The sequence below is a fragment of the Myiozetetes cayanensis genome, unplaced genomic scaffold (assembly GCF_022539395.1).
Source record: "Myiozetetes cayanensis isolate MyiCay16 unplaced genomic scaffold, myiCay2020 scf15, whole genome shotgun sequence".
NCBI classification, from domain to species: Eukaryota; Metazoa; Chordata; class Aves; order Passeriformes; family Tyrannidae; genus Myiozetetes; species Myiozetetes cayanensis.
The window spans coordinates 7,244,340-7,694,066 of NW_026087159.1; the positions used below are offsets into that span (position 1 = coordinate 7,244,340).

Sequence of the window (449,727 nt, forward strand, 5' to 3'; positions counted from 1 at the left end):
GTATGGGAAAGGCAAGGGGAAGCTCATTTAGGCATTGAGCAACAGTGTCCTCTTCCAACATTAACTCATGAATAAGTCTGTGTCTTTTCCTGTAGATCCTTGCCAGTCCTATCTAAACATTCTCTATCTTTGTATATTAATAACCTGCATATAACTTCCAGTCAGGTTTCACTTATGCCTGTAGCACCATGCTCAGCCTGGAAACGAGCAGCACGGCTCTCATGAGGGTCTGTCAGCTTCTCGCTGCACTTCACAGCATTTTGGGCAAAGCACTGAGTAGGTGCACTCGCCTTGATGTTGCTGCCTCACAGTGCAGCTGTCAGCTGAGATTGTAAACATTTTAAAAATTAAATTTGACAAGTTGTCTAGTGGTTTGGGAAGAATGGGAAGGCTCTGTACATCTGCCAGTCATTCACTGATATTCAGTTTTGTGGGCAAGAAATGTGTTTGCACAGGTTTGAGACCGAATGTATTCACTGTTTTTATTGATAACTCGGAAACAACTACTAAATAATCACTGCATAGTTAGCAGAGGGCATAAAGAGTGGAAAGTGTCACAGGGCTACACTATAAAACACACACAGCTCAGTAACTTAAACCCATTTAAACAACATTCACCTTAGCAGCAGCTCATGCTGGGTTATGTGCACACCCAGCCTGCACACAGCAGGGTGAAGGGCTGTGGCACAGACCCTGCTTCCCACAGCCTGGACACTGCCCAGAGCACTCACAAACTATGTCAAACAGAGCAAATCTGTGAGAACATCTTGGTGCAATACTGTGGCCCATGGGCTGATGGGATCCATGGCTGGATAAGCAAAGAAATACAAGGGAAAGGACTTTCCCTCCCATACTGCTTTGCTGAGGTGGATGCTGGGGCAGCAGCTCCAGCATACTCCTAGTAATGCACAGAGCAGAAACGAAAACTTGGATTCAGTGCAAGGAGGTGGTACAAAAATTACTACTTTGAATAGCTAAAATAGCCCACTTTGAATAGCTAAAGATCTAACCTTATTAAAAAGAGAAGTGACTTTGTATTTTCTCCTGAAGAGAAAATAGTGGGCATTTTAATCACAGGAGACATAATGAGAGCCAGTACTGAAGCAGAAACCAAACAGTAAAATGCCCCCTGAAACTAAAAACCAACAAAGTAGAAACAAAGGCACCACATGTTAACAGACCTGCTGGTTTCTATTTCTCGTGAGTCTGTCACTTTCTGGTTCCTAGCATAAGTGAAAGAGTGCCCAGACCTCCCTAAATTACAGCTGGTGTCAGGAGCCTCACTGCTTCACTAGTCCAAAGTTACTGGTTAGCAAGATGTCCTGACCATAGCAGCTTCTGTGTCACACAGAAAACCTGACCCCCACAGAGGGCTGCCTGCCTGCTGTGCAGGAGCCAACTTGCAGCCAAGCCCAGAACTGCCACCCTATAGCACACTCAGGCTTTGCCTTCCAGCAGGGAGATTTCAGGATTTGAACCAGCTTCCCTTTTCACAGCAGCTTAACTTCTTTAAGGAGTTTAGTTCCATAAACCAATTAAGCATCTTTAAATCCTTGAGCTCTCATACCTCCCCCAGTTTGCATGCTTACATTGCTTTACAGGGTGAAAGCTGTTTTCATCTAGCTGAGATCTGAGCATGTTAGGAGGTCACAGGGCGAGCAATCCCAGGCAGAGTTGGCGAGTCTGGAATCCTCTGCAGACCAGACTTGGAGTGCTGCACTCCATGGCCTCAATTCTGAGACCAAATCCATACAGGTTTGGAAAAGGCCAACCCACCTTTATTCCTCTGCTTTCCAGAAGCCCCAGTTCGAGGTTAGAAAGTAATAGATGGCCCCCAAGCTCATAAACTTGATATGCTAAAAGTAGGAGTAAACCAGTTATTATCTCATTTACACATCCTGTGGTAGTGCAGGCAGACATAACTGGTGTCAGCCCCGTGGGTCTCATCCCAATGCCTTATCTGTCCTTCCTGTCTTTTTCCTTCAGATTAGTTAACACTATGAGAAGGAGAACAGTAATACAGTCATTTGATATTTGAATATGAAAGCTTACAACCAAGTCTCTGAAGTACTCTTTTGGGCTTTTTTTGTTAGGGTTTCTTTTGTTTGTTTTTAAGCAGACAAATCAGCAATATCTTGAAAGCCAGAAAACCACATCATAAAATTTTATGTGAAGCTATCACCAGCCTCCTTTGCTTCCTGTAGGACATATCCTGCATAGCTAGATATATTTCTGTATAAACTATATAGATTTGCATTATATATACATAAAAAAAATCACTGCATATCTTCTATATGTTCTTTTAAAGTCAGTTAATAACCGTATATCATGTTCTGATAGAATACAGTTTTAACTCCTGCACAGAAAAAACAAAATGCTGCAGTAATAACATGATTCTGTAAACAGTTGTGGATTAACATTCAGTGACCACTGAATCTTCTCTGTGATTAAAAATCCGCACCAGCTGCCCAATCTGCTTTTGTCAGTGAACTTGCCATCATTTAATAGCAATAAATATACAGCTTGCCCACATACTTGAGGTCAGTCATGTGCTTGTGCCTGAAAAGGAGCATTAACATGAGTGTTATATGAAGGGCAGACCTGCTCCACTGCTGTGGAGCTGCTGCTGCTGTTGCTCACTTACAAGGTCACCATCTCCTTTTCTTCCAGACTAGTGACAAATCATCCCAGAAAAGGCCCCATCCATCAGCTCTGCCTGCTCAACACCCAGGTTCAACCCTCTGCATCAGGTTCACCTGAGGAGGATGTGGCATCGAGGCACAGCCCCTGGACCCTGAAGCAGACTGGAGGGTGCTGGATCATTCCAAGATGAGCCCTGTCCCAGTAAGGCACTTTGTGCAGTTTATTACATGAACCCAATTCATCAACAAATCCAGTTGTTGCTCTAACCAAGAAACTTTCCAGCCTAACCCCCCCAGTCAGCAGGTACCTCAACAGCTCCTCACATCCTGCAAACACCAGCATTTGCTGCAAACAGATTGTACTTCAAAAACTTACCCCAATTTGATGCAAAATTCCCCAAAGCCACACTCCTACTAATGCACTTCCAGCATAACTGTACTTATCAGCTCAGTGTACCTCTCATCCCACAGCCAGCACCATCCTCCCAGCACCTTGAACTCCCGGGGTGGGAACATACAACCCCCTCCCATAGCTGAGCTCCCTCATCAGGCAAGGATGGCTGCCAGCTATCAGGGCTGATGGAAACTGTGAACACAAGTGTAGCTGTTTAACCTGATTTTATATTCTGCCTCTTTGACACAACTTTTACATGTGCCCTTTTCTGCAGGGACAAAGTGTGGGTGCCTTTGTACGACCTGGGGAGCTGCAGCTATCGCTTGCATTTTGCACTGCACCCAGTCTGCTGAAGCAAACAGGAGTCATGGCCATGCACAGAGATGCTCTCCACCGTGCTCCATCGTTCTTGCCCCAGAGCTTTCTACCCTGGCTGTGACTCAGTGGTTGTTGGGTGGGTTTAGCCAGCCCAGCACTGTTCCCCTTGGCCCTGGCTGTGCTGAGCCATTTGGGATGCTGTGAGGGTTGGCTCAGCAGCCTGGCTGTGCTGGACTTCCCCTGGCATGGATTAACACCTGTGTGCTGGGTGTCTCTTCTGTAATCTGTTCTCTCAATCCAGAGGTGGTGGGTGGCTGTGAACAGACATGCTCACACTGTGGGTGCTCCCACACCTCCTGTGAGCTGCATGCTTTGTACCATCTCTCACTTTGAAGCAGCAGTAGCACTTCCATTCTTTTTTCTAGGTGTTTATTTCTTTGATTAATATAAAATAAATAAATTTTAAAACCAACCAACCAAAGACAAACAAACAAACAAAAAAACCCAGAAAAACTTTCATTTTAACTCTGCAATATTTTAACCCTTTTGCTCTTTTTGATGGATTTAGGTTACCCCACAGAGATTGATTGTTTTCTTTCTAGTCCAGACATGTCCTCCTGCTCAGGCTGATAACAATTTGCTTTACTTGTGTGTGGCTGCATGGGTTTGGGCTTTCCCTTGACATTTCTGTGAAGAGTGTAGCAAAGGTCGGTAGTGTGTATCCTCATTCTCTTTCTCCTTTTGGCTTATTTTGATGATTCTCTCATGCCAATGTTGGCTGTTTCTCTGGTCATATTTAATCCCCTTCATGGTCACCTCCACGTTTCCAATGCATACACTGGCATTAAATTTCCTGTTATCCTGTCCTAATTACCATGTTACAACTGCTGGGAGGCTAATAAAAATTTATCTTTTTTTTTTTTTTCCCTCTTTGCCATGTCCCTTGTATTGTTTATTCTTCATCTAGACTGGGAGGGCCTGTAAGTCCTTTCATGACTATTATTTTTTCCACATGTCCAAGCTCAAACTGAGAATTAGAAAGCTTCCAGGGCTGATCCTTCCTTGGCCAGCATTTCTATTGCATTTTTCTTTTTAACCTTTTGAGAGCATTTTCTCTCAAGCAGTTTTGCCTTTCCAGCTATTGATAGGAACCCGGGAGTGGCAGGGAGGATTCACAGGGGGCCAGCCCTGGGCTGACTCTGCAGTTGAGATGTGCTGAGGCTCTTTGCAGAGGCACAGGCAAGGAGAAAGGTAACTGAAACCTGGTTGCCCTTTAGGTCAGGAGGCACAATTCCAGCCTCTGCGACTTTTGAGGTCTTTTACAGCACAGCTGTCTCTGGGAAAGTTTGGTTGGTTTGAGTGGGGAACTCCCTTCTTAAAATTTGGTGCAGTAGTGATGCCTTATCCATGTAAAACGGGGGGAGTGGGGTGAGCATGGTTTTGTACTGCAGCTGGCAAACTGAAAACACTTCTGGTAACTTCCCTCTGTTAGAGGGAATCACAAGTTCTGCCAAGCCACATCACATTAACTAGCCTAGTTACAAAAACACAGACCCTGTAACTCACAGGTATTTTTTTTTTTTTTGTCCTCGATAAAAGCCATTGGACCAACTGAAGCCCAATGCTCAGCATTATTACAGTTTTCCTTTTAAGCCACCCAGATTAATGGAACAAATTCTCATTCAGAGAAATCAGGTACAGATCCCTAGTGACTACAATGATTTGACTCTGGGTTTTGAGCAGTACAAATTACAGCAGAATATCATTATTAATTTCAGCTGTCCCCTGTTCTGGCAAATTAACATTCATCTCCCCAAATGGATATCTCAGCTGGAGACCTTTATTTTATCGTCTTAGTGGAAAAAATCTTCACTGTTTCCTCCCCCAAATTAGCAGTCTATGATTTCCCTGGGGAAGTCTGTCTTAGGTGTAGTGCTGACTAGTACTTGACTAACAGGCACCAGCACATTTTTTACCTTCCAACACATACCTGAAATCTCTCACCAGGTCCATGACTGCCTCCTCAGGAGTTAGTCACTTCCTTCACAGCATATAGGGAAGACAGCAAAGTTAAAGAAATGCTCTGTTCTAACAAAGCTTATTGTTGGTGGCTCACTGCTCACACGTACACTGAATTCATCTCACTCCATATGAGGCTGAGCCGGGGCTGATAGCACCATCATTAAAGCCTGTTTTTTTGCTCTTGCCTGGTAAGCTTCTGAATCAACCAAGTACCATAAAATGTAATTTCTAAGTGTTACAGTAAGCCTCACTGCCCAAGTCCTGCATTTCAAGTAGCCCATGAGGAACTTCTCCCATTCCACAGCCAAGGAATTGCTTGTGTGGCTCAGTGCAAAGTACTAGTTTAAACATGAAATTGTCAGGAAAATGGTGTGGTGTCTGTGAGGGGTGGCTGGTTGGTCAGCAGGGATACCCCAGCACACGGCAAACCTGGGGAAAAGCAGAGTGGACTGGGACAGGGGAGGTCAGCCCAGGGGAAAGTCTCATTCCCAGTGGTGCCAAGCAAAGCCATATGAACACACTGAGGCTGATGATTATCTGAGGTTGTTCTGCTTCAGCTGCCTTGTAAAAAACACAGCTTCCACATTACAATCTTTCAGTACTATTTAAGAAGGCAATAATTTGCTGCAAGTTAAACTGGCCCTGATTAGGTTACCCGGTCTTCAGTCTCACTCTCACATTTTAGCTTTGCCACCAATGCTATCCCCTGGTTTTTCTGCAGGTTTAGGGGAAGTAAATATTAGAATTCAGACACTTTGGTGAGGTTTCGGTGCCAGAAAGGCCTGGTGGACATATATACTACAATGCTGCTGCTTCTGCTTCCGAGGAAGGGACAAGGACAGTGCTTGAAGCTCTGCGCCCTGGATCTGGCCCCACACAGGTGTCCCTGTGCCACCCTTGCACACTGTACCCCTGATGGACAATAATTCAGTTTTTGGGCTTGCTCCAGCCTCTTTGCTGAGTGAAGGGGAAAGGCTGCCAAAGGAGAGGTCCAAGCCTGGCCACTAGACACGGCCCCAAGATTAGCAGCAGTGGCACAGAGAAATGACTGTGGGGTGGCAGTAGCCTGTGGCAGGGTGGTGGGCGCTGCATTTCCCCATGCAAGGATTCTCCTGGCTCTGTCCCTGCACAGCATCACCTGAGATGGGTGTCAGCCGTGGCACATGGACACACTGGCTTCTGCCTTTCTGCCCATTCCCACCTCAACTTCTGTCACTGCCCTGCACAAACCACCACACTTCCCTTGGCTCTCCTGGGGAGAGTTTGTTCTTTACAGTCTAACTGTAAAATAACAAGAATCAGGCTTCTAAAATCAGGAAGTTTCTCTAAGAGGCTTCTGCGCTTTTGCTATAATCGCTCCACATGCTCCTCTGACAATTTCCATGACCTTATTTCTGGAAAAGAAAAAAAAAGAAAAAAAGAGAAGAAAAGACAACTCCCATCATCCCTCAAGTCTCAGAAGAGCTCTCCACACAGTAAAGGAGAAGCAGAGGCTGCCAGCTCTCTATCTGGAGCTCTTCTTACACATGTTTGTTAACCCTCAGGGTACAATGGATGCTGAGAATTACTCTTTCGTAACATTTGTTTGGCTGCCAAAAAGGAAAAATGATTAGCAGCTCAAAGGTTACATTGCTGTATTTTGCAAGAGGAGCCCTTGTCATGGGCTGCCTCTATTTTGCTGACTGTGGACAGGGTGCTGTGATGCCCACAGGGTGCTGGGTTACTCTGCCCATGGGGCTGTGCTGCTCCAGCTCTCTGTCCTGTCCCAGTGCTCGTGGTGCAGTGTGGGACATCATTGCTGCCCAGCAGATGCCTGTCCTCTCATCCTCCTGTGGGAAGCAGCACCCAGATGTTGCAAGTGGCCATCTAATGCCACATCTCCCACTTAATCTGTGTGACCATGACCAGCTTTATAAGGTGCATAGAACACTCCCTGCTCCATGCAATGCTATTTCCATATCCGCTCCATGGACTTCAATATGTTAAAGGCAAGTAAGATGACAAGTTTTTAAGATATAGTTAATTATTTAAGAAAGGGATTTAAAACAGATTGCTGAATTAATGACTACTGTTATTGTTTCCTTTATTAGCCTCTTATTAGCCTGTTTCCTTGGGGCAGAGCTGTTTGGATAGGATTTACCTCTCTTTGGACACTGGGGAACTCAGAAATTGGGTATAAATAGCTTTGGAAACCTTTTTGAGGGTTTTAGAGCAGGCTGTTGTGATCATGAGATGCTGCTGCCATTGTGTCCAAGCAGAGCCCATGCCCTACACATCTCCACCAGCTGCTGGCATAGGCAGGTCTCTAGGCAGTGGTGGTGAGCTCCTTCCCCTCATGCTCTCAGCTCCTGCCCCTCTCTACCCTGAATCCCCGCTCTGTAGCACCTCTGGGATACATTCATCCAGCTTGACTGTCTCTGCCACGTCACTTGTGTTGCAGGACACTCAGGCTTGTATTTCACAGCTGGGGAATCTGCCAAGGACATGCCAGGTTGATCAAGTTCAAGAACATCCTCCTTTATTTTGCTGTCTCAAACTGCTCTCTTTTTTCCACCATGAAGGGGCTGCTTTGAATTGTCTGTACCCTAACATATACCTACACCTGCATTAGTCTGGGCACTTTGTTCAGAGAATAGCTGAAAACTTCCAGCCCTGGATTGAAGCCTACCTCGCAGATTGGCACTGTCACATCACAGATGCTTCTTCTGTTCATTATGTTGATGGGTGAAAGCAATGAAGTTTGAACTTTGTTCAGATTTTTCCTGAGTTTGGCAGCATAACAGCCAGACCTCTGATCCGGGTTCAGGCTGGTTGTTAGGTACAAATTATGTGTCAGTTCAATGTTTTCCCCCGCTGTCTCCTTTTGCCAATAATTTGCTACAGCACACAGATTTTCTGTCATCTCGTCAGTCTGCGTCCTTCCAAAGGCGTCCTTCCTTCACTGCACTACTGATGATTAGCTTGTCTTTTCCCATTTCTGCAATGAGCTGCTGATCCCACAGGGAAGCATCACGGCTCTCTCTGGGACAGCTCTGCCATACCCCCAAAACAGCCCCAGTGTGACCCACTCAGGGGACACTCAGAGGTTGTTCACATAGGCTGGAACAAGTTTTTTTTTGGTTGAGACATGCAGCCACAGAGCCAGGATGAGGCAATCCAGTTACCAGTCCAGTCCAGGGAATATTATCTACTGGTCAGAAGTCCAAATTGGGGCACTGTGGGCACAGCCCTAGCTCTGCCTTTGGGTTTTGGTGGGATCTTGGGTAAAATGGATCTTAACCATATTTTTCATTTGCTAAAGGGTGGATGAATGTATTTCCCCAGAGGAGTTAGGTGTTAGATTGATTGTTTCATGATCATAAAGCCTTTGATATCCTTTAATCAAAGAGCTGTTAAGGGTTTTAAAGGTTGTTATAATCTGTGGAAGAGATGCTAATTCACAGAACATGGAGTCTCTAATGTTATTTGGGGACTAAGTTTTAAATGCTCCCTTTTAAATGCTGACAGAAGTTACCTTTAAGCCTTATACACGAGCTGATCAGAGCTTATTGTGCTTTGAAAGCTTCTTCACATCTCATTAGACCCTCTCTTCTTGAGTCATCTCATAAGAGGCTAATTTACATGAAGTCTAGCCCATGTTAGGGTCTGGATTTCTCATGAAAATATGCCTTGGTAGTAAAAGCAAAGCCCCTTGTGCTTTCTGCATGAGAATCACTAATTCCCTCCTCCACATCATAAATCCCAGGGCATGCTCTGAATCCCAAATAATTTGGATTTAGAAAGAAATGAGGTGCACAATTCTTCCTTTGACAATTTTCGTTCCCACCATGGCTTACCTGTATTTCTCCATTAAAAGAGGGCACCAGAGTTTTGCAAATCCCACTATCCAGTATGAGCACAGTCTGCACTTGTGCTCTGTTCTCTAGGTATTGCCCAGCCAAGTATTTGGGCCCACCCAGTGATGCTGAGCACACTGGGAACCCCACTGCCCTTGAATGTAGCCCTGTTGGTTTACCAGCTCTGCTGGGCTCAGCAGTAGCTGTTGGAGCTCTCACTCCGACAAACCCCTTTGAATACCCTAAATGGATACTTGCAGCCAGGCAAACATTAACCACCCACTGCTGTGTATGAAGGGATTATTTTAGAGTCTTAGAAATGTGCAAAACTCATCTAATATAAAGTACATTGTTTTGTCTTTGTGCTTGTCCTGAAGAGAAGAAAGCTCTTAAAACCTTGTAAAGCCAATTACACTCTATCAAAATGAATTAGAGGAGTTGTTTATAGAATACCTACCGTGAGAATCTGGCTCAGCTTGACAAACTGTATTTTTATTATTATTATTTATTTGCTTTACTGCTTGGTCTGTAGCTTTACAATAGTATTGCAAAGAAGAGAAAATGCTGACAGGTCATCTTATCCTTCTACTGGCAGTGCTGATGTTTTATATTTATATGACAAATATCCTGGCAAAGCTTGGTAACTTTTACTTTGTGTTTCCTTTTTTTGAGACATTGTTTTATACCTCTTTGGAGCAGCCTTATTAACCTCTGAATTTCTCCAGTGGCATTGAACTTATCAAATGGCTTCCAGTGGTAAGCATTGCAAAGTTGTCCCTCCCTCAACATCACAAATGTTGCAGGTCCTTTCTTTGGGGAAGCAAATTACTTTTCAGAATGCTGTTGTGTTTGCAGGAACATGATGTGCCATTACTTTCCATTTTCAAATTCTGCTTTCTTCCTGTAACAAATTATTCCAAAATGCCATATTTTTAACATTTGCTGGGTTAACTAGTGCCAAAATGGAACTGTTTTAATCACTGTTATTTATGAAATTTCAAAAGCTTAAATGCTTCCAAGACCACGGGGAAGGTATTTTTCTGTAGTTTTCATTATTTTATAAACAATCAGGCCAATATCGATTATTTTAAATGAATATTACTTACCGGTCAGGTACCCATTTTCCTTCAGATCCATTGGCTCTCGGCCACCTTGGTGTGGGTCTTCCAGCTCCGCTGCTCACAGCAGCCATCACTTCTCACAGTCCTAACTAACCAATGTTGGTATTACAAAAACTGAGGATCAGGACTAATTCCTGTGGACTTTTGATAAGATCTGGCTCCTGTGTGGCTTAATTGCTTTGGACAACCAGGCTCTGGCTGTGATTGCACTGCCAGACCCCCGGGGACAGCAAACTGATACAGCACCCAGCAATGATGTGTTACAAGAGCTGCAAAACTGCTGTTGAGACAGCCCTGAACAGTGATGTTTGGAACCCACTTTGCTCTGGACAGTGCTTGTTGGAGTGTGCATCTGGTAGAATGGGGCAGTGGCAAAAGCGAGCAATTCAGTTTGCTGGAATGGCAGTGCCAGAGGCTGAACTCTGCAGTGATGGGATCCACTGCACAGCAGAAACCATCACCTCGCCCGCCCCACCAGAGTGATGTGGAAACACTACTGGCATTACGTGCAAGTTTAAAACCCATGGGACTGCAGAAAGTGTGTGTTATTACTCTGTGGGGAATTTTCCCACACGTAAAGAAGCAGGGGTTTTTTTTGTTGGTGTTTTTTGTTTTTTTTTCCTCTGGATGAAACAAAGAAAGTTTTCCATCCAATAGAAGACTGAAAATTTAATTTTAAAATTACCAAGACAAGGGGTCTGAAGCAAGTGAGCTGGCAAGAAATGACATTTTTCTGGGGAACTTTGCGCAGCATCCACTGAATACTGGACAAACATGATGCATTCATGCAAGAGCTGCCATTGTCCTGTAGTCAATCAGTGTTTCTGCCTGGAAAAGCCTTGGACTCTATCTCTTCTTGCTCTCTCTTCTTCACACTGCCCACTTATTTCTTAGTATCCCAGTAACTTTGCAGCCCTAGCATGAGCCTTAAAGGGTGCACAAGAGGGGATGGACAAAATGCTGCACGGAGGCAGAGGTCTCTCGCAGACAATATTTCTAACCAAGCCCTCCCATGGGATAAACTCGCAGTTGCCCAACTGGGAGACAACACAAAACCCCCGCTGATCTCCCATCTATGACACAGTTCCCAGGGCAGTGTCACTGCCAGGGCTAACATGCATTGGAGACTTCCTCTCCTGTGACCAGGACTGTGAGACCTGACAGCTGCCCTGCCAGAAAGCTCAGCTCTCAGTGTCCGTTCAGAGATGGACACTGGGAATGCTCGGAGCATTCCATAAGGGCACAGTTCTAAAGGCTGCTGCATGCTGTGATTTCTGGCACTGAAGTGCCCTTCCAGCCCCTGCTCAGCAAAGTATTTCTCACTGAATTAAGGGGAATTTAAGTATGTGCTTATGCATTTGGATGAACAGAGAAAGCTTGTTGAATCAAAGGAACTACTGAGAGCAGAAGCCCTTAAAAATAATGATTTTTTTTTTCCCTGCAAAAGTATCTGTTATTTATTCCCAAGTCCTTATCTTGTTTATAACAAAGAATGAATAAAATTCCTTTCCCAAGGCTGGATGGTCCTGGAGCATATCCACACCAAACAGGGACAAAAATAAGCTTGATTTCAGACAGAATAAATAAGCAAATGCTCCTTAATCTCTTGACTTCTTTCTCTTCCTTTTGTCTTTTGTATTCCTCTGCACACAGTAAACATAAAATTTATAGCCTTATCCAAAGTCTGCTGAATTTGATGGAACTCTTTCTGTTGGCTTGAATGGGTTTTGAAGCAGACCTGGTGGCAGAGTACGGCAATATCTTTATATATCTTTCTCATCCACTGTCTAGAGAAAGGAATGTTATTAAAATACCAGCCAACCACACAGCCCCCAAGAACTGTCAATATTCACTGTATTCTGTTAGTTAATTTAAAATTACCCTGTTTTCTTGCTGAACTTACTTTAGGAACATAGAATCTGCAGCAGCTGAATAGGTTTCCAATTTCTAGCTCTTTTTATAGACAACCTTTAAATCACAATTGCCTCTGAAGTACATCACACACAAAGGTAAGTATACAAAGAGTAGCTTCCAAACATTATAATAAATCATCTTTAAAATGAACGTGACAGAAATCAGAAGTCCTGTGGTTGCAATAAGGATGTTTGCTGCTGGTGATTTTGTCACTGGGGAAGGCACAGCCTGACAAAGTTGGGGGTGGCGGGGCTGCAGAGTCACCCAAGCGAGATGCAGCCCCAAGCACAGTCAGGGTAGTGCCCTGGCCTCTTCCCTGATAAATCCACCTGATAAAGCCACCATGGCTTTGGTGAGACACAGGAATGCAAAATGCCCATATGCCCTTCTATTTCAGCTGATGAGGTTCACATTTTTGCCCCAAAGGCCCTGATCCAGCTGTCACTCCTGCCATGAGGGATCCTGCTGGAGGGCTGCTACGGTGGTGGTTTTCACAGTGGGACAAGTTCCTGTGCCACCCAAATCCCAATGATAGATGCATTTTACCATCTGACTGCATTTTTCCAGACCCTTAAGTGCTACCTATGGAAATATGTGGCCTCTTGCATGTCATAGATGTGCTGGAACATGTCCAGAGAAGAGCAAGAGAAGGGTCTGGAGCACAAGTGTGATGAGGAGAGGCTGAGGGAGCTGGGGGTGTCAGGCTGGAAAAAAGGAGCTTCAGGGCTGACCTTCTTGCTCTCTACAACTACCTGAAAGGAGGTTGTAGCCAGGTGGGGGTTGGTCTCTTCTCCTAAGTAACAAGTGACAGGACAAGAGGAAACGGCCCCAAGTTGTGCCAGGGGAGGTTTAGATTGGATTAGAAAAAATTTACTCACTGAAAGGGTTGTCAAGCACTGGAAGAGGCTACCCAGGGCAGTGGTGGAGTCCCCATCGCTGGAGGTGTACAAAAGACATGTAGATGTGGCACTCAGGGACATGGTTTAGTGATGGGCTTGGCAGTGCTGGGTTAATGGTTAGACCTGATCATCCTAGAGGTCTTTTCCAACCTAAACAATTCCATGATTCCATACTGGTATTACACAAAACTGAGTCCACCAGAGGCCTCCCAAGCTCTGCTCCCCATCCCCACACTAGAAGCAGAGGGGTACAGGCGGTTCCAATTCATGTATATATTGTCATAGTACTCAATACACACTCAGAAATCTTAAAGCAGATTGTGACTTGGCATCTATAACTAAAAAATATCAATACACAGACACTCGATGTGCTTTTGCAAAATGACAGAAAAACTGTTCTTTTCATGTTTCCTCAATCAAACATGACTGCATTTTGCTTTGGAATAACTACTGCTCTAGGAGACATATTATCATTGGGTGAATGAATTTGTTACCCATATTTAGTCCTTGTAAATAAAAGAATCAGACCAACCTGCATATGTTTTTACTTTTCTTGGTTTTTTTGGAGTTTGCATGCTTAATACAGAACTAGCGGGTTTAAAATCTCACCGAACATTCTATGTGAATTAACCAGTTTCTAGAGTAATGTGGGAAGGAAAATAATGAAAAGTACAGCTTTTCATTTAAACATATGCAGTTCTTTTCATGCAGGATTTGCTTTTAGGAATTTTTTTCCTTTTTTTTTTTTTAAATTACACTTTGCATTAAAGAACATAGCCAGTGTAAACACAGTCTGTAACACTTATAAAACAGTGCAAATTTTGTAAATTTTTGGGAGGAGGTTGAAATACATATATTTATAATGGAGGTAAAATCGCTTTCTTTCTCAGTAGAAAAATACGTCTATTAAACACCTATATGTTTGGAACTTAACCTCACAAAAGAGCAAGTTATAGCTTCTATATTGTGTAATAAATTAATATATTTTTCTAGATTTCCATTTTCAGTGTTAGTGTCAAATGCATAATAATGCTAGAAAAAACAAGAGAAACATGTATTATTTAGAACCTAATGAAAATCTTACAGACAATAACTGGTGTAGGAGGGCACAGAATAAAGAACTGGGGAAAGAAGCAATGGAAAAATACTGACCTCTATGAATTATTGCACATTTGAGATCATTCTCATGGCCTTTGGGCCAATTCTTTGACTTTTAAGTCTTAGGTCAGTGTTTGTTTCCATTTGACTGTAGGGTACAATTTAGGAACCACTGCAAAATGTCAAGGATTTACTGAACTTGTTTGCTGATGAAACCACAGGCAGCTGAGTGCAGAGTGCTAACTTTTATTCATGCAATCAAAGAGAACAATGCTAAAGACAGACTGAAACACAGGCAAGGCTGCCTGCCATAAAAATATTTTTGGGAATTTGCTCCAGCAGATCTCATTGAGACAAAACTCTCATGTCTACTGTGTTTTCATTAGGGTTATGCCAAAAACTGCAAAACTGGCTTCTGCCTTCATTATTTAGGGCTTTTTTCCTTAAATACTCCACTCTGCAACTCTTAATCAACTGAGTATGGAAATCTCACTGGTACTCACTGAGCAGCAATGCCTGATGCAGAGTACCTGTGCAACACTTCTCATCCCTCAGCAGCAGGAATGCCTTACATGAAAGATAAATGACGGTATCCTATTTGACTGATAGGATCACTCATATAAGTGAGAAATGCAAGACCTTAACAGCTGCTTGAAAATATCACTTTTCACTAGTTGCACAGACAGCAGAAATATTCCTGCTTCTGCCATATTTAAAAGGTACATAAATTGACAGGTAGATGGTCAAGAGAGAAAATTGTCTCAGGTGATTATCACTGCAATTGAAGTCAGATTTACCAGTAAACCTGAATAATTTAGCACTTCATCTCTGAATATTGCTGTATTAATTATTTTCTATTGCTGTTGTTCTCACAAAAAGGTTAATTTCAAATTGTAACTACTGATTTTGGAAAGAAAATCCTATGTAAAATTACATTGCCTTTTCTACAAATCTTAATAGGGCTCAAGAGATCTTAAGAAACTTCAAATTAATGGTTAGACCAATAGACAGATAAATTTATACTTAAATTGTTTGGAAAAAGTCATTATAAATTTGCAAAAAGTTATGAAATAATCTATAATTGACAGAAAAAGAATGTTTAAAATCCTCCTAAGCACCTTCCGATATTCTAGTAAGTTGTTTAGTAAAACCACATTGCTAACCATTGACTAGGAATACAACATGCCTGAATAATAAAATGAAGAGATGCTGACGGGAGCAGGTGATTTATCCTGCAGTAACTGTTACTATGCACTTTACTGATAAAGCTTCATCTGCATTGTTTCAGCTGGTCATCTTCTAAAGAGTATTTGTGAGACAACGTTACCGGCAAGGTTTCCTCCTCCTTCCTTTTCAGGATGATTCACCCCTTGGGGTCTGTGCAGGAGATAATAATTTTTGTAGCATGATTAGAATTTCAAACTGTACTGTAGTCTATATGAAAAACCCAACAACTTCTGTGTAATTCAAATACTGTTACTTAAATATGTATGGATGTTGGAGACCATATACAGTGACCTTTTACCCATCCCAGATTGTAAACCTACTGTAAAATGATGGGGTGCGTTTTTTTTCTCTCCCCCTCCTTTTTAAAGAAGCAATAAAACTGTACATTAAAAGACAGGAAGGACATCACTGAGTTACAAAAAGAATGCCCCCTTTGTCAATAATTTGTAAATGTAAACAAAGAAGTTCAAGTAGAAAAGCAAACAAGTGTGCTGCTGCTTGGAATATGTTTTCTCACCCCATGGGGTTAGGGCAAAGTTCTTTAAAAAGGTGTCTTCATGGCGGTCATGAAGCATCTCGAAAGAGTCCTGATGTTCACTACCAGATATCACTGGTGAAGCTAAGCTCCTTGGCTGATAAAGGTAGCAGTGGGTTGTTCCTGTGAAACTCCTGGGGGTCCTTCACGGTGTTGTTGAGAGGTAGCTGTCCGTTCAGGAGTGTCAGAGGAATGTTACAGTACGTGTGGTGGTTGCTTATGGAAGCGATTGGCAGTGTCGCTGCTGACACGTCGTACTCGTATCCTCTGCAGTAATGTCTCATGTGCACAGAGTCTGCTTGATGGTAATCAGTCACATCAGCCCGTGACTCCACCAGCGTGGCAGAAGTGCCCGTGACAGCAATAGAGGGGACAGTCTGGAGGTCTCCAAAAAGGCCCTGCTCTGCAGAATCCAGGACCTGATGCCGAGACACCACCTCCTTTTTCTTCCCTGGCATTTCAAAGACTAGGCGCTTCCAAAACTTAGAATTCAGTTTGCTGCTTTTTGGTCCTTTCCACTTGACCACTGAGAGAAGTTTGATGGTGTGCTTTAAAGATTCCACTTCATGATAATTCACTTTCCCTTTTAATTCAGTACACTCAATCAAAATAACTTTGATTTCGCCACTGACTAGCATGTTATGGAGTCTGTTTTCCATCTCAAAAATACTCCATCCTCTCCTGAGAACATAGTCTGGAGTTAACACGATAATGAGTCTTCTGCTTTGCTCAACACATCTTGTGAGATCTTCAATGTAGGCTACAAATCATAGAAAGAGAGAAAGAGTAAAGAATAAAGAAGTCTATTGTATCAAAACATTAGGCTTGCAATCAAGTATAACAAAATTCTACAGCTTACTGATCTACACTGTTTAAGACAATGGGCATTTCAATAGTCTCCAACAAAAATAGGATTGTGTATCACAACGTATTTCTATTTATGGACTACACATAGAAAACTCCTTAATAGTACCCTCCACCCTTTGCTATTTTCCCCTGTTCATTGCAGCAGAGCAACATTTACAAAACATCCTCACTGTGCAGATGCCATTAGTGACTAAAAACATACAGTTCACTCAGTGAAAGGAATATAGGTCAAGATCAATGTAATGTTTGTGTAAATTTTAACATTAACATTGGTTACGATCAACACTGTGTTGAGGGAAGCACACTCTGGGAAGCAGTTCCTGTGTTTCAGATGCAAGGACATGAGGGTGCTGCAGGGTGTATGAACTGTAACTTGCAAGAGCTCAAAAAGAAATGAACCCTCATCACATGCAGAACTTGTGCTTATTGCATAGAAGCATCATGGTAGCTCTTTCTTCTTTAGGTATTGACCACAAAGCCCAAGAACATTCTTTGTGGCCCAGTGGTCTGTTTTAATAATCAGGAACCTGTGCTTCTATGTACCCCAAGGTATTAACAGAAAATTCACAAGTGACAGGAACAAATGGAAAATTTAAACATATTAGAGGTATTTATTTGTTGAGACATCAGTGACAAAGAAAATAGTAGAATTCTTTTATTCATGCATGCCAAGTAGTTGCAATTGATCAGTGTAAGCAGAAATGCCAGCCCATCATCAGCTCCATGATGCCAGCTTATGGAATTACAAAATATTCTTGAAGTTGGACTTGGCTCCCTAAGTTTTGCTTATCCCAGGGATGGTAGGGAAGAGAAGCCAATTATGCTGGTCTGACAAGGAACAGGATGGGAAAGAGATCTACTTACAGACCTGATCCAAAACCCATTCCAATGAACAGACTTCAGCAAATTTCAATGGGTTTTGGGTCACAACCAGAAAAATGAAATCACTTAAAAAACCCAATCAGTTAAAACACTAAGGGCGGAAGAGTGTTCACAGGTTGCACAGCACTCGAGACAGGATATCTTTTTGTGTTTTTAAACTGCATAAACCTGCATTGACCATGCTGCTGGGGATGTGCCGCCTGACAACAGAGGAAAGCACGTGTTATAAATGAAGACTTGGACACAAGAGCTGCACAGAACAGATCTTTACTCAGCACAGGGCAGGGCCTCTCTTACACACCTGCCCTCTAGCAGGAACAATAATTACAAATAACATCATTAATCAACATCTGTTACTGCAAGACTCATTTTTATAGTCCCAGGCACCACACCACAGCATGCTTATTCACACCACTTCCAGTAAAGTAAATAGCTACAAAATAGGCCAACAGTAACATTCTAAAATAGCTTATTTTCATGAGACTGAAGGCGTAGTTAGCATCAAATCTGCCTTTACCAATGTTTTATTTCACCACTTAGCAGCAAGAAGAATTTCTTTCACAAATGGAAAAAAGAGGCAATTGCAAACATCCCACAGACACACAAAAATTTAAGACATACACATACATTACAAATGTCTATGCAACAATCCTGACTTTTAGTTAATGGTTTATGACTCTTTAATCATGCAGCATTTACAGTTTGTTTCTTTTTCCTTGAAATATTTTATGAGGAAAACCCCCACATTTTTCTGTGTAAAATAGTTACTCACTAATGAAAAAAATTCAACATAAAAATCCATGGGAGAGGCAGCAGAGAGGGGAGAGAATCAGCAACAATGAGAAAATGATAAGCAGAACTGGTGAAACAAAACTTAAGGAAAGGTAGAAATGTTCAATACAATGGAAAGAGATTATCCCAATGTATCAACAGCTCAGACTCTTCATTTTCTTCCTTTCTTTCTGCTCCCAAAAAGAAAGAATTTAGGTGGGAAGCTTCATCATTAGAGGTTGAATCTGCAAGATACAGTAAAACAACAAACTATCATGCTTCTTTCCCGAGACATATTCACCCCTCCTTCAAACAACTCAGACACTGCTATGCACAAGACAATTCTCTGCAGGACACAATACTGGGCAATACCCCGTGTCCAGGTTAGTGCCAAGCACGGCCACGCATATCCAGTATGCATCCAACAAACACAAACCAACAAAACAAACAAAAATCAGTCCACTTTCATCTCTTCAAATATCCAGTGGCAATCATTTCAGTAGCAATAATCCATTATACCATCACAATCAAAAGCTCATCAGACTTTGCTTTAGTCAACCAGGGAATGAGGTGGGAAGACAACAGGAAAAATTCCCTATTTTCTCAGATGGACATTTCTCCCCTTGGTGCCTCTCCCACATTTTGGCATGCCCACCTTTCTTACTGAGTATTGCAACAGGTTAGAGCTCTGTCCTCAGCTGACTAACAGACACCTTCCCAAATGACCATGAGGTGATGCCTCAAATTCCACATCTGAAGCTGTTATAGCTCCACAGACATGGCCAGTGAACAGGGGACCTGTTGGTGCACTGAGGATAAATTACACTGAACAGGAAACTGGAAAGCCACATTTCCAGCCATCTGGTCCAGAAGTACTCAGTCCTCCCAATAACTTCAGTTTGGGATTACTACTGAAGGTTGGTGACAACTTTCCTGGAGTACGTGGTTCCATTGGGTGCACTCTTTACAATATGTCCAATGTGCACAAGTTGAACATTTCTGTGAAGAAAAGCACAGGAAGACAGATTCCTGTCTGTGGAAATTCCAGCTTTGTATTTTCCAGTGGTACCAGTCTGACTGCACAAACCTATGAGTTGCTAAATCATCCGCTCTCACTTCACTTCAGAATTTGAGACCTCCCAAAACACAGCGGTTTCAGTTGTCTGTCTCAAGTGTTGAGTCCATGAGAAGGTATCAAATTCAAGCAGTCTATATTGCAGTGTGGTATAGAGAAAGGGTTGCTTTCACCCCTTCAGGGAGCTAAGCAGTAATTGTCAGGCAATGGTTCTGTTTCACTTACAGAAAAAAACCAAAAAACCTGAGCAGGGACTTCAGGAATGAGATCACCAACTAGCATCAATTGTAAGATTCCAGGGCAACATATTTCCATCTGATAAATATAACTTTGCTGTAACTTCACTTTTGCTGAGAAGGTGTCAACTTCAATGGCATTTCATTGTGAGGGGAGAAAAAGTTGTCTTGACAAAATCAGTATGAGATTATTCGCTTTTAATTCCCAAAGACTGTGTTTTTATTATAAACTAGAACGTAAAAATAAAATGTCAGCATAAGAATTAACCCACTTGGATTTCATTGAAAAAGAACATTTTAAATTTTGGCCCTTTTTCCCCCTTCTTTAAACACCATTTTGCAATATGGCACAAAACTGCTCTCGAAATGTTAGCAGATCCCATAGGTCAAAAACCTGAAATTGTGAGCGACTGTATCAGTAACTTACTTGCATCACGTTCAATGCAACGCCCAAGGAGGCACGGACAGCAAGAAATGTTATACCCCAAATAAACATCTTTTTTGCATGGTTGTCCACAAGTAATGAAGACAGATCACCTGACAGCAAACACGTGCTCACCAAACACCATCAACATGTAGTAATGCAGAACTGTAGTCTGAAGCACTGACGAAGAGAATTCCAAGCGATGCATCCCATTTGCAATTGAATCATGCATAACTGCCTATGGAATCTTGAATGAGCTACATTAACCACAAGCTGGAAGGAAATGTAATATGCAAGCAGACTAACAGCACAGAAGTTAATGAACACCATGGATACGGAGTTGCTTACACAAAGAAACGACTGACTAACCAGATTTAGATGATTTGCAGAAGTAGTTGAGGGAGAAAGAAAAAACACTAGAAATCATATAAAGTCCTATGGATATTTTTGGGAAACACCAGCACCACAAGAAACAAAGAGTATCTACCATCAACCCCCTGCTGGCTCGTTCCTGGCAGTCTGAAAATAACCAGCCTTTCTCTGTTTGGCAACGTGACCATAACTTGAGGAAGTTATTTATAGAAGAGCAATTCAGTTCTGGCTTCCTAACTGAATAGTTCCCAAACTCTAAATCTGACCACTTTATTATAACACAAATAAATGCATGTATTGCTTTCCTACTTATTAAATATGTTTTGCTTCTATTAGCTCAGACCAGAACAGTGATGAAACTGGAACTGCTGAAACACAGAGCAAAGCAATGGCCCCTCCTGAGAGAGAGCCCAATCCCAGCACAAGCTGAGGGACAGCTGATGAGTTCAACATAAACAAACAAATACTGCAGAGCAGTGTGACACATTGCCCTCTCAGCATATTCCTCCCCTTGCCATCATCAGACTTTCTGTATTTGACATGGTAAAGGAAGGAGGAATTAAGGAGAAGGAAAACATAAAATATGAAAGTTCTGGGAATGTCTCCTTGCAGGTTGAATTGTCTGAAGTGGGCAATGTTGGTAAAATTGTCTTGGCAATAGATGGCTGAAACAAAATTCTGGATATTTATAATCAAAGATTCATAGACTGATGCAGGTTAGAAGGGGACCCTGGAGGTCTCCAGCTCAAAATCCTGCCTGAAGGGTATTGCTCAGGACTTTGTCCAGTATGTTTTGAAGAGCTCCAAGATTGGAGGTTTCTCAGTGTCTCTGGGGTGTTTCAGTTTCTGACCACCTCCATGGTGAGTAAAACTTTCCAGACGTTTAAATGGAATTTTCACTGTTGTACCCAATACCTATGACCTCTTGTTCAACAACTGTGCACCTCTGGGAAGAGGCTGCCTTCACCTTTGTGATGTCCACTGGAAAAATAACAATCAGGTCCCTCCTTAGCTTTATCTTTGTTGGCCTTTTCTTTTGGGCTCTCCTCTCATACTGTGTGGTCCAACTCCCTGACCACCTTGGTGGCCTTCAGTGGGCTGTTACAGGATAGCCAGCCCTTCTGGCTTTTGCTCACATTTCTCCCTTTTTCAGCTGTTATCCCTCTCTATCCCTGCTACCCTCGCCCATGCCTGGCATGAAGTGTAAGACTCATACAGAGCAGACAACCAGGGACTTCAGAAAGGAGTTGTTCCTTTTCTGAAGAAATGGCATCCCATACCTAATTAAGGCTCCTTGGGAACTCCAGACATATGGTCCTGCTGGGTTTTCTTCTTCCAGGAGCCCAGGAAGCTGGAATTCACCGGGCAAACCCCACACAGATGGGCAGACAAAACTACAAAATGCCAGAACTGCAATACTGACTGTTGGGTGCTTTTTATCATGTCTGAGGCACTCTTCTGTTTTGCTGAGAGTTATTTTTCAGGTAAAAAGCAAAGATTATCACTGTAGTTCTTTTCACTGCCTGATCGGTTTACCCTGGCCTGAGCTGGGGTGAATTGTTTGTATTTTTTTCAGTCCTGTCAAGGCCAAATGTACATATGCTTACAGAGCAACTAGATGATGCTCTAATAGATTTGTATTGCTGGGATTAAAAATCAAACTTGACAATTTTGACCTCTTCACTTTCAGGGTTTCAAATAATTTGCAGAAAACATGGAGAAAAATATCTTCTCCTGAGTAGTCCCAATTTTAGAAGAGTGAAGGGCAAATGATGTTTTTCTCTGCAGACACATCATTCTTAGCAAGACAGAAAATGACTCAGGTGAAAACATAACTACTGCTGTTATACACCCCCCCCCCCACTATTCAGTCTCCTCAAGTCTCGTAACACTGAATTAGAAAACTCACAGGGCTTGAGAGTATTTGCTGTGGGAAAGGGTTTGTTTAAAAAGCCCTGAAAACTAATAGGGTGAAAATAATGAGAACTGCTAAGAAACTTTAGTAACAACTGCAAGTGCATCTCGGGGATCACAGTCTCCTTACACAGGTTAACATAGCCAATTATGCCTAAATTGCCTCGGCAGAAAGGTGTATGTGCTGTCAGCTTCAACAGAATGCAGAACACTCACTTTGATAAGACCAAAGAATATTCTTTGTGAAAAAATAGCTGCTATAGAACTTCCCGTAACATGCAACTCAATTCCTGGGTTACAAACTTGGTGTCGCTGCTTACACAGCACGCTGCATGTCACACCTCCCTGCTGGGTCACCCCTTTCGCCTCCCAGCCAGCATGGCTGGGTGGGATTCTGCAGGAGCCAGAGCAGAGGAGCAGTGGCTGCTTTAGCCCCTTTTCCACCTCACCAGTCCAGGGAGCCGGGTCCAGCCCTGCTGCTCTCAGGCAGCACCAAGAGTCACCTCAAAGGTTCTTGCTGGCCATGGTGTGATGGGCACCACTGAGGCCCTTGGCATCCTTCATGGTGTTCTCCCTCCCACTAGGACAAAAAGCTCCACTGGGATAAGATTTGTATCAGAAACCAACACCTACTGCAAAACATGATTCAGCCCCATTTGAGCTGAACCCTGGATGCCAGGGATCTGCTTCCCAGTGGTGAAGAGTGGCCTCAGTCCCTACAGCCATCACCTCTCTCTTCCCAGGGACAGCAGCAGTTGCTCCATGGACATCCCTGAAACAGAGGGTTCTCAGCACAGAGGTGCCATGCAGGGCTGACATGCACTGTGAAGGAGGTGGCTGCTGGGAGCGTCCCAGCTAAAGCACATCTGGCTGTAATCTCCCCCTCGGCTGCACAGGGACAAGCAGAGCCCATCACAGCTTTCCCCCAGAGGTTAGCAATGAGCCAGCTGGACAAAAACATAATCAAACTTGTCCCTGAATTTTTCTGGAGTCAGCTTTTTAGGTCGTTCAGAGAACTGTGCAAGAAAATTAATGAAATACTATTTAACAAATCTATTTTTTGCTCGCTCTCAAATCCGAGGAGCAGCTGTCGGTACTGCTGCATGCCAGGAAGGAAGAGCAATGGTTCACACCCTCCTGTGGCAGCACCTCACAACTGCAGAGACTGTAGGAACAGTCCTGCAGAACACAGTTCCTGTGCTGCACTAGTGGAGTGGCACACGCTGAAGCACTCAGGATATAGAATGAAACACACCAGAACAAAGTAGGAAAGTATTACATTGATTGAAAATAATTTGCACTGAAAGATGAGGAAATGCAGCATATGTTAGAAGAGATATTTCCTAAAATAAAAAAGATAACTGTGATCAACCCCCCATTTTTCTATAGAAATCTACCCCGGAGAGTTACATATTTTGCCATATCTGCCAATTTTTGAGACAGTCACTCTTAGATATGCTATGTTTGCCTCTGAAGTTTCTAGCAGGCCCATTCTACATCACATTGCCTTCACTAAGCACTGCAAGTCCTTGTGAGACTGGTGAGCATGAGGCAGAACACAGCCACATTCCACTTCTCCAGCGCACACAGAGAGCTTACAAGTACAAGAGGCCGAGTCTTCCTTCCTTCCCCATCCCCTCTCCCTCCCTCTAGCCCCACTTAAAATAAAGTGCCTTCTCTCATATCTTTTTCAAAGCTAAAGCATGCAAATCACACTCATTTCAGTGGCACATTTTATTCTGCATTGTCATTATGTCTGATTAAGCGTTCTTGAAGCTCCATGTGTTAGAATCAGGCCTTTTCATAATACTGAAGAAGTGAGTTTGAGAGGAAAAAAGAGGGATTAAATCTGTGAATGTTCATAAATGAGAACTGACATTTTCAGGTACCCTACATTTTCAGGAGAGGTTTAATGAATACCCAAAGTGATGACAAGTATTTGCTGAGTGCCTGACTGACAAAAATAGACAAAATAAAATACCATGCTGGCTGGTACAACAATTGGGAAAAAGAATCTCATTTTGGATTAATTTGTGCTTCAGTATAGTTATCATTGAAGGGTTAACTTTAAATTCTTTAATTCATTTGCATAATTGCTATGTATATCTCTGCTATATTGCTGGATATGAAACAATTACAACAATTCTGTGAAAAAGGTGAATATATCTAAAAATTTGGTATGACTTACTTGTACTGTCAGAAATAAGAAGGCTGTAAGCCAAGTCCCCTTTCTGGAACTTCTCACTAAGGGAGAAAAAACTCACACCTTGCAGGGGCAAAAAGAAAAAGGGAACCAGCTCTAAACTAGGAACTGCAAATGCACACGATTGATTCAAGCCACTACACAGGACTTTGCATGATCCCTGGCTGGGCTCCGACTCCTCTTTCCCAGTGGTACAGGATTCAGAGCTCTGCTTCCAGCTCTCTCAAATGTCAAAGAAGAAACAGGCCTTAACTTCTGGGGCAGGCAGTGGTGTTTGGCAGCAGCAAGGTGGCAGTTTCAGGTTTTTGGCAGGCAGGTTGCTAACACAGCTATGTTCGAGCTGTTTCATGTTTGGGGACATCTGCTCCAGTACAGCCATTGCTTTGTTCTCTTGTTCATATTTCCTATACAGTAGCACATACAGAGAGAAGTTCATTTTCTCTTCTACTATTCTACTATATTTTATGTAAGGGATTTGGAAATGGAATTTGTAGTAAAAAATGCTGATTTTTTTTCACAAGGGTAGCATTTCAAATAAATGGGGTATTGCAGTAAACATACCGTGCGCTCAAAATTCATCAACATCATGCATATGATTTGTGGTCTTTTTGATGTGCTCAAAAATGAACCTAGTAGAAAACACTCCATAACTACCACTAGGAAAGCATTAACTGTTGGTACAGACATCCGAAGGTGCTGCTGCATCTTCAGCCACGGCAGCAAAACTGATTTGAAGTGCACAACTGCATTTCATTGTCAACATGGAAAATAGGGTTGGCTCATGGGGCTGTACATAGCCCTCTGAATAATTAGTATTATTTACACAAGATCAGTGACTTACACAATGCTCACACTGGTCAGAAATTCAACACTTAGTCAAAACTCTAATTGTACCCTTACCATTAACTGGGAAACTATTATAGCTCTTTATGAGACTTCCAAGTTAGGGAAAAACCCAGAAAGATAAGGGAAAGGATTACTTTTACTTGCAAAGCTGCTGTAGACAAACAAATATCCACTGAAAAAAAAATAATAATCCTATTTTCAACTCTATACCAGAGACTACAAAATCTTTTTAGGAAGTTTCCTGCTTAGTTACCTGTGTCTGATGTAGACATTTTGGACTCAGTATTGCTTGCAGAGGTGCAGCCTTTCCTGTAGGAAGGTGCAGCTCCTTCCTCCACCACTGAAATCAGTGGCACTTCCATTGATTCCAGCAATGCAAAAACAAGCTCTAATACAGAGCTCGAATTTGCAGTGCTGAGGAAACTTTTCCAATCCTTGCAACCACTTCCCAAAGAGAGGTTTTCCTCTAGTACCTCAAATACAATCCAGGCCTTTGTGACACATCAGAGAGAAATAAAACAGAAAGGTCAGAAATACTTACTTCCACTAGGGATCAGGTCCCTATCTGGAATGAAGAGCTTGTATCCATAGTGCTTTTCCAGAACATCTGGCAGAATTTCAAGTGCAAACTGCTCCTCTTCATTATTGTCACGATCTAACGCATCAGGATCCACTTTGGTGTATGAAAGATATGCATCATATTCCTTGTTGTCTGTAAGAAAACAAATTCATTTTCAGCCTTCTGTTTGCAAGAGCACCAAAAAGAATATAGGGAAGTACTAGAAAATTGTATTATTCATTGAAATAACCAGGTATTTCCCACCCAAATTGGGACTTTTCACAGGAACATATAATCTGGCTTCCAGAGAGAAATTTTACTGATCCAGACAAAGGATATCCTTTCAGTTTTCTTCTGCATGTGGAGCAGTAACTCTGCTCAATGTGGTCAGACCCATGTCACAGCTGAAAAGGTCATGGGCAAAATTTTGATACAAAATACTAAAGCTGGAAGTTTTAATTTTAATCCTTTACATATTACTAATGGAAATCTTTCAGTTCCTGTGCCTCAAGAGTGCTAGGATTATTTGAAAGTTTTTAACTTGGAAAAGTTTGTGTGCCTGGAAAGTTTTGAGCAAGGAGAACTTCCTCTCACAAGTAATTGTGAGAATAGACATGGCTTAACCTAAATGAATACTGACTATGCAAAAAAACCCAATGCCAGATACAAACAGTTCAAAGCATTTTTTTCCCCCAGAAAATCCTGTAGTTTTAAAAATCAGTATAATAATTTTAGAGGTCACTTGATCCAGGACACTTGAAATACTTGGGGCTCACATATGAGAGAGAAGAATAACTCCCAGAGCAATGGGGTGCAGGGGCAGACTTGCCCCTCCATTCTGCCTGCAGCTCAGGAGTGGAGGCAAAAGCTCATCCAAAGGTGGATAGAAAGGGCAATACACCTCGTCCTCTTCCTCCCGCACAGCACTGGGGCTCGTCTCCAGCTCTGCTTCTGAAACATGGAGCTAAGAGCTGGTGACCATGCCAGGAACAGAAGTGATGCCACTACTGAGCTCAGGTTCCATGCTGGCATCAGACTGTGTAAGTGACATTTCTCTTTCCTATTCCTCTGCAGTAATGGAAAACTGTGTATTGGAAAAGTCAACCTTCAGCAATTCAGTCTCCAGGGAAGAGCACAGCTGCCATTATTTACAGAAAATGAAAAATCAAACAGTTGTGAGAACAAAACTGCATGAATGGAGGGTTTCTGGGTACCAATTATCTGTAAAGAATAGTGCACATGAAAGATAATTAAAGCAGTTAAAAATCATCAATATATTCTGATAAAAAGAAAAAAAAGCCCTAATTGTAATACAATATATTCCTTGATGACCTTGAAATGATGGTTACTTATAATTCCTGACACAAAGCCAGACCCACGAGGGTCAGAGCTACGGTCAAAGCATGTGAATAATTATATATTTGTAAAAGGCAATTTGCCTAGTGTCACCGTAGCTGTAGGGGAGGATGGAAGATATCCACCTGGCTGGCTGATATTCCTCTGAAATCAACAGGCCAGTCAGCTCTGGAGGCCTGTCCAAAACCTGCTCCCCTGTCCATAACAAAGCCTGCCAAAACCTTTTAAGAGATGCCAGCCACCAAGTGATCCTAGAGGCAACTGTCCCTGCAAACGTTTGCGAGCTCTGCAGAGGCAGCAGAGCCCTGACGTGCGTGCGTGGCCGTGGAGCAGCGTGAAAGCCGCACCCCCATGTGCCTTCAGTCCCGGAGCTTCCAACCCTTCCAGCTGCCCTGGCACAGCTGGAAGCGCAGCTTCCCTCTCCAGTCACCTCTGCTCACAACACAAGTGAGCAAGATGCAGACAGAACCAGTTCCCCCGGGCTCCTGAGACTCGTACGCTTGTGTTACATCTCCATGGTCTCAACTCCTTCTTCACATGCTTCACACACCAGGACAGAGCAGGAGGACCTGTCCATGCTTGCCTGCCACTTGCTCTGGGTGCTCTGGAAGCAGCACTGTTTGGAGCCATTTTCTAAATGGATCCTTTAATCCTCAGTGTCATTTTCTCTAAGAGCAATGCAACACACAACACAGGAAGTGAATGCATCCAGCATTGCTTACATAAGGTATTTTTAGAAATAGAAATAAAGCAAATCTGTTGAGTTCCCAAATCTTCATTTTAAAAGAAATACATGTATAAATGGAAAATGACCCTGCAATTGCACCAATACAGCTGACTGCTCATGGGAGCTCTGTATACGCCCACTACAGCCTGCATTAGCAGAAACATCCCCACACTTCAGTAACATTCTTCTTCCATCTTTTATTCTGCAGGATCAGAATGTGACACAAAGCTCCAGTAGGTCTATAATCATGCACTGGAAAAATAAAACATTGTTTTCAGAATTAACACGCACATAAAATACCCTATGTACTCATGGGGTTTCCTCTAAACAACCAGAAAACAATACTGTTTCATAAATTAAAAAGCGATCAAACCCAAAAAGTTGCATGAATAAAAATGCAGCAGCTTCACGCTGAAAACACAAGATAAATGATTCAAAGAAGGCTAGAGGAAGTTACCACTTTTTGTTGGTGTGGACCAGGGAAGTCATGCTGCTGTAATCCTAAAGTGTTAGAGGTAAAGTACTTCCCAAATAATCCCACCCTTTACTTTCTCCTAGGTACCAGCATAAATACTGTGCAGGATCGTATAGCATGAAAAAACCATCATTTCAGGTTTTGCCACTCACACACGAAGATTGCGAAAGAGCCGCTTTCCTGACCTCTATTCCTGCTATTTATCGTTCCTTGTTCTAAAATCCCCTAGATGTCATTCCGTCCATTCCCCAAAACGCCCACGGATTTCATTGTAGTGGAACATTTTCACACCACATCTACCCAGTGTGAAACATTTATTACTGTGATAACAGTAACACTAACTGCAGAAAGGAACATGGCTATGCAACTACACATTGTTTTGGCAGCACGGAAAATGTGTTCCCTGCTCTTTTTTTCAAAGACATTATAGTTTCTAGATGTAGCATTCCAGAGTGCCTCTGTGGCTCGTTAAGTGTTGCAGTGGACTATGGCAAATGCCTGTATTCAACACTGTACTTCAGATCTTTAGCAGATACTACTTAGATGCATATTAATAACATATTAATTATAAGTGTTAAGAACATAATAATAGGATTTAATTGGAAATATTTGGATTCAGTTTACAGGGCTTACTCCAGCTTCACAGGAGCAGCAATGTTCTATATTCAGAATAGAATTCAGAGAATTAAATTAATTCAGAGAATTAAAGCTGCAATTTAAAAATACAACTTTAGCTTTAGGCCCCAAACAGAATATAGGTTAGCGAGAGGGAAGGTGAGGGAATAAAAATGGAAAACAGCCTAGTTTATTCCCAAACATACTCCCCAGGGAAGCCTTACATTTCCACTAAGTTGTTTACAAGCTCCCAATTAACTGAGGTAACTAGTTAGCCTTGATAACAATCACCTCTCACTAGTCAGAGCAGGTCATTGGCAGCCTGATGGGAATTCAATGAAAATGTTTAATGAAGAATACCTGGTCAAAGGGCTGCCCATCTACAGCACAGACCTCAGGACAGGGCATATATGGCACTGGACACATGAATACAAAGAGTTCCCTTGAGGAATGACTTCACAAATGACGCTGAATTTTCTATAACAGACTCATGAACAATTCTTCAGACTCCCACTTGCTTAGAGCATGGCCCAGTGATATTTCTGTGAAAAGTTTCATTGATTTCAGGGGGCTTTGGGAGAAAGTCTTAGGGCTTTACACCATTGGATGATTAGTAGTTTGAACTTAAACTAAAAGCAGGTATCTCTTGCAATCCATTTCAATCTGGAAGCTTTGCCACTTTGGGTCTCTGAAATATTTCCACTGCATATATTGAGTTTCCTGTGCAACTGCTTACCATCAGCTGCTTCATCTCCTCCAAAGTTCTGTCTGTAGAACAGCATTAACTCTATGTTGTAGCACTTATAGATGGTCACGAGCAAAATAAGCAGAAGAAGGATGGCTCCCAGTCCTCCAGCAAGCTCTATTTTGTAGATCAAATCTAAAATTAGCAAGGAAAGACAACAAGGTTATAATCTTTCTTAGCTTTATTTTCTCTAATCCATTGTACAATTCCATATAAAATTGTGCAGCTTCCAGTTATAACCACTGTAACATTAGGAATGCCTAATGTTTTTGTTCATTACCTATTACTTAACTTTACTCATTTACTCCATCTACCACCCACCTGAAATCATCATCTGAAATCCAGAATGCATTCAAGGCTATATATGTAATTCTCCTATATGGGAATTATGTAGTGCTTTTACACAGAGGATTAATCAACTTTTAATGAGCTGGTGGAGTTTGAAACTTCTAAATTGGCAGAGTGCATCAAATGCTGTATGCAGCATGGGAGAATAGACACATTCTATATATATGGAATATAGAACCAGACATACTGTACCTCACTGGGGAGGCTCTAGTCCCCCATTCCCAAATGAAACAACTTTGGTTTTATATTTGTGAAGCCTGTGGATAAGATGATGGGAGCTGCCAAGTCGAGGCTTCAGTTGGATCACTGGAAAATGAATGGAGCATCCAGAAAGCCCAAGATAACATGAGAAGCCAGGAGCACACATCAGGCTGCTAAGAGCCTCTTGGTTTGAATTGTGATGGCTGCTAACAAAGTTCTCACATGCTTGTAGAGTACACATTCTACTTTAATGGGAACTAGTGCTAGTTCAAATTTCCTACTGGGATGCTTTTATTAGGGAGCATCACAAGCAATAATTCACAGATTCATCCAAACACAGTGATCCAACTTTTATAGCTGGGGAAACAGAGGCACAGAAAAGAGAAGCAACATGTTCAAGGTCACTCAGCAAACCAATGACAGAATGGGATAAAACCCCCTTGATTACCAGTTCAGAGCTCCATTTGATGCAAGACATTAACTTGAACAGCATTGCTTTTTAGCCTGAAATGTCCTCTGAATGTAATATCGCTCCTAACACTGCCTGGCATATTATTTAGACATAAAAGACAGAGGATGACAATTTGACTGGAGCATTCTATATTAGTTCAGATAAGACGTCACGAAGATGTTTGCTGCTGTGATAAATACAATGAGAAGTTGCAAAACTAATACAGGCGAGACAAAGTTTTTGTGATCTTCACGCTTCTAAAACTTAGGTCAGAAAAAATTACTCCTATGTCATTTGTGTCATTTTCGAGATAAAAAGCAAATTAGTTGTGTATCTTTTGGGGTTATTCTTGCCTCACCAAGCCTTGTATTTCAATAATTAACATCAGATGTCAAGCTATTCCCAGTTTACAGTATCTCTGATGTCTGGCTGGCAAGAAGTCATGGACTAATAGATGGAAAAAGTCTATTATAATAGCTATTTAATCTCTGTGAGAACACAGGGAATTCATGGGACTTTTATTACACTGCATGATAAAGCTTAGCATATGCTCTGGGGATAAATCTGGGCAAATGGAGAACAGAGTTGGTTAAAGTCACTTTTTGGGGAAAAAATATTTTTTTGTTGCACTGAATCTTCTTTGCTAGGAAACTGAGATGATGGCAAAGCTGCCAGCTTGGAAGGAGAGGAAATGCTGAGCCTTACAGCCCACACAAGAGCTCAGACTTGTGTCCACTTTTGGGGGGGAACAGCAGGGTATTAAGCAAAACCACAGAATCCAGCTCAAAAGGCAAAACTGATCTGCTTTCGCACATCCTGCAGTTGTCCTTCTGCCCCATAAACTCTCTTAGAATCGAGACATAAGGAGGCAGAAAACAAGGTTTTTGAGCTCCTTAATTCCATTCCAAGGTGGAGACAAAGAGAAAACCCAGAACGTGCAGTTTTCTTGCCTACTGTAGCTTAGTCTCAGCCTCTGATTAATTCTTTCCTCCTCAAATGGTCCTCACTGAGGTCAGTAAGGAAGGCTGCATTTCCAACATTAGGAAAGGAGGTGAATCTGACCTTTGTGCTATAACAGTGACTGTAAAAAATAGCAAATAATAATATTCTGGACAATAATGTAGAAGGATCTTCCCACAACATATTACAGAGGATTATGGTCTTGAAAATAGTAGAAGTCTCCTAAACACCCAATAAATGAGAGACAAATATATTTTAGAAGTTCCTCATAATTTACTATTACATCAGTATCAAAAAACCCCCAAAATTAGTTCCCTGTATGTCTTGATTAAAGGCAGGCTCCTTGAAATAAATCTTGAACAAAAGTCATAATATTTACTTTTATCTCAATTCACTGCTTCTTTCCACTAAAAGCATGGCTTGATTTTATTCTGGAGTTCCTGACAAACTTTTCATCTTCCAGGACAGTTATATTATAGACTATACAGACTTCAACCACTAAAATACTGGACTGTTTTATAATTCTTTTGAAGGGAATCCTGAACTATTCCCACAACTAAAGGATAAGTGGGTGTATATTGCGTTTCCATGTAATTTGAGCACCAAATATGCTAGGACAGCATAGAGAAAAAGAAAAAACAAACAAACCCAAACCCGGGATTGCTCAGAACTTATTTCTGAACTACTAGAAAGAAGTAACAATGCAGTCCTGAATTAAGTCAGTAATCAAGAATGTGACAGCAGACAGTGGTATTTGGGTCTCAGAAGCATGACTGATTCTGTCTGTGCATTGGTAACTTCGGCTGTTTATAACTGGATTTGGTTCTTTTTCAATCAAAAAAGCCCAATGACAATAATCATAAATGATGAAAGGTGCTCTGGGGCTATTGGTACGCTGGTGCTGTGCAGACAGCACTCCTGTATTCTCCTGAAGATTCGTGAGGACCATACCACTAATGCAGCAAAAGACTTCAATATATTTTACCTTAAATACCTGAACAGTAAATGTTTCTTTTTTGAAGCAAAGTATGTGTTAAAAATAACCATCTGATGACAAAACAAGAACTATAGAAACTCCTATACTAATCTACAACTTGGATTTGGGGTTTATTCCTGTTTTTTTAAAAAAGCCTTCCTAGTTTAGCAGGACTCACAATAAATGCCACCTTTTGTAGACCTGACATGCTGCAATCACACTTTTGAGGAGAGGGCAGGTTTAACCCACACCACTGTGTCAGCCTGGAGACAAAACAGAGCTAAAATGCCTCTTGTCAAACACAGATAATGCAGCTCTTAACAGGTAAGACTTTGGAGGGAGGGGGATTTCTCTGGCTGAGAGATCTGTGCTGCTGCTGCTTTGCCTCAGCACCTGGAAAGCTGCAGCACATTGCAATAGAAATCCATGGTCCTTTCTTTGATATACAGAAGGAGTGTTGGTCAACAGCTTTCTACCAGTCCTGCCCTAAATCTTGTCCCAGGTCAGTAAGTACAGTAGTATTTCCTGGCTCATGAATACAGTCAAATCCAAGTTGGAGAAAGCTAGGATAAGAAGTAATTAAATCAAGTTTCAGAAAGGAAAAGTTTGGTCAAGTATTTGTAAGAACTTAATAAATAAGAAACAGGACAATGGGACAGGCAGTCAAAGGACACAGTAAAATACAGTGGTTATTTTAAATGACACTTTAATAGCTTGAAAATCAACTATTGAGAATGCCTGAGGGGAATATAAGTTTTTTACAGCCACAGTGCAGAGTGAAATGAAATAGTAGCTGCAAAGTGATCCTTTCCACCTCCAAATTCTGTATTCAGCAGTGCTTCTTCCATAATTTCAGCAGAGCTCTGAAATATCTGCATTTTTTTGTTATAAATAAACCTAGCTTGTTATTCTAATATATGCACACAGCAGAACATTTAACAGTGCCAACATAGATACACTTACTATCAGTTGTATATTTATGAGGTTCAGTAGAAGGAAAGGTAGAATACTTTTTGCACTAAAGAGGCTAATCCTTCATCATGATGACCAGATTCCTTAAATAAAGTTGTGACAACCTGTCACTTTAGATCATAGAATCATAGAATCGTTTTAGTTGGAAAAGACCTCTAAGATGATTGAGTCCAGCTGTTAGCCCAGCACTGCCAAGCCCACCACTAAACCATGTCCCTGAGTGCCACATCTACATGACTTTGAAATCCCTTCAGGGATGGCAGCTCCTGCTCTCCCAGGTCCTTTTTCCCCAGGCAGCTTTCCAGTTACTCTGCCCCAGCCTGCAGCGCTGCAGGGAGGTTGTTGTGACCCAAGGGCAACTTTGCCTTGTTGAACCTCATATAATTGCCCTCATCCCACTGATCCAGCCTGTCCAGATCCCTCTGCAGAGCCTTCCTACCCTCTTGTATGTATGTATGTGTGTAGTAGAGATCAAAATGATCTGCTTGATCAACATTCTTGCCCAACTTGGTTTCATCTGCAAACTAATATACTGTATCTTAGAGAGATCACTGTCAAATTTAAATACCACCCTACTTATGGATAGGGGAGGTGCTTGAACAAACAGCATAAGAACTGTAATGAGGAACTCTTAAACTCCTTATGATAATGACTTCTACAAACAGCAGCACACAGTAGCACTTTTTAATTTGGCACATTCAAATCCATCTTGTCTGCAGTGGTCTTCCCAATTCAGGAGCAGTATCAAGCAAGACAACCACGATGGGGTAATTCTCCATCAATTTGTAGCTCCCATTGCCATGTTTTCATTCTCAATGCAGTTAGAAATCTAAATGCATGGCGACACTTTGAAGTTTTCAATTTAAAACACAAAGCCAGGAAGTGGAGAAATATGAGAACATCTGACCTCACTGCCAAGGTACCTGTTCTAAGAAATCCACATTTTAACTCCATCACAAAATTAACTCTGGCCTAGTCAGTCAACTCTGGGTCAAATTCAAAGGTTGTTTACACCAAAATACTTCCACTGATCATGTTGGTGTTTTGTGGGTGACTGTATTCCAAGCAAGTGCATCACCTGCAAGGCTGAATTGCCAGACACTAAAGAACAATTAATGATTTTTTTTTCCCCACAAATGGTAAACTGAAGCTGTACACAAGCCTGCTTCAGCTCCAAGCAGGCACACAGGAGTCCAGCCTGGCTCAGAGAGGTCAGCAGGACCTCTGGCTGACCTGTTGCTGCTGCGAAAGGCAAGAGCACAGACAGTGAAATGCAGAGAATTACCTTTCTTGCGCAGAAGGACACTGGCGTGTTTCCGTCCATTTCTGTTTTCCACGTGACAGGTGTAATTAGCCAGGTCTGCCTCCTCTACAGCATCAAAGATCAACATCAACTCCACTTCTTTTTCTCCCAGGTGTTCTCTGAGGAGTCTGAAAGGAAGGATACAGGCTTTGCTATAGCTGGAAGGATACAGGCTTTGCTATAGGGTGGAAGACTCCCAAAAGAACCATGATTTCTCAGCACAAGATAGATAGTGTCCCTTGGCCTCCTTCACTCTGGGAGAAGGATTTAGAAGGAGACTCATGTTGCCTGAAAGACTTCTCAGAAGCATCTTTCATGATCACCAAAAGCCTTTTTCTCCTTCCATGTCTAGTGAGGAGCTAAACCAAGTGAAGGAAGAGTGGCCATGAGTGCAATGGTTGCATGTGGCTTGTTTACATTGGCTTCATCAGAATTAAATGCTAAAAACAATGCTTCTTTTTAAAGAAGCAGTAAATATCCATTTTCCAGAAGCAAATATGTGCTACTAAGCCATCACTGAACAAATTACAAGGCAGTATTTTAAAGGCTGGGTATTGTAATACATTTTAATGCAGTCTGGAAACCAAACAAAAGGAGCTGTGCTACTCTCTGGAACTTTCCTCCGTTTTCAGAGGCTAGATCCTGACTTTAAAAGGGAGCAGTGTCAAGAACAAGAGCTCTCTGCTCCTTCGAGAGGACAGAGGAGACATGCAAAATCACTACAAAGGGAATAGAAACTTCTAGCAGACTTTCAGGCCAGAGGTACAGTCTTTTCATCTCATTGTTCTCATGTGAACATTAAAAAGAATGCAAAGTAAATTCAAGTGTTTTCTGCTGCTGACATTAAGTCTAAAAATACAATACCCTATTCTCTCAAAAGGCTTATCACTTGTTCAAGGAAAAGTTGCTGCTCCTTTGATAAAGGAAATGTAACATCAAGTAAAATCTACCAGGTTCATTTGATCCTGTTTGGGTACTGCTGCCTAATGTGAAGGGGGTAAACATAAAATGTGGGGTGCCCTCGCAGACACCGATGAATTCACCACTGCACATTGCACTTCAGTGAGTCTTTTCTCTGAAAAGACTGTTTATAGCACTGTGAGGTAAAGGTACAAATAAAATCCCGGTTCCCCAAACATGAAATATTTTCTCCAGGGACCAAAGGGAGGCAACTGGGCAGGAAGTAACTAATGGGAGCGCTGCCTGCTAAGGACAGAAACTGCGGCTGGAGACCTTAACATTTGTCAATAAACAGCAACCCCCAAACTTCTCTATTATAACCCAAAGTTGTTTTGGAGTTTCCAATGCGCACACACATTTTCTTACGTATGTGATTTCACATAACACTCCAAATTTGAAAATAAATCAGAAGAGAAGTATGAGAGCATTGCACTAGACAATGAAAAATGCAATCCTGACTGCTGTAAACCACATCTTTACAGTAAGATTTTATACAGCACTTAGCCACTAAAGGCATGTGGGATCTGACAGGACTCAGAAGATGTACCAGAGCATCCACAACGATTCAGCCTCTTTCACTGTGGCTGTGTAACTTGGAAAAAAGCAAGGGGAAAATCATTAGTTTAAAAACAGGTGTGTGTGTGTGTTGCATTTGGAAACTTAGATTTCATCTTTTTTTTGCAAATTAACTCTAATTTATTATGTTTGTTTGTTTTTGGGTTTTGTGGTTTTGTTTGGTTTTGTTTGTTTGTTTTTAAATTTCTGGTCCAGAGTCTAAGTGGTGAAATAATGGAAGAAAGGTTGCATTTGCATCATTTCTGGTCAGAAAAGAAACCTCCTCAGAAAGCCTGGTCTGTTCACAGTCTCAGCCTAAATCATTGAGAGTCAGATAAATCAATTCTCATCTACCTATTAATCTGCTATCTATATAAAGACTCAGGAAAGTCTTTCTTCTCTGCTGGTAAACAATATGCCTGGTAAACAAATTTTGGCCTACAAATCCTGCTGCAAGGAACAATATAATCCTTAACAGAGATGATATCTGGGACACTAATCTGGAGCACTCTGTCAGTGTTCTGATTGTCTTGTGTTTATCCTATAATCAGGGTATTTTACACTGCGAACAGATTACAATTAAAGTAAAAGAAACTATTATTTTGAATTATATCTAAATTATATTTATTTAAAATAACTGACCCTTACCCTAAATTTAAATAATACATGATCAGTTAAAAAGGAGCTTTCACAAAAAAAAAAAAAAATGCATTTGGACTGAGAATTTATCTTACTTCTAACTGCAATCTTTAGAACAGGATCTCTCTAGAACAGGATCTATCATGAAAATGCTGACAAACATTTAAGCTTTATGCTGGCAGCAAAGCGTAGAATGCTCTTGGTGGTGTTAAACCTTTCATTCCTGCTTTTTTGTTTTTCTTCTCTTTTCTTTTAATCAGTACTCTACAGCTAATAATTCATTATTGCCCAGAAATACACAGTTGGTCATCTACATTTTTTCAATATATGTACAGCCTCTAATTAATTGCATTTTGTAGTTGGTTCAGAGAACACTGAGCACAACATTTTTGGCTGACAAAAGGAATACAGTATCAAGTAAGACCTTAGAGGTGCAACAGCATTTTCTGCACACCCAGAAGATGAAGCTCTATACCTATCTGAGATGGGGGAAACTTCACCCAAGCAACACTGTCAACACATACCAGCTCTCACAAGCTGAGAAAATAATAGCTCACTTTTTCTGGTTTGCTGAACAAACTGTAAGAGTAATTACATCATTTAATACATTGCTAAATCAATGGTGCTTGACAACTCACAACAAACAGGATGGAAAGAGAGAAAGAAAAGGTGGGTGAAGTAAAAACAACACTCAGTGCCTTCTTTTTCTTCAAGCTGAAGCATTTTATTTGATCTGAAACACAACATTTTGTCTAGTGAATATTTTTCAGTTAAGAATATGAATCTAAAAAAAAAAAAAGAAGTTTAATTTCAGAATATAAATGTTTTCTTTGAAAATTATCCAGCAGTTTGGATTTTTCAAATCTTTTGTCATACTTTTTCCAATGCCTGTGTGCACTAAGTTGAATCTGAAGTTAAAATACTTCTCCTTTGAGACCATATTTCCCTAAAATTTTTTAGGCTTTGTATGATCGAGGACGGGAAGGCCCTAAGAAAGCCTCACCTGGATCTCTGTGCAAGACCAAGGCATTATTTCCAAACCTTTACTAACCTGCACGTGAGATGGGACTTAGCAGAAAGATTATTTTCATTCCTTATATAGCTGAGGATCTGGACAATGAACAGGGTTATGAGCTCTACTGCCTTCCATCTGCTCCTTAACAATAGGCTCTAGATGAAAGGACAGACCCCTGAGTACATAAGTACCTCTCCAAAGCAAAGTAGTTCAACTGACCACAGGGCACAGTGATCTTTCCTCTCACTTTCCTGCATCATGTTTCTTATTCTTTGCCCAGAAACTGTCTACTTGAGTAGTGTAAGCTTTTCAGGAGAGGGCTGTCATTTCCATTCTTCTCTGCCAAGTAACCCCCACACTGGCCAGGCAGTGGTGGGAATTCTGTCTCCTGCCCTCAGCACCCCCTCCAAAGAGAATGCCACATAACCTCTTCCTGTCTGAGCATTTCATAACCATCAGTTGACTTCTGTGGGTGATAAATTAATCTGAAGAAATAAAGCTGCCATTCAAAATGTCTTCATTCACCTCTTTTCATGCCTCTAGAAGGAGTTAAACTATTACTACTTTAAAAATGGACAAGACAGAAAAAACAAGGACAAACATACTTTACAAGATGAGCATTATAAGGCAACTGCAAACTGTTTGGCAGTGTTGCCTGAAGAAGAAAAAAAAGCAACTCATAGGTGGCTGAGAGAGTAAGATTTATGCCTGAAAATACTTTGCCAGAGCAGAGATGGTGTCGAAATTTGCTGTGGGCTCCTTTGATAATTAGGTACAACTGACAGCTCTGAAGACAGGCTTAAAGACTCTGATTCCTTCTTTAATAGCCCTCGTTCAATTTACATGACATTTTTATTACCGCTGTGAAAAACCCACCTGGCAAGCAAAGCCTCTTTCTCCTTTCCCCCCACGCATGTCTAACACCTGGGGATCTTAATTCAAGGGAAGACAAGGAAGCAGCTTGGAGAGGGGGTCATTGCCTCTGAGTCCTGCAATGCTGATTAGTGGCTTTTTATTATGAGGCTTTGGAACAAGGTCTAATAAATAATAAGAAGCCCAGAACTACACAAATATTACTCACCGTGAACCGTGGTTAGAAAAAAACCTCCAGTTCCATGGGTTTGATTTGAACTGGAATGCTCAAGTTAAGTGCAACCTTGTTTCAGTGCTTTCATAACAGCAGTGGCTGCTAACCATGCACACTGGAGGATGCAAACCGGGGATAGGGGGTTTGTGCTCCCACACTTCATTGATTTGCAAACCTGAACTCTCATCATACACAGAAAATTCAGCAACACAACAGATGGGCACAGGCCAGGGTAACGACAGCACCAAAAATTCAAAGTGCTACTGAGTTTGTGAACTGATTTAAAATGGGGGATGCAGAGTTAAAATGTTAGAAGCTTTCCAAAGGAAAGCTGGAGTATCTTGGTCCGGTTGTAACAATTCCCTACTACTTTTAATTTCTCAACACGAACAGAAACGTGCTGGTAACAACACCACAGAGAAGCAAACTGATGGAAAAGGCATTTAACCAGCAAGATCAACGTGGCTCATCAAATTTGAAACATACATGACAATTTTTTTTTAAATACAACAATAAATATGACTGGGTGGGAGACGTGGGCTGGCTCAGAGCACTGTCAGAGTCATTAGTGCTGCTTAGTTTCCCTGAAGCAGCAGACCTGTAATGGGACACGTAAACAAGAGCTCTTAACTGCGAAAGAATCATCTGCAAAAAGTTACCACTTCAGTTGCCATAGCTACTTCTAAATGAAAAAAGGGATGGACTGTGGCACTGCTGGTAATGATGCAGTAGGTTTTGGTAAATGCTGTTTTTAATGCTGGCTGTGATCACAGGGGATTAGGTGCATGATAAGTAGATTTGCTGAGGAGAAGATTCACCGAATTGTGCAGGGTCTATAAACTGAGTTAAAGCATTTTAATGGAATGAGAAGAGGGAGTTGTCACATATTAATTTGCAACATGAATGTGTAATGAGATGGCACAATGAAGGACAAATAACAGCTTTTTCAAACTCAGTTGCACTAACAAGCGCACAAAAAGAAAAAGTTTTGAACTGTGCTTACGCTGGAATGCTCTTTAAATACAAAACTCAAATTGTCCTTCTGATGCAGAGGAAGAACATGACCAAAATCACTCTGTTCATATATATACCCACACCAGAGAGGACACAATGTCATTAAGTGCTGATTACTTACAATAGCAGAAGTTTGCAATAATTGCTTTTTGTGGTCAGAAGCCCAAAAGAGGATTGTACACTGGCAATGTAAGATAAATTTCATCTGTGTGCAATTAAGGTGCAATGTTAGGTCAGTTATTTTAGTATATCTTAATAACCAGTGGCTAAATGGCTGAACTTCAAATTATTGATCAAGTAATAAAGCCAAGGAACCTCTCTCTGCCTGCTCTCCAAAATTACCTTTACAAGAAACAAACAGCTCAGATATGAGACCAAAAAAAATGTGCAGTGGAAGGTGAAAAGACCTAGGCTTTCTTTATAATCTATATTCATCATGTCTATAGGAGCTGGGATCCCCTTGTCCATAGTTTAACCACAGCTTAGTCTTTGCTCATAGAGCAATTATCAGGTAATTGTTAAAGAAGAAAAGATGATGCTGTTAAGTGCTAATTCCATGGAAGTCCATGGGGATACAAGTGAGTGTTTTCTTTACAACTGGTACAGTAAATGATAACCAGCATCAGGAACAAGCCAAGCACAAGTTGGATATGGGGCACAGCCACTTCTTTTCCTTCCTTTAAGTGTTAAGCCTTGAGGAACAAATGCTGCTCTTTGAAAGTCCTGGTTAAGGCACACCGAGAGCTGCATCACAGACAGACAACTCATGCAGTAGAAGAGAAAAAGTGTGGTGGCTTTGACAGGAGACCATTCATCTTCAAGATTAACACTGATGCTGAAATGAATGTCATCTTGCCAAGGACTGCCACGTGGGACAGCTGCACTGGGCAGCACCATTTCCATGCAGGGCTAAAATCAACCCCTGGAACACTCAAGAGACACTTCAGCTACCACCCACCAGGGGAATTTGATAACAGATTTTCAGGCACTTGGATAGCTACTGTGTCTTCAGAGTTTAGAAAGGGGAGGAAGCAGCTCACACAGCCCTGGCTCCAAGTCATTAATCACTCCTTAGACAGAAAACAATTTTCACTTTCAATTAAAAATCTGTTAAGAAAACTCAACAGGCTTTTGGGACATACAATAAGTTTAATAGTAAATAATCTAAAAGGTACCTGACTTCGCCTTCTCTAATGTGACCTTCTAACTCTTCTATGAATTTCTCCCCTTTCATCCAGTAGATCATAGGGCCTGATTCTCCACTGAATCCAAAGAAAGCTTTGCAGGCCACAGTCAGTGGATTTCCTGAGGACAAAAAGAAGAGAGAAGGTTAGAGACTATGTCATAGCTACTGGTGAAAGAATTATTATACCTCAGATAAACCTCCTCATTTAAAATTGGAAGGAAAAAAAAAAGAAGGAATAACTATAAAATAGGAAAAAGAGTGATGTTGATTTCCATCTACAGGAAATAGCTGTGAAATGAAACCCTAAGGTTATCTATCATTTATTTTTTTCCCAGAAAGATACTTTGTGAACAATGAGAAGGTATGGAAGTGGTGGCAACATAAGGTGATGATTTAAGCAACAGACTAAAGAACTCTTCCTTTCAGCTCTGCAAAAATACTTCCAAAAGAAAGAAATTAAAACTTGGAAACTAATCAGATTTCTTTTCTCTTTGAGAGTTCAGCATTTAGATGGGATTTAGTTTGGCTACAGCTCTAACTGTGTTAGTTAGTCCAGGACTGTGCTTACACTGCCAGGACAGATGGTCGTCTGCCTGCAGAAGACAAAAAAAACCTAACAAAAAACCCCAGCAAAAACTCAAACAAGACAGGAAATTCATGAAACAATGCCCATTCCCTTGGTATGCAAATAGAACTCCTGCACCCACTTTTCTCTGCCTATTTTACCCCACACAGGGGGTCGAGGTTACAGAGCAGCTGTAGAATCAGCAACTTAGATGGGAGGACAGGCCACATTTAATGTCAGTGGAGACTCCTTCTAGGACTTGGATCAAGAATGGAAAGCCCAAATGAATTTTATTGTATTTGAAAGAAAGGTTTTATTATGTCAGCCATCCTCAGTGTCAGCAGGAGACTCTCTTGATGCTGAAATATAACAGGCCTACAATTTTCACAGGGGTTAAGCATTTGGAGCACATCACTTGGTTGAGCATCGGGCTAATGATTGACTTACTGTGCCTTAATCAGGTACCTCTTGTCTGCTCAGGAGTGTTAACTTGCTGTGTGCACACTCAGAGCGTATCAGAGCTGTGTGTTAAAGTGTCTTTGCCTAAACCCCCTCAGAGCTGTCCCTAAGTCAACTGCTTGCTCTTGTCTATCCAGTATTTCAGTGCCCAATTTAAGATATGTCTAAAGAGCCTGATTAGTCAGGAAGCACAGCACTCCCAGCCATGGAAAATCAGCCGCCTTTAAATTGTTTCCAAGTCAAGATCCAAAATTACAAGTCCTTTTGAAACATTAGGATACAGCAAGAACAGATTTAAAGGCTGCACTTGAGTCTCTGTTTCTCAAATAGCAAAAGACAAAAATGGAAAGTGTTTATCCTGAAAATGTTTTCCAGACTCTTTAATTATCTCCACATTCATGATGAACTCTGGCACCACAGCTGGCCACTGAACACGTGCTGATGCTGACAGATTATACAACCAGAGCAAACATACAAGAGGGAAGAAGGGGTGGATATTCACAGTTATCTGCACATCCCACCACACTGGCCACCATCGGAAAAAAATCCAAACTTCTACCTAACGAAGACTCAGAAGCACTTCTAGGTAGACTTTTAATTCCACTACAAGCTCACCCAGCCCTCCACAGGTGGAGTGGAGAATTGGAGCCCCTGGATACATTCACCTCACTTTCTCCAAACGTGCTGAACGCCTGTGTGGTGCGAGGTCTTTGGTGCCACTTGCCTCAGAGTGACAATACCCATCTTTTTAAATACCATTTGGTGAATCCTAGCATGTGGCTGCTCAGTCCATGTTTGATTTTAATGGAAAAAGACATTGTAGCAATGTGTAAAAGGAAAAGGATAGACGTGGCCTATCAGCATTGACAATATTTGCCCTTTTTCTGGCTCACCACGCTGGGCCCTGAGTGTTACAGGCAAAATATATTACAGAGCGTGCTTTTTCTCAAACTAGCAGATTTTTACTTAAAAACAAGCCCTGAGAAATGAGAATATTCCAAGGTTGGCCTAAGATTTCTATACATGCAGAGTAAATATCCTGAGGTAATATGCCTGGTCTGAAGAAATAAAAAATTTTCTACACAAATAGGAAAATCTAAAAAACCCAGCTGTTGGTACACAGCTTCTGTAATAAACAAACCCAATATAAAGCATCAGGAGTCTTTACTGTGACAGCCTGCATGATCTGAACATGCCTGGGCAGATCTATTCCCTAGCTTTGCCACCAGGGAAACCAGCAGAATGAACTAGTACCATCAACAGCAAAATCTGGAGTGAATTTGTATTTTCAGCTCAAAGTCTTGGATTGGCCACACCTGAAAAAACCCATAGTTAATCTCATCTGCAAACCCATCACTGACTAGAGGGTGGCATAAGCAAGTATTTCTCACGGAATAACTAATATCTCAGTAGCAGAATGATGTGCACCTGGGTTGAGCTGATCTGTTCTGGGGTGGAAAGAGTTTGGGGCTTAATGACACTTTGAAGTCCCATCCAAGCTCAAACTCTCACTTCTCAAGCTGGTAAGGACAGCTCGCTCTTCTGCACCTCTCTGAAGCAGCTTCTGGTTTATAACTCTCATCACTCCTTTGTGACTCTGGCAGCAGGACACAGTCAGAAATGTAACACTGGCTCTTTCTTGCGCTTTACCTCCCCAGATGAGACTCCATAAGGAAAGTAAAGGAGGTTTCCCCTCTCCTGCTATGTTAAGACAGCCACAGCAGCAACTTGTTGCTAGTGGTTTTCAGGGAACATCCATAAAAGAACACAGTATGTCTCACTGCATTTCCCCCCAATTACTGGGATCCTAAAAATGAGGCTGATTCCCCTGATTCCTAAATGTACCCTTGAATACGTGGAGAAACAGGCACTGAGCATGGAAAGTGCCCTTTTGCAGGTCCTGGTTTTGGGGCTGGCTTCAGTATCACACTGAGTCACAGCTCCAGGCAGAAGGAACTAGCAGGCAATTTGTCACTCCAACAATCCATCTTGTGTAAGGCCCAAACTTTTGCACCTTGTTACTGCTATTCTGCACGACCCTGAGTAGTTCTACCACTAAGTGTTCTTATTAAGAAATATTCCTCTTGCATCACTCAATTAACAACATCAGAGCTCCTAGAATGAAGGGTATCCTATTATTTTTTCATTTATAGATGGATTCTGTTTAAATCAGACATTTCAGATGCATTTTTACTTAATAAAATAATTTGCTGAGAAACAGAGAAAATATTAGTGAGATTTCTAATGAATCAACAGTTAGAAAAGTGTTTGAAAAAACAAGGGAATAAAGCAGAAAAGCTTGTTTATAGACACCACTGAGTCTTCTGCTTTGCTGGGGTCACCTTGTTACACTAAAGCTGCAGGTTCCAGCAGAAGTCTCTGCTTTAGCTTTTCTCCCTGCCCTGTCAATCAGGCAGGCTTGTTGCAAACTCCCAGCTGATAAGACACAACCGCTGGCAATAAGAATGACTTTTATTACTAAATCTTACTGTACAATTTTCACCTGCCCATTCTAACAATAAATCTGTGTGAACTCTACCACACGTCTCAACAACTTGTTTTTCTGACAAGGAGAATTCCACAGAAATGTAATTACTCAAGCCAAAGAGCTGCCTGATGGTTGTAGAAGTACTGGCTAAGGATGGAAAAAGGGTCTGCAAAATAATTTAGCCAGGAATGATTCTGAATGTGCTTACTGCAGGGCCAACATGCTTTGAAAAAGAATCACAAATCCTACAGTACAGTCTCTCTTAAATGAGATGTGCTCCAATCATCGAGTAAATGAAGCTCAAAATACCTGAAAGTTTTTCTGTCCTTTAAAAACTCGAAAGATTTTTAAAAACTTAAATGCCAAGGCTACATGACTGACCAGCGTGGAAGACAAAGGCTCTTCACAGATCATAACATCTGCCTTATGCCAAGGTATTTTTCAGGACTTATTTTTTAAAATGCAGATTGGTTGTTTGTTCTTTTTCACTTGTTTTGCACAAACAGGTGTATTTTGTGGCTTTGATGCCCACATCAGAGAATATGGACTGATGCTCTATGCTTCCAGCAAATCAGGCTTTCACTCATGGAGCAAATCATCTCAGAGCAACCCTATAAAGGAGCCAAAGTCATCTGTGAATCCTTGGGTGCTCTTTTTTCCCTATGGCTTGAAAGACATTAGTTGTTTTTCCAATTCTTTCACATTTTTTTGCCAGATACAACACTGATCTCAGCAAGCCTGAATTGAAGAAGATGACCCTTCCCAACTGGTGGCAGAACTGACTGAAAGTGCAAAAGGCTTCCTATTGTACTAAGCAACATCAAAAGTCAATCCTGCACACGTTGCTGGCTGGATTTACACCTTCTGTTCCACCTGGGTGCTAATACCATTTACTGCAATATCACTGCTTTCATCTGCTCCAGGGCTGGATGCTGTGTGCACATAGAAGACAAGTGCACTCCTGCCACCCAAAAGTCATTTCGTCACTCCAAGTCCCTCTTATTGATGCATATGCATCACGTAGCTCCTCTCTGATAATGCTGCTTGTGTCTCTTTCCCTGTAAGACTGACAGAGAGGAGTGTTGGCAAAGGAGCAGCTTCCCACTCGACACATGCAGATGTTATGCAGGCACTTCATGGGCTTTGTTTCCTCTGTTTGCTGAGGCAGAGGACAAGAAAGGCAGGTTACTTACCACATCTCAATAAGTGCATTCTACAAGCTGTCTGCAAAACTGAAGCTGACTTTCCAGGCTGTGAGGTTTGCAAGGCAAATCACCGTGTCACTGACAAGAACATTATTGTTCTAATGTGCTTTACAAGTGCTAGAAAGCGGCCAAAGAGCAGCAGAGTGATTTAAATTCCCCTGGCAAGGCAGGCTGGATTGTATACAACCCTGAAGTAAAGAACACATTTCCTTTTCTTTCAGAAGGACATCCTGGATAAGAAGATATGGGAGACAGAGCTTATGCCTGCAATTTATCCACAAAACAAATGCCGGGGGTAACACAGACCTTGACTCATGAAAAACAATCTGTGTGTGTGGTAGTTTCTCTCTAGTTAGCAGAGAATGTCAATTCTCTCCAAGTCCCTTGCAAGGACATCTTCTGAGCTGCTCTCCTACGCTCGGCAGCAACAGCAGAGCCAAGCAGCACACCACTACTGAATTTACACAAAGCTACAAACACCCCACAAAAAACACAGATACATTATCCTTTATTTATCCCTGGCCATTTCCCGGCATCGCTTGATCAGAGGTTCCATGGTTTGTTTAGTTCAAAAAGACTAATAAAGACAGTGCTAATTACTAGACCTGGGCTTCTTTTCCCTTCTCTGTTACTTGGCTGTTCTACAGAATACAGGCCTATCTGTGTGCTGAACCATGTTCAATGAGTAGTTTGAGCCTTAGTGAATCCAGTGAAAATAAAACATATTCAAATCAAATTATTTTCCCTCACAAAAAAAGAGCCATAATTAGAAAAAATGCTATAATATTTCAAAACTCTATTCCAGTAGCCAGTAGATTCATGATTGGATATGAGCCTTCCAAACATTTGCATAATTAAAGCTCAGCCAGGAATTAATGAACTGAAAGCATTTTAAAGAAAATTAAGAAACCTGCTTTGGGTGGTGATAATAATTGCCCTAATAAGATAAATTTATAGTGAATCAAACCTAACTAGCCTCCAGACATTAATTTCAAAACAGTTAAAGAACATTTGAAAGCACACCCATATATATATATAATTAGATTGTTTTAGTCTCCAAGTGCCTAAAAGAAACAGCCTAAAGGAGGTGCTCTTCCCCTAAGTACAACCCTGTGCTATGAACAGCACATGCAGCCACTACAGTGGTATCCTGGCAGCTGTACTGATGTACAGGAAAAATAAATGGTGGCAGTACATAACTTACAGTAAGTTGGCTCTTCACTCACACAAGAACTTTTTGACTAAGGCAAGTCTTTGGCAATAAAAAAAGAGACCAGTAAAAACTTTGACAAGAAAAATACAAGAGATCTTTAGGTCTTGTTTTGTCCTCTGTAGTTTATGATCTTAATTTTAACTTTCTTTCCTGCTCTGCTCTTATTTCTTATGCCCTGAGACATCACAAAACACACAGCCATGAGATATTTGTGCTTTTCTGTCTCACTCAAGTAAGCAAATAGCATATATAAAAAGTAGGATAAAAATAACAACTAACAACCAGCAGCAAAACTCCAAACATGAAACAAAGCAACTAAGCCTCTAGACAGTTTGTTGCCAAGAACACAAGTAAATGCATTTGCTGTCACTCCATACAGCCCCAGCCGTTGCTAATTTAAACAACACAATCATGACCCAGTGCAAGGGCTGCTTGTAGGCTTGGCTATTGACTGTAGCTCCCACAAAGAGAGAAAAACAAAACTAAAAATCACACACAAGGCTGAAATGTTGCTGATAAAGATTTATCAGATGTTCCAAAAATGAATCAATCAAGGCAAAATCACCTAGAGCAACTTTCTTCCAAAAAAATAACACCCAGAAAAACATCCCAACCGCTGCCTCCCTCCACTGCCAAAAAAAAAAAAAAAAAAAGTTAACCTCACCTAAATCCTATAAAATCCTTTATCCCATTTTCAGAACTGCCTGGGGGTCATATTTAAAATCTTAGTCATTGAGAGCTCAGGTGTAACTGAAAGTCAAGGATTTTAGCTTTTCAATTAGTCACCTCCAATGAAGACAGATGCTTAGTGGGATTTCCAGAAGCAGCTTGACAGCTGCCCTGTGCTGACTTTAACTTGTGCTCAATGCTGAGGTCCTTCTAAAAATCTCACTTTTGTGCATTTTGAGGCTTGGAAACATTATTTAAGAAGAGAAGTGCCCTGCAGGTACTTGGAAAACATCCCCTCGGTGGTAAGGTTGCAAGGGCTGGGGCAGTCCAATGACATCCAGAATAAGGTGAATTAAGCAGAGAGTGCCATGGAACAAATCATCTCGATGTGGCCAAGGCATGGACATGTCCCCATGCTGCCACAGCAATCATTCCTCTCACTGCTCTGAAAGAAGAGCAGGAAGGGAAAAATTATTCAGAGGGACACTTGCTTCCTTAAACTACTGTCCCATGGTGAGAAGGGGAAACAGTCAACTATTTGTTTGAGCTACAAAGAGATGCTCCTATATTGTCACAATAACCTGGTGGCTCAAGGGGAAGGAAGGGTCCTATCCCACACAGTGCTGCTCTGAACATACTGTGACATCAATTTTTTACAAATATGTCAATAAAAAACCTAATTCTCCCTGAACAGCTCACTAATACCTCTGTAGTGCCTTCAGCAGGCATGTAGAGCCAGAAAAGTTAGTGTGTTAACAACGTCCAGAATATCACCTTGATGCACATATTTCGATGTTAAGTAAGTCCTTTCCTCCCTCTGCTTCCATGCTCCTGACACAGCACAGGAGAAAGGGATGGGAGGGCTAAGAAAAACAGCCAGACACAAGAGGCAGGAACTGCAGCAACCTTCTGATTTCTCCAGCTGTCCCAGCCTTCCTAACATAAATCAAATTCAGTGCTGGGTCCTGGTCAGGAGGATGAAGAGACAGATGTCAATCACCTCTGACAATGATTGTAACCACAACTGTCACCTCACTTGGCCTCAGTTTTGTAGGTGGCCTCTCATCCACGGGGGACAGGACCTGCTATGGCTTGTGATGACACAAATTCCCACTTCCCCTGCACAATGGGACCAACAGGGACACAGCTATGAGATCAGCTTGTACCCAAACGAGAATCTACAACTGACTGATGTGCTAAAAACTCAGCAAATGCTCAAACATTTTGCTGAATAGGAAAAGGGTTCCCTGTTCATTAAATTTAAGCTCATATTTAAGCGCCATGCTGAGTAAGGGCAACAGTGAGTTCTAAATAAAAATCTATTTACAAAAAAGATTTAAAAGAAAAACACCAACAGCCACAGAGCAATGTTTTCTCCAAGCTAACTGCAGTAAATATTTCCCATTTATTATTTACTAAATTAGAGATAGCATTCAGGTTGAGTAGGACAGTAAAACACAGTTCAATAAATACAACCTGTATTTTGCTTGTTCCGTGAATCAATATTGTTCACCAGTTGTCCAATAAAGAACTTACATGGAAGATCAACCTCTTATAATTTGTAAAAATTAAAGGGCACATTTTTATTTGTCCTTCTTATTGTTAAAAAAATAATCATGATAATCAACCCAATCACAATAAAAACCCAAATAAACTAGGGAAGATAGTATTTTAAAAAATATCAATCACACAGAAAACTCACAGTTTACATAATGTTCTTTTGTTTGTTTAGTTGGGTTTGGGTGTTTGTTTTTTCCAAAAACCTCAGGTTAAGAATTTTTTAACCAAGACACAATACCTGCAAAAGAGACTTAAGGATGCAACAGTCATATAAAATTTCGTTAATTCAGACAACTTCTCAGAATTAAAACTACCTATTCCTAAAGAGATATAGTGACATCTCCTTGTGCTCAGTAATTTGAGCCATCATCTAGCAGTTCAGCCAAGTGCCATGTTGAAAGTGACCTTGTTATTTTTTCTGTGACAGATGTGATTTACAGAAGTCAATGGACTAATTGCCCTAAACCTATTAGGACTCAGACTTACCCTAAGCCTTTTGCCTTGCATTCAGTTGAGGGTATTCACATTAACCACACATTAAATGTAATTTTAGTTGCACAGGAATCTAATAGTCTCACTTTTCCCTAGGTGAGTGCCAAACCACGACATCTGTAACTCAGAACTCCTAAATTCTGTCCCATCACTCTTTTTTTCCCCCTGGATCTTTACACACAGTGAAGGCACAACTCGTGGTTTCAACCTCCCCAAATCTACATAATTCACCCCATTTTCAACACTGATGATTGACAATGATTCAGAACATTTCAAAATTAAAAACCACTTCCCTGGCCCAAGCAGAAACTCCCACAAATGGGAACTCTCCTCTTCCATAAATAAAGAAGTAAAAGACCTTCATCACCCACATCCCCCTCCCCCAGCTCCTGGGGAGTGGGATTCGTGTCTTCACTAGACTTACAAGAAAATGTTATGAGTTTGAATCTGAAATCTATTGAGAATAGGGAAGCTATTATGCTCTGCTGTGGAGAAATCAGCATGGATATCCATTTGGGAGAGCCATGTTACGAGCATGTTTATGCAGAACAACCTCCTGAGAATTTAATGTAAACCCATGTGTTGATCTTAAAAAGACCATCTGCTATTCAAAAACGAAGAGGAATCAGGAAATGGGGACCCTGTCTTTGTCAGCCATGTTATGCACAACAGGCAAGGCATCAGTGAGCTCCTGTCTGGCCCAGCCTGCTCTTTACTCCAGCACACTGGGATCAGCTGTGCAAGAGCACTCGGCATACAAAGCTGGCTCCCACTGAAAGCAGCTTTGATTTTATACACTCCTGCAGCCTCAGAATACCCCCCCTGCCATGTCATGCCCACAGTGGTGTTTGGATATAAGGCTGTATCTTAGGGGCTCAGAGCAGCATCTTAAAAAAACCCTCCTGAGAGAAAAGCTTTGCTCTTCTTTATTGCTTATCTCTTTCCTTAGCTGTGCTAGTGCCGAGAAGGAAATTAAGCTGCTCCCTGCAAGATGTATTGTGAAACCTTGGCTACTTTCAGTGTCAAGATTGTTATTTGAGTTTTTCTTCAAGTGCCAGAAACCTTTACATGGCCTGCACCTCTGAATTAACCAGAGAAGGATACAGGCTTACTCTTCCCTCCCTTGAGAAAGCTCCTGCCACCATCCAAAAGGACCCAGGTAATAGTGATCATCTGGAAATGTGATGGTCTAATTACACACAGATGGGCAGGAGCGAGAGCAAAGGACTGGCCTTTAGAGATGTGCATCTGCTACCTCTCAGAGCACTCAATAAAGCTGTGCCTGCAGCTGGCAACAGGCAGAGGCAAACGCCTGCCCCAAAGTTTTGACAATGTTTCTTTTAAGGATTTCTACAGGGATGCTGTGTATGTTCTCAAAAGCTCATGTAGCAATACAAAATAGAGACAAATACAACAGAAAAAAACCTCCTGTAGTCCAGAATGGATTTTCAAAATTGGGAAAGACAGTATTGCTCCAGCACAGGGGGACATGAACATGGCAGTGCTTTGCTGTTATTTCCCACTCCAACACCCAGAGGAATACTGGCAGAGGGCTACCAGAGCTAGGTGATACCTGTGAAGAGCTGATAGCTGCCCTGAGGGGCCTGCTGCACTTTGAAGTCAGAGGTTTTTCTCAAGGTCTTCTTCTCCTGACTCTGCTGAGTATCAGAGAAAGAAAAGGCTGGGTAAAATTTTCCCTCTGTTTGGATAATTATCTTCTGTGCTACCTTGTTGAGAACCAATGTGTCTGATCAAATTTCTTTTATTTCTCTGTCAAAAACATAATTATTTCCTTAGCTGACTCATTCTTCCTTGGGCTAGGGCTCAGAAAAAGACAATAACTTACATTTGTCAGGAACCATCCTGACTGAAGTCTCTGCCCCTTAGCTCCCTCCTACAGCCTGAATCTCCACTACTGCACCTGTGCTAACTCAGGGGTTGACAGACAGCTTCTTTTCTTGGGTGTGGTTTATGTACAGGTATGGTTCACTCTGGGATTTCACTGAAGGCTTCTTAATATTTGCCTTATATGCTACTGCTGCTGCATTTCAGCCTAGTATTTCTTAGCAACATTTCTCTCTGCTGAGTTGTGCAGATATTGGGCAAGAATCACTTCTTAGCTCTGCCATCCCCACCTGAAAGCCTGGCTTGAGGAAGACAGGGCTGGTTGCAGCATATGAAAAATCCTTCCCATGTTGCAGAAATCCAGCTGTGGACAGTGCTGCCTAATGAGCAGGGGAGTAGGGGCAGTGAGGAAAGAGCCTGAATCTTCACAGGTAAAGGAAGGATTCTGCTGGCTCTGGTCATGGGAAACAGGGCTGACTCAAGGCATGTTGAGGAGCCTCTGAAAGCAGTGAAGCAGTGCTCCTTTGGGAAGGGTAGGATAGATTTGTGCTCTGTGCTACCTATACCTGTGCCATTTCTCGTTTCCCACTAAGGATAAGTTCACAGTCCAGCCCAGAGAATGAGCACAGACCTCTGCAGAACACTGTACTTCGTGCCTTGGAGTGAGCTGAAAACCAGGATCCCTTGGGTAGCTATCAGCCAAACAGACCATGTAACAGTGCCTATTCCCAAGTGCCAAACAAATTAGCTACACAGACGCTCCCACCCAATTTCAATCCCGTTAATGAAACCCTCTTCAAAAATCAGCTCCACACAGAAACACAGCTCTGTGAACAAGTTGGGGTTTTCCTTTCTTTTCCAGTGAGTTGTTGAATGTTTCTCATTTTCCCAACAGACAGAAAATACATTAATTACTTGTTATATTGACTCCTGTAGCACTAGTTTTTCAGCCTTATTAGATTTACTGATCCCTACAAATTTTCTGTCAGAGCTGGTGACCTTATCTGCTCCCACACACAGAGAGGTAGAGCCCCAGCAGCCTTTCATAGCCCTGAGGAGGGATCAGATCCCAGTTACCATTACACAGTGCTGCATTTGCTGGGATCACAGAGCACATGCAGCAGCTTTCTGGGAAGGCAAGGAGCAAAAGCCCTTTCAGAGAACTGCTTCAGAGAGACGGCTTCAGATGGGAGAGTAGTCCAAGGGCATTTCAGTGAAAGGAGATACTAAAGCCCAGATAGGACAATGTTTCCCTTGTGTCTGGTACAGATACACACCTAGACAGGGAACGAGCCTTTTGGGCAGTGAAACACCCAACTGTTAGAATAGAAGTTGACAGGCTGTGGCCTCCTTAAAGCTCAGGAGGGCTCCTTGCAGGGCCACTCTAGCACTAGGCCTGCCCTGCCCGAACAGCAGCATGGATGTTCCCAAGGTGTAGGGCTGCCTTAATGGAGGTCCCTGCCTGTGATTCACCAAAATAGTCTCAAGTTCAGTTTCAGCAGCTCAAGGGGTAATATTAATAAAGGCCAGGCTTCCCCACAGACTCTGGCAGGGGAGGGTTGCTCTTCAGCTGCTGTCACCTTTGACAGCAAGGCATGGTTTCATAGGAGAAAAAGAGAAGTAACATCTGCCCCACATGCCAGTGGAACAGCAAACCCATGACTGGCAGTAAATTCACTGTGAGCTGGGCTTGCAAGGGAAGTTACAGCAAGGGGAACCCCAGTGTTGCTGCCTGGCAGGATTAGCCATGCAATGGCAGCAGCCTTCCTGTCCCCACAGGGCTGGCACCATGGGCCCTGCTGCCCACAAGAGTGGAGCAGCCTGGGGTGGTGGCGGTCCTTGATTCAGTCACCATCTCCTGTCTCCCGTCTTCACAGCAAGCACTGCCCAGCCCATGGACCCTGGGCCACCTGTGCTGCCACCACACTCAGCAGGCACTTGAGCTAACGTGGCTTTTCTGATGGGGTTAAAGAAACTTCAGCTCCTCTGTGCACAACCACTGCTAAAGTGGGCCTGCCCCACCAAGAGAAGGGATCTGCAGGGCCCATGAGGTCCCAAGCAGCTTCACCCCCTGATACTGCCTACCCTACCTTTTTTGGTTGGCTTTTGATGCAAAGGAGACGCCGATGTTACAGGCAGTTTGTGGGAGACACTGATTGCTGGCACACTGCACTTTGCTTTTGTCATGTCGAGTCATCTGCAAGCTGCTCAGAGCCTCTGTGATGATGCTTTTTGCTCGCTCAAATGGAAATGAAGTGCTGGGGTGACATGCACTACTGTGCAGAAAAACTAAAGCAGAGCCAGAGTAGCACTTCCACCAAATCCGAGGCCACGAGCCTCACCAGTGCCTGGGGAAAGTCTGTCTCAGAAAGAAATTTCACTCGGACTACATGAAGACAAGGTTTATGTAACCTCAAACTCAAAAGCAATCAGAGGTGGGTGAATGGTCCAACAGAGTCCTGCTGCTGCCCTGCTTTTGACTGTGTTTTTCCTTCTTCAGTCCTGGCCACTCTGAAGCACTTCACAGGGGCTGTTCATTACATGGAGTAACACAGTCACCACTCTGACAGTCACCTGCCTTTAGCGTGAGTGGAAATATTTTAATTTTCAATATGATAATTTCTGGAAAAGTCTTGTTTTTCAGTGATGGCAAAGTATCCACTTAATAAAATGAAGAATATATGTTTACTCCCAAGCAGCAAAATACACCGTTTGCACTTTGGGACCACAGCTGAACAGAAAGGAAGGGAAGCCTTAGGAGGACAGTTGAGGCAACAAAGCTTTTTTGTTGCAAACAGACTTTGAATGGCATGATCTCAAAAGCACGATCAGTGAATTCAGTTTCACATCAAAACCTGAGCAGTGAGACCTGCTGTGATCACAGGTGACAGACGGAACTGCCGTGAGTCATGTCAGGAGCTCACTTCCCATGCGCAGACACATAGATGCAGTCAGCAGTTGATATTGGGTCCCTCCCAAATGAAAATATGCTCAGATGTCTCCAACTTGAAAAAGAGAATAATAAAAATCTCCCAAATAGACTTATTTAAAACAGAAATGATTCCATTTTCTTGTGTTTTACACCAGATGTGCCCCAGACATGACAACTTGGTCTCTAAAGATTTTCCTTCCTACTACAGTCTCCTCTCCTAAACTATTCATCAAAGCACACTGGGTAAAAATTTCCTTCCTTGAAATCACTAGTCACCAATGCTACCTTGTCATTTCAATTTCTCACACCTCTTCTTTTCCCCTGCCCTGTATCTCTGCAAAGTCTCATCTGTACAGCTTATTGCCATTGGCTACTAATGTTGAACAAAGCACTCCCAATTTCAAACATAATGAAAAAGAAATCTGTAACAGAAAAAGAGAAAATTAACCATGGAAACCACTCTCCCAGGGTTGGTCAGGTTCTTTAGGTTCAACACCTGACTATGCTGCTTTGCAGAAGCACAGACTCGCCTGCTGCTGCTGTTCTTCATTTCCTCTGGAGTTTGTTCCACCAAGCAATCTGCTCCCAAAGAGAGAGGAAGAGAATTGGAGCAGGTGCCAACCTGAGCAGCCCCGCACCATCCTGCACAGCACAAAAGCATGGGTCAAACCCCAAGATCTTCCTCAGGTATACCCACAGGCACACCTCCACAGCCTCGCCGCCCCAGCAGCCTAAGATCTCTTTTACAACAAGCAGTGATTAGGAGACATGAATTGTCTCCTCAAGTTTTTCTCTATTACATGCACACGACATGCACCTCTTTTCTCTGTTCCTGTTGGAACTCCAGCAAGCTGTTCTCATTCCAGATTTTCACTTTAGAAAGTAATTTTTCAGTACAGCTGATGCTTAAATTTTAAAAGGTAGTGACTTGTGCTGGGATTTGGAATCTCAGTCCTGACTCAGGCAGACCAAATCAGGCCGCTGCCTTTCTGAATTGAGGGTTGGTAGCCAAAACTCCATTTTGTGCTGATTGCTAGTACTTAAAAATTGTGTGTGTTAAAATGGCATCTCAGGATGTCAGTCTACAGACACAGGCTGTGTTTGAGGGCACTTATGAAAGCACCAAAGCACACAACATCTGGTTCATGCCTACAGCCATTTGGCTATGGGACAGAGAAGGAAGACAAAAGCAAGCAGGCTTCCCGGTGGGACACTGTCTCTACTTTACCCGATGTTTTTGTACAGCCAGAAGACTGTTCCTTAGCCCTCATCCATGCAGGAGAGCAAAGAAGGGGAAAGCTTTGGGCTCTGCTTCAAAGAGAGAAGCAGTTGCCTAATTCCACTGGACCACAGACTGCTTCCAACAGCTGCTTTAAAAGGCAATGAGGAAAAGCACGTTCGTCTGCACTGTGGGATGTTTTGCAACTACTATCCTTCCAAAGGAGCATCCACCCACTCTGTGAAATGTACTCTCTCCTTAAAGCATGAGGTCCAGCCTCAGAGGACCTGGCCTTGTACTTTTGTCCTAATCTTGCAGAACAATGCACCATCCCTTACTTCTTGTCCCAAGTAAACTCATGCATTTATCCCAGTACTCATTTAATAGATTTAGCTAGCAAATCCCTTAATCCTTTAAATAATGCCTTGCAGAATTTTATTTAAAAAAAAAAAAGATAAAATTATATGAGAAAAGTCTCACTCCTGCTAATACTCACAAAGTAGATGCTTCAGAAGATTTGAAGATTACCTTCAAAGACATGCATTTGCCAGATAAGGGTGCTAGGCACTATACTGCCTTACGATTTTGAAAAAATGTAGCAATTTATTTATTTAATCTCTTCGTATTTTGCAATGAAACACAAATTTGACCTTTATTTGTGTGAATATCGGGCTATTCTGCACATTCCCCATGTCAGCAGTGCGAGGACACTCACTGATGTTGCACGTTGCCTTGCTTATTTCCTTAAACAACTGCAGATAGGGCAACCCTATTACTGCTGCGCTTTGTAAGACACTGACCTGAATTTTCCACACATTGTGGTGTAAAATAGGAATAGCAGCAACAGTCTGTGAAATCACACAATGGATAGAGAACAAGAACTGAACATGCTGATGCTCAGGTTGATTCAAGAAAAGAGGTCTCAGAAAGCTGCAGGAGTCTACCACATAGTATGCTGCCTCTATAAGCCAAGATGATTCAAGCTGAAAACTGACTCTCTCTCCTGCTATTTAATCTGTGTGGTTCTACTAACAACCAGCAGTTCACTTGCCTAGTGCTGGTTTGCTCCTCTGTTAACCACACTGGGCTTTCTGCAGGCGTCGCAGATTTTTAAGGCTAGAACAGGTCATCAAGACCATCTCTCCCCATCCCTGCTCATAATGGTGTTCTCACTGATCCTTACCCTGTGCCCATTAACTTGTAGTTTGGGGAGAGTGCATTTGGAAAGTATCTCTGTGTCTGGGAACGGGAAATGCTCTGTGATCTCTGATCCATTGCTGTGGTGTAAAACTGAAAAGCTGTGGTGTGAAACTGAAGACACAAAAGGAGCAGAGTGTGCCCTCAGCAGCCCTCCATCCTCCTCCTCTGTGGGCTGGTTGATAGCCTTGTGCACCCCTTGGCACCACAACAGAGATCAGCACCTGTTTTCAGCCCTATGACACATTGTTTTAAGAAGCTTGCAAGTTACCCTTCCGTACCACCCTCTCCAGGGCTTGCAGATTTTTCAAGTTCTGGCTATGTATTCATGGAATTTTTTTAAAAAGGAAAGAGAACAACAGATTAATAAGGCAAGCAAATGTAAACCTTCTAGCCTACTTTATCTGCTCCTCAAGAAAACACTTCTGTGACAAAGTATTTTTAAAGTAGCCATTAGGAAGGTATAAGCTATCTGCAGTCCCTGTGTTTGATAGTAAATGTATTTTCGAAGACAGGTACAGCTACATACTCAGACATCTAATATCAAAAGACCCTGTCCAGTCCCCAGGAGAGATCTGTAAATCTGGCAAATCTCAGCACAGCTGGAAGGCTTTGCTCAAGAGAGAACGTCGTAGTGACAGGAAGGCTTCTGTCAGGATCAATTTACTTTGGCAAAATGTATTTAAGAAGCCTTGCAGAAAATATTATCCAGTTATAGATAGCTCTGGCTATGCCAGACAGTCTCTTGCATATACTTCCCCCAAGGCAAGAAGGGTTTATGGCTTCTTTGTCCTCAGTAAAATAAAAATTGTACTCAACACTCTTCTCTCCTTTAGCATCTCCCCCTTCTGTTTGCTGTCCCTAACCCACCTTAAAATAAAACTTTGGCAGAGTCATCTATTACTATGAATATAAGGGCAGATATTTCATGAAACTTAATAAAAGTAATACCTATATTCTTTGCCCAAACATAAAACATGATAGATATGGATTGGTTGCCATTTTTTTATGAACCTGCTTAGAGCCCCAGTGGATATAAATTATGGTAAAGGGCAAACTACAAGTTCTACATGACTTGGCTTGTAGTAATGAGAAACCAATCCTGCACACAGCACGTCACCAGATGACATACTATTTCTTGTAGTTATCATTAGTATCCATTAACTTCTTGTTGAGGGAATTCTGCATGCACTTAGCTTTTCCTGTTTGTCAAAGCCCTTGTTAACAATTCGAGCAGTTATGCCTGTTCAGTCAAACTGACAGCCAGTGACCGGTTATAATGATCCTTGTTTTTTGTAGCTTAATTTGCTTTTAAGGAAGGAAGAAAAGGATCTTATTGCTTTTGCAGTACGTCTAATTCCTGTCACTCTAGCATTTCCCAGAGGTAGGTCTTCAAGTCCAAGAAATTAGCTTTGCCTTTCTTGATGCATCCGCGCCTCCTATTAGGTATGGCAGCAATGCTTCTCTCTTAATGAGGAGTGAGAATGCCAGGCTCTGATTCGGTACCATGTGCTGATGTGGGATGTGCAGAAACCTAATAGACCCTTATCTAAAACTTAGAAAAGTAAGCAGAAAAAAACCATTCTCATTTTAAAGAGAACATGGCCTACATGCCAATCACCACCACTTTGAGAGTTCTTCCTCTTTGCATGAGATTGAGGAAAAGAAGCTATTGCAATTTTTTCACCCACTATAGTCTTACCTCCCTATCATGAGCATGGTTCACAACTTCAGGGAGTTAGCACAGAGCCAGAGCATTGCTGCCACCTTCTTTCTAGCTGGTGCAAAATTTTCACAGAGACTTTTCTCAACAGGGACCTCCAACCTGGTGGTAGGTTCATTTCACATGTGGAGGCTAAAATAACCTCTATACTCTGGGACTCATTTTGGACACAAAGGTCCACTATGCTGACCCCAAGAAAACAAGTGCAAGTAGTACTCTGAGGTCAGCTTGATGTGATTCAAGTCTGTCGGCTTCAGCAAGGTTATCCAAATGACGGAAGGGATTAAAAGGGATAGCAGCAGGCAGTGGTAGTGAAGTGCAGGCTGCTGCTAAGGTTACTTTGTGACTTCAGGGAGCAGGAGCTGCTCAGCAAGCAACTGCCTATTGCTTATCTTATATGGTATCAGCCAAAACCCACACTGGCTTTTGATGTTTACTGCAAGAAAGGACACCAGACAGAAGAACTTCAAAGGGGACTGAAAAAACCCAAGTGGAGACCAAGAGCCATGATCCTGTCCTGGGTGCACCCCAAAGCCTCCCTCTCAAACCAGAACAGCTCTATGCAACAACAGCATCTGATTGAGTTTATTGTACAGTTTGAGATTAGCAAGAGCACACATGGCAGGCTGGAGTTATTTTTCCATTTGCAAATCTTACTGAGCTTCTCCCATCAGTTGAAAAACAAACCCTTGTGTCTAAAGCAAAGAACAAGGCAAAGAGGCAGGCTGGGACAACTTCATGCCTTGATCTTCCCTTATGCTCCTGGGCACCTCAGACATGCAGCCTATCCTTCATCCACTGTACCAACCCAGACAGAGCTGAAATGCAGAAACAATTTTGCTTTAAATCATATTCTCTGCTGAGCAGCCAATGATGTTGAAGCTTCAGAAGATGGAAAAGTGCCAATGCCCTCTCCTGGGATTGCACTGTGGGACCCTGCTGCATAAGGTTTTGCACAGACTGGTGCTCTAATGCTGGGCCTCCTCGGGGCACGGATCTAGAGGAGAATGCTAGGCTTTATCCTGTTGGTTATAGAGAAAACTGAAGTTCAGTGATCTAATTCAAGTATGATGAAGTGTCCAACGATGCCCCAAGACCATTCTGGCATTTAGATATATATTAAAACTATCTCACGCAGTTTTGGAGCCTGCCTTCTGTTTTCTTTTAACTCTTTGGGTTGTCAGTAGTAGAAAAGAATAACATGGATTTCAGCTCCCTTCAAGGAAGTACAATTGGCAGAGAGTCAGATCAGGTGCTCTCAGCTTGGGGTACGGGAATGAATCTAAGGCAGGAATCATGATTGATCTCTCTTCACTGCTGAACTGGATGGCTGAGGAAGTCCTGGAAGGACTTATGCAAAGACAGTGCTGGTTGAAAAGATTACCACAAACTACCCACACTGAAGTGTAATGCCATTTATCATCTAATTCAAACTGGAATGTGTGGTTTTTTTGAACATACTTCATTACAATGCCCATCAAGACTCTGTTTTCCAACAAGATTGTAATTCTTAAATACAGGTGTTGTATTTCTTACAGGCTCAAAGAAAAACAACAACTCTGCAGGGACCAGATAGGGACACGAGAGGGTCAGAGAAAGAAAAGTGGGCCCTTCTTTCTGTGCTTTCAAAAAAAGCTCCTGCAGTGTATATTGCTTCTGTGAGACATGCAGCTGCTTCCAAGAGGTATCACTAAAGCACTATTTGGGAATGTATTGATCAGTGGACATTTACAATGTTGCTGGTCCCAGACAAGACGACCCAAGATCAATTATTATATCGGGTACTGCTTATGCATGTCAGAGGCATTACTCAGGAAATTGATCTTGACTTTATGCAATTTAAAGATCAATAGAAACCAGCAAACAATTAGCAGGCTATTAGTAAGGATGCACTAATACTCTTATGGACAGTTCTCTGGGAATTTATGTACTCACAGATACACATACTGTGTTTACATACCTAACATCTATGGGCTATCTATGCCCTCAACAGATGCATGATGCTTGCACTGACTTACACAGCTGCTCCAGAGTCTCATCCCTTCATTACTATTGTTATCTCAGTACCATCATAATCTTATACATGTTCTCCTTGGGATACACAGGGATGCACCAGCAGCACTCAGCACCTGCCTCTCTTAACAAGTGCTTCAGGAGACAATTTATTAAGAAAATTGAGCAAGTCAGTCAACAAGGGGACAAAATACAAAGAGAATTCTGGATTGCTGTTTTTCCAAAATACAAAATAATACCAAATATATTTGTGTTAGTGTCCTGAACTAATTCTTCTGGAGTACAAAGAAGTCTAGGAAAGCACAGTATTTCTCATTCAATTGTGTTTGTGTCTTCAGAACTGACCTTTGCAATCAGAACTCTGCCACCACCAATAAGAAGAAAAATGGGGTTTCTGTTACATAAGTTACAGATGTCATTTAAACCCCTGTTGCCCCCCTGGCAGGAAGAGTGGAAGCATGAAGCTGTCCATGAGGTTATCTGTGTTTTCTTCCAAACTGGCTACCTGATAGATTGTAACTGCTTTTCTCTTTCTAAACTGCTAAACTGATTTCAAAAATCCTTTTTGAAAAGGATTTAACAATGCAGAAAATGTAGCTTGATTTCCTTTTCTTCTCTTAAAAAAAAAGAGACTCATTAGCTAGCTAAGCTGCCAGTGTTTTGAAAGCAGATAATGACTGTCCAGTTGCAGGTGAACAGAAACCTGATACACAAACCTCTCAGCTGTGTTTAGAACACCCTGCCTTCATTTTGGTTGTTAAAACTCTGCAGGTCCCAGGAGTGAGGATCAAGATGAAAGGTCTCCTATGATTAATTATAGTTGTGTAAGTCACAGCTGCTCAGTCACCTCATTCCCTCCCCATCTTCTTCCGTGTAAGCACTTGAGTTTTAGTCTGAATAGCCTGGAGGAGGTTTGCAGGATAGTGAATGCCCATGGACACTGAAGGTCATCAGAAAAGTCTGCCTGGACTTTAATTGCAAGTGCTCTGCACTGCTAGTTTAAGAGTGGCTTGAAGTCACAGAGATAAGAGGGGATTTAGAAAATCTTCTTTATTGCCTTCAGATTCAAAGCAGAGTCACAGAAAAGGAACTCCTTCATTAGGCCCGTTCTCTCTTTCAGGGTGATGCTTTAGAAGTATCAAAGAAAGCAAGAAGAAATACAGGTATGAAGCTCTACTTGGAGTCAAAAGAGGCTAAGGGGAGGAGCAGGGGTGCTTTTTTTGGACGGAGTTTCTGAGAAAGAAATGTCAAATCAAGTGACTGAAGCAAAAATACCACTATTGCCTTACAGGCTATAGAGTCTTCCCATTTCCTTGCTGATTTGTCAGAAAAGCATTAATGTTGAAGAACAGATGATTGTCTTCTAATCTACATAACCTGAATACAAAAAGTCATTTGGGGGGGTCTTCAGATGGGGGAAAACTCTGTATTTCTTGGGGTAGAACAGAGAGATGAAGACTCCACAAGGACTTTGACTTTCTCACTTCCAACTCACTTTTGCAAAGTAACAGACTGTTATTCTCTTTCCTTGTCAATGACATTGCAACTGTCAAATGAATAAATAGTGATGTTTCAAAGGAACATCACACATTGGGAAGAGGGCATCAAGGAAATTAGAACGCTGAGCAGGAGCCTGTCACAGGAGGCACGTCAAGAAATGACTTTGTGAGTCTGCCTGTGAGTGCAGCTGTGCGGTCAGTAAATACTGGCACAGCCTTTTCATTGCATTTTATTCCTGGTGGCACAGCTGCCAAAGGAAGAGCTGCTCATTTAACAGATTCCTGCCAAGTACAGTAAGGGGAATAGCCTCATTTGTGGCATCTGAGGATTTCGTTACATGGCACCATGTTTTAAAGCCCCCAAAGATCTGTCTAATAATGAAGCCTACACACTCAGATGTTGGTATTGGCAAGTTCTTTAAGTGCACTTGTCCCTTTGTTGAGCTACAGTAAACAAACTGTGCTTTTGCATTTTTGATGTGTGTGTAAAAGCAACGTGATACGACATCAAAGCAGCTCCCACAGCGCTGCCCACAATCTCTCTTGCAAGGAGAGCAGAAGGCATTAGCAGCACCTGGGAATAAATAAGAAAGAATCCTGCTGATGTGATCCATCTACCCTGTGCCGAAAAAGTTAACTTTCCTAGAGATTAAGCACTCAATGATGTGACTCAGTGATTACATTTCAGCAAGTTGTGTGCAATTTCTTTGTATGCCAAATGTGGACTGGCTGACTGCAGCAAATTTAACTAAACTACTTGGCAGCATCCAGTGCTGAACAACACTTCTCTTTACGCCTGTGCAAAGGCACAGTCCAGCTCCCAACCTATCTGATAGGAATTCACAGTCAATGCTATTTTACCTGCTTAGCCAAGTCCTCAATTTACCATCTTTGGTCAAGATTCTGTGAAAATTTCCTTAATTATGAAGCTAGTTCTGTTAGAGGAACTGTCCTGAGATGTTGGACTTGGCATCACCTGAGAAAGGCAAGCACCCTAGGAGGGACAGGGAGAGGCCTTTAAGGAAGAATTCAAGGACCAGTATGTTCAGTCTGTCAATAAGAGGACTGGAAAGCTGGAAAGTGCCTACATTACAATGTGCAAGGATTTTGCTGGGAAGAAAAGCAAGGTAGTGCAAGATTTCTTAACACAGCAGAAAAGGCATTTCAAGAACTGAAAGAGAAACCCAGGAGAGTTTTAATTGCAAACAAAATATGAGTTTGAAACTGTGAATCTAAACAGCAATCAGAAGAGATGACTCTGGGAAACAGTGAATTCTTCAGCTCTCCACACTGTGAGAGCAAGGCAAATTGCCTTCCTGAACTATATGATCTTCTTAAAATACCCTGTGTTGTGCTCTGCACAGGGGGTGACTGAAAATTTAATTGTCCATAATGCACACAAGATGAAATCAGGTGAACTAATGAACTGTCTCTTGAAGGTCTGTGAGTCTATGGACTAATGTTGGTGGGATTACCTGCATGAAAAATTCCCAAATAAATGAGACCTTGCATGACCAGTGAAAACTGCTCCTAACAGATATCATCTATGTGACATACTCCATCTCAACGAAGCAAGATGACCCACATCTTAATTTAGAGGGAAACACTAAAACCCAGGGGACTTATGAAGACTTTTAGCAAAAAGTTTGCAACAGTTTTTTTCCTCCCAAAGAACTTCTTAGTTGCTCAGATTTGTTTTGTGTCCTGCAGACTTGACTACTGAAGTGCTGTTGTCCAAATCTAATCTCAGCACATTTTTCATCTTTGGAATTTCACACATCTAATGAAATCTTCTTTCTCGCACATTGTTTGATTTTTCCCCCCTGTTTTACAGATAGGAACAAAACATATTACTCCTTAAATGTAGGAATCACTAATAGGATTTAGGGAAAGGTCATTTTAGCAATTTATCTGCAGAAGAAAAGTTATTCAAAATACAAAACATGAAATTCCTTAAATTAGTTTTAGGTTAAGAGGAGAAGCAAACAAATAGAAAAGCAGTCCCCAGGCTGGACTAAAAACCTGCTTATCTGTAAATGGGCCCTTTTTCTGAGTTCTCTTGGCAGTTTTGGCCTGAGGGAAGGTCTAGATGATATGGCTGCTTTCTTAGTAGAGCAATAAGATTAATGGGACAGATTCCTACTCGCTGTAGAGAGACAATTCTCTGGGATTTACACTCTCTGAGAGTCTAGCCCAGTATAATTTCACAAACCTGGATTTCACATTGATGAAACTATTCTTAAAGGGGAAGGTTACATTTTGAAAAGGCTGTGAAAGCACTGAAGCATCATTTTAGCCAGTAATGTTAGAAATGGACATTTCCCCATCCTCCTAGAAGCAGAAGGAAGTGGACACTTGGTGATTCATTTCTAATCCTGCAGTTCATCTGAGTCTGCTGTACTGAGAATGTCAGCCCAACTTACACTGGCAATTATTCTGAACCAAGAGGACATCTTTAACGAGCCAGGACTCTATTGCTGACCTGTTTCCAACTCATTAAGGCTTTTAAAGTCTTTACCATCTTTCACTTCTACATCAGCTTCTTTGCAGATGTACATACTGGTACACGTGGCACTTTGCTAACAAATGATACTGGCACACAGCTCTCAACCTGGAGAGATCTTACTCCAAAATTAAAGCCACACTTTAAAAGTGGATCTGGAATGACCATAAACTCCATCAAGACTTGACAGCTTATTAAATCAGCAACACCTCAGTCAAAACCTGTGCAGTTGTCCCAGTCTATTACCATTTCTCAGTGATGCCATGCTATTTTAAAGACTTTCTTCTTTGCTCTTGAGTAATTATACAATATCCTTACAACATACAAACAGCCATACTGGGTCAGCCAGAAGTTCATTTATCCTCCTAACTTTTCTTTGACAGTGGCTGGGATGAACGCCAAACGAAAACAACAACCCTTCTCCTGAAACACACTTCATTCCTTTCAGCAATCAGCATTGTAAGGACTTCCTGAGCTGCAAGTTGAATTGCATTTCACAGCTGCTGATGGCCATACCTTCCCAGTGTCTGTCCCAACCCTTCTGACATGCTGAGCCTCTCTGTAGTAGTGTCTAGAGGCAGAACGGTCACAATTTCCAATGACAAAATTAATCAGTTGCACAGAAATGCCAATATGCTATCACTCAAAAACTAGTTTGGATGACGACCATTCTCCCTGCTTATATAATAGATGCATAATAATTATCAAAATATTTCTGGTCTTATCATGCACAAAAGTCAACTTGTGACAAGACAGAAATAAACTTTCCCTGGTGCTTTGAAGTTTATTTACACACTAATCTCCCTTTTTATCATCTATTTAACTGTGCTAAAATTTATTAGACTGCAATTCTTCGGACAGAGACTAAGGGACATGCTTTCTCCAGAGCTGAAATCCAGGTATCTTTGATATGTGTTTTGCTGCCTGAAAGAATACCGTGTTTTGTTTCACACTTCTCCTGTATTCTGTAAAATGGTTATCTTAAGCCTTCTGCAGGACAGGCACTCCTGGAGCTGTGGGCTATTACACAGCTAATCACTCCTGGACTGAATAAATGGGGATACACCAGCGGCTCTGTTACACTGATGGGCTGCTGAATTCCCGCAGTGCTGAGCAGGAGCTGCCTGAGCTCTGGCTCGGTGTGAACCCGGGGGCTAGGTAAAAATTGCTGAGGCCTTATCCTCTGTAAATGTAGCTTTAAAGCCAAGGGTTGTGTCCTGCCTGGACAGATAGCTGTGTTCTAGAAAAAACACATCTCTGAAGGAATAGTTGGGATGGACACAGTGTCCCTAGCTGGGAGCTGTCACACAAAGTACCTGCTCAGAGACTGTCCATGCACTGGAGATGAATGGAACATCTCAGGCAGCCTCAAAAGGGAAAGAACTTGTTGAGGGCAAAACCCTGGGATGAAGTGGGGTTAGGTTATCCTGTGTGGGTCCTATCATTCCTCTAAGTCATCCCTTGAATCTAGGACACCTTTCCTAACAAGCCAAGGACAAAGGGAGTGAGTGCTGCTCCCCCTTGCCTCTGCTCCTGCATGTTTGCTCTGAGGAGGGCGAGAGACAAGAGGGACACATGCGAGAGAGGAGGGAAGGAAAAGCAGTTCTTCCCTATGGCCTGAACACATTATATGTAATCAGGGTGCTAAAGCTGTCACAAAGCAAATGTGCTGCATTGGTTAAGATGCAAATTGCCTGCGTAGAGTTACTTACAAATACAATAACAATAACTCACCAAGTGGGCGGGTGCAGTTGAAGGTGGAAGCACCATGAAAGCACCAAAGCCTGCCTGTCTCTTGGAGCTTTTACTGCCTGGATTTTGGTAATATTCCTAACACTGACATGGCTGAGGCTCTACAATAGAGACGTGCTCTGTGAGATGATAAATGGCATATTTATCCAAGAAGCGTCCTGGTAGCTGTCAGTGCAAGCCTCTCATTCATCATGCTGTCCCCTGTCCTAAGGGGAAGTTCACCTATCCCACTATACATTCCAATAACCTACTGGTACTTTAAGAGTACACTCCATCTATTGGAAATAACCAGTGGAAGAAGTTTGCTGCCTCTTGCCTCCATCACCAGGATTGTTTGCATTCAAGTTAATCTGCAGGTCGTTTTCAGTACTCGGAGCCCAAGCGGCCAAGGACAGAGCGGTTCCTGCAGCGAAACACGCTCCTGCTGCTCTCTCTGCAGGCTGACAGCTGCTGTGTGCTCAGCTCCACAGTCCTGACACAGGACACACTGCTGGGCTAAAGTGGCATCTGCGGAGAGCCCATGCAGTCCCAGGTGCTGCTCCTCATTTTCTTCCTTGAAATGCAGGCAATTTATTATGTGTGCACTAAGAACCAAAATTCTTAAACGATGTAGTGTCCAAAAACAAAGCCTTCTCAGCATCAGACAGCAAGCACAGCACCTGCTTTGCAAGAGGTCAAAGTGCTATTCAGACTAAGAGCTTAAACACTCTGCTGCAGACTTTTCCAGGTCCAAACACACACACACACACAAAAAGAAATGCCTTGAAATTTGCAAATACTTTTACTGATACCTTCTCTTCAGGGTTTCACATGATCTCTGTTCCATACCAAAACAGCTTCTGCTCAAGTCCCTGCTCACCAGAGTGCTTGACAGTGTATAAATTTAAGTTCCAACTTCAATTCACTACTTGCATGCTTAAAAGTCCTTCTAAGCAGAGACCTTAGGCCACATTTCACTGCAAAAACAGGTCTCTACATTGCCACTCCTGTGTCAGCTGCTTCAGGATAAATGCTGCTGGGTGATATGGTAGAGGAATACTTTACACTACTGCAATGAGCTGAAGTCACCTTATTTCCAGACATGGGCTTCACTGCAACTATCTGGACTGAGGTAAAATACAGAACCATCTCTGGTGTGGTTTTGCCTGGACACTCCCACAACAGCACAGCTCCCAGCTGCAGCAGGGTTGCAGCATATTGTTATTTCTTTTTGTGGTGAGAATGTTCCTCACGGGAGAAAGCAGACTGAGCAGCTAAAAATGTCTGTCACTGATTTAACAAGGGAAGGAATGTGCCACAATCAAAAGCCTGTCAAAAAGCTTCTCCTCCAGAAATAAAAAATGAGAAATGACATCAGTAGGGAATTTTACGGTTCTTCTCTGTATCACAATAGGATAACAGAAAGGTATAAAGTAAAATAGCAGTGAGAAGGAGAGAAATCAGGGTAAGAAAGTTGAGAGCTCCTCCTTTAAAATCAGAATGAAAATCTTCCCCTGCACTGTAGGTAAAGATGGATAAATTTTCCCCATGAGAAAAATAAAGCTGAAACTACACAAAAAAATCTACCTAAATTTACCAGCTAGTCACCACTTGAAAGCTAAATAAAACACACTTTATTTTTATTGGAATTCTGTAGGAGAAGATAAAGTCTTTTAACCAAGCAGCAAGGAATGCACCTGAGGAGGAACCACACCATTCAGCCTGGAAATCAGTGTGGGAGAGAGCCACGGATGCTCCCAGAGGTCTCTGCTGCCTTTATGAACACATGAACCTGAAGCTGCACACATCCATACTGGCTGCTTCAACAACCAGGCTGTGCCTGCACTCCCACATCCTCCTGACAGTTTTCTCTGTGGTGCTTTTTCCTTCCCTGTGTACAAACACCTCAGTGACCAAAATGAGACCTGTCATTTAGGCTTTAATACGGCTGTGAAACAAAGCTTTCTGAGCATTTCCTTTTCCCCTTCTCTGTGAACCCCCAAAAATACAGACACTGAATCAGAGATTCCCTTCATCTTTTGCTTTGACTACTAACCTTAAAAAACCCCACAACTATTTGGTCAATTCTTGTGATCAGCATCTCCTTATGTATTTGGACAATACCTTTTGTAATTGGATCTCAATTCATTACGGACGAGTTTCGAGGTGGCTCCCACAACACATCCTAAACAGAAAGCATCCCCAAAAAACAAAGGGAGTGAAGCCAAGTGCTTGAAAGCTGGAAATATCTGCAACCTTAATACAGTCTCCTTGTGCAAGTGCAGCACCAGACAGTCCAGATACACATACACAATGTGTTTTTTCCACAGAGCCACTGCCTCATACCTTGTACAGGAGGAATGCTGTCCATGTAAAGAGAAGCTATTCAATATTTTGTTTTCTCTCCTTTGTTCGTTGCATGGTCTCATGCTTTATTTACTTCACATCACTCAAACACTACACTGATGACAGAATTCGTAATTTCCTCCTCATCTTTTCTTTGGGTTAATCCCTCTAGTTCCTATGGCTTCATAAACAATAACAAATCTAATTTTCACAGCAACTCTGAGAAGCAGAGTGTGTGCACTGAATCTGGTCCACACAAAATTACCACACATTATGCAGAAGATCACTGCATTTTGAATTGCAAACTGCCTTGGGCAGTGACTTTGCCTTTTCATGCTCAAGTGCCACGTGTATCAATAAATCCACACAGAGCAGCTGTAACATCACAAGATGCCTTTCTGAACATTACTGAACACCATGTCACAAAACCCTGCCTTAATGCCATTTAAAAGACACTTCCTAGAAAGAAGAAAATATTTCCTTACATGTTACTTACATGGGTGAAGCAAAGCTGATGGAGAGAGACTAGGTAGGAATGTACAGCCAAGAAGGGCCAGAGCCAGATCCATATTCCACTGAAGTGCAAGGAATGACAACTCACTGGAGGACTGACTGATCAGGCCCTAAAAGCTAATGGTACAGTGTTTGTTGAAAACAGGCAAATGGTTTTTCAAAAGTGTTTTTTCCACCAGTGGAGACATCTAAAGCCTTTTTTATGCAGGACAGCCTGGTGTTCTCTGTTTTAAAATCATTTGTTCAAGTCAGGTAGAAATAATGCTATAGATTGCCAGGGTTTATAAATATTAGTGGTGTCAGCACAGTTTTAATCATAGGATAAATGTGGTGCAAAATAGGATTTTTAGGTACCAGTCTCTATTCTAGATGAATGTTACAGACAAAGTTCTCAGCAGGATGATTTTGTAACCTCTTTGCAAAAACCATTTACAGTGTTTGATATATTTATATATGGTACCTCAGAGAACATTTTTTAGTGTCAGAGGAGAAAATCTTTTGCAGAGAGCTTCAGATACTGGTCAAACCTTGTTAATTAGTCAGGCTGTCAGCTTGTCAGATGAATTATATGGATTTGCAGGTAATAGCTCATTAACAAGAAATAGCTACTGCTAATTATAACAAGGTCATGAAAGCAATATCATCCCAAATTTATGAAGGAATTAAAAATAATAAGGGGACTGTCTTTTCATCTGAATGCAGATTAAATGAGTAGTAAATGTCTTTTCTCAGGATAAAGTAGTTGGTTCTGGTAGTTGAAGTTATAGTTAGGTATCTTTTTTACTAGAAAATAAGATTAAATTAGAGAGGCGCCACCACTTTAACTTCACTTGTTATTTAACCATGCATGTTGACTCACAACAAGTACTATTCCTCTTAATATTTTCTATACCAAGACCTTTGCAATTACAGAATTTTGCTTTCCAGCTTTGCTAGTAAATGGGTTTAACTGCCACAAAATATCACGTTTGTAATAAATTACTCTCCTCTGCAATTTGATTTAGCCTAAGGTAACAACAAATGGAACTTCTTTGGAACAAGCAATTTACAGTTTGCACAAAGGCAAATGTTTGTATATTTGAATGCTCCTGGAAGTTTCTGTCTGACATTCTGAAACTCTCAAAGTTGATGTAGCACATAAAGGATGAAGCACTACTATGAGGACACTGCTTTTTGGGGGGTGGAAAAAAAGTGATTCCAGTCCCCTTTTCCTCCTGCACAACACACTACTTGTGAATATTGTTGAAGTCCACTGCTTAATCAGGCAATTTTCCACAACAAAATTCTGGATCACGTTGAATGCCACAGGAATTGATTGCAGGAGGGCACAAAATTATCATTGCATAAACATATTTAATATCTTTCTGTGGCCAGAATCATAGATGTCCTTCTAAAATCCACAACTCACGGGCAGTTTAGGAGGTTACACTCCCTAAATGTTAGCCTGGCCATCAGGCAGATGGTACTACCTTGGTAAAAGGGATGGCAGAGTAGGTGGCAAGTCTGTGAATCTCCATCCCATTTTACACCCTGGGATGTAACTTTCACTTGCCACCAGCTCCCCTGTACTTCAGCATTAAAGGCTGTGAACTGCAAAGGCTGTTCTGTCCCATCTTGTGGGACATCCTGTCTTCAGCACTGCTGAGCCTTCATCATCCAGCATCAACAGCTAAACCTGCCCATGCTCTAATTCTCACTCATGAGCTAAGAAGCAAGCCATGCCCTGAACCAGGCCTGCTGGCAGCAGTAGGGCAGTAAATTAGAAAGACTGGTACATACTATAGAAAATATTGGTCTCAGAAACCACCAGCATTTTTCCTACCAGACACTAGCTATGGGTAATGGTTTCTTCCTGCTAGTATGGGCAGAGAGGGAGTTGATAAAGCATTCTTAAGTTTGTAATAACGTCTCAATGATGAATTCCAGCAGAATTACAGCTGTTTATATGTATTTTTGCTACCGAACTTAATGCAACATGAAGCAGCAAATTGGGACCTTCATCTTGAGGAAATTTCACTACAATCTCCTGTACGTGAAGGTCTTCCACTATATTGCCAAACCCCAAAGTCAACATATTTCCTCTATGAAATGTAAACATAAAGTACTTCAAAATCTGGCCTGAAGTTGCAATTTTTAATATTTTTACCTATCTCTACTGAACACAGAATGGTTTCCCTGCCAAGGAACTCTGCAGGGCAACAACACAAAAGAATAGCTTGTTTTGTAGAAAAATGGTAATGTTTTCAGAATATGGAACCCTACTGGATAGCTTTCCATGAGGATTAAAATGTCTGTTTAGAACATACAAGCATCTGTAAAATATTTCTCCCAGTAGCTAGATAATTATCCATTTCTGTTGCTTTTGTGGGAAGCATTCCTGTTGAATTGAGTCTTAAATGCTAGAACAAAGAAAGCTCATAAGCACAATAGAAAAGCAATGCTTGGATTTCAAAAACAAACCCAAAACTCACGTTACCTCTTAGGAAGAGCTTTGTAGAAATGTGCTTAATAAAAGTTGGAAAGAAGTAAAAACTATGCCAGCATTAGCAGCCAAGAAAGCCTCATTCCTTCAAGATTAGAAGGCAGAGCCAATTTCAAATAATGCTTGTTGCCATATAACATATACAAGAAATAAAGGAAAAGTAAGGGATTGAAGTAATCCCTGGATACCACACATTGGTGCACATTTCCAAAGTGGTTTGGTGTGTACAATAAAATATTCTCCTTTAATCTAGTTGCATTTCAGTGGCCTGAAAGGCTACCTGGCTTTGTAAGCTACTAAAATGGACAATAAGCAATGATGTCATCTCCCAGTGATGATGATCTCCAGTACAACCAAGCTCCCATATCAAATTGGGAAGTTACTGTTTCTCCTGGTTATGCATCACATTTCTTAGAGAAATTCAGTGCTTTACTTGCAAAACTTTCTGGTATATTTGAAGAATTATTCTCTGGGTAACTTTTTTCATCTCTACCTACCAAAAGAAGTTGAGTAACCTGAAGCAATATCAATATGAAAATACATGCTTTCCCTTTGCACCACAGACCTACCATCTTTGTGAAGTTGCACAAACTCCACAAGCCTTAACACTTATTCTGCTTCTGGATCTGTCTTCATAAGATCAGACCACCACTGGGGTCTAAATGTTCTCCAGGGCCAACCTGCCTTTTTTTTGTAAGTATCTCAAAGCTGAGAAACTTACTTAAATGAATTAACAGTGTGGTTTGGGTTGTGCAACCAACAGGTAAAAGGTAAAAAAGAGAGAGGGAAAAACTTCTTTCAACATAAATATTTGAGGCTTTTCCATTGAGTACCACCTTCCTGGGAGCTTACCCCTTCTGCCAACCACAAGTTCACAAGTGCCCTCCTGCATCCCCACAATGCCCTGCCCCTGCCTGGGAGGATCTTGCAATTTGCCTGTAAAAGCAAAGCTCTGTTCCCAGCCAGAATCCCCCAAAAAGAGGCTTAAAGGACAGAGGATTTCTATATTGGAAGTCAGATTAGGACAATGCTCTAGGTTTTTATCTAGTCAGTTTTACAGTATAAATAGTAATGTATTTATCACTGCTTTTATCACAATCTGTCAAACTACCCTGTACCTACTAAAAACTGCTGTAGCACTATGAAGTGGAACGAGCAGAAATAATTCTAGGTTTGTTACTGAAGTGAGGGGTTTGTTTTCACTTAAAGACTCAGTCTCAATTTCATTACAGTCAGAAGCCTGAAGCCATCACACATGGCAATTAAACATCGTTGGGAAAGAAAGCAAATTTAAAATCAGAGATCGAGGGAGACCTTTGTAGAAAACGTGGTGAGTTCCTAGGGATTTCTATTTGCTCCGGAATTTTTCATCTCAGCAGGACTATAAGCACCAAAAGTTTTAGTGAACATTAACAAACTATAATTAATGTCTCCATTTCATCTGCACAGCCCTACTTCACACGAGATTTTGGCAACCGAGTCCCAGTCTTGGCACCAATCTATCGCGTGCTCTCTGCTCCGTGTGCTGCTCACCATCTGGCCAAGCAGCGGCCGGAAAAGCTCCCGTCACAGCCCTGTGGAGCTCTGAATTATACATGGAGCTCAAAGCTGCCCCCGACACGCTGGGACGAGGCCAGCAAGGGCCAGCACTGACCTGAACCAAACAGTTGGCTGATCCATCTCGCACATTTCCTCCAAGAGAGTGGCTGGACCAAACCACTGCTGCGTTATTGCTGGGAAGCCATGACATTTAATTAATGGCTGGTTACCTAAAACATTAAATGTGATAGAAGGAGGGAAGTGGGACATGCAACTTTCAAAGAAGTTATAATGAATATTCCCAGGACCATCTTGCCAGTTTTAAGAAATACCCTCTTTAAGCATTTACTTCACTGCATTTATTTTCCCAGAAAATGCAGCTCCAGTAAAGAGTTGATGTTTCCTTTAATTTATAACTTTATTTTGTACAGATACTACATTGAGCCGATGTATCTACATAAATAGATGTACAATAGATCATGTAGATACACATGTGGTACTCAAGGGGCAGAGGGAAGGAGGGGAAACTCAATCATGAGAGTTACAACCAATTGCCAAAAGGACCACCGAGGTGGAATTGTGGTCTAAATTAGTGGAAAGGATTTATCTCAAATGGCTCTGCCTATGAAAGGTAATAATAAATAATACAAACACCTAAATATGAGTGTGTGTGCATGTATGTTTTATCTGGGAAGTTTACAATCCACTAATAGTGGTGATGATTTTTTCCACTTAAGAGAGGACACAAGCAAAGCACAGGAGGATGATCAATGTGTTTCATGGCCTAGTGGATAAAAGAAAGAAACAGTGATGGAAATCTGGGGTTTACTCCTAGCTCTGCCACCAGCCTGCTGTGTGTCCTTGGACAAGTCTGTGGCTGCCAGTTTCCCCATCTGTGGAGCGTGGAATTGCTTGGTGACAAGCTTTGAGCTGGAGACACTGGAGCAGCTTTGCCCTGAGACAACCTATCTCTAGCACAGCTGGTGTTCAGCTGAAACTATAACATCCATATGGATTTTTCTTGCCCTTCCAGAATTGCCTCACTATCCCTGTGCCCTGCTCTGCAAGGCTCCCAGCAGAAAGTACTTTGTGGGCTGAGCAATGCAGAATTGCAGGACCAGCTTGAATCTGGTGCTGCTCCCAAGCTAGAAAGCTCTTCTGAAGCCTGGATGGTTGGGGAGCAGACACATACCCAGATGGGCTTTATTAGCTCTAACTCTGTATGGACCATCCCAAAATCTGCGCTGCCTCCGGCAGGAGCATTCAGTGTGTCCACCCTAGACTTCTCCAGGCTCTTCACTGAGGCACTGACACACCCCAGTGCCCCAGGCTGACTCACCAGATGCCTCAGCTCTGTGCTGCACAAAAGCAGGAGCCTGCACTCCGCCCAGGAAATGGTCTGCTCCACTCCCCTGCTCCCTGCCACACAGACAAATAGCACTGAACGTGTTATTATTTACCTTCTCCTCCTGAGCCCTACAAGCGCCATCAGAGAGAAGATGTATAGGTTTGAATTATTACATCGGAGGAAGAAACCTCTTTTCAGTGTCTCAGAACCCAAGTTCCTGCATGCTACCTCTCCATGCCCTGTCACAGCCCTCTTGCTCATTCATACCAACAACCCCATAGAAATCCATAAGGTAAAAACGAAACCCGGCCTGTTGTTACTGAGCTGGAAGAAGAGAGAATGTAATTTTCAAGAACTATATTCACTGACTACAGTAAATTAGTCTCCAGTGAACCTGTGTACATTTGGGTATTTTGCTTTACTGATGGCTTCAGAAGTTGTTAAACATCTGGCTCTTGCTATCTAAAAAGATTTAAAACAGAGTATTTATGGAGAAAAATAAATGATCACATGGATGAGTGGGGTCTTTGTGTGCTAAGTAAGTTTGAGCACTTACAGAACTTAGCTGCAAACTTCCTGCTAACTTCAGGGCTTAAATCTGCAGGGACACAGCACAGAAACCCAGCATAATCTTATCAATGAAGTTTTTAATCTCTCCATTTCTTCCTGCCTGCATAGTTCTCTTGACCAATTTTTCAGCTTATATTTTGTATGTGCAGAGTTCCCACTCCAATTCTTAATGAATATCCCTAACAAAAAGGATTATATACCAATAAAAAATGGAGATTTTAAAGGAAAGCATAATATTTTTCTCTTACACAATTGATTTCTAACTGACTTTTTTTTGGTTTGCATTTAGGAGGATTCTCAGAACACATATAGAATAGCTAACCCTCCCTTTAAACCACCATGATTTAGCACCACTTTTCTCAGATGCTTTGAAAGTCACGCTTAATTCTTCATTTTAAATATTCAATAACATGTCTCTAGGAACATTTTTCACTTGGTTATATTAACATGCTCTGACAAGTGAATGTAATAGTGAGATTAACAGCCCAGCTGTGAAACAAAACTTAAATCCTGTAACTTCTGCCAGATGAGCAGTTATGTTTTGGCAGGTCTGGTGAGCTGCTTTGGCTTATCTGTCATCCACTCATTCTCCTGCAAGAGGTATATGAGAGCTCTTCAAAAACCATGAGATATGTCTACCTACTCATGCCACTGTGAAGAACCTCTGTCCCAAACACGAGTCTGAAGATCCAAACTTTTACTATTTCCTCTCTTTCGCTAAAATGCAAAAGCCGAGAGAAAAACTGAATATGAAAGAACTCTTTAACGGTTTACAACATGTAGACAGAGGTGTACAAATCACAGGGAAGGGAATGTCAACTATGGGAATGAAATATGTGTCAGCCAGGACTGAGCCTTAGGGGTAGATGCTCCACATGAGGGATTGCAAAGAGGAATACTTGTGTTAATGGTTTCATCAATGGCCTGCAAGCAAACACAACATCTGCTGACAGATTTGCAGGTGACAAGTTGTGGCTCAGTGACCCATCATGAGGAGGCTGAGCCAGTGAAAATGATGGGGATCATTGACAAATTAAGTCAAATTAATGAAATTTTAATTTAGCCAAGTGCAAGGACTTTGGAAATAAGAAACTCAAATCTACTTGCAGGAAGGTGAATGCCTCTGTGATATCAGAAAGGATCTGAATTACATTACACGCATATCTATACATACCCACCAGCTCCTAGTATTATCTTAGTTGTATGAAAATGGTAACTTATTCCTTTAACTTTGAATACCAAAGGGTAACAAGAAGCAGGGAAGTGTATGCAGTATTTGTGAAACCTTGCGTTAGCGCACAGCATGTTCCTGTCTTAGAAAAAACATGAAGAACACAGAAAATAGCCCCAAAACCTTGACTACAGGGATGATATGAAAAAATCCATATAGTGAAAGACTACAGAAGTCTCAATACATTTAGTTTATAAAAGAGAAGATTGACAAGTGACTGGTTTATACAGTGTAAGCACTTTCCCGGGGAGAAAACAAACACTGGGTACTTAGAGTCTCACTTGTCCAGCAGGGAAATTACACTAGAAGAACTGATGGCTGGGAACTGAAGCCAGACAAATTCATTTGGGAAACAAGGCATTGCTTTTGAACGCTGAGCCAAGCAATATATTGAGTTCCCTATTTCTTTACTCTTCAGCTGGAGGATGCCTTTGGAGAATAAGTATTGCACAGGCACAAGTTCCTGGGCTCAGTCTGAGAGTGCCAGGATAAGCTCCGATACAGAAGATCAACATACAATGATATTCCCTTTTTTCTTACCTTAGAGCAAATAGATTTATCCATGTACATGGACGTTTTGCAAATGTCAAACAGATGTAATTATTTCTTTTAATCATCAAACACTGCAGTGCAATAATGGGGACCCACTAGCACTAGTGACACATGTGCTACTAACAGGTAGCCACACCATTCACAATGCCCAGACGTGAAAACGGTCTGCCATCACTACTACTGAAAGGACAGGTTATATTAGTAAACTTTTAATTTTATGCTCTGAAGTAGAGCTCATTTAGTATTATCAGGTCCTCCCTGGCGGGGGGACCTAATTTGCCAATTTCTCATTGGCAATTTCACACTCTTCTCTGGAGTGGATTTAGATTTGCTTAGGAACCCTTTAGGGCCTTCCCAAAGCTGCTCAGTTCACTTTTGGCATGCCAGATGACTTGCAATACTACTCTAGATCAGCTCAGTTTTCAGCAACAGACATGATGTTGCCAAGTGTGGACAAAATCCACAGTATGCCACTTTAGAAAAGAGGGATAGCCCAAGCCTAAAAGCTCAACAATTTATACTGAGAAAACCCACTTCAGCACTTCAGGATACCTGAGTAGCCTGCCTGTGGCAAACACAATAAAGGATCTGAAAACAAAGACTTGTGTCGGTATATATATTATGTAGCACCTCAGCGTGTTGGGAATCCTTTAAACTTGTATCCATGTTGCTTTTGTAAATGGGAAGGGATGCCCCTAAATTGCCTCTCTTGACCAATTTTAGTTTCTCCAATGAAACCCTTATGGACTTAGAGGTGATTTTACACGAGAGAAAAACAGGCACATCTTGGAACAGGTTTTGAAATAGAAAACATCCCCTCGTTTTAAATGAGGCACTGCAAAAGCAGACAAGAAATTAAAGGAAACAACATTGTCTCTGCAACAAAAACCATGTTCTAATGTTACCTGGAAAATAAGCTGAAAGTTTGCTTACTAATTTTTCCTTATTATTATGCATGAAAGCTGAAGAGGGGAGCTGCTCAAACATGCCTTAGACCTTCCTCTGCCCATGCCAGCTGCTGGCAAGCAGACTCCCTGCAGTAGCAGCAGTATGGCATTGCTTCCCCACCCCAGGACTACTGCAGCATGTGTTCTGCCATGAAATCCCCTAGGAGTGCTCACATTCCCCTGGGGGAAGTGCCTGAATGAGCTTAACAAGTCCCATGCCAACTCCCCAAACTGCATTTCGGTGCTGCAGGAGCTCTGGCAGGACAACAGCATGTGCCAGATGGAAATCCCTCACACCTTATGTGCACAGGAAGGGTGTCACTGAGGACACCACCACAGGACCTGACAGGGTTTGGTCTCTTACAGCACACTTGTCATTTTAGCACCTGAGAGTGACTTTACTCCACACAGCTCCTGAATCATAAACTCCTGTGGTCCTGGTCCTCACTTACTACTGGGACAACTGAATCAGATGAAGGACAAGGACAAGATTGATGGTGCTCTGTACTAACTTAAGATGTCTTCCTCTCTCCCTCAAGCAGAGCAGAATTAGCCTCTTGTTACAGAAGCCAAACCTATAGTTTATTTAAGTCAAATGAAGAGGACTCTACATGAAACCTGACATAGCCCTCTAAATGGAGAGGTACTCCTTCAATACAAGGTGCTGCAGGCACCTGCAGATTCTCTCTGTCATAGCAAACCTTAGTATATGAGTGTTTGAAAGGCAGGATGGTATTTATTTAAAAATACAGGTTTCTGTAAAAAGAAAGAAAAAAAAAAGTTGGTTTATTTTCCTACAAATGGGTTTCCAAAAAGAGGTTTGCCTGCAGTTCATTAAATGAATTAATAGATTTATAAGTGCTGAAATGAGTCGTCACAAATATCATTCACTCTGGCCTCCAGTGTAATGGAAGGATTCAGAAATGGAAAACACAATCATTAAGGAAACTGCAACAATAAAGGAGTTACTCCCCTTGTTAAGGCTTAACCACAAGCAGTGGAAGCTCTTCACGTGTCAGGGGAAGGTCAGAATCCTGAAAAGCTGTGGGTTTGTTTGGCTGATGGCACCAGACAGAGCTTCTATTTCATGAAGTTAACATGGGACGGCAAGGACATCCCTTCCTTGCGGGTGTACACATCTCAGCACCCACAGGGACCTCAGCAAAACAGCCCGCTGAAGGATTAGTAGCAGTAGGTGAAATCCTTAATGATGTCTCAAAGCCCTGGCTGGAGGGGAAGGTGTTTTGTTTTCAAGGCCTTAAATACCTCCCCAGCTCTATTTGGAAAAGCACAAAAGTGAAGGAAGCAACAGAAAGACTCAGATTTGCTGCCTACCAGGGGCCATAAGCATATGCTCAAGTATTCAGCAATGGACTTCAGCACAACCTTTGCCAAAATGAGCCTTAAAATTTTAAGTTTTACTGACTTTCCTTGCAGCAAAGATCTCACAGATTGCCCAATGCATCATAAACACAACCAGCACTCTGCTCCCAGTCCCTCCTTAGCTGTTGTATTGCTCTCCCTGTAAACCCACACAGTGATGTGATTTCCAGGTAACTGGAAATCGCCAGTGTCCAGTACTTGAAGGTGAAAAAAAAAATAAAACATTTGGTTTGAAAATAGGTGATAATCAGAACTAGCATTCCAAGCTGGTTTTACCAGAACAGAACAAGAGCATTTGACCTGAGCTTTTTTGCTGGCACTAACTCAGAGACTGAGCTGATACAACAACAGATGTCCCTGCAGAGCTACAAAATGATCAGTGCTTCCACCACCCTCAAGCATAGACGGGATGTTATTTTTCCTCTAAAGGAATTAGGGTGGCAAACCAGCACCCAAAAGGGTTAAAAACGGAGTTGGACTAAAGAAAGCAAGTTTCAGAAATTCCTGGAGTAGGCAGATTAATTTAGCAACTATAATTCAAACAGCCATTGATTTCAGCAGGATGAATTCTCTGGATGCTGCCATCACATTTTCCTCATCATTTTTGCTGCCTTTTAAAAGTTGAATTTTGCTATGTGTGCAATGGCCAGGGCAACAGAGAAAAGTAGTTTGGTGCTGTAACCTCAGATGGTGCCTTTTGGCAGTGGCAGAAAGGCAGAGCAGATATTTATCTGAATTCTTTTCTAACATGTCCCTAAAGCAGTACAATTTCTTTGGTTTCAGAGGTAGCAAAGGAAAACTATTTATTAGATTGACTGCTGCTATTTCATCTATCTAATGCTGCTGTTATAATGTCTCTACCCATTTTGTGACTTTAGTTTTTATTTATGCTTGTAAATCTGTGCTTAACATTTTACATTATTACAGAAGTAAGCTTCTTTTAAATGTTCTGCTATTTTTTATTTATTTTTATTTGAACATGCAAATCCTCACTGGCTTAGTTTCCAAGTGAACACATCAACTCCCAACCTCTTTTTGCTTCTGAAATAAGGGGTTTATTGTCTGTGGCATTTTGCAAGTTGTTTTTCTCTTACAGCCTGCTTTTTGGGGGGTAACTTGTAATGTGCCATCTGAAACTGCCTTATGGGTCACGCGGGAAGATGAATTCAGCAATGACAGGATATGTCATTAGTGTACTGAGGCACTTTAGAGCCACTGCTGTTAACTACATCACAGCGTCACCAGGGCTCTGTCCTCTGTTAAGGCACCACCTTCATGCAGAAGATCACAAATGGCACCTGAATTCCTGTTACTGCAGAGGCACTGCTGATGTCCGGCCTCTGATTTCACCTCCTCAGCCCTGTTCATGTAAGCACAGCACACGACTCTCCAACATGCTCTGCTCTGGAGCACACATGGAGGCACCAGGAAAGTGTAACCTGGCCCAAGAGAATAATAAGTTCCTCTCCAGCCAAGGGAAGCAAATGTAGAATAACTGACTGTGCTGCCTTCATGATGTGTTCCTGCACCAGGTAAAACCAGGGAAAGGGTTTATTTTAAATGCCCTTAGAATCAGATTAAGCCCACCATAGCCTGTCACGAAGGGGTCGGTGCCTTATTCCCAAAAATAGCGGGATGCTAACAAATGAGTTCTTGAAAAGACTCTACATCCAAAGTTATCTTCTTTTTTTTCTTTTCAGCAGCTTCTGAATCAAACGTGAGATTTTTCAGTTTTCCCTTAAACTCTGGTAACAGTCTATATTCTACAGACTCTCTCTGAGGAAATAATTTTTCTATAGCCTGAGCTCCCTTCTCCCTCCAGCTCTTTGAATAGCAAACGCCAGTTAGTGTCTATATAAGATATAATTTTTCTAGCTGTTGAAGGCTGCAGCTCACCGTTTCTCTTTCTTAGGACTACTTATTTAGCAGCTCTCTTCCGCCTACAGATTTCTTCTTTAAGATTGTTCATATTTTTCTCTAGGGGGAATGATTTTAGAGGAGCTGCTCTTGACAGGAGAACAAATGTTTAAGACCTGAACCCATTACTTTTACATTCCTGGCAAGAATAAGAATTAATCGTCACCTTTTGAAAAATAAGAACTTAAATCCGACTTCCAAAAAGTAGAAAAGATGTTAGAAAAGAAGAAAAAGCCAGGAGGGATGCTTCTCTCCTTATTCATTTTATTACATACAGCACACCTCGATTTTGAGATAAATTTTGTCAGCATCAAAACGCAATATGCCAGAATCTCTAATTTGCAAAACAGTAACACACTACACAGACAAACTGGAATTACGGAGTGCCATCAGCCTGCATGGTAAGAATTCATTTACATTAACATAAATTTAAATTAAGGAACCCCCAATTATGCACACAATATTAATACACTGCTATTAATAACACTTTTAAGGTTTGGGTCAGCCTAATTCTAAGATTCATCATAGCAAAACAGTATATTGAACAACTCCAGGGTGCATTTATTAAAGTACCTGAGTGAATTAATACTTGGTGTTCCATTGATTTTTCCTACAGATTGTCTAAATCACTAATATATATTGCCAAACACCATGTGGCTGACACATCCCAACACTGAGTAAAACACCAGGCACCCAGTCAGTCCATTTAAAGCAACTGAGCACACCTGATTTTAAATCAACTTGAGGAGAGAAGTTAAATATGTACTAACAACCTCTGCTGAGCAGGGAAGTACTTTTCCTGTCAAGGAGTCCCTCTGGATATGTTGGAATGCACGTATAAAAGTGCTCAGCAGTACAAGTACCCACTATTTCCACATCAGAACCACCCAGAACTGGTAAGCTGCTCCAAAACATTTTTCATAACATTTTCAGAATAATCAGACCTAGTTTAGGGCTTTCACCAGCACGAAGACACACTGCAATGTAGCAGCCAGCCAGTCACCTATTCACCTCTTCCTCCCCTATCATCTTTTAAACTGTAAAAAATTTTAGCACGCACCTGACTTGACTCCGGGCAGGTTTTTTTACACCCTAGAAATCTGCTACAAGATACCTTGGACTCAGGACTTCTTCATTTTATCACAGCAGTGGTGAGAGAGCCATTGAAAGCTCCTTCATATCAGCAACTGTGTCAGTCTGTGTAGTTTTTATCTCCCCAGACAACTGCTACCACTAGAAAAAGAGGCTTGGGAAAGATGACATTCATTCTTTAAAGCTGACAGCTGTAAAACAAGGTTCTTAGGACTGCAAAGACACCTCAAAGATTACACCAGCAATCAACTGAATTGCGTGTTTCTTTTTAATTCTCAGCTGTCTAGGGGCTTTTTCCTTTCCCAGCATTGCATCTGACAGATGACTGCTAGAGATTAAGTGCCATTCACAATTAAAGCTGCAGGAAAACTATAAAGATCAAGTTGCTTTTGACATCTCTCTCTCGCTCTCTGAGCTTGTAATCGAAAGCCTATTTAGCAGGTTACAAATATCTAGACAATGATGCCAGCTTATCAAAAACTTCACATCGCTGGAGTTTAGAGTAAGATGAAAGCCTGCAAGTAAGAAGGTTCAGATCCTCCTGTATTTGTACTTTAAAAAGTGCTTAAGTGCCTTCTATGTACATACATCTTTTGACTCTGAGAGCCCACCTGGTCTGCTTGCTGTATGTTCTCCTTGTCTTTTAGACAGTGAAATATGCTAAATAGATGATGGGGTAAAGCCCGTGAGGGTCTGATGAGGGATCCTCTCAGCAAGCTGACCACTGGTTGCCTTTCACTTCACTCTGAAGCTTCAAGAGAGGAGGGAACTGGGAGTCTGCAGTCAAGCTAGGGAAGGGCAGAGTGGCAGGAGAATGGGGAATGGAGACTGGGCAGAAGAGTGACAGGAGAATGGGCATGTGGTGTGATTCTCAGGGCCCTCTTGTGCAGGGCCAGGAGCTGGACTTTGATGATCCTTGTGGGTCTCTTCCAACTCAGGATATTCTATGATGGTATTGAACTTCGGGAAGGCTGAGCTGTGGGAAACAAAGATCAAGTCAGGACTGGAGTCACTGTTAAACAGTGGGCCCAAAACCACTCCAGAGAACTGCAAGGTTATGGATCTGTGCTTGCTCATGCTACTGAGACACACATTTATAGCAGTGCCAGTTGTGCCATTTCTATAGTTTTCAAGATTTTGAGTGGCATTCAATCTCTCCCGAATCTCCACTGCAGCAGTTCCCACTTCAGGGAGCTCATGGGAAACTACAATCTCCATATGAAAGTGGAGAGATTCTGTGAGGCTCAGTTGCTCAAAATGCCACTGCAGAGCTGGAGACAGCCCTAAGGAGGAAATGAAGAGGAGCAAGGAGAAAGCAGAGACCTGCCTGGACCTGTGCAAGCCAAGGGGAACTTTTTCTATCAACTTCCTGAAGAGCAGGCTCTGGTGGGGCAGATGAAGGACATAGAGTTGAGAAATTGGCTTGAATATTTCCTACTTGAACTATTTTCCTAATTGCACTGTTTTCAACTACATTTTATTAGTCACCCTTGGATGACACATCTGCGTCTATTTTGTTTTATGATTCTCTTGGGATGACCTAATCGCATAAAAAATAGGGAGGCTGTTCATGTCTAATCAGATGGCTGTGTGATTAACTCATTCACAAGCATTTTAAAGGCAATTTTATAAATGCATGTAAAGGCCTTTGTCTCCAAACTTGAAAAAGTCTATTTCAGTGTGTGTACACAGTCAGGCTGAGTCACTCCCTTTCTGCTAGTCAGCGAAAAGACATCCTATTATAGGACACTGAACTCTTATCTATTTGCTGGTTACATTTATAGTTCAGAAAGACTCTGATTATTTATTTATTTTTGCCCTCTGCACAAATTTAACGCCTGGGGACAAACCAGCTAGGTGACACCAGTGTCAGGGCTGCCCAGAAACTATTTTTAAACCCAAGGCTTTTAAACCCGACTTCCTCCTGTATAAAAAAGGCAGCATCACACACTAATACCAAGAACTGGGGAGGCCTTGTTCCAGAGTATAGGAGCTTGGGAAGTTGTAGAGCCTAGTAATGCCTCGTATCCAAAACTTCTGTGCCTCTCCTAGAAAATGGAGAGGGCAGCAGATTCTCTGCCTCTGTGTGTGCCATACCCTGCTGATATCCCAGTCCTGTGTGAGGTTTTCAGGACACTGCTAGCACTGAAATACTTCTTTGCACCATGGCAGTGCTTGCAGATCCAAACTCACTGTAGAACTGTTAAATACTACGAATAAGGCTTTAAAACAGAAATGTCCTCTTTTAAAAAAACAAGTAACACATTCTTCCTCCAGAAGGAAAATATATAATATTCAACAGCTTTACATTTGAGTTTTCCCTTGAGTTTTACAATGTGGCTGAGACTGTGGGTGAACAGCAGCACGTAGACTCTAAAGAGAAGGTTTATGGATCTTAGTAAAAAATATTTTTGACTTTGAGCAGAATGGAAGTGCTTCCTCAGTCAATAGGTCTGAGCAGAGTAAAGCAAATGTAATGCATAATTCTGCCCCAGGTTATGATTAATTTTGTTGTAAGAACAAGACAAAGTCTCCAGCCAGAGAGTGAAAGTTCTATAACAAAATTTGACACTTGGTAGATTTAATTACAGATTTCCTAAATCCATTTCCTGTGATTATCGCTATTATTTTTTAAGAAGCTGATGAGGCAATAGCAGATGTCACCACTGTACAAATCTAGATGCACACACACAAATATCATAATTAGGAGATTTCTTAGCTCTCACTAAAAGTTACCTATTAAGGAGCAAAAAAGAAGATTCGCTCCAAATATTTTTCAACATTTAAACACAAACCAAATCAACTTACTACTGGAGTGAAGCTGCAGCTCCCCACCACAGGGATTATCTGTAGCCAAAACATTCATAAAGGCCTTGACTTGCACGCATTTTGGGTGCAGGGGGGGCAGGTTGTACTCAGTAGCACGCAGAGATGTGCGGAGCACCACACAGAGCAGCGCTGAAGGCAGCACAGCTGTCACCACGTGCATCACTATCTCAGCTGATGTTCCTCCCTAAATTCAGTGACTCTGCTGGACTGCTCAGAGCTCTCACAGAGCTGGGGCAGCTCTGCTCGTTTGCCACAGTTTTAGGCTCACTTTCTGCACGGTGAATTACATCATCAGGGACTGCTCTGGGGCACCGCAGCCCCACAGCCCCATTTTGGCTGGGCAGGGCAGATGTGGGACCCAACCCTGGCACTGCTGAGTTCTCTGCTTTAAGACATTTTCTTACTCTACTAAATTGCAACAAATAAAAAATACAGTTTGCAGAGAAGATGCTATTGAATTCCATGTAAGCATTTTATAAGAGGATTTTCAAAAAGCACCTATGCAACCTGAAGACTTTTTGGTTTCCAGTGAAAAATCAGGGATATTCATACTTATACAGCAATTGGATTTGCACTGAAAATCCCATCCCTCTCAGCCTTTGAGTTTCTCCGATAACAGTCTGTAATTTTTTTCCCTCACTCCACAACTCCTGTCTTTCCTTTTACTATCATTAGTTAAAACCAATTCCTATCCAAGGAGCGTATTAGCACCGAGTTCTGATACACAAGCTGAATCAGCTCCTGCATGTCTACAGCTATTTTTTTTTTCTTTAATTCAATTTCTCTTTTTGCTGAGCTGCTTCACACTGTTATTGTTATTCCCTTCAACGATGGAGGCAGAACTCTCTGTATTAATGCACAATAGTTTTGGAGTGATAATAAGCAGTCTTTTAGAGACACCCCAGCTTCATTCAAATGAAAAGTATCAACTTTGTAAAGACAAAACCCAATGATGATTATTACCTGACTGGAAATCAATAAAAATGTGAGAAAAAAAATTCCTCACATGGGATTCAACTAATATTTAAAAGGTAAAAATGCAGGAAAGACTGATGCCATGTAAAATTTTAGTGCTTCTAAATGAACGTCTTAGACATTTAAATTGAATGATGCATTTACACGCAGGAAATATCTAAGATTAATAATACAACGAAGACATCAGCTCTTGCCACAGCAATAAGAAAGTTTCAAATACAAACCACTGAACTGATATTTAACTGTTGTGAAAACTATTTCAGTTTAAAAAGCTGGAGGAAGAATAACTGCATAGTAAATACCATCCTGAAGTTTACAGACAACTCTGATCCAGGATAACGATCAGCATTTACTGGGAAGGGAAAATGGACCAGCCTGCCCTGCACTGCTGGACATTCTCCTTCCTGCCTGGGAGGTGTTTCTGAGCGAGGCGAGGCTGTGGCGCTGCGATACCCGCGGTGGAGCAGAGCCAGGGTCAGGATGCAGCTGTGAGCAGCAGCCACAAAAGGAGTGCTTTTGGAAAAACAGATAATCCAGCTCAGGATTAACAACTACTGTGTAGCTGTGAAATTTGTTCAACTAAACAAATACAACACTGTCTGCCCTCAATCCAGCTTGTAAGTGTTTTTTGGCTTTTGGCCCTTTTCCACTTCAAGGCTATTTTTAAGCTGATTTATCTCCCCCTAAATGAAGACAAGCCCATTTTCTCATCACAAAAATTCTATTTACGTGGCCAGTGGGAACCTTGCACATACTTTCTTAACACTGCAGAAACATCCCAGAGACTAGTGGGATTCAGCAAATTCAGAAGAGTAAAAAAGGAACATCCCCAAGTTTGCCCTAATCTATAAGAAGGATCTTGATTTGGGTCCAGACAACAGGCCCATTGGCGAGACAAATGTCACCTCACACAGTCTGTTTCCCATCCTCTCCAAAGTTCAGATGACAGGATGAAGTACTTTTCTACAGACAGAGTGAAAGCAAATGTTTAAAAGCCTATTTTCTCCTCCAGGTGATGTGGGGATTGAACAAACAGAGCTTTCTGTGCCCCAGAGCACCGCTGGTCTGTGCCTGGCCAGCTGGATCCAACTCTATGTCCATACAGGAAAGCCCTAAATAATGACAACAAACACAACACCTGTGAGAGGCTGGATGTTCATCTGCACTATGAAGGTTTTGGTCAAACCGAACAGATTTTCTAGGTAATGCCAAATAATACATTCCTCAAACCTCTCCAAACTAGCAAGTTTTTTTTACAAAGCCCTAGTTAAAAAGAATATTTGATTTTGCTTTGTTCCCAGATTCATCTGAGTTGACTGGATTTAAATTAATTGTTTGTCCGAGGCACACTCCCACAGAACGAATAATTTAAGTTCAAAGGTTACATTTTACCCAAATTAAATGGAGACAAATAAAACCAGTGCTTTATAGTGGAGAGTGTCCAACAACCTTAAAAAGAAAAGAGTGTGAGCTCAGCTTATAAAGCAGAAAGTCTACTACCACTTTTTAGCACCATTTAGTGAAGATGAAGACCCAAAAAGCATATGCTAAATATGCTAGAGTTGGACAGGTCCAGTAAAAAAAATACAAGATTTCATGTTATTCAGTCACATATGGAAGAAAATAATCCAGGACTCATTCCAGCTCTGTGGTGGAGGCATGGGAGGATATTTATCACTGTCAGGTCATGCTGGACAGTCCTTGTCCTGTCAAATGAGCCAGGATATACTCTTGTTCCCAAGGCTGAGGGCTGAGGAAATGAGCCATGTTCCATAAAGCTGGTTCTGCTGCCCTTACAGATCATAAACAAGTTTAAAAAATTTAAAGTAATGAATTTGTCCTGGTTTGCAAACGCCAAATGTGGACATTCAACTCAGACAGCTATGAATGTATGATATGTTTTCTTTGCTATCAGTGAAAATGTGTTGATAGCATAGATTTTACACCAACTGTCCATACCACGTTTGTGGAGACCAGAAAAAACACCAACAAACCCAAACCACGGAACACGGGGGAAACTACAAAGTGATTGTCATTTCCATTAACAAAATGTGAATCTGGACCACAGGAGTCACATAGAACTCGGCTTTAGCAGACAAAAAGAAATAGTTCTGGGGTGGGTAAGTCATGTTTTGAACTGCTACCTGACAGCAAAAGCAATATTCCATTTGCAGTCTTCAGATAAAGGCAGATAATAAATGATATAACACCGTGTTCATGTGAACTAAGCTGGTCTTCTGCGAGTAAAAATAGTGCTCTAGATCAGGCAGATCAGGCAGCCTCAGTACTTCTGAACAGTGTCTGTCTGAAACTTTCAAGGTCTGAAGGTATTCTCCAGTTAGAGTGTTCCCAGGGATGCTGCAATATATTGAAATAATGCATCTGTGTGGCCTGGAGGTGTTTCAAGATGGGATTACTAAACGCTTTTAGGCTTTAAAAGTTCTGTCTGAACAAAAAACATCAGCTTGTTCCGTAACAGTCCTGGCACTACCCACAAAAATGCACACAAGTGACTTCTGCTGCTCTCAGTGAAAGCAGTGGACCCTAAGTTAGATCAGCTCTCCAAAAATCTACCCAAGAGGCTTGATTTATCTTCAGGACTCAGTCCTCAGGCCTGCTTTCCAATATCAACCACACATACCTCTGGGTTTAGGTGGTTTTGTTTTTTTTTTTGATTGAGAGTAAGCTCATATACTTACTGATTGGATAATTACTGGTTCATTTATAAGCAGTGATTAGATTTGTAAATGTAACTTGCAGCATCTAAATCACCAGGGTAAATGATTTGAAAAACAAGCAGACTATTAGAAACATAAACCACTGAGCTGACTGGCACATCCTGAAAGCATTTTGCATAACGCTAATTCTTTGAAAGCAGTCATTCCTACAAGAAGCTACCACTTGGCATGATGTTAAACCCTTCTGCTTTGCCTTGGGCTGTTAGCTGACTAAATGATCATTAATTCTTTGGAAATAACAAATACCTCTGAGATTACCACTTTAATGTTGAAGGGAATCTATTTTGGTACAAGGAATGCAGCAAATATGATGCCAGTTTTCTGTAGTGTATTAATATTTCTAATTATCTTTAACACATTTTAATGCAGTGGGTTGGCTAGGATTTAAAAAAACAAAAACCAAAAACAAACCAAAACAGAAAACCAGTAATATCTCTTCAGGTTGCAGTATACTTATTCAAGTATCTTCTGTGGTTAAGGCAGTCTCTAAACCTAAACAGGTTGTTTTTTCTCACAGTCAGCCACAGATCCAATCCCCCTATAAATTCACATGTTCATAAGTTGGGATGTTGGAGTCTAGATCTTTGGTGTTCTAGCTATAACCATTAATGGAAAACCAAAGTCAAGATCTGCCTACTCCACAAAGCCTTAGGCTTTATCAATTTGGATATAGTTCTCAAATACCCAAAACATCAAAATCTCCTTTTGAATTAAGTCAAACAGACATCTCTAGCTTTCTCAACTAATGGTACTGATGACTTCCATAGATTTCACATTAAGATAAATACTTAAAGGCACTATGGTGTGTCTGATCTGCAAGCATTTTGCACCTTGTTAAAATGAGTTTAAAGTGACACATCAGTAGTTTGCCTTTGTCTTTTCTCATTATAGCCAAAATTTAGCTGCTTGTCACATCAGCTTGCTGGAACATCAATGTCATCAGTAGCTAGTGATTGATATAGTTGATTCCTTGAAAGTCAGTTAGCATTCAGTCTCCTTTGATCCTGCAGGCTAATAAAATACAGCAGCCAAGACACAGGCACAATTATCCTGTGAATTGGCTGCACTTCTAAGTTCATATGGTCTTTTTGTGCCTTTTCCAAGAAGCCATTGTCAGACATTGCAGATGATTCAAAGACAGTTTGAGAAAGCTATCATCACCTTCTCCAAGGAATTTCATCCTCTGTGGATCCAGCTGTATCAAGTCAGAGATCTGGGCCAGGTCCTTACCAGGACTCTCAGCTCTGCCACATCACCCTTGGCAGCAAGGGCACGACAACAGCAGTGCAGCACTTATGTCCTCGTTCCAACAAAATGCTTTGAATTTGGGTCCAAAGATTTCCTGATCTTCTTATGGGCACCAAAACTGTGCCCAAGCAAAACCACTGCATTGGGATGTGATTTTTGCAACCTGGAGTGACTGCTGCGCTGCAGGTGTTTCTTAACTGACTGAACTGGGGCTCCTTTCTTCAGAGTGGCCTCATCTCACTAACACTGACACCATCTGTGCTACTCTGTGATCTTAAAATGCACGGAGCATGAAAAAAGAAATAATCAATGCCATGAATTAATTGTTCCCTCCCCCAAGACAACTCCTTACAGTTTGCAAAGGACTATTAGAAATTCAACACTTGCTTGAAACCTACAGCAATTTCCTATGAAAGCCTAACATCCATTTTTACCAATGTCATAAACTATTCAAAACAATAAGGATTATCACCAAATCCCTTTGCAACTCTGCCCTCTGAAGTGCCAAATCTCCACTGAGACACACATACCTCATTATCTACCACTTTCATGCAGAACACTGGAAAATAGACGCCAGAGAAGAGAACAGGAACTATGCAATTAACAGTCACTGTGAAGAAAATGGGAAAAGAAGTTAAATGAGGGGTGGCAGCTGGGCATACTCAAAGTTTCTACTTAGTTTTGAAATAAAGGATGAGCTTTTTATTTATAGGACAAAATTCTGACTCATGTTGCCATAACCCAACGGTTGACCTGAGTCCCACTGTTGTCAAAAGGACTGTCTTTTCTTCAGCAAGGGGCATGAATTGCGAAAGTAGAGAGGTGCTCAGTGAGAAATAGGTCATGCCTGAGCAGGCAGGGCACCAGCATGCCCTCAAAATTGCTAACAGCTGGCAGGCTCCTACATAGAGCTGCATCCATCCACCCCCCAACCTATCTGCATTTTTTGGCATGTATATGATCTTTTTAAGCATAATACTGTGGGACTTTGCCAGAGTAGGATCTGACTTACTTCATGGCAAAATAGGGAACTGCACTGTTAAAACAGAATGATGCAAACTAGGGTATCACCAAGCAACTAACACCCAAGATTCGCCCCAATAAATCTGCGTGTTACCAAACCCACTAAAGAGAAACTTATAAGTACTCCATGTGTTCAACACCACCTTCCTATTTTTGTCTAGGAAAATAAAACTGCAGTTTAAATTATGACAGTACAAGAGATATCTCTCTTTCATGATCTGTCGGAGTGTTATATACATGACAAATGATATTGTGTCTGTTTGTAAAGGGCTTAGAAAAGAGTTAGTGGCAAAGATTATGCTGAGGGATTCTAACTTCTGCCTTTATGGAGCATAACAGGGTTAGGCACCGTGGCATCTCAGCCGGTCAGAACCATGACAGCAACACAATGTATGGGATGACATCAAACTGAAAGATTTTCAGATAGAACCAAACTGGGACAACTGAAACAAAAGCAAAAAAATCAGCAAACACCTGCAGAAAAGCTGCCTAGCAGTGTTCTAAATGAATGAAACAGATGTGATGAGATTGGATTTTTAAAGTATTTGTAGGAAAGACTTCTACATTTAAAAACAATGAAAGTCTTTCATGCAGCAGCCTATAATAATTCTCTTGGGCATGGAGAAGAATATCTGCTGTAAGTATGAGTATTCACTAGTCCAGAAGAGGAACATATCTATTTTCCAACCATTACCTGTAAGTAAAGCCTTATTTTAAAAGACAATGGTTATTCTCATGCTGCTATAGTATTGAACTCAGTGATGCTGAGTTATGTAATGGGGCATTGAAAAAACCTGAAGTCTGTATTTAGAAATTCAGATAATCTTAGTACACATAATTTAAGGAGTAATAGCCCAATTCTCTAAACCATGTTTCTCAAGCCATTAAAGACTTGCAAGAAAATAAAGCCAATATAACTTTCTTCCACCAGGAGCTGTTCAAAGCCTACTCAAAGGGAGAGTGAGAGCATTCAGGATAGTGTGCAATGATGTTTGCAAACTCCTCTCCTTTGGTATATTGATGTGCTGTGGTACAGATCATATGCCAGTAGTTTTCCAAAAGTCCCTTTATAGCCAGACATTTACATTTAAAACCCTCATCTCTGCAGCTGAGAGTCGAGCCCCTGCCCAACGCTGCCCCTAACATGAAGCCTGCAGGGGAAGGGACAGTGGGCAGCAGGCTGTGTGAGTGGATTTTGGCACAGACTTCCCCCGAGGTGCATGGATGGACAACACCCTTTGGTTTAAAATCAAACAGTGGCCTCTGGTTAAACCCAAGTATGGGCTAGGAGTCTCCAACACTGAAGGTCAAAAAATGAACAGACCAGGCTTTGGATGCTGTCCTTCTCCTTTCCCTTACGCTCTCCTTTGGACTTGGAGCTTCTCTGGAATTATATCTCTCTCTCAAAACAAACAAACAAACACCTTGCCCATACAGCAAAACCCAACCAAATCCATACCCCCTTCCCCAGACTACTTGTAGTCTTGCAGCTCAAAGCAGAACGTGAGCCAAACATCCCCAATGGGCCTCTTTCCTCACAGCATCACAATTACAATGTAAATCATAGAATCCTCTTCCAGAAAAGCTCGTGCAGCAGCAGCCCACTTACAGCTTTGTTACTACAGAGCTGAAACGGGGTGAATCATCTCCAGAATTTTTCATTTCATTGGACATTATTACCATTTGAGAATAACCACACACTCCTGCTGCTTGATCCCTGTCCCTTATCTCAGCTGAAGTTTAGCAAAAGCATTTGCACTTCCCACTTCTAAAGATCATGCAAGCTGACTGAGGGGAACTTTGCGATTACTTCTGAGTGAGGATTATACAGATGAGACCATAAATAATATCAGAGCTATTGAAATGACCTGACAAGCCAGAAAGATTTATTTCATAGTTTATCTGAACACTTTTGTGAGACGATGGAATGAAGCTTGAGCGTTCAATTTAATCCCTTCCTCCCTTTTTTATTGAGTCAGGAGATGTTTAAAGAAATTTATGTAGCTGTTTGAAAGTCAGAATTTTTAATAAGTGACACAGAAAAAGAGATTACAGTGAGGAAAAGACGCAGATAACACAATACTGTACATAAGAAAAAAAAGGCTTTGCAGTGGCTTTCCATATCAAGGCAGAGGGGCAGAAAATATTTTTGTGATTTATCCATACAGTTTCCTTAACCACTATCTGCACTTAAGTGAAGGGGAAAAAAAAAGCCAATTGTTAACCTCATGGTGGAAATCCAGCACATGAATGCAGAACTTTTCCAGGGGCACAGTGTATATATATGAATATATGCACGTGAGACAGTGATCAGGCTGTGTGTGCTGACCAATTCTCTGTCCAAAAGCAGAATTCTGCTGCTCAGTTGTTCCTGTGGATACACAAACAGCGGAGTAAAATGTTTATTCCATTAGTCCCAGCTCTAACCCTCACTTCTCCAAGATTATTATTTCACCCTTGACACTGAATCCTCAGTTTAAATCAAGGTGAGGAGATCACCCGAGAGAGTTTAATGAACTCTTACGGAAAATGTTGTCAGGGTTTTGGGGGTACATCCCCTTAGAAGGACATTTCTCTGAATCTTGACTTTTTCCTCAAGAGATGATTTTGAAATAGTTAAAAAGCCAAGTTCATATCATCTCCCTCATTCATTTCAGATTTACTGTTGATAGCTAATTAAAAACTCATTTCAGATTTAAACAAATGGAGAATAATTTAGATTTACATCACACATAACTGTGGCTTTAAACATTTACTTGCAAGCAAAATACCATATATATGCAGAAATCTGTTTCCAAGCTTCTGCATGAAGCATAAACAGCAATAACTCATCTCTAAAGGACAGCTAAAATATGCACTGTTTTGAATTCTTTCAATATTGTACACAAGGGATTGGTGAAGAGAATCAAGTGCCTTATGCTGCCTGCTTGTATGTATCAGATGGATAACAATTAAATAGAAGACAAAATCATTTAGAACTCTTTTAGGCCCATATGCTCAACCTCACAGGCAATAATCAGCAATAACTGCAATACTGCATGATTCAGTGTGAAGAACTGGAGAGAGAATCTGTGCTCCTTAGGAAGAGCTACCTAACCCAACCATCCAAGAACTTGCTGTCCTGCCTGTGGCACAGCATTGTGCCTTCCTGAGGGTATGTGTGGCTGTACAGACTCATCCCTTTACTTACACCCAGTACTGACTAACTGGAAGTCACAGCTACTTACCAATAAATATGTAACAGAAGAAGAGTCAGGACCTGCTGCGAGTCCCCAAACAATCCTGCCAGGTTTCAGGGAGTGGCAAGCAGAGATGCCAGTGTTTGAATGGAATTTGAGGAAATTATTCAGACTTTAATAAAACATACATCTGAGTAAACGATCAGAAGAAGTGATGTATCCTATTTATGTACTTCATTTTTAGGACAGCTCTCCTGAGGCTGGATGCTAGGTAGAGCCATTTCTTAATTCTCTCACTTTTCCTTTTCTTTCTTTTTTTTTTTCTTTTTAAGACACTTTCTTCTCCACCACAACCTTTTCATTTTGCTTTTCTTCTCACTGATAGGTGATGACTTTCTGTAGCTTTCTGTTTCTCTCCTCCTGTCTTTCTGCCATTTCTTTTATCTTTTTCTTCCCCCCAGAAAGCTTTTTCCTTCCTTCCCTTCAGCCCCTGCCCCACTTTTTATTTATTTCCTCGTATCTCTCACTTTCCCTCCTGCTGATGTAATAATCATTCACGTTCCACTACCCTTTACAGGACAGTCAGAATAGTTAAATGATACCAGAGAGCCCCTGTGCAGAACCCTTGCTGGAGTCCCTGGAAAAGGACAAATCCCCTAAACCCATCATTTTTGCAACATTTAAAACAACATTATGATTTTTTTTGAGACATTTAGATGTTTTAACACTGGCATTATGAATTCTTCATGTGAATCCTTCTCTGAATAGCACATGGAAATGTTGACAACTAACCCAGGTAAACACAGAGTAGTGCTGAAAGAAGCAAATTAAATGACAGCTATGAAGGTCCCCGAAGAGCATTGGGCTGAGTAGCCATTGCTTTTATGGTTGGAGCTGCAGGTTATAGTTAAATGAAATCCCTTTCAAGACTGTTAAACATTTGATTGTACATAATTATTAAGCTTTAGTTCCTTGTAACTGACTGGTTCTTCCTTTTCTGGGCTGATAGAACTCTATTAAATCACACAATTCATGGCCAATACAGAAACGGATGTAGGATGTTCTGGGTCTGCATAACAGCATAATTGCTCTAATTTATTCTTAATAAAGACAACTTGGTCATAATGAATTAGCCCTTTTGTCTGAATACCCTTTGACAGCACATTGCAGGCGAAAGCACAAGTTGTTCAAATTAAGGCAATGGCTCTGCTACAGTTTGATTGGAAAAGCTGCAACTCACTTTAGGCAAAGCTCACTTGAAACCAATAAAATTGGGTCATTTGCAGTCCTGGATAAAATACCAGAGTTCAGATTTAATGATTTCCCTGGCAATTTGCCATACCTCTGAAAATTTGGCTCTTTACCTCAGAAATGGGGGAAGAGTGTATTGCCTCCAGACACATGAAAGACTCACAACACTACTGTATGTTAAAAAAGATCACAGTCTAAAATGCAGCAATTAGAAGTCAAGCAACTATGTGAGGAAAGAACAGATAAATGAGGGTCTATTTTCATTTTATTGGGGTATCTCAGCACCTGAAGCTGCAGATGATGGCATAACCATCAGGTACAATGAACACATCCATTCCCTGTACAGGTATTTATGAACTCATCTTTCAGGTAATACAGACCAAACTTGAGATTTACTAAACAAGAATAGGCACTACATGCTCCTAGGCAAACCACAAGATTTATATATTACTTTTTTCTTGTAAGACGCCGGATCAAGAGTATGCACTTCTATTTCCTTGGGAATAGTTCAAAAAACCCTTTGTTTTTAGACTTATTCCTTCATAAAATACAGAATGGATGAAAAAAGCAGGTTCTTCTGAACACTACATATAGCTAACTCTCACAGTCTATTTTACTAACCTACATTAAAGTGATTCAAAATGGAATTTGCTAGCAGAAAATCAGAGCTAACTGCATTACAACAACTTCTGGAAGCAAACCCCTCTTTGCAGACGTTTAGGCATAGGTAACTAGAGCTTGGCTCCTTATTTATAGAGAAATAAAACCAGAAATAGAGTCGGCACATAAAAAGTAAGCATAATCTGGTATTTGTTTTGTGTAAACTCAGATCATCGAAAGGGTTTATTAAAACTATATGTTACCTCAGAATCTTCACACACAAGCACAGACAATCCACACTAAGAATAGGACATTTTAGCCCGAATTGGGCTATTTTCTCTCATGTACTGGTCCTCTACAGTGTGTACTTTTAAATAATGGAGCATTCACACAGGACTAAAAATTATAGACCAAAAATTTCTCTCTGGCTATACAACAAGGCTCAGATCCTGTTGACTTTAAAAGATTTTGCAAATCAAGTTGCTTATATAAGTACAGGTTCAAGAGCTCAGCACTGGGCATCCAGTTTTTTGGAGAGGACAGAGGCAGAAGGGTCTACTGACCTCCCACTTCAAGTTCTTTCATTACACAGGCCATAGGAGGAGGCCACACTGCAGCATATCTTGAATCGGGCAAGCCCAATTCTTGACTGAAGAATCCACACTGAAGGAGAGCCACAGGCTGATGGGCTGCTGTACTGCTTTATAACCTTCCCTGGTAAAGGCCTCTGCTGAAAGTCTGGTACACATTCATAGCATCGAACACACAGTAATCAGCTCGTTATATACTTCAGCTAAACAGACACAAGAGCTCTCCATCACCAAATTTCAACTCCTCTGTGTGTGATTCACAGACTAAGGAGTGTGGCACTGTGGGGAACACAGCAGAGTGTCTTTAACTCTTCCCAGCTCTTCAGCCTTTCTTGTGGGCCTCCCCAGCTGCCCTCCCCATGCTCAGCTTCCCTGAAGCACTAACAGCCAGACCTGGAGACTGCTGCAAGGATCCCATCAAGATGCCAGACGCGGAAATATCATTTCTCCAACCCTCCATGAGTGTATTCCCTAAGGATTGTATTAGTCCTTCTGGTCACAGTAGCACTCCTGAAACACTTCTCAAGCACATTCCTCATCCTTTTTGCAGCCTGTACTCTTACAGACATGGCTGATTTAGCTGTGCTGAAATGCTGGTTGTCTGGTGTGTCCCTGTCACTGTGTACTGTCTCCATTTCAGTGTCACTCAGAGCAAAGTCTTCTTGACTATTGGCTTTGAGGTTTTTACTAAAGTTCTCTGACTTTTCCAAGTTCTTAGCTATAATTTTTATGTCCTACAAACTGACTTACCACACCACTTTTGTCAACACTGAATGTGGCTCCCTTAAAGTTGCAACTTTTAATCTTAATTTCGTCACAGGCAATACAACTGAAGTTTTTCAACAAAACTGATACAAAAAACAATTTCTCAATACAACAAAGCATCCCAGTGCTATTAACCATTTGGTTGACTACAGTTTTGAAAGAGCAGGGACTGAGGGCTCTCTCTTCTGTCCATTTTGCATCCCCCAAGCCTGACAATGTAACTGCTCTTAGCAGAGTAACCACAAAATACCACTGGATTGTTTTTTGGAGCCAAGATTCACAGCGAAGTAGTGTAGAAACTATTGAAATAGAGCTGGCAATCACTGACATCATCTCAGTGTTGCATGACAACCAGACCAAATGATTTTATGGAGATTTACCATAACTCAGGCTTTCTGGGCAATGGGAGGAAAGGGCTGGATAAGGCAGCAGAGACTCTGGCATAGAGATGAAACGTAGGCACAACTTTACCATATCAGTGACAAATAAAGCTGGTACCGTGCAACATTGCTCTTGGTTTGATTTTTTTCCAAGTTTTTTTTACGTATTTGGGTTTATATATATATATATATATCACGTGGAAACAAGATCACCAAATCAGAGGTCTTCTATACCTACTTAAACTCAACCAGTGCTCTGGTCTGTTCCTCTTTGCCACTCAGGATGAAGCCAGCATATAAATCCCCTGCTAAGGATGTAGTACTTTAGGGGAAGTTTTATTGCTGACAAAGTGTGATTCCCAGCTTGCCACAATAAGAATGAAATGCAACATCATGGAGTAGATCATCTCCCAGCCCTTACTAACAGTGAAAGGCTTCACAGTGGGTGATCTTCTTCCTCACTACAAAACCACGGTCTGCAGAGACATGAGCCCATTCCCCTTCCTGCTCTTTCTGGCTAAAGCACGTGATTAATACACATATATCAGAAATGCTTCCAGGTTCCCAGAAGCAGCAAATGGCACCTCTGACAGATGGCTCCTCCTCCTCTCAGCTGTTCTTAAATAGGTTATAAACATGGATTTAACACTGCCATTTCAAAATCATTCCCACTAGATTTCTCTTCTATTGACTAGGTTGAATTTAACCCCATAAATGTGCTGTTATCTTTCTTGTTTGTTACCCAGGTTCCTTTCATGGGAGTGAAAAAAAAATTTTTTAAAAAAATTTTTTACATCCCCTGATGGCTTGACTAATTTTGTTCTTGACAACTTGAATTTTTTCTAAATGAGTGCTCATTTGCTGCTTCCCCACCTTTCCTCTTTGTTGCCATTTCAACGCCTTCTAGACTGCTTCACTCACTGATCTTTGAGTGGGGCTCGCGAAGTCTCCAGAAACAAGAAGCCTTCTGAGTCTCCAATTTCTATTGTCACAGGGCTGAGCTTTGAAATGAGATCCCTGGAATACATTTTCATAAGGAAAATGCGCATCTCTGAAACACAGTTACCACAGGAACATGGAGGAGTCACACAGAGACAGCTTCTCTGGGTGTGCTCAAAGAGATCCTGCCGGGACTCTCAGCAGGAGGGTGGAACCTCGTAATTAAAAAGACAGCAAGTTAACCTGTCTTGCAAAGTTACCCATGGGAGTGGGACACAGTGATTGGCAGCATATGCAGTTTCAGCTGTTTGTAAATGCATTCTAAGTTATTCCAAAGGGGAATAAAAACCCCAAAACATCCAACCCTCTGCCCCCCCAAAATTACCAACCAAAAAAACTGAACACTGAAAGAGAAAAAAATGAAATTTCTACTTACTAAAATTCACTGTTTCTATGAATGGCTTAGTAATTCCCCATGCCCACAAAAAAAGAAAAGCCTAAAGCCACAAAGTTGTGTGGTGTTTTTTTTTAAAACTATTTTTAAAACATATGGAATCACTGGGCAGGCTGGGGAGTTCAAACACCCTTGCTGCACTGAATCCTGCCAGAGACAATTAATAATAACACTGGAAGACACAGAATTGGGCAAGGGGGGTGGAATCCAGACTGGGGAATCTACAGAGACCACATCATGAAGGATGTACAACTTGGGCCTGACTCTCTGGGGATTTAAAAAAGTTTTATAAAAGTGCATGGCTCTCTATTCTCATTTGAAACACAACTGGAAATCAAAAATGCATGAAGCTTTACACATCACCCCAAATGGTTTTATTTTCCCAAGGTTAAGTGTACCAAGATTGGCTGATACACAGAACAAGAATGAACAAACCTCAAGGAAAAAAAGTAAAAAGAAAAATCACTGAGTTTTTGATGGTGCAATTGTGTTTTCTCTTTGTAATCATCTGAGAGAATCATTCATTCATATTCTGAACAGGAAAAGGCAACTGAAACAGGTGGTCTATTACTAGATCCATTAAACAAGAGATTTATGCATTACATATCCATCTTGAGGCAATTAGACTGATCATTTTTTTCCTCTTTTATGGCTTCATTGAAAATTTCTGGCAATAAAGCAATTGAAAAGTAACTATCAAAGCATTTATCTATGATATCAAAGACAACCAGCCTCTCTTTTATCAGAAAAAGGCTGCTTCACTTTCCATCCTTAGAACGTACAAATTTAGAGGCAACATTCACAGTTAGGACAGTGACATAATGCTGTCATTGTCCCAAGTCTGAATGGTGAATGATGGGGTATGGACTTGCTAAATCATTGTTTGCTTCCTGTTTTGGAAAATGATTCTTTTAAGTTTGACTTTAATCTCATGAGGCACAGGAAGACCATGCAGAGAAATGAGGCTGCCACAAAATAAATCTTGAAGTAACCTTGCTGCACATGCTTTGAGTTTCTACAGGCACTGTCCTCACAGGTGAGCACAAAATCCACAAGGAATAATGATTTTCAAAACTCAGGTGGACATGACACATGGAGGCAGTCAGGCACTAAAACATAAAAGGATATTTCCTGCAATGAGCTGCAGGTGCTACAAAGCTTTTGTTTTAGAGGTACTTCACGTGAATGGTGGAAACCAGTCTATGACATAGGCTGACAGGCCCCTCAGTCTCCTCTTCTGCAAGAAGAGACAAAAAGGGGATGCGAAGAACGTAGTCCTCATAGTTCTCTTGCCCAAAAAATTCCAACTTGCAGATTCTTTCATAAACTTAACCAAAGAAGTCAAAGTTGGTTCTGTCTGTCAGTAATCTAAAAATCCAGGCACTGTGCACATGATTCAGGTCTAAGAACCTGTTGTGGCTGCCAGACTGTACCTGAGCATGGCCCAGAACGACTCTTTGGAAATCACAGGATGAAACACTCAATTCCTCATTCTCCACAGTAACAACTCAATCCACTTTACAAAAGATAAAGGAGACCCTCGTGCACACAGATGACTGCAGTGATGCTGGTGCTTGGTCAGGGCAGAGCAGGCACCCAGAGTGCCAAGGGGCTGTGCAAATCCTCACCTTTTCAAAAGACTGAAACAAACAGAAGCTCTTTTAAGTGAGATTTTTCTGCTCCTAGGATCTGCCCTTCCCCTGACCTCCTGCAGTATGGCAAAAAGAAAAACTCTGTAATGCAGGAGATCTGAAAACAGGCCAGACACAGCCTGACCACCACAGCAATAGAAAGGTAAATCATTTTAGGCCTTTGCTTTGGTGCAGTTGAAAGCAATTTCAACCGTGCTCATTGGGCACAAACAACAAATAGGAACATCCAACCCAATGTGCAAGACCTAACTGCATTTTTTTACTGCTACTCTGAGTAAATGATTATACAGTGTGCTCTCTATTGTGTGGATAGTAAGATGTGGGATGACCTGGAAAGCCATAAATCCATTAACACAGGCACTATGGGATATACTGTGGGAAAAGGAGAAGCTTGATAGTAGTTCTTAATGTGCAGTTCTAATTATGTACTTACAGGTAGAGTGCAATCTACATTTACAAGAAACAAGATGCAAAACCCCCCTTGAACCTGATATGTAAGTCAGCCTTATGATTTATAAATAACCAATTCATGACTCCTGAAAGCTGATAATTGTATACCCTAAAATGCAGAGTGTGCAATCACACAACATTCTATAGGACTAACCATGCTACTAAAACCAGCAATTACAAACCACCTTACTGCTTTCAGTTCAGAGGCAGAGCACACATTGCAGATGGAGCTCCTGGTCTTGTTCTACTCTATGTAAGATAAGTTCAGTAGTTTTGGAAGCACTGCAGCAGGTTGTGAATGATGGATGAAATGAAAAATCTCTGCTCAGTGCACAGCAAGTAGCCAACTCCCTTCTGTGCTGCATCATTTGCTTTCAAGGTACTTAATATGCAACTTCGGTGAGAGACATTCAAAAAATCCCAGTGAGCCCAGATGTCTCAAAAATAAAAATAGAATGTTGCAATTTTGTCCCAGGGCTTCAGTTGTTTTTATTCAATTTTAATTTTATTTCTGCCTACCTCTATCCAGTGACCTCCCTTGTCAGGGTGCATTATGGACTCAAAACATAAGCATCTACCAGTGCTGGTTGCTCAGTCACAGGAGCGGTTTAAGTACCTGGTTCCTTCGTCTCTCACTAAGCAGACAGTTTGCACTGTATGAATAGTTCTTGTTGAAAATGTAGTGTAAGTGGAGAATAATCAGCTCCATCACATTTTTTAATCAGGGGTCACAGAACCACATTTTTTTCATAACACTTTGGGCAGGTTGATTTCCATAAAATATAAATCAAGCCAAAAGCAGTTCGGATTGGCTTCCACTGATCTGATTCTCCATCAAATACAATCTGCTGGGCAGAATTAGCATGGAGAATGAAAGATTCAGGAATTGTCTTTTGTTAACAAACAGCACAGGTTGGCTTACAAAAATTTACGTCAAGGTTTAAGTCATGGCTTCACTTTTTCTGGGTTAGAGATTTGCTTCTCCCTGGCTATATTATTATGCTGTTTCAGGTTATTGTAATGGGTACATGGTCAGCTGCAGTGCTGCTCCTGAAAGGTTAAAATCACACAAATCTTGCTATTTCATTGTTTTATCTCTCTGGTCCCTTATTCCTGCCTGGTAGTTTGTATCCTCAATTTATTATTACTTGTAATAAGTGCATAACAGACAATATATTACTTATTACATGTGTGGGTAGAGGTCAGAAGATGCTTTATTTTTGTCTAAGGGCAACAGCCTCTAGTTGTAATCCCATCAGGAATGTTTAATAAGAAAAGCAATAAAACAGTTTAATAACTGAATCCACTTCTACTGCATGTCTGTAGTTAGTGGGGGCATAGTAGAGGCATACCAGGAAGAGAAGAGAATTACCTCTATCACCACTATTTCTCCCACGAGGTTGTTTCCTTCAAAGAAGAAGGCAGGATATTATTTAGAGATAATATAGTGTAAGAGTTTTTATTTACTCCTTTACTGGCACCATAAGGCTGTACACAGAATTTATTGCTAGATCTGGAATTTCAACCTGAAGATACAAAATTTTCCTGAGGAAGAACAATAAGTCTTTACTGTGTCCATATGCCAGGCTCTCCTCAAAGCCCATGGGCAAACAGTGCACAGCACATATTTAGCACAGTGGAAGTGTGTGATGCCAGGTTTGCACAGACCAGTTGTCCAGGGTCCTTTTAGCTGACAAGGTGGTGCTGACTTCCAGGTGTCAGGAAGGTGTTCCTGTTTCTCTCTCACCAGCATTCAACCTCACTATAAATGCCTGGGCATTTTTTTGGAGGCATCATTAAAGCAATATCCACTGTGGGAATGCCCTGGGAGCTCCACTGGTCCATCACTAATTATCATCCAGCCAATGTGATATTTTAATAACACCCAGCTCTAAAAATGTATTTATTTTTATGCACATATCAAAGCCCTGACAGCTTTATTTGCTTGGAAGGGAGGGTGGAACCGTTCCAGCAGACTTTCTATTTTCCACCAATTCCCTCAAGGATATTAAGGGCAGAGAGCAGAGTGGGTAATTCCCATCTCTGGGTGGAAAATGAGTCAGACTAGTTATGCAACAGAGGCTTTCACTGATTAAGAAGGATGCTATATTCAGGTAGACAACAGGCCAGAAACAGATGCTATTTGTGGGCATAACTGAGCATTAGCAAATTGGCTGTTTATTAAAACAGGTGTTTGTGGGCACTCACGTGTCTGACACTGCAGATGTGGCATTCGGCTGTGAGACCTCGTTAGAGAACATCAGTTTCCTTCCCAGCTACACTTATGCTTCAACTGAGTTGATGCAGGAACTAAATTAGATTCAGAAGAGTCAGCATCAGCTTTGAAAACTGGTGATTTCAATCAGGAATACAGCAAAAAAATATGAGTCTTTACTCATGGCAGCTGTTCTGTTGCCCACTTTTAATCTCATAATCATTCATTATTGTCTGGTCAAAAAAAAAAAAGCCTTCTTAAAAAAGTTTCTCTGGATTGGATTAGAACAACACCAACAAAAAACAGCAAGCAGTCCCCACACACATACTTCCAAAATTCCCAAAGATCTAGATAAAATATATCCTATTCATCCCTTTAGAAACAGGAACACAAGGAGAGCAATGGCTTCACAGATGGAAATTTAGCTCATGTCAGAGAAGAAACACTGCACTGTCACTATGAGACCATGCACCCTTTCCTACAGGAGACATTATGCTCATTGACACTTGAGGGTTAAGGTCTGTTTCAAGTGCCTTCACTTGCATGACAGGGGCAGCAGGCTACATTGATCAGATATTCTGAGTTTAAATTATATCTTGAAAATTGTTTTCTGAGTCAAAACCAAAGAAATTCTTGAACTTCCAGTGACAAGAAGATGCCATGCTCTTCTCCTGACCTGCCTCTATCCCAAAAGTGATAGTGAACTAGACTGGACCAGGGAATCTTACTGCTATTTTAGCAACTCTGTTCATAATTTAGACACAGCTTCTCCCATCTGTCACCTATTTTTGCAGTGGTAGAAGTGAACATACACCAAGCTTCTGATGACAGCTCCCCAAACATTTAAAGTGATGTTTCTGAATACTTTTGAGATGGTTATGTAGGATAACAGTGTCACAATTAAAAAATACTATTTGCAGCAGAAATTCCCCAAAGCTCTATCAAATCAAGAGATATTTAAAAAATGCGGCCTTAAAACCAAGTTTAATGGAAACTCTGAAAGGGATTTCAGTGCTTGAGACTGTAAGGCGAATAAGTGTGGAACAGGAAATAAGACAATGATGTACATACATGCATATTTACAAGATAGTTACAGATGAGCCTTACATCACACAGAAAAAAAATGAATCTGCAAGGTCAGTTTTGCTGAAACGTTGGTAGAACACCTCACTACGCAGCTGGCACAGAATATTGTACATGACAGGGGTGAAACAAGGTCCTGACACAAAATTAGCACAGAAAACAAGATATTTGCAAATTCCCAGGGAGGTTTTACTGGTGGCTCCTCTTAAAAAGCTATTCTAATAGTCTAAGACAGCCATGCCTGCTGTTATCCACTACAATGTCGTAATTCACTTGTGGCTCTCTTGTGGGTTTTTTTTTACAGGAAAAATGATGGCTCATAACCCCCAAATGCCTACTGAAAATGTAGGTGTTTGGAATCACAAGTTTATTTAAGAGTCTCCTGACTGAGGACACATTTCACACAAGAGAGGTCAGGCTGTGAAGGGATGAGCTGGATTGTGAGACGCTGGGGTTTGAAATCCTGACACCGAGAGGAGTAGCATGCTTGCCTGCCTCCGAATAACTGCTCAAATGCAACAGATCCCTTCTCAGAGGCAATGTGCCCACAGGTTGAATAACAATTTGATATCTACACACCACTCACTGTGCCAGGTGATATTTAGAAAAGTTAAACCACAATCCTAAATAAAAGCGCTTGGTCAATGATCCTTAGTAAAGCAGATTTCTTATTGCATACAGTGCTGTCTCCACAACTTAGTTTCGAAACTGAGTAAACCATGAAAGGCAGGTGAATTCAGGTGAAATTAAACCACAAGGACCCACTGCACTTACAAATGAAATCCTCTGCTTACTCTATATGCATTCACCTCACTAGGGCAATGCTCAAATGTTCCAGCAGAGCAGTTTTCTGCCTGCAATGTTTATTGCTACCAACAATTTGAAAGACAGGCTACAGAATATGATCTATAAATTGGATTTCAAATTCATCAATGCAGATCAGGAAATCATTAAAAAGAGTTAACAGTAATGTAATCAGGAAACAAAGTTTGATTTGATCAGCCTGCCCAATCATAACAGCTTCACTTTTCAAATCCTGCATATTCAGGACTTAGCAGTAAACTATTCAAAATACTGTGTCAAGTCCAGAAGCATTTAGAGGATGTGTCTAAGGAAAGATCCACAGGGAAGATTGTTTCCTTCATAAAGGGAGATAAAATTCACAGAATAGATTACTTGTTATTATTTACTCAGCTCACTAGTAATGAAAAGGTATGCTTAAAATACCAGTTGTTTTTCTCTTTAAAATTAGTACATCCTTAATATTTAAATTCTCAACTCAAACAACTGAGCTCGATCATAGAAACATGGTAAACATTTTGAGTTTGCACAGTAAGGCATGTAACACCATTTACAAACTTCATCACTGAGATTATAGCAGTAGCATATGTAGTTCACTTACACTTGTGACTCTGACAGATGTAAAATGAGATTTACTTAGGCCTGTTAATCCATGCAGTGTGCAAGACGATCAGTGAAATTTGTATTTGAGTAATATAAATCATTACTCAAAGAATAAGTGTTTAAGCTCCTGTGAGCTGAAGTAACTGCACACCTGACTGTGCACTAGTGAGATCTCCACGGATGTTTTTAAACTAGAAATGTGTGGTAGAAACCAGCGTGCCTCTGCTGCCTTTCTACAGATTACTGCTTCCCACATTTTTTACTTTCCAGTTGATTAGGGGTCCTGGCAAGTGTCTTCGGAAGGCAATAGAAGTATCTCTTCATTTCAAGAGAAATCTTGCTTTGCCCATCTTTCATTTGGTCTTTGTTGGACCTCGGTGTCTAACACAAGTACAGTAAATCAACCTCATCCTAATGGTCGAAGTTCAATTACCTAATACAAACTATTTGTTTCTGTAGGATGGAGGCAAAAGCAAGGGTATTGAGGATGCAGGTAAGAGCAACATTTATCAAAAATGGATTAAATGAAGCAAAGATTTGGTGAGTGGAATTCCATCTCAATTCTTTTGAAAGACTATGACAGTTTTGATTTTCACAGCCTCTAAGATCATGACATTACGATATTGAAATTTTAAGAAATAAAAATTATACCATCAGTCTTCATTTTCTGCCCTGTTGCCTTTGGAACAGATTACAAAATACAATTTTCTATTATTTTTATAGTGAAGAAGGAAAAAAATCATGAGAACACTTAGTCTAGATTTTAATCTTCCCTGCCCACTGAGCAGTGGTGCTGTGATGCATGGTCCTGACCTTTCCCAGCCCCGTATATTTTGACTGTTTGCCCACTCAGCTCCATCCCTACACTTCAGTGAGGCCATAAACAAAAGATGTGGAATGGCATGCCCAGCAAATCACAGAATGCTGAAAAGGTCAAAATAGTAGTGCCGAATGTTTCTACTCTGTAATTTACAGAATATACGAGGCATTCACAGCTTAATAACTCATTCACATGACAAACACTGTAGAGAGAATGTAAAATGGCAGTACATGAATTCCTTCCAGTGACAGTGTTTCCAACAAGCGTGGAAAATGATGCAAACTTTGCCCTGTGGTTCTGTTTTTTGGAACATAAATATTGTCTGACTTTCAATGCACAACAGCAGATGTCTGTGGACTGTGCAGTCAAATGTCTTTGTGCTTGCAGTCAGGCTCAGAACCCAAAAGGCAAGGTCCCTGAGGAAAAATTCCAGGTCAAAGCCTTCCCTATCTGCACTCTTTCTTTGCCTTTCTTGGAGCACTTTCCCCATATCAGGTGATTTTACTGTTACAACAATCCTGAAAGTAAAGAAGTGATATCCTCACCTTAAAAAAAGACCGTCCTGGCCAAGATCAGGAGAGATATAGCAGAAAAAAACCCCCACAGCTCTTACCAAGAGCCCCAAGTCCCTGTTCTCCACAAAGACCATCTCGTCTATTTTCTGTCCTGTTGGCTGAACTTCATTTTTGCAGAAACAAACTTCTGCCCAGACACCAGTCAAATGCAGTAAACCGAGAAACCAAACAAGAGATCCTTTAGCCAGGTTGATCACAGCTACCTGTCTGTGGCAGCTGCAGTGATGGTTGTATTTGTTAATGGCAGCTTACTCCCAGTGAAGTGCTAAAGGTCCATGTGCTGGACACCCTCACACTACAGTCATCACTTTCAGTGAAACATCTACTGGCACAAGATGATTTGAGGCATTTCTCTATCATGACAAGTTAGCTAATGTCCTTGGATGAATGCCTTGGAACAACTGTAAGTCAGGATATATTGGAGTGTTTCTTAACTACTTTCTTGGAATAAAAAGAGCACACCAGATTGATTTATAGTATTGCTGTTTCAAAACTAACTGCAAGAGTGTCTATCTGACATCAATTCATCAATTTTTTCTATAAAGGCACAGGTATTTTGCCCTCAGAGTATATATAGGACTGACCTAACAACTACTGAACTCAACATAAGCAATAAATAGTTTATAGGAGTGCAAAAAAAAAATTGGAAAGTGCTAAATCTTCCTTTCTTACATATCTGTGCCAATCCCAGGGATCTAAATGGGTGTAAAAACCACAGATCAGCAGTCAGAATTTGGCTTAGTTTTACAAGTCTGTTAAAACAAAAGAAAGAAGTGTGCCAATGAACTGTTCTCTGTTTCAGATGTAAACCTGGATTAAGCATACAAAAGGTAAAACAACCATGGATTTACACCAGCTGAACCACAGATCCCAGTCCAAGTCTCTGAAGTGCAGCATTTCACCATTATCCCTGAGAGAGGCAGGGATATTAACAACATACCAAATTAGCATCAAAGCATTAGCAGTAATACACTTTGGGTATTCAGGGAACTACTTCTAAACCTAAATGTCAGACAATTTGTCTCTAATATTCCCTGCAGATTAGTACAAAATGATTGTAATAGATGTAAATCCTGGCTCCTTTCCTACAGGCACGTACAGCTGGAATAGCTGTGGAGCTGTACTGCTTGTGCTGCAGAGGAGGGCAGGTCCTAAAGACCATACCCTGAGTTTCTCTTCATTTCCCAGTGAAAATTGCTCCTTCATGTATTTTTGTGCAGGAGCATGAAGCTTTTAGTTTGTGAGTCTGCACTGCTGGGAGGAGATGATTTTCAAGCACCGAGTCCTAATTTACACAGCGAGTCTGGAACCTCTCTAAGGGAGGGGAACGAAGGGGACCAAGTTTTTGCTGGTGTTGGGATGGAGGGGACACCAACCACAGTCCTTCTCTGCCTTCAGTCCCATTTCCCTTCTGCTCTGCCATTCAGATCACAGACCTAGGTCTCTGTGGGGGTAGGGGTTATTCCACACAGACAGAATAAGGCAGCAGAACATGATTTGGGGCAAGATTGTCTCTTATCTCACACTCAGGTCCTGCATGAGGAAAGAGTAATGAGTCTCTATGGATAACTTGCAGTTAGGGCACTCAGCTGGGAGGGGCACCATAAGCCACTACTCTACTGTAATGTACTACTGCTTTCAACATTTACTAGTCCTATCAGATTATTCTGATAGGAAAAGGAGTTGTATCTTGAAAAGCTGTATTCAATCAAAATAAAATGCTATGCTGATTGTTACTGTATTTTCCCAACCAGAAAGAACCCTCAGTGTGCATATAAGATAATATCATCTTCTATCAAGGCTGTTTTCCATAAGTCTCTGGTTTTACATGCTTATGATTTTGTACTGATTGATCTGTTAGGTGAAATCAAAGCTGAGATATTAGTTAATTATCTTAATCAGAGCTTTTTAATTTTGGAAGACAGGAAAGGGGTGGAATCTACATCAAAACCATCGGGCATTCTCATAGAATGGGTGAAGAGAATGGGGAAAAAAATTATTTCCTTCCTTCCAACCCCCTTCTTTTCACAATTAGAGATGTCCAATTTGACAGTCAACAACCTCTCTACAAAACACTTCCAGGAAAGTCTTCCAAGTCTAATCAGGCTCTAAGCTTTCAGAAGAGTCACCCTGAACATGTTTTGTGGTGATTTGAGCATCAGCTGCAGAAGCCCAGCACACTTCCATGCACACTTCTTGTTGGGCTCTGAGAACTCCTTGCAAACATGTATTTTGGCTGTCATCACATTTCATACAGGGTGACAAGAGCTCTAAATCTCAACAGAAAAGGCAGGGAGCAGAAAAAAAAAAAAGAATTAAAAATCTGCAGTCCTATCTTCTCTTTGCCCTCTAAGTTTTAATTTTATCCTCCTCAGACACTCCTTGGTCTCAGCTTCATTTTTTGTCCAGATCAGCCTCTTTGCTGAGGCACTTGGGTTAGGTCGCCTCTGATTCCTCAATATTCCTCTCTTCAGTGCTGGCCCAGCTGAGCAGAGGGAGCAGGAACAGCACAGGGATGAAGGGCTACTGCCCTCAGGAAGGTGCCAAGCTCTGGGTTTGGCTCAGCTCACAGAAACCCAGATCTCCATCTGAGAGCCCCTGGTAAGCCCTAGGCTGGAGAATGACTGAGGGGAGCTGGTGGAAAGAAAGGCAGCAGGGTAACATGGAGTAACCAACATCCAAGATCCCTGTTTTTCATACATGCCTGCTACATTCCTCTTATCACACATGACCCTTTAAACAAAGGGCAAATCAAAAGGCACATCCACAACACTCAGAGGCCTGACCACAGCCAAGTATCATTGCTCTTTCCACACTGCAAACACACTAAATGAGAATTCCTTCCCAAGCTCACTTTCAAATGACTTGCTCTATTTGAATCACTTTACAGTTCAGAACTTCTGTATTGTTTTCTGTCCAAGATCATCACTACATTTAACTGTTTATCAAACACTCATATCTTTAAATATGAAGAAGAGAAGATTTAATGAGCAAATCAGTAATGAGAGACACTGCTGGATTGTCTTGAATAGATAGGCTTGGTATGAAATAGATGCCTCAAACATCTTGCAGGGTTTTTTTTTTAACAGTTACTATTTATTTTTAAGAAGAGAAGTGGGGTCTCAGTGAAAATAGACACTGTGGACAGTGAAGAAATATATTTAAGGTGTCAGTAAATACACAAATTTTCACTTCCTAAATAACTCCTCCCAGCCCGTGCTTCAAACAAAAAGGGTTTTTTTTCCTAACTGATTTTATTCTATTCCCATACCTGTCAGCAGATGTAACTTTGTATATTCCCTTGCACTTGTTTTACAGTAGCTCTATTGATCTCTATTGATCTGCTTAATAATGAGTCCCAAGGAATTGCACTGTTAAATCTTTTAGAAACAAAATCTTTCTGAACAGGTCAGCTATTAGGAAAAGTGACAATCCTCATAAACTATGTGTTTTCTTTCCTCAGCATCTTTAGAAGCAGAGAAACTACCATGACAAAAGTGAGTTAAACCTCTTGACATTTTCCCTGTTCAGTAAATGAATTAACATAGATGATTTTTGATTTGTTTTGTAAGACTCCTGCTACATTTCTTAAGTAAATGCCTGAAAACAAAACCAGCAAAGCTGAAAAGCAAATGATACGTAAATTATATATTCAATGAATATAGATCCAAATATGCAAACATTTATTCCCATCTCAACTATCTCATTCATAAGGAGAAGAGTAACTTGACATTACACTCAGTGTACTCCATGGAACAGGATTAACAGATGCAGCTTCTATTTTGATATTGTCGTTTTAGCTTTTTTGACATCCTGTGGAACACACAAGTACAAAACAGTAGCCATGGTGCAAACTGGATGACTCTGGCATCTGCTTAGACATAGACTAGCTAGATATAGCTCTTACAAGATCCTTACAGATCCATGTCCAGCCAAAAATCAGCAAAGCACAACTGTGCTTTCCTTTCTCCTGCAAATGCCTCTGCCATGCTGTTTTTACACCAGTTGAGAATTGGCAGCACAACAGCTCACAGTTATCAGGTATCCGTCAGATTTTGGCTTCCAGAATTGTGCAAATGAGCTGCTTCGGAGAAGAAACCTACTCTGTAATCATATAATCAAAACACAAAGGATTGGTTTTCTTTCTTTCCATGTTCTCAAAGCACTAAGAGTTAGCAAATTTAGCTGGAAAATAATTTAAAGAATAAATTAAGAAATCAGCAGAGCTGTGTCCCAACATGTCATCTTAAGACTTAGCAGCACAGCATGCTTCACTTACTGTCAGACAGCTGTATGTGAAAATAGATAATAGATCTTTAAAAACTTATTGCTCACAGCCTTGAGACTTCTGACCGAGGTCTCGATCTTCACTTTTCTAAATCACTGAAGGAATTCTCTAACCTCAAGAATTTGGTATGAACAATCCACAAACACACTTAAGTTTACATGGTCAGCCAAAGCAACAGCAAGTTCCTCCTCTAAAAAACGAGGCCTTTGACCAACTACTTCTACTCACAATTGCATAAGCTTTAATAAATTCACACTGAGAGCTTTGCATGGCAGACAATCTTGAGTGCCCTCTACTAAAGCCACTCCATCTCCTGGGTACAAGAGTTATGGGTATTTTGGCTTGTACTATTGTATTTCATTCTAATGCCATGAAGTCAAATCAGGAATATCTTTTATCAGAAAGAACATTATATTATCAGAGTAATGTCACATATTTGTAAAACATATACTATATAGTAAGAATAAATATTATTTGTTAAAACCAAGATAAAACATAAATGCAATTTACGTTTAAGATTAAACATAAACGCAGTCAAGAACTATTTCTATAATAAACCCAAAGCAAAGAGCTAAAACACAAATAAAAAGGGCTTTTTCCCCCCAGTTTTGTTTTTATGAAAAGGCAGCAGCAAATGGACAACAAAAAAATTTCAGTCATTATTTTCTAGGTTGGCCAAGAGATGAAATGATTGCCTGACTTTGTAAAGCAGCTGAGACAGTGAAACTGTTTTTGACTATATTTCTAATCCTCTGGGATGCTCCTTTGTCCTCCTGTCAAACCTGCTCTCTCTAGCTCTGTTTCTCCAGCACAAGTAAACATGGAAAATGGGAAAGAAGCAAATTCCAGTTTCTGCGACTCTCTAACCTTGACAGGGTTGGTTTTGATCTCTGTCACATGCCAAAGAAAAACAGAAAAAGCAAAAAGTACATTCATGCTCCTTAAGAAGAACAAGGCAGGCTCCAGACCACGTTTGAAGCCTGAAGGAGTCCTTTTATCTGCCATCAATAAGAATTGTGAATACCTGTTTTCACAGAATCTTCTTATAAATGCCGAAAGCTAAAAGGTGAATATTGAAGTCTGCAGTAAGGTCAAATAAGCTGCTAAATAGTTAGGCCACTGCCTAGAGTTCTAGAGAGATTTTGCACTGCGTTGTGCTAATCATTAAGGATAAAGACAGTAAATAATTATTAATCTCCTCTACTTATAGAGCAAAGACAGTTACTTCTTTAAAGATTAGTTTTCCAATAGAAAACTAAAATAATCTCTGCAGAACAAGTAGATGGATTAAGCTCAGTTTCTTTTCATACTTGCAGAACCACTGGGGGAAAAAAAAAATCAGGCATATTGGGTGATTTGACTTCATGTGCTAAAGGGCCTGTAAAACACAGGAACTTTGCTTTGCTTTCTAATAAAATACTGAAGAATATATATCGTTCAAAACTCCTAGGAGCTTCACAGGATTTCAAAGAAGTATTCCAGCAGGTGACCTTACATGCAACTTTCTCCTCCATCACTTGGCCACAATCAAATGATTCTCTCTCCTGCAAGGCCCTGGCACATCGTGATGGTCAACACCACATTGCAGAGGCCAGAATAAGGTTCCCAGCCCCAGGCTGCAGGTGGCCTCCACAAGATGAAGGTGCTCCCTGAGAATCTTCCAGCTTTATCTATTCACCAAGTAAAATCAAGGGGGAAATCAATGAACTTCACTGCAAAAGAAGTCAGTTCAGGTTTTTGCATAAGCATTAATATAACACATAATATTAATATGGTTTGGTGGCAATAACCAAACCCAATAAAATATCAAAAAAAAAAAAAAAGGCACCATATGCAAGTTCCCTGATCTTAAGGGACAACTAATGGATTACATTTCAGCATATAAAGATGCAAGATTTATTTTTCCCTCTAGAGATATTCCAAAATCCTATTACTGAGTGCATCTCCATGGAGAGGAGGAGGTTTGTTTGTTTTAATTTTTTTTTTAATCAAACCTCCTTTTAATCAGCCAGAACAAAATGTTTTCACACAGGGAAAAAAAAAATCAGTACAAAAAACCAGAGTCCTGATGGAACAGGGGAACTTGGAAAAGAAAATGAAGATGAAATGAAAACACAGGAAATAAAGATGTGTACTCTTTCAGTGCCTTTATTACACAGATGTATGCAGGGACGGTGTGCTCCCAAAGGAAATCATTAGAAAGTTGACTTTTAAGAAGTTGGACCAGGAGACTGAATTCAGTCTTCTGGGCTGATCCAAACTTCAGTGATAATATTTTGCTGCTAATTCAGGGAGGGTTTGACTGTGGCTTGACACCATTTTATATCCTCTTTTAGGGACCATTTCTGCTCAGCTGTAAACATTTGAGCCCTGTGGAGGGGAACCTAAATGGGCACATATGCACCTGTCTGCACAACTCATCTGGCACTGGCTGCTTCCCAGATCCACTGCTGTCTTCCTTCCCTGTGCAAGCCCTCACAGACTCCTGACTGCACTCAGTTCAGGTATATGAGAGAAAGCTAATCTTTAAGATTAGCTAAGGTCACAAATGATTCATATTCTCATTTATATCCTCACATTCAAGAATTCAAACACCATTTTTAAATGCTTCATAGCATCTACAGTGCTTCACTGACGTTGTTGGGCACCCAATTTAAGAACAAGGATGTGCCTTTGTACTCAGCTCAAGTAGGACCCTGTAGAGCTTCACAAATACGAACAACTTTACCACAATGTCACCAGCCCCCTTGAAACGCTTCATGCTGACCCTGCTTGCCTTTAAACACCATTCCACCTCTGAATCCTAGCCAGCTTTGTTATAAAAGAAGAAATAGAGTCAAGCTCAAGAAGGAAAATGCCACAGCTTCAGCACCAAGTGAATAATCCCCATCTGCAACACATCTTTTGTAATTTAAGCTCATGTCATCACAGTCCTCAACAGCAACTCCAATTCTGCCTCTCAGAATTAGAAATCTATTTTCAAGTCACTGAAAAAAAACCTCTGGAACTTCAAAGCTGAGCAGTTCTTTCAGCATCAAGATGTGCCACAGTTCCTCAAAGTTAGCAGAACTCCCTAACATTAGTTTCTAACAGGAAGGAAAATACAGGCTGCTATCCGAGATTCAGAGATGTACATTCACAGAAGAATATATAACAGGAGTGAGAAAAGCATGCAAGCATTTTAGTCAAAAGGCCTTTCTCATGAACATTCAGAACAACCTGAAAATGCACTGCTTTACATTGACTTTTAAAGGAATCAGCACTTCTTTTATGAGAATACTTGTCTTAGGGTGAACATCAACTAATCAATACAGCACCAAGGCAAACATATATTACTATATCAATCATATCTTAAAAAAAGCATCAGCATTTTGTATTTAAAGCCCATTGTAACCAATTAGCACTGCCATCCCCTGATATTACACAAGTTCATTTCCTTAAATTGCCATGGCAGTAAATTCTACGGTTATAAATGAGAAGCTGCAAATTGATTTGCATGTAATAACAGTACCACTAAACCTTTCTTACCGCTTTCAATTTATCCCATCTGCTACCAGAGTGGAATTTTAGGATCTATTATTCCCAGAAGGGGACTTACCCAGCTGGACATCTATAACAGTTGGCTGGTTCTCCATGGGGAACAATGGCTTTGGAGGTTTGTCTGTGAGTAAAGCTAGAAAAGAAAATGAGAAAATGTAATGGAAAACCTGAGACCAATGACTGCAAAAAAAAAAAAAAAAAAAAGCTCTGTCATGTAAGCAATCAAATGTTTGTACACTTGATGGCACATAAACATTTTTTACATACTATGGCTGTTACACTGCCAATGTGTTAGCACTTTCCTCATGGCTGTGGTGATCCCCTGATTCAACAGAAGTGAGCTATTTCAAGAATTACACTTTTAATACAAAGCAGCAAAACAAATTTAATTTCTCACTTTTAACCTACATATAATAACTAGAGCAAGCGGTTTAGACCCTCATGTTGCAAAGTTAATGCAATTAATTTGAACTGCCAGACAAATCTGTTTCAGTGTGACCAGTCCCAACATGCCTTGATGTTTATCCAAAACAGCATATAAAAACTTGCACATGAATGTGGTTGAAGCACACCAGCAGCTCCACACTTAGCTTAGACTCTCACCCCAGCAGGTGGGGCACCTGGACCTTCTTCTCAAAGCCTGACTGGGGACCCTGCCTCCTGCTAAACAGAAATATCTCCACCTCAGAGCAGGAAAAAGTACCCCAGCCTGGTCCTACCAGGGGACTGCTCCAGCCACTGGATAATATAACTGTTAAAAAACATAGCTACAAGTAGGGGCTTCATAACCCTGCTTGAAGGCTTAGGGCCAGACAGTGAAAATAGGTTTGTAAATTCAGTTTAGCTTGAAATTGAATATTCCTGGAAATGGGGAGAAAGGTTATTATATCAAATATAACACCTTGCACCACATGAAATCAAACATTTCAAAATTACCTCCAAACTGTTCCCCCCTGGCATGCTGGGAGGACATCTCTCCCCAGGTCTGCTTCAGCCCTGAGCTAAGGGTTTCACACAGCCCTCTAGGGCTTTAAAACAACTCAGCTGAGAGGCTGAAACAGAGGTGCAGCAGTCACACCTTCCACTAATGTGACTCTGATAAACAGCTATCAAATCACAGCTGCGTAAAATTGGAGGTAGCTGAAAAAATCTGCTATTAAAAAAACCCAAACCAACAAACAGTGTCAACCTACAAAACAATTTTACATAAACATCTACAGAAAATGAAAACTGTATTAAAGAAATATTTGCTTGATATTGCTTTACAGTCAACACTATTTTTAAAACTCTCTAAGAAGTGACTGTCAGCACAAACCACTTCCCTGGTGCCATTTAAAAGTAAACTTGGTTCCTTCCACTGATGCCACAGCTGTGCTTAGCCTATTAAAAAATAGGCATTTTGGTAACAACTCAGCAGCCAGCATTTAAAATCAAAATCATGTGTGCTTTTAAGAACTCCTTGTACAGTGTACCCACAAGGACAACACAGGAATCTCTAAGGGGATTTAAACAGCATGCTATTAAGAGTAAAACAACAAGCAGGACTCAGAATGAAAGATAAGTGGAAAGTTCTGTTACTGAGAATTCAGCAGTTTGAAAATGTTCATCCGATGCAGAGTCACAAGAGTGATCCAAGGGCAACACCAAGGCTACCTGTACAATCACATTATTTGGAGATCAGCCTGTGAGTAGAAAATTTCTGGTAGAAACAAATAACTAATTTGCTGTGCTAAAGCACCTAAGTCATCTGAACGTCATTAGAGAAAGAGAGAAAGTACTGCCAAACCTGTATGGTCCAAGTACTTGCTTTCTAGGGAATCTCAATCCTAACTAAAGCTGAAAACTTTGAAGTAGGAGTTTTGGACATCAAACCTGCGGGAGTCCTTCAGAAGACAAGATGATGTGTTTGAAGCTCAGCACACACACGGGTACTCACAAGTACAGAATGAAATGCAGAAAGAGATCAGCTTGAGTATGAAGTTCTAAACAACTTGATACACCAGGTAAATGTTAGTTTGGGTGGAAATTTGATTGTGGGAGGAGAGGGAAAGCCCAACCCCCCAAAACATTGCATCCCAGTTGAGCGTGCGCCTTGTAGTTTGTGAAGGGCCTCAACAAGGTTTCAGTTTCTGATATGTTATCAGTACTTTTCTTATCAACTTATTTCCTGAGTTTTTCAGGCTTTTGTTGCTACCTTTAGGCTTTTCTTATATTATTTTTCATTTCTGGTACCAAATTGTACTATGCACATTGTAGGATATGGAGAAAACTTGCTGGAGTAGCTGCATCCATGCTGTGCCAGTGTGGTCAGGCTTTCCTTGCTTAATGTTCTCTTCATATCTCATCTCCAACTGCACCCTTTGCGACCCAATCTGACCAGGGTTTCCCCATTTCCCTTAGTTTACTTGCAGTCTTTGGGTGTTTTCTAAATGTGCTCCTGCGAGTCACATTTTAAATGGTTATACTCTGCCATACTGTTCTTGGAGAGTAATCACCATAATGAACTGGCAGCCTGTCAGAACTCTTTCTGTAGGAACTGAAATGGCCCAAGGGGATTTTGAGACTAGAAGGCAATGAACTGCTGGCTCTTCAATGTCAGATGTGTTTACAGAAAACAAAACCCATTCTTATTTTAGAGGTCAGACATCAGATCACTTATTCATTATCATTTATGAAATTCCCTTTTGGTCCTTCTTAAACAGAAAGGCAATACAAGATATTCTCAGCTAGGAGGGATTCTAATCTTACATGATCTCTGTACTTGACAGAAGTCCACAAACAACCTTTATTCAAATTCCCAGTCCTCTATGAGAAGTTTCTTTAATTCTCGGAACAGTTCGATAGATGTGTGGCACTCTGATTTCCAGCCTTGCTCAAGGGGAAGCAGAACAAAAAGTTAGTGCTGTTACTGTATCAACACGTATTTAACAGACCTAACAGTATAACTCTTGCTTCATCTCTCACAAAGCCACTTTACATTGAAACAATTAAATGCACTGCAAACACTTTTCCTATTATTAAAGGGGCAGCAGGACTTCTGCTCTGAAACTGAATCCTACCTCATGAACTGTCATGGGAAGAACTGGGACAGAGCTGTCTACTTATTTTTCTTTCCAGACACCATGGAATGTGCCAGGGCCCTGGGCTGCTCTGAGCAGCAACATTTACACAGTGAAGCCACTAGGACACTGATGACATTGGTTTCCCAAGGCACAATTCCTAGGCCACAGACCTGCCTTTGCAAGGTAGCAGGTCTGGCAGTGCAGCATGCTAAGGGGTTTGCCTTTGCTGTTCTAGGACTTCATTCTGTGAATAGAGTGGGACAGCTTTGGTGGAGTTTGTTTCTGCAGGTGCCAATGGATGGATACAGCACTGAGCAGAGACTGAGGGGGGGCTCACACCAGGTGGCTGTGCCTTGCCCCAGGGTGACACCAGGCTCACTACCTGGGGCATCGCTGGAAGTCACAGGTGCTGGATGACAAGCTGGAAAGACATTTCTTTACCCAGAGGCACCTGACAATGCATGTCCCTCCCATAGGAGCCTGGTGAACATGGCCAGAGGCTGTTTAGCAGCCAGACTGCTTGGAGACTGCCTGAAGTGCTGTTTTCTCCTATGCTTATATTCACCCCATTCAAAAATAACACACAAACTTTAAAACAATAATCAAGTTGCTGTGATTTCAACACCTGTCATGTGGTCTGTCCCTAAGAATTTTAAAGACAATTGTTTTTATTCTCTGTCATAGGCACAAGGAGTATGCTGTCCCACCAGAAGTGCTGCAGGATGGCATAGAAGAGACTTGTGAAGGATTTGGTCTCTGCAGTTAGTTACACAGTGATCTTTATCAGATAAAGGAGAGCATGATGTGCTGCCCAGGTCAATGTTTAGCTACTCATAGGAACAAATGAAGAAGAAAACTGCCTTGATGGAGTTAGCTTCTGCTTTTAAGTGTCAATGCAGCCTTAGAGCCTGAAGGCTCATTTTTTCCCTACCACAGCCTTACTGTTTCAAAAGTCTCTCTTTCCATATTCAGACATAATCTGACACGCTAATGAGTTCCCTTGAAAAAAGCACAAAGCAGTTGAAAACAAACAGCCTTAGGATATCATTATTTAGGGATAAGCAATGATAACTTGCTAGAAAAACTATCAGGCTCCTAAGTAAGGACCAGTTCCTTCACAGTTTGTTATTTGACACAGCTCTATTTCCCTACACTGTTTCCTACCTTCCTTCTGCAGCAGCCTCACAGTACTCACCCCACTCCAGGCAGACTTTTACAGCAGCCACAGTGACAGACAGACAGCCCAAGCTGTTGCTACAGTGAACAGAAGTCTTTTACTACGTATTTTGAGTGGCTCAGCTAAACATAACTTCTGAATTGAACACACATCACCTTCTCCAGTACCATGCAAAGGCCTTGCTTTAAGCCAACAGGCATCACCTGTGCTCTGAGGACCTGAACTGCTGCCAGTGTGAAGCCAGTCAGCACCAGGGTCATGCACTGAAATGCAGCTGCTTATGATTTAAAGGGCCTCTTTCTTATGACTCAGCACAACTGGAACGTTTTCCAGGTCAGATAACTCTTCTAAGGAAGCTAAAATATTAAATTCCATGTGGGTAAGAACTGGTCAAATTCTGGCAAACAGTTTTCTTCTTCTTTCTCATGGTATCATGCTTCTTGTGATAAGCACACAAAGTACATTTGCTGTTCTATAATTTGCTATTGATGTATCTCCTGGACATTTGTTCATGTAATTTGGAATGATGAAAGGAAAAATTATCCAAATACGAAGCAGAATGTAGGGAATCTAACAAAATTGTTTCAGACCTTCTATGAGACAAGTACATACCAACCTACTTCCTTCAATCAAAGGATCTGGCATTTTCCCATCATTAATTAACACAGAGCCTCTAGTATCATTCAATCAAGAATCTGGCTAACCTTTTGACAGCAGAACAGATCTGTTGGAATAGCAGCCTCTGGAGCAAATAACTGCATGCCAAATCCTTAATCTGAAACAAGCTCATACCCCAAACTAAGCTTTTGTTCACTCCTAGTTCAAGTACACATGCTTCCAGGCATGGCTTAGATCTACTTTGGCATCTAAAAATCTTGGCAGAGACATTGCAACTTTCATACCATAGATGACGACAGAACTAACTGCGTCTAAAACTCTAAATCATTATTTTAACCAGAGGGCACATCTTGCTAAGAGACGCTCAGCATTATACCTTTTAAAAACATACATACTTAACTCCCTTTGTCTCATCCAAAATCTCAGCTTGTGCCAAGAGATTTCTCAATGGCTGGCAGACCTGACCTGCCACTGCCTTGTCTTTCATGTTGCTGCTTACACCTAAGCAAACGTGTGAGCCAATTGTGCAGATGTAAATGTAAATGTGACAGCTATAATTCGGCTGCCAGGGATTGAACTGTGCCCTTACAGAGTTAAAAGCTTCTTTAAAGAGCCAAGGGTTCCCACCTGGACTTTGCAGACTGAGCCTCTAACACAGGATCTCCAGCAAGCCCCGCTATCAGAACACTTGCTTTTCATTTTCTTGGCACAGCAGTAAATTACCACACAAGGTGAAAAGTAGTAGAAAACCACATAAAGCAACTCATTCATAAAAATGCAATTTCGTGAGGCTGTGTTTATACAAGGACCCTGTTTCCTCATTAGCTGTATTGTAGTGTGTTCCACCAGTCAGTCAAAACACACTTCTCCATCAGTCAGCTATTGTGCTATTTCCTTCCTCACAGTGTCAAGCTGACAAAACGATTGCACCTCCGCCTGTCATTTGCTCTAACAGAAATAAAACCATTGCAATGAAATGTTAACAAAGAATAAATGTCTACCTCTTTGAAAATAAACACTGAACACTTATTCTGAAAAAAACTCCAACTTAATAAACTCAGAACTTGTGTGGAAGTCAGGAGTCATTACCCAGTGACAAAGAGGTTTTCTCTATTTATTACTATTCAAGCAGGAAATGCTTCTTCTGGGACAATGCAGTGAAATGATTCAGCAACTGGATGCCTCCCCCTCTGCCACCACCACCATGAATATCACTTTTTGAAAACTCTACCTAGGATCAAGAGTGCCTTAATGCACTGTTTGGACTGCCTCTGTGGGACAATTTTCTGCAAGAAGGAGTTTAGCGCTTTTATATTAGCAGTAAATAATTGGCATTCATCACATGAATTCTTTTTATGACATAGAAAGAAGGACAACACAATCATAGTTTTAAGGAAGATGCTGTGTCCATGCTGAAATGCAGCTCTCAAGGGAAATGAATTTTGAGGCACTCAAATGCTCTTGGATCATTACTGGTGGGTTTGATTCTAACCCATTAAGTCCTCAATGACTCAGAACAGCCCTGTGCTTGACAGGTCATACTACTGGCACCAAGAAGAAGCTGGCCATGACTGCACCTTCCTTGACTTTGAGAGCAGTCAAAATTCTAAACAACTGGCCTGTTCTTGCCAGCTGCTCCAACAGCTTCTGATGCAGGCATGACCTTGCAGCCCACGGTAACTGCTTAGAACTAGTAAGAGCAGCTGGCACTTCTATATGCAAAATCAACTCCAAATAAAAAGTCTTGCTGCCACTCTTCTCATCTGTCTTCAGCTATTGCACACAGGATGCTATCGGAATGCACACAGACAGCCAGATAGCTTTGGAGAGAAGAGCAGGAGCATCAGGTACTAGATGAACTCCGTTGAATTCATGAAATGTTACGAGAAGTAAAGATTAACTAGATTTTGGGGTTGGGATCTTCTAGTTTTCTGATTTGTGCTGGACCTTCTTGCCCCTTGACACAAGGCAGTCAAGTCACGTAGGGCTGTAGAAAATAAAATGGTGAGATTCTGGCAGAACTTACGCAATAGAGTAGGACTTAGGAGGGCTCCAGTGAAGTGGAATAGAAACAATAGCACAGATTGCACATTACTGAAGCACAGATGGCAAAATCCCACAAGGTGCCTATCACTAAGTAATTACAACAGGGCTGAACACTTCACACGACTGCAATATACGTGTTAAATGCCAGTGGCAGCTGACTGTTACACATCTCCTGATGTGAAACACACAGTGACACTGATGGTAGGGGTTACCATTGGTGCCGTCACTAGAGTCATTGCAAGGTGGTGCTGGAAAGCAGAAGAATTCTGTGTTAGCAGGGCTCTCACTGTATGTTTCCTTACTCCTACAGTTTCCAACACACCTTTCTTTTCACTGCATTTCCAAATTTCACAGATTGTGTTATATTATGCAAAATTCTTTCCCAACCGAAATGATCCTATGATCGTTTCATTCGTTTCCTAAATGTGGATCATGCAGCTTGCTTTTATGAAGAAAGCATGAGTTTCCTCTGAAGTAGAGAAAAAAGTGTAATAAATTCTTACTAAATGTAAATTGCATTTTCCTGCAATGTAATTCATGAAAATCTCAAATGGAGTGTGCTTTATTTAATGAACAGAGTGTATTTAGCACAAAGGACACATAATTTCATCTACACTCAAAATGTTTCTCTTGGACTCTGGGCAGAAATAAGATGCTTGAAATTACCCTCTATTTCAAGGAGATCTGCAAAGAACATTTTATGACATTTTATGGTTTGGCTTTTTTAATTCTTTTTTCTTTCTGTCTTATAAAAAAGTAAAGAAATGGTGACGGATGAAGCCAGATCCTATCATCCATCTTAAAAGGACAGCTGGAGCCTTTGCATGCAAATGAAAGCTATCATTCTTGTCAACCTGAAGCCAAAGCACCAAAAGGCTGCAGTCCACAACCAATTAATATTCCATGATCAATGTGACCACTTATACACAGTGAACTACTGCACCACAGCCCAGCTCAAGCCAGATGAATTATCATGGAGTGAATTTTATGCATTGTTTTAATAAAGCTCAAAGCAATCCATTATTCTCCGAAACCAAAAAAAATTTGTATTAAATACAGATAGTGTATCAAAAGAGAATTGTGGATGATGAGTATCAGCTGAACTAAGTATTAAGCCCCTATGGTACTATACATAGGCAAAACAGTGGATGCTCTTATTGGGGCTGGGAAAAGGCATCTCCGAGCTCAACAGCAGCTTCCAACCAGTGTTCATCACCATCTGCCAAAGGAGGACATGGTGCCATTTTGCCACCTCTCTTAGTTTGCTGTTTCAGCAACGACATGGCTGTGCCCTGAGACAGCCCAGATCAAACCCTCGCTCAAGACCAAACATTCCTGTGCAGTTTTTCAAAGAGGGCAGAGCTACTGAAGATAGACATTAAAAATGCATTTCACTTAAGTCTCAAAGGCAGTAGAAACAATTTAAAACTTGTACTCTGGACAAGATTAGAAGTTGCATACTGTAACAGCTCAGCCTGCTTTGATGTTCAGCAGCACCATCACAATTTTAAAGCTACCATACCACAAACAATTTTTAGGCGGAATTTAAATTGCAAGTTTCTTAGATTAACTATATTCACAAGTAAGGCACATGGAACTTCAGTTAAGTCATCCCTTGCCAATTGTTTTTCTCTGTAGGGGGCTAATGAGTAGGTTTCAGCCTGCCCCATACAGTCTACTAACTCTGATCCATTCTTTGGATTAGCACCCTGGCTTCCAAAGCTTGTTACCGTGATGAAAAATGTTACTATCCTTGACAAGGAAAACCTTTTCATAAAATGTTTATGCAATATTTATGTAGGTTCTTTGTCTCTAATTTGCCTTCAAAAGCTGCAAAATATATTCCACCAGGTTTTGCTAGTATTTTTTCATTTTTCCATTGAGGAAGTTTTGAATTATATTATTCACTAAGCACATGGAGCATTGTTAACTAAAAATTGGGCCGAATCATGTCATTGTTGGTTGGATGAGCAGAAAAATGAATAAAAGCAGGCATAATAAAAGCACATAAGAAAATCATAGAAACATTCACTATTGTTTATCCTGCCTCATGACCAAAGATCAAGAAAATGTAAATCTTCTGATGAAAGACAATGCTTTCAGAAATGAAGGAAATAGTTATCCCAGGAAATTTGTCTTCTTATTTGAGGCAAAGAATTTAAAAGATTTAACAATAAAAGTAGCATCCATAGAAATCTCTGGCGGGACGACCCATTTTTAGAGTCGGCACTGCTGCCTTTTACCACTTACATCAGAGTTTATACCAGCTGATGGGAAGCAGAATAACCCCTAGTGATCAGCCCAGGACCTGAACCTTTCAGTTTCAGCTACCATCAAACACAGGAAGGTTTTCTGATCTAAGAATTCAAATTTCTTTTTCACAAAAATACAGCGAGCGTGCAAAGCACTGTGTCAGGTTTGCAGCAGGCAACTATTCAACAATAACCAAGTAATATTTTAAAACTAACATAACACATAATGGCCAGTGGGGATGCAAAGAACTGCAAGCAAAACTCCTACAGGAACATGACTAAAGGCTGCACAGAGATCCATACATACAAACAGTATGAGGATGGATGCCATTCCAGTGCCCACTGGTGCATCTCTGGGCAGCCCTGTTAAGAAGCCCAGTGAGTGACACGGAGCACAGTTGAGAGTTAAAAATGAACTTCTTGGTGAAACAATTCAGAGACCTCAAGGCAACACTAAAAGCAGTGGAAAACAGCGAAGACATGGCCAAAAAAATGTCTTTGGGACTATTCCTGTTTTTAATCAATGTGACCATGGCTAAGCAGGCTGTCAACACACCAGACATTTATAGTAGAGGAGTATAAAATAAACTTGTCAGCAGAGTGAGCGATGGATTGTACCTGTCCCACAGGTCAATTTGAGCACACTTTACATACACTGTATGCAGCAGAAACTGCAGGAAGGCCTATCTTCCAAATCCCCTGAAATGTGAGATTAAACACTCCCACAGGCACTTCAAATGGCTGCTGATAAGGATTTAATCCTTCAGTATATTTCCTCCATCCTTTATTAAGAGATCAAGATAATCTTTAAATCAAGAGAAAAATAGAAAAAAAAAATGGAAAGAGCCAACAAACGTCAAGCAGAAGAACTGGAGAGGAACCAACCCTATTTTTCTTAACAAATCCTCTCAGCCAAGGCATATACACCCAAAATGTGTGGTTAGGGCAACTTTCTCCCCCCAGCCCTGGTGGACAAGGCAGCACCAGCTTCCTGAGCAGTGCATGGACGTGACATCTACGGGCTGCCCCAAAACCCAGATCCTCTGCCTCAACTACTTGTGCATAAGCAGGCTCTTTAGAGGGGTTTTCTGTTCTTTTGTAAGTTCTCCATCAACTGCCAGGACAGAAATCAGCACTGCTGCCCCTCAGCCACTGGGACGCTGTTGGTGAAGCAGCTCAAAACAGAGATCACTTTCCTTGGCTTCTTCATTTCTCTGCTGTTCTCAGAGGGCCATTCATTACCCAGTTGTAAGGTTTTCTGCGGCTTTTTCTCCAGAAGCCAGATCAAAGTTTTGCACCAGAAATGTAATTTCTGAGAAATTCCTCATGAAATTGTGTCAGCTTGTTGTAACGAACCTGCTTGACACTTCATTTTTCTGTAGCAAGTGTCTTCTGTTTGTCATGTGTAGAAGAAATTTAAGATTTTGCTTTGACATTTTCAACAAGAGAATGAGATGATTCAATCTGTTCTAGGTAGTAACTGCCATTACATTCAAACTACATCATTCAAATGAAACTCAACATACTATTTTGACTGCCATTTTATGTCTTACATATGATTACTACTGCCCCATCTCATGGAAAAATGTTCAAGCAACAAAGATGTTTAAAGAAGACCTCCTGTAACTGTCTAGTAATGCCACTCTGAAATGTCTATTTCTTTCTGAAACAGCATTCTCACGTAGTATTCATCAGATGTGCCTTTGATGACAGGATATTTGAGAATTTTGGCTTGTTTTCCACTGTAAAATGAAAGCAACATCTGAGGAAAAAAAAAACCAACACAAATTTCCTCCCAAATACAAATTTCTGACCAACTATCCTACTTCAATCCCCAGGGATGGGGTGACTGGCTGATGAAGAGGCTGAGCACAAACTCAGCAGTGGCAGTGTAGGAAACAGTAAAGGTTGCACCACTTACCACATTCCTTATATGATGAGTGTGGTAACCTGCCCAGGTACATGGGATTGTTTTACCTACCACCTACTCCCATTTGAAAATTTTTCTTCATTTTTTTCTCCACTTTCAAATGCACCACACTCAGTTCTCTCTAATCAACATGTAGACATCCACCAACATCTTTCTGATGCACAATAGCCATCAAACACCTTTTACTTATTACAGCAAAAAAGATTATGTCTTATTCAGCAAGTCTTTTACCTCAGTTCTAAGGCCTGTTTTCTAGAAATGCAAGGCAACGGTTTAAACTGAAAGATGTGTGATGCATAGCTAAAGAAGATGAGAGTTTCTCAGGAGGTGAGCAATATTTGGATTAATAATTAGAGAACAAAGTGTTTTAACAGGGTAATATGGAGATAATCTAAATACAGGATTAGAGGCGGGAAATATTATCACTTTCTCTCCCAGATTTTAATTAGTAATTAAAGGAAATCTTTGTGTGTCAGCACACTTGTAATACAGGCACTATATAAAGATCTATCAATTATCTACACACTGTATGATATCATTGCTTTTTAGAGAGCCAGTGGATTAAATACAGAAAGGAAGAGCTGGTGTTTCCTTGGTTGTTGTTTGGGGTTTTTTAAATCAGTAAAAGCATAACGGCATTGTAAAAAGCAAAACCACAGTGCAGCAGTACTGTCAGACACGCTCTTAAGGTAGAATGTCTGTCTTAATCTGTTATTATTCTCAGTTTGTGTCTAAAGACTACTTTCTGTACTACACTTTTGTTGTCTATTATCCACCCAGAGATTGGTCCCTACACATGCATTACTGATATCACAACTAAAGGCAGTCTTCAAATGCAACTGCAGGATTGGGCTCCACTTCAGCGAATACACCAGAGTAAGTCAAGACCTCTCCCAGCCCTTGATATTACTCTGCAATGATGTGCTTCCTTTCCAAGGTGCTGTAAAGGGATCTAATACACTGTACTGTACTGTAAATTGGCAATTTTGGCTGAACACATTGTAGCACTGTTTTTTAACTGCTCCAGAGCTAACATTTAGGGAATTCTGAGTTGTTGCTGGAATGCTGCTTTTCTCCTCCTACATACTCCCAAGTTAGTATATCTCTTTCTGTTGCAAATAAGAACCTTTGTGTTCAAATTAGGTCTAATCTGGAGCTGTTTAACAGTGAAAGTACCATTAACACCATATACTGATCTTGCAAGGAGCAGAAAACTGCAACGCCATTTCATATCAAAGCAATGGAGCCTTAAGCTTTTGCATCTATGAATGATGAGCAACATTACTTCAAATGACATCTTTTGTCAGAGTTGCTTGAGCTAAAGACAGAGTGAATCCATTTGTATAAATTGTGGCTTCGCTGCTGAAAGATTACAAAAATATATGGTGCTATCCTTAAGTCTCAAACCATTAATATAGTTAAAATATGCCATCTTTTCCCTGGAAGAACTAGCAAGTCCTTAAAACACTATCATCAATCACAACTAATTCACTAAATATACAATTCCAACAGCAATAGAAAAAGAACATACAGTACAGTGTATCATCTGTCACTACATCACACATCTCTATTTTTCAATGGAAAATGAAAGTCAAGATTTCCTAGGTCTGTGCTATAGATGGTTCGTAACTGAATTCCTGTTCTATTGGGATTAGTCCTTTACTTGTTTTCCATTAGCTAGATATTTTTATTTGGAAAAGGAAACCAACATTAATTTCACTCCACAAGAAAATAGTCTGGATGCTAGTTTAGTGTCATGGTTTAACCCAGCTGGCAACTGCTGCTTGCTTACTCCCCCCCTCTTGGGACTGAGGAGAGAATCAGAAGAGAAGAAGTAAGAAAACTCTCAGGTTGAGATTAAGACAGTTTCATAGATAAAGCAAAAACCATATGCACAAGCAAAGCAAACAAGGAATTCATTCCCCATTTCCCAAGGGCAGGCAGGTGTTCAGCATCCCCAGGACAGCAGGGCTCCATCACGTGTAACAGTGACTTGGGAAGACAAACACCATCACTCCAAACATCCTCCCTTCCTCCTTCTCCCCCAGCTTTATTGCTGAGCATGAGGCCACATGGTCTGGGATATCCCTTGGGTCAGTTGGGATCAGCTGTCCCAGCTCTGTCCCCTCCCAGCTCCTTGTGCCCCCCCAGCCTCCTCTCTGGTGGGGTGGGGTGAGGAGCAGAAAAGGCCTTGGCTCTGTGTAAGTGCTGCTCAGTGATAACAAAAAGATCCCCGAATTACCAACACTGTTTCCAGCACAAATCCAAACCACTGTCCCATACCAGTTACTATTAGGAAAATTAACTCTACCCCAGCCAAACCCAGAACATTTAATCATTGAAATAGTTAAAAAACTATCAAATGGATCTTATAAAATATATTTTGATTCCTCAAACCTACACATTAAGTGATTTACTAATACTACACAGATTTTATGCTGGCAGGGTATCCAAAACCACTACAGTGTGTAGGCCAGGAGTCCACTGCATTCTACAAAAACTTCCTGCCCACTGGTACTATCCTGTTTGATTCAGATCATTGCTTTATCAGTTGTATTGTCATCATGTTAGGTCAGGGTTTGGAGCAATAAGCATTTCACTATGCTAGACTGAAGGTCACAGTAACCAGAAGGAACACTAATGGGGTGAAAATGAGTATCGTGAGGACAATAAATCATTCTTGGAATCCCATTTAATTGGTCATTTTGTAACTGCCCTTGCTTCCACAGAAGTCAATGGCAAAGCTTCCATTTCTCTGGATATGAACAGGATTGGGTCCTTTAAAGGATGGCATGTTTTATGAATGTTGAAGGTAGCATATTTTACATTGGAATCTTCTTTATTAGTTCTAAATACAAAACTTCGTTGAGAGTGCCAAATTGCTGTATAAAAGCACCCAATAATACGGTACATTAATTTAACACATGATAAATTTTCCTGTTGGTAATATCAGGTGCTGTCACTTTCAATACACAGATATCTAACAGAGTGTGTTTTCTAACCCTCATCTTCCTCCCCGGTATTTTCCTCCCAGATTTTACAAACATGCCTATCACAAACCACCATCTCTCCACCTCTGGCTGGCAGTCTGATGTTTCCTTTAATAATATGTGAACCACCTCTGAGGCAGTGGGATCTCTCCCTGAGAGCCAGCTCCCAGCAGCACAGCACCCACAGCTCTGTGACAGAGGACTTAGCAAGAGGGTTTATGCTCACTTGGAATGGAAACAAACCAGCAAGGATTATTCTGCAGTCATATTTTTTAGGTTAAAGAACCTGACTTAACCTAGTCTGATGTGAGCCATGACAGAATCTGCAGCTCAGGGTCAGGAGTCTCTGCTCACCCTGACACTGTGGCTGAAGCAGATGTTCTTTGCCCTTACTGAGCTGAGCTGGCCTGGGCAGGCAAACTGGCCTGGTAGGAGATTTGGTTGCATCTGAGGAAACTCATTTATTCTCTCTCTTCTCTTTTGTTATGAGCTTAACTCAAGAAATGTCACCGTCTCTTTTGTACACGGATCGCTGCTAGTCATAATCAACAGGCTTTGATGAGGTGTTTCCAGAGAAGCACAGGTTTCTCTCTGGTGCTCATCTCTGCTGTGTCAGCATAGTTGAAACACCTAATTGGGGTGAGTGGCATCCACCACGGAGTGCTGAAAATCTCCAGATTTGCACTATGGTGGGAGGAAACAGCAGAAGAGTGTGTTCCTTCCATCTGTCTAATCCTCCTTCCCATTTCCCTGTGCCTCTTAGGAAGATGATTTGCCAATACCACACGTTGAAATGTCTCCTTTGGGGAACAAGCATGAGGGATCCTAGGTGGGAAGAGGAGAGGCACGTACAGTAACAGTACAAGCCATGGGCCCTGTCAGAGATGCACTGAGATAAGCATAGAGGTGTGGGGATGGAGCATTTCCTTGAGGGACTCTGGACAGGAAATAGAGAAGTGAGATGTGGGATGATATTTAACTTTCTCCAAGCTAAAACAAACGTACTGAGGAGGTTTATAGTCTTAAAAAAAAAGCAAGAGCTCTCTACAAGATATGGAGCAGTGCTTTACTCAAGACCCTACGTGAAGGCATGGTCTCATATCAATTCATGCATTTTGGACTGCTGCAGGGGAAGCATGGTTTTAAAAGCAGGGGAAAACCCTCAGATCAGGAAACTTTCCAATCTGAATCCCTCTTGCAAAGTAAATTTCATGTGGGGATGTTTCCTTTGAGAGATGAGGCTGCAGTCTCACACACGAGCACATTCAGAAGCTTTGGGCTGATTATTGTGATGCTGCTGTTTATCTTGATCCTTTATGGTTTTAGTCTCCTGACTTTCTGGGGTCAAAGAGCTGGCACAGCAGGCTGTCACCAAGGAGAGTAAATTTGGCACCCAAGTTCCAAGCCTTCCTAAAGCTTGGGGGTAATAGTTTGGTTGTGAGGGATGTGATTTTTAGTGTTCATTTTTGCTGGTACATTTTTTAATTCATAGATTCCATTATAAGTTTGGGGTATATTGCATCTTTTCCCAGATGTCACCCCTCTAAGGTTATAACTCTTTCACTTCTGCATATTGTTTATTCTATTAAAATATGACAGTGGGTAGAGGCAGAAACTAGGAGACTCCAATTATGTTTTCACACTGTTTGAACACTGAGCAGTTCTCAAATATTAAAGGTAGGAGCCCCATTAATTTTTTCAGACAAATGGTTTATGAAGGAAGAGAAACGTGTTATTGGTTGCCTGAAAATGTCTGCAAATTAATGTCAAATTCAGTTTTAGATAATAATAATAAAAAAGAAAAAGGACAAAAAAAAAAAAGAAAGGAAGAGTAATATACCTCTTCTCCACAAATAGAAACACCTTGATATGACATTTTTACTATATAAAGCATAGTTATATATTTTTCTTCAGAAAATTAAGGTAATATCTTTGAAGCATACTTAACTTCATCCAAGCTAAAACAAATGTGCTGAGAAAGTTTCATAAGAAAAAGAAAAAAAATCATATTACTTTTTTTCCCCAAAATATTATATTTAACTAGTATACTGAGAAAATTGCCATAGAGCATTGAGCAATGGCTCATCTTCCCTTTCCAAGGCTCTTAAAACCCTGCACATCTGAATTTCTACATAATCTCCCAAATGTGTCCTTTTATACCTTGCCATTAATTTGATTAATCTGTGTGTAGGATTTCAGGATATTGAATTTCCCCTGCTTTTGCATAATTTCATATGATGCTTTCGTTATTTCATTAAGCAACTGAATCGACTGAAATGACTCTTACATTTTCAAGCTTCAGATTCAGGCAGATAAAACTTCCTAATTTAAACTCATGTTAGCTCTGAAAGCTTCTTTCACAGCTGCAGCAGATAGAGTCTTAACTTTTGTTTTTGTCTTTTTTTCCTGTAAACCAGAAATTCTGGATAAAAACCAAACCACTATCTGTACCTTCCATATCACAGCTTTCCAAGGAGGAATATCCCATCCCTCAGAACTCAGCTTTCTGTCCCTGCACAAGTAGAGTATTCTTTGGGTTGGCAGACCGTGGTCTCTAAGACAATGGAAGAGCCCTTCAAGCCTGAGTGTCTTGCAAGGTATGATACTTCAATGAGGCTCAAGAAAACCCTATGCTGAAATCCAAACCTACACAAAGTACAAATAGATTTGAATTATTGCCTAAACTGAGAAAGAAAATAGAAAAAATGCACAGAGATTCTGTTTGAGAGTTCCCTATTCACTTATCCACCTGTACAACCTATTTTATACCAATATTTATGGTAAATGAGTGAGCTTCTACTCTGTGTTAAAGCCACGGCTGGGAAAGCAGGAGTAAGGACAACTACAGTAGTAATTTGAAAATGAAACAAACAGAAGCACTCCCTGGCCCTACTTAGTTCTGCTCCTATGCACAAGGTTGCTCCACACTGATACCTGCTCAAATGAAATTACAGCTACAAAGCAGGCTTTGTCTCTGTCCTAACCCTATCCAAGTCCTATCCTATCCTCTTTGGTTGAGCCTTAGCTCAAAGACCTGCAGCCATTGCATATGTTTGACATTTAACAGGAGCATAAATCAATTCTCTGTTCTGCAAAAAACCTTGATGGGCTGGACAAGCACTTCATATACTGGTAAAATGTGGAAGGCATCTAAGTGGTGACTCCCCTAGATTCCTTTAATTCTTCTGTGTATTTAAAATTTATAAATCACCAGTTTCCAAAATGTGGGCAAGTCAGTGATTACCCCCACAGCTGAAACATGTATATCCCAAATCCCAGGCACGCACTGACAAGTAAGTAGCACATTTATAATAAACCCATATGCAGCAGGAGTTTGACAGCAGCAGGTCATACAGCTGTACTTGCATGGCACACTAGCATGGCAAGACTAAACTAAAACAGACTTGCCATGGTCCTTTTTCATTAGTGTTATTTCCCTTATGAGACCACACAGGAGGTGTAGGGCCCATTCTATGGGGTAAAGGAGACCATTACTTTGAAGAGGACAACAACAGGACAACAGCTCTACAATGCTCAGTCAAAGGATCTGGGGACAGGCAGGAAATTAACCCATCCTGGCTCTGCTGTAAATATGGGTGACAGGCAGGAACACACGAGACAGGGTCATCTGAGGAGACCCACGATCTCTCCCCAGTGTAAGATCTTTCTGTTTGCTGATTCCTCTGTAGACCAAACAGAATGAGCAGCAGCACAATGAAATGTCAACTTGTCATTCATGAGCTATGAGCATGCCATAAACCAACTGTCCCTCTCTCACATGGAGGTGCAAGGTCGCAGGGACGATCCAAGCCACATTCACCTTCACTAGGAACCTATTTCCTAAAAAGGCACACCTGTGGAACCCTTTTCCACATTGCTCTTGACAGAGGGAGCCAGAATTCCTCAGGATGCCTACTATCTCCAGACTGCACTGGTTTGAAAGCTTCCTGAGATCTGGTATCCAATCTTGGTGCTAGAAATGATGGTAGGCACAGGATCCGCTCAACTGAGTGCATTTACACTGATGGGAACTGTGTAAGTGCTGTCTCCTTACTGGGGACACTGGTCAGCAAATTCTCCAGAGTCTTTCCAGACACTGAAAGTGTCAAGGTCAGTCAGTCAAGGAATATTTCCAGTGACATGTTCCTGACCCTGGTGTGCACAAGCCATAATGGCTTCTGTGCCTGAGGGCTGGGACGCCCTAAGTGGTAAATACTGATGATGGCCAGGCTTGCAAGTGATAAGTGAATAGACATTTCCAGATGCCCCTTGTATGTCCTGCATGCACAGAACTCAACATGGCCTTAAACTGGTAACATCCCAAGCCTTGGCTTTGATCTGGTGGGTGTTCATTCTGAAGCCCAGTGCTTCTTGTTGAACAGCATGGTTGGAAACTTGACTCCTAAACAATCCAAGTTGGCCAGTATGTATCATGTACTTCCATTCTCAGTTGGATTTTGCTGTGCATTTTTCTCCTCCTGCTGCATTTTTGTTACAAACAAGGCCTTCTATTCCTCCACTGCTCAGTTAGTCTGAGACCAGACAGTCTCCTCAGTACACAATGCCCATTTGCCAGGATCTTGCCCAACCCTAAGCCCACCCCTCCAAGTCTCTATACCATTTTTAATTAAGTGCTACTACACAACTGAAAATTAGCACGTTTTCTAGCTATTCAAAAATCAGTGAAAATCAACACATCACCAACTGCTGCGGAAGACTTGCTAAAAGGTTTCCCCAGTGCCAATTATTGCTGCCTCAATGATCACTGATTCTATGAAAAAATCATTACATATACACAAAGTCAACAGTCTGTTAGCACAGCAGAGTCAGAGCAGCAGCTGCCAAACATCAGTTACTTTGCACTTGTCTACTAACAACAGTCCTCTTGCACACATGATCCACAACTCAGTCATGTTACACACCTCTAATTTTGCTTCCTGAATGCAGACAAATCAAACAAGTATAAACTAAGCCACAGCTGACAGCTTTGCAGGTCGAAATCTTGACCCCAAGTAAGATGAACTTGGGATGAATTGACCAGTTTAAACGGCACTTCTGAGCTATTTCAAATGAAAATGGCATATTTTCATTTTATATGTGGGAATTTGGGGTACCTGCCTGTGGTTACAATTCTTTAATAGAACATATATAAAAATCAACAACCTGCAAATGTTGGCTCTTCTTAAAAATTAACAACTTTGAAAGTTGAACAAAATTCATACTATTGAATAGCATAATGGACAAAGATGTCATTATTTTTTGGGAATTCTCTTCATTAATATTAGAGATTAAATAACTTCACATTATTATTATCATAATCATCACCATCATCCTCATTATTATTCAACTCAAACAATTTAACTTCTCAGTAGAAGTGACCTTGAGACCTAATGTACGGTCTTAGTGTTTTTATTCTCCTCATGATTCTTTGTTTGAAAGCAACTGGAAACTTTGTTTGAAAGCAATTGAAAGCAATTTGGAAACTCTACAATCTGTCTGTCCAAACAAAATAGTTTATCCAAACCAGGAAATGCATTACATTAAATATGTAATGTATTTTCTAGTTACTTCCTCCTCTGGAAGAGTGGATAATCTCAGGTACAGTCACCCAGCCTCACAGAAGACTTTTATATTAATGTAATGCAACATCACCAACCCATCCCACACCGAAACAGCGGGAACAGGAAGGGTAGTGCCTGACTGAAAAAATGTATGTTTATCCTCTTATAACTAAATTTAATGTACTAATCCAATGTTCATCCTTTGGCTGGAAATCCTCCTGTATTTGAAATTCTGATTCTTCAGGACAGCAGCTTGGTAGACCTTGCTCTCAGTAAACAAATATAAATAACTCTTGGCACAGTTAAGTCACACAAGCCTTGATGACCTGCTGTTCTGACACTGACACTGACCTGCTCTCACACAGCAGATGGAGGTTTCTGTCCTCTAACACAGCCTCATCAGATACCTGTGGGCAAGATCCAGTATTTTTCCCAAATACACCATTATTCAACCAATTCACAAGGAAAATGTAGCTTTCTATCAACTGGTCTTCCAGCCAGCGTATGAAAAATCCAACCCACTCCCACTCTGTCTGTGGAAGTGCACACTGCAGGTGCTGCTTGGCAGAGCTCAGGGGCTGGCCCGTGCTGATGCCTGTCCTCCCATTCCAGCCAGGAGAGGCCAGGGCATGGAGACAGCACCATCACCATCACATGGACACTTCACTCCAGTGTTAGCAACTCCCAGCTGTGTCCTGTATGCACCTGTCTGGCTTCACTTGGCACCTTCTTGCCTCTGTTTTCTCTTTTGCAGCTACAGTCAGTGAGCCCTTCTATGTGAAAAAACCACATATATCACCAGAAAGGCACCTTCCCAGTAGTGTTACCAGTACTGAGATTAAATTCTCCCAATATTTAGCCCTTTCAACAAGCTGCTATCACCAGGCTCTTCCTGCCAACAACTCCCTGGCCACTCCGGTGGCTCCATTGCCACAGCACCTAAGTGTGCTCTCACCCCTGAGCCCCTGAGGGTGCTTTAGGTTTTTGGAATACACTTTGTAACTGTGCCTGGCTCTCCCTCTTGCTGGGCACATCACTTTGTATCTGCTAGTGTTAAAACATTTTCTGGTTTAATATATCCAACTTGACAAGAGATCTGGATAAAGCTCTAAATTTTTAATAAGGCAAGGTCTGTTTTGATCAATAGGTGTTTTCTAAGAAAACAGGATCATAAATAAAACAAAGTTAATTTTTAATAACAGAATTAACATCTAATGGAAATCCTAGCAAGGCAGGAACAAAGCTATTATTATAACTATTACTTTAAAGTCTTTATTACCTTGGGAACTTTTAATAAATAATTCTTGCCTGTACAACAAATCTATTGCTTGCCCTTCGATTTTCACATGGCTTAACCTCCACTGTTTTGGGAGAGTGTTAGAAAAACCCTGCAGTACCTTTGGAAAGGTGACAGTATATTTAAGATTATTCACTTAGGCAAACGATGTCCTGACCCACTTTCTGATCCTCACAAAGGAAAGGGCTCCCCATACAGTGTCAGACAACAGGGTCAGCATTTGTAAGGAAGGACTATGGCAACACAACCATATTTGGAAAGTCATCTTCACTTAAAAGAACAATATTTCAGCTAAAGGACATTACTGGTATGGAAACAAGTGATTAGAATTGACCATGAATTCATTTAAGCTGCGAAAAGGTATTTAAACCACCAGAAAAGTGAACATTTAGAATAGGTTTAGAAAGCATGAGCAAAAAAATTCAATTTCATTTAAAACAAGACTCACTAGCTTATAAAGCGAAGTATTTGATGTGGTTATAAAGGAAATGACTGTAACAGATGACCTGGGATGTCCCTGCCAAATACTGTTATTTATATCAATAAAGGGAAAAGAGTCTTGCTGTAGGAAAAGAAGGAATTTGCAAACACTGGAAAGCAGCATTTCATACCTTTACCATGTTGCCATTTGAAAGCAGACAAAACGTCTTGCTAAGTGCTAGAATCTCCTTTTCCATTAAAATGCTAATAGGAAGGTTAACTTCAGCTTAAACCATTGCAAAAACCGCAACATAAGCAAAAGAGTTTAGCTTGAGGTTATACTTTGAAAAAAACTCCACAAGTTTAAACTAAATGGGATTTCACTGAGAAAGAAAAGTCACTCAGACAGGAGAGAAAAAAAACCACAACGAAGCAGGGAGTAATTCTACTACCTGCATTTGCTTATGTGACATAGTCATGGACTAATGTTTTCCTTTAAGAAACACAAATTCTGTGGCAAAACCCAATGTTTCCTGAGTGCAAGTGCATCACATGGGAGCTTTGCCTTTTGGATACTGTAAAATTAACTAAAATATGTCACTCCCTTATCCCCGTGCTGGAAAGTGAGCACTGCACAGTCCCTGTGCTGATTTACTTGGATCCAGAGAGAAGGAATCCTTAATATCCGCACAGGGCTCAGCCACACCACGGTTTAGGAAGCTTTTGTACATATCCCACAGTAGCTCAGAGATAAGGATCAAACTCAATAATTATATGCCTGTGTGGGTGATGCATTCAAATTTGCCTTCACTTTTTCATCTGAGAATTGGGGTTTTTCTTTCATGCTTGATTATGCTGATGTTTGTTCACCGGCATACGGGGAACACGCAGACAAGGGAACATTCCAACTCAGCCAAAATTCATCTGCGACTATCGAGCAGCCTCATCCTTCTCTGGTGCAGATACAGACTTGGAAGCTGCTTTCATACAGACAGCTCTGTCTATGTTGAGCCCTTCTTGCCCTTTTGACAACGCTGTTGTATGCAGAATAATGAGCGTCAGGCTATGGAGTTTGGAATGGCGAATTACACAGTGCACACGAGCTGCTGCAATATTCCAAATTAAATGGGAATTTCAGACCTGAATACTGTCAAGGAATAGAAGAAGGTAAAGGTGAAAGAAGGAAACATCTTGGCCCCAACAACTGTGCAGCCCTGAATTGTGAATCTGTGCTGGTCAGTAGGCAGTGGGTTCCATTTTCAATTTATGAGCAATTGCATCAAAACTATGGGAAAACTTGTTTGCTAGGAAAAGCCCAGCCAGCAGCCTCCAGCATCCTGAGAGTTACACAAAGTCTGAAACCTGCATCTAATGGCCTAAGTTCATTTCAAGTTTACACTGAGGTCCCTTTTAGAATCTTTTATTCTGAGAGTAACAAAATGAGTGGAGAAAGGATTTCTTCTGAGGACTGTACTCAGTATTTTGTCTTTCCAGGAACGGAAGTATCTGCATTCACTGCTGTTAATTCTAGTCTGAGGAATACAAATGGTAAAAGTTTTCTCAGACTGGAGGACAAGTTGCATTGATCTTCACCTGAGCTGTACATGCCTGAAACAAGTTTTTATGTCAAGGATCTACCCCAAAAGTGAGATAACCATGACACATCCAAATCAGAGAAACAACTGTGTCCAGTGCTGCACAAATGTTTCAAATGTTTTCTCTAACACAAGGAGAGTCCTTGTAAAGATGGAACACATTTCCTTGAGTTCAAAGTCCTCCACATGCAACAGGGAGGGAAGTCAGTGTATTGTTAATATGAAAGCTACAAAACTGAAAAACTAAAGTGCATGTCCTGCCTTTATTCTCATTTTTGTGCAATTGCTATGTGAAAGACTGTCTCTTTTTCTTGATTTTTCACAGATCCTTGCTGTCATCCTGAGAATCCACAAGCACAAGCTCTCAGGAGGGAGGCATTCTCTGAAGCCATTTAAAATGGCAAAGTTCAGGTGCACCTTGCACATGAATATTTACCTTCTTGGTGACCAGTGGGGAATGCAGCTGCCTGAGGTGGAGTAAACTTACCCCATGAAAACAGAGTTTGAGAAGCAGAGCCCACCTTGCTGAACTGAGGAAACTCACATTGTTCAAACGTATATATTTTAACTCAAAGCATAAGACAAACGTGAATTTCCTCACTGGCTTTGTTTTAGAATGATGGAAGAGGTGGAAGACTGGGGAAATGTAATAACCAGGAACAGCTGTCATAAGCATAAGACTAAAAATATCCAGAAGGTGTCATTCTGCTCCCTCCAACCAACTCTCAACAGACACAGGGTAAGACTCAGAATGAAAGAACCTCACAGAGGTGCCTTCTGTAAGTGCTGCCTCTCCTAGTGAAACTGTAAACAAACAAATAAATAAATCCCACTTTAAATATGTTTGACTTAAATTCTAAGAGACTATCCTGCATCTACTGCTAAACAATGACTTCCGAAAGATGAGTGATGTGCTATCCAGCCAAACTCGGACTCAAACTCAGTTTTGTTTTGAAAGTTCACACAGAACATGTCTATTTCCATAAACTTTTTAATATATCATGATTGTCTGCAAGAGAACTGCAGCTATAAATTTCATAAAATAGTTTCACAGAGTCCAGAATCAAGGCATTAATGTAACAGACAATGTTTTTGATTTTCTGCAATACTTCGAGTGCAAGGTCTTTCATACATTTTAAAATCTAATATTTCAAAATGTCATTTCCTTGCCTGAGGATACCATGGAGAATGACATTATTGATTCTCAAACAAACTGTGCATTTGGATGTTACTCCTGTTAGTAAGACTTTTACAATAAAAAGGTACATTAATCTGCAACTTTTTCAAAGGAGTCCACCGTAAACAATGAACAGGATGTTCATTGTTTCTAATAACAAGGTGTATTAAGACCAACAGTACAGCTGTTAGTCACAATTCTAACTGCAAAATAACCAGGCAGCTCAGGACACCAAGTATTGGGAAGACTGATGTGATCACACGTTGCACACACACACACACTGATCCACCACCAAATCTTCATATACTGTGGAGTTCTACCCATGCTTCAGGGACCTTCAGTGCTCTAAAGGGTCTCATGAGTAGAACTAACGACAGACAGAGAAATAAAACCAACTACACAGATTATCATTGCTACATTTTACTGAGGGCTGACAAAAAATAGCAAGATACCCATGGAGACCAGTTTTACCATTCCCTCACCCCAGGGAGGATCAGCTTCACTTTCAACAATCCACTTCTACCACTGCTTTCTGGACAAGTGCTGATTGAACCTGTTCTTCAATATTACAGTAAGATATTCAAGGTGACATGGAGTTACTATCTGAAACGTGCTTTGGAAGCCTGTTCTTTAATACTTCAGACAATTTATACAATGGAAAGCTCGAGTATTTGCCAACTGAGCTCAGGTTTTTTAGCCCAAACTAAAGTACTCCGAGTGAGCTGATACAAGTACACACACTCAGAATCAGATAGTACACATACTGTTAATCAAAACCAAAACTGATTCTCCCTAACAAGAACAAAGTCAGAATGGACACGCATTCCCTTCTTCCCTTATCTTCTGACTTCACCGCTCCCAACACACCCCAGTGTGCATTTTGCCTTATTTGCAAGCGAATACACTGCTGTCTCATTTTCAACTTGGCATCCACCGTAACCACCAGGCCCTTTCCAGCAGCCCTCCGTGCAGGAGTGAATTGCAATCTCAGAGGTTGTTCACACAAGGCTAAGCACTTTCATCTCCCACTGGCATGGAACTACCTGCATTTTTAGTGAGATGAGGGTATCGGATTCCTGTAAGTTTGGGTTCACTGCATGTCAAGTGTTCCCTACCTTCCCTTAGGCACCTCACTGAAATGTCTTAATACTCTGAAATCTGTTTACCCCTTCACATGTCCCAAACGAACAACTGGGAATGGGAGGTTCCCCATTAAGTGCCTTTCTTCTTTAAAATGCTTGAGAAAGGGCTTCGATGCTATTTTTTCCAACCATTTAGACATGATGGGAAATAGCTGAAACTTTTCCAATTATTGAACTTCTAAAAAGTTACCTAAAGGGGGGAACTCGTAGATACCTCATATTTAATGATTAAGTACAATAGCTGGGTCAAATTACAATGGCAAAAGAGAAAGTTGGCTCGAGGCTTTCAAATCTCTGTTCTGTGATATTATGCCCAAGGCATACTTTTCAGGTCTTATTAAAAGAAATTCCCTGAAGTATTTCTTGGAGAGCTTCATCCTTATCTTATTCATGACAGTTTTTGGTTCAGGATTCATCATTTTTTAAACGACAGGTGCTACTGTATTCTTTTATAATCTTTTTTTATTATTATTTTACAAGACTGTAACTTTGCCCTGCACTGTGCTTTCTTTAGTTTCACTGTAAAAACATTAACTTGTTAGATAGGCAATCATTAGGATGAGGAGTCTTCCTTTGACAAGGATTCATCCCTTGATGACATTTTTTCTTCAAATGTTAGATTATCATGCTCATTTTAGGCCCAGATTTCCATGTCCAGAACAGAAAGGAGACTCAGGAGCAACACTGTAGGCCACTGCCTGCCCATTCTGCCTGTCCATCTACAGATTAGCAGTCACTCCTTGATTAAGAGGATCTTTTGTGACATTTTCTGTTAAACACTGCAGCAAGAACCAGTAAAAGAACAACATGTAGAGAAGGGAGACAGTACCCTATTGCAGCCACTTCTTGGATTGCCTCCACAGCATTTTCCACGTTCAGTTGCAGATGCTCAGTGCCACTTTGAAAACCAGGTTACTGAAGGCATCTCACAGAAAGCTTTGAAGGAGAGTTTAAAAAGCATGGGTAATATATACATTTCTCCAAGACACTGGCTAACCCACACTGATTTTTTTCTTTTTTTTTTTAATTATTATTATTTTTATAAATCTGTGCTCCAGCAGCATCAGCACTCACTAGAGCACATGCAATTGAAATACTCAGCACTGGAAGGAGTCGGTATGCCCACTCTGGGTTGTATCTTCCAACTTGTAGCACAGAAATCATCTTTGAGAAAATGCCACAAATCGTCCCATTAATACAGAATTCAAGACTGTAGATTCCTGACTTATTTATCACCATGGACTAGAGAGTCAGCTGGAGCTAAGCAGCTTATCTCCCTCGACTGCAACGGGAGCCACAGTGATTTTGACCAGCATGGTTTGGGATAATGAAATAAACACATGCTCAGTCGAGAGCTGGGAGAGTACAGACAGGCATCTGCACACCTGAGCATTTGTGAGCATCGTATCTTGCCACTCTGATTTATGGGTTCTTTTGCACTAATGGGAATAAATGCATTATTCTGACTGCTGAGGATAAAGCTCATAACTCACAAACATTCAGTGTATGTCTTAAAAAATATTTCATTGTCAAAATACCTTATGCACTATTTAAATCTGCATCACTCTGCATGCAGCACCTCAAACGCAAAAAGTAGTTTTGATATGTACTGTTATTCTTCAGTGATTCCAGTATCAAAACTGCTTTAGACTTCAGTACATATCCTTGAGAAATGACACAGAATTGTTTTGCAGATGAGTTCCAACCACCACATAGTAAAATGAAATCCCCAGAGATTAGCCTGTTTATAAATATTTGATTCTTTATATTATTATTTTTCACATTTGTTTGTTGTGAAATTACATTGCTTGAAAGAAATGGTAAAATTTACAAACTGTGATACAAAGCTCCATGACCAGACCATGGTTCACACAGTATGTTAGAGAGACTAGAGACAGAAATGTAAGCTGAAGGACTGATAAATTGGTACAAACCAGATTATGTACTGTGCAGTGGAAGAACATAATTTCATGATTAAAGTTAGCATGGATTTTGTATTCCTGATCTCTACAGATTTGTACACATTACAATCAATATCGGTTGCAGGTACAGTGGCTGCTTTTAGAAATGCTTCAGATTAGTTCAGTGCCATATGAACTAATAGCAAAGCTATCACCCAGCCCACAGTGCTGCCAACACACTTGCCTGTGGGAATGGAATGGAATGGATGTCAGCCCCTGACTGCCTGTGTCCCCCTCACATCAGTACGCCCTAGATGAACCAGTGGAGTTCAGAGGTATTTACTTATATGAATCCTACTGTTTAGAGAACAAGTAGCTAAGGACCAATATGCAGAACTGGAGCTGCCACCCCTTGAAGGTGAAAGTCCATAGGAATTTAGCAAGAGAGAGATCTGACCTTTCTGCAAAATTAAAAAGTCCAGCTTATAATGGAGGCAACCTGTTCCAGAATGTCCCTCTACCATGTCAAATCAATCTTCAAAATAATTGTGATTCTGGGGAGAGTCACAATAATAATGTTACTTGAACATAAGAAATATTCTGGTAGTTTTATAAAATTAAAGTACTGCTGGACAGCAAAAAGTAAATCATAACGTATGTATTTGGGGGGATACCTCTAGGCTCCATCCATAATGCGAGGAAATCAAAAGCAAACAGTAAGCCAGCTAAACTACTTCACAATTTATCATTGGGACTGAAATAACTGACTTACTTTTCTGCTCTGCAAAACATACGTTAATGATATGCAAAACATTACAGTACTTGAGAGGAACATATAACCCAAGGATTTCTTAACCAAGTATAGCTCAAACTGACACATCTTTTATTTTTTTCAGGCTTTTTGCCCCACTTCTCTTCCATATGGCAAACCACCCTTAATATGTAAGACTACTGATACTACACTCTGCTGTTTCTTGGGAAAAGCAGCCTGTGGGAAAAGCTCTCACCAAGTACCTCCCAGATCAGGATATCCATATTGAGATATCCCCATCCCTTCTGCTAAGCAATAATCTACATCATCATGAGGATCCCTACTGAAAGGAATGCACGAGGCCAAGGCAGACACTGCAGGGAAGCTGTGCCTGGCTGCAATGGGGAGATGCATGCAGGGAAATCCCACACTTCCACATAACCCTGCTGACTGTGACACAGCAGCAGGGACATCTGGCATCTCACTGAGCCATGCACGATAACAAAACAAATAGACAGAAGTATTAAGACTACAAATAGACTAAAAATGAAGTTAGAGGTTACACACACATTCTCCCCCTCTGCCTGGCTGAATGAGCACACAGTGATAGTCGCCTTTCACTACGTGAACCTACCAGGACAAGCAAAACTCTGCCACAGAAGTGCCCACTCTGACCTCAGACAATCCCTCACAAGCACCAGCCAAAAAACAGACTCACCTTCTCTACAGTTCAGTTTATCACTGTACTCCCAAGGGTGCCTATATTCCATTTCACAGAGGAGAAAGGACCACTACCCAGGTCAGTGCCTCAGAGCTGTTGCAGAGGAGGTGGGAACAGAAGTCTCAAAATGCTTACACCCCTAAGGTTGTTTTGATATGGATTAATGCTGTAAATCATATATTTGTTTGCCTTCCAGGAAAAGCACTGTGACATACCAGAAAGTCAGGAAAAGGCTTGGGTTTTGTTCAGCCTCATCTCCCAGGGTATGTTCCAGAGGCAAGCAAGCACAGAGAGGTTTACTCCTTATACCCTGTTCCCACAGGGAACAGGGTATAAGGAGTAAACCTCTCTGTGCAGCTCAGGTAAGCTGTGATAGCGGAACCTTGGTCATCATCAGTGGGATCACATATCACAGCAATGATCTGGATTTTTGGTGAAATAGAGGAGCATCCCATCAATTTAAAGTATTGCTAGGACCTTACATCCCACTTCTCATTATCAGTTCTCCAGAAAACATTTCAGGTCTTAATGCTCTCCAAAGACCTTATCATATACAATGCAATGACACAGCAAAACCAGAACAGAATAAAGACAGGTGTGAAAACCAGTAAAAGTCCTTCCTGCTATTTACAGAAGACAATATTCTGAACCAAACAGCTCTCTAGCAATGAAGTAATGAAATCATAAAATGCAACATGGAAAAAAATAACTTGGAAAGACAAGCTATGTTCAAACTAGTAACAGAACTGCAGGACAAAAAAAGAAATCTTGGAAATCGCAGCTGGAAGAACCAAGAAGTACTGTAGTAAACACATACAAACCCACATAAAATATTAAAGTACCATCAGTTATACTGACATGATTTCACGCTAAGTATTCCTTGGCAGCCAATTATTTATCATCAGCCATACAGCTCACTTGTTGTGGTACAAATCTCTACTGACTCTAATAAGGAACTAATTAACAAAGATTAGCACCCTTTTTGTATAACGAGCCACAAAGCCAATCAAGACAAGATGATAACAAGATGCAATCAAGAGGTATTAAAGACAAAAAAATAGTGCCTAAGACTAGAAAGAAATATGCTGAAAGAAAAGAAATATCCAGCCAAAAACGAATCTTCTTCCTAACGAAGTGGTCACTTCGCATCTTTAAATATTCACTCAGCGTGTTGAAGAGAGGGCAAGGTTTCTCTCATAACTGAGAATTATTTTCAATTACTGAGATTCCTGGACTCTAGTAAAATATTTGTCCTGTTGTATTCCAGCACCAGTGAGGGATTGCTAATTCATTTGCCAGGGAACATGATACACTTGCCCTGCACTACCACACACAGAAGACAGGGGATACACCCAGTGGGCTTGTGTATCACTTCCCAGAGCTACACCAGAATTCCCAGCAGAAGGAATTTGTCCCCTTCCACATATCTCTGAGCTGTCAGGGAGCAGTCAGCTCAGCCATGCCCGGCACTCCAAGATTCACCTGACCCCAAGCAGGGCTGGCACGAAGCAATTCCCCTTCTGGTGAGAGCACATAATGAAACACTGCAGTGGGAAGACACTCATGATGTTAATCACCTGCAACAACAGCATTAAATGGAATGATTCTCAGACCTCGAGATGATTTAGGCTACGACACCCAGGGATACCCTAAGGGCTGATGTGTGCACAGTGCGCAGACTGAGACTGGAAGTTCGGGTCAAACATATTTCATGTCCATTTTCCACTATTTATAATTGTAATGACTTAGAGATAATCAGAAAACAACAATTCAATCTGGTAGGAAAGTCAGAGGAAACGTTTGTTTTGTTTTGTTTTGTTTTTTTTTTCCAGAATTGTTTTTAACCTATAAGCAAATCCCAATCTTTCTTGCCCAAAACCTGAATAAATATCAGAACAGGAGATGCTGGAATAGATGCAGCAGTGGTCTGGTAGAAAGGGCAATTACTTATGTGGAGATGAGAACTTCAGTCTCCCCAGGATGACTGCATGGACAATCAGCTTCCTGGCTGTTCCTATAACTCCCTCACTTTCACCAATACCCTGGAATTTCCACCAATATCCATGCATTTCCATGGGCAGGTCCATATTGGTGAGACAGCATTTCCCAAAGAAAAATTAAACTTTTAATTTTAAAGATTTTTGTGTCAATTAAATGAACTCTGCCTTTAAATTGTTTAATTGTATAAGGTTGGGTTAAAACATTGTTACTAAAGTTATAAAAAACCAATCTAAAGCTAAAACAATCCCAACTGTAAAGAGTTCTTGAGTAATGCCTAAATCTTCTATGAAAAGCAACATTTCAATTCATTATAAATTTCTGTTAAAATGCAGATAAAATGGAAAATGGGATACTTTCATAGCTTGTCTCTATGAAAATCTAAATCACCACAAAATAATTAATATTTTAATCTGAAAGTAATTTAATTACTTCTAAATGGAAATATGATGGGAGTCAAAAGGTACTGTATTCACTTAAAGGCTTGTGATCAGATCTGCTCTCAATAGAACATCTCAATCTATCAAGTATTTGCCCTGTAATAACATTAACATTCAATTCACAGGACATACTTTATCAGCTCCCTTTGTTTCACTGAAAAGATGTTTCACTTTTCCATTCCCCAATCAAAACCTGAATGCAGTGACAGCCTGGCTTCTGTAATGAATTCTACAGCAACCTGCCAGCTAAACCTGCATTAAGACCCAAGTGTGAAAAGATATGTGAGATCTGAGATAAACCATACTGATGGCTGGAAAACTGCAGGGATCAGTGACTGCTGCCATTCCCTCCTCCCTGGCTATTTGATCCTGCTGGGGCAGAACAGGCAGGGTGGAAGGCAACTCTGCTACCATTTGCCCTCGACTGCTTTGTGAAACCTCCCACTCAACCTTAAAAGTTAAAAAAAAAGTGGTTTCCTAGAGAAAGAAGCAGCTGTGGATTTTATCACAGCCCTGTCTCAAAATGAATAAATTACACTCCATAATTTCATAATTATGCCTAAACCAAATTGCATAATGAGAGATCACTTCACTAGTTCTGTAACTACAGAGAGAGCCAACGGTCAATGCGAGGTAATTAAAATAAACTCACAGGATAAAACGCACCTGGAGGGACCATAGAGCAAATGGGAACACAGACCACTCACAGATGAGAACAGGGGCAGACCAGGATGAGAGCACAGCAGCCTTTCCTGGCGTGCCACTGCATGCAAGAGCTCATTTTGGGAAGTGTTATACCTGGGTTCAAAAGCCTCTACTCTTTATGGCAAATAATGAAGTAACTGAGAACAGTTAGGCAGCTGCCAGAACGTGTATGCTGACAGCTTGTATCTGTGACAGCAGTTCCACTGCCAATGCCATTTCTGGGCCTGCAGTATTTAGCCATCATGTTCTTGCACACCTTGTCTGTGTGTCTGTCTGTACACTTACAAGAAGCTTCCCCTCTAGCTAAATACTGGGAATATGAAGAAATTATGCATCTATTCTCCTTGTTGTCACATAACTGCAGAAGACATCTAGGGAAATAAAAAAGGTAAAACAAAAGCCAGAATGATGAAAAATGTCTGGAAAAAAAAAATCAACACAGGTGGACGAAACTCATAAAGACAGGGAAGAAAACATGCTCTCCTCCTTTTCTTTGCCTTGCATCCCCATGTTTGGGGCTGTGTGAACTGCTCCCTGTCTGAGATTTTCTTATGCATTTCCCCTTCAGGGCCAGAAGAACACTTGATGGGATTCGCAGGCAAGACAGCCTTCTCCTGCTACTGCCAAAACCTGCTGTTGACTCCTAATTCCACATTTCTCCTGTTCCTCATCCCCCTTCCTTTCCAGCCACATGAAAGCTCCATGACAGATCCAGGCAGACAAAGCTGCTGTCACAAGACAGGATCATCTGAGGGTAAGAAGATTCCAGGCACTCTAAATGAGTAGAGGCTCTGTGAGCTGCTCTGGCCACCAACACCCACATCTCCAGGCCTGACCTCCCTGGTCTGTTTGACTAAACCAGTCTATGCACAAAGGAAGAAGAGGCTTCCATGTCTTATTCCCAAGGAAATCACATTTAGGATTTAGTCCTGCATGCACCTTTGATACCATAACTTGAAGCAGACAGAAAACATTGTCTCTGTGCACACAACCAGCAGACAGACTCACTCTAAACCACAGCAGTGGCACTGCAGAGAATAAAAACATCTTGCATGTTATGGACAGGCTGTTAGGACTGACTGGGAGTCTCTGCTTGAGCTACATGGTGAAGAACAACAACAAAAAAAATCATACAATGAACAGAGAAGTGCTGATGGGGAGGGAGGATGCAAGATGGCAGGACCACACTGCTGTCACTTCCAGCACTGAGGAGAGAACAGCAGGAAAAAGAATTTTCTTCACTAAAGACTGAAAAATAGCTTAATATAAAATATAAAGAGCCAGAGGCAAATTTCATACTTCTTGAAGGTTGGAGAGGTAAGTACACTCTGACTGGATGATAGCAAACAATAGATATTACTTGGGAATGTCTCACCAAATGCAATAGCACTTTCATCAGGAGCAGAGAAAAAACCTGGACTTCACTGAGTGCTTTGAGTCCCCTTAATTTCAAAGAGAAACCTTTAATTTCACTGATCACCTTTAGAAAACTATTCTCAATTCCTAAAAATGAAATTCTTACAATAGAAACCCGAGGGGCAGGGACTCTGAAAAAACTTGGGATGGTTCTCTTTCATTTTGTGCAATCAAGATTAATGTCAGATGTTCCCAAAACCAAAATAAAGAGAGATGCCAGCTACGATGCATGTCCCCAAGCTCTCTACAGTTCGCTACTGACAACTGGGTTAAGTCCATTTTTTTTCTTAGGCAGTCCAATTTCCTTGCATTTCCTTATAAATGGCATTTTCCAGCACAGTTTTAACAGAACTTTTAATCTACAATCTGAAGAAACCAGACATATATAGGGCTTCAACACTGTCCCTTCCACAGAGAAGACTCAAAATGTCTAAAAATCTACTAACATAAAAGCAATCTTGAGAAGGGGTGATTTCTCTTAGCAGCTACATTCTTGTATCTTTTCTATTAGTTTGAACCAGACTTCTTGAAGTCAATAAAAAATAATCACATAACCAGACAAAGTGCAGACCAATACAAACTCCTTTCCTGTACACTGCTGACCAGGGAGCTGAAGTAAATGTAATCTCTGACTCATTCAGAGGAGTGGAAAGCTCTACATCAACTAAAGAATAAGCTCAACAGAAGCATGGTAGCCTTCATAGCTCTTCAGTGTGTCTAGCAAACTACAAGAGCAAAATAACCCTCACACCTCCCCCTCCACCCCTCAAAGTACCACTCTCTAAGTACCCACTGGGTAATGGCTACACAAGCAGCAGGCAGCATGGTACACACAGAATTAACCACCCCAGACAAATTGACTGCTCTTTGGAAGAATTATAACAGTAAAGGCAGGCAGGAACACAGGCCAGAAATTCAGATGTTAGCAAAGTACCTGATATTGCTCCTTATTAATTAACCAACAAAATGTGCAGAAACATCCCAAGAAATGCATATTGGCACATAAACTGAAATCTGGCTGCTAAGTTGGATGTAAAAGGGGAGTTACAAACTGTCCTCTGTCAGAGTGAAGCACAGCCCTCGGAGAGATGGTGTGTGGAGTGGGACACACAGCACCAGGGGAGCAGGGCTCCTCCAAAGAGAAAACTAGGTTGTGGCTGTATTGGTTTTGTACTTCCCATGCTCTAAGTAATTTTAAAAATGCTAAATCAGTCTGTCAGAGAATTGCCTGCAACCCAGTTGCTCAGGGAAGGCTTTCAGGGAGCAAACAAAGAGGGCAGGATTCTGCGGTGATGCCCACCCATCCCCGCTGCACCATTCAGGGAAGGCAGAGGAGCTTCCACCAGGGCAAAGGTTTGTCCACTGAAAACTGCCAGAAGAGTGAGCTCCCTGGGCTAATCCCCCTACACATAGCATGGTTATGTCCTGAACAAAACACACTCCTTGCTCAGGAAGTTACTATGCTTTGAAAAGTGTGAATGTGGACACACAAATCATTGGGATTGGATTTGGAAACTCTTACCCACTGAGCTAAGCTCTAAAGCTCCTAAAATGAGAAACCTGAGCCATTCAAAATCTCCTCAAAAGACCTATTTTTAAAGTATTTCCTATAAATTAATATTTTAACTTAGGAACTGCTTATGTGAGAATTATTTCTGATCTAAAGGCCCTTCAGCATGCCCAAATGGACAAATCTCTTTTGTTAGCTGAGCTCCATTACTCTCTTCTGAATGAACGCCTCTGGGATGGGTATAATAGATATGATTTTTAACACCGTATCTTGTCTGCTAATAAAATGATGCCAGACACTGTCTGTAGAGAGATTTAACACCAATAGGCCTCACCAGCAAATTTTTGCTCCTGTTGTGGTAGATAACTTCTGAGTAGACTTCAATCATATGGCTCTCACACAGATATTTTTATTCTCTATGAAGAAAATTGCTAATATGGAACTACATGAATAGAGTTGCCTTTTTAACAAGATGCTAATGTCACAGACACCATGGTGAATAGAATCCTTGTTGTTATTTATCACTGTGTGCAGCCCTGGGTTCTGTATTACCACCTGAGATCGGGTGCTCTGCAGCAAAGCACCCTTCAGGTCTGAACCCAAAGTCACAGGCCAAAACTGGAAGGTCTGCACCAATCCTCCTCATACCCTGGGTGACTGATTTAATGTCTCTGTCCATAACCATTTTTCTGATTTCAGGAGAGATCTGAATTTTGTATGATTTGTCCTAAAAGTGTGGAATAATTCAGACTTACAGCTCTGGGAGATAACAACTATTATTTTTAGTTCTTATCCTTCTACCTACAGAGTATTGGAAGCCTGACTGCTGGTTATCCTACACTCTGCACATACAGTATATGTATGCTCAAGTTTTTACTGGGAGGGGAAAAGGACATGCTCCAAAGTGAATAACTTGTTCAAAGTCATGAGTTGAATAGGATGAGCAGCACAGCTGAAACCTTGAAGGGTTAAGTTTTGGCAGCTTCAGATCTCCATGCAGGCCACACATAGCAGCCATGGTAAGGGAGTACTGCTAATTGTAACCAGCAGTGATATATTTTTATCATTCTGGGTCAACCACTAGTGGGGGAAAACAACTCATTCTCTGCCAATCTGGATTCCATCTGTTCTAACCCACTGATCACAAGCACCTCAGTAACACATGAAGGGTTATGTCCATTAAAACCAGAGACACTTACACCCTAACAGAATGTTCATATTCCTTTTTTTTTTTTTTTAAGTTATTTAAAGAATATCTAAGTAGCTGCAGTGGGGCTCTGCTATTTAACTGGGGTCCTCGCACAGAAAAATATTTCTCAAGCACTGTTTTATAGCACCAAATATGTAAAACCTTCACAACTTTCTGCAGAGTTTGGAATGTAGACTTCTAGAAAAGAAAAATGTAGTAAAATACACAACTTCTTCTATTTCTATGTGAAAAAGCAAAGCTGGAAAATATCTACATTAATTATAGGCTAAAAAGCTATATGACTCTCTTCAGATCAACTAAAATCTTACATAATTATTTTGAACAGATGATTATGTGTCTGCTGTTACACGAACTCAGCAAATGACAAGATTATTTAGCAGTCAGCAGATTCACAGAAAGCGGCATGTGCTCCAGGAATACAACCAACATGGAGTGGGAGCAGTGACAGACATTATGTACGTATTTATATTACATTTCTTTCTGCACTAATGCCAGAACTCAGAGTGCTTTGAATTCCAATGACCTCTAGGAAAGTTTTATGTTTTATTAAACTATTTTGTATTTCACAAAAAACATCCCTCTTTAATTAAAGACCTTTGTTTTTTAAGGACAACAGAAAAAAATAGAGGGCGATACAGTAACCCCAACTCCTCACCTGTGCCAGAAGAATGAAAGAGAAGTGTCTGGAGTCAGAGTCAGACTCCCAGTTGGTCTCAATTCTAAAAACTTCTAAAACTTTTAAAAGTTTTGAAGGAATGAACAGTGTTGGAAATCAGAGAGAAGTTACACCAGAGCTGAGCAATGATTTACTCATGTGCACTGTTTTGTTAAGATCTCCTCCTTTGAATCCAAGATCACATGCTTTACAATGACAGGAAACTTTTCCAAAATCTTTAGCTTATCATTCTTCCAGTGAAAAAAGCATCTCGGCAGAAAACAAATTGAAACCCCTTTGACAGCCTTCAAATTGCACAGACAGTTATGGTGCTTATTTTCCTCTTGTTCTTAGCCTTGGAGCATTAATTTCTGACAAACTGAACCCAGACTGTGTCCACATTACTAAGTGACACTTTGTTCAAGCTGTAGAGACCTCTTAATCAGGTGTCCAATCAGACACACCAAGTTAAATCACCGAGTACATAACAGACTTTTATTGTTCTGTTCCTGTGTTTTGTTCCTGCTTTTCTCTTGAATCAGTGGAAAAGTTCTGAGATAAGCATGTTGTAGAAGTGATGGATGCCACCACTGCTAATTATTCCTCCCATTACAAGACACAGTATAAATCACTTTTTTGTCTTGGTGACTGTCGCATCGAATTTGTAGAGCACAAAAGACACTGCAGATCTGTGATACAGCTCTGTTCTTCTCATTACATAAGAGATAAAGATATGCATACTTAATAAATACATTTATTTTAACAAGAAGAAGACAGGCCTAATTCAAATAGTAGTACTTTCTGAACAGCTTTTTTTGTTATCATTATTACTTGGTACATGAGCACAAGACAAGTTTTATTTTCAACATGGTCTTCACAACAGAGCATGGTTTTTGTCATTTATGTTTCTAGTAGCTGCCATTTAGAGATGAAACTGGTGCACAAGTACACTTTGTTCAATATAAGAGCCAAACACTCATTTCTATCAAGAGTTCTGTAAGAAAAGCTTCCTTATTCATAAGGTATTGATTCAGCATAAGTTTCCCGTATACTTTCAAGTGTTTGGCATTAGAGGGCATTAGGGAAAAGGACTGGATGTTTTACAACGACAGTTGTAGCTGCCATGCTGTCACAGCTGGAAAAGCTGTGCTCTGACATGTGCCAATGGAGGTGACCACAGGCAGCCCTGGGACACAGGAGGGTTCTGCACAGGTTTTCACACGCACTGCTTCTCTGAAACTCCATTGCTCTCCTGCCAAAGTCTTGTACTGCGTGGTTGGCCTTCAGCATCGTGCTAAAACCTTCCCAGCTTCAAGCAGAATAAAACCCTTGTTTATGTTTTGCTGAACAGCAATAGACAATTGATCAAGGGATGGGCAACAGCTTCATGCTTAACCTTGGTCCCACAGAAATCAATTAAGGTCAATGAGTACCCTGCTGACGTTTCTGAGAAAGGGACTTTAGAGTCAGAATTGAGACCAGAAAGCTCAAGCAGCTCCAAAGTGTTTCTCTACACAAGCAGATAAACCATCAGGAAGATGGGGAGGCAGACAATGAGGACCTCTGAGTAAACTCATGCATGTGATATCATTTCAACAATTCACATCATGATGTATATGCATGCCTGCTCCTGGTATAAACACATTCCTACCTCTACTTTTATTTTAATGTCCTCACATCTTTCTGCAGAGATGAGAAGACAACTCAAAAGTTAAGTGAATAGATTATTTTGTAGTTAAGAAATAACTGTTACTTCCCTGCTTTTTTTATCTTTTGAATGAATTGTTTAACATAAAATGCATTTTTCCTCTGTTAAATTCTCCAGGGGCATTTCTTTTTAAATGCTCAGGGATTTCACAAAATACCTCAATTTCAAAACTCAAAACTTGATTTGAACTTAGTCCTGGATGAAGGCCTTTGCTGTGATATGCTTCCAAAATTATAACTATGAAACAAAGCAGCAAAGTCATTTGAGACTAATTTACCACATGGAGTGGTAAACTGCATATGCTGGAACTGTGTATGTTTCTCTTCAGCTGGGAACAAAGCATGGCTTGAAAAGCTTACTCTTCATGAAAGGAAACTTAACATCCACCAAAAATTCACTCTCCTCCATGGAGATGGAAGGTCCTTTTTGCCAGCTCCCCTCAACTCTTACTTCTCTAACTCGTTAGCCTATGCATGCAAGCAGCTCTTCTCCAGCACTGATTGGCACTTAGGTCTGCCACAGACCAAATACTCAGCTGTCCACTGGTGGAACATCACTGAGGGCAACACATCATACTCTGATGAACATTAACAGAAGCCAGGCTCTTTATTTCGGATGGTTTGTCTCTCCCAGTGACACAGAGAGTGAGACCAGGAGCACCACATCCATCTAACTGCTCTTCAATCAGACTACCCCAGTAAAACCAGTTGAGTATGTTTGCTTTTGCATCCTAGAATTTTGCCTCTGATATTGACTGCCTAGAGCATAATCAACTTCATCTCAGGAAGCTGGCAAATACCCCAGCTTCAGTTTCATGCTGCAATGGATTTCTTGCAAGCCTTGTACTATTAACTCACTCGGTTACTTTTCTATCACCTCCACTTCTCACATTATGTTTTGCAGTTTTGAGTTTTCCTCGGCAGGAGCACATTAGCCTTTGTTACAACAGTTACAGCTATGCATACACATACTCTACAAGGTTGCCCTTTTGTGGGAAGTCAGTGACTTAGAAATCTTCCCCTTTCAAGCTGAAATTTCTCAGGCTCCGAACAGAGGCCAGAGTTGATTTTGCTGTTGCCATTTTTGTTGCAAGAAAAATATCTGTTGAGATGCTCATTTTCTCCTTTGAAGGTCAGAAACTCAAAACCAAGGTCAAATTCAGAAAAAATACTTTGAAAATACTCAAAGCCTTGCACCAGTTTTCCATGAAATATACACCAGTGCACAATCAATTTCATTAACTTTGTTCTTCACACAGACGACTATAAGGGATGCTACAGCCAGCCCCTTTGCAGCCCAGATCTCACCCTCCCACTTCTAATACAAATGACTGCCTTGAGAAAATCAAAATGGGGCTGTAAAAAACATCTTGCACTTACGTGTTTAATTTGAGCAGCTGCTCAGACAATGAGCACACTGTACATGTGTCTACATGACACGATGGACAGCAGCACAGAGAGCCTCCAGCCAGTCAGCCGTGCAGGAGCACCCAGGCAGGGCAGGGGAGCTGTGCCAGCCAGCCCACCAGGCAGTGCAGGCAGTGCTGTAAGGATGCAGCAGCACGTCAGCGTGGTGGCATCTGCCCTGGACTGTCCCTTGGGACAGTCATCACTCCCTCTGACAGAGATGGAACTGAGCTACATTCCTCTGCTGCTTCACATTGCATGTGCATCTCACCTCCAGGACAACCCCTGCAGTGATGTACAGCACACACGACAACAACCCCAGCACTACAGCACCGCATCTGTTACGCTGACAAATGAGCTCCATACAAGAAGCTGCAGCCACGTGCTTTCAAATAACTCCATCTCCCCCCATCCTTGCTCTGGCTAAAAGGAAAATAGCATTTAATATTTCAAAAGTGCTCCTGCTATGAAAGGGTTTATGACAAACATTTTAAATAATAATTTTAAATAGTAATCGGTGCACTAGGGCTTCAGATGAGAGGAGAACAATTGCTCTTGTTGTTGTGTTATCTTGCAGTGGCCTCTCCAATGGCAAGGTCCTCGGCATATACAACAAGCTGCAAGCTGAATCTAAATCAACAGGAGGAACATTTTTAAGACTCCTCCATAATAACCAACTGAGAATTAAACATAAAGGCCCTGGATCAGTACAAAGCAGTACTGCTTCCTTGATTTCTAGTGCTGATTTGAGCCAGTTGAGGCTCTGGATTGTTTTTAGGCACTTGTTGCTGCTTCCTTCCAGCTCTCCACCAGGGCTTTGGACTGATTTGGATGACTGGTGTTGGGTCACTGATGGTACCTGCCCTTTGAAGACTCCCCTTTCTCTCCCTAGGATAATATAGCACAGCCTGGTCATAAGTTCTCAGCCAGACATGCAAGTAAGCATTAGAACAACAGAGAACCTCAAATGCAAAGATGGAAACAATCTCTGTTTGGGTTTAGCTTTCATTTGGTCTGGGTTTAATGGGCATGCCTATGTCATGGGTTTGAGAATTCAAACTCTCACTTTCCAACTGCAGATGTTTCTTGTGTCAGCTTCTGGGATTTGACTACGCCTTATATTTAGCAAACACAAGAACAACAAAAAGATTTTCTCTAATTTAGGCATCTTTCTTGAAGATAAGGATCTGCAGTTTCATTTCCTTTTCTTATTTTCATAATGTAAACCCAGCAAGCTGTTATTCACCAAGCATGTCACCAACAGGGAAAGCAGAGAAATGCAAATGTCTGTGAATTAAGGCAGAATCAGAGCAGTACAAGCACAGTAAGCCAAAACCAATCCTATTTAAAGGATAGAAACATGCCATGAGGTATCCAAATATAATCGATAATACTCTTGAAAAGCAGCATTTTTACCCAAAATGAGCTCTTATCTGTTTTCCTTCATCACTCAGAAGATTCAGACAAAAGAACAGCCTGTAACTTTTGGATGACAATATATGCATTGCACAGTAACTTCTTTTTTAATCTAGACTTTATTATCAATTTTTTAAAAATGTCATGTTTTGGCAACACTTTCCTATCCCGCAGCTCAGCTCTTTTCACCCTGGCTACTTCAAAAGAAATCCTAACAAGAGAGGTTGGTCATTTTGTAATGTTAGGGGGAAAAAAATAAAATCACTCTCTGTCATACTGAAAACACGAGAATGATTCAGAATCAAAGGATGTCATCAAAGGTCCAGATAGATGATGAATAGCTTCAGGAAGAAAGTGGGCTTTTTAAATGCAGTTTAACATTGAGAATGAATGCAAATATCTAGCCTGCTTGTTCAGAGATGGAAAGTTTGGAGGGAAGGAGAACAGGAAGAGATACAATGTACACAGGAGGGTATACAGCAGTACACTGAAGAGTGGGGGCTGAGTGTTTTTTCCATGGTTTTCTTGAATTTTGACTGTCTGTCAAAGTAAACAGCCCCAATTATATTCAGCTGGATTGACACATACAGAGCTCAAGGCTGGGGAGAAGAATATTTCAATAAGCAGTTCAGTTACTGTATGAGGACATCAAGTTTTAGTCTCCCTTCCTCCTCCTTCTGACATTTTAAAATGTCAAGCTACTGTCCACGTTGCTGCCTTGTTTCCCACCTTGGCTACGAGTGAGCAAGGGAAAATTACCTATTTACTGCATAAAAAGAACCAAGTATCACAGGTGATTTTAAAATGAGAAATATGTGACCACAAAGTCGCTGTACTGGCACAACTGTAGGCCAGCAACTAGAAAGTGGTCAGCTTTATCTTCCGATTTGAAAGATGCACGTTTTTGAATACCACAGTCCTGGGTCGAATCAGCGAGGGCTCCGTGCTGGGTGGGGTCTGCCCTGAGGCACAGCAAGCTCCCAGCCATCAAGGGCTGCGTTACTGTGACAGGCAGCACCTGCACTGCAGGGAGCTTCACGTGAACGCTGGGGCAAGTGACAAGTTCCTGTCACCTTCAGCTGAAACCCAGGTGTCAGCAGCTGTGCTGGTGAGAAGCACCTCGTCTTAACAACAAAGCTTTTCTCCTATGCCAAAGAAAAGCTGGTGCAGCAATGCAATATTTAAACTCTACAAAGTCCTTATTAAATGTGACAGCAACAGCTGTAGCAGCTAGAGCACTGGCAGAACAAGGGAAAGAATTAAAGCCCTTTCGAGGGCTAGAAAAAGAAAGCAAGTATCATTTTTAATATTAAAGTGAGGTCTGGGCTGATGGGGAATATAGATTCGGTAGCAGATAGAGATTTTGGTGGTGCTCAAAGACATTGCTCTGACTCTCCCACAGCTTAATGGAAAGGAACCAACTTTCTTTCCAGTCCATATCCTCTACATTAAACTAATATATATAATTCCCACTCCTTATCTTTAGAATATGATGTGTCCCATTAACCTCTCCCCTACATCATGAGCTCCAGCTGACAAAAACCTCCATATGTATTTATGAAATGCACAATGCCGGTTGCAATGCCAGAACAGAGGACAGTGAGGAATAGAATTATTCATATCTGGGAGGTGGAGAAAAAGTGGACATCAAAAACAAAATCCCCAAAAAGGGTAATTTTTCCCTACAGGTAGAATGATTCAACATGTACATTACATGTGTACTCAGCTTCTGTGACTGCTTTTCTGGAATGAAGGCACTGATAACTATCCTTGAGGGAATGGCTGGATATACTTCCATGCTTTGCTGCTTCAGTCATGTGGGCATCATCTACAGGAACTTGAATAGTCCTGTATGGGAAGTCATTAACATGGAAGAGAGAAATTTCTCTTTGATAAGTGTTTAAAACAATCAGTCCCGAGTGTACTAATTTCAGTATATGAGTAAATCATAAAACATTTCTTTGTGTGAGCTGTATGAAACCTGTTAGAGGTGAGAACATAACAGACTTTGTCACTGCTGGAGGTGCAAGCACCACGATTTTAACCCCTGAGCATCATCTTCCCAGACTGACCTCTCTTCCCACCTGCAGTCTGTGATCACAGTAGTTCCTCTGAGTGCACCATTGTCCAAAGCTCTAGGGCAGCTTCTTTTTCAAGTGACAGAAAAAGTCTTTTAGCTAGGAAAAGAGTGAATTGTCTCCCTCTGGATAACACCAGAGAAAAGCTGCAGTTCATCCCAGAATGGAATTCCTACTATGAAATGAAGTATTTCATAAGGGGGAAATGCTAACATTCCTCTCTGAAAAAACTCCAGGTTTTTTCCCAAAAATTCCTCATCAACCTGATGCTTTGGTTAGGTTTTCCACCAGTTTCAAACAGACTTTTATATCAGAAAACTCAACCAAGTACCAAAGGTCTTCTCTGCCCATCTAATCCTTCCCACGGTATTTCTGTTCCTCTCCTGCTGGCATCCACACCATGCTGAAAAACTTACTGAGCACCCTTCATCCCTATTTTATTTACAAACTAAGTTGCCTGTATTTCTGCAACACGTGCATGTCCCAAGAGAAGCACAACTGAAATGAAATCTCTAAATGAGATCACTTTACTGCACATTCACATGTACATACCTACATTCAGACAACAATATTCTCCTTAAAAACATCTGCCTAAATACAGTTGCTATGGCCACGTAGAGGTCACAGACCTGTCATGTCCCTGGCAGGGTCACACCTCCCTTGTTCCAAATGCACCTCTTCTCCCACATAGGAAAAAAAAGCAGCATGTACGTGTATTCCAGAGAAGCTGTAAGAGCATCTATGGTTTATGGCAAATTGGTTCCTTCCCTGCCAGAAAATATAACCACTCCTGGCCCAGGATGGCTAACTCAACCACCCACAACTGGATTGCTAATGTGATATGTACTGTATAAAGATGAAAAGCCATCTGGCGCTTGGACCCAGCCTCCTTCAATATAACCAAAGCCCTTTTATCATCTCAATCCATTATGAAATTATCTCAGACCAATTCCTGGCAGACAGGTACCCACACAAGAGAAGGAGCACCAGCCAGAATAAAATAAAATCAGAGACTGCACAGACCACACTGGCCTTTAACAGTAGAAATAGTCCTTTAGGTCCCTTGCTGGCTTGCAGCAGAAAAAAATAGAGGATAAGAACCCAAAGCTGCCTTAGAAATTTATAACTATATTGTTTTTTAATTTTACTGCTAAATCATTTTGGTTTGCAATTCTGCACTTTATATTTCCTGCACTTTCTCAGAGTACTTCAGCCCACAGGGCTTGTCATAAAAAAATACCTTGGAGAGCTTTTCATTTTAAGCCAAAGGAAAAGATGAAAAGTTAAATCACTTACTGCTCCCTTCCCATTGGCTGCAAATTGATTTTATTTACTGAAACATGCTTGCATTGCAAAAACCACTCAACACACACAGTAAATAAGTCAGCACATGAAAGTCTAATGTAAGTGAGTAGCTACCTATCCCTTTGAAATACACTGGAGTCATAAACGCCTAAATACAAGTTTAGTTGAATGCTTATTTTTCTCTTGCTCACAAGAGGTCAATCAATACTATCAAAGACAAAAAATAGCTTGGTTGGTGCTGATAAAAATTAGGAACACATTTTCCATCCTGTTCCATGGTATCAAAGACAAACAAGCTACTTAACACACCCAGCATATTTTCGTATGTCCTTTCAACTTAAAAATTGCAAGGCACCGAACAAACATCAGTAAGTTATTAGCTCCAGTCTTCTGGTGAACTTCATAAGAGCAACATCAGAGCCTGAAGCAATACTACTACTGTCAGATCTCATAAGCTAAACAGGGTCAGGCCAAACAGGCACTTGAATAAGGCACCTTTGAGGATCACATCACTGCAGCAAGAAATAATGCTGACAATTCAGTAGTGAGCACTGTTCCTTCCACAGCAGAACTTTTCATCTCAGATACACAGCCACAAGTGCCAAACCAGCTCTGAAAGGCATCTACATTGTGCTGTGAAAACATAACCCTGATCCCCAGTTAAAGTTACTGCAGTTCACCTATTAAAATTTCTCCAGTCATTTCACAGGAACTAGACAGTCATTGCTTCCTATTCTCAGGCTTTTCTTATGAGACAAAACATTAGGCAAGATTTGCAGTTTCTCTGGGTGGGAAAGCTGCATTTTCAGTGGGAAAAGCAATCTGCTCACTCATGTGTATCTATTTTACCATTAGCAAAATGGTTTCAGAGGCAGCGATATTTCGTGCCTGTGCATCTATCTGCCTATCTATTATTAATAAAGAAGAATGAGCATTCCAGCCTACATTTTCATGATGAAGGAAACCTCTCTTATACAGGAAATGAAAATGTACAAGTTTATTTCAGTGGCCGTGCTTTACCTCACCGTTGTGGGCAAAAAACCCCACAATCCTATCATTTATACCAAGTCACCTCCACTACTGAAGGCACAATACACTTAGAGAATGGGGCTCAGCAACTCCCAGAATAAAAGGCAGTTTTTAAAGTGGGAGCTCATATCTGACATTTATAGTATAGAGTAAGTGATTCAGTGTCAGCAAGCTACAGTTGCTGTGCACAACGGCAGATCATGGGATAAATGAGCAACCCATAACAAGTGTGGAAGCCTTGGCTGTCCACATCAATAAATTAGACAATACCAAATAATCAATGCTACAAACTGCAAACTGCTGATTTAAGGTGGAAAGTAAAAAGCATGATGTTCAAGAACATGACAGAGAACTAGGGGGCAACATAGGTCAATAAAAACTAATGCTATTTGCCATTCTAATTACTTTGCATGTTCATGAGCCAGGAAGGCAGTCTGTGAAGCTGTAAGTAAAGTACCAAGAGTACTGACACTATATATAATTCATAGACTGCAGCATATTGCTACATTTCTCATTGCCCTTAGAACTTGCACTTTCTCCAGGAAATATGGAGGTAATACTTAATGTTTATCTTTCAAACTTGTTTTTCACGAGCCCTATATTAACAGGTCACTCTGGTGAATGGAAAAGTCATCAATCTGGATCATTTGAGGGACTGAAAATGAAGGAGCTTTTATCCCTTGTATGTGTTGTCACTTCAACAGCAACACAGTTCACACAGCAACCACAAATGGGCGCATGCATCCTTCAGACACTGTCCAGATCCTCAGCTTACAGACTCTGGTGAGGTGCTCCTGAAACCAGCAGAGCTGAGCCAATTTATCAGGACCTTGCTGGGTGTCAGGCTAAAAGGAGATGTTAAAAGAGAGAACACAACCGGCTGTGCCACTTCTTCCAGGTGAATGGGCATCTGCATTGTACTGACACCGTGCTCTGGATTGAATTTTCCTGTTGACTCTTTGCAGACACGGAAGTTGCTGCAGATTTATGATGGGGCTTTTGCATGGTTGAACAAGAAACACCCTGAAAAAGGCAGAGAAATCACTCCATTTTCCAAATGGGGTCAAAAGCAAATGCACACATCCCTCTTGCTGGATCACAACCGGGCTTGCCTGAGCTAAAAAAATTAAAGTCACTACAGAAATTAGTGGCTATTAAGTGTGCTTTGACCACAGAAACATGCTTAGCTGTCTACAGCAGTAATGGGATGGCGCTGGCCAGACATGTAACAAATCAGAATTTAAATTAAAGGTTTAAGATAAATACTTTACTGTAAGAAATAGAAAGCTAATATTTACAAAACAAAGACCTTGATAAAAATTAATACAAATCACACAAAATATATCAAAATAAACCCTAATTGTTTGGCACTTCCTATATGTCGCTTTAAATAGACAGTTATTTTGGCAATGGTTTGAGAACCCAGCTGTGAAATTCATTTCCTGGTCTTTTAGTACTGTATTTGTCAGCACTTAACCCATTTCTGCCTTGCTTTTTGCCACAAAAAGGAAGGTTTCCTTTAGAAAATAAAAATACTAGAAAATCCAATGCATTATTTATAGGAAAGAGCAGCAGAGGAAATGCTAAGGACAGTATCTCCTACCACAGATTTTTTAAAGTTTGAGACTCTCAGTAAAAACTTAATTTGGGCAGGCTTTTTGCTGTCCTTTGCATTTAATGAAAAAGTGATGCCCTGACTGTGTCAAGATATTGCAAACAGGGAGAAGAGATGAAATCTTGCTATGTAAATGTGTAACTTATATGAACAAGAAAATGTCACTTCAGATATGACGTAAAAGTTATATATTTTAACATGTCAATATTAGAAGGAATAGGAAAGATTTTCTGTTTCCAAATAATTTGTATAGAAGAGAAGCATACAATTTCTGCAGATTTAACTTGTTCATCTTTAAGATTTCTCTTCCAAATTAAAAAGTATCTAATTTTCACAGTTATTAGAACTGTAGTCAAAAGCAAGTTGCTGTTCTCTTTGGCTTTTGTTATGTAAATATTTTCTTCCAAACAATTGGTTTATGTAGATTTTTTCCCCTTTATTCTCTTTTGGACTCAAGTATTGGTAAAATCCTATTACAAAAGAATGTTAAAAAGTGTTTTCCAGAAAGAAAGAAGGCCTTGCTGCCTCTACCACTATAAATACAATTCATTAATCAATGGCAAGTACTAACACTATGAATTAAAAAGGAAATATAAGTCCGGTATGAAAATCTTACCAGTTTGTTGGCTAAACAAACTGCTTATGCTATATTTGATGAAAATCTGAAAAAGAATACTTTATTTTGAGGTCAGCACCTCTGGTTAATCATTACTTATTGCTTTGTGATGCTATTAGAGAATGATACCTAAAGCCCACCATGGCACACAGACAGGCATCAGGGAAGACACAGTGCGACACCCTTCTCCCTGGAAACGGTGCAAACATCAATCACCCCCTTGCTTTGGAAGCCTTCTGCACAGTGATTTGCTGTCTGTATTAGTAAATACAGGAGGGAGTTAGAAATCATGGACTAACTAGCTTGTTAAGTACACAACTGGGTTTTGAAGTAGAAAGTGCCAATATTCCAGTGTTCTCTGACTGTACTCCAGCAGTTCCCCATGAAGTTACAGGGAGTAGAAGTTGGGTCTTTGGCTGGAAACAGCACATTTCTTGTCAAGAGGAGGCTCCAGCTATAACACTTCCATGGGATGCGATGAGGGACAGGCGCCCTAGGACATATGTCAGAAGTGGAGGGGACTGCCAAGCATGGGGAGTGAGCTGAACATTGTTCTTAGCAGGGAAGGAAAGGCTAAAGCTGCCAAGCCTGAAAAGGAGGGAAAAAAGGAAAAGCATGTTCTTGGGTCCAACAGCTGCTGACAGCTTCAACCCCACTTTAGAATTCTTGAACCCTAAATAAGGGAAATTATCCATTTGGAGATGTGGAGCTCAACGAAAAAAGAACTCTCTAGAAGGAGCATCTGTTTTCAGGAAAAAGCTCCAACTACAGCAAACACTTCCCATGCCCATCAGCACTGGGCATGCAAGTGTGTGAGGAGGAGCAAGCCCTGAAGGCCAGATCAGCTCCCACCATACGCACATCACCATGTTTTACCTTGGAGTGCTTTTCAGGCTGTTTCATCAGGAAAATTCACAGGCTGCTTTAGGCTTTCCTTGAAATGTTTTCTGCTTTATTTGAGACAACAGGCTCTCTGACCCATGCTTGAAAATACAAATAAATAAGAGAGTGGGCAGCTAACAGTTCTCACCAGAGCTGCTGGCCAAAATCAGCAATAAAACACCCTTGCACTCCAAGCAACTCCCAGATCCCAGGGATTAGGCGAGATATTGAGTGCTGCCAGGACTACATTTGGTGAAAATTTAGGCACTGCATAAGACATATCCTCTGAAATATCAATCAAAAATTTTTTAATAAGAACTATCAAAACATCTCATTTCAGAAATGCTGAAAAATTCCAGTAATATACATTAGTAGTTATATGTGTTAGTAAAATTATGCAGCCACAAATGAAATTAAAACATCTCAGCTCATAACAAAGAAATCATTTGACACAACAAAATAAGAAAAGCAAAATGTTGCAATACGATCTTTGATGTTAAAATGACATAAATTGAAATGAATGTTATTTGCACACAGTGTTCTAATTGACATGTTACTACCTTATTTAATGACAAAATGGTGGTAAAAACAGCTGTTTCATCCTATCTCCAAAGAAACAGCTCTGGAGCTTAGAATATGAGGCAACAATGGAAGAGTGAGAGTGTGTCCAGCCTCCACCAGGACCCAGGGGCTCTACCTTCTCTACAGAGTGTAATGCCAGGTAGAGAGATCAGAGTTAATTTGGGTACCAAAAGCCATGCAAACATGTTAACTAGCTCTGCTGGAAAAGCTCCTTCAGAGCTAACTCGGGAATCCCTACAGAGCAGAGCTCTGTGCGACAGGCACGTCCTTAGCACAGGACCTGTCACTGCAGAGAACTGCTGAATATGTTCACTTCATCTGCTCCTATTCCTCAGCCACCTGCTTTTCTAACTTGTGTCTTATGCTGGCCTTGCTTTTGTGTACATCTACACAGTGATATTCAGAGCTCAGTGACCTTTCAGAGATAAACTGGTTTTTTTGGATAAGTAACTATTTAAGCAACACTGAACCATTTCACGAATTCATTGCAGATTACTAAACTGCTTGTGCCAAAGCACAGTGCTGTTGGGAGAGAATCACAATTACACCTTTTCAGATTTTTAAGCAAATACGATTTCTATAAATCCCATTTAAAAGTCTGAATTCCAGAGGACAGCTACAGCTCAGTTTAAATAAGCTTTTAATTTGTCTTAACACTTCTTGCTTTGTTTGTTCTGGAAACTGTCAACAGCCAAAAATGTTGTCAGTCAACATGTCATTTGTATGATTGTGGTGGCAATACTTTATCTACTGTAAATTGATAAGGATTAGAGTGCACTACAGACTACTGCAGATGTAAATTTGTACTGATCAGCACCCAGTGATTGCTGCCAAGGTGTCACCAGACTTCCAATAATGTAAAACAGTATAGCCAGCTTTCAGAGCATTAAAAATGTGCAGAAAAGAAACTACCACCAAACAGTGGACATACTTTTAGCTCATCCTCACTTTTTTTGTGGTAGCTTCTCACTGTACAGCCCTAGAGCTTCTGGAAAGTACGACTAATTGTTTGCCTTTCTAAATCCAATTCACCTCCTTGGTTTAACAATAGCAAATTGCCATCAACTGCTTGTGCAAGTAAAGGGGTCCCAAACCCACAAACAAAATCTAGCAACAGCAGCAGGTGTAATTTGAAAAGTGAGCAACGTAATGAGACTTGAAAGAATTTAATTGAAAAACTGTGAGCAAAGAGTGAATTCAGGCGGAATCATTCAATTCATGTAGCCATGTGGAATAATTTGTCATTTACGATGGTCAAAACAAATATTGCTGCATAAATGACTTTTAGAAACAGCCAGGCATTTTAGCAGCCTATGAAGAGTATGCCAGAGTAGAGGCTGAAGGAAACTTGGAGGACAGGGCTGCTGGATGGAGTGGTCCAGTAATTCCTGCATATCACTCCAATCCATCACCAGCACTTTATGAAGTTGGTCAGATGGCCACCTCCTGCTGTCAAACTGGAAAATAATTCACCACTACAAGTTCACAAATCATCTCTTTTTGCAGGCAACAGAAAGAAAAAGGCAACTCTCCCACTAGCATAGCTGGCCATGGAAAAAGGACATCCCTGCAAAACTGCCCCATCTGCCAGGGGACAACTGGGCCACCCCACGAGAGCAGGTTTCTCTCCTTTCTCAGGGGAGTTACCCTTTCCCAACCCTCCAAAATACATCCCCATACATCTTCTCAGCCTGTCTCCTTACAGATCAGTGGTCAAAAACAAAAAGAGGGCAGAAGCAGCAGGTAAACATAGCAGGTGTTTTTTACAATTGCACCTTTTCACCCCCGCAGCTACTAAAACATTGCTGTGCATCAAAACACAGTGAACTGCTTGGTAAACTGGGGAAAACAGAAGGTTGCATAAATTGCCTTTTAAAACCAATGTGACTTCTTATGTTTGGGGTTTTATTTTTATCTGAATAGTATAATCGTCCTTCAGTAAACACTGGCATTTAACAATACACACTAACATGTTTATGATTGCTGATATTCCTGAATAGCTGTAATTTTAATAAATTTTGATATTGAAGTTTATCTGTAGATTAACTTTATACTAGTGCATTCATTTTTTTCTATATAGGGGCAGTCTAATTTATTATCTAATTAAAAATGGAGTTTCTGTTACATTTTTAGGTTTTAGAACACTAGATCACAGTTGCTAACCTCGCTTTTTGTCCACAACAAGAAGCAAAGTGAAATTATATCTATTTTTTTAAACATAAATTGAAGGGTTACATGTTATTTGCTAAGAAATAACACTGTTGTCATGTTTCTTCAGCCAAAAATGGCTGACAAGACTTGTTTCACATCTGTCTGCATAATGTAACGAACCCATGAAGAACTAGTGATGAAAAAGATGTTTTGTTGACAATCTATTATTGTTAAATGCACCCAAACACCAAGATTTAGGCAATGCTCATTAGTGCTGTATTGTAGCTCAGGATTTTGCCCCTATAAATACTTAGTGTGAAAATATTTTTCTAATGTATTCTAGGCTGCAAGCCTTTCCCTTACAACCCCCAAGAGCTACAGCCATTGAAGTCTTTTATTATCTGAATCACACTCAACCCACTCAACCCAGTGTTGCAGCCAAACAAGAACACTGCCAGCCCCACAGAGTACCCATGTGTAGTCCAACTCTCAGGATGGGTGTCAACAAATGCACCAGTATATAGTTTACTTTCTGCCTCCCATGAGATTTACTATTCAGCAAAGTCTCTGTGTGCATCACCTGCTCCCAGCCCCTGATCTGACCCACCTCATGACCCTCCACCTGGCTTGGCTGTTTGTTGTACAAGTTTTCATTGACCTCTCCCCCACTAAGATCTAAACCCACATGCACATAAAATTCACAAAGTGAAACAAAACAGAAACAGGAGAAAGAAATTTGCTCAACCACAAGCTGTGAGATAATATGTTTACGTGGGTACATCTATTACATTTGTAGTTCTTATCCATATTTTCAGGTTGTCATCTACAAAAACTTACTAGCCTATTTCAGCTGTCTACAGAGATTCAACAAGCAAACACATAACACCAGATACGTTTCCCAAACATTTCCATCTGGAAAAGGTGTTTACTAACATACGTGCTTTTATAAACTAAACAAAATTTAATGTGACATGAACTTCACACCAAATTACAAGGGGGAAAATCTGCTTCTCAAGCATTTTGCAAAAAGGAGAACATATCTCATATTTACAGTTTAAATAATTCAGGTTGTAATTTTTAAAATAAAAGAAATAGCTTTAATAAATACTATATCTAGTTTAGGACAAATTCCTTAAATTCTGAAGTATGATTATACCACAGTGTTTAAATAATGCAGAGAACACGTGACTTCTAGCAAGGTCATGATGAGAGGGAGAGCACAGACTATCTTTCGTGGGGAATTGAATTAAATGCATCTCATTTTCACTTTGTCAAACTTAGTTCACATTCTGGTTGAAGACCAGCATGCTACTTAGGGCAGCAACTATCCACAAGGCAGGTATTATATCTTTATTTGACAGATCTGGGGTCAGGTAGGTCGAATCAATATTCTAGAGATCTGCCCATGGTCAAAAATGGACAATAGTCACATGACATATAAATATGGCACATAGGGAAAAGAACTCATTGAAAATAAGGAATAATGATAAGAATAAAAAAATGGTTTCCACTCAAAATAAAGGGAAGAATTTTATTTCAAGAACATATAAGAAACATCATATGGACCAATTCAGTTTGATATAAGAAACTCGAATTCTACATCTCATTGCTTTAAGTGGGGCCCCATTTTAATCAGTATGTTGAAATACAGTTGGGGAAAAGACCTAACCATTTGTTTATATGGTTTTGTGAGAAAGGTTGAAGAAAACCTCAACAGTTTTCAGATACTTGCAAAGTTCCACAGACTCAGAAGGCAAAATAATAATTATAGATGTCATATTGTACAGTGGACTGGAAAGGGAACAGGACTTTATTGGTAGACAATACTTTTTTACCTATTCATTTTTGGTACCTGGCAAAAAGAGACAGAAAAATACTCTTGTCTAGTAGATACTACATGGGGTCAGAACCACACAGTGTTTGACCTCCCCATAAGCAGGTTACTTTTGACAGCCCAATGTTCATTCATAACTTCATTCTGTGAAAACATTGCGCCATACTCTTCACTAAAGACAAACCATGGACTGAAGCTAGAAGCTGATCATTGTAAATTAAACCAAAGCTTAAAAATATGGAACAATCACTTAAAAAAAAAAAAATCCTAATGGCTGAAGATGTCTCTTTTGCTTGCATTTATTCTAGGACAAAAAGCCTCACCCAAAGCCTGTTCTACAGCTTCAGTCAACCTTTCCTCCATTCAGCATTGAAGACAAAAGTGGAGTCTGAATTAATTCCAGTGTATATTGAGAACCTAGGTCTGATCTACCTCTTGCTTTATAACTGGCATTTCCAGATTTTGTACAGAGAGAAAGGTAGGAATACTCTTCTGTGAAATTCTGTAATATACTGATATAAATTTCCCCGAGTTTTGGACTGCTCAGCTACTGGGATTTGCTTTGGACTTACTTCTATCAAACAGATTCACTGACATGTGAAACCCACTTTTTCTTATTATTTCAAAGTTTTCTTTTTTTCTATTGGCACAGAACAAAGATTCTTACCAGTAACCTTCAATTCAACCGTCCTTCGTATAAGCTTGCCTTCAAACTTTAGTTCACAGGTATAATTTCCTCCATCTTCTTCCTTGACCTCTTGAATTAAGAGAGTATTTCCCTTCTGAATTACAACGCTTCTCCACATTTTTGGCTTACACTCCTGCAGAAAAAAACCCATTGCCAAAATTACTCGGATTGTACAACATAAGACAGTGTTGCCTGATCAGATTGTCAGTATTATAAATACAAGTAAACAATCACCTTGATATATTTTGCAATTAAAATTCAAATATAATTTCAGAAAGCACAGAGTTCTGAGACTGGAATTAATTCAAAGACTGGAATTAAACAGAAATGTTTTTAAGGTTCAGTCATTACTACTGCATTACATGGGTTGTGTTTAATACATGGTGCCCTTAAGCAATGGTTAAGTATCTTGTCTTCTTCTTGATAACAACTGCCAAGACCTCTACTTTAGGACAGACCATTAAAATACATCTCTGTTTGAAGGGAGTAAGGGCAACATTTGTTAAAAATTAGCCTGGAGGCAAACTTTACATATAGTCCCAGGCTAGAACCATTTACCAATAGAAGAAAACAGGAAGAACAGAGGTTTTGTGGGCAAGAGAATTCAGAAACCTGGTTTTCTTACAGTCTTGTTTCTCATCACTGGCTTCTCTAGCACCTAATGAGCTTTGATTCAGCTTTTCCCCCTCACTAGATTCTATGTAATATCACCCCCACATGTGTCTTCTGATGCTGTACATGGTACTGATGGCCTGTAACTCCCACGGACTTCCCTAGGCAGTCCTCAGCTGTTGTTTGGCAGATTTTGGTTCATCACTACAAACTGTAGTGCTACTGGAACAGCATTTGAGTCCTTCTGTACAGGGGATGATACAGTGTCAGAAGAAGCTCTCCCTTTCCTAACAAACCATATCCTTGCAGGCACATCAGTCACCTTCCACGTGAATTGTATTCATGATGGGATAGTTCTTGGAATGCTTTGAACTAAAAGCAGGGGCCCAACCTGATTACTGTCTCTTGAAAATGGCACCTTAAGATTATAAACTTACTATCTCTAAATATTTTTAACATCAAACCTGTTCTGCCTGCAATAAAGTCACACTTTTCTCAGTTCCCTGAGTACTCAGTACTCACCAACAGTTCTGCAGGCTCTGGCTAATTCTGTACTCAGAGAACACAAAGCAACACAGGACCTGAGCACCTTCAATGCCCCTCTACTCCCTCTCTCAAGGTGACAACTTGGAATAAGCTCTCAGACTGCAAGTAACAGTCTCATATCAGTTAAATCAGGCCCAGCAACTTCAGAGACTGGTGACGTGCCCAAACCTCTGCCCCATTTTCTGCTCTACTGCAACAGCAGTGTCAGAGACAGAGAAAACAAAACAGAACAAAGCTTTCTCTTAAGAAAACAACCAAACAAGAAAATATGTCAGCATGCAAATATATTGTATCACAGCAAGAGATCAGAATGACACAAACATAAATTTTTCATGGGACTCCATGTGCATTCCAAATCAACTTCAGATTCTAAATTAAAGGATAACAATAGGGAAATAAAAAGAGAGGACTGAGAGCTTCTGGCCTTGTACTTGAAAATGGAGCACTGAAGAATTACCCCTATCCCTAGGAGGCCAAATCCAGTTACAATGTGGTTAGATTTCAATTTCTGAAGCTGTGCAATGCTACTGCAGGACACAGAGTGATCAGGTTATCTCTGTTTCCAAAGTACAGCTGTAAGGGCAGTGTAATCTTGCCTTGCATGTGAAGTTTAGTTAACAGCAGTGATAGGGAATGATCAAATCCAGATCCTATCTGCTGTGCTAAGAAGAATCAGAGCTTATTTTTGTTATTAAATTGCACTGTCATTGCTTGAGGTTCACGCAGGACACGGATCTGAGCCAGGAAAGGCCATTAAATCCTTTCTGATTTGTGCTCGATATTTTAGGTCTATTGCAAGGTACATCAACCACCTACTTGGAGTAACTAAATTTGAACACTGGCCAAAGAATATGATTCTGTTCTCTTCAATCCTAATTATACAATTATACAATTATACAATCCTAATACAATTCCCAGAACACACAAAGTAAGCATATTTCAGATGTGCATCTTTTAGTGCAGCACTGAAATTCTCTATCATGTGTTACCAGTTTTATATTCTCTACTTTATTTTTAAAAGTATGGGAGTAAAGAGATGGAAGATACATTTTAATATGCTTTATATTTTTATGTACTACATGTTTGTAATAAGAAGGGCAACACCTTTACTACTTCAGAGATTAATGATTTAGCTCAAACAATGTGCTATTGCATTTTTACAGAGAGAAACTCTTCTGGTGAATTATACCACTGATTTCCTAATTATTTCTTTTTGTATCTACTTAGAACACTTCATATTAAAAATTATTTATAAGCCTTTCTTTCCCAAAGTTCAGCTAATTAATTTGTCTTCTAGTGACTATGCAGGCTTTATAAAAATATGTTGAAAATGGTTGTTTACATATTTAATAAACAAAACAAAAAGCAAAAACGGGGAGAAGCTGGAAAATTGTAACAATTTGCGTTTTAGCAACAAAAATGGCTGAGAAACAAACAAAATTCTACCTAGTCTTCATACTGGGAAAACAATGTAGATTTTACTGTCAGAGGTGTGCTAATTTCTCTAAAAGGTAAGTGCTCACTTGTTTGACTCATTTCATAGAATCACAGAATAGTTGGGGTTGGAAAGGACCTTACAGATCAACTCATTCCAAATCCCCCTCTCATAACCTTCCACTAGACCAGATTACTCCAAGCCCAATCCAACTTGGTGTTGAACATTTCCAGGGATGGGGAGTCCACAGCCTCTCTGGGCAACCTGTGCCAGTACCTCACCACCCTCACAGGGAAGAACTTCTTAACACTTTATCTAAATCTACCCTCCTTCACCTTCAGGCCATGCCCTTGTGAAAAGTCCCTCTCCAGCCTTCTCATAAAGCCCCTTCAGGTACTGGAAAGTGCTCTAAGGTCTCCCTGAAATCTTTAACCAATTAATTGTTCTTTTCTGCTTTTGCATTATGTTTACCTGCTAGAAGAATCTGAAAGTTTCTTTTCCAAGCCTATTTATTCTCCTTAGACATCTTAAATGGTTTTTTGTTGGGTTTTTTCCCCAGTAATTAAGTTGTGCACTATTATGCTCTGTTTCTCTTCCTTGAAATGTTAGTGGCAGCACCTCAACAACTCTGTTTTTCTAGGGTAGATAACAACTACCTGTCCTTCACCTGACATTTTGATTGTTCTCACAGCCCTTCCTTCAACCCAGTTGTGGAAAACAGATGATAGAAATGGATTAAGACTCCACATTCAAGATGTAATATACCTTTTTCCTCTGCCAGTTGATTTTTCATGAAACTGCTTTATTCCTAAATCCCATTCATTCAATCATGCCTTGACACATTCATTTACTTCAAAAAAATCCTCACACTTCTTGTCAAAACAGTTTTAAGAGGTATAACAGAGCTCCGTATATATCAATGGCATTAATTGAGGAAATCTTTGAAAATAAATATTTCACACAGTGTAATTCTAGCCAGAAGTGAAGTTCATACTACTGTTAAAACAAATCCTCACAGCAAATGTTTTGTTACTTACCGGGTGTGCATGGGAAAATCTATTCAGGCATAATTAAGAGCACGTTTAAATTACAGTTAACTCCCTGTAAATTGATGCAATTATTGGCTCAGATTCATTAATCCCTCAACACAGAGAAGCCTTGTGGAAGCCAGAGTGAGTCCTGCACACAGCGGGCTTGCACCATGACTGTCCTGTCTGATGATGTTTCATAGGTCACAAGTACAGATTATTCCTGCCAGACTGTTTTTCAGTGTCAGTTCTTGCATAAAATGAGATCTTCAGTGACCTGGTGTTCAGCAATACCTAGGCAGATAGGGCAAGAAGCAGCTTTTCTTCAAGATTTCAGACTTCCTCTGCAGAGCCAGGGATTGGACTTGATGATCCTTGTGGGCCCCTTTCAACACAGGATATCTATGATTAACTAAATACCTATATTTGACATATGACCAGCTCTGAAGATAACCATCCATATCCTGAGAGAAAGAGCTTCAACAGCTGAAAGAAAATTTTGTTTGCACTAACAGTGGGTTATGGCACACATTTCATTACTATAAGATAGAACATGTGAGATTTTTGTAAAAAGTAGAAATAAATGACAACTGTTATAATTGCTCTTTTGTGACGCAATCTGCTAATGAGGAAAAAAACTGCTGCTCTGCACGTGTTCTTATTTCACACAAGATAACTGTCTTTAAAGAATGTTATTAAGGTTGGCAAATCAAGCACTCCAAATTTAGGATTTCAGTAGTTTGTAGTTTCAGCACAAGAACAATGAGTCATCAGTAGTTACCTTGTACCACACCACATCTGGCTCTTGACCGGCTGTTTTGTAATCCTCAATATCAGGACAGGAGATTGTCTTTCTCTTGGTGACTTCTGATTTTTCCAGATATCTGATCTTGCTGTTGTAGCAAAGCCCAGATTCATTCTCAGCGACTGTCAAGGACATGGACACCTTCATGCAGTATGTTGAGTTTCTGCAGGGACAGAAAGATGTTTTCATTTATCCTGCCTTCTTTCTACCATGTTTGTTTCAACAGAGTAAGTTTCTTTGTTAAGCTCTCATCTTCACAAACACTTGAGTGACAGATTCAAATAGTGACTGCCACGCTGTATCTTTCCAACACAAAGGAATTACAGAAAATGTAAAAGCTCATTTCTGATTTCCTATGGACACTACGCAGAACCTTGCAGAAGTTTTGTTGACAAGTGATCTAACCCAACACAGCTCTTTCAAGCTTGCAAGTCTATGAACAGAGGAACCTGCTGGAATCTCAAATGTCAGCCAGGATTCACTTTCCCATTTCCTCCCATGCAGTCCTCCTCACCCTCCTTCTCTTCCACCATCAGGAGATTTCACCCTAGTACTCAGTGCTGCACATTTGAGAAGAAGGGTTATGTGCTGGGTCTTAAAGCACATCATGCAGGAAGGATTTCTCGCTCAGAAGGAACTGCTGTACAAAATCCTACAGCATTTGATATTGTGGGGGGTCAACCTGGACCAGCTGCCAGCCACCCATCCAGCTGCTCTCTCACTCCCTCAATGGGATGGGGAGGAGAAAATAAAATGAAAAAGCTCATGAGTCAAGAGAAAGGCAAGGAGATCATTCACCAATTAATGTCATAGGCAAAACAGACTTCACAAAAAAAAAAAATTCAATTGTGAATTATAATAGGTGGTAAAAAAGATCAAAAAGCTAAAACATGTTTCCCTCATATCTTTTTTTCCCTCCTCTACCCTCCCTCCCTCATTGATTGTGCAGGAGGTGGGGATGGGGAGTGGTCCATTCATATTATCAATTCCTCCCTGTCGCCTCTTCCTTCTCACATTTCCCTCCTCCAGCATGGGTGCAGCTCCTGTCTGGAAAACCAGCTCTCCAGAATCCCTCCCTGGCCAGAGGGACTCAGTGCCTGCTGGGGCCCAGGGCACCAAAGAACCCTGACAGCTAAATCCAGGGAGCAGATTCCTACACCCAGTTTTTCTTAATATCAGGGCAAAATAAACACAACCAGCTCAGCTGCCTTGCTGCACAATCATGAAAACAGGATTAAATTAAATTCCTTCAGCCTTGCAGCTTTAACAGAGCTATCAGACACACAACAAACCCCCCATACCCGTGTTTGCCATGGTGTTACTGTGAGGCACTGGCACTCTGCACAGGATGGCTGCAGCCCAGGCTGCCAGCTCTGCCCCTCACTCTGTGCCATGGCAGGCTAAGAGAACAACCCACAACACAATGGGGCTCTTCCTCTTGTCATGCATCATCTTGTCATTTTAACTGATTGCACCACAACCAAAAAAGCCAGGAGTAAACCAGTCGTGCTGGGTGGTTACTCCCATCGAAGGGAGCTGTGGAGAGCTCTTGTGGGAGGTTTTGCCACTGCCTCTTCCATCACAGCTCTGCTGCAAACTGATTCAGCTGAGACAAGAGGGTGCCCTGTGCCCCTGGAAAGTGATCCATCAGTCACACCCTGACACTAACGATGCTGGTTGCTCACTCCCTCCAACTAGACCCATGACAATGCTTTTAATTAAAAAAAAAAAAAAAAAAATCTAACATGCTCCATGACAAATCTTTTCTTATGCAGCATTTCTACATTTCACTCTGTCAAGCGAGCCTGTAGTTGGGAAGAAAATAAAAAGGTCTACAGGGACACTTCATCACAGCTCGAAGCCTCGTGCTAAACAAGTGCTGACAAAACACTGTAAATGGGTTCTTGTCAAAGGTGTGCCATGAGCAGGTTTTGGCAGACAGAGGCATTTGCAAGGCAAATCAGCAGGAAATCTCAGAAACCTCCCATTTTCAGCATCATTAGTGCTATGTATTCGGCAGAACCACAGACTTTGTCCATCCTACTCCCTTTCTTCTCAAAATGCCACCTGTACATTTATGTAATAAAACTGGTGGATATTTTCTCCATTCCCTCACCTCTCAGTGGACAGGTTCACTTTGCACGCTGCCATGATGTGTTTCAGCTGAGGGGTTATAATACAGTCTCATCCTCACAAACTGCACAAAACACATTATTTTACCTGAAAGAAAAATTCTCTGGACTGAAAAAAATCCATCATTTGGGGATGGGCTTTTCAGAAATATTTATATGGCTTAGGGGACATAAGTCAACTTTCTTCTAAACTGGCTCCTGAAAAGAGTTACCTTTCTTGTAGGAAGAAAACAAAACATGTTTGAAAGTTTCAATGCTTCCAGCACTGAAAATCCACAAAATATGATACAACCACTCAGTATAATCAATAGTAATTAATCACTAATGATTACTTAACTTTCCTGAATGACTATAAGTATTACTGAGTGCAAGTAAGGTCACATGTGCTCAGTAATAATGATCCAGGCTAATCAAGAATAATGACTTTGAATAGTTGTCCATTATTTGGTGCTATTTAATAGTGCTGTATTTTCTCCTAACAATCTTGCATTATTTAGATTGTATTTTGAACAGCGCTGGAGGCTACTTCTATTTAAAATGCTTCCTGGAACCAGGACCTAAAAATGCAGTATTCTTTTCATTAGTTACAATTAGAATTGAGTAGAATTGAGGAAACTAAGTGCCTGGTGAGTACTATCACTTTTGTTCACACTCCATGACCGAGACAATAAATCTATTCAGGCTCAAGATGAAGAAAGCCCTCACTAAGCCAACAGCAATAGACTTGAAAGCTTTATGAATGCTTCTTCACCAGGCACTCAGGTTAGTGCTACTGCTGCTAATTCAGGAAAGGGCAACTTCTGCTGGAATGCCAGTGACTGAAGCAGCAGCAGCCTTCCTTTGATGTAGTCAGTTATACTCCAGTTATGTGCAAAAGGAAACAGTAGTTTGAGCAGCCTGTTTGTCTCAGTTTTGAGGCAGAAATCTGGGAGCTGAAGTCTGTTGAAATTGTGAGCCATTCCACCCTGTGCTGGGCAAGCTGTTCCTCAGCTGTATGGATTTCATCATTCAGTCCTCTGAGCAGGTGATGCATCTGTGCTGACTTTTTCTTGTTGTCTTCCCTTCCTTGTGGGGTCTGGAGCATAAAGGGGCTCTCTAAAAGGTGACAGCTTGAGGGAGAACTTAGGAAGGGGGATCACAAAAAGGATCAGTACAGAAGCCCATAGAGCTGCTGTGCTGGCAGGCACGTAGTTCTTTCTTTCCAACTGTTTGCAGGACCCCTGTGAACACAGGTGCTCTCCTTCATGAGTTGCATTTTACTGTTTGTGGTTAAGGGTCTTTTATTTTTTTTTGTAAAGGTGTGGAGATTAACTAGTGTGAATTAACTAGTGTGAATCCTATATTTTTGTTTTTCTTCTTTTAAAAGCTAAACAGATGGTCTATGAATTATAAAAAAGAGGATCCACTTTTGTTTTCAGTACATGGTCATGGAGCTTTGTGGGAGAGGTCAGTGCTCCCAGCAGTCTCTGGCTGACAGGAAAGGTCAGAGTCACAGAATATTCTGAGTTGGAAGGGACCCACAAGGATCATCAAGTCCAGCTCTTAAATGAATGGCCCATAAAGGGATCAAACCCATGACCTTGGCATTATTAGCACCATGCTCTAACCAGCTGAGTTAATCTCAGGGCCATTATGTGTCTTAAAATATATATATATATACATATATATATAGGGTTATAAGTTCATAATTAATGAGGGAAGCTGGACACAAAAAGAACAGTAGATAACAAAATCAAGGCTGGTAACCTGGGTTCTGCTGTCAGAATCAGTGGCCAAAAGGAATAAAAAGGAAGCATCTTCCATGTGGATGACGAAGATGCTGGAGGGCCTCCAGTGATGACCTTAGTATTATGAGGCCAGACAAGAAGAGTTGTATCTAAGTAAAGAATAAATGAACCCAAATGAACCTGTCAGATTGCAGAACTTTCTGCACAGACATGCAAAAGAAATAACCTATGAATCTGAAAGTGTATTTTTTGATAGTCTTTTTTGAAAGGTTTCCAAACCATTCCCTTTCCACTGGAGTTGATTTCCAATGGATTCCATTTCTACAAGAGTGGTCATATGGGGAACAGGAAGAGGGAAGTAAAGAAAGAATCACTCCATAGTACAAACAATGAAAAAAAATTGTCTTATATTTTCACACTGAAACTAAGATCTGCAATTCTCTTTTCCAAGGGACTAGTTACAAACTGGGCCTACTCTCTTGAGTGGAAATAGGAAGGGTTTAGCTTTACCAGAGTTCACAAAGTAGATTCTTTTGTTTTGGTGGCAAGGCATCTGTAATCCCCAGGCCACTTGGAACTGGCACTGAACCACAAACTGAAAGCAGCTCCAAATCCAACAGAGAACCACTGGGAAAACCAAGGGAGTGTAACAGGTCTCAAAACAAAAGCAAGAAAAATTGTGAGTTTGGCTTGACTTCGAAGCAAGGGCAAGAGGGAAAAAGGGAGGATGTAAAGAAATGGATAAGAAGAACATTTGAAATTGGAGTGTCAATCCCTAAATTATTTTTCATCTTGTTTTGGATTCAAGACAATTCATCAGCCCTAAGGCTGAATTAAAATCTGAGGAAATAATCACAGCTTTTGAAAAAATTTTTTTCGGCATTTGTGTTTCTGGTAAGGGAGGGTGGTTTGTTAAAAGAGTCAGGCAAAACAATTTTGGCTCTAGTACAGAGAATCTCCCCCTGCCCCCATTTATTGATTTTCTCATAAAGAGGAAGGAAGCAGAAAAGTTGTTGAATATTTTATATCTTCTAGATTGAAAAACCCCACCCAAATTTGAATTGCATATTTATACAAAAGGATTCACATTGGGATTTTTTCCCTTGCAGGTTAATTTTTCCTTGCATTGGATTTTTTATTACATTCTAATACTTTGGTGGTAGATCCAAAAGTGTATTTATCAAAGCAGTGCTCAGGAAACAGCACAGCTCGGGCTTAGATCTCTCTCCATGTACCTTAACCCTCTGGCTGTTTTAATGACATTTTTATTGGCTCACTGACTGCAAGACTGTATAAACCAGCACATACATTTATCCTTGCTCATTTTGAGTTAGAACAGTAACAGCAATAACTACACCACCAACAGTCTTTGTCCATCTGAAGGTTCACAGCATTAATGCACGACCAGCTCCACTACTGGCTGCTCTATAAATGTGCTGTGTTATCAGCTTTCAGACTTAATTGAGCATTTGATTGTTTTCCTCTCTCTTCATGAGGGTATTATAAATTTATTCCTGTCCAAATTTTACACTTCACATAATGGTTACCAAGGTCATGGTTTGGTGAACACCTTAAAGAAAAATGAGTTATCATCGTTTTTTTTGGATCCCACAAATGTAACATCCTAAAAAAAAATGGATTACTACTTACTCTTCCAAGGTTTCCTTCAAGTGCTAACTTATTTCTTAGTGACTACCACTGCTGTATGTCTGGGGTTATTGTCTGGAAAAGATCAATTTCCTGAACATGGAGTAAGTGACTGTTGGAGGTTACAAATCACAGACCCTTCAAAGTTTTGGGATTTTTAATTCTTATCAGTTTGTCAAGTGAAAGAGCAACATCTGAGTAGAACAATTTAACAGATGGCTGGCACTGCTGTAGTTGCTCCCTGAATCACAGGGCATGAGGTGCAGCGATTCTGCAGCTCATGTGTGTGTGTGGTACCTTGCCTTGGTACGGCTCCAAACACTCCTGTCCTATTTTTGGCTTGCTCGTTGCTGTTATAACAGTAATTCTGATACCAGTACCTGCTAAGGAGAAATCCTGATCCCATGTTACCTTTCATTTAGTGTTTGACATGTTTTCAAGATCCTCCTAGTAAATGAAAATAACATCATGGAAGTATGATCTCAGAAGTGCTAAAACAGAATGATGCTACAAATCCAATGTTATGTTATCTCTACTTCCTTTGATCCTCCAATGGAGACCTGGGTTGTGAATCCAGACAGAGCTACGATTCAAGGCCCCATTCCCTTCAAGTAGAAAAAGTATTTGTGCAGAGCTAACTCATCACTCATGAAGAATTTTTATTCTTTCTGCACTTCTTTTCTCCTAAGATTCAATCTCTACACAAGACTCACTAGAAACAAGACAATTTGAGCTTGACTAAAACACACTAGATGTCCCAGAGGCCCATGTTTTACAGTGTAGAAAGGCTTTACCATCACTCTTCAAAAAAAAAAAAGAACTGAGCAAAGTCACTGAAAGGTAATTTTAAAAGGCTCACATTAATGACAGCTCGAAAAACAGATATCCAGGGATGTCTCCTCAAGTTAAACATCAACAATATAGTTCCCACCAGAGGCACTTAAAAGCAAGCCTTCTACTCCTCACTGTGAGTTTAGCTTTTTTTAGAGAATCTTCATGTTTCTTAGATACTGGGATGGAGAGGAAAAGATGTTTGGATATGGCAGTTGGGTAGAGCTTCTCACAGCTGGGTCTCTCCCACCAAAGCTTAGTTCTAAGTTTAAGTTGGATTTCAGCTAACATCCTTATTAAGAGGGAAATGTGACACAAAAATGTCAGGGTGTGCCTACTACAGTCAGTGATACAGCCTGAAAGAGCAAGGCCATGATCTGAAAATTCGGGGCTAAACTCTACTGTCATGCTTTTTAAATCTCTCTGACAATAGTAAGTGACAGCCAGCCCGGTTTGTACATGGTTATGGGTCAGGAGGAGCTATTTCTTTTCTGGTTGCCTTCACAAATGTATGCACTGGTCCTGATAACCTCTGCATCGTGACAGAAGCAATTCAAAAGCAAGTCACCAGTCAGTCATTCCAGCAGGGGCTACTCAGGCACAAAGAGAAAATTTCCTAATATTTAAGTTGAATCACACAGGTCAGTGGTGTTCCTTGGGTTTGGGTTGGGGTTTTTTTTAAGTCTTCATTAATGTTAGTTATTAAATGTTAGAAATGAATATATGAAAATATAATGCAGAACATAAAAGAAATGCAGAAGCTAAAAGAACACCATGCTATCTCAGCATATCACAGCTAAGTTCACAAACCATGTGGTCTCTCTCAGCTTCAGCACATCCTGTTCCAGTAGAAGAAATCCTGTAATTGGCTGGGTTTGCTCTCAGGGAGAATTTCTTCCTTGCTCTTAAGAATTACAATGCAGCAAGTTACTCTAAAGTTTGCTGCTGCAAATGACTAAGCCCTTTTCATTTATTTCCTAATACTTTTGTGTTAGAACTCTGGATATTACTGTTAAATTACATTGTCTAACTGAAAAGCCCCATTACAAATGACATAAATCTGAGGCACAGGAACAACTGCTCCCAGGACAGTACTAAGAAATCCCCTTCCAATAATTTTGCATTTGCAATACTCTGTTTCTGAGAGCACTGAACACGTTCTTTTCTATTTCTTCCAAACCACACAGAGTGTGAAACACTGTATTTACTCTTCTATGCTTTTCTGTATTGGAAACCTAGCACACAAAACAAAAGTTGCATTCAGGACACCCATCAGACTTGTCTGCGTTGCTAAACCTCACTGATTTTGTTGCCTTGGGGAATAAAACCTGTGGAGCACATCCTGTGTCCTGCATCTAAATCCAGTTTTGTAGATGCAATGTTGAAAGGCAAGTCCTGCTCTGTTTGTATATGGGCAACTGAGCACGTAAACCACAGTTATTGTCTCATAGGGTGTACACAGAATGATATCATAAAGAGTCATGAAGTGTCCTTATGTCAGTTTGAAATGAGAGCTGTTTGAGTCCTGAACTGAGTCCTCCTGGCTGTGTCTTCCTTTAAGTGGTGGCCAGAAAAGACCACTCAGCAAATATTAGCTTGACTCCCTATGGTTCTGTCACCTCATACTTTGGAAATGATGGATTTCCTCAGGAAACCTTCCATGTGCCTGTCCACTCACAGGACACAGAAAACATCATCTACTGACATGTTATAGTCACAGCTGGCTCGATGTGGGTTCCAACAGGAGTGATACCTGGAGGAGCACGTTCTCCTCCATTGTTATGTGGAGAACAGAAGGGAAATGCAAACTCCCTGATTTGCTGGAGAGGACGTGGTTGAAGAGGGCTGAACATCTCAGCAGCAGGTCTCCTGCATGCAGCGTGGACTGCATGAGGAAGCAGTCCCTCCACTTTGCATCCTTTCTCTCCACTAGACAAGGCTGGAAGCCCTCCAGGGAAGGCACTTCTCCACAAGCAAGCAGTGACAGTGAACTGAAATGCCACTGAGGCACTGCAGCACAGGGAACTTTCGCTATGACAATCTGTACAGGCTGCAAAGTAATGTCACTCATTTTAAAGGTACCTAAAGCTGAGATTTCGCTATTAGGAAACCTAAAGGATACATAATATTCTCATTCTTGTACATGCTGCTGCAATGGGGAAGTCACCAGATGCTCTCCAATCACAGAGTAACACGGGCATTTCTGCCTGAAGGCCTGACTGTTCTTGCACCTTCTCATCAACAGTAAACATTGGCTTTCAGAAAGACAGAGGATGAATAATTTCTCTTTTAAAGTTTTAAAGGAGAAGGGTGAGTAAGCGGAAATATACATATCACCAGGGAAAAGAAACAAATCTTTGTTTTTCTGCAAAGATTTCTCTCAATAAAGACAATGTCATCAAAATGATTTGCAGGAGCACCATCAGTTTCTACACAATTTTAGATACAAAAGTAGAAGCATTCTGATTCTACTTTCCTCTGCATTTTGATAATGCCAAAAACATTATATCTCAGTGATAAAAACTCAAAAAATTTTATTTTATCATGAATCATACTGACTATAATGTATCTGCTCTAGCACTGAATTGAAGTATTGAATACTATATCTCACAGGGATTTTGTTTATACAGAATCAGTCAATTTTATTGTGGCAAATGTCACACACTTTTAATGTGTGACATTTAATGTTAGTGTCATACAGAGCCTGGGAAGCCTGTGCTGAATGCAGTTGCTCCAAATGTGAGATGTAGCTGCTTCTGCAGACATGCCTGGGACCACTGGAATTACAACACTGTCTCTGAAGGGATTTGAGATACAAAATCACCTTTGTCATGGGCAGGTGAGTACTGAATAAAGCCAAAGCAACTGAAAATGAAACAGTCTCTATTGCCACCGACAACATTACCAACTGTATTAAAACACACATTGCAAAAACCGTGGGAGACGGCTGCAGAGAAAGCAACCTTACCCCTGCAGATTTTCACATCATTATTTAGTCCAACGTTCTTGTCTGGCCTTTGTTTGGATCCAAAACCACCTCTTCTTTTGTTCTTGTTTGGAAGCCAGACATTCAGCACTTAGAAAAGTGGTGCAGCTTTTCCTGGGTGCATTCTGCAATCCAGGTTGCAGGCACTTGAAACAAGCCCCTCAGCTCGCCCTAACACCCTCTGAAGTGAGAGCACAGAGGTTGTGCCACAGATGAGGTTTTACTGCCAGCCCCTCCAGGCTGTCTAAATCTGATTTTGAGTTGGTGCTCATGTGCTCCACAGACATTCAGAAGCTGGAAGGCTTCTGAAATCTATTGGTCTATTTTATCACTGCTCAGAAAGTAATGTCTCAATATTTCACCTGTGGCTCAGCAGAGGCTCAATTCTTCTGTGCATGTCCACAGCAATGCTGCTCTCCATTAAGAACTGTGCAGACAGGGAGACAGTAAAGGAAAAGGAATACACAGATTTCCTAACTTGATTTGTCGGCAGTTCTCTGGCATCAAATGCTGGAATTAAAGATCTGCAAGCTTATTCCCTCATAGGCATTCGAGGCTCTCGCTCCCTTTTTATTCTGCATCCTGTAGCTCCATCAGCCAGTCTGGCTACCACAAACCTCCACCTCCTGCTTTCCTGCACTCACTGAAGGCCCAGACTTTCTACCCTCCTGATTCACATTATGGGAATCAAGTTATTTTATTTCACCAACAGTTAATTAACAGCAAATATGCTCTAATATTTTTACTCCTAGTGGTTTTATTCTTTAAATGCTCATTAGAGTTTCTCTTGGAGCTGGGACTAGTTAGAAGAAAGGTTTCCAGGAGCAGTCACTTGATGAGGGCAAATTTTGGCCAAAGTTGCTGAGATTCCTGCTCATCTTATCTTCTCTTCTTTTACCAGGTTAAGAAGATTTAAGCCATCCCAGTTTTTGCTCCCTCTTTAAAAAACAGGCTTTTAACAGAGAAAAACAGATGTATTTGTTCAGAGAGAAAAAGCAGCACATGATCTGACAAATGACTGTCCTACATACTCAGAACCTTAGGGCCACCCATTTAGATCTGGTTGAGTTTCCATGTTTAGTTTTGGAGTTCTCGTCTCTGAATCCTTCAGTGAAGAAGCTGTGATCCAGAGTGCTGATGTGAATATCCCAGAACATCAAACCTCGGAAACAGAAATGCTGACAGCTTTATCTGAAAGTAGCATTGCTGGGTGCTGGAAGATTAATGGTGTATCCAGGGCCTGTACTGCAAAGAGACCTCCAGAACACAGCATTTCCCTACTGGGCAGTAAAGTTATGATACAAATGATGCAATGAAAAACACATTTATCCATTAGTTAGGATCCCTTTTTGATGTAGTAGTAATATCTCTGATTTTACACAGAAAAGGTACCCAAGAACAAAGCAGATTCCTTAAAAGGAAGTCCTTGCAGAATCAGGACCCCTTAATATGTTACCTCCATGCTTAACACTGGAGACAAATATCACACTTTGGTTTGCATTTGAGTATCAGCTCAATGCTAAAATGTATTGTGAGAAGGGAGAAGTAGGTTTTAATGCAACAATAACTTCCTCCTATTATACACACACCCCCACACCTGTCTGTGCAACAATGGCTAATTGGTTAATAAAGGAGAGGCAACATTTAAATTATGATATCAGACCTTTTCAGCCTGGAGAAGCAACCTCTTATTATGGCTGCTCTAATACTCCTTAATGTTATTCAGTATTACAGGTTCTTTTACAAAACAGACATTATGATTATTGAAATGACAATTCTGTATAAGAAAGAATTCACTGACACATTTAATTTTCACCCATCTCCAAATCACTGTCATATCAGCCTATCCTTCACCAGCTCATACCCACCCTTTTCAAGTGACTTCTGAAAAATTCCTTCCAATTGCTTCACTGATACTCATGCCTTGATCCTACAAGTACACGTGAGCAACCAGATAATGCAGGTTCATGGAAAACAGGTTTGGTCTTTTTTATAGAATTGTGAAGACATTCAGCAAATAAGAAATTCAGTGAAAAGTGTAGTTGACATTTTCCCCATACAGTTTTTTTATCTGTCACGTTGTGTTGACTGGGAAAAAAGTAACAAGTTGGGGGAGAGTGAATTAGCAAAGCTCTCACTATTGCTGTGATATCCTTTATGTACAACTTACTGACAAGCCTTGGTGTTCAAGTCCCTTTTATCAGAGAAGATCTTCACAGCTCCAGACTCTGCCCTTTCTTTAAAGCCACAAACTGCTTCTGGGACAAGGATCCCTTGTCTCCCCTCGGCCTTAGCACCACATCCAAGCATCTCACTTTGCACACTTTTGCAAAGACAAGTACAAATAACAGACAGAGAAGTTCTAAGGCAAGAGACTTGAAGTGGTGGAACTCACCACAGCCTGGCCACTGGGACATGTAAATGTGGGATTTCACACTTTGGACAGCACAGGGAATTGTACCAGGGCTTCACCCATCCTTGGAGAGTGGCTAGAAGGACATCCATTTAGAATTGAATTGATCCTGATTTTCTCTTACAGAACCTAAATGAAAACTTCTTTCTTGAGAAAAACTTCAAAAGTTTTAAATTTATCTTGAATCAAAAGCATTTTTCTCCCCAATTTTTTTCTTTCAGAAACAAAACCAAAAGATTCAACTATGCATGCAAGCCTAAACACAGTGTTGCACGCTGATGGACACATTTCCACCACATCAAGTTCTATCTACCCATCTCTGTTCACTCAGTATACAAAAGACAGCATTTGTAACAAATTGCTAATGCTTCTAGAAAATAAAATTATATTCTAAAATTACTGCTCTCATTTGTGACCTCTTAATTCTCATAAAGCAGGTGATCCTGGTTAATGACTAAAACGCAAACATCTGCTTATCCTCCTCCAAAAAATGGATTAATAAGGTTGAAATTACACAGTTAATGGTGTGGATAGTCTCCCACAAAAGTGTGATCATCATTTCAGAACATTACATCTAGCTCAATTTTAACGAAATTAAAATCAATTACTATTGCTATTTCATCAGCTATTTTAAGCCACCTAGGGTTTCATAAACAGTAACAGCAAGGATACCTTACCCAGTTTTTGGAAGAAAAATTAATTCAGTAAAGGAAGAAATATAGTCTTTTATCTGTAACCACCACCCATAATATTCTGCACTCTGACATAAATCTGAAAAAGGCAAAAATATCTGTAATTATGTAGGAAAGTTCTAGTCAAAGCAGGGAAACTGCATAACTGACAAGGAAGATCTTGTTGCTGTATAATGCCTTCCAAGAAGCATGTCATATAGTTTTTAGCTGACAATGAGGAGAAGCCATGAATTATTCAAGAACTTGCCCATTTGTTACCAAAACTACTTTGTCATGTAAATGAGCAGAGTTTTGAAATTTCCCGGAAAAAAGTATGTCCCAGAATTTGATCCAAGATCAATTCTTCATTGTTCACAAAGGATTTGCATTAAAAATTTTTAGAGTATTAAACTAGTAACTTGATTATCACAACAGTGACTTCTTATGAAAAAGGGACAGCTCCCTAGAAACATGTAAATCACCATCTTACCGTAACATTTCGAAATCAAGGAGTTGACAGTACACCCAACCTGTGACAGAGCAGCTAATAAAACAATAACTCCAAAGGCTGCAACACAGACTTACTGGTAAGTTTGGCAGATGTATCTGATATTTAAATGAGACGTTGGTGCCCAGTAGAACCACCAGGCCCCACGGCACAATCTCTGATTTCAGCAGCGTTCCTCAGGATCAAAATGGTCTGAGGCAGCTGAGACAAGGTAGTAACTCAGCAGAGATGGAGAGAGAGCAAATCCTGGGCTCTGAGCAGTGCTGTTATTTTGCTGCAATATTTGATATTAAATTCATCAAACATGTCTAATTTCAGTGTGGAACGGCAGAGAATGATGAAGCAAGCTTCATTCTCTGAAACTAAACAGTTTTAAACCAAATCATATAAAGTATCTGCAAACTCCTTTTAATTCAGAACTGGATCATTTAAGGAATATTTATTCATTCATTCTTAAAGAATTCTCCTTTTTTTATCTTCTCATTTTAGGCATAGAGCTGACATCAACATCCACATGATGGAAATCACGAGCTCCAGCACATGTTTAATTTAAGGCTCATCCAACAGTTCCAAAATACTTCTGAGACATGCATTTTGGTGCCTTACCAAACAAGGTCTGCTTAAATTTATGACAAATCATAACTGTATATTAAAACACACATTTCTTCAAAACCAGACAGAACTGTAACTCCCCATGGCCTAACCCGATCAGAATAATTCAAACTGTAACTCGAATAACTCAGAGGATTTGAAACAGAACATTACTTAACCAAAATACTTCATGATTTAAGAAGTATCAAGTTCTCAAGGTTTATGGCAAATTGAGAATTTGTGAATATTGCACTAAAAAAAATGAAGTAATTAAGTGAAAGCATATTAATTACAGCTGTTGGACAAGGTAACTATAATTACATAGGAAACTAATTTTGAGACAAAGCATTATGTGACATATATAATTACGAGAATAAAAAAGGATTATATATTAGCTGGATGAATATGTCGATCCTGATAGCTAAAATTAAACATATTTTTAACCGAAACAATCCATGCATTCTTACTTAGACTTTAACACAATACCCACCTTAGAACACACGTGTAGAAACCACTGTCTTGCAACTCAACTGAGTGAAACCATATGGAATCTTCATCCTTGCTCATCCTAACTTCGGAAAATATAATGGGTTCTTCTAAATCTCCTTTGTTTTTGTACCACATAAGCCTAAGACCTGTGCTTTGGGCCATGCTATAATTAGTTCTGATATAGCTGTAGAAAAGGGCACATTTCACTCGGACTGGTTCACCTGCCAAAGCCATGTATGTCTTGAGATCCACTGACCAGTCAATGCAACCATCAACTGAAAGCAAAACAATAATAAAGAAATATTAGACACAGAGATATTTTTCAGTATAGCAAAAGGACACTTGAGAAATACAATGCAATGCATTAAAAGCGAAGAACCTTTGTTTTATGGCAATACGAAAAACGTAAAGCAACTATTGGCAATTAGGGTTTCATAAACCTTTTTCCATCACATGTAACTATGAATTTGCAGGCAATAAATAGAACACACTGAGCCTGCTCAATTCCACTTCTATAGAATATCATTACTTTCATCCCCAAAGCACTAATTTTTTATTAAATAAACTAAATGTTTCACCTTAACTACTTGCCTCTGAAAACCAGTTTTGAAATCTTTATTTCCTTGTTGGAGGAAAATGTACATTGGGATCTGATGCCAATCTTATCCCTTAAAACTTTTCCATCCACCTCTGCTAATTACTTTATGCAACCCCTCCCCCCAAATAACAGACGTGACATTTATCATTTTCTTTTCCAGGCAGTTCCACAGAACTTTCTTCTTTTCTATAGCCTACTCACACTGTAGAGATGTGTATTACATACAACAGCATACAATTACTACATGCTGCCTGTGCAATCAAGATTAATACAGGAGTTGAACAAACAAGAAAAGAGATCTTTTGATGTTCTGTTCAGCAAAAACTTTTGAAACCATTTTCTTGATATTTCACTTGTAAAATTAACATATGTCAGCCAGTTAAATAAAAGATTACTTCTCCCTACAATTTTTTCTCCCTTTATTATTATCTTAGTTCCATACAATCCTAGAACACGAATATGTACCCATGTGTAACTCCCCCCTCAACTATCAGAGACCTTCTAGTTCAATCGTTCTCATTTCTGGAAAAATTGTAAGTGTGAAAGTCAACCAAGAATATAACCAAAGAATTCAAAAGCAGATCATCAATAGGCAAATACATTACCTAAAATTAATAGACTTGATTAAATATGTAGTTTTCAGAATTTATTGATCATATTCAGCTACAAGTAAGTGGAACATCTTTACCGTTCATGCAGGTACTTCAAATGCAACCAAGTAATGCTCAATTTACCTCTTCTGCACTTACAATATTAACACTCAAACTATAAATGTTGGATATCCTTATACACTCTTCAGTTTATATACATCTTCAATAGCATTCACTCTTCCAGTGATTTTTTAATTTATTTCCACACATGGTGGAATATCAGGTCTGGTCCCTTTTTTCAGCTGTTTTTACGGCCTTTAAATTATGTCTGACATCTTTTCAGGCTTCTCTTCAATCGTTCAAAAGTATCCGTGATAAATGGAAGGTTTTAATTTTCCCATTGCCATAAATCAGCTTTAACTGTACTGGGATCACATGGGCCATGCACCTGAACCATATTTTAAACCTGTTGACAGTGACCACTTTCATACTTTTCTGATACATAACTTCCATGTAACATCTCGTTGCAAAATAAACTTTATTTGTAAAAAACCCAAAACTAGCATAACCTCAGGAGAGGAAGGAATACCAATACTCAAACCTATGTTATTTATGTACCTACTGTCAAGAGGGTATTGGCAGGCAAAGGGAGGTCTTACAACACCTCTACCCAGAAGGTGTTACCTGCTCCTGCCCTAGTCTGCAGGCAGGTGCAAACACAGCAGCTGCTTGTGCCAGCTGACTTCTTTCCTCACCAAGGAAAGTCCCCAAACCAAACCCTTCACCTGAAGTTACGTACACACAGTTTTGGCTAACTCCAATTTTCATTTCCATTCTCATTTTGATGAAAACATCCTGCTGATTTAAATTAAAAATCATTGCTTCTTGCTTTTAACAGCTGCTGTTAATGACATCAACTGAAAGGCCATCAGCAATTTACTGCCTTTCCTTTTCCTCGCTGTTTTCTCTGTGTTCTCCCTCTCACACTTTGTGCCACACACAACAGGACAAGTTTTGATAATAATTAAATGAAAATCCTGCACAGAAGTATTGGCTCTCAGTGCATCCCCTCCGGGTTTATAACATCCTTCACTGTGACCAAGGCTGCACATTGTAATTTGAACACGCCCTTGTCAGGAGCACAGAAAACACCACACTGGGCTCTCTCTGCATCATTGTTACACAGACATGGGCAACCAGCAGCAGAGCTGGTTCTCCCAGTCCTACAACCCCATCCAATCCACTTTTATGCTAAAGTCTGGTTCTGACACCATGAATTATTTTATAGAATGGACTGAAGTCTTTTACATCAAGCAGGTATCATTGTACCTCATACAGAGCTTCCTCACAAAAGCTCTGTGCTTTTTATAAGCCCTGCTCTTTAGGCTGCTGTGATTTACAGTTAAAGAGCAGTGCAGAGCTGACAGTCACCTTATCTCAGTGAGGGATGTGAAGGCAATGCTGAGCCCTCCAGATGGCTCATCCCTTGTTCTCCAGGACACACAGATATTCTCAAAGGCATCCTTCCTCCTGCACTTTAGCAAAGGCACAAAAGTCTAAGTAGGGGCATGAGCTCAAATGAATAGAGGTGCTCAGAACTGGAATTCAGATCCAGACTAATTAATCCTGTCAATCTTGTGTCAGTCGAAGCCTGTCACATCATCTAATGCTTTCAAACCTGTGCTGGTTCAGCAAAGTTAATCCACAGCAAAGAATGGCTGACATTCAGACACGCATGGAAAGCTTGGGGGTCAAGCAGAATGGCACCAGTTTTTCATTTATTTCACAGATCAGAGTCACAATTGGGAATTAGGTACTGACCCAATATGGAAATCCAGCTTTGGAAGCTGAAAATGCCTCTGATTCCAGTAAAATTTCTCCCACATCCACACCAAACAACTTGTCGAAGCACAGCTCAAATCATCCTTCAGTGTCATTCAATCTGTCTCATCTTCCACTTTGATTTGAAAAATTCTTCTCCCTCCTAGCCTGCATTTCTCTACTGTTTTATTTTCAAAATTTGAGTTGTTAAAGTGGAATACATGAAAGGCATTTGAAAGATTATTTACAAGCAGGTCACTAGAGTGGTTAAAACCTATCTCTAGTTGCCCCCAGAGGAGAACAAGGTAGTGGTGCTGGTTCTCCATTGGCCATTGCCAGTGCTCCAGTGAGCACTGGGCACAGTGACCTGAGCCCAGCACAGCACCTGCATCTCGAAGAAGAAATGAAAGAAAATGTACACAGAAGATCTTTTTCCCATTAACAGTATCATAATGGAAGAATTTCAGCAGCCCACAGTGAGGCTGATCCCAACACAGCGAGCCCAGCAGAGGGGAAGGTGCAGGCAGGCTGTGTCTGCCCATCGCCCCTGCCTGCCCCTGCTGCTCCCCTGCAAGAGCTCCCTCCCTGCAGCATGTCAGGAGGTGGTAATTATAGAGGACAGCACACAGGGAATGGAGCAACCATTCATTACAGGGTTGATGACATCTGCGGAGGGGAGAAGTCTCACAGACTGCCTTGACTAAATCTTAATTATCGAAGAAAGACTAATCAAACAGGAGATGACTTTTTCCCCTCACTTTTTTTTTTTTTTTCTTGTTAAATACACAGTCAAGAATGTTTCCTCTTATGAAGCTGTAGAGGCTAAAATCTAGGTCAGGCTCCCTGCACTCACATGGAAGCTGGAATTTTTCCTCTTGCCGTGCTGTCAGTCACTGGAGCGTGAGCATTGTTAGATTAGTTTGGAGTATTCTCCAAGCTGTCATTACAAATGACTGGAGCTGCTTAGGTGGAGTTCAGCACTCCATTATCCAGAACAAAGTTTGCTGTCATTTTTTGGGGGCTGGCTCTCAATATATAATATAATCAGGGTGATAAGAAGAGAAAAATAATGGCATTGGAGAGAGGAACTTACTACATAATAAACGTATAGACACTATTTCTCTGCTACCCTATAATCATCTGGTAAGTTCTGGACTGAAAGCCAATTCAAATTAAATCCTGTATATCCTGGGTGTACTTTAGATGCTTACAATAATTTTTTAAATTATTTTTTTTTAATTTGGAACACTGAGAGAATATGGAAAAAAACTGTCCCATTTTTAGCCCAGGTTCTTAAGGAAAAGAGGTTTGCCCATCAGTCAGTGTCCCCACTCCCTTAGCATAACTTCTGCCCCAAGTGACTAAATTTCACACTATTGTGTAGAACATGAAAGTGCTCAGGTACACGAGAGCCCTGCACGGGTGCAGGAGAGAGTCCCAGTGTGCCCTCAGGGGCTGGGAAACACAGAGCAGTGAATAACAGCAGAGCCCCACTGAGCCCATCCCAGTTATCTATCCAGGCTAAAGCAATCTGAGGAGACAGTGAACTGAAAAGGAAGGTTTCAAAATTATTAAGCAAATTAGACAGTAAGTTGTCTGACAGTAAGTTACTATACTTTCATGTCAACAATCACCCAAAGTGTGTACTGCATCTTCTTCCTCAACATTTCTTGGTAATTTCCCATTGCTCTTATTTTAAATAAATCTCACTGTCTAGGGAGTCTAGATGCATTTTAACATGAACCATAATAATTTATGAGCAATTATGGAGGAGCATGTACCTAGTCTCTGAGTAATTTGTCTTTCTGATTGCTGTCATATAAATAATTTTTTGCATAGCGAATCTGCCTGTTATAATTTTTTTAGGGATCTGTCACCTACAGCAATTTATATCATGGCATTGTTAAACATGTTTGCCTACCTTGTTACCTGAAAATCTCATTTTAAATTGAAATCATCTACAAATAAATAATTTAAAAAAAAAAATAAAAAAAAAACAACAGACTAGCTAATGTATTAAATTTATTGCTCCACAAAGCAAGCAATGCTTGTGACTGCAGGTATGTAGTCAGAAATAAAACTACCATTCCTCTAATATAAGAGTTATATTTTTATGTACATATTAGCTGTAGAACAGCAGAGTCCAGGAACTGATATCCATCATGCTCAGGCTTTGCAGACATGTAGGAATGATAGATGCACTCCATTAAGGATGTCCAAAGAGGGATGCAAATTTTTTAGATTCTTAAAGGAGAGAAATCAGTTACAGCCCATGAACATTTGGCAACTTGGTATTTTCAGATCTTGATTCTGGAGAAGAGGGAACATGTCCTGCATTTGAGCAAACACAGTAAAACCTTTAACAGCTTTGGCTGGATGTGATCTTCACAAGGGTCAGGATATTGGATCAGCCTTGCCGTGCATAATCGGTTCTAAATCTCTGGCTTTCTGGCTACGCTATGCTAAATGCTGCTGTGGTGCTTGCAGACCCCTGTCATCATCTCATCACAGCCTGGCACTGCCACGTGAGACCTGACAGTCAGCAGAGCCCAGCGCGTGGTCCCCTGCTCTTCACACCACGAGCCGTGTCAGGGAGCTGAACCACCTAAAAACTGACAGAAACCACCCCCTCCCTTTGGAGTTCTCCTTAAATACTCCAATGTTCAGAGATTTGTTTGCTGGTCAGAGAACACATTTCAAGTAAGACAGCCCATTGACCACTTTGCTCACTCTTCAAAGCAGTGGATGTCACCTCCAAAGCAGGGTAAGCTCTTTGCGTGTGGAGCTCCCTCAGCTCAGCTGACCTACCAAACAGGATGCTCAAAGGACACTCTGACAGCTATTCATAAAAATCCACTCTAACTAAAGATATCTGAGCTGATATCTCCACCACAGAGAGCAAGTTACCCAGTTTTACAGGGGGGGAGTCATCCATGCTGATGGTACTTCAGGAGGGAGTGGAGGGAGCCCTTTTGCAGCAGCAGAGGAGCATGTTCGTGATGTTTCTTTTCTGTGAGTCACAGTTTTACCCTTCTTTGAGTCAAGTGGACCTTCAGTTTTGACTCTAACTCTGCTCAAAATTTAAACAAATACATACAGTCGTTCCCTGAGAAATACAGTAAATCAAAAATGTATCTGTTGAAGATAAGACCAATTAGAAAACCACCAATCTAGAGAAAAAAACAAGTTTATCGTGATCCAAGATGGGTGAATTTTTGCCATGCTATTCCTACTACCCTGTTAACAACTCCAACTAATTAATTTCTATCACAGTAACGTCTTGTTTCAGCAACAAAGCAAGATTATTTTGCTATAGAAACACAACAACTAAGAGGAGGATCTCCCACTGACTTTGTAGCTTCTATACTCTGATCTCCACTTTCTGATTTTTTTCTAGCAAAAAGCAGACCATTCAAACTTACTGGTGAAAAAGTTTGGGACTTTCAGTATATGCAAAAGTGTAAATATTCTGAAATTCCTAAATCAAGTACTGATGAGTGCAAAAAAAACTTTATTAGATTTAGCAACATGTAAATATTTATCCAAATCTGGCTCATAAATAAGGAAAAATGCATTTAGTTATCTGTAAACATTACCTGATATTTTTCCAAATTTTGATCAAAGCTTCAAATTTCTATAAGATGGACCAAAAGGTTTTTAAGTCTTGTGCCTGCTTCATTTTTTTGACCAGCTTTTCTTATGATATACAGCTAAACAACCCAACTCAAATGTCAAATATTCCAGTCGAACACTCATCATTTCCTTTGAGGTCAAACACACTGTAAATATATACTGCCAGAGGTTCAAATAACCACGGATTGCTCTGCTCTGAATTACATATGCATATGGAGCCAGGAGCATTTCAGTCTTATATTGAAAATGCAAAAGAAAATATACTAGTAGATCACCAGAATTCTCCAGGGAGAGAAAAAACCCTGAACAAAGTCTCAGCTTCCAGGAGTGATGGCATATTAATGAGGTCAAGACTTAGAAATCGTACTTGAAGCGCAAAAATGCTGCAGCAGTGTCAGTAGAAGTGACTGGACAGGGGCATTTCATCCTGTAGCACTTGTCAGAGCCAGCTTTTCAGGTGGCACCTCATCACAGAGGCTTTTGGGAACGCTTGCTGATGGAGAGAAGAGCAAATCACAGCTGGCAGGTTAAGATTTTGCTGGGGACAGAGAGCTCTGACACACATTCTGTGAGGGAAAGAAAATCTCTGTTCTCATCATATTCTTTGCTACCTCTTCCAAGTCAGATGTTCCTGGAGACAGATGGAACCTGAAGTGCCCTTCCAAAGCTGTGCTCTTTGCGTTGAGCGGATCGCTCTGCTGAGCACAGAGAGAGAGGGCACCGAAGCAACTGCTTAAAATGCAGCATATTTACCTTAAAAATGAGTGTTTGGTGACCTTGATCTCCTAATCACTTCAGTATCTGGCAGGTTTTTAAAGAGCCTGTGTTGAAGTAAACAGTACAGATATTGGAACTTATAAAAGCAGCTTGGTTTTAAATATTCAATATAATGCCTTGATTCTCCGCAGCTGTCACCATGCAAGAAAACAATGTAAAAGGCACCTTGAAAATCAACAGCAGTAGAGCCAGGACATGAACAATAAAGAAATCGTGGTTTTGTGATTTCATGTATTTTGTGAAGTTCAAGGAATGTGCCCCGACCTGTCCTGGCTTCTCAGCCCCTCTGGCTCTGCCTGGCCCCTGCCCTTCCTGCTCCAGTTCTCCTCCTGCAATGGGACAACAGATTTGGAAGAGCTGTGGGAAAGTTCATTGACAAAACTGCTGCCTCTGCCCAGTCGCCCTCTTTGCTCCACAGATGTAAAGCTGAGTGGATGATCTGTGGCAAACAAGGTATCCAAACCACTGAACTTTTTTTTTCTTGCTTGAGGATCCATAAATTAATCTTTATTTCTTCAAAGTCAGCCATGCAACAACAAAATTTGCATATCTCCTTTTTTCTTTATCCAATTAGCAAAGGAACATAATTTTAAGCAGAAAAAATATGCTGCTCTAAACTGGGGGGAGCCAGATCAGGTATTTGACAGTACATCTGCTTCTTGGAGTGATCAAGTAACAAAACTTTCCTATTTAAATCCTAAAGTTCAAATTCCATAAATGAACAACTCAAGCACCCAACAAGCCAGTGCAAACACAGATATGAACTCAAAGACTGTAAACTAGCTGTTTATCCAGTTCTGAAACCCACCTGAACCCCGATTTTTTTAAACATATTGTCCGTATGTCTAGTAAATAAAAATACTTCCATTTTCCAAGCTCGAGAAAGGGGAAAAAGTAGCTTTTTCTAACGTGTTGTGCAAAGAATATTGCCATTTTTATTATCTCTTCAGATTCCTCAGGGAATTAATGAATGATGGAAAAGCACAGAGATTTCCCAACATCTCTGATACTTCTTTGGTGCACAGAACTATCTTCACACAAAGGAGGTACAAAGAAAGAAGAAGCCGTATCTAAGGAAGAATAGTAACTGATACTACTAACAAGTAAAACAGACTGAAAATATTCCATTGCATTTATAAATAAAACTTTTATCCTAATAAGATTTCAGGTAAGGAGTGACACACTGAAAATACACTTTGTACCTGAAGGTGTATGCATTTAATATTTTAAGTGGTGTCAAATATACATGAGTTCTTTAAGGACACTCTCCAAGATGGTTTTAATATTTTCCATCCAACCACATCAACCACAGAGACTTTCACACACTTCTGTTTTCATGTCTTTAGCACCATGCAAACTTTGGGAACAAAGCTGAATTCATCTCAATAATTGATGAGTCTCTTTTCATTAGTCCCTTTGAATAAAGTTACTGAAGGTAAAGTAAATGGCAACCAGATCCCAGATCAGGCAGTTGCAGTCTCAAGTAATCACACAATTAGAAAACTCTATATCCACTGCTTGTTATTCCCAGAAGGGAGTTGTAGGAAAGAACTGTGAATAATAAGAATTAAAAATTAAAGAGAATGAACCTCTATTAACTTTCTAGTCTCTGTGGGGCAGACAGACTGCTGCATGTGCACAAGATTATTTTTCATCTGTTTTTCAAGTATGTGGACAGTTTGAATTGCGTTATCTGCTTTGAGGGCAGAGTCCTCATGAGTTTGGATTAGGTTAGGAAGACAGACTCCCAGCTGAATACACCAGGCTATATTGATTTCTTCCACTGTCTGCAGAGGGGAATCCTTCAGTAACACAGGTCTGCTGTAAGGGCTCTTTCACACAAATATCCATATCAGGGTGCGCTCATGCTCTGCCCTACCCACTGATCATTTATTTTCTAATTTACAAAGATGTAGTCAGTCCATCAGAGGATTATCAAATGCTTTACAAAACTAGTTCTCGTTCATAAACACACCAGGTAGGATGAATGCTTAGGGCCTTGGATATCTGTGAACTACTGCATGAACACATCGTAACATTAAAAAATTAAAAACAAAACAAAAAAAAAGAGAATGCACAATTTTCAATCAGGACATGCACATGAACACAAGTTCATTTGAATTCACCTGCAACAAATAACCAGTTTTGGTCATTTGTTTTGTCTCTACACATTTACCTTTGGATATCTAGACATACTTGCCATTCCTCCTGTTATCTGGCACAGATAATTTCAGCTTAAGTGAGCCAATTACCATTTCCACTTGCATGACAGGAGGACCTCTGTCTGAAAATGTTGTGACCCATGCACTAACCTAGGCTGTAATTCCTCCTCTCATTTTAATTCATTATCTGCATATATTCAGCAGAATTTAAATAGGAAACTCTCCTGACTGGAACACAACAAACTCCATTTCAGTAAAATGAACATTCACAAGTCAAAACAGCATTTGCTTTTATAGACAACCATGAATAGAAGTGTTAGAGGCCTATTTGATTAAAATACGTCTGTAAATGGTGAATTATGAAGTGCTTTCAAAACGAGATATTTTTAAACAGTAAACATTGTTCTTAAGGCTTGCTTCTATTTAAAATAAACAAACATATAGTTATCCTCTTTGTAAGCCATTATAATTACACATAAGAAGGAAAAGTGAAGGATGATTGAAAAATGAGCCATTACAAGAGCTACCTATGCTACAGATACATCTCTCTAGGTAAAGCAGCAACTGGTAATGAAGTGCTGTGCTCTGTAACACAGCATTGCTCATTTGCTTAGGAACACCTTTGCATTTACAAATTTTACACCTTTGCATTTTCTGAAAGCTGCCTATTGCAACTTCCCACAGCACTGAATCCACCAGCAGCCCCACATCCCCCAGTTATGCACCTCCAGTGAAAACAAGTGCTGTGTTGATGGGACCACATCCACTTCCATTTCTCAAACACAGACCATGAAAAGAGGGCTGTGGTGACAACTCTCCCTGCTGTGGTCTGACAGTTCCCCAAAGTCCCAACCCACTTCCAGATGAGTTGTCAGTGGTGGCCCTGAGCAGGCCTTGTCACCTGTACCACAACTCCTCACAGTTCCCTCTTGTGCTCCTCTTTCTGGGTCCTGGGGCTCCTTCCCAGCCCCAGCCCTGCTGATGGCCCCTCATTGGGGTAGAGGGACCATTTTGTCATCACTGGGACTGCAGCTCCCTACACGAGCACATTCCTAGGAACTTCATCCTCTTTCCAGTCACTGTCCAAAGCCTTTATTCAGGAGACTCAGAACAGGGCCAACACCAACTGAAGCTCCACAGAAACTGGCCCTGCTTCCAGCTGACACACGGCAGTGACCATCTTTAAATGAGAACCATCAGAAAGCAGACAGACCCCAAACCAGCCCAGTTTACAGCCTTTTCCTCACATTTCCCTGTTACTTCATAAGCCACAAACAAAACCTGGCAACAGGAACATTTCATTTATTAGTAAGCAAAAGCAACAAAACTGCGAATACTTCATTACTAATACATCATTTGCTCAGAACGGCACAAAACAAACAGGTCTGTGTTTTATTCATGGGCTTCCTGTCATCCTCAATGGCCCCAACTCACTGCAAAAACACGCAGCTGCTGCCTGTTTCACTGAGCAGAGCCCGAGAGGGATGGGGAGATGGAAATGTTTGAGCTTCAGGCTGAGGCTTGGCAAAGATGGGAGTTCAGGTCTGGGGTGTGGGGAGGCAGGGGAGTTGGAGAGCCTTGGGCACCTAAGGCTTTTCTTCAGATGTCAACACGTCCTCCAGGTGGGACACTGTCCTGCAGCCCCACCATCCATCAGCACATTGTTATTAAATCATCACAGCACAACCCTAAAAGACAACTCTGAAATTCATCACAAAAGCCTCCACATGAGCTACTTGTAAACCAGAAGAAATTACATAACTGGAGCAACATGTTTAATTGATGTCTCTCCACTGGTACTGACTGGTTACCCAACACTCAGTAGGTAGTGTGGAGGCTGCTCATTTTCTGTCATGTTTCTTGCTTGCTCGCTCCCAGTTTCTTGCCCTAACCCCCAGCCATCATTTCCTGCCCCAGCTTTGGGAATCGACTGCCATAACAGCTGGAGGACAAGTTCAAAGTGTTGAGGTGGCTACATCTGGATTGGCCACTGTAGGGATCACCCCAAAGAAAACCACTATGTTTTCCACTTAGGGCACCATCCTTTGAAACATGGAAAATCAGCACTTAAATTCTCAAACAGAAAAAAACTCACAGTGACTAGGGAGGACATACGAAGCAGGATAGCTTTTTCTTCCATCCATCTTCTTCATGAAGAGGGGGCTCATTTCAAAGCCTAGCTGGAGTTATCTCAGTGAGTTTGAGGGGCTGCAAATGCTCAGTGCCTGGGGACTCCCATCCCTGCTTGGGGCAGGCAGGCTGGCCCCGCTCCTCTTGGCAGCTCAGGGAGGGCTTCCTGGCCCCTGGTCCCTGATCCTTCCCTCACTGCCCCTGCTAAATGTAAGTAGAATTCCGCAAATCATGGGGAAATTCCCCATTGGGGAAGCTGAGGAAGGGAGGGAGGATTAATTATGACACACAGTGTTGTGAGTGGATGCCTTCCCAATTAAAAATGCTCTATTTAACTCAACCCAGTCCATTTTAGTATTGTTTTGACTGCATTATTCTTTCAGTTCATAATGACAGATTTTTCAGTTGAGATGACAGAACTGTCATCTGTCCAGCTCCACATCTGAAGGAAGAGGAAAATGACTGTTCCCAGCCGGAGGGGAAAATGCACACAGGAGGCCTGTGACCTCAGGGTAAGGATTTTGGGCTACAGACAGGGAAGTGAAGTGAGAGGTGTCTGACAGTCTAACACGTGTTCCTGGGGCATGAAAAAAAAAAAAGGCACTTTTCAAGTGTTCTTATCAAGGTTAAAACAGAATTTAATGGCAACAAATCAGTCCTGTTTTCATAAGATACAGGGTCTAGCCTCAGAGGTGTGGATGGCACCCAGCTCCCACGGGGATCAGCACTCCCCCACAACCTCTGCACCCTGCAGAGGGTGCTGACACTTCTGGGAGCACGTCCCTACAGCAAACCCTCTTTGTGAGAGGAGAGGAAGAATAAAACAGAGAGAGGCTGTGTTGGAAGCAGAAATAAAGAGATGCAGACGTCATACAAATTATGTTAGGGGAAATGCTGATAAAGAGAAGTTCTTCAAAGATGAAGACTGTCTGCTGTACTTCTATTAAAAATAAGAGTATCACAAATGTAATCATATTTCTTCATGTGTCACTTGTGAAATAAATGATATTTCACTGTGAGGTTGACAGTGTAAGAAATGTAATTAGAATGATTTAGCATATTAAAGACATTATTATGTCTTCATTGTAAATATTTCCATCATGATGACTTTGAACAGAATCTTTGCAAACAGAAGTATAAATATCCTCATGCCAGATTTCACATAATCTGAAATCATGCTGTGTCAAGTTGTCAATTTTAAGAATTCTCCTAAACCATTACAAATCTCATTTTAATCTCTCCAAAGACTCATCTTCTTTTACATAATTGAAAATAACCACTGCTTGTAATGTGTTAATTTTGAGGAGCAGTGAATAACATGGTGCCAGAACCCTTCCAGCCAATGACTATTTTGAAAAGCTGTACTAATTTCTCCATCTTCAGACTGCCTGGGGCTGCATAAACCTTTACAATGCAATTTTTTGCTATTGTTTAATACCAAATATTCCAAAGTATGTCATCAAAATGATGAGAATTGGATTGTTTTTTCCTCTTCCCTGGGACTGATTAGTGTGTCTTCAGTAGGAAAGATAAGCAAATACAACCTCATTAACGAGCTACAAACTTGAGATAACAAAAAGCACCACTAATAAGCCAGTTGCTATTGAACTGCTTCTCCTGTTAGAAGAGACAAATCTACTCAGCAGGCATCACGGACCCTGCACTTCTTTGCTTCTATTTGCATATATTTAAAAATAGTCTTGGCACTCGAGAGAGCACAGATAACATGCTGAAGGATGGAAGGGATGACAGCAGTGTCCTGCCAGACCCAAACCAAGAGACATGCAAACAGAGCCATGGACAGAAGGGAGTGGGGTTACAACCCCGAGTCTCAAGAATATTCACTAACTTTCACTGCACAGAGATGTACATAAATCAAAAGAATATGGTGCAAGAAGAGTGACTTTCAATGTGGTTTTGCAAACTTTACATTCATTAGGAAAGGATTTCTCAAACGCCCGTGCATCTCCAAACTTTGTGCTGGGAAAACCATTTACTGCTAAATGACAAGTGTAGGCTGCATGCTAAATATTCTGAATTTTTGGTTCTCTAAATTACTGTTAACCCAACATTATTCCTTTCTACCTCGGGTTTTTAAATGGAATTACATATAGCCTGCAGCTTCAAATCTAAATGAAAAATGTAGCTCCAATTGAACCTTAAGAAAAAAAAAAAGGCAAAAGTTAATGAGATTTAAATTAGTAACAGCCAAAGCTTTCGCTTAAAGAAAACATTATTGATTTTAAAGAGCTACCTAATGAAAACGAATGGCACTCATTTAAGACTTTGCGTGAGCTACATTAGAGTTTAATTTATAATAATAAATAAGGATGTGCTTTACAGTGCAATGAATCAGCAAAATTTATGTACATATTTTTATGAGCTAACTATACATTCCTTAAGCCTTTAATCACAGTTTTGGGTGAACTGTTTTTGGTAGTAAAGAAATTACAGTGTCTAAGGCCCAGACCATGAAGATAATTAAGCATTCGTTCCCTAAGAGTTAAACACCTACACAGCTCTGGGGTTTATAATCTATTCTTCATTTGTAAAATGGAAATGGATACTGTTTCCCTTTATTCTTTATTAAACAATGTTTCTATTTTAAATTCAAGGAGCTGATTATTGGAAAAATTCTCCTCCTATGAATGTTCTGCAGTTTTTACACACTAAGAACAAAAAATGATTATCACCAGGAAAGGCAATACATGGAGTCTTTGTAAACTCCCTAAATAGGTAGGAAATTTGTCAAGCTACTGGGTTTTATACATTTTCATTGAAACACAATTCTATACAATCACAAGATACTTCATCATATCAGTCCAGTTCAGGAACATAATATTGTGATCCCATGGCATTTAAATATGAAACACTGGTACTGAGCACAGGCCATTACCTGGTTGCATTTCATCAGCTTCCTAAGCCCAGTTTCTTCTCTGAGAACTGCTGAGAAAATAGATGAAGTCCAAAGTGCTCCAAGCAAGTTTCAGATGACTTTTAAACCCAGCCACTTACACAATAAGTAAGCATGCCTGGACCCAGTCCAAACAGAACTTCACCTCGTAATTAATTAAAGTTCCAGACAAAAACCCATCAGAACAAAAGGAACATTCAGTTCATTTGCTGAGATACCTGAAAGTGCTAAAATTTTAAACTCTGTAAACTGTTAAATTCCCTCTCAGTTGCTGAACTCAAGCTTGCCTGGGGTACCCCGAGCCCACCACCTGGTTCCCCACCTCTCATCCACAGAGGCATTCGCCCAGACTGAGTGCTTAAGTCATAACACTGCTCAGAAACAGCTCAAAGGGTGGTCAGTGTGTCACCTACACTCAGGCAGACTGACCTCCATCTAGTACTGATGACAAACAGTGGTGTTTAACGCCTCACCAACTCTAAAGATGAAATTTCTCTCCTAGAGCAAACCCAGGAACAACCTAACTGCAGTTTCTCAACGAAGCAAGCAACATGTTTTTATGTCTCAAATTAAGCCGTGCCATGATGACAAAGAACATGAACAGGTGCCCCACACAGTACAACAAGTACCACAACCTCAGTAGAGCACTGTTCTTCAATCCAATTCATCGGGACAGCACTTCACAGGGGAGATGATACTTGTCTAAACATGTCTGAACGGTTGGACTTCATTTTTGCTTTGTTAAAGCAGAAGATAGATTTGCAAAGAGGTGCATTTATTTTTAATATAGAACATTCATACACATTAATTTCACCTGCCACAAGACTGTGCCTTGGAGAGATTCTTTAAAGTAACTGCATAAAACTTACTCCATCTGTTTCACAGAACTAAGAACTACACTTGCCTCTCTGTGAGGCAATTTACAGATCCCTGGCAGATCTCCTCCCCTACCTTCAACATCCTGCTGTGGCCTTGCTGTATAGATATTTAATCCAAAGGATATTACATCATAGGCTCCACTGCAGGTACACCACGTGCACTCTGCCCCAATGGAGACAAACAGATCCAAGTCAGGCTGCTCCGTGAAGCTGGGAGACACCCCAACCCAGGGATCAGCAGAATCCAGGATTCAATCTGGTTTGAAGCAAACCCCAACAAACCACACAACCATTTAGATACACATGCTTCTGCCCCAAATCCTTTGTTCTAACAATCTGCTCTTGCTGCACCAAGTTGCATGCTAACATAGACCTAGCCAGGGTGCCCTAAGATGGGACTTTTTATCCATTCTGGAAGTGATATGCTTCAGACTTCATGCATGAAAAGAAGAGCTCCCAGAGGCAAGACAACTCTCAAACACGTAGTCTTTGGGAAGAATTTTTGGTAGAGAAAAAGAAACTGCAACTAAAGTCCACTAAGTCGGTTTTGTACTTTGTTCTTTCCTTTGTTCAACCATAAAGGAAATTAATAATCATGAGCATTGTGTTTGTGCCGTGTGGCATAACAAAAACAACTGAAACTGCAGGAATTGCATCCCTGAATGGATCTTAAAGGAAATAATTAACAGAATCTAGCCTATCATTGCTTGGTTCTCTAAACTGTATCATGTATTTTAGTAATGTTCAATAAAACTCTTTGGAGATGAACAGAAGCCAGTCCTTCCTTCCCTGTGCAAATGGGACCAGTGTACATTGCACATCAGTGAGATGCACCAAAGAATCACCATGAAGGCTTAGGACAGAAATGTGGATGGGCACAGTAACTCCTGAAAGCCCAGTTTGGGTTTAGATCTAAACTAAAGGAACTAAGAATTACCAGTGGAGAGAGGGCATCAGCTGGCACTTGGAATAGCCCTAAATTGAGTAATCTAAACTAGATCTCAGGGAAGCAATAAACAGCTGTTACTCTCCCTGCTCCCATAGTGATTTTCACATCCAAGTAAGCCTAAATTTTAAATTTCTCTTGCTTTTATTTGATTCCACTTTATACCACACTGTTTGTTTTCAGTTGTTTCACAGCTGACTCAGAGGTTGCTTTCTGATGCATTATGAACCAGAGCTCAAGACACCCCAATTTAAAGCCTGATTCCCAGCAAACCAGTTTGTACACAGCTCAGACTGCTCTCTTCTTATTAACATCCTCCTGATTTTAATTGCCATTGCCCACATTCGGTGAAGAAAGTTTAGCACATCACCTCTGACTTCCATAAGTAACAGGCTTCCACAGGATACTTTTTCTAACTTTTTTTCCCTTGTGTCTCCTACAGGTTGGGTTTCTTGCATTGTTTCAACCCACAGAGTTTAACTAGGTTCATGTGCACTCTGGAAAAAAAAAACTTGGACATTTAAAGTTTGTCTTCCTCCCCAAGAGCCTTTAGATGAGTGTTTGCTCTGTTTTAAACGTTCTAATGGGAATTCCTACAAGCACCTTGCCCTTTTCTTTCTGCCTGCAGGAGGATTTCCACTTCCATTGCAGGGAGACAAGAAACAAAAATATCTGGCCATACAGACCCAAGCTCCCCTGGTGAAATGATGTACAAGAGACATGGGATTTCTTTGGAGATGGAAAGACAATGTTCACAAAGAGGTGGCTGAATCATTCAAGCATTCATTATGCTTGTATAACTTTACCAAGTCTCTTTTGAGCTTTGACAAAAGTTTCATAGTCAGATGAGATCAAGTGTTGGGCTCTGTAAGCTTCAGCTGCAAATGAAAGAAGTCCTCCTACAAAAAGCATGTGAAGATCATTTCTTTCAGCTTTGCCAAGGCCAGGCTTTCACTGGTGTTGCATCCCCCCAGATGGTGAAGGCTATCTTAGGACAGCCTTCTCGAGGAGACAAAGTCTGCCCACCATTCAGATTAATATGCCAACAAAATCCCTAGGCCATTAAAGATGCAGTTTCAAATCTGATTTTCTTTTGTTAGAAAAAATGATCTAGTACAGACTTTGTCAAAAGAGCTTTGTTAACACTAACACTTGAAAAACAACTATGCTAATATGACATTTTCCATCCACTTGTTCTGTACTTTAATGCCACTCAGCAATGAACTACAGCAATTCCTTCCCAACCTCTACTCTTTGGCCATGTGAGTATGCAGGAGGTCACTTTTTTATTATTTTTACTGTTAACTTATTGCCATTTTTTATTTATCTAGAGGAAACTTGCACTTTAAACCTGATTAAATGTGCCATCTGGACAATAGCCTTGTTGACACGATTTAGGTTTGCTAAAAATAGTTATTATCTAGTAAACTAGTACCCTAGAAAAAACATTTGGGACAAGATCATTTTTATATGTGCAATGTCTCCAGGCTTTCACACAAAATATGGCCTGGCAGTCACTTGATCACACAAAGCACCTGTAAATCTCAGCTCAGAAACCTAAATGAAGCTGAAAAGGGAAAGTTTTGGGGAACTCTGGCACTTAAAGTAATAATATCTCGGTGTGACACTGGAACCACATTTAGAAAGAGGACAAAATGGTCATCCTTTCCTAATTAGCATTATCAAAATGCACAAGAGTTTTTTGAAAGTGTCAGTTCTGCAGTTCAAGTGTGCAAACTGGTACTTGTGCAGCCACCAAGGTTCAGCCCCACAGAACTTGGTTATCTTCTCTGTGTGACTGTAATGCACATTTGGCACTTAGAGCTGAATAAAAATCACAGGCCATGTCAAGATGTTTATCAAAGAGATAAAAATAAGCTTATCTCCAGGAATATAAAAAGTTTGATAAGAAAGGCAAATAAAAGGAATTATCCTCATTTTTAAAGAAAACAGAAATACTGAAGTTCCAAGACAAAAAACCAGTTTCATACACAACAACTCTTACAAAAAAAGACACTGTTCAGGCAGTTCCTGATGAAGGTAATTTTGTTGAAGGGATCAGCAAGGAGATGAGGATTACACAGGGAAGCTACATGACTCAAACACATGACCTCAAACCATTCTATAACAGAGAGAAGTCCATAACACCATCATCAGAAGAGACACTCTGTTGCAGGCTGGACTTGAGTTTCAGCCCATACCGAGGAATCAGCACTGTCACCCAGGAATCAGCCAGCAAGGAATATTTAGTGTCATATGGCTACGCTAGATTGAGTGATGATCGCTAAGGCAACAGTGCAGAACCTGCTTTTATTCTCTGAACAGACAGAGCCCTAAAATCCCCAGGCTGACAGTTCAATAGGAAAGAAGAAACTTATTTATTTGGCCGATTTCTTCACAGTTTTTTATTAATATTTTAAAGATTTCATCCCCAAATCACATCAAATGCCAAGAATCATAGAATCACTAAGGTGGGAAAAGACCTCTAAGATCATCAAGTCAAACAATTAACTGTCTCTTAAAAACACAGTAACTGGATTCCACTTGCATCTGCAGTGCATTGTATCCATAAAGTTATAGCTTGAAAAAGGTGAAGTTTTTCCTCAAGTGCTATAAAAGATCCTTCACGCTACAGTGGAAAATCACTGATCTGCACATTTCACGCAGCTCATGGGTGAGCCAGCTGTGGTACAAACCTTCCACAGAGCTGGGATGATTTGCAGGACTCCAGACAACTGCTCATAGATCCCACTGAGTCAAGTTTATGGTTTGGGGCAAAGGTTGCCAAAAATTTTACTTGTGGCCACATTGAATGGGTGGTTTTTTACAAACAGGCTGCTATATATCCACATTTACCACGGTGGAGTTCAAGGGCTGCCAGCCAGTTCACCTGTCACAGCAAGCTATTTGCAAAGCTTTGCTCTCATTTGAGAGCAGGAGAAACCCTAACAAGCATCACCAATTTCTCCCACTATCCCACTAGACTGCAACAGCAGCGAGTGTGGTAGCGGCTCCTGGTCATGCCCAGCAGGTTTGCCACTGCCCCCCTGGCTTCCTTCTGCACTGCCCTTGCCTGAGCTTCAGAGCAGGCACAGAAAAAACACTTTTTAAAAGGGAATGTACACCTGAAGTGAATCATGACCCTGATAAAAGCTTAACTGACTTTTTTTCACATTGGCTCAGCTGAAGCATACAACGGTGGTCATGCAGTAGTAGGAGCCAGTAGAAGGAGACACACAAAATCCAGATTCCAGGATATTACAGTGACTGGCAAGATCTTTGCTCTTACTCCTACTTTTGCCACTTTTCCTCCTTTCTTATACCTCTTGCACAAAATACCACGGAGCAGCGACTGGGAGATCATTCCTTCCCAGGACAGGCAGCTGAGGGGCAGTGGGCCCTGGGAAAGTTCCTCAGCAATAAGTCTGGGGGGGAATGGTAATCTCTGAGATGTGCAGATGATGAACCCCACTTGGCAGAGTGCCCCAGCCATGCTGTGCTTACCTCCATAGCAAACAAACCCCCCCTCTGAGGAACCCAGTCTCCCCAAGGGCACTTCAGAGGACCAGTGCTGGCAAACAATCAATGCAGACAATCCTGTCTTTAGGTGTCTTCTTTCCAGCAGCAGGGTGCGGGGATGAGTGGGAGAGCTCTCAGCAGGACCTCAAAGCAGCATCACCACTACAAACACACACTTGCCTCTCTGCTGAGTTGCCCATGCCCTGCTGCACAGCCCTGGCAGCTGGCGGGCACCCGAGGAGGCTGCACATCCTGGAACAACATCCCGAGGGAAGGAGCAGTCTCAAGGGAGGCATACACATACTGAGCCTTACAGGAGGGCACCAGACTGCACATATGTGTTTCAGAGCTGCACTGCAAGCTGCTAAACCTGCCCCAGCTCTGGCCCAAAACACCCATGCTGCGCTTCCAGGAGCGGAGCCTGGGACTGCTGCCAAGGCGCTGGGGCTGCAGCGGGTCCGTCAGCATCTGTGCCACATCCCTGCACACCTCACCCAGCAAGGGCCTCACTAAGCAAGTGGGAAGGCTCTGGCTTCCCCTCTCCAGCTGCAGAGCAACTCCCTCACACGGGCCTGATGATTCACAGCTCCTTGCTGTGCAAGGCTGGTCGTGCACAGCAGCACTGACCCATGAGCAGCCAGTGGTTACACGGCTCCTTCTGCTCGCCGAAGCAGAGAAAAGCCTACAGGGACTCTGCTCACTAACCTCCCACAGCAGCCATCACACGGTCCCTCCACATGCTCTGATCAATATTTAAATGATGGTGATGGCTTTAAGAGGCCCTCCCCCCTGCACTGATACGGTGCCTCCAGCCATCCCATCTGGACAATGTCTGAAGGAAAAAGAAAAGATGAGCCCTGTACTGTATCTTGAAGGTCAGTAGGCTCAGGCACGTTTGAAAGTTTAACTAAGGCTTTCTGGCAGGTCATCTCCCTATTTCATGATGTGGAAACAATTTTATTTAATACTTCATTGAAATAACAGACCGTTGCATAATACCCCCGACAACAGTCTTCAGTGCAAACCTGCCACCCCAAACAGGTAAAGCTTCAACACAGTGCAATTAACAGACTGTGAATTAAAAGCTCTGTAACATCCACCTGAAGTCGAGACACCCATCCCATCCCATCCCATCCCTTCCCTTCCACATCAGTGCTGAAGCCAAGCAGCCAGACACAGCAATGAAGCACTGCCTGCAACCCTGCCCAGCCTGTGGCCACTCACACCTGTGGCCTCATCAGGTCACCCCAGACACGACCTTCAGCTCACTCCCACTCACACTGCTTCAGCCCTCATTACTTAAAAGGTGCAGTTCATTACCAATGACACTGCTAATGCAGTTTCAACTGTGAGGCACAATATGGCTTTTCCAGGTGGGAAGCTGGGAAATTGTGTTCTGATAAAACATTACATTACCTGCTCCAAGACACTGTGGCTCTGAGGCTCCCTGAGCAACTACAGTGGGGATAAAATGCCTTTTCCCTCTCCACACACACCAAAAGGCAGCATCAAACACTCACCATCAGCCAACCGCTGCAGGATCACCACACCTCCTGCGTCCCCTCATCCTGTGACACCCAGCATGCAGGCAAGGGGGAAGGAGTATCCCAATCTGGTATTTAAAACATGAACATAAGTGAGATTCCTCACTCCCAATTCTGACTTTCTTGCTGGTTGGCATAATGCTCGCTCCCACAAGCAGGCCCTGCTATCCTTCCATAGGAATGATTGTGACCTTCCAAACACTGCACTGATTCCGGTAGCAACATTTTTCACACTTCCCTGTCAGAACAAAAACCTGTGCCCACATTATCTGAACACAGACACTTGTGGGAGCGAGCATTAAGCAGACTTTCACAGGGTAACACAGATTCAAGCAGATGGACAGCCCCTGGTTTTTAAGCTCTACCATTCCACGGGGTTTCTTTCAGCCAATTTGATCACCTCCAAGGAAAGGAAGCTTTACACCTGATACATCTGTGCTGTAAGACCCCCTGCCTCAAAAACGACTTTTATGAGTGTTATTGGAAACAACAACATTAAGATAATGACAAGACTGACAGTGAGAAATTCACAGGGGATGCAAAATAAATGAAATCAATTAGTATTATAAATACAGGCTGAGTTTCATGTGTCTCACATGTCGATTACTCATACTGAACTTTTGAGACTTCATTATTAACAGGTTTGTTTTGGCAAAAGCTATAAAAAAGGAAGAGAAAAACCCAACAGTGCTATTTTAAACTCGTGCCACCACGCTGCAGTTTACATAGCTGCAAATAAAATGGAAGAATATTTTTATGAGCCATAAAATGGCTCAGCTGATACCAAGAGGCATTTACTGAAACAAAAATTTTGAACAAGCCTGTATCACAGCAAACCTAATTTTGATTTTCCCAATTAAATGGAGAACAATTAGTACCCATATATGAAAGTGTATTAGCTCTGTTTAAGTATCAGTTCTGGTGGATCATACATTAAACAAACTCTTTGGTTTTGAGGTCAGCTGTCACTCTTTCCAAATTGCTCCCAGAGCAGATCACAGAGCAGATGGAAAAGGCCAGTTTGACATGACTCTTTGGCTTAATTATAGCATTACTAAGACAGCATATGGAGTTGGTATGTACAGTAAAATTTTATCCAATAACTTTATTTTTCACAAATTCAGAGATCTGCTTCATTTGCTTTGACTTGATCTCCAGTACATACATTCACTGCGATTGAATTATTTTTACCTGTGCCTTACTAGGTCAAACTTTCTCAGCAAATCCAAGAACTGCACATCCACAGTAATGTTCACAGAATTTAAATTCTATATCAAGCACAAGATCTTTTCCAAAACATCAGTATTTAAACTGATTCACTGTTTCCAGCGCTAATTATGTCAGATCCCTCGAGCCACCCTCAGACACAAGTGATGCCAGACTGGTCTAGTGACAAAAAGGTTTTGTATTACATAGACTAACATCTCCCAAAGAATCATCTCATGGCATATGCCTATCCATATGCACAATGCACCCACAGTGCTAGCAGAGATAGCAAAAACAGGTCCAGTAGGAAGAGCAGAACAGATAAAATCTCTAACACAGTACATAAAAGCACCTTAGCATAGCAGTGTTCCACTCGATATCCTTGGCTTACAGAAATCATTGCAGTGTTCACATCTGCAAAGTAGCCACCTATCAACAAGAGATTTAAGTTTTTGACACTGATCTTCTGCTGGAAATTCTTTAGGAAAGGTGAAAGCCAAAGAAAATTGAAAACTGTAGTTCTGGTCCTCTAAATACTGCAGTTATGTAGGTGTTTATAGCAGTTACCTATGTCAGCCATTCCAATTGCAGCACTGATAAACTGCTCAAGGTTCAGATCAGATACCAGGGTATATTGTAGGTGCTGACACGATAAAATACAGAACCATTTGCCATTGTGGAAAGGCAGACCTTAACTGGACTGAAACCATCACTAAAATTCCTCCAAGGTCTCTTATCACACAGAAGGTGTTTTGCACAGAATCCCAAATCCCTGCCAAATGTATCCAAAACAGGAAGTCAGAACACCCAGCTTCTACTTGATTATTTAATACCCTTTGCCTGTTTTCGTAAAAGAAGGAAATGGGAAAAGGACAGGGCTATCAAATTGTGAGAGAAAGTGGTTCATTTCCCCTGCCCTCTTTCTAAGCAGTTGAGCTTTCTCCTGATGGGCAGGAATGAGGAGGGGGGGGGGGAAACAACCACCACCTACCAAGGAAAACTGTTGGGGATCTACGGTTTCTAAAGAGAAATGTCACCAAAAAGCTTCATTTTGAAATTTCATCATGAAATGAAATAGAAAGCAAAACTTTTCTTGTAAAAATGTGACCTCTGAAAATGAAATTTGGACTAAGTTGATGTCATTACATGCATACAGCCATTGGCTGTTATACAAATGCAGCCACTTGCCCTGACAAAGCAGACTGTCAAACCTCCCATGGAGATCTTCTTTCTAAAGGTTCTTAGGGCCCTCTAAACACCTTTGACCCCTTTTGTTCTTCACTTTATCTTTCTTAAAGACAAATCCAACTCAAATTAAAAAAAAAAGCGTGGGAAAATCAAAATAACATAGAAAAAAAATGTAACAGTTTTGAAAAATTCTCACTGCTTAAAACATTAAAATGCCTGATTTAAGAGGCTGGTTCCTCACACTGTCACATTAACAAATGATCACCATCAACCTGTACTTTAACTACTTACATTTATAATCCTAGTGAAAACAGATGGATGGTGTGTACTAGCTCTTCATTTGTTTCCTGGACAAGAACCAGACCCCACTGCACCAGCAGGCAAGCAGGTACAAGCTCTCTGAGGTGCCCTGGAGTCTGCCTGTGGATGCTCCCAGCTCCTTCTGAGTGTTTTCAGTGCCTCTCACCTCTGTGACCCACTGCAGACCAGACAGTGTGTGGCAAGTGATGCGATGTGAATCCACAGCCCTGCTCCAAAGGACAACCAGGATAAATAGCACTGACACAAAAATATTGAACAGGGAAAGAAAACGAGAGAGTGTAGCTGAATAAAAAAGAATCACATGAGTACTTCTGGATGGTCCTCACAAGGTGCTCTCTCTCTCTTTAGAATCTTGCTGCACTCAGCTTCAAATCCATGTAAACCTACAATTTAATATTTTTTCCAACCCTGGTAAGAAAAAACCCTCTTCCTGTATGTTTATGATTCAGAAACACAGAAATGTCCCCTTTGAATTTTTCTGATGAAGCAGAGGTCAATTTTGGCTGTTCCCTCTGTATCTACTCTGGTATCTATGGAATGCCTGCATAATTCTGGAGTTACTATACCACACACAGAAAGTTGCAATTCAGTCTTAGAGGTGTGATGACCCAAGTTAACAGTTGCTCTCAGCAACCCCAAACACCAGGAGCTCAGACTTCCATCCTGACACAACCCAGAACTGTAGTTTCAAGACTTATATTTTTGTTAGAGAGGGGTCTGTGGAGAGTACTATTTACTCAGTGTTATAACTTTGATCCAGTTTTTTATGTTTCCACTAAGACTTCTTTGACTTAAAGTAAAAAATCTGGGAGGAAAAAAAAATAGAGATGCTTCTGGCTGGAGCTTTTAAAAGACTTAGGCAACCAAATGCCATTGGGAATTCTGAGCCTACAAAATCCAGTGCTATATACAGAGAGTGCCCTCCACCCTCACAAGATCACATATTTCAGAATCCTTACTACATGCATATTTTTTCTATATTTTGAATATTAAGTATTATAAAATTACTTCATTCTGTAATGCTTGTTGATTTTAAAGAAATGCAATGTTCATGTAAAAGGTTATCTAAATTCCATAGACAAAACTTAGATGCTTCTCATTCACACTTGTTTTGGAATGACTTTAAGTTACCCTGTTTCTATCCAAAAGGCTTTGTACAATGAAGTGCATATCTGAAAGATAAACAACAGCCACCTATTAATGAAACACAACAGCATCAACCTTCCAGTTAGCTGCAAGCACAACTCACAAACACACCTTCCAGAAGTGAATCCCCACCCCATCACTCCCCAAGGACAGATGCAAACTTGAAAGAGGTTTTCAAGTTTTTTTAAGAGATGCTTCCACAATCACAGCACAAAAGCACAGGTGAAAGGCAATTTTTCCTGCTGGTGCAACTCCCAACAAACAAATAATTCCTCCTTCATCTTGGGAATATGGAACAGACGTTTAGATAACCCAAAACAGAAATTATATGGTGCTATTTTAGCAGGAAAAAGATATTGCTTCTACCTAACACCAAGCTCTTATGATTAGAATTCAAACTGCAGTTTTACTACGACAAACTTACAAGGCAAAATTGGAATGTTTCGACTTGACAAATATAAAAAACATAGGGAGAAAAAATGCCCATCTAGGTTTTAAATGATGCTTTAGATAACTCAGTTTGACACTTCAAAATTCTGAATTTAGCTTCCAAACAAGGAAGACAGGCTGCACAGGCTATAAAAGATGAGGTTATCTGCTTTGCTACTACAGGCAGGACCTGGGTCCTGCTACATCCTTACCTATGGCCTAAATTAAATTGTCCTACAAAAAGTTGGTTATTGGTACAAAAGGCAATATCAATCCTTTCATCTCAATAGAAATATTTACCCAAGAACTAGGGTCATCTCTTCAAACCAGGCTGCTGTGTTTTATGTGAAGCAGCACAGAGTGAACCCCTGATCCTGGCAGGGATCTGCTGACGAGCTCAGCACTGGGGACCCTCATGGGGGTGACCTGGGCAGCAGCAACAGAATTAGCCAGGCAAAAGCAACCAGAGATGCCCAGGCTCCAACTTATGGATGCAATAATAAAAACACTGCAACTCAGATGCTACAAGGGGGAAAGAACAGACAAGAAAAGGACAATGTCAATGTGATGGGATGACTGAGCACGCAACCAGTGGAGTCACAGCAAGAGGCTCCACTGAACTGCTAAATGCAGCATTCCTGAAGTCTCTAACTAAAACATTTTCAATGTCTATTTACATAGTAAATACCTAAATAAACAAAACCCAAAAATAACAGCAAGGTGGATAATTGACGTATAACAGAAGAGACACTTTGTTCAGATAACAAGTCCCAAAGTAACATCCTCTAACTTAGAAAACCACATACAGTTCAATAAAACTCAAAGGTGTATTTTTAATGAGAAAGATTGTGTAGTCAATAGCTTCATCTTAAAAGAGCCTTTTCTAGGGTGTGGAGGAAAACAGTAAAGAAACTTTGACATCTCTGGTATTTGTCATATGATCAGTTGAAACAAAATTCATGGTTTTCCTGTAGGCAGAGATTGCTGCAGTTATCCTGTCTACACATTGATTTACCCTGCTCCAGACTCCAAGGATAACAGAATTCCTGTAGAAAATGCAAGAAGAATTCTGTAACTGGAGAATTGTTGTTCAAAAAGAAAAGTTCATGTATAGAGTAACTGCATTACAAATCTTTCTGATAATAATTTCCGGCTCATGGGCTCTAGAACTCTACAAAGTGGCTTCAGAAGCAGGAACCAAGCTGCACTCCTGGGAATTCAGAGAAATGGTTTTCTAAAACTCTCTCCTCCTCTTTAGACATGACATGATATTCTCGGAGACTCCCCACTGATCTGTGCAATTGGGAATGCAGTGAAAGATGCAGTTCTAAGTGCATGACTTAAGCTCATCCAGATATTTGCCCGGTGAGGATGAAGGATGGTCTGCACCTCCCACTTATTACACATCTCCCACCAGTCTGACCAGGCACTTGAGTCTCCCAGAGCCTTTTCACACCTCTTCACCATCAAAATCCTATTCAGTGGCTTTTGGTAAATACAGTTTTTGCTCAAGTTTTGGAAGCACTTGCTCCAAAACAAAATCAGAGCTTCACTTTGGTATAATGAGCTGATGAGTAAAGGCAGGGTGTGAAGTGTCAGGAGCAAAAAATCAGGTGGATACTTGTGCCTGAAAAGGTTGGAAATCCAAGGCGGGAGAGTCTGAGGCGGGATTAGTCTGAGCCTAACTCAGAGCATCCCTACTTCATTTCAAAACCAACAGTCTCTGAACTCCTGAGTTTAGAGAATTACAGGTTCATTTTCACAAGTAACTACCATGATTTAAAGTGAATAATTTGATCTTGGAGATGTTCTGAAGTTAAGGAGCTATCCAACATCCATTACTTTTACTACAGTGTTGGGAACACAGCACGTGAAGCTAAAATAATTTTTCTCCACAGTAGCCGGAATTCAGGGCAGGGAGGCTCATTAGGAACGTGCACTTCTGTCACTCTGGACTGTTTCCAGTCTTCAGCTCCTGCTTAGAACCCTTCATTCACCCTGAATTATTGACAACTGGAGGATAATTAGTCCATCATGGCTTGGGAAAACTAAAGGTTTTTTATATTTTTCCCAATCACTTAAGCTAGCACACAGTAGTACCTTATACCACGATTTTGCACTTTATTCTTAAGATCTTTCACCCTCTGTTTCTTAACATTGAGATACCAAGCAATTCCTTGGCTTCATTCTAAAATAAAAGTTACATCACATTTGAGCTGATGCCTTCCAGCCAACCTCTGCCAAATACAATTTGCTTAAAAACCCAAACCTCTCTAGCTGAGGTTGGATAAGAAACTTGCAGCAAAAGCTGCTTTATAAATAAGCCTTGTGCTTTTGCACTTGGAGAAAAAAAAAGAAAAGGCTAATACAGGAACCTGAGAAAACCTGACTCCACACAACCAGAGGAGACATTCAACTGTATCAACACAGCCAAAAGGTTCTGCTAATTAAAACCAAATGACTCCTAACAAATGGAGCAGCAGTTTAGCTGGGTTTGAGTAGGCAGCATGTGACTTTCTGCTTTCAGTTCCTGAAAATGTGACAGACATAACAGACAGACGTTGAGTAAGAAGCCGCTGCCTCCACAACGCGCCGAGGGCCAAACTTCAGCTTCCTTGTAATGCTGCCGTGATTCTGGAACAGAGTATGAATGGGTTGGAGGTTTTTTCCCCCTGAACATACTTATAGCCATGTTAGAATTATCCTGACGGCCACCAACTGTGGTCTGCTGATGGAGGAAACCCTCTGTTGGGTTCTTCCCAAAGTTGCACTTGGACTGATCTGAAGATAAACGACAGATTTTAAACTCGCTGCTACGGAAGTATCTTAGCATGTCAGAAAGAGTTTCAATGAATGTTTGTCTTTCAGAATATTTACTGGATGCACGAGATGTTTTTTTTGATGTCATGAATTATAAAGAAAAAATCAAACCTCTCTCCCTCATGTATTAATCATACTTCTTGTTTGGTCCACCTAAACTAGAGGTGTTTACAATTCCACGAGGATGGCAATCACACAAACTAGTACAGATAGACTGAGAGCAGGGGTAATAACATCAGCCACGTGTTAGGGTTAGGTTGTCATAAAGCTTGGCACTCCTGTATAAATACCATTAACTTCTTAGACATCAAGCCAATTGTTTCAGATCAAAACTGTTCTCAAGTAATTACACCTCAGTGGTGACCATCACTAGCACAAATTTCAGGTGTTCGGTGTCTCTCAATATCTGACTTTTAATAAAGAGGAGCTCCCAGTGTGCCCTGAAAGCTATATTGGAAAAGATATTAATAGTGACAGAAATAGGAAATAAATTCCATATTCTCCAAGGCTTCAAAAAGAAAAAGGGAAGATAGTTTTAAGAGAAAGTAAGCTGAAAATTACTTGAAAATTTAGGATTTAGGATAAAGAAAAATAAAACTGCCTTTTGAAGTCAGTTTTTGTGATAATTCCAGAGTCAATTAATTTTCTATGAATTCTTTCAGACACTAAGAAATGCTGTTAGCCCCCCCACACACACACAAAGAAACCAACCAAACAAAAACCCCACCATTCCAGTGCACATGCTAATTTCTAAAGCTCCAGGTGATCATTACCAGTGCACTTCCAATCCTTACTAAACACTCAGCATGTCAGAGTGCTTTTGCTTTGTCTACTATCAAGTAAAAAGCAGAGTTATTTGTTATCATTAGAGGCCTGGCAGAGATGCTTTGAGAGGCTCTTTTCTGTTGATGGAAACCAATTTGTTGGAAAGAAGGGAAATCTAGGTTCTTTAAGTTCACTGAGAAAGTTAAATAGGCATCTATATCACTACATGATGTATTTACAAAATGAGTTCATTTATCTATCACGTATATTTAGTCTTTTATGTGACTACAGAAGGGGAAAAGGACAGAAAAGGCAGCAATTTATGGCAGAAGCTTGATAATAAGCTAGTAGTTGCCTTGCCTTCACTGGAGTCTCTGGAAAGCTCATGATAGCAGCTCTCCTTCCTAAGGAGGGAGTAAGAAACCTGGCACTGACCCTGAGGAATAACTCCCATGTTAAATCTGGTTGAGAGCAGGATGAACTACCTGTGTTTTTTGGGATGGTAGTGGGTGAATATGCATGAATGTACAGGCTGAAGAGACTGTATCTCAGGAACAACATCTGAATCCCATGGAAAATGGAGCCTGCAGACTAGAGCAGGTGTCCAGTAGGACCTGGACTTCCTGGCCCCCAGGCTGCTTCTTCAGCCTGCGACATGGAGATGTCCCTGTCCAAGGGACAGACCAGAGGCAAGTCACACCAGGCAGTGCAGAGCATGCACAGGGCAACACCAGCGAAAAGAGGGCAGAGAGCCTCTGCACCTACATCCAAAGGGAACAAGCCTGCTGCCAAGCTGGAGGGACAGCAAGCAGGGAACTGCTACCCATCCCAGCCTGTGGCTGTAGCCCAAAATATCCTTTAACTGGGTACTCAGAACTAACAGTGTGTTGATGTAAACACAGTCAGTTCCTCAGTCCAGTTCAATGACTAAGGCCAGAACCTTCTCTTACTTACAGAATTATCTGTGACTTAGGCCACCCTGGAGCAGGGGGACCCAGCGAAACCTACAGGCAGTATGCTCCAAGAAAAGTTGGTTACAGGAGTGAGTTCAAATGGGGAGATCTCACAACAGAATACTGTTCATGTCAGCAATTAATGGGGTTTAAGAAGGAGGTCTGACAAATTGGGTTGGGAGGTGAGGTGTCAGAACAAGCAAGGACTCAAAATAGAAAGAAACAGCTTCTATCTAAGAAACATCATGAAGTTGGACTGGAGGGCACTGCACTGTGTTCTTCCTCTCCTCTTGCATCCTTTCCCTTGACGCTTTCTAAGTAATTTTCAGTTGCAGGACACTAAATGGATTTTAGATCCTACCTAAATCTGTCAGATCCCTCAACAAATTCCCCCACTCCTGGGGGCTTAAATACTCAGGCTCAGGCCAAGGACAGCATCCAGGACATCTCCTCATTAATAGGTTCTGCTGGGTGCTGAGTTCAACACCGTCTCCTTCCCACAACAAACAAGGTTGCACAGTGTGAGTTTCTATCTGCCAGTCCTTCATTCTGGTCACATCAAATAAAGAAAGGCAAAAAGCCATACCAACAGCAAAGACCAAGCTATAATTGAAAAACTGACAACTTCCCAAATCAGATGTGACTGTGACCCAAATCAGGAGGGGAAGAAACAGTAATTCATCCTGGCACGCTAATTAATTATCACACAGATTGCTTATTGATTTTCTTGTGTTCACTCTGATACCTTATGAAATACACTCATTTCATCCAGCTTCTCACAGAATGGCAGACATTGACAGATCAAAAACAGATGCAAATGCACAGGTAGGTCAGGTGTCCCCTTCTGCAGAGGGGTAAAAGCCATGGGCAAATCCATCCATCCACAGCATCAAAAATCAGCATCAAGAGACTCATCTCCAGCCCCACTCATAAAAGCTAAATTCTTCAGTAATGAACTCCCAGTGAAGCAAACCAACCCTTGCTGATAAAAGCAGCTAAATTGCCAAGGTCATAACCGAACCACTTCAGCTTCTTGAAGGCTTCCTGCCCTGGACAATAGGCTGAGTTCCCAAAGTTATCTAATAGGACATTTTCTAATTATAGAATTAATTGCAGCCACAGAATAAACAGCAGAAGCACGTCAGGCTGGAGATAATGATTTGTACAATTAGCTCTTTCACATCAAATAAACATTTACAGCTATTCTTGAACTGGGAATTTGTAATATTAGGAGAGGTCCAACTCTCATCATCCCTGGGATATTCTGCCACTGAAAACAACCAAGTGAAAACAGTTTACTTCTTCTCTCTGAAACAGTACCAACACATGCTATTTAAGATGTTGATTTTCTTTGGCGTTTTCTGGGTACTAAGTAAGCATCCTCACTACAAAGGTTTTAGTCTCCTTTGTTGTGTTTTGATGGGGTAACAAGCTGGTTTGCAATGCACGATCACAGACAAACTGCCTGTTCTCAAGACGTGCCTACAGCAGATGTGTCACAGAGATCAAGGAAAGTTCTTGTGGACAGCATCTTGTTTGCTCATGCACAGAGAAATAGTGACGGTCTCATTTCCAGCTCTTTGCACAGTCAGTACAATCATCATCATCATCACAGAGATAAAAGAAGCCTCTGAAGATGTTTCTGTCTAGTGAAAGACCTGTTGAAGAAGAAGTGTGAACAACCTCAGGAGTTAGAATACGAAAGGGCCCAATTTCGTGGTTTAAAAACAAACATGAGTGAGCCACAGCTAAAGCATTTACAAAGCTGTATAGCTTTGAGCATGGAACTGTTTGTTGGATTCAGATACAATTCAACAAAACATTAACAAAACCCAAAATCAGGATTAGCCCCTGGTCTGTCATCATCCCTTCCAAAGTGCCAGTGTCCAATGCCATGCTGGAATTTCCCTCCAGATTCCCCTTAGAGACAGAAGAACTGGTGTCTGGCAGAGCTCGACAGTCTATCCCAAGTCACAGGCTGGGGGATCCTGTGATGGACTGTATTCCAGGTAGCTCAAAGAAGGGCTCAAATGGTGTCAAAATAAGACCATTCCCATTTAACAAGGAGAATTTTTAACGTTAGACAAGCTTCCCACTTTGTGTAATAGGCTCGCTGGGTTTCAGCACTGGTCTGAATTTGCAATCTCCTTTCAGTCAGCTCTATGTCACTTCAGTTTGTATTTTCTCTCCCAGCAGTACCTCACCCTGAGGATCCTCCACAGTCTCTGCATGGAGCACAAACCCTGAGCTGGAACCAGCGAGACCAGGGGAGTCCAGAGCTGGCTGACAGCAAGTGCGTGGGATGCAAGTGCTGCCATACAACCCTCAGCTACAGGAGCTTCCTGCCTCACAAGCACTCCAGACTCCCTCAAAGCCTTTCTTTCTTGGCCAGTAGCAGCATCTCTCTAAATACTGCAAAACCAGGCTTTCTTGTGAGATTACTGACAGCTGCTTTGTCAAGGGCAGAAACACAAGTGTTCCTGTGGGATTTACCACAGCTCTGCACACCCAGAGCAAGAAGCCAGGGTCCAGACCTCAGTGTCACGCACTCCTGAAAGAGACAATGTCAAAAGATGGCAAGGTAACCTCTGAAAAAAATTATTATAATAACGACCAAAAATATGGAATAAATTGCAAACTAATTTCTGCTTCAATTTGACCTGCAAGTGTGTCTTTCCAGATGGGTTGCAAAGCCTAGGAAAAATTCGAGAATTTGACCTATTTACAACTACGCTGAGGCCTCTGAACTACAATGAAACTGTGAATACATATGAAGGGCACCTGTCTTACTCTGTACAAATGAATCACTGCAGACATATGTAAACTCTTCTAGCCATTTTTGCAACAACCTGCCTCAAAAGTTACCTTGACAACCTTCTCGTCTCTGATGCTACATCACTACCTGCTCTAGGAAAGATGTCTCATCTTTGAATTGCTCACTTAAAACAGACGAGCTTGTTGAGGCAACATTCCTATCTAAGGAATGTGCCCCGCTGTGCTGAGACACTGACAGCTATTTACAGCTCCATCTCCAACACAGCCGCATTTGCAATGAACACAATTTAAAATAGGTTTCTTTTGTCAAAAACCCCCTAGATTAGTCAAAGAAACAAACTGTTTTGGGACCAGCACATCCAACAAATTCTGCTTTCTCCTGGATTTATTTCTTGTGGTTGAACTCCCTGTGTTCCAGAAGGAGCGAATTTGAATCAAAGCTTTCCATGTGGCTGGTTTGTCCACTACCTCTCCCTCTTTCCAGTTTCTGGAAGTGCAGTCAACATGTTTCTCCTTCAGACTCCTCCATATCAACCACTTGTAACTGGTATTCATTTTCATAAAACTATAATTGCCTGCAACACCTCCCTTATCAAATAGGGGCAGTGGTTTGTAAGTTAACGAGAACTGGGTAAGAAAGAGCAGCAGGCACATGTGCACTGACACACACGCAAGGTGATCATGTTATCCTCATTTCCTTAAGCAAGCAGGCTAAAAATGATCAGACAAACCAAACTGAGAATATATGAGCTCATACTTGGAAGCTGAAGCCTTCTGCATAGTGGCAGGGGCATAAACCCAAGCCCCCCCACCAGAGTCAGGATATCTCCCAGGAAACCCAAGCAGCGCACAAGTTTTTCAACCCCAAAGCTCTTAGCAAGAACCTTCCAAAAACTGACGAATATAGACACACTCTGAGACCAAACCACTCAGACCACAAGGAAGCCACCCATGCACTGGACACCCCTCCAAGCCCCTGTGAACCACCACGAGTACTGGAGCAGTACGAGCACCACGAGTGCTGTCCTCAGCTCCCGTGGAGAACCTACAAGAACGCCACTGCTTACCTCCCCAAATCCCTCCCATAAATGAATCCTCTAGAACAGAAGAAATAAATTTTGTATCCCAAATTAACCCACACATCAAACAGCAAGATGGAAATAACCAATGTTTTGTGTCTCCTTTTTAATTTTAATTATTTTGGACAAAATGATCTCAGATGCAAAGACGCAGGTTTCAGGGAAGCAGGTGCTTGGGGAGAGTGGCTCGGTGCGTTCAGTGATGGATATCTGGATCAAACCAGTAGTGCTTTCCCTGGTCTAGAGGAAAACATAAGTAATCTACTTAAATGAAAATCAATTTTAGATGTTCCTTTATTACACTTTATGGTCTGTGATGATCCTTTCTTTTCATGCTGTTATATGGATGGTATGTAATTCCCACACTGGTGATAGATTTTCCTTTAGAAAAGTAGTGAAGGTCTTAACTTTTTAATACAAATTATTCCTCAGGAATCCTTAGCTGCTATTCAAGCAGTTTAATTCAAAGAGTTATATCTCTCATTCAGGAAACTTTTACTGACACTAATCAGACCGAGCTACTTTTATTACTAATGTACAACAATACTAATCTGGTGTGACTAGCGTCTTTAGCCAGAGTATTAAGGCCTTCTTCTCCCTAAAGTGCTATTTAATAATAAAAAATTAATAGTTTTGTATAATCTACTTACGGGTGCTGAGACTGCTGAAGATTAGCTGCAGCATTTTATTCTCCTTTCTGATCCTCAGCACAGACATGCATATCCCAAAAATGAATTGATGCATGTTTCTGAGCTGATGGGAATGTTTCGGTGTGCTGGTCACAGCTGCAGCATGTATTCCATGATAACATGCAGCCTCTGTGACAACTCACACAGAGTTACACAGTGATAAAAGATCAGGCAATTTTCATATTACTTTATATTTCAAAAGTTCCAACAAGGCCTGCACATGGCAGGTCTAATTCTTTGAAACTGTACTGGCTTTATATCACCTCCCACAGGCCAGGCTGCACAAACACAGGACCTGGCCTCAGTCCATGACAGTTTAGGCAGAGGAGGCAGCCAGCTCAGAGGTTGATGTTTACACAGAAGGCTGATGTATCAATACACTGTATTAACACAGGTAATTATTTTATCAGAGACCAAAATGTTACAAGCAGTAAACTTAAACAGACACACAATTGCAAATTGCAGTCCAAGCACATTCAAGAGCCTTTAGTGACCTAAAAACACGGAAATAGGTTGTGGAATACCTTTCTTCACCTTAACTGGGTCTTGTTGCTGAAATATAACCAGACTCTTACTGTATCACCCATTCTAATCAGAAATAGGGCACAGAAAACCAACTCCCTTCACTGTTTGATTTTGACTAGTCAAAGGTAAGACACAGGCAACAGAGCTCTTGTGATGTCTACAGGAATTAGGCTATTTTACAGAAGTTGGTCTCGCCTTACAAGATGCACTGATGCATCTGTTTGTTTCTGATCCCTTCTCTCCAGAGTTCAGAGCAGCTCACTTCCAAGAACAAGCACACCAGACAGGCTGCTTGTACTCAGTGTGCTCTGCAGCAGCCTTGTTTTCGAGCCAGTTTTATTCCCCAAATCATTCTCACACACGATTCCCCACCCCAAAAAAACAAACCAAAAATCCACCTGGCCCCATCCAAGCCCTGGTGAGGTGCACAGCAAGGTCCTGCAGCTCCTGGAAACCATCTGAACTTAAAGACAAACAAATGCATCAGAGACCAGAAAGACATCTCAGTCTCTAACATATGGCCTGACCTCAGATGAACTACATCCACACCTGTACTAAGAAATTATTTAGAAAGCCCCTGGAAACAGTATTTTTTCAAGTCTCTTTCCAGTTGCTCACTTCAGACAAGTGCATTCTCTCACGCCTGAAAGTTAAGAGGAGATTCCTTCCTCCCCAGTCCCTTTCACAGGCTCACTGTGGGCAACACAGAACAGCTGGGGGGAGGATTAAGGCTGATGCAGAGCTTTCCTCACTGTGGCATTCCAAAAGAAATCACCAATTTGCAAAATACCATTTCCTCCACAAAAAAAAGGGAGAAAAACCCTGTGATAGCAACTTTCCTGTAACAGCAGAGCCAGAGTTGGAGCAGAAGCAGGGCCAGCCAGGGGCTTTGTTCACACAGACCTGTGTGGAGCAGCTGAGGAAAGTTGGGAGTTACTGGTTCCCCAGTGATGAAAATGAAGATTCCAGTCTCAGCAATCAGCTCACAGGAGCTTCCATTCAGCAGATAAAGCAGCTTACAAACTCTTTTCCACTTCTGAAACCAATTTCTGTGTAGAAATCTTTCTGTCTTGGCTTTTAAGAGCTGCCACTCCACACAATTAATTTCAAACTTTTCTTTTTAGCTTTTTGTCCAGCTTTGAAATGAGTTTCATTAATGCAAAGCATCTCAGAGAAAAGAGCTTCTGAGCTAAAACTGATCAAGATTTCAGGTCACTGCATTAACATTGATAGCTTTGAAACAATAACTGTGCATCAGGTACAGGACAGGATATTGTTCTATGCAGCATAATACAGCATAATATCATGTCATTACCACAAAATCTATTTCAAGTTTATAGGAAAAAACTAATTAATTTCATCCAAAGGGGCAAGAGATTTCTGTGTCTAAAGCACACAGGAACAGTGACTCACGTTGCCAAGTGCCAGGCAGCTGCTGCAGCCCAGAGCTGGCATCTCCAGGAACTGGTATCTCCAGCCAGGTGGTGGCAACTCCATGGGAAGTTGTGCTTTCCCTTCTACAAGCAGGGCACAGTAGTCAGCTCTTGAAAAAACTGGGGTGTAAGGCCAGGTATGCTACCTAAACCAAGCAGTTTTCTCAGTGTAATTCAGCTCAGCTTTTATTTCCACAGGAGAGAGGAAAGGTTTCACTGTTCCCAGCTGTCCCCTCTGCTCTGCCCTGGTCCCCATGTGACACTTGGTGAACCTCTGCAAACTACAGTCAGCCACGGTATGAAAAAAATTGATGCTGCCCTACATTAACAAGTCAGGCTGCAAACTGACATGTCAGGAACTGTAAATGATACCTACATTCCTACCTTGCGCCTTACAAAGTTAAGGTGAACAGCAATCCAAACCCTGACCGGGCTCCAAAGCCTCCTGTCACTTGAGCTCTGCTGGTGAAGTCCTCTCAGCGGAGCATTAGCATCCTGTGTAAATGGAGCATGGCATTTCATCTCACATCACCAAGTGGGACTGAGCCAGAAAACACTGGCTTTGTGAGCAGAAGGCCTCCTCTGCTAATAAGATACAGCATTTGAAACACTGATACCTTTTTCCTGATATTCTTTCTATATTTATTTTGGCTAATGCAGTGTGACAGACTCTAATATGATCAGTCTCTCATAGCCTACTGGTGACAACTAACACTAATTCAGTGTGATTCTTATATGATGGGATAGGTGGAAAATTGTCAGTGTGATAGAAGAGCAAAGTGCCTTCTAGTAGACTTTTCAAGAACCAGATTCAGGTCTACTAGTGATTTTCAAATAATCAAATAATTCTGATCAATACTTCTGCTTTTGTTTGTTTTTTTTTTTTTCCTTGTGCTAGATAAAAAAATAAGATCCTTCAATAACCCTTTATAAGGCAGCTTTATTAATTTGAAATTATTTCCCTAATTCTTCCCAGTTCTTTGCTACCACCAGAATGGGATACATTGCAGTAACTTCTAGTACTGTACACAATGAACAAGCTGCCTCTCTCTCCCTGCTTGGTATTTCAGTCCTTACATATTCATGCTATTACTCTTAACCACAACTCTACATCTCGGGATCGTGTTCAGTAGGTTTTCCAACGTGAGCTCTATGCCCTGTTCAGAGCTCCAGGCACAGCTCTTCACCCACATAAGCACAAGCTACATTCTTATTCCCAGACATATCTCCAAAGTAGTTTAAAAGAAATTAATCTTACCACGTTGACAGACCTCGCATCAATCATTATTTTCCACTTTGCCAACATCTAATCCTTCTGCCAACTTAATCAGAAGAATTTTTTATTTTACTTCACTGAAAAACAAGCGTGGCAGGACCAGCACAGGTCTCTGCAGACCACCCCAGCTGATTGCTACTCCTCATTAACTTTTAGTCCATTTGAGAAAAGCAGAACACCAGTAGTTTTTTGATCTCTGATCATGTGACATAGCTTGTGATCTGAGACAAAATCCTCCATTACTCTACAGAACTTTTAATTTCAACTTTGCAAATTAACCACAGCAAAGAATCCTTCACGCAGGACATCACATAGGCAAAGATGTCACATTACATTTAATTTAGTGAATACCCTGATCAGTGTGGTTTCATTGTGCAGGATCGTTTGTGAAGGTGTTGATATAATACTGTCAATCCTGGGAGCATCAGATTCATAAAAACAAATATACAATGCTGGATATTTCTAGCCCTACCAAAACATTTATCTGGCATTGATAACTTATGGAGATAAAAAGCATGATCGTAATAGCAATATTTTCCTATTCCTTTTTGCATTTTGTTTTGTTTTAAATCCAATACTGTTTATTCCATAACTTATTCACAGTCTGGGAAGACAGCAAACACTAATTAGTAATGGGACTAATGTTACTAAAGTAACAGGACCCTCCACTTCTACAGATCACAGAATGCAATTTGATGGTTTTTTCCCTGAATACAGCTCTTGCTACATGAACAGAACCATTGTTTAGAAATCAACTGAACAAAACTTACATTGACTGTAATGAGCTTTGGCTCAAATCCTGTGTTGATCTGCTTTAGCCCACAATAAAACTGAGGAAAACAAAGGACTCTTGTAGCTGCCCATGCAACACTGAAGTCAGACTCAAAGCCTGAAGTTCAACTGCTAAAGCCAATGTATGCCTCAGTGCTGCAGAGACATCTACTCATTGGTGCAAACACTGTCAAGCTCTTTCTGAAAAGATATGACTGATTTCTACCACAGATGAAAATGAACAATGCCCAGATAATACATTGTTAAGACTGCTGGGAATGACAGTCATGTTTGCATCTCTCTTCAGAAAACAAAATTATACATTATGTTTACTTATGAAATATATAAATCTCTGCCTGACAGCACAAAAAGATCTTTTCTCTTGCTTACCAGACACCCCAGTGCATGGCCAGAGTCATATTTTTAAATATTTGTGGCAATTAGCCAAAAATACTGTTCACACACTCCTTTCTCTTTATCTATGTAACTGCACTTGCATTCTAAAATCTGACAGACCATCACATCATTTGAATTGATTTAATTCTACCTTATTCTTTCAACCCCAATGGACAGACTTCCCATTTGTCCCCCTGCCTTGGCCTTGCAGGGCTGTGTATGCCTTGTAAACATTCTTCCAGGAATTTAACTAATTGTGGGACATGACAGAAGAACACAGGAGTTTCAGGTGACTGTCTGACCAGGCAGTGGATGGCAGTCAGCAAAGCTGAACTACTGGATTTATTATGAGAGCACACAAAATCACAGAATGGTTTGGGTTGGAAGGGACCTCTAAAGGTTCTTCAGGAGATCCTTTCAACGACACATCTGGGAACCAAGCAGTTCCACGCTCTAATCTTCTGTGTCTTTTTACTCCCTCCTGCAAAGTTAAACCAGGAGTGAATAGGTTTTTAAGGTAAAAAGCCTCTCATCCCTATGTCCACAGCATAGGAGACCAGCATGACCACCCATGATGGCCCAAGGAATTAAATAGTATAAATTAATAGGGAAAAATGCCTTAAAAAAAGGCATTAAGCATAAAAGCCTATGTAAGAAAAGAGCTGAGACTGGACATGTTCTTTCATCATAAATTAATGTTAAAATATTAAATGTTCTGAAAAGAAACAAAAAGTTTTATCTCTTGAGTTGAATGTAATGACACATTAGTCACTTCAACGCCCACTCTGAGAAACGCTTTTTTCACCCTCTGAATAAAGGTAATCAGAGAAAGTTCCTGGGATTCGTACAGTTTCACTTAATTGCAATTCTCATTTGTCAGTTCTCATTAGTGGCCTCACTGAGTATCTCTCTTGATATTCTCCAACATTTGATTCTTTTCAAATAATGTTTCAGTGGCATCCTGGGATGAAGATGGCACTTCAATGGGCTGCTACAGAGAAGCGTGTCCTGCTTCAGAAGGTTGCTGTTTTCTCCCACTTCAATGGGAAACCTCTGATACAATCACAGGAGGACAGAGAACCATGGGATCCTGGATATGGGTTACACCAGGTCAAGCAGCTCAAAACAGTCATAGCTTGAAAGGTGGAGGATTTCAGAACAGACTTTTTGCAGCCTCAAACAAGCCCAGGACACCCAGAACCTCAGGACGGTAGGAGGCCTCTCCCAGTAGCACTAAATAAACCTCCTGGGAATACCTACATGCACTGTGACAATAAAGATAAGGGCTCCAACACAGATAGATCCAAAACCAGTGACAGCTTTCACATTTTGGGATAATGTCTTCCTGTGGTCTATTTTAACAGATGGCTGCATTCCTCAGCCAATCTGCAGGTAGTCAGCAAAGCCCACTTCTTCAGGCTTACCAAGACTGAAGAACTAAGATGTGGAATTAAGGATCTAATTTATCAAACCCTATGAGCCTGGAAAAATCAAACCATCCTTAAGAATGGGCATATTGGCCTTTTTGTAGCATTTCTAAAGGTCCATGATTTGCTTGACAAAAAGATCATGTCTTTAGTAAGACTTGAGGAAATAAGCTGGGAGATGAGCAACTGCAAGCAAGTCATCATGTGAATTCCTGACACTCAGAAATCATTACACAGAGTTCAGATGGTTGTGCCCTTTTATACTCCACAGGCAGCCAAGGTCAAACTGCACAGGCCTTGGGCCACCTCTGGCTGGCAATGGCTCCTGACAGAGCAGGTTTCAAGCATCCCACAGGGGGCTAGAAGGGACTCAGCAGCCCATAATTCTTACTCTTTAGAACTATTTCTACGTGCAAGAGCACACTCAACTGCATATTAAGGCCCTGGTGCTCAGCTCTCTCTTACAAAGGTGCATTTCAAAGCTGTCCCAGCCAATGAGCAGGTTCCTGCTGAGGCAGAAGGGCTCTGGATGAGGTTCCAAAGGGCAGGGGCATCTTTGCATGCGAAGAGGGCAGAGCAGTCAGCAGAACTGACTTCAAAGGTAGGTGTCTCCTGGCAGTGCCACCTGGCAGCTAAGGTGACCAGAGCATGTGTCCATAAGTGCTGCAGCCTCCAAAAAGTCCATCTGACATTGCCACTCAGAGTCTGTCAGTGCTCAAGTGTTTACAGCAGGTGGTCTTCAGAGTTAATAGAATAAAATACACTGGATTTCCTACCCTACGATTACAAATATTTGCTTCACTGTTTTAAAGCAAGTGTTTTCAATCACCACCACCAAGATCATAATCTCACCCTTTAAAGATCAATAAAATACTTATTTCCTTAAGTTAATACATTTTCCGTGCGAACTGCCAGTACTTCATGTCCTAGAGCTCCATTTGAATATTCATATCTGAACTTTACAGACATAACTTTATTTACTGTAGAAAAGTATATTAATACTGATTTATTTAAACACTTTACCAAAGTGGCAGTTCAGTTTAATCAAATACCAAAATAATTGGGTTATGTTTGATTTTAAACTTTGAAAACCCAACTCTAAGATTTATCAAGGGCTGAATTTAGCAAAGTTCTCATCATTAAAAATTGATATTATACAGTGGGGCTGTGCTGGCTTCCCTGGCACATTGCCAAACAGCAGACCTTTTAAAAGACTAATTGTCCATGCCTGTGTAATTCCCAAAGTGCTCTGCACAGCAGTCACCAGCTCCCAAACACCAAGTCAAACAGTGCCAAAAGCACCAGGAGGAAAATATTTTTCTACTGCTGAATGAGGGAAGGCACTGCTTTTTCATGGTACAGACCTGCCTTTACCTGAGATGCTACAGAGATGCCAACGAGCGCTGTGCCCTCCCTGCTCCCTCCTGTCCTCACCCCAAAGGTCAGTCAGTTCCTTCCTGACAACAAGAAGGAAAGGACAGCCAAATTCCCACAGGAAAGTGCCTGCAGAGGGCTGTGGAGAAACCCCATGACTCTGAACAGCTTGCAGGGTGCTTGGTGCACTGACCAGCTTTGACTGCTGTGGGACACAGCAGGGCAAGGGATGCTCCTGCTACCTCCCTAAGGAAAATTTGCAAAGTCAATTATTTAACTACTCCAAGCTCAGGCATCTCAGCCTGATTGGAATGGGGTGAGCAGGAGTCCTGGGGCAGGTGTGCAGGGACCAGGTGGCAGCCAGACAGACCCTCAGGTGCAACAGCAGCCCCCAACAGCAGAGTCCAACACCCCACCCATCCACATGGATGGCCCCAGGAAAGTAAAAGCACAGCAGAGAATTGCAGTCCAGCTCAGGGATCAGCAGCAGCAGTGACATCTCACTCTGCTAAAGGATGGATGGGCACAGAGCAGATGGACCTCCACCCATGTGCTCCCCAGGAGGCCTTGGAGCTCTGGGAAGAATGGCAGCAAAAATCCCAGAGGGGTGGATAAAATGATTCCTGAGAATTCAAAGGAAATACTTCTCAACTAACAGTAATGCAACTGAAATGCCTGTATTTTTAGGAAATGCTATGGTCATGGCTTCACCACTGTAGACCCTCTTCCCTGTTGCCTTACAGATCCATGCCTGTGGAGACAAACCTCCATCAGAGGCATTTTTGGTATGAGACACCACACCTCAATAGTTAGCAACTACCACAAGGAGCAGATTCCCCATGTGTGAATTATCAGCCTAATTCCATTAATCAGGCCATAGGGATGTTTCATTAACATCCCTATGATCTTGCTGATGGATACCAGGTCAGGATTTACGCTCACTCCTCCAAAGCAGCTGAGGAGATAGTTTACACTGCTCATCTGACAGTCCCACACATGGCACCGAAGGTTTTGTGGTCTCTAATTATCAGCCCTCTTCTCTGCATGACCAATACAAGCTCCAAGGGTGAGAACTGAATTATAATCCTCCAGTCTGTGACCTGTGAGCACAACATGGTGCAGAGTCTGTGGTACAAACGTGAGGAGCTGCCAAATTTAAATAAACAAAAGCCCTTGCTCTGAAGGCTGATACAGACACACTCACACTTAATTATTTTTAAAATCTTTTCTCAAGAATGTAGGAACAAGAAAGCAGTGACAGCTGGAGGAAAACCACTACATATAAGTAAACATTTAAAATTATCTTCTGGAAGGAAATCTGTCCCATTGAACTGAATGTTTTTCACATTAAAAAAAAAATCCTATTGACAGAAGCAACCAAAATAGAATACATCTATAAAAGCTGAGATCCTTGTGACAGCTTGTCAAATTATTCTTCACCAATAAATGATCAGAATATTTGGGTTTGTACAGAGAAGTAAGTTCATACACCTAAATAAGCTAATTATTCACATTTTAAGTGATACACTGTCCAAACATAAATTTCCTCAGAATGTCAACATTTTCCACAAGCGAAAACCCTTGAAAAAACTTAGTAAGGGTGTGTGGAAATTAAAAACTGTGCACTGTCTCTGCTGCAGCTGAGAACGTATCACTTCACAGCACCAATTCAAAATGAAACACTTCCTCCCGACCATCCCCTCGAAGCGAGGAGCTTTGTTTGCCCCGCGAGCAAACCCCCCGTGGGCACCCAGCTGGCAGCTCACAGCCAGCTCCAGCAGCAGGTCTGGGGAAGGCACAGCCTGATGCTCTACAGTGACCTCCACCACCCGTGGACTGAGCTCTATGGTGCTCAGCCGCCCGCAGGAGGGATGCGCTGCCGACTCGCAGGTGCCCCCGGCTCAGGACCTTGCCCTGCCAGGGACAGAAGGAGGTGGGACACGCACTGACACGGCCTTCTCCATTCCAGAAACAAGGAGCCTGGGACTCCCTGGAGTGGGAGCTGGATGCAGAGCACCATGTTTAACAGATTTTGACAGACCTATCCCCCATTAACTCAGCCAATGAACTTCTAACCCCTCTGTACATTTGATCTTCATAACAGGCAGCGGCAATGAGTTGCACAATTTGACTTCATGTCTCGTCTAAAACATACTGCTTTTATGGTTTTTTAAATCCGTTTTCTCACTCCTGATCAAGCGCTTTCTAGTATTTTTGTAATGAGGAATGATAAATATTTGCTCTCTAGTCACCTTCTCGAATCAGTTATTCCTAGTGTCAAAGTTACTAGATCTAGGACAAAAATTAAAGCAAATAATATCTACAGCTTTTAGTGTATGAACTACAGACTGCATGCTCATGACAGTGAAGCTAATGAGAATTTTGCTTCAGGAACTCCAGAGAAGACAACCAGATTTCTTTGTAGAATCAGTTTTGCTTTACTGAAGCTTCATTTTAATGAAAAAGCCACATAAGCCCTGGGGAGATTGTTAGATTGTGACCTGAAGTCCATTATTTGTGCCTACCTTTAATTAAAACTAATTAGGTTTCCTCTTGCAATATGGCTTCAACACCCTACCTTCTTAAGAGCAGTCAGTCCTATCTCAGGGTACTGCAAATTGCATAAATCGTTGCTATCACAACAGATTTCTACTACTCATTTGCAAATTGTGGTAGCAAGACAAATATGACAAATCCTTGCTTAAAAATGTGCTCAACTGAGTCTGTCAAATACCTGAAGCCAAAAGTTTAAGGTTATTGAAGGGTTTTTTTTCATTAAAATTGTAATGAATATTTATAATTGTATGTAGTTTACTAACAGTAATTTTCCTATAGTTTAGGGAACCTACTTCTCACTTGCACCAGCAAGGTAAATGAGCCACCTTCAGCTCATACTGGAAAAACACTTAAAACTCTTTGTATGTATAAAAGAACGATTTCTTTTCCCACAAAGTTCTAGCAAATGAACCTAAACTTACACAAACTTATTTCTTTACTCTATGAAACCAGAGCTGTGATAAGACTCTTAGATATCCCATTTGCAAAGATCTTCATCATTCCTCGTAGCAACAGCACCTTGTAATTCACCCAAAAGCACTGGTCTCCCACCTGACTCTAACCCAGCAGAGGGATCCCTCCCCAGCCCACTCCACGTGCTTGGCACTGTATTACCCTAAAGAAACCAGGGTATTTGCACTGGATTACCCTAATGAAGGTAACTGAGGGCTTTGCACACTCCCTCCGTGTCAAGGTGAATTTCAGCACAGATGATTATCCTGACAGTTCACATTAAAGATGTACTATTGACCTCAGCAGCGCTTGTCTCTCTTCAGGAACCCTGGCTATTAATGCAGGAACTAAAATGAAGAAGAAGAGGAGAAAAAAGATTTTTTAAATTCACGTCTCATCTTGTAAACATGAATGGATTTCAGGAGCTTTTAAAGGGTTGCAGCTATTAAAGATCAGTTCTAACAGCTTCAAACAATCCACCATAATGCATTTCACAAAAACCTTTCAAGACCTTTCTGAAATTCCTCCTCTTGCATTGTTACAGCCCTTTGCTCTGGGAGCGCTGGAAGCTCAATAGGTGGATTTTTGACATAAGGTCAAAAACTCTTTATGACCAACTATAAAGGTGGTTCAAAATCAAGTCAAATAACCTTCTTTGAAGGTAGTTATCAGTGATGGCCTGCCCAGACAGAGTTGATGTACTCAGTGTGCTCAGCAGGAGTCTTGTTTTGGAGCCAGTTTTATTCCCCTATTCATTCTCACACACAGTTTCCTCCCCAACAAAATAAAACAAACCAAAGCAAAACAAAACAAAACAAAGGAAAAAACAAAAACCAAATAGAGAAATCAGGATGACAAGTCCTCCCAAATGTCTCTGCACAGCAGAGGATGGTCCAGCCCCCCAGCCATGAGGGCATGAACCGTGTGTGGGTCTGCCCATGTGGCATTTCCATGGTCTCTTTTCCCATCCACAGTGATCAGTCCCCAGTTCCCTTTGCTACCATCCCACAGTGCCAGCAGCTTCAAGCACCAGGTCACTGGCAGCTGTGGAGGAAGAGGAGGAGGAAAGGATGGACCAAGCCCAGGGGTCACAGCTGAGTCTACACAGCTCTGAGAGATAAAACACCACATGTGGGTCCATGGCCTGGGTCATAGACCAGAAGCTCTCAAACCCACCATCCATCTTTGGACTAATGACTTTGTCTCTCCACATTGTTTTCCCCAAAGTTTCCCTTCTCCAGAGACACTGAGCACTGATGACCAATTGTGGAACAGTGAAATGCATTAGCTTTGAGTATGAAACAGAAAGTGTAAAATATCCCTGTAAATCGCTCCTTTTCTCTTGGAAGTGTGAAATCACAGGAGTGGGAAATCCTTTCCTGAAATATCTCTTCACTCTGTTTGCTTTAATGATTCAATCTTTTGACCACCTTATGGTCCCCCAAATAAAATAAAAATAAATGGCCCCAAACTAAGTGCTGTGGGTTGTGCTAAGAATCAAAATTATTTTAGCTGTTAAGAGGAAGGAAATCCCTCCTTAAAAGGGTGAATGACTTTAAAAAATGCTGACAGCACATCAATGATACTAACAGAAATAGCTGTGCTCTAACTGACAATTCGTGAGGATTATGGAAAGATACGGTGTTCATAGCTCCTTTTTGGTTTATAGAGCATTTCCTACTCAAGAAGATTCTGAAGTGCCATGGTACCTCCAAGCTGGGTTCTTATCAGCATTAGAAAGCAAAGACAGCACCAGAACATGGGCAGGCATAGACATGTCATCTGGTTCTGATACTAAAACAGCAAGAAAATTTACTGCACTAATTCTTCAAAATTTCTTTATTTGAGGGCAATCTTGAACTCTTAGCTCTCCTGAAACACACACTCCTAACACTACCCACATTCAGTGACATTCAACATGCACAAACTCTGTTAAATCAGGGCAGGGATCTCAAAAACATTTACCCTTTCCTAGAACCAGTCTGCAATGACACCAGTACCCCCAACACCGGCCACTTCAAAAGCCCAAGGAGCCAGGGGGTGGAGCACTGCTGAAACTTGCCTCCTTCCTTCCCTAGGCTGAAAATCTTCTACCATGCTACATGCCTCAGCTCTGCTTTCAGATACTACTTTCAACAACCAAACAATGCAGCAAGTTCATTAAAATACACTCAGCGATAAAGAGCTTGCTTACAATTAAACAAAATCTGCTGCAAATGCTTTTCCCTCGCTTGTGAGACTCTCCCAGAGCTTTACAAATAGTTCTGCAGATTGTAACTCCTGAAGCCTTTGTTTTGCTTTGTTTTCCTTAGGCATCTATCACCAGGATATTTAAGCATCCAACAGTTACAGAAAACACTCAACAAGTTATAAAAGGAAAAATGGAGATAAGAAAAACTAACAGCTTGCCTGAGATTTCATAACAAGGACTAAGGATGAAATTCAGAGAGGTAATAGTGTGTGAATGGAGGTGCAAAACATCTGATGCAGGGATGCTGCTAAGAAGGGGGTAGGACGAGGCAAAACTCCATAGCAGCTCCTCTTGACTTGCTTTTTAAATTTACCATATTTTTCCCATTCTTGACCATAAAACTGAGTTTGCAGCCTACAGAACTAGTGCTGGGTCGCACAAGTCTGCCCTGTCCATGCTGTTGGCTTGGCCCAGGGAGCGCTGCCCAGCAGACCCAGTGGCAGAGAAAAACAACTACACAAGCACACTAAAGCATCTCATTCTGCAAGTAGTGGGGACACACCAATCTACCAGAAAGGAGTGAGTGGGAAACTGATACCTCTCCCCAGCACTGCCACAGCCAGGGAGACCCTGTCTGCTTCACTCCTCCCTCTTCCCCCTTCACTTGCAGCGAGACACATTCGGCTGCTGCTCCTAAACCACATGGGGGAAAAGTGGAGAGTGATGATAATTCATAAGAGGAACGTGAAATTAAAGCATTAAGAAAAACTAGCTATTAAAAGTGTCTAGGAAATTATTCATATTTATTGACTACTTTGACCATTCAGATTTTGGTCGGTCTTGTGAATATGCACTTGATTTTAACACTACTATCAGTAGGTTTTAAAACTATGGTTTCCTTAATTGCTAAGAATAAATGAAAAGCTTGGAATGAAAAGCTTGTAAATTAAACATACAGCCATCTAAACCCCCCAGAAAATGTATATAATTTAATATAATAGCACTGAAATAGCATTTCCTTCGCTCAAGTTGGTACTTACAAATCTAGATGGATACAAAGGTTTCATTATCTAAATGATATGCTAACACTTTTGAGAATTTCACAAATTATATGTTAGCAGTAGCTTCTATTGTACTGCAGCTCATTTCAGTATGAAACCACCTTGTACAGAAACCAGCAGTGGGATTTCAATTATTTCTGGGAAACATTATGTATTTCCTAAAGTATGATTAAGTTTAATTTGACGCATTAAAAATAATCAATATTTAATTTTTGCCTAGTACTTCACAAGTGTTCTTCCTGGGGGTTTCCCAAAGAATTTTCATTAGCTAACGAGGCAATTCTATTGCAAGAACATTAGTCATTAGAGCAGTTTAAGTAGTAAAGAAGCATCTAAATTTGTACTGATCTTAACAGCAATTTCTGTCAAACAGATGGACTATTGTTCATGTCTCCACTTTCCTGACTTCTTAATTGCTAATGCACATGCTAGTACTAATTGTACAGTACTAGTAACCTCTTGTACAGTAATAAAGAGGTCAAAGCTGCTTTCAGTTCAGTTTTGGTTCTTACGGCTGCAGCTTATTATATTATACAACAAACACAGCAAGAGCAGAAACAATTTCTTTGTCCTAACATACCAAAAGGCACAACACTCAGCTCTGCAAGTGGGGAGGCTTGTGCTTGTCTGAGCTCTGAACAGGGCTCTGGGCGGGTAGCAGAGATGATCAGGATGCCACTTCAGCTGAAATGTGAGGGTTTCAGGTCCTACACCTTCTTCCTTTGCTCCTTCATGGTGGCAGGGAGGGCTTGTGGTCATACATGTCTTCTGCTGTGTTACATGGGCTCAATTTGCCATCATCGTATCATCCCATGACACGGAAAGAAAATGAGTTTGTTGGACATAAAGGGCTCATATTTGAAAATATTGTTGAGCTGGTGCTATACTTAAACCATTTAACACCTGTAAACCAAGCTCTGAAAGAAAAAGCAGTTAAAAAGCTTCCCTGAGAAGACCAGAGAGTGAATAAAAAGAAAACAAGAGAAACAGATGCTAAAAGCAACAAGTCTCTTGGGCTACTCCAGCAGATAGGCACTTGACCAGAGTTGCCCTTGGCCATGAAGGTTTCTACCTGAGCCACGATGGTGGCAGAGCTCTGCAGCTGCCCACAGTCATCTCCAGTGCCAGACTACTGCCAGCACCACTCAGTGCAGGCATTGTTTGCACCGTGCCAGAGCAGCAGTGCTAGGTTTAAAATGTGAGGTAACTCAGAGACACACACATTTGCAATTCATGACTTCTTTTCATAGGCCTGGCTGCTTTTCAAAGAGTTTTAAAAACCAGATGTGGAAAATAAGATTGCTAAAATCATTTGGCAACTTAATAAAGGGGTGCTGCATGTTCCCAGGGTAGATTTTCAATAACAGAGCACAACAAACACATGAGAAAACGTTTTCAGGGCAAGGGGTAAAGGCTTTGAAAATTTAGCATCATGGGAGAATGAAATATAATGTTTTCTTTATGTGATTTGGTTTTTCCCATTAAGCATTTTTGTTTATATTCATGTAAACAATTTTGAGAAGTTTAAATTCTTATTTTCTTGGGGGAAAAGGATCAATCTCAATTGCATGTGATTTCAGTTCTGAGTCCTGGTTACTCTTTGTATCTCACTCCTAGAAGATTATGCACCATAACATATAGTCACAATACCACAAATAAGAACAATATGAAAAACACTATTAATATAAAACTAATTTGTAAACTGGCACCAAAACAGGAACAAGAATGCAAAAAGCAAGCAGAGAAAACAACCTCAGACAGCACTTGCTGCCAACATAATCCTACTTGGCCAGGCCACCAGGTAATAGTGATTCAAGTACCATGAGATGCAGCCTTGTTTGTCTGGACAAGCCACACTGCCTCTATTTGCCATCTCAACGCTTTGCCTTCTCTTTCTTTCTCTAGATGTTTTTTTCCTAAAACATCAAACTCTTTCCAAACATGGAAAAGCATTCTACAACACAAAACAGAGAATGGTACATCTGGTGAAGAGCCTGGAAGGTTTCTGAGGGGTTGGCAATCTCCTGACACCTTCAACTACAAAGCACTCTCAGCCCATGGCAGCAGCTGAGAACAGGTCCCAAGCAGGCTCTGGGGATGGGACAGGCACGAAGGTGAGAGCTGCACCCAAAACTCGGAGCTCATGGAGCCAGCAACAGCTGCATTTGTGGAGCCCTCAGAGGAGGGGAGAGGTGAGAGCAGGAGCCACCACTTGGACTCTGCTCCTCTTGAGAAGGGATCAGGCTGAGCACGAGGAGGGTGCAGGAGTTCAGCCCAGGAAATGTGCAGGAGCTGCCGCTGCCCGCTCAGTGCCAGCGGGGATGCTGAGCACCCTCTGTGGGCATGGCTGCTCTCCAGTGCTATGAAAAGAAAATATTACAGGTGGCACTTGAGATAAAGGAAGGACATCAACTAGAAACAACGAAGGCAAACCAACAAGAAAGCCATGGAAATACTGTTACCTGTGCTATGTGTGAGAATGACATCACACCTGGAAACGCAGTGTACGAAATAATCGCCCTCGGCAAAATAAAGTGGGGGCATTTGCACCAGTGGGTATAAACTGGCAGAACATCCCTACCACCTCTGCAGCCTCACCTGTTTACACAGCACTGAAGACAGAAAACCATGAAAGTAAACACAGACACACACAACACACACAGGAAGAGGCACAACCTCACTGCGGGAGCAGGGCTGTGCTGACCCCATCGGGGCTCGCTTGCCTTGAGCTTCATGGGCAAGGCAGAAACACTTGGCATTTAGAGAACAGCATGAAATGGTATTGCTCTCTAGAGGTACTTTGCATGCCAATTAAATATTCTAAGTTTATATCAAGATCATTGTCACCTATTTAATGGCTCATTGATTTTAGAAGCCATACCAATTTTCTCTTTCCTTTCTGTGGAGTTAGTTACAGTAATGACTAACCATAAAAATTAGGTAACATGCTGAAATGTGATTTTAAAACATCTGTGCATTTGACATCCCTACTTTAAAATAAGAGACAAGTTAATATCCCCCTGCCTTATTCCATATCACCACCTTTGGCCTATGTGACTCCAAAGACAGAGAAAGACAAATTGGATTATACTGAGCATGATTTTAAAAATAAAAATAAATGTAAAATCCTAGAAACTCCCTACCATTTCTCTATGGTCCTTTGAAGCCCCATGTAAATAACACGTAAATCAAAGAGTCCAGTATTTTTTCTAACTGTAGGATTTGTTTCCATGGAAAGGCTGCAGCCTCAGATGCCTCAGAAACATGTGTGCTCCAAATAATTTCTGTGCCTATCTCCGACCATAACAGATCAAAAATCACTCCACTGTAACATTTTCCATCAGATGAACAAATACACATCTTATTTTTACAGCATCAGATCTACTTTCACATTCTTATTTAGAAAAAATGGAAAATATCTGGAAAACGCAAAGTACCACTTCTCTGCATTTATCTAGTAGCAGGTTTCAGTTTTTCATATCAAGCAGACATTATTCAATCCACTAAACTTCTAAATTAAATACTTTTAAGAAAAATGAGAAAAATAAAATCTGAAGAACACAGTGGAAGTATACTCAAAATATTCCAACAGAGAAAAAAAGATAGATTTTATTTAGGAAAGAAAGTTCTTAGTGGTTTTTAGTCTTATGTAGGGTCTAAAAAACCCTAAAAACTAAAAAACTAAAACCTTTTAAAAACTTCTTACCCCTAATAGAAAAATTGTCTTTTCAAGCCTGGTTACCAAATTTCAAGCCCTTGATTCCCATTTTCTCTTGACCTTGCTATTGCTTCTTCCTTATGCCTTATGGAATCCTTGTATCCAAGGATTTGATTCAAGAATAGTTTGGGGTTTGTGGGCCATGCAGAGACATCCTCCCCCTGTTTCTTCCCAGCACTGTCTATCCACCCTCTTTCCAACCCTCTTCCAAAGGTTCATGTTTGCAGTGAATTCTCACTTCAGGTTTTCAGCTACAATTCCAGCCAGTGCAGAAACTCCCCCAAAATTGCATTGCACTTTGCCAGATGGGAGCTCACCAGATTTCTGACGTGCTGAAACCACAAGATCACTTTTTCCTGTGACCTTCTCTTCACTGTTAAGAAGACATTCTTTTTTTTTCCTGAAATATGGCACAACTTTCTCTTAGAACAACCACAGACAGCACTGCTTGTGACGCCTCTAACAACTGTAACATCCACACCAGTAACACACCAGCACTTTACTATCCACCTTTTTGCATATGCTTATCTTACATTGCTGCTTCCACTCTGCAGTAATCTCAATGTTTATATTTTAAAAACAAGGATCTTTGCATATCCCTGTTCAGATATACTACCCTTTTTCCTTAACTCCCAGTATTTCTGTTGCTGGGTAACCTGGGTGACCTTTGGGCATCTGGTTAAAGATCACTGAACGCTTTCCCCACTCTCACCCTGTCCTCGTGGCACTCTCTCCTATTTGTAAAATTTCATTTTAGCAGCAATTAGTACATCTGAATGATTATTCAGAAATGTTCAATGGGTCTCTACTTTGTTTTCCTGTGTCTCCTGCCAGCACCTCAGGGCTCCAAACTACCTGGACACAACCCCTCTGAAATGAATTGTGAGTAGTTTTGCAGATCCTCAGTTCAGATCACTGCCCACCTCACACCCCAGCTCAGACTGTAACTATCAGCCACTGACACCACAAACCCTTCTCAATCAACATATGCCCCATCACAGACTTGCATAAAACGCATTTAGAAATGAACTACAGGCCAAAAACTGCTCATTTAAATAATCTGTTGAATGTTCTTGAATGAAAAACACAGCTTCATCTGTCAGGCATTTCATACGCACCCAACCAAAGCCATTTGATAAATGACTAATTATCCTAAGCTGCATTAAAATTCAATCTTGACTGTGATTATTGCTGATTAAGTACTACTCAATGTCCACACTTCAGTACAATACCTGTGATTCCGAAGATGAGAGCAGTACCCACTGCCCATGGCAGCATTAACACACACTTCAGCCATGGCAATGTAAGTCTAACTCAACATGTACAGGTTTTCAAACAACTGGGATTCATTACTTTCATAAAATCTTTCAGTGATATTCACAAATTCAAAATTATTTTTGAGCTTTTCTTAGCCACTCTTTAGCTCTGTCCCTTCTGCAGCAGTGAGCCAGTTCCTATCCCATTTTCACGTTCTCCATAGACACAACTCAGCTCTCCTGTTCCCTGGCTCATGACTGAAAACATTTTGATTAATTCTTTACCCTCAGCTGTTCCTCATATGAGATGCTCCAGTCCCTTCAACAACTGTGGCTCTTTGTTGGACTCTCCAGTATGTCCATGCCTCTCTTGCACTGGGAGCCCAGAACTGGGCACAGCACCCCAGGTGCAGCCTGACCAGTGCTGAGCAGAGGAAAAGAATCACCTCCTGCAACCTGCTGGCAATGCTGCTCCTGATGCAGCCCAGGATGCCACTGGGATACCTTCTTTGTGGCAAGGGCACATTTGTTGGCTCACGGTCAACTTGCCAGATCTTTTTCTGCAAAGCTGCTCTCCAGCTGGGCAGCATGAAGTGATGGATGACTAAGGCTGAGCTCAAGACTTTCACACATGAAAGGGTGCATACTCCACACACTGCAAATGAGCATTTAGTTCAAAAACAAATATTTCATTTTGCTCATAGCCCCTGACCCAGATGGTCTGGGCAAGAATGGTCCCAGTTTACTGAATCACTTGCAACTTTGGTAAGACCTGTAGTAAGCTCTTTATCAGCCACTGCCTGCTTGCCTTTAAAATGTGATTGCGGCCAAAATACTTGCTCATGTTGACAAGTGAATACTCCTACTGTATTTGTTGAATATGGGTCTTTCATTACCTGTTGTACATCATGTAAATAAAATTACATCCTCTGTGAACAAACTTCTTTGCAAATGTGAAATCAAAGCAAACAACATTAAGTTGAAACACAGCTGATAGTGCAACATTAATTTCACTGCAAGGAAGAGGTTCAATTCTTGCTATTTGATTTTCTCTGAATAATAGTGCCTATTTGCTAGACCTAGAAGTAAATCATTTTTCCAATTCTCTACTGGTAAAACACAGTAGCACATAATAGTGTGATTTTGCTGTATTATTAAAAAGAGGGTCAGTATTTCAGTAACATTCTTGTTATCAATAAAGTTACTCAGCAGTCAGAAGCATAAGCTGAACATCCTGTGACTCTGAAATGTTAAAACATATCATTCCAATCATTTTTCCACTCCTTGTTAAGTACCACTGCAACTTAGATTGCAATGTCAGCTGCCTAGATAAGGATTATGTAAGCCAGGGAAAAAAATAGCGTGAACATCCAACTGCAAGTCAGCATGAAAATAAATGACTCAAACATGGAAGAATTCAGATTTTGAGATTGGCATCACAGGTCATGTCTGGGTCCATTTCTATGCGAAAACCCACATGTTTATTACCAAACCTACCAAACCAAAAAAAAAAAAAACACTTAGCTTCTGCAAAGAACAGATATATTTCATTGAAATACTCAGCTCCCAGGCTGGGGTGTCATACAAGATGGGAATATTAGGAATATTATCAACAGAGAATAAAGTTTTGGCAGCTCATAACACTATTACAGTGCTTTACAGTTTGTCAAAAAAAAAAAAAAGGATGTGTAGAAATGAAAGCAGTCAAAGGACAGCCAACACAAGAAATAAGAATTGGAAATCCTGCAGTATTAAGTTTTTAAAAATGTAGACAAATCTGTTTTGAGAAGAAATTATTCATAAATGGCATGACACACTCAAGCCACAGTACAGAAAAGACAACAAATCTGATTGTTTCTTTTCTTCTGGCATAAAATACCAGATGTTATCAAATGGTTATATAAAAAGCAAATTTTTGAATGAGACAGGAGGCTGCTTGGGTCTAGGAGAATGCTCTGGAAAAACTGCCACACATTGTCATCTGCCTTCTCACCCTTGTTCACATCCAGCCATTACTGGCCACTGTCACAGTGGGATACCAAGAAAGTGTGACCTGTGATCTGGCATGGTATAATCACCCTTACATTCTCTGGTCTGTGATCCACTCTGCTGTACCTGTACAGGAGGGATTTGTATTTACTCACAGTTGGAGGTCAGCCCCACCTTTGAGCATGAATATTTTTAAAAGCAAAAATGACAGGAATTAGCACAGAAGGGAAAACATCTCTGTTCTCATGTTGAAAAAAACATCAAGATCTCTAAAACAGAGCAGCATGCCATCTGAAACAGTTTTTCCTCTGAAGCTGTTGACCTACTTTGTTAGCTATACAATTTCTAACAAATTTACTATATTATAACAGCTGTGTTCATGCTGTTCTAGTGTCAGCACTTCTATTCTAAACCCCATTTTTTACACACTTCCATAATAACTCAATTATAAAACTTGGGTAAAACTTGGCTCTCCACAAGCATTTTCTTCTCCAAAGTACATTTGACCATCCACAAAAATGCACCGTTGCAAAATGCCAAATTGCCCACTTGGGTCTGATTTGTTCCCCAGAGTGTGGCGAGACTCTGCCTGAGGGCAGCTGGTGAAGATTTCTGAGCCCGCCTGTGCTGTCTGGAAACAAAGATCTGCTCTTGTCACTGCCAGGTTGACGGCAGACATGTGGTGTGTGGCCCTTGGACTGCTTTTATGTGTTCCCTGGGTGGATTTGCACAGACCCCCAGCACCCCATGGAGATGGTGAGTGGGGCTGCTCCACATCAAGCACCCCAGAGGGGTAAAGAGGAAGGTCTTGGAAGTGCATAAATAAAGGGGAGGTTTGGGCAGGAGAGAAGGAGCTGAGGATAAACTGGTGTAAAAAGAACAAAAGGAGAAGAAGGAAGAGGCAGTTTGGTTTCCCATGAAGAGGCAGCACACTGTCAGTCATGTCCTTGCAGCAAAGCAGTTGTACAGACAAAACAGTAGGAAGAAATCTATCTCCTCAATTCAGCTCCTGCCGAGTTTTGGCTTTTCTAACCCCTTCCCTGCCAGTTTGGGGCATGTCTCCGTGCTCCTCCTGGGTGGCCCATCCCTACCCCAAACTCACTTACAGCCCTCCAATAAGTTTTCTCTATTCTCTTCCACTCTATTCTTTCTGCTAAAAAGGCACCAAGACCACACAAGATATTCGAGATGCTGAAACACCACAGATCTATATGGTGGCACAACAATGTTGCTCCAGTTTGTTCCCTGTTTCTCTCTTAATAATCCATAATATTCTGTTTGCTTTTCTGCCTGCTACTTACTGACTCTAGCACCCATGCTGTCAGAGCTGTCTGCTATAGACCCAACTCTCACTCCTGAACAGGAACTCTTTGCTGACAGGTCATGCCAGGCAGCACAAACTCCTCGATCCTATGTCCACACAACCATACCAGCGATGTCCTGGAAGCAACACTGTTGTAAATTAATATCCATTTTCTCTTTAGGAGGGCTCTCATAGCTGTTCTGTGGCTCTGGCTGGACATGGCCTGAACAGGACACAACCTCCAGGCAGGGGCTCTGGATAGAAGATGTTCTCTAGCAATGCCCTCACCTGCCAGCCCCGAATCCCAAATGTTCTAAGTTCAAAAACTTCACCAAGGCTGAAACAAAATCATCCCTCAGTACATCCATGCTCATCCAACTTCTTTCCCGCCTGAAGGGTAATACACAAGATAATTCCCACACCCCACATTTATTATCTCTTCTAAATACAGGATTGTTGTCACTCTTAGAGACTTACTATGTTTCAGCCCAGACTGTATTTTTCTCTTTCTGGACTCGCTTCTGGAAGTCTCCAGTCACTGGGCTCCAGACAGCAGCAGCTTGTTTACATTAAAATCATCAGAAAATCCTAATTCAGGAAATGGGTAAATGTTAAGTAATTACCATTTTTCATATGAAATACATCTTGAAAACTTTTTATATAAAAAGACTGAGCTTTATGCATAAATGATGTCCTACTGAAATAAATGAAATTCTGTGTCTGCACTGTTAGACATGACCATGTCTGGTAGGATTGTGCATTACACTGATTTTCTTTGGCTTCTTACAGCAAGAAATCTTGCTTTATATTAATTTTGATGAATTACAGAAATTAGATTAAATACTACAGTTCATTTTAAAACATCGCAGAAAACCTTTTATCTTCTCCTCCCTCCTTCAGATGCATTGACCAAGTGAAAGAATTCAGATATAGTCCAGAACTGGATATTCCCAATCGCTACCTAAGCACATATGTGACAGCTGTCAATGCAGTGATCGTTTATCACAACAGAAAGATGACAGGAAAGCACTGCTGATACAACAGCAATGGCAAAGCTGTGTTGAAGCAGGCATCCCTGTAGGAAATCCTTCCACACTACAGCAGATGGCCAGCAGTTAGAGGAAACCATTAAAGTCTGAAATTGGTTAAATTTTTCACAGCAAAGGGTAACAGATAAAAGTAAACAAACTTCACCAACTTTCCAGGGAGAGCCAGCCCTTTTACAGAATGCAGGTACCTCCCAACAGTGCAGGGAAGGTGTTGGGTTTACAGGCACACTGCTAGACTGTGTAATGACTTTCTAATCATGGTATCGTTTCCATATACCACGCAGACAATACAGTCATGCAAGTGTCATAACTGCATAATTGCACAATTATTACATTAATTCACACAGGCAGCAATTATACACAAACTACAGCTGCCAGTGCCACACAGCCCACCCCTGCTGCCAGCACGTCAGCTGTGGATCTGCCACAGAGCCTGGGAATGTGATTGGGTGTACGAAGGGTGGGAATTTCCTCCTCTAATGCTTTAACAGGAACTGCAGAGATATTGTACTTCCAGCTGTTTGGAATACACCAATTCACCTGAGATGAGGTGTGACCCATCCCTCTACATTTGGGAATTTTCCGTGTCTCAAGAGAGATACTGGCAACATACACAAATATTGTGTTTGAGTATACAAAATATCAGCAAAGATTGACCACCTCCAAAGTTCATATCCTTCCAGACCAGTCTTTTATCCAGAAGCACTCAGCATGTCTGCTCTTTCACATTATTAAAATATATTCCAGCACATGAAGATTTCCTAAGAAAACCTAAAACCTAAGTTTTCCTAAGAAAACCTAAATCCAAGGTGTATGAGCACTGTAGCACACCTGGGCTGCATTCCAGAGGACAAGGGCTAAGATAGGGGATCAGGGAATTTTAGAAAGGGAAAACTTCACTAAGCTTGCTTATGGGGCCCATTCAAATGTGAAACTCAGGAACCACAAACCTGTGGGACCCAGTGAGCAGGTGACCAACTCATTCCCACTTTTGAGGGCCTTTTTAAAATGAAAAATAAAATCCCTTGGGAATGCACAGCAATACCTGTCTGAGCGAGAACATCTCAACAGCTGCATGTCTGAGTGCTGCTCAAGGCTGACAAGCACACCTTGCCTTACTTGCAGAGTCTGGGGGATGTGCTTGTTATAATAAATGCTGTCAGACCATGTATATTAAAACTTTCCTGACTTTAATCAGAAAACAGAAGAATTGAAGTAGGAACAATCCTCATCACGCTGTGTATACAGGAGCCATGGAGTGGACATAATGAGCTGGTGGCACTGAAAAGCTCACTTGGTACCAGCTCTGAATTTGATTTGAGAAGTCCTTTTGATAACTGATAAAAATAAGGAAACTTCTCAGCCCGTGACATACAATTCCTATTCTTTCCCCAAAAAATAGTTTCTATTTTAAGACTGAATCGATTTTGAAAAAGCACAGGAGCTGTTTCTTACCATACATTCCTGTGAAGTGTGCATCATAAGCAACAGCAACTAAATTAACTTCATAACAATGTGGTGGGATTCCAAGGAAAAGAAAAACAAACAAACAACATTGTTATGTGAAGAGACATACTTTTTCATAAGATCTCTGCCCTCTGGGTGAGAATAACCATGCTTCCAGCACACTGTTCTCACTCATTTAATAACAGAATACAATTTCAGATTGTGTATATGTTGACAGAAAGCAGAAGTGACAGAAAACTCGGGAAGCTTTGATTTTAGTATTTGCCTGTTGGAATGGAAATAGTTGAAGAGAACCTCTAGGCTGATAAAATCTGTCACTTGAACATCAAATAAAAATAAATAAAATCAGTTTTATCAGCCAATAGAAAAATCCCATCTATTTCCATTGTGAATTGCAATAATATGTGGTTTAAGCGTTTATTATTTCAGCCACTTCACAAACTTCCTTCTGCTTTGGGGATGCAAATATTCTGCACCTGCCAAGGAATATAGGAGTATTACCTCAAAGCTGTGTCAAATCCCCTCTACAGCTGGAGTTTGAAGTCCAGAACCTGAAAACCAGGCACCAGCAGGATTCAGTGCTGAGGGGCATGAAAACCCCAGCTGATGACCAACTCACAGAGACAGAGCAGGGTCAACGTGGGCTCTCCTGACTATGGGCAATATTCAGCTGATCTTGAGACAGCTCTGCTGTTTCTCCAAAATCAGCACCAACCCTTAAAGGTGCAGGAAGATCCATCCATCAGATGAAATAGGATAGATTATTAAGGGTTAAAAACTGAATTCCCAATGCACTGAAACATGCTGTGTTTCTTCAAACCCCTACAATCTTAATCATAATAGCTCATTCTGACAAACATAGGCTATTTAAGTGCTTAACTCTGATCATCTTGACTTTCTAAACCTAATTCCATAAACACACAAATGTGTATGTACCTTCTAGACAGAGGCAGTAATTACAGCTGACAGCTGTGAGGGCATTTTACATGTTTCAATAATAAACCTATCTATCCCTATTAAATATTAATACACAATCTCTCCCTATTACCTATTATGTCATCAGTCACATCAGTTTTAGGAGGAAGGTCAGCAAAAACAAAATAACAAGTATTTTGTCCTTTTTTTAAATACAGACCAAGCAGTTTATAGACATTAATAAAACCCTTGACAAGAGAAGCACTATTTATTAACAGGACTGATAAACAAGCAGGAAAAAAATATATAGAATATTTCCCTGCCTTAAATTTGTGTATGTATGATATAAACTTCAGAGGTCATATTTCAGAAAAGGAAGGTGAAGTGCAAATACATCCTGGTCCATCTCCATGCTGCCACCTCCCAGCCTCTGGATGGGGACTTGGGGAAATCTGCACTGGAAGTTGGTGCCACTGTACCAGGCAGGACACCCAGGAGCCAGGTAGGGTGTGTGGGTAGGAGTGTGCCAAGAGAAGGGCTTAGATACCACAGTGCTCCTGATTCTCCCATCTGTGGTGGAGAAGACATGCAGAGGTAGCTTTCCAGATCTGCCATAAACCCAAGTATCTTCAGCTGTCATGTTTCTCTTAACCTCACCAATTATTTCCATGTTTTCCCAAACGAGGAGGAAGGTTCTGGCAAGTGAAAGCACATATGATACCCACAGACACTGTGAGTCATTTGGAATTATTATTTTCATTTTCTAACTTAATAATACAGTCTGGCATACAGTTCAGAAGCTGACTCACTTGACATTCAGAGTTTTCTACTGAAAAAATGCTTACTTGATATAAATGGAGACATTTCAGAGGACTATACTTCACACACACTACTTCCAAACAGTTAAACTGAAATGTATCTTATTATGTTTGAAATTTTGGAACTTAATCTACAAATGTCAAGAAAACTCATACTACTAATGACACTTTGGTTTCCTTTTCACCAGTTCTTTTTACATAAATAACTCTGATATCATTCTTTTGAAAAATTAAAGCAAAATATGTTTTCAAGTTTCTTTTTGTGAAAATTTTAGTGATTGACTTTTCACTCCAATTTGGTTGAAAACAAGAAGCTGGGAAACTTGGACTTGTTACTGGAATCTGAGCGCATTTAAAAAAACCCAAAAAAACCACACCTTACCTTTGAAGAAACAACTGTTCATACTTGGTTGCCAAATTTTATGTGTAGTCACAATTTTTGCTACACTTCAGTCTCCCCTCTGCCTCCCTGCCCTCCAAAACAGGGTAAGGGCAGGCAGCCTAAAGTGGAATTATTTTAGAGTGCCAGACAGAGAACAGGGAAGGCTAAAATTCTGTCAAATGCATTTTCAGTCTGGGGAAAGGGATAAACAAACACATCAACAGGTACTGCTTAAAAACAGAACTTCTCCACTGCTACCTACAAACACACCAGCCAGTCTTTCTCATTAGTTGATTGAGCTCAGCCTTACAACTATGAGTTGCTTTCTACTTTCACTGCTTATGGTAGAAAACTCCACTAGAATCTCCCACCTAATTAGACATTTTCTTTTAGTTAGTGTATATAACCAAGCTACAGGACATTATTCTTACAGCAACCCTGCCCTTCTTCCCAAAACAGGTATTTCTTTCACTCCCAGGTGATAACTCCCCCAAGTATCCTCAATGGCAATTAAATCTCACAGGCTTCATTTTGCTGCAAAAACAATTGTTCTTTGTCATCTCCACAGTAAGGCTTCCCACTGCCCCGAGTATCCAAAAAAAACCTCTCCACTTTTCTGAGTTTTAAAGCATCTTTCATAAAATTGGTAACTGGCAGCATGCACAAGACTGGAGTGCAGAGAGCTCCACACTTCTCAGACTGCTCCATCAACCACAGCTTCCCTTCAGCCAGAATTGTCTTTGCTGACACAGAACCCAAAGAAACTTCTCTCACTCCCAGACCTGAAGAACTCAAGCAACAGAATCATCACCTACACTATACTACCCCTTATTTTATAGGGCTTTCTCAGATCACACCTAAATTTCTCTGCTCTCTCTACTTAATGCTCTGAAGTCTCCTCAGCCAAAGCCTCTGAATCATCTTCAGATTTCCTCCATATGCTCTCTAAACTTCAGAGATGAACAGAGGACTTCACCTTGAGTCCCCCTTTTCAGGCCCATGTCTTCCACTGATTGATTAGTAGGTTAGGATTGCAGAACCTACTTGTTGTGGTCCTTATCAATTGCTCTTTTTTTCCCTTCTGTGATAAGTTCTGTGAAGCAAAAGAAATCTTTACATCATAAAAGTCAAAACATAGGGGGAAGTTCCAGTTTTGAAAATACGACTGGTTTTTAATACTCACACCCACCCACACACATGTATATTGTCCACACCACTTTCTTCCTTTTCTCTTTTTTTTTTTTTTTTTTAGCAATTCAAAACCAGTTTTGACAACAAATTTCGAGTCAGCCTCAGTGCTTATTACTGGCTTCAATTTTCTTTGACTAGGGGATATAGTTCCATTAAATCAGTGTCTGGAAGATTGGAGTCCAGGAGAATTCCATCCTATTTCATGCTTCATTATGAAAGATTCATACAGCCCTACTCATCATGTTTCTACAGCCATCTACATCAACTTCAGCGCACTGAAATGTTGCACAGTACCAAGTGACAGGCTGAAATGATCAGTCAAGTTCACTGGGCTTAAACACTCTGACAAGGATATGTGATCTCACTTTGGTTAAGGGATAAAAAGACATCCTAATCAGCACACAAGGGCAATCTTTATTGTGGTAATTAGCATTTACCAAATTGCAACATTAAGTACAAAATGTTGAAAACTGCCCTGGAGGCAGAAGTACAGGAGAGAGATTACCCACAGGCCACAGAGAATGGAAGCTGCCTTTGTGCTGGAAGAAGTCCTGCAGTGATGAGAGCACCACATGCCTGAGCTTGTTTTCTTTGGGGAAGGGTGGTAATAGGATTAGTTGCTACAACATGACATGTTAATAAACTGTCTCTCACAAACACACACACACCCCTTCCTCAAGGAAGAGTCTGTCTGCAAGACAGACTGAATAATTTAATTCAGTCAATTTAAGTACTACCTGGAAAGCAACATTCAAGAGCAGAGTTTAAACATTTTAATTTCTTGGTCAAGTACCAGCTGGTATTTTGTTTTACCTGGTTTTCCCATTGCATGTAAGATACCAACAGAAAAGCATAAACCAGGGCTGAAACCAGAAGACAAACCAGGTATCGGCCAAAGTCTGTCAAACCAGGATTGTGACAGTGAACTGTTGATCATCACTAAATATTGTACAGCTGAAAAATCTCTGTCTGTATCTGTGTGTGTATATCCAAAGGAAAGGTTTAGATTGGATATTAGGAGAAATTTCTTCACTGAAAAGCTTATCAGATATTGGAACTGTCTGCCCAGGAAAATGGTTGAGTCACCACCGCTGAAGACATTTAAAAGATGTAGATGTGGCACCTGGGGACATGGTTTAGTGGTGGGCTTGGCAGTGCTGGGTTAATGGTTGAAGAGGGTCATCTCCAAGATCTTTCCCAACCAAAACGGTTTCATGATTCTGTATGTGCATGTGTTAGTGTTTTAACCAAGTCTGAGTCAGAAATCATTAGTCTGTAGAAGTGCAGGTGCTACAAAGTTGAAGTCCCTAAGCCACTGTAAAATCCTTCACCTGCTTCCCATGAGACAGTCCAGTTAAGACTTCTGAGAAAACCACTCACAGGCTACAAATTGCCAGATCAGTGTGGGGTTCTACAGCTTTGGTTTGGTTGTTTTTAAAATCCTCATCCTGTTGTACTGTTTATTAGAGACTACCTGGAGTGGCTCTTACAGGAGATAACTGTACAGTAATACCTAACAGCAGATACCTAAATATTCAAGCATTCAAGGGACCTTCAGTTCCTTACCAGGCTGATAACACTAGAGAAAACAGATTGTTTCCTTACCATCACTACTATTTTTATCACTCATGATATTTCCTGTTTCTGGTTTTGTTGCCTTCCAGTGACGTCCATTTTAATTTATACATTTGTGCCACTATTTTACTAAGAGAAAAATTTCAAGAAACTTTACCAGGGGCTTCATTTGCATTTGATGATTCCATCCCTGTGGGCTAAAAACCAACTAGTGAAAATTTTTAAATCATAATGGCTGAGGAGGATATTAACCCCATTAGCATCAAAAAGAAATGACCAAGTGTCAAGACAGTTTTCACAGTTCCATTCCTGTCCTTTCAGACCAGTTAAAGCTCCCAGAATTAGGTTAGTCAATGGTGCAGACTAGTTCCTCAGTGAACATGTCTGATGTGCTGTTGGACATGATGCATCAGTCATGCTGCTGGATCCAGTTACTGGAAATTTAAAACAAGTAAACCAAAGGATGCACAATGTATTCTTTAAACTTGAAAGCTCTTTGTGGAAAAAAAAAAAAAAAAAAGAGAAATTCTCTCTTTATCTTTTTTCCATTTAAAAACAAGTTCACACAAATAAAACGGATGAGATGGGAAGGATAGGTATTTTCTGCACTGTATCATTTGTCCTTCTTGCTATCATGACACAGGAAAATTAGAACAGCTTTGTAGTACTCTCAAACTTGACTAGATAAATCACAGGGTAAGCACAGGCTTTTATAATACTCTAAGCTCAGAGATCAGTCCCATAAGTTTGGCTGGATCTTCATCTCCTCCCTGGTCTCATTTTGACAAAACCTCCCTGCTGAAAAAGGACTTGTTCCAGGCTGAAGATGTACTGGTGCTGGTGTTGGTAAAACTTTACTTCAGCCTTTTTATTTCTTTCTTAGTGCCTAGTTTTCCCTCACTTTTCTATGTGAACTTCATTGATCTGAAAAATCTTCACATCCAGCATTCAGAAAAGGTGAATCAAGGACCTCCACATGCTTCCACATGCAGTACAAGTAACCAGAAACACAGCAAAATAAGGCACATTTTGCAAGACTGATCTTGCTCAGCATTGACTGTCCACTTCTACAAGGCTTCCATCCTGCAGAACTTTTAACTCAACTGGGGGAAGTTCTTGCTTTGGAAAAAGTAAAAGCCATGTCAATGGCCAAGCAGCATGGCCAGATCCAAAGACAAAACACAAAGGAATAAGAGAATTTTAACTCTGACTTATTTTTTCGTTCATTAAGAAGCTAGAACAGTATTTTTGCCAGTCCTCATATAAGCACTTGCCATGGCCAATAAGGACATTTAGGCTCTGGAGAGAAATATGAAAGAGAAGAGAAATTATGAACAGTCTTCCTTCACTCCCTGAAATAACCGAAATCCGTTTCCAAAACAACAACACAATTCTCAAAAATGTGGGTCAAAGAAAACACATTAAAAAGTTTCACTTAACAACAGCATTTTTACTTCCAACCAAATTCCCAACTTTCGTCTTAGGCAATCTTAGACTCTTCATTCTATTAATAGCTTAATGCATGATAAATAATACATTATTCAAAAGGAACTTGTACTTTCACATTTGGTACAATACTTGCAAGCTACCGGCACTGTCTTCCACTTGATTTCAAGTGACATGCCCAAAGTTTCTGCAAGGAAAAATAAATCTTCCTATTCAAAACAGATACCGTCCCTGCCCAGCTGAATGCGTTTTTTCCTTGTAACCAAAGAAAGTTCAAAATGTACTTCAAAGGGGAGGAGAGCACATAAAAAAGGATGAGGTGTCCTATTTAATTCGGGTCACACCACTTCCAAAAGGACGTAGCAGAAGTATAAAAGTTCCAAAGATAGGCAATAAATGTGATTAAAGTCGTGCTGATTCTTCTGTATCAGTAGAGACTGAAGATGCTGGGACTTCTTAGATCAGAGAAGCAAAAGCAAAGGCAGAGACAACATGAAAATAAAGAAGACAATATGATAAAAGGTACAGCAAAGATGAATCGAGGTCTACCATTCAGTCTCTTTCATAACAGAAGATCAAGGACACATTCAACACTACCAGAAGATTGCAAAAGCGGTACAATGCATTATCCATCTATGGAACATCAAAGTATGTGATATTATCAATGTCAAGGGTTCAGGCTGACTAGAAGTCCCAGGCAGGTTATGCATGCACAGGTTCCAATGGCATTTTTAAATTTTATTAATTAGTATTCTCACGTGTTCAAATTAAATATTTTTCTTAGTTTTTTAGAACAGAAATTCCCTGGGCTCTAATTTTGACAGTTGCGAATACTTAATTTTTAGTTTATCGGGTGGTTAAAAGACTTCACTTTTCCTAGAGTTATAAATCACAATACCACAGATATCAAAACAAAACGTTCTAGTTCTTACTAGTGTCCATAATTCCATGACAAAATATCTGTATCACGTATTGAACTTTTAAATGTCTTGGTGGTCTACACTGGAGGAAAATAAATTTATAAACACTGCAATTTCAGAAGTGAAGCTTCTGGCTTCACTTAGCACCTTCCCATAAACATTGTAAATATCAACACTTTCAATGTGTCTTTAGTAGGAAAATAATCCACATTGCCAAGAACATAAACTAAAACAGTATCCAACGTGAATTAACTGCGAACACAAAGGAGAAAACAAAAGGTGCATACGAACAGCACCTGTTTGGCAACACATCTCTATCACAAAGCTAACAAGGCCTCCATGAGATCATCAGACATCTCACGTTGGAAGGGATCCACACAGATCAGGGTACTGGGCACTCATTCACTCTGTAAGTGAACAGAATACACTTCAAGGTTTGAGCCAACTTTAAACAATGTACGGGAGCAAACTTTTTCTGTCTCCCACCCTTCTCAGTTTACTGGGGAGTTCAGCCTGGTTGTTACCAGGAAAAGAAGGCACCTCGTGCCCATGGCGGCAGGAGAAGACTCATCCTCAGCCTGTGGCTGCTCACACACTGCACTGACCTCCTCCTAGGCCTGCACACAGCAGTGTGTTCGGGCAGGGAGGCTCTGGACACCGTGCTGGGCTGAAACTGCTTCAGAAACCAGAAACACAGAGAGACACGTGCCTGTCCTGCAGTAGCTCTGACCCAGACAGCCTTTGCACAGCAGAGAAGACACTCAACCAGAGCAGAGAGGAAGAGAAAGTCTATCCAAAGGACAAGATAACAGGAATGTCACTGATATATCACTTTACATCTGTGTTACTATTTTCCTGTTGCTATGGGAATACTAGAGAAAGTGGTTATCACTGAGTATTCAAAGACCTATGGAAAGTCTAGGTGTGAACAGTATCATTTGTTTGCAGCCTATAATTTTCTCTTCCAAGCAGTGTTAAATAGTCTTGTTTTGGGGGAGGGTATTAATGATATTCCCTTCCCTATTCACATGTTAAAATTAGCTAACCTTCTACCTGCTCTGGAGAACATCCAAAAAAATCTAAAGCAATGACAAGCCCTAACTTATCAGGGTAAAACAGATCTTTTTTTCCATATAATTAAAATTAACGCACTAACTGGAATACTCTTCATTGAGCTGATGCTATCTTGATTTTATGACGAGGCCATCCACAAAATTAATTCCATCCTATTTAACTTGAGTGTCAAGAACCAGGCTTCAAAGCACTTTAGAGGAAATAGCTTTGAAAATTTTAGTAATAATTGCAGGGGCAGTCTAGAAGTCCTTCCTTATCCTAATTAAATAACATTTCCTTCATTCTCTGAGACAGGATCAGTGATGAAAGTCAACAGAGGTAAATACTGGTTTTTTGGTAGTATCTAGACAGAAGAGGAGAAGAAAATACACAGGATACACTGGGCTGTGTTTGTATACTCATGTGATGATTCCTCAGTTCAAGCTCAAAGAAAATAAAGTTCCTCACGTTTACTCAGTCACAGACAGGAAGAAGCAGGTCTTGGAGAACAGGCTCAGCACCATGAAAATACTACCAACACTTTATCTGTGTATTTCAATTAACTGCTTCATGTTCTGACTGAAAATTTCAATCACGCTGGAGTGTGATACCTATTGAGTGATTGCATTGCTGCTCTCTCATCTTCAAAAAAACCCTCCTCCTCAGTACTCTCAGAGCTAAACCCTGTGAGGTTCAAAAGTGCAGTCAGTCCCTTCTGAAAGTGTTTTTACAGAGTTTATGTACAACAACAACATAACAGATAAACTAACATACAAAATGAAGAAAGTGCCAATATTTAGTCTCTAGGCTATTTTCTCAGAGCTATGAATAGAAGTTTGCAACTCAAGCTAAGTATCAACTGGAGACAGTTTCATGGCATCAGGGAAGAGCTGCACAAAAAGGTTCAAACCAGCAGATTTCCCAGAGTAACAACTTAGATACAAATTCTGAATTATCTCTCCCAAGCTGCAAGGGCCATAACAGTAATTTCTCCTAGAAATCTTGACGGGGTTCAACCATAATCAGAGACTCAGCGTTCAGACTGATAGCAGTGTGGACAGGGAGTTACTTAATGTGCTTCCACTTCTATCAGTCTTACTCAAGGCTTGCAGAGATCAACTGAAAGAGTCCACCTGACCTCAAAAAATTTTGAATCAGCCCCCTTAGTGCCTGTTAACAACACTCCAAAGATGCAGTTTATGTTGTTGATTACTCAAAAGTAAATACATGAAGCTGTAAATAGGCATATAAAGACACTGAAGTGATTGTAACAGGAAAGGCTTTTTCCCAAGAAAGCCAGAGAATGAAGAACTCTTAACAAAAGGCCACTTTGAAAACAAAAATATTTTAGTTCAGCACCATATTGTCTTAGCAAAGATCACTAAATATTAGAGATGAGTGAAACAGAGAGGGTAAAATGTGTCCTAGATTTAGATGAAGACTGATGCTACTCATTGAAGGAGCCAGGGGTATTTGATGCCACACCGAGACCTGTAGTAGATGGGTTTTTTAGCTGACTAAAATTCAGATGCTATAACCAGTGTATGAAATGTAGAGTTACATAATTCATAAATAGCTAGCTACATTAAATAGATTAAAGACCTTGTTTATGCAAAACCAAAGACACACAGAATGGGTGCCAGTCCACTCAGTGTACGGACCAAGTCCTGGCTTCCCCTCGCAGGCCCAGGGAGGCCCTTCCCACGCACACTCTGCATCGTGGCAAACATCCCATGGCTGCTCCAGCAGCACGAGGAGGACGGGATGGGAGCTCCCTCGTAGCAAGGAGAACAAGGAATCATCAGCTGAGGGATATCATAATTAAACATTGTGGGGAGCCTGGACTTGCTGCAGGTGGGGAGGAACTAATCCCTCAGGTTTCACAGCGGACTCCTCTCCACAGAGACGGCACCACTAAAGGCTGCAATCAGTGAGCAGCAGCAGGGCCAGCTCGGCACCGAGACAGCTGGTGGTGTACAAACTTTTGAACTCGGCAAGTCATCCACTGCCATATAATAGTTACTGCTAGGCATTTAGTTTGGGATTAATGGGGAAAAAAATGAATGCTAAATTAGAGCCAATACTATATGCTGTATTGCAGTGACTCACCTTCCCTGAGGTCAATCAAACTACATCAGCAGGAAACTTTGTCCTATTACAAGGATCTAAGCAAATAATTCGTACTAAATCATTTATCTAATTAATCTCAATTTTTCAGCATGAATGCTAACAGGCTCCTAATTCCTTTTATTTTTATTTGCAGTTATTCACTGAATAATCCTTACCCATGACACTGCTGCAAGGTGTCCACAGAAGAATGGGACAATTTCTGATTTGTCCTCAAGGTTAGAGAGCATGTTTCTGTCACCAGGAATACATGATTCAGAAAGCGAAATTGTTTCCCACCATTATTCTGTGCCACTTGCTGAAAGGTCAAGGCTATTATTTAAAAAATTTTGCAAGTGAACTGACTGAGTAAAGCACTCAAAACAAATGAAAGTTACAAATTCTGTGAAAGAATACAAAACAAAGATCATTTACCACTGTTTTTCTATTGCTCATATTGAAAAAAAAAAGCAACTAGGAGAAATAATCCCTTTTGGTTTTTGCTCTTTAGAATAAATGCAGGGGGTTTGTATGGATATGAATAATTGAATAACCCAGTGATTTATAGCCATTATATATTTATATGTTCTCTCTCCCTCGTTGTCTTTGGGTTTTTTTAAATCAAAAGAGTCTGCAGAGATGCACTATTCAGTGGATCTCCGTGCCATGCCCAACACTCATTTTTGGCAAAACGCTCCATATACGAGCAGCTTATTCATTACAGTCATTGTTTTAAGGATGCCCTTTCAGTGCCCCTTTTGTTTCCTGGGGGGTCCCTTGTTAAAAACCTTGAGAGCAGGTTCTCTTGGTTTCCCCAGACATCTGTTTTTGTTCAATCCTTTATGCTGCTGCACAGTAGTACTTAACATTTGTACCGAGTTAATGTTGACACCATTCAGGTTAGAAAGCTCATCCCCATCCCAACCGTGGTGATGGAGAGACAGCAAACAACACACAACACAGTCCAGGCCAGTGCAAGCTGCAACTGGAATGGGGTGGAGCAAGCCTTAGCCTTGTAGGAGCCTTTTGCCACACGGGACATTTATCAAAGGCACTGCTCAAAAGCACTGGGTGGTTTGTTCTGGAGTAACCAGTGACTGTGCCCTCCTCCTGCATAGCCATTAACTTGGGAAGGTGCTTCATCCTTTCACAACAAAACACAGTGTCATCAGGGAGGGCTGAATCGAGAAGTGAAAAACATCTCACAACTTCTCCTGGCTGCCAGTTGTCCGAAAGAGCCATTCAAGGGATGTTGTTAAATGCTTCTCACAACATTAATGTCGCTACCAAAAATTGCTCAGAGTCGCATACGTGGCCACAAGTGTGCATTATCTGTCATTTGCTCATTTTCAAAGCACCATATTTATGCTCTGCAATACTTGAAGCTCTTCTGGTGTGTCACAACTGTTCCCCTCCCGGTGAATTATCCTGCGTTCACCGGAGCTGAGGCAGGAGGGGCTGAAGGATTTCTTCGCAAACCTCTTGTGCTCTGAAAAAGCACATCCCTTCTCCCTCTTTCATTTTAACAGCAATTTGTTGACTGGAGGAAAACAAAAGGATTAACAGCTCTCAGGCTTCCAATTAAATGCTTTGGCCTTCCCTACCTCGCTTTTTAATCAGTGGCTCAGGGGCCTGTTCCTTGTATACACTAGCGAATTTAATATTAGCTCTTAATGAACCATTTACTGACAGCCAAGAATGAAAGCTGCAGAGAATAGAGGAAATTACTATAGAAAAATAATTTGCCTTTCAAACTGTATGTAAAAATAATGACAACGGCATGCCAGTCTGTTTATTTATGTATGTTTTACCTATTTTCACCGATTATTACATAAGCCCCTGCAATGTGTTAGAAGGCCTACTGGGGTCAACCGTCTTATTTTACCTTGCTGAAGTTACTGTATTTAGTTCCAGAAGCCATGCTTCCAACCTCCCACTTACTGACCCAAGTGGTCATCAACCATAAACACCACGTCCAATGTCAAAAAATCTCCCCGGATGTGCGAAGTACACTCAGAGACAACATCTGAGCTTTCCTTTCAGCATCAGAAGCCAATCCCTGTGGTGATTTATCCCTTCATCACCTTCTGGACCTTTGAAGCCTGTCAGCAGAACTGATGTAGAAACGGCAGTGTTCCCCATGACCTACAACTTTGCTTAACAGAGCAGTCAGACTCTGAAGCCCCACACTCTTTAAAAAGGAAGAATTATTGAGGGTCTAGGAACAGTCATCCCAAAGTAACCTTCATCCGCAACCATGACATTTGAATCCCTTTGGACACTTACTAAATAAAGAAGTGTGTAAGGAATTCAAAACCACCAAGAGCAAACTTACTTCCTTACTCTTTTTACCCCCTCCCTGTATTCAGACAGAGAGGAATTGCACCAGTACTACATCAGACCTATCTCACAACTTTTCTTAATTGGCATTAACCAGTATTTCAGGAGGCAACAAATCACTGATTAAAAGAAAATCAGATGCAACTTATTATAGTCAGCTTACAGTAATAGTACCCTTCAGATTTTGGCAGTAATGAAGATAAAGCAATAATGCACTCAAATAATTGTTCCCCTCAATTTTGAATCCCTTGGATAGCTATTAGCTTAAAGCACAATCATGGCTCATTAGGACTCTCCAAATAATAACTTAGAACAAAAAAGAGAAAGACTCTTCAAATACAAACTCATACAGTTTGCCCACACTGCTGAAGTATTTGAACGAGATTAGACTTGTGGCAAACATCATAGGTTTAAATGCTTTAAGCAGAAGAAGAAACTTATAGAATCTGTTCATGTTGTGTCCTGCTACATCTCCTCTCTCCCATCTGTGCTTTCCTTTACCCCAAGCCTCTGTTCCCACTTTTGCTTTTTATTTCTACAACACTCCCATTATTCTTTCAGTGCTCTCTCAGAGGGAAAGCAACAGAGGAAGACAGACATCAAACAAATCTCAAGCAGCTCCAGACCAAAGGATGAAGGAAGCAGGTGAGGGAGGCATGAACAAGGAGCACAGTAGGGCTGTACAAGGATGAGAAGGCCTTTCACCATTAACTCCTCTTTCTTTCCAAGAGCAGAACATCTAAGGAAGTAGACAGATGCCTTCTTACAGGCAGAGCAGCAATGCTGGTGTAGGTAGTGGGACAACACCTTCCAACACGCTGCAGAAGCCCAAAGCCAAGAGCAGGATCATTAGCCTGATTATTCCCAGTGCTACATATTGAGTACTGTAGGGTACAACAACTGTTGGAAGCAAATTAAAAAGGTAAAGTCAATGTTGAGCTTCATCAAGGCTAAAATCATTAACTCCCAGGACATAATAGAGATTATAGCCATGGTACCTGTATAAACCTACAAGAAACAGAGAATGCCTTTTCTGCAGAATATTGTCCGAGGTGACTATCTTGTATCCCACACAATTTGCCTGCATCCCACCTTGTCCCATCCCATCTGGCCTTTGTCTCTCTTTGGTGGACAGACAGAGCCTCAGACTGCTTAATTCCTTCCATTGAGGATGTGAAAAATTAGAGACGTTGGTTGTCCCAGAGCGGCTGAATATAAAAGAAATTCTGAATGGACTAAAAAGCGTAAGCCAAGAAACATACCCTTAATACCAAATCTGGCTGTGCCTGCTCCTCATCCACAAATGTTTTTGAGTCAGCTCTGACAGAAAGACAGAAAAGTTTGGGCTTACTGAGGCAGAAAAACTTATAGTGGAGAACACCAGAACAGTTTAAAAAAATTAACAGACCCTTTTTAAACCAAAATCAGCCTGATGCCTTGGGGGATTGAGAGGTGGTCTGTGAGATAAGAGGGTTGAGCAAAGAACAAAAGCAATACTTCGGGCTGAAAGTCAGAGACCTGCATGTCACTCCCAGCTCTAACACAGTCTTCCTATGTGATCATGAGCAAAACAACTTGATCTGTCTGGGCCTCTGGGTCTTGCCTGCTCTTTCTCTACTTGCCCGCAGGGACAGCAGCAAAGGTTCTCTCAGTTTGCCCAGTACTTGGCCCAGCTCATGATCTCAGTCAGGGTATTTGCACTGGAATGTGGTAAAAACAATTAACAAGTGACTGACTATTGCCAGCATTTTAATAAATTGGTCAACCAGCGCAATAGCAAATGAAATTTTCCATTTCAGAAAACACAGGGTCACTTCAGCCACCAAGAAAGAGAATTCATGTGAAGGGGCTCACACAGACAATTCCAGAACAAATACTGTCATTAAGATTATACCAGCCTGGTCTTGGCAAAAATTTATAAAAATGACAGATACACATGTCAAAATAGATGAAGAACTGCTGCACAAAAACCCACACCAGGTAATGTGCCAGAGCAAACAAAACTACCTGGAGTCATATCAGATAAAGGCATAGATAAAACACTGTCAACAACAAAAACAGTAATACAAAATGTTTGGCTGGTGAACAAAAAACACACTTGGGTTGAGAAAGCATCAGCAGTCACACCATCTCTGCTCGGGACACCCAGTCTGTCCCTCATCACCTCTCCAAGAAGGGCTGCAGGAAAACCATTGCCATAGCAGGGTTTCTGCACTCACACTTTGATCGTTCAACATCAGACTACTGCAAGAGGGATGATAAACTGCCAGTAACCTGAATGATGTGACTGAAGCTGTCCCACAGACACCTTTTCTCCTGGAGAAGGTGGTAATGAAAAGGCAGATTGGCTGAGGAATCTTTGGGAATCTTCTTCCACTACTCTGGCACTGACTGCTATCAACAGCAGCCCAGAACAGAGGACAGATGCAAACAGGGCTACTCTACCTACCTTGACTTCTATCAACAGAAGTTGAAGCCACTAACACCAGTTTTAAGGCTCCTATTCTATTCTCCTGTTAGACCAATAATTTTTATTTCTAGTTTACAGCATGAGACCCAGATGACCCCTCACATCTGCTATTACAGTTAGACAAAGGAGGACATGTGGATTTAAATAACAGCAGAATTGACCTTCTGCATGGTCAAAATTCACTGGAGATACCAAAGGGATTGGCAGCAGTACAGGAAAGCAGCACTGAACAACAGGCATGAGTGTGGATGGAAGATTGTCAATTATCAGGGTACACCGAGAATTTCTATACCAGTTACATTTCTGAAAAATACTTGTGACTACATCCAGGAATATTTTAAAACAACCACTGCTTTTAGCATGATTTAAATCCCAATTTCCCCTAAGAAATTACCCTGTGGTAATTATTCAAACAAAAACAAATACAGAGGGTGACATGTTTTCACTGAACAGGTGAAACCTCAGTGACTGCTTTAAAGGCCATGATGTTCAACCCAAATATTTTACTGATTTTAAGAGAAAGAGGAAATTAAATGTAAGTTTTTTCCGGTATAGCTTCTGCAAAACACCCTTGACTTACAGGGAATGATATAATGGAAAGGCAAACTAAAAAGGTCACATAAACAAAATAAACAAGTGTCCCTATGGAGGAGTACAGAAGAGATCATCTAGCACTGCTTGCTGAGAGCAACAGGATTGTGGAAAACGAAGGGCTAAGTTTTGCTGTATTCTTCCTTGCTAAAGGCTATGTTGTGTGCTTATCTTTGATTATCTGTGTCCTTACAGAGCAGAGAAAAAGGCCACCTACTACATCTGCTTCACTTATTTTAAATCTATTTACACACAAGAATTGTGTTTTAATGAATGCATGTTGACATTTTGGTCATCAGAGACAGCACTAGTGACAATAAAAGGGGTATTACAGACTCTTTAAGGAGTTCATATTCAGGATGATGAGAAGACATTTGACCCATATAAAGAAGCAGCTCATTCCCGTCCTGTATCAATGAGTAACATACTTGCTCTTTACTTGGCTGCAATGGTAATTGAGACAAATTGTCTAACTATTACTAATAAAAGGAAATGGTAAAGACTCATAATTCATACAGATTATTTTATGCCTGTGACCCTACACTTCTGATGCAAGCATTTGATATACTAAAATCAATGAGTTACTGAGTGCTAAAGCCCAGGCTTGAGATGACATTTTCATCTTCATAGTGTAATTAGCTTGATGCAGTCACTTCTTAACAGCAGAACTCTGTTCCATCAGAAAAGAATAAATTCCTTACAGCAATTCGGACTTTAATTAAAATCAACTACCAGGATGCGTCTTAATTTGTTCTTATGATAAGCACAAAATAGACTAGACAACCTCACCTGTATGGGACAAGCACAAGGACTCATCCAGCATACACTACCACATGGCTTTACTTGTCCCCAGAAAAGGGGTTTGTCTGAAAACTCAGAAATAACATGAAAAAATGCCTATTTTAAACACATATACCCCCACTGAGCTCCGAAGGCGGCTGCAGGGTTTGTCCCTGTGCTCCCCTCTGAACCTGCTTGGAACAAAACTGAAAGGGAGGGACCCGACCCACAGCATCAACTCCTCACTCCCCTGCACAGAGAGTAAATTAAAAGCCAGATTTGTGAAGTTCTTCAGGTGCCTAATTCCCATTGATTTCATTGAACTGAAAATTCAATGGGAGTTAGACACCTAAATAGCTCTCAGAATAGATCTGAGAGATTTCTCAGTATATGCTGCTCTTAGAAATCAAGTAATGCATTTGTTATTTTTAACCTGACACAAACAGCATCTTTAAGGAAAACATATTCTTTTTGGTGAAGTCTGTAGGCTGGTTCTCAGCCCCACAGAAGTGACCAATGTTTGATCTAGACAAGGATCTGCTGCACCTTGTACTTGTCTCTTGGGTGTCATTTCCTCATACACTCAATAAAAAATTTACACTTGAAAGTTGTCTCTTTGTAAGAATTAATAAACTCTTAGGATTATATCTTTGACACTCATTTTCCTCATACCATATCTTTAGTGTATTAACTATTGCAAAACCCCAAATTTTAGCTAACTATTAAAACAGTAAGCAAGTGCAGTTCTGTACATGACAACAAAAGCTCTACAGACTTTTTTAAATGGTTATTTCAGGAAAGAGTCTCTCCATCAAGTCACACAGTGAAGCAGTTGTGTATGTACAAGGAAAGCAAACTTTAAAGACATTCAGAAGAAAAAAGGCAGGGTGGGAGAGAAAAAGAACTATTTTACAGCTACTTCTGTCACAAAGAAGAAAGCTGATTATCACTCTTTGATAAGGAAGAAGAAAGCTGTCTAATGCTTCTAAAGCTAAGCTGGTATATAATTTCCCTTTAAGTTCTTTGACTTTCCCCGATGAGCCTTTCTTGTGCAAGGTTACATGCGTAAGCAGCGAGCAGTTGGGTTCCAGGCTCTTTTCAAAGTACATATTAGGATGTCTAAACTCCTGCGAGTGTCCTAAAGCAGACACCATACGAGAACGTTTGCAAATCCTCAGTGCTTCCTTGTAAAGGGGGAAAAGATCAAAGCAAAGAGCAATGCCAAGGCAAGCCTTAAACAAAGCAGACTCAGGTGGGCAGACACACAGTTCTAAAAGAGGGGTGTGACCTCCTAAATATTTTCAAATCCCCCACATAGGCTAACATGACCATTCTCAGTTCCAGCAGGATATTTACAAACACACCATTCCCAGCGAGATTCCCACAGACCTCTTCACGGGAGTGAGGATCCATGTGTGTAAACACTGAAAATGCTGCACTATGGCAGGATCCGACCTTTTTTTTCATCTCAAAACCCCATTCTCTCCTTACTTTATGGGTGATCAGTAAATGCTCCAGAAAACAAGTTCCCCTGCCCTCCAAAACTCAAGCTCTCTGTAGTCCAGCTGAGCGATCTTTTCCTTAACGATACTGCCAGAGCACTGATACAATGACAGGGTTTGTTCCACAGCTCCTGGTTTTCTGTTTTCCCAGGAGCTCCATGCCAGGTTCAGTGCTGAAGCACAATCACTAATTGCCAGTGACCTTGCACCCCCCCTAGCCCTCTACTTCTGCGATTACAATCGATTTTTCTCCTTCTCAGCATATAGCAATCTCACACACTGTCCTTGCTTTACTGTTAGACAATGTAAAGTTGCACCCTGAGCAGAACATGGGAAACCAGGCTTTTGTATGCTACTGAAAGCAATTAGTCTCAGCAGCCAGCAAAAAAAACTATAGGAAGACAGCCTGCAACTATCCACCTCAGTCCAAAATATCCCAAAAGAGGCTGCTTTCAGCTTGCAGCAGCATATGAGCAGGAGGACCTGCTCAGTGGCTGGGTGAAACACAAAGGCAGTAGCTTATGCTAACTGGAGTCAGGAGCATGAAGCACGTTTTAATAATTAATCCTACAAGAAGCAAAGATTAAAGGACTATTAAGAACAGAACAAGCTATTAGTAGACTACTGAAGGCACATTTTTCACAATCAAACACCCTGATTATGAGAAGGGACACGGGTCTTTTTTCCTTAGATGGTAAAGAAAGCAAGTACTTTCTAAGATCTACATGACTTCATATGACATGTTTTACTAGTCAGCTACACCAGTAGACCATCTACACCAAGAGACAGCAACAGTAAACACAACCATTTCACCCATTAGAGTGTTCAAGCAGACTTTTCTGGACACACACAGGAAATTGCTGCTGTGCTCAGAATCCAAGTTGCCAACACCAAGTTCTTCAGTCACCTCCACAGAGGTCCCATAACACTGGGGTGAAGAACCACCCCAAATCTCATGTTTGACCCCTCCAGACCCCAGCAAATGGATGTGAGCTTTTCCCATTTCCCAGGTATTTCATCAGCTATCTGAGGCTCATCAGCTCTGATCTTAAGCTTCTCTGCATGCCTGGACAGGCAGTCTCCTATTTCTGAGTAGAGACAAAGCATTAACCTCTCTTCTCTGCAACACAGAATTTTATATTCCTGTTAAAATAATGGTTTTTTGCTTTGTTTTAATATAATTATATGCACAAATCAATACAGGCCTCTCCAAACAGCAATTGCAATCGAAAAAGATGGCAATGAGTACTATGGAAAGCCATTGAAGTAGTGGCAGTTTTTCGCATTCCCAAGCACAGATATTTAATAACACTGGGTTTGCTTGCCTTTTTAGGTTTCATTTCCACAGAGAGAAAAGACAGCTCAATATTCTGCTACACAAAGAAGTATCAGGCTCAGGAACAGATCCCTGAAAGCAAGTTGTGCATGTGCAAGAAACATGGGATAGGGAATGAGGAAGAGAGGTTAAGCTGATGTAAGAGTGTTGATCAGTCTATCAAAGTCATTCTGCTTCTTCCTGTAGACCAGTAAAGTGTTACAATAGCTGATGCATTGATCTATGTTAAGGAGACAAGTTAATTCTTTCATCATAGTCCATGTTCCTCACATCCTCATGGCCCTGGCTCTTAATATGAAAAGGTGGATTTCAAAGAATTGAAATACAAACAACAGTAATAATTTAGAATCTTTTTAATACCTTAAGAAATCCCCATTTATGTTTTGGAAGCACTAAGCCATGTGTCTGGGAGGCTTATATTTCAGTTGGAAGCAAAAATCAAACATGCTAAGAACTTGTGAAATCTCCTAAATAAATTTGACTACAGTAAAGCAGGAGGGATTAAAGGGGATTCTACCTGTGACCAAGACATTTCCAAGCACATCCAATCTAGTCTCACCCAGGGATGATACCCCTCTTCTGTGCTGCCTGCATTTTCAGAGCATTCAAGTGCTCTACAAGTCTTACACCCCAGCTATGAACCTAAAATATCTTTAAAGGAAGACATCTCAATCTGGAGATTCTGGCTGCCAGAGCATTGCTGCTCTTGTTTCAGTGTTTTAATTCAGAATTGCCCCACCTCCCTCCTCCAGAGAAATTCTAGCACACTTGAAGCAGACAACACCAGACAAAATTGTAGAATCCACTGGTCATCAACAAACTGCACAGGAGCCCTGCTAGAGAGTATGAAATTCAAATAAAACATTCGTATTTTTAAACATTCTGAAAATCTTGCCTTGAACAAACTCTAATATGTGGTCAGTCCCTCTAGAACTACACAGATTTCTGATGGATCCTTTACAAACCACTGAATTACCTCTGCAAAGAAAATCAGTAGGTAAGAACAGAATATCCTCAGGGATAAGACATAATTCAGTTCACAGATTGGAGTACCTGAAGTTAGAGCTTATTTTAATGATGGTTACCAAAAAGGAACTAATTTTGAAAAGAAAAAAAAAAAGTCAATTGCAAAACTGCTTTTTGTTACAATAAAAGAGGAAAGCATTCACATTTTTCTTCTCTGCTCATTTTGTCCCTGATTTAGTATAACCCCCTTCCTTGGATATGGGAACTCTCTTCCATAGTGTCTTGTTCTGCTTTTACAACTCCATTAAGGTCACAACTCTTTCTGCTTCACTCACGGAATGATCTCTGCTCCCCTTGGCTAAAATGTCACTCCAGTGGGACTGACCTTCAAAGCTTTCGGCTTTAAAATAACTTGCTCGAAGTGGCAGCTTCATTTCCCATTTTATTTCCCATTGACTGAGTAAAAGAGGTATCTGGGAGCAGGTTCTCACTACTTTCCTTCCTAATCACTGAACTCAGACTCAAAAGGTCAAAGCCTGGTGGTCTGTTACAGTTGCACATTCATGGTCTACACACAATCACCCCACTACACACGATTTTTTTTTACTTCACCCACTCCTACCAGGAGTTCAGGGGCTCAGATACCTTCAGGCAGTCCCACACAGCTAAATGAGTGAAGAGCCCAGAAGCACTATATACTGAGAGACTTTTATGACCTCTTTTCACCTTATCAGCAACCTTTTTTCCAGACTTTACACTCGAGCTGAAAATGAAGATGGCTCACCCTACAACTCACGGAGGCAGATGACGTCTTTGGATGCACTGACCATGCTGGTGTCCTCCCTGGGCACCAGACCCTGCCTGTTTGTAAGCCAAGAGCCATGGCACAGTTTGGCTCTAGCACTGGAACTGCACAGATCCAGCTACATCCACAGCTCAAACAGACCTCAGCTTTACACCCAAGACTCTCAGCCTGCCAAACTCCCAGACAGATGCCCCTATCCTTATGTAATTATCATAGTTACAAGAGAAACAGCACACAAGAACAGAGACTTCATTACTAGCTCTAATTGGCTTTAAGCTAAAGGGGATTTAACATCATTTTCTCCAACGGATATCAACGGGGAAAAAAAGGTTTTTGTAACCGTTCACTTAGTTTCAATACAAGAAAATTTAGTAAGTAGCCAGGGTTGAAGAGAAAAGGAGGCCTCTAAGATCAGAAGAGGGTTAAGCTATATTTAAGTTTATTGGTAAACACTTCTTCAAATAGTTTATGTTAGCTAAGACTTCTTTTTGAACAAAGAGCTTTATGACAGGCTTCAGCATCTACCAGAGCACCTCTCAGAAGCTCACAACTACCTTTCTCCTAACAAAAGAGGTGTCAGTAGATGCTTCAAAAATAACTCTTGCTTATTTCTCCCTGATATTTTGATGTTTCACAGTTTACAGTTGGTTTTGTGCCAGTTTGCTTTACTGTTCTAGGCTGTGAAGATGTGAACATGCCCAGGTGTGAATTTCCAGGCACCAAATGAATCAATGGGGAGGCAGCCAAGACCCAAAGCAGCTTGTGTGTAAGCTTATGACTTCAGCAGGTTGAAGTACGGAGGTTTTTCCACTGCAAACCCAAGACTGGTCATGCCATGACTCAACTAAAACCACCAGACAAGGCAAGTAGACAGGTATTTCTGCTTTTCAGAAAGTCTCAATACATTCTACCTCCTCAAGCACTCTGGTGACTTTGAAGAAAAAACAATGATATACTAGGTAAGGAAAAAACAACAAAACACAACGAGGGAAGAGATTACAGCACTGATCAGGTTGTAGTTCTTCGGGTGAGTATTAGAAGCTACATTCTACAAGCTGAGCAGACTGAGCTACCTAAATTTCTCTTTATTTCCATGACTGATTTTTAGGCCACGAACATTGTACATATGCACACAGTGGGATTATGTCACTCTTGTTTTCCTGGGAAAAAAGGAAAACAGCAGTTTTTCTAGTAGATCTATACATAGAGAATACTCACTAACCACTATTTTTATAGCCAGTTTCCTTTTTTAAAATTATTTTGATATTCCTCCAGGGAAAATAGAATGGACTCAGACACCTTCCAATGTGTGAAAAACACAGATTTTCAGTGTTACTTCACATAAATGTTTATGTTTGCTGTCAACATATAGATATGTGTAAAACTTGTAGTTTGCTAAATATCAAGTATTTTACCCATGAAAATTATAAAACGCTAAATTACCAGACCACAACTATAAAAAGCTACTTGACTCGTCTAAGAACAAATTGAGTTTCAGATCTTGCTTGGTTCATTGACACTGTGAACTGGTTCCTTTCAGTAACTCTATGCTTAGCACCCACAAAATAAAGCATCTCCCCCTAAAATCAGTAACAGGTTGCTCCAGAATATATTGTTCCCAGGACTACAGGCTGGCCTGAGATTAAACTTCCATTTGTCACTAATATTTTCTTTATTTTACATTGTCTAAGATGTGTGAAACACAGCTGGCTCAAAATGCTCCCTGGTCTCCAGCATGGCACACTACAACAAACCCACATCTAATCGAAGCAGAACCGTCGAGGTTTGCCGAGTTTCACAGCATCAATAATCTCTTTTCATAATGTAGACTTCACATTATGATATCACAAAAAAACTCCCTAGCCAGGAGCTGCTCAAAATTTCAGAGTGTTTAATGCCCTGATTCCCTCCCTGAACACCCCTGCACAGTAACTGCATGCTGGTTAGTGGTGCCATTGCAGATGCTCGTTTCACTTTTGGCAGCAGCTTAAGCAAACAAATCCCCGCACAGAGTATGGACTGCTTTGCAGATTGGCCCCAGATTGTAACAACCCAATTTGACATCACTTCATTTTTAGTGCTGTGCGCACTTTCAACCCAATCAAGTCAAAAGGAGCTCCCAAAGTCAGAACCAGAGCATTTCTCTGAGTTTCTCTTGCCCCTTCCTCTCCTGTCACACTTTCTAACAGGACTTTGCTTTTGAGGGCACACAGAACTCTTTGCAAAGTCTCCATCAAAATCACCTTTATCCATATAAAGCCTATTTTGAGCAACTCATGCTGTGTTCATCTTTTATTCCCCTCTTTCTCTCACCGCTTTTCTTGATAAAGAGTCAAATTAAAGTTCACTCGAGCAGAGATGCGGCAGAGACGGCTGCTAGCCCGAGGCCAGTTTCCACTCCTGAGATTTACAAGGCAGCCACTTGGAGCTGATTATACACTTTCAACCACACATTTCTGACTTGACATTGGGTTGCACACGAGTTCTAAATTTAAATCCCTCTGCATGATAGTACAAGAAATGTCTTGCGCCAATCCACTGCCCCTTCCCTGTCTACAGCCACCTCTGACCTTCCCACACCTTCCCATGCATCTCCACAGCCATGGCACTGTCCTCTCATCCTCAGAGCCATGCAGGTACCTCCAAAATCTGTGCCATGTGCGTAACGTACTACAGTTAAAACTCACCTGAAAGAAAAGCATGCTGTGGGTATAAATACAACATATTAATATATACTCTTACCTTTTCCTCCCAGCAGGCCATACTATTTTTAAACTCTCAATAGCTCTGATTATAGCTCAGCTAACAATAAATTCTCCATGCTCAGCAGTTCCATAGCAGACACATCCAGGTTCCTCATTACTAATGCCCAAGTCCATTAGAAAGTCAACCTCTGTTAGGATGCTCAACAGCTACCAAACTATAACCACTATAGTCTTTCCATAAGGTATTTCTTCCCATTTATACAGGCGGTTCAAATATTAATCCACCTGTTGCTACCACCCAGAGTAGAACCCAGACCTGCCCAGGCATCCCAGTCCAAACCACGGAGGAGCCCCAGGTCAGAGAAGCCCCCAATTCACACCAAGCCCTGCTTGCCTGTTTTGAACCCTGGAGCAGAGCAGCACCATGAGGCCAACACATCAGGAAGGCAGGACCACCTGCCACATACCCTATTGCATCTGTCTCCTCTGGCTACTGCTTCAACAGTTTTAACATGTCCAACAATATTAATCAATATTCATTATTTTCTATTAAGATGGAGTGTAATCATCTGGCCAAGTTCATTCCTCTTATGAACAGACACAGCTCCAACCAGTTACATCTGTCAGTTGAAACTGGCATAGCATGTCTGATCCTGCTTTACCTCACACCAGACTTCTCCACCTTTTAAAAAGACCTGCCAAAAAAATGTTGCATGTTAACTTTTATTTTCTGAGATTTTCAGGGCTTTGGGTGTTGGGATTTTTTAAACCATGCCTAATAGAGGAGAAAAGTCAGAGGAAATTGTGGGCTCTAAACTCAAACCAGTTATGGAGGACTGTTCATTATTTTTGTTTCTATCATGGCAGCTGACTGACCATTTAGTAACATTGCTTTTGTTTCACAAACTGGTTCTTGATTGAATTTAAGAATCAAAAGCCATTGTAGCTCTGAAAGATGTTTGTCTTCTCAATTTTAATAGTCTGAAATTCAGTAGAAAAATAAGGTCTTTAGTATTGTGTCAATTAAATTGTGTTAAACCTGAAAAGAAACTGTTCCCACTGTACTCATGTACCTGTGGACTCAAAGTATGAATGCATTCAGGCCACAGAAGAGATAAGGAAAACAAACTGCATGAACACTAATGCTCAGTAACCTAACAGCTAAGTGCTTTTTGGAAATGAGGTCTCAATGTCAAACCTGAGTTAACCTGATCCCAAACAGGAGCATGGCCGTAATCACTCCAAGGATTTGGGTTTGTTCATAATCAACTTAAATTACTGGTTGTTTATCCTGCAAATAGTAACTATATATACAATCTCCAGCTCACTTGCATATTGAGTTCTAAGAAATATAACCCATTTTAAATTACCTAGGCTACCCAAGCCAATTGAGAGTTACCGTATTCTTTACTTAATAGAATATTTGTCTCATCAGAAGTAATTACATTTTTATCATTACTTTTGGTGACTCCATTAAGCATGGTGGCATTTTAATTTTTAAATCTTTGGTACTGCAGGCTGCCAGCCTGTTGTGGGTCTGAGAGGTGCAGGGTGAGCAGGGCTCAGGTCAGGTAAGGTGGAAGGGGTCTGGTGAAGGGCGTTAATAGCGAGCAGCACAAATGACAGAGCAAGGCACTGGGGCACTACCTGGGCACGCTGCACCTGCCCCACTGAACAACTCATGCCTTCCAGAGAGAGGGAAAGAATGTTTAGACACCTCTTTTTCACTAAGCCAATGCTGTGGGAACAACTGCATTTTCACAGCCACAATTTGGACTAAACATATCCAGTGTTAAGGCTCACTGGGATCAGCCCCAGCATCTTCACCAAACCACAGCAGGTAAAAAAATGGGCACTCCAAAATTCCAGTGTGTCATGCCCTGCACAACCTGAGCCAGCACACACTTGATAATCTAATGATTATCAAGCCAGGTTAGGTTTAAATCACCCTAAAGCAAATAGTGTAGCTTTGTAGTGTAAAATAGGATGTTCTACAAGGTGAACTACCAGGGGTCAACGCCACCAAAATCATGACACACACAGCACCTGTTTCACACAGGTCAGTGAACGTTTTTCCAGCATGATCACTGCTCCCCAGGGTGATAGGAATCTCTCTGTAAAATCACTAGGCATGAGAAGTCAGTTCTTCACTGCAATACACTGTGCTCTGTACTTAAATGGAGAAGTGGATGATTAATGCCTGTGTGAGAAATAGCAGGGTAAAAAACTGAAGAACATTTTGGAAATGTGTGTTTGTTTTTAAGCTGTGATTACAGGAAATATATTAAAAGATGAGTTTTCTGAAAGGATTGCAGCCCACTCCCAAACTAGGTAATTCCCATCCTGGTAAACAGACAAAAATCTCCTCTGGAGTTAATGCCTCAGAGGTCGACCCTGCAAACACTAAAACAAATGGAGAGCGTGGCTGAACTGACAGAGTCGAGACACGCTGTGCTAATCAACTCCAATCAAACCAGAGCAAAGGGTTTTACAGCAGCTCTCAGCTGGACACCCAGACCTCCAAATCCTTGTGCACAAGCTGAGACACAAACTCTGTCCTGCTGCCCCCATGTCCCCCACAACACACCCTTGGAGGAGACAGTTCTCCAGGCCACCTGCCGATCTCCAGCTGCACAAAACCTCCACTAAAACCCCGAGGGGAGGGACAGGAGCAGCAGTGATCTCACTAATCAACATTAAGAGTGTACCCTAAAGGCATAGAGAAACTAACTCTTGTGAGCTGAGACCAGCAAACATAGCCAACAAAGAAAAGTGAGAGTTGTAACTATCCAGCTATTGCCCTAAGTCTGGGCAGAAAAATATTTGTTTCTCACCTGGTATTCCAGTCTGCATCTCATCTACCCAGGAACAAGTTGAACCTTCTGCAGCAAAATCTCACAAATTATAGTATACTGCATTAGTGCTTCACTTGATTCATTTAAATTGAGAACTTAATATTTAATTTTTACTTTTAAAACTGAAATTAACCTGAATCTCAACAAAGTAATCACCATGGCTCCTCTTCACTTTTATTTGCAATAATTGCAAGGAAGAGCTGAGCAGGAAGACATGTAATGGGCTGTAAGAATCCAGCAGCATCTCTGGCCACCTCCAGCTTCTGCAGATGAAGGAGGAATCAGGAGCCAGATCCTCCTTGGGAGCTGGGTCTCCAAAAAGCCACCTTGTTGTCCCATGTGCTTGCACCAATCCCCCAAACCTGGTAGAGCTGAAAAAGCTAAAAAAGCTGTGAATTCCAGGCTGAAGAGCAGCTGAGCAGTCACGGGTTGGGTGAGCAGCCTCTCAGTCCAACATAATAACCCTTTTGGCCTTCACCTGCACAGTCCCAGCACGTGAAATTCCCTCATCCCGTTAAGAAGTATTTAACTACCATGTTTTTTACTATCAGTGAGCACCTTGGGGCTGCCCCACACAACTTTAGAGGGGTAATACCTGTAAGGCACTGACACCCTCAAGGCAAGAGCAGGTCATTCCAATTCACTGGTGTTGCTGACATGGGGGACAGGACAGCCCAGATCTGTAGGAGCAACTCAAGGACCAGCTTCCAACCTCAAATCAAGGACCAGCTTCCAACCTCAAATCAAGGACCAGCTTCCAACCTCAAATCAAGGACCAGCTTCCAACCTCAAATCAAGGACCAGCTCCCAACCTCAAATCAAGGACCAGCTCCCAGACCTCAAACCTCCAAAGCCAAGGACCAGGGATCTGCTGCAATTGGCAGTTTGTGTTTGGGAAGTCCCAAGGGACCAGAACAAGGCCAGGGCCCTGGGCTGGCTGATTGCCCTTGATGTCAAGGGGGAAGCTGAAGGGGCTCACTCAGGCAATAACAATTTACATTTTCTTCACATAAGTGCACCTCTGCCTTGCACATGAGTCAGGCTTGTGGAGGATGCTTCAGATGGGTCAAACAAGCAAGCCACTGTGCAGAGGGTATCAAACCTGGGAACAATCTTCTGATAACAAGCCATAAGAAAAAATATTCCGTAGCAATAAACTGCATGTTAAATAAATACCAGTAAAGCTTATAACAAAATTACAGACAAGCAATTCAGCTTCTCTCAAGAGTCTTGCATACTTCAAGGAAAATCTCTCTCAATTATCATAAAAAGCTATCTTAAATTTTCACAGTTCATCTATAATATGCTGATTGAGAATGTAAAATGTATGGCTCAGGTATTTTTGTATAATCAGCTGTAACCATATCCTCAAGTGTAATGACAAGCAACTGGAATAGCAAGACTAATACTTTAGCTATTTAAATTCAGATTGCCTGGTGTTTATACTAGTATTCCCAACAGAGAAAGGAAACAAAATATTTGAAACAAACAAGTATCTTCTCTGTAATATTAATCTTCTCTCACAACAGAGTCCTCGTGGAAAAACAGATTAATCAACAACAGAACAGAAACAGACAGCGATGCAATTTGCTACGTCCCACTTTCAAGAATAAGCAAAAGGCCAACGTGTGCAGGGAGCAAATATTTCACATCTCTGGGAAGAAATACTCCTAACCTCATTGAAGGGTCACTACAGACACAAGGAAATAGGAAGGATTTAGTCAACAAGCAAACACAATGGTTCAGGAGGACGCTGAGGGCAAAAGAGAAGCACCCAAAGCAGCACCCTGTCGGGCAGCCAAGGGAACCAGCCATGCTCCTGGGAACCAGCCATGCTCCCAAGAGACCAACTCCTTGCTTGCACAAATCTGACAGGTCTAGACAAGGCCACAGGATGCACAGAATGACTGAATGGTTGGGGTTGGCACGTTGCCTTACACATGTTAATGTGACTTTTTAACAGAGCTGCCCCAGGAGCAAAGAAGGTACCAGACATGCTACTTTCAGATCTGCATTAAAAACCAGCTGTGGATGGTCAGAGAACCGGCACCTGCAGAATCAGCTGCTTTTCAACACTGATTGTAAACATCCAAATGGCCTCAACACACCAAAGCCAACTCCTATAAAAGCAGGCGCTTTTCTTCACAGAGATGATGTGGCTGCTTAATAGAGTAGAAAATGTGGCAGAAGATTGCTGCATTCCCTAATAACCACGTCTGTTAAAAGATCTGGTTGAAATCACCCTCTTAGCAAACTATCAACCACTCTCATGACAAGGAGGTTGTACAAGTGCAAATGATCATTATGAAACAATAACACTTAAAGAGAGTATCAGCAATCAAGAAGCAACTGTTTAAACACCAGAATTCCTCAGCAGTTACAGGAAGAGTTTTGGGAATAACCCCTTATTCACACACCACAGCTCTGCAGAAGGGTATTCCCTCTGTTTCAGGTCTCTGGTACTCGTCATATGTAAAAGAGTAAAGAGCCAAAAGACACGCGAGGCTGCAAACAGGTATAAAGTAAAAGTGAAAATATGTCAGTGCAAATTAAACATCTATGTCAGGAGGTTTTACAGTCCAGCAGGCCCCCAGATGTTCTGTGTGCACACAGCTGTCTGCAGTAATGTCAAAAAACAATGTTGAAAAGCACACAAACAGAGATGTTAAGGAGGTCCACTCCCAATCACAGTGACACTCCATGCTAGAATTAATGCAATAACAGCAATAATAAGAAATGGTAAAGAAAAGAGAAACAAAAAAAATTGATGAAGACACATGGAGTGTATTTTTGTAACCAGGGGGACAGATGTAGTGGCCCATCTGTCTCCCCAGTTTCAAGGGATTGGAGGGGCTGAGCCACTCGAGAGCAGAGCTGGGAGTAAGGTGCTTTACAGGGTCAGGACTCAAATTCTCCTCCAAAAATTGAAGTGCTTTAGGAGAAAAAAAACCCCTGGTTTAAAGGGAGAGGATATCATATGTCTGTTAGATTATTCATTTCATTGTTTGGATGCTTTAATTTCTTGCTAGGAAGTCATTTCTTGTTTGATTTTCTGCATGTTTTCAGGTGCTTGTACACTGGGTAAAATATCTTCCTGTTTTACTACCTACCATTTCTGTCCCTTTGGGTTGTACTACCTCTCTTTTCAGGCACACACAGTACCAGACTGTATATGAACTCTGGGAAAGCAGCAATTCGGCTTCTGGAGTAACTGCAATCATTTTCCCCTGAAAAGTTACCACATTTCATCCTGTTCAAAAGTACAGTGTCTCAGTAGTGTGGTACTACTATCAAATGGCAAAAAACCAGCATTCAAACACTGCCAAAAAAAAGATATTTTGTGCCAACGTATTCCTAAAGAAATTCACCGTTTTTCAAAAAGAAATTTTAGAGGAAAAAAAAATTTTCGAAGTTATTTGCACTTGTGCAATGACTTTTTTCTATCTTATGGTTCTCTAAATATGCAAGTCAAGGAAAAGAAAAACTACATCATTTTTTCATGAAGAGAGGAATTTTCCCCTAGAGCTGAAGCTTCTTCCTACTTCTTTGTGTTTTGTCAGCTGTCGTGGGAGGCATTATTATCCAGGAGTTAGGCACACATTTCCAGAAGGGAGAGAAAACAGGCAGGGTAGACAGTCCATCAAGAAAGGGAATACTGAAGGTGTCCAATGTATGAGACACACCAGATAGAAGAATCATTTTACTTTAGTCCTGCTGTGCTTTTCTCTCCCTGCTCCCGCTCAGCAGCCCCATTTCCTATTTGCTTATTTTTGAGAGAACAATTGCCTCAGAAATCACAGGCAGTAATTCCAATCCTAATGTTAAACCTGTGCTTAACTCTTTCCCTGCAGCCAGCCCTTTGCTGATGAGGGGGGTCGGAGAGCTCCCTGCACTCCACATGGAAGAGCTGGGGGGCATAAGGAAAAGGAGAGGAAAAACCAACGTATCTTGCCACTGAGGTTTTCAACAGCGTTGCTCATCCTTCACATTCCCACCAAGCTCAGGGCTGCTGGCCCCACCCATGCTCAGCACAGAAACTCCCATCACAAACTCACAGAATTTGGTGACACGCATGCAGCAGAACCACCTCAGCACTGGCACACACCACGCTTAAACCACTTTTGGATGCGCAGCTTCTGTGCAACCTGAAGTCTAACAACATTAAATACCTGTAATAAATTGTCAGCCTGATCCTTCCATACCACTGTATTAATGAACACAACATGCAGCACTGTACCAAACTGCAGAAAGGCAAAGTAAGAACTATGGAAAATATTTCTTTGTTCCCTACACAAGAGCATTAGTTCGATGATTCTTTAAAAATGGAACACAGCTGGTATAATCAAATAAATTATTAGAAGGCATATAAATCATTACCACCTAATATGACTGCAACAAGATTCAATGCAATTTACAGATAAGTATGAGGAATGACTATTGCATTTTACAGAATTAAAACTGGCAAAAGTTCTAAGAAGACAAATGATATAAGATGACCCTACATTCATTTGCAAACTAAAAAGGCAGAAGGAAAGCAGCAGACAGATAAGTCTTACTTTTTCAACTATTTTGCAGTTTGCCCTGAAAAGAAGTATTAATCATAAAGTGGAAATTCTTTCATTTAATTAGAGATTGAGTGGGTGGGAATCTGGAGACAGTCTAAAGCTGTATGGAAATTTTTAATGCTTCTCGAAATTAGGTGTCCTGACCCGAGACAGGGAAGCAGCCATCCAGAAAGTCCAAATCCAGATTTGCTTCTACTGGCCCTCACCTTTTCCACCTTGGAAAATCTTTCAGAAAGTTGTTCATTCTACCTAAGAGCACACACCAAAGAGTGTGCACAGTCCCACACCAAGCAATAAGAATCCATAATACCCATAAACTGCTTATTAGATCCAGATTAGTGCACTTTGCACCTATGGGATCTCTGTTTCTCCACTCTTCCTTGTCTCTGACATGCCCTTTGTTATAGTTCAGATCTTGAATGACCTGCAGTGCTAAGCAGGGATTCAAAAATCACTGCAAATCCCTATGCTCTTCTGCAAGTCTCTGGACATTATTTCCTGTTCGTCTCACCAAAACATTAGTCCTTTGCACTGAAAATCTGAATAGCCTTGAGCACTTTTCTCTTTTTGCTTCAGCTTCATAGTCAAAAAGAGTAGGACAAGAGCAGAAGATGTGCAAGATGAGAGTCTTCAGTTTTTTAAATCCTAATCTCTTCTTTGGGGTTTATTATTACTCTTTAGTTTATTTTGACATTGTCAAAAAGCAATCTCAGCTTCTAATCCAGACTCAATATGGACTACTCACATGCTTAAAATCAGAACACACCATCACCTGCTAGGGCAGGGGACAGCACTGATGTGACAAATTAATTCCCCCAGGAACTGTGACGTTATCATAAACCCCAATTCCTTCTACTTCAAAGTCCTCTTGGATCCAGACTTCCCCAACAACAGATACAACTCCTGCCACATCAAAGCAGAGTGGTAAAGCTGACCAAAACACTCTGCTCCAATCCTCCTCCTCCAGAAGGAACTGGGAGAAAACAGATTTAATATTAAATAGGTGGTGGTCAAAGTGCTTGCTACAGAAATAAAAGGCACTCCTACATCATGGCAATGAGCCACCTATAAAACCTAGCCAGAACAGAGCAGGTCAACACTTACCTTAGGGGCAGTGAAGGGCACACACCTCTCACATGCATGGTAATGACATGCATACATACACATATAACCACATGCAACGTGTTGTAGCGGAAGATGACATTTACTTTCCTGGTAAATGTCAAAACGATGCATTAACACATCAGCATGACTTGTTGCCTACACAGTGTGTAGCAAACTGTCATGATACACATCTCTTACTGGAGCCCAGCCATTCTCTTCTCGGAGTCCTCCAGCCCTGTTCATATTCAAAGGCCTTAAAAGTTTTATACAATTCAGTGTGATCTAATCACGAGTTTGCCAGCATTCCCAAAAATCTGGCAGATCCCATCACCACTTTTAACCGAAGTGTCTTTTTAATGTCCTTCTGTCTTTCTGACTCCACTGTTTTAGTTTTACAGGTTGTTTCCAGGTCTTTGACTTTATGCCTTACCTGCCATCCCCAATTAAAATACCAGGGAAGACTACCAAGAAACGAACACATGATTTCAAAGAAAGTTTAAAGCCAAGAGCTGACACAGGTTGGAGATAGGGCTGGAAAAAGGAAAGAGAGGATATAGTTGTTTCTTTCCCCAGGGCTGCAGCCCTGCAGTTTCAAAAACCCCCTGGTTTCTAAGCAGGATGCAATCTCTTAAGTGCCTGTGCCACTGTGCTGCCTGTCTCTGTTTGTGACATGTGCAGTCACAGTATTTTAATGGGGCCCAAAGCCCAGTTTTTAATGCAGACACTTGTGCTGGGGTCTGGATTTCTGCAGCTGACATGACCCTAGGGAATAGCTTTCATTTCAAATAAAAGCCAGAAAAATGTTTCTTCCCTGCAAAGGATTTTAAGCAAGTAGAATCCACTGTAGCACAGCACATGCAAGTAACTAAGACACAGCTACGAACTAGAAATCATACCAGTTTGATTACAGATTAAAGTGCTGTACAGACACGTGCTGTAGGCTTAGTCTCCTGCTATTGCTTCACAGATTACAACAAACATTCACTGGTAGTGGAATTTACTTCACCTTGACAGCTCTTTGGGGAGTAAGAGGTTTATGTACATCTGTAACCTGAGCTCTTAAATAACAAAGCTCCAATCTGCACTGCTTGCTGCTACTCCACATCATTGGAGCATTGGACTAAGCATTTCAGAAAGCAGAATCCAAATCACTGTCAATCGTCTGCCATTCCACAAGAATAAAATCGACAGAGAGGAAAGCAGCAATTTGAGATGTCTTTCATGAAAACTCACAGTACTAGCACAAACATCTGGGGGCACAGCACGTCCCAGGTGCTGGGAGGAGCATGGTATATGAGGAGTAAAGCCAGATCATGATCCTTGTACAGAGTTTGTACTGACACTCACTCTGAGCAAGCCCCAAAATCAGTGTATAAACACCCCATTTCCATCTGCCTTTGCTGAGGCCAGAGGAGGATCAACCAACTACATATTACTCAGCTGTATTTTCATAGCGGTTGCTCTGTGCTTCTTAAACAGTGAGGAAAACTGAAAAGTCTTTTCAGTTTATATGTACCTTCCTCCTTACCATTTGCTCACTCAGTCATTGATTTTGCTCAGTCTCCATCTGTGTGGAGCCAACATGCCCACCAAGCCTTATGCCCACCTTGTCACTCACTCTCCTGCTCCAACAGCAAATTCCTCAGGGAGGATAGTGCAGCCAGCCCTGCTGCATCAGCCAAATCAGCAGTAGAGGAGTGGATTCCCATCTCAGTACATAAAAAAAGATTAAAAAAAAAAAAAAGTCTGGCCAACTCATGCTAGCTAGCCATGGAGAACTTCCAAATAAACATTCAGACATGATGAGCCACAGCAGCATGGAAAATCAGTGTTAGGAAAGGCAGCAGCTTCCTGCAAACTGTGTGCTTTACTAACTTCTAAATCCATTGGAATGCCTCACCTTCTTCAAGTCACACGGAAACAGCAACCACTAGGTTGCCTTAATTTCCATGCAGCAAAACAATCCTGAAGACTTAATTGAGAAACCAGGTGTTCAGTGACATTGTGCCTCATCCTCCCTTCCCACACTGCCCATGGGGACAGAGGCTCCCAACCAGGTGAGGGGCAGGACATGACACTAAAGAACCATGAGCTAGAAACGTCTCATATCCAATAGGTTAAGAGATCCAGTAAAAGTTTTCTGGAGAGACACCTTGAAAACATTCAGCCAAACACATCCTTCCCAAAACATGCAGTGCTCCACTGGGGACTGAAAAGAGTAATAGAGACCTGACTCTGTGCTACAAACATTCCCAGTCCAATTTGCCTGGTTTCACTTTGGGGAATTTAACATAAATCTCAACAACTAATTCCCAAACAGAATGTTTTTAACACGTGGGTGATCTCAAGCATGTGGAATCTTCCAAGAACTTCACAACATCCATATGTCAGATTTTTATATATAGGTGCTCCATACGGCATATGGATTGCATCACTCTTCACAGCTGCTGATAATAGTATAAGGAAAAAGTACAAAAAGCCTGGTTTTCCTACAGCTGAAGTACCAGGGCCATTTTTAAAATGTTCATCAAGAGCCCACAGGCTAATGTCACAAATTACCCTAATTATCCTCTAATGAGCCCAGCTCACACTCTTCAGCCACCTGGGAGTATTTTTAACTTTTCTCCCAAGTCCCCAAGACAAAACCCTGGACTACAGTATGGGGCAGTGATTCTCATCACTCCACTAAGCAAGGAAGGGAAGCAATCCAGAAGTTATCACCAGACACAGTCTCTCATCTTCATCCTCTTCCACCCCAGTGGCATTTCAGCAGGCCAAGGTCAGGCACACCCTGCTCTCCAGCTCTGCCCTTCCTGAACAGCCTCGAGAAAAGAGCAAGCAAGTCCTTGCTCTTCCTTGCACCTTCTCACTCTTGCAAAGAGGATCTTATCTCTGAACTGCAACAAAGACCCTGGCCTTGCCCGAATGGCTGGGCACATTTCTCTAGCACTGTCCTCTTCCATGTTTCTCCTGATAGATCACTACACTGACACCAGCATCCCTGGCTGACTCCCTTGATGTTTTGAGCTCAGAAGTATTTAATCAACAGGAATTGAACATACATAAGGTTCTATGCCTTGAGAGAATTTTATTTTTATAATACATCAAAAAGGCATGTTTCTGGTTTGTCAGGCAGGTTTCATTTACACAGGCTTGCAGCACTTGCACACAGCTCATTTTATTCTCAGCTTGCCTCCAGAGCGGCTGTAGGAGTACATCCATATGGCCAGGGCTTTACAGCTAAACTGGAAGTACCAAAACAGAGATGCAACTTTCCTGCAATTATATGCACTGCTTCGCTTTCCACATTGGGAAGCACACACCATCTCCCTCCCACTGCATCCGCAGAGAAACACGTGGTTACAGAGAGGTCCATGGCGAAGCAGCTCCTCCGCCTGCCAGAGCCTGGAGCTGCTGCTGCTGCTCTGCCCCTGCAGTGACACAGCATTAACAGAGCCCCCTCGGCCACCACACCCACAGCTGCCAGAGAAACCCTCCTTCTGCAACCTAAAGTACACAGGGCAAAACTAAAGATATGGAGCTCCTCTGGCCTTCTGTCTCTTGACCCTCAGTAAGTGAGCACTGAAGCTGCTGACTGTCCCTCCCCAGTGATGGTCCTAAGAGAGCCTGGTTCAGCCATCAGGGTCCCCTGTGCAGATGCCCACAGCACCCAGGACTCTCCTCAGCCAGAATCAACAGGACCCTCCTGTAGGCAGGAAACAGAGCGAGGCACAAACAACCCCAGAAGTTTCCTGTGCTGAAGTGAAAGGAATGTACTGGTCTGGCACCAATCTCTGCTCCAAACTCTACCTGCAGAGCATAATTCCTCCGACTGCTCTAAAAGCAATAAAAGTTTTCATAGTTTTTAATAAGCTTGCCTTTTAAACCAGTGCATACATACATATGTATATGTTTGTGTCTGCATATATATCTCAAAACATAAAACCAATTCCATTTCTCAGTGAAGATTAAAAAATGGAAATACCTAAGACTATATACCCACATTACAAGCCAGTTCATCTCCTCAGAACTTGAAGTTCAAAAATTCACAGAAAGAAGTTTGATAAGCAAATTTAATGACTTTACACAGAAGTATCCACCTCCTTTTATATCGCTTGTGATTAGATGACAGACATTCCTTGCTAGACTTTTTATGTACCTGCTCATTTGCATGCACTCCTGAATTACCCATTAAAGGCTGCCTTTTCTTGACAAACTTTTGCCTCTGATAAATGGCCAACTCTGCTGGCCCGACTTCATAACAGTCCTTGGTGCTGACAGCTCAGCTTAATTAATCTATTTAATTTATTGATCAAGCCCATGGCAAAGGAGTATTCCCCATTAAATAGGATTTTTATCATCCTGAGTTACATGACTACAGCCCTTCCTAAAAACTGAATTTCAGTTACCAACTGACATGCTGTCCATCCATAAAGCCACTTATTAAGAGAAAAAAGTTGGAGACTAAAAATGACTCAGTGATTTTAAATAATGACCTGGTCAGGATATAAACTGAACTATAATCCCCTTGCCTCTTTCACAAAAAATGCATTGCAAAGCAATAAAGAATCCTTGAAAACCTGTTCTGAAGACCGTCTCTTCCATTAGACTATGTTTGTGTCACTATATTTGTGTCACTTGCAGAAAACCAAATGGTTCTATTTGTGCAAACCATGACAATCATCTCACTTGGAAAGTGCAAGTTATTTAGTGCTACAATACTTCTTGGATGAGTTATTAATATGGATGTAAAACCTTGCAGTTACAAATAAAACATACAAGGAAGCAAACCATAGGCTGAAGCAGATATGATATGAGGCAGCATAGTCTTTAAATCTAAAATTAACAAATCATGTTCAGATGAAGGGCATTCGGGTAAGTCAATTCCCCTGCTGCCCAAGCCCCAAAGTGCTTGCCTTTCCCTTTACAATCCAACAACCAGGAGCTGTTATAAACTGGCAGGAAATTATAAGCCTAACCAGCCAGATCAGAAAGCTGACATACCACTCCCCCTACACATTAGCCTTGCTGTCTGCGGTACCACAGCTCTCTACAACCACATCTGTTTGCAGAAAGATGCAAATGAGGTTTAACTCTTGCAGTAGTCTGGCCACCGGAGGATAATTAGAATAAATACTGTTTCTGTGTTAATCACTATTTGTGTTTTTGCTATAAAACTCATTTGTTCAGGGAAACTTGTCTGAAGAGGTATGGACAGCTGGACTGAACAAAGGATAAATGGTCTCACCATAATTACCTACAATTTAATTTCTAGATATGAAATAGAAATCATCTTGTTATAAGATGCTGATCATATTTTAGCATTAATATGCTGTATATTTACAACTGTAGCTTCATTTCCTTTCTAATATATTTTTAAACTGATGACAAGCAGGATGAAAACATTTTCAATAAATCTATCCAGTATCTGAAGTCACTTGGGTTTTGTGAGCAGCAAGTTGTGGGAGAAACACCAATTGGTCAATGTGTGTATTTTCAGGTTGTTTTCCATCAACATGTTTGGATCTCCATCTCTGTTTTCTCCAGAAGGGCATGTGTATTCCTGCAGGACCCCTTCCTGTTGGCCATACCTCCTCCTGCGGGGCAGGGAGTGCATCACAGTCACTCCGCTTCGGCCCCCGGAGACACAGTCGGCAGGCAAACTGAGCAGTCTCATCCAGATGGAAAATTCAGATGACAAGCTTTTTTTATCCCAGTCTTGAGTCTGCCTAACTCTGGCAGGTAGCAGCCTAGGCTAACACATTATTATGCTTAATTCCTCTCGCAGAGCAGAAACCAACTGTTACTATTTACCCTTATTGTGCAAGTTTTGAGAGGGACAGGTTCAGAGCCACATGGTGTTGCCTTTCATCTCCCAGGGGTCGCACACCCTCTCACATTTGGCTGCTGCCCCCTCACCCACACTGCCCAGGGAGAGCTCTGTGGTCCTGAGGGCACGGTGCTTCCCACCAGAAGGTGCCACAGCCCTCAGCTCTGCAGTTGTCATGACAGAGTGCCCTGGTGGAGCTGCCTGCTCCAACTACATCTCTGCCAACAAAAGACGGCCTTGTGCTGGTCCCCAGCATCAGCTGAGACTCAGCAGGATCCTTCAGTGGGCCATCCCTAACCTAAGCCCTCGGTGCCAGAGCTCCACAGCTCCACCAAGCCCTGGTCCCACCGACAGAGCCAGAGCCAGAAGCTCCTCCTCACCGAGAGTGGGTGTGCTCATAAGCACGTGTCAGAAAAAGGAAGCACATGCATTTTGCCAGCAGGTCTCTTTTCAATTTTTCATCTCTGAGCAGTTTTATCTCCTAATTAAAACCCACACAGTTTTTAGTCTACAGATCCAGATAAAGAGAGTGCAGAGTCTGGAAGCTGTCTGTTTACACACTGCAAATCACATCACAAACATCCAAAAGTGCATTTGATTGTTCAGGGGTGGGGTTTATCAGACCTTCAAGGCCACCAAATTACTTCTGACAACAAAGAACATTCTAAAATTAACTTTGAGAGGTGTCTCTGCTTCATTATGATAGAGGAAGCAAAAGGGACAGGTCATGCTTCTAGGCAGCATTTCCGTACCTGAGCCATGGAGGACAGATTCCTGCAGGACCTTTGCACAGCTCTGGCCTGGTGCAGGAGCCTGGAATTTACAGTAATTACATTTAAAGGCAGAGGTAAGGAGGGTTTGATCTGTGACAAATGCACAAAGGGAAAAACTGGATGTGATGATACCAGAATCCACAGGACTCTGCTTTTCTGCAGGGACAGAATGAAAAGCTCCTCTGCACCCCTTCCCGTTTCCCCCAGCCTTTGATGAAGCAGCTCTGCACGGGCACACATCACATGGCAGCAAGTGCATCTGTACTAGTACACAGTTGCCAACAGCCATCAAATACTGCACTGCATTGTTATTCCAGTGGAACCACAAGAAATATGCAGCGACAGATCTTGTCCCACATCAGTACTGAAAAGAGCCACCCTGCTCCTCCTCTCAGCACACACCCGGACATTTCCTCGCCTGCTCTCTTTAGATACTCCTGCCCAGCAGTGAGAGGTTGGTATTTGATGAAGAGGGACCGTCTTTCACTACAAGCTCCCTCCTCAGAGTCAAGAGGAAGTTTGTTTGCCTTGTGGCCATTTAGCAAAGTGGTAAAACAGCATCTCTCTCATTACAGCACACACAAAGCACAAGTCACTAATTGGCTCTACTCACACTGCTGTAAACATTGACAATAAGCCAGAATTCAAAGGCCTCCCTGTTAGATGGAGCTCACAGGGACTTGCAAGACCTGAAGCTGTCCCACGGCCAAGGCTTCATCTTTGACCACAGCCTGCAAGTGCTCCTGCAGCAGAACCAGTTCCTGGAGCCTGCCTAAGCATGGCATAGGTCTATGCCTGTGAGGAGGGGGTTGGATGACTTTTCCATTGCAAGTTTCTCTTACAGTATATAAAGCTCACTTGTGCACAAGAGAACATAACCCAGACTTGGGAATTCGGGAGACATCTCACTTCTTTGATGTTAATAAATGAGATACAAAAATAATAAGCTGTCAACAGTTGTAGTCCTGATTCCCCCTCGCTGTGTCAAGGGCAAGTCTGGGGCAAAGACTACATCCCATCACCACCTGCATCAAATACAAACACAGGAGACTGAAAACTTCTAACCCAAGGAAATCATTATATCATTATTTCAAAATCTTCTCATTCCAAGTCCAAGCTGCCCAAAGGTATCTGTTTTTGTTAAGCCACTCAAAGTTTGGCCCAACTTTAGTTCTCCTAGTGGAGTCTGCTTTCTGCTCACAGGCAGCATAAACAATAGCTTTGTACCCCAGTGGTATTTGAAAGCTACCTAGATATATAACTTAAGCATATACTAAGCAAGTTCTTCAGGTGCTGCTCAGCTATCAGAAACTCCCCCAGTAATACAACTACTCAAGATACTTCTGCAAGAGTATTATGAGTTGTTCAATCATTTGGTATCCTGAATTCACAGAACTGCAGTGTACAAAAAATTCTTTTTAATTAACATGATAAAACATTGTGAAGCAAGAGAAACATTCAATTTTTGTAATTAAAGTGAAACAGAAAAAATTGCCTAAATGATTCTATAACTAAATTTCACAATGGTTATGCCATTTTAAAGTTACAGAGCCTGGAAACTAGGTTGCACTTTTAAGAGACTCTTTAATAATTCAAGACCTTTCAAGGTCAGAGAGAAAGCAGTGATTTCTCGAAATTTAAGAGTTCTGTTTATTCCTCTCATATACACACATACATATTCCAAGAGTTACCATGGGATCTCAACAGTCAGGGTCAACATGCCAAGTCAGTGCATACAGCCCACTACTGTGTACTTGACTCTGCTTCAAAACATCATTTTTTTGTTAATTCTCAGTTTGACAACAGGGTCAGGTAAACTCTTTCCCTCAAATTCAAGGCAATGCATTATCCAGAAGTATTTGGATGGACCAGTACTTTTCTCCATGGCTCCTCTGAAATGGTTATTCAATCTTTGTTTCCAAGATTTCTTTTCCACTGTAAAAGTGTAACTTAGCTATAAAACCTCTGGAGCAGGAACCCTCTTTTTCAATATGTCTAGATGTCATTTAGTGTAGAAGGGACCTGATCTTGAACTGAATATTTTAAATGCTACTCCAGGAAAAACAGTGATAGCACCTACAGATTGTAGAAAAACAGAAGTAACTCCCAATTAGCTGCCACCAAAGCACAGCTTCAGCTTGAGGTTTGGTGCATTGAGTACTTGTATGGGAGCGTTCAACTCCCAAGCAAATCAATCAGACCATTACAAAAGTCATGCAGAGAAAGTAAGAAAACTTTGGAGAATTACAGAGCAAAGAACTGCACTAGTGATTATAAGCATGAAAAAGGCCTCTGATATTTCATGGAGAGATACAGAACAAAAATAAAATGCACAGGTGGGCTACCCAAATTAATATTTTACACTTTCATACAAGCACTGGGCAAAGAAACAGATGAGTGAAACCCTTCCTTATTTTGCCCCATTGTCTGCTTTGACAAAGGGGTTTTGAGGAAACCTTTCTTCCTTCTGTGCTAAAATACCTTGGCTGGTCCCTGTTGGAAAAAGATCCTTTTGAAAACAGTTTCTTAAGAGTCCAAACATCGGAGGTGACATTTATGCAACCAAAACACAATCCTTCAACTGTGTGTGGACACAGACTAGAAAAAGTGCTGGCATGTCCCAAAGCAAGTCCACACTGAAATTTAGAAACATATTGATTGCAAATTACTGACATGACACCTTGCTCAATGAGGGACATCATTCCCTGCTTTCAAGCCATTCCCTACATAGTTACATTCTCTGTTCTGCCTCCAAAGAGCTAAAACACAGCTTCCCTCCCTCTACCTGAGGTTAGGAAAAGCCCATTCCCTTTAAAGAGATAACAACTAGAAAGCAACAGTACCAGGTACGTAAAATCAGTGCAAATATAAGAGGCACAACTCCAGCAGCTCTCTCTCTTCTGTCTTTTATCAAAGAATTAAGAATAGTGTCTATGAGCTCTCTGTTAGCTAATTTGATGTCTTTGTACATTTTTAAAATGTAATTTTGGTAGGTTTGTTTTTGCACAGATCTGTCAGTGTGTTGTGTATAAAATGACAATTCAAATCTCGAGCTATCAGCCTCTTTCTGCCAAGTAACAAATGCCTGAAAATGTCTCGTGGCATTCCAGAGAGCTAAAGAATAATGAGTCACAATCTCAAAAAAAACCTTTGAATTATTTTTTCTTTCCCCACTTCCCTTTTTTCTTCTCCCACCCTCCCCTGGTTGCTCACAGGAGGAGGTAGGGTCACTGGGCTCAAGAAAAGAGAATTTTCATCTTTGAGTTTCAGCGGAGGGTTCTCAAGCACCACCAAAACCTCATTTTCACTTTGCACATTACATGGGGCTTTGTCATTAATTTACACAAGATGTCAAAAGAGTAGAAAACAAGCTATAACACCCTCCCCAAGCTACTCTCTCCTGTTAGATTGAAAAGGCCAAGGTAAAAAAGGTGCTAATAAAATGTTAGCAGTGTTTCCCTTCCCCAGTAAAACAAACTTGCCAGTGTGTAAGGAAAAGAATTAAGTTTTTAGAAGAACTATGTGAAACCTAAGTTTAAAGCTTTGTTGCTTATTTTTATTTACTTCTTTTGCCACATTCACCTTTAAAAGGTCTTTTCCAATTTAGGAATCCTGTCCAATGCTTGGAGCAATATGCAGGGAGAAACCATAAGGAATCTTACTATAACCACACACCCAGAAAATAAATATCATGTTGCCCATTCAGGTAGTCTCTAGAAGAGCAGACAGAGAATGAAACATCAGGCATCTGTTTATCAAATCTCCCAGGCACTGAAGTCTCAAGAGTTGAGAGGATACAGATCATACTGGAACCAGAACAAACAAGCAAAACAAAAACAGTAATCTTCCTATATGTTACTAAAGATAAATAAATCCTCCTTGTCAATTCTGTCCTGGCCTCTATTTTTACTGTTGTGCCATCACCTATGCACTCAAACTAAACAAAAAGTTAGGCAGCATCTTTCACAGAATTTCACCACTGAGCATTTTCAAACCACAGCCTCTCTCGAGCCTCACCAAACCTCTCATGCTTCATGACAGCAGCATCTTCAGCTGGGACAAACCCTCTAAGTGTTCCAGCTGCATCTCTTCTCTGGCACCCAGCCAGCCCAGGTCTGGCTCCCCTGGCCAGCCTACATGGGGACAGGCAGGGGAGTCTGTAAGGAAGCCTCAAATCCAGTATTCCCAATAGTCTGAGTTCCACTGAAGCAACAGCTCTCTTGTCACTTACAACACAAAGTTTTTAATCCAGCCCTGTTTTTATCTTTTTGACCTTGCCACAACAAATAAATAACTCATCTGTTTAAAAAAAAAAAAATCCTTACTTAGGACTGAATATAAACATCAACTTACTATTCAAATGGTTGTCCTAAAAAAGGGTAAGTGAAATCATATGGTTAAGTTATTCTTTCATCAGCCTCACAAGACTAAAGAACATGTGATGAAGAAGGATGACAGACAAGTCACAGAAGTGTCCCAAATACCTGGGACATTGTCTCACTACATAAAATGAAGGCAGTCGGTTATGATCCAGCATCCCCAGTGGTTCCTGTCCTGAGAGGAGCTGTTCACAAGCCTCATTTTAGCAATGAAATTCCTGACAGACCCAAGGAAGGTAAATGTCACACGGCCAGCAGGGCTGCTGAAGGCCCCTTCCCTGGATGCTCTGAATAAATACGTCCCTGCTGCTATTTCTGCTTCATAGAAAGAGCATAAAATTGTGAAGCAGGGAAAGCCCCTGCACCGCTAGGACACATTAGCAGGCTGTGTACGAGGCAGGCAGCTCGCCACAGATGCAGGCACGAGATCAGGGCCCCACGGCTGGGGTGGCTGAGAGCATTTCAAAGCAGACATAATCTACTGGGATGTGCAGCTTCCAGCAGCTCCTCTGCTTCAGTGCAGAGCCAGCTGTTGGGCTGGCTCAGGCACTGGTTTCCAAAGAACCCACTGACCTGCTATGGAAACAACAGAAGAAAGGCTGAAACTACCACAGGAAGCACAGGAACAACTTCTATTTTTGTTTCAATCACCAACTTCATCAGTGGCAAAAGTGCCCCGGGCTGGATGGAGCATATTTAAGTGCCAGCTCTCACAAGTGTCAAGCTCGAGAAATAAAAAGTAACAGTCAAGGAAATGCTGGGATTCATGTGCTGGAAGGGCTGTGTGGCCATAGGGAAGCAGGTTCCTGGTCCCTTGCCCAGTGACGCGTATCAGCACGTCCATGGGGACACGTGCGACTCAGAGAGCCACATACAAGCAGTATCCAACCAGCAAGCACTTCCATGGGGAAAACAAAAGCTGTCACACAGAAAGTGTGTTTCTATCATACAACTGTCACTTACAAGCACGCTGGTAATCAATCACAATGGCCTGGCCCCAGATGGACTGAGACTGAGATGGGAAAGCTCACCTTTCCTTCAGCACTTGTGTACCACAGCATCATTCCCACTCCACTGGGCTTCTCTCATACTGCCTGAGCTTTCCTTGGGTTGTCTGATGTTAATGAAAGAATCTGAATATTAATTGGAGCCACCTTATGAAACCAGGCTCCTTATGCACGTTTGAGTTAGGAGACTTACAGGTTGTGGCATTTTACAACTAACCAAGCATTTAACAAGTGGCCAGTACAGCTCTTCTGTCACTCAGCCAACCATGTTGACAGTCCTGCTTTTAAGGCACTTCACCATAAGAGGTTTGGTAGCACATAAAAGTGGCATGGCAGTATGGGGTTCCCTCCAGGCTTTTGCCCTTCACATTACAACAGTATGAAATGGAGCACTAAAAACAACAAAGAAGGGGAAGATTATACAGATCACAAAGTGCCCAGGTTTATAAAAAAAACAGGTGTTGTACAGTAAAACCTCTGAGGCAGCAAATAATTCAAATGTGATAAAAAAAGTGTCTATGCCAATGTGAGTGAAAGCTATCAGCAGCAGCAGTGAGACATTGGCTTCTAGTCACAGCAGCATCTGCACTGCTCCAAGGGAGCCCAGCTGGTCCCACTGCTCCCAACTGCAGCCCACCAGGCTCTTCCCTCTTTCCTGAAGAAGGGATTGCTACTGCACAAGCAAGTTTTGCCACATTCTCTGTAACACTGTGCTCTGTGTAAGATCTTGTGACTCCATGCTGAAGGGCAGATATTTTACAGGCATCATCTTTCCTAAAAGAACAACAGAAATGCTCCTTCACCTCCTACTGAGGACTCTAAAGGGCAACTTGAACCTAAATCTGCAATCTCTCCAGCAAAGCTCCTCTGCAGATTTTGACAGTCACATTTCAGGAGAGTGGGAAAACCTGGTCTGAAGTGGCTGTTGCCAATGTGAAACACTCATCTGTCCTCTCCATTTAAGCTGAGAAGTGTTTTCTACTTTAAGTTATTAATTCATATAATCACAGGGCTTTGATTCCAGAATACACCTTAGCCACCATGAACGATCACAGTAGGTCAGCAAAGACCCACAAGCAGCCCTGTCTGCCACCATCACAGCCCACCAGGACACACAGCATACAGTTCTTCAGGGGGAAATTCCCACCCCAGCAGACCCTAGTCCACAGGGATTCCCACCATTAGATCCTAGTCAGGATTTGGGTTCATCCTACATCCAACTCAGAAAGGAAAAAGGTAATTAAGAAGTGACATGACAGAGTACCTGGATGTAGGAAAGAAAAGTCCTAAGAAATTCAAGAAGGAAAAGAATAAGATCAAGGGAAGGTGGAAAAAAAAGACAAAAAAAGGCTATTGCTGGAAATTTCATCACAAAAGTTGAGGTAAAAAATATTTTCTTCACCATTTCAAAAAACATCAAATTCTGCTATACTTGAACTTTATGATCAATGAAACATTAGCAGTTAGCAACAGGTGAATCTGTTTGGGAGGGAAGCATAACCTGAACATTTTTACAATAATGAAGTACTGCAATGGGTTCAAATTTTCTGTGAATTGTATCTCTGAATTGTTTCTGTGAATCTGTATTTAAATGAGTGCACTGTATTCACATGCACTCAGCAGAGAAATCAAATCCCTACCCTTTTGAAAACTGAAGTTTCTAAATGGAAATTGTTTTTACTACTTAGATGGAAACAAAAAAGGGAGATGAAAAATTCAAGGGAGTCAGTCAAATTAACCTTTTTTGATCAATGACTCGTTTGTAGGGATAGGCACATTTTTAAGTTGCAAAATTTCTGATGCATGCAAGCCACCAAGGTTGGAATCAATAAAAAGTGGAAATGAAGTGGTTTTGTGTAGACTGTTTTTTAAAGCAAAATTATGCATTATTCATACAGAAATCTGCCTATAATGACTGGAAGGCAGATTGAAAAGTCTAAAGGTTTAGACCCAGTTGAAAATTTAAGACAAATCACATTATTAAAATGAGCTTTGATTAGTTCCACAGAATAGAGAAATCCAGTTTCGCTCATGTATAGACGAATTTCTCATGTGCACATTTCTAGGTCACACTGTACGTACAAGTAACAAGACCCTCTTAAAGCAAAACACATCAAAGTTTCAGAATAGGAAAACCTGGACTTTGCAGGATAAAGAACAAATGGATTACACAGGTAATCGAGATGTCAAACATTTACAGCACACATTTTTGTACAAGGTACCTTCTTAAACATTCAGAACAGCTGCTTTTAATAGGCAGACTCCTACCTAACAAAACACGTAGGATGCTGCAAGTGGTGAGGAGACTGTTCTCAGCAGAGTGCTCCTTACATCTGGGATGGGATTCCCAGCAGACATGGGAACACTGGTTCTCTGTTTAACCCAGTGGTAAAGCAAAGGCCAGGACTTCAATGGAACAAATTACCCAACTGCACCTCATTCCCAAGCAGCTCAGTGTTACAGGGCAGGTCTGAGGACTCAAACAGCAGGTGCTGATGACCAGACTCCCACAGTTGATGCATTCTGGCTGTTATCACTCACACCAGCACTAATCTGGCCACACATTGAATGCCTGCTAGCAGCTAGTGTGAGCCAGGCAAGCAGTGAGAGCCCACCTTCACATTTGTCTTCACTGGAAAGGAATTCAGCCCCTGCACTGAGACTGCCCTACAGTGCAGAACAAGCCTGGCAAGTGGGGACACGCAAGATTCACTTAAAAATACATTCTTGATCCAAACTAAAAATGATGACAGAAAGAATATGTTTTTATTAAACACTAGTTTTTAAAGATGACTTCGCTATAACAACCACCCCACGTCCATTATTTCCTGCGTTTAAATATAAAGCATTTATTACTCTTTTATCTGGAACTGTACTCTCAATTCACTTCAATAATACTCTCACATTTTCTCAAATCTCTATTTAAGGAGACAAAAAAAAAAAAAAAAAAACAGCAACCCAGATTAGAAAAAAAGTCTTCAAAACCTGCAGATAATACAAGAATTTATAGGGAAGAGGAAAAGAGCAAGAGGAAGCTGGAATATCAAAAATGTCAAGAAGAGAGCTTGTACAATTTCAACAACATCCAGCTGCAATTCAACCCCTGCTTCAGCTGGAATCTCTAAATCGATCCAGATCTGCCTAGAAATGTTTAATAAGGTATATGGGCCCACAGTTATAGACAAAGAGTACAGAAAGCAGTTTCTATCTCTTTACCAGTACTGTGGTTCAACTTTAAAACTTATTTACCTTGAAAGTACTCGAGAGATTGCAGTATTAATTATTTTTAAAGGACGCTCAATGCAATTGGTAGCCCAGAATTGATGAGTATATTAAAAAAAAAGGAGAATTAATTGGGGATCTTGGGACCTTATTAAAATTTGTTCTTGACTGTAAGTTCTTTGACATTCTACTGCTGAACTTGTCTTGATGAGATAACTGCATTTTTACTTTAAGAATACGATTTGGTGGAAAAAAATAACCAGAGTTTAAAGAATTATGCAAACACATCTGCAATACAAATCAGCCGTTTTCCAAGGAGAAAGATCAGAAAGACAGAAAGCTTTTGCCCCTAACAGTGAAACAGGATCTGGTTCTTGTCTGTCTCAGATGCAAACCTCCTCTCCAAGCGTCACACTTAGCAGTGAATCTCAGGAGGCCAAGAGTACGTTAACAAGGCTGCATTCCTGACAGAAGCATCAAATGGCCAGGATAATGGAAACCTGCACCCTTGCAGATCATTTTATTATCCATCTCTCCTTTCAATGTCATTAAAGTCTGAGCCCCGTGTCAGCAGCTACCTGCCTGTCCAGCCTCTTTCTTGGTCCTCAGTGAAACTGCAGGACACACAGCATCAGACTCAAGGACTTCCACGTCCTGGTGCCTGGGCTGACAAAACACAGGAAATTTCAATTTCCTCAAGGCACTCATCTGTTCCTGCCATTCCCTGGTAACTGCTGAGTAGACTTTTCACAGGCTTCATTTAAAACCTTCATACACTTCCCAGCAATTTGTCCCTTTCGCTTTCCACGGAGATGACTCCCAGAACACTTTTTAAGTGAGCAACCACATCTTTGCCTTCTTTTCTTTCTTTTAAACTTTTCTTCCAAATATAGGCAATGTCTGCTGTCATTTCACACAGTGATGAGAAAATCTCTAATATTTCCAGAGATAATATTTCGGAAGTCTCCATATGTTTCCCATCCACCGCTACAAAGAGAGGCAAAAGGAGTTGCTCCCTGACAGTGGCCTGTAAAAAGGGTAAGGATCTTCTTCCCTTTCACTGTATTTGTAATGGGAATATACCACTTGTAAAGTACCTGAAAGAACATACATTTCATAAGCAAGATATTTCTGCTCTGGATTAATGCTGGAGGGTAACAGGGAAAGCTGAATAATTTATTCCTAGCTGCTCAAAAAAGGATTCTTTCTAACAAAATATTTAATCAGACCTTTAATCAGAAGACTCATGCAGACAGCAAAGGTAGGTAACTCATGATAAGACACACTAGACAAACTTTCTTTTTTAATACTGACACATAAGACAGGTCTGGGTGGATGAAGAACTCCACACCTCTAGGATGGGACAGGAGTAGAACTGACAGTATGACAGAACACAGCCTGGATAGTTGTCAGGAGCAGTAGAAGAACCTGCTTGGAGAGAAGACAAATCTCCCTGGGCTTACTGGTGGAGGAAGTGCTAAAATTCCTTCAGAGAAGCTGCACCTGAGATGAAGAAATAACGCAAGAAGGGACAGAAGTACAGCTAAAGCATCCACACTGCAGCCAGCAAAGGCAGCAATCCTTCAGAGCCCTGGTCTCTACCCCTCCGACACAAAGCTTCACCTTGGGACGTGCTCAGCCCTCAGCTTTCACAGGAAAGGGAGCAGACCTGGGACCAACACCAACCACACGCTGCTGACAGTGTAGTTGGCAAGCCCCACACAGATCTGTAACTCAATATCACAGCTTGTTCATGTCAACCACAGGCTATTCACCCATCCCAAGCACTGGCTTGGGCAGGATTCTCAGGCAGTGGAATACAGCCCAGCTCCTCAGGTTGGCTCTACCAGTTCCCATCACAGCAGCACCAGCTTAAATAAAAGCCACCTGCCCCAGGAAAAGAGCCTCTCCAGAACAGAACATGACAGTCAAAATAGCATGGGAGGGCCAAGAGGGCAGACATGGATCTGAATTGTGAATGGCAATGGCAGAGTCCCAGGACTACTGAGGCTGGAGGGATTTGAACACCATGCCCCAAGCAACACCATTCACCAGCGTGCAGCAGAGCTCTTGGACTGCTGAGAACATCACAGTGGTAAGTAAAACGAGAGCAAGCAAAGGAGTTCGTCTTGATTTAACTTCAGATCCTCGTTTTAACTTGAGAAAATTCAATTAGTTTCTACCCAGAAGCAGTTTAGCTGCCATTGTTGGCAATCAATGGTCCCTAAATGCTGAGAAACTGGCAACTGTTCAATGTGCTGGCAGAGAGGCTTTCCTAATTAAAGATGTCACTTTTCCAGCTAATTTAAGTCTGCCATCTCTTTAAAGTACCAATTGCCACAACAAAATATGAATAGGAAATTGACTTTCTGTGCATCTGTTTTTGCAAAATACTTCCTCCGAGTCATATGTTTCAGCTTAAATGGTTTAGGTCACTTGCTGGGAGGCAACAGCAGAGCTTTGTTCTGCCTCCCGAATACCTCTTAAATAAAGAAAAATAAGCAGGGGTTCCATCATCTATGGGAATGAAAAAGGTATTTGTTGGCTTTTCCATCTTCAGTGAGTTGTACTGTATTCCATCTGATACTGATTTTGTTAGGATAAAAGAAATCCCCACTGAATCAGGCTGCTTATCTAAACAGCTTCCCCTGCACAACATACATATCCACACAACAACCCTGGGGAGAGGGAAGTGCTGTTATTCCTGCTGGAAAGAAATGTAGAGACATAACACTGAAACACAAAGATATCCAACTTCCACTAAAATCAAGTTTCTTACTCATGCTATTTACCTCCTTTCCATAATAGCTAAATAACATCCCATTTTTTTTCTGAATCCAGCCATCACAACACTTTAGCCAACAGCACAATCTTAAGACTGTTCACACTCTTACACAATAAATGGAAAGCAACATCCAAGCACCTGGGAATGAAATTCCTATGTTCACTAATGAAACAGCATCATAACTTCAGCCCAGGATCTAATGTAATCCCAGCTATGCTCACTTGAGTCCTTTCTGCCATGGTCCCAAATGCAGTGCCCTTCTGGGGCAGCTGAGGAAGGGAGCAGCAGTCTCAGCAGAGCTGTCTTCATCAAAGGGCTTTTGACTCCCCTCGCTCCTCCTAATCTCTTCTATTTTTATGTCTGTTTGTGAGTCTGCATGGAGCAAACCATACTATACACACTGCTAATTCGGGCAGAGCAATAGAGCCCATGTCTAAACTAGTTTCTTTTACTTCCCAAACATCTGGACAACAAAGCAGTTAAAAGCAGGACTTTAAATATTCTCCTTCCCTCCCATCCAAAGATCAGAAAAGCCACTGAATTTTGTTTTAGCAGAATGCTTGATACAGCTGGATAAGAGGCATCCTATACTGAGTGCCACAAGCAATAAACCCCTGATCTGTGACTGGGACTTATTATTGTACACTACAGTTAAATTCAACATGTATGAGACACTTTCAACCACCAGAGTGGTTACTCACGTGAGTGGTACCAGCACAATGCTGTGTTTTGTGAGCTTGGAAATACTGGCTGGCTAGCTACAGTTGGTTAAACAAAAGCAAGTCATAAGTTATTTATAATTTATTAAAATTTATTTTAAACAATTCCTCTCCCACACCATCATTTGATCAGCTCTGTTTACAGTCTACAACTGTGGAGCAGAGGCGTGCGGCATTAATTACGCCACTGGGCTCTCCCACCCCCAGGTATGACAGAACAGACCCACACTTCCTTCCTGAAATGGAAATCTCCTAACATTGGGTAGGAAAGGGGGAACATTTTATATTTCTTTTTCCCCTGCCAATGCAAGTTCAGCTATTCCCACAGCATTATGCCCCTGTCTCTTCCTAGAGCCCAGGAAGGACTTCTGGCCAAGTGACAAAGTGTCTGGGAGCTGAAATAAGGGACTCCATGATACACTAGGGAAAGAGTATGGATATATCCTTTCCTCATATCTAGTTGCCTAGAAGAGAATTTTCCAACTTCAAAATGCATTGGTTAAATTCTGTAACACCAGGAGAGAAGCACAGAATGGTTTGGGTTGGGAGGGACCTTTAAAGATCACCTAGGTCCAATCCCCACTGCTGTGGGCAGGAACATCTTCCAATAAAACAACTTTCTCAAGGCCCCATCCAACCTGGCCTTGAACACTTCCAGGGTGCAATTGCAAACCCCAAATTATTTGCAAATAATTCCTCTAGATTGTGAGAATGGCAAGATTTTCCAAGCCCAGTTCAGCAATGTCACCACTGTGCCCTGCTCGAGCCCTGAGGCTGGATGTGAACTCTGTACCCCACAACCAAGGTCAGTGAGGCTTTCTTATTTTTAAATTAAGTCACAGAGCATTGGAATGAACGCTATGCAGAACTAATTTGTCAGCCCAGCCACAGCGTCTTTCTGTCTGCATATTTGCTGGCAAATTCCCTCCCCTCCTCCCTGGTCCATGTCCTCCCATCCTGAACAGGCACACCATGACTGAAGTCAATACGTGGACTGTCTGCCCTTGCTCTGCCCCCTCCAAAGGAACAGTGCACATTGCATTTTCTACTCTCCCTCCAGAAACTCTTAATTATCCTCATGAGCTGCATAATAGCAAAGTCATGCCAAGAGAGGAACAGTCACCACCACACTGGGGCACCACCAGCCCTCACCCCCAGGGCCTGCAGCTGCTGCTCAGATCAGCATCCACTGGATACCTTCCTAGAAGCCCGAGGTGAAGGGCAGAGCTCATGGACACCCTTAGGGGTGGCACAGCCCTGATGTGGGACACACACAGCAACTCACAGCAGCTCACAATCCTGCAGGAGGCTGCCATGCAGGATGGATTAATCAGAGGGTGCCCCAGGTGCAGCTTCTGCCTTCCCCTGCACACACATGACAGTGGTCACAGCCCACCCACCCATCAGGACAGGATATTCCCATCTGCAGGCATCCAAACTCACAAACAAAACCAATTCATGAGCAGCTTACTGCAGGACAACATCCAAAGGCAAAGCCCTTCCCAAGCTCTCTGAAAAGGTTGCTCTGCAGAGCAGGAGCCCCCTCAGCACACCGCTGCAGGACATGTCCTCAGGTGTGAGGCAGAAGGAGTGCTGGGAATCATGAGTACAGCTATAAAAACCAGAAAATCAGGAATCTCAGCTGGAACCTCCTCATCAGACCTCCTAATTACTCAGTCCAGTAACACAAATGCAATATGGGAACATTCACCACCAAGAAAATAAAGAAGTCTTTACAACTTATACATGTACACACATATGTGCACATCCAGTTTACTCTACAAAAATAAAATGGTTAACTGTATATTTTGCACATTTCATCTTAACTCAGGGATATATCATACATATTCCAAGTTATTTTATGTACATAGCAGCTGTGTACCAACACCTCCATGAGGAAACCTGCAGGGTACTGCTGCCTCCATCTACCCAAGTGCTAATGGAAAAATAACCTGCACAAATACATCTGTCACTGGACAGGAAAAGATTTTATCCCTTGAAGCAATAATGACATTATGTCTGGCTTTCCATGAACAAGTACAACCCCTTTCCACTAGGAAAGGCTCTCTCTGTAGGTCTGTACTTGAGACAGTGACACAACCAAACACGTGTAGCCGTGCCTGTTCTTTGCTTCACTGGCAAAGCAACACACTGTTACTGGTTCTCCTTGATCCCTTCCATTTCTTTCCATGCACCAGCACAGGTCTTGCCTGCACAAATCTGCTCTCCTAGTTCCCATTGGGTGGAAAGAGTTTGAGCTGTCTTTTTTCACGCTGTCCTGTGACAGCCCAAAGCCTTATGCATGACACAACAGTATCTGGGCAAGGAGGGGGGCTGTGCATTTCTGACAAGATTAAAGTAATCTCCACGCTTTTATATTTATCACAGATTCTATAAATTATGACAACAATAAAAAGTGGCAAGAACAACATCCATAACTCCATGCACAACCCCATATGATCTGATATGCTGTTGCTCAGGGCAGAGTTGCTCCCTGTTCTCCAGATAAATAGAAAAACCAGACCTCCCCTTCTTTAAGACAACACTGTTTGGCTTTGCTGCCATCACACTGCATGCCCAGAGAGCACACACACAGGCAGACCCCAGGAAGGAGTGGGAGGGATCTGATTATTTCTCCTGAAATTATTCCCAGTTTAAAACTGTGGTTTGAAAGAAAAGAAAGAGGAAAAAAAGAAACCAACACAAAAACCCCCAGCGTGGCTGTTGAGGGTGGCTTGTTCTCCAACCATCTGTGCTCCTGGCAGGAGCCGTTCTGCTCCTACACACCCTTCAGCACCTCCTGCTCCCTGAAGTGTTACACAACTGCACAGCCAAGGAAAACCAACAGAATTAACAAGTGGCCAAGTTCAGAATTACCAGTGGGGCTGAGTACACCTGCTGGTCTCACATCACTTCTGTTTGGTGCAGAGTGTTTGCTCCTCAGCAAACAGTGCAGAGAACCCCAAAACACGTCTCCTTTCTTTCTCTCCTTTCAATTACAGATCACCCTACAGAGTCATAACTAACTCATTCTCATGACCAGAATAACTGAGCTGCAACTTCTGAGTCTCAACCAGCAGCACTGCACTGCTGTCCTCTCCCCAGCTCTCCTCCATCCTGCTGGCTGCCCACCCACAGTCCATTACCCATGTGCTGCACAGCCTCGGGAAATAACTTCACTTTGGTACCTCTTCCTTGCTCCTTCACCCTTCATCTTTTGTATTAAGACTACAAACCCGAGAAAATGAGTTGATCTCAGCTGTAGCCCATGGCTACCACTCTAATAAATAATTACTAATTACTTATTAGAGCAGTGTAGAACAGCAGAAAATTAAGTGATACTGTTGCCCTCTCATTTCTACAGCTTATCTTCTGTGGCTGTACAGTGCCTTCCACTGCACTGACACCAGTGACTGGCATTTCAGCCATTCTCAGATCTCGTGGATGAGCTTCTCTCTGTCATTGGTTTTGGGTTTTTTTGTTGTGCAAAGCTCATTGTAAGCCAAAGTCTGGATCCATAATTTCCATATGTTCCACCATTTGGATTCAGGATCTAAAATTACCTTCATTGCCACAAAAATAGGAGCTTACAATTCCCCTTTGCCTTGCAATTAGGTCTCTAAATCACTTAATTGTGGGAGCCAGATTTTCTAGCAGAGCTCATTCATAAGCAGAGTGAGTCAGCTGCAAAATATTTATCACAGTCCAAATTCTCTCAAATTTCCAGCATTTGGATCACAGAATTCTGTTCTGATCCAGATCTAGGAGTGATGACAGAAAAATCATAGGGGGCCAGAAAATCAGAAATAATTTTCATCAGAAAGCACACTTCTTCAGGAAATGGTATATCCTGCCAATTCTTGCATTGAAACTGTCATTTACTCCTTCAAACTTCTTCACTGTTCTGCAAATTACAAGACATGATTTGAAGAACACTGAACAATTATTCTAACAATGACTTATACTTTTTTTTGCTAATTAGTTAGCTGAAAATTTCCTTAGCGTGAAATTTATCAGTCTGATCATTTAAGCACCTTCTTTAAAAGCCAAAAATTAGAAGCACCTTCTGTACAAACTCTTTAATACACCAATTATATGTTTTATCAAAAGACACATGTACACAACTGCAGAGTAAAACAGCCTCAATTTCATATAAATTACTTTCCCCCCTATATTCATCCATCTCAATAGTAATTTCAGTAATTAAAATTGCAAGCCAACAAAGCACTACCAGCAGTGGGTACCTCATGACAGGTGCTCAGCACATCCTAAAATAAGCAGTTCTGTACTCATACTAAGTGCTTATGTTGTCAACGGCACTCTTTTAATAAATGGTTGCATTTGTTATGCTTTCTTAAATAATTATTTGCTAGAAGATCATAATCATTTAATAAAAATGTATTTGGTTTTGAACTGGACCTAATTATAGGTTTTCAAAGCTGGTGACAACATATGTACATGGAATCCATTAGCGAGTTCTGAGTAGAAAAGGTGACAGAGTAAAATATCAAAAATTACTTTGGTATTTTATGAGACCATGTTCCATGTTAAATCAATGGGATTTAAGTGCTTGAAACCTAACTCTCTTTTCAAAATGAAATTTGTGTCCTTATTATGTTTTTTAATTATTGGGATGCCACAAGAACACTGCAATCACCCCAGCAAATCCCTCTAGCACTTGTGCCAAAGCTCTTTTTCTTTTCTCCATAGGCAGAGAAACAACTCAGTAACCTGAAGCACATTCCAGATTTCAGTAACTCCAAACACTACAGTGGATTTCTGGACAGGAGCAGAAATCAAACCGTGCACATCACACTGCAGGGCTGAGAAAGAGAACAATAACTTACTTGCAGAACACAATCTGCTACTGTACCTGGAGGATCAAGGACTTTCAGGATCAACTCCTAGTCAAGAGCACCAACTTCTCCTTTGTCAATGTGTGTCAGAGTTTTAGCATCTTTTAACCACCATTTCTTTGTATTTATGACTGAATTACAGTTCAATAAGGCAACCCACTGAATCATCACACTTCCTCGGGATAAAAATTCTGCAGGTTAACAGCATCTCCCTCCCCAAATGTCCTTCAGGCAGCAGTGAAAAATGAAGGAGGCTGCAGTGTGCTTATCGTGGTGACATGAGTTACCTCTCTGAATAGTTCTCAGTGCAAAGCAAGACTGAAGTCACCAGTCTTACAGGAAAAATAAAAAAAAAAAAAAGGAAGAATGTCAATTTACATGACATGCACAGTAAAGACTTGCTTGGTTGTATCAAAGAAATCATCTGAGCTTCCAAGTATCAATACCCATAGCAATGAAAAATAACAACTTCAGAAGAAAACAGAAACCTTGATTCACAAAACAGTATTTGGAGGCTTTCAAAGACATTCTTTGTGTAACTGAACATTTGCTTTAAATTAATAATCCTCTTTCAACTGCACAACAGAACAGTTTCTGGCTACAGGACACAGGTTTCCAAAATGCTGGCTATTGTAGCAATGCTTCAAGAAATGAATATGCTATCTGAAACCATAGGAGCATTATTTACCTCTATTGAATGCTGATCTAGATGCTTAGCAAATAGAATGCAGATTAATTAAGTGCTTTTATCTAAGGAACTTTGATTTGATAATAAGTAGTTTAAATATCAGCTAGTATTTTCTTATTTCAAACACTTCAATTGTTATTAACATTAGAATGAGTGTTACTGCAATGACAATTTCTCATGCCAGTGGAAAGGACTTTTAATATAAATTCATAATTTGTAGACCTGATTCTAATTGGGAAAGCATGCTGTGCATCTGAAATTGGTGTTCATGAATCACAGCCTGGCTTCCTACTGTGGATACCATTCCTGTTTCTGACATGTCGTCCAAAAGCACCCAGTGGGGCTGCCCGCACGCTGCCTTCAGAGCCAGCGTGTGCAAGGGCTGAAGCTTAAGCACTTTCATTTGTTTCCATTAAGAGATGGATCTATTTACTCATTTATGTTCTTTGCTAGATCAAAGTCCATCTCTCTAACAATGAAACTCACACCTTTTGTGTGAGTTACATTAAAGGATGAAGGTGGGGCTACAGGCAGTAAATGTGTGTAATACGCTACCAGTCAGGCCAGACAGGGTCAGTACCAGCACCTCCAGTGCACGCTGTTTGCACCTACTGGTATGTGACTGACCACTGGAGCAAGCCAGGACAGGACTAAGTTTAATTCAGAACAGTAACTGCTACACTTTGGACCCATACTTGGAGTATGTGCTGGCAAAATTCCTCAGGAAGTATTTAGCCAAAGCTACAGAGTGGTATGTCCTATATCCACTCCACAGCTGATGGAGGAAACACAGAAGGTTGTTCCAACATAGAGGAGCTGGAGGAGGAACATTTGTATTCACAGTTCCACCACTGGAGATGGCAAGCAAGGGAGGAACTCTGGCCAACAACACTCCCTCTGACTCTGGGGAAGTGTCACAAACAGCTTCTCTCCTAGAGGAAAGCTTGACCAGTGGTGCCTTCAGGACTTCTAAACATCCCTGGGGTTCAGTGCTTCCCAGGAAAGGGTTCTGCATGTGGGAGGCAGCAGTAGGTTGTGTAGGTGCTGGATGCCGTAGATTGAGACATTTTCTGTTGCCTTCTGCACATGACTCACTAAGCAGCTCTTCACAGCTATTTTCAAATCACAAATCTGCAAGGCAGACCCCCTTTGGCTAAAAACCCAGCTAACTGGGGTAAAGAAAATAACACACCTGTCTCATCCTGAGTGTTGAAGTAGCAAATGCTTTCTGAGCTTTATGTGTAGAAATGGGACAATCATGGCAGTTCTTCTAGTTTTAGAACAAAATTTCCATCTAAAAATAGCACAGCAAATCACCACTGTAGTATCTCTGCTTTCTCAGACATGCAGCCATCCCAGAGCACCTGCCTAGAAAGCTGCCCCAGCATGTCCCATAGTCTGCAAATGGAAAGTATTCTGCATATTGAATATATACATTCTGTGTGTGCATGTATGTCTTTAGGCACATGCATATTTCCACGCTGATACATCTGTATAATCCATCTTTTCTCCATGAACTAAGCCAAACGGTGACCACAACGTGTTATTTAAATATCACCAGGGATTAGAAGGTTCAGAAAGACTCCAAACCCCATAAAGTGATGCTAAGAAGGATTACTTCCTGGCAGCATGTGGATACATGTGTAAGCTGATTATTCATTTTCATGACCTACATTGGCACATAAGGAAGAGCCCTCCTCAGACAGAATCAAATCAAACTGTACACTTGCCAGTGACAGATTCAAACTCACCTTCTTCCTTTCTTTGTCTTTAATGAACAAAAAGCAGAGGAAGATGAGAGATAGGCTTCAGCAGCTGAAACAAGGTGGAACTGCTGAGCTATAGGAATAATCACAGTGTTGAGCCAATGGCATTCAAAGCACTAACAGCGGGGATAAATTGGAGAAAAAGGTAGCAAGGAGCGTGAATCTCAAGGTAGATACAAGGTCAAAGCAGCTGGTGGGAGAAAACGAAGCAATAGGTGGGGGGAAGAGAAAGCCCACCAGAGACTATTCACATTCATAACATTCCCAGAGTATTTGCCATGCTCCTACCTACTTACTGCAATTCATATTATACTGCTTACAACTAAAAGAGAAAAGAAATCCTTCTAATTATAACAAGGTGCTACATACATGGAGCAATGCCATTCCTATTCCTTATAGGCCAAGGGCAGTATCCTGTGTTATGCTGCTCAGAAGACGCTAAATAATGCAGAAACTCTGTCTGCAAAATCATACAAGCACAACAAATGTCATTTTCCATGCACAGAGCAGTTACACTTCTTCACGCATATAATCTTCAATTACTAACGAAACAGTGATGTCAAAAATAAAGCTGCCAAAACAATAAGAGACTGAAGACAGCTTCTAAATTCAGACTCACAGCTCTCTTGTTTTACATGAATGTTGTAATACAGGATTGTGGCACAAGAGCAGAAAGCAACATTAGGTGACCTGGGTACTACAGTCTGGTTACACAGACAAAGACCTTCAATTAATGCCAGTGCTAGTTTTCATTCAGACTCCAATATGCTTGGGAATGACAGAAACCAACTACCTCCAGCATTTACAGGGTTATTAGGTTTTTTAGTGTTCAAGATAGAGCTGGTGGTGGACTATTTGTAACACAATGCCCAACCCTGCCAAAAAGGGCTCTAACACTAAAGGCAAGGGATAAAACGTGCTGGTTGCAGCATGTTTTCCTCTGCCCAGATTAAGAGCTGTTCAATAGAAGTATAATAGAATCTGTAAATCTACTCTGACTCAAGAACAGTGTATCTGACATTGAAGATACAGAGCTGTCATAGTGGAGATAACCTGCACAGTGAACAGCAGGCATCTAGGTATGGATAATGCATCATCTGACAGCATTAAAGTTTTAAAATAAATTTAAACCAACATAAAAACTGGTCATATCACAGACTACCTTAAGCTTTACATTAAATAGGCAGTGGTTTGTATTATCTGCTTCTTCTTGAAAACTGTGCTATAAGCAATCTGTTTTAAAATTCTAATGTGCAACGAGCAGCCTCAGCCAGTGCCTGGCCCTGCTCTGACACACAAGCCCATTGCCTTGGCAGTGGCACTGCTACATGCAGGGAAAGGCTCCTGCCTCTGGCACCCCTGGGAAGACCACACAGTCCCCACAGAGGGGGGTTTGCAGTGCACTGCCCCCTGTCCCTGAACTGCTTCGTGCTGCTGGACAAGATGCAAGAACTGCCTGAGTCCTGCATTTTCCAAGGTTTCTCTTTTGCTTCAGTGAGTCTGCACGATTTGGGGCTTTACACGGCATCTCTCTAGAAAAGTCCTCAAGACTGATCTTTACATGCCCTCTCTTTTAGGACTGTTAACCCTCATATTCTTCACTGAAACACAGTCCCTTGCTCCTGTACCTCCTCATGCTCTTTCACTCTGTTTCCTCTGCCAAACAAGCTGGTCTTCCCACAGTTGAACACCCACCCGCCCCCCCAAAAAAAAAAACAGCAGCTGCTGTGATTTCCATGTCAAAAGTTTTCCTGTACAACCTTGTGCTACCACTGCAGCTGAATACCCCAGATGTTTTACAGTCAGATCCTGCAAACTTCAGTCTAGGCAAGATTCCTGTTACCGTTTAGGCAAGTTTTGCTCTGCTAAGAGATGAGCCCCATGGGGATATGAATTTCAGCAAGGCAGATGGACTCCAAAACCCTTCCCTCAGTTACCTCTTAATGGTACTGAAGATTGCTAAGCTCAGACAAGTCAGAGAAACAGAAATGAACAGAGTAACTCCAGCACAAAGCATGGTAACAGAATCAGACCCAGTCCTGCAGGTCCTTCCCAAGTCAGGCAAAGGATACCCACAGCACAGACACACCAAGAAGATCAACAGAAGAAACCAACCAGAAAATGGAATGTGCCAATACAGGAAGAGAGCAAAATTTCAGTGCACCAGTAGTCCCAAACCTTAAAAACCTTTCACATACAAAAACCTACAGCCAGGTTTCATCATTCAACACGATGGGATTACAGGTAATTACTAACTTAATTTTTATAGCTCCTGTAGCAGTCCCATCCTATTCAGCATTAGGGGTAGGTTCATCAAAACAAACTTATATGTTACAGATCTAACCTCTTTGGTGCCTTGCAGAAGGAAAAGGTAGAGATTTAAGCTGATTAAGACAGCATTTAACCCAGTTACTCTAGTGTAAGAAGGGACTGGAGGTTTGATCAACTGAATTAACAACTTCACTTTTGATCTAGCAGAGAGAAATCCACACACATCAAAAGCAGGCTTTACTTAGCCCCTTAATATCTGCAACTGGCCCTAAGATGTCAGCTCTTCTCACAGATATTGGACATGAATCACAAATCCTGTGATTACACCTGCCAAGACTCGTCTGAAGAGGCGTAGGATTTCATCCCCCCCCACACCTCCTTGCTAGAGAAAGCTGGTTCCTGCTGAATACACATACCAGAACAAATCAGCAAGGTATTGACCTGTTTGGATGTTAAGAAATGAGTACAAATAGAAAACTTCAGAAACACCAGAGAAAAGAAAGAAAAAAGATGCTTTGCAATAAAGGCAAGAATTATCTGCATCTCGAAAGGTCACGCTCTTGTCAGAACGAGAAAATTTATGGAATATATGTAAGTGGCAGGATCTTCAGATGCGTCTCAAGCATAAAGAGGGTAAGAAGTTTTCAAACAATGTTTGAAGTGGCAGGGCAAATGCCAAGGGTCTCAGCAATAGCAGGGGATCTGACAAGGAGGACTGGAGTGCCGGGGCCTGGCCAACCAACTGCCCACCCACACGAGGCTGCTGCAGAGGCAGAGGCCAATTCACACACTCCCCTGGCCAGCCCAAGCCCTGCTGACAGGGCACTGTCACTGGCAGGACTCAGAACCAGCTGAAAAGCCACAAAGCCCAGTGCTGGCCGAGGCACAGCCCTGCCAGCCACAGTGGGGATGGACAGATCCGTGGAGGTACCACTTGGCAGCCGTGGGGCCTGATAGATGGACAGAGAGAGCTCACTGGAAACCAAACCCTCACTTAGCTAATTTAGAAGACAGGCAGGTGAGCTCTGACAAATACCTCCCCCACCACGAGCACATGCACACACACACTCCACAGATCTCAAGATGTGCATTCAAAACACTGGTTTTTTCCCAACATTTCTACTATTGCAGCTTTATAAAATTATTGCTTTAAGTTAGTTTACAGCCTGCCAGTTGGTGCATTTCAGAGCTATTCTAGCCCACACAGCTAGATTTTTTTAAGGGAAAAAAAAAAAAGTGGGGGGAAAAAAAAAAGTCTGAACGACGCCATAGTCTTGATGAAAACTAAATAATCCCAATCCTTTTCTATTAGGAAAGACCTGGTATGTTAATCCCACCATTCTAAGAGCTGACAAATTTTGAAGGAAGATTTCAAGATGCCTTTGTCTACCTCTCACCCTTAACCTATTTTGTACCACTGGAGCACTCGCTGGACTAGCACCAGCAGACAGTCACCAACCTTCTTTTCATCCCAAAGCTGGTTTCCCACAAACCACCTTTCCCTCTCCAGCCCTTCAGCTACAGCTCTGACCCTCTGCCAACTAAACTGAAGGTCAAACCATTTTTTGTAGCTGAGATATGGGAAGAAGCTACCCTGGCAACCACTTTGCAAGGAGACGAACCTCAGTTCAGAGCAATAACTCTGATGCTACAAAGGGCAGAAGGTAATTCCCCTCCTATGCATGACCCAAGACAGCCCTTCAAGACAAAAACAGATTATTCAAAAGTGCCAACACTCGAATCAAACACCAAACTCCTGCACACACTGTTATCAAACAATGCCATTGCCCCCAGAAGGTGACAAAAGACACAAGACAAAAGTTATCTCCTCTCACTAATGGCCCAGGATGGATGAGCATGCTCTTCCTCACAGGTGAAAAACGAGTGTGCTGCATCTTCAACCCCAGCCCAGTGACAAAGATGACCTGCAGGGTGCCCAGCAGGGTGAGACTCTTCCCACATTTTTAACCTATGCTAAGATGAGATCAGTCATGAAATCCAGGGCACAACAGCAGCCCCAGCCACTCTTCTGACACAATTCTCTTGCTAAATTGAGGAAATTGGATATATCCTCTCTCCTCCCCCCAGTTTTCTCCTTCTTGACCATCTCGACATCTTCCAGGACAGAGAAAGATTCTCCCAGCCACCATCTCAGACACAATACTTGCTGTTCTCTGACACACACCTTGGCTTTGCCACTTGATGGGATCCATCCTCTCTCCTCTTGGCTCAAGGCAATCCCAGACTTCTGTGCGCCTACCACCACACACACCTCCCTACAGAGTCTGATGCTCAGTGTCTGCCTTGCTTAAAACCTTATTTCCAAGCCAGACTGAAAATAGAGGCAACAAGCAGAGATGGTGTCCAAACAGGCAGCCTGCACAGAGCATCACCAGCACCCTCCTCCTGGGTCCAACCACATCAGTCCCCCAGGATTTGCACTGAATCAGCTCACTGAGACCTGGGCAATGCAAAACCCTCCTGGCAACTCTGGCATCCCTTGGAGGTAATCCACAGTCCCCTGAGCCCACTCAGTCCCAGCTGAGCTACCTGCTGGCAGATTTTAGCCCTCGTGCTCACCTAGGGATGAACCACCTCCAGCTGTGAATGACTTCTGTCTGTCATGCACTTCTGAGCAGCAGGCAAAGGCTCTCCCAATCCCCACCCCCCTTCATCTCTCATTCCTTCCCACCCTTCTCGATAACACATCTGATACTCTAAGCCCTGGCTCTCGTTAGCCCAGCCAGGAGCTGGGCACAGAAACCTGCCAGCCAACACTGCCAGAGCCAAGCTCTCAGCCCATCCCTCTCTCCGGCACAATGCCCAGCACAGCAGGGCAGGCTCCCTGGGATGCTCTGTGAGCAGAGCTCTGTGTGCCTCTTCCTCTCCACAGAGCACCGAGGCTGCATCAAAGGGGCTTGAGACAACATCTTCGAAACTGTATCTTTGTGTCTGCAAAGATGTGCAGGCTCTTACTCATCTCTCTTTTTATTAGATAAAAATCCTTCCAAAATTGGTGAATTAATGACTATATGACAGACTTAGGGCTCTACAGAGAGGAGTAGAAATCCTAACAGGGTTTGTTCCAAATTTGCTTTGCTAGTAATAACCCTACAAAACCAGCCAAATGAACATAAACATCATATTTTATTTCCACTTTTCTTTTTTTCTTGTAGGCTACATAGTTTCTAATGAAATATTAAATTCAGTGGCAGGGAAGATTTTTTAAAACATATAGCAGAACACATCTTAAAAATATTTTTTATGTATTTTTAGAAAGTATTTTTAGAAACTCCTCCAAAACAAATCTCCAGCTCCCATGGTTGCCATGAAATGTCAGTATTTGACAGTTTCCACACAGCTATCTCTCAGACAACAGTTTCTATCTATAATTAGGACAATAACTGTTGTAAATCTGAAGTGGCTGTTGGTAAACGGTAGCATTTGAAAGGTAGGTTACTGAAGTGACCAAGGTCTGAAAGGGCAAGGTTTGGGGGTGCCCTCCCAGCTCTGTTCAAAACCAGAATGCTGAGGTCACATCTAGCCTCTTTTTTTTTTTTTTTTAAATTTAAACTGAAACAGGAAACCAGTAAAACATTAAAATGGATCCGTTAACTGATTTTTACTGGTATTGTTTACATGAGGCAAAATTTGCCCAAAGATTATTTACTCGCTTAAGTTCCTTTTTTGCAGAGGAATCACACTGAGCAAAATGAAGATATTTCTCTTTCCTTGCAGAAGTTGGCAGTTAGTCAGATACTTCCTCAGCAGCATTCATGGATGAGCAAAGTCAGAGGAATTACACTTTTTTTCCTGCTCAATCCTGTCCCCTTTTCTGGTCATTTATTTCAAGATTGGAATAATCCCAGTAAGTTCTCATCAGTGGATACATTTCTTAGCCTGCAAAATCTTGACATTTCAGTGTGTTGACATTTCTCATGGAGACAAAAAGAAATGGACTCGATTTTTTTTTTTTGGTCTCAGCAAGGAATAAATGTACATCCACATATGAGCATAAGCCAGGAGACAAGAGAATTGATCTGGGATGAGTGGGAAAAGGACAGCCTTTGATATTACCAGCTGCTCTCCAGCATCCCATGAAGGTCCCCAGTCATCTCTAGTAAGGGAAACTGTCTCAGTTTATTTATGTAGACCTGTATACACAAACATGTGAACCTGAAACCGTATGGGCCTCACATTTTGTTCATCTCTCCTCACATGCAGCCTTCCTCCAGGTAGCCAGATTGCAGTGTGGGCTGCTTGTGTTGTTATTCAGAAGTGGCAAGGTGCTAGAAATCAGATGTTGGTAAACTTTGAAGTGCAACACAAGTTGTTTTCAGTACACTATGAAACCCTACCTAAAGTTTAACATGTAAATATTCCCCATCATCCACCTACAAGCTTCTCAAGCCTTGCCTGAAAGACATATTGAAGGCTGACACCTGTCCTTTGGTGTAAGTTCCAAGTCTCAAGAGCTTTGCAGAGTACCTTTAATGTTTTTGGTGTACTTCAATAGGATTTTGTACTTGCACTTGTGACACCACAACTGAATTCAAATGCACCAAAAGAACAGGCACTAGGGTAAGCAACTTCTTCTGATGCTCAGAAAGCAAAGGTATTTTACAATGTAAGAATCAATTCTGAATTTAATGACTCCTCAGCGTTCCTAAAAGAATTGCAATTTTGAGAATGTATGAAAGAAAATATGCCGGACATGCTAATTGCATCTTCTGTCCTCAAAGACCAAAAGGGAAACCAATTATCACATACACTCAACAGGCTGCAGCACTAAAATACCCACCAGCATAAGGCAGCAGCTCAGGCAGCACATCAGCTTATGTCTGTTGTCTTTGTGCAATCAGCAGCTGAAAAAAGTTTCCTTGAAGAGATGGCACAGGAGGGAAAACACAAGTGAATACAGCTGGCATTTCAACCAGAGTTCATAATACCCTGCAGCTGAGGACAGGAAATTTTTGTTGTTGTTGTTTTGTTATGTTTTTCTAATAAATACACAAGAGGAAAAAGAAAGTTGTCTCTTCCTGAGCTACTCCTCATCTCCGCAGACCACAAACCCATTCAAGGACTCTGAGTCACAGCCTGAATGTGCACTTTCCCAGAGCAAAGGCACCCAGAGCAACCCCATTAAAGGAGAGCCAGAAGAGAGAAGGAGTTTTTTCACATGCTTCAGTGGCTGACAGCACTTTGATTTCCGTTTGGCAACCTGGTATTCAGCCCAATTCCTCTTCTGAAAGCATCTAGAAAAATTAAACTGGAGGAGTAGCATACTTCTGCAAAAAAAAAAAGTGAGGACAAGGGATTGCAGTCCTGCACACATTCTAGGGAGGTCCCTTTTGAATGTGCTTCACAAGACACAGTAATTAAGCAGCACTTGTAGAGCACCTCCTTCTCCAGCTCACACTGGCACAGGGAGGGCAGCAGCTGCCACATCGGCCCTGCTCGAGGTCTCCAGCCGTGCAGGCAAAATTGAATTTTGCTGCCCATGGACCAAGCCTGGGTTGCTCCAGCTGGTGGGAGGCACATGAGAAGTCAGACTTGCTTCCTGCTACCAGGGATGGGATAGCAGAGAGACAGTCACCAACAGCTGGTGCTGGGACCAAGCCATCTCCTCCAGCACACGGATGCCTTGTCCCATCACCCAGACCCCAGCCTGGCTCTCCAGGGCTCTGGCACTGATGAGGAGGCAGCAGAGCAGCAGCTGCTGGGGCTGCCCCTGCCTGAGTACCCTCCTGCCTTGCCCAGCGCTGCTCGTTTTCATACCTCAGTCTAATAAACCTGCAAAAAACACCCCAGCTCCAAAAAGGCACAGGAGATGTCTCTCCACAGTGAAAAGGAGAACAAGAGGATAAGAATATTCTCAAAGCAGTATTTTAAGAGCCTTCATAAATAATGAGAAATAACTGCTCTCAATACTGTGTGAGCAAAACAGGCAGAAGCTGGACCTGTTACAGCTAGGAGCTTAGAATATTACAGCTTCTGTAGGTCAAAAAATATAGTCAATTATGATGAGGAAAACAAAGTGTCCAGCTTGGTTTTGGACAAATCATGTGTTTTCTAAGAAACACGGTAGTCCATTTGCTTTTAGTTTATTTCAAAGACCTTAAGGCCCATATGTATCGTTTTTAATACCAAAGGAACAAATACAAAAGAAAATCTGTGAGAGCTGGCAAAGGGAGGAACATCTAGAAATACTTGTAGAAGAACACAACAGAAAGTTAAGCCTCTGTTCAAATCAGCAAGCACAGTTTCAGAAAACATACCCAAAGGAGGAAGGAAAGGGATGCAAAGTTGCCCTAGTCTGACAGTTCCTGCACCCCTTGGGCACACATCACAGGCAGTGCTGGAAGGAAGGCTGTGAAGAGCCGAGCAAGAGACGTTCTGCTCCTGCAGAGGACAACATGCACATGGGCTTGGAGCTCAATTCAGCTCCAGCACAAGCAACTCCGAGTTCAGGCAAGTTAATAGGTGGGCAGAGTTGGTCCTGCTGACATTAATGTTAATGTTTTTCTCAAGCTAAACTTTCCAGAGACTCCTGTACTGCTCTGCTAACACACTGCCTAATGGATGTGACAGCCCAGTCAAGGTGCCAACACTGCTATGCTTTGTTCACAGGGGGGCAGATCTCAACATATTCCACCCGCTTACAAAATTCTCCAAAGGCATTTTTTTTTTTTTTTTGCAAATCTGTCATCACAGAGGGACACTTGCAGAGCAGATGTGCTTAGAAAGCATCAGCACACAAAGCAATTTTTCACTACTGCTGTGCCACTTTTGGACAGTGCAATGAATTCTGAAACTTCCACGTCAAGTTGGGTTTGGTTCTTTCAGAGATTTAAGCTACCTGCTCTTTCCAACCATGTGAAGACTTCGCAGTCTCAAGCAACTTAGAGTAGCTGACTGGTTGAAGGAAAATTGCATTTTATAGAAACCAACAGACCAAATCATTCCTTATCCTTACCCTAAAATCTGACAGAGGACTTGAAAGATTATAACATCTCCAGAACATATGAAAACATGAGAAAATGGCACTGCCTGTAGTGAAAGGGTTGATAGGTTATACATCAGATAGCCACTGATGTGCTGAGCCTGGCTGGAAGTGACTGACCCTACCACACAAGGAGGTTCCCTGGCAGAGCAGGGGCAGAGCTCATCTAGTCAGGACATCCTGGCTCATCTCCAGCACAGCTCCCTGCACCCTTGACAGCAGTGAGATCTGGTCTTGACATTTTACCCCCAAGTCACCAACCTCTTTGTAGAGTCCAGACTTTTCTCTCTCACTTTCCTGGAGGTGAGCAATTCAGTATCTGGCTGGAGACTGTTCTAAAACCTGCCGTACCTAAAGCTCTGCTACATAAAACAAAACATTTGCTATAAAATTAGTACGACAAGCACAAGCATAAGCTCGATCTTTTTCTGCCAGGATGGAACCCATCACCTGTTTTATGATCAGAAATAACACAGCAATAGCTTTGTCTCTAACGAGCACCTTCTGGCTCCCTAGCAGTGCTACAACTACCTGGAACAAGAGTCACCCCAAGCATGCATCTGCTGCCCTCTGTCAAAGCACACACATCCCTATTGTGAACACTTGCCAAAACATGCCCTAAGCAAAATAAGAACACCAGAGAGGCTCTCCACTGAGTCCAGCAGGCTCTGACCACCTCAAAGACCACATCTGCAACCAGGTAGTACTTCTCAGCATGAGCATTTTTTATTTACATCCTAATACAAGAAGTTCATCAGAATTAATAGGTTTCTCTTAAGAACAGTAAAAGCAGCCCCACAATGGAGAAAGAGCCTTGGGTAGGACACAGGCATGAAGGTTTACACTTTCCTATCTGGTAGCCAGATTTGGAGGATTACCTTTTACCTCGAGGGTAATTTTTCAATATAAAGCTGTCTCTTTCTTTTTTTTTTTAATCACAGAAGAAATGCTAAATTGCCACAGATGGTAATTTGTTTTCATTTTGTGTGTTTTATACACCACATTTTATAGAATATAATAGTTAATTAAATGTAACAAATAAAATTAATTTCAAATTTAAATGTTGAGCCTGCCTAATCTTCACAACACACCATTACTGTCAGGGTAGCACAGTTGGAATATAATAGGGGGAACAAGGTCTTTTGGCAGTCCCATCACAGCCCAGCTGCTCACTGGCAAGTCACTTTATGACTTAAAATTCAGAGGAGCTGACTGCCACCAACATACAGGGTGCTCAACATCACATAATATCAGGCTCCTGGTTTCTTTACAGTAGGACCAGTAGTGCATATTTATTTTACAAGGGCTTTTTCAGAACTGTTCATATTTTCTTCTCTTCTTCCTAAACTGTATTTGCAGATTCTATTATTCAAATGTACTTTCCTAAAGGTGAAAGATAACAAAGAGAGCCAGGCCTGTGGTACCTCACAGGACAGAAATACAATTCCCCTCACTATAAGAGGACTGCAATAGCATTAGAAATGCCCCATTTGCAGAGTCAGCAAAACTGTAGCTCTAAAGAAAACTTTAAAAAGGAGCACTTAACCCACTCGCCTCACAACAGTGTTACTTGACAGAAACAATGGAAATAAATGGAAAATAAAAAAGCTGCCCATAATGTATTGCACTACATATTTCAGCCAGTGCTCTCCCTATGCACATCTCTGATCTTCACTGAGCTCAGAACTCAGTAATATATCCAATATATCCAGGGTTTTAGCCCTGCCACAATGCTTTCTGTGGACGCTGTGGCAGGGGTGGAATATAAGACACTCTGAGTACAGAGAAGCAACTGTGATATCTTTCATTCCTGACCCAGGCTGCTCTAGGCAATCCTGCAGCACCACCTTAAAATCCAGGGCTGCAACAGCTCAGAATCACCTTCTTTTTTTTTTTTTTCTTTTTTTCCATAGGTAGAAAAAGATAAAGAAACATACAGGGACTTGGAAAAAAAATCACAGGTAACACAATAATATACTTGTCTGTCTCCCTACTGTGAATGAATAAATTTCAAGGTGAACATGCAGTAAATAGGAGGGAAATGTTGAAGGCTCCACCTCCCAGTCAATTGGAACTAACCTTGACTTTTGCATTTTCCCAGAAATTAATGAGGACTGATGGGAGGTGATAAGGAATGCCATATCTTCAGTAATGCACAGAGATTTCTCTACCAGTCTAAGAAGAAATAATTTAACATCCAAGATTTAACATCCATACTTGCCTATTCCTTGCTAACATGCCCTTTTTCCCTTAACACAAACATTACTAGTGTGACCTTTCAAGATCCCCACACAATTTGTTGTTAATTCTTCCAAGCACTTAATCTCTTCAAGTACCTGTTTTAACATGTCCTACAGTTAAATCTTTTGCTATAGAGCTGTGTTGTTTATACAATAAAATAAATCTCTACACCTGTTATTAGTGTTATTACTATATACATGAACTGTTAGGAAGGTTTATAAAACACAATGGTTCCTCTTGAAGAAGGCTAGAAAGGGTGTTGGAAATTGATGGATTGCTGGCATCTGGAAGATGGTATTTGAGAAAAAAAAATCAGCTTGGGTTGATTAGGGAGGGACAGTCTGTGCTTGTTTGGGGTTTTTTATTGTATCGTTTTTCCATCAGACTAAAAGCTCAACAGCCCCCAGGTTTTAGGGTACTATTTTGTTTTTAAGAGGACAAGAGCAAACAATGATGGAAGAGCTTCATGGAGCCAGATCTACCTCTTTGCCTACACATTCCAATATTTCACTTCAACTGCAGCACCAGAACTTGAAACATCTCAATAGAGACTGACTTTCAGAAAGAAATGAGAGCAAGCCCCTTAACTACCAAGAAGACCAAGTTTCCCCCTCCAAGAAGACCCATATTTCCAATGGTGAGCAAAGCAATCCCAGACACCCCAGCACTTGGGCAGTCAAATATAGAAAGAACATGATCATGTTTGTAGAGAAGAGGGGAGCACCATCAAGACAAGAGTCAGTCTGGACTGTGTTTTAATTCTGGCGCCAAAGAGGAATGAGGACTTTAACCACATCATTACAACCTTCCATGGATTGAGTATTGCCACAGTCTTACATTTTGCTGTTTCTTCCCAGAAAGAAGATGCTCAATTGCAGAAAGCCAACCTTCTTAAAACAGTATTGTATGTGCAACAACACTAATAGACAGCTACAAAAGTGACCATGAGTTCCTCATATGTGCCTTGCCCAAGAGTATCCAACAGTCATTAAGGTATGTCGGACAATGACCCTGCTCCTGAGCCTGCCCCTTACCAATTTCATCACACCATACCCATTTCTGCATCCTTTACGTTCAGACAGACTTTCCAAATAACCTGTTGAGAATTCAATTTTCCACTGAACAAATACTTACATAATATCTGACGAGTATTTTTTCCTTCATTAATTGCAATGAACTCGTGAAATTCTCCAATGTATTTGTTACTCAATATTATTCAAACATTTTGTTGGTAAATAACTCTTTGTTTATAGGTCATTCGAATTGCAAATTGTAATTATTAGAGTCATTTTTTAATGTAGATAATTTATTTAACTTAAGTAATGCATACAGCCAATTTAATCTATGTGCAGTGAATTTCAATTTGTGCATTTGGTATTAATATTCTTAGATACATAAATCATGCACTCAGGAAACTGAAAATAATAATATGGGACTTAAATGAATAATTGGAACCACGTGAACTAGTTCCACAAAAAACATGGGAAAAGTTGCATATACAAGCAAATCTAAATTCACATTCCAAATCTTACGAACATTTGCAACCTTTTTTTCCCCTCACTAATTCACTCTGATACAGTTAATTTGTAACAAAACCAAGCCAGCAGCTACAGCAGACACTGCCAGATTGCTTTCCACTTCCTCCCCTGTATCCTTATTTAGGATATTAAATAACCCTGGTCGCTATTAACTTTGCTTCACACAGTATCTCAGAAGATATTTGACCACAAGACCTTCAACTTCCACAGCATTTGGGAGGCAAACTGCAATTAGTGGTTATCTGAATCGATCCTAAATAGCCTAGGACAGTTTTAGTTGCTTAATGCTTTTGATTTTATTATAAGACCAGAGATAAAACTATAATGAGGTTCAGTGATAATAGGAAGTTGGTCCTCTGGGACTTAAAACTGAAGTAGGCAGGCAAAAATTAAATGTTTATCTAGCAGATTCCTGTTTGTTCATGCTTTAATATATACCTCCACCCAGCTTCCACTGCAATTAGGGAACAGCCTGTACTAGTGTCCTCATACTCCTTCAAGAAGGAGAGAATAAAAAATGAGGAGAAAAGAACTAAAAAAAAAAAGAAAAAAGCAAAGCTGACAGTTGATACCTCTCTACCAGCGTGACTTTTCCTACTGAAAAGACCTTAATTGGAATGGGCAAGGGACCAAAAGCAGCACAACATCCACAGCTCTGAGACTTCCTCCTTTAACGGGATCCAAAGCAGAAAACAGCACAACGATGCACAAGCAACCTGGAGTAAGCTTGTGTGTGCTCACCTCTATCAATACATTGCACAGTTCAGAAATGAGCAGATGGTCTGGAATCAAGAGCAAACATATTCTGTGTTACATCACTGGAGTCAGGTTCTAACAAAAGCCACAGCCCTTGCCCCCTGTAGACAAGTCTAGAAAAGGGTTTCAGACACGCAAAATTGGTGTTGAGATTCAACCAACAGAACTGGGTTAATCAGGAGAAAAGAAAGCCTAGACTAAAAAACTTGCACTCCCTCCCCTCTTTTCCAGCTGTGGAGCTGTTCAGACATGCAGAGTTTTGCTTCAGGCTGCTCTCCAGTTTCACATATGTAGCATCCTGTCCCGGACAGACTGATGAGTTAAAATATTATACCCACCACTGCAGTGCTGAACCGGTATTTAAATGTACAGAACTGTGGTCATACACATGAATCAAAATTTGAGTGAAGAGGCAAAATAAAAGCAACTTATGCAGACAGGTTTTGTGCAGATTCATACAGATCCTGTTGCGTCCCATGATGATGCCAAGCAGTAAAAACGTACGACTTTGACACTGGTGTAGAATATACAAGCAGGTAATTCCAAAATCAACATCTATTAGAAAGACTGATCCTTATGGACAAGTCCTTCAAACAGCAAGAAGAGAAAACAGGCTTTGGGAATTGCCCTGATATTGGGATTTTTGGTCTGAGGAGAAAAGCAAATCTGAAAGGTCAATCCAAGGAATTACAGGGGCATTCAAGCCAGTGGAGGATTAGATGAGAAATGACATGATCTAAACACTCTGTTCATTTAGGTGATGAACTGGAGTTCTTCAAAGGGTTCATACAGCCACTACACTGGAGTAGATTCACCCAAATAGTAACTCACCCAGGCAGTTCTACTGAGTGAATGAGTCCTGTACACCACTACATAGCAAGAATTCCACTGCAAGGGAATACAGAACTCACTAAACTCATCCCTAGATTTCGACACCCTAAATTTCTGTGCCTTTCTCAGGTAGTAGTGTCAATCTGCTTAGTTGGAGCAGGTGGGTGAGCAACACAGCCTGCACCTACCAATTCCCACCCACAGCGCCCTGTTTACAGAATGGGCAAGGAAGCACATGAATTTTTACAAGTTGTTTGCACAAGAGATTTCACGTGAGAGCTCAGAAAGTCTTCAGCACGTGCCATTTCTGCAGCAATGGCCTGTCACACCGAAAAAAGGAAACTGGCCCTGCCTAATTCCCAGCACTAAATTCTCTAACACTTCTCATTTTAAAGGCAGACTGGCAGGTGGCACAGAGGCAACACAAGTGGAACCACCCTGACCTCACACTGTGCAACTGGACTTTAAATTGCAGTCCATGAAAGCCTCTTAAAGGGTGCTGCTTGCACACACTGCTGTACAAAAAATGTTCACTGCAAAGTCTTTCTTCCTTTTCCACTTGAGTCTTTCTCCTCATTCTATGTTACAAAATCTGAAATCCTTACTAAATGCTGTAACACACTGAATTGTTATTAAAAAGCTTATTAGGGCTGTGAAACAGGATTTCCATTACAAAAGTCTCTTACTTTCCCCATGGTACAATAGGATACCATCCTAAAGTATCTTATAATGCCCAGTGACCTACCTATTGCCTTGTAACAGAAGCAATCATCTCTGATTTGCCCTTTATGAATTCTCCAGCTGTCTTGATTCATTAACATACTGTAAAGTGTTCCTTGTCTAGCAGTGAAAATGTCCTGCTCTTCCATCTCCTAAGTAGCCTCTCTCCATTCAGCTCCTTGTTTAATCAATGCTAATTACATAGCCCTGTGATCATCTCCTGAAATCAGCACAAATGCTAACATGTCCTTTGATTGCCAATGTTTTTCTAAATGTTATATTAAAAAATAGCACTAAAATAACAGCAAAGACAGAATTTGTATTAGAACCATGCCTGCCATTTCAAAACTCACAGCAAGGATGGCTGCAGAGTGGGAGCCCCCTGCCATTCATTTGAACTGAGTCTGTTTAGCAGTGCACAAAGAAACCCACCTATTTCCAGTTTGGAAAAGTGCTGGTGAGGAAAAACACAACCTACAGCAAGTAATAGCAATAAGAGAACATGACATTACATCTGCAAGTTCTCAGTGAGTCATTTTTTAAGAAAACAAAAACAAAACGAGATTTAGTTATAACCCAGGTAATTTAGCAGTATTTGGGGAAGGAAAAAAACAAAAACAACAGTGTAAGCAAATTTCAGAATGTTGGTCAGAGATTGCTTAAAACTAAGGCATTTGATGAAGATTTCTAACTGTGCAGCATCATATTGTGCCAGTCCCAGCACAATACAAAAGCCACTACCAAACAGCTCCTGTGAGAACTCACAAAATGCAGTAGAACATGGCTGTTTGGTTCTGAAAGCCAAACCTCTACAAACTGCCATTACCCAAAAGGAGCTAAATAACTTGAAAAAATATAGGACAGGTCATTTCTATATACAATGAGATGGGAAATAAATGACTATCCAAGAATCTCAGAAAAATGAATGAGGAATGGATTGTGTAACTGGGTCAAGCCATTAATTCTGAAAAGAACTGGGAGCCTGGTGGATAATTTAGAGTGATTGTCCAAGACAAAAAGCAGCGTATTGGAAAAAGAAAATTTTTACAAAAATGGTATCTTGGATATTTCATTGTGAAATAATAAAACAAATTCCTGGAAGATGACCAGCTCCATCAAAGATAGGGCCACTGACATGAGCAGTTAACACACCTCAAACAAAGGCCCTAAAGGTTAAGAAAACCAAACCAAACCAAAAGCAACACAGGATGAAATTCCAATGCCTCCAAAGTCAGAGGCTAAATCTTGATGGGCTTCTTCCTAGCCCAGTTCTCAAACTGTCCTGTACATGTTTCCAGCTGCCTCTGCCAAGGACTAGTTCTGAGTCATAGCACCATTAAGATCATCCTCTATGAGATATGGATGGAAATTCAGGACAAATTGATGCAGTTTCCTAATTTGACCCTGGCTACTCTTTCTGTATGGTCACTCTTCTACTCACTGCAGGAGTTATGAAAATAATCTGCCCTTTCTCCCATCAGCCCTCATTCTTAATTTCTGAGTAAAGCTCTGTGAGGAGGGAAACATCTTAGCAGACATATCAGAAAACAAACACCATGCACCTACAGCCTAGTTTGTGTCCTCCGTTCGTTATGATAGCACACTTGCACATTTCTTATGCACGTGGCCTTATGTGAATTCCATTTTCCAAAGGAATACAGAACACTTTTAGAAGACAAAACACTGCAGTGCCAGAAAGCAGACCTAAAACCAGCAATCATCCTCATCTTCACAACGTTCTTTTGCAGCACACGTGACTGACATTCAAAATTAGAGATCCCCGTGCAAGGACACAAACATCAGACAAGTACAGGTTATCTAAAACTAAAAGAATTTTTTCTTCATATTTCCTAAGAACAAGTTGAATAATCTTCCAGTAGGTCTGGTCCAAGTAACACTTGTTCACCAGCTCACCTGAGAAGCATTTCTTCTACCCTATGGCTTCTAAAATGTCTTTTTCTGAATGCTCAAGAATACTGGATAAAAAGCAGGAACCTGAAGACTCATTACTGTCAACAAAGTTTCAGAAGTGTGTGTTACAAATACGTATCATCAGAGATTAAACAAAAAAACCACTGACCACATGCAGGTATAAAGCTGCTGTGTTTCTACAGATTACCCAACAGAACACCAATCAGTGGTTATTGCACATTTTATTTCTACCTGCAACATTATTATAGGCAAAAGCAGAAGCCTCAGGAAGGCCTGTCACTCTGTCAGAGTGTGGCACAGCAAAGAATTTCTGGAAGCTTTGAGCTCCTCATCTGCGCTCCAAGAACCTCCCAGAGCTTCCAGATGTCCTGGTGAGCCAACCATACACAGCACTGCCAACAGCACTCACAAAGCAGTTGTCATGCAAAAATGACATCCGAGAGCTCTTTCTTTGAGTTCTGTGCTCTTCAGAAACAAGATGAAGACAGACAGAGGCAAAGTATCATTTAACTAGGAAAACTGCCAGTGAGCAGGAGATTATTTGTTGTGCAAGCAAGAACAGGCCTGTGAATTTTAAACAGATGTAATGGTTCATTACTGCCTAATATTCCCTCCCAGCATTGGAGATGTGAACTAATAACAATTCTGACCTCTTGCAGAGGAAAATTCAGTGTCCAACAACATGATCACTTTACAAGAAACTCAAATACAAACACCTTGAAGCTTTTGCCAGAAAGGAAATGTAACCTTGGCCCATGGACATGTCCACTGCCAGACTCAATGCATCTGTGGGACGTGACAAGTTGATAGGGGAACTGCACAGTTTCAGTCACCCACAGCTGAGAAATTCACACTGAAAGGAGTGCTGAGAAGGATAATCTACGAGACCAGGCAAAGTGAGATTCAGTTTTACAAGATGAAGGTAGCAAAATAATGAACTCCTAAGTACAACAGGGGAAAGCACCAGAGAGGCAGAAAAGCTATTTACACAGTTCGAAGTAACCATGGATACCTCTGGGGGTATGAGAAGAAGGTCTCCAGTCAGCAGAGCCCAGTGGTTCTGAGGGAACAGCAGTACTGGGAGCCTGGATCCAACTGCTATCATACCATATCTTGATAAACTTGAAAGGAATATGTGATATATTTGCCCACTACAGCAAAGGACATCATCCAAAAAGCATCTCCATCCCTCCATACACCTATGCATATCTAATACTCTGAAACTTCCCATTCCAGTTAATTGGTTGCACTCCACTATTTCTGAAAAGTATCATCCTTTAAAGCCTCCGGAAGCATCTACACAAACAATTCTGTCATACTCTCCACACATTAATGTTTCTATGGTGACTTTCCAGCACTTCATTGGATTCCCTTTTGTAAACGCTCAGGGTACTCCCACACCACCCTATAATCCCAAACCTGAGGTAAACCAAAATGGAAAACTCAATTTTTCTATACCCAAATGTAAAGTCAAGCTCCAAATACGCATTCACTGTGTACCCACGCATCACACCTCCATGGCCTGAACATGTTCTAGGGCAATGCCGGATGATGCCACGTCACCCAACCAGTGGCAGTGACACAGTCAAAGCTATCTCTTGCTATATATACAACATGAGCTCACTTGAGCCTGGAATATCAGAGTATTTTGTCTTCAAATGCCATCTTCTCCTGAAGCATTTATACTCACAGACTGTTCGCAGATACTAGAGCACTGAGTCCACCTAAATACAGAATAACTACAAAAAAGACAAGCCTTCCTTGCTGCCCTCTCCCTTCTTTTTTCCTTCGGTATGCTTTCTACCCCTTTTCTATTAAGAAACTCCTCCATCCTCCTTAAGTGCTCATTAACCTCTTAGAAATACCATTCTGACACTAGCAAATGCCTTCTGAAAGGACCAATGCTGTCAGAGGAACCTGAGACCCCATGGACACTCCCTGAATATTGACCTCTCAGAGCCTGTTCACCTACAACACTTTCACATTCCCATTTGTCTGCTTTCAAGTCATTTGTTGATAAGCAATTATAAGATGGCCTGTGGAACAATTTTTTCTTGTTTTCAGCTCACAGTTAGCTCTGAGACCTTGCAGATGGTAGTGCAAAACTCTTTCCCATCTGCGCGATCAAAGAGCTGATAACCAAGATTTACCATGGCATTGGCAAAGCCAGCACTGCTTGCTAGTAGATAAATGGGTTAGGTGGCTCCCTCACAGTCTATTATTTTCTTAAGGGCCTAGAACATAAAGATATTTCTTGGAAACTCTGTACAGCCCCAAGACTCACAGGTGCTTGTGAGTATTGCCAGAATCAGGCCATTCTTTCTTCCTACGGCTCCTTTTTGTAAGTTAAAGATTAATACTTTGTTAGAGAACTGTGCTATTCTGTCTCCTTCCACTCTGGCACCAATGCAGCTTCCTGCTGAGTTGAACACACCACTACAGATACTTCATTTTCAGTTCTGAATATTTTCTGGCAAAGGTAACATTAACAAAATGAAGGCTCTTGCAAGCAGCAGCTGTTGTGGGTAGCATATATCCTGGGTAACTGCTTAAAGGAACTAACAGAGACTGTTTCCTCTGGGAAATATGTATAAATGGAGAGGTCTTGGATGCATAACTTCAAGAGGAATCTGAACCTAAGGCTCCCATACAGTCATTTGGGGATATTCTTATTAAGCAAGGGTAGATTTGCCCAACAAAGCTCCAGTCACAAACCCTCTCTCATCACACACGGCCTTCAACAAGCACAGCAGTCACTCTGGCAAATAACCCAAGCTGTTCTCCCACACAACGCTGCACTTGGAGCCTTCTGTTCAAGACACCTTTTAAGCAGTTTACCTTTCCAAGGCCTTGTTCATTTGTACACAAAACCCCTCCTTTGTATAAAACAACACCAGGGTTATGGGTCAGCCTCACAGTGTTGCAGCCACTTAGAGGAAATCCTGACCAACCCACACCATGGTGCTGGTTGCTCTTGTACCCACTAATGCACAGGATGGAGTGTCAACTCAAATTCTGAAACTCTGTGACGCTGTCACTTTGTGTCCCAGTGTAAAGTGGTTTTGATTATTTGATGTCAGCTCAGTTTACATAAAGCATTCCCACTACTTGCATTTGCTTTCCATCAAAATGTGTCAGAAATCTCTCCTCAAGAACTGTTCTTAACCAAAGGGGTCAGCAGGGCTCAGCTGCAACTGCTGGTGGTCACAACACGCAATGTTTATTTGGTAGGTTCTCTGAGAGCAGCTGTCCTCACCACAGCATCGTTCTTACTGAATGAGCCTGGTCCTCAAGAAATCCATCCTGGAAACTTTTTACATGGAAGTGTTTCTAAGGAGCAGGGGTGCCCATGCTGTGCACGAGGCCGTGCTGCTGTGTGCCCACACCTCCTCAGCCAGGCAGGGGGGTTACTTTCGCAGCTTTTCACCCTTTACACACGTCAGTGTGTGACAAAACCTCACCCAAGCACTGCCAGCTTTTCAGTGCAGCAATTATTTCCATTCAGTTGCTTCATTAACAGAAGTAGGTTCATACAGACACGGGTTCTTTTTGAAAAATGGGTACTACAAAGGCTGGAGTTTCCCTCAGATTCAAGCCCTAAGAATAAGAAACAAGTGATGGTAACTGACTTTCAGTTTTTTTCTTATAACTCGTTCACTTTTACAACCTAAATTCACCCTCCTGGGCTCAACCACAGAACATTAACAGTCTTCTCAGAGCATCCAGGAAGCAAGAAACATCATCTAAAATGCACTTCCACCAACACCCAACTTTCCTGGACCATGAAAACCATCACAGGCAAGTGAAGTACTGAATTTGAACACAAGATGCAGGGTCAGATGAACGAATCACTGAACACTGCGAAAATTATTATGAAAATGAGTAATAACCTGTTCTTTAAAGCTCTCCTGACTTTAAGTCCTGACCTCCCAGCACACTGTTAGTACCGATAATGTTTCTCTTATGTCAAGGAAACTACATTCATCATCAACTGATTCACACATCATCAGAATCAATCATCTGTGTTTTCAGGGTGATCCTGGACACAAACTGAGTGCCATTAGAACAACACAGCTAAAGGAAGTAAACGGTGAAAACTCTGCAGAAAGTAGCATTATTTTTTGTTTAATAGAGTAAAAGTTAATTAAAGAATAAGTATTCTTAAATTACTAAAAGATTTAATTTGCTCCGGAAACACCTGAATCATCATTAACACTATAAGGATCTCTTTGCATCAATTCATACCCAAATTCAAGGCTGTGCATTTTGTTAGGTTTCTCTCTTCCTGTTCCTATTTGTACCCGATTAAACTTCAGTACAGGTGCATATGGGTTAGTAATCACATTTTATATTTTGCATGCAGATTACTCCTATTCGAATCTGCATAAATTTGTTATGCATCACTGCAAAAGTGAATGCTCAAGCAACTTTTATTTTTATCTAATCAAATCACTGCCTAATGAAAAATGAGCAACTGTGCACAAAGGTGCTCGCAGGCAGACTCCACGGATCCCTGGGAACAGGAACATTTACCACTCTGGAGGGCTACCAGGTACGAGTTTCTCCAGCCTCATGGTCAAAACTGGCTGATCAGGATCAGCCACACCCAAAATGGCACTGCTACCTTCTGCAGAAAGATTAAGTCAAGATTTCTACCACAGGATGGACCCAAAAGGGGCATCTACAGAACTCTTTACCTAAACATTAGTATAGTCAGTTGTGACTTGGTAGACTATGATCAAAATCCCTCCTCAGTACAGCAATGAACAAACCTCTTTGCTTCCCTATACCTGAATTTTCTGGCTGTGCAACAAGCACCACATAGAATCATAAGCACAGAACAGTTTGGGTTGAAAAGGACCTTAAAGACCATCAAATTCCAAACCCACTGACAGAGGCAGGGACACCTTCCACTAGACCAGGTTGCTCAAAGCCCCATCTTACCTGGACTTGAACACTCCCAAGAATAGCATATCCACAGCCCTCAGTAAAGAATTTCTTCCCTATATGTAATCTAAACCTACTCTCTTTCAGTTTGAAGCCAAGCTGCAACAAGAGGAGCTGAACCTCAGGCAGAAAAACAGTTCATTTAACTAAATTGTCAGCAGTCACATCACACAGTTGTAGGTAATATTAAACAGTTTGCTCTGGAAGTAACAAGACAAAGCACACATCTTCCACTCCTGAAATGGTATTAAACCATTTTAAAAGACTCTGCAATGAAATAAATATGCCCAAACTGGCAGGACTTCTTAGTACAAATGGCAGGTCTAATCCAGAAACAAGTCTGTGAGGGGAGACAAAGAGGTTTTTTAAAGCAAAGTGTAAAGACGCAACCACTTGAAAATGTCATCCTGAAATAGGCAACAGTGTTGCACCACGGACTACAGTGAGAATTTAATAATGGAGCCAAGCAGTTAAAAGTTTGTACAAAGTAATTTCGGACAAACTTGAGCAGAGAGTTTGATCAGCTCTGGGGCTCAGCCCTCCACACAAAGGCCAGCATCTGAGGAAGGAGGTGGAGACACAGCACCTGAGGAGTTCGCAGATGAAACAAGGCCCTCCCTCATCCCACCCCCAGATATCATGCTGCAAGCAGCCACCTCACAGCTTTAGGCAAATCCGTCTTTCCTCGTCCCACAGGTATTGGGATCTGTGAAATCTGTGTAATTCACTGTGGGGCTGGAATAAAGCAATTGTAGAGCATTCACCTGAAAGCCCTGTACACCTGTAGTGTGTTCATCTGAAGTGCAGCAGAAGCACCAAAGGCTTGAATGGATATGGCTACTACATCACATGCAGATCAGTTTAACATCTGCCTCACCATGCAAAAGAACATTGTGCGCTGATCTCATCTTCAAACTCACAAAAATTTTAGGAGCACGCTGCCATCTCAGAAGCATGCTCTGCTCATTTCCTATTACAAACAGTGAGACACAGTGGATGCAACTATTTCAAGTTCAAATCAACAAGAGAGATGTTTAAGTGAAATAATTATAGCAAAATTAGTACGCAGCTCTACTTTCCATTCAGCTCCACTCCTGGTCTCTCCTTTATAGGAACTGAAAGGAAAGGAGGTCCACGAAGATCCAGTCTCCCACAGAAGTAGCAGTACTGGATCCATAGGGCATCCCACAGGATGTCCCATGGACATCCCTGTTCACAAGCTTCCCTACTCTGTACCTCTCCCCACAGGCAAATACCCAACTCTGTAACCCCTTAGTTGCCAATTCTCCTTGATCCATGTGAACTTGTTAAAGGGACTTTTTAAAAGAGGAATTTGAAAGGAATTAAATTAAGGTTTAGGAACAAGCAGCAACTGGCAGTAAACAAGTTCCCCAAAGTGTGAGACTGTGTCCTCCACACTCCCAGCACATTTCAAGGTCAATTCCACTCCCTAACATTCCACTTCAGCCACAGCCAGGCTGCAGGAGCTGCATCGAGCTGGGGAACAGCACAAAGAGCTCACAGCCCTGCCTCTGCCAGCCGGAATTCCCAACTCCTTCCTCTCCAGCAAGGAAGGCTCTGGACCCGTGACAGAAGCTGAAATGCTGCATCCAACCCCTTGTCTCGAGAGCACAGCCATCCCCCTTCACCCAACGGATCCTTCAGAAACTCTTTTTTCCTTTCATTTTCATTTTTAAATTACATTTCTATTTGCATTTCCTTTAAAAAGCATATCCTAACCTTCTCCTGACTTTCCCATCTGCCACTCCCCTCCTACCCACATCCTCTCAGGAAGCATAAACACCGCCACCAACTTTCCTAAAAAATCCATACATTGAGGTAACTGAAAACCAAATACTTCATATTAACGTATTTATGAAATTTGGTCAAGAATAAAAAGTGAAAAAAGCATTTTTGATCATTTTCTTCTCTGATCTCTTTTCAGAGGCTGCATGCACATTTTCCACTCAATTTTTACTCTCTGTAGACTTGAACAGATGCATTGGTAATCTGAACTGGTCATTTGTCCAACTGCCTACAGTGACGTTCTAACCTACCTGCCACAGAGAGGACAACTTCATTTCCACTTTCACTAAAGAAAAGAATCTATTTCAGAAATTAAATCTGTGGGACCCTTAAGCAGCTGCCCCTGCCGTACCAAGGTTTCCTCCCCCAAACTCTTACCACCCATCAAAATTTTTTACATGCTGCTGGGCCATTAAAAACAGAGAGTTTTCATCAGAAATCCCAACATTTAACTGCTATATTTAATCCATTAAACAAACACATTCTAGAACTGTTTTATTGCTCTGTTATTTAAAAGGACTAATGTGTATAAATATCAGTTTTAGACCAACATAGGACCTGAGCCATTTATGAGATTTTTACTATTCAATAGCATGTGCTTAAAAGCATTCTGCTTTAGGGAAAACAGACCAGTATTAACACTAATGCATTAAGTCTAATTAGGGTTGAATAGGATTCAAAAACATATATAAAGGAATTTAACAGCTCTAGTAAGCAATATTTGCCTTTAAAAAAAAATAATCACTAAAAGCACATTAACCACACAATGAAATTGGCTTTTGCTTTGCTTTTTTCTTCTTTTTAAATAATGATATGGCATTCTTCAAATTTACAGCCTGTCTTTCTCCGCAGTTAATACAGCACCAAGATGAAGAGTGTCAAGTCTCAGAACACTGGAAACATTAGACATTTCAATTTTATGATTAGCTCCATTGTTTTCACCTCCTGCAAGATCGGAGATTACGAGGAGCCGCCTCTTCCTCCTCCTTGACAAACATTTGTATACAAAATTTTGATAGAAAAAAAAAGCAAAATTAAACCAAAACCACCCCAAATCCCAGAATGCAGAGCATGCCATGAAGCAGCCAGCACCAGTGAACACCAGTGAAGTGACAGGGTAAGTGCTCCAGCACTCCTACCTGGCATTACTGAAGCCAGGGAGAGTCTTCCTGCTGACTTAATCGAGGACAGGAGTTCAACCTACAGCACTTTCTTCTGTTATTTGAGGGATACTCTGATTACCTACATGTAATTAGCTCATTTTAAAATGGCATAATCTTCTTTATGCACGCCGCACACTCTAAAAATGGATTAGCACGGGGTCTAATGCTGGAGCCTCTCTAGCATTAAAGGATTACAGGACATCAATCTGGACTCACAGCTAATTGGGATGGCTGCGTCCCCTCAGCCAAATCCACTTGTTCTGGCTGTGTGTGCGGCAGGACCTGCAGGAAGGGAGGGTTGGGGGGGGGAATGTGCCTGGCCACCGTGGCTGCAAATTGAGCGGCTTTTGTTGCAGCTGAAGCAATCACTTTCTGCAGTGTTGATTTTTGGAAAGCTAGGCACAAGGGCATTCAACTGGACATCACTGTTTAATAACCCCAGAGTCACAACTGCAGATGTCTACATTAACCAGAGGTCAGAGAGGGTAGCAGATGGTTAGGAAGCTCTTACTGTGAAGGCCCTGACAATTTCCAAAGGTAAAACAGCAAGTAGCTTTTATGTATAAATGATGCCTACCGTATGGTAAGCATGACTGAAATTTTAAACAAAAAAAGAATTAAATTATTACAGTCAGACTGAACAGAACCAAAAGCAATTAAAAGCTGAGCTTTACGATTAAGATTGGAAGCAGTTTTACTTCAACAACATCAGTGATCCCAGAAATGGGAGCAGGGCACACTTGGAAGAGTAGTGTTCCTAAATGCTAGGCACAAATCCCATTAAAATTCAGCTTGTTCCTTTAAAGATAAACCCAATGATAAGGTTGGCATTCCAAGGCACCAAAATCAATAAACAGACATACAATCAATAGAAAAATCATATTTCATTGACATTAATTTATTAATTAATCTATTAATTTATTGATTGTGATTACAGGCTGTGATTACAGCTTGATTACAGGCTGTGAATAGGTACTTTTTTTAAATACATAAGCATTCTACAAATATAAATAACAAATGACGTGCATTTCACCAGCTGATCAGAGCACCTATACATGCATATGAAGGCATAAAATTACCAAGTGCTCTTAACAAAAAATAAAAATCATATTTCATGGTTTTCAATAAGAAACCTGGACACATCCTTACCATAATTTTTGCTAAAGCTGAGAGCTCTTGGTCATAGAGATTAAGATCCCTGGAAGCCTGAGGATGCCTTATTCTGACAAACATCCACAGCACCCCCACAGAGAGCCTGGGAGGGCTCCTACCAACACCCCAGCACTGCCAACCCTGGCTTCTCCATGTGGGGAAGGGGCTACCAGGCAAATCCCAGGTCCTGCTCCCTCCAGAAAAGGCCTCACAGCTAAAAGGATGTCTCAAGACAGGTTGTCCTACATCATGCATGGTCAGGCCAAATGTCTCCCTGACCAGTGAGGTGACATCTACTGCTCTGAGCCACTTCTAGTATGGGAGGAAACACTGCTCAGCTTGGTGGATTTAAACGCATATTTAACTTCACACAGTAAAATCAAAATAGCCACCTGTGGATCATTAGATTATCTTCTGCCTCTTAACATAATAAGCAGTTAGATTACACGGCATCCCTCAGTTCATTAAATTAAGCTCACTCAGCAGCATGCAGTCTGTCTCTCAGAAATCTGGTACTTTACTGAATCCTGTCAGTCATTCAGCCTTTGTCACAGGCCTGTGATGAAAACACACTAAAATCCTGTTTTATCAAAGTCAATCTCAAATTTCCATAGACTTTAAGGTAGCTGGATGTTCCATGAGACAGTCACAGCAAAACCCAACAGTCAAACGTAATTGTGCAGAGGATTGTCAACAAATCTTCTTATCCTCAACAAGTCTAGTCTGAGTTGTGAGTGAACCTTGTGCATGTGAAATGGAGCTTCTGCAGACCTGTTCTGCTTTAAGCTTTCAGGTTCACTAGAAAGCTAAGTGAAACTCAAGAGATGCATATTAAATCCAGAGGAAAAGGTGTTTGGGTAAACACACACACTCACAGCACCCAGCCTTTCTTCCCTTCCACATTTTGTCCCTACACCAACTTCTCAAAAGCCAAACCCTGCCTCATGTGGGGACACTGTGCCATAAAAATACAGGATTTAGAGGAAATCTCAACAAGATTCCACTGGGCTGTTCATTATACTGTGAAAGATGGTCCCACTCCATGAAATACCAGCCCTGGAGAGATTCTTTGCTATGGACCCAGGTCCCTTCCCAGGGCAGAATTCCACTAATCCCATACTCTGGAATGGGGTTTCCAGGCAATGCTGGAGACATCACTGCAGGCAGGCAGTCCAGTACTGCCAGGCAATGTGTCTTCTCTCTCCCAGTACCAGAGCAGATGGCCCACTCACTCCCCCTGTTCTGCACTGTCCGGGAGAGAGGCAGGATGGGTGCCCAGCACAGGTACTTAGGGAGGCTGCAGTACCTGTGTTTGACACTGGCAGCCTGGGGAGCTCCACGGGCTTCCAAAATACCTCCTCTGTCACAGGACACAGGAACTGAATTTGTTGTCTGGCTGTTTGGAGAGGGAATGGAGAAGCCAAAGTATGTTTTATTAATTCTTTCACTTTTGGAATGTAAGTGGATAAGTGGTTTCAGCCTCCAGACATTTCTTAGACACTGTTGACTTTTACATATTCTTTCAGGGATCATAAAGTTCATTGTTTTTTTCTTTCCCCATGATGCATGGGAATAATGAGAGACGAGGGGCACTCAGAGGGCAAGCATCAAGCAACAAACCAGTCAGGCCCAGGGATGCTTGAAGGAAATTTTGTTGCTTTCATTTTAGTCTGTGCTCCATTCACAGAAGAGGCGATTCCCACAAAAATACAGCTAATTGGGATAAACATTTTGCAGCAGCTTAGGGCTGAAGCAGAACATTAGGAAGACACATGTGTACATCTCTAGGGTGTGACAGATGGGGCACACTCTGTGTTACTAAATCCCATTCCTTTCCTTTCAAACAGCCTGCAGTGAGTCACTGTTACACCATGCCATCCCATCAGTGCTAAAAACCTCCCTGGAGTAACGCTGGCTACAAGTCACACATCCTTCTCTCCGTGCAAGCACTGCATGGCAGGAGAATGCAGAAGAACTGTACACCAGCTTTCCTTCCACGTACCAAGCCGTTTGCTTGCCTTTGCTGCAAAGCCACTGTGGTAACCCAGAAGCAACTGTGACACCTGAGGTGCTTTACTCTGATGGGGACAAGCCTAGGACCAGTTACCACCACTCAGGCTGCTCATAATACTCCTGAAGATTTTCTATTTTTTTCTCAAAAATTACCTCAGTTTGAAGACTTACTACATTAATTACAGGCTTCCCCATCAGCCCAGTTAGAAAGCCCCCAGCCACTCCATGGTTCCCAAACTGATAATTACTAGTCCATACTTTTGTAAAGAATGTGGGTTTCCCCACCAGCAGGCAGACACACGGAAAAACACATCCCAAAGACAGGCTCAACCCTCTGCATAGGACTGGGCAGACCTGAGCAACCACATCTGCTAATTAACTGTTCCCCAACTACTGAGGGAAGACACCCACTACCAGAGCCCAGCTCCAAGGTGCTGCTTTTCCTGTTCCTCCATCCTGATTTAAACAGAGCAGAGATGAGTACTAAAGAAAACATGCCGTGAGGATCTTACACTTTTAATTATTTTATCACAGCCTTCACGTACTCTTTTTTTGATATTATTACCCTGGAGAGTGCACTAACAACCTTAAGTTGCTGACTAATTAAGTTCTGGTATACTCCAAAGCTGGTTTTTGCACACTAATTAAATTTACAGGCAGTTAGATTTGACGGGTACTACGGCATCTGCCAGCGTGCCTTCATAATCGGTTAAATTATTAATTCTGAGGCAGCAGGCCATCCCCAGGCATGCAGAGAAGCACTCTGGCAGCAGAGCTGTCCCAGGAGAGCAGCAGCCAGAGACCTTGTGCTGCAGGAGCTGGGGACACATGGGTGCTCTCTGCCCAGAAGGCAATGAGCTGCAGTGGGGGGCACCTCCTGCCCCCACATGTGCTGGGGAGCCATTTGAATTTCCACACAGATATGGCCCTTAAGAGATGGCAGAGGCCACACAGCAGACAGGCACGGGGTGCCTCACTTACCCCTCCTGCCGTCCTAGGACAGGCAGCAAACGCCCCCGGAGGTGGGACCACCTTGCACTGCAGATGGCATCCCTCACCCCAGCTCTGGAGATCTGCACCTCAGCCTCATTTCAAAAGGCTGGGCAAGCAGTGGGGCCCATCAGATACCTGTCCCCCAAAGCCCCCTCCACAGCATCAGAGCTGCCATTGCTGTGCTGTTGCTGGTGATCACAACCACCAGATAAATCCCCCAACCCACTTGGTGCTATCACACCTCGAGCCCCCTGAAGACAAAACACTCATTTAGCAATCTATACGATTCACAGTGTCACATGCCTCTCTGATAATTCCCTTAGGACAGCTGCTCTTGCTATTTCAACTGTTAAATATTTCCAGAACCCAAAAGTCCTCAGGCAGAAAAGCAGTTATTTTGACTAACTGCTCCTCCTCCTCAGCTAGTCACTGTGTGAGCTTCCTCCCACTCAAACACCAGGAGCTGATTAAGACATATGGATTACCTCAACACTACCAAGATTTCCAATTGAGAAAGTGAAATATTGACATTCTTAATATCACATTCCAGTTTCGCTCAGGAGCCCTTCCTCACACTGACAGTGATCCCCACAGAAACACGGCATCATTGCACAGACTGCGATCCAAGAGCTAGGCAGACGGCTTTTTTACAGGGATTTTGGTTGAAATTGCTGATGGAGTCAGCCCATCATGATTTCTTAATTCTACCAAGAAAGTTACTTGCAAGTGACTCTTATTTATGGAAATGTTTGGGTCATAAAAAGAATTATTCATTTCTACAGTAAATTTAGAATTTTGCTTTGTGGTCTTCCTCCTTGTTTCAAAGACTGGTTTGTAGCATGTTGGGCCTCTTTTCAGTATAACATAAAAACAACACACACAAAGAAAAGCCATAAAGGAAAATTATGCACTTGAAAATCCCACATTTGGAAATCCATTAGGAACACATGAGTCTTTTAAGTAAAACCTTATTTCCCGTAAGGAAAAGCTTTGAAAGCTTTTCTTTGTTCTAACTAGAGGAAAGGTGAGGTTTTGTTTTGAACTGGAACTGAAATTAAATATAAAGTGTGCATAGTTTCTTATTCAACAAAAATCCCGAGTTTGGACTGGCCCTGCTGGGATCCCACGAGCTCTCATAAAGCAGAATCATCAGTATCTCCCATCCACTCTTGCTGGCATCTCATTTCACTGAGTTTCTATTTAAGATTGATGGCCTTAAGCTGCAGTTATGTATTTAACCAAGTCAAGAAGAAAATCAGCGTGAACCTCACCGACCTTTTATATCTAAAAGTACTGGGCAGATGTATTTAAGTTAACCAAATGCAACTCACATGTAATACCTCAAAACCCCAAACTCTCTGACTTACATGCTACCCCACATTTAGATGAGCCTTCCATGACAAGGAAGCACTTTTAAAGGGAAAATGTGGGCACTGCAGCTGTGCCATTGTGCACTGTAAACACCATAAGGTGCATTCACCAGTCTGTGCAAAACTCAGAATTTCAGGACTTTAGGGAGGTGTAGGACAGGGGATGGGCTGCTCTCTTTGGAGACATGAAAAAAAAAAAATGTATCATGAGAAATACAGAATTTTGGAACAGACAAAGTTCTGACCAAGCACTAATTTAAACACACTGACGTAAAAATCCAAGTTATGGTCCAAAATGGGCTGCCACTCCTAAACACTCCATGTGATTCAAGAGGATTATTAATTGTATTACCTTGTGGTAGGAAGGTAACCCCAGAGACTCTCCCTTCATCAGCAACCCTCCTCACTCCTCAACATTCTGAGACCTCCCTAAGTTTAAGCAGTTTTAATTAAGCCTTTTGCTCAGCAGTTCTCAAAGCAATGCCAACTTCATCTTTGTTTTTAATCAAACCTGTGTGAAGAAACTTCTATTTATTCTATACATACACTCAACACCCCCAAGAAATATACAGCCCTTTCTCAGAAACTAGAGTGGCACACAGAAAAGGATCAAGTCCAGGAGATAACCTTATTTCAAAATAGTTGCAGTCACTGCCACAGTCCCCTGCACCCAGGAGAACAAACTCATCCTGCTGCCAAAGCTTTTTTACAACTCTACCCCAACAAGGAGAGCTGTAGCCCCCAGAACTGCTTGTAGCTGACATTTCCAGTGCTCTGAGCCACCATTTCTGAGGCAGTCACACATGAAAGAGGCAAAAGTGATTGTGAAGCTTTATGTATTGATGCCAGCCATTGGTTTGGAGTCACTGAACCAAGAGAAATCACATTGAAATGTACTGAAACAAACAAACTAGAAACAAGCCTGAGGCAAAGAAAAGAGGCTTTTATATATTAATTATACTCTGGTTTTGGTTTCTGCCTTGAATAGCAGCCACATAGTGAAACTCAGCAAGCACTCAGGTACTGCAGAAATGTGCAAGTCACTCAAATGACCTCCGAGCATCAGGCTCAAAGTCTTCAAACACAAGGGAGATTTGCTCGAGGCAAAGAACCAGCCTTCATCCTTGCTTTGTTGATGCAAATCCTCTTTACCTTGAGAGCAGTCCCTCGGCTTCGGCAGTGCTGCCCCTGAGAGCGACATGGCAAGACCTTTGCCCTCAAGTGCTGTTGACCCACCTGCACTGCGGCTCTGCCCGGCTCCCACCAGAGGGTGGTGATCAGACACCCCCAGCAGCACATCACCCCTGGGTCTGACCAGCAGCACATCAGCCCTGGGTCTGACCAGCAGCACATCAGACCCGGGTCTGACCAGCAGCACATCACCCCTGGGTCTGACCAGCAGCACATCACCCCTGGGTCTGACCAGCAGCACATCACCCCTGGGTCTGACCAGCAGCACATCACCCCTGGGTCTGACCAGCAGCACAACGACCCCTCGGAAGGGCAGGCGGTGAACACTTGGGGCCAGAGCTGCTGACTCCAACTTCAGGAGTTCAGCCTTCCTTTGAGGAGAGTTGAAAATGACAGAGAGAGCAAAGCCCAACAAAGCTGCTCTCCAGAAAGGGCTTTTCCTTTTCAGTGCAGTACGTTTCACTGAGATGAAACCTGCACTAGGCTGACAGGATTACAACCCAGAGAGCCTCTTTAGCTATATTACAATGACCCCGTGCATTTTTAATTGGAATCTGCCCTTTATTTGTGTTTGCTGACAGCCCGAGGGGGGCGTACAACAATGCTTATGAAGGCAGGTGGGGATTCCTGAGCATCCCAAGATCCGCAGGCACTACAGTGTCTTTCAGCTGGAGGAGAAGCTCTGCCCTGATGGTCCCTGCAGCCTACATGCACGGCACAAAGATTTCACTTGAACACACTGAGCAAAGTCCCTGATTCTGCAGAGTAAAAAAAAATAAAATAAAAAATGGTCTGAATAGAAGCTGTAAAATCAGACAGAATTCAGTTGCTTTCCCAGCCCCTTTTTATATTTAGACAAGAGCTTCCTCCACTCAACTGCTTGATGTTTTCACTCCTAATCTCCTCAGTATCTCTTTGCTCTTCCCTGAGTACGCCCACTTTTGTGGCACAAGTCCACAGTTAGTCCATCTCTTACTGGTGCAGAGTTTGGACAGACAACTACTTTACTAGTTCCATAGCACCCAATTCACAAGAGTTCCCAGGTGTTATATGGGCTGTTGTAAACCCCAAAAGCTGCCAGAGACCCCAACTAAAAAGCAGAGACCTATACACAGCAGGAGGACAACCATGGCAGCCCCAGTTTGCTGCACATGAAGACAGCATAGCTCTAAAGCTGTCAAGGCCTCAGGTCATTGCTTGACAGTTTTGCCATATAAGAAAAAGAAAAAAAAAAAAAAGGAAGAGTACTCAGCCCAGGCTCCAGGCTCACTGGGAGCTGTTTGTTTACCCTGGTTGGCACTGGGCTCAGCCAAAGCTCCCATGTTCCCAGACACAAGCTCCCCTCCTCTCCCAAGGCATCATGAGGACACAGCCCAAGTTCTAAACCCAGGCTGTGAGGAACAGCACACTGAATAAACAACCCACTCTCCACAAATACAGCAGCACTCTTCTATCCATCTTCCAAATCTTGGCAAATCTGTTGTCTTTGCAAAAGTTTTCACTTTCTTCTCCTCCTCCTTCCTTCCCTCCCCTATCATGCAAACACTTTTGCAAAGAGCCTCAGCTCCATTCTTTTACCGAGTTTATAACATGCCTGGGTTTTTGCTATGCCTTGGTTAACCTTTTCAATAGTTGCCATGAAATTAATCTACGCTTCCCAAACTCCCTGAGTGTGTGTAGAAGCCCAGGAAACCCTATTTCGTGAGCAGGAACTGATATCACAGAGCCTCAGGCTGTGAATGGGGCAGGTGCAGCTCTAAGCATGTACACAGGTCCTGCAAAGCTCTCGTACTCCACTTGTTACGGTATCAGCCTTTCCCCACATGCCATATGTATTCAGAATGTAACCCTGCATACTTAGTCTTCTTTTTCTCCAATTAGTAGTGCAATTAAAGAAGAAATCCACCTCATTCAAAGTTTAAACTTCTAATTCTGAACATAGATATCACTGACTCTTTAGAAGAAGTCATCCTACTGTTAGGGCTTGGTTGGTTTTGGTTTTTTTCAGTTACTCCAGTATGCAACACCTCAAGTATTAGCAACATCCAGCACAGAGAAGCTACAAAGGTCTAACACAGCCCTATACACTATGGTGCATTTATATTGTTTGAAGGTTTATGAACACAGATCAGCAAATGAGGAGGCATAACCTGTTAATTTAATACCTTCCATCCTGGATAATTCTTCTTACACATAAAAAATAGCATATTCGTTTCCTCTACAGAGGAAAAAAAAATAATTCCTTTTGTTAACAATCAGCTGCAGCAAACAATAAACAAACCTCAGTGCATTATAAGCAGGGTTCACTTTAAAGGCCGCCCATCCAGTCACAGGATGGGGCAGAGGGGGCATGTGTGGGTTCAGGAACTGTGAAAGTGTTTCCAAGTGACCCTGTTGTACCCCCAGAAGGGAACAGCACCAGGAGCAAAGAAATGAACAGAAAACTTCTCTTATTTAGGTGCTGGAATTTTAAGTAAAGCTCCCAAAACTCCCCAAGGCATATTGTTGCTGCCATCAAAGGAAGCTGTGAGCATGACTGATAAGTTTGATTTTCAGTGGTGCTCAGGTTCTGCAGCTCTCATCAATTGCAGAGCAAGTTGTAGGTACTCAAGGCCAATTTTTTTTAAAGGGTAGGTATTTTAAAATGCATTGCAGTCAACAAGAACTGGGAGCTACAGTTCTTTGAAAGGTGTGAAGGCCTTCAGCACTTCTCAGAAGTCACACTGTGAATTTTTTTTCTCCTTTTCTCCCTAATGTTTTGCTTTCTGGTTCAGAAAAGATGACAGGAACACTGCAGACCCTCATTTCATTACAGAAATTACAAAGAGAAGATATAACAAAATATGTCTTTGGAGAAAAACACAAATAGTTCAGAGAGCCTCTGAAAAATGTACAACACACAGGAAAAATCCACAGTTTGCCTGGTATGTCTCTGCTTCTGTTTCCCACAGGACAAGGGAACTCACACCACCATTCTGAAACCCTAATTTATCCCCTTTTTTTAAGAATCAGTTCAGTCAGCAGATGACTTCTGTATTAGCACTGCTAGAGAGGCCTCACTATAAAGTCCTCTCTCTGTTAATACTGCAGAAATTAAATAACAAAACTGCATTATCCATTAAGAGGTTTTTTTAGTCAATTTGTTTACATAATGAGAATTACTTTTACATTTCTAATTAGGTAGCTATTAACTAACAGACAGGGAAATTGCACCAGCATAAGAAGCTTTGCTATCAGCACAATCTTATTAAAAGGAGAGTTTAAGATTTTAACAAGAACAACAAATTAATCATGATAATGTGTTTTTAGATCATCAAATGCAGAAGTCAAGAGGGGGCTTTTAAAAGTTCTTTGAATCAACATATTTTCTCTGTTGTTGTCAGAGTTTTAACATAGGTTTCAGTAAGAGAAAAGCTTTTTCAAAGGCTTCTGGCATTATTCTGTATACAAAAATCTACGAGGTACATTAAATTAAGTTAAAATTGGATTATGCATAGTCATTCTTCCACTGTTACACAGGGAAAATAACAGCTCTAGTATTCAGAAGCTTCCAGAGCGTCTTTAACCCCTTCTGAGCTAACAGAGCAGAGCAGATGCTTGCTGAGGTGTGACAGGTCAGAGACCCCATCAAGTCCAAGGAGACCTCAAGTGCTTTATCATCACTCTGTGATGCCCTGCAGAAGACATCATCTCATACTGTTTTCCAGTACAGTGGCTCACCAGAGATTCAACTCTGACATTTTTAAATCAGCTGCATGAAACACATGCACAGTTTTTGACCCTCTTTTCTGTTTTAGAGATGTGGCTTGAAGGACTGTTGTCGGTATGGAGAGACATAAAAGTTAACAGACCAAAGGAGCACGTCAGTGGTGCTTTTGCAACAGCACTTGAGAGCAGGAATATCTGACTCTGCCATCAAAGACTATGAAAGAAAGCAGCCATAATTCACAGTCTCACTCAGGGACTTCATTAATCCTTCCTGATTTTGGGGTCCTTTAATATCTGTAGGAGGCTGCCACATTTTATTTTGCCAGCTAGCAACACAAACTACATGCACTTGGAGTCAAACCATGAAAGCAGAAGCCAAATGCAGACTAGATGACTAAACACAGGAAGAAATTTTATAACAGAAAATAACAGAAAATTATGTTTCTGTAATTCCAGAAAGCATGAACCTGAATTTCCCACAGACTATTAAAAATCCTCTGCTCCCATGGCTATTCCATTCCATTTAGATCACGCAAAATAGCTTGAAGAATGTACTAGAACATGGTTTCTAGAAGACTGTTTTGCAGCCTTGGTCTCCAAGCATGTCCTGAGGAACATACCTGGCAAAGAGCTGTTGGTGCCTTTCACTGGTTCATCCCCCATGATGGGAAACAATGGAAATTTCCAATCTTACTCCTCCCAGCAACTCAGACTAACAGCTTTTGTGGCAGAGGCATCCTTCCCACACTCACGTTGGAGCACAGTGACTTTGTTTGAAACAAAACCAATTTTTTCCCAGTTATTGAAGAGTATTCCCATTTTTGTCTTATACAGGAAGATGGACATATCCCTGCCATTTTAGCAGCATCCAATCACAGTGCTCCAAGAACTAATGAGCAAACACTCATTACACAGAACTACTTCTTTCCATCCCAACAAATTTTTCTGAAAGAGGTACCTTTAAATGTATCTATTATGTATACATTTGCTGCTGCAAACTGATCAGGCCAGGACTGAGATGCCCACTAAGCAGGTGGTCAGGCAATCCCATGTATTTTCTTGAAGAAAGGAGTTAATTTGTGTGTTCAATCAGGCAAGTGCTGGACAGCAGTGCCAAACTCACAGTGGAAGAATTATCAAGCCATCTTGATCCATGTTGTAGTCCTTAGCTACTCAAATCATCACAAGACCATTAAAAGTTAATCACAAATAATACCAGTAAAATAATTTTGCTTCTGAATTTTTTAAAAATAGCCCTATCAGGAATTGCAGCATTTCTGCTCTTCTGTACAAAGCAATCCCAATGTCTGTAAGTAATCTCAATTAACGTTCTGAGAGATTAATATTTTATCATTATCACTAAGTTCAAATGAGCACTTTAGGACAGGCTATAGCCCTCTAATTAGCACTACTAAAGTATTCCTGGTCCTTTATACAGCACAAGAACTCAAGAGCTCCAGTCAAATGCAGGAGAGACAATACCAGTTCATGAGAACTTAACAGTTTAAATGGGTTAACAATTCCAACCTCAGAGGTTATTTCATCCCCACATGTACTTGACAAAAGATAGCTTCCTACCGATAAAGTCAAGTTCTGTTTTACAATTTCATTTAGCTTTCCAGTTGCAAAGGCAGTTTCACAGCAATGCTCAGCTGGAGACCAGCACAGCTTTGTTTCTTTATATCATATCTAATTGGAAGGTTTCCAAGGATAATTGTTGTTGAGAAATGTATTGATTTGCTTCTGAGAATCTTAAAGATGCTTGAGGAATTGCAATTGGGAGTTCACCCCAGAGGATTTGTCTTTGAAATAATAGTAGTGATGTATTACTTTTCTCTTGTGGACCACAAAACTTCAATTAAAATTCATATTTTGTATTTGAAAACAACACTGTGGTATCCAAATGGATTAGTATTAGAGGGCCTTTTCAAGGGGATGTGCTGAAGGAATCTGCACAGCATGTCTGAATGCAGCCTGCACTAAGCTATTTGTTGATTGTTTAGTCAAACTACAGCCAAGGTGTCATTTTAGGGGAATTCCTGCTGCTACACCTACCATATTAGCATGCTTGACTTTTATTTTAATGAAGAGCCAGGTCCCTCCAGAATCCAATGCAGGGCAATTTTCATCATGACCCTACCTAGAAAAGGCAAAGACTCTTCCTGGGGATTTACTCTGATACATTAATATTTTTCTCTCCTCTTATCCATTGCAGTGCCTGAGGTAGAAGCAGGAGAGGGAGCTGTCAGAGGCCACTTCCACTGATCACTTGGTTTTCCCCCCTCCTTGTGTTCTCACCTCAGCAATTTGTGGCACACAGCAAATTACACCGGCAGGGAAATCTCAGCTTAAAAAGGCTTCAGATTTACCGAATACAAACATCCATTAAGAACTCATTACTTAAACAGCAACTGCTGTCCATTTACATGCACAACAGTCCCAGGCTAGAGGAGGGATACGTGCTGCAGACCTGCTCCACAGCCATCTCCCAGGCAGGGTCAATGGGAGGTTCCTTGCAGCCAGTGCCAACACAACTGGGCACCACAATAAGAACTGTGTTGTTATAGGCTAAATAAGCAGCTCTGCTGCTTGATCCCGTGGGTTATGAGGTAATTAGCTGCTGAATAACCGAAATCAATGGATGTTTTTGCAGAATCACACCAAATAAGCAGAAGCTTGGCACACAGAAGGGAGAAACAATCACATTGCTACACAGTCCTGTTTGTTAATTCCTAGTTTAATTCTACCAAACTCAATAGCTTTACAGCAAGAAAAAAAATAAACAAATGAACCCACAGCCTAGGGTTACTAGTAAACCCTATCAAATTACCCTGAAATTTGAAAGCTAAAATGAATAGTGATTTCCCTTTTTCAACACATTCAAATAAAAGCCCTTCTTGCTTTGAGGACTCCAGGGCTGCCACCTTTGAACAATTTATGGAATTCCACTGCCATGAAACTCCTGAAATTGCCTTGGAAATCATGCCACTTGGTGATTTCCTGTCCTTGTAAACCCCAAACCTTACCCACTTCTTCATCAAGCCAAATCTCCAATCAAGCAAATATTTTCGAGAGTTTTCTCCCAAAGCCTTACTCTTTTACACATATCCTTGCAAAAGCCTTCCCAGTTCCCTCTGTATGATATCAATCCCTTACTCTCATCTCTCCATACACCACTAAGTTGCATTTCTACTTGTAGCCATCTTAAATGACCCTGGAAACATGAATCCCCTTGACCCAGAGCAGTACATTCCACTATTTCTTCGAAGTTTTCAGGTTCAAATATTTGAGTTCCACAAAATAAACTGCCATTACAGTCTGCTCCTTCTGGTGCAGGCTGTGGAAACCATGCATGCTACCAAGGATTGAACCTAAGCCTAAAGCAGGACTTAAAGTGAATAGTGCTCTACCTGAGAGAGGATCAGCATCATTCAAAACACTTGTGTGTAACTATTAAAGTATTCTTCACAAATTACATCTGTTCCCGAGTTACCTAGTCCAGTCAGTATTTTTAAAATATACTCCACAAAACCAAACATTAATTTTGAAAGACCCACCAAAGTGGTCTCTATGTCTTATACACACACAGAGCAAGGCAGAGACTAATCGAGGAGAAGTGGAACCACTCCTTTCAACACCAGCATACAGCCAAATAACAGACATCCAGTCTGAGAGAAATGAAAAACAGAGAGAAGCAACAATGTAAACAATATCTGCTGAAAATGGAGCAAAGAGCTCTGTTGGGAGCTTGGCGAAAAAAACGTGCACCAGAAGGGTGTAACCAGCAGCTCTATTTAAACTCTCCGAGGAAGGCGTGAAATGCGCCGAGTTTGCAGAGGATCAACAAAGGAAACACTAAACACTTCCATTAGAAAGAATTTGTCACAGTTCATGACAAAGACATGCTAGCACTGAGAGGAAAAGCACCTCTAAACAAATTGTATCTACACAGGAGATCAAACTCTGACTGTTTGGAGAAGAATGGTTATCTGAGGGAGCCCATTTCTTCCCCAGCTCAGTCTTAATGGTAAAAGTCTCTTAAACAGAATAGCTCAATATACTTAGGACCTCGCAGATGGGGTGAGGAAAGAGAGTTTCACTGAGTCAAGTGCGCCAAAGGACAGCGGTAACTTTAAGATGGGCTCAGACCCTACTCAGGCAAAAAAGAAATGGGATGAGGAGCAGAGGGAGAGTCTGCCATTTGAAAACAAAGCCATGAGTATTTTCAGCTCTGAATTTATCCTAGAGCTTTGAAGGTGGGAGGCTCAGGGCCATCCCTGTCCAGGGCTGTGCAGCCTCAGTGGCACGGGTAGGTTGTTAGGAAGGAGCCTGCCAGTGCCTCTGCTAAGCCCCTTCTCACCCACCAGCACTGCAGGGGGCTCCAGGCTCTGCAATTTCTGTCTTCCCTGGTGGAAAATTCCTTATTTTGCTATCCACTAGCATTTTTAAGAGGGACTCAACTCCCACAGAAAAAAAAATCTACTTTGAATAAACAGTTAACAAACTGCATACAGGAGAACATCATAAGAAAGAACAGAAACCAAAAACCCCTATATGAATTCCAAATAAAAATTAGGCTCTGAATGCATCTCCTCCTCCAGGCAATTATATGGGTAAATCAGGTACTAAACAAATGAAATAGTTATTCTAAGTCTGTTCTTGCAATAGAATTTTTCCAGAAACAGTAAATTACTTCGAGTATTTATCATAATCTCTTATCTGCAGAAAAAAAAAAAGTGAAAACTAAATAGATTTATGGAAATGCATTTACCTAATAATATTTGCCAAATGACACTGTTCCCTCTGCTGCTTGTAGCAAACTCAGTCACAGAGGCTAAGGACAGGTTTGCCTTATTAGCACAGCTCTCTGCCTGTGTGTTTTAAGCACCTCAGAGCACAGTACCATCTGTATGTATTCTACTAATGAGCTCCTTCTTAGGCTGAGGAAGGCCAGCCAGCCAGCCAACACCGATTACTCAGATGGAGACTGCCTAATTTTTAAGCAATTAATGAGCTCCTCTCTCACTCTACATAGAAGCTTCCTCTGGTTAATTCTCCTGGCATATTACAGCATATCCTATTCTAAAGAAAGCTTCTCAAAGGAGAAAATAAAAGGAGGAACATGACACAGCCCAGTCCAGTTCCCTAGAGCAGAGTCCAAACCCCCTGTGTGGCACACCAGATTGAGAAGTACCTGCTGAGACCACCCCAAGCAAGGGCTGCACCTCTGCTTCTCAACGCAGCTGGAACAGGGAACAGCATCCTGGAATGGGGGCAGCTCAGCCATCTCCCTTCCTCTAGACTGCCCAGGGCACCAAGATACCTCTAATAACACCTCCAGGTGAACTGGAAGAGCCAGTACCATGGTTAGACAAGGCCTTTCGATGGCTTCATTTCCTCTCACCTCCCACTCATTTGGAAACAGCTGACACTGAGTGTCACCAAACACTGCACAGCTCTGCACTGGGGACCACCAGCCATGGATGCTGCATGCTCAAGAATCCCTGAACACTCAGCAAGATGACTGATTGCTCCCATCTCTTCCCTTATCTGACTGATGTGGTTTTAAAAAAGTGAGGCTTAAGGGGCTACTAGATTATGTAAAAATAGAATTCCCTCTTTAGCCACTAAAAAATATTTCTTAATAACCTAAACAAAGTTTAAGGAGATCAAAATTACCTTTTACAGCTCCCTGTTGGAAAGCACTGGTAGCAAAGCATAAAAGGAGCATTAAATTATCTCAGTAACTACATTGATAATGCACAACTTTCATGTGCACAATAAAACCATTAATGGAAATCTGATTTTTACAAGTACACATCATCGTTCTGAAAGGGCAACCCTACGTGCAGGAAAGGATGCACTTGTCTTACACAAACCTGAAAAACCTGCCAATCACAGCAGTGAAACTCTTCCAGAGGAGAGCTTGTACCCAGCAGCCCCCAGAAAAGAAAAAAAAGACAAAACCAAACCACTTGCCTCTCCTGAGGATACTCAAATTTACACACCAATAAGAGACTCAGTGTAACATTTCAACCTGGTGTGACATTACCAAGCCAGTCTACAATCCCACTGTGGGATTTGTATTATTCAAGTTCTCATAACCAAGGTATCCAGCATTTCACTTCTGGAGGAAAAAAAAAGGACATTGTTCCAAAGACAACAAATTGCTACAGCACATCAAGGGTGTTCCTCCCAACAACATGAAGGAAGCTGGGGACACATTGTGCAAGGGACTTCACACAACAGCACTCTGAATAACCAACTGTTCACATGGGATCTGTGTCCTTCAGAGAAAGCCATCAGTTACAGCTCTTTATGAAGCACAGCAAATGAAACAGTTCATTTGTAGACACTTCTAAAACAGGATTTAACAATGATCCTTTCTCCATCCGTAGAGCTTTACACTCTCCCTGTGTAAAGTCCACAACAGTTGCAGTCAGGCATCCCAGGTGACTGGATTTAGGTTTCATCTCTCATGCACTGTTAGAGGCATGTTGTACAGTTGGAACAAAACCATTTGCAATAAACACTGAATGGTAAAGAGCAAATTTAATCATTCAATCCAGATGAAAAAATCATTATGCTGTAAATAATATGATGTAAAGTCACAGCGAATAGGAATTATGTTGACCTACATCAGAAGTCAGCCAAAAAGCTTCAGCTTTCAATCTGCTCCAATAAAGCTGAAATACTCCACTCCTAAGTGCATTTCCACTGTAGTCCCCAATTTCTCTAAAACTACAGATGTCATTTTGAATAGAAATGCTATATACAAAGTGTCATTAGTGATACACATCCTAATTTCTTTCCTTATGTCTAAGACCACACCATTATTCACACCTCTCTGGCTTTATATAGCAGGGCAAGATTTTCAAGGTCACAACAAAAACAAGGAATACATTCAAGAACTCAAATATTTAATAACTATTTTCTTAATGGCTTAAGTTTCAGACTTGCTTTTCTAAACCACAAGTACCAGAATAAACAGATTTTCAAAATACTTGTGAATTGGTTTATTTTCTAAAAAAAACATGGGAACCTGCAAATAGAGGGGAAGAAGCAGGTCCTGAAGGGTTTCTCCTTCACCAGGGAGGAGTGCCAGAGAGCACTGCTGATGGCCAGAGATCCACCTCACATCTGTAGCCAAGGGAACTTGCAGGATGACCTGACTCCACTAAAGTGCTCCAACTTTCTCAGTTTTCAGATTTCCTCTGCAGTAAACCTGAGATTTGACATAGTAAACTGCTTCCCAGCAGGGAATCCCAGAAAGAGCAATGTCCTGACCACTAAATATTCAAGGTCTTCCAACTTCTTCTTCTGACATCCATATCAAGGATGCCAGGAGTACAACTGTTCAGCTGCAGAGATACAGAGCCTGGGAATAACCCTGCCCTTGATTCACGTTCCAGCAGTTTTCCATTGATTATTAAATGTATCCATCTCGGGAAATTTACTGTTCAAAATGAAATCATGTCACTGAAAAAGAAATTCTGATGCACCTTATTCTCTAGAATGTGATTATATTCCTGCATTTTAGCAATAGCTCAAAGACATCAGAATGATTATATCTCACATTATTCCTCCCATTCCAGGCCCACCCATATATATATATTGCTGAACATGTAATACAGCATAATCATGCATGAAGTGGCTCTGCACATTGATCCAAATAACCTTAGCATTACAGAGTGCATCAGCAAAACAAAGCCACAATGCTTAAAATCAGAACAAACAATTCATGTTGTCTTGTGAAAAATCTGATCTGCTATATTAACACCAGTGTTCACAAATAATAAGCCAATTCTGTCTTCAACATACCAGAAAAAAAATCCATTAACTTGCAAATATTGAGGAATAAATTTTTTTAAAAATCTGTAAAACAACTTTGCACTCGAATTTTATATGTATTTGTACAGTGGGATGAAAGGACCGGCACTTCTTTAAATAAACATGAACATCTGGTTAAGACTACAGAGAAGTGTCCTTGGATAAAGGTGTTTAAGGCTATTCACACACCTGAGGACAGAAGTCGAGTTCCTGCTATAGCTAAAAATCCAAAGGCAGCTACTCCGCAAGCACAGATGGAGCCCAGAGTGGCTCCAGTGCAGCTGGAGAGTGCAGCCTGCAGAGCCCCAGCAGCTCACGATCAACAAATGTTCTTCAGCTCAGACCAATCAGTATACCCAGAGGTTTCTATAAACTTGGTTACCCAAGAGACTTGATTGGCGTCTCCAAGGCTCCTGGTCCCTCAGGTAATTCCATAGGTCATTTTCCAGTCTTCTGCGGTTGCCCCTTCTGTGTCCCCACTATTCTCTGGAAGGGCAGCTCACAGCCAGTACACAGAACAGACTTGTAACATTCAAAGGCAAAAGCTGCAAGCCTAAAACTAGTGCACAAAACCTGGTAGAACCAAATCTCTCTCCTCCTTTTCCTCTTTCATTTCTAGCTGACACATTTTTCTAGCTTCTACTGAAAAATAACAGAAATTAAAGAAGATTTTTCCCTATCACATGTACCCAAGGACATAAAAGCACATTCTACACACATGCTTATTTAGCCTCAAAACTTCTCTATGAGACAATACTGCTTTCCTTGTCCTTGCCTAAGGCATTAGCAACATAACAAAACAGGGGGAAACATTTATTTATGTGCTACTCCCCACATCACCTTCAGGGTGCTGGGCAATCATAACCTTGTTTTATCTCTGGATGATTTTCTGCCGTGTGTAAAATGGAAATAGCTATGATGCAAACATTAGAGACAAAAAGCACTTGTTATGAAATACCACAGTAGCAGACGTTTACTGAAAACACCAAACAGTTCCACAAGACTTAAAAATACCCTGCCCAGGTAACCAAGTACAATTAGAACACAGAAAGTCCAAAAAAATAATACAACCATCATGTTTCTACTACACAGCCCTAACAAACATTTGAACTGTATACACGGCTGCTGGAGGCCTAAACAGCAGTATGCTCTCCAGACACACTCAGGAGTGACATAAAAAATATTGTACTTTAAACATTAGAAAGCAATTTGGGAACTTCAGACTTTCCCTTCTGCCCTGTTTCAGACCTATTCCCTGAAAGGGGAGCAGAGTGCCTCGGGGGCTTGCCCTGGCATGCATCACTTTCCCTGATGCCTTCAGTCCCAGAGGGACTGGTAGGCCAGGTCAGCTGTCAGGGACTGATGCAGTTTCCTGTTCCTCCCACTTCATTACAGCCACAGGAATGAAACAGCCAGATACAAAAGCTCATGTCAGGTACTGCCATTGCCTCCAGTTTCTTTATGAAAAACCACTGAGCAACGCTTACAGCTGCCTGGATCATACAGTCTCCTACTTGTTCACTTGCTATTTTATTTCCCATCCGGAATAACGGGTGCAGGAATCTCAGTAGATACCTTTTTAAAGCAATACTGATCCCTCAAAGAAGCAGACCAACTGCACCTGTCTTACACTGAAGTGTCAAAATACCTTCCTTCTTCTTCTTCAAAAAAAAAAAAAAAGTAACTGGGAATGAGTTTCCACTGGTTCTCAAAGTGAATCCCAAAGGTGGAAGAGGTTTAAAACAAGTCAAGCCAACAGAAATACACTCCTGCCACCTCCATTCCTGCCTGAATAAGGAACCACATGGGGAGAGAAAGCAAGAAGGAACTGATGGCAGAGGCTGGTGGGCACAGGCAGCCTGGTTACCTTGTCTTGGAAAAGCAAAGTGCTCGGGTCGGAAGCTTAACTTGAATGTAAGTCTCTGTGTTCAGCTGCAGAGCACTGCACATTTCTGTATCAGAGTGTGTTATAAGTGCTAATCATGCTTCTTGTAGGAAAGAATCGATTGGATTTGAAAGGGTTAGAGATTAATAAAGTGATAAATGTACCCTCTAGAGGTGACACTGCAGCTCAGATCAATTTTGCTTTCAACTAATAGATGGGCAATCATTTCTACTTTAGCGAGTTACAACAGAATACAACCATCTCACACAGGTCTGTATGCTAATGTTTGTACATACATGCACTGCACAAAAAACCAGAATTCCTTCCTTCACAGGTCAGCAACTTCAAATACCTAACTCTGCACCTCCTGAAAAGGCAAAAATCTGATGTTTCCTTTCTTATCTGTGAAACCAGCTTCTACAAAAACTTAAAGGCCCCAAGAAACAATCCCAAAATGCATCTTAATTCTCCTTTCTCTCGCTGTTTCCCACAGTGATCCCAACATCTCCTATCTCACAGTTTTACTGCTTGTAACTGTAACAGCTACATTCATGACAACAACAAGTAGTAAATAAGAAAAAAAGAAGTTTCTGATACAATGTGTCACAGAGACTAGGAACTCAAAGCTGAAACACACTTCAAACAACAAGGTTCTGAAAGTAAAGTAGAAAAAGTTCTTTAAATTCAGTGGACAGAGATATGAGAATGAACTAGATATGAATATTAATGCACGATCTAAGGAGCCTTATTTACATTCCTTCAAATATACAGCAGTGTGTAAAACCTGCCTTGAGATGTATTCAGGTTACAAAAACCCAAACATGCTTCAGAGCTGTTCTTGGTCAGGAGCTGACCCAAAGCAAAGTCATTTCATCACAGATTCCTTATAGCTCCTATAGGTCCACATACCCCTAAGTTACCTTCAAGCCTCTGAGTCACCAACAGATGTCCCAAACTGAGCAGATATTCATCTCCAGGACAAGCCAACATGCTGAGCTTGGAGTCTGTGTTCTGGGTAAGTCTGCAGCTGTATTATTTATACATTCATTTGAACATTATGTAAGACAAACCTTCCAAAAATATTTTCATGAACAAGATGAAGAACAAAACATGCCAGAACAACTTTCCCTGTCCCTCAGGACAGTCAGTTTCACAGTAAGGACATGAACCTAGGACACTGCTGTCAAAGCGAGCAAACTAGAAACACTGAAATGAAGAGCTCTCATAAAATTTCTAATTAGGATCTTAAAGGAAACAAAGCAAAGACACCTTGATACATCAGGGTTTTTTTCAGTTGAAAAGTCCTATTTTGAAGAGGAAAAATATGTACTATCCAGCTAAAGCCATAGAGCTGGAAGATTTCTCAGTTATGATGATATGTATAGTAGAGGTTCAGATGTTAATAATGAACTTCCACATGCTGCAGCCAGATGTAGGACAGATATCCAAACAGCTGACATAATGCCCAATGTAAAACTGGAAGATTATAGATTTTTAACTGAGGAAATTACATTTCTTTCATGCTTTATTTCTCCCTATCCCCTGAAGATCTTACCTTTGTGATTTACTGCAGTTTGAAACAATTTAATTGCATTCATTTATTTTATTCAAATACAGTTGTGGTTTCCCTTTTGGGAAGGAGTCTAGCTTTAATATTTCAGTATCAGCTCAATATTTTAATTCTTTTAATTATATATGAATTCATTTTAAACATGTGCCATAGCTAAAAATTTGAGTGCTTAAGTAAGTTCAATATTTAAACCTTGTCAGGTTGAGGTCACTAAAAAAACCCCCAAACCTCTAGTAGACCATTTCCTTTCTTGTTCTTTGTGCATCTTCCTTCCTCCCTGCCTGCAAACAGAGCAGATAAAAGCTGCCAGCTGTCTTCCAGATAGGTCTGTTGAGCTGCAATGCTGCTTTCCGTCTAGAGGAGAAGAAACTAAGGCTGAGCCTCCTGTAATGAGGTGCACAACTACCAGAGCTTCACAGCTGACTTGCTGGTAGCCCCCTGAGACCTGAGTGAGCACAGGAGACCCGCTCCTCGCTTCCTGCTGATCCAAACGGAACAGATGGAGAGCAGCCGTGAACCCGTGAGCAGACACAACCATATGCAGGAGAGGCTGTACTTTCCTGCACTGATGACAGCTTAGAACAACGGTGCTTCTGACTTTGTTTGCTGGAGCTGTGAATAACTCAAAATCTTCTGGGAAAAGTAAGAGATCAGTGTGTGCTGATTAGCGTTGCCAAGCTCTCATCTCCTCTGCCTGAATGTTATTTGCAGGAAGTGAAAGCCAAAAGCCTCTCTGGCATCACTCATATCTCAGAAATGGGAGGGCTCATAGCCATGCATTTTACATCAGGACCACAAGTCACGCAGGTGCAACTGCAAACCAAAGTAAATGGCAAGCGTGAGCACTCATCCTGCCCCTCCTCTGGAGCCCACTCCAGCAGCAGCAATGGCCTTTGGAAGTCAGGCTCATCTAGGATATCCCAGTCCATGCACAAATCCATGGGTCACCTCTGAAGTACCATCAGCTCCACTTCCACGTATGCCACAGTTTTCATGGCCAAAATGGTCAGGCAACAACACAGGATGATTGAGCTTCATGGAAGGGAGCAGGTGGAAATCCCAGGCTAGAGCAGTGACAAACAGTAGGAAAGTGAAGGTTTTAAATGAATGTGTTAAAGCACTACATGCCCACCAGTGCAACATCAGTGAGAGAATTTAAGACAATTTGGCTATGCCCACACTCTCCCACGCCATTGGTGACAAAGCCAGATGCAGGTGGAGGGTGGCAGGGTGGGTGGGGATCAGAGATGCACTTGCTCCTATGGCACATGGCTGCCTTTTGGTCCCAAGAAAAACAAGAGGAGAAGGGAAGGGCGGAATCCCAGAGCACATCCATCTCACATGCTATGGAGCAGAGGACACGACTGTAGCTCGGAGGACACATCCGTGCCAGGCCTGAGCCAATTAAGCTGTGTTAACCTGCAGAAAGAATACTCTGTGCCCTGCAGCCGTGCAGAAACCTTGGGGATGTCTGCCCATGCTCCTCCACACAAGGTTGGCATGCCCTCCAGAGCTCCAGCATGCTGAGACAGGGTATTTCAGCTTAGCAAACAAATACAGCAACAACAAATGGCATCAATTATTCACTAATGGAATTATGTCTAGTAAATCAAACAGAATCTATAATCTGAAAAATCTTCTGCTTAAAAAATGCAACGATTTTTTAATTGGTTTTATATTCCCTGCTATGATTATTCAAAGCACTATATACAAAGGGCTTGGGAAAAGAAGTGACTTAATCCGATTAAAAGGAAATCACCTGCCAGCTGGGAACCTCGCAGCTCCCTCCTCAATTTATTTGTATAACCTCCACCTGTAAAATACCCTTTCCAGGATATTGCTACGGCTGCAGTCCCTGCATTAGCTGTTTGTTCAGTTTACTTCTTAAAGGAAAAAGGATGGCCTGCAGTTTTCAAAAATAAATTCCTAATATTAAGAAATGCCTGTGAAACTTAAGTCAACATTACACTCACACAGATGCTTGAGGCAAACCGTCCTGTTCCCACCACAAACAGCAATCGTTACTCTGTAGACATGACAGATTTCTTCTGGAGCATCTGGAAGTTGCTGCCTGTAAAGAAGACTCTGACTAGCATAATTAAATTAGCTCACCCATTTTAATTATTTTGGCACCACATCTCAAGTGAAAAGCAGCCAAACAAATTTGTATTACTACGAGTTTCTCTGACATTTTTGCAGTGTTGCAGGGTACTCTAAAACCTACCTGCAGCCCTCACATACATTCCTACTTGTCTTCTCCAAATGGGAAATACAGATACCTGAATCTATACCAAAGGGCAAGTAAAGGACACGAGGCAAATCTTTCACTTCTGTTTTTCTCTTCCCTTCCATGAGGATTGTTTCTTCAACAAACTATAGTTCTGTGCTTGCAACTGGAGCACCATTTCATCACCTTCTCTTTAGCATCTTAGATCCTCCATTCCTGACCTCTCTTTAATGACTCTTGCTTGTTGTCCAGCCCCTGTGTACTGTCTGCACTTGCTGTCTGGATTTCTGATGCTCAACTTTCTCCCCTTGGGTTTCCATTCCTTAAGCCTGAAGGAGTACTTTCACACCAGCCTCTGAAGATGCCTTTCTAGCCAAACCTCTGTTCTCTTTGGGCAACTTCAGTTACACTGATAATGCCCTTCTGAACATTCTGCCCTCCTTTTGACTGCCTCAGTTTTAGTGATACCTTTTCATTACCTGAAGACAATTCCTCACCTTTTTACTGCTCCACCCCAGCTCCTCTTCAACTCAACTCTCTTTACATTCTTCCTACCCCTTAAACAAGATATATTTTATTATGTGACACTACATGCATGCCAGTCAGCTTCATAATTGCTCTTGTACTTGACACTAATCATAATTCTGGCCATTCATGCAATAATTCTACACATTGCTTAGAAAAAATGCCAGTCTGCATAAGTCAGCAAAGACACCAATACCCCAATTTTGCTGGTTTATTGTCCTAGTAGCCCAAATCTGTCTTTATCATCAGTGTCAGCACCTTCCATGCACTGCTTCACACTGCTCTACATAACTGTCTGCACAATTTCCCTTCCCCTTTTGAGGATGCTCACCAGTGTAGACATCCCCATACCAAGAGCCAGCAAGACCCAAGACTACAACATCCAGCCAGATCACTGCTGCAGAGATCCTGTCCACAGGGCATCATTTGGGCCCTTCATCCACTCCCCCCACCTCAGCTCTAAGCTACAGCTAAGACAGGCTTCCTGCTTTCAGACATTCTGCTTTTGACACTGCAGTGCAGCTGCCGACAAATAACCATTACATTAATTTCCCCTTTCCATTCTCCTTCATCAAGACACCAGTAAAAAATAATAAAAAAAAGGACTCTGACCCACAGCACTAGTGTGTTACAGCAACTGTCACCCTATGGAGCAATATGGTGTCACTGTTTCCTGGTGCATTTCCCTGGCTGCTGCATCCACTGTCCCTGATCTTCCACTAAAACATTACAAACAGTTAAAGTTCAGAAGCCTCTAGGGTATCTGTCTCTTCACAACATAAAACATTTAGTGAAGCCCTAAGCAATCAAACAACAGTCCTTCATATCTAAAGACCTTTCAGAAAAGGAGTCAAATTATCAATTTTGTACCAAGTGCTGATATCACAGAAACAGAAAATTATTTCACATACAGTGTAGTGGAAAAAGTAAAAAAAAAGAAATCAATAGTTTGCTCCATGCAGCAATCAGGATGAGTACTGAACGTGAAAGCCAACTACATGATTATGTGCTTGCAGAAAAACTATAATTTTACTTTACATGCATTTTTCCCCCTTCCTCTTATTCTCAACATATACCAACACAATCAAATTAAAAGAATAAGAACCACCTATTCACTGCTTTGTTACATTTAGCAAGAAGCAGTCTAGCAGGTTTTTAAAAAATATATAATTAAAGGTAAAATACAAGCTGAATGATGCTATGACCACCAGTATGTTACAGATGTTTACTGATCAAGGAATTACAAAGGCCCTTCCTTGCAGCCAGGTGCTGTTGCCTGGTATCAGTGAATAAAGGCTGTTCAATTATATTGATTATGGATGTCACAAAGGGTTCCCATCCAGACCAGCAACAGCAGTTTTGAAAAACAGGAACACCATCACAGCAGAGTTTAGACCAAGTTCCACCACAGCCAAACCCCAATATCTGTCCTGCTCTCACAGGACAAACAGGGCTCTGGACACAATAAGCACAATAAAACAACATAGACCAGTTCAGTTTAGCAACCTCCAATTACACTTCCAGCCCAGCATGTGGCAATTCCCAGAGCAACACTTCTTAACCTGGGGCGTAACATCTAATTCTTTATAACCAATAACTTTTCTCCTCTGTTCTCAAGAGATGGAGAAATTAAACTTAAAACTGACCACACCAACTGAAATCAGTGATTTCTGTTTGCACCTGCAGTGCTGAGTGTTGGCTGAAGACACTGAGGACAGCAGTAGGTAATATGTAAGTATTACTCACACATGTAAGTCTATCTCACAAATAGTGCAGAAAAACAAGATAACATGCAAATTTAAAAGTACAACTTTTATGCAGTGCCAGTTACCTGCCCACACACACCAGGCTGTAGCAGACCAACACCACTGTGCAAACTGCAATGAACATACTTGTCTGCCCCAAATCCTCCCAAACTCACACCTTACTTGAGAAAGGCAAACAGTCTGATGAAGTCACTCCCTTTGAGGGGGCAGAGCTGCGTGGACAAGAAGTCACTTCAGGTTCAAGTACAGGGGAAGTGTTTACCATTATCCAGATGAACTGGCTGCCCTGGAAGGAGATGCTCTAATGCCTCTTTGAAGTGTTCTGTTACTATTAGTAGGTTTCAAAAGCAGATGTAAATGTAAACAACTCCTACTCCCTCCCTTCCCACTGCCAGAAGGATCAGAGATTATCTAGCCAGGAAAGCTCTTCCCAGGTGACTATATATGATCACACAGGCGGCCACCATGACTTTTTGGAACATGAGTTTCCAACGTACAAAAAAAATCACCCAGACTTAGAGGTTACCACAAACCACATCCACAGCTAAGAAAATCCCTTAGAATGAGTAAAAGACTGGATGTTAAAACAATGCCAAAGTCGTTATTACCTTGGTGGGGTTTCAATCAGATCAACCTTTTTTTTTTAACAATAGAAAACATAAGGACACTTTTGCATAGTTTAAAGTCATACCAACAGAACATTATAGTGAGAAAATTCATCCTGTAAACATCTGGTAAGCAAACCATACTGATTATGACTTTTTTTTTGGCAGAAGAGAATAAGCATTATATATGCTAACCAAAAAGCAGACATCTAAAATGCTTGATTGCATTAGCACAAGGTCCAGATCCAAAAGTAATAATAATTTTCTGTGACTTACCAGAATTTCTCTTTGACACGAGCTTCAAATTCATGCTGACTACAGTACAGATCACAAGAACCAAGAGAACAAGAGGCTTCATCTTTCACTTTCCGTGACAGCTGAAATGCAAACATAGTAGTAAGTCTGAATCACAGCTCTTCACTACAACAAAGCAGCAGCTACAGTTAAACATTTCTCAAAGAACCATTGCAGTGCTTAATCTAATGATTTCTGGCTTTATGTTTATGCAGAGATAGGAAAACATAACAGTTCAAAGTAACCATATATGAACAATTTACCTCTATCACACAAAAGGGTTTTTGTTTTTTTTTTTTATTAAATGACACCTCAAAAATACAATTTTGCTCTTAAAAAAAAATAATCACAAGATGTAACAGTTTATTTGAAATAGTAGGGGTCTAATCTGACAGATTTTTGTACGTTATTTAAGGGGGAGATCCTGATGGTCATAACTGTGTCATACAAACAGGCTAAACACTTTAAAAAAATCATGTTGTTCAGGAAAACATACAGAGTATGTTATTCATGCAGTCTCTCCTAATAACCTGATTTTCCTGCTGGTGACCTTGTAAAAGCTCATAAAATTAATCACTGCTATTCCACAAATTTCTCCCATAAAATAAGGTAAAAGAAAGTGAACAAAACTCAGAAATCAACGAATTTAGGTCTCAGGAGTCTCATTTAAAAGACAAAATTAATCTCTCCTATGAACTTTACTACTCACTTTATATTACATATCTTTAAAAAATAAAATTTAAAAAAAAAGGTAAAATCTAGTTTAGAATTGTACTTTTAATTTTATATAATTATCAAAACTAATTTTGTGTTCATTTACAACTATGAGGCCATTCAAGATAAAATAGCAAGAGCACACTGAGGCTCCTTCTCTGCATTTAAAAACAGGTAGATTGAATCTGAACTCAGCAAGGCCTGTCTCTTTCTTGCTCTCTCTGAAAGAGGAAGAGATGATTAATCATAAGCTCAAGTCCTCAAATACATGCTTAGCTTGAAGTCACAGGCCTTGAAGTGGCTTGATATATTTAGACCCCAGTAATTCATCTCCATATCAGATACAGAGTTTTTATCAGGACCCTTATTCTCAGATAAAGAGGGCAGTCATCTGAAATTAGTATTTGCACCAAAAGACTCAGCAAACATTTTACAGCAGTTTCATTTAAACAGAAATGCACAAAACAACCTGCATTAGTAGTCAAAACCAAGGCCAACGAAACAATCATTCCTTAAACTCTGGACCACATCTGCCCACCCAGCCCACTCAGAGGTCCCAAACCCTCAACTTTGGGACCCACCCAGACCCCTGTCACCCAACAGGACAAAGCAGAAATAGGGGGCAATGTCCTGCAGTTCACTGCAGCTTCTTCAGTTTAATATGAGTTTATTACAACAAATATCCTTCCCTTGTCAGTTTACAACCAGCCTACTGTTGTGTGAAGAAAATGTAAGGATATTTTACATGACAGGAATTATGTTGCTATTCAATTGTTTCAAAATTACCACTTAGAACTGAAGTTCTCTTCCTCTCACCTTACTGCACTGCAAGCTATAAACAGGCAATGGATTTTTTTTCCTTCCTGAATTCTATGTTCCCGTGGGCACTTTATGCCTATTGATTCCTCACAGTAATGATGCTAAGGCATTTTCAAGGAATAATAAGTGCTGAAGGGTGTCTGACAGTGGTTAATGACAGAATTAGCATTCATTCTTCCCTAACCTCTCCTTGGAGTAACAAAATCCTGAAACAAGCGAGGCCATCCTGACAAGAGAGCTTAAAAAAAGTAATTGAACTAAATCTTTTGACAGATAATTGTAATGATGTTATGCTAGAATGATTTTCAAGTGTAGCTTCGCAAATTACTTTCTCCACTTTCCTCCCTTCAGTTATTACAGCTGAGGTATGGAACTCCTAGGTCCTTTTTCACGTGGGTCTGACCATCTCCACCCCAAACAAGCTATGCTGCATTAAATACATTTAAAAATTCAAAGCAAGTTCTGCCAACCAATATTAATGCTAAGCAGAGAGGAAAATTCTTGGTTCTGTCAGCATTGATAGGAGTTCTGCTTTCTGAAGTCCTGGCCTCATCGAGGCAGTCAGTCTCTGTACCTCCAAAAAATCAGGAAAATTGAGCAGGAAAAGGTCAAGAAACTACAGCTCTACTTGGTCATTCATAATCAAGCCCAAAGCCTCAGCTCGTCACACCTGACACAGCCCCACTAAAGCTGGCATGTGTCACCTTCACCATGCTAGACATTCCACCAGAAGGAGGTGGGATGGGTCACCCCAGTGGGACCAGTGAGTCAGCTGGTTACTGTCCCCAGGCAGCTACAAACAGGCTGTTCGACCTGCCCTCTCACAGATGACTACCTGTAAACATGCAAGTTAACAAAGAACACGAGGTACAGTATAAAATCTATTCCCCCCAGAGGAATGTCCCACAGCCAGAAGAGAGCAGGTTGAATGTGACCAGGACAAAGTTTCTAAATTTGCTCACAGGCACTGAGCAGCATCTCCCTGAGAGATGCTTACTCTGACTGCAAACTCCAAGCAGCTGTGAGTAAGGGCTCACAGCTGTAACAAAAACATAGGACTCTGTTGGATACACCTCACAAGAGGGGAACAAGGTTCAGCACCATTCCCAGAAGAGTGAAGAAGACATCTTACTGAGTAATGATATAGAAACACCAATTACAGACAACTTGCCCAAAATCACTGAGAGGCACAGACTAAAGTGCTTGTTGAGAAGGCTGAAAGAATCACTAATCTAGGCCTTGTTGTGACCTGCCAGGTTGCATTTGTATCCAGATAAGTGAAGGGAGGTTAATGCCATCAGAGGGAGAAGTGTAGGAGAAGCAAGGTGTGACAGCTTAATTCTCCATCATTCCACTGCCAACAAGGGCACCCCTTCCCTCCTCTTACTCTTTGACGCTACAGACCACAGGCTTCAGGCAGCTGTCACAGTGACCTGTAAGCACCCAGCAGCTACAATGGGACCAGGCTGAGATGCAGCACAAATTCTGTTCTTCTAATAGAAACCACTCTGACTCCCATATGCTGCCTAATGCCCTTCACCTCTGTTGACAAACTTAGTTCTTCCTTCTCAATCCTCAGAAAACAAGGCTTGGGAAATTGTGTCCCATTTTCTTCATGTACTGCCTGCTGTCCTTCCAGCACCCACTTCAGCTCGTACTCGTAGAGCTTCTGGGACTCAAAAGAATTTCAAGTGACAAGGTTAGAAGGAGGCACTTAGAAACAAGAAGGAAACTGGAGCATTAGAATTCTGCACAAAACCCAGCACTGAGATTCCCAAGTTCACGCTTTAAACATAACTTAGCTTTGCTCTAATTTCTGCCATGAGCTTTGTTTCTGCAGTGTTCCTTTTCAAAAGAAAACAAGAAAATTGGTGCATGTGTGCACTCAGGCACACGCCTGTGCACAGGCTGAGATTTGCTGACGCACCACGAGGCTCTGTAGGTTCTGGTTTCTCCACAGAAGCTGCGATGCAGAAGGCACTCATTAAAAACAGCAACCCACCTCTTTAGTGATTGCCAATTGACAGGTTTTGTTGCTCAGAAATCTCACAGAAATAAATTCCCATTTTCACCCCACACACAAAGGATGAAATGGCAACAGTAATTCTTTCAGTGTCTGTACAGCGTGCTAGATGGTGACTTCTGTTCATTTCTTTGCAAACCATTTCCCCACTCTACTTTTTAAGGCTTTAAATTTTAATATGAACTCTCTCTCAGGTCTTCTCTTTTGCCAACACACCACACTAAGCTGTTTATTACTAAAGGATTCTCAGGCTATATAATATGTTGGTTGGAAACAATCCCCAATGGGCACCAGGTCCTTTTTGTTGATCCCTCAAACACAAACAAAAAATACTTCGGATCAGAGACGCATGTTAGCTCAAATAATGTATCTTCAGCTCTGCTTGATATGGGTCATGCAGTGTTCCTTGCTCTGCTGCTCAATGAGCATCAAAGAATACTTCATTTTGCCTAACTCATTGTGCATCTTCACCATCGTAACCAGCCACTTAAGTTGTCTAAATACACAATGAACATTAATCCTACAAGGCAGTGTGCATTCAGCATTTGTCTTGCTGGATCTAAGCCTCCATTTGGCTCAGGTCCTTAACTAGACTCACATATGGCTCATTCTCCTTGTTCAGCTGAAATTTTAAGAGAAATTTAAAAATGAGGGAAGCATGGAGGGTACCTGTCAGTGCTCATGTTGTGCAAACTGACAGTAAACATCAACAATGAGACAACACCTAGAACATCTGGGATTATTACTGGCTCAGCAGCGGATCAACTGCATGACAGCATACAAGGAAAAAACAAGGTCTTGTCCTGAGGAAGCAAAGGGAAGCACAACTAAATACACAAAGCACCTGACAAGGTTACAGTACTGATCTGTAATGATTCCTCTAAAGGCTGAATATCTGGGTGCAAAAGAAAAGATAAAAATTGTAAACCTCACAGATCTTTTGGGACGTGATGGGAATAAAATCAGAATCTTGTCAGTTATTTTAAAAGCAACAAAGAGCAAGACCCCTTAGGTGTGAACACCGAGGTTTTGCTTGAAAGACTGTAATGCTTCCACTAAAAAGTTAAATATCTTCTAAATGCCAACCATAGAAGATACTAAGAACAGCACCTTAAAGTTTCAAAAAGCATCTTATAGTGTAAAACAGAAACAAAAAAATGGGCTTCACTGCCAAGCACAAAAGAAAAGTACTGTGGATGGCCACCACCCCATAACTTCCCCTTTAATATGTCTGGCTGCAGAGGGTAGAAGTGATTTTAGTTGTGTTCAAGTGGCAATCAGACTCAACACTATGACCTAACTGCTGGCTGGCCCTGTAGAGAAAACCCTGGAAGCATTAACACAAGAACCTTTTCCATAAAGAACTTTCTGATCCAATAGCTGCCTAAAATAGTGCTCATTTGAGGTAAAAGAAAAAAAATAAGAAGAGTAGGAAATGGAAAAATCCCATGAAATATTCCAAATACAGAGAAAGATTCCAAGATCTACAGGTTTAAAATGCTAACAAGATTGATGAGCATACGATGCAGGCACTCATCTAAATCTCTACTAAGAAAATTCAACAAAAACTTGAGCAGTCCATTTTAACAGATTTGTGAACAAGAAGAACTAGGACTCCTCAGCACTGATTAGCAGATTGAGTTCTATCAGCTCACACCACACATTGACCTCGATTCCCTAAGCAACTCACTCACACAGAATTCAAGTTCATTATATCTTCAAATTGGATTTTAAATCCCTCAATTGTACTTGTCCCTTATTGCAGCAACTCCTGCACTTGGAAATGCAGAGAGAGACTGTAAGGAGGAACAAGACTGACAAAGGAGTGTGAAAGTTAACTATTGTTTTTAAACATCATGCCCAGCTGCACCATCAGTGATGTACTGATTCAGCACTACCCTGGATTCTGCAGAGAACTAACTATTGTTCCAGCCTTTACACTGCAATATTCTAACTACACATCCCAGGGAAGATGGATATGCTTGTCCAGTATCACAGCTTTTAAATTTGAGTAGTCCAGTCCTTTTATAGACATTCAAAGTGAAATACGTGTTGTGGGAGGAGGATTACAGCTGTTCTGCAAGCCCTCATGGTTTATGAGGTCAACATAATGGATCAATTAATTTACAGCCTTTTTTTCCCCCCGAGAGTTGAAGCTATTAATATTCTACATATATTTACTTCTGCAGATTGTGGTTTAATCAATACAGTACTTCAGGCAACATGAAGTACTGTAGGAAATGTAAAGACTGTCAGACCCAGAGAGTTTAGGTTTACAGAGTGGGGCTTAGCAGTACTTGCAGAAGTACTTAAAAGATTACAGAAAAACCAGTTAAGGGAGAGAAGAAAACATGAAGACAGTCTACACTTGGAATGCTAAATATGTATCCTTGTACTGAGGAACAGGGAGTGATTTTAAGAATCATCTTAAATCAGCTGAAGTCCTAGAACTGACACAATTACAGCAAGACAGTTCCCAAGCTGCAGCAGTAATCAGAGTCACCCAAGGGGAAAAAGGAGCCCCAGCCATGGAGGACCACATATGCTTCCCAAAGCTGAGAAGGATGCTGGGCACTGTCCCAGAAGGGCAGAATTCTTCTGGGCAGAGGCAAACTCAGAGGCTGTCTCAGACTCAGCCCACCCAGGGTTGTGGAAAAGCTCCACTTAAGGAAAAAAAGGACTCTGAATCCTCCTTTTCAGAACTCTAGGTTAAAAAAAAAAAAAAAAAAAAAAGTTCCTGATGAGAACTCTTAGGCTTCAGAGCTGCTGAAAAACCTTGCAAATTCCAGAAAACCCATGACTTCCCCTGACTCCAGCTCTTCACTGACTGACACCCAGAACAAACACCACTGCTCAGGTCGTGGCCCTTTTCTCCTGAGTGCTTTAGACAGCCCTGCCAGTGATCACAGGTCCTCTCTACAGAGCCTCAACTACAAAAGGAGAAGACATTTCAGATGAAAAGAGATGAGAAAAGACCATTTTCACCCACACCAATTTCACCCACTGCGCACTGCTCTTGTATCAATAAGGAAGTCTGTCCAATTCACAGCTGCCTACGCAGGAGCATTATTAAGCCAAAAGATTAGATGCTTTGCTTCTTTCATACCCATACCAACCTTGCTCCCCCAGCAGCTTTTGCAGAAAAGCTATTAAAAATGGAGAGAGACAGTTCAAAAAGAGGTCTCAGTCCTGAAAGATAGCATATCCCTCCTCTTCCCCCCCATGCTGCTTCTCTCGTTTCCCTGGTGCTCCTCAAGGCTCGTTACAGAGGTGCTCAGCACAAACAGAACTAGATTTTAGACTGGGCTGCCATCTGCATGCTGAAATGTTCCCTGCTTTTATAGAGAAACTGCTTTTACAGTGCCTTAAAACAGTCCTCTTTCAGGGACCACAGAGAAGACGGACTGCAGCTATAACTGTCAGCTGTATTGACATTGTATCTGCTCCCATATACACACACACCTCTGCAATATTAACACAATAACAATATTTGCACTATTCATGGCAAAGCTGATCCACATTCACTCCTGCACGTTGATGAAACAAGCTCTGAGAGAACACAACTCCACTTGAGATGTGCTCAGAAATTCATTCCCTGATCTCATTCGTGGCCACATGCTTCCCTAACTAATTCCTAATGCTCAAAGAAGGCAGAATTAACAGAAAAATATGACATACCAGCTGTTACGCTTCTTATAAAACACTCTTCTACAGTTTTCCACTTAGGAAACAGATCCAGAGAAGCCAGGCAGGGCACTTTGCTGTCAAGCAGAGGCAAGTTGCTTTCACTGAACTCAGCACAATCTCAGTACCTTAAAGTGATAAACATATTCTTGATGGGGATTTTTTTCCCCCTTACGTAACCAGAGTCTGGCCTTTACATATACATACTGCCATATTTATCTGGGTGAAAACAAGAATGTAAGCAAACAAACAAACAATCCCCTCCCCAGAATCTGAGAATCATGAGAAACTGCTTACAGAATATTCCTTCCACATATTTATGGAAATCTTGAAAACAATAGGGTTTTGTTCTGATACAGCCAAAATCAAAGTAAAATACATACTTTATGTGTCCTGAAATTGCTCTGTCAAATAGACATCCTTGTTAATTTAATTTTTACATACAACAATGAGAAGAGGGGTGGAAGGAACTCTCTGTAGTGCTTTTGGGGTGGAAAGGATCAGCCAAAGCCCCTGCAGAAGTTTCTAACACACAGTCTCTCTCTCACCAGCTTTGTCACTGAACATAATCCATCCCTCAATCCTTCCAGGAAGGTTTACCTGGATCTGGTACCAGGTAGAGGTACCACAGGAAACCCTAACCATCAAGGCTGGCAAAGAGATCCTATTTATTTTCAGCAAGGGCAAGATCTCTTCCCTCTGTCTTCTTTTCAAGGCTGTTTAAAGGAAGATTTATGTTTAGTTGGACATCCTGAAAAGCAAATTGCCTCTTAAAGTGCCTCTTTATTTTGTGATACACTTTAAATGTTCACTCCCCTTTCCAGCACTAAAGACCTCCTGATAAATTACTCAGATTCACATTGTTTGAGGAAGGCTTAGAAATGAAGAGCAGACGTGGTTTCCCATACAACCCTTTAAGGCTGTTTAATAGTTGTTCACGATTTAGCATCCCTTGATGTTTTCAGCCTGAGCTTCAGTTTGAAGTGAGAGATTATTCAGAGCATGAATGTTTTGGAGAGCAGGAAAAGTCCATGCATTATGCATGCTTTATTTGTACTTCTTACGGTGAGTACAAATTCTCAACCCTTTCCCTCAGATGCAGAGGTCCAGGCCACCAGCCCCAGCCATCTCTGCCAGCTTCCCACCTCAGATAGCCCCCAGCCAGCAGGGATGGCTGCCTGCACATGCTCCTGAAAACTTTTCCTCCATCTCTGGTCCCACAAGGGCATCACAACCAGGATATAGAAAATCTTGAACTAACAGCCTCTCCCTGCCAAATGCCACGTAGAAGACACTGTTCTCCTTAGCTTTAACTGATTACTGTAACATGTACCCTTCTCTCCCAGGAAATAGCTGTAGTCAGGGTAAAAATGACTCTGCCTAAGCAAACAAACCAAGTTCCCTTACAGACACATCCCAGCCTGAGAGCCTGGATGCTCCTGTCATCTTCAAGCAGGCAGAGCATCCCAAGGGGTATTGGCCTCACATGTTGTCCCCATTCCCTCCTCCTTGCTCTCCAGCAGCCTGTCTGCATCTCTGCTGTGCTCCTCACACACACGCTGCTCCACACACAGCTGCCTGTGCTGGGAACTGCCGCCAGCAGCTGCAACTCCTGACACCCTAAACCCTCCATGGCTCGAGCTTACAGTGGCAAGGGACAACACCCATGAGATCCTGAGCCCAGCAAGTGTGCTCCTCCCTGCCTCTGCTTCCACACTCCTCTGCAGCCTCACCTGGGTTTAAGGCTGTGAAGTCCAGCTTCTTCTGAGGCCTCCAGCCTCCATCAGACCAGGAAACTTCCTCCTCCCTCTCCCACACCACCAGTCTCTGCCTGATCAGAAGTGATCTGTGCCACAAGAACAGCCTTTCTGCTGAGCTCGCCTTCGCCCCACCGGCCTATGAATCCCTCCAGACACTCACAGGCTCTTTTTTGATCTGACTTCTGTTTGGAGAGTGGTCACTCCCCACATGCTGGTTTCCAACAGCTTTAGCTACTGCACTGCTTCAAAGTGCAGCCATCAGACTGGCAGCTCTGAAGTCTAAAAGGCTTTCCATTTGCTCTGCGAGACACGGAGCAGTTCAGACAACACTGGCTGATGCCACATACACACAGAGGCTCCAGCAATTGTGTAGCATCCACTAAAATTTACTCAAGCTGGCTAAGTGCATTAATGTGGCACACCTGGCCTTTCTTACTTCTCGTACAAGCAAATCTTCTTCCCTTTTCCTCCCCTTCCCTCCCCATTTTATTGGTAAAGCATCAGTCATGAAACAATTTGAAGATGAACCTCCTGTGAGCTTCTAGGCAATGTGAAAGTAAAAGGGTGGTCTGCAGAGAACTCCTGAGCCTTACAAATGGAACAATCAAAGATTCATCTCTCTCCTGTGCTCACCTGCAGCCCAAGCAGTGAGGGGAGTACGAGGAAGTCTTGTTATCAGCTAGCTGAACGTTCCCAGCTGATCGCCCCTCCCTGGTACCCAGGTGCGGGCCACAAGTGCACACACCCAGGCACGCAGGATATGTGCTTTCTAACACCCTTGGTCACCAGCTAGAGAGCTTTAGTTCAGTAGAGGAAGGACTCCCCTCGCAGATTCGGATCTGGAGCACGCTGGAGGTGCAAGCTGCTGCCTAGCAACACAAGCACTCTGCATGGAGGTCGGACCATGCCCCAGTCCTCCCACTGCAAGAGGTCTCCTATGCCCAGAGAAACATTCTCAGAAGGATGCAATCCTCAGTAATTTCTCAGAAAGCCATCCTGCACATTACCAGTTACAACCCTTGCTTAACCACAGACTGGCCAAATCCCGAAGAACATTCCCTGTGCCTTGGTGAACTGCCAGAACTCTTTACTGCTCATGTTTACTGCACATGCATTACACCCTGCTGGTTTAGGGAGCCCAAAATCCAGAATCCCAGCAGGTTCCACTGTCCCCTCTGCAGTCACTCTATTGCAAAGCAAGAGCTTGACTCTCTATCAGGCAGCTTCCCCCCCAGACTTACCTCCTGCCTCGGGTCTGGCATGAGCAAAGCTTTTCAGACACCATGTCCTCCTCAAGGCTGGCCCGCTCCTGCCTCTGGAGAGAAGTCCCTTCCCATGCACTACACAGAAGCAGGGCAGGCAGTCACCTGCTCTTACAGATATCACAGACTGCCAGGCAGCCACACAGCTTTATCCCTGATGAGAAATAACACCCCCTTTTAGGTGCGGACAATAAGCATTTGGGGCGAGTCCTCTCTCAGGTGTGAATGCAATCATACTCACACAGCACCTGAGCACCCTGAAATAGCCCTTGCCCACTGCCCTTCCCTCCTCCCACAGCAAGTCACCTCGCCTTGCACCCACCTCTAAGAACACTCTGAAAAACCTCAAAACTACCTGCACTCTGATGGTAATATTGTAACACCCACAAAACGCACACACGCATTAAAAATATAAATTTTTTTTAAAATAATCAGGACAAAAACAAGACAATATAAACACTGCCGAGGAGCACGACAAAGTGCTGTCTCCTGCCACGAAGGGGTTTTCCTCACAGTACAAATCTAAGTGTGCATCTTAACCCAAAAGGACCAGAAATTGCCCAAAGCACACAGACCTTACTGTAACTTTGAGAAATCGCAGCTTACAGCATTTTCTATCAGAAACTTTTGATTCTTCGAATCCTAGCGGAGACAGCAGCCCAGGGACAGGCTTTTTCAAAACACCCGCTGAATCAATTGTTTGAGACAGGTTTTGTACCCTTTAGCAGATTTCCATCAGACCCCAAAGGAAACCAGAGCAGCCTTATTTGCCACGGAATTTTCGGAGGCAGCGAGAGGTTTGAAGTTCCAGTGTTCTGGACCCACCGCGGTACCTCAAATCAGCCAAGCCTCCAAAGAACCGGTACCTCTTCAACAGGCTCCACCGCGCTGCAACATCCCAAAGGGCAACCGCTCCCGTGCTTTTATTTTAAATCCCCGGCAGCAACACTTCTCCCGGGAAACCCCACTCGCGCTCGCGGCGCTGAGTGAGAGACCCTCGGTACTAACCCTGACCGCCCTTCGCGACAGAAAAACCCTCTCGGCGCCTCCAGAGTCGCAGGGCTCGACCCGGGGAGCGGCGGAGCGGCCGCGCCAGCACGGACGGACGGACGGACGGACGGCTCTGGCCACGGCCCCGAGCAGCCGCTCCGACACCGGCGGAGCCGCGGGACGGAGCCGGAGCTGCGGGTGTTCCCTGCCCGGAGCCCCTCAGGAGAGCGGCGGCACCAGCGGGACCCGCGGGGCTCCCTCCTGCGGCCCCGGAGCTGAGGGAGGGATGCAGCGGCAGCCGCATCTCCTCAGCCCCGTCCCGCGCGCGGCGGCGGCACCGAAGGGCGCGGCGGAGAGGACTCCTCACACCCGAACTTTTCTTTTTCTGAGGGAAGATTTTTTTCTTTTTTTTCCTTTTAAATTAAAAAAGGGAGCAGCCGCGAGACGCGCCGCGCGCAGGGCTCACCTCCCCAGCGGATCCCCTCTAGGTCTCCATGCCGGGCGTCCCCCCCCGCGCCGCGGAGGCAGCGGGAGCTGCGGGCCGGTGGTTGCCGGGCGGGGGCGGCCCGTGTGCGCGGAGCGCGGCTCCCGCCCGTGGGGTCGCGGCGGAGCGGGATTGGGATCGGGATCGGGATCAGGATCGGGACCGGAGCGGGGCCGGGACCGCGCGCGGCAGGTGCGCCCGCCCGCCCCGCGCTGCGAGACGCCGCAGCGCCCCCTGGCGGCCGCGCCGCGCCAACGCACCGGCCCGGCCCCGCTGCCCCCGCGGCGGGACAGCCCGGCCCGCACCCACCCACGGACCCCACAGAGACCCGCAAGGCCCCGCAGGGGAAGGGGCTGTCGGCCCCAGAAGGAGCCACGCACGCGGCCGCGATCGCGGCAGAAGAAAACGGCCAAGAGAGGGATGGAGGGAGCGTCCCCAAAGGGGTGCGGAGGTGTCACCCCTTCCCAGGGGTTCTGTCAGGGCTGGGATGGGAACAGGCGGCGTTGAACCTCCCCGCACTCGGACAGCGCGCGGTGCCAGCGCAAACCGAGGCTCCCGAGGGCTGCAGCGAACACGCAACATCCCTCCGGGAGCAGCACCCGCGGCCGTTCCTTCCCTGCCCCGGCAGTGCCGGGCTGGCTTCGGGCTGTCCGCACCACTCGCATCGGTTTCAGTTCGATGGAGAGCGGTGCGACTCGCCCCAGGGGTTACAGCATCTGCAATGAACGGGGAGAAGCCGCTTTCAAACCCGCTGCACATTTTCGCACCATCATTAGCATCAATTTAACCAGCCTTGCCTTGAACTGGACCAGGCTAAGTTTCTCTTCCCTAACTCTGCTTCTGACATGGTACATCCATGCTTCCCACAGCATGGTAGTGTTATTTTTAGTTTCCCTGGGCTGCTTTCTATTCGCTTTTAAATAGCTCAGAATAGCTCCATGCAGAATATAATCTACTTCTGCTTTTTGCTCAGATTCACGGGAGGACCCAGTTTTGTCACGCAACTGCAATACGGGCAGAAAAATCACGGGCCAAATTCCTGTAAGTGCACTTCAGGCTCACGTAAGCGGCACGACTTTAGGGTGCCCCTGCTGGGACCGACTGGTGCTGTGTCACAGGGTGAGCGATCGTCACTCCTGCACGTCACCCTTGCGAGGCTGCGAACGCCGAGCAACGCAGAGGGGGGGAAGCTCACAACCCAAACACCAGCCGGACGCAGCAAAACACCTTCCTTGCGAGACCCGCACCAGGGAAGTTAAGCGTCCTCTCAGCATCCAGCAGCTGAGAAGAGCCAGATCCTACTCAGTCACACACAGTCCACCCCAGCTACGCATCAGTATCAGCATCTTCGCGATTATTGACGGTAAGCCAAGAAAACACTCAGCTCTGCTCTCAGGTCTTTATCACATATGCAGAGCTGACAATTAGAAACATTGTCTTATTACCTATAGACAAAGCAAGTTTGAACTAGATACCACACAGGGACAACAAAAATAGTAGTATGTTTAGGCATTTCTCTGAGCACAACCATCCTTTAAAGACTCTCTTAAGGAGGTGCTGGGGATGAACAGTGTAGAGCCACGTTGTTCTGCAAGGTGAGGCCAAGAACAACAAATATGGTGACTTTTCCCAGTCCCAGTCATGGGGAGGACTCCAGCACACTCAAAGTATTCTTACATACAGCAAATGAAGCAAAACTATTGTAGAGCAGGAATGTGGAAAAAAGAAAAAAATCAATAAACTTGCCCATTTTTACTGCCTGTATAATTCTTTTAACTAATTAGAAAGAGACCTTGCTTCTCCAGGTGATATAGACTTCTTCTTCAATTTATAACTTCTTGCAATTCGGCTACTCTTTCATTTCTCCTGGCATGATTACAGTGTAAAAGTGCTATTTTTAACATTATTTGTCAAGTCACATACTAAAGTCACTTTTTAGCTGAATTAAAAGATTTAAAGCCTAAAAATAAAACATCCCATGGACTCTGATATATACACTTAGGTGAAGCTGCAGTTAACGATACATCAGAATTATATTTGAACTTAATAGATAATGTGGTATACATTAGGCATTCTTCAGCACTTTATAAGTCAAAAAAATGTTAATTATTAGGCTCACTATACGAATTCATACATTATTCATAAAAAAGAGGGGAATATACCACTAACTTTTTTTTTTTGTAAACCAAATTTGTTTCCCTTATTCTGATCTCATCTCAGCAGATTGTGGAAAATAATCCATTTCACAGACAATGGTAGTATTCCATACAGCTGTCAGTCTTTAGGTAGGCTCAGTAGGAATGAAAAGAAGAATGTGGTATTCATGGAGTTGAATACAGAGCAGAAGAAATCAACCTTCAGAGGAATTGTAGGAACAGCCTGCCATGCACCAGGCCTTAGGCTAGTTTCTGATGTACCGCTAAAGAAGTAATGAGATCTGCTTTGGCCTTTGTTTCTGACCTCCTTTTTGCTGCTGTTTTTTAATGTGTGGCAAAGCTGGCCAGGGACCCCAGCTAAGACTTCCCAGATGCACTGTGTGTTGTAGAAACACACATGAGAAACAGAGAATAATGCAGCTGATCCTGATAAAAATAGGAGAGACAAAAGTTATTCCCACTGTCATACCTGTACATACCTGGAAAGGATGTCCAAAGAGATCGGTGAGCTCAGGCAACGTCAAGCAGTAAGTCCATGGAGAGCCAGGAACCGAGTGCATCACCTCAAATCCCATTTAGTTCTCCCATGCTTGATTAGCTAAATCTTTCCATTCTTTCTGCTAACCAAATTACTGCATGCCAGAGAATTCAGTGAAAAAGATTGTTTTCCACTGTCAGTTAGCTTTGGGAGAGTTCCCAGATACACCTTCTTAATCAATTTTAATCAATCTATGTGTAGACTCACTCTGTTACAATTAGATTGTAGCCAAACATCCTTTTCTGACAGCCACCAATGGAGGCTGCTCTCCCAGCTGCTCTGTCCTCATTTCCCAAGGACAGATGTCTAATACAAGAGGTTTGGTTTGACTTTAAAAAGCAGGAATTAAAGAGCTTCCACATAAGCAACTTGCTTGGCAGGGCTGAGGTACAAAGTAAGCAGCCTCCAGCAAGAATAAGGTAGGTGGGGGGGCATAGATTGCCCTAATAAACCCTACCACTAACACAGCTGCTTCCAGAAGGGGCCAGCATCCATGCTGGGATCAGGAGACCCTCAGTCTTTCCATGAGCCTCTGCTTCTGAATCTACATGATTCACACATCTTTCTTTCCTGAATGGGAAGATGACAGGATGAGAGGATTTACAGCTGAGTAAAGTCACACTTATTGACTTTATGTCTAGTCTTTTGTATACAGCAGCACAGATTCAGGTCTGATCTCTGGGAAATATGGCCACACATGGAAACTGTGTGTGCGTGTGTGTGTGTGTTTATGCTCCTGCTCCAAAGAGCCCCTGTGATGACCAACATAAATAAAGCTGACAGGTAAGTCCATCAGTCCATCTCTGAAAACACCATCAGACCTTCCCAGCAATTAACTTCAGCGGTGATGCAAAGCTGACAGATAACCCCTCTGCAGGCACAAGCATCCAGCCTCCCTCAGCCCAGGTAACAACGACAGTGACAAGGACAATGAACATCACCCACTCCCATGCTGAGTCCACCATCCCCAGCCACTCCGTGTCCTGCTGCCCAGGGGCCCGTGCTCTCTGCAGGCTGCTCTGCCAGCAGCACCCACATCACCAGAGCAGAGAGAAGCAGAAGAGCTGATCCATGAGGATGTGAGATGCTGATGCTGCAACAGCAGAGCACGGAAGGCAGCTCATCGCAGAGAGACTTGGCAGGGCAGCGTTTACACGGGACAAAAGCCAAAGCAAAGAGTGCCTGTTGGGAGAGGAATGAGTAGGACATCGACGGCCGGATAACACCGGATAAAGGATTAGCTACAGGAAGGAATAAACTGACAAGGAGAGAATCCTGCCTGGCTGGTAGCAGACAGGATTCCAATCACCACTTTTCAGGACACAAACACAGAGCTGCACAGTAACATATTTCCAGTTGAGCTCTGCAAAGAGGGATTTTTAATAGAGTGCCAATTCCCTTCAGTTGCAGGGCCTCGCACAATAATGTCACTGCCGTTGACTGAAGTTGCACACACATAGTATAAAGCAGCAGTAAACGCCAGGATTTCAAAGCTCATTTTGCATCTGACATTCTCCTGGGTTATTTCAAGTGAAAGATAAATGCACTATCTTCCAGGCAGTAATCTTATTTGATACCAACAACATACACAAGTAGTTAAGTTTGGAATAGGGTAACTTTCTCACTTTTATGTTTGAAAGCTGAAGATAAAATTATTAAACATTTTGCATGTACAGAGTACAAAAAGAGTGACTGCTCTGCATAGGTATATGGATTGGAAAATAAGAATTTCCTTCCCCGAAGAATAACACGACAGCTTTGCAACAGAGATAACATCTTCATGCAGTAGTCATTACATTTCTGTAAAAGAGTAAAAGATACAACATATTGACTATTCACCTGTTTCTCCTGACTGGCCAACAGCAGAAATGGAAGCACTGTTTGGGATTAATTAAAATCAGACACAGATCCTAACTTTGCTTTAATCCAGCAAACAGCTATGAAGCTTGTTAGAGAAACTGCTCAAATGGAGAGCTCTTTTCCATGTGCAGAACAGTTTGTGGAGCAGGCATGTAAAATCCACTAACAGACAGCAGAAATATGCTTCCATTTCCCATTGGGAATTTCTAAGACAAACTAAGGCAAATGCTGCCTTTGCCTGTTTGTTTTACTTTTTGGTGGGAGAACAATAATCAGCTAAAAAGAAAAAGGCAGATGGACGGAGAGGAGTAGAACTAATTAGCACACACAAACTCTTGTACTGGTGGATTTCTGTCCTCTGGATGAGATGCAGCTACACAATCCACCCAGTAGTTCTGAGACCGCTGGTGAGCACCAACAACATCCTAAAATAGAAATCCTAGTAATAGAAAAGTCCTCCATCAGCCCCTGGTTTCTCCTCCCTTCATTCCCTTTCAGTTGCTCTGTATCTACCAGCACAACTGCAGTTGGCAGAGACACCAAGACAAAAAATTAAATGCAAGCTGTGCTTCTGCTAACCTCTTGTGGGATTTAGAGAGGCTAATCAATGTTGGATTCACTTGTATTCCACAGATCATTTTTGTTTGACAGTATCTAATCATAATTGCAGAAATCCCACTGCAATACAGAGTTTGGCAAACTCATCCTGGAACAGCTCATTTGGTGCAAACTTAGATTATATTTTAACTCTGATGACGAGAAATTACTGAGAAGATGACAAGCATGGTTGGTTTTAGATGCCACAAGCTGAGGAAAAAGAGGTAAGTTACCTAAAACGATGTCATCACATTTTGTGACTTTGTCCTCATAAAATGCAAATTTCTGCAAGTGGATGGTTTGAAAAACATAGTTTAAAACGTAAAAGGAAATAAAACCTAGAAAACACCAAATATTGATGTTGATCTTCTATATTTTTTCTGTTACAGATTTCTTTTCCCCTCTCCACTTTTTTGCTTCTAGAAAAGAATTAATTAATACAGCACTTTTTTTTTTACTTCATTGTGTTTGTACCAAACAATAGAAATTTTAAATCTGGTTGTAAAAATTGGCCTATTTTGCATTTCTGCCCTGCTCAGATTATCATATTCCAGGCCACAGAACAGAGCAAATCATAACTACAAAGGGAAGGGTACAACAAATGGTCTGAAACTCTAGACTGATGGCAAAAAAAGCACAGATTACTTTTCTATACAGAAGCTACACGTATTTAGGGTAGCTTGTATTTAGCAGAATAATGGATTTTCCAGGTCAGCTGACAAAAAGAAAAGAAAAATGTTGTTTCAGTTGAAAACAAAATGGAGTTTCAGGGCAGGAGAGAAATGTGGTAAAAATAATAATGATCAACTTTAAGTGTTGTCTCACATCCTTGTTCACAGATAGATAAATCGTGGATCACATTGTGAACAGGTGTCTCTTTTTTAAGTTGACCGGCCCCGTTACTAAAACATAAATTTCAAGGTTAAATTCTTGAGTCTTTGCTTTTCAAAAACATAACTGGGCTTCAAGTCGAGCAGAAGCACTGGGCTGGCCTGCTCTGCAGAAAAGGAGGATTTTGCTGTTCCCACTTACGCCTGCACAAGGGTCCTCACTGGCTCTGCTGCAGCCGCTGCCGGGGCTGCCAGGGAGTGCGGAGGAGCCAAGGCTGGAAATGACCCGTGGTGGTCATTTCTGGGGTAGCTCACGCCAAGCTCCAGGTGGGCAGGGCTGGAGGGGGGAGCTGCAGCACATCCCTCCGAGGCCACGGCGGAGAGGCTCATGTGCCAAGACCCTTCCTCAAGCCCTCACTTCACCTCCAGGGCAAGCACAGGCAAGAAGATCCTCCAGCTTTTATGCAACGCAGTATTTCGCAGAAAAGACCTCCCTTTGTTTTTCTGAGCCGTACATTACGTGAAATACTTCTGGCAAGAAAAAGGTACTGTGCACTTACACACCTGCACATCCACTCGCTCACCTGGCAGGCTGCTCCAGCACGACCTGCTCAAGCTGCCCTCCAATTTATCACATCAGTAATTCAACTCTGATGTCAGTGTTTCAAGGTCTCTTTAAGCATCAGGGAGCATATCAAGTAAATGAGATGAGATTTTAAAAAAAAAGTCTAACATGTTGGCAGCAGTCACCAAAGCAAAGATATGCTAAAATACTTTTTCCAGCTTTACCTGTTTTAATGCCTGGTAATAAACACTTTTCAGGACATTTGTTTTCAGGCTTTGTCATCCTCTGTTGTCCATGCATTCAAAGGCACTGAACTCCCCTCTCACTGAATTCCCTTCCCAGTACATCTGCGAACAGAAACATTTATGGAAATAAAGGGATATAATTTAATTTCAAAGACTAGACAGTGGCATTAGGTGTTTTTTCACTATGCCTGAGCCAGTCCTGCCCTCCAAGCTGTTGGTGAGTTCATTTCCTCAAAAGCCATGAGTGTTATCAAAGCGAAAAAAAAAAACAAAACAAGCTAACAGCTTCAAAAACACATTTGGTTGCCAATGCTTTTGGCTTGTGATAACATGGTAATATTCTAAAATTGGCTTGGATTTCTGTAAGGAGCTGTATTTCAGACTTGCAGGTTTCTTACCTATGTAAAGATGCCAGTACTTGGAAATATCAAACACAGTAGAGTTATACCCTGTCTTAAAGGAAACAAGGCATGCAGACTGAAACTACTTGCTTAATTTATGTTTTGAGTATTAATATTCCTTAATAGAAAACAGGTGGAAGACAAGTGCATAGATATGTCCAGGCAGGCACATACTACTCATGCTCTTCAGCCTCCACCTCCATCAAACCTCCAGTGTGCAGCTTCCCCTGAAGTGCCTAAGGCCAACCTCTTACAAAACAAAGAAAACACTATTTGGAAATCAATGTAGAGCAGCAGCTGCAAAAGCAGAGCAGACATATCAGTTGACTTGGAATTTAAGCTCCACAGCTTTGGAGCAGGCACATCAGAGGCAGACTTGGCCCAAGCTAAAGAATCACAGCATTAACCTCAAGCACTTCATAAGATCCAGCAAAACATCTCTTGTGGTGTAAAGCCTACAGTGCAAAACCTTCTGAGAGGGGGACACCCCAAGACTCAAGAAAAGGGCAGGGGTAGGGAAACAGAGCTCTTTGCTGAGCTAGGGAACAGCATGAAGAAGAGTCAAAGAGCAGTGTGAAGTGGTGGGGTGATGGAGACATGATGAAAACAACTGAAAAATGGTGCACAGGTTGGAGAAAACCTGGTCAGCATCTCTCATGACCATGAGAGGGTGAGTAGAAGCAAATTAGGTGTAAAACTGAGTGAAAATCATGCTTTTCGGGGAGGATTCTGGGGATCAGCATACTTAGAGAGCCCCAAAGAGGTTCTTCATTAAAAGCCCTCAGGCTGCAGGAGCTGCTCAAATGCCCCACATGCAACAAACCCAGCAACACTTCTCTGGAGGGATGAAGAGACTTGGTCAAACACAGAACTCTGCAAACACCGAGGAAAACACAGAGAGTGCATCTTGGGGGAGATGAGAAGGGCGCTGGGAAAAGAGTCAGAAAAGCACCATAATCTGACTAGAGATGCTGTGAGGAAGACTCAGTTTAAAGACTACTTCAAGAATGCATTTAAGAGCACCAGTCTGACTTGAAAGCTGCAGATAATTGATTGACAGCTTTCTGAAGTACATTTCAAGTCTCTTACCCTTCCTAAATGTTTGTGTTCAATCCCTACACTCAGTGCCTCAGAATGGCAATGCTTTTCCTATTGAGGGTACTCTGGGGGTCACTGTCATTTCCCCAATCCTTCTCAAGAGAAGGATTCAAACTGTGTCATGGTCTCTGCAGGGATCAGAGATCACTGAATCATGTCCTCTCTCAAGTAATCAGAACCAGAAAAAAATATTAGAAATAACACTTTCTACAGTGAAAAGGGAAGACAATTCTTAAGCAATTTTCAGATTTACAGAAGTGACTTTTCCACTGCTCCTCTGACAGAGCTTGCCATTCCTTCCTCTGCCTTATTGTCCCCACAAATCTAGTGCAGCTCAGGCAGCAGAAGTAACCCACTAAGGGTGATGAACGCAATATATGATGTCCTCAAAAAGTTCTCAAATCAAGGTTTCTTAAAAATAAAAATTATAGAGCAAGAATCAATGTTCAAGGGTAGTCAATCAGATGTCTGAATTATGTCCTGCCTTTAAAATATACAGCAGGTAAGTTTTTAAATGGTGCCTGTAAAAGCTACTCTGTGTGCTGTACCTTGACATTAAGTCCCCACTAAAGTACTTACCTTCAGGATTCTCCCCATTTATAGGTCTTTTATTCTGCTTCAAAGCAGCTGCTCCAGAATGTAAAAAGAAAGAAAAAAAAAAAAGCAAATGGATGATTTACTGCCAGACTCTCAGTGAGGAAAAGGGCACACACCCATCACTGCAGGCAAGCAACAAGCTAGCAAAGAAAAATGATTTGAAGCAACACAGGGGAGGCAAGAGGGAAAGGGGTGGGTTGGGCAGAGAGCTAGTACCTGATAGCTCCTTAATGTGTGTACAAGGCCAGTCTGACATCAGGGAGGCTGTTACAGGATTGCAATGGGATTATGGCATACATACACAGGCAAAAGAAGCCATTTGCTTCAAAGAACCACCTATTTATCCCTTTCGGTAAAATGCAGCAGGTCCCGAGCTCACAAAGCATGTAGGCACGTGCTGAGCTTTGTCCACTGTGGATCCACACCAAAGTATCAGATGAACCTCAAAAAACAGCACTAAGATGCTTCTAGTTCCACAGATTTCCTTAATGATTTCCTCAGGATTTGGATCAGAGCTTAATTTTTACTGACCCATTCCTTTATGGAATTTTCCACGTAGCTGTCATTCTGCACACCCAGAGCTGAGGCTATTCCCTCTTCTTTCTTGTCATTAGTGGGCGTCTGTGGGCAGGCTGAAAACAGTTTGCCTTTGCCTGTTACATGAAGATCTCTTAGATTTCTTCCCAGGAATTTCATTCTTGGTAGGCTCTTCAGTTCTTGCCTGAACCTGACAGCTGATCACCAGCCCATTTTGAATATGTGACCACTGCAGACCCGGGCCATTTCTGAAAAATATTGTCTCTGAGAACCAGCTTAGCAAATAGCAGTACCTTTAGGTCTTACCTGTGCCATCGTAGGTCAGAAGTAACTATTTAGGTGAGGGGTTGCACCTTGCTGAAGTTTTGAGCCACTGGGTCAGCAGCAAACAAAGTAGGAAAAAAGAAATCCGGCTTGAGAAAACTATCCTGGAGCGCTGCTGTGAGCCTGGCTCAGGCAGGGGGAAACTCCTGGAGCACCATTTCACCCTGCCCAGGGACATCACTGCAGCTTCCCAGTGTGCTGTGGACATGCACACCCAGCTGCAGCAAACACAAAGCACACAAAGCTTCACCCTCACGACGGCTGCCAAGGGCAGGGGCTTCTCTGGTCACTCCTCCAGTCTTTTCCAGTGTGACTTGTTCAGCCTCCACTCACTGTCCAGCTAGGATTGAGGTGGCTACAAACACTGCAGTGCCCCTGCTCTGGAGATGCCTTGTCCAACACTGGCAGTTCAGCCTGGTGAGGAAAAGCAGATTTGGTCCCTTAGCATGTCACCTCATGTTTTGCTGTAGGAAATTGAGATTGCACATATCTAATTAATGGAAAACAGAGATAAACAAGCAGATTGTTTACTTCAGTTATGTGCACAGTGCCTGCAGGGTTACCGTTTAAAAACACAAAGAAAGATAACAATCAAAATGGGTAAAAAGACACAGACAGGAGCATACAATCTGCAGCTTACCTTGATGACGACTAACAACACCTCTCCACCAGCTGTGAAATGAGGGAGGTTTTTCTTGGCAAATAAGTACACTACAAAATTTTTCAGCCATCTGTAAATAACATTTACCTGGTGCAGCTTTACATAATTAAGCAACTTCCTTATGAGTATTGCACAGATCCATCTGCATAGAGAGGGAATAGCTTGTTTAAAGTAAAGACAGAGAAGGAAGAAAAGCAGAAGCTCGCCATTAATTTATTTAAATTTCTCCCAGAGGCAATTTTTCCAGAATCCCCCAAATTTCATGAAGTCAAGCATCTGCTTTCCTTGCAGCTTAACTTACTGAAAGAAGCATTACCTGGACAAACAATCCTCTCTCTAAGCAGCTTAACAAGTTTGTGTAAATGTTTGAGCTGCTTTAAAGAAGTAAGAAAGTCATTTCATATCCTATTCAGAAAGGTAAACAATTTTCTTGTTATTTTGGGTCCCACCACTATTTTCACTACTAGATGGATGAGAGGAATCCCCTGTGGGATGGCTTTTTTGGGGTGATATGACTTGTGTGTAGCAAAAGGTTCAAACCTGGGAGTGAAAAGTGGTTTCCAATTCAGTCATTTTAATAATTAGGTGCAAACCCAAGTCCTTTGAATGACTTCATTTGTATTTAGTAAGAATGTCAGTGAGACTGATGATCAAAATCCATTGCTCAGCTGCATTTAAAAAAAAATTAAAATGGCCAACAATGCCACCTCACTGAACTCCCCTCCTGCTCCCCTATGTAAACCAGTTGATTGCAAAACAAACACCTGAGTTATTTCTGTTGCCTTTTGTATTCAATAGATGCCCCTGTTTGGTGCTGAGCAGGATTGGTTGAGATATTTGGCATTTTACCTTCCTCCTCTTCATCTGGCTCTTTCATTTTCCTAAGCACATGAGGGAGTATATCCCCCTTACAAAAGAAAATAAAAAGCTACAAAAAGATAAAATAACTTTCAGTTCAAAGGTCTCAACGAGAGGCCTGCAGGCATCTCATTGACCAACATTTAGCTCTATAACAGCTTTAGAAATACGCACTCCACTAGTATTGCAGTTAGAGCTCCTCACTCAAAATTAATTGGAAGACCAGGTTCTTTAGTGGTTTAGACATGGATTTCAGTTTCATCAGAAACCTGTAGTGACAGAAGGATGCTGTTTAATTGCATCCATCCAAAACCTGTCTGAGAAAATAAACTAGTCCAGCCATTCCTGTGAAGCTGCACAGTGATCAGTGATCATCACCACCTCAGGTTTAATTGTATTAATGGGATAACATTAAATAACCTGCTTGTTTCCAGTGAGTATCTCTGGATCATTATTTGCGTCTTCTCAGCCACAAAGACGTTGTGTGACTGGAAATAATTTAGTACCAAACACTCCAGGGAAAAATTCCCCAGATGTGCTAATGGTTCTGACACACAGCACGAGGAGGTTTCTGACCCGCAGAAAGAAGTTTTAGGAATAAGGTTTAAGTAGGCACAATCTCCTCTGATAAAAAGAGTTAAACACTTGCTATATCAGAATAAAACAGCTTGTTTTCTCAAGCTAGCTGATTCAAAGGAAAAGATAAAATCTATTGTTGAATTCAGTATTTCTCAGCCTGCACAGTCATTTCAGAACACACAGATCAACAAGCCTCATCTGCCTTTACCCTACTTAGGCCCTGTTTTTCTTGGTATAGTCTTTGTGTTTTATAAGATTTTGGAAGGAAGTTGTCTGCTTCTGGAACAGAGCCACCTCTGAAGTCTAGCTAAAACATGAAGTTAAATAGCTTTTAAATTAACTGAATAGATCTAATAAACGTGGCATGTAAAATTCTCATCAGTTTTGTATTTAAGTGTATCTCAGCACAGCATCTTCTGGAATTGAGATTTACAGGTTAAGTTTTGCACTGCATAAAAATATCTATTTCTATTTATCTATTTCAAGCTTATCACCTTCAAGTTTCATTGGGTATCTCTTTCATATACTGTAAACACTCCGTGAGGAACAACCCTGCTGACCCTTCCTGTGCCATTCGTTATTATACATCCTCCCATCACACTCTTATTTATTAGTCTGCTCTGAGAATTAAGTAGATTTTATCTTGCCTAATATTGTCTCAAATCAAAGCCCCCTTACGCCTGTAATTATTTCAGCTGCCCTTTTCTGCCCCCTTTCACTTTCAGCTCTAGCCTTATTTGAAAGAAGATGATTTTGCATCCGTTTCTCCAGCTGCAAATGATCAGTAATAAGAAGGTTGGAAACAGGAATACAGTAAGCAGGGAGGCTGCCATGTTATTAATATTTATTTCATGTTGGTATCTAGAGGCATCAGCTGAGCCAGAGTCCTATTTTGATAAGCTACACAGCCATGTAGTACATGACAGTCCTTGCCCAAAGGATTGCATGAGGAGGGATTCAGGGATCTTGGAGAGGTAGAATTCATACTGCAAGTTTCCTTGTCCAATGCAAACTCATTGGCTTTTGACTTCCCAGCAGAGGCAGCCTGTGCTCAGTGATGGTGCACGTTTGATAATGAGAGCACTTACATTTTATCCTCTACAAAGGGAGCTGGTCCCTGCTGTCACGGATCCCTGTGCAACATTTACCACAAAGCTACAAACAAACCCTTCACAGCATCTGCAACGTGGTCAGAAAATAGGCCATCACATACCAGAGCACTACAATGCTGGCAGCAGGGAAGCACAGAAAAGCTCGGTACTCCAGGGAGCAACCTGCCTGCTGGGCAGTCATGGAGAGGACAAGCACAGACCCCACACTCACATGAACCATCCCTTCAAAGCATGAAGCATTTCACTGACCAAAATCACTACAGTCCAGGACCTGGGGAGAATGTGTTAGGCATTAAATGGCCTCGTCCCAGAAAATTAAAGAGCTTGTATTGGTGATGGCATCAAGGAGAGAACGTTTTAGACGCATCAAGCAGATAAATAAAAGATCTAAATCTCACTTATAGAAATCAAAGCACCTAAGGGACTTGGACACAACAACCTGATCCTCACAACCTCTGGTGCTTTCTGCTGTTACCAGCCATGTACAACTGCCAGGACAAGCCATTTCAGTGCCTGAGTTGATCCCTCTCCTCCCACCTGGCAGACGGTTCCTGCTCTGCATCCTCCCAGCCGCTTCCTCCTGAACAAGCCCCTTTGGCCTGTGCCACGGGGCTGCCTCCTGCTCACCTCCCTGCTCTAAGTTAGACAGTCTGCAAGAGCCCCTGGAAGTTTGCCTGCATTTCTCTGCTGGGGACAGTTTGTTGTGAAATGGCCCTGTTACCACAGGAAAAGGCAGGATTGCTCTAACAGGCATAAAGGTGTCTCTGGAACAGCTCTGCTCACTGTGTACGTGACCTTTTTAGCAAGGGGAACAGGACAAGGTCAGAGGGAGCACTTCAAAGGAGACAAACAGCTTCACCATGAACGAGCACCAGTCCCACGAGCACTCTCATCCTTTGAGTACACTTAGGGAAACATAAAAGCATCCAGAATAAAAGAGCAGGAACAGTGATGGAGGAGCTCCTTGAGGCATTAAAGGACAGTAGTCAGACCTTGACTATTTGTCTTCAATTAAAGGCATGGTATTAGAGATTAGTCACATACCCAAGATCCAGGCAAGAACATTTTTACCAGTTCCCACAAGCTCACATCTTACACCCAATTTTCTATGATGATTAGGGAAAAGGTTTTACCTTGCTTGCTAGATAGGTCAGCTGTCCACACTGATTTCAGCTGCAACAATGCCCAGGTTCTTCGAGGATCCTTCCCTTTCTAATTATTTTTCTAATTTTGTGCAGGTCACTCTCCTTCACCTGCCTGAATTATACCACAGGCATATTTTTAATTGTGTAATAGCAGGTGGGTTCTAACACACAACGAGAAATGGAACACAGGTGACTGCAAAGCTGCAGGTTCCTGTAGTGTTTCAGGATGAACAGAGCTTAATATGGTTTTAACACCATTACCCCATTATAAATGTGTCTGATTCCTGGCCTTGCACTTGCATTTGCCATGATGAAATCAAATCTATCAGACACACCATGAAAAGCAGTAGTAGGGGGTATATTTATCAAACATTTCAAAATGGATCATAAACTTTAAAAATCCCAACCTACTGTCGACTTTGGGAGATAGAAAGGATAGAGAAGCAGCTGAATAAAAGCACTGCTTGAGCCATGAACAAGACACAGCAGTGCAGTTAATTCTGGTTTAGAACAAATGCATTAAACATTTATTTCACCAAATGTTAGTTTAAACCAAACATTAAAATTCGTTTTCTCTCTGTCCACTGGAGATCAGTTATTCATTCAAAGTTGATGAAGCTTCCCTAATTTCAACATCATTATTCTAAGCTCAAATAACAGAAGCCATTACGTTTTAGATTCATGTTGCCTAATCTATTTCTCATATTTTCTATCTCCTGTTGCAAACCTTTATACTGATCAAAACATTTCATTTTAAAATGAGTCTCCTAATGACCCTCTTCTGGAAATATATGTACAGCATGCACGAGGAGGAAAAGTCAGCTTAGAGCAATACGCACAGATTGATTATTTCTGAGCCAGATCATTTCTGCTCTTTTCTTTTCCTTCAGACTTTGTTTGGCGAGTCATTCATCATAGCATTTTTGTGCTTCATTATTTTTCAAGCTATTCAATTCCCTTCCCAGCTGAAGGTGAGGATGTGGGCCCACATTGTTACACAATTCTCTTATCCCCAAAATATAACTCCAAAGGAACTGCAGGTTGGTCTATCCCTTGCTGGTGTCTGGTGCCACCACTGAAGGCTGAGAGTCTGGGGGTCAGCTTGGCTGGCTGTTGGTCCCACACTTCCTTGCCAGCACAGAGGCAGAGGCCCTGAGCATCCCTGGCTGGGCTTTTCAGAGGACAAGCACAGGATGGGTAAGCTCAGGCACTGGTCTCTGCTGTTGCCCAGCACTGAACTAACTGGAGGACAGCTGGGATGATATCTTAGTTAATAATAACTTCTGAAAAGGGCAAGTGAAGCCTTCACCTCTTGAAATACATTATTATACAGTAATTAACATACAGATCTTATCAGATTAGGACTAAGAAAATTGCTGCCATCTACTGCTGGCAGTAGAAAGAATCATGTGAATAGTGAAAGCCTCTCCCAAAAACAAGTTATGAACTACAATTACCTTGAGCAAGTTTAGTTCAAGTGCCAGCCTAGCTCTGAAAAGGGGGGTTGTCACACACAAGCACGAGGGATGTGAAACCCTGCAGTTTGGTGGTCAGAGTGTCAGGCTGGGCTGAGAGAGTGCTCTTCTTGCTCTGTAAGCAAACATCTCTCTTTAATAGAGGAAGAAAAACAGTAAGGCTATCAGGCCTCTTTCACACTACACTGTGCAGAGCTGTACTTTAAATACATCTTCTGGTGCCTGAACAACAACTAGTTGTGACACACAGATATTCCTCATCAAAGGAATAATGGCTTAAACCTTGGGAAGATATTTTACTTTGGATTCCCCATTTGCTTGAAATGTATAAGGTATTTTTCTCCCTCCTCCAAGTTCAGCTTTACTCGTTTATAATTACACAAATGAATTGGAGGGGACGAGGCCATCTCCCATATGTCACTGCTGCCTGGGGGAGGTTAATCCAGTAAAGATGCTACATTGTCAGGGATTCATAGACAAACTTCACACTGGTCTGCAGGCAGGTATTCCTTGTGAGAGACAGTTCTTAAAAGGGGAGGACGTAAGAGTCTAGAATAAGTTCACGCTCATTCAAATTTTTAGGGACAGAGCAAGAGTCCATAAACAGGAATTCCCCCATCCTGTTCCCATCAGGTGTCCTTGTGCTTCCTCCACACATTGATGTTTTGCACCAATGGTGTATTTTCCCTCCAAAGCATTTGCTTCAACAGCCTCTCAGTCCCTGCAGCACTGGTGGCTCTGGGGATTTTGTTTCCTTGTACTCAAAGGAAAGCAATATGACTCCGTCAACCTCCCTCACTCTCCCTAATGTGCTGCTTCTTTAAAGGCTAATTCTTCCACTTAATTTTCAAGTATATCATTGCCTTCACTGCACGTGCCCAGCAGCCTCGGGAACCCTGCTGGCCCTGCTCAGCCAAATGTCCTCTGCCTGATTATGTGTGCTTCACCCTGCTTGTGGCTTTGCTCAGAGAGAACCATTTCAGCTCCTCCTCCCCCTTTCTGAGACAACTAACAAAAAATTATATGAGAGGACAGAGTGAGACAGATTCATTAGGTGATGAAATCAATGTTGGTCCAATTCCAATAAACAAACCACTGTTTTGTCTGCTTTGCCAGGAAATCCAGTGGGCGAATTACTTTTGCCTTAGGTGAGCTCCACTGGCTTTAACATTTGCCCAATTTCCTCGCACTATTCTTTCTCCCTGGTGAAGAGATCAAGCAGCATATTTTAACTTTCCTCTGGGACAACCACTGCCTTTGCTGAGCACCAGGACACATGACTGCAGCAGAGCACCTCTGACAGCAGTTTTCACAAAGTCACACCCAAGTCTTTGTCCTAGAGAAAAAAAAAAAAAAGAGTCAAGTTTGCTAAGTCCAGCTTTGCAGTAATCTCCCTGGAGCAGCCACTGCTGTTCAGCTCCCTTGTGAGCACAGAGATGCCTACCACCCATCTGCATGTGTGACAGCACTGCTGTTCACAGGGAGGGGACAGACTGACAGATGGGAATGAGACCGAATTAGACCTGTTTGAACTACAAATCATTTTCCATTTCCTCTTAATTCTCAGAACCATATCACTTTGTCTTGGACACAAAGCAGCTGAGAAACAGCACTTAGACCTCAGCCTAGACCTTAGAGCAGCAGTAATTAAGAGGGTGGAAAGCAATAATTTTCTTGAGTAGCACTCTCTCCTATACACACATCACTCACTGCATGTTGATTCATGTTAGCAATTAGGCCTACTCTTTAATCTCACACACTTTCATTATATAGCTAAGAGTCAAAAGTATCTGAACTGCCCAAATCAGTCTCTCCAATTCCCACCATCGGGGCAAAAAAAGGTTGGAAGAATTAAAAACAAACAAAAACCCCCCACACCTTCTAATACATATCTCTACACATTTAGACAAAACCAGGCTCACAAACAAGTGTCAGAGACAGCAGCCACCATGCACAGGCACACTGCAGATGTGGGACTTGGGCACATGGTTTAGTGGTGGGCTTGGCAGTGCTACATTAATGGCTAGACTCAATTATCCTTAAGGTATTTTCCAACCTAAACAATTCTGTGATTCTGTGTTTCTGCCAGATAACTTGCCTGGGATGATTCATTGCAAGACAGTTGTTCCCAGGAAAAAGTCTGTCCAGCCAAGCCAGCTGGAAGAGCTGCCAGTGTCAGTGAAACCCTGGCTTTGGCAGCAGATCGTTCCACACAATGAGTAAACCTTCCACCTCACTTAGGAGCTTGCACTCACAGCACTAAAGAAACTGGTTAGGTGAGCAATCCCTGCTGTGCAGCCAGTTAAGAGATGAGCAGCTAACAATCTGTCCCTGTAAACACAGATTTAAGTATGTATTTAACAGCTTTTCTGAACAAAGATTCTGATGCATTTAAAGGGGAAAAAAGAGTGGGTTCTATTTGTATTTTCCTGACGGAACCACATGCCTGAATAACGATTTCCCAGCAGGAGGAAACCAGAGAAAGCTTTCTTTCCTCCTAGGAAAAGAATCGACAGTCTTTCAGTAACACAGAAATCAGCCTAACAGAAGCATTTATGTCAGGTTACCCTACAAGGAGCTTTTCAGCTGTATTATCCAGAGAAAAACATCTGTACAGTGTTTGCCTGCCAGGAAAGAAGTCTCTATTGCATTTTCCCAAAGGAAAAATTTTTATAACCTTTTGCTGACAGGGCAGTAATAATTATCCACACAGGAGCGCACCATTAGAGTTCCCTTGACAATGACTGATTGATTTACTTGTATGTTTTTGCCACGGGAGGAAAAACGTGATGAACAAAATGCTGGTAGGTTTCTTTTGCTAACAGAGCTACAACAGAAGGGAAAAAACCCAAACCACAAATTGCAGTGGCAACAGAGCACCTGGAAGCACAAATACCACAGCAAAGCAAAGAACCACAGGACAACAGAGATGCTGTCAGGGACTGAGCAGGCCCAACCAAAGATGTGCTCAACTGCAGCACTGAGGTGAGCACCTCACACCACTCAGAAAGCAGGCTCGAGTTTATCAATGCCATGTCTCCTCTGCCAGCCAGGATTCTTGGGGCAATGTGTGAAGGGTGGAGGAGAGGGAAAACAAGAGAAAAACCTGCAAAGTTATTTTCTAAGCAGTGCTGTGGTATCCTTCCCATTGATCTCCCTTTCAAGTGATCTTAAGTAGCTGGCATGGTGCCAGAAATTACAAAACACAGTTTAACATGCTCATTAGTCTGAAAATAGGAGAATGCCACAGCTAATCACAAGGCTACCACTGTGGTGAGATGAAAGCAAAAATAGATTTTTCTTGTAAGACTGGGTGGGTTTTTTTTTGCTTCCTTGTCTAGTTATTTTCATATCAGTCCTGCTACATGAATCAAGACCTCTAGTGCCATAGCTCTTTTATAAAAGACAGTGTTACAGTTTTATAGGTTCCTCTTGGATGAACATCACTCCTCATGTTTTCACCTTCCCATGGATGTCCATTTTTCCTGGCCTTTGTCACTCTGTTGGATGTGCTCGTTGGTCAGCGGTTGGGTGGATGGAAGAGTAAGATATGGGCAAGGACAACCAAGTGCTGAGACACCAGTCCTGGGTGCAACCACCAGGCTCTTGAAGTCCTTGCTGTTACACTGTCCTGAGCCCTCCCCTGGAATCAAGAGCATTGCCTAAATAAGGACGGTAGAATCAGGTTTGAAATTTCCACGAGAACATGATCATAACACTTGGCAGAATAATGTCTCCTGGCTCCCCTAGATTATTTATATCTTTGATTTCTGCTAAGCCTTGTCAAATGGGTATAGATTTATTATTTTAATTATCTCAAGCTTGTAGAGATTTAAACATCTGTTATAGGTGTTCAATAAGTATTAGAACAGCAATCAATTTTTTTCTTAAACGGAGGAGTGATTCATGGTGCTCTGTGAATAGATAAACTCACTATAGTCAATACCAGAAAGATACTTTGAAAGAAAGCAGGAGGCTTTTTTAGTTAGCTTCTGGTTAATTCTATTTGGGAACTCCAGATGAAATACAACATTTAGGAACAGTTAAAGTCATTTAATTACAGGATTTGGTGTGCTCTCCTCAGATCTTTCCCTGCCAAAGCAGCAGTGTTCTCTGTTCTTTTCCACAGCAGGACAGTGCTTATGGATTACCCACAGAACTTATGCTGAACATCCTCTGTCCCACAGGGCTTTCCTGTTTACATAATAGATTTATCAGTTAGCAGTGATGGACCATCGGAAGAGTTCAGCCCAGAGCTTTTCTTGATGTGATTTGCGTCCCCCTTGGGCATCACTTGACATCAACAAAAATCAAAAAGGAGGAGACTTCCAGGTTTGACTTGGCACAAAAGGCTCTGTTAAAACAGCACGTCTTGTGGAGACCACAGATAGATCTTGGAGTATCAGCCTTCATGTCTCACACCTATCCTGAGGTGAATGTTCATGTCTAGAGTGACAGACATTCCTGTGCAAAAAAAACCTTTAAGAGGAATCTATCCATGCTGCATCCTGCCAGCACAGCACAGATGGAGTTAAACACAAAAATGTCCCTCTTCAAATATTTTGAGGCACTGTCCTGGAAAGGAAAGGGAATAGGTCTTTGAAGACAGAAAGGGTTCTTTTCTTGCAGAACAATAAAGTACCACAACAATAATAGATGCTTATCCATTCTTCCCCTGTCTGACCTTGAAAAAATTTAAAGTATTAGAGAGGTGGAAGTTGAATCAACTAAAAAAGAACAGAATGCACTGAAAGATAATAATGGTCTTTTTATCAAGTTTTGTAAGGGAAAGAGACCTGCCTCAATATGTGTGAGAGAGATTCTGCAATCTTCAGAGTAAAACCTTACCCATATAGAATAGTACATGAGAAAATTCAGCTTTAATTTTGAGAAATAAAGGATATTACTCTAATTGCCATAGATTTCAAATCCATCAGACTAAAGACACAAGTGATCTAAAATCCCTAGGGAATTAACAGCTCTTTTGTGACAGCCCTTGATTCTGCCTACCTGCAAGAGAGAGCATCTCAGCACAGCAATTGTACCTTTCTAGAATCAAACCTGACTCCAGGCTCCAAAAATGTTAAGCCTGTGATTAAATCTGCTAGGTGAGGAGCCAACACAAAGATTGTTATTACTTGGCTTAACATGGGCAGTCATAAATGAATTTTCATGTGAGATTTAAGCTAAGAAGGAGTAGAAATTTGTAGATAAGCATATATTGTATGAAAAGGAGGCAGCAGGAAAATGAGACATGGAGCTGTTTATGGGAGAAATGGATGAATGGAGCATTGAGGTGCATCAAGTTAATGAGACAAAGCCAGATGTTTAAACAGAGAAGGCTTTTACCAGGATATCTGAAAGATGAAGTGAGCAAAAATAAATACCACAGATCTGATTGCTGCTCCCCAACTGAAACCAGACAGGTTTTAGCTCAAGCTATCCCCAAAAGCAATGACAGAAATATCGTTCTCTCCTTTACAACAGATTTTATCTGTTCCTACACCTCAAAGTCAATCCCTTCTGAACTGACAGACAAAGTCAATATTTTTAGGAATGAGAATACAGGTGAAAAACCAAAGGCCAGCTACCAGTCTTAATAAATTCACCATCAGTTCCAAGAAAGCCTTTGGCTACGTATTGAATGGCTGAAAATTAATATACTGGATTTGTCAATTGGTAGAAATTTAATACTGGATGTGAACCTCTTTGTTGCACAGACTTACTGATACAATGCAGGTGCTGGTTTCACCCCACATCAGTGACATTCCCATGGGCTTCAGACGCTCTGGATGACACCAGACTTATTATAGCACTCTGGAAAAAGAGTGAGGAAAAAACTTGCTCCAGTCCCTCTTGAGATTCATTCCCCAGCTGTAGCCAGGGCTCCCTGTATTTCTACTGCCAAATCTTGGTCATATTTTCCAAACAACCAATTTATTAGAATTTGGTCCAGAAGAAAAGGTTTGGCTCCAAGGAAAAAATACAAAGCAAAAGACACATTTTCAGAAGCATAAGAGAAGAGCCAAAATTCCACTTCTCTAGTTTTTCCTAATTACACATGATGCTCTGGGCACAGGAACACAGAACCTTCATTTTTTTAAAAACTCAGACTGAGTTTGCAGTTTTGACTGGGAGTTTTGAAAAATATTACAAGGTTGAGCAAATGTAACATAGCTCATTGAAGAAAATAAAAGGATCATTTTGCTATTGGTTCTTTTAAAAGGAACAGTTAGGTTTGTTTCTTTTTTCTTTTTTCCAACTGAATCTAATTCTTCCAATTCAGGATCATAAAATCTAGTGGAAAAAAAAAAAGAATTGTAAATTACCAGAGGCAAGAAACAGACTTTATACTTAGCTGTACTGGTTATAGCAAGTTCCATAGTAATTATGTTATGCACATCATCTAATAACTTGTCTAGAGCAAATTCTCTACTTCATTTTAGTACAAACTTAGGAACATATATTTAAAAAGTTATAAGAAGGAAACAATTGCCTTGGGGAGTCACACTTGCTATGTGTTCTAAATTCTAAAACAATACTTCTAAGAAAGTAGATTTTCTTCTATGAGCAACATTATTAATTGAGAGCAGGAAACAAAACACGAAATTTTTTATTAGTCTCATCTCCTAAGAAGAGGTAAGCACTCTTTGTGCCCTCTGTCCACCCACACCCAGGAATTATGGAATTTGTTGGCCAGTTTAATTTAAAGTCAGCACAAAAAAAAGATCATTCAGAAAGATGCTGAGTTCCTACAACTTTAGCAAGTGTAAGAGTCACACTAAGGCACACAAAGAAAAAAGGGAAGCAAACTTTACTTAATAAGACAAGATAATTCATTTGGGGGGCAAAGCCCCTCCTATTCCTAACCTATGCTGATCTCTATTACCTAATGTAATTCAGATTAACAGTCAACCCAACACAAACATTTGTTCACTGTAGTCATCTTTGCACCTGGTAAAGGATCTTGGTCATTTCCATAGGAGCGGAGTTTTTTTAGTGCCTCCTTGTCTGCAGTGCCTGCAGTGGGTCCTGCAGCAAAGAAACCTCCTGTTCTGCCTAGTGAATGAGGCACTGAAGTAATTAAGTTATACTGCAATGCAAGCTAATTAGTAATGAATGAAGTTTGTGAGCTCTGACTGTTGTGTAGCACCTCCTAATTTCAACGCGCTTTCAACAGATTTGTCAACGCTTTCTCCATTTCTAGAGGGAAAAAAATCCTTAAATAAGGTAAAAATTGTGTAGGGGACAAAGGGAGGGAACAAAGGGAACATGAGGGAACAAAGCTAGCCAAAGGGCACAGAGAGCTAGTCCACCCCTTGGTACTGCTAATGTTTGGTAACATTATTACATTATTAAAACATGGACTGATATATCACCTACACAAACATGCAGCTGCCTGACATTTTAAATTATTAGCAGAAAGGACTTGTGGTGACATAAGGCTCAATCCTGACAGATTTCCAGATCTCCCTGTGACATTAAAAGGTGTAGGAGCTGCATAAGGAATGAAAGATCAAGGGAGCATTAGCTTTGTCTGTAGGATCTCAAATCCCTTTACACCATAAATATGATTGAGAACAAGTCCATGCCAGGGGTTCAGCCTCACCAAAATGTGACAAACACCTCACTGGACTATTTGTGCTGATGACTTACCTGTTTTCCCAAGTCCTTTTTGTTTTCAGCCCCCATTCTCTGAAAAAGGGAAACATGCCTCTAAAGACTGGCAGGACAGAATGACAACCATCAACCACAAGTGAGTAACATTTCCACTATGCATGATGCACCTATGCAGCAGTTGCTACATGTTTCTGCCTTTTGCTATGAAAACCAGAAAACAGATCAGCATTCAAGAAGCTGCTTGGAGCATTGGAAACCCATCCTGAAGTCCATCATGGCAGGGATTCAGACCTGAACCTGCCACCTTCCAGCCAAGCACCACAGGTTCACTGGCTGCCCAGAGATGAACTTCCATATTCATGCTGTGGCCCTGAATAATCTTCCCCTGCAAGCACCTGTAAGAGATCTTAAGATCTATTTATTTGCCCAAAGCAGGCCATCAGATCCAGAATGTGGTGCCTGACTACATCCTGCATTCCCAAACTCTTTCCACTATAAGCAGACCTGCTTTGCTGAATCAAAATGACTCAAGGGTGGCATTTCTTCAGCGTCAGATGTCACTACTGAACCTAAGAAATCTTTCAATAAGAAGCAAAGCCCCATTGTATCAGGTGCAGCTCCAGCACAGGGGACAGCATCTGCAGGGGAAAGTCAACAGTCTGAGCAGATGAAGCAGACAAGGAGAAATAGCAGGTGAGCAACACCCTTAGGGTTGCAGAAGAGAAGCTGGATACAGAACCCAGGTGTCCTGGCTCCCAGCTCTGTGTTTACAGCACCACATCACTATGCCAGGCACACAGATGCTGCAGTTTGAAGCCTATCAGTCTTTGTGTCAGGTGTTACCTCAACTAACACAAAGTAAAGCTGTCACTTTTAATACTCCCAAATTTCTGTACTTTCTTTTTGGCCTTGTCAGTCATCTTAGAAAGCAGTCCACAGACACCAGTGCATTGGGCTCTTTCTATTTGCTCCTTTTCTCAGAGCTTTTGCCTCATCTTGTTTTCCTGCATAAAAACAAACGTCATCCAATTGCAGGTAAATATAAAAACATAGACACGTAGCAGTTTTTACACCTCTTCTATCACTCAGAGCCTTGGGCTATCCACCGAGGATCACGCTAGATTGTTTCACACTCAGATAATTTAATTTAGTTCAAAACCGTCCTCACAGCAAAACATGACTTTGAAAAATCAGTCAGCACACTGTTGTCAGGAAACTTACCCCAACTAACTTCTACTTCCAAGCTGATTCCAAAAGTCTCTCTTGCCTCTGTGAGCTGGCTGTGCATAAGAGGAAACCAGAATCCAGAGAACACAGCTAAAATCAGAGAGTAAGGTTAAGAGGAAAAACAGCAGGGAGAAAAGATCACAGTTTAACATCCTAGTCTTCAAAGGCACTGGTGAGTTACAGGAGGTCTATAAATGCTCTCAGATGCTCTCTGAGAGAACGGGTCACTGAGAGGTAAGGGAGAGGAAGAAAACCTGATGAAAGATCAGCAGAATGAAAGAGGGCTGTAATTTCCCCTAAAAGGGGAGCTCTGAGTTTGATGAAGCTGCTGGGGCAGACACTACCACCCATCAGAACTTTTCTTCTTCCCTGTGGAGAATGAGCAGATTTTTAAAAGCTCCACAATCTTCAAAGATTGTCTCATAATAAGGCACAACGATATCTGGTGCACAGCAAGAAAGCAAGAGTTAACGTTGCCACAGTAACCTCCTTCTGAGATGTTATGGCAGGGATTTTTCACAGGAGCTTGAAAGAGGAGGGGGACCAAATCACACAGATAAAAAGCAACAGGAACTGAGTGTCTCCCACCTCCCAGCTTTCCTTGAGGGAGGAATCCAATTAGCCATCCATAATAGGTTCATCTGGTCTTAGTCTATGAAGAGACCCAACCAACTACGTCTTGGCCTGAATCCTGCAAGGATTCTCCTGGTGGAAGGAGCAGATGAGGGTGCTCTGAAATCCACATGCATTTTTCTTCTGCTCCAGACTTTATAAGACAACTGCAAAATCACATTCTTTCAAAAAATGGACACAGCTCAAACTCTCGGGTGGGGGTATGGCCCAAGACCACAGCTGAAGGAGGCCTGTTATTTTTCAATATTTCAGGGTCTTTAGAAAGACCATGATTATTTTATGACCAGACACAAGACTTGCCAAGCTTCTTCTTCTTTTTGCTGGCTACTGTATGGCTGACTCTGAGTAGGATCTTAATGAACTACAGAAAATCATCCCATCCCTTTTTCTCTAGAAATTCACTATACAGTTAAATAAATAGAAATGCAATTTAATTGACCCTTCTTCCCACCCTACTATTGCTTCTTTCTTACTCTTTTCACAACCCTTTTCATTTTAATTAGGTAGTTTTAATTCTGATGTAGAAAATGGGTGTGAAGCTCACAGAGAAGGATTGTGATGGAAACCTGCTCAGGTGACAGGGAAGCTCTCTGAGACTCTTTTGCATTCCACTAGAAGGAAAAATGCAATAGAAACACCTACATGCTCCATATATACCCAGGCTGAGACCTGCAGAGCACAAGCTCCATCCCCACTGACCCTGTGTTGATGAGATGCCACAGGGACTGTTAACACTGACTTGGCCCCACTTGAATTTTCCTGACCAGAGGAGACCTCTGACTGGCCAAGCTAAGCCCTGATGCCCAAGCTCTACAGAAGAGATGAAGACTTAACCTGGCACATAATATTTCATAACCTTCAATTATCCCTCACTGTGGGTATCAATTTGCATGTAGCAACTCAGGCAAGTTAAGGGTTTATTTCAAGTGTATTCAGTGGTCTGTGATGATCTTGTTCCTTACTGACCCTTGGGCCCCCAGGTCCTCCCACCATCACCACTTTATCATGGGCAAGAGGAAGGTAAGACTCTGGAAAATGTGGGAACAACATGCAAGATCAAGACTTAAAGAGTGACAATAGAAGCTAAATCAAGAGAACACACCAGTGCAAGAACATTTGCTTTATTCCAGGCCTGCAGCTCAGCACCTTCACAACAGCACTGCATTCAGTTATTGTAGCCAACATTAAAGAAAATCCAAATACAGGTTTTTTCTGACAAAATACTATTACCACACTTTACTAAAAAAAGACCCAACTGTACATCCCCCAGACCTCTCCCTACTCAAGGGGTCTGGATACAAATGAGAGCTTATGATGAAATCCCACACATCTACACAGGCACCATCATTTGAAGAAGCGATTCTCTGTTTTGAAATTCCAACAAATGTTCTTCCCCTAAAATGTAGGAAAGACACATGGTGAGGAGTTTGTATAGAGCATATGGTGCTGAAATAGCAAGCTGATAAGTCTTTAACAGCTTTTGACAGTGGTAAAAGATCAATTATTGCACCATAAATATTAAAAAGTTCCTCCAGCCTTTTGCTGGAATGAATGTATATTTAAAAATCAGTGTTTCCCTTTAGTAGCAGCCAAATTGCCTCAGAATCTCAAAGTTATGCAGCCCCACAAAGTTAAATTAAATACTCGATTGCTGTATGTTCACATCTCCAGCTGCTAAAGAACAAGCCAAGCAAGTGCAGCACAAACTCCTGAAGCCACAGAAGCTGCAGGCGCCCTGAAAATGGCCCTTGATCCTTTAAAATTAAAGGGTGAAATGGAACTGCCATTGCTTTCTTTTCCCTTCCCTACAAATGTAAGGATTTACAGCAAAAGTAACCAAAGACGGCTCTGAAAAGTTGATCTCCCAGATTGACTGCTGAGCCAGCTGAGGTGCATAAGGTTTTATTCTCCAGATTTTTTGACCCACAAGATCTCTGCCTTGGATTAATGTACATGTGTATGCACTTACATGTGTGTGTGTGCATACACAGACTCACACTCCCACTGGCCTTACTTTTAATCATGAAACAAACAGCTCCATTTCAACAATTCCCTGTGTCAAGTCACCGAGGTTAAACAATAATTACATAGGTTTGCTACTGAAATTGAGACTACATATGGCATTCTTCATGGAGATGTGATGACAGAACAACAGGTAATGACCTGGAGTCCAGTTCAAAGCATCACATCTAGAGCTAAACTGTCTTATTATGGTTCTGAAATTATTCATATGGATCCAATCTTACTACTTAAGGGTAATTTACTCAGTAGCACATCAACTTCTTCCTCTGGAAAGCTTCCCATCCAAGGGAAGGTATCTTAGCATGCTTTGAGATTTAAAATGTACCTGTCTTTGCTGACTACTGTAGGTAGGGCTGGTATAGAAACTGTATGCATTATTTATACCAGTGAGATCATACATTGATAGCAGTGAAGGTCAGGGCTTTGTTGTGCATCAACAGACACTCACTGTGTGAACAGACAAAACCAACAGAGAGAGGGAAAAACTACAAAGAGTAACAAATGCCAAAGTTCCAGCATGGCACTGATGAAAAGCAGAGGGGAGTTTCCTTGGTCCCAGACTAGTGCATCCCCTGCCAGGCCAAATCACTGCCCTGCTTCTCACTCATTGCAGACCTGCCCATATTTGACTCCCTACAATCCAGACTCCCAACATGCCCTGAGGGCATGGCCAACCTCACACACAGCAAACCATCCCAGGCACAAGTATTGTTTCAGTGGAACATTTCTATCCACATCAGTGCTCTATATATGTCTCTGAAAGTGCTATAGTTTAATTAAAGCCAAGCAGACCAATTAAAAATATTGTATTAATAATAAAGAAAAAAAGCTTAGGTGAAACCTAGCATGGAATGGTGTGGAGTAGAACCTCCATATATAAAATGCCAAGTGTGTCACCAATCCATACCTCTGCCCCCTGGGAATCACCTGTTTGCCTCTTGTGATGGTTCTAGCTGGAAAGTCACACCTTGTCTTCAGATCTTGTCCTATCTCCCTTTTCCACCTATACCTTCCTACTTCACCCTAACTGAAACTGTTCAGCCTGCCCCATTTTCTGCCACATCCAAGATTCAATCAGCTGGATTGTTTTAACTTGGATGAATACGTTTATCTTCCCCTTTTCCCTGTGTCATTTTGAGCACAGATCATCATGTTTTTCCATATTGTTTTGGTGTTTGTTTTTTTTAAGGCTGACTCCAGCAGATGTATGCCCACTATGGAGTTTAGAAGGACAAAGAGTTTACTAACAGAGGGACACACTGTTATTGGCTATAGTTTCTGAAATAATTTGGGGTACAGACCAAAAAGCAAATCCAGCAGCATCTCCAATGAATGAAAATATATATGATAGCAAGGAGCACATCCAAGGACATGGCTGCAAACTTCCTGACAGATCGAGCAACACCTGTTTAGCAAGTGCTACAAGAACTCACCACAGCAAACTGCCACATCCTATGGCAAGTGTCCATCCTTCATGGCAGGGCAGAGGGAAATCTTACCATTTCTAGTCTTCTCCCAGCCTCCCATCCACATTAGAGGATTTTCTACACAAAACTCCAACCAAACAGCTCTTACACTTTGCACACTGCCAACCTCTGGCATTGGCTCAAAGGGGAAACAGAAGTGAAGTAATAGGTCTTACAGTGACCCAAAATGTTCTGTGCAGCTATGTAACTTCCTGAAAATACTCAGGGCTGAAACTGTTGGAAGGGATTTTCCGTGGAAAAACACTGCTTTAATCAAGATAATTTATGTAATATCAATTGTGGCATAATACCAACTTTAGCAAACTGGAACAAATAAGAAAAACCCCCCTTTTTATTTGGAAGTATTAATTTCCCATTTCATATAATTTACAGTACTCACAAAGTCATCAACTCCAGAATATGAGGTGTCATAGTAAATGAAATATTTTGATTTCACACCTTAAATCATAAGCAGCAATTTTGAGCCACCTTGTCACAATTACAATGTTCCTCCTGGGAAGAGGAGGACTGACACAATTAGTGAAGCATTAGCAGTGACTATTAATAATCTGTCAGGCAACATTGTCTAACAAATAACAAAATTAAAAAGGAAAATAAAATAATGTGCAAAATAATATAACTCCCTTTCAATTTTTATTTTTTTTTTTAGTGCTTCTGGCATGCACTGCAGGTCAGGCAGTTGATGGTGCATGGTGGCAGCTGGGGATGGGGAACACGACTTGAGGTTGGCACGGGAATCCTTCAGTAACTTATGAGAATTTAAGTGAACTTGCCATTATCTGCCAACCTGTGAACAGCTTCCTTGCTTTTTATCATTGGCAGGAATGTTTCTCATTAAAGATTGAAGATCATAATTTTTATATTCCAAACCAACCGGCCAAAGTAATTAACATTGCATGAGCCAGAAGTAATCAGGCATCACTTCAAGATGTTTTCTGGGTGTTTTTGTTGGTTTGGGGTTTGGTTTCAGTTTGTCATTTTTCTTCTTAAATTAGCTTTGCAAGCGTGTTCAGGAAAGTAAGGAATCAATATCCCTGCTTGACACTCAGGTGAAGTGCAGCACCTGCCTGTTCAGACATTTTATTCTCAACTGCAGGGCTACAGTTCTTGACCTTCCCTTTAGCTCCAGCTGCAATGTGCCAGACTGCACTTTTCAGATGGGCACAGGTAGAGATGATAATGCCATGGACACCTGGCAAGGTCAGGGCAGCACCTACACTAATGGAAACAGAACTGTGTGTACCCCAACCCTTCATTCTTGACAGAGCCTAAAACGTCAGTGGAAACGTCTGAGCAAATAATACAAAGCACAGAAGATGAACCTGAGGCTGAGATGGGATGGGACTTCAAAGAACAAGGTCTACAGGAGGGAAAGTCTCCCCAGAGTAGGTCTGAAAGCAATTCTAATCTAACACAAGCCCTAGAAATGGCACACATTGACGTAAACAGAAACTTCCTGTAGAAACAAACCTCACTGGAAATACTGTGTTATCAAAACAGGTTTGATTGACTTTGGACAACCAAAAGAGAAGATCCAGTGATCAAAGCTAGGCTGCAATGAAGTGCAGAGGTACAAGGAATTCGCTCAGTGTAGTCGGGGCCACAGAAGCCAAAGACCATGGCAAGCCAAGGTGACACCAACTGTGCATGCAGAGGATGGGTCTACATTCAGCAAACCAGGACTCCTTCCCTCTAAAATGGTCTTGAATGACAAACAGGAAAGACCAGAGCCAGCAGGAGCAGCACAGTGAGTGAACAAGGGGAGGAAGAGAAGCAGGGGAGAAGACATGAGCAGAGCATTCTCAGCCAGCAGTGGCACTGCCTTGACACCTGCCAGGCACACACCCAGGAGCCTGCAGGGCCCACAGCACATGGCATGGAACAAGCCCCGAATCATCAGCCCCCCAGCTACTCCTGCCTGTCTCACAGCTTCTGTCAGCAGTGGTGATGCTGAGAAAGAGAAATGCATTTTGCCCAAGAGCAGTGTGGGCCAAGGGGAGTGAATTTACAACGACACATTTCAGCTTTTACAAAATTTTGCCAGAATATCCAGTTCAGAGGAAGTGTCAAAATATTTGGTAGCAGTCTGATTCAAACTGACACAAAATATAATTTAAAAAAAAAAAAAAAAGTTGTTTTACAACATGAAAAGTCTGCCTTTTGGTCAGCTCCAACTGATAGCCCTGTGTCAGCTCAAAAGAAAACAAGGCATGTGTTTCTTCCTTCTATTTTTCCCTTGTTACACTGCACAGCTGTAAGGACAAGAGGAAGACTCGCCTGTTAGATATGGTTAATATGAATCTGTCTCCCATTTTCAATCAGCAGAATTACCATTCAATCAGTCAAGTTCTTTTCTAACATCATTGCAGGAAATGCAAATGGTTCACATCTATTTTCTAGTTTTACACCAGCTAGGCTACCTTTAGAGATTTATGTCATGCTTTCATGCTTTGCAGCACTCCTTGAAACATTAGTAATATCATCTAGGCAGGAACAATAAAACCCCAGGACCCTTTACCACATGCAACACCGCATGACACCAAATCAAGTTTCTCAAGTGAAATATAGATTGAAGAAAGAAGTGGCATGAGGAGCAGAATCAAATTCATCTCAGTTATGCTCATGCCACTGATGTCAATATATTACATCCCTACCAGGCTAAACCAAGTATTTCTTCTGAAAGATGCAAGAGTACAAGTAGAGCTTTGAATCTGAAACTAGAGTGACACAGGGGTCTGCATCTATTTTTAACATTACATAGTCTTATACTTTTTAACTCTGAATCAGCCTTTTTTTATGAAAACAATTCTATCCTGTCAGTTCAAAGTCATCTAAAAGATTTAATAAGACTGGTAGGAAATATGTATAGGGGAGGAATAACAGACTGATTTTAATCTTGCCATTAGTCAATGAAAAGATTCTAGATGAAAGACTGCAGATAACCTAATAGACTTTTCAGTCTCTGTCTCCAATTCCCCGGATCTTGTAGGAGAATTAAATGTGAATTACAGCTACAGTTGGATGATCACACTAGATATTTATTTTCCAGACACTTTTGAAAAGAAACATTTATTTCAGCAGACTTCACTTCCGTGGAATTCTGAGCATCAAGTTGCCCCAAGAAAAGACCTTCTCCTCACTCAGCCTAAGACATTTCATGTCATTCTGACAGCACTAAGAGTACTTAATATGAACACACTTTGTAGCCTCTGACATGCTGTCAAAGAAGGGGAAAATACTTTAGTGCAATTGAGAATTGAATTCACAGTGTATTAACATAAACAAGAATGAAATCAAACTGCCATCAGAGGAATGACTTAGATGGAATCCACCCAAGGGTACTGAGGGAGCTGGCAGCTGAGCTCTCCCAGCCACTTTCCATCATTTACCAGCAGTCCCAGCTAACCAGGGAGGTCCCAGCTGACTACAGGTTAGCAAGTGTGGCACCCATCTACAAGGAGGACTGGAAACAGGACCCAGTGAACGACAGGCCTGTCAGTCTGACCTTGATGGGTCAGATCTGAACAAGGGCATCAAATGCTCTCTCAGCCACTTTGCAGGCAACATCAAGTTGGGTAGGAGTGTTGCTCTGCCTGAGGGCAGCAAGGCTCTAGAGAGGGATCTGGACAGGTTGGATCAAAGGGCAAAGGCCAATTGCATGTGGTTCAACAAGGTAAAGTTCTGGGTCCTGCACTTGGGTCACGACAACCCCAGGCAGCACTACAGGCTTGGGGCAGAGTGGCTGGAAAGCTGTCTGATGGAAAAGGCCCTGGGGGTGCTGGTCAACAGTGCCTGAACAGTGGTCAGCAGTGGCCAGCAGTGTGCCCAGATGTCCAAGAAGGCCAATGGCATCCTGGCTTAGATCAGAAGCGATGTGGCCAGCAGGACCAGGGCACTGACAGTCCCCCTGTGCTGGGGCACTGCTGAGCCCACACCTCAAATCCTGTGTTCACTGTTGGACCCCTCACAACAAGGAAGACATTGAGGGGCTGGAGCAGCTCCAGAGAAGGGTAACAGAGCTGGGGAAGGGTCTGGAGCACAAGTCTGATGAGGAATAACTGAGGGAGCTGGGAGTGTCAGGCTGGAGAAAAGGAGGCTCAGGGGGTACTTTATCCCTCTGTACAACTACCTGAAAGAAGTTTGTAGCCAGGTGTGGGTCAGTCTTTCCTCCCAAGTAACAAGCAATAGGACAAAAAGAAATAGCCTCAAGTTGTACCAGGAAACTTTAAATTCGATATTAGAAAATATTTCTTCACTGAAAGGGTTGCCAAGCACTGGAAGAGGCTGCCCAGGGCAGTGGTGGAGTCACCATCCCTGGAGGTATTTAAAAGACGGGTAGATGAGGCACTCAGGGACATGGCTTAGTGGTGAGCTTTGCAGTGCTGGGTTAATGGTTCAACTTGATCTTCTTAGAGATCTTTTCCTACTTAAACAATTCTATGACCCTATGATTCTATAAAATGGCTAAGAGACAGAATTCAAACATTACTCAGAGTGCTGTTTGAATGCCATTACATAAATGCCCATCTCCATCCTTCAGGATAGGCCAGCAGCAAGTTATTTACCATGTTGTCCCTCTTGAAGATTTCTGCTTGTTACCAAGAAGAATTTTAAGGTTTTCCCTGTTACACTGTCCTTGACAGCTGTCAAATAGGATCCAGCTCCTGCCAATAAGGCTGTCCAAAAAGACACACTTACTCAAGGCATTTTGTCCTTAGCTCACACTGCCACTTACTGCCTAGTACTGTCCAGTTACTTGCTCTTGTAAATCCTTCTTCAGATCCTTATTCAGATTTAAATCACTTCTTCCTGGACACACAGAAGTCTAGGGGGGATCAGAGCTCAGTATGCCTCCAAAGAAATACACTTATTAGGACATTAATTCATTACTTCGCTAACGCCTAGGTTAAAAATTACTGGTTATTTATAGCAAAAAATCTCATGGAAATGGGATCCCAGCCTTCCAGAATGGTGCCTCTCCCAATATTGAAGTGACTTCATAACATGGAATGAGGTGTGAAACACAAACACTCCCCTATTGTGAGAGGCTCTGCTGTGCCTTTGCTGTAGGGCTGATGAACAGATCCAGCACATTGTACGTGTTGTGAGGCCAGCCCTGAGTCCCTGGCTCCAGGGGGGGTGTATTTTAGTAGCTAGCAAGGTTCACAACTGCACTTTCTCCCCCAGCCCAGAATATCTGACCAAACGCCTGCCTTTCATATGTCCAGAGGCCCCTGTCACATTGATCAAGTGACAATGAGCAACAGCACTTGCTTATTGATGGGGGCACATTCCAGAAGGGCTGTGGGTGCCCATTCCCTCTGTGGCCAGGCATCACATCACACGTGCAGCACGGGGCAGAGGACACTAGAGTTTGGGAGAGCTGTGTTGGCCACCATGTAGGAGTACCCTGCTATGTGATTCACTGCAGCCACAGCTGGCTCCACAGCTCATTTTCCCCACTAAACAGTTTGTGAGCTGGTCCCACCTGCTGCCTTATGGGCAAGCCTTTCTGAAGGCTGAGAAACTCACCCAAAATTGAGCACCTTGGTGTCTGGGTCAAGAACTGATCATGCAGATTAGTCTCAAGAGCCTTCACTTTGAACCCACTCATATCTAGAAGTTATGTTTTGCCTGCTCTCTGTGCCATGAAGATTGAGAGATCTCAGTCAGCATGCACTGCTTTTTGGAAATCATCAGTGACACTGATTTATGCTCCAATAGTGAATTCCCTATGAGTGCTTAATAGTACAGATTAAGCCCTAATAAATGTGTTTCCTGCAGGTTTAAGTGACTAACTCTATGATCTATTAGACTTGTCTCATAATACATACAATTTTTCTCGGTAACTGTGGAAATTTCTAAAGAATTGGCAGCATCTGTGCCTGGAGTATTAAAGAAATCTATTTTTTACCAGAGGAATTTTGTACAAATCAATTCCAGCCTTGGATATAAAATGCTAAATTTTGTATTCTATGTGAATATTTACGAGAAATATTTGGAATAAACACTTAAAATCATTAAGAAAATTAAATTGTTAAATACTCCTCAAACATTACAATCAATCTTGTCAAGTTGCAGTTTTATATTTTATTTTCTAGTTATTTTATCTGTCTCAGTTACACATTCACAGCACATAATATATTCTGTGTTATTCCTCCCCATTCCTAGTACTTTCATGTGTTGATCACTAAGGGGAAGATTTAACATACAGCTGCTTTTGGTTAACATCTGTCAGAAACCCAAAAGATTAATGAATCTGGTGGTGCGCAGCAAGTCCAAACTTCACAAACCTCCACTAATATTTTGATCAGTCTGGAGCAAAAGGGTATTTAAAAATCTCTCAGACTGCTAGAGGGAGGGAAATAATCACTTTGAATAAAAAAATCCAAATTCACTCAACTGGTAATGAAATTGCACTGAATATTGATTCAGGGCTCTAATAAGCTCTGAAGTTCAAAGCAAGCACTGGAAGGCAAATATTCCTTCCTCTTCCTTTAGAGAAATCTGTAGTACTACCACAAAGTAAGCTTTCACTTTGTTCTAAATATATAGGATTATAAGAGAGTTCTGAAAGCAGTCCTGCAACATCTCCTTCTCCCTCCTCCCCTCTCTCCACCCTCCCCACATTTTTAAGCTGACAAATTTAACATCAACTAAATTCCAACCCAGAGCAAGCACTTTAAAGTGATTTACATCTAAATGAATAGGTTCCTGTCTCCCTTTGGTTTTCAGAAATTATGCAATTGCTTTATTTTTTTATACTAAACCAGACTAATCTGAGATTAATGTTCAGCTAAAGCTCATCCTTCATTCCTCCCAACTATGCCAGAGACACTAATGACAACGTTAGGAGTCGGCTTTGCAGAGGATTTCAGTCACCGCAGTACAGGAAGAGAGTTACTCACTAACAGTAGAAAGGGATCTCTTCAATTTTTTGCAAATCTTTCCCCAGCACATGGTGGGACAGGCTACAAATGGGACTGGGAATTTGGTTTCACCAATGCTTGTGACTCTGGGCTGGACAGAGGGAAGCCCTTTCCCTCCATGGCATCCTTAATGCCTGGGAAGTCTGAGCCAATATGCCTGTCCCGCTCCTGCTGCCTCCCGTCCTCTCCTCCATGGTACTCACCATGTTTCACACTGCAGACTTCACAGAGCCTGGTGATGAGGTGCAGTCACACCTTTACATTCAGGAGGTGTCAGGCTTGGCTCTGGCTGCCAGCACCTCCCTCTCTGCACAGCACGACATAACTTGCAGACCAGCACATGGTTCCCAATCTGTCTATTGTTATAAATCACAGCCCTTTGTGCATCAAGGATGTCACGGGATAGGGCAAGCAAGGAGAATAGACTGTTGAATTATGACTTATGTCATGCTCTGAAATAGCATATTAATTGTTGTAGAAGACACAGCACGGTCAGTCTGGGGTAAAGGAATTGAAAGGGACAGTTGGGTTATTGTGACCCATTCCCTGCTGCTACCAGTACCTTGTCACTTCTCTTTCTTCGTCTGAACAAGCTCTGTCTCAAGAGTAATCAGACTCTGTGAGGACTGAGACATTTTTTGAGTGCATTGGCCCAAATACACTAATACTGCACAGCACTGCAATGGCAAATTGACATCTGTGGATGTGCCTTGTACCTGGTAAACAGCGAGGCACACAGCACGCTGCCAGCTGCATGTGCTTTCTCCATGTAGATCAATATAGTCAGTGGGAAAAAATACTTGGCAAATCCCTGGATGCAGCATGAATATCAGAGTGAAAATGAGAGGGAAGCACTACCCACAGAAAGCAGGCAGCAAACATCCCTCTACATGTCAGTTAACTGAGGAAAAAACGGTCTCATACTGCAGGGCCTATCACAGGTTAAACCCAACCTGCACCCCAGACAATGACTGCATCTTCAAGAGTTAGATGTTGTTTGGACAAACACAGGCCTTGCTTTGTAATGTCTGCTTTAGTCTTCCTCACAGTCTAGTTGGCTTCAGGATCCAGCCTCAGGCTTCAACTTCACAATCAGCAATTTCCAGTCTAAGTATTCCAGTAAACATTATGGTACATGGAGCTTACAGGAGAAAAAGGCATATGTGGGCAGAGCCCAGGAACTAAACAATCCTGAAACAGTCTCAGCTTAGATTTATTTTCAGATTTTCCTTTACAATGTCTCATCTGTTACACATTTCGAGGAGTGGGGGAATCAATTTATTCAAAGCCCAAGATATGGATTAACTGCTCTTGATGACAGGCAGCATCTGACTTTCAAAGAACAGTAGCTCTCCTACCAACTTGTAAAGCGCTGATTGAAAGGATACTGTCTGAAACAAAAAACTAAGCCATGGTGTAGCAGTTGGGCACAGGAGGCAGAGATGTATGTCTTTGCCATAACAGGGGTTTTAATTTTAACTTCTTGAACACTTCATTTTTTGTTACTATCTTGCTTGAGACAACCACTTTCTTCTCTGTTTGTCCATCTGCAATTCTGCAGAGAAAGAAAAACCATCAGCAGCTTTTCTTTCATCACATACTTACATGAAACTAACTTCTCTGAATTCTCCCAGCACATAGAATGTCCCTGCTGCTGCAAGATAAAATGTGTCACTGCTCCATCTGCTACTCATTTGCTGATGAGTCTGTACGGCAACATGCTGCTGAGCAGAAAATTCCAAAAAAGAAGAACTATGCAGCCCAACAGATCTGGCTTTGACAGAGCTTGGGCTAGGTCTCATTAATCATTTTTCTGTGCTGCTTACAGTACCTGGTGGAGCATAAGGACTGCCTCTCCAATATTCCATGGTACCATCATACACTGGCTGGACAACTCTTCATCTGGGGCAAGAATGAAGGAACAGAAGCAGCAGGAGTGCTTATTGCTAAATGATTTCTTACTTCAGTATTGCTCCAATATTCATAGGTAAAAGTCCTTAGTTTTGGGTCAAGGAGTGATAAAAATCCAGATGCAAGATGTATCCAGTTGCCACCCCCTCCTCTGTCCTGTGCTAAAGCTGTATCAGAAGATGCTCAAATTGCAAGATGCTTGGTACCAAAGCACTGCCAGGTACTGTGGATTCCTGCCCAGTGCCTGCATACTAAGGGGAAGTCTTTCCCTTGTTTTGGAGAAAGAAACTGCCCCCACTGAAATCAGCCCCACCCATCAATGTTCCATTGGTTGAGATTAAAAAAAAAAAACAAACAAAAAAAACACACCAAAAACCAAAAACAACACACCCACACCAAACAAAAAAAAACTATGACACTGCATCTCTTTCCCTCTCCCCTCCACACCCCACTCAGCACCAGGGAGATGCAGGGTCCTGCTCCCCTCACAGCCCAGCACTGCTCTCTTACTTCATCCTCCTTGCTCCCACCAGGGCCCCTCTTCCTCCCAGCCCACCACCCCTGGGTGGTCTGAACCTACTAAGCCTGTACTCTGTCACAACAGTGCAGGAAAATCTCCTCAGATGGCAGACTGGAGAAGCAAAGTAAATAGTTTTTCCATTCAAGTCACTCAAGTCTGACCAACTCTCCACCCAGACTGCATCTGAGTAAAAACTGCTCCATTTCTTAGGGCCTGAGGAGGTCTCTGTGTATCCCAAGAGCTCTTAACCTCTGAGTTGAGACCTCCCCATCGAGGCCACAATACACCCAGGACTGTGCCTTCTTTATACCAACTTAATTGGAAGCCACATATTTGAAAAATGCTTCCTAATAGCCACAACTGTTTATTTTTAACATTTTGAAAGAAAACTAAGTCAATCTCTAAAACATAAACGTTATTCTATTTTTCAAAATAATTGAGGGGAGGAAATGATGATTATTTGCATTTCGTTTTTTCAAACCAGCTGCAGAGAAATGCCTGATCTCTATTGAGTTACAGTCTGCCTTTGAACTCTTACTGTACAGTTCTTTCCTGTACTTTACATAAATAATGTTGTTATAGTACATGCCCAGTCACAAAGGATACACAGACAGACAGATACAAGAGAAGTGAAGAATCTGAAAGCAAGGTGATAAGATTTTCAAGGCAGAAACACATTTTTCTACTTATCATCGCCTAAGGATAACACTGTTTGAAGCACAAAGACATGTAGCTCCTCATGTTTGATGAAAAGGTTACTAAAACAGAAGAGAAGAAATTATGACATTTCCCCCCACACACACTCTCTCTGATTTAAGTTAGAGGAAAAACCAAGCATGCCTAGAGGAGAAGCAAGGCAGCTGCCTTAAGATACTTTCTGAAATTCAAGTTTTTGCTGAACAATTATGTGGTGAAGTTTTAGTTCAGGCTGAAGTTGGCAACACAGGATCCTTAAGTTTTAAAAGTCAGGTTTCTAAGACACCTGATAAAGAAGAGCCCTAAAGGGGAATTACCAAAGAGAAGCTATTACAGTAGACTATGATTTCGTTACAAAACTGAGGATCCAACAAAGGCAAACATCCCTCACCAATAGAGAATTGGAATAATTGATCTTTTTAGATCAGTGGTTCAGCTGGGGAGAGAAAAAAATACTTTGGGTACATCTGAAGCAAACTAATTTTTTTTAATGTATATATTTTTACAGGTATATAAATGTGTTTGTGTGTATACATTCAATAAATTGCAACAATTTGTTTTGGCTTAAACCGCTAATTTCAACCCCAAATGATTTTGTTTCACTTTGAAGTATTCCAAATAACAGCAAAAGTAGAAGTTGCCAGCTGCACACTATCACAAAACTAGCAAGCTATCATATCTTCTAATTTAGCTACAGAGACAAAAATCCAGAAAGAAAAGAAAAATTTGAAGACATATCCTTTTTCTACTCAGCTCTGAAGAGGTTTTCAAATCTGTTTGTCAGGATAGTTTTCTAAGCACCAAGACCTCTCTCTACCAAGTCAGTTCTGCTGAAATTGGTTTACTTTGTAATCAACACTGGAAATTATTCCAAAGTCCAAAGCATTATTTTTAAACGAAAATCAAGCATTCTATGCCTGACTATATGCAGTCTCCTTTTGTAGTTGTTCTTTTCTTTATGAAATATTCATGCACCTCTTAGAGGTAGGGTGTATGGTGAATTTAGAGCTCAGAAGTTCAAGTGCTCACATGGCATGAAAGAACCACCCAAGATATTTTACCACAGTAAACACCAGACTTAAAAGCTGGGTTTAGTTCTACCCAGAACTTCCCAGCTTGAAAATTCCCTGTAGTTATATTTAACTTGATATACATCAAAGTATCTATGTATAAATCCCAGCCTTTTTAAATGGCCTCACTGCCATCACTGTACATGGAGTTGCTGCAGGACAATCAAAGGAATCTCCATCTTGATCCAGAAACAGGACCACAAGCCTGTTTTTCAGGGCTTTGCCATCCCAAAACCTTGGCCATAGCTGGAAGTTCAGCTACACCCTCTAGTGAGTGCTGCTACCATAAAGTTATTCTCCTTGTCCTAGATCTCAGGACTGCCTCACTACTTTGCTTCCAGCTCTTCTGCAGTTATACTGTGATTTAACAGGCTCCTCCAAACCCTCCAAGGCAGCAAAACTCTCACAACAACTACCTGAAAACTTCAAGACCCCATAAGAAGGCAGGAGATGAGACTAACCCTGGTAAGTTGAACAAACCAGGGCAAACAAATAAAGCTGCTCTGCAAGTCCTAATTGCTCATTACCGAGATGCAAAGGAGAGCAAATTTGGATGGCTGTAAGCAGCAATCTCCTGTTACTATCCCTCCAAGCAATCACCCAGAGTCTTACCCATGGTCTGCAATTACCACACCAGCCTCACCCCCCATGACACTCCCCTGGGCACTCATGCACTACCCACACTTCCAGCCACTCCTCAAAAACTGTGGACGCAGCGAATTTTGTTGGCTGGCCACTTGGCAGCTTTTTATGGAGAAGGGATATTTTGTAAAAGGAAGTCTTTCAAAAGTAGGAGAAATGAAGGGTATTTATAAAAATAACCAGAATCCTTCCCCAAGGCATTCTGAATAAGACATTGCCAACAGCCTTAGGGTTCAATGTCAGCAATGTGAGGGTCGCTGAAGCATTGCAAAGGCACATCTCTCTTCATAATTAAAGGGTAACTTCATTTCTGATGGGTTCAGTGGAGTGACAGTGAGAACGTGATTAACTCAATATCCACAGAACTACACACACTTACAACACCCCAGAAGAATCCAGCACTGGCAAGGTGGAATAAAGGTGAAGGAATTTCCACCAAATGTTGAAAGAATGGAAAAGTTACTGACAGCTGGAAACAACTACACAGGGGAAAAATCTGGGCAACAGTAAAAATCAGGGATAATATTAACTTGACAGTACGTCTAAAATATTTTAGGTTGGATGTGTGCTCTTGCACAGCCAGTTAATGCCTTGATCTGTGTGCTGTTTCCCCCACATTCAGCATGTGCTGTTTGTGTCCTCTCCCCACACTCAATAATGAATTTCTGAGAAAGGCCCAATCACCCTCTGCTATCTTTCAAAACCCAGTGTCAGCTACAGACATCTCAGTGGTTGGGATTTATAGCAAAGTAACAGCTCACAAAGACCAAGATGGGCTTCTAAGGAAGATGAGATGCCCTGCTTTCATTTAACAGATTTTTCTTGAGAACCACATACAACATACAGTAACCTCAGCACAAATCTGAGGCCAGGGGGTTACTATTAATATCAGGAGCACTTCACTCACTTTATCAGGAGCCAGGCAGAAATTTGGGAGACTTCTCTAAAAAATTACTGGTGAACAGCTGCTTTCACTCTGAATGTTAGTGGTGGGGTCTTTTCTGTACTCAACTGACGAGCAATCACATCCAAGAACTTGTCCCAGAAAAGATAACTTCAGTAGTAAAGGTTTAATTCTCTCCAAAATTACAAGCCCAGGACAGTGAGTGTTCACATTCATGGGGCATGAGAACACACACTGCCTGACAGCACTCAGGATCTTGTTTACTTGCTTGCTTGCAAGAGGCCCATCAGCATCCCAACCTCTGCCAGATCTGGACTAGGGAAAATAATTTCATGGATAACTGGCCCAACCAGCTTTGTGGCCATGCCCTTGAGTACTTCCTACATGAGAAGTGAAAAACAAAAATCTGTCTCTTAGTGGCAGTACTGCACTCACAGAAAATCTTTTTCCCTCCCAAGTATTTCTAAAAGTTCAGGTTATCACTTAGTCCTCAATTAGAGCTGCAAAAGCTTTACAAATCCAAGAGAGAAACTCTTGTTGTTATACCTAATACAGTTGGCTTCCAAACCTCACAAGCCCTCTCAGAAGCCTATTTGTTCCTCATCCTCCCCAGCTGGGATACACTGACCTGTTAATCTTTCAGCTTGCAGCAGCCAAGACAACACAACCGTACTTTCACCTCATTTATCATGCCCTTTTTGCCTTGGCCACAGCTTAAACCAGCCTTGTTGCTTCCTTCCTCCTCTGTCCCTTGAGTCCTTGAGACATCCTGCAGGGTCTCATTTGCTTAATAACTTTAGAACAAAAGAATTCTGCTCTTGCAGGTTTTACTACACTCCTTGGTTCCACAAAGACCTTCCTGAAAACTTGGACTCAGAGGAAATCCTACTCATGACATGGAGATTCAGCTTAAATCAAGAAAAACATGTCCAGGACATCACACATTCCAGCTGTTCAATAAGAGTAGCTGTAGTTTATGTCTGGATTTCAACTACAGAAAGATCTCCAGCTCAGCTGCAACACACCCACACCTTCCTACCAGAGACACTGAGCCCCATGCTAAGCTGTGCAGAATGCACTGACATCCAATCTTTAGGGAAACCTCAGTCTGCCCTCAAGAGTGACCACACATCTGAACATTCAAAGCTCAGACATCCCTATGCCTGCACCACAAAGTGGTCTAATTACCCTGCTCTTGTATGTCACTAAGCCTGTCAGGCTTCACATTTTGTCCTCTGTGCCTGCAGAGGATCTCTGTTCAGGAGAGGTGCCTTCCTCCTGAGAATGCCACACGTGCTGCAGTGCAGGCCACTGGCTCTGGAGATCTCCTCAGGGCGCCCTTGCTGCTGGAAGGGCCGGTGCTCCAGCAGGAGCTGTGCAGTGGAGCAGGCAGGTGGTCACTGGCTGCTCTGCTCACTGCCTGCCCCAGCCAACTGCAGGCTGTGCCCACCCCAGGGGCAGACCTCAGCAGGCCCTGCCAGGTCTGGTTCTGATCCTCCCTTCTCACAGACTTGTGAAGAAGTGAAATCTCAGCTGTCAGGGGTTGGCGAGAGGAGCAGGGTTTCTAGGTGAGAAGAACAGGCCAAATGCTCTCTTTCTATCACCCTCCAATGTGCCAGCTTCACAAACCTGCTGACAGTCCTCGAGAGCTGATGACATTTTTCAAAACATTGACAAAAATAGACAAGCGCTTCCCCCCACCATTGAAAAATCAACTATTTCCACAAAGCCCTTCTGCTCTCCACTCTTTCTTTGACCACCTTCACAGCTGATTCTTCTCTATCAAAACATTTCTGTAGACTCACCCCATTCCAAAGAAAAAAACCCTGTCTTCTAGGGAGAGCTGACACCCCAACCCTTTAAGAGATTTTAACATTTTAATGGCAACTCCCATGCATTGTCAGTTCTGGTCCTGTTCCCTTAAACAAGACCAGCTCCAAGTGACTCCCCATGAAGAGAGGTGCTTGAGAGAGAGTTTAATGTAATGATTTAAACTAATGTAAATGAAGCCATTCATACCTGTAACTACCATTGGAAATAAAGTTAAGTGCTCATTGAGCTCATAATTTCAAATTAAAAATTTATTTCTGTAACCTGAGTACATAACTTGCTATATATACACAGTGTCCTTTGGCAGTATGCAATAAATCGAACTGAATAAGTGTAATACCATTAACACTTTTTTTCTTTTAAAAGATATATTTATTTCTGTACTCCTTGTACTGATACTTTAAAACCTATAATTAAGCCTCTGTTGGATATGAATGTGCTAAGGTATTTATTTTAGAAGGGCAATCCAAATACTTTACATAAGCAGGGATTAATATGCCCATTATGAGCCATTAGTTCACTTGGGAATAACCTTCAAGATGGGAAGTATTTTGGCTCTTATTCAGCTTGAACTTCATATACTTCCATTCAGCATATGCCTACATCCCCTGCAGAACTAGAACCAAAGTCTTTGACCAGACTAGGGACATGAAATCCAGCATCTTGGAGAATCAAACTCTTACAGATAAGTGATGTTCTTGTGACAAATACATGTGAATAATCAGGTAACACAAACAGAGCAGCACCATACAGTTCTACTAGAACCCAAAATCCAAAGTAATTGAGACTGAACTCATACAGGGTCTGGGTCTCTTTATGAAATACAGGCCTTCTTCCTAAGCTCCTCAGAAGTCAGCTTTGCTCTGTGTGGCTCTGAGTTCGAAGAATTTCTCCTGTTACTTATGTCCCTCCATAGCCAAGGATCTATTTTTAGGCAAGACCTAAGTGGTGTGAGGCACACTCACTCCTTAATCCTTTTGTTAATTAAAAGATCACCAAGCTAAGCTAGAGCTGTACAGAGCTCTAAATTCATTTAGCACATGTGAATTCTGCTTCCCAACGGAGGAAATGAAGCTTTAGAAGCCTCCAAAGACCTCATGTGCAAGCAAGGGATGATGTCAGCACTGCAAGAGTTACAGATGAATTGCAGTTCTACAACCTGGTAGTGTCTTTGCATGCACTAGGACTAGCTGTATGTACTACCTAGCCTGCTCCAACAAGTCCAAGAACACGCCTTAATCGTTGACAGCTCTATCTGTTTTTGGAGTAAAAGGTCACAAATAAAAGCTATTCATGCTGCAAGCTCACAAACCCAAATGCAACATTTTTCAACTCCACATGAGCAGGTAGAATATTCTGACACCAGGGAAAATAAGGAAAGTCACTTCAATGACTGAAGAGCTATGAAGCTGGGTAGTCAAGGAGAGCCAGGAATGCACCAAGATTGTCTTTTGAGCCAGACAGCACTGACTTCTTTGGGATTCAACTCTCAGTGCTTTATTTGGGTTTATTGATATTGTGGTAGGTTCCTCAATATCATTCCACTCAGCTTATGCTGGGCTGTATCTGCTATCACTCCAAGCCTGATTCATCTGCAACTGAACAAGAGACTCGGAAAGGAAAGAATAAAATGAGAGAGCTGTGATGTTGGAACATTATGATGTGCAGTGTGTGATCATATATATTACAAGAAATACTTGAAGGAAACACTAAGTTAATATAAAGGTTTTCCTAGTTGGAAAGAAATAGCGTGAAGTTAACACCTGGCCTCATTAATATGCATGTCAAACTGCTTTCAAGATAAGTAACAGCATTCATGTAAACTGTTTAATATAAAAGCAATCATGCAGAGACATACACGATCCGATTCATGCCAAGGTTTAATTTAATGTTTAGATCACAATTTTAGCTGCTTAAATTGAGCATCAAAATAAATAAGAACCAAACATAAATGGTTCATTTAGATTTGGTCTGATCTTCAAGACATATACAGCCTGGTAGAGGTGGTCAGCAATTTGGGACTCAAGGCAAAAATACCCCCTAAATCCAGAGGTTCTGTAATTTGAAGAATTGTCTCTGGTTTATGGGAAACTTGATTACTGCTTCCACTTTTTCTCTTTTTATACCTTTGTCTCCTCCTCTGCTCCTTCTTTCAGAATAAAGTCTATTTCCTATAACTACACTGTTACTTCCACAGAGTAGAAGTGAGTCCACTTTCCATCCTGCCCCTCTATTTCTGCTATAAACTTGAGCTCACTCCAACTCAAGACAACATCAGCCACACTGCAGTACAAGAAACAGTCATCTCCAACCTTTGCTTTTGTCATTCACTACGTTTGACCACAACTGCTTGGATTTCTGTGATAGAGTCAGTGAAAAGATGCAGGAAAAGCCACAGCAGGTATTATTCATGCCATACTTAGCAGTTCTTAATGATTAAAATCCTGTATTCAAAACCATCTTCCAGCTTATAGCTTAACTAGAGAACAGATTTTACTGGCTTCCCCAGAGGCACCCTGAATATTTGTTTACAAAATCTGAGTTTTCAATAAAACACCTTTCTCCTTCAAACAAACAAACAAAAGCCCAAACATCTCTTCTATAAATAAAGTGTATTTTCAGCTTTTTTGCATTAAGTAACCTCAAATTAATGGCTTGTATACTGGCATAACACTTAACTGTACCCTGTTCCTATACACCCTGGGCTCTAATACTTGTATCTTGATGTTTGCTATAAAATTTTTCTCTCCAGTTCAATAACCCCACAAATTGCTGTGATGTACATAACATAGGTAATAAGGAGCTGGCAAACTTCACATGCACATTAAGGTAGCCAGCTCCCTCATAAGCTTTTTTTAATCAGTGATTGATAGACCGGTATTAACAAGCAGAAATAGGTGGTGTAGCAAGTCATTTAGCACAATTCCCATCACTGCTTATATTCATTGAGGAAAGATGAAGATCCATGGAGCACAGCTTGTCCATAAATAAGATTGCTTATGAGATTAGAAAGCCCTCATTAACACAAAGCAAGCCATGTAATTCCAAAACAAGCAATCAGAAGAGAAACTACCACGTGTGTGTTCTTGCACTGGAATGTTTGCAGATGGAATGAAATTCTTCCTTGAAATCTCAACTCACCCAAGAAGAGTTAAAACTCACCACCTCCATGGAATATTTTTTACAACTGTGCAGTTAGGCAAGATATTGCAATAAGGCCAGTCAATAAAAGCTGCCATGACAAGAAGTGTTCAGAAAGTTTTGGTGGCTATTCAAGTACTTTAACCAATTCCATTTGATTAGCAAATATGTCAATTCCTCCACTACAAACTCAGCCTGAATATGCTACCAATCTGCACTGGTTAAAACACCCCTATCTCCATGCAGAGAGGGAATGAACAAAGATGGGAAAATTACTCACAGCACCAGCAGTAACTTGGAGGGGCCAGCCTGGCAGAGAGAGGCACAAGTGGTTGTGCATCCACTCTTCTCATGGCTTCTAGTTTTCCTGTCATACTGTGCCTCATCATCACTAAGCATCAAACACGGTCCTAGTATGAAAACATCTCACATAGCATCAGAGGCAAATAGTCTGAATTTGCACACTGGGGTTTTAAATGATTTTCCAGTTCTTTCACACCTCATTTCAGCACCACTTGTGTCTTTGTGTTGCTGCTCTTGGAGCTACTTTGTCCCTGTGTGATGTCACAGCATCCTGGAATTATTTGTTTGCTCTGATGAGTGGCTGCCTTCTTCATATTTCATGCCAAAATCTTTAACTACTGTGTTACACCACAGATAAGCTCTTTGTTCAAGACTGCTAATACAGTCTGTAACTCATGGGCTGGGGCAGTCATGTTAAACACTGTGGCAGAGCTAAGGACACCTCCAGACCACCAGTTCACATTAAAAGTGCAACAGCTGAATTTTCACTATAATTTACCTTGGGCTAACAGTGTAAAACCCCAGCTTTCCTCCAAATAGCAAAGCTGTAAGGAAAGGTATCTCATCTAGGCTGTTCACAGCGATGCACTGGGGAAGGAAACGCTTAGAAAGGGAGAACCAGAAAACAGCTGGTCCTTTTACTCTGACACAGAATCAAAGTTATGCAGCTATGGCTGAGGAAGCAACACCAGAGGGAATTGATCCCACCTTCTGTATGCACCTCCCAGCAGCTCACTGTTACACCAGCATGGTTGGCCACAGCTCCAGTGCCCGGTGCTCTTCACAGCTTTCTGCATCTCCACTGCCTGGGGACAGAACAGTCTCTGCTCGCACAGGGAACAGAGCCTACAATTCTCTGTGCATCACCGGCACAAGGGAGAGAGAGCTCACTTGTTTACTGCAGGCAAACAGGAGAACCAGGCTGATGCTGGCCCTACTCTCTCAGGCTGCCTGACACGTGTAAATAGTCACATCCTCAGAAGATGCCCGTTATTGCTGAGTCTGGGGAGCAGCTAATTTTAGTCTGTAGCAGAGCTTTTAAAACAGAAATTCTTCATCAGCACAACCTTTCCCTGCTGGAAGATAACATCTCTTTCACCTGAAAGACAGACTTACATAGTTCTGTGTCACTGGTGACACTAATGAGTTGCTGCTCTGGGGATAGCTCACTGAGATCCCTCCAGGTGACTTGCTTTCAGCTGTCAGCTGCTGGCTGCACCATAACTCCCTACTACTGAGTTAAATCCTCCAGGGTAGCACATTCTCTGTGCACTGTGCTTCCTGGATCTGCTTCTCCTCTTCTCAGATCTTAACTGTATTCTCTAAACTTAGACCTACCACAGGTCAGGCCATGAAGTGTCAGAGTGATCTTTAAATACGAATTCATTCTCTTCCTCCCACATAACCCTCACCTGCCATCACCTCCCTGAATATAGTTACCTTCACTTCATCTTCTCAATCCCCTACTCACACTTTGGTCTTTTACAGGCTTAGTAATATGCAGATCTACTTTGATATGTGACTTATGAAATTTTTCATAGGATTCTATGCTCATTGTCTTTGAGTGACTCCAGATCAGACACTTTCAGTTCAAAAGGGGAGTGGGGGAAAAAGAACTAAATGCAGCAAAGTTTCTGCCAGCTCGGGAGTTTGGCTGCTATCCTGCCTTCCTCAAAGGGTTCTGCAGGATGAATCACGCATTTTGAACAGAAAAGGTACCACTGTCCTCTAACCTTGTCCACTGGGCTAGCAGGGCCAAAATCCAGTGCAAATTGAGTGCATCATTAAAGCCATCAGATCTGATTCCATAGGCACAGGGAACTGATCCAGTGCAAACAGCAGTAATACATTTACCAAAGTCACCATGCTGTAAATTCACAGGACTTAAACCTTCTGTTTCACCCAATGATTCTCTCATCCTGAGACTAGTTCCTAATCCCACCCAACTTCTCTCCTTTCAAAACCAGTGCCACTATTAAAAGTTGTCTATAGATAAACTCCCCTCTGGCTTCCATATCTGGTACCTTCCTCGACCTCAGCCTGCTCCTTTCTTCTGTCCTCCTTACCTCCTGCATGCCATCTTCCATCAGTGGAGGCACATGTTTTCATGGTACTGCCTGCTAAACTGCCTTCTAAATCACTGAGCAAAGCTGTGGGAGAGCAGCAAATGCACAAAGTTTTCATGGATCTTCATTTGAAGGCTTTGCTCTTTTTCCTTTTGAGTAAAGTGAAGACTTGGTCATTGCATTTTTGCAATTTTGCCATTCTGAATATGAGATCACGATCTTGTGAGATGCAAGTTCTTCATATGGCTAAGACAAGTTTTCCAAGCCACTGAGAACTAACCAAACTGTATGGAAATAAGACTGTCAGGGCAGACAGAGACAAGTGGCTTGCAGATTCTGTGGTGTGCAACCACAGGCAAGGACTGTTTTGGGCTCGGTGGCAAGGACAAGATTCCCTGTGAGCTTTCCTTGGACATAAAAGAAGGATTATACAGATTGCCACAAAGCTATAAAGAAGTCTAGAGGCACATGGACACTAAAACATCAGGCAATGACAACTGACAAGTTCAAAGTTATCAGTTGTACACAAATGAGAAGAAAAGCAACAGGGTAAAATAAATAAGAGAGAATGCAAGATGTTCAGACAAAGAAAAAAATTCAAGTCCAGAGGGCACATGGGGTGCTAGGAGTGAAGCAGACTGAATGGCTAGCAGGGATAGAGCAGCCAGGGTAATCTTTTGAGATAGAAAAATGACATTCTCTAAAACAAGCTACATTAATTATTTGCCTCAGCACTCCTGAAGGAGAAGAGAAGCTGACAGTAAATGACACGTCATATAATTCTCAGGGTGACAAGGAGGGGATCTAGCAGAGATGCAAGGGTTGAGGCCTATATATCCCTCCAGGGCTACTTGGCTGCCCAGGGCAAACCCTTCAGTTGATGAATACAGACAACATACCAATGGCATGCCAGCAGTGCTCTGTGATGGGGAAGGTTCTGTCTGATCATTTTCACGAAGTTCAGGACAATTTCTAGGTCTGATTCTCCTTTGCCACAGCTTTCACATCTTGATTTCTGCCTGAACAAAGTGACTATGAAATTCTTCCAAATAAGAATTTCCCTTCTTTCCTGGTGGCAGCAGCTCAGCACTCCTGGTTCACAAGTACAAATGTCTAGACAAGGTGCAAAGAAAAAATTCAGGTATGAGCTCATATTGCTACCCACAAGGGAAACAGGTCAGAAGCCTTTTCCAAAGTCGTGAAATTACCAGTGGGGAGATGTGGCCTGCGCCAAGCAAGGTGCAGCCCCTGGGTGCTCTTGTCTTGCTGCAGAGGGAAGGGGTTGCTGGCTTTCCTGATACTGGAGGGACCTCAATGGAAGACAGATTTCCAGGGAAAAAAAGGCATGTAGATCATAGTCAGTTTTTCTCTCAGTATAATGTTAGCTCCGTTTTTTCCTTTTCCTAATTCACTTCCATTACAAAACAGCTCCCCTTAGTGACTGAGGGCACCCATGCATGTGTCCTGTGCAATGTGCTGTAACTACTCTGTTACACTACAGATTAGTGACTGCCTCACTCCATCTCCCAGCCTCCAAATCAACTGCAATACTACCATGGCAGCAAACTGCACCTGCAAGAACATGGTATAGTCAACTTACTAGAGCTAAAATTGGGGTAAATAAAGCCATTTTTATTAATAAAGAGGGACACGCCAACCTACCAAACAGCAGAATGCAAAATTCTTTGTCACACCTTTCCAGATTTTAAGAACTATGTTAATGATAAAAGCTTGAGATAAAGACCAGCAGAACAACATCTGATATACACTTGGCATTACTGTGGTTTTACTTTCCTTAAGCACAGGAAGACTTTTGGATACCACGATACCTAAATAACATAAATCTGATTGCAAGGTGTAACGTTATTTAGAATCATGAAAAGTGGAATTACAGACAAGCCTTATCAAGATCTGTTTAACCACATAGGTAGATAAATCTTGCAGAAGTGATAACATACTTGCAGTAAAGCTCCTGGAAACTAATCCAGAAATTGTCTGTTCTTCTGCACAAGTCTGACCATTTAATTTCTAAGCTGCACATTTTCTGCCTCCAGTCTAGAAAACCACATTGTATTACCATCATACACAGTGCAAGCAGGCATAGTTGCACACAGATGAACTTAAGGGTGGGAATAATGGATAAGCTAGAAAACACTCTAAATATATTTAATCAAAAGAGCCTGAAATGAGGCTGCTTGACTTCCCTCTTTTCAGATGTCAGCGAGCTGGAAGATCAAGGCAATTGCTCGCTTTAGACACACTTAAGAAGGTAATCAATAGAGAAGAGAGAGTAACAATGCAATTTAATTTAATATAAATAGACTAGGATAATAAATCTCTCTCTACACTGAGATGTATGGAGCCCCTGGTGGTCTAGTGGTAAAGGCGCGGCGCTATCACCGCCGAGACCCGGGTTCGATTCCCGGTCAGGGCCACTCCCGGGCAGGTGGGGCTCGTTAGCCCTTAAAGGCAACCCACCTACGTCCTAAGGACCTCGCTGCCACCGTCCAAGCTCGCTTGGCCCCGGCAGATGAACCTTAGGATTAAAGGGTGGGCTCAGTTCTGCGCACACTGTGTCTCACCTAAAAAATCCAATGCGCAGGCTGGAAGGTGTAAAGACCTTCCCCGGATCTTCACTCGTGAAGACTGGCCATTACACTGAGATGTAACTCCTTTCCTATTATGCTTCATTCTATGCTTCTAAAATGGCATGTGTGTGAGTCTCTGACGAGCTATGAGAAGCACAAAACTAAGCTACAGAGGCATGTGTGGAATCACATGTGAAATGCTTTAACTAAGGAAGAGGTCATGAAAGACAAGGATAAATTTTTCCTGTTGACATTGTAGAGACATTCTTTTAGCTTTGCAGAAACTGAACAGCACTACAGGCTTCACCCAGCAACTGACATATCTGAATCCCCGATACTGGAAGTCCTTTCAGAACTTCAGTAGTGCTTATAAAGAGAGGGAAAGTGACTTTTTGCATGGGTTGATAGTGACAAGACAAGGGGGAATGGTTTTAAACTTAAAGAGATTAAATGTTAGGAAGAGATTGTTTACCCAGAGGGGAATGAGGCACTGGCAGAGGTTTCCCAGGGAGGTTACGGATGCCCCATCCTGGAAGTGTTCAAGGCCAAGTTGGACAGGACCCTGAGCAACCTGGTCTAGTGGGTGGCATCCCTGCCCATGGTAGGGAACTTGGAATTAGATGATCTTCAAGGTCCCTTTCCAATCCAATTCTGTGATACTATGATTTCTTCCACTGCCTTATCCATGTCTGCCTGACAGAGCTGGAGGAATACTAGAACCAGGACTTGTCACTCTGTGTTTTTAGGGAGTTGTTTTGCCCACAAAGCAACTGTTAGCACAGTTGAAACAGCAACAGGGCTTGCAGCAGATGTCAGAGACAAGAACCATTGACAGGTAATGGATAATTTTCTGTACCAAGAAACAGGTACCCTGTTTCTTGTTGGCTTTTTACTGAGAGGTTTGTGTTGGGGCAAAAAGCACCACACTTAAAGCACGCATCCTGCAGCATTCGATATTGAGTGCCAGAGAAAAATGGAGAATTGATCAACTTTTCTCTCCAGCACAACATGTCCTTACATATTACCATCCTGAAATTATTGATTAGCCTGGAATCCAGCTGATCTTATGCTGAAAGTTATTTTTTTGCAAAATTCAGAGTCTTCTTGCTCTTTGGGAACAAGAGCTACCTAACTTCCCTAAACAATGATTTCCTGGTACCAACTGCAGCAGCCAGGAGCATGCAAAGCTCTGTTGCTCTTGTAGCATATGTGGATGTGCTGGACCTCAGGATGGCCCAACAACAACTTGGAATAGAGTTTTAATTTTTTATGTCCTAAAACGTTGTAAAACAACAATAACTTCATTATTCCTGTATTATGCCCCCGCTGTCTCTTGTACTTTCTTCATCCCTGAATGATCTTTTTGTATTGGAACAATTTACAGTGTACACTATGCAGTTGAAGTGTGGTTTCTTGGCTTCTTGCCCTAGAGTAATCTCTTTTCAGAGATTTCTATACCTTCCTGTATCTGCAAACTTCTGATACATACTGCAGTCGGTATAGTTGCCTCTGTTGTAAGCACAGATCTGAAATGCAAATGATCTATATCAGCATTTTTTATTACCTCTGACTTTGGGATTTTGGAACCTGTGGCTATATTTTGTTTCATTTTTCGTATCCCCCAAGCAATAAGTGCAGATTTTTCTCCATCACACTAAAATGATTCTCCCTGTGTTTATTCCTAACCAAGACTGTTCAGAATTTAAAGCTGTTCTTATCTCAACCCACAAGTTTTACCTTTTTCTTATTCTCCTCCCCATCCCACAGCTGTGTGTTCTTAGTTACTGGCTGGGGTTAAGCCGCAGCAACCTCTGTAAGAGCTGTTCATAACCTGTCAAGTGTTACATAAGATTTACCCCTGGATTCTACTACACCAGTTATTTTTGCCTTTTTCCTCCTTGGGTTTTCTGTAGAAACCAGATGAAACACAGTGTTCATATAGACTGAGTAACAAGTAGTTTAGAGAAGGAAGGACTGAGAAGCTCACTTCTTGCCCTCTGTCCACTTACTTTTGGGTATTTGTTCTTTATTTACTAGACTATTTCAGGCTTACTAGACTATTTGCTGCCTGAAACAAGACCATTTCAGCTGCTTCCCTGGAACGCCGCAGAAAACAGCTACGAAGTTTTTTGGACGGGACCAGAGCTCCTGCGACCGCGAAAAGCAGGCGGGCGGCGGCAGCAGCAGCAACGACGACATTAACGCTGCCAAAACGCAAACCCACAGGCGGAGCACCGAAAGCTCGGGGGGCCGAAGGGCGAGCCGGGGCTGGAACCCCGCGCCCTGAAGGGCGAGCTGGGGCTGGAATCCCTCGCCCCGCGCTCTCCGGGCCCGCAGCGGCTCCGGCGCGGCCGGCGGGCGACACCGCGCGGCGACACCGCCGGGGACCGGAGCCGCTCCAGGGGCCACCTGCCCCTCGACGGCACCGCCCGCACCTCGGGCTCCTCTCAAAGATCGCCGCCGCCCGCGAGCAGCGCGGGGTTAGTCCGCGGGAAAGCCACTGTGAGAATCAGCTTGGAAGAGCCCTTAAGGATTATCTCATTCCACCCCTCTGCCACGGGCAGGGACACCTTCCACTAGACCGGGTTGCTCAAAGCCCCATCCAGTCTAGCCTTGAACACTTCCTGGAATGGGGCATTCACAGCTTCTCTGGGCAACTTGCACCAGTGCCTCACCACTCTCAGAGTAATGAGCATCTTCCTAATATCTAAACCAAAATCAGCCTCTTTCAATTTGAAGCCATTCCCCCTTGTCCTGTCACTGCACGCCCCAGTAAAAACTGCCTCTCCAGCTCTCTTGTAGCTCCTTTAGGTACTTGGAAGGTACTCTTAGGTCTCCCCAGATCCTCCTCCAGACTAAACAACCCCAACTCTGTCAGCCTGTCTTCAGAGGAGAGATGCTCAAGCCCTCAGAGCATCTTCATGGCCTCCTCTGGACTCACTCTGACCAGCATGTTGTTCTTATTTCAGCGACCCCAGAGCTGGATGCAGTACTCCAGGTGGGGTGTTGTTATCCACCAAAGCCTTGGCACTAACTCGAGATCTTACAGCTCACTATGACTGGCATGGCATTAGTGAGCTACAGAAAGCAATCACTTGTGAGCACAAAGCATGTTTTACAAAGAACTCCACTCCATCCCTCCTGCTGGCATCTCTGTGTCCTCTCACTCCACCAAGTTCTTCAGACCAGGACAACTACTAGCAAGCCCAGGAGAATCACAGTGTGACAGGACTGGGCAGAGCAGGAACAAAGAGCTTCAGGCAGTTGTGGGCAGCTGCCTAAACAAGAGGGAGAGGGACTGTGGAGGCTGGGGAGGGGAGAAACCAGGCTCAAGTTCACACAGAGCTTTCATCTGAAGCAAGGGGATTTTCATCTTGTTTTAAGGGAACAGTTCAACAGACTCAATCCAGTCACTTCCATAAACCAATCACGGCATAAACCATTAATAAAACTGGCTTCTCATGGATTGTTGTCCAGAGATCAACTGTCCCCAACCCTTGAACCCACAGTAAATGCTTAATGCTCCACTGAAGCCCACAATGAAGTTCAGACAGTAAATCAAAAGGACAAACTTTCAACATATCTATTTTTATCAGGCAGAGGTTCAGCAAAATTTCTTCAGTGACATTTAAAAGAGAAATCTTTTTCATCCCATCAGGGGCTGCATAAAAGTGCAAAAGCAGGTAATTCCCTGGGCACCGAGGCATGTGCCACCACCTGAACAGGGAACACTTGCCTCCTCTTAGGATTTGTACACTACATCTGCAAGGAAAGGACCAGCCCTACCCTTGGCCTGGCTGCTGCCCTGTGGACACCTCCCATGGAGGAATCAGGGAACTGTTACCTGTTAAAACACATCTGTTTTAACTGCTACTCTTAAAAAACCCCTCATTTTCAGGGACTTCTCACAGGAGAAGGGAGCTCTCAATCTCCTATACTACATATCCTGAGCAGGGCTGGCCTGTCAGGAAGTATTTTGACTTTGAGGTGGTTAGGTCTATGCCACATAAATCTCAGTGGTCACTCAGCTGGCAAAGGATGGCAAATGCCCAGCTACAAATCTCTGTAATGCCTCTGGACTCGAGGCACAACGAGCTGGCCAACAGATCCACTCCACCCACCTGGGCTGCAACAAGAGCTTGTGCAGAGTGAGTGCCAGCCAGAAGAAGTCATCTCTTTCAAGACATTCACTGTATCATATACACGTCCAAAGGTTGCTCCAGCCCTCTGCCACTCTCTCCCTCCACCTCCTGGACCTCCCCTGCACCCACCCAAGCACAGCTAATCTGCTCAGTGTCCCTGTGAGTCGAGAGGACTGGGCAGCTGAGCACATTTTGCTGCTCCCATCTCACAGCCCTCTCTGGGAATCTCCCAGCATCAGTACAATCGGGGCTGGGGAATCACTGTTTGTGTGCCAGTTTGCTTCCCTTCCCAACATCATTCCAATTCAGAGGAAGGGGTAAAAACTCACTTAAAACACTGTTTTGTGCAGGAATTCATTCCCCTTACTGATCTTGCAGAAGAAAGTAGCCTCTAGGACCCTTGCACCCACCTTCCCAGTTGGCTCAAACACTGTAAGCTTCAAAAACTTAAGCCCTTAATCATGGGGAAACCAAATGGCTTTTCAGGGAAATTCATTTTTCTTGTCTATTTCGACAGAAAGTCTTCACATAACTGAGGTGAGACATTTATTTGATGGATGCTGTCACAACACTCAGCCTTTTCACACTGAAGATTGATGGTTTCTAGAAATAGGTAAATGTCATTCACCTAAGAACTGGGACCCCAGCTTCAATAGAATAAACAAGCCTTTCCTGCACCTACTCACCACTGAAACATTTCTTGGGCACAACAGACTCCATCAGTGCCAAGGAGAGAAGGTCACTGCACAAAGAATCTCAGAGCAGCAGTGGGTACTAGCAGTAGCCAGCTTTACTCACAGGGGTAAAACAACACCTCCTAGAGAGAATCCCTTTAGCTCCCCCAGGTCTGGGATGACTTTTAATTCAAGAGGACAGAAGAACGTTTCTAAAACCATCACAGCATTGCAATTAACAAATCTACATGCAGCAGATTTGCAGAATCAGAACAGTAACTATTGTCTTATTTGGAGAGAGTTCTGAAAGTGGTAGGTTATTTCACTTCATGCCTGTCTCTGTTGTTATCTGCCCCTCATGTCTCAGCACTACTTCTGCATTCATCAGCAAGGCCAGTTAAAAATCGCCTGAACTGCCGTTTGACCAAGTGCTTATCTGCACAACTGCACAACCCATACCATCAGTTAGGGAAAAACAATTTCCCCTGGCTACTAGAGACAGCCTAATTACCTAATCTGACAGGTTATTAATGGTTCAAGTCAACAAAAAGTATAATGGATGCTGATAAGCACAAGCTGCCTGGACATTTGGCACATACAACTGAGCTAGAAATCACTGCTGTGAAAAGCTGCCACTGGCCACGGGACTAAATTGTCTGATCTCTCAGGGTTTCATTTAACAGGTCTATCAACATGATAAAGAGACAAACTGGCAAGCTTAGTCCATTAATGAGGACTGTGAAACAGCCTAACAGTATAAAAGATATTTATGTTGCAGATTAATGTAAAAATAAATCTCTGCTTCATTTCTTGATAATTGCAACACCCTCTTGTTTTACTGAGCTACTTTGGGGACAAAAATCATGTTATTTTCTGTACTAGGAATGAGAGTGCTACAGGTCAGGGTTCACAAGGAAATGGGCAGCGAGAATCAAGACAGAGCCCTTACTTAAAGTATTATCAGCCCTCCAATAACTCACCACAAGTGCTGCACTATTTCACGGGTCTGCTTTAAAGACCCAATTACCATCAGAATCTCAGGTTTTCATTTTAAAGAGGAAAAAGCAACAAATTCCTTGCAGTTACTGACAGCAGTGGACTGTATAGGTGTATCCTGAACAGCTCCAAGCCAGACAGCACACAAACAAGACCTCATGCTACCAATTATTCGTTGTAACCTCAGGGTTTTACAGGCCACTCTTGTAACCACGTGGCACCTTTCCCCTGAGGTGTAAATGCCTTGGTGCTAGCAGCACTGAGGCATTAAATGATGAAGAAAAAGAAACAGATTTGTCCCATAGGCTTCAACTTGGAGTTAGCACATTGCAACACTGACAGTCACTGAAACAACTGCACCGCCACAGCAAACAACAGCTCACACCTCCAGCACCCATGAGACAGGTTTTTCACAGAAACTATTTAACTTCAGTCTGGTTCATTGATTTTTTTTTTCCCTCAATTAAGTAGAACATCTTTTGTTGTGTTTTGTTGCACCAATTCCCTGCGAGATCTTTCATCCACCACTTCTGGATTTAGTCCACTTCTCTGCTTAAGCATCCATCCTCTATTGCTCATGCAATCAAAGTGCTTTAGAGGGTTACCTGAGCAATCAATACTCCAGCAGATCTTATGCATGTTTTGAGACATGTCCCCTCATTAAGCAAAACTTTACACCACTGAAATATTTATCTCTACATCTCTGCAGATCCCCAGCATCATGAGAGCCACACCTTGGAAAAATACGAGAAGAGACACCTACCCACTTAAGTGCACCCTGGATAACATGTTTGACTGACAAGTAACATGAATGTATTTCAGTTCAGGGAGTTGCACATTTACAACAGCTTGTACTCCCTGACAATAAAAGTCCCGGTGGTTCACTCAGTGCTTGCATTGCTTAGAGTACTTCAGGCCTAAAGCCCAGCTTCTAATCCAGATAAAGCAACTATTGATTTCCTTGGATGGTTTTTCTCTGTCAGCAGTAAAACTACAGATATCTACATAAGCTTTCTGCAGCAAACTCAAATTCTTTAAACCACAGCAAAGAGAAATGCAAAGCAATTTTGCTCGGAACTGCCAAGTGAACCACATCAAAATCAGAGTGTTTCATTAATGTTAAAATCTTTCACCGCTGTTGTGGTTTAACCCCAGCCAACAACAAAGCACCACACAGCCACCCAATGGGATGGGGAAAAGAACTAGAAAGGTAAAACTGAGAAAACTCATGGGTTGAGATAATGTGAAGAAAATTAACTCTATCCCAGCCAAAACCAGCACAACCACCTTTTCAAAATCCTGATACATCTAGCAAACACCAAAGGTTTGTATTATCCACAAGACTATAGGTGGCACTGGAGGTTGCAGACATTAAACACATATAATTATGGCCAAACAGAGAGGGGAAGTCATGATATAACCTTCAGGATGTTCTTAGCCTGGTATAGCACTGTTTAGACAGTGATGAAATCATTGCTTAACACATACTATTACTGGGGACAAAGAGGCATTCATTCTGTTATGTTAGGTTCTGTATAAATGAGCTAAATCTGTTTCTGGGTAACACAAGTAATCAGCTGCAACCACAACAAAAGGTCAGGCTTTGCACCAGTTCACTACTGCAGAGTGCCTGGGGGTGCTGGGTGCTCTGGGCACTCCACACATAGGCATCCAATAATGTGCAGCCCACGGCAAAGACATGAAGCCAACCATGCACAGCCAGTGAAGTTCCCTTTCAAACCAGGCTCCTGGATCCGCAGATGACATGGGATACTGCTCCCTTTCAAAGACTAAAAAAAAGTAAATTCTTCTGTAAAAGCATAAATAATTCCAGAAAAAAGTACATTATCAAAAGTGAAATTACAAAGTCCAAAAAACCACAGGATCTTTACAAAGTATACAGCAACCTGCAGTAGTCTGGGGTGTAGTTCTCTGTTACTATTCCTTTTCTCATTTATAGAGTGATAATGCACAAAATTTCCAGCTATGCAAAAAGGATCTTTGAACATCTATGTAAATATTTTTTATGCTCTAAGGTCAAGAAAGCTAACATCACAAAATAAACACATTTCCTACTATTGGATTACAAACCTACAAAAGGCTCAGTCACATATAAAGGAAAAAATACACCAAGTGCCATGAAGATCTGCAGGAGGTGGCATAAAAACTTTAACCAGTATTAAGCAAATAGCCCTAAGCTGTTCTTTTGTGTGCATATGAAAAAAATCTATCAACAGAGCATATATGTAACTGTATGTCATCATCCTGCATTCCCTGACTGTTGGAAAGCTACAATATAATATAACATTTAGTCTTGCTGTAAAAAGCTGCTTGCTTCGGGGCTGTGTTCTGACCTCAGAAAATCTTTTACTTTCATGTCATTTGAAGTAACGTCAGAAATCTCATTTAATCTTGTCACAAGATGCAAAGGAAAACGTAGACACTCAGCTTCCCTCACTGTTACAGGCAGCTTTTCCCAAAACTTTCTCCGCATTTCTACATGCACCACAAGAGGGAGCGCAGAGTTCACCTTCCTTAAACTCTCCATGCCAAAGAAAAGGTAGAGATAAGCAGTTCGATGTAATTACCTATGAATAAAGTCAGGCTAGGAGTTAACAATGAAAAAAAGCCATTTTTTTGCTTTGAAAAGGTGTTACCTCACATTCACAACGTGAGGAGCTCTCTTCTAACTGCAAGTACTGCTCTTAATGGCAGTGTACTGTGAATTCTCATTAAAATAATATCAGAAAAAGGCTCCTTAAAAAAAAAATCCCTCTGAACCTCCTCTTCTGCAGCATATATGACAACAAAGAGTGTACAAGCTTGGAGTATAGGAGAGTCTCCCTCCCTCTGCTATCTGCCTTTTGCCCCCAGTCATCAAAACTCTTTTTAAATACTACTGTTATGAAACTGAGTATTATAATGATTCGAAATAGAAATCTTAAATCCAGGTAGCTGCTGAAATATTATGACACCATTGCTAAAAGCAACAGCTACTAACCTACTCCAGCAGAGCAATCAAGCAGATGCTTAAACCCACTTACTTTCAATCTGTAGCAGTTCCAACTAGACCACTGGTATCAAACACAGCAACTTACATATCCTTAAACATTGCTGGATAGACTAAATCCAAACACAGATTTTCTAGGAGGAAGCAAAAAAGAGAACTGAGTTCTCTTCCTCACACTTACCTTCCTCTTGGATAAGGTTACTTGGCTGTAGCCATCCAACTCTTTGCTCAGATCCAGGCTGCATTTGTGCCATCTTTCACAATTGGTTTCCAACATGTGGATGAGGGGCTTGCTCAGCTCACATCTTAGCTGCTTAATTGTTTCCTTTCGATGATGCTCTCCATTCCAGTTCCACAGAGCTAATTACAGAAGAATTTCAACCTGTAGAACTAAGTCACCAGCTCTTCACAATTTAAAACAACAAACAGGTGCCCTTTTGTTTCTAATATCCCTGTGGAGTCCTAAGTCAGCTCAGCTGTAGACAACAGTTACTTCCCTCTGTTATTGACAGCAGCTGTCACAAACACCACCAGTGGTGACTCCAGGTGTTTGCTGTTACAAAGTGTGCCACAGTTCAGAATGAGAGAGGATTAAGGGATGGATTCCTCTTCTATGAGGAAAGGCCAAGAGAGTTGGGATTGTTCAGCCTGGAGAAGAGAAGGCTTCGGAGTGACCCAATTGCAGCCTTCCAGTACCTGAAGGGAGGCTACAAGAAAGACTGAGAGAGGTTTTTTACAGGCCATGTAGTGATAGGACATAGGGAAATGGCTTTAAACTGGAACAGAGTACATATAGGTTAGATATTTGAAGAAATTCTTCACTGTGAGGGTGGTGAGGCACTGGAACTGGTTGTCTAGAGAAGCTGTGGCAAAGGCAGAATGACTATTCCAATGTTACATAAGAAAAGTGAGGCATGTAGAAATGGTGATTTGTCCCAGTGGGCCAGCAAAGGAATGAGGAATGTGGTCTTCCAAGTCTAGTCTAACGTTCTGTCCAGTTAGCCCCTATATAAAGTAATTTGGGAAAAAAAGGAGAGTAATTTTCACTCAAGGAATGTGCAACCATGATAGAGGATTGACATCCCTCAGAAAGAGTCAAAAATGAACCCTTACACAGAGATATAAACTGGTTTGTTAATCTATTATCCAGCACTTTCTAAGAAAAAATAAACTAATGTTTTTATTTATTCCTGGACTTATGGGTCTCTATGCTTTATCAGTTTTTAAGTTTTTCTCCATTAAAGCAAAGTCTAGAAACTTTGAGAAGTTAAAATATACATTTTTTCCTCTTAGAAGAGATGAGAGCCTCCTTTAATTGTGACCCAAAAAGGGGTGGCTTTAGTAGACCCAGTAAATATTACAATATCATAGCAGCACTGCCAGAAATACTCATACAGCAAAGAGCTCATCACTTTTCATCTAAAGGGTTTGAGAAATAGTTCATTGTAGAGGCTGCTGAGAGAACACTCAGGTTTAGGTTGTTCAAGGTATCTCTCACAATATTTTCATATAATTTCAACAGGAGCCTCTTACATGCCAGTCCTTCATGAACAATCTCCTTCAAGAACCAAATGCACAAAGGGAAGACTGAGGCTCTCACTCCATTGGCCTGCATAAATTCAAAAGTCTGCAGAGGGGGAAAGAACAGATCTGAAACTGAGCCTGCCAAGGTATTTGGAAGGGAACACAACAGAAGGGAATCCGCTCGGGGCAGATTGGTCAGAATGAGCACAGTGACGGCAGCGTCCACCATCTCAACACAATTGGCTTCTCCAGAGTTAGTCAGCAACACCTCAGTTCTTATCTCATTTGTCTTCTAGCTAATACTTTGCTGTGCTCTTGAATATGCAGCACAGAAAGCGAAGCTGAATTGCCATGTACTGCACACACATTTTCTTTCCAAGCAGTCAGGTATGCCTAATCAGCAAAAAGCACTTACATTATTTCCAGAAGTTATTAACTGAAATGGGAAACGAGCTTACTGTGATTCCATTACAAAAGAGTTACTGCACTCAGGTGCAGGTGGTATAATAAGTATCAATTGGTTTGAGAGAACTTAACTATGCCAGCTAAGGCTTTGTCCCACAATATTCAGTCTTGCAGTCCCCCAGTATTTACAGGATTGCCACACATAAGATCTAATCCTGTAAAAAGAAAGAGAGGTGCTGATCTTCAAGTTCACCCAGATTTTCAGACCGCAGTGTAAAACAGAAATAGAATGAGATACCAATTGTATAAATACGAATATGAAACAATCTGAAGAGGTACACTGGAATTAAAGGTGTTCAGCACTTTTCAGGATGTGGTTCCCACAACATCAAACAAAGCTGACTGAGAGTTCTCATCAGAATCACTTCTGCTCTTCCCAAGTTTTGCACTTAGATCTCTAAAACAGATATCTTTCTTCTTCAAGCCAATAAAGTTTCAGGCTGAGCTGTCAAACTAACTCCTTGGATTTTCTTCAAGAAATTTTTCCTGTTCATCAGATTTTATCTCAGAACTTTCTTTCAATATAAGTATAGTCAGGCTTTGTTTTCTAGGCCTAAATACTAAATGTAATTTCAATGTATTTATGTATTTAAAGCACTATAAAGAATACTGAAGCACATTATCAACACACCAAGAAACATTTCAAGCACAGCAAACACAAGTCCCCCTCATGCAATTGCAACTCTGCTGTCATCCACAAACACACACATATGCTTCCTTTCATCTTTCAAACACTTTATGGACAAGGTGAGCTTTATGAGTCATCTGTCACATTTTACTTTGAATGGGAGTCAAAGAAAACCAAGAAAGCAGTAGCAACAAGGTTGGTTACACACGAAGTGATGAAAATGTCATTTAGATCACACTCTTTTGGGGCATTTTTCAATGGCATTAGGCAGCAATTACAAGACAGGTTGTTCGGGTAATGACAAGACACAACACAAATCCAAATTACCAAATTAAAAGTCAGTCAGCAGTATAAGTGTGACTTGCCTGAGGACATCCAAAAAATACAGCTGTGCGGTGGGTTGACCTTGACTGGACACAAGGTGCACATCAAGCTGCTCTGCCCCTCCTCTTCTGAGCAGGACAAGAAGGGGAGGAAATAAGCTGAAAAAAGTTAATGCATCAACATAAAGGCAGTCTAATAATGTAAAACCAAAGGCCAGGCATGGAAGCAAAGGAAGACAAAAAATTTATTTTCTACTTCCCATCAGCAGGCGATGTCTGGCTACTTCCCGGGAAGGAGGGCTTCAGCACACGTAGGAGTTACTCTGGAAGACAAATGTCACAACAACAAATGCCTCACACCCCTCGTCCTTTCCCTCAGCCTTTATTGCTGAGCAGACATCCCATGGTCAGTTGGGGTCAGCTGTCCCAGCTGTGTCCCCTTCCAAGATCTTGCCCACCTCCACCACGCTGGGTGAGGTGGGAATGTTGCCGAGACAGCCCTGATGCTGAGGAGCTCTGCTCAGCAACGCCACAGCACTGGTGTTACCAACACCTTTCGACCAACACACAGCACAGCCCTATGGGGGCTGCTGTGGGGAAAATTAACTCCCTCTCAGAGAAACCCAGTACAATCTCCACCCATTATTCCATATCATTTACATCATGCTCAGGTCCCACATAATTTAATACATGTACACCTTCTAACCATGTCATTGCATTTAAATCTCATTACTTAAATCCCTTCTTACCAACATGTACAACTTGTACTACATACTTAATCCATCTTTACACCCAATACACAGTTTTATACATTCTCATTTACTAATATCCCATCCTTTAACACTAAACTAATATTCTCATGTTAACCAGCCAAGTGGCTTCTGGTAAATTTATATCAAATGCTTCTGTGCCCCACTGCCTAATGATCTCAACGTAGCCTTTTACAGCCCATTATATCTCTCATTCTTTCCAGAGGCTTGTGGGTGATGGAGCATGAGATACACCCCCAAATTGCTGTGTTTCTCTGCCCACCAAAGCTGCTCTGTCACTCCCCCCCTCAGCTGTACAGGGTAGAGAAAATATAATGAAAGGCTCATGGGTGGACATAAGGACTGGGAGATACCCCTCACCAATTATCATCACAGGCAAAACAGACTAGATCTAGGGAAATTAATTTATTACCAATAAAATCAGAGTTGAGTAATGGAAAATAAAATAAATTCTTAAAACACTTCTCCCACTCCTTTCTTTCTGAGCTTAACTTCATTCCTGCATTCCCTACCTCCTCCCAGCACAGAGGGACCGGGAAGGGGGATTGCAGTCAGTTCATCACATCTCGTCTCTGCTGCTCCTTCCTCCAGAGTGGGAGGACTCTTACACTCTTGCTCTGATCCAGCCTGGGGTGCCTCCCGTGGGAGACAGTTCTTCATTAACTGCTCCAGCACAGGTCCTTCCACAGGGTACAGTACCTCAGGAACAGGCTGCTCCAACATGGTCCCCTCCAGGGTCAAAAGTCTCACCAGCAAACCTTGTCCAGCGTGGACTTCTCTCTCCACAGGTCATCTTTCATAAAGGCAGCCTACTTTTTCAAGGCTTAGCATCAGTAAGTGCTTTCCCAACCTTCTCATCTGAAGGTGCTGCAGGAGTAGGTTCATGTAGGTGTTGCATCAGGCCAAACACGATTTATGTAGTGAAGAGAATGAAGTTGAGGGCTGACTCAGTGAAGAGCCCTGCAGCAGAGCGGTGAGACAGCAAGGAGGTCTGTCAGGAACAAAGACAGGAGCACTAAGCCCCTACACAGCCCCAGTGAGGTGAGAGGAGGACAAAAGGAAAAAATAATTTGCTCGTGGACTACAATGCCAGGAGGAACCAAAAGATTATTTAGCCAGACATCTGGTGTAAGACAAGTCACAGATTCAGAAAACATCCCTGCACTGACGGCCTTTACATCTTCAGCTAGAACGTAAACTATCGAGCCTTGATGCAAAGACAGACAGAGAACATAGAAAACCACCACCTACGTTGTTTCAAAAGTTAGTTATAAACCCACAGATTTTTAAATCTATATCTAATTTCTAATCTAAATTTGTCTGTTTTCAGCTTTCAGCCACTGTTTTTTTAGTTTGGGGTTTTTTTTAGCCCCTTCCTGTTGCACTCTCTGTAAGATGCTCTAGAAAGTAGTATTTCATTCTCAACCCCTAAAATCAAGACCTCAGTACTGAGTAATTTCATCATCTAATTTGTGTCAGTCTCTATCAGTACACCACAGTAAGCTCACAGAACTGCTGGAAGTCTCCCTGTGCAGGAAATAGTTTCCAGACCTCCTGTTGAGGAATCATTGCTGTAACAGCACCAACAACAGAATTCTAGCAGGAGTGGAGTCAGAGATCTCCAGGAAAAAGGGCTCAATCTTGCCTGGGTTTGTGCGTTTCACCTGCATCTGCCGGCACACGGCACTTTGCAAGATCAGTCTTAAAACGCTGAATTCAACAAGTTTAAGTTCATGGGAAGCAACAGAGGCAAACTCTAGTGATCCTTCTCCCTCTGTGCGAGGGAGCGATCCCGCTCGCACTCCCGAGGCTCAGCCGATCGGCTCCGCTGCCGACCCAGCCGCACAACTTTGATGCCTCAGGCATCGACTTCACCGCAGCCGCTCCGCGCCCTCGAATGAGCCTTGCAAAAGTTACCGCCGGCCCGCGGGAGCGGCGGGGAGGGGAGCGGGCGGTAAGGTCCGAGGACACGGCAAGGTACCAGGGTAGCGCCCTGCCCCGGGGCTGCCCCGACGGGTCGGCTGTCCCTGCCCCCCGGGGGAGGCGGCCCGGCCCCTGCGCGGCGAGCGGGGCCCGGCGCGTCCCACCCCCGGCCTTGACGCCACTCGCTAATGAAATGCTAATGCCGGGGCGCGGAGCCGGGCGCTGCCCGCCCCCATAAAACCGGGAGCGGCGCGGGGGCCCTGCCCCGCCACCGGCCCGCAGCCATGCAGAGCGCGGCCCCCGCCGCCCCGCCGGCCCTGCACCTGCTCACCTCCTACTTCATCGACAGCATCCTGGGCCGGGGCCCCGCCGCGGGGCGGCACGGTGAGGCGGGACGGGGCGGGCGGCGCGGTGGGCACGGTGAGGGGCGGCGGGGCGCTCCCCGCACGCCCCGCTAACTCCGCGGTTCTCCCCCGCAGGCGCGGAGCGCTCGGTGCCCCCGCGGCCCGTCCGGGCGCGCAGCCCCGCGGAGGAGCCGCCGGCCGAGGGGCGCGGGGAGCGCCCGCCCGGCCCCGAGGCGCCCGGGCCGGTGAAGAGGAAGCAGCGGCGCTACCGCACCACGTTCAGCACCTTCCAGCTGGAGGAGCTGGAGCGCGCTTTCCGCAAGTCGCACTACCCCGACGTGTTCACCAGGTAGCGGGAGGGGCGGGCGGGGGGCCGTGCGGGGCGGCCGCCGGGCTCCGGCGCTAACCGTGTGTGCCCCGCAGAGAGGAGCTGGCCCTGCGCCTGGACCTGACCGAAGCCCGCGTGCAGGTGAGTGACGGGCGCGGCAGTGTCGGGGAACCCTTCTGGGGGCTGGGGGCGAGCTCAGAGATGCTCCACGAGGGCTGAGAGCGGGGGGAACACAGCGCGCTGTCCCCCGTGCTCAGCCAGGAGGGAAGAGAAGGGAAGGGAATAGCGGCGGGGGCCGGGACCGCGTCCCGTCCGCGGCGGGGGGTGCTGAAGGGACAGGGCAAGGGACCCGTTACCTCCGCGGCGGGGAAACGGCTCGGGAGCGCTCCCAGGTTGCGCTTCACACCCGCGTATGCTGCCGCCTTCGTGGGTCGAAAGGCAGGTACTGCCTCCTGAGTGCTGAAACAGCTTTTTAAAAGTAATAAAAAAAAAAGAATTAGGTGGTTCACAGCAAATGAGGGGTTCTGTGGGGCATCCGAAGTTATTTACAGAGGCTGCAGTGGAGTTTACGCCTTCTTTTTGCTCTAACTTAACGCCATAAAACAGTCACACTTCTAAATGACTGGTTAAAACAAATGAAATATTAATTTGACATTTATATATGACAGTCAGGGACTGTCCAGGAAAATTTTATGCCCAGCTGGACTGTGATTGTAACAATGCCTGTAGAGCTTCATCATACAGTGACAGGTACTAATCACTTGTAGCCTGCAGTTTGCTTAAAATACAAATGACCCTTAGTAACTTTTCTGACTCTATGCACTCCTGCTTAACAATACCTCTTAAGAAACAGCTTCTTTAGATTCATCTCTTGTATAACCTAGAAATCCTTTTTATAGGGAAACTATAGCCTTAAAAAAATAATAATAGTTGTTTCAAAAGGTGTGAAGGCTTTCAAAGTATTTTTAAGCTCAAAATGACAATTGCACTAAATTTGGCTTGTTCTGTGTATCAGATATCGACTGTTCCAGCACAGCTCTGGGTCTGTGAAACTTGTGAAATACTGAGAACTGGTACAGCTGCTCAGTGTGACAGCCCTACTAACTCCTGTAGCTTTGTTACTGTTGATGCCAGATCCTTGTTTGTATAAGTTGTCATTACTTCAGTCACTGGATCTGTGATGGTTCACACTAGCTAATGGCTGCAAAAGTGTAACTTTTTTAGTTTCAGTTTTTGTTGTTTTTTTTTAATATGCACCATCTTCAGAAAAGGCCTTAGAAGTATGAATGATACTTCATAAGTGACTCATCAGAGAATACCTAGATGCACTTTTCATCTCTCTTTTGTGGACTTGGAGGAAATTATGTGCCCTGTCTTCTTCCTACCATCAACAATCCCTAAAACCTCTAATCACTGAAATGGCCCAGTCTCTGGCAGTTTCACATGGCATCCAACAGTGGAAAAGACATGGGTGGAAAACTGTTAATTTACCTGTTATTGTCACATTCCCTTTGTGGGGTACATGCTCTGTAGATCCTCTGAAGGAATGGTACAGTGGTATATGGCAAAGAGGAACTTTTCTCTTAATGACTCATCAAGAAGAAATTGAAATGTTTATGTTTGATGGAGTAAAAAAGGAATTAACAAGGGAAATAGCAGAGCTGATGCATCCATGGTGGATGGAAGGAACAGCAGAGAGCTGTTCCCAGCACTTCCTCACCTCCTTAACATATCAGATCTTAACACAGGTCTCCCGGGCACAGAGCACAGTCAGCACAGTTGTTTAGGGTAGCTTGCAGTGCACAGTGCCTCAGCTCCAGGGAATGTGTTCTTATCCTGCAGGAAATGGGGCTTAACCTGGAGGGAAGGGGATGCATAGGAATAGGCACTATATTGATGGTGATGTACTGTACTTGGCAAGCTGACAATTCCCAAATGCTTGCCTCATGTGCCTGTGCTCATAATTGCTCTGTAAGGCACCCTGTGTGAGATGAAGACTTCCAGTGCTGTCCCACGGTACCTGGCTAAACCAGTTGACATGAAAAGTGACATCTCTTTATTTACTCAAGTGTAAACTCAAGAAACTGATCTTACTCAATGCAGTCAGACCATTTCTTCACCTCAGTGTGTTTTCAAATTGAGGTTTGCTTCTCTGGGGAGAGCCTTCCATCAGCCATCTGAAAGGGGTACGAGCCACAGCATTGTTCCTGCTCTTGCGTTTTGAGTCTTACATGAAAATGAACAAATATGAAAAAAACCTGCATGAACATACGCTCATTTCAGCATCACTTCAAAGAGATCCCCTCACCCAACCCCCATTATTTACTTGTATAGAGGAGGAGAGATGGCAGCATTCCTTACCTTGGGAAAGGGGTAGTCAAAGAGTCTGCAAAACCTTTTCATAACCTGGAGCCATGTTAGGGTGCTGTTCAGTAGCATTTGCATCTCTTGTTGGCATTCTGCTTCTCATAATTCATACTGCTAGGATGGGAGGAAAATAGGAAAAATTTAAAAGAATATGTTATTTCGTTAATGTGAGCAGTAAAACATTCCATGGGTATTTCAGTACCTTAAATCACATCACTTTTAAAACATGAGCTTACAGATATAATTGATCTGGGCATCCTTGTCATATTTTCTCATTATGATCCTCTTATTCAGCTGCAGCAGAAACACGATACAGTTAGACACATCTGTTTCTTTTTAGCATCATTAGGTATTACATCAATTAAATAGGATACATTTTTAAAGGAAATTACAGCAAGAAAGCTATCAAATTTTACATGCTCACCTTTTCCTTTATGAAAGACCTAAATCTCTTGTCAGATATGCTGTAATTGCAAATATAATCTGGGTAATATTTAGCATACAATTCAAACTTGATGGTTTAAAACTCATCTTTGAGTAGTAAGTAATGCATTTTTTTCCACAGTATTTTACCTCTGCTATTACAGTCATACCATAAAAGTTTTAAGACTGGTATAGCAGTTTCTGTTATGGTTAGTTTGGCACTTGAGATATGGCTGAAAATAGAGTCAAGGTAAGTTAAGCCTTTTATTGGAAGCAAAAGAAAACTGCTTAACAAAAGGTTCAAGATGACTAATCTGAATGGTAATGACTATAATGTATGCAGTAGATTTTGAAAGCCGTTTCTCATGTCAGTGTAAGGTATGAGTTGTGGATCTGCTCTTCTGCTACCACTTGCAGTGATGTTTGTACCAATAACGAACTGAAAGCTGGCTTTTTTCTAAATTATTAGATATCTATGCTGGTATTTCCTTCCAGTTTGACAAATAAAAAATCTGAGAGATGACTATAGTTTGGTTTTAAGCCCGAAATTACCTGTAACATTAAAAAAATTATTTTGCAGTCAGATTGCACATCTGCACTGCAGTGATCAAATGGATTTGCTTTAGGGAGAGAAGGCAGGAAAGCAGATATCTCATTTTGTGTTAGGCTTCTTTATGAAGAACAGATTGAAGAACAGTGCTAAGATTTAGTAAGGTCATGAACACTTTGGCAGCATTTATCTTTCTTAGGAAAGGCTGTATCTGCATATCTGCAGTGCGAGACAGTTCACCGCCTCTTCACTTGGATTTTATTTTCAGAGAAAATACAAACACCGTTGAGTTGTTCTCCTATGAGATCTTAGCTAAGCTCCACTTACAAATATTTAGGATTATGGGTTAACAGTGATTTAAAGTCATCTGATCTCAGTAATTGAGTTATTTTTTTTCCTACCAGCCCCCTGTATTGGACTAATATAGACCAAGTGTTCTTCATGTCACACAGGCTCAGCTGCCTGGTGTTTCAGGGGTTCAGATATTCCTTTGTAAGACATCTGACCATTGAAAGCCGCTGGTTGCTGGAGAAAGGACCAAAGAATGAGTCAGAGCACTCAAGAATTTTAAGTAACAGCATCACAATTTTCATGTTCTGACTTTTCTGCTAAAGACACCTCCCTCTGCCGACTGCTTGTACAGCAAGACAGCTGCATTTGTCACCCAAGGGATATAAATCCCTCCTCCAGGAGAACAGCAACTCACAGTGTAAAGATACTCTATACATTTCAAGGAGTAGAGTAGCAGTCCTTCAGCTGGCTCCTGAGAAGCTTTGAGAGAGGCAGTTGTTACTGAGAGAGGGACACAAAGGCTGGGGCGTGCTGCAGTGTGTGAAGGGCCTGCCCTCCAAACATGCTTCATGTTATTTAAGCACCTGAAGGTAAGGCACATTTCTGGAAATGGTTATATGGCATGTCTGAGATAAAGCAAACAGCAGAAACTGGGACCCCCAAGAACCTGATCCTTAGATGCTTTAGATGTTATTTAAAACTCTTTGTAACATTTTCTGACTGAAATTGCGGATACAAAAAGCAACTATTAAAAAAGCATGCATCTGTAAAACTGCTGCATCCAAAGTCATAATACAGATTTCTATTGAATTTTACTATTTCAGAAATACCAACAAAAGAGCAATATCTACTTTTAGAATATGTTGTAATTTTTTTGATACGTGAATTTTTGCTGTTTAATTTTATTATTTTAGTTTGCTTTAGTGGCTTTGATAGATTCTTATTAAGAGGTTATCTACATTATATAGTAAAAGACCCCCATGTATGAAGTTTACCTTTGTTGTAAATCAGAAGTAAATTTCAGAGAGTCATAATTTTATACAGGACAGAAATTGTCTTTCAAAAACTCTTCTTCCTTGTATTACCACTCTCTATGTATTATTATTATTATTTATAATATTGAATCCCGATTAGTGCATTCAAGTTTTAAACATAGGAGGTGCTTGCAAGCAGCTCACTGAATTGCAAGAGTAGTTATATACAAGACTGCTGAATGAGATTCTGGGCCACAGCTAATGCCTTTCTTCCAAATCCAGATCCAGTTCAGAATCCACCTTCAACGGCCTCCACTGCCGAGAGGGCTGGAAGACCTGAGCTGCTGAGTTACATTTGGATGTTGAGTGTTCAACATCTTTTGTGTTCACATTTTTGGCATTTTTTATATATCCTTGGTTTAGATTCTCTCTCCCTCACTTTAGAGCTGATACTCTTCACTCCTCTTTGCTGCCATCCTGAGTCTGAACACTCTGCTCAGTGAATGCTGAAGAATAACACTGTGAAGCTTCAGTCTTCTGATCTGTAGATTCAATTGACTAAAGTCTTTAAAAGATGATTAATGGGCTACAGTAATGACTAGTCAGGCTTGAAGAGACAATATACTCACCAGCATACTACACAAACCCAGTACTAGCTAGAGCCCTTTTAGAAACAGCTTGATACCCTGTTCTGATACTGCTTACTAGATTTTCTAGTTTAGCATTGGCTTTCACTGCAATTCAGTTAATCACTGTCATGTGCTGTTTGCGTTCACGGTAGAGAACAAAAGTTCTCATTTTACTTTTGAGTTCTCTACATAAAACTGTATGGTGCAGCTATCAAGATAAAAAGCACACGATATATTTGGCCTAGTTACTCTTACAGTCATGATTAAGTTGCTTCCTGAGGTATCTGTACAGAAATAGCCATCTTTTGAATGGCTTTGTTGAAGTTTAACTTTCTATAAATAGCTTATGAAAGGGGGAATGCTAATTTTTAATAACTGCTCATGAGTATTCAGGTGATAGGTATTACAATGGCTTTAAAACATATGTCAGTAGTCAAATTTACAATACTTGCAAGTGATTTATTTGTTAATAAACCCCCTAAGGCATTTATGAATGGATCTTTTGTATTAAAGGAGGAGGGTTTTGGTTTAACAGTAAATATTTTGCCACCTGCATCAATGCATGCAGTAGTATCTGGTAAGACAAACTACAGAGTAAGTTCATCTAATGCCTTTGTAATTTTTTATTGAAGGTCTGGTTCCAAAACAGAAGGGCAAAGTGGAGAAAACGTGAAAAAAATGAAATTCTGGGGACTGTTCCAGGAATCTCCTTAACACACCCACTTGGTCTATTTTTGGATGTTCCACTGAGTCATTCTCCCCTCCTAGATCCCACGTGGAGGTCAATGCCTCTTTCAACATTGGCTGTGCCATCCATGTCTCCAGCTTTTAGTCCTTCAAACTTGGGGCCATTTGGCCTCAACAGCCTTACCTGGACTTCTCTCTTCAGAAATCCTATTTTAAATCCACATTTTGGAAGGTAAAGAATCAATTTTTTTTTTCTAAATCTCTAAACTGTTAAACAATTCTGCATTTCTATTAGTTTGATACTCACATATTCTCAATAAATGTGTTCCCATAGAGAAATAAACTTAATAAAATGCATTAGTTCCCATGGTTAGGAATAGCAAGATTTAGGTTTGTCATGCTAGTAAAAAATTAACATGTAATTGTTTTTTGAAGACTAATTGTGCATACTTACTGTTATTTTGGTCTCACTGAACTCTGGTCTTCACACAGACTGCTGTGACCTGGGTGGCTGCATATATATATATATATATATGTATGTATGTATGTATAATATATACTAAAAATACAAAAAACATTTAGAAAAATAGAAGACAGCACTCTTGTTGAAATTGGAGCTTGTATGGTAGTTGCACATGAACAGACAAACAAATGCTCCTTTTCACATGGAATCAGTTGATCTGAACAAATTGGCTGCATAAACAGCCTTATAAATTGGTCTTTTTATGAGGTGGTTTATTGCTTTCAGAGAACAGGCTGATCTGCAGCATCCCTTGTTTGTTTAGAATGGATTTAGCATGAGGAGTTAAGCAAATGCTTGCTTTTCTAGGTATCTGCATGCCATGCCTGATCATCTCTCTTTCATTTTATCTAAAAGTGGTTGTTATTTAGGGTGGGGTTTTCTGATTGTTTTTGTTTTGGTTTGTTTGTGGGTTTTTTTAAAGGCAAGAGACTATGCTGCAAAATAAAGCTAAAACCAAATGCACATGTGGAAGAAATTGGAAATTTTGGTACTTTTTTTTTTCTGATACTTTGGGTGGGGGAAGCTGCAACTCAGTAAGTACTTGTTCTCCAAAACAATTCTTAATTTGGATAATATTGACTTCTTTCAAATACAGGTTTCTCAATGCTTTGAATCCTCTCGTGACAACAGCTTCAGTACTAATGAAAGCTCCTGGACCCCCGTCAGACCCTGCTCTTACTGCCTTCACCGATCCAGCAGCAGTTGAAAGGAAAACGTCAAGCATTGCAGCCCTAAGACTCAAAGCGAAAGAACATTCAGCACAAATCCCTCAATTAAACCTCATCTCCAGTCTTACAAACACTAACAAAGAACTTTGTTAGGAGCTCTCCCACAGACTACAGCCACGGAGGGGGAAGTGAATGCCTTCTCCAATAAGTAGCTCTCGTTAGAGAGACACGTTTAGAAAAAGAAAACACACACACACACACTCAGAGCTGTAGTTCCTGATCTTCAGTAATGGACTGAAAGGAATAACCCTGCTAAAGATGGTTTTCCTTCATTACAACATTAAATCAGGTAGTAAGTTGGCTTGCATAATTTCTCCCACTGCAGAAACAGAAGCAGGAACTATCTCTTCTTTGTAAATCAGGCCAACATGAATCTGAAGCTTTGAAATCACCAGACTCACCAGATGCTAGTCCAAAGATTCTAAATTCTGTGTAGAAATAACCGCTTTTCTAAGCAATTCTTAACTTACTTCTCAGAAGGAACTTTTACATGCAGTACTTGAGATGTAAGGATCAGTACACAGTTATTAACTTGGAGACAATGCTTCATGTTGAAGTGCAAATACAAGTGAAATATTGCATTCTAGACAGACTCAGCAAAAACAAGATGGGGACTTTTCAGTATGGGCTTTCAATTCAGAACTAGGCTTGTACAAAGAGTACCTTGTTTTGAATTTTTTTTAAAAGTGTCCTTTATGTTCAGGGTGGCAATGTTTTAATAGTTAAAAAAGTTTAACCTTTGTATATGGAAACTGTATCCTGTGGAATTAGGTTTTCAGTGTGCAGTAAATTGTGTGTAGTTCTCTGTATATGTACATATTTGTCAATCAGTAGCTCAGAGCTGTAAATATGAAGTTGCTGAATACTTATAGCAAGATTTCTGGCACATCTTACAAGACCAGTAAGTTAACAGATTACTTGTACATTTTGAGACATTTCATGCCTTGAGTAACTAAATGTGTTAAATTCTTCCTTGGACTGATGTTGGAATGAGTGAAAACAGAGTCCTTACTGAGCAAGTGTCTACAGTCCTTCAAAATCCTGGATCCCTTTCTGGCCTCAAGACAGGTCATTTTAAAGTCTTTGCTGAATTTCTCCATCCAGGACATGGGACTGAGAACAACTCTCTACAGGTCTGATGCTTTAGTGTAAACTGAGGATAAGTAGTATCCTCCTTTTGCAGCTTACTCGCCTACCTCACAGGGCTGTTGTGAGGACTGATTAAACAAACATGACACTGTGCAAATGACAGAGTTATACAAGTGCTAATTGTTGCTTAGCAGTTACAAAAGAAAGGCCAGTAGCTGGTTGCACATGGAGATCACCTTTCCCACACCTCTAGCTGAGGTACAAGCAAGCTCTGTTTCTGTGGGTCGATGGGACAGCAGAGAACTCCTCCATTGGTGCTGCCTCATTCCTCAAAACCATCCTCAAATATATTTATACTGAAAAGATTTTGTATATTTTTGAACTTGTTTCTCTAGGCAGCTCTGGGACTATTTTTAATGCTACGGTTTGAGGTGCAGAGCTCCAGCTACCTCACTGCTGCTTCTGGTGACTCTGCCGAGCTTGTTCGTGGGTACATGACAGAGGAGGCAGTTTGCTGGGTCAGACAGATCAGTTTTCCATTTCCTCTGAAATACTTGTCTCTTGGACTGCTCTTGAGTCACAACCTACCGAAACAGTGGAAGTATTTCTGGGTTTGTAGACCTCACAGGTAGGAGAAGGTGGTGGCATTTCACTGTTAGGAAAAGGCAGCTTCCCACCCGAGTAGCACCAGGGCTGTGCTGTGCGTGGAGCAGCAGGAGGCTGGGGAAGTGATGTAACCAGGACCTCTCACACAAAGTTTAAGTGTGTTTCTTCCACAACAGCTATTTGCTTCCACCAGGCCCCTCTCATGGCCCAGGCTGCCAACTGGCAGCACAACACGGTATCCAGTCAAGCGCTGAGTTTGTTCCAAATTAACCTTTTAAGTAGGTTAATGGCTTGAAAACTGTCATTACACAACTCCTGTTCCGTACAGCTTCTGTGGCATCTTGCCTTACCACCAGTGCCTGGCTCTTGCAATGCAAAGAGGTTCTGCAGAAAAGGAGACTCTCTCACTGTTTCATTTAAAGGAGCAGAAACTGTCCTGGCATTTGCCATGAGCCACTGAGAAAAGAACTCTGCAATAATAATAAAACCCAGGTATTATTGCCAAATTCTTAAACAAAATTCACCTAAAGCAGCATGTGAAAAATAACAGCTGAAGGCTGTTTTAATACATTGCATGAAATAGTAGGTCCTATCACTAAAATCTTCATTACTGACTACAGGGCACAGAGATCACCCTCAGGCATGGGGGTGGATCAAATTCACAAGCTAAATTTCAGCAGTTACATCAAAGATAACTTTCACCTATCAACAATTTTTTTCCAATAGCTATGGATAGAAATAATTTCAGGGACAGCAATTAAACACAGAGTGGCAAGTAACTTCACTCATGTGCATGACAGCTCCTGCCAGAGCTGGGAGCTGCTACCTCCACCCAGCACACACAGCCACTGCAACACCACTGGGAAGTGCAGGGCTGGACAGCAGGGCTGGCTCCTAAATCCTTGCCAGTTTTGATTGGTTGTTGCTCTGTCCTAATTCTCCTTAGAAAAGGGCACCTTTTTCCAAGACACCCTCTGCTCCTTGTTCCTGATTAAATAGGAGCTGTCGTTCCTGTGCTGTCTGCATGGAAGACAGTGTCTCCAACCACCAGTTCCCAATGGGTAGAGGTAAAAATATAGCTTATTGATGTTTCATCTGGTTTTAGTTTGAAATGCAGAGAGGTTTTCTTTAAGCTGATTTCACTTTTTCTGCTTTAACGAGTCCTTCCAAGAAATTTCCATTCTTTCGTGTGAATTGAAATCCAGCTGTGAGAGCTAATGATATTATGAAAATAAATATGCAGGGTAACACTTGAAATCAGCTTAGGAATCAGTGTGTCTGTAACTAAAACTCAGAAAGCTTTTCATGTTAGTTATTACCATCTTACAGTGAAATATCGCACCAAGGGAAGAAGGTTTACTTATTCAGTCAGTTTTAAATTTAAATCAAGAGGCTTAATTGCCATCTATTATGGACACAGTATTAAAATTACATTTAAAAAATGTTGGGGAGCAATTAACTGAGAAACCCTCAGCCTGATTTCATAGCTGCACAGGGGTCAACAGCTCTGCCATGAACCAAGCCAGGACATTTGCTTTCCTAGTTTTTCTCAGGGCAATGGGGTGTGGAGCCTCCCCCATCCTAAACAGGTCAGCCATTTCACAGAGAGTGTATCACACTGAACATTGCAATTATTTCCCAACACTTTATCTTGCTTTGTGCACTAAATTCTTTAGTCCTAATTTAGGCAAACCCTACACTGATTTGTATGAAGATTGCAGGATTTGCCCCCATGCCTCTCTTCTGAACAAAGAAGGGTCGCAGCCAAAATCTTGTCTGGGTGACATCAAGATTTTCCCAGCACAGCTTTCGACTGAAGTGGGCCTGGAGTCCTGATTGTTTTACTGGGTTTGTCTGGTTTTCCTGAAAGAAAAAATATATGGGAGGATTTTCAAAGCCACACAGAAGATCTGAATACACCCCCAAGCCCATCCACCTTCTACAACCACCATCCCACTATGGAAAAACCTCTATCTCCAAATTAAACCTATTGACTTTCCCTCCATGTCACAATTTTTCAAGGTGTTTTGTTGGAAGATCCTGCAGCATACTGATATCTCTTCAGGAAACATTGATAAATATTTCTATTGTAGGGCTCATGTTTGGCTAAATTGTCAAGTTTGTTCAGTTTGTTCTCTGCCCCAAATTCAGTTCTGGTACCATAGGCTGTTGGGTAAATTTCCTTATTTCCAGTGACATAATATCATCAGAACCTTGCCTACAGAGAAAGAGCGATTTTCTTGGGAGAAAAAAAAAAAAGAGAATAATAGGCCAGGTGTTTGAAGAAAAGACAAAGAAACAAGCACAGTAGGGTGTTCTGACTCACAAATCTGTATTGAGAAAGAAGTATTCACGAAGAAAATTAATTTAAGAAGTATGTAGTTCAGGTTTTGAGCCGATAAGTTCCTTTCAAAAACAGATTAGTGATTAAAAACTTTTTTAGTCTAGCAATCTTTTAAACAATTAGCGCAGTAATTGGAAAGGGACTACAAATTCAAATCTAGATGAACATAAAAGAGTTTCCCCATAGAGCTTTCCCTTGGTTTTGTGGGTAACTGGCATGCACCTGCCTTTACCATCAGTGGGACTGAAATACTGAAAAAGTGCTCTGAATAGGGATACAAATGCCCCAAACAGTAATGCCATACAAATTACTTAATTCATGTAAAGTAGAAGTAATTGTATTGATTATGAATGTGTGAGTGACTCCTTTATTTCAAGTTATATGAGATGTAAACCACCAGCTTTCAATGGGGTCCTCGCTGCAAATTTGCCAATGGTAGAGTGGGATGTTACTTTTTTTTCCTCATTTTGAACAATAAATCCCAGTGCACTGCCATTTTTGAAACAGAGATCTGCTGACTTTATGCTAAACCATGCAAACAGAAATTTGTCTGTAAAACTTCCTCTCTCCTTCAGCCAGGTAATAATTTTGCTCCACTTGTTCATCCTGCAAAAGATGCCTGAAATCAAAGGAAAAGGAACGTAGGGGAGAAACATCCCCAAACTTCAGATATTTTTCCCTAAATCAGAACTTTCTTTTTTCCTTTTTGCTGTTACTGAGATTTTAACAAATTGCTAATTTTCAAGAAACTGAGGCATTACTTCACAGGAGCAGCAGAGCCCCAGCGAGAAGCCAGCTCTGCCTGCTGCCTGTCCTTCTCCTCAGCCCTTGGCCATGCTGTCTCCACCCTTTAACATCTGTGTTTAAAAAAAAAAATATGAGGAAAACCTTGAAGGACTGAAGATGTTCAGCCAAGCAGCATGTCAAGGCACAGCTCCTGGAAGGAACTTAGTATTTTAAATTAACTTCATTTGTTGGCTGCAGAAACATTTCCTGTATTCTAGCTGGAGAATTGTTCTGTGATGGCTGGCAGAAGTCACTTGAAGATTGGGACGAGCTTGCAAAGTCACACTGATGGAGGAACAAAACTTTTACATTAAAAACATAACCAAATGGAGGATTGTTGGGGTTTGGTTAGGTTGTTGTTTGGTTGGTTTTTTTAATTTTATAAAACCTACCTGAACAGCAATGACCTGCAGAAAAACTAGGACAAAATATCTGATGTAGCTGTTACAGATGAAAACTTTGGTTTGAGTCTTTGGTGTGAGCAGCATAGTGACATTATTGTGAACTAAAGCAGAAGCAGACAAGACAGCTTGAATTACAGTTTCATCTGGTTCAAAAGGGTTGCTAGTAAAATGTATTTAGGTGATCTGCTAAAGAAAAGAATACATTGCATTTTGTAAGTACCCAGTCACAGCTAGAGATTTTGACAAAAGTTGACTTTCACACGCAATTAAACACAATAATTTCAGTTTTCTAGTTTCATAGAAGCTGATCCACAGACTGCCCTATCTCCAGGGTTATTTGGTACTGATAAAAAATCACGGGATTAATGTTTGTGAAAGAAGACAAGAAAGGACAGCATTATTATAGCCTTATTTTCTATATATCCCAAAGTGAATATAGGAAGAGAAGTGAAGCAGGCTGCAATGTTAATGTATGAGAAGAGCCTGGAGACACTCTCATCAGTAAGTTATCAGAACATCTCAGTCTCACTTCTGTTAGTGCTCTCTCAAACTGAACTAGTGGAGAAGTTGCTGACTGCAGCAATAAAGTTTTCAGGTGATACTTTAGCAGTTGCACTGTAAACATTCAGCTTCTTTGTACAGAGCTGAGCAAAGAGAAAGCAAAGGGAGTGAAGGGGCTCTGATCAGCTCCCAGCTCCACAGCAGGGTTTCTGCTTTGGGACTGTGGTGAGCTCTGAGACCAGCACCAAGCACTACCAGAGCACTCAAAAAATCCTCAGTTTTAAAAAGAACTCGATCTGCATCTCAAGTTCTCATCCTGAGACTAAGAAGGCAGGAGACAACCTCATTTATTATTTCCTGCACAGGTGGCCAGACGTGGCCATTACTATTGACTCTTCCAGAATTTTACCTTATGAAGGTGCCATTTCAAGTATTTTCAAGACAAACTGTTCTTAAGACAAAGAGGCATGGCTATGCTGAAGTCAAATATTTGAAATTATCCACAACCTCAACCACTGGCGTGTTCAGCAGTTTTGCTTGTGGAAGAACACTTTGATCAGAGAAATAAAAACCAGTGCAGGCCATTCAGATGTCTGCACAAACC

At 41.7% G+C, this 449,727-nt stretch overlaps 2 protein-coding genes across 3 annotated transcripts; one reads left to right on the forward strand and one right to left on the reverse strand.

Moving 5' to 3' along the window:
• Positions 1–13,404: 13,404 nt before the first annotated feature.
• On the reverse strand, positions 13,405–370,053 carry IL1RAPL2 (interleukin 1 receptor accessory protein like 2). 2 transcript variants are annotated; one of them, XM_050310575.1, is made up of 11 exons: positions 369,910–370,053; positions 358,174–358,274; positions 188,278–188,551; positions 174,258–174,444; positions 169,835–169,988; positions 116,030–116,104; positions 41,730–41,859; positions 35,267–35,412; positions 30,065–30,208; positions 26,138–26,308; positions 13,405–16,766 (listed from the first exon to the last, which is right to left on the reverse strand). In XM_050310575.1, exons 2-11 carry the CDS (start codon positions 358,253–358,255, stop codon positions 16,069–16,071), a joined length of 2,061 nt encoding a protein of 686 aa, XP_050166532.1. In that variant the 5' UTR covers positions 358,256–358,274; positions 369,910–370,053; the 3' UTR covers positions 13,405–16,068. The 2 variants fall into 2 exon arrangements, with proteins under 2 accessions (XP_050166532.1, XP_050166533.1); XM_050310576.1 differs by lacking the exon at positions 369,910–370,053 and adding an exon at positions 368,433–368,548.
• Positions 370,054–435,833: 65,780 nt separating this feature from the next.
• On the forward strand, positions 435,834–444,642 carry LOC126637524 (homeobox protein ARX-like). Its single transcript, XM_050310870.1, has 5 exons — positions 435,834–435,933; positions 436,029–436,242; positions 436,317–436,362; positions 442,088–442,374; positions 443,261–444,642. The coding sequence occupies exons 1-5, from the start codon at positions 435,834–435,836 to the stop codon at positions 443,484–443,486; spliced, it is 873 nt and encodes a 290-aa protein (XP_050166827.1). The 3' UTR covers positions 443,487–444,642.
• The last annotated feature ends 5,085 nt before the right edge of the window (positions 444,643–449,727 follow it).

What these genes read in the sequence shown, in the direction of transcription:
- IL1RAPL2 (XM_050310575.1), bottom strand. Translation starts at nt 358,255, where the DNA reads ATGAAGCCTCTTGTTCTCTTGGTTCTTGTGATCTGTACTGTAGTCAGC. An exon ending in TTCTACACGTGTGTTCTAAG is followed by an intron (nt 174,445 to 188,277) that starts GTGGGTATTGTG and finishes CTGTCCCTGCAG; the next exon opens with AAACTCAACATACTGCATGA. An exon ending in TGTTATAGATGTCCAGCTGG is followed by an intron (nt 41,860 to 116,029) that starts GTAAGTCCCCTT and finishes TTTTGTCCTCAG; the next exon opens with GAAATCCACTGACTGTGGCC.
- LOC126637524 (XM_050310870.1), top strand. Translation starts at nt 435,834, where the DNA reads ATGCAGAGCGCGGCCCCCGCCGCCCCGCCGGCCCTGCACCTGCTCACC. An exon ending in CCCCGCCGCGGGGCGGCACG is followed by an intron (nt 435,934 to 436,028) that starts GTGAGGCGGGAC and finishes TCTCCCCCGCAG; the next exon opens with GCGCGGAGCGCTCGGTGCCC. An exon ending in TACCCCGACGTGTTCACCAG is followed by an intron (nt 436,243 to 436,316) that starts GTAGCGGGAGGG and finishes TGTGCCCCGCAG; the next exon opens with AGAGGAGCTGGCCCTGCGCC.